Source organism: Puma concolor, chromosome B1 (genome assembly GCF_028749965.1).
Source record: "Puma concolor isolate L17-30 chromosome B1, mPumCon1.1.hap2, whole genome shotgun sequence".
NCBI lineage: Eukaryota > Metazoa > Chordata > Mammalia > Carnivora > Felidae > Puma > Puma concolor.
This window is the reverse complement of record NC_141670.1, coordinates 174,323,861-174,900,576: the sequence shown is the minus strand read 5'-3', so window position 1 is coordinate 174,900,576 and position 576,716 is coordinate 174,323,861. Positions and strand designations below refer to the sequence as shown.

The 576,716-nt window shown below is 38.1% G+C and overlaps 8 protein-coding genes, 4 long non-coding RNA genes and 1 pseudogene across 24 annotated transcripts; 8 read left to right on the top strand and 5 right to left on the bottom strand.

Annotated features, from left to right (window-relative positions):
• The first annotated feature begins 1,515 nt into the window (after positions 1 to 1,515).
• Positions 1,516 to 101,214, top strand: KLHL5 (kelch like family member 5). 9 transcript variants are annotated; one of them, XM_086705217.1, is made up of 13 exons: positions 6,370 to 6,492; positions 11,172 to 11,269; positions 26,635 to 26,733; positions 39,541 to 39,723; positions 42,510 to 42,646; positions 43,167 to 43,363; positions 52,611 to 52,823; positions 69,504 to 69,690; positions 76,272 to 76,496; positions 81,940 to 82,102; positions 91,597 to 91,809; positions 95,813 to 95,984; positions 100,075 to 101,214. In XM_086705217.1, exons 2-13 carry the CDS (start codon positions 11,220 to 11,222, stop codon positions 100,129 to 100,131), a joined length of 1,896 nt encoding a protein of 631 aa, XP_086561343.1. In that variant the 5' UTR covers positions 6,370 to 6,492; positions 11,172 to 11,219; the 3' UTR covers positions 100,132 to 101,214. The 9 variants fall into 9 exon arrangements, with proteins under 9 accessions (XP_086561348.1, XP_086561347.1, XP_086561345.1 ...); XM_025921568.2 differs by lacking the exon at positions 6,370 to 6,492 and adding an exon at positions 25,060 to 25,530 and having other exon boundaries at positions 11,178 to 11,269; XM_086705218.1 differs by lacking the exon at positions 26,635 to 26,733.
• A 32,680-nt stretch (positions 101,215 to 133,894) lies between these two features.
• On the top strand, positions 133,895 to 248,993 carry WDR19 (WD repeat domain 19). 3 transcript variants are annotated; one of them, XM_086705214.1, is made up of 37 exons: positions 133,895 to 133,995; positions 136,309 to 136,400; positions 136,940 to 137,005; positions 138,850 to 138,975; positions 150,652 to 150,767; positions 154,246 to 154,361; positions 159,405 to 159,485; positions 161,336 to 161,448; positions 161,955 to 162,128; positions 171,771 to 171,841; positions 172,300 to 172,472; positions 172,567 to 172,681; positions 173,538 to 173,644; positions 174,345 to 174,467; positions 182,661 to 182,810; positions 187,583 to 187,730; positions 187,855 to 188,059; positions 190,311 to 190,470; positions 190,667 to 190,777; positions 193,531 to 193,640; positions 198,414 to 198,471; positions 201,016 to 201,156; positions 201,237 to 201,319; positions 201,771 to 201,854; positions 203,046 to 203,192; positions 203,508 to 203,632; positions 205,811 to 205,923; positions 208,178 to 208,246; positions 217,965 to 218,042; positions 219,322 to 219,418; positions 221,057 to 221,181; positions 224,817 to 224,898; positions 226,586 to 226,736; positions 227,623 to 227,746; positions 228,330 to 228,406; positions 228,714 to 228,838; positions 248,458 to 248,993. In XM_086705214.1, the coding sequence occupies exons 1-36, from the start codon at positions 133,990 to 133,992 to the stop codon at positions 228,823 to 228,825; spliced, it is 4,029 nt and encodes a 1,342-aa protein (XP_086561340.1). In that variant the 5' UTR covers positions 133,895 to 133,989; the 3' UTR covers positions 228,826 to 228,838; positions 248,458 to 248,993. The 3 variants fall into 3 exon arrangements, with proteins under 3 accessions (XP_086561340.1, XP_086561341.1, XP_025777182.1); XM_086705215.1 differs by lacking the exon at positions 248,458 to 248,993 and adding an exon at positions 245,193 to 245,477 and having other exon boundaries at positions 133,896 to 133,995; XM_025921397.2 differs by lacking the exons at positions 133,895 to 133,995; positions 248,458 to 248,993 and adding exons at positions 134,024 to 134,075; positions 245,193 to 245,477.
• RFC1 (replication factor C subunit 1) lies at positions 246,196 to 335,340 on the bottom strand. The gene is made up of 26 exons (XM_025921430.2): positions 335,268 to 335,340; positions 332,891 to 333,279; positions 318,469 to 318,597; positions 298,877 to 298,952; positions 296,704 to 296,814; positions 281,149 to 281,381; positions 279,956 to 280,033; positions 275,745 to 275,822; positions 274,488 to 274,575; positions 273,420 to 273,703; positions 270,432 to 270,539; positions 268,409 to 268,588; positions 267,135 to 267,239; positions 264,098 to 264,497; positions 262,432 to 262,541; positions 260,715 to 260,829; positions 259,057 to 259,148; positions 258,713 to 258,850; positions 258,477 to 258,572; positions 258,254 to 258,352; positions 256,759 to 256,913; positions 256,532 to 256,649; positions 254,520 to 254,665; positions 250,439 to 250,652; positions 249,120 to 249,311; positions 246,196 to 248,115 (listed from the first exon to the last, which is right to left on the bottom strand). Exons 1-26 carry the CDS (start codon positions 335,338 to 335,340, stop codon positions 248,032 to 248,034), a joined length of 3,891 nt encoding a protein of 1,296 aa, XP_025777215.2. The 3' UTR covers positions 246,196 to 248,031.
• Positions 335,341 to 358,974: 23,634 nt separating this feature from the next.
• On the top strand, positions 358,975 to 396,400 carry KLB (klotho beta). The gene is made up of 5 exons (XM_025922111.2): positions 358,975 to 359,918; positions 380,310 to 380,820; positions 383,044 to 383,312; positions 389,116 to 390,259; positions 392,827 to 396,400. Exons 1-5 carry the CDS (start codon positions 359,109 to 359,111, stop codon positions 393,189 to 393,191), a joined length of 3,099 nt encoding a protein of 1,032 aa, XP_025777896.2. The 5' UTR covers positions 358,975 to 359,108; the 3' UTR covers positions 393,192 to 396,400.
• On the top strand, positions 373,219 to 375,753 carry LOC147582040 (uncharacterized). The gene is made up of 3 exons (XR_015250508.1): positions 373,219 to 374,737; positions 374,975 to 375,381; positions 375,629 to 375,753. It is a non-coding gene; the product is annotated as an uncharacterized LOC147582040 (long non-coding RNA).
• A 3,246-nt stretch (positions 396,401 to 399,646) lies between the features above and the next one.
• RPL9 (ribosomal protein L9) lies at positions 399,647 to 404,599 on the bottom strand. Its single transcript, XM_025921302.2, has 8 exons — positions 404,517 to 404,599; positions 404,019 to 404,065; positions 403,810 to 403,925; positions 403,187 to 403,282; positions 401,453 to 401,585; positions 400,338 to 400,418; positions 399,998 to 400,112; positions 399,647 to 399,743 (listed from the first exon to the last, which is right to left on the bottom strand). The coding sequence occupies exons 2-7, from the start codon at positions 404,062 to 404,064 to the stop codon at positions 400,006 to 400,008; spliced, it is 579 nt and encodes a 192-aa protein (XP_025777087.1). The 5' UTR covers position 404,065; positions 404,517 to 404,599; the 3' UTR covers positions 399,647 to 399,743; positions 399,998 to 400,005.
• Positions 404,600 to 404,659: 60 nt separating this feature from the next.
• On the top strand, positions 404,660 to 420,325 carry LIAS (lipoic acid synthetase). Of its 3 annotated transcripts, XM_025921737.2 has the most exons (11): positions 404,663 to 404,810; positions 405,893 to 406,065; positions 407,009 to 407,102; positions 408,433 to 408,513; positions 410,465 to 410,621; positions 410,708 to 410,765; positions 412,928 to 413,056; positions 414,941 to 415,086; positions 417,045 to 417,115; positions 417,880 to 417,991; positions 420,072 to 420,325. In XM_025921737.2, exons 1-11 carry the CDS (start codon positions 404,766 to 404,768, stop codon positions 420,125 to 420,127), a joined length of 1,122 nt encoding a protein of 373 aa, XP_025777522.1. In that variant the 5' UTR covers positions 404,663 to 404,765; the 3' UTR covers positions 420,128 to 420,325. The 3 variants fall into 3 exon arrangements, with proteins under 3 accessions (XP_025777523.1, XP_025777522.1, XP_086561339.1); XM_086705213.1 differs by lacking the exons at positions 417,880 to 417,991; positions 420,072 to 420,325 and having other exon boundaries at positions 417,045 to 417,145; XM_025921738.2 differs by lacking the exons at positions 407,009 to 407,102; positions 410,465 to 410,621; positions 410,708 to 410,765; ... (3 more) ...; positions 417,880 to 417,991; positions 420,072 to 420,325 and having other exon boundaries at positions 404,660 to 404,810; positions 408,433 to 408,517.
• A 7,101-nt stretch (positions 420,326 to 427,426) lies between these two features.
• Positions 427,427 to 459,187, bottom strand: UGDH (UDP-glucose 6-dehydrogenase). The gene is made up of 12 exons (XM_025921829.2): positions 458,915 to 459,187; positions 450,708 to 450,876; positions 445,529 to 445,630; positions 440,327 to 440,527; positions 440,022 to 440,219; positions 439,406 to 439,553; positions 435,632 to 435,726; positions 433,755 to 433,885; positions 433,374 to 433,507; positions 431,855 to 431,946; positions 431,635 to 431,745; positions 427,427 to 428,898 (listed from the first exon to the last, which is right to left on the bottom strand). The coding sequence occupies exons 2-12, from the start codon at positions 450,867 to 450,869 to the stop codon at positions 428,788 to 428,790; spliced, it is 1,485 nt and encodes a 494-aa protein (XP_025777614.1). The 5' UTR covers positions 450,870 to 450,876; positions 458,915 to 459,187; the 3' UTR covers positions 427,427 to 428,787.
• LOC147582039 (uncharacterized) lies at positions 429,360 to 431,628 on the bottom strand. The gene is made up of 2 exons (XR_015250509.1): positions 429,905 to 431,628; positions 429,360 to 429,647 (listed from the first exon to the last, which is right to left on the bottom strand). It is a non-coding gene; the product is annotated as an uncharacterized LOC147582039 (long non-coding RNA).
• An 11,960-nt stretch (positions 459,188 to 471,147) lies between the features above and the next one.
• On the bottom strand, positions 471,148 to 552,975 carry SMIM14 (small integral membrane protein 14). The gene is made up of 5 exons (XM_025921346.2): positions 552,713 to 552,975; positions 515,493 to 515,602; positions 491,515 to 491,563; positions 476,350 to 476,492; positions 471,148 to 474,246 (listed from the first exon to the last, which is right to left on the bottom strand). The coding sequence occupies exons 2-5, from the start codon at positions 515,565 to 515,567 to the stop codon at positions 474,214 to 474,216; spliced, it is 300 nt and encodes a 99-aa protein (XP_025777131.1). The 5' UTR covers positions 515,568 to 515,602; positions 552,713 to 552,975; the 3' UTR covers positions 471,148 to 474,213.
• LOC147582038 (uncharacterized) lies at positions 474,240 to 474,827 on the top strand. Its single transcript, XR_015250507.1, has 2 exons — positions 474,240 to 474,544; positions 474,624 to 474,827. It is a non-coding gene; the product is annotated as an uncharacterized LOC147582038 (long non-coding RNA).
• A 104-nt stretch (positions 552,976 to 553,079) lies between the features above and the next one.
• LOC147582037 (uncharacterized) lies at positions 553,080 to 576,413 on the top strand. The gene is made up of 3 exons (XR_015250506.1): positions 553,080 to 553,186; positions 555,012 to 555,114; positions 576,346 to 576,413. It is a non-coding gene; the product is annotated as an uncharacterized LOC147582037 (long non-coding RNA).
• On the top strand, positions 564,179 to 564,979 carry LOC112858484 (small nuclear ribonucleoprotein G pseudogene; annotated as a pseudogene).
• Positions 576,414 to 576,716: the final 303 nt, after the last annotated feature.

The window sequence follows — 576,716 nt, the reverse complement described above, 5'->3', positions numbered from 1 at the left end:
GTTGTTATTTCTCAAGGCTTCATAGACAAATGGTAGTTTTTCATTCATTCATTCAACAAATCACTATGGCCTGCAATTATGGACTTTTAGCTAGTCAGGGAGATAGACAAGTTAGGCAATGTTCACAGCCCATCAAGTAACTGCTACACTCGAGGGCACAGTAGAGGTTTGGAAGGGGAGAAAAATATACCACCCCCAAATACACCCCTTTGGCATAAGGATTAATTTTCGCTGATTATTTTTAAGAAGCACAGACACAGGAAAAGTTCTGAAAACCAAGTAGAAGTCACCCTTTTGTAAGAAACATTTACATTCAGGGGCACCTGGGTGGTGCAGTAGGTTAAGCGTCCGACTTCAGCCAGGTCACGATCTCGTGGTCCGTGAGTTCGAGCCCCACGTCAGGCTCTGGGCTGATGGCTCAGAACCTGGAGCCTGCTTCCAATTCTGTGTCTCCCTCTCTCTCTGCCCCTCCCCTGTTCATGCTCTGTCTCTCTCTGTCCCAAAAATAAATAAACGTTGAAAGAAAAAAAAAAAAAAGAAAAAAAAAAGAAACATTTACATTCATAAGGCAAATCTCCATTTTTAAGGGTGTCTCCTCTGTACCAGGAAGAGGAAGATGACTAAATCTCTAGAAACTCTTATATAGAGAGAAGGCAACTGACTTAAATCTGCACAACAACCATACCCTTGTTTAGTGTGCTTTGCCTGGTAACCTCCCATAACTGCCCTCCTCCCCACTCCAACATCTTTTGTCTTTAGCTGGAGATGATATTTAAGGTGGTGGCTTGGGTTATTTGGGGGAGTTATCCAGTTTTCCTGGGTATTTCCCATGTATTCAGAAGGTATATATATTACTAAACTTTTGTTTTTCTCCTATTAATCTGTCTTTTATTACAGAGAGTGTCTCAGCCAAGAACCTTAGAAGGGTAGAGGGAAAATTACTTTTCCTCCCCTGCAGTATTACGTGTTTTCAGAGGAAGAACACACTCAGCCTGGAGGCATCAGGATAAAGAGGTGACCCTTGAGTTGAGTCTTAAGGGAGTTAGGCAAGCAGGAATTGGAAAGGCAGGGAAGCCCAGATGGAGGAAACATATTTAAAGACATAATTGTGGGAGAAATGATACATGCTGGACACTGCAATGGGCATAGGCCTGGGGAGACAAGGGTTAAATTATGAAGGATGTTACAAACATGCAAAGATATTTGACCTTTACCTCAAAGACAATGAAAGGTCGCTAAACTGTTTTAAGTAGGATACCAGGGAATGAACAGAATCAGGTTTGTGTTTTAGGTTGAGGGGACTGGCAGGAAGTGTTTAAAGTTGTTTTACAAAAACCTTTTTTCCAGTCAGAGAATGTGGCCTGATTGATTGTAGGAGGGCTACTTACGTATGGGTGGATGGAAATATGTGCATGAGAGAATGCACATTCCTTCCCCATGTCCCCAGCACTGTGAGAGCAGTTCTGGGGAATGGAGGGAGGTGGCCTGACAGGGGGCTGGAGTGACCTTCCCTCTGTGTGTAAGAAGAGTCCCACCTGAAGAAGGAGCTTATAGGTGGTGTAAGCCCCCAACTTTTGTGATTGAACTGGGACCATGCTGTATCCTTCTGAGCCACAGGTAGGAATTGAACAGTATAAGTGAGCCTTTTAGCCTTGGCTGTAATTGGGACAGGCTTGATGGCTCCCATGCAAAAGACAGAAAAGTGACCTACCATGTGGAGAAAGAAAGGGAGCCAAGAGGGGAGGAAACTACAGAGATTGTCTGCAAATTTACACCTGCCTTTTGGAAACAGATGTTCTTAGAAGAATGCAAACTGTGAAAGAGTCACTTGATAATGAGTGGAGTTATATATGTTGTTTACATTTTCCATAACAATTTCATTTTTATTCTCCTTTAGATTTTAGGAAAGTTCATTGTGAAAATTCTAGATGGGTTTGGTTGTGGTAAAAGAAGCCAAGGAAGCTTTTTTCCCCCCTTTTCTTTCTTTTGTTCCCTGCCCCCGCCTTTCTTGAATTTAAACCAAGTTAAAAGGGGATTAAATTACTCTGGGAAATCAAGAGAAATCAGAGTAAAAATTTGAGGTGAACTTCAAGAGGACAAAGTTTGAGTTGGGTTTACTTGGCCACCTGTCTCTGTCAACATGGAGATTCTCCTTCCAGGGGTATGATCTGCTTCTGCCTTTTGAAGCTCTGTATTTTGGGCACCTGGGTGGCTCAGCCATTAAGCATCTGACTTGGGCTCAGTTCATGATCTCACAGTTTGCAAGTTCAAGTCCCACATCGGAGGAGCATGAGCCCCACTTTGGGTGAGCCCCACTTCTCTCCCTCTCTCCCTCTCTCTCCCTCTGCCCCTTGTTCATTTGCGGCCTCTCTATCTCCCAAAAATAATAATAATGATAATAATAATAATAAAGCTCCGTATTTTGCTCAGGTCATGATCTTGAAGTTCATGAGTTTGAGCCTCACATCAGGCTCAGTGCTGGCAGACCCTACTTGGGATTCTCTGTCTCCCTGTCTCTCTCTGCCCCTCCCTTCTCTCAAAATAAATAACTTAAAAAAATAAATAAGCTCTGTATTTTAATAGGAGGCTGTTTCATGCCAAAACATGGATAGCAGCAGTACTGCTGAAAAAATTCTAAATCCTCTAAAAGACATCCCATTACCAGGATCCAGATTTTGAACACAGATACTGTATATAATGATATTTAAGACTTTAATCCCCCCACCCACTCACCCAAACTGGTAATCAGGGCAGAGAATGAAAAGTCACATCATTTCTTTATTAAAAGTGTCTACACACTAGGATAAGTTCTGTTTGCTATCAGTACTAAACTTTTATTTTTAAGTTTTTATTTATTTTGAGAGAGAGAGAAAGCTCAAGTAGGGAAGGGGCAGAGAAAGAAGAGAGAGGGAGAATCCCAAGCAGGCCCTGTACCATCCGCTCAGAGCTGACGCAAGGCTCCAACTCACGAATGGAACTGTGAGATCATGATCTGAGCTGAAGTCAGACCCTTAACTGACGCAGGCACCCAAACGTCCCTATCAGTACTATGCTTTAACCAAATTAAGACAGTGTTAACTTCACCATCATGATTATCAATTAAAATTATTACAGCACTGACAAAGGAGTATTAATACCATCTATCAAGTTATCATTAATCAAATTTTAGGTCTAATTATTCCACTTCTGATCAGTGCTATATTATTTAATCTCATGGAAAAATATTAAGACTTTGACAGGATTTATTAATCCATCATTATTCTCTGATACCATAGACCTATTTATGGGCCATGGTGTAAAATCTCAGCATAAGTTCTTAGCTGTGAATGCTTTTTCAAATCCTGTTTCTTAGTATATTGCCAGAATAGGAGATTAAAAACAGCTATTTCAAATACTAATTTTAACTAGGGTGATACTTATTTATTTTAGACCTTATTAATACATCTAAGTCCTATGAGTCAGTTGTAAGGCAAATTGCATGAAAGTCCTGTGACCATTACAAAAAGGAATACACACTATCTTTCTCACCTGAAGTCATTCATTCATTCATTCAAAAATATTTACTGAGGAGTAACAGCTATCTGCTAATTGAACAAACCCAGAATAAATGATGAATAGATATTAATGAAAAAAAATTGCTGAGTATCTACTATGTGACAGACTCCATAAGTAAGAGACACTGGAGATGTATATTGAACCAAACAGACAAGATTCTGTTCTCACAGAGTTCACATTCTAGTGGGAATAGAGATATATGTCACGTGTACTAAGTGCTGAGAAATGAGGAGCTAGAGAGAGGGGGGAGGCACAGTTTGCAGGTTTACATAGGGTAGTCAGGAAAAGTGACATGAAGGAAAAGGGAGACAGTCACGTGATTAGCTAAAAGCCATCCAGACAAAGGGACATGTAAAAGCTTCACTGGCAAGTGCTTGATGTGTTGGCAGAAGAGAAGGAGTCCAGTGTGGGGAACAGCCTGAGAACAAGCAAGGTAGGAGCTGAGGCCAGCAGCGGGGTGCGAAACCATGAGGAATGTTTTATTTAATTTGCTTTTACTGGAGTGGTAGAGCAGATAAACTGAAAATACAGGTGAGTAAATCAAAGAGAATAGATTTTGAGATGAAAAAATATATTTGACATGAAAAAAAGGAAAGGATTTATGGGAATTCCTATGTCTTAAATTAGGATTAATTTTTACCGCAATTGCAATGTGATTTGATTGCAATGCTTTTCTAGTCTTTCTCACTATAAACCCAAATGAGAAAGACTGAATTAAAATTCCAAAACTGAACAACAAATGAGAGGGGGAAAAAAAACTATGAGAAGAATGTCATTTGCTGTTACTTGCACAAATGTTAACACTGAAAAAAAATCAAATGGGGGCTGAAAAATAGTACCAAATCCCAAAAATTCAGGCCCAAAGTTTACACAACTTGTGTACTTAAAAACAATGCTACTTGGGTGCCTGGGTGGCTCAGTTGGTTGAGCATCCAACTCTTGATCTTGGCTCAGGTCATGATCCCAGGGTTATGGGATGGAGTTCAGCATCCATCTTGGTTATGGGTGTGGAGCCTGCTTAAGATTCTCTCTTTCCCTCTCGCTCTATCCCTCTCCCCTGCTCGCTCATGCGTGCATGCGTGCGCACCTTCTCTCTCTCTCAAATAAAACAAACACAATACTACTGAAATAATTTTTGTTTGTGCATGTGGGTATGGTTGCAAAGGAATGGGAAGGGGTGGAAGTCACAAACACATGGCTCTGATTTATATATATATATATATATATATATATATATATATATATATATATCCTGAGCTTTGTGATTGGAGCCCTCACTGGTAGCTTTTGTGATGTACCTTTCCTGACTGTAACAGTTTTAAATAGGGCCATCCGCTTCCTTTTGAACTAACAGTCCATGTCAATGCTTCATTGTTTTACACTATGGTGCTTTTCCTTAACCATTTCCCCAAGAGGGAGGGTACAAAATAAATCAGCCAGCCATCCCAGGCCCTATCATATTAGGGCTATGTTGTCCTGCTAATGATTTGATCCATCAGTTTTCTGGGCCACTTGCTTGCACTGGATTTTTATTGTGGAGATATACTGAAGACCTCCTAAGGAAATGTCATTTTGTGGGGGAGAAATAACACATGAACGCATTCAGTCCTCAGGCCGGCATATAGCTAGCTCAAAGTAGCTAACACTGAATCTGCAAATAATGAACATGTGCATTACTTTGAGAACTAAAAGCAGGTGAGCATTTCTTTTACACGTCACTCGGAGACAAAAGAAGAAAACTCCCTCCCTCCTTTATTCCCCCAAGAACTCCACGGAGAACAGACACCTTAGCTGTTTTGTCCGACTGATTATGAGCTGATATATGCAAAGTCCTTTAGATTTGTGTTTGGCATATAGGCGCCGAATAAATTAGTTCTTGGTATTCTCATCACCTAGCGTATAGTTGTTGCTTAACATACGTTGCCTACAGGTATGAATAAAAAACCTACTTTTGTTGAATTCCTATTATCCCACCGTTGGAAAACAAGGATTACGGTGACAGAGTTGAGGATCATAATTGCTGTGCCACAAACCCACTGCCTGGGGCACAATAATTATCAGGTTGTTGCAAAGGGAAGAGTTACAGGACATGGAGACGAGAGGCGACTCTTGGTGAGTTCCCCCAAAACTCTAGGACAATACAGTCCTGTTCTCCAAGGAATCAAAATCCACAGGCCCGCTCTCTTCTTGCTCTGAAGAGGGGCCTCTTCCTAAACTTCCAGCCCCAGGAATTCCCCTCATCCCAGCTTCAAGGGGCGGGAACAACCGGAATTTTTTGTCAGGTCCGTCGCGCCCCGCCCACTCCCCCAGAGCCCCGCCCAGCCCGGCGTCCCTCCTCCGCCCCTTCCCCCATCGCTCCCCTCCCCCAAGAGCTCCCGTCGCCAGAGCCCGCGCCTCGCCCTTCCTTCGCATCCTCCTCGGTCTCCCTCTCCCTCTCCCTCCACCTCCTTCCACCTCCTCCCTCCTCGGCCCAAGCCGTCCGCGCGCGCCGCGCTGGGGGTGGAGGGAAAGAGAAACCGCCAAGCCCGCAGCGGCGGCGGCAGCGGCTGTCCCCCAGGGCTCGCGGCCCCGCGCGGAGGGGGCGGGGCCTGGCGGCAGGGGGCGGGGCTGGCAGCCGCTCGCGCTGCGCCGGGTCTGACGGGCGAGCCGGTCCGACCCCCGCCCGCTCGCCCGCTTGCTCGCCCGCTCGCCCGCCCCCTCCAGGGCTGCCCGACGAGTTCGTGCCTCCTCGGCCTAGCGCAGCCTGACGGAGGGGGAGTGGCCGGCTCCGGGCCGGCCGGCACCGGGGGTGAGGCTGCCGGGGAGAGGTTGGGGACGCCCGTGGGGCCGAGCATCCCTTTCCCCGGCCCGCTGCCCCCCGCCCCCCGCCTGCCCTCTGCCTCACTCCTGGCTGCCTCGCCCCGCCGTGACCCCCGGCCGCCTCCGGAGCCCGACGCGGTAAGTGCTCCTTCCTGCTCGGCGTCGGGGAGGGGGCCGCGGCGGGCTGGTCGCGCATGGAGGCCCGCTCCCCGCCCCCACGCGACCCTCCCTCCGGGCCGTGGTGGCCGGGGTCCCGCGGGGCCCTCCGGGGCACCTCCGAGCGGAGGGGTGGGCCGAGCGGGGCCCTGCCCCAGCCGCGCCCGGGGCTCGAACCCCGGCCCGGCCTCCCCGCCGCGCAGCGGGGGGCCCGGAGCTGCGTGTGGGCCGCGCTCCGACTTGGGCGAAGTTCTGCACGCGGTGGTGCGGCCGGCCCGCCGGCCGAGGCAGGACTGCGCGGCTTCTTCCCGGCACTCTTCCACTAATAAAACCAACTGGAAACCATTTCGGATTTTTTTTTTTTTTTCACTGTTATCCGCAGGCTATCACAATCTCAGTTTTCATTTTAAGTAATTGCCTCATCCCGGAGCGTGGAGAATCAGAAAGGGACTTTATTTCAGTAAAAGCTGGCGTGCCTCCTGGAAACTCCGTTGGGCATTTCAGTGACATACTCGGGGATCCAAAGCTGACGAGGAAAAAAGTTTGCGGTAGCAGAGAGTAAAGCCTTACTGCCGCCTTTCCTAAAGTCCCATTTGATTTAAAAAAAAAAACATTTTGGAATAGTTGATGTATTCACAAAATTCACAAGGTACAAGAGGGATCTGTACAAATTCTCTCCCCGCCCCCTCCCCCCCGCCCTGCAGCCCACCAATTTTACCAGTTTCTAATTTGTCCTTTCAGAGACAGTGTATATGCAAATACACTGAAATGAAATGGTTGTAGATTAAGTGCCTAGCAGTTACTGGTACCCAATAAATGGTAATTCTCCTTCCGTTTAGAAAACAGTTTAATGACTCGATTTGATTATTAGACCGCTAAAAGAGCAATAGTAACTCTTTTTTCAGGTTTTAAGCATTTGCGGATTTGCCTGTATAGTGAATGTGTATGTTCTATTGGTTTGTCGTCACTATGAATACTTTTACACAAAGGTGAATACACTGATATTTTCAGGTAATGGGGCAGGTAGGGAAAAATCAACATGAAACTAGTAAGGCAGGACTTAATATATACAATATAGAGTTCCAAAAATGATTTGAAGCCCCTTAGTCTCCATGTGGTACAAAAGGATAAAACAAAACTAAATGAGAAAATTGAGGCAGAGCAAGAAAAATAATACCAAGTCAAGGAAAAAGATAATACCAAGTGCATACTGTAAGACCCTGTACTAAAAGTGAGTCACAGTTTTGGCTCTGGGCTTCATAGCAGCTAGCAAAAAAAAAAAAAAAAAAAAGGCGGGGGGAGGGGGACAGTAAGTTTCAGTGTGTTTCTAATTACAAGATAAAAACAGATCAGTTCTGCCTAAGCAGGATATTTTCTGGTGATGAGGCCTCAGAAGAAACATTCTCTCATGGGCCCTAATAAAAAGGGAGATGGCATGGTAAGGTTGGCAGTATCTTTAAAATATTCCTACGCAAAATAATGAATCTTAGACAGTGTTCTTCAATGAAGGACAGTAATAAAACTCTAAAGATAAGTTGCCTAAAGGCTTAACTTGAACCATTCATAACACTTAGAATTACCTAGAACAGTATTTCCCAAACTCTGTTCCAGGAAATGAGAAATCAGTAGTTTATTTCTTTGAAGTAAGAGTCTGAAGTCAAATAACTTTGAAATCACTGGGTTAGTCAAATTTCAGCAGTTTTTTACTCAACTTCTTGGCTAATGTTAAAGATAACCCTTTTAAAGGGGAATATATGTTGTGACCTTTTCCAAATTCATTTGTTGAGAACCACTGAACCTATAGAAATGGACAGACAGGCAATTCTTCAGGAGTATTTCTTTAAACAGAGGCTTTATAAAAATTGGGAGAGCAAAGAGTTTGAGGTTAGCCAATTTGGTAAGAACCAAAGTGAAGATCATCTAAAAGCATTTTTTTTTTAAGTCAGCATTTTAAATATACTGTATGTCAAAGGAAAAGTCTAATTCCCCCTAAATTCTTTCATAGTGCCTCATAGTTCTGCAAGTAATGATCTCTAGGATTTCTTCCTGTCCTGTGCTTCAGGATACTGAATTAGACTAGGTTCAGGCAAGTAGAATTGCTTAAAGAATGACTTTAATTATTTTTGGCTGTAAATATGCCATTGACATTTTTTTTAAATCACACTTTTGATACTGTTAATTTAGTATCAAATCTTGGAATTTTACAGCTGTAAGAGACCTTAGGAAGCTTGGTACCTAGTGAAAAGAGCAAGGGATTTGAAGCCAGAAAGTCTGGGATTGTGCCACTAAAGTGTTAGGTTATTCCCAGCAAGTTTATGAACCTCCCTGACTCTTTTCCCTTGTTTGTAAAATTAGAATGATGACAGCACACAGTTCATTCAATAGATGTTGAGGGTCTCATAGGTAATGTAATAGAAAAACAGTTTTAAGGGTACAAATAAAATAATGTATCAAGAATCCTTTACTGGCTAAATTTTTTCCATTCCTGAGTCCAGGTGGCAAGAGTTTGAAAGGCAAGGAGTATCACCTCATCTAAATGTATCTGGTTCCTGAATTTCAGATAGCAGGTAGTGAGGGTTTAGAGAATGGGGGATTGGTCCAAAAATGTATCTGACTTCATTCAGTTCCTGTGTTTGGATTTTGAGAGTTTGGATAATGAGGTACACTTCTATAAGAAAGTATTCTATAAATGATGCAATGCTATACAAAATGTTACTATTCTGAAGACAGATTGAAGGCTGGAGCTATTCATTGCTTTCATTCCACTTTTGAGAGAGGTGTCTGGTGAATATATCAGGTAAATTTTGCTGTTGTAACATAAGACCCTCACATCTTCCTGGTTTAGAAAAAGGTTTGTTTCTTAGTCACAGGGCATATCCAATTAGGGTCAGCAGAACTCTGTTACAGGCGGTCATTTGGAGCCCCAGTTTATCAGAGGCTCCATCCCAACACATGCTTCCACAATTGCTAGGGCAGGGAAAAGGAGGTGATGAATTGCACATTGGCTCTTGAAGGCTTCTACCTGGAAGTGACACATATAACTTCTGCTGCCATTTTATTGGCCCAACAAGTCATGTGGCTACACCCAACTTCAAGGAGGTTGAGAAATGCAATTCTATCATGTGCCCAGCAGGAGGAGAACTGGAATATTCTGCAGACAGTCTTAATGACTACGCTATGCAGGCTTTATAGTCCTATGAGTTAACATAAAATCCAGAGAAATGAAATCCAAAATATGCTTTTCAGCATTTAGAGCTTAGAAAACAGCATTTTTTTTTTTTTTGGTGTGGGTAAAAGCATGTGTGTTTAATCATAGAATTATGCTAATGAGAATTGCAAAGAATATTTTTTATTAATTGGAAATGAAATGCTTTTGAAAAACTCCATAATTAGACATACTATTTTGACCAAGTAGATTCATTGTTTTTTAATTATATGTTCATTCAAAAAATATTTAAATGTGTTAAATGTGGTGTGTATAAGGCACTATGTTAGCTCCTGTGAGAATAAAAAGATGAATGGGAAATTTACAACCCCAAATGAAATAGCACTAATTGAGTTCTCTCTCTCCTTCTCATCAATAGATTCATCAGTAGAATCTTTCCATATGATAAAACCTGATTCTGTATACTTTGCCCCAACCACTGTTTTTGGTTTTAGGGAATTTTTGGCGACAAAATAGCTTGAGCAAAAACAGTGTTTTGTTAAAAGAAGGATATAGCTTTATGTCACAGAGTCCAAGAGCAGGGAGTGCAGCAGTCTCAGAGGCAACTGACATCAACAACAGCAAGTTAGGAGCTGGGGCTGTTTCCCCTCCAGGTCTCCAGGATACCTTGCTAGTGTCTCTGCACGTATACTTCATTCCTCGTTCTGTTGACTGGTTTTCTTTATTTTGCTTTTGAATACTGGGTGTTTTAACTTTAAGAATTCACACACTGAAAGGAGACTAACTAGAGCCCTTAGCAAGTCTAGAAGAACTAAATTTTTTTCTAAGTGCTACATGTTGGTTAGTTCTCAAGTTAACCACTCTCAGAGTTTGGAAATAATGGAGTTGGCCCTAAAGTATAACAAGTTAGGGTATTTGGCAACCTGTAATAGAGGAGACAGATCTGAATAGTTTGGGATTAAAGAAAGCTGTAATACCATTGAAAATTCTGCTATACAATTAACAATCAGCTTACAGATTCCACGGGGACAGGCTGATTAGGATAATCAGGTTAAGAAGATAGAGGTGGAGCTGACTTATAGCAACACTATTCCCTCCCTGAACTACTGGTAAACCATCTCCTTTGTTATCCTTCCCTCCACCCCTTCTCCCTCTCCCAAGTTACAGATTACCAAATTGCCTAACTCTTAAAGTCCCCTGCCTTTGATGCTGATCCAGGGCTCCCTGGCTTCTCCCCGTGGCTAATAATGCAGAAGGAGGGGCCGCATTTGATATACTGCCTTACTCTGCTCTTTCTTCAACTGGTCTAGACACTCTATCTGGACATTTTACACTTTAACATGCTATTGCCATATCTCTCCACCAATTTCGCCTATTTTTTATTCTTAATAAATTTCCATTCTTTTCTGTGTATACAGTTAGCCTTTCAGCAAAGTTTCCTTGCATTCTTTACCTATGCAATATCTCCTTTCTTTCTGGTTGCAAGTATCCATAGCTTCACCTCAGCAGATGGCTGAAGGAATGGACTGTGGGGAGGTAGGATATGTTACCTGGAAGATGGGCTCCCCAGAAAAGGAATAACAACAAAGAAAGGTGAGTACAAGGTGTGTATTTTATTTGTCAGGGATATATGTGAGTCTAAAAGAACAGACAGAGGGGTGGGGCTGGGGTACCGATTGTAAAACATCTGCAGTGTCATTCTGAGACGTCCTTTTACTGCCGTGCAAGTGTATGGGTCTTTTTAGGTTCAGCTGAACAGTCAGAAATCTACCGTAGGTGTGTTTACTTAGAAGGACATCAGACAGGAACCACAGCTTTCAAGCAAGACAGCATCCAGTGTCCCTCACCCGTGGTTGTGATCCTCACAGCAGTCCATGTAAGCAGTTCCCGTAGCCATCTGGGAGTCCCTGCTCCAAGTGAAAGCTGAAGGAGAGAAAGCTCGCAACAGGTGGACGTAGGTGGCTGCCTTGGTTTTAAACATCTCGGGTCTCACAGGAAACGATGTGCCACACCACTCCATAGACTTAGTTTCCAGGGTCCCCATGAGGGATACGCCAATTACAAGAGCTGTCACACTCAGGGAGGTCAAAGCTATGGCTACCTGTGAGGTATTTATAGTTTATTTGTAGTTCCTCTGAGTTCAGGTGCAAATTTACTCATCATTTTTACTATAAGCAGTGTTGCCTAGTGGCACAGTTGGCATACCTGTGTTTATCAGATCACCAGGGAACAGAGCTAAGAGAGTTAACTGAAGGCTAAATGGAGAAGGGAAAAAAATTTAACTCCACTCACACTTGAATTATCTGCAGTATCTTCCATAGTCCTTTTCATTTGGGAAATATTGCAATAATACTCATTTAGCTTCCTTTGATGTAGTGTGTTTTAGCTCTTATGACAGAAAAAGTGTGAAATAGGAAGAGAGGTTGAGAGGAAGGTAAGGCTGGAAAGGTAGCAAGAACTACTAGATTGTTAGAAACACTGGTTTCCATCGTAAAGATCTTGGCTTTTATTGTTCTTGTAGGTGATCGAGAACAAGTTTTAAGTAAAAGTAAGATGTTCAAGAATTAGATTTTGGGAGGTTACTTTGCCTATAGTATGGAAAGTAGATGAGGAAATTTAGACTTGAGTCTGGTTGGTTCACTTTTTCTTAATATATACCTGTCTTTGGGGCGATAGTTCTCTGATAAGTAGAAAGAAGAAATACCCAATTCTCCTGCTCCATAGTCGTTTAGAATTGGTGGACAGATTCAGCATGGTGCTTTGGAAGGGCCTGAACCAATTTGTCCTACCCCCCTGCCCCACAGAGATGGGGAGTTGGGGAGGACTGTTCTGAACTGCCTCCTAGCAATGTTGTTAAGAATAATTCTAGCCTCCACTGGTCTCCACTGCTTGCCATTTGACTCACTTACATAACTCATTTTGCTTTTTGCTGGAACTGAATTACAGAATGATTGAATTCGAGAATAATAGAATGAATTGGTGGCTTCTTTTTAAGGTCTAGTTGTAGGGCAAGCCAGGGAGTTTCTTTATAATGGTGAACTGGTGTAACATTTGTATTGATTAACTATTTCTAATTACAAGCAGCTGAGAAACAGTGCTTCACGTTTTTCTCTGTTGCTTACATTGCCCTTTACTACCCTTTCCTTACCCAGCTTTCACTGTTCCAGCTAATATACCATCTATAAAATCTGATTGGTTCTGCAGCAGAATCAGCTGGATCTGTGATTGGCTCATTATGTATACACAGAACCCAGCCAATTTTGTTTTATTATATTTGTGTCTAGAGAGTACTGATTGATTACTTTATTTCCCTCCATCACCATAAAGCTACATAGAAGATAGAAATGCTGAATTTGGTTCAGGTCAGTAAAAGACAAAATGATGGTTATCCAGATTATTACTTTTTATGGCACATAAGACAGTTGGGTGTCTCAGCACATGCCAACCGTGAAGGATCAAGCCGGAGTTTATTGGTGGTTTGCCATTACCTTTATAGTATTATAGCTTTCATCCTTGTGCTGCAGCAAATATATACCTAAATTTATAAAATCCAAGAGTGAGTGGCAAGGAAATCTTTTCTACCTGTCATCAAGTTAAAGGGCTATTTAAAAAAAAAATTTTTTTTAATGTTTGTTTTTGAGAGAGAGACAGAGACAGAGTGCAAGCAGGGAAGGGGCAGAGAGAGAGGGAGACACAGAATCTGAGGTAGGCTCCAGGCTCTGAGCTGTCAGCAGAGAGCCTGACTCGGGGCTCAAACTCTAAACTCATGAGAACGGTGAGATCATGACCTGAGGCGAAGTCAGGTGCCCAACCAACTGAGCCACCCAGATGCCCCTAAAGGACTGTTTTTTAAAAGAGAAAGAGTGAGCCAGGGAGGGGCAGAAAGCAAGGGAGACAGAGTATCCAAAGCAGGCTCTGTGGCGACAGCAGAGAGTCTGACATGGGGCTCAAACTCACAAACCATGAGATCATGACCTGAGTCAAAGTTGGATGCTTAACCAACTGAGCTCACCCTAAAGGGCTATTTTTAAAAGGAAATATTTTGCTACAATTATACTATGGTCTTCATAGTATCAACTGTGATAACTTTTATAGATGAGTGTGGGGATAAAAACACCATATAATGTTAATTTAACTGATTTTTAGAATGTTGCTTGCTTTACTACCAGTTATTAGTACCAATAAGCAGTTGAAAGATGAAAAGGTACTTTTGATATATATATATATTTTTTTTTTTTATTTTTTTTTTTTTTCAACGTTTATTTTATTTTTGGGACAGAGAGAGACAGAGCATGAACGGGGGAGGGGCAGAGAGAGAGGGAGACACAGAATCAGAAACAGGCTCCAGGCTCTGAGCCATCAGCCCAGAGCCCGACGCGGGGCTCGAACTCACGGACCGCGAGATCGTGACCTGGCTGAAGTCGGACGCTTAACCGACTGCGCCACCCAGGCGCCCCCTTTTGATATATATATTAATGTGGGTCCACATATTGTCCTATAAGAATTTGTGACAGAAACTGGGAAGGAGTCGAGTGGGGAGAAATCTGGGAGGCTCTTGTGCTTCAGGAATTAAAGACCACTTTGGCATTTAACTGCAATTATGGTAAACAGTATTTTGTTATATTAGAAGTGATACGTTCTTTAAGGACTGTTTGGTTTTTTTTCTCTTTTTGTGCCTTATTTGCTTTTAGTTTGGTCAGGTCTTACTGGTAAAGAATTTAAGTCCACTCTACTACTCCTTGATATCTAACCTGCAAATCAACTATACTCTGAATCTGCTTCCTGATTTGGACAATGGGGGGAAATACCTACTCTGCCTTCTCACAAAGTAGTTATGAGTTCCAGATGAGAATATTTCATAAGCAAGCAGCAATGTGGCATATTTGAAAGTATCTGGTCTTTGTATTCACATTGAACCCTGCTACCCACATATCTTATAACCTCACTTGACTTCAGCGTCCTCCTGTGTAAGGGGAGAAAGGAATGACCTATTTGCCAGAGTGTTTGAGACAACTAAAGCCCCATTCAATGTACAGTACTTCACATATTATCACGCACACTTACACACTTAGGAAATAGTAGCTGCTATTAGAAATCTAGATCCTTACTCAATACTTGCATATGTTACTTACCTAATCTGATTTAACTGAAACACACACATGTACACACACACAAAACTGAAAACCAAAGAGGTGATTTGCCTAAATTATACAGCTAGCTGGTGAGTGGCTTAGTTATTGACTCAGGCTTTCTGCTATATCACTTAGGCTTATCATTAAGAAGTAATAATGTGGGAAAATAACAGAAGCACCCTCAACTAGCTACCTCTGAACTGACTCATAGCTTTAACCTAATGCACCCTCTTCCCTCTGTCAATTGTACTTACTGATCCCCAGGGCCAATTAAACACTCTTGGCTAAATAGAATGCCCTACAGTAGGGCACAACTCCGCACAACTCTGTGCTTAACTCTTGAGTTGGATACTCACCAAAAGTTGGTTGTGTTTATTCACAAACCCATTTTTAACAGTTATGCTTGTTTTAATAATTATGAAACATTTGTAAACATGTTAATTAATGAGGGTAAAGAAAAAAGTCATTCTTTGAAAATTAAGTTGAATGCTCTGGGAGATCTTAATATAAATGAGTTCTTAACAGATTGGCTATCAAATTTGACGAAGGCTGGAAAACTGTAAAATGACTGGGTAGGGGTGAGGGAGGGTGTGTGTGTCTGTTGGAGATCATCAAAGTCTAAAGCAGTGCCTGTCAAAGTTCATGGGCCAGCTAACTGGTTTTAGACTATTAGTAATTCTCAAGGAAATGAGCTCATACTGAAATGTAAATTAGACACATCACTAAGCACACTGTTTTGTTCAGCTGACATTTTTTTCATGGTAACACTTTCTGCTAGAAGGAAGTACATTAATTTCATTATGGCAGAAGCTTTTTATCTCAAGGTGGACGGACCACTGGTCTAATAGATTCTGTATTTGTATTATTTTTGAAGTGCTTTTAAGTTTTCCATTTATAGAAATCATAAATGGAAATCATGGATGTTGGGTCATTGTGGACATGGCTTATACAAGAAAGAGGACACAAACTCAGCAGGGGGCCCACGTAAAATGTATGCATTAACCCTATATGAAAAGATTTGTGAATGAATGTACATGTATGTGTTTCAGTTAAAATCTTTAAGGATATGTGAGTATAATTTTTACAGTTACTGACTTTTTCATTTAATGGACCAATTATGAGGTTTCATCTGACAAGGGGCTTTTAGAGAGGTCCAGCTAGATTGAAAATTTTGCTTTGACCTTAGTACCCTATGCCTGCCTCTATGTCTGTATCATGCTGTATGGAACTTTTAAAATTGAATGTCAGTTCTTGTATTTTAAGTGTCTCAAAAGTCATGGCTCTTTCTGTAACCTTAATAGAGTTTCCAGTCTAGGGAAGAAGTTATCTGAGCAAGTAGTTTGGGATAATGTATGATCATTTAGCAAGGAGACATAATTTAGTTTAAAGGTTAAAATTTACCTCACACATTTTTTTTCACCTTGATCTTATATATGTTACAGAGTGCTTTTAGGGTACACAAAGAAGTAAAATTTCTATATTAGATGGCTTTTACCATGAAGCACCTTCAGTTTTCCGTATATATCAGAGTTCTCAACTGCTGACCTTTTGGTTCACCGTGTAGTTTACAAAGCTAAATCTCTTGGTTTGTTACAGCTGAATTTAAATCCAATATTCATCTTTAATTTGTTGATTAAAGCAGAAATATTACCCAATTATTTTTAACAACGTGAAAGATTTAACACTGTACCAGAAACCTTATTTTGGATTTCGGATTATATTCTAACATTCTTCTTTTCATTACAAAAAAAATTTTGATGCCGTGTGTGTAACTAGTAGAAAGAATGAAAAGATAACAAGTGTTAACAGCCCAGGACCCCTCTATCCACACTCTAAATTTCTAATTTCCTAAATAGATTGATACTGAAGTATAAGCTGGATAAGACTCCAGACCCCTATTTCCAATACTTAATTAAAACCAAATTTATCTGAAGCTACACTCAATCCTCCTGAAGCTGTAGCCTTCTTACTTCCTTTTCTATGTCGATGTTACCCTACTTCTTCCAGTCACCCAAGTTTGAAAATGCTATCATCTTTGACTGCTTCCTTTCCATTTGCCACAGAGCTTCTATGAGGCCCGTCTCTGTAATATCTTTAATGTCCATCCCCCTTTCAGATCTCCTTGCCTCCAGCCATGGTTAAGCTGTACCTCTTACCTTGAAGAGCTTTCTAACTGGTCTCTCTCCTGATGGTGCCTTCCCTCACAAATCCATTCTTCACTGTTGCCAAATTTTTTTGAAGCATACATCTAAATGGACTCAAGAACCTCATCCCCTCCCACATAAAGGACATATTTATTTCTTGATAATTCAGTAAGTGTTTCATTCAAAACCCTCTTCTGCTAGATTTTCAGATCTTTCCAATCAAGGTCTGGGTCATTAATTTATTCATTTATTCTTTGATTTAAATTTAGTAAAATTTGAATGCCATGCACTGTACAAGTTGTTAGGGATATGGTGGTCCCTGCCCTGAAAGATTTTATTTTCTGTGTTCTTATCTTTAAGTTTTTTCTGCATATAGCACAGAGATGTGTTGAATTTACATAAGTAGGATTTTGTTTTTACATTTATAATAATGACTTTTTATGGAGTTGGAGAAGAGGTACAGAATACCTGACATATTTCTGAAATTAAAGTTTAAATTTCACATCTTTTCTAATACGTGTAAATAATTAACTATTTTCTGCCATCATTTTTAAGTGTTAGTGGAATTATATTAGTTTTCAGATAATTAAGCCAAATTCTGATAAAAGACCTAATTTGACTAAGTTTAAAGTCTATCCTAGAACATCAAACTTTAAAGTGTTCTTTGAAATCATATGTTGTAACTCTTTATAGTTGAGGGAAAACTTGGGAAGGTGAAATGCTGCTGGGCTAGTACAGTGAAATTAATTCCTGAAGTGTTTTATGCGATCTATATTACACACTTAAAACTATAGGAATAGATTTTATTACAATTGATTGCTCATAGAGCAAAGCTGTTGTCTTAAAAACTATGTGAAGAGAGGTTTGTATAATAATGATTACCCATATAACTCGGTTACTCAATAGCTGTGATTTTTATTGAGTGAAGCCATGCCTTTAAAAGTCACACTGTTGAAGTGAGCTTGTCTGCAGTCTATCTTAATGGCATTTCAGTATTGCTATTATAATACTGAATAGAGTCATCTTTTGAATTCACAAACTAACATTTGAGCAGATTTGAAGCAGAAATTGCATGTGGATTTTTTAATTACATTTTGAAAAATGTCATAATTGAGACTTTTCTACTTTAAGTAGCGTGAGCTGCATCTCCAGTTTAAGGAAAGGCAACTTCTTAAGAGAGAGGTACAGAATAGAATTTGATGATCAGTTTGAAGAAAATGTTGGTCACTCTAAAAAGATATCTATTTAGCCATTAGATTTCAAAGTGATAAAAAATTTCTTCTGCCTAAAGAGTGAAATAGAAAAAGGCAACACTTAGGGTAATGTATTATATATTACGGTTTTTTTTCTTAAGTTGAAAAAATACTGAAAAGATTTTGTCACCAGAGATAAATGTTTTTTAATGTATTTTTAAGTTTATTTATTTATTTTGAGAGAGAGAGAGAGATGTAGGAGGGGCAGAGAGAGAGGGAGAGAGAGAATCCCAAGCAGGCTTCACACTGTCAGCACAGAGCCCAATGCAGGGCTTGAACTCACAAACCGTTAGATCATGACCTGAGCCAAAATCCAGAGTGGGACACTCAACTGACTGAGCCACCAGGTGCCCCTCTAATATTTTTTAAATTAGATTCTTTATAATTTCAAAAATGTATATATTTTTATTATTGCTCTTGTAATTGTTCGATACATTCAGTCATTAGAGAAGTATTTATAGAGCACCTACTGTCTGCCAGCTACCATACTAAGTTATAAGGTTGTAGTGATTAACCAAAGCTTTACTGTAGCTTACTTTGTAGTGAGGATAAAGACAATAAGACAATAAGTAAGACAAAACAGCTAGTATGCAAGGCAATGATAGGTGCTATAAAAAAAAATTTAAGGAGTTGGGGTACAGAGAATAGGAAGGGATCTAATTAATATGGAGTAGTCCAGGCAGACCATTTTAATAATTTAGCAATGTAATGACTTTTAATACGTATTGATCTTGTGAGAATAATTACTTTAAGAAGTACTCCTCAACCGAGCTGGGTAAGTTTTTGAGTAAAACAGTTATATATTGTTTGGCAAAAGCTGATGAAACAGAAGAAACGGTGTTATGTAAATATTAAATTTCATGCCACTAAAGCGTTAACTCTTAAGCTAACTACACATTTTTTTTTTTCTCCAAAATTTTTTCTCAACGTTTCTTATTTATTTTTGGGACAGAGAGAGACAGAGCATGAACGGGGGAGGGGCAGAGAGAGAGGGAGACACAGAATCGGAAACAGGCTCCAGGCTCTGAGCCATCAGCCCAGAGCCCGACGCGGGGCTCGAACTCACGGACCGCGAGATCATGACCTGGCTGAAGTCGGCCGCCCAACCGACTGCGCCACCCAGGCGCCCCTACACATTTTTTATAAAGAAAGTATTTGGCCCAAGAATTGAATTAAAGCTGGGAAATAATTTCCATAAAGCTCCTTCTAACATGGGCGCTATAACAAGCTACTGTATCAATAGATAATTTTTTAATGTTTTTTGTTAGAATGAAGATTTTTCTCCAAAGTGCCCATGCTTAGACAAGCTTCACCTTAGGCAAAATTATTAAATAGAGATCTAGCTGTAAGGGATTTTGAGCAAATTCTATCTTTGAAGACTATTTTCCAACTTTGCTTGCCTAAATTCTCTCCATTTGTCAGCATTTCCCTTATTCAACTTGACATTTAAAATTTTTGTTGCCATATTAGTGTTTTTAACTCTTTATTTAAATATTCTATTTTATTATAACTTACTTTATCCTCTTTCTGAATTCTGATTTGTTTTTTCTTTGGTTAAATTTGCTAGAAGTAAGAGAAAATACTGGCAAATGTTTTTAGGAGCTGGATCTTTATTCTGTCATTTTATTTCTTAATTCTTCAGTGTCTCCTCTAATCGTTATTATTTCATGATTCCTTTTAGAGGGCTGATTTGATTTTCATCTTGAGTAGATTGCTTAATGCATATCTATCCTTTTAAATAATCAATGCATTTAGAAAGTTATAAATCTTACAACAGAGGAAGTATCCCTCCTCCTATGACTAAGCCATCTGCTGCACTCAGGTGCCATTCTTTTCCTTTTATCAGAGTCTTCACTGTTTTTTGCTCCAGTGATTCTCTTTATAGTCATCAGTCTCTTCTTCCTACTGGATCATTTTCATCATTCCAATATGCTTTATATTTTTAAAAAGCAACAAATAAAGAAGTAAGCAAAGCCATTACTTTGATCCTTCACCTCTTCCAGCTACAATCCCATTATACAGCCTCACTGTTCAAATTTTCTTTTTTTTTTTTTTTAAGTTTACTTATTTATTTATTTTGAGAGAGAGAGAACGAGCAGGGGAGGGGCAAAGAGAGAGAATCCCAAGCAAGTTCTGCACTGTCAGCACAGAGCCCTACACAGGGCTCGAACTTAACAAATTGTGAGATCATGACCTGAGCTGAAATCAAGAGTTGGTTGCTTAACCGACTGAGCCAACCAGGTGCCCCACTGTTCAGATTTTCTGAATGAGTTGTCTATACATGTCTTCTCTTATTCCTCTCATACTCCGTTAACCTTCAGCCCGCCACAGGGTGGCTTTGGTCCCCACTCCTTTACTGAGACTCCTCCTATCTTATTTGGCAAATTTTTTATGTTGCCCACTCCAGTGGACATATTTCTTTGCATATAATACTTGACCTCTTATTTGACATTGTGACCATGCCTTTTGCCATGAAATACCTTTATCTTTTGACTTGCCTGACACCAGACCCTGTAGATTTTCTTCTTCTTTGTTGGTTATTCCTTTTCAGTCTCCTTTAGTGGCTTCTCCACTACTAGACTTCTGTTAGAGGTTTTGGAGCTTGGATCAGAGTTCCAGAAACATTTATCCAACTATCTGACGTCTCCACTTAGATGTCTCAAAGTACCTCTAACTTAACATAATGAAAAATGAACACCAATTTTTAAAATATAACTAATGAAGAAGTGTGATGACTAGATACAAGATAAATGTACTCAATACTTTTGTTATAATTGCAATAACCATGTGGAAATGGAACTAGAAATAAAATATTGCATTTACTACAGTGACAAGAAGAAAGAAAAGAACATGATAAAAAGTTTTGTAAGAAAGGCACAGAACCTATAGTCAAAAGATTTCAAAATCTTATTGGTGAGCATGAGCTCTGAACAAACTAAACAGCATATATGCTTAGATGTGAAGCCTTAATATCATAAAATGCCAATCATTTCAAAATTAATACACAAATTTAATGCAGTTTCAATTAGAATCTCAATAGGGTTGGGGCTTTTTGTTGAGAAAAGGATTGGGTAGAATTACTTTAAAGTATATAGAGAAGGGTAAATATCTAAAATTAGCTTTAAAAATTATTCTAAAAGGATATATGTGGAGATAGGAACTTGCTTTAATGGATATTAGACATCTTATAGGTAGACTATAATTAAGACACTCTACTATTGGCATAGAAGTAGACAGTAGGGTCACCTGGGTGTCTCAGTCTTAAGCATCCAGCTCTTGATTTTGGTGGGATCTCGTGATCTCATGGTTGGTAGGATCGAGCCCCACATTGAGCTCTGCTGACAGCATGGAGCCTGTTTGGGATTCTCTCCCTCTCTTTCTGCCCTTTCCCTGTGCTCGCTCTCTCTCTCTCTCTCTCTCTCTCTCTGTCTCAAAATAAATAAGCATTAAAAAAATAAACAAATAGAACAATTAGCATCCCCAAATTGATCTCTGTATATGTGAGATGCTAATTAATAACAAAAGTAATACCTCAATTCAGTGGAAAAGAGTGGTTTACATTAAAATTATATGGATAATAGAAGACTCATATTAGAAACAAAGAGCGCCAATAAATCAAAAAGATCAAGAGACAAAGGCCCTTTCACAAAAGGATGTCCAAATGCCCAGTAAATACAAAAAGTTACCCAATAACATTAATAACGAGAAATGTAAAGTAAAATCAAATGGGATTTCACTACACACCCATCAGTATGACTAACATTAAACACTGACAATCCCAGTGTTTATGGAGTAACTGGAATCCTCATATGGTTGTAGGAGTGTAAATCAATAATAATCAAAGTTGAACATACGCATACCTTATGATGTAGCAGTTTTGTTTCTGTATATATATACTCAATAGGAATGCATATACATGTGCACCAGATAACATGGACAGGAGTGTTCGTAGCAGGATTACTTCTAAAAATCTAAAACTAGAAACAACTAAAATGAGCAATAGAATGCATTTTTTTGGTTGTATGTTTATATAGTGAAATACTGTATAGCTATAAAAACCAACTATCAGCTGCTACAGGCAGCAACACAGATGAATTTCAAAACAATGGAAAGAAAAGAATTCTTTTATGTAAAGCTGAATGGAGATGATGCAAGATGCTCATGCACTACTGCAGTGGCATTTCTCCATTATGAGGGTCTGTACCATGAACTGCAAGATGTTTGCCATTTTCACCCATTTCATGTCTGTAGCACTCTGTGGTCATCAAACAACTGCAAATTTCCCCCTGCCCCCGCGACTTCCAGAATCCCTTTTTGGGGGTGTAGGAGTGGAGGGTTGGTGCTACCTCTGTTGAGAACCACAAAGCTAGAGTAATTGGAGGAGCCTCTTGGGGCAGTAGTGCCTGTGCTAACCTCAAAAGATGAGTAAGATCTTAATGTTTATGTATTTATTTTGAGAGAGAGAACGAGAGCAAGGTAGGGGCAGAGGGAGGGGGAGAGAGAGAGAATCCCAGGCAAGCCCCGTGCTGGCAGCACGGAGCCTGACGTGGGGCTCGAACTCATGAGCTTTGAGATCATGACCTGAGCCAAAATTAAGAGTCAGTTGGGGCGCCTGGGTGGCACAGTCGGTTAAGCGTCCGACTTCAGCCAGGTCACTATCTCGCGGTCCGTGAGTTCGAGCCCCGCGTCGGGCTCTGGGCTGATGGCTCAGAGCCTGGAGCCTGTTTCCGATTCTGTGTCTCCCTCTCTCTCTGCCCCTCCCCCGTTCATGCTCTGTCTGTGTCCCAAAAATAAATAAACGTTGAAAAAAAAAAAAAAAGAGTCAGTTGCTTAACCAACTGACCCACCCAGACACCCCAGGATGAGTAATATCTTAAAACCAGAGACCTTGGGACACAAACAGCATATAGAAGAGGGAGCAACATAATGTAGACTCTATCTCAACCAAAGAAGCAATGTGTCCTTGTTGGAAAATGGTTAGAAATAAAGGTGGATAGAGTGGAGTTATGACAGGTGAGCAGACAGAGAAAGTCATTTTACTCTCGAATGCATCCTTCATGCTACTGCCAAATTAATTTTTTAAAACAGTGCCCTGCTCAGCGGTCCACTTGTTATTGCCTATGAGCCTTTACACCTTTGCTTTGTGCTCAAGGCGTTTTATCTCATCGTATTCATTCCAATTTATGTCTTTTTGCTCCTTAAAATTAATTAGGTACGTCTGGCTGGCTGGTCCATTGCTGTTTTTCCCCCTTTCTTTGTCAATATGCTCACTTCATGTTTTTATTAATATCTTCCTTCTTTAATAAAATCTATCCCCATTCTGTCTATATAGCTTACTATCCCTAGAGGCTTTCTCCCTAATGAAACTGGACCATGCCACTCCACACCATCCCGATACCTCCTTTCTGTTTCTTACAGTATTTATGGTTTGTTCTACCATATTGAGCACAAAATTGTAGATAGCTTTTCATGCCTCTCATTCTTGTTTCTCTGAATAATTTTTATTCTTCTCGAGAGCTGTGTGAGGTTAAGATCTATACCTCCCAGTATTGTTGTAAGCCTCCAAAGCAGACTTTTTTTTTTTTTTCTGGTCAGTTGATAATAGGCATTTTCTTTCGAGTGAATAGCATTAGATGCTGAGCACCTTGAAAACTTAAATTCTCTATTTGTAGATCACAGTATATTAATATTGCAACATTGTAATGTTTCTTATATTTAAATTATCAAATGCTTTTTGTGTCAGTAACTTGATTGAGTTCTTTTTGAAGGTAGGAACCAAGATGTTATGCAACTGTGTCCCTCACAATGCTTAGTAGGGTGTCTGGCTCACGGTAACTATTCAGTATTTTAAATTTTGATTTTTTTATTTGCTTTATCAGCTTGCCTTAACTGTCACCATCTTCAGACTATTTTTCTGTTTTGTTAACAACAGAGGGCACCATTAGGGTACTTGTACAGCCAAGAAGTAATCCTGTCCCAGTCCTGGGTAGCTTTCTTGAACTACACTTTCCTCCTTCTAAGTGGTGTCATAGAAATTTGGAAACTATACTAAATTAAAGCAGCCCAATCCCAACTATAGGGCAATACTGGCTTCAAGTTGTTTTTTTGAAGAAAAGAGTAAGTACTGTCATATTTTGATCCTGTGTAGTTTTCAGACTTTTTCTTTCTCCTTTTTCCTATTCTTTGCTCAAATGAAATCCTATCCCAGATCTTACTGTATTAATTAAATACACTCCTTTCCTGAAGGAAGAAGATAGAAACTGAAAGCCACAAACTGGAGCCCCACCTTTTTATTCCTCCCCCTCCCTTCCCCCAAAAAAGCACAGCTTAAAAGTCATTATTACTCATCTAATTAAACGTGCTTTTTAAAAATGATTATTTTGTGATATCTCATTTAGGAATTTAGTGTAAAAATAGAAACATTTTTGTTTTACAGTGATTTTTATGTACAAAGGAAAATGCTCTGGAATAAATTCCTTGTTGTAGCAATGAAAGAGTTAATACACTAAGCAGCAGAGACTGAGATATTGCAACGGGATAGTGCTTTCAGTTTCTGTCACTTGTGGTTTAAGAAAAGAGGGGGGTGTTCTGCATTTGAAAGGACTTTAATGAATGCTGTCAGTGTTTGTGAGAGCTAATGGTCAGTATGGGAAAGGAGAAAGGGGGAAAGTGCTCTAGCTGCTTCAGGATAGGTGGATGAGAGTTTGCTCTGATTGAATGGAATGTTCCACCGTGTTTCATCGTTATTCATTCTCCTTTGTTCTTTATATTCCGCTATAGTCGTATAAAAGTTAATGTAGATATATATGTGAATGTGATTTATTTCCTTTCAATCTGTTTATTGTGCACAGCAGGGCATAGACTTCTCTTGTCTTGGTTGGATGCACAAATCTGTGTGCAGTGCTTTTTGCCCGTTGCCTAGACGATCACTTGGTTTCTCTGAGGATGTCTGGTTCTCGTAAAGAGTTTGATGTGAAGCAGATTTTGAAAATCAGATGGAGGTGGTTTAGCCATCAAGCATCATCTAATTCTACAGTTGACAGCCAGCAGGGAGAATTTTGGAATCGAGGACAGACTGGAGCAAACGGTGGGAGAAAGTTTTTAGATCCATGTAGCCTACAATTGCCTTTGGCTTCAATTGGTTACCGAAGGTCCAGCCAACTGGATTTTCAGAATTCACCTTCTTGGCCAATGGCATCCACCTCTGAAGTCCCTGCATTTGAGTTTACAGCAGAAGATTGTGGCGGTGCACACTGGCTGGATAGACCAGAAGTGGATGATGGCACTAGTGAAGAAGAAAATGAATCTGATTCCAGTTCATGCAGGTTGATTATTTTCTTACTGTTAGAAATGGGGTATGGGGGTATATTCTCTATAGTGTTAATAATTTAGTGTTATTATTTATGTATGAAATCTATATAGCACTGCATGTATACACATAATACCTTGGTATGCATATATGGTACTTTTGCTAGGGTTTATTAACATGTTCTAATACTAATTTCAATTCTGTAAATTATAAAGACAACAAGTAGCATTCATTTTGAAATATCTTGTGTTCCATATATAGATATCGTTCTGCCTGGAAAGTAATATATAGTAGCAATTTTATGCATCATTGCCTTGTAGTTTGCTTCATTCATTTACCTTCTATAGTCATATGAAAACTGTAGGAGACATGACACTTTAGTTTGCAGCACATTAGTGAGTCATGTTTTAATTTTAATGAAAATGAAAGGATTTACAAGGAGATGCACATTGTAGTTGTCAATAATTTTTTTACAGCATTGTAGTTACAATAATATTTTTCTTATGGTTATTTCTCTTTGTCCTGTCTATGTTGTAGCTCTCCAGACTAATACAGAAAATACAGTAACATGTCTCTTTCTAAGATGACAGCTACTAATTCCTGTTACCTTCACTTCACTGAAAATTGTGCTGTTTAGGGAAGTGAAGGGCATTCCTTCAGGAGAGTATAAGGGAACATAGAGGAGCTAGATGTGGTTAATGGGTGAAGGCAGAGGAAGAAGGGGAAGTGAGTTTGAGGAGAGAACATAAAGAATAAATTGGTGATTTCACAATGACTTCATTCATCTTCACCTTTGGAACCTGGCTTTATCTTTGAAATGAATTTTCTCATTAATCAGTTTAAACTACTACACTATATTATGTAATAAGTTATAGCATGAAAATCATCTTTCTGATTCAGCTTCATTCAGGAATATTTCTAAATATTTAAAGGCTATTGTTTGTCTAATTTGATTACTGGATTCTTCTTTTAAAATTTCTTTCAGGTTTTGATAACACTTGTAATTTGTATGGTGATTATTGTCAATTATAGGCATCATAAGAGATGGAGACAAAATGAGTTCATATATTCAAGTATCTATTACTTGGGGATATTTACTGCCTTCTCTTCTAACCTTCAGAACATGGAATTCTGAACTGTGGTGTTGGAATAATAATAAATATAGACCAGTCATCTATAATCATTTGTATACTGGAGAGAGGGGCATATCTTTACATAGGTAACTAGTGTATTTAATTTTTAAACAATGTAATTAGTTTGTGATTTGGCATTATCTTAAGTGACACAAATAATATAGGAGACACAAATAATTTTAATATGGAGAGCAGTTGAGTTAGTGTGGTTTCATGCTTTGTATTTTCTTTGGAGACTTGTTGCCATAAAGAGAATAATAATGTATATAGTAAAAGGTTCACGGTGTATCATTTTTGTGGAAAACCAAAAAATAATCATCTTTCCATTTGAAAATCAATACACTGTATCAAGAATATTTTAACAAAATCAGAAAAACAAAGCATTTATTTATCACCATAAATTTAAAAAATCTTAACCTGTAACTACTACCTGGAGAGATTATACATATGTGAACATATACAATATATAAAGTTGGAAAGGTTATACACACCTTGGTTGCTATAACTTACTTTCTTACAACAAAGGTTGTATGCATAACTAATGATTATTAAAATTAAGTTAATGTATTCTTTAGTATCCATATCAAAATATCATCTTAGTGGGATATTCATTATGAAAGAAAAAGGTAGCCTTTTTTTTTTAAGTGAAAGATTATGCAAATTCAAGAACATAAAATTGACATTTTTACTTACAGGGGATATAAAAGTAAGAAAATGGTATTTTAAAAAATCTAAATGTAGTTGCTTTAAAAATGCTAATCAAGAAGATTGAGAAAGTAAATAATAAGATGGGAGTAAATAATTTAGATTTGCAGTGACCAAACTAATCCTAACATTATAATTTCAAAAATAAAATGTACTTTTAAAAAGTCTCTGATTTTTAGATGTAAGAAGGGAAATAAATGTGTCAAAGCATCTTAATATTCCCAAAGGTTTTGAAATCTCTGTTCTAACATATTATTGCAAAAAGGGAAAAAATCCCACCATTCTGGATTTAGAATTGACATTTGTGTGTCGCTATTACTCCCCTGTTTTATACTAGATTAAATATATCTGATTCTCACATCTTCCTTCATTCCTTCAGCTCTGAGTCTTTGATCTTTGTCATAAGGATATATGTATTTGCCCCCAGCTTTGTGATTAAGTGAGCAGTCTCTGGGTGGTTGCCCTTCTACTGTAAACAAATCAAAAGCTGTCACTGTTAATGTCAAAAGAAGCTATGCTGACATTCATCACATTTTTGTATATAACTGGGAATAATTCTTTTCTTACATAATATTTACAAAAAAGAAAGCATAGTAAACATTTTATTTGAGTATATTATAGATTGGTATTTTAAAATGTCAAAGACATAACAGGGAGATACTTAACGGTAAAGAGAGAATTTCTTTTTTAAGCATTCATGTTACTTACATAGGTAAATCTGAGAACTTAGATTGAAATTTTGAGTTATTAGAAAGAAAGGGAAAACAGCTGAGTGGTTTTACCTGCACAAAAATGCCAGCACTTACAGTGGGTCTGCGCAATTCAAGGTAGTAGTTAAAAGCATCGTAGGTTCCCTGTGTTTGATTAGTTGTATTCTAACAAGAAGAAATGTCTGTCTCAGCCCTTAGACTTCCGCTCATTTCTCCTGCCACATATCTAAATGATTTAAAAGTTTTTATCTTTTGACTTTGATCTTGGATCTGTAACCTAGCCAGCATTTTCTCCGTGGGAATCATCTAAGTCATTACATTGGCATTAAAATACAACACTTATTTTTTATACCGTGAAGAATTTTAGATCCTAAGTGAGAGTTGCCACCTTTTATGTGAGTACTAGGTTCCTAAGCCCTTAATGCAGGATGAATTCTTACCAGGGCCAGCAAAGTTTACATTTTGACCTACCTTGTGACCATAGATTAATACTAACACAGTTTATACTTCACTTGATTTGCCAGCTTTGAAATTATGTCATTTTTGACATATTGGGGGATATTTCATTATTTCCAGCTTTGTTCATAAAGTTAGACCTTAATATTTTACATGTCAGATCTCGATATCATACTTTAGGCAATATGCGTAAAATATTACTGTACTTTACAAATATTCAAAACTAATAATAGCTAATACTGACTGGCTGCTTAGTATCTGTGAGGCACTGTTTTATGCATTTTAGTATTAAGTCATTTGGTCTTCACAACAAATTTCTGAGATAGCCACTGTTACCATTCTAATTTTATAGATGAAACCAATGAAGAACAGAAAGCCTAGATAACTTCCTCCAAGTTTGTAAGTGAAATAAAACTGCATTTAAAAAAAAATGAACTTTGTGTTTTTACAACTGTTTTAGATTTACAGGAAAGTTGCAAAATAGTGTAGTGAATTCCTACCCTCAGTTTTTCCTATTTTTAATATATTAGTGTGGTACATATGTTACTATTAATGAGCCAGTGTTGATACGTTATTATTAACTGAAGTCCGTACTTTATTCAGATTTTCTGAATTTCTACCTAATGTCCTTTTTTTATTGTGGGATCCTCTCCAGAATCCCAGAATCCCATGGTATATTTAGTTAGCATGTCTCCTTAGGCTCCTCTGGGCTGTGACAGTTTCTCTGACGTTCCTTCTCTTTAATGACTTTGGCAGTTTGGGGAGTACTAGTACTGGTCAGGTGTTTTGTAGAATGTCTTACTCAATTGATATTTGTCTGATGTTTTTCTCATGATTAGACTGGGGTTATGAGTTGTGGGGAGTAAGACCACAAAGTAAAGTGCATTTTAGTCAACATCATATCAAGGATACATACTATCAACCTCACTTACACTGTTGATATTGACCTTGATAACTTGGAAGTGGCTGCATTTTGAGCCCAAGCAATTAAGATGTAGATTTCATGCTCACACACCAGTAGGCAGTTGTCTGTGACTATTTCATCACTAAGTTCAGCTTGGATTAACATAATAGTTAATGATTCATTCTAAACCAATTTCACTTTCTCTCCTCAGCTAATTTTCTTAGCCTGTTCTTGAAAATGCCAAGCCTGGCTGGCTAACAGGTATAGTTTCTTAACATGGCCACAACTCTTTATCCACAGTCTTCCATCTGACCCATCTTAATTGGCTGCTCATTCCTTTGTGTTTCAATTACAGATATCCTTGCTATTCTTTAACTCTTCTTGAAGCATTTAGGTCCTCCTCGAGGCTTTCCCAACAAGGGGTTATCTCCACTTTTTTTAAGCGCTAGCTACCTTCTTTTCTTAACCCTCTTTATGTTGTCTCCACATCTCCTTGTTTGAACCAGTGTATTATTTCTGGTATGGTCTGAAATTTAAATCCTCTACATTTCCACATGAAACGAATTCTGTTTCCGGGGATTGCAAAGAAGTTCAACTGTAATGTACTTGTATCTGGGAAGGTTGTATTGCATGTTCTGTCACACATATATGCCCAAATCATAGCATGGATTCCCTTGACCTAAAACTGAGGAACACGTGTGTGTGTGCACATGTAGGTGTGTATGTGTTAAGTATTTAGTATACAGTGCAAGGAGTTCATGAACCTTCTAAAGCATCTCTGTATGCTGCATCACTGTGCCTTCTTAGTTTTAAGCAACTGAAATTGGCTGGTTTAACAGAATAGGAATTTGTTGGAATCATATGAGTTCGCAGAGCTGCTGAGAAAGCTGAAGAATCAGCCTAGGAAAAAGGATTGGTGCTACAATTGCACAACTGGCCTTTATAACTCCAAATTTTAAAGGCAGAGAAACTGCCTTGATGCCACTTATTGCTTGTACTTTATTTTTATCCATTTGGAACTAGATAGTGAGATTTTACAATTTTAATGTTAGGTATATTAGGCATGAAAACAATCACACCCTACCACACACACACATATACACCCATATGCACATAGCCATATAATTTGGTCATTTAACTTTAGGGAGCATATTAGTAAGGGATAGGCTAAGATGATATAAACAAAGAGATTCAGAAGTACAGTGGCTCAAATAAAATAGAAGTTTATTTTTCTATTTCCTAACAGATAAGCAAGCAGCTCAGGGCTGATAAGTAGCTCTGCTTCACAAGTTTACACAGAGATCCAGATTCCTTCCATATTGTTTCTCCATCCTGTAGGATGTTACCTTTTCTTCACATTCAAAGCTTACTCAACTCCTGCTCAAAGCTACTCAACTCTTCATTCTAGCCTGTGGGAAGGACCAACAAAAGAAAAGGGAAGATATTAAGCGAATAGTACAAGTTGCATGTATCAATTCTGCTCATACTCTTTTGTTGAAAACCTAGTCACATGGCCACAGCCAGTTGCAAGGGAGGCTCAGAAATGTGATCTTTACCTGGGTAGCGATGTGTCCAGCAAAATTCACTGCTGTGGTAGAAGGGAAGAATGATTTGGGAGTTATAAACAACAGAGAGCAAGGGGTGAAGATAGCTGAATAGAGTTCTTTAGAGTTTTTTAATTAGTTTTTTCCATATTATGTAGTATTTTTACCACAGAGATATTGGAAAATAGAGATAAGTATAAACAGAAAAATAAGAATCACTATCCTGCCACCCCAGAAATAACAGCCATTAAGAATTTGGAGAAGGGTTCTTCAAGTATATTTTCTATACATATTTAATAAATATATGTATTTTTCAAGTGAAAATCTGAATCTTACTGTAGATTCTATTTTGTAACCTACTTTTTTGCCCTGATGCAAATATTAAAATTGGGATTTTGTTGTTGTTGTTGTTGTAGAAGACAGAAGCCCAGCTCACACTGACTAAAGCAAAAAACGAGAAATTTTTGGTTCATATAAATAAATTAAAAATCCAAGGTTAAAGCTTAGTTTTATTCATGGCTGAATGCAGATACTCAAATAACACCACAAATCTTATTACTCTTCCTCTCTAGATTCTGTTTTCCTTTGTGACAGCATTTTCTCGGGCAGGTTCACAGTATGGTAGCAAAAAAGCCACTGGCAGCTGCATGTTTACTTTTTATCAGCTTAGCAACCTCAATGGAAAGAGAGTGACTCTTCAAAGAGTGCCAGCTAACATCTTGAAATTGACTCTTACTGGCCTTGTTTGGGTCATGGGTTCATTCAAACCAATCATAATTGCTAGGAGATGTGATACTCTTACCAGCCAGGTCCCAGTCCAACCCTGTTCAGGGGGAAGATCCATCTCTTCCCAAGCCATGTGGACTGAGATAGGGGAATGTGTGGTTTCCCAAAAGGTAGACATGGATCTGTTACTGTAAGAAGGGATCCTGGATAGGCAAAAACAACGTCCGCTAGAACAGTTTTCCATGTCGTTAACTGTTACATCTTTTTAAATGGCTGCATCATCCTCCCCTGCACAGATACACCTTTTGTTTAACCAATGTTCTGTTTCTTTTTTAGAATTTGGGTTGTTTTCAGTATTTTCCTGTTAGAAACAGCCTGTGATAAACCTTCCCTGTAGCAAGATCTCTATTCATCTCTATACATACAAATGATTGTTTTCTTTGGATAAAGTCCCAAAGGTGTGCACGTTTTTAGGGTTTTTTATTTGTATTGTCAGAGTCATTTCAGGAACAATACTACTATTGTTTTTAATTTATTTCTGTTTTTGAGAGAGAGAGCACACGAGCAGGGGAGGGGAAGAGAGGGGGAAAGAATCTCAAGCAGGCGCTGCAGTCAGTGCAGAGCCCAACATGGGACTTGATCCCATGAATCCGGGATCATGACCTGAGCTGAAATCAAGAGTCAGACTCTAAACCGACTGAGCCACCCAGGCGTCCCAGGAACATTACTACTATTTTAATTCTCTGCAGCATTGTATAAGAGTACCCATTGGCCCTTTCCCTTCACACTGGTTATTATTTAAGACAATTTGATTCTTCTAAGACATTTAATTCTCTCCACCATAGATATTCTGGCCCTGGTACCAGGAAAAACTCCCTTAAATTCCAAAATCAAAAATATTTGTCTTGGGCGCCTAGGTAGCTCAGTCAGTTAAGTGTCCTACTCTTCGATTTCAGCTCAGGTCATGATCTCATGGTCGTGAGATCGAGCCCCATGTCTGGCTCTGTGCTGGGCGTGGGACCTGCTTATGATTCTCTCTCTCCCTCTTCCTCTGCCCCTGCCCTGTGCCCTCATGCACGCATGTTCTCTCTCTCTCAAATAAAAAGTATTTGTCTTGAGAAAGGAAGAGGTGAAGGTATTCTTTTGTCTTTCCTCTTGTCATTTCTTTTTATACACCTGCCTTGTCCTCCTCTTAAAGGACACAACCTCAAATCTTCTTACCTTCTTCTTCCTCACCCACTTAATTCCAAGACACATTTCAGATCTCACCTGCTACTTGTTGCCTTTCCAAACACTAGCTCATATTGATCTTTCCCTTCTCTATATTCCAGTAGCACTTACACTCCAACTGGGGATATACAAAATGATCAGCTGGAGAAATGGCAAAAATAGATCTTCTATTTACATTTTATCTTATGCTTTTTTATTGAAGTGTAGTGACAAGCAATATTGTATTAGTTTCAGATCTACAACAGGGAGCATTTGTATACATTATAAAGTGATCACCACAATAAATCTAGCTACCATCTGTCACCATACAGTTATTAGAATATTATTAACCACATTCCTTTATCTTACTCTTCAAAGCTCTATCTTTGCTATGTTTTAGAATATAAAAACTGTACAATGGTATCTGTATATCTTTTGTAAATTAGTAAATATCCATATATTTGGACACATGCTTAAAAGTATACTGAAAAGGACATGCATAAAAAAGATTTAGAGACTGCTAGCCTATACTAAGCAATTTACATTCTTATTTTACATTTGTGGTTTTGAATATTTGTAGAGGATGCCAAAAGATTCATGATCTAGTAATTTGCAATTTGCAAAAGCATGAATTCTGAATGCCAGAAGCTATGAGGCAGATAGCTAGGAGTAAATCACAGAGAGAGCAAGCCAAGCAGACCAGTTTGAGTCTCATGCAGCTTTGTTTTCTATTCAAATCTACATACAGTGTAATTTTTATGAAGTGATTTTTTAAACTTATTTTGAAGATTTACTCCATGAAGAAAGCCTAAAGCAAATTCTGATGATGAAAGTGAAGAAATCTAAGTAGTTTTTCAATAAAAGGCAATGTTGGTCTTGGTACGTATTTTGTACGTGTGAGTGTCCCATGTATGAAATCTGAGGAATTGCAAGGGTTAGGCAGTGTTGCTAGTTAATTTTCTTTCCAGTTCATGAAACTTTTCAAATTCCTTCACTAAAGATTCTATCTTTGTTTGCAGCCCCACAGTTTCTAACTTCTGGTGCAATATTACCTATTAAGAGTTACTCTGGAAATAGTTGATGAGTTTATTCTGTTTAATACTTGCCTCCTTGCTATGTTTAGGCGTTTTCATGACTTATAAGTTCATTGTCTACTGCAGCGGGGCAGTAAGCTAAAAATTAAATGTTTCTTTGTAGCTTGGAAATATTCAGCAATGCATAGTTCTCCACAGTGAATATCCATTATGAAAGATTTTAATGATTTACCATTGTAGTAACATCATATAACTAAAACAAAGCAGAAATGTTAGATGTGTTTCCTCTGTTATGTGAAAGATTGTGTAGAATCTCAGAGAAATATATTTTTAATGCTCTGTACGTGGCCTATTCTTAAATGATTGTATTGTGGGTTTTGATGTCTACTGTGTTTACAAAAGACCATTTTAATTAGGAAGTATGAAATTTAGTTATAAAATTGATAATGCTGGGGATCATTTTTAAAAAAGACACCCAGGGGCGCCTGGGTGGCGCAGTCGGTTAAGCGTCCGACTTCAGCCAGGTCACGATCTCGCGGTCCGTGAGTTCGAGCCCCGCGTCAGGCTCTGGGCTGATGGCTCAGAGCCTGGAGCCTGTTTCCGATTCTGTGTCTCCCTCTCTCTCTGCCCCTCCCCCGTTCATGCTCTGTCTCTCTCTGTCCCAAAAATAAAAAAACGTTGAAAAAAAAAAATTTAAAAAGACAACCAACAAACCATCCAAACAACATTGTACAAAAACAAAAGACAGGCCTTTCCATTTGCCAGTGAAAACATAGGATCTACCAACAGTAGCTTACCTTGACTGTGTACTTTGTGCTAGAGCTATGCATTCATCGTTTCACTTAATCCTCCCATGACAGATTCTCTAAAGAAAGTACTAGGTATTACTTATTCCTATTTCGCTATTGAAGAAGTTAATAAAACTTTCTGCATTGATGGAAATGTCCTATATCTGTACCATTCATATTGGCAACCATTAGCCCCCTGAGGTTATTGAGCACTTAAAATATGACTAGTCTATCTACTAGAACTGAATGTTTAATTAAATTTAATTGTAATTAAATTGTAAATTAAATTGTAGGGGCGCCTGGGTGGCTCAGTCAGTTAAGCATCTGACTTCAGCTTAGGTCATGATCTCACAGTTTGTGAGTTCAAGCCCTGCGTTGGGCTCTGGTGCTGACAGCTCAGAGCCTGGAGCCTGCTTCAGATTCTGTGTCTCCCTCTCTCTCTGCCCCTCCCCCACTCACACTCTGTCTCTCTCTCTCTCTCTCTCAAAAATAAAGATTAAAAAAACATTTTTTTTTTTTACATTATAATAGTACTATGAGGCTAGTGGCTAATTTACTGGAAAGCACAACTCTAGAATTTTCCTAAAATGTTCACTACCCTATACCTCTCCAGTTCAACTCTCCAAACTGAAATACATAACAGGAAAAGAAATGATAAGGAAATACTAACATTATAAATTACATGGAGCCATAGTATTAAAAGCAGTCTGATTAGCCAGGGATAGAGATGTGATCTCTGTCCCATGAAAACCTAAAGACTTTTCTCTTATACCTAGCAAAAGGGTAGTCATATAGAAGTAAACATTTGTCTAAAATTCTTAATTATATCATCTGTGAAATCACCCTCATTCATATTGTACCATCCTCCTCCTTTCATACCCTTAGAGTATATACAGGGAGCTTCATCCTTAAGGATGAAGGTAGGCAAGAATTTCCATTTCTTTGTGAGTGGTTTGGGCAACACTCAATGCTTCCTGATCCTGGCTCTGTAACTGGCTGCCTGTGTGTCTTTGGTTGACTACATTGGCCATTTTGGGCTGTGGATTTTATCTCAAAATAAGGGAATTGGGTTAAATGCAACTAGATTTCTCCTAGATGTAAAAATTCTATATATAGTTTTTCTAATGGCCAAGGTCCTATAGTTGTATGGAGATGTGGTAATTTTTTTAAGTTTAATTCTTGCATTATCAAAAGTGTATATGTAAACCCCCTGATTTCTTAAAACAAGAAATGCTAGAAAGCTGTGCAGCTCTTTAAGTCTTTTGAGTAGCTGTTTCTTCCTCTTTCATGATCCTTTTGTGAATGGATGGCTTCACTTTTCCATGTATACAAATCAGAAGCCTGCACCTCTTTTGATCTTTCATTTGTAGCAGTGGATTGAAGTGATTTCTATGCCCAGAGATCTCAGTTATTAATTGTCGTATTGAAATAATATGTTTATTTAATATGTGATGGCAGTGGAAGCCTTGAAAAGGAAATAACAAAGTTTGAAATGTTATTTTAGAAACAAAAGTTGTTGTTTGTTAATATGTATATGTATAAACGATTTTGATGTGTTACCTTTATGTTCATTTAAAAAATGACAAATATTCCATTAAGTTCAACTAGTTCATTTAAAATATTTTAGTCAAGGGCACCTGGGTGGCTCAGTCAGTTAAGCGTCCAACTTCAACTCAAGTCACGATCTCACGGTTTGTGAGTTCGAACCCCACGTGGGGCTCTGTGCTGACAGCTCAGAGCCTGGAGACTGCTTCAGATTCTGTGTCTTTCTCTGTCTCTACCCCTTCCCCCATTCACACTCTGTCTCTCTCTTTCTCAAAAAAAAAAAAAAAAAAAATTAAAAATAAAAATATTTTAGTCAAAAATTCAGTTTACACATGTTTAAACTATCTATTGTGTAAAGTTGTAAGTTCATCACATGCTGATTTGTATAATATATTTGTCTCTCCCTGAAGTGCACACCACTGCCCTTCAGCCTGTAATGTGTGTTCAGATCGCCTGTCGGGCTTTCAAAAAATGTGATGTTCAGGTCCTACCTCAGACCTAGTGAATCAGTCTTAGGGAATGAGGCTCTGAATACAGATGCTGAAAGCCTCCCCAAGCTATTCTTATTCATTCCAGAGGTTAAAGAACCAAACATCCTGAAAGTTCTTGACAAGGAAAGAGATGGCCTATTTATTAATTGGGCTTATACCAACATCAAAACTAGCCTGTAATGATATTATAAAGCTCTATTGTTCTTTCAGAATTTAAAATTGATAGAATTTATGCTTGGATAATGGCAATTCATCACTCAAAAACATTCAGCTAACTCATTGCCTCTCCATTACTGAGAATTTAATATAAGAAATGTGATCAGAAATGTAGGAACCCTAAGAAAGAAGCACTTGATTTATTTACTTGATCTTGTTCTTGAAATAATTTGTGGTTTATGAAAATTAAATGTTCTAATTTTCTTTCATTCTTAGATCAGTAAAACTCTTAAAATCACTTGTCAATGTTTTGACAATATAAAACTTCATTTTATTGAAAAATATTTTAAATCTTCAAATCGTTATTCACCAGTTACCATCATTTGTTATTGCTCATGTTTTCTCCTAGATTTTAAAATAATTTTTAATTCTCATTTATTTGTATAAATACACATATATTTACATATTACTTTATTTTTATAATAATTATCTCAAATGTAAATTTGAGTATATTATATTGGATTTCCAAAGTCATTACACCAGTATTCATAGTATATGACACATGCATTCTAGATAATATATATTTTGCTTCTGTTATTATTATTGACAGCTTTCCTCCAAGAACATTTTTTAGGGCCCATATTTATATGCATTAAAAACGTGTTGGGCTGGGAGAATTTAGGAGAGATATGTATTAGTCAATATACTGCTACCATCTAAGACAGATAAATGTCAATACAATGTGAGAATTCTTGTGACTATAACCTATATGAATGTTCTTACCTGAGTGATCTTCCATGTGTCTATACTACCTCTTCCTTGATCTAAGCCCTCAGTCCTCTCCATTCAACTCCTATAAGAGAAGGAAAGCACGAGAAAGGAACACCTGCTCTTAGCCACTTTAGCCTGGAGGTGACACAGTTCATTTCTATAATAAGACCACACCTATCTCTGACAGAGGCTGGGAGATGCAGTCTAGCTATATTCTCACAAGTAAAAGTAAAAGGGGTTTAAAGGTGAACACACAGTGGTCTCTGTGACAGGCCTGTTTCTGTCATGTATGAACTGCATGACTCCTGGCAAGGCACTTGCTCTCCTTGGCTTCAGTTCTCTTTACCTTAAACATAAAAGATACAATGACTTTTTCTTTTTTGGTAAGATTATTAGTGGTTTATATTAATATTCTCTTAAGATACGATGAGAATTGAATCAACAAAGCATTTGTCAAAATCATAATTATCCCTAAAAGTAGATCTGACAAGAAATGAGAGCTAAGTTATGGCATAGTCAGTGGTTATGTAATTAATTGCATAGCCAATGGATGTTGATTATGTGATTCAAGTGATCGTGGGGGTGGTGGAGAGGGGTGGACCTAGAACTTAATTCTTGATGTTAACCTTTTTACTTTTTCACCATTTCCATCAGTAAATCATATGAAAACTCACACTTTTCAAATTATAATTTGGAAATCTCAAATAATTTTTAGATATCTGGGTTAGACCATCAAATTTCCTTTACCTATAATATAAGTTGTAGTTTACCTGGGCTTTTGAAGAATGACTAGAGGGTCAAATGAATTATTTATAACATTATTTTTATGACAGTGTACAGTTGACCCTTGAACAATATGGGAATTAGGGATACCAACCACACACATTTGAAAATCCCCATATAACTTTTGATTCCCTGAAAACTTAACTATAGTCTGCTCTTGACTAGAAACCTTAAAAATAACAGTCAATTAACATATATTTTGTATATTATATATATTATATACTGTATTCTTATAGTAAAGTAAGCTACAGAGTAAAGAAAATGTTATTAATATCATAAGGAAGAGGGGCACCTGGGTGGCTCAGTTGGTTGAGTGTGGACTTCAGCTCAGGTCATGATCTCACAGTTTTTGAGTTCAGTCCCCACACAGCAGAGCTGTTACCTCTGTGCCCTCTCTCTGCTCCTTCCCTGCATGTGCTCTCTCTCTCAAAAAAAAAAAAAAAAAAAAAAATATATATATATATATATATATATATATATATATATATATAATAAGGAGAAAATACATTTTTAGTACTGTACTGTGTACTGAAAAAAATCCACGTGTAAGTGGACCCACACAATTCAAACCTGTATTAGTCACAGGTCAACTATGTTTTATATTCTAAACAGTTACCCTATAAAATGAACTGTGGAATATAACCCATTTTTAAGTAAAGAGTGGCTTGGATTTATATCTCTAAAATAGTTTCATTGCCTTCCTGCCTTCAAAGAATAATATCTTACACCCTGAAATATAATGTTAGGAGATACAACTATCATTATGAATATAACTTGGCTCTTTTTCAACAGAGATATTATGTTGACCAGTAAAAAGATCTCAAAAACAGACACCACAAAGAGTATGTATAGTTACTAATAGGTGTCACATTCACTCACAATGTTTACAAGACACATGCATTTTTTGAGCCATCATTGAATTTAAAAGGCAAAAATGAATCATTACACGTTACTGTTGACTGATAGCATCAATTACTTCTATTACATTTAAAGGGTTTTAAGGGACGTGATAGAAAATATATTTTCAATGTGATAGTAATATTTCAAAAGGTGTGTTCTCTTTCTTTTCAGGACTTCCAATAGTAGTCAGACATTATCATCCTGCCATACTATGGAGCCATGTTCATCAGATGAATTTTTCCAAGCCCTTAATCATGCAGAGCAAACATTTAAAAAGATGGAAAACTATTTGAGACATAAACAGTTATGTGATGTAATTCTAGTTGCTGGTGATCGCAGAATTCCAGCTCACAGGTAAATTGTTTTCTAAGTCTCTATATGTGAGAAGTATTTCCTTGCTAACTTAGTGATGTATGTTGAGATAATTTGTTCCAACTAACTATTAGGATAGGATGCTTTTGGGAAAGGGTATCTTTCATGGAATTTCTACAAAGAAAACAGTGCATGTGAAATTATTACACATTAAATGACCCCAGAAGGGTCACTTTCCCTCTGCAGAATGACAAAAACAAAGCACACTAGCCTCAGATTGGTCAGTATTGTTTGGTATAGATTTCAGTTACTATGAGCAGCTTTCCTCCTAAATTCTGCCTATTAAATAACTTTAAACAAACTCAATGGAAATGAGAGCTGTGAGTATTTAGAAGCAAAAAAGCTAGTGGAAGGAAATGGCAAAACCTGTGAAGAGTTTTAAAATAGTGACACCTGTTCCAACTTCTATTTGCTGACTTCTCTAAGAAATATGAAAAGCAGTGATGCTACTATTTTTTGAAATAAGAAAAGGAAAAGAGAGGTGTTTAATAAAGAATATTTCATTGTTTCTTTTCATAATTCCATATTCAGTTGTTCAGTGTTAATCACTGTGAGGACCTCAAAGGGTTGTTTTTTTTAATGCTTTCAAAAACTAATTAACACTCTGTCTCAAGGGTTTTCTTAAACTTTCCAAAGTGGAAGTGAAATCATTAGGAAAAATGGGCTTGTTCTTAGTTTCCAGTGATTCAATGAGTATACATTTATTGAGATGCTACTAGATACTGTGACAAAAAGCATTGGTTTATTAGAAAAGATACTTCAACCTGCATTTCATAGAGGCCCCTCAAATTCTATTATTTCTAAAACAGAGTTCATTACCTTCCCTTCCACGTATGTGTAAACTCTCACCATCTAACTCAGGTTACCAGTGCCAGAAACTGCCAACTGGTCTCCCTGCTTTCACCTTTTCCCCCTACATTCTTTTTTTCTACACAGCTACCTGAGTGATCCTTTAAAAAAGAACTCAGATACAGTCACTCCTGCAATCACACTTTTCAGTGACTCCTCACGTCGCTGATTGTGAAAGCCCAAGTCCTCACAGTGGCCTGTGTGATTACCAGTGCCTTCTTATGCTCTGTCCAGCTCCTGTCCTCGTGCACTCACAGCCCCCATGTTCCTTGTATGTGCCAGGCATGCCACTGCTACCTTTGGGTTTTTGCTTTTGCATTGGCTGCTACTTTGCCTGAATGCTATTCCTAGGCATTAGTATGGCTAATTCCCGCACCTCCTTCAAGTCTTTGCCCAAGTGCCACTTTCCAGTAAGACCACTTATTTAACCCCACTGCCTACTCCCCATTTGCCCTTATCCTCCCTTTCCCCCTTAGCACTTACCACTCTTTAATTCACTATTGCATTTACTTCTGCTGTTTATTATTTATTTCCCTTCCCTCTAGAATGTAAGACTCCATGAGAGAAGGGATCTTTTGTCTGTTATTTATACTGACAATATCTAGAACAGTGCCCAGTTCTTATTAGGTATGAATTGGTTTGGTGAATAAATGAAATAAATGAATAGGCAGTTCTCAGAGGAAACCTGAATGACCAATGACTGTTTGAAAAGACCTTCAATCTCACTAGCAATCAGAGGAATGAAAATTAAAACAACGAGGGGCACCTGGGTGGTTCAGTCGGTTAAGCATCTAACTTCCACTCAGGTCATGAGCTCAAGTTCATGAGTTCATGACTGCGGACAGCTCAGAGCCTGGAGCCTGCTTCAGATTCTGTGTCTCCCTTTCTCTCTGCCCCTTCCCCACTCAACGCTCTGTCTCTCTCTTTCAAAAATAAAATAAGCATTAAAAAAATTTTTTTTTAAACAACAGTGAGATGCCCCTTAACACCTTGCACATGGCCCCCAAATTTAACATCTGACAATGTTGTGGGAAAATGTTCTCTTTCATACAGTGCTGGTGGGGGTCTAAATTGGGATAGCACCTTGGAGAGCAATCTGGTAAACCTGTGACTTAGCACTGCATACCTGGGGAGGGAAGAGAATGGAAGTAGAGGGGAACCCAGAGGGAGCTTCAACTATTATCTGGTAATATTTCTTCAAAAAAAAAAAAATAAATCTATATAAGTGTGCTGACATGGCAGTGTCTCCAAGACATCAAATAAAAAATGCACATTTCAAAATATATATGTATAACCTATTTTTCTTCATACATGACTATCAAAAATCTGATCAAATATAGATAATATATAATAATGTACTATTACAAAAATATTATAGTTTTATAGTATTACAACAAATACTATAATAACAAAATATGAACATTATAATATACAGTAATAAAAAATCACAAAAGTTAAAAATAACCTGCTAAAACTATTCTCAACTGTCTCCCATATATTTACTGTTTCTACAATTAAATTTAAAAACACACACACACAAAACCTTAGGTTATTTCCAAAAGTGATAAACAGAAAATAAACTCTACACTTTTTTTCTTTTTTTATATGGTCAATTTCATGCTGTGGGCTTTAGCTTTTCTTCTGGATGTTTTAAAGTGATATTTGAGTAATGAATGGGTAAATCATTTACCTCAGCAGAAAATTTTCAGTAATGGTAATTTATTATTCCAAGGAAGGAACTAGAGCATAAAGCAATTTGTCAAACTTAAAATGCATTTCCCAGTACCATGCACTTTCTATGGGTAACAAATTAAAAAAAAAAAAGAAGGAAAGAGAGAAAGAGAAGCAGCAGCATTTATTGATGAACATCAACTTTATAATGTGGTCACTGATTTTTTCTTCTTCTGATATGTTCTCAGATTGGTGCTCTCCTCTGTCTCTGATTATTTTGCTGCCATGTTTACTAATGATGTCAGGGAAGCAAGACAAGAGGAAATAAAAATGGAAGGTGTTGAACCTAATTCACTATGGTCCTTGATTCAGTATGCGTATACAGGTAATAAGTCTGAAAATGTAAATTTAAAACCTCTTAAGGTTATGTTATATTCTTAGATTTCAGATTTCTGCTTCTAGCAAAGCCTGCCACAGCTAACAGTTAATTCTGTTGTTGTCATCACCCCTAATGATACTTCATAAGTTAAAATCTTTATATTAGAATCTTTAAAGTGGTTATCATAACTAAGCTTATGATTGGTATTTTTAAATGTTAATATAATAATTAGATGAATTATGTAATGTTTATAAATTATTTGCATTTAAAATTAGATATGCTACCTAAAGCATCATTTAAAAATTCTGAAAATAAACCATTAGTTTTTTATTTTAATAGAAGTCAAAGAGCTAATGATTTTTTTTTTTTGTATTTAGTACTTTTCTTTTTGGACTATCTTAAACCATCTAGGTCTGGAATTCATGTAATGAACTCTTGTTTAGAATTATTACTATTAACATTGATTATTTTATAAATTAAAGTTAATATAGCTCTATAGTTAATGGAATTTCTTTTTATCATTAAGGCCGCCTTGAATTAAAAGAAGATAATATTGAGTGCCTGCTATCTACAGCTTGCCTTCTTCAGCTTTCACAGGTTGTAGAAGCTTGCTGTAAGTTTTTAATGAAACAGCTTCACCCGTCCAACTGTCTTGGAATCCGTTCTTTTGCTGATGCCCAAGGTTGTACAGATTTGCATAAAGTGGCTCACAATTATACTATGGTATGTATTTTCTGAAAAGCAGAAAGGCATATATGCTCTTTACCCCATTCCTTATTGTTGTGGGCTTATCTACATGTTGCTGTTTCCCCATGGCTCTGCCATATGTTGTGAGGTCCAGGTTTACTGTCTAATGCAAAATATTTTCATTGAGTTATGAGGGGAATCACCAAGTAATATTTCTCCTGGATATATGAGTCAAGCCTGAAGTTATTGTAGTTGCTGAGAAGCAGAGCAGTGGCCTGGGACTGTTGTATTCAAGGTTTTCAGATCTGCCACTTTTTAAAGCAGGATTTCCCCTACAGTTTCCTTTGTAGCACCTGGGTGTATTTCAGAATTGCCTACATATTCACTGATGGAAATTGGTGATGGTGACTGTGGGGTATTGGTACAGTACTAGTACAGATGATAGAATGAAAGGGAGGCTTTTTATTAAAGATAAATCTGGTTATATATAAGAAGGGTTTTTAGCTATGTAGAAAGATGTTCTTGTTAACTGTAGCAAATTATGTGCACAAAGTAAATTGCAGAGGAGGTTCTCATTCAGAAACCTGGAGGGTAATGGGTACAGATTGCTCTAGGATACCAAGAAAAGAAGGGCATGTTGAAGGCATAGTGTTAGGACCAGGTCCCACAGTCTTCATAGTAGGAAGGTTTGCGCAAAGGAGGATATTTGATTTTTAAGGAATGACCATCTTGTCACACCAAGGCAGTTAGGTCTCCACAGCTGGGCCAAGATTGCTTGACCTGCTACAATCAGGACAGTACAGCTTCTGAGAGAAGGGAGAGTGTGAACATTCACACACATTTATACCAGTTATCCATACTACTATTTTATCAACATTCAGGAGATGTTTTTGTCTACCTTGTCTTCCATCCCCCATCCTTCCACTGAATTGGTTTTTCTGTGAAGGGATTGACAGGTACTTTAAGAATCTTTCACTACAGAAACAGAGATTTGGAAAGAATTGTGAGAACAGATGTTTGCAACAATTGGGAAGAATAATTCCACCAACTTCATAAGCTTGATGTGAGGATTAAATGAGTTAATAGCAGTTTAGTGCTTAAAATTGACACATAGTATACCCAGTCAATAAATGGTGTCATCATCGTTACCATCATTATAGAGATTTACTCTATTTGACACAGTAGGGATTGATGTGAGGGAATACAAGCACTCATACAGAAGTACAACCTTTATGATTCATTTTTCCCCTGTGGTGTCATCACTTCTCAGGAATGTTGCTTGTTTATAATGGCTATAGTGCTTCGAGTAAAAAGCTAGAGATTGTATGACAGGGCAAAACCATACAGATCTAGTGTCTTCTAAATTAAATCCCAGGGGAGATTTTTTTCCCCCATCTCAGTCTTTATCTTTCCCTGCAGATTTCTCATTTTGATCTTAAACCTCAGTTTCAAATAATTTGGGGAGTAAGATGAATATAAATAAAGTAAAGCTGGTTTTCTTTTCTTCATAATCCATTCATAGTTTAAGTAATACCTCTTTCTTAGGAAGGAATGCACTGGGGTCACGCCTGTTGTTTACAGTAGAGGCACAGTGGCTGCTTAGACAATGGCTTAGACTTAAATTAAATTGGCTTATTTTTTTATTAAAGTAGAGTTGGCTTGCAGTGTTTCGTTTCAGGTATACAATGTAGGGATTCAACAATTCTATACATTATGCTATGCTTACCATAAGTGTAGTTACTTTCTATAGCCATACAGAGTTATTACAATATTATTGATTCAGGTCAATGTTTTTAAAACTATTTTCATATCCAATTAGTTGGGTATTTTTTTTCTCAAGACCTTTATTTGACATTATTCAGTTTGAACAGAGACATGAAATTTAAGTCTAACAACAGTAAGTCATTTAGAGGAAGATTGTTTGACTTGAATTGTTGCTATGGGAACTTGATGAAAATGTATTACAAAATTCAATCTTCAATTTAAACAAATCCCTCAGTAATTTCATTTGCTTAAAACCTAATTCCAAAAGGAGGAAAGGCATAATGCTAGCAAGTGTTTGGTAGCGTGATAGCTATTTATATTACAAAATAGATTTTAAGGTTTTATTTTAATTCCAGTGAGTTAACATACAGTGTTATATTAGCTTCAAGGTACACAATATAGTGATTCAACACTTCCATAAAACACCTGGTGCTCATCACAACAACACAAAAGAGAGTAAGCATACTACCACATAGTGAATTCAGTTGTTACAGTCAGTAAATGATGCATCTATTGGGGATGTTTACTCGTCCTCTGTGAACACAGGTAGGAGAGGATGAAGAGTTCCTTCTTTTTATCTTGAAATCTGGAAACTGGTGCTCATTCTGGCTGCCACTGAATGTGACCTGGCACAAGTTATTTAACCTCCACCAAAAAGTCTAAGACTGGGTATATTATTACAAATATCTAATGACATTATGGATTTATGAAATAAATACAAGCATTTAATTTTAAATTTTGTTTTCTTGATCTAGAAAACCTTGAAAAAAACATTGAATTCTGTTAAAATCCCTGCTTTAAAACCAAATAATACTTTTGAAAAGCACTTTGTGTTTAACCTTGAGTTCAGTAGTCTTTCTGTAAGTTGTTGAGAGACTTGATTTTCACTTAAAATGAATTAGAATGGAATGGACAGCATTCTGAAATAAGTATATCAACAAATAAATAATAAAATGTATATTGTTATATAATAGTCCTTTTCTAATTGATGAATTAATCCCTTTGCATTGGTAATGCCACTAATACCATTTGAAAGGAAACCAATAGTTAACAGCAGTATGGTGTGAATGTTGATTATACTATACACTACCTTTGAGCAATTACAAATGTGTATTACTAGAGAACTCACTAAATCCCTAAAAAGGAATAACATCAGAATCATAGAGATCCCAGAAGATGAAGAGAGAGAAAAGGGGTAGAAGGTTTATGTGAGCAAATGATAGCACAAAACTTTCCTAACCTGGGAAAAGACATAACACAGACATCAAAATCCAGGAAGCACAGAGAACTCCCATTAGATTCAACAAAAACCAACCGTCAACAAAGCATTATCAGTCAAATTCACAAAGTACACAGAAAATGAAAGAATCATGAAAGCAGCAAGGGAAAAAAGTCCTTAACCTGCAAAGGAAGACGGATCAGGTTTGAGCAGACCTATCCACAGAAACTTGGGCCAGAAAAGAGTGGCAGGATATACTCAATGTGCTGAATCAGAAAAATATGCAACCAAGAATTCTTTATCCAGTAAGGCTGTCATTCAAAATAGAAGGAGAGAGAAAAAGTTTCCCACTGGAGAGTGTGATGCTAAGTGAAATAAGCCATACAGAGAAAGACAGATACCATATGTTTTCACTCTTATGTGGGATCCTGAGAAACTTAACAGAAACCCATGGGGGAGGGGAAGGAAAAAAAAAAAAGAGGTTAGAGTGGCAGAGAGCATAAAATACTCTTAAAAACTGAGAACGAACTGAGGGTTAATGGGGGGTGGGAGGGAGAGGAGGGTAGGTGATGGGTATTGAAGAGGGCATCTTTTGGGATGAGCACTGGGTGTTGTATGGAAACCAATTTGATAATAAATTTCATATATTAAAAATAATAAATAATAAAATTTAAAAAAAAGTTTCCCAGACAAACAAAAACTAAAGGAGTTCATGACAACTAAACCAGCCCTGCAAGAAATTTTAAGGGGGACTCTGAGGGGAGAAAAGACAAGGAAAAAAAACCAAAAAAGACTAAAAGCAACAAAAACTAGAAAGGACCAGAGAACAACTCTACAGGCAACATAATGGCAATAAATTCTTATCTTTCAGTACTCACTCTAAATGTCAGTGGACTAAACGCTCCAATCAAAAGACATAGGGTAACAGAATGGATAAGAAAACAAGATCCATCTATATGCTGTTTACAAGAGACCCATTTTAAACCTAAAGACACATTCAGATTGAAAATAAGGGGATGGAGAAACATCTACCACGCTAATGGTCACCAAAAGAAAGCCAGAGCAGCCATACTTATATCAGGCAATCTAGATTTTAAAATAAAGGCTCTAACAAGGGATGAAGAAGGGCATTATATCATAATTAAGAGGTATATTAACCAAGAAGACCTAACAGTTGTAAACATCTGTGCCCCAAATGTGCAAGCATCCAAATAATTAAATCAATCACAAACCTAAAGAAACTCATTGATAATAATACCATAGTAGTAGGGGACTTCAACACCCCACTTACAACAATGTAAAGATCATCTAAGCAGAAAATCAACAAGGAAACAATGGCTTTGAATGACACACTAGACAAGATGGACTTATGAGATATACAGAACATTTCATCCTAAAGCAGCAGAATACACATTCTTCTCCAGTGCACACAGAACAGTCCTCAGAATAGATCATATACTGGGACACAAATCAGCCCTCAGCAAGTACAAAAAGATCGAGATCATACTGTGCATGTTTTCAGACCACAACACTATGAAACTCAAAATCAACCACAAGAAAATTTGGAAAGATAACAAATACTAGGAGACTAAAGAACATCCTACCAAAGAATGAATGGACTAACCAAGAAGTTAAAGAGGAAATTTAAAAGTACATGGAAGCCAATGAAAATGATAATACCACAGCCCAAAACCTCTGGGACGCAGCAAAAGTGGTCATAAGAGGGAAGCATATAGCAATCTAGGCCTTCCTAAAGAAGGAAGAAAGTCTCAGATACACAACCTAATCTTACACCTTAAAGAGCTGGAAAAAGAACAGCAAATAAAACCCAAAAACAGCAGAAGGCAGGAAATAATAAAGATTAGAGCAGAAATCAATGCTATAGAAACAAAAAACACAAAAACAATAGAACAGATCAATGAAACCAGAAGCTTGTTCTTGGAAAGAATTAACAAAATTGATAAACACCTAGCCAGTTTGATGAAAAAGAAAAAGGAAAGAACCCAAATAAATAAAATCAAGAATGAAAGAGGAGAGATCACAGCCAACACAGCAGAAATACAAACAATAATAAGAGAATATTATGAGCAATTATACACCAATAAATTGGGCAATCTGGAAGAAATGGACAAATTCCTAGAAACATATACACTACCAAAACTGAAACAGGAAGAAATAGAAAATTTGAACAGACCCATAACCAGTAAAGAAATTGAGTTAGAAATAAGAATCTCCCAAAAAACAAGACTCCAGGGCCAGGTTGCTTTCCAGGGGAAACCTACCAAACATTTAAAGAAGAGTTAACACCTGTTTGTTTTGAAGCTATTTCAAAAAATAGAAATGGAAGGAAAACTTCCAAACTCATTCTATGAAGCAAGCATTACCTTGATTCCAAAACCAGACAAAGACCCCACTAAAAAGGAGAACTATAGACCAATTTCCCTGATGAACATGGATGCAAAAAATCCTCAACAAGATACTAGCCAACTGGATCCAACAGTACGTTAAAAAAATTATTCACCACGACCAAGTGGGATTTATACCTGCGATATAGGGCTGATTCAATATCTGCAAAACAATCAATGCAATACATCACATTAATAAAAGAAAGGACAAGAACCAAATGATCCTCTCAATAGATGCAGGGAAAACATTTGACAAAATACAGCATCCTTTCTGGATAAAAACCCTCAAGAAAGTAGGAATAGAAGGATCATACCTCAAGATCATAAAAGCCATATATGAAAGACCCACCACTAATATCATCCTCAATGGAGAAAAACTGAGAGCTTTCCCCCTAAGGTCAGGAACAAAACAGGCATGTCCACTCTTGCCACTGTTACTCAGCATAGTATTGGAAGCCTTAGCCTGAGCGATCAGACAACACAAAGAAATAAAAGGCATCCAACTCGGGCAGGAGGAGGTCAACTTTCACTCTTTGCAGATGGCATGATACTCTATATTGAAAACCCAAAAGATTCCACCAAAAAACTGCCAGAACTGATCCATGAATTTAGCAATGTCGCAGGATATAAAGTCAATGTACAGAATAGGTTGTATTCCTGTACACCAATAATGAAGCAACAGAAAGAGAAATCACAGAAGTGATCCCATTTCAATTGCACCAAAAACCGTAAAATACCTAAGAATAAATCTAACCAAAAAGGTGAAAAGTCTATAACTGAAAACTATAGAAAGCTTATGAAAGAAATTGAAGAAGACAGAAAAAAAAATGGGAAAAGATTCATGCTCCTGGATAGGAAGAACAGATACTGTTAAAAATGTCAATACTACCCAAAGCAATCTACATAGTCAATGCAATCCCTATCAAAATAACAACAGCATTCTTCACAGAGCTAGAACAAACAATCCTAGAATTTGTATGGAACAAGAAAAGACCCGGAATAACCAAAGGCAATCTTGAAAAAGAAAACCAAAGCTGGAGGCATCACAATCCTGGACTTCAAGATGTTTTACAAAGCTGTAATCATCAAGACAGTATGGTACTGGCAGAAGAACAGACACTCAGATCAATGGAACAGAATAGAGAACCCAGAAACGGACCCACAAACATATGGCCAACTGATCTTCGACAAAGCAGGAAAGAATATCCAATGGAATAAAGACAGTCTCTTCAGCAAGTGGTGCTGGGAAAACTGGACAGGACCACTTTCTTACACCACACACAAAAATAAACTCAAAGTGGATGAAAGACCTAAACGTAAGACAGCAAGCCATCAAATCCTTGAGGAGAAAGCAGGCAAAAACCTCTTTGACCTTGGCCACAGCAACTTCTTACTCAACGTGTCTCCTGGGGCAAGGGAAACCAAAACAAAAATGAACTATTGGGACCTCATCAAAATAAAAAGCTTCTGCACACTGAAGGAAACAATCAGCAAAACTAAAAGACAGCCAATAGAATGGGAGAAGATATTTGCAAATGACAATCAGGTAAAGGGTTAGTATCCAAAATCTATAAAGAACTGATCAAACTCAACAGCCAAAAAACAAATAATGCAGTGAAGAAATGGGCCAAAGACATGAATAGACACTTCTCCAAAGAAGACCTCCAAATGGCTGACAGACACATTAAAAAATACTCCACATCACTCATCATCAGGGAAATACAAATCAAAACCACAATGAGATACCACCTTACACCTGTCAGAATGGCTCACATTAACAACTCAGGCAACAACAGATGTTGGTGAGGATGTGGAGAAAGAGGATCTCTTTTGCACTGCTGGTGGGAGTGCAAACTGGTGCAGCCACTCTGGAAAACAGCATGGAGGTTCCTCAAAAAATTAAAAATAGAACTGCCCTACGACCCAGCAATTGCCCTACTAGGTACTTATCCAAGGGAATTGGGTGTGCTGTTTCGAATGGGCGCATGCACCCCAATGTTTATAGCAGTGTTATCAACAATAGCCAAAGTATGGAAAGAGCAAATGTCCATCGATGGATGAATAGATAAAGAAGATGTATATGTGTGTGTGTGTGTGTGTGTGTGTGTGTGTTGTGTGTGTGTGTGTGTGTATGCATTATATGCTAACTAACTTGGATGTAAATTTAAAAATTAATCACATATCTGCTATAACTAAATGACTAAACAATTAAAGTTGAAAAAAAGAAATTTTGATTTGTTGAGAATCTTTCCTAATATTATGTAATAAATATGTTTTCATGTATCTGTATGATATTTGTTTTTGAAATTTTTAATACCTGCTTAATAGTTCATTGAGTTACAAACCCCTATAGCTGGACCTTTAGGCTAATTCCTATTTTGTACTATTATAAATAATAATTCAGAGAAGCATCATTAGAGAAGCATCAGCTTTTTTTTCCCTTGTGAATTATTTATAAAGTATTAAACTGCTAGTGGGGTAACTAGGTTGAGAGCTTAAGCATTTTTATAGCTCTGTGTTACCAAATCATTTTATAATGTCAGTATATAATTGGGTCGAACAGTTTGCTTGAAGCCAACATCAAGGTTTTATTAAAATACATTTCTGAAAATGATAATCAGTCATTTAAAATAGATACATTTGGGCATCTTTAACAAATCATGATGAATTGAGGCAATTGAATTTAGTTAATTATTCATGTGTGGTTTCCTATTTAAGAATTTCTAAGAAAGGAATGTCAACCCAAGATATATTTTAGATTAGTACCTAATTTGGGTTACTGCAAGCTATGTGGAACATATAATTCTCATTTTAATATAGAAGATAGTCACCAGTCCTTATCTCTAGCTCTAATTTAAAAAGCCCTAGCTATTTCACTAGAACCGTGTATGCTGAGACAGCCATAGCAAACTAGGAAATGTACGAAAAACATTAAGGGACAATATACGTAGCTTTTGCATTTATTTTATAGTTATGTAAACAGTCCATGCATTAAGACTTGTAAGCTTGCACACCAGAAAGTAAATTTCCCGTCTCTTCAGACTGTTTAGCATAATAACCTAGCAAAAGTCATTATCTCGCAGCTAAAGTCATTTCTATCTCCCATTTCAAATTATAAGGAGCCTGATTCTAATATGTGACTGAAAATGAATGATCTTTGGTGCAAGGGCTTAGGGTCCCAGTGCATTCTATGTCAACACTCTTGCTTTGGCTGTTTTTCTTTGAGACCAAAAGAACTTCATACATAAATCAGATTAGAAGTTTTTAAAACAGATCTAAAATCCTGGGTGGTCTTATAAATTACATTAAAACACTCTAGTATAGGCTAATCAGGTTCTAGGATAGCCCTAAGGACATACGGTCTTCCCTGGGCAGAGTCTGAGAAGACTTCTGTGGTCTTGGGAATGGTCTTGAGCGATCTAGCCAGCCAGGCAGCCCTTTCTGGGTAAGAGAAATAACTTCATCGCTCACCCAAGTTTTTAGCTGTACTGTTAACCAAATTCTTCGGCAACCACAAATGTAAACTAAATTTGATGTTAAGAGTATCCTACATCTCAGAGTCTAATTCATTTTTTCTACCTTCTACCTCTTGAAAGACTTGCCAGAACTATGCCCTAACTTGACCAAAGCAATACGTACCAATCCCAGGTCCATTTTTAAAATGTACCAAATGGTAGAATTTAATTCTACTGATATAGAGACTTAAAATGTAACAACATAATTGCAGTTTAAATGTTATTTTCTACTGTGTTTCTTTCCTAGTGATACTATTGTAAGGAAGGTACAAACTGTACAAACTGTATTTTGGCATCTAATTCAGAATTTTTTATTTTATCTTAAATAAACCGATGGACAGGAGGAGCAGTGTTGTTTATGTGCTATTTATTCCCTCTAGGAACATTTCATGGAAGTAATTCGAAACCAGGAATTTGTACTATTACCAGCCAGCGAAATTGCGAAGCTCTTGGCCAGCGATGACATGAACATTCCTAATGAAGAGACGATACTGAATGCACTTCTAACTTGGGTCCGTCATGATTTGGAACAGAGACGGAAAGATCTCAGTAAACTTTTGGCTTATATTAGGCTACCTCTTCTTGCACCACAGGTAAACTGTTTGATTATTTAATCAGCATCATAATTTCAACAACATTTGAGTATTTACTTCATGCTAATTATGTTAATATGTACATGTCTGTAGGTTTTTTCCTTTGATTATTCTATCTGATAAGGTCGTTTTACATATACTCCTATGAAATGCATAGTTGAAAAGATACTTAGGTAAAAAAATTTCTGCTTATGTTTTCTTTTTTTTAAGCTTATTTATTTTGAGAGAGAATACGTGTGCATGCACACACATGGGAGGTGGGGAGGAAGAGAGAGAATCCTAAGCAGGCTCTGGGCTGTGAGCACAAAGCCCAGCCTGGAGCTCAATCTCATGAACTGTGAGACCATAACCTGAGCTAAAATTAAGAGTTGGATGCTTAACCAACTGAGCCACCCAGGTGCCCCTCTGCATATATATATTCAACCCAGAAGGTCTGGCTACCTAAATTCCATGAATTAAATAACATTTTCACTTAGGGGTTAGTAATTTTATTTGACTCAACTAGAAACCTATCCTAGCAATTGAGAATTAGTAAAGCTGCTAATGCAAGTAGCAATGGACACTAGGAACCAGAAAAATTCGATTAATTCATTTGCTACATGTTTACTAAGTATCCACTAAATGCTGGATTCTGGTGATATATAAACTGAGACATGATAAAGAGTTCCAGCTCTGACATTTTAAAATTCTGTATCTGGGCATCTTCACACACCTCAGTCTCTTAGTCTATCAGATGGAGATAACATTCTCTTTGACTGTCTCACAGGATTAAGATGAGAAAAGGGCTCTGTGAAACCAAATGTGCTATAAATAATCATGGTAGGATTATCAGCATCGTTTTAGAATTGAGAGACATCTAGTTAGTATATTCAAGGTGATCAGTCATAACATATTTACATGCATAGGTTCCCCTTTGTACAGTTCTAACTGGAATGTGCAGCAGTCTCCCCTTATCAGCAGTTTGGTTTTGTGGTGTCAGTTACCCACAGTCAGCCATGGTCAGAAAGCAAATGATCCTCCTTCTGACGTCTTGTCAGATCATTAGTTAGCCTAACACTACATCGCGGTGCCTATGTTACCCACCTTACTTCAGGTCATCACGCAGGCATTTTATCATCTTCTGTCATCACAAGAGAAAGAAGGGCACGTACAGTACAATAAGATATTTAGAGAGAAAGGCTGCATTCACGTAACTTGTATTACAGTATTATAATTGTTCTATTTTATTATTTGGTATTGTTGTTAATCTCTTACTGTGCCTCGTTTTTAAATTAAACTTTTTCATAGGTATGTATGTATAGGAAAAAAACATAGTGTACACAGGGTTCGGTACTATTTGCAGCTTCAGGCATCCACTGAGGGTCTTGGAACATATCCCCCATGGTTAGGAGGGGGGACTTCTGTACAGTAATTTCTACTGCCTATTTTGCTGCTTATCTTGAAGGCTTGAATAGGGAAAGAGGCCTTGAAAGTGAAGAAAGAATGAGCTGTTACTACTCGAGATCAGATTTTTGTTGTTTCAAGTGCATCAGTTTTATCTTACCTGCATTTATCTTGGGCATTATGTATTATTTCCAGCCATTGTTAGCAAAAGTTACTGTTTGCTGTCTACCTTATAGAGACAAAAATTAGCGCTGATACTTTATAAGAAAGATCTTCTCTTTGGAAGGAAGAATTTTCTATGAATTCATAGGAATGAAACTGCATGAATTTATGACAATTCAGGAAAAATAACATTGTAAAACATGTCCTTTGAAATCAGGTTTTAAAAAGAGAGTTATATTTTACTGATACTTTGCAGAATTTTTTTTCTTATCCTTTTCTAGATTACAGAAAATAAGGGGCGCCTGGGTGGCGCAGTCGGTTAAGCGTCCGACTTCAGCCAGGTCACGATCTCGCGGTCCGTGAGTTCGAGCCCCGCGTCAGGCTCTGGGCTGATGGCTCAGAGCCTGGAGCCTGTTTCCGATTCTGTGTCTCCCTCTCTCTCTGCCCCTCCCCCGTTCATGCTCTGTCTCTCTCTGTCCCAAAAATAAATAAACGTCGGAAAAAAAAAATTTAGATTACAGAAAATAAAATGTGAAAAATCCTAGTAGACTTTGAAAAAAATCTGTGCAATTAAGTAACCTGATAATTGACTTCAGTGCTGCAGTTTCAAATATTTATGATACTGTATTTGCATGACTCTTTAAAATTTCTGTTATCCACAGTACTGCTGATAATCATAGGCATAAGATCTTAGAGTTAAAAGGCAGCCATTTAGTCTAACACCTGTTGTACAAATGAAGTAACAGACTAAAAAAGTAAAACCATATGCTCAAAATCATAAAGTGATTGCATAAATTCCTGTCCTTCTCCATTGTAGTTCTGTTTGCCTTTGCTACTTGACTAACATAGAGCTAATAAAAGATGGAGGTAGAACTTGAACCCAAGTTAAGTTCTGTGCCATTCTCACAGAACCATTATGCCTCTTGAATGTACTATATGTAAAATTGCTGGGTGAGAAGAAGAATATCAAGTTGAGGAAGAAATAGATTAAAACATAAATTTGTAATTACAATATAATGAGAGGTAGGCTGTGATAGATACATGAACGTGGCATTATAGAAATAATCTGAGTAGCTACCCAGAAGAGGGGGCAGGATAGCCCAGGAGAGATAGGAGATTATATCTAGTTATGGAGTCATGAGCAATGCATCATGCCCTGGAATTTGAAGAGTGCTTGCATGGCTTGAGAGCAGAAATAAAAGGTGTGGAGAAACAGAGAATCTCTAGTTATGCCAAAGAGTTTGTGTTTTATCCCAGAAGCATTGAGGAAGCACTAAAGTTTAAACAGAGAATGGCATAATTAACATTTTATTTAGGAAGATCCTCTAACAGTGTTGCAGAGATTAGATTGGAATGGTCAAGGTAGAAATCCATTACGAAGACTATTAGATTCAGGCAAGTGAATTAAGCCCTCTCTGGCAGTGGAGGTAGAAAAATTACCAGGCTCAAGAGCTATTTAGGAATTAGAATTGATACAAGTTAATGATCAGTTGAAAGGGGAGGGTACAAATAAAAGAGGGCTCCAAAATGATTCTGATTTGTCCAAGTAGGTTAAGGAAGGTGCTGTCAATTAAGACAAGGAATTGAGGATGAAGAGCTGATTTTGAAGGTGAGAAGAAAGTGGAAGAATCATGTTCCCAGAGCTTCTTGGTACCTTTAATCCTCTTGGAGTCTAGGAAGGAGTTTTGAAAATTTATTATTAGGTTGTTGAAGCCAAAAGGAAGAGAATGACATGACCAAAGAGAACACAAGGGCACTAGGAGTGGAACCCTAGGAAATAGTAGGATTTAGTGGTAGTTCCTAAACCTGCCTAAATAACTGGAGTGCTGTTAAAAACAGATTCAAGTCTGGGGCGCCTGGGTGGCTCAGTCAGTTGAGTGTCTGACTTTGGCTCAGGTCATGAGCTCACGGTTTGTGAGTTCGAGCCCCACGTCAGGCTCTGTGCTGACAGCTCAGAGCCTGGAGCCTGCTTCAGATTCTGTGTCTCCCTCTCTCTCTCTCTCTCAAAAATAAATAAAGATTAAAAAGAGATTCCAGTCTAAGAAGGAGGAAATTTTAACATTATCAGATATTATGATCTTGTTCAAAGAGACAAGATAATGACAGAAAATCCATTGGATTAGCCCATTTGTTTCAAATTGTGGTCTCCAAGTATAGGATCAGCACCACCTGGGAAGTTGTTTAAAATACAAAATATGGGGAGGGACCAAGATGGCAGAGCAGCATGGAAGTTTCTTGTGTCTCTTGTCCCTGAAATGCAGCTAGAACAACACCAAACCATCTTGCACACCTAAAATATTGATCTGAGGGTTAACTCAACAATCTGTGTAACTTGAACCAAGAACTCAGCAGGAATTCACCCCAAAAGAAAGAACAGGAAGAAACGACAGCCAGGGACTTAATCAACACAGACACAAGCAAGATGTCTGAACCAGAATTTAGAATATGATAATAAGATTACTAACTGGGGTTGAAAAAAAGCATAGAATCCCTTTCCGTGGAGATAAAAGAAGTAAAATGTAGTCAGGACGAAATTAAAAATGCTGGGGCGCCTGGGTGGCGCAGTCGGTTAAGCGTCCGACTTCAGCCAGGTCACGATCTCGCGGTCCGTGAGTTCGAGCCCCGCGTCGGGCTCTGGGCTGATGGCTCAGAGCCTGGAGCCTGTTTCCGATTCTGTGTCTCCCTCTCTCTCTGACCCTCCCCCGTTCATGCTCTGTCTCTCTCTGTCCCAAAAATAAATAAACGTTGAAAAAAAAAAATTAAAAAAAAAAAAATGTTATAACTGAGATGCAGTCTTGAATGGATGCCACAGCGGTAAGGATGGATGAAGCAAGGCAGCAACTCAGCGATATAGAGAACAAACTTATGGAGAAGAATGAAGCAGAAAAAAAGAGGGAAACCAAGGCAAAAGAATATAAGAATATATTCTTATATATAAGATATATAATATAAAATATAAGAATTAGAGAACTCAGTGACTCATTAAAAAGAAATAACATCTGGATTATAGGGGTCCCAGAGAGTGAAGAGAGAGAAAAAGGGGTAGAAGGTTTATGTGAGCAAATGATAGCACAAAACTTTCCTAACCTGGGAAAAGACACAGACATCAAAATCGAGGAAGCACAGAGAACTCCCATTAGAGTCAACAAAAACCATCAACAAGGCATATCAGTCAAGTTCACAGAATACACAGACAAGGAAAGAATCATGAAAGCAGCAAGGGAAAAAAAGTCCTAATCTACATGGGAAGACAGATCAGGTTCGCAGCAGACCTATCCACAGAAACTTGGCAGGCCAGAAAAGAGTGGCAGGATATATTCAATATGCTGAATCGGAAAAATATGCAGTGAAGAATTCTTTATCCAGCAAGGCTGTCATTCAAAATAGAAGGAGAGAGAAAAAGTTTCCCACACAAAGAAAAAGTCAGAGTTAGTGACCACTAAACCAGCCCGGCAAGACATTTTAAGGGGGACTCTCTGAGGAGAGAAAGGACAAAACAAAACAAAAAAGACCAAAAGCAACAAAGGCTAGAAAGGACCAGAGAACACCACCAGAAATGCCAACTTTACAGGCAATACACAATGGTAATAAATTCATATCTTTCAGTACTCACTCTAAATGTCAATGGACTAAATGCTCCATTCAAAAGACGTAGGGTAACAGAATGGATAAGAAAACAAGACCCATCTACCTAATGTTTACAAGAGACCCATTTTAGACCTAACAACACCTTCAAATTGAAAATAAGGTGATGGAGAAACATCTATCATGCTAATGGTTGCCAAGAGAAAGCCAGAGTGGCCATACTTATATCAGGCAATCTAGATTTTAAAATGAAAACTCTAATAAGAGATGAAGAAGGGCATTATATCATAACTAAGGGGTCTGTCGACCAAGAAGACCTAACAGTTGTAAACCTCTATGCCCCAAACGTAGAAGAATCCAAATATATAAATTAATTAATCACAAATATACAGAAACTCATTGATAATAATACCAAAATAGTAGGGGACTTCAACACCCCACTTACAACAATGGAAAGATCATCTAAACAAAATCAATAAGGAACCAATGGCTTTGAATGACACACTGGACCAGATGGACTTAACAGATATATACAGAACATTTCATCCTAAAGCAGCAAAGTACACATTCCTCTCAAGTGCACATGGAACATTCTCCAGAATAGATCACATAATGGGACACAAATCAGTCCTCAACAAGTACAAAAAGGTCGAGATCATACCTTGCATATTTTTAGTTCACAATGCTATGAAACTGAAAATCAACCACAAGAAAAAAGTTGGGAAGACAACAAATACTTGGGAGACTAAAGAACATCCTACTAAAGAATGAATGGGCAGACAACACAAAGAAATAAAAGGCATCCAAATGGGCCAGGAGGAGGTCAAACTTTCACTCTTTGCAGATGACATGATACTCTATATGGAAAACCTAAAAGATTCCACCAAAAAACTGCTAGAACTGATTCATGAATTCAGCAAAGTTGCAGGATATAAAATCAATGCACAGAAATCGGTTACATTCCTAAACACCCAACAATGAAGCAACAGAAAGAGAAACCAAGGAATCGATCCCATTTACAGTTGCACCAAAAACCATAAAATACCTAGGAATAAATCTAACCAAGAGATGAAAACTCTATAAGCTGAAAAGTATAGAAAGCTTATGAAAGAAATTGAAGAAGACACAAAAAAATGGAAAAAGATTCCATGCTCCTAGATAGGAAGAACAAATACTGTTAAAATGTTGATACTACCCAAAGCAATCTACATATTCAGTGCAATCCCTATCAAAATAACAACAGCATTCTTCACAGATCTAGAACAAATAATCCTAAAAATTTGTATGGAACCAGAAAAGACCCTGAATAGCCAAAGCAATCTTGAAAACAAAACCAAAGCTGGAGGCATCACAATCCCAGATGTCAAGCTATATTACAAAGCTGTAATCATCAAGACAGTATGGTACTGGCAGAAGAACAGACACTCAGATCAGTGGTACAGAATAGAGAACCCAGAAATGGACCCAAACATGTATGGCCAGCTAATCTTTGACAAAGCAGGAAAGAATATCCAATGGAATAAAGACAGTCTCTTCAGCAAGTGGTGCTGGGAAAACCAGACAGCAACATGCAGAAGAATGAACCTGGATCACTTTCTTACACCATACACACACACACACACACACACACACACACACACACACACACACACACACATACACACACAGGATGAAAGACCTCAATGTAAGACAGGAAGCCATCAAAATCCTCGAGGAGAAAGCAGGCAAAAACCTCTTTGATCTTGGCCACAACAACTTCTTACTCAACACGTCTCTGGAGGCAAGGGAAACAAAAGCAAAAATGAACTCATCAAAATAAAAAACTTCTGCACAGCAAAGGAAACAATCAGCAAAACTAAAAGGCAACCGACAGAATGGGAGAAGATATTTGCAAATGACTTATCAGATAAAGAGTTAGTATCCAAAATCTATAAAGAACTGATCGAACTCAACACCCAAAAAACAAATAATGCAGTGAAGAAATGGGCAAAAGACATGAATAGACACTTCTCCAAAGAAGACATCCATGGCTGACAGACACGAAAAAATGCTCCACATCACTCTTCATCAGGGAAATAGAAATCAAAGCCACAATGAGATACCACCTTACACCTGTCAGAATGGCTCACATTAACAACTCAGGCAACAACAGATGTTGACGAGGATGTGGAGAAAGAGGATCTCTTTTGCATTATTGTGGCAATGCAAGCTGGTATAGCCACTCTGTAAAACAGTATGGAGGTTCCTCAAAAAACTAAAAATAGAACTACCCTACAACCCAGCAATTGCACTACTAGGCATTTATCCACGGGATACAGGTGTGCTGTTTCGAAGGGACACATACACCCCCATGTTTATAGCAGCACTATCAACAATAGCCAAAGTATGGAACGAGACCAAATGTCCATCGATGGATGAATGGATGAATGGATAAAGAAGATGTGGATTACTTGGCAATCAAAAAGAATGAAATCATGCCATTTGCAACTACGTGGATGGAACTGGAGGGTATTATGCTAAGTGAAATTAGTCAGAGAAAGACAAAAATCATGACTTCACTCATATGAGGACTTTACGAGACAAAACAGATGTGCATAAGGGAAGAGAAACAAAAATAATATAAAAACAGGGAGGGGGACAAAATAGAAGACACTCATAAATATGGAGAACAAACTGAGGGTTGCTGGACAGGTTGTGGGGGGGATGGGCTAAATGGGTAAGGGGCATTAAGGAATCTCCTCCTCCTGTTCACTATATGCTTACTAATTTGGATGTAAATTTTAAAAAATAAATAAAATTTAAAAAAAAAGAATGAATGGACTAAGAAGTTAGAGGAAATTAAAAAGTACATGGAAGCCAATGAAAATGATAACACCACAGCCCAAAACCTCTGCGATGCAGCAAAGGTGTTCATAAGAGGGAAGTATATAGCAATCCAGGTCTTTCTAAAGAAGGAAGAAAGTCTCAGATACACAACTTAAAATGCAAATTATTAGGCCCCATTCTATACCTGCAAAATCTGAAACTCTGGGGATGGGGCCTAGTAGGTTGTATTTTAATTTGCCTTCATGTGGATTTGAAGCACACTCTAGTTTGACAATCAATGTCTTAGCAGATGAATAGTGATGACTGATGGAGACTACATTGCCCTGTATGATATAAATAAGTTACTTCACCTTTCTGAGCAATGTTTTTCTTTTCTACATTAATAATACTATGTTGCACTATTGTGACACTTAGAAATACTAGCAGGGTTTTTTTTTTCTTTCCTTGCAAGTTTGCAAAATTATGGTTATCAAGTGATGAAGGTCTTTTTTTTTTAAGTTTATGTATTTATTTTTGAGAGAGAGAGGAGAGTGTGCAGGGGAAGGGCAGAGAAAGAGAGGGAGAGAGAGAATCCCAAGCATGCTTTGTGTTATTAGTGCAGAGCCGGATGTAGGGCTCCATCCCATAAACTGTGACATCATGACCTGAGCTGAAATCAAGAGTCAGAAGCTTAACTGACTGAGCCACCCAGGCGCCCCTAAGCAATGGAAGTTTGGAAGAGGACTCTAAAACCATCAAGAAAGTGTTGGATTTTATTCTGTATGTTTTATTTTAAAAGATAGGAAAATATTACAATTATTTAAATTGTCTAGTGCATATCAAATAATAGTGACTAATATTAAAAAGTTGCCATGAGGGGGGCACCTGGGTGGCTCAGTCAGTTGAGTGTCCAACTTCAGCTCAGGTCATGATCTCACGGTCTGTGGGTTTGAGCCCCATGACAGGCTCTGTGCTGACAACTCAGAGCCTGGAGCCTGCTTCGGATTCTGTGTCTCCTTCTCTCTCTGCCCCTCCCCTGTTCACGCTCTGTCTCTGTCTCAAGAATAAATAAACATTAAAAAAAATTTTTTTTTAATTGCCATTAGGTCCAGTTACCTAAAAAATTTACTTTTGTAAATAGGTGAAGGGGATTAAGAGTACACTTATGATGAGCACTGAATAATTTATAGGATTGTTAAATCACTATATTGTACACCTGAAACTAATATAACACTGTATGTCAACTATGCTGGAATTAAAATAAAATAAATAAAAATTTAAAAAGTTAAAAGAAAGGATTTACTTCTGTAAAATCGTTCCTTTCTCAATGAACTTTTACCCTACTCTATTAATATGAAACACTATTCAGTCTAGCTAGAAACTATATGCTTTTACATATAGTAATTCTAGTGTAGTATTGCTCACAGTAGATCCCTAAAATGACCTAGGAAATAATTGTATGTATGTGTATAATTGTATGTAATTGTAATCCTCTACCAAATGATGATTTTTGTGTGACTTACTGTGTATTTTTTAACTGTGAATAATCTAGAAGATACATATTTGTGTTTTTTTGTTTTATCCTTGAATATATTACAAGCTTTTCTATTTGATCAAATTTTAAACAATGTGGATAGAAATACTAGGACAGATGTACATTATTTAAAATATTTTGACATGTACATTCTCAGAGTTTCCAATGGTTAGCCTGTAGTACAAGTATCTTGGTCTTCACAATTCTGTTCTCAATTCTTATTATTGTTTTCTACTAAAAGTAAAAGAACATAAAATGAGCCGGTACTTACCTTTTCTATTCTTTTGATTTACACATTTTTGATACCAAAATATCTTTTAAAGCCTATAGAATTGAGAAATCATTCACATTCTATTTTTTTACTTTATTTTTTTTTTTTAATTTTTTTTTCAACGTTTATTTATTTTTGGGACAGAGAGAGACAGAGCATGAACGGGGGAGGGGCAGAGAGAGAGGGAGACACAGAATCGGAAACAGGCTCCAGGCTCTGAGCCATCAGCCCAGAGCCTGACGCGGGGCTCGAACTCACAGACCGCGAGATCGTGACCTGGCTGAAGTCGGACGCTTAACCGACTGCGCCACCCAGGCGCCCCTATTTTTTTACTTTAAGTAGTATTGGAGGGGGCCGTTTTAGAAAAATAGTCATATGAGATCAAGTATGAGAGTGAAGATAAAAATTTACACATTAAAAATGTTTCTATTTCCTTAATGCCTTCATTTAAATAATTTGTCATTCTCTAGTGGCAGGGAAGACACATGTGTTCACCTAACATGCAGAGTCTACAAGAGTGGTTTTTAGTTCTCTCTCAGCGCCTCCTGAATGATTTTCTAAATGATTCCTGGTACCTTCCGTTTGATTAATCTGATGTTTGGATTAATGGCTTTCATCTCTCTACTTATTCATAGAGAGACTGTTAGCATGTTTAAAAATATATTTTACTTCAAATTTCAGTAACTATTAAGTTTCCCAAGACTTTACTTCCTACGGTTTTGTTTTTTGTCTTTTTAAGTTCATTTATTTATTTTGAGAGAGTGCAAATGGGAGAGGGGCAGAAAGAAAATCCCAAGCAGCCCCCACCCCCTCACTGCTGTCAGTGCAAAGCCCAATGCAGGGCTCGAACCAAAGAACCATAAGATCATGACCTGAGCTAAAACCAAGAGTTGGATACCTAACTAACTGAACCACTCAGGAGCCCCTATTTTCTACATTTTTTTCACATTAGTTTTTATTTAGAAAGGACTGAAGTAATTCTGTATAACAGAAGTAATATGAACATTAAGGTCAATCTAAATGAGCCAACTCAGTGCATATTCGGTAATGGTTTCTGTAGCAAGTATAACTATATTTTCTGTGCATAGAAAAATATGGAATAATTAATACCATAATTTATACTCTGGCAGAGGTCCTGAGACTTATGTCTTAATTTGGCTTTTTTTCCATTAGCATACTCTACTCAGTTTCCAAATGCCACAAACGTTTTTTACAGTGACTTTTGTTAGAGACTCTTCCTTTATCAAAATAGGAACATATTCTCAACATTATTATTCATTTGTATTTGCAAAGTAAAGCTGTATTTCCCACCCACTCAAATGGCTAAAATAAAAGGAAATAGTAACAGTTGTTGGTGTGAATGTGGACAAACAGGAACCCTCATATATTGCCTGTGGGAACATAAAATGATGCAGCTACTTGAAAAATGGTTTGGCAGTTTCTTAAAAAGTTAACATGTATTTACCATATGGCCCAGCAATTCTACATCTAGGTATCTACCCAAGAGAATTGAAAGCATTTACCTACATAAAGACTTGCATGCAAATGTTCTTAGCAGCTTTATTCATGATAGCCGAAAACTAGAAATAATCTGTGTCCATCAACTGTGAACAGATAGACAAAATGTGGTACATCAATCAATGGAATATTATTCAGCAATAAAAAGAAATGAAGTACCAAGGAACCCTTGTGCACTGTTGGTAGGAATGTAAATTGGCATAGCCACTATGGAAAAATAGTAAAAAATAGAACTACCCTATGGCCCAGCAATTCCACTACTGGGTATTTACCCAAAGAAAACAAAGACACTAATTCAAAAAGATATATACACCCCTGTGTTTATTGCAGCTTTACTTACAATAGCTAAGATACGGAAGCAACCCATCTCTAGATGAATGGATAAAGAAAATGTGGTCTACACACACACACACACACACACACACACACACACACACACAGAGGCACATGCACTGCAATACTACTCAGCCATAAAAAAAGGATGAGATCTTGCCATTTGTGACAACATGGATAGGCCTAGAAGGTATTATGCTAAGTGAAAGAAGTCAGAGAAAGACAAATACCAAATGATTTAACTTATATGTGGAATCTAAAAACAAAACAAACAAAAATCCAGACCCTGGGTGGGTGTGGTTGGCTCAGTCCATCAGGCATCCGACGTCACCTCAAGTCATAATCTCATAGTTCATGGGTTTAAGCCCCAAACTGGGCTCAGTGCTGTCAGCACAGAGCCCACTTCAGATCTTCTGTCCCCCTCTCTTTCTGCCCTGACCCTGTCTCTCTCAAAAATAAATACATATTTTAAAAATTAAAAAAAAATAGAAAGAAAGAAACAGATCCATAAATACAGAGAACAAAGTGATGGTTGTCAGAGCAGCGAGGGTGGGGAAATGGGTAAAATGGGTGAAGGGAAGTGGGAGATACAGGCTTCCTGATATGGAATAGATAAGTCATAGTTGTAAAAGATACAGCATAGGAAATATAGTCAATGATATTGTAATAGTGTTGTACAGTGATAGATGGTGAGCATACATTTGTGGTGAACATAGCATAACGTATAGAGTTATTGAATCACTGTGTTGTACACCTGAAACTAATGTAACATTGTGTGTCGACTGCAATAAAAAAATTTTTGTATAAAAGAAATTAAGTATTAATACATGCTACACATGGCTGAACCTCAAAAACACACTAAATGTAAAAAAGGAAGACACAAGATACCACACAGTATATGACTTTATATGAAACATAAAAAAAAAAACCTTCAAATCTATAGAGACAGATTGGCACATGAAATAGGAGATGAGAACAGAGATTAAACATCAAACAGGTATGCAGGGTCTAAGTAGGGTGATCAAAATGCTCCAAAATGGTTTATGGTAATGGCTGCACAAGTTGGCAGGTTTACTAAAATATATTTAGTAAAATATACCTTATATTATCAAATGCATTCCTGCAGTGTGTCAAAAGGATGATACACTATGACCAGGAAAGTCTTGTTCCAGAAATATAAGAATGATTGAGTTTCAGGAAATCTGTCAAAATAATTATTATGTCAGTAACTTAAAGGTGAAAAAGCCATATGATCATGTCAATGGATGTATAAAGGGCATTCAGAAAGAATGTAGGAACCATTCTTAGTTTTAAAATGATGACGTAAAATAGGAAGAGATGAAAACAGCCTAAATATAATAAAATTACTAGATGCTGTATTGACTTTCATCCTTAATAGTCATACACTACAACTGTATCAGTTCAAACCAGAAACAGGGGTACTCTGTTTCATCCTTATTATTTAACATTGCTTTGAACGTTTTAGCAATTGTAATAAGAAAATAAAAATGAAGTAATTGGCATACATATTAGAAATGTCCACTATCCCTGTTTGGTGATGATTATGATAATGATATTATGCCTAATAACTAGAGTGATATATGGGAATGTTGTAAAATAGTAGATTATAAACAAATATACAATAACCAAAGATTTGTCTCTCCTCTAGCAAAATATATGCAAAATGAAAATTTAAAAATCCCTTCCCAGTAGCAATAAAAATCAATTATGTAATATGTATATTAAATATGTGTATTTAATAAAAGAAAGGCATAAGACCTATATGAAGAAAGGTATACAACAAATGGTAAGGCTTCCTAAATGGAAAGACTTGATGTCATAAAAATGTAAATTCTTCCAAAATTAATAAATAATTTAATGAAGTTCATAATAGAATTCCAACAGGATCGAGATGGTGAAGGGGAATTAGATAAATATATCTTAAGCTTATATGAAAAGTAAACACTCAAAAACAGTCAAGAAAACTATGAAAATGAACAGTAGTGGTATATTTATTTATTTATTTTTTTTAATTTTTTTTTTCAACGTTTTATTTATTTTTTTTGGGACAGAGAGAGACAGAGCATGAACGGGGGAGGGGCAGAGAGAGAGGGAGACACAGAATCGGAAACAGGCTCCAGGCTCTGAGCCATCAGCCCAGAGCCTGACGCGGGGCTCGAACTCACGGACCGCGAGATCGTGACCTGGCTGAAGTCGGACGCTTAACCGACTGTGCCACCCAGGCGCCCCTATTTATTTATTTTTTAATATATTGTTGTTGTTGTTTTAACATTTCTTTATTTTTGAGACAGGGAGAGACAGAGCATGAACAGGGGAGGGTCAGAAAGAGAGGGAGACACAGAATCCGAAACAGGTCCCAGGCTCTGAGCTGTCATTACAGAGCCTGACGCGGGGCTCGAACTCACCAACCGCAAGATCATGACCTGAGCCAAAGTCGGATGCTTAACCGACTGAGCCACCCAGGTGCCCCAGTAGTGGTATATTTAAATAAAAAAATCAGAATATGTCATAAAGACACTAAAAAATTATGGTATCAGAATAGTAATAGATCAATGGAAAAGACTAAAGATTCAGAAAACAGGTCTCATATATCTTGAGATGTATTTTTGAGAATGTAATGTATAACCAAGTTTCCATTTACTTGGAAATGGAGGGGATTGTTTAATAAATGGTGCTAGTACTGAATTGGCCATCCACCTGGAAGGAGATTAAAATATTCCTCAACTCATACTCTATATAAAAATTAATTTCACATGGATCAATAGCCCAAGTGAAAGAAATACAGTAATATAGGGGTAGGGAGGTGGATGTAGAAACAAGCACAAAAAGAAAAGAAATGCATTTTTTAAAAGGCAGGATGAAACCATATCTATACCTTTGCATAAAATTATATAAGTTAAAAAAATGGGATTTAGTGAAGCATAAGGGATTTAAATTCCTTTAGGATAATCACCATTTAGAGTTCTCTTCCACCTAAGAAATTGGTAAGTTGTTTTTGCTGTTGTTCTTTGAGCACTGTATAGGGAGTTCAGGTAAACGCAGTCATTAGTCAACTTCTATTTATAATTATTCTTCTTCAGTTAAAATTATTTCTAATTGAAGAAGTAATGGCACAAAAACAGACACTCAGATCAATGGAACAGAATAGAGAATGAACCCAGAAATGGACCCACAAATGTATGGCCAACTAATCTTTGACAAAGCAGGAAAGAATATCCAATAGAATAAAGACAGTCTCTTCAGCAAGTAGTGCTGGGAAAACCGGACAGCGACATGTAGAAAAATGAACCTGGATCACTTTCTTACACCATACACAAAAATAAACTCAAAATGGATGAAAGACCTCAATGTAAGACAGGAAGCCATCAAAATCCTCGAGGAGAAAGCAGGCAAAAACCTCTTTGACCTTGGCCACAACAACTTCTTACTCAACATGTCTCTGGAGGCAAGGGAAACAAAAGCAAAAATGAACTATTGGGATCTCATCAAAATAAAAAGCTTCTGCACAGCAAAGGAAACAATCAGCAAAACTAAAAGGCAACCGACAGAATGGGAGAAGATAGTTGCAAATAACAATCAGATAAAGGGTTAGTATCCAAAATCTATAAAGAGCTGATCAAACTCAACACCCAAAAAACAAATAATGCAGTGAAGAAATGGGCAAAAGACGTGAGTAGACACTTCTCCAAAGAAGACATCCAAATGGCTGACAGACACATGAAAAAATGCTCCACATCATTCATCATCAGAGAAATACAAATCAAAACCACAATGAGATACCACCTCACACCTATCAGCATGACTAACATTAACAACTCAGGCAACAACGGATGTTGATGAGGATGCCGAGAAAGAGGATCTCTTTTGCATTGCTGGTGGCAATGCAAGCTGATGCAGCCACTCTGTAAAACAGTATGGATGTTCCTCAAAAAATTAAAAATAGAACTACCCACGACCCAGCAATTGCCCTACTTGGCATTTATCCAAGGGATAGAGGTATGCTCTTTTTTTTTTTTTTTTTTAATTTTTTTTTTTCAACATTTATTTATTTTTGGGACAGAGAGAGACAGAGCATGAACGGGGGAGGGGCAGAGAGAGAGGGAGACACAGAATTTGAAACAGGCTCCAGGCTCCGAGCCATCAGCCCAGAGCCCGACGCGGGACTCGAACTCACGGACCGCGAGATCGTGACCTGGCTGAAGTCGGACGCTTAACCGACTGCGCCACCCAGGCGCCCCAGAGGTATGCTCTTTTGAAGGGGCACAAGCACCCCAATGTTTATGGCAGCATTATCAACAATAGCCAAAGTATGGAAAGAGCCCAAATGTCCATCGATGGATGAACGGATAAAGAAGATGTGGTATATATATGCAATGGAGTATTATTCGGCAATCAAAAAGAATGAAATCTTGCCATTTGCAACTACATGGATGGAACTAGAGGGTATTATGCTAAGCAAAATTAGTCCAAGAAAGACAAAAATCATATGACTTCACTCATATGAGGACTTTAAGAGACAAAACAGATGAACATAAGGGAAGCAAAAATAATATAAAAACAGGGAGGTGGACAAAACATAAGAGACTCTTAAATATGGAGAACAAACAGAGGGTTTCTGGAGGGGTTGTGGGAGAGGGGATGGGCTAAATGGGTAAAGGGGCATTAAAGAATGCACTCCTGAAATCATTGCACTATATGCTAACTAACTTGGATGTAAATAAAAAAATAAATTAAATAAAAAGAAAAAGTAAAATGATTTATTTTAGAAAATCTAAACAATATAGAAAAGCAGTAAAAAAGTTTATTTAAGAAGCAGCAGTTTCCCCACTACCCAAAGATAAGCACCACTCAGGTTTTAGAGTATACCAGATATCCGGTCAGTTTATGTTTTTCAATGAAATTTAAAATGTAAATCTTGTAAATATTGCAGATTTTATTTAAAAATAGATGTCCACACATGGATTTTTTTTTCTCAATGAGATAATTCCCATTTGTGAACTATACAGGTTATTCTTCTAATTACTATTTTCTTGGTCACTCGGTGTACATAGTCCCTATTCTTTTCTAGTTCCTGGCAGATATGGAAAATAATGCACTTTTCCGGGATGATATAGAATGTCAGAAACTTATTATGGAAGCGATGAAGTACCACTTATTACCAGAGAGACGACCCATGTTACAAAGCCCTCGGACAAAACCTAGAAAGTCAACGGTTGGAACACTATTTGCAGTTGGAGGAATGGATTCAACAAAAGGTATTAAATCATTTTTTATTTGGGGGAAGAGGGGAAAAAAGAACTTTAATTAGTAATACATATGGCCAATGAGCTTTTTTAGAGAAATGGCTGTTTCCAGGACTGGAAAAAGACAAGATAAACCCAGCACATCTTGTAGTGCCAGAAAGTAAAGAAGTGGTCAAAGAATAATGGAGACAGTCAAGGGACAGAAGAGGCCATTTGTAGAGGCTACTACTGTCCAAATCTAGGATAATTTCAGCATCAAAATAGATAATGATGATAAAAGATTATCATTTAGTAAATCAGTAAGGATGCATGAGCCCACTCTTACACAAATAAAGATTGGAGAAGGGAAAGGTTTTCTTTGAATGCCAACTAATAAATATAGAAGGAAAGATGGGACTAGAAAAAGTACCATTTGGCAACCACCTTAATGATAACTAATTCAGTCAAGAATCATTCATAGATGCTGCAATCAGTAGGTGAAGGTTTGAGAACAGGATAATTAGCCTCCAAGTATCTTCCAACCACTTGCTTAGTAGTTACAAAGGGTGAAATAGTATCTTTACAGTGGAGAAAACATGGCAGACAGCACCTTAACCAAATGATCGATGTCTTATTGCCAGTAACAAGACTAATCAGTAGTATGTTCCTCTTGTGGGAGACAGTAAGAAGAACTCGGCTGTACATCTGTAGTTACGCTTGCCAAAAGTGTATAATCCAAACTTAATCATGAGGAAAGAAACAAACAAATCCAAGTTGAGAGACATTCTACAAAATAACTAGTCTGTCTGTAGTTTTCCAAAATGCTAATATCATGAAATACAGAAAAGATTCAGGAATTATTCCACATTTCAGGAGACTGAAGAGATATGACAACTATTATAATGCATCATCTTGAATTTCTTTTGCTATAAAGGACATAATTGGAACAAATGATAAGATCCAAATTAAGTCTGTAGATTAGATGACAGCATTGTATAAATGTTAATTTCCAGATTTTGATCATTGTATTGTGGTTTTGTGATAGGGTTTCTTGTCTTGAGGAAGACACACTGAAGTATTTAGGGTACAAGGTATCATTTCTACAACTTAAACAGTTCAGGAAAAAAAAATTCTACATACCCGTATATAGTGAGAGCAAATATAAAACCTCAATATTTGGGAAATCTGTACCAAAGGTATCTGGGAATTCTTTGTGTTGTTCTTGTAACAGTTTTTACTAATAGTAACAATAATAGTAACAAATACCACATATAGTGCCTACCCAATGTCAGGTATTGTGCTAGAAGCTTTCTGTGTATTATCTCTCAGTGTACATTGATCTCCCTCTGATTTCCTAGTACTAATAGCCGCCTGAAATTCCCTGACAACACCTCTCTGACTTCAGACTACCTTTCTGAGCTCAGCTCATTCATTCCACTTCTCCACTCTTTGTGTTCTAGCCCCGCTGGCCTCCCTGTTCACGTAACAAGCCAAACATTATCCCACACTGGGGATATTATGTTAGCTGTTCCCTCTCACTGGAATGCTATGTGCTCTGATGTTGGAATGCCTCGCAGAATTTATTCACTTAGATTCCCAGATATCAGTTTACCAAAGAAGACTTCCATGGCCAGTCATCACCTGTTCATCACTCTCTAATCTTTGGCCTACCTCTTTCTGTCTTGTTCCTCTATTTATGTTTCTTCTTAGCACCTGATCCATTGATTTATCGTCTACCTCTTACCCACAAGTAAGCTCTGGAAAGCAAGAAACTTGTTTTTTTTGTTTTTTGCTTTTTGTTTTTTTCAAGAATATATCTTACAGAGCCTAGATCAGTGCCTTGCCCATAGATAGCATCAATAAATATTTGCCAGATGAATGAAGGTTGTCCTTTGCCATCTCTTGAATTATTTGTATGACTTAAGCCCTTGATGCATTATTCACATTCAAAGATTTCTTTTCTACCTGATATCTTTAAAGAATATAAAACTATGAGCTCTAATCGAAAGTCTTTTATTGTGATTTAACTTTTAGCCTCATGGTAACAAAGATATAGCTGTAGATATTATCCCACAGAACATAATAGAGTACTATGTATTTATAGATGCTGAAGTTCTAAATATAGGCTTCATCACTGAATGCTACAGAAATACATAAAGTTAGATAACTGACGAGAGTTATAGTATAAATATTTGGCATTTTTGGAGCACTCTACAGTCCAGGCAATCAATCTGCAAATACTTATTAAGTGTTTACTATATGCTTGGAACTGGTGCTCAGCTTTGTAGTCGTTACTGGCACTTCTTCCTCTCCATCTTTCCCTCTCTTTTTCAAGGCTTTAACGGTTATTTCTGTGTTGCTTATACCATTGTGTTGCTTTTATGCTCATATTTCCAACTTGTATAAAATATCTGTTTGTTGTCCAACTTTCATCTCAAATTTTGTGTGTTCTGACCCATGTCTCCCGGACTCGAGGACTCGGAACTGTAATTCAGTGTCTTTCAACGGATACCAACTCTGGCTCATTTAAGCAGATAAAGAAGGCTGTTGAGAGATGGGCAGGAACTATATCCACTGCACCTTCTTTATAATGCCTGCCTTAGATTTTAAATCCTAGGTTTAAGCATCCATTTTTACCAGCTTCCTGGGCCCTAAGCCTCCAAGGACAATGAGGATCAATATCTGTCTTTTCAGCTTCATGGTAGATGGGTTTCTGCCTCTCATCAAAGCTCTTTCCTACGGTGGAAAATTCCCCTTGCATGAGAAGGAACTCAGATACGAAGTACCCAAAGTGAATAATACATCTCTCTCTTTCTTTCTTTCCCATCCCTCCCTCCCTTCCCTCTAAATCGTACCTTCTGACAGTCACCAAATAGTCTTTGAAAGGGGTCTGTTCTTCCAAATTTCCATTGCTACTTTCTAGTACCAGGTAGCCCCCTATCAGCCTACATCTTTTGATCACATTCATTTAACATAGGAATAACATTCATTGTGCTCATTGTGTTGTTAGTATGTGGTAGGCATTATGTTAAGTGCTTCACCTATTATTTTTAATTTCATGTTCATAACAGCTGTAAGAGTTGAATGTTGCTATTGCTCTAGGATACCTGGACATAGAAAAGTTAACTACCTTTCCCCAGAATACACAGCTAATTAGGGATGGAATCAGGATTCAGATCAGGCATTGACGTGGGAGACTATACCCTCTGTTTCATTATTTCTTCTGTTTATATGCCATTACTCTGCTAAAAATTATAATAGTCTTTACTTCTTACCACATGAGACATAAATTCCTCTTTTTAGGTTTGAAGACTTTCTGTAATCTGGCCCTTACTACTTGACCAACTTTATTTCTGAGTCTTTGCTAGACATCAGTTACTCTTACCTTCTATCCTATTCAAGCTATCTTCCCTGGCCTCAACTTATTTTGTACCCAGTGTCTTTATAATGGAGAGCAATTTGCATTAATTGGAGGGCAATCTGATCACTGGGTTCTTGGTCCCTACATATAACTTAGTGTAGAGCCTAACACATAAACTGGTAATGTTTCTAAATAACCACTAAGAAAATGTTAGCATATATTTCTGCTTACTTTTTTAAAGGCTAATCTTTAAGTATAAGTCAAGGAAGTTTTAAGCTTCTACACAGAATTTTGTAATTATTAGGAATTTGTTATTTGGGGATATTTGTTTTTGTTTTTATTTTAAGAATTATGTTTGGTGTTAGCAAAGGAAATTTTACTTAGCAGTTCATAGGACTATGATACTGCCTAGTGAGCTAGAAGTAAAAGAAAGAATTTAAAATGAAAGAAATATTCCTTAACTTCATAAGTGAGGAAAGATGACTAGCATTGCCTTTTTAATGGAATGAAGACATTTTTTAAGATCAAATTCAGAGTGATGAATAAAGTATACTATTACATAAAATAATGAGTGTATGAATAAAATCTCATTATAGCTAAAAATTATAAAGAAAAATTATTCAAGTCAAAAAATATTTTTGAACAGCTACTGCATACAAGAAACTCTGTTGCTGTGAAGAATACAGAGATGATGGGTCACCTGGCTGGCTTGGTCAGTAGCCTGTGGCTCTTGATCTCAGGGTTGTAAGTTTGAGCCCTATGTTGGGTGTAAAAATAAAATCTTTAAAAAAAAAAAAAAAGAATACAGAGATGGAAAAAGACTTGTAATCTATCCCAAATAACTTAAGAATTTCATAGGTTAAATTAATAAAATAAAAACTATAATGTATGAGAAGAAATACATATATTATATATACAGTATTCTAAATAGATTATATATATAATATTATATGTATAATATATATAACAAAACTCTTTCTAAATTTTAGGAGTTTCCAGTAGTACTAGTGCTCTGATGAAGTAATTATAACAAATACTTCAGAATAAATATTTGTTATGATTTTAATTCTATAAAGAGCTCTGATTGCATATGATATTCAACACTTAGAATTAAAATAGATTCTAATTAAACTCTTCATAACTGGAAGTTGGATTTTTTTAGAGGGGTGGCGCTTTTAAATTTTTTTCTCATTTCATAAAGCAAACAAAAGTTCCTGGAATCTTCCAGTTCTTAAAAAAAAAAAAAAAAAAAAAAATATATATATATATATATATATATATATATATATATATATACACACACACACATATATATACACATATACATACATATATATGTACATATACATATACATGTATACACATACATATATATGTACATATACATATACATAGAGAGAGAGAGAGAGAGAGAGAGACAGGACCAGGCAGTTATCCCCAGACTTCTCACACTGATAGTTTCCAAAATCCATGATGTTCACTTAGGCTCTTGTCCTTCCAGGTCGCAGGAGAATGTATATCCCTTCCCTCCTCTTAGGAAAGCCAGCCCCACATCTGTGCTCTGACATTGCCCTTTCTTGCTTCCTCAGGAACCTCACTGTTAAGTAGGATCCCTTCTCTCCTGTATTTACAGCTTCTTTCCTCACAAGTAGATCCTTCCCATGAGCATTTAAGCAAACTCAAGTTTATCCAGCTTTAAAAACAAAATAAAACCTCTCTCAACTGATCTAGTAATTCCTCTCTCTCTCCTCCCTTTTATAGCCAAACTTTGTGCTCTGTTTTCTCATTTGTCTAAGTCTCTGTGCCTATTTCTCTGGAAAGTCAGCTATGTCTCCTGTTCTTGAGAGTAATGGCTTTATAAAGAAGAGGCGTTATAGTACCCTGCAGTGTAGTATCTCCTGTTCCCCAGGGCCTGGTACTTCCAGGAGTGTGTCCAGTGTGTGCTGCGTGTGCTTTTGTTGCTGTGTCCTGGCCACTTTATCCTTCATACCAATTGTCTGCAGAGACTCTCTTTGCTTGTTATGGGCAGTGTTTGGTCCCTGGCCTGAATGTAGTGCATTTTAACTAGATGTGCTCTGGTTTGCTTGTGAAAAGAGACCTGTCACCACCACCACTGGAATTAAGGCCTCACAAAACTCCTCAGTCAGCAGATGCAGAGTTGGCAGGAGTTTGGGCTGGTCTTCTGGAGAAAGGGGTCCCCTGTGCTGGGACGAAGGCAAGTGTGACTGGGAAGGGCAGTTCCACTGGAGTTTGGGGGGTGCTGGGCTGGATGTAAGCAAGGTAGGTGGTGAGTGTTGGCATTGTGCTGGTTCCTGCAGGTGGCCCTGTGCTTATGATGAGGGATGGGGAGAGAGAAATGGCACCTGCCAGTTTCTTTGTTACTAGAGAGGTGTCTCCATGAATGCTGCCTCCCCGGGACACACTCCGATATAAGCAACTAACCTCTCCACTGTGTCTCCAGGTGCTCTTCAGATCGCTGTTTCTGTGCTGTATGTCAGCTTGCAGATATGCTTTTCTCTAAGAGCAGCCCCAATGTGCTTCAACGTCTCCAAGAGCCAAGCATGCTGACTTTTAAAACCCCAGGTTCTAAGCCCCACTGGTTGCAAGAACTCATGAAATTCATGCCCTCTCATTTTCCAAGCCCAGTTGCTAAGGGGATTTATTTTCCCCATGCAGTTCCCTGTGTGCTGGTTTGTCTCTCACCCTTCTCTAATACCATGACTCCCTCCTCACTGCATTGACCATGATCCATTTCTCTCCCAAGTCATGTCTCCATATTTCCTACCATCTTTGATGTGGCCTTTTTCCTACCCTTAGATGTGGAGTTTGTTCTGCCAGTCTTTGTACCGATTTCTCTTGTATTGAGTATCTGATAGTTATCTAGTTGTATTCATGAGATGAGGCAAGTCTAGGGTTGTCCTATTCTGCCACCATCTTCCTTCAAAACTACCTGCTACAATTTTTTTTATTTTGGGTTCCATGACACTAAACTTCCCTGCTTTTCCTGCCACTTCTAGCTGTTACAAGTAATCCTTTCTCACTTGACCTTTTAATGTAGAGCCTTGTGTATGCTCTGGAGAATAGTAGGAGATGAGGTCAGAGACATAAGCAGGGGCCTGACCATTCAGGAGCTCAATGAAATATAATAAAAGTATTATTGTCAATGCTAATAAATTATACTTTTATGTGTATAAAATGATAAAGTACTCAAGTGTGAAATTCTTTTATGTAACATCTATATATTACTGTGAAGGAGCAACAAGCATTGAAAAGTATGATCTTCGTACAAATATGTGGACTCCTGTAGCAAATATGAATGGGAGGAGGCTGCAGTTTGGTGTTGCAGTGTTAGATGACAAACTGTATGTGGTTGGAGGAAGAGATGGACTGAAGACTTTGAACACTGTAGAATGCTACAACCCCAAAACAAAAACCTGGAGTGTGATGCCTCCTATGTCCACCCACAGGCATGGCCTTGGTGAGTATAACCATGCATGTTCATTCATGATGTCATCATTAAGCTTCCACAGCATTTTTACATTCTGTACCAGGCAGAAGAAAACCAATGTGGCAGCTGCTGAGTCAGCAGCAATCAGTCACCAAGCATTCCTTCACATGCTCTTTAACTGGAAAGTAGAATATACATGAATGTAACAGCAACTAGCACAAGTAAAAACATGGATATTTAAGGATTCTAGTGTAACACGTTTTAAAATGTGTGTTCTGTCACTCAGTGTTAATCTAACCTGATTGAAATGTTTATTTAAAAATATTTAGCATTATTGTTTTTCATCTATATCCCCTGTTTTTTAAGCAGAAATGAGTAAAAACCCAAAGAAATCTTGAGCTGGCACAGAGAATATAATGATAGAGACTTTTCATTCTTTCATTCAATAAAACACTAAACTGACATTGATTAGCATGTACTATGTGCCATCATGCTCTTTGTTCTGTAGGTGTACAAAGATGAAGAAGACACTATCTGTACTCTGAAGGAACTGATGGCTCACTCTGAGCTGATAGAAGATAACTTAGGGCCTTATATCAGATGATCTATCTTTTCTGATAGGAGACAGAATTGATGAAATAAAAAGAATTGTTAGATGAGTGAAGCAAATGGACATAAAATTAGATGGGGCTTGAAATGAATCTGTATCACCCAGCTTTTGCTGCATAACTCGAAAGGTCAAAGGTTTAAAACAACAACCATATATTTAGCTGTTGGAACTGTGGGTCAGCTGAGGTATTTTTCTGGTCTGGCATGCCTGCCTTAGATGATTTCTGCTAGATTTTTTTATGGATCTCTGGTGGGCTCACAGGTCAGCTAGATGATCTAGGATAGCCTCATTTACATGTGTAATGGTAGGTAGATTGTTGAGGTAGAGACAACTGGGCCACATGCCTGTAATCATTCACCAGGCTAGCCAGGCTTCTTCACATGGTGCCAGTCACAGGGTTTCAAAAGCAGCAAGAGAAGGCAAGCCACAGTGCACAAAGAATTTTCAAGCTTCTGCTAGCATTGTACTTGCTAATGTTGCACTGGCCAAAACAAGTCACATGGGCAAGCCCAGATCCAAAGAGTAGAGATCAAGACTACTCTTCTTATTTATATATGTATGTATGTATTTATATTAATATTTATTTGAGTCTAGTTGACACACCATGTCACATTGGCTTCAGGTATACAGCTTAATGATTTGACAAGTTTATACATTCTGCTGTGTTCACCATAAGTATAGCTACTATCTGTCCTGTTATACATCCCTATCTCAGTACCATTGACTATATTCCTTATGCTCTGCCTTTTATTCCCATGACTTACTCATTCAATAACTGGAGGCCTATATTTCCCTCTCCACCCATTTTGCCCAGCCCTCCATTTCCCTCCCCTCTGGCAACTATCAGTTCATTCTCTGTATTTATAGTTCTTTTTTAAAAAAATTTTAATGTTTATTTATTTTTGAGAGAGAGAGAGACAGTGTGAGCAGGGGAGGGACAGAGAGAGGGAAACACAGAATTCAAAGTGGGCTCCAGGCTCTGAGCCATCAGCACAGAACCCAACGCGGGGTTGAACTCATGAACCATAAGATGTCGGACACTTAACTGAGTGAGCCACCCAGGCACCCCTGTATTTATAATTCTGATGCTGCTCTTTTTTTGTTTATTCATTTCTTAGATTTGCCTTTCTGAGTCTCACTTATTTCACTTAGCATAATACCCTCTAGGTCCATGCATGTCTCATATGGGATGACCTCATCATTTTTATGGCTGTGTGTGTGTGTGTGTGTGTGTACCATTCATCTATTCATTTATTGATGGACACTGTTCTTTATGGGAGGCGCTACAGTGTCACATTGAAAATAGGCATGCAGGGGCGCCTGGGTGGCGCAGTCGGTTAAGCATCCGACTTCAGCCAGGTCACGATCTCGCGGTCCGTGAGTTCGAGCCCCGCGTCAGGCTCTGGGCTGATGGCTCAGAGCCTGGAGCCTGTTTCCGATTCTGTGTCTCCCTCTCTCTCTGCCCCTCCCCCGTTCATGCTCTGTCTCTCTCTGTCCCAAAAATAAATAAATGTTGAAAAAAAAATTAAAAAAAAAATAAAAAATTTAAAAAAAATTTAAAAAAAAAAAGAAAATAGGCATGCATTCAGCGGTAAGACAAATTTGTGGCTATATTGTCAATGTATCACAGTTTGGAAAAGGTTTAAATTAATTGCAATAAAGAATTTGATAGGTCATCATAAAAGATGAATTAAAAGATGGATGAGCAGCAATGAAGGCATCATTCAGTTTAGATAGCATAGCTTTGTACTACATTCAATTTATTAATGCTGAGCACCAGAGCAGAGGCTGCCAAAAAAAGCCAGTATCAGTAATATAAATTATCTAGGCATGAAGATTGGTGTGATAGTTGGACAACAAAAAAATCAAAGAAATAAGTGCTTCTACTTTTTTTTGTGATTAGGTTTCAATTAAAGTTGATCTTAAGTTTCAAGTTTGATAAAACAGTAAAACCAGAGGATTAAGGGCACTGTATTGAGAGGGGAGCTAAAAATTAACTATATGAAATTTAATTAAGGAAACCATAAAATATTAATCTTTAGCCCATAAAATCAACTTATTACATAGGCACAGAATGGGAATGTATCTTAAAAGCAGCATGAATGAGACTTATAACCTTGAGTTGACCATAAAATCCAGGGTCAATAGTGTGCGATTCAAATGCATACTTTTCCCCACCGTGGAGAAAAGAAATTTACTTTTAACTTAAGGTAGATTCTTAGAGTACACAGAATGAGAATGCCCATGATCCAGCTGTGTTTTGTGCAGATCAGATTGTGTATAGAATACTATCGTTCATTCTAGGTACCATGTAAGGTTTTATTGAAGCAAGTTCAGAAAAGAATAATCCTATAGTTCAAATGTCTTAAGTTTTTTTTTTTTAGATCTTTCATTCAAAACAGCCTTGTTCTTACTAATTTATCCTATAATAAATCAATTTGACCTTATAAAAGAAATTCTTACATAGGAAACACTCCTTTTATCTCTTTTATATGTGAGAATTACCTAAAGACTTCATTTGGAAGAAGTGGTTCTGCTGCTAGAATTTATTTTCAAAGATAATGTTAAAGGAGTTGAATTAGACCCATTATCGTTTCTTCCAGCCCTTTAGTTAACTTTGCACACATACATATACACATATAATTGGATATATTTTATATATATTTGGAGCTGTGTGTGTGTGTGTGTGTGTGTGTGTGTGTGTGTGTAGTTTGTACATACTGCTCCCTTTACCTCACCATCTCTTCTCTCAGTTGTCTCTCTGTCTGGTTTCCTAACTTCATTTGTGTTTTTGTTCAGATGTAATTTTATCTAAGAGGTCTTCCTTGACCCTCTCTACCCTTTTACTCAGTTCCATTTTTCTTATTAGCACTTACCAATACCTGAGATATATTTTGCCTGTTTCCTCAGTAAAATATTAGGTCCATGATGGCAGGGCCCTTATCTGTTCTTTTATTAAGTGCTTGGCACTTAATAAACACTAAATAGATATTTGTTGAATAAGGGAACAAATTAATCTGGCTTGGTTCCCTGATGATGAATCACACCAATGATTGTGGTATCACCTCTAACTACAGTAAAATGTCATGAATTTGAATTAATAGGGGGAAAGGAATAAAAATGATTTTTCAAACATATCTTAAATCTGAATTATTGAAAAATCTTTTATTTTTTAAAATTTTTTCTAAGGAGGATTTATTGGGTGCCTGGGTAGCTCAGTTGGTTAAGTGTTGCACTTCAGCTCAGGTCATGATCTTATGGTCTGTGAGTTCAAGCCCCACATCAGGCTCTGTGCCAACAGCTCAGAGCCTGGAGCCTGTTTTGGATTCTGTGTCTCCCTCTCTCTCTGCCCACTCACACTCTGTCTCTGTCTCTCAAAAATGAATAAATGTTTTTAAAAATTTTTTTAATGAGGATTTATTTTTTAAGGTTATTTAAGTTTATTTATTTATTTTGAGAGAGAGCACAAGCAGGTGAAGGGCAGAGAGAAGGAGAGACAGAATCCCAAATAGGCTCCATGCCATCAGCACAGAGCCAGATGTAAGGCTTGAACTCACAAACAGTGAGATCATAACCCAAGCTGAGATCAAGAGTTAGATGCTTAACTGATTGAGCCACCCAAGTGTCCCTATTTTTTTAAATTTTTAAAAAATGTTTATTTATTTTTGAGAGAAAGAGAGAACAGAGGAGGGGCAGAGAGAGAGATAGAGGATCTAAAGCTAGCTCTGTGTTGAAGTCTGATGCTGGCCTTGAACCCATGAGTTGCAAAATCATGTCCTGAGCCAAAGTCAGTTGCTTAACCAACTTAGCCACCCAGACACCCCAAAAAATCTTTTAAATATGGCAATGTATGCATCTTACATAGTTTTAAATAAGTTTCCACTGTTGGACCTCAAGATACTGCCTCTAAAACTTATAAGACCAGGAGCACCTGGGTGGCTCAGTTGGTTGAGTGTCCAACTCTCGATTTTGGCTGAGGTCACACAGTTCGTGGGTTTGAGCCCAGAGTTGGGCTCCACACTGACACCACAGAGCCTGCTTGGGATTCTCAGTCTGTCCCTCTGTCTCTACCCCTGCCCCGTTCATGCTTGTTCGCTCTCTCACTCTATTTCTCTCTCTCTCTCTCTCTCAAAAGTAAATAAACATTAAAAAAAAAAAAATCTTACAAGACCAGGGCTATATTGCTATTTTTCCCCCTCACCTACCCCCCTACCACCAAGAAGAGCTGTGTGGCAACCAGATACCTTTATTATAAATGTTTCCTTAGTTAAATTTGTATGTTTAAGGTTCGTTGTACCACCCAAAGGAGTCTACCAATTCAATAAAATCCCTTTCAAAATTCCAATGACATTTTTCAAAGAAATAGAACAAATAATTCTAAAATTTGGATGGAACCACACAAAAATACAGAATAGCCAAAACAAACTTGAGGGAGGACAAAGCAGAGGCATCACGCCCCCTGATTTCAAACTATAGTACAAAGTTATAGCAATGAAGACATAATGGTATTTGGCTTAAAAATAGACACATAGATCAGTGGACCAGAAATAAACCCATGCATGTGTGCTCAACTAATTTGCAACAAAGGAGCCAAGAATATACAATGGGGAAAGGACAGTCTTCAATAAATGGTGCTGGGAAAACTGTATAGTCACATACAAAAGAATGCAAGTGGGCCATTATCCTACAGCAAACATGAAAATAAACTCAAAATGGACTAAAGACTTGAGCATAAGACCTGGAGCCATAAAACTCATAGAAGAAATCATAGGCAGTAAACTGTGTATTTATATTTCAGTTAAAATGTGATCTTTAAGGTAGCGGTAAATCTTAAGTCATTGCTTCTTTCCTGTCCCCGTGTAGGTGTGGCTGTATTGGAAGGTCCCATGTATGCAGTAGGAGGACATGATGGCTGGAGCTATCTGAATACAGTGGAAAGATGGGACCCTCAGGCTCGCCAGTGGAATTTTGTTGCCACTATGTCCACCCCCAGAAGCACAGTAGGTGTGGCTGTACTAAGTGGAAAGTAAGGAAATATTTAAAATTCCATTTAAAACACAATAAACCAAATTTATTGAGCTACATCATTTTTATGTATAAAAATACATTTTATGTATAAAAAAATACATTTTTATGAATAAAAATATTCGTAAATAAATCACAAAAGAGAAATACTTTCTTTGAGTGATGCAAACTGTTAAATCTTTTTTTATTACGTTTCTTTATTTTTGAGAGGCAGAGAGAGACAGAACATGAGTGGGAGAGGATCAGAGAGAAAGGGAGACACAGAATCCAAAGCAGGCTCCAGGCTCTGAGCTGTCAGCCCAGAGCCTGACGGGGAGCTCGAACCCACGAACCATGAGATCATGACCTGAGCTGAAGCCAGACACTCAACCAACTGAGCCACCCAGGCACCCCCCCCTTTTTTTTTTTACTGTTTATTTATTTTGAGAGAGCGAAAGGAGAGAGCAGGAGCAGGGGAGGGCAGAGAGAGAGGGAGACACAGAATCTGAAGCAGACTCCAGGCTCTGAGCTGTCAGCACAGAGCCCGACGCGGGGCTCAAACTCATGAACCTCGAGATCATGACCTTAGCCAAAATTGGATGCTTAACCGACTGAGCCACCCAGACGCCCCTAGTGATGCAAACTTTTAAAATAGTCTCGGGGCTCCTGGGTGGCTCAGTCGGTTAAGCCTCTGACTTCAGGTCATGATTTCACAGTTTGTGGGTTTGAGCCCCATGTCAGGCTCTGTGCTGACAGCTCAGAGCCTGGAGCCTGCTTTGGTTTCTGTGTCTCCCTCTCTTTCTGCTCCTCTCCCATTCGTGCCTTCTCTCTCTCTCTCTCTCTCTCTCTCTCTCTCTCTCTCAAAAATAAATAAAAATAATTTTTTTAAATAGTCTCTTTTTATCATAGTTCTAAATATAAATAACTTAACAGTGTTAGGCTTTCGTTTTATTTTATTTTTTTTTTTTAATTTTTTTTTTCAACGTTTATTTATTTTTGGGACAGAGAGAGACAGAGCATGAATGGGGGAGGGGCAGAGAGAGAGAGGGAGACACAGAATCGGAAACAGGCTCCAGGCCCTGAGCCATCAGCCCAGAGCCCGACGTGGGGCTCGAACTCCCGGACCGTGAGATCGTGACCTGGCTGAAGTCGGACGCTTAACTGACTGCGCCACCCAGGCGCCCCTAGGCTTTCATTTTAATGTACAGATATTGTAAATTTCAAATTATTTTACATGAAGAAACTTTATATAAATATTCAATATAGTAAAAATCTGGTAGTTTGTATAGCTTTAAAAGTATATAGTGTTTTAAATTAGTTTTATTTTTGAGACAGCACAAGTGGGAAGGGACAGAGAAAGAGAGGAGACAGAGGATCTGAAGCGGGCTCTGCAATAAAAGCAGTGAGCCTGATGTGGGCCTTGAACTCATGAACTGTGAGACGCTCAACTGACTGAGCCACCCAAGTGCCCCAAAATTATGTAGTGTTTTAAGCACAGTATAGGCCCTCTCAGTGTTTTTCTAAATAATTCCTTCCATCTCTTCTACTGACTTATCTTTATTTTTACTTCTTTCTTATCATGGTAAAACTGCTGAAAACTGAAATGGATTTAGAAAGGTGTAGTCTTGGCTCTAGTCTGCTCTCACTAGAGTAAACAGATTTGGACAGCCATCACAAATAGCTCTTGGTAACTCAGAGACTAAATACATATCAAAGACCTTTCTTCCATAAAATGAAGCTCTCTATGGTTATTAAATAAAAGTTGTTTGTTGCATACCTTTACTCATTTAAAATGCTTTATCATCACTTCCATAAAGGGGAAGGAATCAAAGTTAAAATATAGAAACCAAGAATTATTTGTAGAATTGTGTTACTGATCGATTGGCAAAACAAAAATGAGAAAATATTAGTAAAATGTTTATAATTTATGACCTAAGTGTCGTAGACTCTTAAGTCTAAAGTTCTTTCTTGTCTAGCAAGAAAGCGGGACACGGAATTGAAATGCAACAGATGGCTAATGTCCAGGAAAAGACCAGAGCCCTGAATAAGGGTCCTTGCCCCATATTTATTAAGATCAGAAGGCTTACAAACGTGATGGGCATCCACAAAGAGACAATGCATCGGTGAACATTAACTCATGAGCATGAGGGAAAGGGGGTTTAGAAGATATACGGTGTTTGTGGTTTGGGTCAATAGAAGAATCCTGGCATAGGGCAGATGGGCAGATGGTTGTTAATGGCAGACAGGAGGTGCCAGTTATCTGTTGATCTTAGCTGCCTAGGGGATAAGGCAGATAAGTCAAACAACCTCAGGGTTAATGAGGCACCTTTTCTTTTGCTAATCAGCTCTGCTCTGGGCAGCTTCACCTGCAGTTCAGAGGTCCATAGCTCTATTTACCTGTTTACCTAACTTGGTCCTTCCCTCCTGTAAAAGCAGCTTTCTGCCATAGTACTAAATTGAGGGGCGGTGGGGTGGGGGGTTCACCTGAATGCCTAATCTTGCTTACCTCATATACCCATGTATTGGGGGCCTTTGCCTCCCTCTCTATTCTGGGACCTTTGCCCCTTCCTCTCTATTCTGGGGGCCTAGGCCCCTCCCTACTTTATTCTGGGAGTCTTACCTTGTTTACCCAAGCTTGGGTGAGAGCACCCTATGCCTTTGTAATTCTTTATGCCTCATTAACCCGTTGGTGCAAGCCCAGGGAATTCCTAAACTTATTCCCCACACCTAAGGTCTTCTTTCCTCAGGACGTGTTAGTTATGTCCTACTTTTTAAAATGTATGTGATCTCCACACTAAAGAAAGAACTTCAGAATATATCCTTCCTAATTCTTTGGTAGCAGAGTTAGCCACCAAAGAATCTAGTGAATGAGAAAAAAGAGAAAACTAACAGTATCTTTTCAGTTTTGACCCCTCAGTTAAAACTTTTGGGAGGGATGCTTGGGTGTCTCAGTCAGTTAAGTGTCTGACTTCGGCTCAGGTCATGATCTCACGGCTGATGGGTTCGATGTGCTGACAGCTCAGAGCCTGGAGCCTGCTTCAGATTCTTTATCTCCCTCTCTCTCTCTGCTCCTTCCCCACTCACACTCTGTCTCTCCGTCTTTTAAAAAATAAAGAAACGTTAAAAAAAAATTTTTTTTAACTTCTGGGATTATTTCATTGAACTAATTCTTGTTCACTGACATTTTTCTTAGCCCTTATTTCTGGCTAGAAATATTTCTTTCTGACAGTACAAAAGAAAAACGACTTTACCTAAAATCTTATTCCTAGACCTACAGCAGCTTTGACTCCTAGACAGAGATATCTTTCTTGCCCCTGTCCACCCCTCTCTACCTCTCTCTCCTCTACCCATGCATATTACACCCCAGCAAAACTAACTTATTTGTGAAAAATGTATTTTGTTTCACACTCACATTGTCTTTTGACCCATCCCATCTGTCTTAGAGTGTTGTTTCCCTGGTTTCATACCTGGCAAATTCAGCATCCTTGAAACGTACTCAACTGTCATCTCTGGAAAACTGTCCCCACTTTCCACTTCCATCTTCTCAGTGCCCCTCACCATATTAATTGTCCATTCTAGCCTCTGCATTTTTACTGTGCATAATATGTGTATGATTGTATCATAGCAGGTACCAATCTATTGTTGTTGTTATTTACTCATCAGTCTCCTATAGTATATCATAGTCTTGAGTGACCTGGTCTAACTTTTTGTTCCTGACACCTAGCATGGTACCTGGAACATAACCTGAAGTGTGTGACCTTATTGAAGAATGTTCTGGTACCACTTAGATGACATGGTACTTTAATCACAGCTAATCTATCAACTAACATTTTTCTAAGCATGCTTTAAAACAAAGTAGCAATATTTTATTTTTTTTAATATATGAAATTTATTGTCAAATTGGTTTCCATACAACACCCAGTGCTCATCCCAAAAGATGCCCTCTTCAATGCCCATCACCTACCCTTCCCTTCCTCCCACCCCTCCATCAACCCTCAGTTCTCAGTTTTTAAGAGTCTCTTATGCTTTTGGCTCTCTCCCACTCTAACCTCATTTTTTTTTTCCTTCCCCTCCCCCATGGGTTTTTGTTAAGTTTCTCAGGATCCACATAAGAGTGAAAACATATGGTATCTGTCTTTCTCTGTATGGCTTATTTCACTTAGCATCACACTCTCCAGTTCCATCCACGTTGCTAAAGTAGCAATATTTTAAAAGATTTTGTTGGTTTCCATTGTTTAAGTTTCTTTGTTTATTTTGAGAGAGAAGGTGGGGGGAGGCAGAGAGAGAGGGAGAGAGATAATCCCAAGCAGGCTCTGCACTGACAGCAGGGGCTCAAACCCACAAACTGTAAGTTCATGACTTGATCTGAAATCAAGGCGGAGGCTTAACTGACTGAGCCTCCCAGGTGCCCCTGTTCTCCATTTTTAGGTACATATCCAGAATCTGGAAAAAATAGAAATCGTGTTGTTTTTTTAAAAAGATTGAAAAAAATTATGCATCTTTTCTCACCAGTCCTTGTGATTTAGAACAAATCATTTCCCTGTGCCTCGGTTTTTTTATCTACATAATGAAAAGCCTAAATTAATTACTATTTTTGTTATTTTGAACTTAATTTTACAATGCTTCCTGATGCAAAATATAATTGTTTCTTAAATGTATATATATGTGCATTATATGCACATGATGTATATATATATATATATATATATATATATATATGTATGTATGTATATATATATATAATTGTTTCTTTCTTTAGAAAAGAACTGTTTGAATGTTTTTTTATGAGTTGTATCCTGTCAGTATATCTTGAAAATGTCAAAAGTTAAAATTTCACTTTCTACCATGTTTGAGAGAAAAAAAAGCTTTATTTAGAATTCTAATTGCTCAGGCTACTTTTAAGCCACTGACTGGCAAATATTTTTTGGTAGTAGAATCTCTCTTTCAAATGAAACCTTATAAAAATCTCAATACTTAAGGCAAATTGAAGTTTAAGCCTATAACATATATTTATTATAACAATCAATGTAGAAGAACAACTCTGTTTTTAAAAACACCCAGATTATTTCTATGTTTGGTTTTTGTTGTTGTTCAGTATAAGAAAATCCTCATTCACAGATCAGTAGCTGAAAATGATAACAGTTATTTTAGCTAATAGAGCAATTTAATTGGAATCTCTGGAAACTTCAGTTAAACTGTATTGTAGATTAAAAGTAGTAGAATTTTTTTTCTGTTAAATCTCAGTATCCACCAGCCCGTTGCATTCTTGATCCTAATTTTAAAAGTCAGAAAAGACTAAGTCTTATTTTGAAGCATATAGTACAATACAATTGGGCACAATTTCATAATTTGACATAATGTTTATACTGTAATAGATACTGTCATTGGAAAGAAAGATGAGTTGTGAATCTTTCATGGCCTTTAATTGAGCCAAGTGACATTTTTGAAAATTATTAAAACTTAAATTTCAAATGCACTGTTTTTGGGACCTCCTCAAGTCCTCCACAGAATTCTGTTCTTAGAAAACAATTTGAGGGGCGCCTGGGTGGCGCAGTCGGTTAAGCGTCCGACTTCAGCCAGGTCACGATCTCGCGGTCCGTGAGTTCGAGCCCCGCGTCAGGCTCTGGGCTGATGGCTCAGAGCCTGGAGCCTGTTTCCGATTCTGTGTCTCCCTGTCTCTCTGCCCCTCCCCCGTTCATGCTCTGTCTCTCTCTGTCCCAAAAATAAATAAACGTTGAAAAAAAAAAATTTAAAAAAAAAAAAAAAAAAAAAGAAAACAATTTGAAAGCCATTGCTTGAGATCATGTTTCTTCAGAAAGTATTATTGGTACATTTTAGCCCTTAACATTAACTGAGTGTAAACATTGTTTGGACACTTAAGATCTAAAAATGCTATTTTCCTCAGTTCGTTAAGTGTCCACCTCTTGATTTCAGCTCAGGTCAATATCTTGGTGGCTTGTGACATGGAGCTCCACATCAGTTTCTGCACAGACAGCCCAGAGCCTGCTTGGGATTCTCTCTTTCCCTGTCTCTCTGCCCCTCCCCTGCTTGCACTCACTCATGCAATCTCTCTCTCTCTCTCAAAATAAATGTTTAAAACTATTTTTTAAATAAAAATGCTATTTTCTAAAAGAATACAAATAGAGATAGAATTTATTTTTCCCCTTAAACACTTAAACCATTGTAAGGCACTATTCAAAGTATATTAAATTTGATCACCAATAATCCTTTGAGACAGGGTTTAGAGATGTTTTGGATGATGAAATTCAGGCAGGTGGAGGTTAAATAACTTGTCCACAGTCAGAGCTAGTAAGTGTTAGAACCAAGCTTCAAATCCAGAGTCTGGCTCCAGAGTCCATCTCTTAATCCCTATACTACACCACTTTTCATAGTCAAGACCCATGAGTTCACTGTGAAGAGGGGGTGGTGCCTTGAATTCTGTTGTTGTGTTTCTGTGTGTGTGTACATGGCTTTTTAAATTTTTTTTAACATTTATTATTGAGAGACAGAGAGAGACAGAGCATGAGCGTGGGAGGGGCAGAGAGAGGGGCAGACACCAAATCAGAAGCAGGCTCCAGGCTCTAAGCTGTCAGCACAGAGCCTGATGTGGGACTCAAAGTCACAAACCGCGAGATCATTACCTGAGCCGAAGTTGGACACTTAAAGGACTGAGCCACCCAGGTGCCCCTGTACATGGTTTTTTTAATTATGAATAGTTTCTAATTGTTGGTGTCCTCTAATATTCTGTGATCCCATATTCAGACAAATATGCTACAAGTATTAGTTAAAAATAAGAATAGTTTAACATTAAGAATGATAACACAAGAAAGTAGTTTTTAAGAGATAAATTTTTTAACAAAGTTTCAAATAAATTTCACTTTCCATACTATTCATATAAAGTTTAGATAGAATAAGATATCGCTACAGCCACATGTTGCTATTTAAGATATGATCATCTTCTCAGTTAAGAACCAGTTTGAATCAATGATCATTGGGGAAATACAAATAAAAACTACAATGAGGTATCATCTCAAGCCTGTCAGAATGGCTAAAATTAATAACACAGGAAACAACAGATGTTGGCAAAGATGCAGAGAAAAGAGAACCCTCTTTCACTGTTGGTGGGAATGCAAACTGGTGCAGCCAATCTGGAAAACAGTATGGAGGTTCCTCAGAAAGTTAAAAACAGAACTACCCTATGATCCAACAATTGTACTACTAGATATTTACCCAAAGGATACAGGAATACTGATTCTAAGGGGTACATGCACCCCAATGTTTCTAGCAGCATTATCAACAGTAGCCAAATTATGGAAAGAGCCCAGATGTCCATCAACTGCTGAATGGGTAAAGAAGATGTGCACGTGCACACACACACACACACACGCACACACACACACACACACACACACACACACACACGAATATTACTCAGCCTTCAAAAAGAACAAAATCTTGTCATTTGCAATGACATGCATGGAGCTGGAGAGTATTATGCTAAGCGAAATAAATCAGAGAAAGACAAATCAGTCAGATTTCACTGGTGTGGAATTTAAGAAACAAAATAGACGAACATAGTGGGGAGAAAAAGAGGCAAACCTTGAAACAGCTTCTTAACTGTAGAGAACAAACTGAGGATTGCTGAGCAGGAGGGTAGAGGGGTTAAATGGCTGATGGGTACTAAGGAGGGCATTTGCTGTGACGAGCACTGGATGTTGTATGTAAGTGATGAAACACTAAATTCTATACCTGAAACTAATATTACACTATATGTTAACTGACTAGAATTTAACGAAAAATTTGAAGATAAAAAAAAAAAGAACCAGTTTAAGTGGCATGGTGTACTTTACATTATGAATTAAAATTTAACAAATGTCTTGGGGTGCCTGTGTGGCTCAGTCGGTTAAGCATTGACTCTTGGTTTTGGCTCGGGTCATGATCTCACGGTTCATGAGTTCAAACCCCACATTGAGGTCTGGGCTGACAGTGTGGAGCCTGCTTGATATTCTCTCTTTCTGCCCCTCCCACACATGCTCTCTCTCTCAAAATAAATAAATAAACAGTAAGAAAAAGTCTTTAAATACACACACACACACACACACACACACACACACACACATATACACCTCAGTATAATAACTTAGAGTTTTAATTGGCAGACATTTGGTATAGTTCAAATATTATTTCTTGAGGTAAGAAAAATAGTTAAATATTAACTGAGGCATCTGTAAATTCAAAATGTGAGGACTTTTATATAAGCAATGAACTGATTTTTTTTACTCTTTTGAAAAAAAGATTAGGAAAATATCTATAAAGAGCTTCCCAAGTGAATAGTAAGTACAAGAAGATTTTGTGCTTAATAAAAATATTCAAATGCTCAAATATTTAAAATATTATATATATATTTTAAGTTCAGAGTAAAAGACTTTTAAATTAATGAAATATATTGACTGATAATTAAAATTTATCTACTAGGCAGCACTTAGGACATTAACATACCATATTCATTTTCAATAACTTACAGTATTCTCTGCAGTAATTTGAATTAATGAAGGATACTGTTCACATGTAATAAATATTAATTTATATACCACTGTTTCAAGCAATCCTTTTATCCTCCTATTTCACTATTACAAGAGCATCCCAGGCGACTGCTCACCATACAACTGCTCGTTATTATAACTGCCCTGGTTCTGCTGCTGACCCTGTATTAGCCTCTTAATCTTCATGAGCCTGTTTCTTCACCCATGAAACAGGAATATAAATGGTTTCTCATAGCATCATTGATATGATTAAATTAATACAGGTAAAATGTCTAGCCTGTGGGTAGGTGCAGAGAAGGTTCGTTTCGTTTCGTTTCGTTCGTTTCGTTTAAGAAATAAGTCATGGTGTATTTATACACCACATTTCATTTATTCTAAGACACATCTTGTACCTCTAAATTGTAATGCATTGTAAAATCCATGGTGACCTGCCAAACAGATGGCAGCTGTGAAATAGTGGTCATTTTCATGTCACTTTCTCTTTTTTTAATGTTTATTCATTTTGAGAGAGAGAAAGAGAGTGCACATGCAAGCAGAGGAGGGGCAGAGAGAGAGAGAATCCCAAGCAGGCTCCATGCTATCAGTTCAGAGCCTGACATGGGGCTCGAACCCATGAATCTTGAGATCACAACCTGAGCCAGAACCAAGAGTCAGATGCTTAACCAACTGAGCCACCCAGGCACCCCTCTTCTATTTTATGCAGGATGATATCTATATATATAGATATGTATCTATCTATCTACGTATCTATATACATGATGTATGTATGTATATATAGTGTATGTGTGTGTGTGTATATATATATATACACACACATGTTATACACATATGTCATATAATGGTAGCATATCTTCTTTCTTGATGGCACATAAATTGACAGTTTGTCTTATAATCTGTAGCATCTTAAATTCAATGAAATGCCATAAGAATAACCTCTGTGTCTTAATCATAATGATGGCACTGTTTTTTACAGACTTTATGCAGTTGGTGGTCGTGATGGAAGTTCTTGCCTCAAATCAGTAGAATGTTTTGATCCTCATACTAATAAATGGACACTCTGTGCGCAAATGTCCAAAAGGAGAGGGGGAGTCGGAGTAACTACCTGGAATGGATTGCTGTATGCTATTGGAGGACACGATGCTCCTGCATCCAACTTGACATCCAGACTCTCAGACTGTGTGGAAAGGTAATTTCCTGTGAAGGAAAAGTTTGTCTGACACTTGCAGACAAATTAATGACTCTTTAGTGAACATCTACCATATGCGAAGCAGTTCCTTCAGAGCTTTGTAAACGTTGAGTTGCCTGTCTGTCAGTCTGTCTCCTAATGCCTACTCAGATTCTTCTCTCATCGTATTACTGCCTACTGAAAATGTACCTTAGATGGGAATGCAAACTGGTGCAGCCTCTCTGGAAAACGGTGTGGAGGTTCCTCAAAAAATTAAAAATAGATCTACCCTATGACCCAGCAATAGCACTGCTAGGAATTTACCCAAGAGATACAGGAGTGCTGATGCATAGGGGCACTTGTACCCCAATGTTTATAGCAGCACTTTCAACAATAGCCAAATTATGGAAAGAGCCTAAATGTCCATCAACTGACGAATGGATAAAGAAATTGTTGTTTATATATACAATGAAATACTACTTGGCAATGAGAAAGAATGAAATATGGCCTTTTGTAGCAATGTGGATGGAACTGGAGAGTGTTATGCTAAATGAAATAAGTCATACAGAGAAAGACAGATACCATATGTTTTCACTCTTATGTGGATCTGGAGAAACTTAACAGAAGACCATGGGGGAGGGGAAGGGGGAAAAAAAAGTTAGAGAGGGAGGGAGGCAAACCATAAGAGACTCTTAAAAACTAAGAATAAACTGAGGGTTGATGGGGGGGTGGGAGGGAAGGGAGGGTGGGTGATGGGCATTGAGGAGGGCACCTGTTGGGATGAGCACTGGGTGTTGTATGGAAAGCAATTTGACAATAAATTTCATATTAAAAAAAAAAAGAAAACGTACCTTAGAATTGATTATACAATTTATTAATTGAGTCAAATGACAAACATTTCTTATGTACATATTTTGTACTGGACACTGTACCTGACAAGAAAAGAAAAGGAGGTTGATGAATTTCAGAGAGAAGGAATAGGGGCTGGAGGCTAAATAAGAAGTAAAAAGGAGGGGAACATTACTAACACATTTTCATATAAAATGAAATAACATGAAATAATAACAGACTAAAAGGCTATAAACAAGTCATCCAAACTGGCCTCATGAAACTCAAGTATGGGCCAGGTAAAGAGCCTAACATCAATGGATGATTTGGACAATAGTTCAGGCTCCCATCTGTTACTATTAGTCTAATTTAAGGAATGGAGAGAATTGAACAGATTTAGGAGGTAGAATCAAAGGGAACATTACAAACACTCCTAAGCAGAAAGGAATATGATTCATTCGGAAAGCTGAAAGGCAGACACTATGACTGGAGAACAAAGAATGAGGGAGACAGTGTCAGGAAAGGAGGCGGACTAGGGTGGAGGTAGGGGCAAATCACGTTGAGTCTTTAAGGCCTTATCAAAGAGTCTAGATTTTAATGAGCAACTGGAAGTTAGTGTGTGTGTGTGTGTGTGTGTATTATTTATACATGATTGGAAGAAGGATAAAAAGTGAAATGCAGGTTTGATGGCAATGAGTGCTTTCTGTGAAATAATACGGAAGGTTGGTTTGTTGTCTTTTGAGAAAGCAGGAGAGTTACACCTGCATTTCCCCTGTATTAGGGAAAGTAATCCAGACTATGCTTGTTGCATGTTACATTTCAGGAAAGGAATATGGAAGCCTTTGTATACTTTATACATTACAAGCTCACTGCAGTACCGCACCTGATGAAAAATTTTTCATTGATGCAAGAGGTATTACAAGCAGTATAGGTCATTGTAGCATGATGTATCTGCTCTTAGACAACTTTGGGCCGTTCTAGGTAATGTATTTCATGAAAGGAACAAGACGTTTCAAAAATGGACAGCTATAATGATTGAGTGTATAAGCCATCTTACACAGAGCTTCATGTATTGATTTCCTCAGATTTTCAGTGGACAATCAAAACACATAAAGCAGTTTCAGTATTTACTTTAGCTCTTTTGGATAGTTTAAGTGTCATGGATTTACTAAATGAAGCTATAATACTGTAAGTTAAAAGTTTTCAGGGAAATACTGATTTTTTCTAAAAATATGTCCAAATGTACTTTAGATAGCAGTAATAAGACAAGGGGTAGGCTTAAAGAACTAAACTATTTTTATTTTTTTAATGAAAAAACTTTTAATGTTACACATGGAAAAAAAAGTAAATTGAATTAAAAACATGTTCTGAAATAGACATCTGGGTCCTCAGAATAAAAAGTGAAATATTTAGATCAAATACTAACTAAATTGTTAAGAGTCGTTACCACTTGACTCTGTAATTAAAGTTGGAATGAAAAAAGGCTAGCTATTGCTTTTTTACATATTTTCGTATTCTTTGAATTTTTGTTACAAGATTGTATTCCTTGCTAATAGGAAACAAGTGTAATAAATGAACCCATCTTTAAGATGACATTTATCAAATGCTTACTATGCATTCTTTCGTTTAATTTTCAATGCTATGTGGTGAGCAATATTTACCAGTAAAGAAACTATGATTTAAAGATTTTAAGTAAGTTTACAATACCACAGAGCTAATAATTGGAAGGATGAAGACTTAAGATTGTTCAGCCCAAGTCCAAAGCGTGTTCTCTAACCACTTTGCTATACTGCCTCTCCCAGGTGTTTCTGGATATGTAGGTATTCTCTTATGGAGGTGTAATTGTCATATTAGTCTCAGGTGTATAACAATGATTTGACATTTGTATATATTGAGAAATGATCACAATAAGCCTAGTTAACATCCATCACCATATATAGTTACAAATTTTTTTCTTGTGATGAGAACTTTTTACCCTTAGCAACTTTCAAATAGAAAGCACAGTATTATTAACTGTATCACCATGCTGTGCATTATATCCCCATGATTCATGTATTTTATAACTATAGAAATTTGTACCTTTTGATCCCCCTCCCTCATTTCACCCATTCCTCCCCCCCCCCACCTCATGCCCTACTTCTGGCACCCTATGAGTGCGAGGTTTTTTGTTTTGTTTTGTTTTAGGGTCCACATGTTAAGTGAGATAATAGGTATTTGTTTTCTCTGACTTATTTCACTTAGTATAATGCCCTCAAGGTTCATCCATGTGTTTGAAATAGTAAGATTTCATTCTTTTTTAGGGCCAAATAATATTACACTGTGTGTGTGTGTGTGTGTGTGTGTGTGTGTGTGTGTGTGTGTGTGTTCTAGATGTATTACATCTTTATCCATTCATCCATTGATGAACACTTAGGTTGTTTCCATGTCTTGGCTACTGTAAATAATGCTGCAGTGAACATGAGGGTGCATATATCTTTTCAAATTAGTGCTTTCCTTTTCTTTGGATAAAAACTTAGAAGTAGAATTACTGGATCATACGGTATTTCTATTTTAAATTTTTTGAGGACTCTCCATATTGTTTTCTATAGCAATTGCACTAACTTACATTCCCACCAACAGTACACAAGTGTTTTTCCCTTTCCTCCACATCCTCACATACACTGTTATTATCTTTTTTGCTAACAGCCATTGTAGTTTTGATTTACATTTTCCTGATGATTAGTGATGTTAAGCACCTTTCCATGTACCTATTGGCGATGTAGATGTCTTCTTTGGAAAAATGCCTATTCAGACCCTCTGCTCATTTTTAATTGGTTTATTTGGGTTTTTTGGTTATTGAGTTGTATGATTCTTTATATCTTCTAGATATTAACTTCTTATCAGATACATAATTTGGAAGCATTTTTTCCCATTCTATAGGTTGCCTTTTCATTTTGTTGATGGTTTCCTTTGCCATGCAGAAGGTTCTTAGTTTGATATGGTCATTTGTGTTTATTTTTACTTTTGTTGCCTTTGCTTTTTGGTGTCAAATCCAGAAAATCATTGCCAAGACCAATGTCAAGGATCTTCCCCCCATGTTTTCTTCTAGGAGTTTTATGGTATCAGGTCTTATATGCAAGGCTTTCATCCATAAACAATTTTTACATAAAAATGTGGTGAGGGCAATGTCAGCTCCAGTTCTAAAATTTTCTTTCAGATATGATCCCAAAACAGATATGTGGACTGCAGTGGCATCTATGAGCATCAGCAGAGATGCAGTAGGGGTCTGTTTACTTGGTGATAAATTATATGCTGTTGGAGGGTATGATGGACAGACTTACCTTAATACAGTGGAGGCTTATGATCCCCAGACAAATGAGTGGACCCAGGTATGGCATTTCATTTTTCATTATTACACTTCTCTGTTTTTATTAAAACAATTTGTTTGGTAAAACTGATTCTTTAAATTTTATCCAATATCAAAATATATAGCATAAGCATGATAAGGTCATCTCTGAATTAAATATATGAAAACAAGAAGGACTGTTTAATTTTATAACATAATTAAAATCCAAAATTATCTTTGAAGTAGAAGTTAATACTCAAGGAAATTATTAATAGTTTTGATCTGCCACCATTTGCTTGCTGGGAATTGATGAGATATTCTAGTATTGGTAAAGCAGATAGGACTACAGGAGAGCTATGGGAAAAAGAGAGGGAGATGGTGGAAAATAAGAAAAAAGATAGAAATCAGAAAAATTTGAACCAGTTATCCATACATGAGCAATAATTTTTAAATACTCAAGCTATTGATATCTGGAAGCAGATAAAATGTCTGGTCATCACCTAATAAAGATAGCAATCTTAAATTATATTAACAAGTCTTGACCTGGCAAGTTTATTAGCAGAATTCCAACCATGTCTATTTCTGGAGGGCTTCATACTTCTAAGAATGATCTTCTGAGATCCTTGTTTCCATCATTACCAAGAACAGAATTAGAAATTTTGTGACCCAATTTAGTACCTGGTACTGAAAGATGCTCAAATGTTTAATTGAGCCAAGGTTTTCCTACATACAAGGAGCAGTAGTAAGTACTGTCAAGAAAACAAAATTTAAAAGCATCACCACTGTCATACAACTTAGCTACTTAAATAGGTATGATCTGCATGTGTAAGGGGAGAACCCACAATGTAGAACAGTTGGTAGGGAAGTGTCCCATGGTATAGGTATTGTGTGGTATATGAAGTCAAAGAAAAAAATAAAATGGTTGTTGAGAGGGCTTTAGTGAGGAGAAGCTGGATTTAAGTTAAGCCTTAAATGAATTGATCCAATTCAAAAAGGTAGAAAGAAATGGGAAGCTGTGTGAAAAAACACAAAAGAAATGTCACTGAAGCAGAAATATGCAAGATAATTGAGGAAGGGTGGCTGGTTATATGGATCCATGCTTAGCAAGAGTAAGAGTTCCTATTAGAGAGCAAGGTTGGGGTCAGGATGGAGGTCTGTGAAGGCCATGGGTAAAGAGTTTGGTAGTGGGAAGCCAGTGGAGACTTTTAACCAGGAGAGTGATACAGAAATAGGAAGTTCATGTGGCAGTTGGGGACAGGAGCAGGGGAAGCGAAGGCTGGATAAAAATGAAACATCTAGAAGATTGCTTCACTTGTAAGGCTTGAGCTGTCAACTCTATAGATGGATTCAAGAGATATTACCAAGTCCTATCTATTCTTTCTTTTTACACTTACTGGGTTGGATTGAAGGTGAAGAAAACAGCAAATGAATGACCAGACAATGTCTTAGATAAGATAATGGAATAGAGCAATTTTTTTAAATTAAATGTTTATTTATTTATTTTGAGACAGATTACACACAATGTAAAAAGTAAAGAGAAAAATAAACTCAGGAGCTAGAGGGGCATACAATTTTCAAATAATGATGATGATAGAAAGTTAACATTTATTAAACACATTTTATGTACCAGGCTCTATTGGATGAGGAATCTGAGACACAGAGAGGTTAAATAGTTGACCCAAGTCACACAGCAAATAAATGGAGTTAGAATTTGAGCTGCAGGTCTTTTTCAAAATAGAGGTGAAAACAAGAGTAGAGATTCCAGATGCTAGAAGGAGAGAGTAACATTGAAGGGCACTTTACTGAAAGAAGGGCAGGAAGCAGAATTGAGAAAAAAGAGTTTTTAAATGAAAAAGACAGAAAAAGGGACTGAGCTTGTGACCTTGATCTTGTTTCTTAAATTTAAGTAGGATTATTTGGTAGAGGGAAGAAGAGATAATTTGAGGGCTTGAGTCAGAGCTACAGAAATTCATTAGAAATGAAATCAGTCTCCCACCATGGCAATATGAATGATAACGAAGGAGCCCAAAATGAGATGTAAAAATCTCTTTTTCTAAGATATATTTGATTTATGCTGTTAGACTAGTTATAAGGAAATCTATTGGCCAGTGTTTAAGACTTGTTATTGGGATGCCTGGGTGGCTCAGTCAGTTGAGCATCCACCTTCAGCTTAGGTCATGATCTCACTTGTGTATTCAAGCCCCGCGTCAGGCTCTGTGCTGACAGTTCAGGGCCTGGAGCCTGCCTCAGATTCTGTGTCTCCCTTTCTTTTTGCCCCTCCCCTGCTTGTGCGCTTTCTCTCTCTCTCTCTCTCTCTCTCAAAAATAAACATTAAAAAATATTTTTAAAAGATTTGTTATTACAGGTAATTAATACTTTATGCTGAATTACTCTCTTATCAAAATTAACAATCTGTGACTACATAGCTATTTTGTTTGCATGCCACCTCTATTACTATTTTAAAGCACCTAAATTTGAACTTATAGCCATAGAATCTGAAAAACAAATGTTTTCCATTTAGTGTTCCAACAAATGGACAAGAGGACATTTGGTCAGGGAATGAAATGAGATTATAAAGTCTGAAGTCATCACCCACCCTACAACCCACCTTGACCCAAAGCAGGAGGTGACTGCACTGTATTGAAGAAATACTCTAAGCTGACCTTTCTCCCTGGTTGTTATGGCAACATCAACTCTTTACAGTGTAAAGACTTCAGTTCATGGGTGTTTTGAGAAAAGCTCCTAATTACAAACAGACACTTGTGATTGAAATGACCTAGAGGTTACTCCTAGAATACTGTGAATAGATTTGGCTTTAAAGCAGGTGATTTGATTGTTCAGGGAGATAGAACAGTGATCAAAACAATAGATTCAAATTGAGAACAACTGAGAATTCTCTTACAGTGTGTTCTTAAAATCCAGTCATTCAACTGGAAAGGTTGGGAAAGAGGCCAAACTGATTAGAAAGCCATTTTGATTTCGTGTATTTGACAAAAACGTTTCATTAACGTATGCCTACATACATAAGTACAAAACACATTTTCTTAGTACTTTGTATTAGTCACTCCTTCCCTAAATACTGTTGTTTTAATTCTTAGGTCTTAATGTGCTCAAAGTAGCCCTTCTTTAAAAACTATCCTTGGGGTGCCTGGGTGGCTCAGTCAGTTAAGCGTCCAACTTCAGCTCGGGTTATGATCTCACAGTTCATGGGTTCGAGCCCCACCAGGCTCTGTGCTGGCAGCTCGGAGCCTGGAGCCTGGAGCCTGCTTGGGATTCTGTGTGTGTCTCTCTCTGCCCCTCCCCCGCTTGTGCTCTGTCTCTGTCTCTCAAAAATAAATAAAATGTTTTAAAAAATTTAAAAACTATCCTTGTCTACACTTTTATTTTCACTATGAATTGCCCAGTGTCTAGGCTACTTAAAAAAATAATAATAAAAGAGTAAGTGAAAGATTTAAGAATTATTCCTTATCTATAAACTGAGATCGTATCTCTTTCCCTGGCACCCTGCACTTCCGTCTCATTGTCATAGAGTTTATTCACCAGATTTGTTTCAATTCCTCAGGAGCTGGAGGAGTACTATTTATTATTTATATACTCTGCTAAAAATTAGTCGAATGGGTTTAGACCTTTCCACCATGCACAGAGAAGGCAGTCAGTAAATGTGAAATTACTGGTTCCCCTGGAATAAGCAGACCCCAGGCATGCAGTGTGTTTGGTGTGCTCTGAGACAGCACATCTGGTAAAGGGCTTTTCGAGATAATACTTGATATTTTGTCCACATTGGCCACAGAGTTAAAGTTCAGCATTTCCTCATTATCCATATCGTGCATCATTTTGGCCAAAACAAAGGGTCAGGTAGAAAAATCTTGAGCAGTTTTTTTTAGAAATACCTTTAAAGAGAAGCGAATACTGCATAATAATGCAATACATCCTAAACGACTTAATCTGTGAAACTCTGGCAGCAGGAGGGATTCCGGGGGAAGGAACCAGGCCCACAGCAAGGCTGGGGCGGCAGGGTTTGGCAGAGCTCCTTGACAAAAATAGACTATTTCAGTACTTTTCAAACTGGGTATGGTTTTCTCAACTTTTGTACCTGCCAATCCAACAAAGACATTTTTTTGTTTCTTTTTTAGGTTGCTCCACTGTGTCTAGGAAGAGCTGGGGCTTGCGTCGTAACTGTCAAATTATAATGTAGTGCTTTGTTTTCTAAGTGAAGAAGATATCCTCTTCCTTATGAATTTAGGAAAATTATCCTACCACCACTGGACACATTTTTTAGCAAATTCACAATGCCACATACCTGGGCACAAAGTGCCCAATCTCAACGTGAAGATGATAAAACAAGGGAGGAAGGAGTGGATGAACCAGGATTAAATCCTGCATTTCTTAGTAAGTCATTTCTTAGCAAATCATAACTACAGCTGGCGGGTGGTGAACATATGTTCCTGGTTTAACATATGCAAACAAATGCACTCCTCCTAAATACAACACAACTGGGAATTTCATTTATTAATAACCACACTTTACTCCATTATCCAGATTTCCTTTATTATAGTGCACATACACCAGATAAAACTTTTAACATTTGCTTTGTAACTTTATTCTACATTAGTTGCACTAATTTGTATTTGTTTAACCACAACCACTATTTTAATGACACACTAAAGACGATGCTAATACTTAGTTTTTTTCAGAAATAGCTGTATTATATAAGCTTTGATTATGTATTTTATTTCTAAATCGGTTTAGTCTAATGAGTGAAGAAAAACGTGAGAGCATTAAAACAATAATGAGCGGATGAAAACAAAATGATCTTTGGGTTCTTTTAAAATATTCAACCTATTATATTTAGATTCACTAAGAACCACGTGTTATGATATTCTCAAATTGGAATAATTGACACATGGTGTTTTGTATTAAATTTAAGATATGCAAATTTATGTAGAGAAAATAAATGTTATATTCACTACAATGTTCTTTCACCTGAGTAGTATTTAATTCTATGGATTTGTTTTCTTTTGTGTTATAAAAGATGTTTTGATTTTGTCTTTTGATATGGACAGGTACTGTTTGGATATTATGTTCTCAAGTCTGTAGTTACCATCCTTGCTTTTGTTTCTCACATTTTGCCACAGGTGGTAACCCTTTGTGCTTCTTTGTAATCAAACCGTTTGAGGGGAATGAGCTTATCGGATGTCGAAAAATAAGTTTGAACTCTTTATTACCCAAAGTTTTGTACATTTGTAAACTCCAATTACACATGTGAATGTTAATACTCTCAGTGAATTGTTTACTGTTTGCAAAAATGCACTGGGCAGTAACATTTTATGATAAACCCTTTAAGATATACAAGTCATTAACTTATGTCTTAATATAAAAATGAGTATCAACTAAATTCCCATCTTTTAAAATACAATGCTGTGATTAATGTGTTTTTACATTTTATATCAAGGTAGATTGATTTTAGTTGCCTTCTTTAAAAATTAAACCAAACTCTTTTTTTTTTCTCTTTTTTTTTTGAGCCAGTTTTAAATGTTCTTGAAATGTTAAGAACCAAGAAACTGAATACTTCCATTCCCAAAGAAAATCTTGTGGTCGTTATTGGTGGGGCCACAAAGGAAATAATAATGATAGTGAAAAACACATTAATGTTTATGTAATCATTATATTATAGACATGAATTCATTATTTTCATGATAAGGAGGGATCAGCCTTAGAGTGTATTTATGTATTTAAGGGAAGAGAGAGAAAAAGGTATAAGAAACAAAACAAAAAGCCAAAAGCAGAAATGTGTTAGTTACATCATCACCTTGTTGGGGAAGCCTAGGCCTATGATTTGAAAGGAAGTACTTCTACACGTGATTATCTCTTTGAACACTCACCATCCACTCTCTGATTTCCTATGGCCCACAGTGGAGGCCAGACTCATGTTAAAGTAAAGGAACAGATTCTTCTCTGTGAGGGCTTTGCTTTCCTTTATGGGATTCATGCACAGTGCCTTTGGTTTTTCCACCCTGATAGAGGGCCTCTCTAATGCAGTTTTGTATAGTTGACTCTTGAACAACACGGGGGTCAGGGGTGCCAACTCCCCACACAGTAAAAGATGTGTGTATAACTTTCGACTCCCCCAGAACTTAACTACTGCTAGCCTACTGTTGACCGGTTTACATTACCAGTAATGTAAACAGTTGATTTACAAATATTTTGTATTTTGTATGTGTTATATACTGTATTCTTACAATAAAGTAAGCTACAGAAAAGAAAATGTTATTTAAAAAATCATAAGGAAGAGAAAATCCATGCACAGGGCTCTATTGTATTTATCGAAAAAAAATCCTCATATAAGTGGACCCATACTGTTCAAACCTGTATTGCTCAAGGGTCAACTGTACTCAGTAGGACCTGCTTTCTTGAATACTAATAAAAAGAACCGATTTCTTTTCTAGGGACAGAACACTTACCAAAATATTCATTCTTCTTCTCCCAGTCTGGGGTCTTACAAACCTAGAGGAAAATATGGCTCTTTTTGTATCCATACAACATTGCTGCCTTGACTTTTACTATTAGTTTGTTCATTAAAGATGTCTAGATGCTCTTTATTTTAACCTCATTTGGTGACACTTTATAAAAATAATATTTGTTAATAATTACTGAATGCTTATTATGAATTAAGAACCAAGTTTTTTGCATGCATTAATGCATTTAATCCTCACAACAACTTTATGAGGTAGGTCTATTATTAATCCCATTTTTACAGATGAGGAAACTGAGGCACAGAGGAGTTAACCCCAAGAGCATAAATAGCAAGATCATAAATAGCATTTATTTTATTTATTTTTAATTTTTTTAATGTTTATATATTTTTGAGAGACAGAGACATGGCATGAGTGGGGGAGGGGCAGAGAGAGAGAGGGAGACACAGAATCCAAAGAAGGCTCCAGGCTCCGAGCTGTCAGCACAGAGCAGGATGCAGGGCTCGAACTCACAAGCCGTGAGATCATGACCTGAGCTGAAGTCGGACGCTCAACCGACTGAGCCACCCAGGCTCCCCAGTTAATAAAAAGAATATGAAGAAAGTTTATGCTTCTTGGAAGTAAAATTTATATCAGTCATACCCCTCTCAGAAAATTTTGGTTCTTTAGTCTCATGGGAAAATTTTGTTTAAATCTCTTACAGAATTTTATATACAATTTGCTTTAGAAAAGTAAATGCAAGAAAACATGATATGCACTTAACATTTATAAATATTAGATAAATTGCATGGTATTTTGGATGACTGAAACATAAACAAATTTATCAAAAAAGGCTCTATTGCCAATAAATTAGATAACCTAGATGAAATGGACAAATTCTTAGAAACACACAAATTAACAAAACTGACTCAAGAAAGAATAAAAAAATCTGAACAGACCTATAACAAGTAAAGAGATTGAATCAATAATCAAAAACTTCCAACAAAGAAAGTACAGCAGCAGGGGAGTTCACTGGTGAATTCTACCAAACATTTTTTTTTCTACCAAATATGTAAAGAGAAGTTAATGCTAATTCTTCTTAACTCTTCCAAAAAAAAATAATAATTAAATTAAATTAAATTAAATTAAAAGGGGAGGAACACTTCCTTAATTATTCAGTAAGACCAGCTTTATCTTGATACCAAAGACAGATCGTACACCATGACAGACTAGTAATTATTGCAGGAATACAGGGATGTTTCAACATATGAAAATCAAGCAATGTAATATATCACATTAATAGCATGAAGGAAGCAACAGCTAGAAGAAACTGGGACAATGACATGAAAGTAATGGTCTTATTAAAAAAAAATAGAATGAAGGGGGAAGCATGATCATCTCAATTGATAAGAAAGGCATTTGACAAAATCCAACACTCTTTCCCAATAAAACACTCAGCAAACTAGGAAGAGAATGGAATTTCCTCAACCTCCTAAAATGCATTCATGAAAAACAAATAGTTAACAACATACTAAATGGTGAAAGATTGAAAACTATCTCAAGATCAAGAAAATGCCCACTCTTATCACTGCTAGTCATCATTGCACCAGAAGTTCTAACATGAGCAATTAGGCAATAAAAAGAAATAAAAGGAATCCCAATTAGGAAGAAGTAAGCCTATCTCTATTTGCAGCTTACATGATCCTATATATTAAAAATTCCAAAGAATCCACACACACACAAAACTATATAGAGTTAATAAACAAATTCAGTAATGTTGCAGGATACGAGATCAACACACAAATGTCATTTGATATCTATACATTGGCCAAAAAAAAATATCCAAAAAGGAAATTTTAAAAAATAATTCCATTTACAGTAGCATCACAAAGAATAAAATACTTGGTAATAAATTTAACCAAGGAAGTGCAAAGCTTGCACACTGAGAAGTACAAAACATTGCTGCAATAAAGATTTATTTAAGTGGAAAGACATCCCCTGTTCATGGTTTGGAATACTTAATAAAGTTAAGATGGCAGTACTCTATAAAGTAGAGTACAGATTCCATGCAATCCTTATCAAAAACCCAATGACCCTTTTTTGCAGAAATGGAAAAGCTAATCCTAAAATTCATATGGAATTGCAACCCAAAGGAGCCAAAACAATCTTTAAAAAGAATAAAGATAAAGGACTCACATATCCTGATTTCAAAATGTATTAAAAGCTACAGTACTCAAAACAGTGTGTACTGCTATAAGGATAAATATATAGACCAGTAGCATGAAATAGAAAGTCCAGAAATAAACTATCATCAATACACTTATGGTCAACTGATTTTCAAGGAGAGTGCCAAGACTATTCAATGAAGAAGGAATAATCTCTTCAAATGGTGCTGGAACAACAATATTCATGTGCAAAAGAATGAAGCTGGACATAAGAGTTAAAACCATAAAACTGAGAAGAAAACATAGGCATAAATCTTCATGACCTTGGATTTGGCAATAGTTTCATATATATGGCACCAAAAGCACAAGGTAACAAAAGATAAATTGGACTTCACTAAAATTAAAAAGTTTCTATGCATCACAGGACACTATTAGGAAAGTGAAGACAACCCACAGAAAGTGAGAAAATATTTGCAAATCATGTCTATCAAGAAAATATAAAGAACCCCTACACTCAACAACAAAAAGACAAACAACCCATTTAAAAATGGGCAAAGGATTTGAATAGACATTTCTCTGATGAAGGTATAAATTCATGGCCCAACAAGCCCAGGAATAGGTGTTCAACATCATTCATCATTAGAGAAGTGCAACCAAAACCATAATTAGAGACCATTTCAAATCCACTAGGATGACTATAATTTTTAAAATAGAAAATAAGTGTTGGAGAGGATGTGGAGAAATGAGAACCTTTGTACATTGCTGGTGGGATGGTAAAATGGTACAGATATTATGGAAAACAGTTAGTGGTTCCTCAATAAATTAAACATAGAATTACCAGATGACCAATTCCACCCCTGGGTATATATCCCCCCTCAAAATAAAACCCCTGAAAACAGGTGTTCAAACAAAAACTTGTACACAAATATTCATAGCAACATTATTCATAGTACCCAAAAGGTGGAAACATGTCCATCAGCTGATGAATAAATAAACAGATTGTGGTACATAATATAATAGAATCTTTTTGAGCCATAAAAAGAAATGCACAGATACATACTACAACATGGATGAATCTTGAAAACATTATGCTAAGTAAAATAAGCAAGACACAAAAGACCCCATATTGTATGATTCCATTTATATGAAATATACAAAATAGGCAAATTCATAGAGATAGCCGGAATCTGAGAGGAAGAGGGAATAGGGGGTGGCTACTTAATGACTAAAGAATTTCCTTTCAGGGTGATGAAAATGTCCTGGCACTAATTAATAGTGATAGCTACAGAACATGGTAAAGAAATGTCACTTGTGGAAAATTTATGTATATTTTACAACAATAAAAAAGCTTAGTATGTATGTTAGAAACTGTTATTTAAATATCATAACACTTAGGCATTCTCTAGATATTATTGGGATTAAAATTTTGCACTGATATTCATCCCAAAGATATTTTTTTCTAAATGTAATCTGCAAGTAAATGAATTTTTAAAATCAGACAGTAACTTTAGATCATAACTCTAGTCTAAGAGTGAGAAACAATGGCAAACAGGAAATTTTGATTGGAAGCTCTTTCCCAATGCCTGGTACACAAACAGGCATTCCACAAATGTTTGCTAAAAGTCAAAGTAGGTACCTTTTCATAAACTCCATATAATGCTTAAAATTGTTGATAATATCTTAACTGTTACTGAGGAATAAACAGTAAAATGACATATCATTTTACTGTGACTGGATTATAAATTCCCATGTAATATTTTCATTCTATTTCATTCTATTTTCATTCTATTTCATTTTTTATTTTTCATTATTCATTTTATTTCATATTTTCATTTGATTTAGTAAAAAATCAAATGAAAATTAAAGCCTACTTTTGGCATTTTCATCCTTCTCAATCTCAGATGTCTTCCATGATTTATAAAAATGCACCAAGGCCCCCACCAGAGATTCTGTACTTACTCCTAAGACCTAAGAAAATACCATGTTTATTTTGTATCTTCTCCTGGGCCTGAGCAATTCTGGCATCTTGTGAATCTCTTGAAGAAATACAGTATTGACTGATGTAGGTATTAGCATTACAACTAGTGTTTACTGCCACCCTATTTTCCCTCAACCCTGAGTAATTACTTCCTTTGGCTGAGACGTATCTAAAGAGTGAGGACAAGGAAGCCTGGGAACCCTGTTCGGTGCCCTATATCTTTGCCCAAGCTGAGGTTGGTCCCATTTGGTGACATTTCTTTGTGGATAATAAACACATATGTAATCGAGATATTTTAAAACAGTTTTATATTGCTGAATGAATACTACTTGTATAATATGTGCCTAAAAAATAACTAACAGAAGTTCGGAAGGCAAACAATGACTCAATGACCATTTGGTTACTCTGTGAGTGGTGGCATGCCCAAGGTATTAAATTGATCGTGACTACATTATGTTTCAAAACTAGTCAGATTATATTTTTCTGAGTGAATTCTACTCAGAAAGTCTATTGTCACTTTTGAAGATAGTTAAAAACACTCAAAACTGAGAAGTGGAATCAACTAAATTTTTAAAATAGTTTTCAAAGGTATGCATCTTTACAAATCTAAAATACATAATAAACTGAGCAACTCAAAAGAGACATAGATGGAGTAAATTTTGTGAAAGGAAAGATATCCTCACTTCGTGGTGACTGGAGCAATGAGGTTAGAGAGAAGCTGTCATTTAAAGAGCTAGCTGTATGTGTCAGTGACAAGAATAGCTGGGCTGTGTGAGAACTTCAAAGAAAGAAAATGCTAGGTAATAAGCTTGGCAAAAGCTGACCTACTTACCTGTCTGATTCTGTATCACAAACTCAGCAAAGCTGCAGAGAAGGACTGGGAGTGGGGGTGGCAGGAGCTAATCCAATTGAGAATTCATTTATCTCAGAAACTTTCTAATCAATAAGGCATTGAGCAGAGCATTAGGGAGACCAAAATCTTATGCAATAATTCATCATGACACAAAGGAGGGGAGAGAATGTTAGTTCCTTAAGGGCCCATTCTGGGGTATATTTTTGTATCCCCTGCAGCCCTTAGCATTTTACTCATTGATATACCTTCACGTAATAGGCTCTTGCTCATTATTGGTTGAATATAAATATGGAATGGACTTGGTCTTTGAGGTCAGTCACTATAGATGTATGTGAGTTTATAGTAACACAGATTCTGAAACACAGAACAAAAACAGTTTATGAGATTTCCGTGTTCACATATCGCAAGAGGGTTTTGAAATTAGAGAGGTGGAGAACACAAGCACAGAAATGACTAACCTAGAATATGTTCGGGAAGGAAGGAGCAGCCCAGGCTGAGTGCTGAATCAGATACATGCATAGGGGTGGAGGGAAATGTCGGCTCATTTATTGTATTATTCAAATTAAGAATAACAGTCATCATTTCTATCTGTACGTGACTCCACAAGAATATGAAGAAGCTCCAGATGGTTATAAATAACTACCAGGGATGCAGTCTACAGGTAGGCCTCCATTATATTCTGTCTACCTGCTCTTCCCTTCTGACCTTGTCTACATAGTCATATGGACCACTTACAGCTAAAATATATGAACTAAATCGTCTGTTTTCTCTTCTCCCAGCAATATTACAACAATTACAATTTTCAAATGTCATGGACATTTTACTCAATATTTGGGTGGTAGGGAAATTTTATATTTTCTCTGTTACATAAATCTTTCATAGTAAGTAATAGTCATTGCAAAGATTGTACTAGATGATTATTCTGGTCCCTTCTAGCTCCAGTATTCAATAATTAGGTTGAATAGCAACTATCTCTTGATGTTCATATCCACCACATATGACATCTTGGGATAATATCCCAGCCAGAACCCAGAACGCTATGGAGTTACCAACCCAGTGCCAGCATTGTCTAGTCTAGTGATTCTCAACCACAGCATCACACCAGGATTACTCGAGGAGCTTTAAAAGACCCTTAGTGCCTGGACTCTACCCCATATATGCCATCTCAGGATATCAGTTCCAGCCAGAACCTAGGTGATTCTAATCTGCAGCCACTGTAAAGAACCATTACCTAGGTCAATCTCTGTGTCACCGCTTACCAAAGTCTTCAAATCAAGGCCCTCTGAACTATAGTCTGAGTGTTTGTGTTAAGAACCTGACTCCCCCCCCACCAAAAGTTATGGTATTAGGAGGTGTAGCCCTTGGGAAGTGCTTAAGTCAAGAGGAGAGAAGCCCTCATGGGTGGGATTAGTGTCTTCTAAAAGAGGCGCCAGAGAGATCCCTAGATCCTTCCGCCACATGAGGATATACCAAGAAGTTTGCAACCAAAAGAGGGCCTTCACTCAACCATGGGGCACCCTAATTTCAGACTTCTAGCCTCCAAAACCGTAAGCAATAAATTTCTGCTGTTTATAAGGCACCCAGTCTGTGGTTGGTTGGTTTGGTTTTTTAGTAGCTATAACAGACTATCACAGTGTTAAACCAAGAGCAAACTTTTCAAGCACCCTCAGCCTTTTAGGAGAGCCACTTATTCACATAATTATGAGATTGCAAATCATTCTTATCTGCTCAAGCTCTCCAAGGACCACTACAAGATAATATTTTGGTAGCTTTATTTAGCATGTGCAAAGTATACAATTTATTTTAAAACAATATACCATTTAGAGGTTTTCACAATTTAGATGAGCTTTTCCCAAATTATACCAAATTAGGCTGTATAGTATTTTTGTAGAAGAAATGGAATATTTTTAACAAAGTTATTTAAGAAGATATTTGTGATGTTCTAAAATGAAAAGCATCTTTCAAAAACATGAACAACTCAGAACAGACTTCCGTTTCTGGGAATATGGTTGAGTAAATTACTTAGAAAAATCATCCTGCTTAAAACAATCAAAAATTCTGAATAAAATATATTTTCCCTTAAACCTTTGAAGAACAAATAAAGATTATGAAGACAAAAAGCTAAGTGAAAGGAGAGAAAGATGAGCTGAGGACTGAACCTCTTTTACTGAGGACATTCCCCAAATGGAGGAAATTTCCTTTTGGTTTTGTTGGTTTCCTAGGGTATAGGCTAAAAAAGTCAAAACCCAAGACATGCCCAAAGTGGAAAGACTAAGTCTATAAAGCTGGGACCTTAAAGTGCTACAGCTCAAGGAAAGTGACAAACCAAAATAACACCTACTTTGTTCCCTATTATCAGGAGAATGAGAAAAGAGAAAGAAAGAAAGAAAAGGGAAAGGAAAGAAAGAAAGAAAGAAAGAAAGAAAGAAAGAAAGAAAGAAAGAAAGAAAGAAAGAAAGAAAGAAAAGAAAGAAAGAAAGAAAAAGAAAGTGACAGAAAGAAAGGGAAAGGAAGAAAGAAAAGAAAGGAACAAAAGAAAGAAAAGAAAATGCCTTGGGATCTCTGAGAACAGGTGACCACAAGTCACACACACACACACACACACACACACACACACACACACACACACTGTAAAGTTGCAGCCCAGATTTACATTACAGGAGACATAAATAGTCCCATAGTCATTTAAAGAAAGTCTTTCCACAAAGAAAACTCTAGGCCCAGATATTTTCACTGGGAATTTCTACCAGACAAGGAAGACTATCTTTCTGAAATGTATGTAAACAGAATAATATGTGCTTAGGAAATTAATGTCAGAAAAATGACATCAAAGAAATGCCCTATCTGCACATTTTCAGCAAAATATTTCTCTCATATGACCTTCAAGAATACTAAACTTTGTTAATTTCATTAAACTAATTCTATAATTATTCAAAATATGGCAAAAGATATTTCTTCTCTAATTTTATTTAGTCTTCTATATTGTTCACAATGATTGTCATTAGAATAATCATGTTACATGTTTGAGCATTCACAAAAAATTGTAAAACCTACAAGTGAATATTAGTTAAGAGAACCAAAATTTCAACATCCATGACTGCATGATGGTGACAAGTTCTTTAACCACAATAGGACAATGACTTAATTAATATTAAACATTTTAATAGTCATTATTTTGAAATTATTCTCCCTTGTTGATAATAAAAATTATTCAGCTCAATTTTTCTTTGTCTTATCCGGTAGAAATTTTAGATTATGGACTTGCTAATATTACATCAAACTATAAAAAATTATGCTGATTCATAGTCCTGGGTTGTCCACTGATACTATATAGTTAATGCTATTTAGCACATTGCCATTTTTTTTCAATTAATTACATTATGCTTTAAGATGAGCTAAAGGTATTTTTGTGCCTAATTATCTGCATACTTATAATAAATAACCTGTGACTATAGAATCTCGGGGAGCCAAGTAGAACCATTTAATGAAGGCCCATGATCAAATATGGTAAGTACTACTGGAGTGAGGAAAATGTTTAAAATTAAAATTTTACCTGTGGTAAAACTTTGCAACGTTCCACAAATGAGTACCTCTTTTGAAGACCAAAGATAGAGAAAAATGGCCAACTCAAGATTACACTTCAGCTTTCTACATCCAAAGACTATAAAGGCAGAGAAACTACAGATTGAAGGTCAACAAACTAGAGCCCACAGGGCAAATCTGTCTGCTGTTTGTTTGTGTAAGTGAAGTTTTATTAGAACACAGATGTGCGTATTTGATTACATATTGCCTATGGCTGCTTTTGTGCTACAACAGCAAAGTTGAGTAGTTGTGACAAAAACTGTATCTTTTTCTTGACATTTGCAGAAAAAAAATTGCCAACCTGTGCGGAGGACCATTCTTCCATCACCTAAGAGATAAGGCCTCAGAGAAGGTTTGATATAAGGAACTCCGTACTATAGCGCAGGATTGGCTGATTATCACGGTCTGGGATTTGACTCTGCCCTACCTGCAAACTAGTAAATTAACCTGTTATTGTTTCACACGTGCTGGCAGAAGACACTAAAGTCCTAGGGCAGAGACAAAGAACTAGATGACTCCAAGTACACAAACTAGTGTGACTCTCAGAGTTTGGGACAATTCTGCTGGCCCCCAAATCCCACAGGAGCTGGTGGGGAATCTGCTGAGTTTCAGAAATCCATTGCTTTTATTTATTTGTTTATTTTTGAGAGAGAGAGCTCAAGCGGGGGAGGGGCAGAAGGAGAGAGAGAGAGACTATTAAGCAGGCTTCAGGCCCAGCATGGAGCCTGACTCAGGGCTGGATTTCACAAATTGTGAGATCATGACCTGAGCTGAAATCGAGAGCCGGTTGCTTAACCAACTGAGCCACCCAGACGCCCCTCCACTGCTTTTATAGCAAATGGTAGGCAACACTGCTCTTTGTCCTCAAGGTTTCATACTACACACAGCCCTGAGAAAAGGCCCAGGTTAACGGTAGTGAATAGGGACGCTCAGGCACTGCAGCAGATTGCTGTCCCCTTCCTCTTGTGACGTCTCCAGCATTTCACGTTGTGCCAGCTGGAAAGGAAGAAAAAGGCCCATGTCTATTTTCACAGAGCAGGTAATGAAGATTGGATATGAGTAGCCAAAAATTAAAAATTGGCACATATGACTATCAGTGAAACGAGGCACATTGAATCGAGATAGAGTCTGAAAATATAGAATAAAAGGAAGAGGGTGATTCAATTCATTTTAACAAATCTGTGTGTGTGTGTGTGTGTGTGTGTGTGTGTGTGTGTGATCCTACTGTGTGCTAAGAACTAAAACACATGGTCCCTCACACTTTAGTGACTGTAAGGAGCTCATAAGCTGGCGGGACACAGACAACTAACCATAACTATGTCCCCGACAATCCATCACATCCACGATTCCCTTTAATACAAAAGGAGAAAAAGGAGGGAAACATTCTAGTAGAAAAGAAGTGTATTGACAGATAATTCCAGTACAAGAAGATAAGTAGCAAATGGGATAAATTATGAACATTAGACGAATTCAGAGGAAGAAGTGTGATACCTAAAATAAGAAAATGAGAGTTCCTTCAATGGTTGGTGCACCTCAAATAAAATACATACATGTCAAACAGATTACGGGCAAGTAAACATTTTCAGAAATTAGTTCAATTTAGTTTAGTAAACATTTGTTAAATATCTACAAGGTACAAGTTACAGAATGAAATAATTTTATGAACTGCCTAACATACCTTTATAATATTTTTTCTTACATTTTTTGGTTGCCTACTTACTGATCACCTCTTCATATGGCAACAATTTTCTCATATTTTCTATAGAAAGTATAGAAAGGTAGAAAGGTAATTCACTTTCCTCTAACACAATTGATCATAATTTGTTCTTTTATTATTTATACTTCACAAAACCTCTTTCAGCTTCACAATTCATCATCAGTCATGCCATGTAAACCTTTAGGATTGGGGAAGATTTACATCATGCTTCTTTCTTTCTTTTTCTTTTGAATGTTTATTTATTTTGAGAGGTGGGGAGGGGCAGAGAGAGAAGGAGAGAGAGAATCCCAAGCAGGCGCTGCACTGTAAGAGCAGAGCAGAGCCCAGTGCAGGGCTTGATCTCATGACCACGAGAACATGACCTGAGCCAAAATCAGGAGTCAGACACTTCACCAACTGAGCCACCCAGGTGCCCTTCAAGTTTCTTTCTTGTATGAGCTATTTCTCCTCTACTTTCCCATACTTCTATGCTTTCCCTACTTTTGGACATATTTCTGTCATGATCCCACCACATGCCCTGCACCTTCATGTCCTGACCTAAGCCAGAACAGCTGCAAAACTTAAATATACATGAAAGCAGGGAGCTTAAAACTGACCACTTGTTTTGGCGATGAGCAGTTTGCATGAAGTAGAAGCAGCTGTGTCTTAGTAAATGTTTAACATCGAATCTCTATAGTGGGGAGAAAAAAAAACAACCTCTGATTTGTAGCATTTGCCAATATCAATGGTGAAAATACTCCCACCAGGTAACGATTTCGAGCTACCAACATGATGTCACTAAATACAAAGTTGGGAAGAGATGGGTACAAGCACGTCTCAGGCGCCAGTGTTGGGGGCACCAGCACACCATTGAGGAGAGGGTCTGAGAGCCAGACTGCACCAGGTTGCGTAGACAATGGAAAAGTGTGTGACTTGTTTCCCAGAGAAAAATGAGGAATCTAAGTGAGATCTGATGGGACCGTAATTTCATTGATACACATCCCAAAAAGAATAACTTATTTTTATTTTTTAAAGCGTCTGGAAAGAAATTTAATTTTTCCCTCTTACATCGAGCCATGGATGCTGTCAACAAAGCAAACAGAAAACGATTGGTCTGCTGAAAATTGTTTCTTCTTTCCTTCAAGACATACAGCGGTGTTCTCATAGTTGCAGACACATGCTGGTTTAGATCATTTCTCTCACAATTCCAAAGAGTGTTTTCCATCCCACTTCTCATACCAGCCAAACTGAGTTCATGCCTGCCTGCATCAGAAAGTGGTTGATCTCATGCTACTGGCCCATGTTCCTGGGCACAAGAAAGCAACTCTGCATGACTTAAAGCTGTGTGGCTAACCTAATTAAACCACAAACAAAAGATTTGAAGGCAATTTGCAAAAATATCAAAATATCCAATAAATATATGCAAAGGTGCTCAACATTGTTAGTCATTAGATAAATGCAAGTTAAAACTATGGCATAGCATTCACGGTACAACACACTACAATAAATACAATTTTAATTTTTTTAATTAAAAAAATTTTTTAATTTATTTATTTTTGAGAGATAGAGTACAAGCAGGAGTGGGGCAGAGAGAGAGGGAGACACAGAATCCAAAGTAGGCTTCAGGGTCTGAGCTGTCAGCACAGAGCCTGATGCGGGGCTTGAACCCACAAACCTCGAGATCATGACCTGAGCCAAAGTCAGACACTTAACCGACTGAGCCACCCGGGCACTCCTAGAATAAATACAATTTTAAAAGATTGGTCATACTGTGGGTTGGTGAGGACAGAGCAGTTAATTCTACATTGTCAGTGGAAGTCTAATACAACCACTTTGTAACAATGTTTGTCAGAACCTACTAATCCTAAATACAAAATCTACCCTGCATGCCTACAATTCCACTCCAAAATATATACTAAACACATATAAGTGCTTATTTCTATCAAAATACATGAACAAGAATATTCATGGCAGTTTAATGTACCCCACACTAGAAATGAATGTCCTAAATGTCCTAAAACAAAATGGATAAAGTGGTTCAGTGATGCAATGAACTATTTACTTACCAGTAAAAAAGAACCAGCTACTAATCCACACAACATGGGTGTAGCATTCAGTGAAAGAAACAGAACACAAAAATATACATGCTGTATGCTTCTGAATGTTTCTACTTGAGTGAAATTCAAAAAGGGGTAACACTAATCCATGGCGATAGAGCTCAGAATGGTTAACTTTGAATACGTAATGACTATAGTGGACAAGAGGGTATCTTTTGAGGTGACGGGATGTTTGATGTCTTGATCTGGTAATGGTTAGGTGTACAAACATGAAAAAAAGGAAAATTAAAAGTGGTGCACCGGGGCGCCTTTGGCTCAGTCAGTTAAGCGTCGGACTTTGGCTCAGGTCGTGATCTCAAGGTTCATGGGTTCAGGCCCTGCATAGGGCTCTGTGCTGACAGCTCAGAGCCTGGAGCTTGCTTCAGCTTCTGTGTTCTCCCTCTCTCTATCCCTCCCCCACTTGTGCTCTCTCTCTCTCTTTCTCTTAAAAGTAGTAAACAGAAAAAATTTTTAAAGCATTTTCCTTCCCTAATAATGCAATTTAAAGCCATTAGGTGGAACATGGCAAGGATAGTATGTGCAGTAGGGTTGAGGGAAGACATGGTGGCCCAGTGTGGGGCGCCGGAGCCTGAGCAGGGTGAGGGGGGTAACCACACAGCGGGGCAGCCTGGCACAAACTGTCAGAGCCTGAGGAGGGTAAGGGAAATACCCACGCCAGAGTTCAGCCTGGCATCGCAAAGTCAGAGGCTGAGCAGAGTGAAAAAGGTGTCTGTGAGGGACAACCTGGAAAAGGGGAGTTAGAGCCCACCAGGGAGGGGCGGGTGTCTGGGGACAGAGAGAGTGGGGGCGGGGATTGGAGAGTGGGTGCCTACAAAGGTGTGATACTGTGATTTATAAGAAACATCCATTCTTTTGTCTTCCTTCCAGTTTCTGGCACAGAGCTAAGTGATAAGAGCAACAAAGGTGTCTTTTGTTATGTTAATGAGGTGACTTTAGGAAAGCACCTGAGGCGGGAGCGGGGGGGGGGGGGGGGCGCAGGAGGGAGAGGGGAGGGACTGGTTGCTGGGGGAACCAACCAGATCATTAGCTGGTTGGAGCTTTCAGTCCCACCCCCTGACCTAGATTGAATTCAGTCACCAGCGGCTAATGATTTAATCAATCGTGACTAAGAAACAAAGCTTTCCCTAAAAACCCCAAAAAGAACGGAGTTTGGAGAGTTTCTGAGTTGGTGAGTCTGTGGGGAATTGAGGAAATTGACAGCCAGGAGAGGGCATAGAAGCTCTGCATCTTTAAGGTAAGCTGCCCTACCCTGGGCATCATTTCCACCCGGCTCTTCCTGAGTTATATGTATATATATTTTTTAAGCTTATTTATTTTGAGAGAGAGAGCATGTGCATGCACACAAGTCAGGGAGGGGCAGAAAGAGAGGAGAGAGAGAATCCTAAGCAGGCTCTGTGCTGTCAGCGTGAAGCCCAACTCTGGGCTCAATCTCAGGAGCTGCGAGATCATGACCCAAGCCAAAATCAAGAGTCGGACACTTAACCGCCTGAGCCACCCAGGCACCCCCTGAGTTATATCCTTTTATAACAAACTGGTAAGTATAATGTTTCTGTGAGCTGTTCTAGCAAATTAATCGAGCCCAAGGAGGGGGTGTTGGAAACTCCAATCTACAGCTAATTGGTCAGAAGCACAGATAACAACCTGGGCTTATGACTGCTGTCTGAATTAGGGAGATGGGGGCGGCAGTCTTGTGGGACTGAGCCTTTAACCTGTGGGATCTGACACTATCTCCTTGGAATTGAGTTGAATTGTAGGATACTCAGCTGGTATTGGACAATTACTTGGTGGTGTGGGAAAAACCCACAGACATTGGGATTGGCCCCAGCATGGTTAAAGGGTATTAATCGAATTAGTAATTATATTAAGGATAATGAAACACAAGTTTCTCACTGTTGGAGAAGGGAGTTATAAATACAGAAAGGGTAAAAACTAGAATGAATCCTGATATTGAATCAGGATTGGATGCGCCAGTGTGAACTCACAGTTCAAGAAAGGAAAGAAGGAAGGAAGGAAGGAAGGAAGAAGACATATAAGACAAATATTCCCTAGCTCGCTCTCTTTACAGAGAGAGTCTGGAAATAGCAGTGATCACACCTTGTGCCCAGATCTTGGCTTCTAAATACCATCTTCTAAAAGGAATGAAAGATTCTTGGAGAATGCCCGGTTCCAGACCTAGGGCAAGAAAAATACAAGGCAAAACTAAAACACCTTATTGTGCCAGTAGACAAGGTTGTGCTCAAAGAATGTTGGGGGCATGGCAAAGGGCATGGAAGGCAGCTTGGAGGGGCTTCCACTGACTAAACTGGGGTCTATGTAAAATAAATGGCAATAATAAACTATAACCCTTTGAATAAAATACAAACACGTACAGACATTTGAAAAAACAAAAACTGGAAGCTTGATGAGGAACAAGACATTTAATAGTTTTAAAGTATCTCCCTCCAAAACATTGTTACAGAGGACAATGAGTAACTTTAAATTGAGAAGCCTGGCAGACACCATTTTAATCAAGAAACCAAAGCGATTATTATCAGTAATGGGACAAATGAAAATCTTATGCCACGTGAGAGGATGGAATGAAAAGAACACAGCATCACTTCTGTGATATTCCTGCCAAAGATGTATAACTTGAACCTAATCAGGGGAAAATATCAGACAAGCTAAACTGAGGGTCATTCTGCAAAATAACTAGCCTGGAATTTTCAAACGTGTTGAGGGTTGAAAGTTAAGGAAAGATTGAGCAGCTGTATCAGATTGAAGACTAAAGAAACAGGACAACTAAATGCAGTGCATGCCTGGACTGAATTCTTTCACTATAAAAGAGACATTATAGAGACAGTTGTCAAATGTGAATAGTTCTGTGCATTAGGTGATAGTAATGTTTCCCTGTGAAGCTTCCTGATTTTTTTATGATTATGTTGTGGTTTTGCACAGAAGTGTGTTTGTAGGAAATACAGAGTATTCTGACATGATGGACCATCGTGCTGGCCAATGTGCTCTCAAACTGTTCCGAAAAAGTTGTTTCTGTGACTCTCCGATTGTTTCAAAAATAACAATAATTATTTTAAAAAAAATAATTAGGGGCGCCTGGGTGGCGCAGTCGGTTAAGCGTCCGACTTCAGCCAGGTCACGATCTCGCGGTTCGTGAGTTCGAGCCCCGCGTCAGGCTCTGGGCTGATGGCTCGGAGCCTGGAGCCTGTTTCCGATTCTGTGTCTCCCTCTCTCTCTGCCCCTCCCCCGTTCATGCTCTGTCTCTCTCTGTCCCAAAAATAAATAAAAAACGTTGAAAAAAAAATAATTAAAAAAAATAATTAAAATAAATGATAAAAATTTTTTAAAACATTTTTTTAATTTTTTAAAAAAAATTTTATTTAAAAAAATAATTAAAATAAATGATAACAATTAAAAAAAATTTTTTTTAATGTTTATTTATTTTTGAGAGAAAGAGTGCGAGTCGGGGAGGAGCAGAGACAGAGGGAGACAAAGAATCTGAAGCAGGCTCCAGGCTCTGAGTTGTCAGCACAGAGCCCTATGCGGGGCTCGAACTCATGAACCTCAACATCATGACCTAAGCCAAAGTTGGACGCTTAACTGACTGAGCCACACAGGTGCCCCTGAAATTTGATAAAAAAATTTTTAAAAGGCTCATTTTTCTGCTTGTTCTCTGTGTTCTAGTCCTCCTCCTTCCAGTTTTCCACAAAGTAAATTTCCTGCCTTCCTCAGATGCATAGGAAACATTAGCAGAATTGCAAATCATCTGAAAATAATTGATTGTTGAAAACTGCACATCTGATCCCAGATTTGCCAATGAAAGCTTCTCTGCATATAATTCCATCAATATGAGATAGAGTTTATGAAAATGGCCTTATTTGCGATATAGCAAATGAAGCATACAAAATTTGGTTTTCTATTCCTTTTAAGAAGTTCTTAGGAGAAAATTGATCCCCTTTCCTGTGGAAGAGATAAGAGAAAGTGAATGAAGGCATGGAAGGAAATGCTGAAATCTCTGTAAATTAACATTTTTGTAAGTATAAGGTGATATTTACATTGAAATATCTTGCTAGTGATGAGCCAAGGGAAAAGCTTATTTAGAGGGAAAAGCTCATTTTTCAGATAGTTGTGATTTTTCAAGGCAAAGAAAGAGTAAAAAGGAGACAGGAATAAAAAGGCACAGAAAAATTTTTAAGTTTAAACTTAAAGAAAAATCAAGAGATCCAGGAACAGGTTAATTCTAGCCTGTCATCTACCTTGTCCCATTCCAAGTATGCCAATATCCCTGATCTAATATACTAAATACTCCATCTCCTTCCTTCTTTCTTCTTTTTTCTTTTTTAATGTTTATTTTTTGAGAGAGAGAGAGCGTGTGCATGCGAGCACGCGAGCGCCTGGGAGCGCACGTGTGGGGGGAGGGGCAGAGAGAGAGGGAGACACAGAAACACAGAATCCCAAGGAGGCTCCAGGCTCTGAGCCATCAGCACAGAGCCCTACTTGGGGCTCAAACTCATGAAACATGAGATCATGACCTGAGCCCAAGCTGGATGCTTAACCGACTGAGCCACCCAAGCGCCCCTTCTCCTTCCTTATTTTTTAAGAGGGTACTGAAGCTAGCAGTGGCCATAGTTTGATTATAAGAAGATTTATAATACCGAACCATGAAGGATCCCTTCTTATTTAGAAGTCAGTGGGCAAATAGAAACTATTGTTGTCTTCTTCAATAAATCTTTCTTTGAAAATATTGTTTTCATGCTTCCTTTAACCAAAGTACCTTACAAAAAATTATTTTTATCCCTGAGCCACTGACAACCATCACTGCTGTTGTGTTATGTTCACGTGCTGTAAGACCACAACTCACACGGGATCAACTGCTTTCAGCAACACCTGATTCATTACAGAGGAAGTAGAAAAAAAATGTCCAAGTCACAAAACTTAAAATACAATTAATCCAGGGGCGCCTGGGTGGCTCAGGCGGTTGGGTGTCTGACTTCAGCTTAGGTCATGATCTCACAGTTTGTGGGTTTGAGCCCCACGTCGGGCTCTGTGCTGACAGCTCAGAGCCTGGAGCCTGCTTCAGATTCCGTGTCTCCCTCTTTCTCTGCCCCTCCCCTGCTGGTGCTGTCTCTCTCTCTCAAAAATAAATAAACAAACAAACAAAAAAATACAGTTAATCCAAGAGCTATTATTTTAAGAAAGAATTTCCTTTTTCTTCTCCCTTAAAAACTTCATTTGGGAAATTCATGATCTCTGAAAGTGAATATTTTCCCCTCCTAAAAGGATATGCATGTTTTGGAAAATATTTGGCAGTTCCTTTCAAAACTAAAAATAGACTTACCATACTATGTAGCAGTGGCATTCTTAGGTATTTATCCCAGAGAAATGAAGAGTGATTTTCACACAGGATCTTGCATATGAATGTTCATCGAACTTTTTTCCTAATAGCCCCAAACTGGAAACCACCCAAATATCCTGCATTTGGTGAATGGTTAAACAAAGTAAGAGACATCCACACCATGGAATACTACTCAGCAACAAAACAAAACAAACAAACAAAAAAGGAACAAGCTATTGATACATGCAACAACATGGATGAACCTTCTAAAGGAAATTGTGCTGAGTGAAAAAAGGTAGAGCCAAAGGGTTACATGCCACATGGCTCCATTCTTTTAAGATTCAAGAAGTAACACAATTATAGAGATGAAGAACAGATTAGTGGTTCTCAGTGGTTAGAGATGGTGGAGGAGGGGGTGAATGTGGCTCTAAGGGAATATTGCAAGAGAGTCTTGGGATAGTACAGTCGAATATCTTGATTGCAGTAGGCTTTCAATCTACACACACACACACACGCACACACATGCACACACACACACGAGTGCCTGTGTAACTGGTGAAATCTGAATAAACTGTGGATCGTACCAATACCAACTTTTTGGCATTGATACTGCATCATAGTTGTGTAAGATGTGGGAGGCTGGGGGAAGAATACGTGGGAATTCCCTGCACATTTCTTTGTGCTCTCCTATAAATCTAGAATTATTTCAAAGTAAAAAGTAAAAGATGCTATGTACAAAAATTAAATCTTTACATTTAATGTGATTTTCTTGAAAATACAAAGACTAGCAGGGAAGCAGGGGAAGGAATTGCCAGTCATTAGGTAGGTATGGCAATTCACTTTCTATGAATCACCATGGCAATGTGGCAACATTTCCTACGAATAGAATATTTTTACACATTAACTGGGAAGGGCAAAAAGTGTTCTATATTCAGGACTGAACTTAGGGTTTGAGAGGCCTAACATAACCCGAGTATGTTAAGGACTTGACTCCGTGTTATACCTACTGTCCTCCTGAGGATAGAAAGAACCTAAGGGCGGGTGTTGGGTCCCTGACCACTTCTGCCCTAAGTGTGTGATCTGTATGTTTATCACCAAATCTTGCACTTTGACGGTTAACATTACTTACCCGCCATTTTCACTCTTTTAGAAGGTTATTTCTCAAACAGTAACTTTTTCCTAGATTTCAAATATATCCCCTTGCTTGGCATTTTTAAATATCATAAGAGCATCTTTATATCTTTTCCAAGAAAAATTCACATTTCTGGTGTGTTTTCAAAAAAAAAAAACACCTTAAAATCTGCAGTTACTTAAGACAATATTTATGTCTCTCAACCCTATTGCTCTGGTTTTTCCTATTCTCTCCGTATTTTCCTTCATTTCCTCCTCTCTCTTTGGCATGCTTCTTCTCTATCCTTTTAGAGAAAACAGTATCTTTAATCATTTACCCTTTGAGGATAGGGCCAGAAGTTTTGAAATCACTAACACTAATTATTAGGACAAGGAATACCCTTTGGTCCCTGCATACTCCTCATTAAAGACCTACACACTCAGGTGTAAGGAAATTCAAATATCCAGATACAGCATATTCCTAGGTATACATAGAATATGGTAAGGAACAACTTCTACCTAAGGATATATTTTTTTTTTATTTATTTTTGGGACAGAGAGAGACAGAGCATGAACGGGGGAGGGGCAGAGAGAGAGGGAGACACAGAATCGGAAACAGGCTCCAGGCTCCGAGCCATCAGCCCAGAGCCTGACGCGGGGCTCGAACTCACGAACCGCGAGATCGTGACCTGGCTGAAGTCGGATGCTTAACCGACTGCGCCACCCAGGCGCCCCAACCTAAGGATATTTTTGAGACAAGCAAAACACCTGGATCACATGATTAATTAGATTCATTAATTGTTTTTATGACAAGCTTTAACCTAATTTTCCAAAAAGCTAGTTTTATCAGGAAAGCCACATTCAATGTGAAGATCTAATGTTTGTGCATAGCTTTTATCTAATTGAGGCAAAATTCATATAACAAAATTAACTATTTTAAAGTGAACAATTTAGTAGCATTTAGTACATTCATAATGTTGTGCAACCACCACTTCTGTCTAGTTCTAAAATATTTTCGTAAGCCCAAAAGGAAACCCCAGCCATCAAGACTTACCCCCTATTCCCTTTTCTCCCAGCTCCTGGCAACCACCAACTGAAATCTATCTGTGTAGATTTATCTATTTGGATATTCCAGATAAAATCATATGACCTGTGACTATGTCAGGCTTTCATCACTTAACGTATTTTCAAGATTTACCCATGTTGTAGCATGAAATCTATCAAAACTTCATTCCTTTTTTATGGCTGAATAATATTCCACTGTATGGTTGTACTGCAATTTGTTTATTCATTTAGAAGCTTGGGTTATTTCCACCTTGTGGCTAACATGAATAGTGATGCTCTGAACATATGTGTACAAGCATTTGTTGGAGTTCCAGTTTTCAATTCTTTGGAGTACATACCTAGGAGTGAAATTGCTGGGTCATGTAGTAATTCTATGTTTAACTTTCTGAGGACCCATCAAACTGGTTTCCAAAGTGACAGAGTCCTTTTACGTTTCTGAGTATAGGTTTGTTAAGAGAAGAAGCTATTTGCCTTCAGAAACAAAACTGGATTTCCATCTGCTTCCTTGCATTTGGCACAGTTTAGAATAAATCAGTGGTTCTCAATTCTGGCTGTATATCACAAAGAGTTTAAAAAAAAAAAAAAAAAAAAAGGAAAGCATGCAAGAAAGCTCCATCCAGGCTCCATCTCTAGAAATTCTGTTTCAATAAATCTGGGTTGAGCCTGAGCCACACCAAGTGACCCCCAGGTAATTCTAATGGCAGCCAAGATTGAGAACTACTTTTCTAAATGAATTCTGGGGAAGTAATGTAGAAATTTTCCCTTGGAGAATAGGAATCATTTGTCATGGACTCAGAACTAACTTTAATTTTTTTTTAACTTTAATTTCTTAATTTCCTTGGCTATTTGATTCATAGCCATGTATCTGTACCTAGAATCATGCTTAGGAAAGAACTGGACAAAAATAACTGCCTTAATATGGAATATCCAATTTTATTTTAAGCTTACAGTTAATCATTTTTAATAGCAGTTAATAATTTTAAGTGACATTAATATTTTTAGCTACTGATATTAGTTAGGAAACCAAAGGGAAATATGTTCAACTTAGGATCCCCAATCAGATACTATTTTTGAATACACTATCTTTCCCTAGCGTGCTTAACTAGACTTCCTTTCTCCATAATAGTGGCAGGAAATTATTTCTTCAAATGGCCATTTTAAAGACCAGAAGTCTAAAAGATAAGTTGGAGACAAAAATATAAGATGATCAAACAATACTGGAATTTACTGGAAATGTAATGTGTAATAAAGAACTCTATATATTTGTTTTTAAAACCTGAATTCTACCTAAATCTCCTATTCCTTTATCTGTATTTAGTATAAATGTCATTATTTCCCATTCCCAATCCCATATTCTCTCTCTCTTCATCTTGGAAACTCTCCCTTCTCTTTGTCTCTCTCTTTCTCTCTGTGGAAAAACATTTTTCTGATATTATAGCAAATTATGTTCATTTTAGTTCCATATCCTTTTGACAAGTTTCCTGCGATCTTTCCCAGTTTTTACAGCAGATTCTGAAAATACTACTTTTTCATAATGCTATGCTTTTCCAAATAAATTAGAGGTTTCTGAAGACTGCTATAATAATAGCTATTTATTTATACTTAAATAAGCAATCAATTTAAAATTGTATAGCTAAAACAAAAATAGCTCTGTGCATTCTAGAATTACCCCTCTCACAGACTGTATAATGGCTTGACTAACTCTTCAATGAATCTCTCCTGAATAAGTGGACATCAGATCCTTTCCCAGAGGGACAGGCTTAATCAAGTTCCCAACTTTTAAATTTAGAATGGGAAGCTGGATTTCCCTTCTTTCCCAAATATTCTTTTATAAGAGATTTTGCATTCAGGAAAGGACTCAAGCATTTGCAAAGGATACAAATATTTCCAGAAGACTACAACAAAAATATTTTTATTCATTTTCAAGTTCCATTGTAGATAAGAAAAATGAAGCTAATAATTATTGCTGCAATAGCCAATCATACTACATGCATAAATGTATCAAATTAACATGTACACCTTAAATCTACACAATGTTATATGTCAAATATATTTCGATAAAAAAAAGTGAAGCTAAGGAAGTTACGTACATTATCCAAGTTACTAAGTGGTTATTACTGGGTTCAAATTGCCTGGTCTGCATCTTCCACTGTCCTTCATTACCTCTCAACATCCCTTCTCCTCCCTACTGAAACCCTACCTATTCTGTCAGCCTAATGAGAAAAACAAGAATAACAAAAAATAGAAAACCAGGCGTTAATTAGGATCCCTGTTTCATAAAAAATAATAACCAAATGCTTCTTGCAACTTAAAAAGAATAAATTGAAATCTTTCAGAAGGCATGTACTAGGAAAAGTATTGTAGCTTTGCAAAGTTAATCAGCATAAAAAAGAATATAGGCTGTTTGAGTCTAACATATGACAAAAAGTGAAGGAGACTTAGTAAACGATCTGGAGATCAGTGGCCTTGAAGAGCAGTCCACAGATGGGCATAATCAGCATCACCTGGGAAGATGTTAGAAATGCAAATTTTCTTTTTTTTTTTAATTTTTTTAAAAAAAGAAATGCAAATTCTCCAGATGCACCCTAGACCTACTAAATCAGAGACTCTGGGGGTGGGGCCAAGCAATCTATTTCACCTCCCTCACCCTCCCGCCAAGTGATTCTGAATTATCACACTGAATTTATCAGATACACACTAAAGTTACAGAACCAGTGATCTAAATGATTCAGACTCAAAAGCAGCAGAAGAGAGTTGAAGAATTGACGTAACCTGGTATGGAGAAGCTAAAACTCCACTTATTAGGATTGTATGCTTTTCTATTTTCAGTACTGAGCAGCCTAATAGGTGTGGTATATTTTTTACTTGACCTAAGTAAATGTGTTAAATACACACACTTACCATAATTATAAATGCATAGTAAATAGGTATACGTAGTAGCAAAACCCAGAAGGAAATACACAAAAAAATAAATGTTGATAGTGGGATTCTATGTGGTTTTTTTCTCTTTTTAACTAATTTAATTTTATCTAAAATCAAATGAGAGTAGGTATTGTTATCCCCATTTTAAACTTCAGAGCACACATTCAGAGGAGGTAATTTGCCCAAGGTTAAAACACTAGGGCTGCCTGGCTGGCTCAGTTGGTGGACCATGCAACTCTTGATCTCCAGGATGTGAGTTCAAGCTCCATTTTACGTATAGAGATTACTGGAGAATAAAATCTTAAAAAAACAAAAAGACACACAAAAAAACTAGTAAATGTCATGAACTGTGTTTAAAGTGGGAATTTATGGCCATGTTCAATTTGCTATTTTACAGAATGCAGTCCTTAAAAGAGTCATATCATTTTATAATTGAAAAACATTTAAATATATAAACACATATTAGGAAGCAATACACAAAAATTAAAATTTTGAAATATCCAAATGTGTTTAATATTCATATTTAAAGCTAAATATGCAGTGACCATTACCAGCTTTGTTACATTACTAAGTTATTGCAATGTTAGAAAAATTATGTTCACAAGCCTGCAAATGTTCTCAGCCAATTTATTGAAAACATACCAAAACTGAACACAGAGTTATGTAATTTTCACCAAACTTGAGATAAAAGTGAATATTAAAAATGAAAAACTTGGGGCGAGGGTGGGGGCAGCTAGGTGGTTCAACTGGTTGAGCGACTGACTTCTGCTCAGGTCATGATCTCACGGCTCCTGGATTCAAGCCCCATATTGGGCTCTGTGCTGAGAGCCTGGAGTCTGCTTCAGATTCTGTGTGTCTCTCTCTTTCTGCCCCTCCCCCACTTGTTCTCTCTCTCTCTCTCTCTCTCTCTCCCCCAAAAATAAATAAACATTAAAAAAAAAAACCTAAAAAAACAAAACAAAACTGAGGCACCTGGGTGGCTCAGTTTGTTGAACATCCAATGCTTCATCTCAGCTCAGGTCATGATCCCAAGGTCGTGGGATTGAGCCCCGTGTTGGGCTAGTTGCTGAGCGTGGAGCCTGCTTAAGATTCTCACTCTCTCTCTCTCTCTCTCTTTCTCTCTCTCTCTCTCTGCCCCTCTCTCCCTGCTCATGTGCTCTCTCTCTAAAAAAGAAAAAAAAAAGAAAAGCTAAGATAACATTACAGTTTTATAATACGGTGGAGAAAAGATAAATGGGTACACTATATCATGAAGTGCTAGCATTCTTAAAAGGTTTGAAGTAAGGTCCTTTGGCTGGACTAAGAATAGTTGAATGGGCAATATTAATCATAATAAAAATAGAATGAGTAAAGTCAGTGAAACTAAGAGAAGTATGCAAGTTACCAAGGTCTTGTATGTGGGGGGAGAAGACCCCTCCCAAAAAAAGAAAGTCAAAATAAGGAGATTAATACAGAATATCTGCATTCTTGCCAACACCGGAATGGTGAGCCAAGAGCATATAGCAGCAGTTTGATCAAAATTGAATGATTTTTTTTTTTCCTGAAACTGTATTGAGTAACTGTAAGTTGCCCTGGCCAGAAGACTCCTTTATAATAAAAGTACATGTGGTATAGTAACCTCAACACTAAGTGGATGTCTGGAGAAGAGTTTGGGCCAGGTCTAGTGTAAAAGAAGATTCCCATTTGATACCATATGCAAAAATAAATACTATATATTAAAGACTTAAATGTAAAAAACTAGAATTAAAAAAATCATTCAAGAAAATCTATAAGCAAGGGCAAGCAACCAAGTAGCTGTTTTTAAAATACTTCTTAACCATACAAGATTATGCAAAAAATCCCTTACAAATTGACAAAAAAAGACAACCCCACAAAATTAGTGAATATTGTTAAATAATGTGCAGAAGAGCACAGATGACCAACGGAAAAGTGAACTCATTAGCCCCCAGAGAAATACAAATTAAAGTGACAGTGAATATCATGTAAAATGGTATCTCATTGTAGTTTTCATTTACATTTTCCTGATGACTAATGATGTTGAGCAACTTTGCATGGGTTTATTAGCCACTCATATGTCTTCTTTGGAGAAACGTCTGTTCAAATTATTTGCCCATTTTTAATGAAGTTATGTTTTTATCATTGAGTTGTAAGATTTCTTTACATATTTTAAATACAAGTCTCTTATCAAATATATGATCTGCAAATATTTTCTCCCAGTCTGTGGGTTGTCTTTTCACTTTCATGGTGGTGTCCTTTGAGGAACAAAAGTTTTGGTTTCTATGAAGTCCACAATTTTTTTTTTCTTTTGTCATTTGTGGTTTTGGTGTCATATCCAAGAAACAATTGCTTAAACCCAAGCAATGAATTCCTGTGTTTTCTTCTAAGAATATTATAGTTTTAACTATTGCATTTATGTCTTTTATTCATTTAATTTTTGTGTATTCTGTGAGGTAGGGATCCAATTTTATTTTTTGCATGGATATCCAGTTGTCCCAACACCATTTGTTGAATTTAATTCTTTCCCCCGTTGAATTATCTTGACAACTTTGTTGAAAACCAGTTGGCCACAGACGCATGATTTTATTTCCAGTCTCTCGATTCTATTCCATTATCTATATAACTATCCTTATGCTAATAATACACTGTTTTGGTTTTGTAACTTTGCAGTAAGTTTTAATTTTTTTTTTTTAATCTTTATTTACTTTTGAGAGAGAGAGAGACAGAGTGAGAGCAGGGGAGGAACAGAGATAGAGGGAGACACAGAATCGGAAACAGACTCCAGGCTCCAAGCTGTCAGCACAGAGCCGGATGCAGGGCTCGAACCCACGAACCGTGAGATCATGACACCAGCCGAAGTCGGACGCTCAACCGACTGAGCCACCCAGGCTCCCCTGCAGTAAGTTTTAAAATAGAAAAATATGAGCCCTCCAAATTTGTTCTTCTTTTTCAAGATTATTTTGCATATTCTGGGGCCCTTGAAATTCCTTATGAGTTTTGGGATCACCTTGTCAATTCACCTCAAAAAAGATAACTGGGATTTTAATAGAGATTTTATTGAATCTATACATTAATTTGGGGAGTACTGCCATCTTAAGAATACTAAGTCTCTGATCCATGAATGTGGTATGTATTCACATTTATTTTCTTCTTTAATTAAGCAGATTTTGTAGTTTCTAGTGTACAAATCTTGTACTTTTGTTAAATTTATGTATTTTATTTTAATGCTATTATACATAGATTTTTTAAAATGTTCACTTTTGGATTGTTCATTTCTCATATAGAAAAATGCAATTGAGGGGCGCCTGGGTGGCTCAGTTGGTTAAGCGTCTGACTTCGGCTTAGGTCATGATCTCGCGGTCTGTGGGTTCAAGCCCCGCGTCGGGCTCTGTGCTGACAGCTCAGAGCCTGGAGCCTGTTTCAGATTCTGTGTCTCCCTCTTTCTCTGACCCTCCCCTGTTCATGCTTTCTCTCTCTCTGTCTCAAAAATAAATAAATGTTAAAAAAAAATTAAAAAAAAAAATTGCGATTGACTTTTTGTGTGTTGATCTTGTATCCTGCAAACTTGTTCAACTCATTTATTAGTTTATTATAATGATTTTTGTGTATTCCTTGGAATTTTCTATGTACAAGGTAATGACATCTGCACAGTTTTACTTCTTCCTCTCCAATCTAGATGGTCTTTATTTCCTTTTCTTCAATAACTCCCCTGGCTAGAACCTTTAATACAATGGTAAGTACAAGTGGCAAGAGTGGATATCCCTTTTTCCCCCCTAAGCTTAGGGAGAAGGCATTCAGTCTTTCACCATTAAATACAATAGTAGTTATATGATTTTTTTTTTATAGATGACCTTTCTCAGTTTGAGGAAATTACTTTACATTCCTACTTTATTGAGTATTTTTATCATGAATGAATGTTGAGTTTTAAGGGTTCGGGATTTTGTCAAGTATTTTTCTATTAATGTGATCATGCATTTTTGTCCTTTATTATGTTAATATTGCATGTTACAGAAATTTATTTTCAAAAAAAAATTTTTTTTAACATTTTTATTTATTTTTGAGACAGGGAGAGACAGAGCATGAACAGGGGAGGGTCAGAGAGAGGGAGACACAGAATCCGAAACAGGCTCCAGGCTCTGAGCCGTCAGCACAGAGCCCGACGCGGGGCTTGAACTCACGGACTGTGAGATCATGACCTGAGCCGAAGTCGGCCGCTTAACCGACTGAGCCACCCAGGCGCCCCCAGAAATTTATTTTCAGATATTGACTTATGCTTGCATTTCTTGGATAAATTTCACTTGGTTGTGATGTACATTCTTTTTTTTAATATATTGCTGGATTTAATTTGCTGGTCACTTTCATTTTTGAAAGATCTATTTTCTGAGTATAGAATTCTGTATGGACAGCTTTTTTCTTTCAGTCCTTTAGTATGTTGCTCCACTATCTTCTGACTTGCAGGATGTCCAACAAGAAGTCTGCTCATTTTCTTATCTTTGCTTCTATGTGCATATATCTTCTTAATCTGGCTTTCTTTTTTTATAAAAAAAAAGTTTTTTAATGTTTATTTTTGAGACAAAGCATGAGTGGGGGAGGGGCAGACAGAGGGAGACACAGAATCTGAAACAGGCTCCAGGCTCTGAGTTGTCAGCACAGAGCCCTACGCAGGGCTCAAACTCAAGAACCGTGAGATCATGACCTGAGCTGAAGTCAGATGCTTAACCAAATGAGCCACCCAGGTGCACCCTTAATCTGGCTTCTTTTAAGAATTTCTTTCATCACAGGTTTTAAATAATTTTTTAGTTTTTTTTTTTTTTTTCATGTTTCTTATGCTTAGTGTTCATTGAGTTTTTGGATTGGTGGTTATCATTTTCATCAAATTTGGGGATTTTTTTTCAACCTTTACTTTTTCAAATATTCTATTCTTACACCCCAGCTCCTTCTGGGACTCCAATTACACATAAATTAGGCTCTTGAAGTTTTTTCACAATTCCATGATACTCTATACATTTCTCAGTGGTTGCCTTTGGGTTTTTTGGGGAGGTGGGGGTGCAGGAGGGCACAAGGGGATGTTTATGTTGCCATATCTTGAAGTTCACTAATCTTTGTTTTTGCTGGCATGGTTGGATCCATAAGTCACATGCCTAAACTCTTTAGCAATTCATTGTCTGTCCATACCTTTGGCCTTGTTTCCAGAAAATGCTTTCTGGATAGGCTGAGAATTTTCCAAATAACCAAGTGCTGATTCTTTTGCCTTTGGCAGTTCACTCTCAACTTATCTCCATCCTCTCATGTTTTACTATAAGCAGCAAGGAAAAACTAGGCTGTGCCTTCAAACACCTTAGTTGTAAATCTCCTTTATCACTTACAAGTTCTGCTTTCCACCCAACACAATAAAATTCAGCCAAATTATCTACCACTCTATAACAAGGATCAACTTTCCTCTAGCATCCAATAACATGTTCCTTACTTCCATCTGAGACCTCACCAGAAGCATCTTGACATTCCTATTTTCAGCAACATTCTGTTATGACAATCTATGTATTCTCTAAAAACCCCAGAAACTTCCTATATGGTTCTCCTGTCTGAGCTTTCATCAGAAGTAACTTTAATGTCCACTTTTCAGCCAACAATGACTTCAAAGCAATTTAGGTTTAATACCAAGTACCTCAAAATTCAACCAGCCTCTATTCATAAGCCATTTCTGCATTTAAAGTATTTGTTACAGTAGCACGCCACTTTCTGGTACCAATATCTGTATTAATTTCCTAGAGCTGCTGTAAAAAAATACCTCAAACTGTGTGGCTTAAAACAACAGAAATTATTGTCTCACAGTTCTGGAAGCCAGAAGTCCAACTTCCTTGGCATTCTTTGGGTGCAGCTGCATCATTCAATCTCAGCCTCTGTTGTCACATGGCATTCTCCCTGTGTGTCCTCCCTCTTCTGGTAAGTACATAAGTCATATTAAATTAGGGCCATGCTAATGGCATCTTAATTATATCTGCAAATACCTTATTTCCAAATGAGTCCATATTCACAAGTACCAGGAGTTGGGACTTCAACATATCTTTCTGAGGGACACAAACTTATCAACAAAACCAAAATTTATTTTTTGAAAAGGTCAACAAAATTGACATATTTAGCTAGGAAAAATGAGAAAACACTCAAATTGCTAAAACCAGGAATAAAAGAGGAGATGTCACTATTGACCTTCCAGAAATAAAATAAAGGAATACTGTGAACAGTATGCCAACAAACTGGATAACCTAGATGAAAAGGAAAAATTCCTAGAAAGACACAAATTATCAAAACTGGCTCAAAAACAAGTAGAAAATCTGATGAGACCTATGACAAGACATGGAACTTGGAACTAAAAAACAAATTCCCATTAAAAAAAAAAAACAGTAAGCCTAATTACCTACGTCTAAATAAGTTGATTTCTTTCAATTCTTCATATCCTTACTCTATCACTTTACATTAACTTCCTCTTCTGAGACAAACCCAATAGTCTAATAAATAATATCTACTTTGAATCTCTTGAAATGCTTTCCTCTGGTTTGCAGGGCTCTACACTCTCCTGAGTTTAGTTTTTCTGGCCTAATTGTATTTCTCCTTATGTAGACTTCTCCTAAAGGGTGGCAAAATATGCTATCGAAAATAAGCTACTTTGACATAAGGATTATTTTGAGCCAGAAGGTACCTAAAAAAACAGCAGATGCAAGAGTATTCTAATCTTCTTCTGAAAACAGGGCATTAAAAACTCCCATGTGAAAGATACCCTCCCTATACAAGAAGCAAAATAGCATCCTTATCAAGAAGCTGAAATTGAGAGTCTATACAAATAGGCCTTATTAAAATTACTTTTCTTTAGCCTCACCACATTGTTTTTTTTTAAATTTTTTTTTTCAACGTTTTATTATTTTTGGGACAGAGAGAGACAGAGCATGAACGGGGGAGGGGCAGAGAGAGAGGGAGACACAGAATTGGAAACAGGCTCCAGGCTCCGAGCCATCAGCCCAGAGCGTGACGCGGGGCTCGAACTCACGGACCGCGAGATCGTGACCTGGCTGAAGTCGGACGCTTAACCGACTGCGCCACCCAGGCGCCCCTCACCACATTGTTTAATTGCTTTCTCACAGTTGCCACACTTTGTTCAACCTAATTTAAAAGTATGTAGGTAGGTGTCATCATTTCTTTGGGTCTTTCCCTTAGGATGGCTCCCATGTCAGCTAACACATAAATTTGTAGTGTTAATTTATCTTAATAAATTAATTTCTGTTAATCTGTCTTAGGTCAGCTTACTTCTCAGGTCTAGCTGAAAAAACCCTAAGAGGGTAGAGGTAAAATTTTGTCTTCCCTATGTTGTATCCACACGACTCCTGAAACAGAATGCTACGGGCACCAGTGACAGTCACAACAAAGTTTATTACAATGAGAGGCAAGGCCGCCGGGGTACAGAGTTTTTATAACCGATCACATCGTTTTATCATCACCTGGGAACAGAACAAAGAGTTTCCAGATGAGTTAGAAACAGTTGCCTAATGAGGTGTTTACTTTAGACTTTCTGCCTCTAAGTTGCAACCAGTGGATCTCCTTGACCCTGCCTCTGATGCTCTTTTCTTTGAACTTTTATTTCCTTAATTGGTGAAGCCTAATTTACAAGAGTATGAGGCGTAGTTTACCAGAGCAAAGCAAGGCTGTTATCTCTTAACCTTCAGTGTCAACACAAAGCTGTTATTTTTCAAGCTAAGCATTAGCCCTACACTACAATTTAACCCTTACACCTACATTTCTCAAACCTAAAAAGTCCCATTCACTCTTTTAGACGTTGCATGGCCAATTTCTGAACTTCTGCTTCTCTAACCTTTTTGTTTTTCAGTCACCTATTGACATCTTCATTTTAACGAATAGGTCTTGCACCTGAAACTAAAGGGAAACGTAAATTAACACCCCCACTCCAGGGAACAGTACCCTACTTGAGAATGTAACACCCATCATTAGTTCTTTAAATCATTTCATTTCCTGCAGGTCAATAAGATTCCTACCTAATGATGAAAAGAAAAGGGTGGGTTGTTCAGCACTTTCAGACATTTTGGCAAAAGAAGTACTTTCATATGCTAAATAATAACGCACAGATCTATGGTAGGGCATACTATTTGGGGAAAAGCTGCCAGGTCCAAAGTCTAAAGAAGCAATTAGTGCTCATTTTCTTGCCCAATTTAGTTGTCCTATTAACGCCTTGAAAAAAACCTACTTCTCACATCCTATTTCTTCTACCCCAGAAGCTTGGAAAGGAAAAAAAGATGACACACGAGCCAATCCAAGTCCTCTTTGCGCTGACTGTGTAAGAGTATTTGCCCCAAGAGCAAATTCCCATTTTCCTTTCATCCAACATCCAGTGTTCGTTTTCTTGATTCTCGGCGCCCCGAACCCACCACCATGGGCATCTTACTAACCAGCAGACGAAATTTACGCAGACGCCTTTCAGGGCTCACAGAACCCACCTCCCTCGAGCAAGTCCCCGGGATTCATCCAATCAGAGCTCAACCAGGAAATCAAGTAGCCGCAAGACCTGACGCGAGTCGGCCTACGTCCGCCAGAGTCACGTGATTCCCGCCTCCCGCCCTCCCCTGAGGAGGACCCCCACGAGGCACCTCCCTTCAGCTAGTGCTCGCTGATTGGTTACTGTTCCTGCGGTCTCCTGGGTGACGGGAACGCGTTAGCCCTCTTGGAGGAGGCCCGCTGCGCCTGCGCATTTGCCAGATCGCTCGGCCGCTCCAGCCTTGAGATGAAGGTAAATAACTTGCAAACCCCTGGGTGTGGGGGCGGGAAAACGCGACCACTGGCTCTTAGCCCGCTGAGCGTCATTTTGAGGTTAGGAGCCGGTGCCCTCTCCCCCGTCCTGAATGCGTTAGAGGAGGGGGCAAGAGAGCCGTGGCCCGGGGGGAGGAAAGCTGCAGCGAAGTTGAAGGAAGGAGGGAAAGGAAAGAAAACTGGAGAGGAGGAGAAGGCGGAGAGGGAGGCCTCATTTCTGGCACCGCGAACTGAGTTGAAGTGGTGAGGGCAGAGGGAAGGCGGGCATGGCCCGAAATGAGCAGATTGGATCAGAAGAGACTAGGAACTTCACACCGCGGAAAGAGCGGTCTGCGTTTGGAGGATTGCGGTGAAATTGACTGGATTGGGTGTCACCAGCTGCTGCTTTTCCTGCAGCTGAGCGTCTAGCAAGCCGTACTCAGCGCCTTTAAAAGAGTGAAAAGCTTCCGAAAGAATAATGTCAAGTTGTATCGCCAGTGACTGATCTAATGTAGAAATCACTCAGTGGCTAATGTACATTATTCACGGAAAAAACTGCACTTGCACACGCAGGTCTCCCTGGAGAGCATCATCCTCTGCACGCACCGTTCCTAGGTTTGGGCTTCTAGTGAACCCCGTTCCACGTCAGTGGCTACTGCCGATTCACCTATCCACTTTACTACAGCGATAGTACAGCCCTGATCTGACAAGAAATGGATAGCTCAGTTTGAAAAGTAATTAAGTCGTAATGATTCCTCGTGGCTATTAGCGTGGAAATTGGAATTGACCGGTAATCATAACATTTCTAAAGCACTTCACAATTTATGAAGTATCAGAAGGGAGAAGATATTATTCCTGGTTTACAGTTGAGAATTTTGTGCTTGCAATTTGAGCTACTTTTTTTAATTAAGCCCTGCAGCTAGTAAGTAAAAAGCAAAACCAAAATCTGGTTTTCTGGTTTTGAAGCTAGCACTTTTCCTGTGTACTGTATATGGAGCATGTATATATAGCTCCACTGAAGAAAAATAATCTGTAAGGTCACAGCTAGAAGAGCGCGACCATGAAGCTAATGAAATTTAAGGATGTATCGCTTGAATAAAGGGGTTCTAGGTCATGTTGTCACAAAATTGCAAAAGATGCCTTTATGCTTTTTTTTTTTCCTTCAAGGTGTTTTCTGCTCCACAAAATGTGAATGCACCTTTGATTATAGAGGTGCACCTGTTTTCAATAGAGGTGGATTTTAGCCACTTAACACACCAAATGCCTATTGATTGGTGTTTAATTTTAAGCATTGGATGAGTTTTGTGTAGCCACTAGCCTTGCCAAGCCAGCTGTAGTATTTAAACTTCATATGCCTAGATATGGTCTATGATTTAACCTAATTATTTATAACTTAACCTAATATTAAAATCTAAATTTTTTCATTCAAGCTTATGTTCTTAATAGTTTTAGATCAATATTGTTTGATATAAATTTAATGTGAGCCAGTGTAATTTAAAAATTTTAGTAGCCACATTAAAATGTTTTAAAAGAAACAGGTAAGATTAATTTAAATAATATACTTTATTTTATCTAGTATATCCAAAATATTGTTTCAATATGTAATCAATATAAAATATCAATGAGATAGTTCACATTTTTCATAGTCCTTGAAATGTGTATGTATTCTATATTTACAACACATCTAAATTCATACTACCTACATTTCAAGCCCTTAATAAAATTTCAAGTCCACCTGTGATTTGTGGCTTCCATATTGGATACCCCAGTTCTTGACTAAAAGAAAGGCTTCTCCGCTGATACACTGTCCACCCAATAGCAAAATTAAGCACTTAATGATGAAGTAAGTATAACTAATGGGTAAAGGAAGAAAATAATTTTGAATGAAGGATAGACATTTGTATTTTTATCACACTTGAGATTTTTTAAATGGTAGTTTTGTTAAGTTTAAAAACTCCATGCCACTGATTATTAGCTAAATTCAAGTTTAAGTTATTTTACTCTTTAACATATAAAACATTAAAATTATAATTTTCATGAAATTAATATTCAAAACGTTTAAAACCAAATTTTATAACTGCTTTCCTGTGTGTACTAAGGTCCATACTTTAACAGCCAAATTGTGGAAATTTTTTGATTGGTTGGTTGATCTGATTAGTCATTTTGTTTGTTATATTATTGACTTTCTGGATAAGTTCTAACAATAAGCCTTTACCATCCTGAATTCTACTGTTTTCATGATCATGTTTTGGTGTCTTTGACCAACCCTTAATTGTATGTTTTGAAAATATAAAAATTGCGTTTGCCTTTTTAGCGTGTTTTCTCACTGATAGAAAGGACTTGGCTTGGCACACCAATACAATTCACCTGGCAAAAAACATCAGGAAACTACCTTGCAGTAACAGGGTAAGAAATCAATGAATGCTTTAAGTAAATCATCCTGACTTCAGATGCTTGTATGCCTGTATTACCACACCATTTGTTTAGTAGAAGTTCTTGTATGGTGGTTGTACAGTGGGAAAAGTACATGAAAGTACATACATTCATCTTCATTAACATCACAGTTCAGGGGCGCCTGGATGGCTCAGTTGGTTAAGCATCAGACTTTTGGGTTTTGGCTCAGGTCATGATCTCACAGTTTGTGAGTTTGAGCCCGACTTTGGGCTCTGCACTGATGGTGGGGAGCCTGCTTGGGATTCTGTGTCTCTCCTCTCTCTCTGTCCTTCCCCTGCTCTCTCTCTCACTCTCTCTCTCAAAAATAAATAAATAAACCTAAAAAAATCACAGTTCATAAAATCTTTTCCCTGATAATAACTTTGTAGGTACAAATTATGAAACTGTCATGAGAGATCACTGAAATCACTTGAATGTCAGCTTAATTTTTTTAATGTATATAAATAAAAAGAAACACTTAGATTATATTTTTGTGTTCTAATTGCTTTTAGAGCTGATCATATTGTGAAAATCTTTGATCGCCATGGTCAGAAAAGAAGTGAAATTAACTTACCTGGGTAAGTACAGAGGTGGGTCAAAAACTTTTTCAAGCTTTGTTTCCTAAAAGATAAAAACAGTATTGCCTTAAAACTATAATCAAATAGAATTTTACCACATATATATAATCTGTATCTCCTCTTTTGCTTTTTTATTGCAAAGAGATTTTTTTATACATAAGTTATTAGTAAAACATGTAAACAGATAGAGTTGATATTTATAACCTCCATGCATTCAGAGGGAAGCCTTAAAGTATAATTATAAATGAGTCTATATGGAAGAATACTTATTTAATTATAAATAAGCCTGTGTGCGTGTGTGTGTGTGTATAGGCAGAGAAGATAAATCCACATCCCTATAGCATTTCACAAATTGTTGGAAAATAGTTACTTTCCACATACTTTTTAAATGACAAAGACATTCTGTTTTCAGGAAATCATTCTAGATTACACAAAATATAACTTAAGCATTTTTGATGATTCTTTGTAAATTACCTGTATTATTTTATTGATAGTCTCAATGGTTATTAAGGTGTGTAGAGTTCCTCATCTAAATGGTCTTATGCTGCCATGCTTTTTAAATTCATGTCTGTTTTCTGTGGTTTACTGCCACCATCTTTGCAAAGGTTGTTTTACTTCCGTTGGTCTCTGACAGCCTTTCCCACCTCCTTCTCTGCCCCACTCACCTGATGCCACCATTTTGGTGTTTCCCATCGCCTCTTAACTGTTGCTTTTGTTTTCTATATTATGGAAAACAGAAGTCAAAAGAGTTGTAATTATGTCTAAAAACAAAAAGGCACTTAGTAAGGACCTTCTTTGAGTAAATTGTATGGGGTTTTTGCATGATCTCTGTGACCTCTATTGGTTATATGTTAGCTATATATATATTTTTTACCTCTGAATTATTTTGCTGTATTTATCATAGTTAAATTTGACTGACAGAGGATCTGCAGATAAATAAAATAGCTTTATGTATTGCCTTTGTTAGATGATTTTATCAAAAATTTGAAAGCTTCCCTCTTCCAAACTCCCCTAATCTCTGAAAATATTAGAGAAAATTAATTTTGAAGAATAAAGTGATTGAAATAATTGTCTTAACTATAAAACTGAGTATGGCTTAGCCGATATCCAAGAGCAGAGTCTCAAAATGAAAATCAGAGAAGAAAAAGTTAATTCTCAAGGAAGTTTTTGAATTATGGTAAACACTTTGGAATAATTTTCAATTGTAACATTTTTAAAAAAGCATTTCCTATTTATAACTTTTGTCATTTTAATCAAATCACTCTTATTCTGTTATAATATAAAATGAAAATAACATTTCTTACCACTTCAAAATCCAGTTTTTCCATTATTTGCAATCCCACATCTACCCAACCTTGATCTGTCTTATACCCAATGTGATATAACTTCATTTTTTATCAGTACCTTCTCTTTCTCTGTAAATCTGAAGTGACCTTTTGACATTTGGTCATACAAATTACCTCTTGATTCCAGATGTGATTTCTTTGTAGAGGTACTTGATGAGTTTGTCTTACCAAAAGGCCAGGTTCTTTATAGGGTCTAAGAAAAATCTGCTAACTTACTATGTGTAATTATATTTAATGTGTAATTATATTTAATGTAGTATATATAAATTATATTTAAAATAGAATTTAAATTCTTCCCATCCTCTCAACAACAACAAAAATTTTAACTTAGTGTAATCTAAGCAGTGAATAGTGAATTGTATTTCTCACTTTAGAAAGTTTATGACCTATTCAAAGTACATTGGTCTTGCTATAAATAAAAATCACAAATAGATTTTTAAATTTCTTTCCCTTGCTGTAAGAAAATGTATAGTGATATTTTGCTTTCTTTTTTAAAAGTAACTGTGTTGCTATGGATTGGGATAAAGATGGAGATATCCTAGCAGTGATTGCAGAGAAATCTAGTTGCATTTATCTATGGGATGCCAACACAAATAAAACGAGCCAGTTAGACAGTGGTATGAGGTAAGAACAACTTTTTTATTTAAAATTTTTTTTTTCAACGTTTATTTATTTTTGGGACAGAGAGAGACAGAGCATGAACAGGGGAGGGGCAGAGAGAGAGGGAGACACAGAATCGGAAACAGGCTCCAGGCTCTGAGCCATCAGCCCAGAGCCCAACGCGGGGCTCGAACTCACGAACCGCGAGATCGTGACCTGGCTGAAGTCGGACGCTTAACCGACTGCGCCACCCAGGCGCCCCCAACTTTTTTATTTTAAATCTTCACTTAGAAATATTATTTGGAGGCACCTGGGTGTCCAACTCTTGGTTTCAGCTCAGATCATGATCTCATGGTTCATGGGTTTGAGCCCTATGTCAGGCTTTGTGCTGATGGCCCAGAGCCTGCTTGAGATTCTATCTCCCTCTCTCTGCTCTTCCCCAGCTCATGCGCATGCATGCGCGCACTCTCTCGCTCTCTCTCTCAAAATAAAAAAAAAAGAAAGAAATATGATTATTTGTAGGTTTGATACTAACAATACTTACTGCTATCATTATAAAAATGCATTTGTGAGTTATTATGAAAGAAAGTTCATTTATTTTTTATTGTTACATATAATTCTATTGATTTTGCCCAATTAGAGTAAAACTGTTATAATTGTAAAATATAAATAGCTTCTTAAGAAGTTGCTTTCTATGGAACAGACTAAAATGTACAAAGATGAGACAAAATATCTGAAAAATCTGGAGATAGTATTGGGTGCAGGCATGGCTGGATCTAGGGGTTCTAGTGATGCAATCAAGACTCTAGCTCTTAGCTCTTCCTTTCTCTGTATTGACTTATTCTAAATCAGACTGTTTCCATGGCTACTGCCAGCTATTGACTTATATCATATCATTCACAGCAAGTTATGTGTGAGCATATCCCATCACATCACCCTATCCACTCAGTTACTCAAAAGGTCCCTGAGTAGGGTACACAGTGCCATGGGATTGAAAATCCCACCAGGTGAAGAGTAGGATGAAAGGTGGGACAGTTCCCAAATGGAAAATACATTTGGAAAACAGAATGAATTACAGGTCTGTGCTAAAATAGAAACTATTTTGACATATGGAAAAGCAAATTTTATTTACAACTGAAACTTGGTAGTTAACCTTGAACAAGTTGCTTAACCTCTCTCTAAATCCCAAGTTCTTCTTTTATATGGAACGGGTATAGTAATAATATCTGCCTCATGGTGTCATGTGGCATGCAGGTAGGCCACACACACACTATAAGACTATAAATTTCCAATTTACTAAGGAATAATAATAACCCAGAGGAAGAAAGGTGGCCATGCAGAACAAGACCAAAGGTAACCTTAGCATAGTTTTCCTTTCCCTCAAAATTGACTCATGAGGTGTGCATTCACAGTTGATATTGTCTGCCCATTATAAAATCTTAACATTTCTTGCTCTGTCCTTTTACACTTGGGGTATGCATCACTTTTCAAAAGACTTGAAGTACTTTCTGTTCTTCCATTCAAGAGAATATTTATAAACATCAAGTACTGGTTCTTGAACCAAATTCAGCATCAGTGAGACCACATTCTCTCCTGAAGAAAAAAGCATAATTTCCGGTGTTTCAGACTGGTGTATGTTCCTCTGCTGTCTGTCTTCCCACAGATCCATTTCCTCATATCATCTCAGAGTTGTGAGGTTTAATTGTGTGTCATGCCTGGGCATGAAACCAAGAACTGAGTGAATGGTAGATGTTATTGTAATTATCATAAAGGTAGAACCAATTAAATATTAGTTAATATTTAATGTCTAAAGGTACTATTTAGCTTGCTCACAATTCTTTATGTTCATGTTTTCTAAAAAGCAGACTCCCAAAGAGGATTGAGTGTATGAGATTTATTATAGGAAATAACTGTGGGGGAACCTTGAAGAGGCAGGTTAGAAGAGCCATCAGACCACAGTGCATATCTGACCCTTGTGAAGTGGAGAGGGAAGGAAGAAAGGTTAGGTAGAAATGTCTTAGACTGCAGCTCAGTTCTAAGAAAGTTCAGCTAGGCCTCTGGGGAGACTTTAAGCCAAAGTAACCCATCAGAGAAATCCTGTGTCTCCTGGGAATGGGCCTCAACAGTATCCGTGTCCACTCAGTTACTCTCTGGAAGTAGCCTGTGGGAGAGCGTGGGCCCCAGCAGATTGAGGTGATGGATTCCAGTGCTAAGCATCTGGGGACACTGGTCAGTTACACTTTCCATAGCTGGAGATGTGAGAGACATTCTCACAGCTGTCATGCCTGCTTAAACATTAAGAGAAACATGCATATTGATCTTTTAAAAATATATGCTTAATACATGAAACCCAGCAGTCTGGTATATTAGTACTTCTTATTAGAAGTAATTAAAACAATTTTAAGTTTGTTTATTTTTTTAGAGAGAGAGAGAGCATGAGCAGGGTAGGAATAGAGAGAGAGGGAGAGAGAGAATCCCAAGCAGGCTCCTCACTGTCAGTGCAGAGTCTGATTCAGGGCTCAAATTCACATACCCTGAGATCATGACCTGAACCAAAATCAAGAGTTGGATGCACAACCGACTGAGCCACCCAGGTGCCCCAGAAGTAATTTTTTTAACTACACATTTACTACATCCTTCTATTGTTACAACTAACTTTTATATACTTTAGGTGAACTTTTGTCTCCTAGGTATCAAATGTTCTTGAAACCAGTGTTATTTTCTTCAGTGAATGGCCTATCAGTGGTTCTCAAACTTTAGGTGCATCAGAGTGCTTATTAAAACACAGATAGTTGGGGCGCCTGGGTGGCTCAGTCGGTTAAGCGTCCGACTTCAGCTCAGGTCACGATCTCGCAGTCTGTGAGTTCGAGCCCCGCGTCAGGCTCTGGGCTGATGGCTCAGAGCCTGGAGCCTGCTTCCGATTCTGTGTCTCCCTTGCTCTCTGTCCCTCCCCCATTCATGCTCTGTCTCTCTCTGTCTCAAAAATAAAAAATAAACGTTAAAAAAAAAATAAAAAAAAAATTAAAAAAACACAGATAGTTGGGCACCAGAGTTTCTCACTCAGTAGGCCTGGGTTAGGATCAGAGAACTGGCATTTCTGAACTTCCCAGATGCTGCTGCTGGTCCTGTGATTGCATTTTCAGAACCACTTTTCTATACCCTTTGTGATTTCTTTCCTCAATATATGGAAAGGAATCTACTACTTTCCAAGGAGTCCTGATTCCATGTAGTAAAGAATTATATAAAAGTTCAACCAGTAGATCCTAGAATGTACATAAGAACTGGTGGTAGGCAAATGTGCTTTCTACCTCTTTCTAAGTGAGCTACCCTTGATAGTGACAGAGTTGGGAGAGACGGAGAATAACAGTGGAATAGGAGAACCCTAGGCTCACCTTGATCCATGAATAGAACTAGATAACTATCAAAAACATCCTAAATACCCCAGAAATCGACCTGAAGACTGACAGAACAGACTCTACAACTAAAGGGAGAGAAGAGGACACATTGAAAAAGATAGGAAGTGTGGAGACATGGTTTAGTGGAGAAATGGATCCTGGCTGCTGTGGAGGGGAAGGAGCGTGGTCATGGAGAAGGGCAACTGAGAGAGGAGCATACAGGGGAATGCACAAGGAGAACATTTCCCCAAAGCCATTGGCTTGGAAAATGAGAAGGGCTGAATTTCATGAGTTCTTGCAACCAATGGGGCTTAAAGCCTGGAGTTTTGAAGGTCAGCAGGCTTCACTAGGATAGAGCCTAGAGGGTACTGCCTTGCTCCTTGAGAGAAGGCAGGTAAACAACCTGGGGCATACAGCATGGCAACAGCAATCTGAAGAGAGACTGGGCCACAAAATTGGGAGATCATTTGCTCTTCTTAGAGCATGTCCGCGAGAGACAGCATTCACGGAGATACATCTCCAGGAACAAAGGAGCTGGTCAGTGCCATTTCTCTCTCCACAGCATAAACACAGTCACCTGTGGAAGCAGTGCAGCATGGATACTGGCTGCCTAACTTCTATTAAGCACCCCCTGTGCTCCAGTGGAACTGCTTTTCTCAGTCACACTTACCTCAGTCCCAGTGTGGCAGGGCACTCCCCCAGAAGACCATCACAAACCTCTGCCCACACCGTGTCTCCTAAGCAGAGAGTGCTGCAGGGCCTCAGTTCTGGTGGAAATAGTGACAGGTCTCATGTCACAAGCAGAGTAAAACTTGCCACATCAGGTCAGGGACCAAACATTGTGCATAGAAGTCAAGCAGAGCCCTGCAGATGACTCACTGAAGGATGGGGCAGCCAAAACACAACAGCACAGTGCATGCACACACACTGGAAGCACTCCCTGAAGCACCAGGCCCTGAGTGCTATGTGATGTCTTCTTTATAAGACCATTAGTTTCAGGAGCAGGAGACTTAACTGGCTTTAATAGCACACAAAAGAAGGCAGAGACTTAGAAAAAAATGAGAAGACAAGGAATTTATCCCAAACAAAAGAACAAGATAAGGTCACGGCCAGAGATCTAAGTGAGATAGATATAAATAACATGCCTGATGGAGAATTTAAAGCAACAATCATAAGGATACTCACTGGGCTTGAGAAAAGACATCAGTGAGACCCATCCCACAGAGACAAAAGAGTTAAAAAAAAAAAAAGATGAAGAGTGCAATAAATGAGATTAGAAACACACTGGATGCAGTGGACAACAGGCTGGAAGACTGAGAGGGACAAATTGTGACCTGGAAGACAAAGTAATGGAAAGTAATGAAGCTGAACAAAAGAAAGAAGAGTTATACAACATGATAATAGACTTGGGGAGCTTAGTGACTCCATCAGATATAATAACATTCCCATTATAGAAGTCCCAGAAGAAGAAAAGAGACAAAAGGGGGCAAAAAATGTATTTGAAGAAATAATGGCTGAAAACTTACCTAATCTGGGGAAGGAAACAGGCATCTAGATCCAGAGGCACAGAGAACTCCCATCAAAACCAACCCAAACAGGCCTAATCCAAGACATACTGTAATTAAATTGCAAAATATAATGCTAAAGAAAAGATACTAAAGGCAGCAAGACAAAAGTCCTTAACTTGCAAGGAAAAACTCATAAGGCTAGCAGAAGATTTTTCAACAGAAATTTGGCAAGCTAGAAGCGAGCGCATGATATCTTCAAAGTGCCGAACAGGAGGAGCACCTGGGTGGCTCTGTTGGGTAAGCATCCAACTTCAGCCCAGGTCATGATCTTGCAGTTCAGGAGTTCAAGCCCTGCATCAGGCTCTGTGCTGACAGCTGAGAGCCTGGAGCCTGCTTCGGATTCTGTGTTTTCCACTCTCTCTGCCCTCCCCCCACTTGCACTCTGTCTCTCTCTTTCAAAAATAAATAAACATTTAAAAATTTTAAAAAAAAAGTGCTAAGTGCTGAACAGGAAAAATCTGCAGCCAAGAACACTCTGTCCAGCAAGTCTATCATTTAAAATAGAAGGAGAGATAGAGAATTTCCCAAACAAAACTAAAGGAGTTCGTGACAACTAAACCAGCCCAGTGAGAAATATTAAAAGGACTCTTTGAATGGAAAGGAGAAACCAAAAGTGACAGTATAAAGACAGGAAACACAAAAACAGTAAAAATGAACATTTCTGTAAAAAAATCAGTCAAGGAACTCACAAAAAAAGGATATGAAATATAATAACATATACCTAAAACTTGGGGAGGAGAGGAGAAAAGAATGGGTTAAAATTTAATCAACCATCAACTTAATATAGACTGCTATTTGCAAAAGAGGTTTTATACAAACCTAATGGTAACAATATACCAAATACCACTAATAAACATGCAAAGAATAAAGAAATCCAAATATATCACTAAAGATAATCAGCAAAACATGAAAGAGGGAAAGACAAGAAAGAATCAGAGAAAATCTCCAGAAACAATTACAAAACAAGTAATAAAATGGCAATAAATAACACAACTATCATAAATTACTGTGAATGTAAATGGACTAAATGCTCCAATCAAAAGACATAGCATATTATGGGGCCCCTGGGTGGCTAAGTCAGGTAAGCATCCAACTCTTGATTTCAGCTCAAGTCATAATCTCACAGTTTGTGGGATCCAGCCCCACGTCAGCCTCTATGTTAACAGCATGGAGTGTACTTGGGATTCTTCTCTCCCTCTCTGCCCCTCCCCTGCTTGCATGTGTGCACTCTCTCAAAATAAACATTAAGAAAAAAAGACATAGGATGTCAGAATGGATAAAAAAGCAAGACCCATCTATATGCTGCATATAAGAGACTCATTTTAGACCTCAACACATCTGCAGATTACAAGTGAGGGGATGGAGAAACACTTATCATGCAAATGGGTGTCAAAAGAAAGAGTAGCAATACTTTTATCAGACAAACTAGACTTTATTTATAACTTTTTTAAATGTTTATTTTTGAGAAATAGAGCTACAGCGTGAGTGGGGCTGGGGGTGGACAGAGAGAGGGAGAAACAGAATCCGAAGCAGACTCCAGGGTCTGAGCTGTCAGCACAGAGCCCAATGCAGGGCTTGAATTCCTGAACCACGAGATCATGACCTGAGCTGAAGTCAGGCACTTAACTGACTAAGACACCCAGGCACCCCTAGGCAAACTAGACTTTAAAACAAAGACTGTAACGAGACAAAGAAGGACCCTATGTAATAATAAAGGGGACAATCCAATAAGAAGATTTAACAATTATAAATATTTGTGCACCCAGATTAGGAGCACACAAATATATATAACAATTAATAGCAAATATAGAGGAACTAATCGATAATAATACAATAATAGTAGGGGACTTTAACACCCCACTTACACCAATGGATCATCAAAAAAAATTTTAATGTGAGGGAGGGGCAGAGGGAGGAAGACAGGGAATCTGAGTGGGCTCTGTGCTGCCAGTGCAAAGCCCTATGTAGGGCCCAAACCCATTAGCCCTAAGATCATGACCTGAGCCAAAGTCAGACACTCAGCCAACCTAGCCATCCAGGCACCCCAATGGACAGATCATCTAAACAAAAAGTCAAAAAGGAAACAATGGCTTTGAATGACCAGATGGACTTAACAGATATATTCAGAATATTCCATCCTGAAATAGCAGAATACATATTCTTTCAAGTGCACATGGCACATTCTCCAGAATACATAATATATTAGGTCACAAAATGGGCCTCAACATATACAAGAAGACTGAAGTCTTACCATGTACCTTTTCTGATTACAATGCTGTGAAACTAGAAGTTAGCACAAGAAAACATTTGGAAAGACAACAAATACATGGAGATTAAATAACATGCTACTAAACAACGAATTGGTCAACCAGGAAATAAAAGAAATAAAAAAGCACATGGAAACAAATTGGAAACATAATGGTCCAAAACCTTTGGGATGCAGCAAAAGTGGTCCTAAGAGGAAAGTATATAATAATCCAGGTGTACCTCAAGAAGCAAGAAAAACCTTAAATAACCTAACCTTACACCTAGTGGAAGCTAGAAAAAAGAACAATAAATGAAGCCTAAAGCCAGCATAAGGAAAGAAATAATAAAGATTAGAGCAGAAATAAATGATGTAGAAACTAAACAAACAAACAAACAAACAAACAAACAAAAAAACAGTGGAACAGAGCAATGAAAGCAAGAGCTGATTCTGTGAGAAAACTAAATAAAATTTATAAACCTTCAGCCAAAGTTACCAAAAAGGAAAGAGAAAGGGCCCAAATGAGTAAAATCACAAATGAGAGGGGAAATAAAACTAACACCACAGAAATACAAACAATTATAAGAGAATATTATGAAAAACCATATGCCATCAAATTGGACAAGCTAGAAGAAATGGTTAAATTGTTAGAAACATATAAATTACCAAAACTGAAACAGGAAGAAATAGAAAACTTGAACAAACTGATAACCAGCGAAGAAATTGAACCAGCAGTTTAAAGATTCCCAACCAACAAAAGTCCAGGACCAGATGGCTTCACAGGCAAATTCTAGAAAGCATTTAAAGAGGACTTATGGCCTAGTCTTCTCAAACTATTTCAGAAAAATAGAAAAGGAAGGAAAACTTCTAAGTTCATTCTATGAGGCCAGCATTCTTTTGATACCAAAACCAGATAAAGACTCCACTAAAAAAGAGAACTATAGGCCAATATCCCTGATGAACATGGATGCAAAAATTCTCAATAAAATACTAGCTAACTGAATTCAACAAAACATTAAAAAAAATTATTCACCATGATCAAGTGGGAACTATTCCTGGGTTGCAAGTGTAGTATTTGCAAATCAATCAATATGATACATCACATCAATAAGAGAAGGGGTACGAACCATATGGTTGTTTCAATAGATGCAGAAAAAGCATTTGAGAAAGAACAACATCCATTCATGATAAAAATGCTCAACAAAGTAGGCTTAGAGGAAACATACCTCATAATAAAGGCCGTATATGAAAAACCCACAGCTAACATCCTCTTCCATGGGGAAAAACTGAGAGCCTTTCCCCTAAAGTCAGGAGCAAGACAAGGATGTCCAGCTCAAACTTTTTTTTTTAAATTTTTTCAATGTTTATGTTTGAGAGACAGAGACAGAGCTTGAGTAGGAAAGGGGCAGAGAGGGAGGGAGACAGAATCCAAAGCAGGCTCCAGGCTCTAAGCTGTCAGCACAGAGCCTGATGTGGGGCTCAAACCCACAAACTATGAGATCATGACCTGAGCTGAAGTGGACACTTAACCAACTGAGCCACCCAGGTGCCCCTACTCTCACCACTTTTATTCAACATAGTACTGGAAATCCTAGTCACAAAAATCAGACAATAGAAAGAAATAAAAGACATTTAAATCAGTAAGGAAAGAGTAAACGTTCCATTATTTGTAGATGACAAGGTACTATGTGTAGAAAATCTGAAAGACTCCACCAAAAAATTGCTAGAAATGATACACAAATTCAGTAAAGTTGCCAGAATCAATGTACAGAAATCTGTCACATTTCTGTACACCAATAATGAAGCAGTAGAAGAGAAATTAAGGAATCAATACCATTTACAATTGCACCAAAATCCTAGATACCAAGGAATAAACCTAAGGAAAAAGATGAAAGACCTGTACTCTGGAAACTATAGAACACTTCTGAAAGACATTGAAAATGACACAAAGAAATGGAATATTCCATGCACATGGATTGGAAGAACAAATATTGTTAAAATGTCCATACTCCCCAAAGGAATCTACACATTTAATGCAATCTGTATCAAAATACCACCAACAATTTCACAGAGCTAGAACAAACAATCCTAAAATTCGTGTGGAACCACCAGAGACCCTGAATAGCCAACCTTAAAATAGAACAGCAAAGCTGGTGGCATCACAATTCTGGACTTCAAGCTATATTACAAAGCTGTAATCATCAAGACAGTATGGTGCTGGCACAAAAAAATACACATAGATCAATGGAACAGAATTGAAAGCCCAGAAATGAACCCACGATTATATGATTAATTAATCTTCAACAAAGCAGGAAAAAATGCCCAGTGGGAACAAGACAGTGTCTTCAACCAGTGGTGTTGGGAAAACTTGGATAGCAACATGCAAAAGAATGAAACTTGACAACTTTCTTACACCATATGCAAAAATAAATTCAAAATGGATTAAAGACCTAAATGTGAGACCTGAAACCATAAGCATCCTAGAAGACAGCACAGGCAGTAACTTCTTTGACATCTGCTGCTGCACCTTTTTTTTTTAATTTGAGAGAGAGAGTGTCTGTGAGAGTGCATGGGAGAGGGGCAGAGGGAAAAGGAGAGAGAGAATCTTAAGTAGGCTCCATGCCCAGTACAGAGCCCAACAGTGGGGCTCAATCTCACAACTGTGAGATCACAACCTGAGTCTAAATCAAGAGTCAGATACTAGGGGCGCCTGGGTGGCTTGGTCAGTTAAGTGTCTGACTTCCACTCAGGTCATGATTTCATGGTCTGTGGGTTCGAGACCTGCATTGGGCTTTGTGCTGACAGCTCAGAGCCTGGAGCCTGCTTCAGATTCTGACTCCCTCTCTCTCTGCCCCTCCCCAGCTGTGCTCTCACCCTCTCAATAATAAATAAATAAACTTAAAAAATATATTTATAAAAAAAAAAAAGAGTCGACACTTAACCAACTGACCCATCCAAGCACCCTGCAACTTCTTTCTTGATGTCTCCTGAGGGTAGGGAAACAAAACAAAATATAAACTCTTGGGACTACATTAAAATAAAAAGCTTCTGCACAATGAAGGAAACAATCAACAAAACTAAAGGCAACTTATAGAATGGAAGAAGATATTTGCAAATGACATCCAATAAAGGGTTAATATCCAAAATATATAAAGCATTTATAAAATCCAACACCTCATAAATAATCCAATTAAAAAATGGGCAGAAAACATACAGATGGCTGATAGACACATGAAAAGATGTTCAACATCACTTATCAGTCAAATCAAAACTACAATGACATCTCACCTCATACCTGTCAGAATAGCTAAAATGAAAAACAACAGATGTTGGTGAGGATGTGGAGAAATGGGAACTTTGGCAGGAAGGCAAACTGGTATAGCCACTGTGGAAAATAGTATGCAGGTTTCTCAAAAAGTTAAAAATAGAACTACCCTGTGATCCTTCAATCATACTACTCTAGGTATTTACCCAAAGAGTACAAAATCACTAAATCGAAAGGATATGTTCACCTTGATGTTTATAGCAACATTATCTACATTAGCCAAATTATGGAAACAGTGTTAGTTCCATTGATTGATGAATGGATGAAGAAGATGTGGTATATATGTATTTATGTGCATACATAAACACAACGGAATATTACTTAGCCATAAAAAAGAATGAAACCTTGCCATTTGCAGTGACATTGATCAGGAGCTAGAGAATATAATGCTAAGTGAAATAAGTCAGAGAAAGACAAATACCATATTATTTCATTCATATGTGGAATTTAAGAAACAAAACAAGCAAAACAAGAAAAGAGAGAGAAAGAGAGGCAAACCAAGAAACAAACTCTTAACTATAGAGAACAAACTGATGGTTACCAGAGGGGAGGTTTCTGGAGGGATGGGCAAAAGAGGTGATGGAGATTAAGGGGTGCAGTTGTCATGATGAGCGCTGAGTCATGTATTCAAGTGTTGAATCACTATATTGCACACCTGAAACTAATATTCTACTGCGGTTAACTAATTGGGATTTAAATAAAAACTTTAAAAAGTGACAGAGTTGGAAAATATATGTTTTATTTAAGGCGATGAATTGTCGATGATGTTTCCAGTTTAATATACCGTGTTATTGGACCTACTTTTTTGAAAGCATGAGGTGTTCTCATTCATTAAGATTTTTACCACATTTACAACTGTCATTAGACTAATTAAACCATCTCATCATGAGTCATCTTAACGAAATTTGAGATTCCATCATGGCTTACGTTTTTATTTATTACATATTCGTAGGTCTGCACTGAATTTGTACATCTGACAGTAAGATCACCTTCTAGCATCTCCAAAATATCTTTAGCACTTAGTTTTTGTTCTAAAGCATTAAGTTGTAATTTTGTACTTCAGCTCCTAAGTAGATATTAAAATTATTCATGAAATACTTTTTAAAGGATCTGTTTGGAGGTTATGATTGTGAATTTTTTTTAGTAATTGATATTTTAATGTTATAGGGATCAAATGTCTTTCCTTCTTTGGTCAAAAATTGGAAGTTTCCTGGCTGTTGGAACTGTTAAAGGAAATTTGCTTATTTATAATCGTCAGACATCTCGAAAGATTCCTGTGCTGGGTAGGTTATAGCTGGAAACACTGCTAAATACTTGAGATGCTTTACATAAATGTAATATATTTTACTGCCTTAGATTTTGCTGATATTGCAAGGGAAATTGTGTAGTAGTGAGGCTCCCCTGGTCAAGCCTTGTATCTGGCTAAACTTCAAGATCCATCTATACTGTCTCCTAAAAATTACCCAGGCTAAATAGAATGAATGTCTCTCTAAGGTCCACCTGTGCCTGTGGACACCAGGACATTAATAGGATGGCTTCCATTTGTCCCTTTCTCACCCAGATTGAGAACTGTGGACATGGAATAGCTCATGTTCATATCAACACGTCAGTAGATGGACTGAAACATTTGGTGACTGTTTGGTGAGAATATAACTAGATATTAATTCTAACCTCTTACTCTCTCCAAACACCAAGTTAGCCTATGTAGGCACTGGGAATTACATTTGCCTCAGGGTATATGACTACAGTGTGTCGTTCCTTGTTTGACATTCTTGGTTCAAGCTCTTTGATTCCCACAATCTCTGGTCACTTAGCATCTGCCTTCTGAATACCCAAGAAGAAACAGATCTATTCTTAATTATTGTAAATCATGCTAGTAAATGGTGAAACTAGTAGGCTTAATTATACCCATGTGGCCAGAAGAATTATAATTTACTGCTAAGGAAGAAATTAAACCCTGGAGATAAGAGTACCCACAGAATACTTGAGAAAGTACCTTTCAACTGAGGATATTTAATTATTTCATTTTTTTCACATATATGTCTGTTTAATATTAATATTTTTAGTACTCCAGACAAAAGGTAATGTTATTGATCCATTTGAAAAACTAAAAAAACTATTTTGAGTTATAAAAAACAACTTTCACCATACAAATTGTCTATTTGACTTCAGTTAGGCATTTTTTGTATCCCAGTTCATCTGTAGGAATATCCTGCCAATTAATTTACAGGCCCCAGAAATTTTGACACCTGATGTATAAGAAAATAATTCATCAAAGCATGATTATTTTGTGTCAGGCATTTGTCATATGTTCATGATTTTATATGTGATCTTCGTATTTAATATGAATATGAGTCTGTTCTCATTTATTAACTGTGAAAAATGGGCCTAAGGAGATTCAAGTTAATTTTGTATCTTTAGCTAAATATATAATAGCTGCCTCTTTCAGAGTTGGCTGTGATTTGTGACTGCCTTTTTTCCTTTTAAATGACTCACTTTCCTAAATCCAAGCTTTTCCACTCCAGGTAGCTGCCGCATGGTAGCATGATCTGTCAACATTTCACAGTAACTAAAATCTGTTACCACGTTTCATCTCACACTGATTTATTTCCTCAACTAGACTAGACACGGGCAGTTTTCTCATTGCATGGTTCTTATATACATGAAATTCATTTACTACAGTTTAATTAAATGTTGCAAGCCTCTCAATAACATGGTTCAGACCCCAGTTACCATATTAGAGCATCTGTGAGTCAGTATTAATTACATAAGTCAGTACATGTAAAGTGCCCAGAACACTTTAAGTAGGCACACAAAACATGTTAACTGTTCTTGATGTTAAGGCCAACCTGAGTTCTGAGCACTGCAAGCAAAGAGGCCTTGAGGTATACAGGAAGGAGGAGGGAGAGATGTTCTTCTCCCTTTCTCGGGTATAGAAAGGAATTTGCCTTTGAGATTTTCCCACCTCTCTTTGTGCACTCTTTTTTCCCTCCTCATGCCCATCTCTCTGGGCCCAGTTCCAATGTAGCACCCAAGTCCCTTAATTTCTAATCAGAAAACTCTACTACATCTCAGTGTCTTCTCTGAATGCTCCCTTCACTTTTGTGCTCTGGCCTCCTGATTGGCAATGTCATCTGTATCCTGACGACTCCCATGTTTATCTCTTCCAATTTGTAGACTCCTATATCCAACTGCTTACTCAGCATCTCTGATGAGATATCTAATAAATACTTCAAATTTAATATCTTTAAAACCCTTTGGACACACGGCTGTCCCTCTCACCATTGGTGACATCTCATCGTTTTAGATCTTCAGGCTAACCCTTAGTCTTGACTCTTCCTCTTTCTCATACCCTCCATATCTAATTTGCCAGAAAATCTTACAGGATTATCTTCAGATATCTCCATAATCCAGCCTCTTCTCACCACCTGTCCTGTTCCGCTATCTGTGAGCCTCAAACATCTTCCACTGAATTTCTGCAATCTCTTAACTTGTTTCCCTGCTTCAACTCTTGCCCCACTATCGAATATTCTCAACTAGGGGCCAGAGTGAGCCTTCTTCTCAGACCTTTCCAATGGTCCTCCATCTGACCCAGAGTCAAAGCTAGAGTCCTCACAACGGCCAGCCAAGGCCTGCATGACCTAGTGCTTGCAAACTCTGATTTCATCTCATCTTCTCACTTCCTCTGCTCCAGCCACACTGTCCTCCTTGCTGAGCCTCTAACATACCTGGCACACTCCTGCCTCAGATTGTACTCACTTAATAACTACTTGCTTAGAACTTACTTCCTGCATGGGTACTGTATTAAGTTCTGTAAGGCGTGGAAAGAATGGTGTGGTCTCTGCTCTCAAAAGCAGCCATAATAGCTAAACTTATATGGCACTTTCTTTATGCCTGGCACTCTTCTAAGTGCTTGAACTCATTTGATCCTCAGCTCTGTGAGATTGACCCTACTCTTATCCCCAATTTATGGGTATGTGACTAAGGAATAGAAATGTTAAGTAGCTCACAGTAAGCGGTGGAGCCAAGTTTCAAATCTAGGCAGTTTGGCTCCAGAGTATGTATACTTAACCATTCTATTTCTCATTGTAGAATTAATCTTGCGACTCCAGGATTTATGCTAGGACCTTCAATAAATCTCACAGTGTCAAGTATGTAATTCTCTGCCTCCCCAAATACAGTTTTTGCACTGGCTAGACTCCTCAGCAAAAAAGTTTCCTGATACATAGTGGTTCTATCTAATATCCCTTACTAGTTAAGTGACTCAGTTCTTAACACAAGTCTCACTAGGACACATTCAGATTTGCACCTCAGTATTATCACAAATCTAATGCCCTCTAATTTTTCATGAATAGTCAAAACTGTGAATGTTGAATCTGTTTATACCAAGGGTCTACCACCCTGTAAAGCTGAGTATAGTGAAGGTAACTCGAGTGCGGTGGGATTTGCCTCTCTTAGAGACATTGTTACAGGGTTAGCTACATGGTAAGCAAACAAACTTATCAAGTAGCAGAATATCCACCTAAACAGTTAAAAAAAAAAAAAAAAGCATTATTGCTCTTCTATGCTGTTATATTGATTTGTAACTTGGTAATAAACTTTTAAATAAGGTTGCTTAGACACTAACTGCTTTGATGAGGTTTAACATTCTTTGTTTAATATCCATGTCATATTACCTAAATGTTCAGATTAGACATCACAGATCTTTTAATTTTTTTTTGAGAAACCCATGTGTCTGTACAAAAATCATCTCTTTTTCAGGAAAACACACTAAGAAAATCACATGTGGATGTTGGAATGCAGAAAATCTGCTTGCTTTAGGTGGTGAAGATAAAATGATTACAGTTAGCAATCAGGAAGGTGACACGATAAGACAGGTAATACAGTAACATCCTTGGTCCAATATATTCAGAATTTCCCTGAAATGAAGTTTGTCTACCAAGCTAATCTGTCCAATTTTTAAATCTCTACGTGAGGTATGTATACAATAACTTCATATTCTAAACAACAAAAGCTTTTCTTTTTATGTATTAGTACACTTTTCTTCATAGGACTACTTTATCCAAATATTTTCCTTTGTATATTTTCCATTATCGAGTATTAGCATGGATTGTCGGCTCTGTGGTTATACTCCATCTGTCCATTTGTGAGATAACCCTTACTTTATATATGAATGTTTATAATATAAATGTGAATAACTAAACTTGGATTCTGTTCTGCCTGATATGTTAATTTAACTTTAACTGATATGTTAAATTGCTTCCAAACTAACCCTAATTAAATTTTAAATTTAATTTTAGGATTCAAGTTTACCGCTGTTCAAATTTCACAATTGATTAGATCCTCAGTGGCTCCTCCTTAAGGGAATTTGTATTACCAAGAGCTACTACATAATCTCACCAGTGGGTAAATTATACTTTGGACCACTTGGCTTATGATTTAGTATTGCTGGGGCAATATTAACTAGCAAATTCTTTAAATGCCCACTAGGTATGTGGCACTGTGCTATGTACTTTAGAAGAAATATGAAATATGACCCTATGTTCTCTATTGCTACATAACAAATTGCTCTCAAAACCTAGCAGTTTAAAACAATATACATTTATTGTTTTATAGTTTTTGTGGATGAGCAATGCAGGTGCACCTAGCTGCATTAAGGTCTTAAAAGGCTGCATTTTATTGATCAAGGTTGGAGTCTCATCTGAAGGCTTGACTGGGAAAAAAATCTGTTTCCACTCTCAGTCACATGGTTGTTGACAAGAGTTCAGTTCCTTACAGGTAGTTAGGCTCAGAGCCTCAGTTCCTCTCTGGCCATTGATTAGAAACCTACCTAATTACCATGCCACATGGATCTCTCCATAGAGTGCCTCATAACATAGCGGGTGGTAATAGATTGTGAGCAGCCATTTGAAACTTAAGCCACAATCTCTTAATAAATAACCTGATCTCAAAATCATTTTTGCCATATTCTGTTATGTAGAAGTAAGTCCCTGGGTCCAGCCCACACTTCAAGGGGTAGGGATGGGGATTACACAAAGAAACCAGGAGGTGGGGATCATTGTGGATCATCTTAAAAGCTGCGAACCATAGGACCCTACTCTCAAGAAGACAGAACTAATTACGATAAAACATAGCCTTATGCGATTGCCAGTTTTGTGGTATAGCTTACAAGTCTTATATATGTGAGATGGAGGAGATCAAGGAAAGCTGAATTAGGAATATTTAGAAGACAGATGATCTGAATAAATCAAGGTATAGGAGGAACTTGTAACAGAGAGATCCAAAATTACAAGGGCTTCATTAAAAATAGACCTACCCTATGACCCAGCAATAGCACTGCTAGGAATTTACCCAAGGGATACAGGAGTGCTGATGCATAGGGGCACTTGTACCCCAATGTTTATAGCAGCACTCTCAACAATAGCCAAATTATGGAAAGAGCCTAAATATGCATCAACTGATGAATGGATAAAGAAATTGTGGTTTATATACACAATGGAGTACTACGTGGCAATGAGAAAGAATGAAATATGGCCCTTCGTAGCAACGTGGATGGAACTGGAGAGTGTGATGCTAAGTGAAATAAGCCATACAGAGAAAGACAGATACCATATGTTTTCACTCTTATGTGGATCCTGAGAAACTTAACAGAAACCCATGCGGGAGGGGAAGGAAAAAAAAAAAAAGAGGTTAGAGTGGGAGAGAGCCAAAGCATAAGAGACTCTTAAAAACTGAGAACAAACTGAGGGTTGATGGGGGTGGGAGGGAGGGGAGGGTGGGTGATGGGTATTGAGGAGGGCACCTTTTGGGATGAGCACTGGGTGTTGTATGGAAAACAATTTGACAATAAATTTCATATATTGAAAAAAAACACAAAATTACAAGGGCTCTAAGAATATGGTAGTTTGGATGGTTTTTCTTCTTTCTCTTTCTCTTTCTCATATAACAGAGAGAGGTAGGCAGATCATCTCTGCATGTCTGCTTCACAAGGCTGTACATAGTCCCAGGTTCCTTGCTTCCATCTTACTGCTCTGCTATTTGCTATGCATAGTTAACATATGCATAGTTAACAGCACCAGATCTGTATTTCCACCCCAGGGAAGGGAGAAAGAGAAGTGGAGTGCAAGAAACATTTAAAGGACCTAGTCTGGAAGATGCATTTATTATTTCCATTCATATCACTAGAACCTAATCATATAGTCACGCCACACTGCTGCCAGGGAAGCTACAAATTTAGTCTCTGTAGATCATTGATCGTGTGCCCCACTGAAACTTGTTTTAGTGGATACCATAAGACATTTAGCAGTCTGTCATTCAACCCACGCAAAGCAGCATGAACAAAGATAAGAAGAAAAACTTGAAGCTTGTTTATGGCTCGTTCAAGATTGGCTTGACTGCAGATGTGGGCTTTGATTGAAAATTTATAGAAAATAAGGCTGAAGAAGAAAGTTGGTTCCTGTATCTGGAAAGCTCTGAAAGTTAAGCAGAAGTAACTCAACCATGTTGAGCAGAACCATAGCATGATTAAAGTGGTTCTTAAGAAAGATTAACTAGTGTAAAAGATATTTCCTAGAAACCTAAAATTTTGAGCATTCTATTTTGGTACCCTTTTGAATTAGAATGATAATACAGTTCAAATGCTTTAGCTCCACACTTTTGTATCCATATCAGACATCAACACTGAATGAAGACATGGTCTTACATGTTTTGCTACAGAGCATCCCAGGAAGTCACTATATTCAGCCATTATCTGCATACATTTCCCATTTCTGATCTTTAAGATATATTCTTCCAGAATTAGACATACTACTTAAGTTGTCCTGTGGTAAGCAAAGCATACATTAAAAGCGTTGCTTTATTTGGTACTGTCTCTGAATTATTTTGACTTTACTATTCTGAAGATCACTCTAGTGTTACTTATGTACATTTATTTTTATTTGTCCTATTAAGGGCTTGTCTTATTTCTTGAATCTGAAAATTGCTGTCTTTCATCAATTCTGGAAAATTCTTAGTCATTATCTCTTGGGTATTACCTCTTGCTCTTTCTATTCTGTCCTTCTGCAGTGTCAGTTAGACATATGTAGGACCTCCTATCTCTTTAACTCTCTCTCATAATATCTTTTTGTCACTACAACTTCTGGATAATTTCATCAAATCAGTTCACTTACTCTTGAAATTTGGTCAAATTTGAGTTTTTTTATTTTAGTGATTCTTCTTTTCATTTTTAATAAGTACTTTAGAGCAAAATAGGCATTAATAGGATTAAGAGGTACAAATTTCCAGTTGCAAAATAAATAAGTCATGGAGGTATGATATATAGCATAGGGAATATAGTCAGTAATATCGTAATAATTTTGTATGGTGAGATAGTACTAGACTTATGGGGATAATTTTGTAAAGTATATAAATATTGAACTACTATGATGTTTACCTAGAAGTAATAGGATATTGTATGTCAAGTATACAGTTGATCCCTCAACAACATGGGTTTGAACGGTGCAGATTTACTTATATGTGGATTTTTTTTCAATAAATATAGTGCAGCACCATAAATGTATTTTCTCTTATGACTTTCTTTTTTTCTTTTTTTAGAGAGAGATAAAGTGAATGGGGAAGAGGGACAGAGGGAGAGAGAGAGAATCTCAAGCAGGCTCCATGCTCAGCGTGGAGCCTGACGTGAGTCTCCATCCCACGACCCTGGGATCATGACCTGAGCTGAAATCAAGAGTCAGATGCTCAACTGACTGAGCCACCCAGGCACCCCATGATTTTCTTAATAACGTTTTCTTTTCTCCAGTTTATTTTATTGTAAGAATACAGTATTTAATATACATAACATGCAAACCATGCATTAATTGAGTGTTTATGTTATTAGTAAGGCTTCCAGTCAGCAGTAGGCTATTAGTAGTTAAGTTTTGGGGAATCAACACTTTATGCCAATTTTGAACTGTGCAGGGGCTCGGCTATCCTGACCTCCATGTTATTCAAGGGTCAGCTGTATTTTTAATTAAAAAAGAAAAATACTTTGTAGTTCTCTTAAAAATCTGTCAGGATTTTTTTTTTTTTTAAGTCTCTTGTCAGGGTGCCTAGGTGGCCCAGTTGGTTGAGCATCTGACTCTTAATATCAGCTCAGGTCGTGATCCCAGAGTTGTGGGATCAAGCCTTGCATCAAGCTCTATGCTGAGCATTGGAGCCTGCTTACGATGCTATCCCCCTCCCTCTGCCCCTCTCCACCACTCTCTCTCTCTCTCTAAAATTATAAAGGAAAAGTCTCTTGTCATACTTATGAGTCTTTTTATGTGTTTAGTCATTTTAAAGCATTACTTTATGATCTCTCTCTGAGAATTCTGTTATTTTTAGATCTGCTGACTTTTGCTCTTGATGCATTATTTCTTTGTGACTTTTCTCATTTTGAATTGTGAGCTCATCTTCAGCAGGGCTTGTCTGTGGACATTTTTTTGCAGCTTTGGAAGAGGCTTTGGATTTGCTTTTGATAAACACTCCAAGGAGTTTCTAGACCACTCAAAGTATAAATTTGAACTTCAGATCATAATGAGGATAGGAAGGAACGTTTGATTTGAAAAGAATGTTTTCGGCATTTCTTCTGACTCAAAGCTCAGCCCAAATCAAATGGGCTTCTTTATTATCTCCTTACCAACTGCTCTGGATAGTTGCGCACATACTTTGGTTTATGGTTTGATCTTTGCTTATTGTCCCTGGGAATTTTCCTTACCTTCTTTCAAGCTTAATGTATCTATTTGATAAGATATGTGTTCCGTTTCATCCAGAATTTCTAGAGGTTTATCACGGTGGGATTTTCAGGTATAACAGAAGTAAAAGCAAGTTACCTGTTTTATTAATATTCAGAATGAATTTAAGTGTTGCATTTGTTCATAGTGATAACATTTCTATCCCTGCAGACGTCAGTGAGATCAGAGCCTAGCGACATGCAGTTTTCCACGATGAAGACTGATGATCGAATGTCTGCTGCTGAAAGCACAGTAAGAATGCTAAACCAGGGCACTGGGGGGGCTCAGTCGGTTTAGTGTCCAACTTCAGCTCAGGTCATGATCTCGCAGTTCGTGGTTTCAAGCCCCACACCAGGCTCTATACTGACAGATCAGAGCCTGGAGCCTGCTTTGGATTCTGTGTCTCCTCTCTCTGCCCCTCCCCCACTTGTGTGCACGCAGTTTCTCTTTCTTTCTCTCTCTCTCTTTTTCAAAAATAATGTTAAAAAATTTTTTTTAAAGAATTCTAAGTCAAATCCATGCCCAAGTTATTTTGATACTTTTGTAGACTATTTTTTCTCCTTTTCTAGGATGGTTCAGAATGTATAGTGATAAATAAATTATGGTCTGTCATTTATTAAATCAGTGTAAGCTCCAGTCTCTTAGGCATGTAAGTTGCTTTTGCTGATGCTGGCAACATCTAGCTGCCTGGTGTCACAGCAGATGAAGGCACCTTCCTGAGGCAGTGGGTGTTGCTCTTCCGATTCTTGTGGTAGTAGAACAGGGAGGGCGCCTTCACAAATAGAAGTCTTGATTTCTATATCATTTTTTTTTTCACGCTACTGGAGATGGTGACCAGAGCTCTGGAAATTGTACTTTTTATTTTGTTAATAGCTTAGATGCATTTTCCCTGCCACAATTTAATATTCTGAAATCCAGATGATTTTCACAATTAATACAAATATATTTAAATTAAATGATCCAATTTCTTAAAAAGCTATTTAATTGATAGTGACTTATAATTGGTAGAATCAAGGAAATACATCAGTGTTTCTCTTTTTATATAAATCCATCACTCTTAATGAGCCCAAATAAGTAATACACTCCTTCCCCTCCCTCACACAGGTAAACCCTGCACTGAAAATTACAATCAAATATTGACTGTGTGAGTAATGGAGGGACACTAGTCTAGCAACATTGACCAGTGACCTGCAGGTGATGGAAAGAATGATGATATAAAAAATTGAGCTCAGTTACCCACACAATGTGGCTTAAAATCAGAATGTCCTCTTAGGATGGAAAACTCTCTATACTCTGGATATGAATTCAGTTTCAGTGGAACTTTGTCAGACTTACAGTCCTGTATTGCACAGAACTCTAATGAGAGGTGTAGAGAATTTTAAAAAGTTAACCCACCCAAGGGCACCTGGGTGGCTCAGTTGGTTAAGCATCCAACTTTGGCTCAGGTCATGATCTCACAGCTCGTGAGTTCAAGCCCCATGTCAGGCTCTGTGCTGACATCTTGGAGCCTGGAGCCTGCTTCAGATTCTGTGTCTCCCTCTCTCTCAGCCCCTCCTCTGCTCTCTCTCTCTCTCTCCCTCAAAAATAAATAATAAAACATTAAAAAAAATTTTTTTAGGGGCGCCTGGGTGGCTCCGTCAGTTAGGCATCCAACTTCGGCTCAGGTCATGATCTCACAGTTTGTGAATTTGAGCCCCGTGTCAGGCTCTGTGCTGACAGCTCAGAGCCTGGAACCTGCTTCAGATTCTGTGTCTCCCTCTGCCCCTCCCCTGCTCACGCTCTGTCTCTCTCTCTCTCTCTCTCTCTCTCTCTCTCTCTCTCTCAATAATAAATAAAGGCTAAAAATTTTTTTCTTTTTTAATTTTTTTAAATAAAATAAAGTAACACCCAGCTATTTTAATGTACTTTTCAAAGGGTATGTTGGATGTGTGTAAAGCCAAGGACCCTTACCAGACTATATATTACAATGTATTTTTTTAAATCACGTTATCTTATTAGTTACAACATTTAATGTAAACCTGGCTCATTGTTTGCATAAATTAGATTTAGCTATTTGAATTTCCTTATTGGTCTTCACGAAGTACCTTAATCTTTTCTGGCAGATCAGTGTGGTGGTTGGCAAGAAAACTTTGTTTCTTTATAATCTGAATGAACCAGATAGTCCAATTGATCTGGAATTTCAGCAGCGCTATGGTAACATTGTCTGCTATAGGTGGTATGTAAAAAAAGCTTCTTACCAAAAGATATCCGTGTGTTTTTCCTTACTAATATATTTCATTTTTGACCTTAGCATTTTCACTTCTATATGTAACATTTTCTGGATTGTAACCTATGATTTAATATGTGAAACTTGGGGTACCTGGGTGGTTCAGTCAATTAAGTGGCCAACTTCAGCTCAGATCACGATCTCATGGTTCATGAGTTTGAGCCCCACAACAGTCTCTGTGCTGACAGCTCAGAGCCTGGAGCCTGCTTTGGATTCTATGTCTCCTCCTCTCTCTGTCTCTCTCCCACTCATACTCACTCTCTCTCTCTCTCTCTCTCTCTGTCAGAAATAAACATTAAAAAAAATAAATAAATATGTGAAACTACCTAGCATATTATGTGGCCCTTGATAAATTGGATTCTGTAGTTCTTTAGTTTTAAGGCACTTGCTTATTTACTTTATTGCAAATGATAGTTAATCATCCTTTTAATGTATTGTTGCCTTTGTTGCTATAGGTATGGTGATGGCTACATCATGATTGGCTTTTCACGTGGAATTTTTGTGGTCATCTCCACTCATATTAGAGAGATTGGTCAAGAGATATTTCAGGCTCGTGACCACAAAGATAGTCTAACCAGTATTGCAGTATCACAGACGCTTAATAAAGCTGCTACATGTGGTGATACCTGGTAAGTTATATTCACATATTCCCAGGAAAGCTTATGTAAGGAATATTGAAGATATTCAACAAGACTGTGATGGCTAATATGAATCTATCCACCATACTTTCTTGCACTCCTAAAACCTGTTTGCAATTGAAAATTTCTAAGATTGCTTCTGCTGTTAACACTCAGGGCAAAACCTAAAATGAATACTAGATGTAAACTAAATACAACACCTAAAATTGAGTATGCTTGAAAATCCATCTTAAAATAGGTAATTCCAGGGGCGCCTGGGTGGCGCAGTCGGTTAAGCGTCCGGCTTCAGCCAGGTCACGATCTTGCGGTCCGTGAGTTCGAGCCTCACGTCGGGCTCTGGGCTGATGGCTCAGAGCCTGGAGCCTGTTTCCGATTCTGTGTCTCCCTCTCTCTCTGCCCCTCCCCCGTTCATGCTCTGTCTCTCTCTGTCCCAAAAATAAATAAAAATGTTGAAAAAAAAATTTTTTTAATAGGTAATTCCAGGTAATATGAAGTAAGCACATTCATCTGTCTCTCTCACTGAATACAGCTATAAAACCTGGGCAGACCTTTGTAGCAGCGTGGATGGAACTGGAGAGTGTTATGCTAAGTGAAATAAGCCATACAGAGAAAGACAGATACCATATGCTTTCACTCTTGTGTGGATCCTGAGAAACTTAACAGAAACCCATGGGGGAGGGAAAGAAAAAAAAAAAGAGGTTAGAGTGGGAGAGAGCCAAAGCATAAGAAACTCTTAAAAACTGAGAACAAACTGAGGGTTGATGGGGGGTGGGAGGGAGGGGGAGCCAAAGCATAAGAGACTCTTAAAAACTGAGAACAAACTGAGGGTGTGTGGTGGGTATTGAGGAGGGCACCTTTTGGGATGAGCACTGGGTGTTGTATGGAAACCAATTTGACAATAAATTTCATATATTGAAGAAAAAAAAAAAAAAACCTGGGCAGAATGCATGGAACAGCTATTTAAGGACTTTAAAAAGTAAATAGTAGGCATATTGAAGAAGACCAGAATTTGAAGTACCACTGAACCAGTAATGAGTCTCCCATTCGTCTTCCAATCTCTCAGGACTGAAGGCAGCCAAAATCCAGAAGTAGAAACCAGAACTTAAATGAGAGAGCTCTGAGAGAAGTCCTCTGGTTCTGGCTCAAGTTGCAGGAAAGAGAACTCCTCTTACGCTCGGAGACAGTTGGGGAAATTTCCCAGTTTCCTTTCTTTTTCTTCCTTTCTTCTTTCATGCCCTGGCCACCAAGCAACCTGCAGTGGCAGCAACAGCTCCGGCAAGAAGGACCCTCAGATGCCTACAGCTCTGACAGAGGGTAACCTTCCTCCAGTTACAGGGGCTGTGGTCCCAGGAAAGTGGGGTAAACCCTGCTGCTTACTTTTCTCCCTGCCCTCCCACTGCTTGGTGGCAGGTATGGGTACAGTTGTGGGAAGGACAAGACCCTGCAGGGTAACTAGAGCCTGAACTTTACTGCTGGAAGACCAAAAAAGGGAGCCCCAGGGAATCAGAACATACCAGGGAGATCCTAGAGAGGGAGGAGCTCTGGAAAGCAAGCATCTAAAGATATTTATGAGCTCCTAGGTTCACTCCTGAGCTATACATGTGTATCTCATCCTAAACATACCAAAGACTTTGAGAACTGAACTAAAAGATCATAATGCAAGTCCTATGGGCCACAGAGTGGGCCATACAGGAACATATCCGAATATGACTGCAAAGCCTTTGAAAATGGAACTGATGTTGAAACCACAACCCACAAAAGGCTGGTTGATACTCGTGGCCCGAATCCAACTGGGTTGGTTGCCTGCTTTGGAAAAAAAAAAAAAAAAATTAGTGTTCTCTAATTTTTAGACAAGGTGCAAGAGTCTCAAACATAATATTCAGAATGTCCAAAATAGAACCCAAAGTTGCCTGACATACAAAGAATCAAGAAAGTTTCAACTTGCTTGGAAAAGGCAATCAAAAGATGCCAGTGCCAAGAGGATGGAGGTAAAGGTAGCAGCTTTATAAAAATTGTCCAAATAAGTCCAAAAAAACCTAGCTCAGATACATTATAAACTGCTAAAAACTAAAGACAAAAAAACAGCTAAAGAACAGCATTTTAAATGACAGTGGATTTCTCACCATAAGTCATGGAGGCCAGAAGGAAGCATCACAGCTTCCTAAAGGGCTGAGAGAAAAGAACAGTCAGCTGAAATTCATTACCCAGTGAAACTATCTGTCAGTAATGAAGTGAAATGGAAACATTCTCAGGTGAGGAAAAATGAAGAGAATTTATTGCTAACAGACCTGCTCTAGAAGAATTGCTGAAGGAAGTTCTTCAGATGGGACAGAACAGATGACAGCAGAGGATTCGGAACATCAAGAATGAAGGAAGAATGACAGAAATGGTAAATACAATAGATCTTTTTTTTTTTTGAGACCTTTAACATACGTGCTGTTGAAAGCAAAATTATCATATTGTCTGATAGTATGTTCAGCATATTAAGATGCAGTACATAAGACAACCCCAACATAAAGGGAAGAGGTTAAAGTTATATGTGATTTCTACATTATTTGAAGTGGTGAAATACTGATTCTAAAGAGACTGTGAAATTAAATATGTATGTTATAATCTAGAGCAACCACTAAAAAATAGGCAGAGATATATACAAAAACACAATAGGTAAATTAAAATGGAATACTGAAAAATGTTCAAATCTAAAAGTGGCAAGAAAGGACAAACAGGAACAAAGGGACAAACAAAATAACAAAACAGTAGATTTAAGTTCACACAGATCAATTAACTATGTTAAACGTGTAAATGACAATATTATTAGACATAGACTATTAGAATTCTTAAATGACCCTATTATATGTTGTAAGTAACTCACTTCAATATAATCATATAATGAAATAACCAGGTAAAAGTGAAAGGATGGAAAAAGATCATCCAAGTGCTAACCAAAAGAAAGCTAGGTGTCTGGGTATCAAACAAAGAGCAAAGAAAATTACAGGGATGGGGAGAGAGACTGCATATTGATTAGATATAACAATGCTCAATGAGCACGCACCTAGCAACAGAGCCTCAAAATAGATGAAGTAAAACTGGCAGAATTAAAAGGAGAAATAGACAACAATAATAGTTGAAGTCCTCAGCGTCCCACTTTCAGTAATGTATGGAACAATTAGAAGTTCAACAAGGAATTAAAAGTATCAAATTGACACTTATTAAGTAGAGCACAGAGTGTCAGATCATGAGCTGCCGTTCAACAATACACAACAAGAAGAACTGAAATGGAGAAATTCACTATTCACAGGTCCAGGAGGAAATACCTGCCTGTCTTGAGGGGTCTCACAGAGAGTTCAAGGCACAGTTCAGACAAAAAGAGACAACCAGGGGCATGTGCTGTTAATAGGGTTCATGGAAAAAATAGGGTTCATGAATAAACTGCTTTAGGTTTCCCAGGCTAAGTCCAAATTGGTCAACTCTAACCAGAAGAGTGGGGTAAGCCCCAGAGATCTTATCCTAGGGGAACATAAGGCACACAGGTGGTAGGAGGCAGGGGAGACTGTTGATCACAAGGGCTTTTGGGGAAGTCACATCCGGAACTTACATTTGCTTGTGACTCTGGGCTGCTACCTAGGGCATGCACTTATAAGAAGGAGGGAGGGGTGTCAATTTAAGGCCATTTGGCCAAACAATGGATGCTGAGGCAGCAGTACCATGGAGTAGCTTAGCTAAACTCTTCATAGATTTGGACAGCACAGTAAACCAACTAGACTTAACATACATCTGTTAGACATTACACCAACAATGGAATATATGTTTTTTCTATGCACCCATGGAACATGCACCAAGATAGTCCATATCCTGGACCATGAAACCTCAACAAATTTATTTTTATTTTGTTTTAGAGAGTGAGAGCAAGAGAGTGGGTGGGGGAGCAGGTGGAGGCAGAGAGAATCTCTAGCACGCTCCATGCTTAGCAGAGTCTGACATAGGGCTCAATCCCATTACCATGGGATCCTGACCTGAGCTGAAATCAAGAGTTGACCACTCAACCAACTGAGCCACCCTGGTGCCCACAAAACCTCAAGAAATTTAAATTGAAGTCCTACAAAATGTGTTCCTTGGCTATAATATAACCACACTTGAAATGAATAATAGAAAAACAACAGGAACTTCTATGAACACTTGGAAATTAACCTACTCCAAGTAAATCATGAGTATATCCTAGAGAAAATTTAAAAATACAGAGAACTGAAATCTCTAATCAATAGTCTAAATTCCTACTTGAAGAAACTAGAAAAAGAAGATCAAACAAAAGGCAAAGCAGAAGGAATAAAATAGTAAAGAGCAGAAACTGATGACATTGAAAATAGAATTGGAAAAAACAAGTGTTTTTTTAAAAAAATGATAAAAAATTGATCAGCTTCTAGCAAGAATAACAGAAATAAAGACACAAATCACCAATATCAAGAATGAAATGGGAATATCGCTACAGCTCTGGAAGCCATTAAAAGGCTAATAAAGGAATACTACAACTTCAGAATTATAGAGGAATACTACAGACAACTCGGAAATTTGACAAATTAGAAGACTGGAAAAATCCTTCAAAAACGACTACCAAAACTCAACCCAGATGAAACAGATACTCTGAATTAGTCCTGTAACTTTTAAAGAAATTGAATAATTTAAGCCTCCTGAAAAATCTCCAGGTTCAGATGGTTTCGCTGGCGGATTCTACCAAATTCTTTTTAAAAAAGAATTAACACCAATTTTACAAAATCTCCTCAGAAAATAAAAGAGGAGGGAACACTTCTCACCTTATTTTATAAGGCCTTATACCAAAATCAAACTATACAAAGAGAAAGAAAGAAAGAAAGAAAGAAAGAAAGAAAGAAAGAAAGAAAGAAAGAAAGAAAGAAAGAGAAAGAAAGAAAAAGAAAGAAAGAAAGAAAGAAAGAAAGAAAGAAAGAAAGAAAGAAAGAAAGAAAAAAAACTAGAGACCAATCTCTCATGAACTTGGACAAAAAATCTTCAACAAAATTTAACAAACTGAAGTCAGCAATATATAAAAAGAATTATACCTCATGACCAAGTGGGATGTATTCCCAGTATGCAAGCCTTATCGACATTCATAATTCAATGAAGTTACTATATCTGCACCTGAAGAAAAACCATACTATCACATCAGTTGACACACAAAAAATATTTCATAAGATCTAACACCCATTCCTGATAAGAATTCTCAGTAAGTTAGGGATGGGGGAGAATTACCTCAACTTGGTAAAGAATGTCTACTAAAAAGCCTAACATCATCTTTCATGGTGAAAGACTGAGTGCTTGCCTCCTGAGATTGGGAACAAGGAAAGGCTCTCCACTCCCACTACTCTAATGCAACCTAATATTAGAAGTTCTAGCCACTGCAGTTTAAGACAATAAAAAGAAATAAGCTACATCCGGATTGAAAAGAGAAAAGTAAAACCATCTCTGTTTGCAGATGAAATGATTGTGTATGTAGAAAATCTCAAGGAGTACAAACAAGGAATGCCTAGAACTAATGAGTGAGCCCTGCATGGCCGTAGGATGCAAGATCAATGCACAAAAATCAGTCACATTTCTATATACTGATAACAAACCTATGGAAACCAAATTAAAAATATGTCCTTTTTGGGGCGCCTGGGTGGCGCAGTCGGTTAAGCGTCCGACTTCAACCAGGTCACGATCTCGCGGTCCGTGAGTTTGAGCCCCGCATCAGGCTCTGGGCTGATGGCTCAGAGCCTGGAGCCTGTTTCCGATTCTGTGTCTCCCTCTCTCTCTGCCCCTCCCCCGTTCATGCTCTGTCTCTCTCTGTCCCAAAAATAAATAAACGTTGAAAAAAAAAAATTTAAAAAAAAAAATATGTCCTTTTTACTCCAAAGAAAATGAAGTACTTAGATCTACACTTAACAAAGCATGTACAGGGTCTATGTGCTGAAAATTCCAATATGATGCTGGAAGAAATCAAGAGACCCAAAGAAATGGAGAAACGCACTGTTCATAGGTCAGAAGACTGAACGTAGTGAAGATATCAGTTCTCTCCAAATTAATCTATAGATTTAATGAAATTCATATGAGAATCCCAAGGTGGTTTTTTTGTAGATATAGACAAGTTTATGCTAAAACACAGTTAATCCTTGAGCAACAGATGTTTGAACTGCTTGGATCTACTTATGTGCAGATTTATTTTTCAGTTTATTTTTTTTTTTTTTGAGAGAGAAAGAGGAAGGGCAGGGAGAGAGAGACAGAGACACGAGAGAGAGAGAGAGAGAATCCCAAGCAGGTTCCTCACTGACAGTGCAGGTAGGTCTTGAACCCCCACAAACCATGAGATCGTGAGCTGAGCTGAAGTCAAGAGTTGGACACTCAACCAACTGAACCACCCAGGCACCCCTACATGCAGATTTTTAAAAATACAGTACTGTAAATGTAAATTATCTTTAAGCTTTTCTTAATAACATTTTTTTTCTCTAGCTTACATTATTGTAAGAATACAGTATGTATGTATATGACATACAAAATATGTGCTAATAGACTGTTTATATTATCGATAGGGCTTCCAGTCAACAGTAGGCTATTAGTTAACTTTTGGGGTAGTCAAACGTTATATGCCAATTTTCAACTGTGCAGGGTTTGGCACCCCCAACCCCCATGTTGTTTAAGAACCAATTGTATATATGCAAAATCACGGGTCCTAAAATAGCTAAAAGCAATCTTTAAAAAAAAAACAATAAAGGGGCACCTGGATGGCTCAGTTGGTTAAGCGTCCAACTTCAGCTCAGGTCATGATCTCATGGTTCATGAGTTCAAGCCCCACATAGGGCTCTGCACTGACAGTTTGGAGCCTGCTTTGGATTCTCTCCCTCTCTCTGACCTTCCCCCACTCATGCTCTGTGTGTGTGTCTCTCTCTCTGTCTCTCAAAGATAAATCAACATTTAAAAAATTTTTTTGAAGAGAACAATCAAATGAGAGGAATCATCTTACCTAGTATTAAAGCTCACTTTATAGCTGCAGTAATCAAGACCATATGGTATGGGCAGAGGGAAAGACACATAGATCAATGGAACAGTATAGAAAGCCAGAAATAAACCCACACAAATATGCACAACTGATTCTTGACAAAAGTAGAAAATTAAATAGAATTAAAATTGCCTTTCCAAGAAATGGTGCCCAAGCAACCGGATATCCATATGGAAAAAACCTGGAAAACAAACTTCACACCTTAATCAAAAGTTAATTCAGTGGGTCGTGGATTTAAATTTAAAATGCAAAACTATAGCATTTTTAGATAAAAACAGGAAATCTTCTAGGTCTAGGCAAAGAGTTCTTGGTTTTAAAACCAAAAACATGATCTGTATAAGGAAATATTGGAAAATTAGACTTGCTCAAAACTAAAAAATTTTACCCCATGAAAGATTCTGTTAAGAGAATGAAAGATAAACAGCACAATGAGAAAGAATATTCACAAACCACGTATCCAACAAAGGACTAGTATCTAGAATGCATAAAGGGCCCTCTCAAAACTCAAAAAAACCAAACAATCCAATTAGAAAATCAGCAAAAGACATACATTTCAGCAAAGAAGATATATAGATGGGAAACACATGAAAAGATGTTTGACATCATTAGCCATTCCAGAAATGCAAATTCAGACCACAATGAGATATTACTATGCATCTATTAGAATGGCTAGAATTAAAAATAGTTATAACATCAAGTGCTGGAAAGGATGAGGAGAAGCTAAATCACTCAAACCTTGCCGGTAGGAGTGTAAAATGGTACAGCTACATTGGAAAACAGTTTGGTAGTTTCTTTCTTTTTTTTTTTTTAATTTTATTCATTTTTGAGAGAGAGAGATCATGGGTAGGGGTGGCAGAGAGAGAGGGGGACAGAGGATCTGAAGCAGGCTCTACACGGACAACAGAGCCCAATTCAGGGCTTGAACCCATGAACCATGAGATCACGACCTGAGCTGATGTCAAACGCTCAACCCAGTGAGCCACCCAGGTGCCCTAGTTTGGCAGTTTCTTAAAACAACAACAACAACAAAACTGAACATGTACTTACCGTATGACCCAGGAATTTCACTCCTGGCCATTTTTCTCAGGCACATGAAAATTTATATTCACAGAAAAACCTGAATATGAATGTTTATAGCAGCTTTATTTGTAATAGTCAAAAACTAGAAACCATCCAGATGTCCTTCAGTGGGTGAGTGGTTAAACTAGTACATCCACATCATGGAATACTACTCAGCCATAAAAAGGAACACACTGTTGATACAACAACTGATGTGAACCTCCAGAGAAGTACGCTGAATGAAAAGTGCTATTCACAAAATGTCACATACTGTGTGATTCCATTTATGTAATCCTGTTGAAATGATAAAGTTATAGAAATGGAGAACAGATTAGTGGTGACCAGGGCTTAGGAATGCATCTGGGGTGGAGAGGAAGGAGGTTAAGTGCATATATAAAAGGGCAACACAAGGATCCTTGTTGTGATTGAACTGTTCTATATCCCGACTGTGGTCCTGGATCTCAGCAATCTCGCATGTGATAAAATCGCATGGAACGAAATACAAACACATGCATACATACACATGCACACACAAAATGAATACAGGTAAAACCTGGGACATCTGAAAGAGGTTATATCAATGTCATTATTTGACTATACTATTATCCTGTAGATTTTCAAGATATTAACATGTAAGGAAAGGTGGAGGGTATAGACAATCTCTGTATATACAATCTCCATATTCTCTCTTACAACTGCATGTGGATCTACAATTATATCAAAATAAAAAGTTAAATGAAAACAAGGAAGTAATATATATAAAGGGAAAACCCTAGAAGGGCGGAAGGGAGGAGAGAGGAAAGGAGACAAAGAGGAAAGAAATCTTACAACCATTGTGTCCCAACACTGTGCTATGCAACTTTCATTGGCATGAACTGACCTATCTTCTCTGTAACCTTATGAAGTAATATGCCTGCAGTTTTTCATTAGTATTTTTTTAATGTTTATTTATCTTTGAGAGAGAGACACACACACACACAGAATCCGAAAAAGGCTCCAAGCTCCAAGCTGTCAGCACAGAGTCCAATGCGGGGCTTGAACTCACAAACTGCAAGATCATGAGAACCACCCAGGTGCCCAATATGCCTGCAGTTTTTCAGAGCTTTCAACCTATGCCTTGTGATTCCAGATAAATGGTCTTTCTGTTATACCTCATTTCTCTTTGTATGAAAGAACTCAGGGTGGTCGGAGGAGCACACAGATAAGAGAAACCTTTTACTTCTTAAATAATTAATGCTGCTCAGAAGAAAGTTTTCCTACACAAAGTTTTCTTCAGGGCAACTTAAACCTCCTTGTTCCTAAAACTATAGATCAGAGAATGCAGCCGGGCACAACCACCACCCACAAAGAAAAATTTTTTAAGATAAAATGTAATTATGGAAATTCTATTTTCTTACCTTGACCCAAATGATTATCCTATACAGGCCCCTTTGGAAAACACTGACCTGTTCTGTAGCCTACACTTTGTCATGAACTGAAACAATTTTGCTTAACGCTTATATTTATATACATATTTTTTCATTTTTCAGCATTAAAATTCATGACTTGGCAGAATTAAAAGATATGTATGCTATAATCAACCTGGATGATGAAAATAAAGGTACTGGTTTTTCTGAAGCAGAGTGACATTTTATTGCAATGACAGAGTAGTGTGTTTACTATTATATGATTTGCATTCATCGTGGGAGGAATAAAATTAACACCCTTCATTAGAGTTTGCTAAAATAACCCTAACTCTAACCTTCATTAGGTTTCCCTAAAAGAACCTACTCCTCTACAAAGCTGTAAATCCACTTTCATCTAAAGATTTATAGTGAGTTTAATCCCAATTTCAGTTATAAAATCTAAATTCTGACATACTTTCTCTTTGAGCCACTACTGAATGAATCAATGCTCATGCTCACATGCCTGTCCATAGTGAAGTTTTAGTCTGTATAGACCATTAAAGAAAACACTTGAAGATTTTTTTTTGTCTCTGTAGTTTAAATGAAAATATTCGTTTGCCCGCAACAGTATTATTTGTTCTTGACTACTCCTTTATTCTGTCACTTACTTCAGGGTTGGGCACCTTATCCTGGACAGATGATGGCCAGTTGCTGGCACTGTCTACCCAGAGGGGCTCACTGCACGTCTTCCTGACCAAGCTTCCCATCCTCGGGGGTGCCTGCAGCACAAGGATTGCGTATCTCACCTCTCTCCTTGAAGTCACTGTGGCCAACCCTGTAGAAGGAGTATGAAAATAGTGTTCCTTTGATTCTATTTATCAGTAAAACCAAAACGGTTGTAGCACTAGCAGTTGACTTGCTACTCTTATCTGTGTTCTAGGAGCTGCCAATCACAGTGTCTGTTGATGTGGAACCCAACTTTGTAGCCGTAGGGCTCTATCACCTGGCCGTGGGAATGAATAATCGAGCTTGGTTTTATGTCCTTGGAGAAAATGGCAAGTATCAATCCAGTTGTCGTTTTCTTAACCAGCATGTGATTTCTGTTATTAGTTGGGAAATGCTGAAAGTTTCTTTTAAGACCAGGTCTTTCACTCTTTGTCTTCAGATGCCTCTTTCTTAGCTTAAATGGTTATGTGAGTCCTCTAAAAACTTGGCATAATTTTTGGAAGGATTTTATCCTTTACCTTTGCAGTGAACACAGCATTGGTATAGTGGGCAGAGTATGACCTTTAGAATTAGGCCCCGAGTTCAAATTCCCCTTCTGCTCCTTGTAGCTGGGTGACTGTAGACAAATTATCTACCCCTCTGAGCCTTGTTTTGGAAGACTTCGTCTGGAAAATGAGGATTCTTCTACTTGTAAGGGGTCATGAGCAAAACTAAATGAAGTAACGTGTGATCCACCTTTGCACAATGACTTTCTTGGGCACTTTCTTGGGTAGGCTAGTGGTTGGGTCCCTTCCCCCTCCTTTTATCCATGAAGTAATGACCACTAGCACCTGAAGGGAGCCTTGCTTTTTCTTCTCCCCTTTGGGGGTCAGATCTCCCTCAGGAGTAGAGTGAGCCTGAGAATTATCCCCCAATAGAGTACACCATTAAGCTTATTGTCACGAAAGTGTAATTTTTCATTGTTTTATGTGTGATTTTATTTTCTCTTACTTGGTTTCACATGCACCACTATGGAATTCCTGAAGGCAAATCTATATGACAACTAAGATTGTCTTTAGAATGGCCAAAATACAAATTTTTGGTTCAGAATGCCCTTAAAAACACACATGTAAAAATTATTTGCAAATCTTTATGTAATTTTATTTATATATTAATGTGTGTGTGTGTGTGTGTTTATTGCCACAGCTGTTAAAAAATTGAAAGATGTGGAATATCTGGGGACGGTATCCAGTGTTTGCCTTCATTCTGACTATGCTGCTGCACTTTTTGAAGGCAAAGTCCAGTTGCACTTGGTAAGTATAATTTTGATGTCACAGAGCCCTCAGGACTAGTGATGACTCAGTTTAAATGATGATGATGATCAGCCTAATGTCATATTATCAAGAACTTTGGTCAGAAAGCTAGAAAGCCAGGTGTGCATAAGGGACTAACAGAACTCTTTACCCCTTCTGCATGAGATGTTCAGTTAACTTTCTTGCTCTGTTTCCAAGAAACCCAACAAAATATCCACTGTGCTACTCACAACACTGCCACAGCCAAATAGATCCTGTTGGTAGACTGCATCTAGTGGGAAATTAAAAACTGATGGGCATGTTATATGCCTGGTCTTCCTGGAATGAATTGACTTCTGTATTTGGGCATGTCGCTAGGGGGGATCCTTGAAACGAAGCCTATTGTTCAAAAGACATTGGGTCCCAAAATGTGGTCCCTAAACAAGGGCCTCTCTTACATCTATTTCATGCCTCTTTGCTTCTGGGAAACCAAAGAGAGTAGCTATTACCACTGCAGGGCCTGCTGCAAAAACCATTCCCCCTAAAAGGGGTTGTTTAATGCTGCCCTGCCAGGTTGTTCCTGTCTGATGTCTTTCTCAGTAGACATTCAGTAGTCTGAACGTTTAATCGAACTTAGGAAGACCCTCTCCTATCTCCCTAGATTGTTACAGGCCAGGTTTAGTCAAATACACCTATAAGCTATTATTCTTTTGTATTTTAGATAGAAAGTGAAATCCTGGATGCTCAAGAAGAACGTGAGACTCGACTCTTCCCGGCAGTGGATGATAAGTGCCGTATTTTATGCCATGCCTTAACTGGTGATTTCCTCATCTATGGTACAGATGTACGTAGTGGCTTCTTTGATACAGAACATAGGGGGATTTTTAATTGTTATTTTGTAATATGCATGTATATTGTATGCATTACATTATATTGTTATATACAGTAGATAGACACGTACAGCAAATAGGTGGCATGATTTGCTATCAAGTTGCTTTTGTGATTATAAGCAATTCTGATGGCAGAGTAAAAAGAGCAGACTTTGGAGCCTGGAAAGTCTGGGCTCACATGCCAGTTCTATTACTTGCTAGGTGGTACTTAACCCCTCCAAGCCTCAGTGTCCTTATCTGGATGCTTTAAGGATTTAATGTGGTGATGAACATAAGACACCTCATTCCACTTTAGATCTTCACTGCCTACATTTAGTAGGCATTTAATAAATAGTAAAATTAATCGTGTATTGAGAATCCCACTTTAACCATCTCGTCTTTTGAACCACCAGTACCCTACTCCTCTAAATATTACATTAGTCACATGGGCATAAAACATAGTAATAGCACTTTATATTTGTACAAATATAGGTTTCAAAGATTTTTCAAAACCTATCATATCTGTTATCTTGTTCAATCTCTAAAATAATTTAGTAAAGGTGGTAGGAAGGGCAGTTTTCCACATTAATTAGAAAAGCAATTCACTCTTTTAAATGTTTCCTTTTCTCACGGTGAACTGTTCTTTAAACAAGAGCATGTCTTAAAACACACTATTGCCATAAGGGAGACTTTAAGTTTGACCTAAAATGATCAGTCTTTTTAGTAATATACACCAGTAGGGTAGGCCTCATGTGTCAGGTAAAGTGGCAAGGGAAATGGTAAATAATAGTAAATATAATACATTTGTATGATACATGACAGTTTATAAAGCCCCGATCTCACTTATTTTATCTCATTCGTTTTCTAAAATAAGCAGAGAAGTTTTAGAGATGAGGACACTGAACTTTAAGAGGTTAGTAAGTTTGTGATAGACGTGGAACGTGAACAGTATCTCCTGATGTAAAATCTACTCTTTCTACTATGCCACATGGCATTCTGAAGTAAGAACTCAGGGTGTGGTGGTCTGACATTAAGTCAGCATTTATCTCAATCTTTCTTGAGTGATTCTGACTACGTCATGTTTTTTAAAGTTTTATCGAGGTATGATTAATAGACCACAAACTGCACTATTTATTTATTTATTTATTTTTTTTTTTTATATCAAAGTGGACTTTATTTTTTTTTTTTTATTTATTTATTTTTTTTATTTATATATGAAATTTATTGTCAAATTGGTTTCCATACCACACCCAGTGCTCATCCCAAAAGTTGCCCTCCTCAGTACCCATCACCCACCCTCTCCTCCCTCCCACCCCCCATCAACCCTTAGTTTGTTCTCAGTTCTCAACAGTCTCTTATGCTTTGGCTCTCTCCCACTCTAACCTCTTTTTTTTTTTTTTTTGTTCCCCTCCCCCATGGGTTTTTCTTAAGTTTCTCAGGATCCACATAAGAGTGAAACCATATGGTATCTGTCTTTCTCTGTATGGCTTATTTCACTTAGCATCACACTCTCCAGTTCCATCCACGTTGCTACAAAAGGCCATATTTCATTTTTTCTCATTGCCACGTAGTATTCCATTGTGTATATAAACCACAATTTCTTTATCCATTCATCAGTTGATGGACATTTAGGCTCTTTCCATAATTTGGCTATTGTTGAGAGTGCTGCTATGAACATTGGGGTACAAGTGCCCCTATGCATCAGTACTCCTGTGTCCCTTGGATAAATTCCTAGCAGTGCTATTGCTGGGTCATAGGGTAGGTCTATTTTTAATTTTCTGAGGAACCTCCACACTGCTTTCCAGAGCGGCTGCACCAATTTGCATTCCCACCAACAGTGCAAGAGGGTTCCCGTTTCTCCACATCCTCTCCAGCATCTATAGTCTCCTGATTTGTTCATTTTGGCCACTCTGACTGGCGCAAACTGCACTATTTAAAGGCTACAATTTGAGGGGCGCCTGGCTGGTTTAGTCGGTTAAGCGTCCAACTTCCGCTCTGGTCATGACCTCGCGGTTCGGAAGTTTGAGCCCCGCATTGGTCTCCGTGCTGACAGCTCAGAGCCTGGAGCCTGTTTCAGATTCTGTGTCTCCCTCTCTCACTGCCCCTTCCCCACTCATACTCTCTCTCTGGCTCAAAAATGAATTAAAACATTAAAAATTTTTAAACCACAATTTGGTAAGTTTTGACATGTGTATACCTGTGAAACACCATCAACTCAGTCAAACTAGTGAACACATCCATCACCCCCAAAAGTTTTCTCACACCCCTTTATGATTCTTCCTTCTTGTCCCACCACATTGATTGCTCTCTGTCACTATAGATGAGTTTCTGTTTTCTAGAGTTTTATGTAAATGGAATCCTACAGTATGTACTCCTTTCTATCTGCCTTCTTTTATTCAGTACCATTATTTTGAGATTCATTTCCTACTGTGTGTGTCAATTGTTGATTCCTTTTTCTTGCTGGAGTGGTGTTTCATAGTATGCATTTATTATAATTGGCTTACTCAAGAACCTAAGGATGGATATTGGGGCTGTTTCTAGTTTGGGGTTTTTTCCAGCCTGGATTGTTTCCAGTATGGGGTCTTCACAAATAAAGCTGCTGTAAACATTCATGTTCAAGTCTTTGCATGGACACATGCTTTCTTTTCTCTTCCATAAATACCTAAGAAGTAGAATGGCTACATTATATGGCATGTGTGTGTTTAAGTTTTTAAGAAACTGACAGTCTGTTCTCTAAATTAATTGTACCATTTTACATTCCCATCAACAGTATGTGAGTATTCCAATTCCTCTACATCCTCACTGACATTTGACATGGTCAGTCTTTTTAATTTTAGCCACTCTTAAGTGTATCTTAAGTGAAATCTCATTGTGATTTTAATTTGCATTTCTCTAATGGATTAATGTGGAGCATCTTTTCATGTGCTTGTTTGCTTTCTGTGTATCTTTGGTGAAATGTCTGTTCAAATTTCTTTGGCTATTTCCTAATTGGGTTGTGTTCTTATTATTGATTTTTGAGAGTTTTTTTTTTTTATATATATTCTGGATTTAAGTCCTTTATCAGATATATACTTTGCAAGTATTTTCTCTCATTGCATGAGTTTTCTTTTCTTTCTCTTACCAGTGTCTTTCAAAGAGAAAAAATGTTTTGATTTTGATGAAGTCCAACATGAAAATTTTTTTTTATAGATTGTGCTTTTGGTGTCCTATCTGAGTAATCTTTGCCTAACCCAAGGTCATAAGGTTTTTCTACTATGTTTTCTTCTGTAAGTTTTATAGCTTTATGTTTTATATTTCGTTCTGCAATCCATTTTGAATTAATTTGTTTATACTGTAAGGTATAGATCAAAGTTCATTTTTTGTTTATAGATATTCCAATTGTTCCAACACCAATTGTTGAAAAGACTGTCCTTCCTCCACTGAATCATCTTTGTGCTTTTGTCACAAATCAGTTGTCCATAGGGGCGCCTGGGTGGCTCAGTCGGTTAAGTGGCCAACTTCAGCTCAGGTCATGATCTCATAGTTGGTGAGTTCAAGCCCTGCGTCAGGGTCTGTGCTGACAGCTCAGAGCCTGGAGCCTGTTTCTGATTCTGTGTCTCACTCGCTTTCTGCCCCTCCCACACCTCTCTCTCAAAAATAATAAATAAACATTTTTAAAAAATCAATTATCCATAAATAAGTGGGTCTTTTTCTGGAATTGCTCATTCCATTGATCTGTGTGTCTATCTTTATAAGAGTATCATGCTGTTTTAATTGCTGTAAATTTATAATAAGTCCTAAAATCAGGTAGTGTTAGCCCTCCAACTTTGTGTTTCTTTTTCAAAGTTGTTTTGGCTATTTTCAGTACTTTGCATCGCCATTTGAATTTTATGATAAGCTTGTTAATTTTTACAAAAAGGCTGCTGGGAATTTTAATGGTATCATGTTGAACTTACAGATCAGTTGCCATCTTAAACTCTACTCACCAATGAGCAAGGTATATATTTCCATTTATTTAGGTTTTCTTTTCTTTATCTTAGTGTTTTCAAGTTTTCTGTGTACCAATACCCCTTTTATCAGATTAATACCTAAGTATTTCATATTTTTGTATTTTAGCATTTTTCATTTTTTTAATACATAGTATTACGTTTTAGTTTTTAATTTCTGAATGTTCATTGGTAGCATATAGTAGTGCAACTGATTTTTGTGTATTATTCCTGTATACTGCAGCCTGGCTAGATTCACTTAGTAGTTCTAGTAGTTTTTTGTAAATTCCACTGGATTTTCTATATAGATGATCATGTCATCTCTGAGTAAAGGTAGTTTTACTTCTTTTCCAATCTGGATGCCTTTTATTCCAATTCATTGTTGAATAGGAATGGTGAGAGTGGTATCTTCATCTTGTTCTTGACCATTACATATGATTTTAGCTACAGATCTTTTGTAGATGCCTGTTAACAGGTTGTATGTATACTACAAAACCTAAAAACCACTAAAATAACAAAGTTGTAGCTAAGAAGTCAACAAATTAGATAAAATCAAATAATAAAAAATACACAGTTATATTGAACCCATTAAGCTATCCTAGCATTGGTGCTCTTCAAATAATTTTGTTATTTTTTCTTTGTTTCATATTGGATGGTTTCTACTGCTGTATTTCAAGGTCATTAGCCTTTTCTTCTGTAGTGTCTAATCTGTCATTAGTCTCATCCAATGTATTTTTCAATTCACATGTGGTATTTTCATCTGTAGAAGATATGTTTCTTTTTTTTAGTCTTCCATGTCTCCACTTAACTTTTTAAACATGAAATATAGTTTTAAAAAAATTTCATGTTTTAATGACCTTATCTGCTAATTCTAATATCTGTGTCAGGTTTTATTGATTAATTACTCTCTTTATTATGGTTCATGTGTTTCTGTGTTTTTGCATACCTGGTAATTTTACCTTTTGGGGTGCTAGATATTTTTGTATTTCTAAAAATATTCTTGAACTTTGCTCTGGGATGCAGTTAATTGACTTAGAAACAGTTTGGCCCTTTTGAGTCTTGGTTTTATAATTTCTTAGGCAGATGTGAAACAATGCTCAGTCTATAGCTAATTATTTCTCACTTTTGATCTTTCCGTATTCTGTACCCAGTGCCCTGTGAGCTATGATCTTTTTTTTCCAATCTGACTATTGGAAACAGTCACTATTCCCAGTTCTGTTCCCTCTAATCCCTTTGGATGGTTCTTTCCATGGCCTCGTAGTTTTTTCACATGCATGCAGTTATTGCTACCAGCTGAGGACTCACGGTGGACCCCCTGCAGCTCTCCAAGCTTCTTTGTCTCTTGTCCTCTGCCCTGCAAAGTCCAGCCACCTGTGCTCCCTGGCCTTTAGCTCCATATCCTTAACTCAGGGAGCCCTGCCCTGCCTGTATCCTCCTCCCTTTGCCATGCCTTGAAAACTTGCAAAGCAAAAGCTGGAGCAATCATAGGGCTCACCTGGTTTGCTTCCAAAATCTCAGGCATCACTGTTCTTTGTTGCCTCATTCCAATATGTTGACAATTGTTTTTTCATGATTTTGTCTGTTCTTTTTGGTTGTTTGGGTGGGAAAGTTAAATCCAGTTTGTTACTCTGTCTTGGCCTGAATAGAAGTCCAAGATGTTATGTGTTTTTATTTTAATTAAACTTTTTATTTTGAGATCATTGTAGATTCACAGGCAGTTGTAGGAAACAATACAAAGAGATCCCATGCAAGAAGCAAACCAGGGAGATCCAATATACTCTTTTCCTAGTTTCCCCCAAAGGTAACATGTTATATATTATAACCAGGATATTAACATTGATAGTCAAGATACAGAATAATTCTATCGCCAGGAGGATCCGTGTCTATTTTATAGACACATCCACTTCCCTTCTGCTTTCACCCCCATCTTAATCCCTGGTAACAAAGTTACAGTTGACCTTGAACAACAGGAGTTTGAACTGTACAGGTCTACTTATATGTGGATTTTTTTTCCGATAAATTCAGTATAGTACTGTAAATGTATTCTTAAGGTTTTTGTAGTATGTTCTCTAGCTTTATTGGAAGAATTCAGTATATAAGACATTTAACATACAAAATATGTGTTAATCAACTGTTGTGTTATTGGTAAAGCTTCCAGTCAACAGTAGGCTATTAGTAATTTGGGGGGGGGGGGAGTCAAAAGTTATACATGGATTTTTGACTATGGGGGTGGTCAGTACCCATAACCCCTGTGTTGTTCAAGGGTCAACTGTAATCTGTTCTACATTTCTATAATTTGTCATTTGATTCATTTGAGTCATTGTGTGCATGAATAATTTTTTTCCTTTTTATTGCTGAGTAGCATTCTATGATATGGATGTACCAGTTTGTTTAAGGATTCACCAACTGAAGGACATCTGAATTAGTTCCAGTTTTTGAATATTGCAAATAAAGCTTCTATAAGCATTCACATACAGGTTTCTATGTGAACAAGTTTTCACTTCTGAGTAAATGTGAAGTTAACACTCACATCCACTGTAATGGCTATAATCAAAAAGTCAGATAATAACAAGTGTTGGGAGAGATGGAGAGGAATTAGAACTCTTATACACTGCTGGTGGGGATGTAAAATGGTGCAGCTGCTTGGGAAAATACTCTGGCAGTTCTGTAAGAGATTAAACAGAGTTATCTTATGACCCAGGAATTGCACTCCTATGTATATACCCAAGAGAAATGAAGATATATGTCCACATAAAACTTGTATACCAATGTTCATAGCAACATTATTTATAATAATCAAAAGATGGAAACAACCCAAATGTCCATCAACTGATAAATGAACATATAGCTTATCCATACGATGGAATATTATTTGGCAATAAAAAGGAATAAAATACTGATACCTACTACAAAGTAGATGAACCTAGAAAACATCATGTTAAGTAAAAGAAAGCAGTCACAAAAGACCACATATTGTATGATACTGTGTATGTGACATGTCCAGAATAGACAAATCTAGTGATAAAAAGTAGATTAGTGGTTACCTAAGACTGTGGGGAGAGTGGGATGGGGTTGGGGAAAATGAGAAAGATTACTAAATGGGGTTTCTTTTTGAAATGATGAATTGTTTTAAAATGAATTGTGATCAAGCATTATACAAATCTGTAAATTATGCTAAAAACCATGGAGTTCTATATTTTAAGTGGGTGAATTACATGGTATATGAGTTATACCTCAATATGCTATTATTTAAAATGAAGTACAGACATCTTTTAAAAAAAGGAAAAGGATCAATTAGGAGTATCTGGGTGGGTCTATCTTTATTCCGTTCCAGTGACCTATGTGTCTGTCCACTCACCAATACTACACAGTCTTGGTTACTGTAGCTAAAGAAACAACAACAACAAAAAACAAAACCCAAAAACTTGCAACTGATTAAACTGATTTTCCTACTTTATTCTTTTTTTATTCAAAATTGCTTTAGCTATTATAGTTCTTCTGCCATTTTCATATAAATTTTAGAATAATCTTGTTTGTATCTACAAAAAATCTTGAGATTTTTATTGGAATTAGGTAAAGCTGTATATAAGTTGGAGAGAATTAACATATTTATAATGGTGAGTCTTCCAATCCATGAACATAGTATACCTCTCCACTTATTTAGATCTTTTTTGATTCTTTCATCAGTGTTTTATAGTTTTTAGCATACAAATCCTGTGCACATTTTGTTAAATTCATATCTAAATATTTCGGGTTTTTTTTTGAGAGATTGTAAATGGTAATATATTTCTAAATTTTGGTATCTACAGTTCATTGCTAATATATAAAAATACAATTGATTGCATCAGGTGGTTTGTTTTTATTTTAAATTTAATTTTCTAATTTGTCTACCAACAGCAAAATATTTTAAAATAACATGGTTTGAAAGTTATTCTTAAACTGTAAGGATATTTCTTATAAGTGAAAACATCTGAAAATCAGTTATGCTTTAATATCACTAAGAATGTTAGAACTAATTGTTGAATTAAATGCACATTCTCATTTACTGTCTCGGGTCTGTACCTTTACATATAGTAAACAATTGTTGTAGACTCTTCCTACATGAAAATATGGTATATTTTCTCTTAAAATTAGGAAGTATGTTTAAGTGCTAAAAGTATTTTTTTGACAACCTTTATATTTCTATGACTGGATTTTTTTTAGACTGGTATCATTCAGTATTTCTACATTGAAGACTGGCAATTTGTTAATGATTATCGACACCCTGTCAGTGTGAAAAAGATTTTTCCTGACCCAAATGGGACCAGATTAGTTTTCATTGATGAAAAAAGTGATGGATTTGTCTACTGTCCGGTAAGTCTGGAAGATTTTTAAGTACTTATTTTTTTTAATGCAATATACAAAGAAAAGTGTGGGTTTTTTTTTTTCATTTTTATGCACTTTATTTTCAATATTTTAAGAATATCACTTTTATAAGTTACATAAGCATATAATTTTCATATGGTCATTGTTCAGTTTGAGTCAATATTATACTAATGTTTAAAATGAGTTCATTAAGACAGTTAATTAAAAGACAGAGATTAACTACTTTTTTGAGGATTTGATGAAATCTAAAATTATCTGCAACTGATACCTTTCTAGGGAGAAAATTTAGACTATTGACTTAATTCCTTCACGATTATTAATATATTCAGATTTTCTACTTCTTTTGGAGTTAATTTTGTGATTATTTCTTTATGTTTCATACTCCTTTTCTTTAGTGGTGGAAATAGTTGTTCATGGTATTGTCTTTTATAGATAGATAGATAGATAGATAGATAGATAGATAGATAGATAATTTAAACCCAAGTTAACATATAGTGTAATAATGATTTCAGGAATAGAATTTAGGGATTTATCACTTACATATAACACCCAGTGTTTTTAATATATATTATATATAAAATCATTTTCTCTTATGCAGTTCAAAGATGATAGTACTTTGTTACCGTGTTTGTGATCTATTTCTACAACTATACATCAAGAAAACTTTTTCTGGGGCTCGTGGCTGGCTCAGTCACAACACAACTCTCCAGCTCAGGGTTGTAAATTCAAGCCCCACACTGGGCATAGAGATTACTTCAAAATAAAATCTTAAAAAACAAATGAAACACTTTGTCCAATATTCTGCAGTTTTTCATAGTGTCAGTACCAGAAAGATTTTTTTAATGGAAAAATAATTATATCCTATACCACTTTAACCTGATTTACTGCACAATATTACAATATATCTTCGTGTACATGACCTTTCTCTCCAGTTGTGCAATAAGGTTCAAAGGGCAGGGACTCCTTTCCACCCACCTTACTTGATTTTCCTCTTGCCTTAAAGATTCTGAACACAAAGGAAAGGCATTTTTTTCATAATTAAAAACAGATGGACCCTTTTTAGATCAGTTACTCTGCTTTTTACACATCCTTAACTTTTTTGGGACTAGATTAGCAAAAGAAAATGTGATTTTACATCTTTTACTTGGATTTTTCATTTCCCTTTGATATCCAGTTAATGATTTAGTATGTCCTTGGTCACAGTCCACACAGCCTACAGCTGTTCTCAGACATGTCTTAATAGCCATTCCCCCGGTGCCTTCCTCCACCTCAGTAGCCACTCGGTGAAGACCACTTTGCCCTCCCTGTACACTTCACTAGATGCTGAGACTTCCCACCTTCTCCTTCTTTTCCTTTCCTTTCTGCCTGTCTTTCTCTTTCTTTAATTTTTTCTTTTTTTCTCTTCTTTCTTTGATAAATAGAACAGGTTTCCACAGGAGTGCTTGCATTATTTAAGCAAAATTCCTAATGTGCCAGTTCTTACTCAACCCGTTCCTCTCCCAGTCACAAAACCAATGAGGGAAAATGACATAAATAGAAAGATAACCTTGAGTTCGTTCTACTTGGTAAGGAAATTCATCCTGTACAGATCTCCCTTCTGTAACAGGGCACTCTTTCGAGCTGCCTTGCTTCCCCATGTGGGTTCCCCGTGGGTGGAAACTGCTGCTGAGAGCACCTAGAGGGTAGGCGGGTAAATCAGGGATCTGACAGGAGCTGGAGGCAGAATGGGGTTTGGCTGCTAGGGAAAGGCTGAAGAGTAAGAGTCAGAAAGAGCTGATGCATTTTTCTTTCTCCTTTTACAGTTTTCCTTTCCTTGATAATTTTTGTTAAAGAGGTTACATGGCCTTTCTCGTGGAGTTGGTTTGAGGTTTCAGTGAGTTGATTTTTCCAAACCCGTGATTGGGCACTTGGTAGCCATTTAGCAGGTGTTCGTTAAAGCCCTGCCTCTTTATTGCTTTACCACCCTTCAACCCCTCAAGTTCCAGAATTATCTTACTTGTTGCTGCCCATTCCAGTCCTGTTTCCAGCTCTAACTGGCAGCCCAGCTAAGTGTTAAGAAAAAAGTCCTGGTAAAACAAAATCCACACAAAAGACTGACTGTATGAGAGCACAGGCTCTCCCACTCTGACCTGTGGGTGGGTATTTGCTTTTATCCAAATTAAGATCTCACTGCTAAGGTAACAGTTATGTGGTTGGGCACAATATCTGAGGGGAGTGTAGTGCCCACAGGAGCGAATTCCTCTTTTAAATAACACCACACGATCTTCCACAAGTAAGGCCAGTGTGGCAGGGAAGGGAAAGGAAGGCTTGTGGTGTGGGCCTTCCCCTGCCACCACCTAGGGCACAGGAGGAGGCTGCGCAGAGGCCCCTGGACTCCAGACCAGGTTGCTGTGCGTTTGATTTGATTTGAGCACTCGGCCTGTCATAGTGTGCTGCTGCTATGCAGCTCACTTTTCTATTCAACTTCAGTGAATTTGAGAGAAATACTGCTCCTGCGGTGTGCATACATGAGAATAAGGAACAATTCAGACCATCGCTCTTCCTCTTTAAAGTTCTTACATTTACCTGTAGGTTCCCTTCGTATGTATATTCATTCAACCGATTTTTCCTCACTGGGTGCATGGTGAGGAAGTGACTTATGTTATACAATAGAAGTGGGAGAGATGACATTTTTCTTACTAATGAATGCCCTAATAAAACAGCCTTGTCCCCCCATCACTCTCTGGAAGCCCATGAAGGGTGACTTGTGATATATTACGGAAAATTCGTAAATACGTTGCCCTTGAGAGAGGTGGTAGAATGCAGTATTTAAGTGTACGGACCTTAAAGACAGACAGACAGACGTGGAGTTAAGATTAGTAATAATAACAACGAATATTTTTGTGCAGAATACTCCTTACATATATCAGTTATCTCTTAATCTTTATAGCAACCCCAGATATATTCCCATTTTTTAAGTAAACTTTATGCCCAACATGGGGCTCTAACTCATAACCCCAAGATCAAGAGTTGCATGCCCTACTGACTGAGCCAGCCAGGCTCCTTGGTAAATACTCATATTATTGGCCATTTTATAGGTGAAGAAGCTAAGGCATAGAAAAGATAAGTAATGGGGCACCTGGGTGGCTCAGTCAGTTAGGCGTCCAGCTTCAATTCAGGTCACGATTTCATGGTTTGTGAGTTCAAGCCCTGCATCGGCCTCTGTGCTGTCAGTTCAGAGCCTGAAGCCTGCTTCACATTCTGTGTCTCCCTCTCTCTGCCCCTCCCCCACTCACACTCTGTCTCTCTGTCTCTCAAAAAATGAATAAATGTTAAGAAAAATGTTTTTTAAATTAAAAAAAGAAAAAAGAAAAGACAAGGAACTTGTCCAAGGTCACACAGTCATGAAATGGTATATGTGGTATGAGCCCAGAGTGGCTTCCTCCAGAGCTCTCACTTTAATTGGATTCCCAGTTTCACCGTGTATAAAATGGGTACAGTTCTAGTACCTACTTTGTAGGTTGCTATGTAAAAACTAAATGGGATGATGTGCATAAAGCTTGTAGTACAGTGTCTGCCGTGTAATAAGCACTCAACAAATGTTTACCCTTTAAAAATTCTACCGCCAGTCCAGTGGCCCTGGTGTGCACATCCGCACAAACCAAGCATCAATGTAACATAGTGGTTAGAAGCATAGACTGGAGCCAGACTGCCTGCTGGGTCCAAATCCTGACTCTTCAACTTACTAGCCATGTGACTTCGGACAAATTCCTTGGTGCCTGAGTTTCTTTATCGGCAAAATGGGCATAATAATGCCCATCTTGTACAGTGTGAGGTTAGAATTAAATGAGGTTACGTACATATAAGTAATTAGCACAGTACCTGGTAAGTAGCGCTATTTGATAGGAATAGAATTAGAACTACGTACAATTTTACATTTTTGATTAGGTAATTTTTTTAAGAAGATAAAAAGAAACAGGTGAAATTCATGTTAATATGTTTAACCCAGTATTATTATATCAGTATGTAATCAATATAAAGTACTGAGACGTTTTACCCTCTTGTCCATCCTAGCTCCTTGAGACCTATTGGATAGTTTACACTTACACACATCTCAGTTCAGACTACACACGTTTCAATGTTCAAATAGCTGCATGTGGATGTTACACAGTGGCTACTATGTTAGACAGCCAGCTCTATAGAATTGGTTATTATCTGCAAGAATCTTCTATTTCATTCTGACTCCGAGAGGCAAATAGGGTAGAGAGGAGGTGGGTATTTCTCAGTTTCACATTCAGGATATTATATAAGCCTGTCTGCCAAGGCCAATAGCTTATATCACTAACAGTACATTTTCAATTTATTGGAATGCATTATGGAGAAGTTTTTTGAAACAAAACAGACCCAGTGGAATTTCTTTAATTTTCAAATATGTATGAGTTAATTTGTTCTATATACCAGGGATTGAAAATTTTCCAAACACCAGTGTGTTCATAGTTTAAATTTCTTTTGTCTTGAGAAGTTTCAATTTTTTTTTTTTTTTCCTTAAGCTGAAGCTTTGTGTCCAGACTTATAGTTTTTCCCGAGTTCAACAAGTTTTAGGCCAAGCCAGATCTGGTACAAGAATCGGGAAAGGAACTTTCCTTCCTGTTACGGTTGGAGTGTTGTTGGGTTGAATGCGTTGGGAAAACTATGCCAACCACGTCTGCAGACAGGCTCCTACCAAGGCAAGTGATAACAAAGTACATGCTTGGGGCAAATCTGTAAATCCTGTTTTGTAGGTCAATGACGCTACCTATGAGATTCCAGATTTTTCACCAACCATTAAAGGTGTCCTTTGGGAAAACTGGCCAATGGATAAAGGTGTATTTATTGCTTACGATGATGATAAGGTGTACACCTACGTCTTTCACAAGGACACGATACAAGGTACTTAATCACCTTTTTGTACAATTGTCGTTAAATTTCCGTGACAGTGAAATTAAAACCTTCCTTTCTGGTTTTTGTGCTGAGTATTCGCTTTTAGCATTAAGATGTCTATTTTAAAATACAGGATCCAAGGTGATTTTGGCTGGAGGCACCAAAGTTCCCTTCTCGCATAAACCTTTGCTGTTATATAATGGAGAGTTGACCTGCCAGACACAGAGTGGAAAAATAAACAACATCTACCTTAGCACCCACAAGTTCCTCGACAGTTTAAAAGATGTGGGGCCTGATGAACTGAGGCAGATGCTGACACGGACTTTAATGCTAAAAAGGTAGGGCTCCAAACACTTCTCTGGAGCTCTTATTTGCTTTTGTGATTTTAAAGGCCAAATCCTATTGAAAGAGATGGGCCTAATAGTATTTACTTTGTTTACTTTACAGGATTGTTGTGAGGCTCAGATAAGATAACGGGTGTGAGAATATGTGTAAATTCTAAAGGAAGTCCTGTTGTACTAAGCCCTTTAGAACGAAGAGGTTTCTCATCACCCAAATAGCACAGTTATTGTGAAATTCTAATAAACCTCATTATTTCAGCAGTATGTTAATGTCATCATAAGAAGTTTGGTTTTGCCTAGCTCGTAATTTTTTTTTTTTTAATCTGATTTTTCCTGTTACCTCTTAGGGCTTTTTTGAGTCTTCTTTTGTGGTTCTGACCATCTCTTAAATGTTGCTGTTCCTCAGCGTCCCATGATCTCCCTCTTCTCTTCTCTAATCATTTTTCCTGAATGAATCTCCTCTACTTACATGGCTTCAACAACATTCATAAGAGGCTGACTCCAAAATGTGCATCTTTTGCTTAAACCTGTATTTCCCACTGCCTACCAGTTGTGTTTTTGGGAGTCCACAAGCTCCTCAAACTTTCTCTGTTTAAAACAACTCATCTTGCCCGGCCTCTTCTTTTCCCCCAGTCCTTATCACGTGTGCACCTGTCCCAACACACACACCTACACCTGCATACACACATACACCAGACCCTTTTCTCCCCCACCCCTGTACTCTCCCACTAACTCGCACCCTCACTTGGAATAATATATGATGTCACCACTTCTTGACCTCTCTCTCTTTGATAGCCTCATGACAGTCTCCTCTATTCTCCACACACTTTTGAAAATCTGAATCTGATGCTCTCACTCTCCTGCTGGAGATCCTTCCCATTGCCTTGAGGAAGAAATCCCTACTCCTCAGGGACCTCAGCATGACGTACCGGACACTTAATGATTTAATGCCAGCCTCAGCTGTCCCCATTCTTCCACTCTCTGTTCTGCCAGCTGCTTGAATCTGATGTTTTTCATGATTCTTTGCCTTGGCACATACAGCTTTCTCTTCCTGGAACACCCTTCTCCTATGTCTGTATGCAGGAACTCCTTATTCTCCACATTCAACAGAGCCCTCTCCTGCTCCAGGATGCGTTCCCTGCAGCCCCGTAACCTCTGGCAGGCTGGTTGGGGGCCTTTCTGGTGGATTGCCGCAGGGCAGTATACACAGTGGTTTAGAGTACTTCCCCCCTACCCCCACTGCTGTGTGACAGGCTAGTCTTGTGAGGTTTCTGAGCTTCACTTTTCCTCATCTGTAAAGAAGAAATAATAATATTCCTTAGTGGAGAGGGCTGTTAGAGTAATCTAGTGAGAGAGTTTAGGCAAAGCATTTAGCACAGATTCACATATCACAAGCCCTCAATGACCTGTGTCATACTGTGTCAGAGTCGTCTGTTGACTTACCTGTCTCTTCCACCTTCCCCAATTATGACGGCCTAAAAGATAGTGACTGTGGGCTTGATCTTTGTATCTTGGTTCCAAGCTCAGTTTCTGGCATAGAACAGGTGCTCAGTAAACGTGTGTTGGCTGGGAAAATGCATGGGTGAACAGATGGATGGATAGATATATTCATTAATGCAGGGTCCCACAAAAAGTTCAACTGGCATTTATGGTCATGTTTTGACCAGAAGTCCGCAACCTTTCTTGTTATGGGCCAAATGGTAAACATTTCAGGCTTTAAAAGCCATGGGATCTCTGTCACATCTACTCAAGTCAGCCATTGTAGCACAAGAGCAGCCAAGACAATCCATAAAAAATGGACTGAGCGGCCTTGTTCCACTCAGACTTGGGTCACAGCAGCAGACAGCTGACTGTAGGCCATAGTTTGCTGGCCTCTGTTGTAAACTTCCAAATATGTAGGAGTAGAGAGAGTACTGTTATTAGTCTCATGTGAGAAGAGAAATAATTTTCATCTCTGTGTGAAATAAACCCAAAAATAAACAAAAAAAAAAAGAGTTAGTTGCTAATGAGGGAGGGTGGTTACACAGCATAGAGTCAGATTAGTAAAAAAGTTCAAGAAAAAGCATTTATCTGTATAATAAAGGAAGACAAGTTTATGTAGTTTTTGATAACTTGGAAATGATGATTACAGATGAAGAAATGGTTTGCAAATTTATCTGAGATGTGACATTATATTATATATACCCTGAGCATTGCCAGTTAGGGGACGAGTAGAGCTCCCTGATTAAATCCTGTGCTCAAATGCTAGGTTTTCTGATGCTTGGGAAATATGCAAGATTCTGAATGATCACGCTGCCTGGAATGAGCTGGCCGGAGCTTGTCTCCATCACATGGAAGTGGAGTTCGCAATCCGCGTCTATCGGACAATCAGAAATGTTGGCATAGTGATGTCCTTGGAACAGATAAAGGTAAACGGCATCTCATGAGAATTATTAGTTAGTATTTAAGTGGTATTTATTCAGTCATTTTAAGTTTCTGAAGTTAATCATACCTAACTCATCAGCAAGTTAGTCGATAGACCATTACCACTTCCTACTAAGCAAAGGCTTTAAAAAAAAAAAGAAATTCTGTATTTGTTCTCATTAAAACTGCTTTTATTTGTAGGGAATAGAAGACTACAATCTTCTGGCAGGACATCTGGCCATGTTTACTAATGATTTCAACCTGGCCCAGGACCTGTACCTGGCATCCAGCTGTCCCATTGCTGCCCTGGAGGTATGGTGGCAAATAAGGATGGGAAGAACACGCAAAGGGGATCCCCTTTTGTGTAGTTAAAATTTCTCAGCACCAGACACCACACACCTTCTCCTCCCTAGAATTTAGACATTTCGGCTTTAAGAACCCCTAAGTATTCATTAATTTCAAAACTACTTTCATTCTGTGTTCTGTGGAGCCATAAAAGGCATGTTATTTTAACATTACCAAATAATTTAAAGTCTGTGTCCAAAGAGAACAGATTATTAAAGTTATAAAAACGTACACAAATGAAAACAGTCACCATGTATCTAGAGCTCACATGGTGCCAGGCACTTTTCTAAGCACTTGACATATTTTTACTCCTTTAACCCTCCCAACAATCCCAGCGGTTAGTTACCTTCTCTATTTCCCAAGTGGGGAAACTGAGGTACATGTATCTTTTACTTGCTGTATGAGATTCTCTCGTGTGTCAAGAGGTACACTGAGGACTAGTATACCACCATTAGTTTCCCAGAGGTGAACATTGCAGGGGAAGGACTAGGACAGAGGGAAGGACATGGCTCAACACAAGGAAGAAGTGGTTAAATGGAATAGCAATTATTGGGCTCTTGAGTTCAGCTCAGGTCATGATCCCAGGGTCACGGGATGGAGCCCCATGTTGGGTTCCACACTGAGCTTGGAGACTGCTGGATATATTCTCTCCCTTCCTTTCTGCCCCTCTCCATGCTGGTGCTCTCGATGAGATGAGATGAGATGAGATGAGATGAGATGAGATAAGATAAGATAAGATAAGATAAGATAAGATAAGATAAGATAAAAAATAGAGTTGCTGTTAGAACATGAACTCTAGGGTCAGATGTGTCTGGGTTCAAATCCCAGCTCTGTGTAATGTTCTACAAGTTATTTAATCTTTCTGTGCCCTAGGTCCCATTTTTTAAAATTAGGGGTCACAATATCTAGCCTGTAGGGTTACTGTAAAGATTTCAAAACGAGACTAAATCTCTGGAACAGTGCCTGACCAATAGTAAGGACACAAAGTGGTAGCTGTTGTCATTGTTAACGTTATCCTACCTCACACCAGCATTTCCATAACTACTTAGAGGAGGGGTTTTGAAAATGCACTTGCTGTTAGTTTTACAACTTCACTTTTTCAAATTGTTCTACAGAAAATTTTCATAATTTTAAGTGAACTAAATTTTAAAATGTTAATTTTACAATATCATTTGTGATAATAGGGGACACCCTGAGAAAATTTCAAAATTTGGACTGATAGGCACTGAAGTAGGAATATAGTTCACTCTTATGTGGATCCTAAGAAACTTAACAGAAGACCATGGGGGAGGGGAAGAAAAAAAAAGTGAGAGAGGGAGGGAGCCAAACCATAAGAGACTCTTAAAAACTGAGAGCAGTCTGAGGGTTGATGGGGATGGGAGGGAGGGAAGGGTGGGTGAGGGGTATTGAGGAGGGCACCTGTTGGGATGAGTACTGTGTGTTGTATGGAAACCAAATTGACAATAAATTTCATATTAAAGAAAAAAAGGAATATAGTTGTGATATGAGGGCAAAAATGTCACCTTAGCCCTTCTGCATTTAGTTGTGGTCTCTTGTTGTGTGCTACGGGATTTGTAAAGGATTTGAAGTGATGACTGACTTCCCAGTGGAGAGGGGTGATTAACCTGTCGTCCCTTTAACCTCACTTCGAAGGCTGAGGAGTTAGCTGGGTAAGAGGTCAGAGGCACCGCCCTACTGCCCAGCTCTGCCAGGTACTAGCAGTATAACTTGCTATACTAGCCTCTCTTTGCCTCAGTTTCTGGATTTCTAAAATAAGTACAATAAAAGTTCCTTGCAAAAGGCTTGCTAAGGAAAAGTAAATAAGTTAATGCCCTCAACTAGCACCTGGCAAAGAATAGCACTTGAAAAATGTTAGCTATTATGCATTCCTTACAAAATGTGAATAAAGTGAGGAGTAAACTCTAAAAGATTCTTTAATAATTAGTTTATGTTTGGAATTATGTGCCAGATGCAGATAAAAGATCACAGGAGCCAGGAGGAAAGACAGGTTCACATTTTATATTTATGTTTGCTATTATTCATGTTGTGAAATAGCTTCAGATTTTCTCAGAAAATAACATCAGTTCCTATAGTAAAGTATTTCTCATTTTTTAAATTATCTCCCCTCTAACTAGAAAATTAATCTTGATTGGGTTAATTTTTATTTAATTTTTCCCAATTGATAAAAATTAAATACTAAAGAGTAGTATTTTGTTAGGGAAGACTGAATTTTGGAGGACCACACACCATCGTAATAGTAAGATGTTTTTGCTCCCTAAGACCAATTATTACCCCCTTGGGAGCTCTATCACTCCCACTGAGGCTGTATGCTATAATAATACATTATCCTTACCAAGATCAAGTTCCACTTTTTTTTTTTTTTAATTTTTTTTCAACGTTTTATTTATTTTTTTTTGGGACAGAGAGAGACAGAGCTTGAACAGGGGAGGGGCAGAGAGAGAGGGAGACACAGAATCGGAAACAGGCTCCAGGCTCTGAGCCATCAGCCCAGAGCCTGACACGGGGCTCGAACTCACGGACCACGAAATCGTGACCTGGCTGAAGTCGGACGCTTAACCGACTGTGCCACCCAGGCGCCCCTCAAGTTCCACTTTTGAAACAAAAAGTTTTTCCAATCACTTCTAGTAAAACTAGCATTGTATGGTGACTGTGCATAATAATGTGTTCATTTGAAATTAAGGTCTTTCTCTTCCCAATAGATGAGAAGAGATTTACAGCATTGGGACAGTGCCCTGCAACTGGCCAAGCGGTTAGCCCCAGACCAGATACCATTTATATCAAAAGAATATGCTATTCAGCTTGAATTCACGTAAGTCCTTATCTTTACGTTTTTGAGTCAGTAGCTAGCTACTGAATATCTTCAATTCCAAACTGCCATTAATTAGAAGGCCCTCCACTGATTTAATAATTGCTAATGGGGACAGGAGGGAAGCTGTATTAATTGTACTTCCAAAAAATGTTTTTTCTAACGAAGTCTTGTCCAGGCCTTTATCCACTTTCATTTTCAGGATCAAAATTTAAGTTTGGGTCTAAGCCTTTCCTACACTTAGAGTCTAAATATTGTTTTGAATCACATTTGGCCAAAACAGTTATACATAGCATCAAGGTGATGTACTGCTTTTCATAGCCTATGTTCATGATCTTGACCTCTTTGAACACTTCAAGGATTTGCAGTGTAATTTCAGGTCGTGTGGAAAAATATCAGAATTGGGGCACCTGGGTGGCTCAGTCAGTTGAGCATCCAACTTCGGCTCAGGTCATGATCTCACTGCTTGTGAGTTCAAGCTCCACATCACGCTCTCTGCTGACAGCTCAGAGCCTGGGCCTGCTTCAGATTCTGTGTCTCCCTCTCTCTCTGCCCCTCCCCCGCCTCACACTCTGTCTCTCTTTCCTTCAAAAATAAACATAAAAAAAATTTTTTTTAATAAATAAATAAAGTGTTCAAAATTTCAACTTAGCATCGCCTAACTGGGCTTGCCCAAAGAAAACCTGAGGCTTCTGATGAAGAAATTGTTATCCCTGTTGTCAAGAAACATCCTAGCTGTGTTGACATAATGGGGTCCAAATATTAGAAATTTCCACTTAGAATGAGCACTGGGTGTTGTATGGGAACCAATTTGACAATAAATTATATTTTAAAAAAAAGGAAAGAAAGGAAAAAAGTAAAAAATAAAATAAATAAAATTAAATTAAAATAAAATAAAATAAAATAAAATAAAATAAAATAAAATAAAATAAAATAAAATACAAAAAGAAATTTCCACTTAGAAACATTGCTGACCACACAGCCTGGGCTGTCCAGAACAATGTTCTCAATCAGCAGAACAGTTTGTCTTCCAAAAAATCCCTGGTGCACTAACATGTGAGGAAACTGGGTGAACTGGGTGAAGCCTAGAGAGTTGGATGACCTGCCTAAACTGATATGGTAAAGCTCAGGCAGAACTCAAATAATGCCATTTTTAGAGCTGATTGATTTATTCTGGAGGCGATGTTTTCTCAGAGGAAGATGGATCTCCAAGTGAGTTTTAGCCAAACATCACTGATTCATTCTCTCCCAAATAATAAAAACAAGATAATAAATAGGTCTTCTGGATATGCAGACCCATGTTAGCATCAGTTATGGGAGTATTATTATTTATATTATATGTAATACTTTTTATCTCAGTAAGAACCAGGGCCCTCAGTACTGTAATCTGAAGCATGTTCCTTAATTTCTACCCTGATCCTTTCAATACATATTCTACTTATAAATATTGGGCCTTTGGAAAATATTCATTTTTACGGTCACATGATTGTCATTAATGCCCTAAAGGCGATAATCAAAAGTGGTCTATTCAGAAGACATGAACAGACATTTCTCCAAAGAAGACATACAGATGGCCAACATACACATACATGAAAAGGTGCTCAGCGTCAGACATCATCAGGGAAATGCAAATCAAAGCCACAGTCATCTCACACTTGTCAGAATGGCTAAAACCAAACAAGTGTTGGCAAGGATGTAGAGAAAAAAGAACTTTCGTGCATTGTTGATGGGAATGCAAACTGGTACAGCCACTGTGCAAAACGGTATCGAGTTTCCTCAAAAAGTTAAAAATAGGAATACCCTATGATCCAGCAATTCCACTTCTGGGTATTTACCCAAAGAATATGAAAACACTAATTTGAGAAGATATGTACCCCTATGTTTATTGCAGCATTATTTACAGTAGCTAAGATACGGAAGCAACCCAAGGTCCACCGATAGATGAATGGATAAGGAAGATGTGGCATATATATACAAAAGAATATTATTCAGCCATACAAAAGAATGAAATCTTGCCATTTACAACAACATGATTGGAGTTAGTATAGTGCTAAGTGAAATAAGTCAGAGAAAAATACCATATGATTTCATTCATATGTGGAATTTAAGAAACAAATGGGAAAAAAAAGAGACAAACAAAAAACAGACTCTTAATTATAGAGAACAAATAGATGATTACCAGAGGGGAGGTGGATGGGGGCATGGGTGAAATAGTTGAAAGGGATTAAGAATACACTTATCTGATGAGCACCGAGTTGTATATAGAATTGGTGAATCACTATCTGAAACAAATGTAACACTGTATGTTATACACTGGAATTAAATTTTTTAAAAAGTATCCCATAAAGAGTAATCTCTTTGACATGAGCCATAGGAACATTTTTCTAGGTATGTCTCCTTTGACAAGGAAAACAAAAGCAAAATTAAACTATTGGGTCTACACCCAAAATAAAAAGCCTTTGCAGAGTGAAGGAAACCATCAACAAAACTAAAAGACAACCTATGGAATGGGATAGGATATTTGCAAATGACATATCTGATACAGGGTTGATATCCAAAATATATAAAGAACTTCTATAACTCAACACCGAAAAAACACAAATAATCCAGTTAAAAAATGGGCAGGAGACATGAATAGATATTTTTTCAGAGAAGACATACAGATGGCCAACAAACACATGAAAAGATACTCAACATTACTCATCATCAGAGAAATGCAAATCAAAACCACAATCAGATATCATCTCACACCTGTCAGAATGGCTAAAATCAAAAGCACAAGAAACAAGTGTTGGTGAGGATGTGGAGAAAAAGGAATCCTCTTATACCATTGGTAGAAATGCAAACTGGTGCAGCCACTCTGGAAAATAGCATGGAGGGTCCTCAAAAAATTAAAAATAGAACTACCCTATGACCCAGCAATTTCACTACTAGGTATTTATCCAAAAGATACAAAAATACTGATTTGAAGGGGCACATGCACCCCAGTGTTTATAGCAGCACTATTAACAGTAGCCAAATTATGGAAAGAGCCCAGATGTCCATCGACTGATGAACAGATAAGATGTGGTATACATATACATATGTATATGTTTACATATACAATCAGCCATCAAAAAGAATGAAATCTTGCCATTTGCAATGTAGATAGATGGAGCTAAAATGTATTATGCTAAGTGAAATAAGTCAGAGAAAGACAAACACCATGAGATTTCACTCGTGGAATTTAAGAAACAAAACAGATGAACATAGGGGAAGGGAAGGAAAAATAAGATAAAAACAAAAAGGGAGGCAAACCATAAGAGACTCGTAACTAGGGAGAACAAACTGAGGGTTGCTGGAGGAGAGATGGGCAGGAGATGGGCTAGATGGGTGTTAAAGAGGGCACTTGTGATGAGCACTGGGTGTTGTATGTTATGAATCACTAAATTCTACTCTTGAAATCAATTCTATACTATATATTAACTAACTCAAATAAAATCTTGGAAGAAAAAAAAATAGATTACCATATGATCCAGTAATCCCACTACTGGGTATTTATCCCCCCAAAACTGAAAACACAAATTCACAAAGATATCTACAACCCTACATTTACTGTAGCATTATGTACTGTAGCCAAAATATGGACGCAACCCAAGTGTCCATTGATAGATGAATGGATAAGGAAGATGTGGTATATATACACAGTGGGATATTACTTGGCCATAAAAAAGAATGCAGTCTTGTCATTTGCAGTATCATGGATAAATCTAGAAGGTATAATGCTAAGTGAAGTAAGTCAGAGAAAGACAAACACTATGTGATTTTACTCATTTGTGGAATTTCAGAAACAAAACAAATGAAAAAAAAGACCAAAAAACATAATCTTAAAAATAGAGAACAAACCGGTGGTTGCCAGAGAGAAGGTAGGTGGGAGATAGGTAAAGAGGATTAAGAGTACACTTATTGTGGATGCCTGGGTGGCTCAGTCAGTTGAATGTCCGACACTTGATTTTGGCTCAGGTTATGATCCCAGAATCATGAGATTGAGCCCCAGGTCGGGCTCCACAGGCTGAGCATGGAACCCGCTTAAGATTCTCTCCCTCTGCGCCTCTCTCCCGCTTGCATGCATGCTCTGTCTCTCTCTCTCAAATAAAAATTAAAAAAAAATAAAAAGAGTACACTTATCAGGATGAACACTGAGGACTGTATAGAATTGTTGAATCATTGTACACCTGAAACTAATATAACGCTGTATGTAATTTTTTTTAAAAACAAAAGATGCCTGTAAAAGTGGCCCATAAAATTTAATGTCCCTCCCCAAAATGCTTAAAATACTACAAAGTAATAAGTATCTTACAATCTAACATAATCCAGCTTTATAATTATTTTTATTTCTTTAAAATTTTTTTGTAATGTTTATTTTAGAGAGAGAGAGACAGAGACAGAGACAGAGCACGAGTGGGGGAGGGGCAGAGAGCAAGGGAGACATAGGATCCGAAGCAGGCTCCAGGCTCTAAGCTGTCAGCACGGATGTGGGGCTCAAACTCACAAGCCATGAGGTCATGACCTGAGCCGAAGTTGGACACTTAACTGACTGTGCCATCCAGGCACCCCTATAATTATTTCTAAAACAGCAAAATAATAATGAACTGCACTTGAAAAAAAATGCTTATATGTTGTATATCCCATCTTATGTGAGCCCAAGCAACTCAGTGACAAAGATTTCTTTTAAATCTTGTATATGTAAATGAGATACTTAAATATGTATTAACATCCACTCTAATTTTTTTTCAGGGGTGATTATGTAAATGCTTTGGCTCATTATGAGAAAGGAATAACGGGTGATCATAAGGTAAACTTGAATAAAGATATGTATAATTATCTTTAGGTTTGTTAGTTTCATTTAAAAAGCCATGGTCTAAATTGCATTTTATTTATTAGTAGGTGAGCTCTTTTTCAGTTTATTAACAACGTTGCAAGGATATAGTTAAATCATTTTAAAACACTTCAGATCTAAAGATGACAATATTTTTTATCACTCCGAAAAAGATCTGTTTTCCTTTGTATCTTAAATATGAGCTTCTCGTTAATGTTCAGAGTAAAATTTTTATCCTTTCCCACTTACAGGCTATGATTTTCATGAGGCTTTTCCTTTTACTCTTAAAAAATTTCAGTAACTACTCTACAGTGTACCCCCAGTCCATAAAAGTCTGTTCTGCCATTTCATCTCTCACGCTGTATCTTTTATGATGATCCTGGAAATCATGTACTTTATGCACTATTCCAGCCCATTCTCCCATCCCAGGGTTTTAGCTCAAGAAGCTAAATTTTGCAATAAAAATTGATGTTTTTAGGTGAGGTCTTGTAAAGATTGAAAATCTTTTTATTTCCTATTTTATAGCTAGAATTTTTATTACAGAAGTTAATACAGTTTCACTGTAGTCCATTTAAAAAATTACCACAGTATAACATGACAGGTGAGAGTCTACCAATCTCTCCTCTATCCACACACCTCAGTGGTAACCACTGTTAACAGTTTTATATATTTCCACCCAGAATCTCTTGTAAGCATACAAATACGAATGTAATGTGGACTTTCACTAAATATGAAATCATTCAGTTTTACAGGGGTGCCTGGGGTGGCTCAGTCGGTTAAGAGCTGACTTTGGCACAGGTCATGATCTCATGGTTCGTGAGTTCAAGCCCTGCGTCAGGCTCCATGCTGACATCTCAGAGCCTGGAGCCTCCTTCGGATTCTGTCTCCCTCTCTCTCTACCCCTCCCCGACTTGTGCTATCTCTATCATTCATAAATAAATAAACTAAAAAAAATTGTTTTAATGCTTTAAAAAAATCATTTCCTTTCAGCAAAGATTAACTGAAATCCGTTCTGGGATAAACAGCATTCTGTTTTCTTCATGTCAATGAAGTCTTTCAAGTCAATACATTCGAAACTATGTCGAATAGTCTGTTGTTTAGATACAGCATGGTCTTTATATCCACTCCCTTATTGAATCATAATTGTTTTTTGTTTTTTACTATCAAAATACTGCAATGAATATTCTACCTAGTGTACATGTATCTTTACCTAAGATAGTATTTCTGAAGGATATTATTCTTATAAGGGGATTTCTACGTCATAAAATATATGCTTTTAATTTTTTATATTGCTAAGTTCTCCAGAAATTATAGCAATTCATATAGCTGTAGGTCATCTGAGAAAGTGTCCATTTTCCCCCACAGTTTCAACAACATTGAATGTTAATCATTTTATCTCATCTATCAATTTTATGAGCCAAAAACAAAGGTCTTTTGTGTGTGTTTATTAGTGAAGCTGAGCATGTTTTATTTATTGGCCAATTATATGTTTTTTAATGAATTGCCTGATCATATCCTTTGCCTTGCATAACTCTTGAGTTTTTTATACTTTCTTTGGGTACATACATTTTAAGGTTTTTAAAAAATTGTTTTTATGTTCCATTTATTTTTGAGACAGAAAGAAAGCATGAGCAGGGGAGGGGCAGAGAGAGAGGGAGACACAGAATTTGAAACAGGCTCCAGGCTCTGAGCTATCAGCACAGAGCCCAACATAGGGCTCGGATTCATGAACCACGAGATTATGACCTGAGCTGAAGTTGGACGCTTAACCTACTGAGCCACCCAGGCGCCCCTTAAGTTTTTTTTTTTTAATCTGTGTATTTGAATATAGTAACCACTAGCCACACATTGCTATTTAAATGATTGAAAATTAAATAAAATTTAAAATTCAGTGTCTTTGTCACGCTGGCCATATTTCAAGTGCCCAGTAGCCATTTATGACTATTAGCCACCGTGTTGGACCAGGCAGATATAGAAGATTTCCATGATCACAGAATGTTCCACCAGCCATGCTGCTTTACATAAAATACAATAGGACATTATATTTTATTACATAGATTAGTTCCCTGAAAAGTTCTTTAGTTATCTTTAATGAATTAAACAATTTTACAGAAAGTTTTTAATGTTTAATCGTGTCTAGTAGAGAAATCTTCCATTTGATAAATGGCTTTTTCCTTAATTTTGTTCATAGCATTTATGCTGTGTATCCAGCATATTACTTCTTATATAAAATTTTATATCAAGAAGACATACAGAGATACACAAAGCATTATGACAAGGGTAGTAAGAATTTGTTGTTAAGCATAAAAGGTGTAAACTTCTAAAGAAAAATATATAACTTTGTAACAGAAGATTTAAAAAAAAAAAAAAAGGACTCAGTGTTACTTCATAATCTTGAGATTTTCCTGAAAAGACTAGTGAAAGTAACCTTTGGGCTCATTTTAGATTTAAATCAATTGTTTGGCTGAAATACATCAATTTAACTTAGGGTCTGATGTGTTATTTGCCTTATAATTCTAGGAACATGATGAAGTGTGTTTGGCTGGAGTGGCCCAGATGTCTCTAAGAATGGGAGACATACGCCGAGGGGTTAACCAAGCCCTAAAGCATCCCAGCAGGGTCCTTAAAAGAGACTGTGGAGCCATATTGGAGAACATGAAGGTACCCTTTTCTATGCCTAAATATTCATGCGGACTTATACGTAATAAGTTCAGTGTTTTAATAATCTCATATTGTTTTAGCAATTTTCAGAAGCAGCCCAACTGTATGAAAAAGGTCTCTATTATGATAAAGCAGCATCTGTTTACATCCGCTGTAAGAATTGGTAAGCATTTGCCAAGTTTGTTCTGAGCAAGTGTGGAAATGAATGGGTCCCGGAAGTCTCCCCACTTGTTTCCTTATCTGTACACCCTGTTCTCCCTATCTAGGTCTTCCCTCTATCTCCTTTTTTCTTCTTGGATGAGTTCATATTAATAGTTTGTTTCCCAAAGAACAATACATCCTGTTGGTTCGGAAATCCCTGATCAGACAAATTACTAGGGAAAAGAGCCCTGTTGCCCCCAAACTGTTAATGAACGAACCTTCATTTTCCCTTGGAGGGGGAGGGCAGGGGTGTGGCATCAGAAGGAAAAGCAGTTACATCTGCTTTTACCTATAGGAGCCAAGATTTCAAGGATCATAATAACTTTTTTGAATCCTAAAAACTAACACTGGATTGTAGAGAGTGACTTTGGAAGTGAATATAGTGCTGATACTCTCTGAAATCTACATTCTAGGGCAAAAGTTGGGGAGCTTCTGCCTCGTGTTTCTTCTCCAAAGATTCACTTGCAGTATGCCAAAGCTAAGGAAGCAGATGGAAGGTTTGTACAGTTTCTCAAATTCATGCAAGTTTAAAGCAATATATAAGTTTGATAAATTAACCATCAATCTTTGCAACTTCTAAGAAAGGCAGAGTGCAGAAAGAAAACATCTTTACCCTTTGCCTGGCCTCAAGTGCCAAACTATTACATTTTTCCCATATTTTAAATACCTCAAGTAAACCTTTGTGTATTCAATATAAGCTACTATCTCTTTTTATTTGAGAGTTAAATACTAAAAGGTGATATTTTGATATAATATGGCATGAAAATAAAGTGATGGTCATTTTATTAAGAAGGATAACTTACAGATGCCAAGGAAAAGAACAGTGAAGAAATACGAATTCCACACCGATGATTGCACAGTTTAAGCTGCAAAACAGCGTCAAGATATCACAATGGATAGTTAATATCCTAAATAATATCTTCTGTCCTTCTGCAACTGGATAGAAGAAACTCAAAGACAAGGAGTCTCAGAGGAGGAAACACAATTATGAAATTGTATCTCATACAAACATGAAAAAGCTCTACCTCACGAATAATAATTAAAGCAACAGTGTGTTATTTCAACCTCTATCGTGAGATTTTAAACTAATAACCATACTATCAAAATGCACTTGTTATGTATGACTGACTCATTCTGTATAATTTCCGTAGCCTTTGGAAAGTTATTTGGCAAAATACATTAAAAGACTTTTAAAGGTCAGTACCCTCTACTTTTAGAAAAGCAACCTTAGGAAATAGAGATATACACTAAATGTCTTGTTGAAATGGAAAGAGCTGGAAAGCTAATGCGGACTGAAGACAAGTCTTGAGCTCCATCTAGAGGTTGACATGCAAAGATTTTATAGATCACTCTTACTGAAATATTCTGTTATTTTCTGTTTTCTAAAATAAGCTTATATTACTATTATAATCTTCCCAATCAAAAAAAAAGGAAAGTGTAAAAAATTCTATATATATTGTTCAGATGAAAAAATGCAATTCAATATTAATATTTTACTGTTAATCAAACCTCTAAAAAAGAACACATTTTAGGGAGATGATTCCTTGTATTCATCCTAATGAAGAATAAAGAAGTACAAGAAAAATAAGCAATCGCCATCAATAAAAAAATTGCCTCCTTTATTGACATGTCCCTCCCCAAATGTGACAGTGTTAAGGAAGCTTATCTGAACTCAGTATTTCTTATAGATACAAAGAAGCCGTTGTGGCTTATGAGAATGCAAAACAATGGAACAGTGTAATACGCATCTATCTGGATCACCTCAACAATCCTGAAAAGGCTGTCAGTATTGTCAGAGAGACCCAGTCTCTGGATGGAGCCAAAATGGTAGCCAGGTAACTGAATGCATTATTTTTGGACTTCCAAAAACTAGCCTGGAAAGAAAGCCCCACTTACCTTGATCAAATAAATTCAAAGGGAATATTTATTCTTTATAATTTTTTTTGTTAGATCTAAGTGTTTAAATTCAAAGTCTATTTGTTGTGGTTAGTGTAGGAGAGAATGTTTTTCAAATACAAGCATATAGTATAAAACTGCAGTTTGCCTAATGCATTTTTTAAAACGGTTTCTCATAGTTGCAAAAAGATTTCATTTTGTAAATGAAAAACTTATTTTAAATGAGCCAAGCTGATTAAAATACTTTGTTTTAGGTTTTTCCTACAGTTAGGTGACTACGGGTCTGCCATCCAGTTTCTTGTTATGTCCAAATGTAATAATGAAGCTTTCACCCTGGCTCAGCAGCACAACAAAATGGAAATCTATGCAGACATTATTGGTAAATACCATTGTTTTCCCTAATTTCTCTTACAGATTTGTATCCTAGAAATACTTGACTCTTAGGACCTAATTATCAACTTGGTATGCCCACAAGCACATGCACACACACCATTTATACAGAGACGCATACATATTGATGTGTTAGATTTCAAGATTCCTACTATCTTACAGGTGAGATGGAATTATAAGACCGTTTTCAAAAATTAAGATTTTGGGGTGACTATTAAAAGAAGCCAGATTTCCCAAATTCTGCTGTTTGCCAACCAGTGGTAAAACAAGGTTCCAAAATGAAGGTAATAAAAAATGCAGAAGAATTTTTGAAAAAATAGTTACATAAGTTTTTTTAAATTTTTTTTTTCAACATTTATTTATTTTTTGGGACAGAGAGAGACAGAGCATGAACGGGGGAGGGGCAGAGAGAGAGGGAGACACAGAATCGGAAACAGGCTCCAGGCTCTGAGCCATCAGCCCAGAGCCCAACGCGGGGCTCGAACTCACGGACCGCGAGATCGTGACCTGGCTGAAGTCGGACGCTTAACCGACTGCGCCACCCAGGCGCCCCTACATAAGTTTTTAAATTGAGTTAAAAATTAAGATTATATGATTCTACTTTGATGAAGAGTGATATACACAAGACGTGGTTTTTCAGAAGAAAGTCCAAAAGAGGATTTTATATTCTGAGAACACCTGCTTTTAGGTTTTCTTCCCTTATTTGCAATTTTCTTAGAAACTACTGAAATCATTTTCAGATTTTGATTTTATGGGCCATACATAACATTATTTTTGGTGGTATTTTGTTTTATTTTATTTTCCCAATATACCTAGCACAAGTTTACCATTTTAACCATTTTCAAATGTACAGTTCAGTCATATTAACAGTGTCATACAGTCATCAGTCACCACCATCCATCTCCAGAACTTTGAATCGTCCTGAAGTAAAGCTCTGTACTCATTACACAGTATGTCCCCATTCCCCGCCCCCCACCACCCCTAGCAACCACTGTTGTACATTCTACAAATCTACATAAATTTGACTACTCATAGTATGTCATATAAATGGAATCCTGAAGTATTTGCCTTTTTGTGTTTTGTTTTTTAAAATTTACAAAATGACCGTAAGAATTGATGATAGGATTTATGAGAAAATTTTTATTTCAGTTTCAAGGAAACAAAAATAGGTAAAAGCATCTTCTCATATCTTAGAAAGTCATTCAGATAATTGGAGAAAATAAGGAGCTAAAGGAAAAAAGGAAATACAAATACAAGTGATATTAGAGTTATTAATTTTTAATTCGACAGATAACATTTCTTAACATTACAAACCACTATACCACTAACCCATTTAAGTTTTTCTCATTTCATAAGGATGTGGCTTATCCTGCATCACTCATACACACACACACACACACACGCAGGCACGTACGCACGCACACACTTTTGTCCACCTTTCTTTACCCTCTTCTATTACAAACTCCCTATCTGCCTTGGGCTGGAGGCCCAGGGCTGTTGTGACACTTTGGTATTGTAACAGGACTCCAATACCCATGGGTAAATGTAAACAATGAGTTGGAACTCCTGCAGAGTTGAGGTCCTTCTTCCACTGTGCTTAACATATTTAAGCTTCAAACCAAAAGAAAAACAGTAATAAAAGAAAAAGAATAATTATCTTTAAATGGCATCTATCAGCCACTTGAATATCATTTTCCTTCCTTGTCTGGCAAATGCGGACAATTGTCGAAACCAGGCCTTGCTGAGAAAGGCGGATAGATTACGTTTGTATTATGGTTGACTTCTGATTGTTCTTAGACTCTCGGCAGAATGCGATTGCGATTTGTAGTCATAGTTGTTCCTGTTGTTTTAGGAAATGAGATTGAGACTCTTAAAGAATGACAAAAGTCACTAAGGGTGATGTCTGACCATAGCCTACATTCTCACAAGGCTCGTAATTTTCTCTCCTGATTCCTGTTGAGGGTGAAAAGAAAATAGAACAGAGCTGGTATTTGGGGGAATGATGGTGGATCTGTTTTGTGATGAAAACAAACACTGATAATAACACTGATATTTACAGTTACAAATTTTTAATCACCTAGTTTTAGATCACCTGTATTTGGATCTTATTTTTAAGTTAGCAATAAAATTTTGCTCAGATATTTTACTCCGTAAACTTCTGTTGCAGGTTCTGAAGGTACTACTAATGAAGACTATCAAAGCATCGCCTTATATTTTGAAGGAGAAAAAAGACATTTTCAGGCTGGAAAATTCTTCTTGCTGTGTGGCCAATATTCACGAGTTAGTATTTCCTGAGAAAATATACATTGGACTCCACAGGAATGCTAATAAGATTCTTTCTTTATTTTTTTAAGTAATCTCTATACCCAATGTGGGGCTCAAACTCAAGAGTCCGAGATCAAGAGTCGTATGCTCTACTGACAGACCGCCAGATGCCCCAGCAATATTTTAAAATTATTATTAATGCTTTCAGACACCCAGACCTGAAATATCAAAGTTAACTTTAAATCATTCTCTCTCTCCCACAGCCAATCACATTCTTCCCCTGTAATATCTCTGACATTGTCCCTTTTCATTCTAACTATCATCAACTTAATCCAAACCTGGGTCACTTCACTTATTATATTATTACAATATTATTCCTATTTTCTAGTTTCTGTTCCTATAACTCATCCTTCATTTTATTCCCCAAACAGTACTTACTTTCACTGCTACAGGGCCCCTAAAGCAGGAGTTATGGCGTTCAAGCAAGGGGTGTAACTCAGTGAAGCTGTGTGTTCATTGTGTTCATTGGGTGTTCACTGGGGACTTACGGGTGCCACCTGTTTGGTCTGAGGGAAACATCTTCTACTTACCTCCAGAAAATTGTTGCCCTTCAGGAGTTGAGCCCCTGTGGGCTAGATCATAGGACTTTTCATGAGAAATAGAATTCTAGGTCTCCCAATTTTAAAACATGGGCCCACATATTTGTAGAATACCTCACCTGCCAAAGAAACGTGTCTGTGTGTGAACTCAGCCTTCTGGCTACCTATTTACTGTTTCTGGCCACTTAAAGTCCAGATTCCTTAGCTGGCACTCAAGAAAATTCCCACAGATTGACCAGCCAGCTCCTGCACTTCCCAACCTGGCATCCAGCTGTTTCCATTAAGAAACATTCCATGGGGCGCCTGGGTGTTTCAGTCCGTTAAGCGTCCGACTTCAGCTCAGGTCATGATCTCACACTCCGTGAGTTCGAGCCCCGCGTCAGGCTCTGTGCCGACAGCTCAGGGCCTGGAGCCTGCTTCAGATTCTGTGTCTCCCTCTCGATCTCTCCCCCTCCCCCACTCATCCTCTGTCTCTCTCTGTCTCAAAAATAAATTAAAAAAACATTTTAAAAAAAAGAAACATTCCTGCTAGCCTTTTCCCATTCCTGTTCTCTAGATCTCTCTCTGCCCTCTTTCCTACCTACCACAGACCTGTTCATCTTCAGGTCCTTTTTCCTTCATGGTACCTTTGGATCACCCCCCTGTTTAATCAACTTTTCTTCCTTAGAGCACCAATGAAAACAAATGGTCATACTGCCCATTGTCTCTTAAACTTTTATTATAACCTTAAATTTCTTCATAGGTGTAGTGTTTAGGAAGCAGACAATTATGATTTAAAATCATTGGTTCCTTATAAATATCACATTACACAGATCTCCCCAATTAGATTGTGTATAATACAACAAGAGGGGCTGTGTCATACCCTTCCTGGTATGCTCCATAGTCTCCTATACATAGTAGCAGGTTGGCAATAAATATCTGTTGAACGAATAAATGAGTGAAAATAATTATATCTTCATAATGAAAGAGGACTTATTTTTCACTCTCATCAGAAGTCAGAACTAAATTCTTCAGAGGGTTAACTGGATCCTTCCATTTTTAAAATTCTACTCAGCCTTTTTGGGGTTTTTTTAAGTTTATTTTTGAGAGAGAGAGGGAGAAAAAGAGGGAGAGCAAGTGTGGGAGGGGCAGAGAGAGAGAATACGCTGTCAGCACAGAGCTCGAGGTAGGGCTTGATCTCACGAACCATGAGATTGTGACCTGAGCCGAAATCAAGCATCCAGCACTTAACTGACTGAGCCATCCAGGTGTCCCTCAGCCTTTTAGGTGTATATATTAAGACCCAGACTGTACAAGCCCCTGGTTGAGAGGTGGACACTTTCATGAACTGTAATTACTTTGTGTGAAAACTTTGTTTTTCCCAATGTGAAAGCAGTCTGAAAGTTTTTTTTTTTTTTTTTTTTTTTTTTTTTTTTTTAATTTTTTTTTTTCAACGTTTATTTATTTTTTGGGACAGAGAGAGACAGAGCTTGAATGGGGGAAGGGGAGAGAGAGAGGGAGACACAGAATCGGAAACAGGCTCCAGGCTCTGAGCCATCAGCCCAGAGCCCGACGCGGGGCTCGAACTCACGGACCGCGAGATCGTGACCTGGCTGAAGTCGGACGCTTAACCGACTGCGCCACCCAGGCGCCCCTGAAAGTTTTTAATTGCTATACATTTCTCATTTCAGGCACTGAAACATTTCCTGAAATGTCCGAGCCCAGAAGAGAATGCAGCAATAGAAATGGCAATTGAAACTGTAAGTGAGCTCTGTAATAAGACTTTTGAGAATGCTGATATTTTGAAAAACATTTTGAAGAAATTTGCAAACATACAGAAGTAGACCAAATATTGTAACCAACTCATCTGACTTGTACCCATCATCTGACTTCAACAGCTGTCAGCATATGAGCAATCTTATTTTATCTGTACCCCCACCTCTTTCCCTGTGTTATTTTAAAGCAAATCACAGACATCATGTCGTTTCATTTATGGGTACAAAGTCTATCTGTAAAAGAAAAGAACCTTTGGGTTTTCTTTTAGATATAACTTGCATGTAGTAAAGTGCACAAATTCTAAGTATGTAACTCTTTTTCTCATATATTGCACTGACGTAACCCCTACTGAGATCAAGATATAGAACATTTCCAGCTCCCAGAGGCTCTTATGATGTCTCATAGTCACTGGCCAAGGGTAACCACAGCCAAGGGTAACCACAATTCTGACTTCTGTCCTTATAGATTGGTTTTATCTGTCTATGTATTTCATATAAATGGAATTGTACATATGTACTATTTTGTGTCCAGTTCCTTCGAATCAACATATAGTCTATTAATGCATGTGTATTACTACATGCAGTGATGGTTCATTCTTACTCATTGCTGTGTAGTATTCCACCCGATGACTATACCACAATTTATTTACCTATTACTCCATTAATGGGCATTTGGGTTGTCTCCACTTCAGGCATATTATGAGTAAAGTTGCCACAAAGTTGTTCATATCTTTTGGTGGACATAACACTCTGCCTTATTGGGTGTATATCCAGAAGTAGAATTGTTAGGTCATAAGATACACATATTTTGGCAATAGTTGTATCAATTTACACTCTACCAGCAGTATGAAAGAATTTAGTCGCTGTCTTTACTAACACCAATCTATGTCATTATGACTACTGATAGAGGTGTAGTGGTATCTCATTATGGTCTCAATTCATTTTTCTAAAGACTAATGATATTCAGCACCTTTTCATACGTATATTGGCCTTTTGGATATCCTCTTTTCTGCTATTTAAATCTTTTTTCTAATTTTTAATTGTATCATCTCATCTTATTCTTACTGATTTGTAGGACTTTTTATAATTTCTAGATACAAGTCTTTCCATCATATATATATATATATATATATATATATATATATATATACACACACACACACACACACACACACACACACACATATGATCTCTCCAACTGTGGCTTGCCTTTTTATTCTTCAGTAGTGTCTTTTTTTTTTTAAGTTTATTTACTTTGAGAGATAAGGAGCACAAGCTGGGGAGAGGCAGAGAGAAGGAGAGAGAGAATCTCAAGCAGGCTGTATGTGGTCCATGCTCAGGGGCTCAGACCCACAAAACTGAGATCATGACCTGAGTTGAAATCAAGAGTTGGACGCTTAACCGACCGAGCCACCCAGGTGCTCCATCTTCAGTAGTGTCTTGATGGAAAGAAATTCTTAGGTTTTAATGAAGTCCAACTTATGGATCTTTTTTTTTTTAATGGTTAGTGTTTTTTAATCCTATTTAAGAAATCTTTTCCTATCGCATGGTCATTAAGCTATTTCTCTTATGTTTTCTTCTAGGTATTTGATTGTTTTAGCATTCTTATTTAGTCCTATGCCCATCCTGAATTAACTTTTGTGTATAGTGTGAGGTAGGAATTAGGAATCTTTTTTCCCCCAAACGGATATCCAGTTGATCCAGCATCATTTATCAAAATACCATTTTGCCCCCACTGAATTACCATAGAGCATTTGCCATAGATGAAATGACCAAATATATGTGAGTCTAGTTTTGGATTCTGTATTCTCTTCCATTGATTTGTCTTGCCTGTAACAATACCACACTGTATTACATGTATTCTTTATTATGATCTACTTCCTGTCGCTGTGGATTTGCCTATTCTAGACATTTCATATAAATGGATCCATACAATATGTGACTTTTGTGTCTGGCATCTTTCTTTCAGAAGGTTTTCAGCATTCAGCTGTGCTGTAGCATGTACTAATACTTCATTCCTTTTTATGGCTAAAGATTCTGTTGTATGACTCTACCACACTGTATTTATTCAACAGTTAATACACATTTGGTTTGTTTCTACTTTCAAGCTTTTATGAATAATGCTGTTAACATTTGTGTGCAATGTTATATACATTGTATAAACTCTCTTGAGTGTATATCTAGGAATTTCTAGGCCATATGTTAGCTCTATGTTTAACATTTTGAGGAATTGTCCAACTGTTTCCCAAAGCAGCTAAACCATTTTACATTACAAACAGCAATGTGTGAGCATTGCAGTTTCACCAACAATCATTTCTTGTCATTGTTGAACATCTAGTTCAAATTTCCCCATCTCCTGTATTTCCCACTAGCTGGCAATTAAATCTAGATACTTAGTCAGACATAGATTTGGTGTTTTTAGATGGTGCTAAGTTCGTCCTCTTTCATGACATCAGTAGGCTCATGTCTTAATAAGCTCAGGCTGCCGTAACAACATACCACAGACTAAGTGCCTTAAACAACAGAAATTGATTTCTCACAGTTCTGGAGGCTGAGAAGGCTAAGATCAAGGGGCCAGCCAATTTGTTTCCAGTGAGAGCTCTCCTCTGGGCATATAGATGGCTACCTTCTTGGTGTATCCTCATGTGGCCTTTATGGGGTGCGTTCAGGTGAGGAGAGATCTCTCTCCCTTCCTTTTGTTGTTAACACCACTGATCCCATCATAAGGTCCCTACCCTCATGACCTCATCTAACCCTAATTACTCCCAAAGGCCCCATATTCAAATATCACCACATTTGTATTCAAATACAAATATGTAGGGCTTCAACATATGAATTTTGGGGGAACATAAATATTCAGTCCATAACAGCCCATCATTTTGGTCATCTGTTTTTATGGTGTTAAGATTGATTATTAGATATTAGAATGGTCAGCCTTATCCCTCCATTATGACATTTCCCATCAACCTTTCACCTAATGATTTCAGCACCTATTAATGTTTATTACCTGGATCCATTATTTTATTAGGGGTTGCAAAATGGCGATATTTGTCATTCCTTCTATTCCATACCAACTATTTTGTTACTGTGAGATAAAGGAAAAATAGGGTAAATACTTGATTTTTTTCCCCTCTGCTTACTAGTTTTAAGACTAATGAGTTGCAGGGAACCTGGGTGGCTCAGTTGATTGAGCATCTGACTCTTGATTTTGGCTTACATCACGATCTCAGGGTCATCAGATTGGGCCCCCGCATCAGGCTCCACACTGGGCATGGAGCCTGCTTAATATTCTCTCTGTACCCTTACCCCCAATTTGTGCTCTCTCTCTCTTGAAAAAAAAAAAAAGAATAATGAGTTGGTTTCCTGCCATCCTCCAAAGGTGACCTCTAGAGATGCTTTTGTTTTTACTATCATTATGAACTCATAGATTTTTAGTATATTTGATTTCAATCCATTACATCCAGTCGATGTTTTTTATGCCCAAATGTGTCTTTACATTAACTATTATTGCATTTTGACACAATCCTATTAATCTTTGATAGATTCCTTGCCCTCAGGTACATATTATTGACTCCATTTCTTTTTTTTTTTTATAAGTTTCTTTTTTTTTTCTTTTTTTTATATAAGTTTCAGTTGTACAGCTTTATAATTCAAAATCCGTATATACTACAAGGTGATCACCATCATAAACCTAGTTACCATCCATCACCATATAGTTGACTCCCTTCACCACTTCACTTATCCCCCAGCCTCCTTCCCCTCTGGTAAACACTAGTCTGTTCTCTGTGTGAGTTGGTTTTGCTTTTATTTTGTTTTAGATTCTACATATGAATGAAATTAGACAGCATCTGTCTTTGACTTATTTCACTTAGCATAATACCCTCAAGGTCCTTCCATGTCGTCACATTTGGCAAGATTTCATTATTTTTTTAAGGCTGAGTAGTATTCCATTGTGTGTGTGTGTGTGTGCGTGTGCGTGTGTGTGTTCCACATCTTTATTCATTCATACTATGAATGGACACTTGTTTGCATATCTTGGCTCTTGTAAATGCTGCAATGAACATAAAGGCACACATATATCTTGGGGTGTTAGTGCTTTTATATTCTTTGGATAAATACCAAGAAGTGGAATGGCTAGGGCATATGGTAGTTCTATTCTTAACTTTTTGAGGAATCTGCATACTGTTTTCCATAGGGACTGGATCAATTTTAAATCCTACCAACAGTGTACAAGGGATCCCTTTTCTCCACATCTTCTCCAAATTTGTTATCTTGTCTTTTTGATAATAGCCATTCTTACAGGTGTTATGTGATATCTTATTGTGGTTTTAGTTTGCATTTTCCTAATAATGAGTGATGTTCAGCATCTTTTGAAATGCCTGTTGGCTATTTGTATGCCTTCTTTGGAGAAATGCCTTTTCAGATCCTCTGCCCATTTTTTAATCAGGTTAGTTTTGTTGTTGACTTGTATGAGGATTTTTAAACTTTTAAAAAAATGTTTATTTATATTTGAGACAGAGAGAGAGCATGCGTGAGCAGGGGAAGGGCAGAGAGAGGGAGACACCCATTCCGAAGCAGACTCCAGGCTCTGAGCTGTCAGCACCGTGCAGTACCTGATACGAGGCTCAAACCCATGAACTGTGAGATCACGACCTGAGCCGAAATCAAACAGCTGAGTCACCCAGGCGCCCCCATATGAAGATTTTTTTTAAATATATTTTGGATATTAACCCCTTATTGGGTATATAGTTTCCACATATCTTCTCTCATTTCAGTAGGTTGCCTTTTTGTTTTGATGTCAGTTTCCTTTGCTGTGCAACTTTTTAGTTTGATGTAATTCCATTTGTTTACTTTTGTTTTTGTTCGCCTTGCCTTTAGAGTCAGATCCATAAAGACATCACTAAGACCAAAGTCAAGGAGCTTACCTCCTATGTTTTCTTCTAGAGATTTATGGCTTCAGGTCTGACATTCAAGTCTTTAATACATTTTAATTTTTTGTGTATGGAGTTAAAAAGTGGTCTAGTTTCATTCTTTTCAATGTGGCTTTCCAGTTTTTCCAATACCACTTACTAAAGACTCTCCTGTCTTCATTGTTTTCGCTTTTGTCATAGATAAATTGTCCCTATATATGTGGATTTGCTTCTGGGCTGTCTACTGTGTTCCATTAACCTGTGTGTCTGTCTTTGTACCAATACCATACTGTTTTGATTACTGTAGTTTTGTAGTATAATTTGAAATCAGAGAGCATGAGACCTGCAGGCAGCTTTGTTCTTCTATCTCAACACTGCTTTGGCTATTCAGGATCTTTTCTAGCTTCATACAAATTTTACAGTTATTTGTTCTAGTTTTATGAAGTATGCCATTGAAATTTTGACAGGTATTACTTTGAGTCTGTATAGTGCTTTGGGTAATAGAGACATTTTAAGAGTATTCTTCTAATTCATGAGCACAGAGTACCTTTCCGTTTATCTGTGTCATCTTCAGTGTCTTTCATCAGTGTCTTATGGTTTTCGGTACACAAGTCTTTCACCTCCTTGGTTAAATTTACTGCTAGGTATTTTATTCTTTTTGATGCAATTGTAAATGGGATTGTTTTCTTAATTTCTCTTTCTGATGTTTCACTATTAGTGTACAGAAATGCAACAAATTTTTGCATATTGATTTTGTATCTTACAATATTTAGTTATCAGTTCTAATAGTTTTTTGGTGGATTCCTTGGGGTTTTCTATATATAGTAACATATCATCTCCAAATAGTGACAATTTAACTTCTTCCTTTCCAATTTAGATGCCTTTTATTTCTTTTTCTTGCCTAATTGCTGTGGCCAAATTCCATTTCTTGCCTCAGACGTGGAATCAGTCATTTCTCTAAGAAGGTCTAGTTCCTTTCAGTGAGAAATTGTTTTAGAGACCATAATTTGGGTGCTAGCAATATTCTATTTCTAAGCCTTTTCAGTAAAAGTATTGGCATTTTTTATTATGGCATAAAAATTAGTATTTTCTAAAAGTACCTGAATTTGAAGCTGCAGTGAAATTAGTAAAGTATGAAAATTATTCTCTGGCCATCCAAAAAAGGCCGTTTTATTTCATTATGAAAATAGTTTCATTCCCTGATTTTCTCTGCATATCCACATTTTCTAAGGCGTATTTCCTCCAGAAAGCCAGACTCAATGCTGCCAGCAACTCTCAAGAATACATCTCCCACCCTTCCTGCTAAAGATGGACTGGAATTCTGGCCCCAAATGCATAAGTCCAGAAGGGCTCTGAATTGGTTAGTTCAGGTGTCCATTACAAGATTAAACAACTGGTGGCCACAAGGATGGAATAATCTGCTTGGGCAAATTAGGTTAAATTCCAACCCCTAGACATTACACCTCTATTGTCATGGGGAATAGGGTCCTCTGAGGCATGGAAGTGTCAATGGAATACCATGGTTGAAATGAAAGTAGGAGCATTTCTCAGAAAAGTTAAAGGAATTGGTATTAGACAAAAGTATAGATGTCCCTTGCAGCTATCAAATTTTTCTCCTTTTATGAGTATTCTTTAATCCTCCCATAGCTACTTCTAGGTGTTGTGCTATATATTTCATTATAATCAATTTTACTAAGTTCAGGGACATGTGGCCTATAAAACCAACATATTTGTGTTTATTATCCATTACTAGGATAACTTCATTCATTCAGACAAGTGCATTCTGCACTTCACTACCAGAGAATTTTCCTGAAGTCCAGTTTTAAATCCTTTTATTCTCTAGCTGCATTGCCTCCCAGTTGCCTCATAAGTTGTTCCCAATCTATTCTTCATGAACCACAGAAGCTTAGGTACCCCTGCAGGTGATCTTGTCTAACCTCTTCATTTTATTGGCGAGGAAACAAGAGGTCCCATAGGATGATATGACTAACCTAAAGCCACCCAAATAGAAAGTAACAGAACTATGACTAAGTCTTCTTTCCAACCAAATTGCCTGTTACACTCCTCTATGTCAGTAGCCTATGCTACACTAACCTGGCCACTTCTACCCGAGTAATTCAAGGCTCCCCTTCCTGTGTTCCTTCATTCTTGTGGTCCCCTACACCAAGGCCACCCACCCTCCTACACGTCTGCCTTTCATACTCCCACACAACATGCAAGACCCACTTCACACACAAGCCTTTTGTGAACTGTCCTCTGGATGAAATTTCACCGTCCTTAGACTCTTCTCTAAGTACTTTGAACATCACCTACCACTACAGTTATCTCCCTTCAGATTAATAGCTCCTCAAGGTCAAGGACCCATTTCTTCATAGAGTGTTCAGCACATTATGGCCACTCAATAAATATTTGCTTAATTGAACACATGTTGGTTCCCAACTTAGTGAACACACTATATGGATGATATAAGTTTCCTTTCAACCCTCCATTCCTTTCTTTCCTTTCCACCTTGAGACACCCCCCCCCCACATTTGAATTTCTTATAATCTGTGCACTCTTACTTGCTGACTCCATAATTGAGAATATCTTGAAAATGTTCACAATTTACCAACCCCCACCCTACCCCATCCTCTACCCCTTAAGGTCCTGAAATGCATTCTTGGTGCGTGTGTGTGTGTGTGTTGGTGTGTGTATAGTACAGCCCTACTTGAGAATCATTACCTGAATGAACCCATGATATGGATGAGAAAGATGGGTCTTCACAGGATCTTTTAACTGTGCTGGGGGCCTTCCTTCCTCTTTGCAGTCAGCTTCTGCCTTCACCACTCTGTAAACCTTCTCTAAAAGGTCCCCACTGCTAAATATAAAAGTCTCTTCTCTGTCTTCACTCCATGTTATGAGAGCATTTTACACTATCATTACTACATCTTTCTTATGACTCCCTTAGAACACTGCTTCTCCCATTACTTCTCAAATGGTCCCTTCTCAGCCTCCTTCACCAACTCCTCTACTCCAGTATGTAAGTGTTCCTCAGCATTCTGTCTTCATCCTTCTTTTAATTTTTTAAAAAAATTTTTCAATGTTTTCTTTATTTTTGAGAGAGAGAGTACAAGCAAGGGAGGGGCAGAGAGAAAGAGAGGGAGACACAGAATCTGAACTGGGCTCCATCCAGGCTCTGAGCTGTCAGCACAGAGCTCAGTGCAGGGCTCAAACTCACAAACCATGAGATCATGACCTTAGCCAAAGTCGGACACTTAACCCACTGAGCCACCCAGGCACCCCCCTTCTTTTAATTCTTGACGGCCATATCTATTCCTTACTGGCTCCCTTTTCCATCCTAACATTTTGGGTGTGTTCAACCCTCTGAAACTCATATTTAACTGGGCATCCTGTATTTTTTTTTTTAATTTTTTTTCAACATTTATTTATTTTTGGGACAAAGAGAGACAGAGCATGAACGGGTGAGGGGCAGAGAGAGAGGGAGACACAGAATCGGAAACAGGCTCCAGGCTCTGAGCCATCAGCCCAGAGCCTGACGCGGGGCTCGAACTCACGGACCGCGAGATCGTGACCTGGCTGAAGTCGGACGCTTAACCGACTGCGCCACCCAGGCGCCCCGGGCATTCTGTATTTTTATTTGCTATGTCCAGCAACATCAGATAGCACTGCTTAACATCAGTCCAAGCCCTTTATGGGTATTAACTTATTTAATCCTTAAGACAATACGGCGAGTTAGGTATTTTTTTTATCCTCATTGGGGTCCCAAGAGTAACCAGGTGATCTTTTGACCTCAGGCAGGCTGACCCCAGAGCCCTTGCTTTACCATGTCTCCGTACTGGCTCATTCACCCAAAACCATCCACAAGAGCCATTGAGATGATGAGCTGTACAGGATTTCTCTTCCTTACAGCATCGCTTCCTGACAGCAGTGGCAAAAGCAGAGGCAACAGATTTGTAAAGGCTTAGCTTTCTTGCACTGATGACTACCACAGTGAGTGAAGTGTGTAGAAATTCTGCAGCCCCAAGGCCCTCTCCACCCCACACGTTCACCACAGTCTCTTCTGCACAAGGAATTTCCAAACTTTTATCTTTTTCCCTCAAGCATAGTAAGCTAGGCCACATGTTGCTCTGTCCCTCGTAACGGTTTCCTTCTTTTTCTGGTGGCTCTTTGCACTGTATCATTAATACAAGCACAGCACTGCCCTCTTCAGTGTTCGTTCCCTTTGGTGGAGCTCCAGTTGCATTCTTGGCTCACCCCTTTTTTACAGACACAAGACTCTTAAGCCTCCTCATCAGTAATTATCCCTACTAAAACACATTTCCATCCTCCAATATCGTATGTAATTTTTCCTGATCAATACCACACATCAGTGGGACTCGATGTGTTTCCTTGGGGAGCAGTGGAGACGCAGTGCTTGGTACTGTGTGCTTGCAGAAGGCCTAGTTCCTGCACTCAAGACCTTATTCTCTACGTGCCATGTTCACCTTGAGAAAGTTTTTACTGAAACATCCAAATCCAAAAAGTATATTCTGTGTGTGTTGGGGGGGGGCGGGGAACGGTCTTTTGATACAGCAACTGAGAAAAGCTGTAGCTTTTAAGGATAGAATTTTATTAATGGAGACTCTACAAATAAATGAAGAAAGACCCTGAATTTATATCATGTCAGGACTTGACTATAGCCATTTTTACGATTTTTTAATTCTATTTCCTTAGCACAAGGTTTTCTGCCCCTCCTCCCCTTCCTTTCTAGTTTTAAGATGCTGGATTTACTGTTTCTTTCTCTTCCTAAACAGGTTGGTCAGGCCAAAGATGAACTGCTGACCAGTCAGCTGATAGACCACCTTATGGGAGAGAGTGATGGCATGCCTAAGGTACTAGAAATGTTGTCTTCTCTTGGGTTCTAAGTATTTTAGTTACCATTTGACTTTCTTCTGCCCTGTTTTTACCTATTATGGGTTCTGCATCATGGACTTGTAAAGTTTTCTCTCTGAATATAATCTTCTAGACAGTCCCTGCATTTTAGAGGATATTGGGTATATTCACCCTTTGAAATTGGCATTGTCCCCTGTGAAATAGCCACAATCCTCTAGATAACAATTCACACCACCCACAACTTTCCTCAAATGTTAAAGAGTTTTATTTATTCTGGGAACTTTGAAAACTATTATTAGAACTATGAGCATTAATCCCTAAAAATCAGCATACTTTGTTCATATTTCAAAAATTGTGTTAATAACAATCATATTTAGTGTAAAAGTAACTCACTATAAACATAAAGTAGAAATAAATCATTAAGAACACATTTTCTAAGTATGTGACTCTTGGGAGTTCATTCAGACATTGGTCTTCTCACAGTCCTGATGGGGACAGTCCCCTTTGAGAACACCCCCAAGCTTGTTCTTCCCTTTTGTTTTGATGTCTGAGGTGATCTTCTTGTGAAGGAAGTTAAGTTACTGGTTTGGAGAGGTGCCAGAATGTCATAGCTGGAGAGGATGGTAGCAGTCCTGATCCCTGAGTCCATAGACAGAAACGGGAGACCCAGGGAAGCTAAGTTAACCTACCAAAGGGCACGGGCCCTTAAACTGTTCCAAACCACCTCACCTCGTGTCCACTTATTCTAGTAATCAGGAAAACAGTGTCAGGTATATAAAATTGTCTATAGGTGAAGAGAATGGGAACAGAAAATAATCAAAGGCCAGCGTTCTTATGGGCCAGAGAAATTTATGTAGGTGTAAAAACTTTTAAGTTTTTGCAAAGTTGATATAAGAATACACTTTGCTATCGCACACAGGAGATAACTCTGTGGAGTAGCATTAGGAACACAGACTCTGAAGCCTGATCACTGTGGCTCAAATCCAGACTCTGGAGAGGTCCTGTTGTGTGTGTTTCTCATCAGTGCAATTAGTGTATAACCATGCCTTCTTCCCAGGAAAAGCATGAGGATTTAAACACATTAATATTTCTCAAGTACTTAGACTATTACCTGGCACATATTAAACTATGAATAAATTCTTGATAAAAAATAAATTCTTTATTCAGTGGACTTTTTTAAACAATATCAAAAGTGGATTCCGACTGAAATGAAAAATTTTAAGTGTTTGTCCCCCTGGCTAATGAAGAGTGATGTTTCTCTGATGGTCTGTATGTCAGGATGCCAAGTACCTGTTCCGCTTGTACATGGCCCTGAAACAGTACCGAGAAGCTGCCCGGACTGCCATCATCATTGCGAGAGAAGAGCAGTCTGCAGGTATGTCCCTGACATTCACGTTTGTCTCATAGTCAAGTAGTAGAATCAAGCTCCAAACTCTTTTCGAAATGCCCTGGAAAAAGTAGCCCTTTTCTAATCTAGGTTTGCTTTGAACCCAGAAGATGAGGAGAATGACCATTTCTGGGTTTCAGAGCAGTACAATAATTGACCAGCACAGGGGGATCTAGGTAACTCCACCAATGCCTTCTCTCGGTAGTGCTATTTCCTCTTCTCACGGCCTCGCAGCTCTTGTCTCCGGGACAGTGCCCTCTCCCCTCTCCAGCCCAGTGCCCCTCTCGTACACTTCACCACACCTTCTTTCCATGCCACGTATTTGACTTTAACAATATGAAAGAGATTGGAAAGTGGAAGATGGTGTGATGTTATTATTGACCTAGTTCTTAATAGTACGCAGGGACCATTTATAGAGCCTCCGTAAGGCTTCTCTTCCCTTACATGCTCTCTAAATGTTTATTGACTAAGTCAAAGAATTAGTCTCGTATATTCACTAGTTTCTGCAAGCTGATTCTTCTAGATGTTCAGAAATATGGAACACAATTTTGGCAAATACAAAATGAAATGAGTCACTGCTTTACTCAGTTTACGTTGATCTAGCACCCACTGCGAGATACACGATTCAGAGGACTGTGGCACAGTCCCGCCCTCAGGGAGTCTTGATTTGGTGGGAGAGAGTTGTTATAAAGGGTGATAAGTGCCAGAATAGAACAGAAATCCACTAAAAGGGCACCAGGAGAGGGATCCACCTCACCTGAGGGTTGGGGGTGTTGTAGGGAGTTGGAAGATGGAGAGGAGGGAAGGCAACAGAAGTTTCAGCTGAGTTTTGAAAGGCTGAGATGGCAGAAGATGAAGGAGAAAGGCATATGCAGGGAGAGCAGCAGCAGCAAAGGAGGACACAGACTCAGAGGAGCAAGGGACTCCTGGGCACCTATTGTGGTGGTGGGGGGAGGCAGGAGGGGAGGGCAGAGGTAAGGTTAGGAAGGTAGGAGGAGGCAGATCCTGAAGGGCTCAGGACCTTGGCTCAGGAGTTTGCACGTGATCCCTAAGGCCTTTGGAGGGTTTTATGTTGGGGTGTGACCTTGAGCTTTGACAAGATCACTCAGACTTCTCAGAATGGAGGCAGAAGCAGCACAGAGGAACACCCAATAGGACACGGCTGCAGAGAGATGGCGAGAGGCATTACAGCAGGCCTGGGACCAGGCTGGATTTGGGAGACCTAGAAGGTGACTCGGAACTTGATCGCCATCTGCTTTGGGGGCAGGTGGAGCCCTGAGGAAGAGGGAGGGGTCTAGGATGACACCATTTGCTCCCTGAGGGACTGGTTGGGTATTAGCACCATCAATTACCACAGGAAAAACTAAGCTACTTTATGTAAGAAATTATAAAGATATTGCTAATAACAAAATCTACTTGTAAAATGAGGGCCCACATTGTGATGAGCACCGGGTGATGTATGGAAGTGCTGAATCACTGTATTTTCACCTGATACTAATGTTACCCTGTGTATGAACTCACTGGAATTTGAATAAAAACTTTAAAAAATAAAATAAAATGAGGGCCCACAGAAAGTCCTCAGATTTCATCCTTTGCAATAATGCCATCTTGCCGCCTTTTTCCAAGGAAACTATCGGAATGCACACGACGTTCTCTTCAGTATGTATGCAGAACTTAAATCCCAGAAGATCAAAATTCCCTCTGAGATGGCCACCAACCTCATGATTCTGCACAGTTATATCCTCGTGAAGGTGAGGCCTTACAGTGACTTGGGACATAATCTGCCAAGTGAGTTTATCACCTGAAGGATTTTTTTTATGGGCACCCCTCCATTGGATGAGCGTGATTTTCTAGATCTCTATGTTGTTAAGTGAAAAAAAGCAACATAGAATAATTGTACAATATGCTGCCTTTTGTGTACAAAAGGGAAAAAAATAAGAATGAATAAATATTCATTGCAAGTAAAATGAGAAATATACTCAGAAGTCTAGCTAGCAAAAGTAATTTCCTAAAGGGAACAAGACATGGGACAGAGGGGGCCTGGTACCATCCCAATCAGGCGATAGAAGGGAGCATATCTTTCTCCGTGTACCTTGTTTTACCTTGTTTTGATTTTTTTTTTTTTTAAACATTTATTTATTTTTGAGACAGAGAGAGACAGAGCATGAACGGGGGGAGGGCCAGAGAGAGAGGGAGACACAGAATCTGAAGCAGGCTCCAGGCTCTGAGCTGTCAGCACAGAGCCCGACACGGGGCTCGAACTCACGGACCGTGAGATCGTGACCTGAGCGAAGTCGGACGCTCAACCGACTGAGCCACCCAGGTGCCCCACCTTGTTTTGATTTTGAAGCACATAAATGTATTACCTGGCCAAAAAAAAAAAAAAAAAAAAGACATTTTTCTTCAACCAGAGCTTATATTAATTCTAAGATCGTGGATTTTATACAATTCCATGATTTTTTTTTTTTAATTTTTTAACGTTTATTTTTGAGACAGATAGAGACAGAGCATGAACGGGGGAGGGTCAGAGAGAAGGAGACACAGAATCTGAAACAGGCTCCAGGCTCTGAGCTGTCAGCACAGAGCCCGACGCGGGGCTCGAACTCACGGACCGTGAAATCATGACCTGAGCCGAAGTCGGACGCTTAACCAACTGAGCCACCCAGGCTCCCCTCCATGATTTTTAATACTATTTAGTTTTCATCTGAATATAAAAATAATACATATTCACTGAGAAAATTTAGAGAGTATAATGAAAAATTTACCCTTTGAGCCCATCACCATACATAACACCTGTTAACACAGTGCTGTATTCGCCCTCCATACTTCTATGAAGACATGTGTGCATGTTTTTTTTACATTAGTATTTATGTCCAGTTGTCTGTTCTGTTTTTTCAATTAGTAATTTTTAATAAAAAACAAAATACATCACGCAAATCTCAAATACTTGTGTACAGTTTTCTTAAATATTATATGTGTGTGTATCCACACACACATAAACCCATCTTTGTAAAGATACAGAATCCAACCTACATATTTTTCCAGATTTTCATTTATATCAGAATATGCCTTCCCATATTAATGTTAAATTGGCATTCAGGCCAGTCCACAAGAGCTTATTTAATTTTGACAGTACCTAGGATCACAGTAGTCATATTATGAATGACTTAGATCCCAATTATCTATAACAGCAGTGTCCAATAGAACTTTCTACAGTGTTAGAAGTGTACCGTATCTGTGCTGCCCCACGTGGCAGCCACTAGCCTGGCTGTGGGGCACCTTAAATACAGCTGGTGCAACTGATAAACTCATTTTTTTTTCCTTTACATAATTTTAATTTTAGGGGCACCTGGCTGGCTCATTTGGAAAAGCATGTGACTCTGGATCTCAGGGTCATGAGTTTGAGCCCCACGGGTGTAGAGATGACTTACAATTTTCATTTTTAAATTTAAACAGCCACATGTGGCTAGTGGCTACCGTGTTAGGCCACACAGTTCTGTAACACTGATTTTTTTTTTTTAATATTTATTTATTTTTGAGACAGAAAGAGACACAGCATGAGCAGGGAAGGGGCAGAGAGAGAAGGAGACACAGAATGTGAAGCAGGCTCCAGGCTCTGAGCTGTCAGCACAGAGCCCAACGTGGGGCTCGAACTCACGAACCGTGAGATCGTGACCTGAGCTGAAGTCAGACGCTTAATCGACTGAGCCACCCAGGCGCCCCTGTAACACTGATTTTAAGGGAAAAATTAGAATTCCAGCTTGCAACCCCTGAGAGTACATTTCCCTCCAGAGCAGCAGGAAGATCCGTTCTCTCATGTGGAAAAGAGTAGAAAGGGAGAAGGGAGGTCTCTCTCAGCTTCAGACCTGAGTGGCAGTGCCAATGTGCTGGGGGCACAGAATCCAGCAAGATGGAACTTTTGGGGTCAGCGGGAGGATAGAAAGAGCTGGTGGGGGGCACCTGGGTGGCTCAGCCAGTTAAGCGTCCAAGTTCAGCTCAGGTCATGATCTCACAGTTTGTGAGTTGAAGCCCTGTGTCAGGCTCTGTGCTGACAGCTTGGAGCCTGGAACCTGCTTTGGATTCTGGGTCTCCTTCTCTTTCTTCTCCTCCCCTGCTTGTGCTGTCTCTGTCTCTCTCAACAATAAGCATTAAAAAAAAAAAAAAAAAAAAAAAAGCTGGTAGAAGATGGGAAGCAAAAGTTAAGGAATCCTTATATATGAAGCACCCTAAGTGATAGGGATGGTTCTCAATCTTTTTCTTTTCCTCTGGCATTAAGGGCTGGCCTGTCACTTGCATAGGACCAGAGACCCTCTTCCCTCCCACTGCAGGGCCCCTGTGACTCTTCCCCTTTGCTGTAATGTTTGCCTCTTTCACAAGCACCAAACATTCCCAAGATTTTTAACTGTGATATCAGAAGTGAAACTGTTAACCTTTCCAAGTAAGAACAAGTTCATGTGAAAATGTCAGCACCATCTTTGACACCAAGGACTGAAAAAAGCCATCCACATTTCAGGGGATATCAAGACAGCTTTGGTGGATGTTTCCTCTCAGAGGTGGGACAGGGACTCTGGCTGAGGGACAGCCTGGGAACTCTGGGTCTGGATGACTGGGCTGGGAAGTCTGAGGCACAGAGAGTCAACAGAGGACAAACAGCAGGGGACTCCCTACCCTTTAGATTCAGTTAACAGAAGGTTGCAGTGCTCAGTAAATTCTACTATCATTCATTTGCTTAGACTGGATGCCTGGGAGTTACTCTAAACTTGCCCTGCACATTCTCACCAGTTCTGCCTCCTATTCAGTCTGCTCCCCTCACCCCGCACCCTCCACCCCTGTTGGCTGCCCCACCTTGCCTGGATGATGCAGCAACGCTGTGGCCTGGTCCTGTGGCCTCTCCAGCTTCCTCTCATCTTAAGCATCACAGACCTGCTCGTACTTAGTACTTACCCAATCTCAGGCCCCTCCAGCCACCGCTGCCCCTTTTTCCACACGACAGGCAGCACCCTTTTCCTTTAACAACTCATCCCCTTTCAGCCTGACAGACCCAGCCTTCAGGTCTCATGACCGCTTGGCAAAGTTGGTATCATTAGCCCTCCAAAAATGGCCAGGAAGAGATGGATCAGGGATTTGAACTCATGTCACATGGTCTAAGACAAAGTAGAAAACAGAGCACAGAGTAGAGGTAAGGCCAGTGAGGCCATGGTGCCAGGCAGCAGCCGCTGGAAGAATAAAGGAGAAATCCCAAGTGCCATAAGCCAAGTAAGGCTGCAAGGATCCTGGAACGACCCTGTTCAGGGTCATAATCAAGGGGGGATTATTTTATTTGGGGCAATAAAGAGTGAATTAGGTTGAATCAAAATCTCTAAGAAAAGTAAAACATGTATTTCAGATTCATGTTAAAAATGGAGATCATATGAAAGGGGCACGTATGCTTATTCGGGTGGCCAACAACATCAGCAAGTTTCCGTCACGTGAGTACTATCTGAGAAGAGCTTGTTACCTGCACTTCTGCATTCGTGTGGCACCGTGAGATCTATAGTCACTAACTCTGCAGCCACCATAGTATAACGGTATGCCAAGACCACCTCCAGGTTTGGCAATTCACTAGGACTCACACAACTCGGCACATCGTAGTGCCGAAGGCTACGATTTATTTCAGCAAAAGAATACAAAACCAAATTGGCAAAAGGAAAAGGCACATGGGGCAAAGTCTGGAGGAGCACAGGTGCAAGCTTCCAAGGGTCCCTTCCAAATGGAGTCACACAGGACACACTCGACTCCTCCAGGAATGAGTTGTGTGACAGCACACGTAAAATGGGGTCTCCCAGAGGAGACTCAGTGCCCAGGGGTTGTACGGGGGCCTGGTCACATCAGCACCTCCCGCTTGGTATGTACCAAATTTCCAGACTCCCAGAGAGCAGGTGTTCAGCATAAACCACATTGTTTGTACCAAGAGTTTAGGCAGTGAGCCACTCTTATCAGTTCTGAAAATGACAGAAACTCCTCCAAAATCCAAGTCCCACATGCCAGCCAAGATCAAGCAGATCTTTCTAAGGATAATAACCTCAACACTACACACATGGGTACTATTATTATTTTCCCTATTTTACAGAGAAGCTAATGGAGGCAAAAGAAGTGAATAACACTTGCCCGAGATCACACTATTAGCTAATAAGTCTGACTCTCTTCTCAACCATGATAGGCCACGCCCTCTACAAAAGGTCCCATTATCCCATATGATGTATCGTTATAACATTCTTCAGTTAATAGACTTTCCCACATTCTACGACAGGGCAACACAATTTTTCTGTAAAGGGCTAAACGTCTAGGCCTCGTGGGCCAAACGGTCTCTGTCACAACTACTGTTTCTACGTAAACCGTACATGAGCATGGTTGTGCTCCAAAAGGACTTTACATTTTTGGACATGGACATTTAACCACATATAACTTTCATATGTCACAAAATATTCTTTTGATTTTTTTCAACCATCGACAAATGTAAAAGCCATTCTTAGCTCATGAGTCGTACAAAAACAGAGGGCCAGATTTGGCTCACAGGTCATACCTCACCAACCCCTGTTCTCTAAATATATTCTTTTCTGTTACATGAAAAAAAACTTTAAAATAACCGTATACCATGCTGGCAAATGGTGTAACAGGACACACACTCTCGCGACTGCTGTTGGGAATGGACATTGGTATATGCCTTTCTAGAGAGCAGTTTGGCAATTTGTGCTAAGAGTGTTTTTTAAAAGGTCATGCTCTTTGATCCATTAATTCACCTTCTGGGTATCTGTCCTGGAGAAACAGATGCATGGAGAGAGGTTAGTGCATAAAATTATTAATCTCCCTTACCATGCATCAGCAGTCCTGTCAAATGCAAAACTTTCTCTCACCGGTAACGGGAGGATACATGCAGATGACCTCAAGCAAGTGCCGGTCCAAGTGTCCCCTGGCAAAACACAGTGTAATCACAGGAAGGACATTTTGATAAGCAGCGACTTCACTGCTGTGTCCTGTCCTCGTTTAACAGGTCACACATCTGGTTCTTTGCCAGAAAACGCACATTTAGAGAGGTGTGATCCTGTTTTCCTCCTGAACAGGGACAGAGTCATGACGGTAGGAGCACTGTGCTTTCTGCTCTCGCTTGTTTTGCAGACATTGTGCCCATCCTGACGTCTACTGTGATCGAGTGCCACAGAGCAGGCCTGAAGAACTCTGCTTTCAGCTTCGCAGCTATGTTGATGAGGCCCGAGTACCGCCACAAAATAGATGCCAAGTACAAAAAGAAGATTGAGGCTATGGTCCGGTAGGCAGTGACAGCTCTTGCTATCTAATCACACTTCACAAATGCGTTTGTTAGAATACGGCTGCTAGTGTGCAGGCTCGGTAAGAGAATGGATGGGGGGCAGCAATCAGGACTGTATTCAGCTACCAGCAGCAGAAAACCCGACAATGGCTTGAACAAGTCAGGATTTCTTTGACTCCTACACAAAGCATCACAGTCCAGGGCTGGTGCTGCTGGGTCCCGATGCCAGCAAGGACAGATCCCTCTGCCTTCCAGCTTTGCCATCCAGAGCATATAGAATTTCCCTCCTCATGAAGAGGCAGGTGGGGAGAAAACGTAGAGGCACGTTTGCCCTGACATTTTGGTGCCACGCCGGCCTGGGCACTAGCTTTGAAGAGATGCTAGTTAAGATTTCTCTACAGCTATGAGGTCTGATGCGGTAACTGCTAGCCACGTGTGGCTATTTAAATTAAAATTAAATTTAAAACTTAGTTCCTCACATCACCCATATTTCAAGCGCTCAGAAGCTTCATGTGACTCATGACTACCATATTGGAGAGCACAGGATTAGAACACTGCCGTTGTCACAAGGAAGTTCTGTTGCACAGCCTTAGGCAGTCTTTACCACTTGAGTATACAAAAGGGAGAGACAGAGGAGAAAAGGCAAGCTTACCTCTCAGTGACCCTAGAAGAGAGGACACAGCAAGACCCACCCATGTTTTCTGCCATTTACTGTGCCGTGAACTCTAACTCCTGCATGTGGCCCATATACTGTTACGGTCTGACCAATCTTGATTCCTCTTCCCCCTTCCTGAGCTAGAGTGCAGGCTGATGCTGAGCTTCTCTCTAGTTTCAGATTCTGACTGTGAAGAAGTAGGCATGTTAAACACATGATTCCTTCTCACAGGAGACCTGATACATCCGAGACAGAAGAGGCCACAACCCCATGTCCCTTCTGCGAATTTCTTCTCCCAGAGTGTGAACTCCTGTGTCCTGGATGCAAAAATAACATCCCATATTGCATTGTAACAGTAAGTTTCTTTTTAACAAATATTCACAATCCATCTGAATACTTGCTGTGTAAGAAAAAACACACTTGGGAATCAGATGGTCCTGGCTTAAGGCCTTTTTCTGCCACTTTCTTGGCTATATAACCTTGTGCAGTTTGCTTTACCTTCCGGGCCCAACCCTAACAATGTGTGCCTAGTGAGATAAACTGCAGGTTGAAGACAGAACATGAAGTCCTAGTTCACTACCTTGGCATACTGTAGCACTGCATAAGTGGTGGTTTTTAGTATTAATTTTAATATTAAGACCTATTAGAAAAATTTAAATACAGATTATTTGTTAATCACTAGGCTAACATAAGCTTTATTTTAGAGGAAAATAAATTTAGGTAATGATGTCACAAAACTGAACACCCTTCTATGAATGTGAGAAATGAAATCTGGCTTCAGTCTGTTTGACGCCATCTCTTCATAGTCAATCACCTACGTGAAATACCAATTTCATAATTTAGAGGTCTGGCTTTTAACTTGAATACGTGTATCGTAACTGAATGATGGCAGGAATTTTTTAAATGATGAATTTTACTTTGAAATGTACTCTTTCCAGGGTCGCCATATGTTGAAGGATGACTGGACTGTGTGCCCACATTGCGACTTCCCTGCCCTGTACTCAGAATTTAAGATGTAAGTGTACATTGTTTCATTCTGCCACACGGATGAGGCCTTTGATTCAACCACTCTTTTATTCTGAGGTCTCCTTATTCATGTTCCTAAAGACCCAAGTTGTCTTCTTGGAAGAACTTTCTAAATGACCTTTGTGAACATTATCCTTAAAGGGGACCTTGCATGAGGACTGAATATTCCTAATTCTTAAACTGCATGATGAACATGACTAAGGAGGTGTAGACAGGAATAGCTGTTTTTCACGTTAGAATATCCCAAAGATAAAGGAATGTATTTAATTTTACTCTGCCTTTCCCTCCCCAAACAGCATGTTAAATACTGAAAGCACATGTCCTATGTGTTCAGAAAAACTAAACTTTGCTCAACTAAAAAAAATCTTGGACTGTACCCAGTACCTGCGAACAGAGGTAGAGCAGTGAGTCGCGCGTGCAGGTAAGTGCCAGACAATTCACTCATTTCCCAGGGCATGAGGGTCCACAGAGTAGACATGGCTTTACAGTTTGTATTGGCAACACCTCCTTTTTGTGCATCATGTAACTTGTCAGATTTGAAGAATCTACAACAAACCTTTGGTGTGCTTAAAAAATGCTAAAAGGCAGGTTGTACAGTCTCCATGGTGACAAAGGCTATTTGGCCAACCAGCATCATGGATTTCAACTATGCTGTATTTTATCAAACCACATGTTCTTTTTAATCAGTCTATTAAAACCAGAGCCAGCTTATGAACAATGGAGTTTTTTAAAGTTCTGAACATATTATAAAGGTTTTGGCTTCCACAGATTTGAAAAATCGCTTCTTTCCAAGTCTCATTTTTGCCACATGGAAGCTATACATACCCTTTCCATTTGAATTCCACTGGCAAGAATTTACTCATGGCCACAAATACTTCAAAGGGAGGCAGGGAAATGTGGTGTCTGCCTGGGAAGCCAAAAGCCCCACCCGCCCAAACCCGGGTGTCTCGTTGAAAGGAAAAAGTGAGATCGGTTCCTGACACGGCATCTACCCTCACTTGGTTAAAATGGAACTCTGCGTTTTCTCACTACCTGCCTCCACAGTCTCCTTTCCTCAGTTAATAGCAGCTCTATTCAACTAGCCAGTCAGGACGGAAACGCGGACGTTATCGGACTCATCCTCGCCCCTTCCCCCAGTCCATGGGCAAGTCCTCTCGTCCACCTGCAGTGTATCAAGTTCCCTTCACAAACCCTCTGGGAACTTTCTACTACACCTGCAAAAACAGCCTCCGCCTCCCCATCCCGCTCACTGTGCTGCAGCCCTGCTAGTCTCTGCACAGCACCAGAGAAATCTTGCATTCCCACCAGTAGCACACAAAGGCTTGTCTGCCTTTTTGTTTATAATGTCCCAGTGGGTGTAAAGTGGTATCTCACTGTGGTTCTGATTTCCATTTCCCTAATGACTAAAGATATGGAGCATCTTTTCATGGGCTTTTTGGCCATTTTTGTACCTTTGGAGAACTGTCTATTCAAGTCCTCTGCCCATTTTTTAACCTGGTAATTTATCTTTTTATTGTTGGGTTATAAGAATTCGTTTTTTATTATTTATTTATTTTGAGAGAGAGACAGACACAGAGACAGAGAGCGAGCAGGGGAGGGTCAGAGAGAGAGGAGGGGAGAGAATCCCAAGCAGGTTCCACACTGTGAGTGCAGAGCCTGATGCGGGCCTCCAACTCACGAACCGTGAGATCATGACCTGAGCTGAAATTCAAGAGTCGGCCCCTTAACCGATTGAGCTACCCAGGTGCCCCAAGTTATAAGAATTCTTAATAGACCCTAGATACAAGTGTTTTACTAGATAAATCATTTGCAAATATCCTCTTCCATTCTGTGGAAGTATTTTTTACTTTCTTGATAGTATCCTTTGACATAAAAATTTTTATTTTGATGAAGTCCAGTTTATCTTTTTTTCTATCTTTAGTTATATATGCTATATGCACTTTTGGCGTCATATCTAAGAAAATATTTACAGCTGTTTCGCTCTAAGAGTTTTATAGTTGTTGCTCTTACATTTATATTTTTGATCCATTTAATTTTTGTGTGCTGTGTTAAGTTAGGGATCCAACCTCCTTCTTTTGCCATGTACATGTCCCAGAACCTTTTGCTGAAAACTATTCTTCCCCATTGTTACTGGGTTGTCTTTTAGTTATTGAGTTGTAAAACTTCTTTATTTGCATTTCCTAGATACAAATCTGTCAGATATATTTTGCAAATATTTTCTTTCTGTGGCTTCCCAATTCATTTCCTGAATGGTGTCTTTTAATGAGATTTTAATTATAATTTATACATTTTAAAATTTTATGGTTATTGTGTCCTGTCTAAAAAAATATTTGTCTACTAACAAGTCATGAGCATATTCTAATAGGTTTTCTTCTAGAAGTTCTAGGTCTGCGACCCATGTTGAAATTATTTTTGTTTATATGTGAGAGGAGGATTGAGATTCCCCCCATCCTGCAGCTCCCTCAAGCAGATACACAGTCTTCCAATACCATTTGTTGAAAAATCTTTCCTTTCCCCGTTGAATTGCTTCAGTGCCTTTGTTGAAAACCAATGAGGTTTTAAGTATAGATATTTCTGGACTGGACCCTCTCTTCTTTTCCATTGATGTATTTGTCCCCTATTTTAATACTCTATTGTTTTGGTTACTGTGACTTTATGACACATCTTAAAGTCCGGTACTGTGGATCCTCCAGCACTGTTACTTTTTCCGAGATTGTTTTGACTATTTTGTTTTTAAATGAAATTTATTGTCAAATTGGTTTCCATACAACACTCAATGCTCATCCCAACAGGTGCCTTCCTCAATGCCCATCACCCACTTTCCCCTCACCCTCACCCCCATCAACCCTCAGTTCTCAGTATTAAGAGTCTCTTATGGTTTGCCTCCTTCCCTCTCTGTAACGTTTTTTTCCCCCCTTCCCCTCCTCCGTGGTCTTCTGTTGAGTTTCTCAGAATCCACATATAAGTGAAAACATATGGTATCTGTCTTCCTCTGCCTGACTTATTTCACTTGCATAACACTCTCCAGTTCCATCCATGTTGCTACAAATGGCCAGATTTCATTCTTTTTCATTGCCAAGTAGTATTCCATTGCATATATAAACCACATCTTCTTTATCCATACTTCAGTTGATGGACATTTAGACTCTTTCCATAATTTGGCTATTGTTGAAAGTGCTGCTATAAACATTGGAGTACAAGTGCCCCTATGCATCAGCACTCCTGTAGCTCTTGGGTAAATTCCTAGCAGTGCTATTCCTGGGTCATAGGGTAGATCTATTTTTAATTTTTTGAGGAACCTCCACACTGTTTTCCAGAGTGGCTGCACCAGTTTGCATTCCCACCAACAGTGCAAGAGGGTTCCCGTTTCTCCACATCCTCTCCAGCATCTATAGTCTCCTGATTTGTTCATTTTAGCCATTCTGACTGGCGTGAGGTGGTATCTCAGTGTGGTTTTGATTTGTATTTCCCTGATGAGGAGCGACATTGAACATTTTTCATGTGCCTGTTGGCCATCCGGATGTCTTCTTTAGAGAAGTGTCTATTCATGTCTTCTGCCCATTTCGTCACTGGATTATTTGTTTTTCGGGTGTGGAGTTTGATGAATTCTTTATAGATTTTGGATACTAGCCCTTTGTCTGACATGTCATTTGCAAATATCTTTTCCCATTCCATCAGTTGCCTTTTAGTTTTGTTGATTGTTTCCTTTGCAGCGCAGAAGGTTTTTATCTTGTTGAGGTCCCAATAGTTCATTTTTGCTTTTAATTCCCTTGCCTTTGGAGATGTGTCAAGTAAGAAACTGCTGCAGCTGAGGTCAGAGAGGTTTTTTTTCCTGCTTTCTCCTCTAGGGTTTTGATGGTTTCCTGTCTCACATTCAGGTCCTTCATCCATTTTGAGTTTATTTTTGTGAATGGTGTAAGAAAGTGTAAGAATTCTTCTGCATGTTGTTGTCCAGTTCTCCCAGCACCATTTGTTAAAGAGACTGTCTTTTTTCCATCAGATATTCTTTCCTGCTTTGTCAAAGATTAGTTGGCCATACATTTGTGGGTCCAATTCTGGAGTCTATTCTATTCCATTGGTCTATGTGTCTGTTTTTGTGCCAATACCATGCTGTCTTCATGATTACAGCTTTGTTGTAGAGGCTAAAATCAGGGATTGTGATGCCTCCACTTTGGTTTTCTTCTTCAATATTACTTTGGCTACTCGGGGTCTTTTGTGGTTCCATACAAATTTTAGGATTGCTTATTTTAGCTTCAAGAAGAATGCTGGTGCAATTTTGACTGGGATTGCATTGAATGTGTAGATTGCTTTGAGTAGTATTGACATTTTAACAATATTTATTCTTCCAATCCATGAGCACAGAATGTTTTTCCATTTCTGTGTATCTTCTTCAATTTCCTTCATAACTTTCTATAGTTTTCAGCATACAGATCTTTTACATCTTTGGTTAGGTTGATTCCTAGGTATTTTATGCTTCTTGGTGCAATTGTGAATGGGATCAGTTTCTTTATTTGTCTTTCTGTTGCTTCATTGTTAGTGTATGAGAATGCAACTGATTTCTGTACATTGATTTTGTATCCTGCAACTTTGCTGAATTCATGCATCAATTCTAGCAGACTTTTGGTGGAGTCTGTCGGGTTTTCCATGTATAATATCATGTCATCTGCAAAAAGTGAAAGCTTGACTTCATCTTTGCCAATTTGGATGCCTTTGATTTCCTTTTGTTGTCTGATTGCTGATGCTAGCGCTTCCAACACTATGTTAAACAACAGTGGTGAGAGTGGACATCCCTGTGGTATTCCTGATCTCAGGGGAAAAGCTCTCAGTTTTTCTCCATTGAGGACGGTATTAGCTGTGGGCTTTTCATGAATGGCTTTCATGATGTTTAAATATGTTCCTTCTATCTCAACTTTCTCGAGGGTCTTAATATTAAGAAAAGATGCTGAATTTTGTCGAATGCTTTTTCTGCATCGATTGACAGGATCATATGGTTCTTATATTTTCTTTCATTAATGTGATGTATCACATTGATGGATTTGCGAATGTCGAACCAGCCCTGCAGCCCAGGAATGAATCCCACTTGATCATGGCGAATAATTTTTTTTATATGCTGTTGAATTTGATTTGCTAGTATCTTGTGGAAAAATTTTGCATCCATATTCATCAGGGATATTGGCCTGTAGTTGTCTTTTTTGCTGGGTCTCTGTCTGGTTTGGGAATGAAAGTGATGCTGGCTTCATAGAATGAGTCTGGAAGTTTTCCTTCCCTTTCTGTTTTTTGGAACAGCTTGAGAAGGATAGGTATTATCTCTGCTTTAATTGTCTGGTACAATTCCCCAGGGAAGCCATCTGGTCCTGGACTCTTATTTGTTGGGAGATTTTTGATAACTGATTCAATTTCTTCACTGGTGATGGGTCTGTTCAAACTTCTGTTTCTTCCTGAGAGTTTTGGAAGTGTGTGGGTACTTAGGAATTTGTCCATTTCTTTCAGGTTGTCCAGTTTGTTGGCATATAATTTTTTATAGTATTCCCTGATAATTGTTTGTATTTCTGAGGGATTGGTCGTAATAATTCCATTTTCATTCATGATTTTATCTATTTGGGTCCTCTCCCCCTTTTTTTTTTTTAATGTTTATTTATTTTTGAGAGAGACAGAGCGGGGGAGGGGCACAAAGAGAGAGGGAGGCACAGAATCCGAAGCAGGCTCCAAGCTCTCAGCACAGAGCCTGACGAAGGGCTCGAACCCACTAACGTGAGATCATGACCTGAGCCAAAGTCAGACACCCAACAAAGTGAGCCACCCAGACGCCCCGGGTCCTCTCCCTTTTCTTTTTGAGAAGCTTGGCTACAGGTTTATCAATTTTATTTTTTCAAAAAAAAACAACTCTTGGTTTCATTGATCTGCCCTACTGTTTTTTTTAGATTCTATATTGTTTATTTCTGCTCTGAGCTTTATTATTTCTCTTCTGCTGGGTTTGGGGTGCCTTTGCTGTTCTGTTTCCTTTAGGTGTGCTGTTAGATTTTGTATTTGGGATTTCCTTGTTTCTTGAGATAGGCCTGGATTGCAGTGTATTTTCCTCTCAGGACTGCCTTCCCTGCATCCCAAAGCGTTTGGATTGTTGTATTTTCATTTTCATTTGTTTCCATATATTTTTTAACTTCTTCTCTAACTTCCTGGTTGACCCGCTCATTCTTTACTAGGATGTTCTTTAACCTCCATGCTTTTGGAGGTTTTCCAGACTTTTTCCTGTGGTTGATTTCAAGTTTCATAGCATTGTGGTCTGAAAGTCTGCATGGTATGATCTCAATTCTTTCATACTTATGAAGGGCTGTTTTGTGACCCACTATGTGATCTGTCTTGGAGAATGTTCCGTGTGCACTCGAGAAGAAAGTATATTCTGTTGCTTTGGGATGCAGAGTTCTAAATATATCTGTCAAGTCCATCTGATCCAATGTATCATTCAGGGCCCTTGTTTCTTTATTGACCCTGTGTCTAGATGATGTTTCCATTGCTGTCAGTGGAGTATTAAAGTCTCCTGCAATTACCACATTCTTATCAATAGGTTGCTTATGTTTGTGATTGTTTTACATATTTGGGGGCTCCGGTATTCGGCGCAGACATTTATAATTGTTAGCTCTTCCTGATGGATAGACCCTGTAATTATTATATAATGCCCTTCTTCATCTCTTGTTACAGCCTTTATTTTAAAGTCTAGTTTGTCTGATGGAAGTATGGCTATTCCAGCTTTCTTTTGACTTCCAGTAGCATGACAGTTCTCCATCCCCTCAGTTTCAATCTGAAGGTGTCCTCAGATCTCAAATGAGTCTCTTGTAGACAGCAAATAGATGGGTCTTGGTTTTTTATCCATTCTGATACCCTATGTCGTTTGGTTGGAGCATTTAGTCCATTGACATTCAGTGTTATTATTGAAAGATACAGGTTTAGAGTCATTATGATGTCTATAGGTTTCATCCTTGTAGTGGTGCCTCTGGTACTTTGTGGTCCTTGCAACATTTCACTCACAGAGTCCCCCTTAGGATCTCTTGTAGGGCTGGTTTAATGGTGATGAATTCCTTCAGTTTTTGTTTGTTTGGGAAAACCTTTATCTCTCCTTCTATTCTGAATGACAGATTTGCTGGATAAAGCATTCTCAGCTGCATATTTTTCCTGTTTATCACATTGAAGATTTCCTGCCATTCCTTTCTGGCCTGCCAAGTTTCAGTAGATAGGTCTGCTACTACCCTTATGTGTCTACCTTTGTATGTTAAGGCCTGTTTATCCCTAGCTGCTTTCAGAATTCTCTCTTTATCCTTGTATATTGCCAGTTTCACTATGATATGTCATGCAGAAGATCGATTCAAATTACATCTGAAGGGAGTTCTCTGTGCCTCTTGGATTTCAATGCCTGTTTCCTTCCCCAGATCAGGGAAGTTTTCAGCTATGATTTGTTAAAGTCCACCTTCAGTCCCTTTCTCTCTCTTCTTCTTCTTCTGGAATTCCTATAATACGAATATTGTTCCGTTTGATTGCATCACTCAGTTCTCTACTTCTCCCCTCATACTCCTGGATTTTTTAATCTTTTTCTCAGCTTTCTTCCATAATTTTATCTTCTATTTCACCTATTCTCTCTTCTGCCTCTTCAATCCATGCTGTAGCCACCTCCATTTTATTTTGCACCTCATTTATACCATTTTTTAATTCATCATGACTATTTTTTAGTCTCTTGATCTCTGTAGCAATATTCTCTGCTGTTCTCTATGCTTTTTTCAAGTCCAGCGATCATTTTTATGACTACTATTCTAAATTCTTGTTCCATTATATTGCTTAAATCGGTTTTGGTCAATTTGTTAGCTGTTGCTACTTCTTGGAATTTCTTTTGAGGAATTTCTTTCCGTTTCACCATTTTGGCTAGTTTTCTGTCCCTTATGCATTTTAAAAGCTTGCTGTATGCTCTGCACCTACCAGCACTGCTATATTAAAGGAGGGTCATACACTGTCCAGGGCCTGGCCCTTCAAGAAGTGTTTTTTCAGGGATTGTTACTTGCTCTCTGTTGTTGTGACTTTGGTTATTTTATTACCCTACTCATAGGAATATTTTGGACCCTCCACCAGATGTGCTTTGATTTGTTCCTTGGAGTAGCCTGGGTTGTCTCTGTGTCTCAGGACCCTGTGCTTTCCAGAGGAGTTCCCCTTCCTGCTTTATCTTCCCTCCACTCATGTGATCCAAAGGGGTCGACACTGAATGATACTCATGCCACCATCCAGTCTTGAAGTTCCTCTGAAACGCCGATTCCTTCTCAAAGTGCATCTAAACTAGAATCACCTGAAATACTAGTTAATGTGCAGATGCCCAAGCTAATCAGACTAAATCAGATACCCTGGGAGCTGGAATGTGGCATCTGTATTTTCACAAGACTCCCAAAAGGCTGCAATCATGGAAAAAGTTGAGAATCATGTTTTAGCACATTCCTGTGATCTCTCATCAACCATGTGCTTTTTGTTATACTATCGTGTCAAATTCAAACTCAAAATTATATACTTGCATGGGACAGAAACTTTGAAAATTACACTACTTCTTTGCCAGTGAATCCTGGTTAGACTGTCTTTAGAAGGCAGTAGAGGAGAAGGGAAGACAGAGGAGGGAGAAGTCACATGCTCCTTTCTGTCTGCTGGTTCCTGCCAGTTTTATCCCCAGTGATCTTTTTTTTTTTTCTTTTAAGTAGGTTTCACACCCAGCTTGGAGCCCAACTCAGGGCTTGAACTCACAAGCCTTGCTTAACCGAGCTACCCAGGCGCCCCTTGACTACTCTTAATCCTTTCCATCTCTCTATAAAATTTTAGAGTCAGCTTGTCAAATTCTGTTTTTAAAGCATGCTCAAATTATGATTAAGATTTGTTTCATTTTCTGTTGCTGCATATTATCACAAATTTAGCATCTTAAAACAACATAATTATGTCACAAGTTTTTTGAGAAATAACTGACATTACTTGTTTTAGGTGTACAACATAATGGTTATATATATAGAAATGACTGCCATAGTAAGTTAACATCCATCACCACACAGTAACTTCCAAATATCCAACATAGTTAACTCTAGTTACCATGCTATACATTACATCCCCAGCACTTATTTATAACTGGAGGCTTGTACCTTTTGACCACTTTCATCTATTCCACCCACTCCCCACCCCAGGCGTCTGGCAACCAACAAACTGTTCTCTGTTATGTAGGAGTTCAGTGTTTTTATACATATAAGTGAGACCATACAGGATTTGTCTTTCTCTAATTTCACTTGGCATAGTGAAGGCCCACCCATGTTGTGAATGGCAATATTTTCTTTTATGGCTGAATAACATTTATGTGTGTGTGCATACACACATGACTTTCTTTCTCCAGTGTCATTTTCTTTATCCAATATAGATGGACACTTAGGTTGTTTCCATATCTTGGCCATTGTAAATAATGCTGAAATGAACACAGGGGTGTAGATATCTTTTCAAGATAGTGATCTGTTCAGATAAATACCCAGAAGTGGAATAGCTGGACCATATGGTAGTTCTGTTTTTAATTTTTTGAGGAACCTCTATATTGTTTTCCACAGTTGCTGCACTGGTTTACCTTCCCACCAACAGTGCACAGTGGCTCCTTTCTCTCCACGTCCTTGCCAACACCTGTGATTTCTTGTCATTTTATAATAGCCATTCTGACAGGTGTGAGGTGATGTATCATTGTGGTTTTGGTTTGTATTTCCCTGATGATCAGTGATGTGTAGCAGCATCCTTTAAACATACCTATTGACCATTTGTTGTATCTTGTTTGGAAAATTTTCTATTCAGATCCTTTGACCATTTTTAATTGGATTTTTTCCCAATTGAATAGTAGGAGTTCTTTATATTAACCCCTTATCAGATGTATGATTTGCAAATTTCCATGTTGCCTTTTCATTTTGTTGGTTTCCTTTGCTGTATACAGGTTTTTTAGTTCAGTGTAGTCTCACCTGTTTATATCTGCTTTCCTGCCTTCCTACCTTTATTTTTAGGGTCAAATCCAAAAAATCATTACCAAGACTCATGTCAAGGAGCTTACCCCCTATATTTCCTTCTAGAAGTTTTATGCTTTCAGGTCTTATGTTCAAATTTTTAATCCAGTTTGAGTTGATTTTTGTATATGGTGTGAGCAAGTAATCCAGTTTTCTCACCACCATATATTAAAGAGCCACTCCTTTCCCCATTATATATTCTTTACTCCTTTGTCCTAAATTAACTGACCAATGTAACTGTTTTTATGCCAATACCATACTGTTTTGCTTATTATAACTGTGTAATATAGTTTAAGGAATTATGGTGCCTCCAGCTGTGTTCTTCTTTCTCAAGATTGCTTTGGCTACTCAGGGTCTTTTATGGTTCCATACAAATGTTAGGATTGTTTGTTCTATTTCTGTGAAAAATATTGGAGACTGATAGACATTGCATTGAATCTGTAGATTGTTTTGGGTAGTATGGAAACTTTAACAATTTTAATTCTTACAATCTGTGAGCACAGTATCTACTTATGTGTCCTTGATTTCTTTCATCAGTGTCTTACAGTATTCAATGTACAGGTATCTCACTTCCTTGGTTATATTTATTCATAAGTATTTCATTCTTTTTTATGCAATTGTAAATGGATTGTTTTCTTAATCTCTGATAGTTCATCATTAGTGTATAGAAATGCAACTGATTTTTGTATATTGGTTTTGTATCCTGCAACTTCACTGAACTCATTTATTAGCTCTAACACCTTAGTGGTCATTAGGGTTTTCTATATATAGTATCACATCTTCTGCAAATAGTGACACTTTGGTTTGCTTTCCAGTTTGGCTGCCTTGTATTTCTTTTTCTTGCCTAATTGCTCTGTCTAGGACTTCTAGTACTATGTTTAATAAAAGTGACAAGAATATGCATCCTTATTTTCTTCCTGATCTTAGAGGAAAAATCTTTGTAAGTTTGTAACCACCAAGGATGATGAAAGCTGTGGGCTTGTCCTATATTATGTTGAGGTATATTTCCTCTATAACCACTTGGTATAAACTTTTATCATCAATGGAGGTTGAATATTGTCAAAATGCTTTCTCTGTATCTACTGAGATGATCATATGATTTTTATTCTTGATTTTCTTAATGTGGTGTTATCACACTGATTAGTTTGTAGATGAACTATCTCCATGTATCCCTGGAATAAAATCCCTCCTGATCATGGTGTATGAACCTTTTAACATATTATTGAGGCCAGTTTGCTAATAGATTGCTTATGGTTTTTGTATTCTACGTTCATCAGGCATATTGGCCTGTAATTGCCTTTATTGTGGTATCCTTGTCTGGTGTTGATATCTGAGTAACGCTGGCCACATAAAATGAGTTTGGAAATGTTCCTTCTTTGATTTTTTGGAAGAGTTTGAGAATGACTGGTATGAATGCTTTAAACGTTAGATAGAATTCACCAGTGAAGCCATCTGGCCTTGGACTTTTGTTTGCTAGGAGGTTTTTTGATTACAGATTCAATCTCCTTACTAGTAATTGGTCTGTTCAGATTTTGTTTCTTCATGATTCAGTCTTGTAAGAAAGATTCTATGTTTCTAGGATTATATCTATTTCTTTTCTAGTTTGTTTCATTTGTTGGTGTATAATAGTTCACAGTATTCTTTTATGATCTTTTATATTTATCAGTTGTAATATCTCCTCTATTTGAGTCCTCTCTTTTTCTCTTGGTGAGTCTAGCTAAAGGTTTGTCTATTTCCTTTAACCAGCTTAGTTTTATTGCTCTTTTTTACTCTTTTTAGTCCCTATCTCAGCTTTGGGCTTAGCTTGTTCTTTTCTAGTTCCCCAAGGTATAAAGTTAGGTTGTTTAACTTGGGATCTTTCTTGTTCTTGACATAGGCATTTATTGCTATCAGCTTCCCTCTTAGAACTGCTTTTGCTGCATCCTGTAAGTTTTGGTATATTATCTTTCCATTTTCATTTGTCTCCGGGTATTTTTTTTTCTTTTGATTTCTTCCATGACCCACTTGGTTGTTCCATAGCATGTTGTTGAATCTCCACATATTTTTTAATTTTCCATTTTTTTTTCTTATAAATGACTTCCAGTTCCATACTGTTGTGGTTAGAAAAAACGCTTGATATGATGTCAGTCTTTTTAAATTTATTGACTTGTTTTTGTGGCCTAACCTATGATCGATCATTCCTGGAGAATGTTTCATATGTGCTTAAAAATGTCTATTCTGGGGTGCCTGGGTAGCTCAGTCAGTTGAGCATCTGACTTCAGCTTAGGTCATGATCTCACGGTTCATGAGTTTGAGCCCCACATCGGGCTCTCTGCTGTCAGTGCAGAGCCTGCTTTGGATCCCCTGTCTCCCTGCTCTCACCCTCTCTGCTCCTCACCCATGTTGTGTCTCTCTCAAAAATAAACATTAAAAAAAAGAAGAATGTCTATTCTTCTTGGAGGGAATATTCTGTAAAGTCTGGTAAGTGCAATGTTTACTTACTGATTTTCTGTCTGGATGATCTAGTTAGGGGATGAAGTCCCCTACTCTTACTATATTGCTAACTCTCTCTTAGATCTGTGAATTTTGCTTTAGATCTTTATTTTTTTTTACTTCTTTAATGTTTATTTTGAGAGAGAGAGAGAGAGCACGCACGCACATAAGGCAGGAATAGAGAGAATCCCAAGCAGGCTCTGTGTTGATAGCATGTACTGTGAGATCATGACCTGAGCCAATAAAAGGTATCAGTTGCTTAACCGACTGAGCCAACCAGGCACCCATATTCTTTTTTTTTTTTTTAATGAATAAATGAATATCATTTATTTTTGAGACAGACTGAGCAAGGGAGGGGCAGAGAGAAAGGGAGACAGAATCCCAAGCAGACTCCGTGTTGTCAGCACAGAGCCCAACACAGGACTCAAACTCACAAACTGAGATCACGACCCAAGCCAAAATCAAGAGTCAGATGCTTAAGTGAGCCACCCAGCTGCCCCTTGCTTTATATCTTTAGATGTTCCTATGTTAAGTCCATACCTACAAATGTTATATCCACTTTTGGGTTGACATTTTTATCATTATATAATGACCTTCTTTGTTTCTTATTATAGTCTTTTATTATCTGATACAAGTAAAGTTATTCCAGTTTTCTTTTGGTTTCCATTAGCCTGGAATATCTTCTTCCATTCCTTCACTTTCGGTCTGCTTCTGTCCTTAAAACTGAGTAAGTCTCTTGTTAGCAGCAAGACAAATGGATAATACTTATTTAATCCAGTCAGCCACTCTTTTGATCAGAGAATTTAGTCGACTTACATTTAATGTATTGATAGATATGGATGTACTGACATTTTTATTGTTTTCTGGCTGTTTTGTAACTTTTTTGTTCCTTCTTCTCTTTGTGATTTAATTGTTTTCTATAGTGGTATGCTTAGATTCTTTTTTTGTGTATGTACTATAGACATTTCTCTGTGGATACCATGAGGCTTACATAAAACCGGTCTATTTTATGTTTATAACAAGTTCAAACACATTCTAAGGCTCTACATTTTTACTCTCCCCACCCCCCATTCTATTTTTAATGTCATAGTTTACATCTTTGCAAGTTGGGTGTCCATTATTGTCATTATAGTTATTTTTACTACTTTAGTAAGCGATTAACCCACCACCATATTACAACATAAGATTATTCTGAATTTATATGTTAACCTTTAAGCATTCATATTTACACTTTTATATGCTTTCCTCTTATTAATCAGCACTTTCAGGGGTGCCTGGGTGGTTCAGGAGGTTAAGTGTCCAACTTGATTTCAGCTCAGGTCCTGATCTCATAGTTCATGGGTTCAAGACTCACACCAAGCTCTGCACTGATAGTGCGAAGCCTGTTTAGGATTCTTTCTCTCTCTCTCTCTCTCTCTCTCTCTCACACACACACACACACACACACACACACACACAGAATAAATGAATAAACTTTTTAAAAAATCAGCACTTTCAGCTTAAAGAAGCCCCTTTATTAACATTTCTTATAAGGCTGGTCTAGTGGTGATGAACTCCTTTAGTTTCTCCTTGTCTGGAAAATGGTCTCTCACTCTTAAATAGAACAAACTGAGGGTTGATGGGGGTGGGGAAAAGAGGAAAGTGGGTGATGGGCACTGAAGGGCACTTGTTGGGATGAGCACTGGGTGTTGTATGTATGCCAATTTGACAATAGAGTATATTAAAAAGAAAAAGAAAAAAACGGTCTTTCAGTTCTGAAGGACAGTATTGCCAGGTAGAGTATTCTTTGTTGCATTGTTTTTCTTTCATCAGTTTGAATATATCATGCCACTGTCTCCTAGTCTGCAAAGGTTCTACTAAAAAAATTGCTGATGGTATTATGGGTTCCCTTTTGTGTAACAAGTTGTTTCTCTCCTTTAGCTTTTGGCAATTTAATTATGTGTCTTGGTGTCTCTTTGGGTTCATCTTGTTTGAAACTCTGAGTTTCCTAGAACTGAATGTCTATTTCTTTCTCCAAGTTAGGGAAATTTTCACCCTCTTTCTCTTCTCTTTTAGGACCCTTAGATTATCAATATTGGTTGGCTTCATGTTATCACATAAATCCCTTAAGCTAAGCTATAATCACTTTCATTCTTTTATCTTTTTGCTGTGATTGGATGAGTTTCATTGACCTATCCTCAAGTTCACTGATCCTTTCTGTTCATTTAGTCTGTTATTGAACCTTTCTATTGTATTTTCCAGTTCAGAAACTATAGTCTTCAAGTCTGTGATTTGTTTGGTACTTTTTTCACTTTGTTCATGAATTATTTTTATGACCATTATTGTAAACTATCACATAAATCACTTAATGGAGATCAAGCAAAATCTCCATTTTGTTAAGATCTTTTTGTGAGGTTTTATCTCTTTTTTTGTTTGGAACATATTACTGTGTCTTCATTTTCATTGACTCTGTTTTGGTTGCTATGCATTAGCTAAAAGAGCCACCTCTCCCAGTCTTGAAGGAGTGGCCTCATGTAGGAAAAGAGCCTAATTATTCAACACTGCCCTGGCTCTACCATCTTTGTTTTTAGTGGCTCCCAGTAGTTGAGGGTATGCCAAGACCTGTCAGTATCCCACAGTGGGGAATGTCACTCGGAACCTAGATGCTAGCCTCTGGAGAGTGTTGCAGTTGGCCCATAAGTATGTGTTAAATTAGAAGCCTGTCCCTCAGGCCAAAGCTTTTAAGATAGCAGGCCTTTTGCACAGAGAGACTGGGTGCATTTCAGTCTGCTGCCTCTGTGCTGGGACATGGGGGATTAGCCACAGTGGGTCCATGTGATCTTATTTTGGACTGTTTTCTTGTTTGCTATGTCCTTATAGGTCTCGTGGATACAAGTCTCATTGCCTATTAAAGCTAGAGGTTTTGGAGGCCCATCTCTAGTGTGGAAGTCTTAAAAGTGAGGGCACCAAACGTGGGTCCAAACCCTTCACTCCTCAGGGAAAAGCTGGGAGTTGTTAGTTGCCTCCTGGTTGTGTGTCATCATGCTGGGAATGGAATTTAATGTCAAGATTTTCTCACCCTCTCCTACCCAGTTTGACGTGGGTTTTTTCTTATTCACCTGATGTGCAGGAATCAGTTTCTTTCAGACGACTTGTTCCATATGTAGCTGTACATTCACTGTGTCTGTGGGAAGAGACATGCCTATCAGTAGGATAGACATGGCTTAGCAGAGTCTTCTGTTCAGGGTCTCACAAGGCTGCTCATGTAAGGCTCAGTGTCTTTGTCCAGACTGTTTGTTGGTGGGATTCCATCCTTTACCTTCAGAGTACCGAGGCCTTCAGATCCTACAAGCAGCCCTCAGTTTTTATGCTTTCAGTCCAGCATTAAAGAGTCTCTTCCGAGCCTGTGAAGTTCAAGGGTTTACATGGGAGTTTATAAGCAGATTTAGGGAGCAATACTCTTTTCAGGATATTCTCCCTCACATTTCAGTAGTTCTGGCAAGCCCAAACTCTGTTCTCTTAACTCTACAAGCTAGTAAGACAATGACTTTACGGTTGTCTCATGGACTTAACCTCAGGTGCAAAGGCATATAAAGATGAATTTTACCCAGTTGCCTTCTTCTTTCAAGAGTTGGCATCTTTCCAATTTCTACCAGCTTTTGGTTGGTTGCTCTCCAGTGCCTTTGAATAGTCTGTCCCAGGTTTGTAACTATTATCTGCAAAAAGATAATCTGCAATTCTGCCAAAGTAGGATGTTGCTTATGTTTTTAATAATCCTACATAGACTCTCTCCAGACACTATCCATGGATTAAAGCAGAGCCTTAGACCATGGTTCATAAATACTTGCAGATATGCTTTAGTAAGTTATGATTATGCACCATCTTTTGAAAAAGTCACTATAAATGTCTTATACAATAAATATTGGTTGAAACAGCAACTTCATGGACTCCTTTTAGACAAGGAACCATTAACAACTATTTCGTTTCAGGAAAATCTTCACAGATTGCTGAGCACTTTCCTTGCATTTCCCCACTCTTCTAAGTGGCTGTTATTAGCACCCTCACTTTGTAATAACAGTTCGACAGCTTGCATGTACAATTTTTAGTCAAGGCCAAGATTTAAACTCAATACGGATTATAGACCAGAGGCTTCTAACTTGAATATGGTCATCTTGCTCCACATTCCAGAAATGAGCAAAAACTTCTTTGGTATAGCTTTATTACTACATACCACAGTTACCTGAAATGCTTCTAAAGACATGTGGGGTTTTTTATCTTTTCTAGATATAATGTTCCTGAAAAGATAGCATTTTTCTACAGGAGGCTGTGTGGTTGCTGGATACAGAAAAAAGAAAGACTCTCCAGGTCACAGACATTGTACAATTGCCATTGTACAGTGGCAAAACAGTGACATATAACCTTGATGTTTATCATAGTTCCTCTTCAAAGTCTTACATATTCTATGCTCTGCACTGTTAATAGTAACCTATGACATAACTGTAAATATTCAACTTTTTGATAACTTTTATATTTTGAAATATTTCCTTTAAAATAAAATTGTTGACTAGATATTTGTAAGGTTTTCCTGGATTAAAGGGAGAAAGGAAGACAGCTTTGCAGAACATCATGAAGTGTGGGCAGCACAGATATTAACAGTTAAAAGTTGGAACTAAGTTAAGCCTATTTAGCAGAATCAGTCTTACAATAAAAACACCAATTTAAAAGAATCAAACTATAAACCATAAGCTTTTATCTCCTGAGTCGTCATACCACATACTGTAGAATTCCTTTCACAAAATTAAATCACTGGACTTCTCCTGAAGATATATTCAAAATCTTCCCCGTTATCACACACACCCCGTATTTTTCCTACAACAGTATATCCTTCTTTGCCACCCAAGGCTAATGTCACCAAAGTCTAAGCAGCTGGCAGAAATGAGTCATGTAGCCTCACTTTGTCTCAGATGATAGGATTTTATAGTATAGGCGCCAGCATCCTGAGCATTACAAAGGTACCCAGTGGCACCTATGAGCCTATGGTAGACCCCATAGGGGGGTCAGTGATGTTTTATTGCATCCAAGTATCCACATGCATGATGCCTCCAACGTTTTGATCTGTTCTTGCTCCCACAAAGGCTGGCCAGAGAATGGGCCAAGTAAAGCCGATGTTTTACTAAGTGATACAAGTTATTATCATTAAACCCACTATCATCCCCTTGTTTTCCCATTATCACTGGAAGGATGTTGTAAAGTTAGTTAGAAGAATAAGAGCCATAGGCACCTGGGATCTGTGAGAGTAAAGCACATTATATTTGGGGAGTTATGAGCCTTAAACATTCACTAATAAGCATAATTACACCAGAACTTATTCAGGAAGACACTACTCCTCGTACATAAATCACTGTTCCTTGTTAATAACTTCAAGAGGCCGAATAATGGACTGCCAAAACTTAACAGGATGAAGGATAAAGCACAGTAGTTTGTTATAGCTTCCAAAATGGCCAAGCCTCAATGGATCTCAAAAGCAGCATGCAGTTTGCTGCAAAGATGTGTGGCATCAAGTAGCTCCAGCAGATCCATGTTGCCATCTCATATTTTAAAGAGCGTATTTACCATCTCTAATTCTAAAAAAAAAAGTAATCTTATACACTGATTATGCCAGTCATAGAGCACTTAGAATTAATAACAAAATCATAATAAACAAGGGAAGGACACTATTCATTTTTCTGGCTGCAAGTAGAATATACTCCCTTTCCTGGGGAGGAAAGAACAAGTAGGCAGACAAAAAGCACTAGAAATGGAAGAATATGCGTAAGAAAGCCATGCTCACCCCACAGGTAAGGTGAGGCAGTCGTCAATCAAGGATATCTTCACTGAAGCGCAAATTTCAAGCTGGGCTTTAACAAAGAGAGGAGCAAGGCTTAAGGCAATGTTTTATTCCCATAATGAATTTAGTCTGCATGAAAAACATTTTTAAATACACTTTAAATGTCTCAAGAACTTTGTTTCACCTCCCAAACAGACTGTCAATTACTTAAAGGGAGGAAATAGTATCCTAATTTTATAATTCTCTTAGCACATACCTCTGAGCACTTACTGACAAAATTTTTTAAATGACAAAATTTAGACAACTAAATTCCAGGCTAGTTCCACAGCCTCAGAGCTCCTCAACAAATACAGTTACAGGTACAATCTAAAACTCTAGTCCAGTCTGTGGAGTCTGTCATAGGGCAGAACCAGATCTCCCAGAGACAAAGTAAACAAAAATCAGGGTTCATTTTGTCCCAAGCCAGAGTGAGATTAACTTAGACCCTACTGGTTTGAACCTGATGAGTTGAGACTCTAGAAGGATAAAAATGTGGCAATCCTTTTGCAGCCCCCCATATCTTCCAGTAATACCAAAGAGGCCTCCCCATGACATGCTATTCACAAACAGAGAGATGGCTGGCACTTAAAGAGGTAATCAAGTTGGGAAGTAATTGCCAAAGTTCTATTTCACATAGCTGGTTAGTGAGAAATATAGTTAGCTTCTTACCCAATGATTTGCAAACTAATAAAGTAATATACCAACATACTATTTTACTGTACACAATGACATTCTTAAGAATTTGTACATGTATCAGGTGGAACATTTTTATTTCTCAATTATATTCTGTAAGATATTTGACAATGTACAAAGAATACCCAGTTCTAGGTGGTGACTGTTTTGTATTACGATTTATTTACAAAATTTCACCACATAATAGTAACTACCTTTTTAAAAAAAAATCAGCATTGGTCCTATAAAGGCCATTAGGATAAATTCTTAAGCCTACAAAAGTTGCCTTAGTACCAATGTTTCCAGGCATATTATTGTTAACTAAAATCTGACTCCAAAGCCCACATATAGTTGACAGGGGACAGTGGAGGACCCAAGCAGTCCTATCAACCTCTATAAGAGGTGTATGTTAGCCTACTGGTTACATCCTTCTAGCAGTACCACCATTTATTTGTAATGGGACCACCAAGTTGCCCCATTATGCTAAAATATGGTTCCTTTGGGGAAAAAACAAGGCATTCTCTAGACAAGCTAGACTGGTCAACAGGGTGAGTAAAAAGTGGCTGTCAGTAGTGAAAAACAGTTTCATTTCTTTGAACTTTTTCCTTTTCCTTTTCTGGACTCCTTATCTTTTTCTGATTTTGAAGGCTTTGAAGATTTTGTCTTTTTCTGTTGGGAGGGAAGAATGCACAAAATAGTTAATAGCTGTATTCATGAGGAAATGAAATACGTTAATTTCTACAATAAAGCAAATCTTTACCTGCAACTTAGTAAGAAGAAAGAGTGTAAACATCTTCCATTACTGCTACCCCTGACGAGCTTACTTCCAAGAAATGGCTAGCTGAAGCCCTCAACTACTGAAAAGCTATTTAGAATCTAGAACTAAGATATGTTACCCAGGCATGCAATTTCTTGGATTTGGCACAAGGTATATTTAGGAAAGACAAAATGAGCAGGCAATACAAATAGGATAACGTTTTAATGAAGAATTTCCTTTTCTTTTGGTTTCAGATTAGAGATCTAAACATGTTCAGTTTGAGAAGGGGAGAGAGGGAGACAACCTCTTATGTCTACACAAGACTAGAGAACTACACCGGAGAAGGCCACCTTCCTACCCCTGCATATACAAACCAGAAATGAGGGACAAGAATGACACACACTAAGGACAAAAAAGAACACAGACTACATTCCTTTGTCTTAGCCAATGGTAAACAGTGGGCTGATGCCATAAATGATTTTAATCTTTTCTAGCACAAGGATGTTTTATTCTGAGGAAAATTCTATAGGCAGTTCAATGGCTACTGCAAAACACAAAAAAACAGAAGGGAGAGATGGTTTCATTGAAAATGTTTTTCTTGATTAAGCTGTAAAAATCTGTCTCTAGGGTAAAGCACACACCAATGGCCAAATAAAAAATGGTATTTTTTCTAACAGGGCATATGATGATCAGATCAATATGATGGCCTATTTTCTTGCTATCTGGCTCTTACACTATTATAAATAGCTGACTGTTTACAAGAATAAACTCTACACCTTCTCCACCCTCACTCAGTGTAATGAATACAAAAACTTAAATAGGCCCTGAATAATTTCAGAAGGCAAGTTATACACAAGAAAAGATAAACTACTAAGGGACTATCATGGCATTTGCTGTCTGAAGCTTAAAATGTTACCTTGATCATTGCATCAGTTTCCACAGAATCTTGGTCTTTCTCATCAGCTTGAGAGTCATCTTCATTTAACTCTTCACTGTATTCAGAATCCAGTGATGCGCCTGTGCTGTGTCTGGGTGTCTTCACTGCCTGGAGTGAATATGGAGTAAGGTGGACTTCCTTATTGTAGGTTCTTGTGAACGCTGCTTTCACCTATAAGAAAGGAACAGAGGGAGTTGGTTAATGATCTAAGTGCCAAACAACCTTTCAAATAGTTTTGCAAGACTCTGCAAGACCCCTGAAGTATTCTGCAAAATATTTATGCAAGTTCATGTAAGTATATGTATATACATTTTTCTATAAAGAAGTCCCATATTTTTCATGACATTCTTAATAGAGCCTATGACTCAAAAAAATAAGAACCAGTATTTGGGAACATTAGGCAGAGAAAAGAAAAAACTGTAACTCATCATTTTTGCCTATTCAGTGCATTCCACAATTCTACAAAGTGAGAAGCAGTGAATCAAATCAAAAAAGACAATAAAGTACAAGTTAAAGTTGGTCTTTAATTACCACAAAATACATAAATTACCATGACAGTGGTTACTTCAAAATACTAGGTAACTTGAAGTCTTAACTTGAAGCTTCTAAACATGACTGTAGAATTACTCCTTGAATTCACACAATGGAGATCTCTTGTGAGAATTAACTCATAACCATAAAGTCAGATCAAAATTTTGGAGAAGGCAAGCCACACGGAATAAATAGGTCTTTTACAACAACAGCACCAAGAAACTGGCACAAGTGTGTAAGGTACTGGATATTACAAATTCATGTTATGTCACTTTGGTTTTTTCATGCTCATTATACAAAAAAAAAAAAAAAAAAAAAAAAATAGGGGATACATTATTACATAACAGATTGTTCAACTATGATAAATACTAAATTCATTAGACTGAGAAAAAGTATAAAAATCCTCAGACCATAAACACTTCCTTCTTTTCATAATGTATTACCACCGTCTTATTTACTTTCCCAGGTTTATCTACACCCCCCCCCATAAGGAATATATTTAGATTTGCCTCTGAGATTTCATGTTTTACTTTTCCACTCAGCATAAAGCAATGACAAAACTACAAACTACAAGGTCAAATCCAGAAGTCCATTCTTAATAGTGCATGCAAATAGTATCTTTGGAAAGCATAGGCCATAAGAAGCAAAAGACATTTAAGAAGAAAACAATTAAACCTTTTTAAAGTACCTACAACATCTCTGAAATAGTCCTAGTACAAGCCTGGTAATCACAAAGTGATGGAAAACGAGTGGGTTACACAATTTACCTTGGGATCCAACTTGGAGAAGAGACTAGGTTTGCCTCCCCAGCTGCTAATTTCCATGATATTCTCAAAGTCTTCTTTCATCAAGTAGTATGTGTCCATAAGAGCAATAACATCCTGTACTCCTTCTACCCCTTGGGAGATCAAGGGCTGTACAAGTGCATCCCTTATATGTGACAGATAATCCATGTTTACAGTCCTTTTGCTGGAATAAGTTCTTAAACCAAAACAAAAGAGATACCTATAGTCAATGGCAAACCACCACCAACTCAAGTCATAATGTGCTGGATAGAGTTCAATCCACTTTTAAAAATGCCCAATGTAATGTCTACTATTTACCAGCCGGTATAGGGAAAGCCTAGCACTACACCATCAGGGTAATGGATACACACCAGTGTGCTCAAAGGGAATTTACTACTTATCTCGAATTAGTGAATGAAAAACAAACATAGGTTCTACTTCCAATCTACTCTTAAGGCCTAGGCAACAAAAACATTTCTATGTACTCCTTATAGCCAAAGATTACTCATTCCCAGTTCCAAATCTTAAATGCATCAGTAAAAGGCAGTGAGATTTCCTACCTCAAGTGCCACTGTTACTTCCTATATGAGGGTCTGTAGCACCTTTTTATCTCTGATTATAACATGCAAAATTACATATGAATGTTTCTCTCATATTTCCTCGTACTGTACTTTACTCTGAAATCCTTAGTTCTAGAGCAGGGTTTTCCCCAAACTAAGAAAACTGCAGAAAACGTCCCTGTAGAATCACAAGGTGGTCCACACTGGTGAGGGGAAGGCTTTGGGAGAAAGTCTCTGATTTGCTGAGAACTACAATGTTATCATGAAATGACAGTTTCTCTCTCTCAAATACTGTCACTCAAAGACAGAAAATAGCTGAACAAAACAAAATCTAAATCTTTCCAAGCCAGCTACCACCATCATCAAACCAGACAATTATATGTATGCATACTTCAAACAACAAACCTCAAAAGCTGTTGGGCTTCAGAACCCATAAAAATTTTTAAATTACTAATGGGTCCTGCTCTTGCTTTCAGGTAAACTGGGTCTGAATCACAAGAATCCACAGTTTTCTTGATCAGAAATCTAGAACCCTATCCCACGACAGCTTTACTACCTAGGCAAAGAATCCCAAAAATTCCTATTTTTTTTTTTTAAGTTTATTTATTTTGAGAGAAAGGGAAGGGGCAGAGAAAGGGAATCCCAACGTGGCTCTGTGCTGTCAGAATGGAGCCTGATGTGGGGCTCAGTCTCACGAACCGTGAAATCATGACCTGAGCTGAAATCAAGAGTTGGACACTCAACCAACTGAGCCACCCAGGCGCCCCCAAAAACTCTTATTTTAAATTCACCCATTTCCTCTAGATTCAGTCTTCCATAACCAGGCACACTAGTTAGCTGAAGACAAGTATGAGCCCATAAGCTCCAGTGCCTAAGAAAATCATGAAACCTTTTCCAAAAGTATTTTCTTATATTTGTTACAGTACTGTTACCTTCTACTAGAAATCACAGAAATAACTCTAGAAAAGTCTAAAAAAGTCTAGAAAATTCTAGTATCATCTAATGTTCCTAAATCAAGGGTTCATAAACTCAGAAGTCTGTAATTCCCCTAACATTATTTGTACGTTAGTGCAGTTTGGGGGTAATAAAGATCAAAGAGCTTTCAGATTCTCAAAGGCATGTATAACCCCAATAAGAACTAATAATAAAACTGCACTTCCATTTTTTTTTTTTTTTAATTTTTTTTTTCAACGTTTATTTATTTTTGGGACAGAGAGAGACAGAGCATGAACGGGGGAGGGGCAGAGAAAGAGGGAGACACAGAATCGGAAACAGGCTCCAGGCTCCGAGCCATCAGCCCAGAGCCTGACGCGGGGCTCGAACTCACGGACCGCGAGATCGTGACCTGGCTGAAGTCGGACGCCTAACCGACTGCGCCACCCAGGCGCCCCTGCACTTCCATTTTTAAATTTTTTTTTTCAATGTTTTTTATTTATTTTTGGGACAGAGAGAGACAGAGCATGAACGGGCGAGGGGCAGAGAGAGAGGGAGACACAGAATCGGAAACAGGCTCCAGGCTCTGAGCCATCAGCCCAGAGCCGGACGCGGGGCTTGAACTCACGGACCGCGAGATCATGACCTGGCTGAAGTCGGACGCTTAACCGACTGCGCCACCCAGGCGCCCCTGCACTTCCATTTTTAAAGAGAAACTGAGATCTATCAAAGTTCAATGACTTAACCAAGGTAAATAGAAAGGTCCTAATTTACTTTAAAAATTGTGAAATGCACTGTAGATGTCCTTTGATGATAACAATGTCCTGTATATGATGCATGAAGAAACATTTATTGAGCAATTTTATCTGCTGGATGGGTAGGCCTCAGTTCCTACCACCAGAAATATTTGGTCTAATGGGAGAAGGGGACAAAAAACACAGCCATAAAACAAAATGGAAGTCCAGTGCTCACCACCTACATGAATATGGTGAGGGCACCAAAGACGGACACCCCCAGGGTACAGGGATGCATCACCTTTAAAAAGCAGAGTGCAGGGAGTAGGAAAAGAGCTGACAGCTGGGCCCCTCACTGGATCAATGAGAAGAGCAGTAGGGAAAACAGCACTCTCCAGTTTCTAGAGGCCGCTCACGTCCCTTGGCTCATGGTCCGGTCCCTCTTCCCATCTTCAAAGCCAGCAATGTATCATCTTAAAAATGTCTTTTCTCTCTGACTTGACACTGCTCCATTTCTTTTTTCTTTTGTAAAGACCTTTGTAATTACATTGGACCTGCCCAGATAATTGAGGACAAACTTCCACCTTTTTTTTTGTTTGTTTATTTTTGAGAGAAAGAGTGAGCAGGGGAGGGATGGGAGGGGGAATCCCAAGCAGGCCCCGCATTGCCAGTGCAGAGCCCAACGCTCTGACCTGAGCCAAAATCAAGAGTTGGATGCTCAACCTACTGAGCCACCCAGGTGCCCTGACAAATTTCCCATCTTAAGGGAAGAATAAATTTATATTATTCTAAAGCATTAAGTTTTGGAAATCTGTTATAGCAGAAATAGAAACTAATACAAGAGTGGCAAAAAAAAGACCCATGCCAAGGCTATGAAGAGGGAACACAGAATTTTACAAAACCAGAAGAAAGGAACTATTTCAGCTCAACTTCAAACAAAAGTTAAGAGTGGACCAATACTGGGGCACCTGGGTGGCTTAGTCAATTGGGCATTCCAATCTTGATTTTAGCTCGGGTCCTGATCTTACAATTCCTGAGTTCAAGCTCCATATCGGGCTCTGCGCTGACAGTGCAGACTGCTTGGGATTCTCTCTCTCCTCCCCTCCCCTGCTCCTGTTCTCTCTCTCTCTCTCTCAAAATAAATAAACTTACAAAAAAAGTGGACCCATGTTAATATTCCCTCCAGATATCAGAGAGAGAAATAAGATTGCTCAAGTGGTTCTTCATGGTTACAAATGAATTCCTAAGGTTCACTTAATATTTGTGCGCCTGTACATTTTCCAAGTTTCTAAACTTTAACAAAACAAATAACAAGAATTTTTGAACTTCATTAAACTTCTCCAAACACATTTGTTTTCAGTCATCTGCATGTCTGCCTCCTGTTGTTATATGCTAAACTGTGTCCCCTCTCCTAAAGGACCAGGTCAGTTTCCTACTAGGGAGGTAAAAACTAGTTCATTTATCTAAATAGTCCCCTTTTTCCTATGAAGTTATTTGGGAGCTGAGACGTTACGTATGCCTACTAGTAATAGGCATAGTCAGTAATAAATAGTAGCACTACCTCAGATTTACAGAGCTTTAAAATTTATCTTAAAGTTATGGCACATTTACCATCTGGGTTTAAATTCCAAAGTATCCTTTTAAGTGATAAAACAATTGTTATACTGATTATAGATAATAAAACTCAGGTCCACAAACTGTAAGGAACTTATCCAGGATCATTTATCTAGTTGCAGCAAAATAAACTAAAGCCCAAATCTTGTGCTTATGTTGTCCTAAATACGCACCCTGATAACACATGGCGTAATCATGGAGACATGGAGTAACAGCACTTACCTGAGACCCATGTGCTGTGCTAGGTCCTGTACAATACGATCGTGTTTGCCGGCAGATGAGTGCTTCCCCAACCAGCTTGGGAAGGTAGGAAACTGGGTCATGTACCCCCTCATTAACTCTCCAGGAAGAACACTGGCATAAATGGCCTGAAAAAAAAAAAGTGCAGTCCAAAATCTGATTCAGTACAGAGCTTCCTACACAGCTGCCAGCTTCCAAGGAGTCTCTGGCAAATGAAGCAACGCTGTCCCAGGTACCTAATTCCAGGGCATCACACCCTTCCCCTCTGCCTCTCATCTGTTGGTATGGCAAACTTCTCCCAGAGAAAACAACAGATCGGTCCAAAACACGTTATGGTCCTCAGAGAGACCATCTTGCCAGTTCATTCAGGCTTCTCAACCACTGATCCCAACATACCAGTTACTTCATTGTGTCAATGTCACAGGAAAGACTTTAAGAGGAATAGGATTACCTTTAACATAAACTACTGATAGCACAGGTGGATCAAGACATGGAAAACTGAATAGAGTATCAAGTAAATTGAGAAAAGATTTTTAAAACGGTATCCTTGAATATCTTCTAGATCCAGGGCTCATACTTTTTAAAGTTGGAATTATACATAAATTTTGTATCCTGCTTTATTCCAGTAATAGTCTCTCATAAGCATTTTTTCATATTAAACAATCTTTATAAATAATTTTAAGGACTACATAATGTTCCATCAAGAGTATTTACCATAATTAATCATTCTCCTATTGCCAGACATGGAGATTTTCTCCAATTTCTTACGCTATCAAAACTAATATAATATTTTTGTACATTAAGCTTTTCCTATGTTTCAAATTATTTCTTTAGGATAAAATCTTGAAGGTACAATTATTAGTTTAAAAAATGAACACTTTGGGGCACCCGGGTGGCTCAGTCAGTTAAGGGTCTGACTCTTGATTTTGGCTCAGGTCATGAACTCACAGTTCATGAGATGGAGTCTGGAGTCAGGCTTCACACTACTAGGGTGGATTTTCCCTCCCTCTGCCCGCCCCACCTCTCTTTCTACTTCTCCCTCTGCTCATGCTCTCTCAAAATAAATGAACCTTTAAAAAAATGAACACTTTTAAAACATAAGAGAAGGGATTCTTTATATCCAGAATGAATATTGTTTTATTACTGTTTTCAGATAATGTGTAGGTTGAATTAGGACAAGAGTAAGCCTTCCGGAAGTCCCTTGATTATTATCACTCAGGCCAGTAATACAGTACAAATATGCAAAGCTCAAGAACAAATAACACTCTTAATTATGACAGTCTGCAAAATTCTGTTTTGAGTAGAAGCTACCAACCCAGATAACGTACTGAATATAAAACTGCCTCTTGAGCAAGGATGAAGAAAATCAGAATTCACATATCAGAGGTCCCTGGGTGGCTCAGTCAGTTGAGCGTCCAACTTCAGCTCAGGTCATGATCTCATGGTTCATGAGTTTGAGCCCCGCATCTGGCTCACTGCTGTCAGTGCAGAGCCCACTTCAGCTTCTCTGTCCCCCTCTGTCTCTGCCCCTCCCCCACCTGCACTCTCTCAAAAATAAACAAACGTTAAAAAAAAAAAAAAAGAATTCACATATCAGAAAAGTGGCTGCTGACCTGCTCTGGCTATCCTACTTTAAGTAGGAGCTACTTAGCAACCATCTGGGAGAGCCAAGAATGACAAAAAAGAAATGGGATTCTTAGGGTAAAACAGAGCAAGTAACACTTTTGACTAACATCTTATTTATGACCAGAATCTAATGTTCCTATTTCTACAGGTCCATTTACATAAAAACATTTTGAAACACTGAAAAATAGGGCAATTTTTAAGAAATAGACAATAGTGACCACAGAGTGTTTTAATCTCTAACAGACTGTATTTTTGCCATAAGAGCCATAATGTTTATCTGGTATTTCAAATAGCTACAAGAGCTAAAAGCTATTTCATTCTCTTTAACTAAAGCAGAGTCTGCATTTTAAGGACAGCCCTATGCTTACCTGCGTGGGCAGAAGACTCCAGTTTTGCTTACTCCGGATCTGACGGTCCACGAGGTCACCATCACATATGCTATCTGCTGCTCTGCTTAAAAGCATCAAGTGCTTTTTCATGTCACCCCTGCAGAAATAAACCAGTCTGGATTACAGCACTGTCCATACCTCAGACCCCTCTCTCCCAGGTATCTGGAGGATACAAATTCTACCCCTCACTAGCTCTGAACACTCACCCTGCAGCTACAGGCTTCACATGTACGTAGTTCTCCTGGACAAAGAGGGGTGCTATTGAATAATCATGAAAAAAGAGATCTGACTTGTCCATAAGCGACATATGAGCAGTCTCCTCTCCAGCTGCAAACACTTTCCGGGCAACATCAAATGGGCCCTAAAAAAAGGGAGGGACACACCTAGCAAAATGGCCAATGTCTAAAATACTGACAACATTAAATGCCGGCAAAGATGTGGAGCAACAGGAACTCTCATTTACTGCTGGTAGGGGTGCAAAATGGTGCAGTCACGTGTAAGACAGACTGGCAATCTTTCTGCAACAGTGAATATACTCTTAGTATACCATCCAGCACTTGTGCTCCTTGGTATTCACCCAAATGAATTAAAAACATACTACACAAAAAAACCTGCATGGATCTTTACATCAGCTTTATTCATAACTAAAAATTTGGAGGCAATCCAGATGTCTTTCTGTAAGTGAATAAACTGTGACACATACAGACACTGGAATACTGGAATATTATTCAGCACAAAAATAAGGCCATGAAAAGATATGGAGAAACCTTAAATGCATGTTACTAATTCAAAGAAGCCAATCTGATAAGATTATATACTGTATGATTCCAACTATATGACATTCTGAAAATGATGAAACTACAGAGACAATAACAAGATTAGTGGCTGTCAGGGGTTCGGGGAAGGGATGATGAACAGGCAGAGTATAGAGTATTTTTACGACAGTGACAGTATTCTGTGTGATACTACAATGGTGGATACAAGCTATGATACATTTGTCAAAAGCCATGGAATGTACATCAAAAGTGAAAGAACCCTAATGTAAACTATGGACTTTGGGTAATAATGATGTACCACCACATGTTCAGCTGTAACAAAGGTACCACTCTGGTGGGGCATATTGCCAGTGGGAGAGGTGGTATGAGCCTGAGGGCAGGGGATATAAGGGAAGTCTCTGTACCGTGCGCTAAATTTTGCTATGAACCGTTTAAAACTGCTCCTAAAAAAGTTTATTGATGAAAAAAAAAGAGGGAGAGAGGGGGTTAAAAACACTGCTTAATCATTGCTCTAGCTGTAATAATAAATTCTGACTACTGACTACATGAAATAGAATAATTGATACAGATTTCTAGTTTCAGAGAGGGTATTAAATTATAAACCATTTGAAACAATTATTCTAAACAGTTCCAAAACTTCAAAACATGAAATCTATACATAAGGGACCCTGAAAAGGCCATTTTATAACTACTGAAGCATGAGTATAATTTAAAACTTCCATTTCTCATAATTTACAATATATACTAGCAGCCCTTGAGGAAAAATTCATCTGAATTGGAAACATTTTAGCTGTCTTTCTTATTGTAAATATCAATAGATTCTATAGGTGTGTCAAGGAACTATAATAACTATTAAGTTAATATAAGCAGCAGAAGAAATGCTTTAGCATGAGAAAAGTACTTAAGAAATGGAAACTTATCTTACCAGTTTGATATCCTTTTTCGCTCTATGAGAATCAGCCTTGGCCTGGTCATAGGTTAGTGCCTTACTTCGTGCACACCACATACTCAGATTGTGTAAAACCTAAAAGAAATCAGAAATAAGACATGGTCAAAGTGAGAAAATAATGCTACTCCTCCTCCCTGAAAAGTCGAAGGCATTAATTCAAAAGAATCAGCAACTGTTACATAATATATATTTAATTTACCTGTCTGATATCTTGATTGGCTCCCAAAATTATTTCATTCATAGCTGGAGGGGGGATCTTTAAACCCTCTTTAAATGCAATAGACATCATAGCACCCTGAAATTTACAAAGGGGAATCTTAAATGATTTTAACTCATATAATCAAACATTTTTTAAGTATTTATCAGGTATTTTTAAAAACTGACCAAAAAATAAGAAGGATAGTGTGATGGGGGAAAAAATTCCCATCATCGTACCTTAATCTGTTCAACTCGAGGTCTTTGAAAACGAAGATCAAAACAATAATGAACCAAAGAACGAATCTTGGGATGATTTCTATCATTGCACATACAAATAATGGGAATTTTTGTATGTTTTATCAAACCAATTAATTCCTGAAAGGCAAATTTACAACATAAAATAATTATTTAAAAAAACAAAATACTATACACAATGTATATATTTTAGGTTTTGAAAACCTCCTTGGCACCACACTTTAATTATCACAGCACAATTAGTTCTTTAAATATTAAAAAAAAAAAAAAAAACAACTAAAAATCAACAGTAAAATCAAACTGCAAAAATACATGGTTTTCATTACCTGAATTCCTCCCCTGTCCTCATTGCCTGCCATGCCATCTACTTCATCCATGATGACAGCATGTTTCATGCTTACTGAATGGGCACCTCCACCTGACCCATGTTGAGAAGCAATGAAATGGGACAAAAAAATAGTAATTGTTCAAATGCTGCTGCTTTATAAAAACCACGTAAAACATTTCAAACTGGTAATATAGGTCCATGGTACAAAATGCAAGAGGCACAAGCATATGCAAATGAAAAGAAATTCTCCCTCTACCTTTGCCCGCTAGGGTGTCCCTATATATATTAAAAACATGTATGCATAAAAATATACATCTTGGTTTTATCATTCAATATGTTGTAGTGATCTGTTTCTTATCTGTAGATACAGAACACCTCTTTTTTTTTTAAGTTTACTTATTTCAAGAGAGAAAGCATGTACACGTACCAGCGGGGCAGGGGCAGAGAGAGAGAGAAAGAGAGAGAGAGAGAGAGAGAGAGAGAGAGAGAGAGAGAGAGAGAGAGAAGAAGAGAGAATCCCTAGCAGACCCACACTTAGCACAAAGCCTGAAGGGGGCTCGATCTCATGACTGCAAGATCACAAACTGAGAAAATTATCAAGTCAGATGCTCAACTGACTGAGCGACCCAGGGGCCCCTAGAACACCTTATTTTTTAAGGCTGTTTAATAATATCCTACTTTACACATGTATAATTAATTGCTATCTATTGATAAAATATGAAGATGCTTCCAACCTTTTGCTATTATAAATCATACTAAATGATATTCTCACATATCATTTTGTACATACACATATATATACATATATATACATATATATATGTATGTATGTATGTGTATATATATATATATATATAACACAACTGCTAAATTCCAAGAATTAGAAATTCTAGGCTAAAGGGTCTGTGTAATACAACTTTCAGAAATACTGCCAGACTACTCTCCAGAGTAGTACATATTAACACTCCCACCAGCCATGTAGAAGAGTGATGTTTCCTAAGCAAATCCTTTTTAATAATGATTTTCTACCAATGAAAGTACCAAGAATTCAGGTGACCATGCAATATCCACCACTGGTTCTAAATATGCACTATTTAGACTGTAATTTGAGCATCTTATTTTTCTCATAAACTCTGGCCATACCAGACCACCAACTACAGCCTGAAACACAGTGGCACCTTCACAGTTTCTTCTCCTCTGCTATTATCTTTGCCTATATGACCTCTTCCACCACAAAGGATCCTCTCTCATCCTTCAAGGCCTGTCAAACAAGTGTCACCCTTATCCTGGTAGCTCTCCTCAATGCCCCAAACAGAATCACTTCTGCGTCTACAGGACTCTATCTATTACCTCACTCGTCACACTGTATTACAGTTATTTATTTACTCTTTCTTCACAAGATTCACCTGTGAATCCTCTAAAAATTATGTGCAAAATGCGCAAGCAAGTCCATACATGTATTTTAATACATTCTCAGAAACCTCTAAAACCTGGGGGAATATAAGAGAAACTGTTGTCCTATAGAAGTTCCACCATTAGCCCCAGGAGTTAAGCAGGGTGCCTGGCACACAGTTATGTTCAATACTGGTTACTAAACATTGAAATGAACTTGTTTTCCTTACATAACCGAAGAAAACAGTTCAAATACCCACATACTTGAATAAAAGCCCGTGATGCTGGTATTATTCAGTGATTCAGCAATAATCTCCTTCAAACTGTTCTTACTCCGAGTGTCACTTGCATTCAGTTCCACGTAGCTATATCCTAATTCCTAATCAAAATATGGAAACTGTTACTATCACAATGCAAATTATTAACGCTTCCCCCCCAAAAAACAAGGCAATGAATGAAGAGGATAGAAAAATGACATAAGGAACCATGGCTAAAAAAGATGAAGACAATGAGATTATAACATGCCTCACAATACTGAGATTATATATATAATACATATATATACATATACACACACATACATACACATACGCACCACACATATACAAAATACAAGTTTGGTTTTAAAACTTCAGCTGATAAATCACTAATCTAGAAGAAGCATTATTACTAGGTTTGCTTCTTCAAATCCTATAAAGAATTAAATATACCCATTCCAAGATTTTATAGTATCAGATACAGAATCAATCTATTATAAGATACCAAAAATCATTCTTGACTCTTCAAGATAAAGTTAAAGCATTCGTTATCAAACCATTCCAATATAAAATCTTTCCAAGCTGTGAAAAATCAAGTTATTCTGACTCATTTCCCAAAACTGATTCTACTGATAAGCATTATGATATGCTTTAATTCAATTCCCCTCCAAAATAATATAATAATAAGGGAGAAAAGAGTCATGCTCACAATTGTAAGACTAGGAAAAAATTTTTGGTTTTTTTTCTTAATGTTTATAATAGAATAGAAAATATGTACTTGTTATACCAGCTAAATATTTATGATCTGGTCCATAAAACAAGGACACAACAAAACCACCAGCTTATAGGATAAGGGTTGGGAAATGCAGTAATAAATTTAAAACAAGTTTACTATCCCTCATTTTATCATTCTGATACCACTTCACGTATGACCTCACACCATTCTGATACAGGAACTCTGGTTTGCTCTAGTGTCTCCTCATCTCACTGTCTAGATCTGGCGGCCACACAGGGAGAAGCAAAGGCAGGCTCCCACAGCAGTGAAGGATCAGACTAGCTGGGTTCATACTGTGGCACCAGCCTCCACTGTAAGCCCATTTCATTTGTCACATGAGCATGGTAAGAATACACATATTCATACAGAGAATTCTTACAAGAGTAAGTAAAATATCTTTATCCATCAGAGTCTATGAGACCTATTTATATTACCTAAAAGATAATGTACCTAAGGGCTTAGCACATTGCCTGGCACACAGGTAAATATTCCTATTATAATTACCAATACTAAGAAAAAGGATGAAAATGAAAAATATCCCCAGAATCAAAATAAATTCTTTTCTTTTTTTTTTTTTTAATTTTTAACATTTATTTTTGAGAGAGAAAGAGCACAAGACGGGGAGAGGCAGAGAAAGAGGGAGACACAGAATCCGAAGCAGGCTACAGGTTCTGAGCTGTCAGCACAGAGCCCGACGCAGGGCTCGAACTCACAAACTGTGAGATAATGACCTGAGCTGAAGTCGGACACTTAACCGACTGAGCTACCTAGGTGCCTCCCCAAAGTAAATTCTAAAGGTTTAATTTTGGCAAAATATATACATAGGTTAAAATATATACAGGTTGAAATACATATACCATGGACATGCTAACACCCATGTGTATGTATCTCCTACACATGCTCATTTCTGGGTTAGCTTTCCAACTGCACTCCGGGACAGGACACTCACCTGACAAACCAGAGACGCTGTGGTTGTCTTGCCCACACCTGGAGGGCCAGAGAGCAGTGCCGCTTTGAAACTAGAGCCATCATCTTTGCCAGCAAACTTACCAAACTTTGCTGCCAGGAAAAAAGAAGTTCCAGAGAGTTAACTTCTATTAATTACCCAGGAGAAATTCAGGAATGGCAGGAATCATTCCTTGTGCATAAACTTAGCATCAAGAGCAGTCCTCCAGTTTACTTCTAAATTTACAAAATACTTTCTACAAACCATAAACAAGTTTCCAGGCATTTAGTGAAGCTCTACTCCCTACCTCACTTACACCCAAAATAAAACACTAAAACTAATGAACTCTGAAATTCTGATTTGAAACCATAATTTTATGAGTTTCCTTTCCTACAAAAAGCACAGGTCAAGGAGCAGAGTACCTGGGTCCCAATGCAAACTCTAGCTATCCTAAGTCCACTGCTTACCAACTGGGAAAAGTGATTTAATCCCTCTGGGCCTATTCCCTCCTTTGTAAAATGAGGGTAACATTCTTTTTGATCACAAAAAGAATGAACTGAAGATGGTGTGTCTGCAACTATTCTGCACAATTTGACTCTTGAGCATTCTTCTCCCCTTATCGCACAGGTGCCTGACTCATCAAGAGCGCTCAGCACATACACAATGACTGAGAGAGAGATGGTTACAGGCATGGGAAAAGAGACTATAGTTCACCTGAAGCCTTTTAAGTCTTTTCCAGGCACACAAAGCACTATATCCCCTTTTAAGGTAGATTTTATGTGGTTTCAGAAAGGGAAAAAGAGTCAAATATAACCATGTATCGTTACAATTACATCATCCGACCGTCATAAATAAGCTGACAACAACAGCCAATGCCTAGTGACCACCTGCACACTGATAAGCCAGTCACCACCCTGCGAATTCACCGTGCTGCTCACTAAATTTTGCCTTCTTATTTCTCACACAGTATCCTCCAGGGCTGCGGGTGACGCTCAGAACATTTGTGATCTCAAATCTCAGTTTCAAGAATACCCTAGACATTAAATACAGACCGTGACTGTTCATTTTCCATGACAAATACATGGTGAACAAGTACAGAAACCAGAGCTCAGGCCTACTAAAAGCAAATGTGCTGCTGGGATTTTTAGGCTGCTGACTCCATCAGTGTGCCTCAGCTGTTTAGTTGCACCTTTCTCCCCCAACTCTCCTTAGCACTTTCAATGGCCTCGCTCTCACGAGTCTTCAGAATTGGTCCCTGTGTTCTCTCCCACCCAACACTCCTCCCTCCCTTCACTAGCTAACTCCTCTTTAGTTTCCAACTCTTTGCTTAGCTATCCCTTCTTCCAGGGATGGGAGCACACATCCGCATCCCTGACCACATACCTCCATGCCCCTAGCACCCTATACTTACCCCTGTAACAGTACTTAGCACAAAATATCTTAACTGCTGGTTCACATATGTCTGTGACTGACTGAGCTCCTTGAAGGGGACTGATTTGTTCACAACAGCACCTCTGGGGTCTACTATAGCACCTGGACTCAGAGCAGGCTTTCAACAAACGTTTGCTGAGAGATGAATGAACCAACTAGTATACTTTCTCAAATATGTGCAACTGAGCAATTACATGGTGACAGACACACACAAAAATGAATGAAGCTGTAAAATCACCACGTTTCTTATCTTCAGATGGACTCTTGTGCCAGTTTTGGAGCCAGCGTAGGAGTTTGTTGGCACAGCTCTGGTCACCTTGCTGTCCGATTATGGTCTTGAGTGAGGTTGGCTTATATTTATCCACCCAGAGCAAATTTTCCACTTTGTTTTCACTGCAGTCATCAGCCAAATTCCTAGCCCGGCTGTCCACATTTGTCTCCTCAGCCACCTGCTCCTCGAAGTCCAGGGATCTCCAAATCGCACTTGTTTCCTTTTTTATTGACTTCATAGAGCTGCCCCTTTTGGGAGTCAGTCTGCTTTTTTTAGATTCTGATTCCTTCTTAGTTGGGCTAATTTTTCTTTTTCCTTGGTCATTTTTTTGGGGTGTTCTTTCCAATTTGCACTTTTCTTTCTTCATCTTAAAAATTGGGAAAGTGAGGAAAAAAGAAACCTGATAAGATATGCAGAATATCTATCCTGCTAAATGTACTTTACAGGGCAATCTGGGATATCCAAGTGAGCTACCCAACCTGGGCCTGGTTTTTCACCATGAACCCTGCTGTTGTGGAAATCACCACCTTCCAAACTTTAGCAAAATTAACAACACATACACCAAAAAGCACCCAAGTGCAAATTTTTAAGTGAGAACATATTAGTTTGCAAATAGTAAGTATTCCAAAATCAGTCTGAAATCCAAGGTGAAGGATTAAGAAATTTTTGTACCAGTTTTCTGACCAGTTAAAAGTTAACGCCTCCACAAAAACCTGTACACTAATATTCACAGCAGCCATTTATGTAATTATATATTATATATTAATTAATTATATAATTATGTTATTATTACAGCCAAAAAATAGAAACCCAAAATGGCCAACAACTGATGAATGAATAAACAAAATGTGGTATATCCACACAATGTAATATTAATCACCACAAAAAAGGGAGTAAAGTCTTGACACATGCACTTCAATGCAGCTGAACCTTAAAAACATACTGAGTGAAGACGTCAGAAACAAAAGGCCACAAATTGCATGCTTCCCTTTATATAAAATGTCCAGAATACGAAAATCCATGGAAACAAAAAATTGAATAGTGGACACGGGGCTTCTTTTTGGAACAATGAAAATGTTCTAAAATTAGATACTGGTGATGGTTGTACAATCTTGTGAGTATACTAAAAATCTGACATACATTTTATTTATTTATTTATTTTTTTAAAGTTTTTTTTTTCAACGTTTATTTATTTTTGGGACAGAGAGAGACAGAGCATGAACGGGAGAGGGGCAGAGAGAGAGGGAGACTCAGAATCGGAAACAGGCTCCAGGCTCTGAGCCATCAGCCCAGAGCCTGACGCGGGGCTCGAACTCACGGACCGCGAGATCGTGACCTGGCTGAAGTCAGACGCTTAACCGATTGCGCCACCCAGGCGCCCCTCTGACATACATTTTAAAAGGGTGAATTTTATGATGTGAAGGTCTCAAAAACAAGAAAAATAGTGCCTCTTTGCCAGTAACTGGATGCTGAAATTAGGAGGTAAACGTTTGAAGAGAAACAGGATATTATCCAAGTATTAAAGTTCTCTCCAAGATATTTTCCAAAGGGAAAAAGTCACTTTACTAGCGGAGATACCTGTCAGAAACCACCTTAACCAAGGTTAACAGCATCAATAATAAGACATATTGACATCTGCATCTAATACGATGCACTGAGAAGGACAAAATATCACTTCTGCAGTATTCCTGCCAAAAAATGCATAACCTCAATCTAATCAAAAGACATCAGAAAACCCAAACTGAGAGACATTCTACAAAACAACTAACTAGTACTCATTAAAAGTCTCAAGGCCACAAAAAGGCAAGGAAAAGGCTGAGGAACTGTCACAGATTGGAGGTGATGAAGACACCCCAACAAAATGCAGTATGGGATCCTAGAATAGAAAAAGGACAATTGAGGGAAAACGTGAAGTCTGAATAACACACGTACTCTTAGTTAACACTATGGTATCACTGTTAATTTCCTGGCTTTGATAACTTCTATGGTTATGTAAGTTGATAACATCAGGGGACACTGGGTGAAGGGCCAATCCAAATCATTTCCCATGACTGTTCTAACTGGAGTAAGTGGGAAGACAACCTCACTACCTGGGTGACAGAGCTGAGGACATTAAACCTGGACTTCTGGTACCTTTGCATCCTATACATGGAAAAGACCTGAACAGAGTGGAAATGAATGAAGATAATACTGGGAGAAGCAGAGAAGAAAACTGAAAGAGTTCTAAAAGCACTGTGGTCTCCAGATCCATAGTTCCGACATCAGACCCAGCCAGCCCATAATTTAGTTATGTGAGCCAACATGTTTTTCCTTTTTGCTAAAACTAATATGGGCTTCTGTCACAAATGAAAAAGTGCTAATAAGTTCTAAATGAAAATGAACTTAAAGTGCTGATACATATAACATATCCCTTAATGAACTCTTAAAAGCATTAAACATTTGCACAAAGTCACTGAAAGAATATGGAAAATATGGAAAGTTTAGTTAAGCAGATATGGTTAAGTGCAATACACTGCTCTCACTCTCCTTATATTTCTTTAAGGAAAGGTAAGAGGTGCCTGGGTGGCTCGGACAGTTAAGCATCCTACTCTTGATTTCAGCTCAGGTCATGATCTCATGGTTCATGGGATCAAGCCCCAATCGGGCTCCATGCTGACAGTGTGGGGCCTGCTTGGGATTCTCTCTCTCCCCTTCTCTCCGCCCCTCCACAGCTCGTGCTGGTGTGCACGGACACTCTCTCTCTCTCTCTCTCAAAATAAATAAACATTCAAAGGGATGGAGGGAGGGAGGGAGGGAGGGAAAGAAGGAGGAAAGGAAATACACCAAAGAAGAGAGCCTAAAGCAGAATCCCTGCTCAGAAGGAAATAAGGTAGGTTCATCTGTGGTAGAGGGCAAAGTTAATCTTTTCGGCAACAGGCCTGTAGCCACTCACAAAATGTCTCTATGAAATAGGAAAATTGTTAAACGAACCAACTTAAATAAATCAAGTTCATTTTATACAAACCTCAGCTTCAACTGCAATTTCATACTTGGACTTCTTGCCTGGCATAGTTCGAATCAGATTCAATAGGCCATCTTCATCAATAATATTTGTCCCCAAAGCTGCTGCCTATTGATTAAAAATACAAATCATTAAAACTGTATCCTAACCATTACTTTCTGTTAAAGAAAAAATGATTCTAGGATCTGCTCATAGGTGAAAAACTACATTTATAAATAAGAAAAACTGGAATATTTTTTAAAAACATATTCATGAAAAAGTACCATGAAAAAGAGAAAATAACAGACACATCCCCTAAGAGTGATAGGTTGGCAATGGAGGTGACGCAGTACCCCTTTTTGGACTGCTTTACCTTTCCTTCTACCTAGGAAGGGCAAAGCCACTAGGGCCTCCCAGGATGGGCTTGTCCAAAGTCTGTTTTTCCCCCAATCTTCCCTATTTAAAAAACTCTGATGTGTCCATCTCCAAGTGATGAATTATGATTGAAGAATCAGAAAAGTCCTCATCCTCTGCAAACTCCCTTATAAGCTAATAATAGCCATGTGACAGCTCTGGCCAATGAGACCTAGAGGGAATTCTACAAGAGGTGCTTAGGGGAAACTCTTATAAGGCCAATCGCAGTTAGGGCAACATCTTGCCACTGCTCCCTTTTTCCTGACTTAAACGTGGACTTGAATGCCTAGAGGTACAGCTTCTTTGCAACACATGGCAACATCGCAAAGACTAAAGCTAACACAGTAAGTAAGGATGACAGAGGTGGAGAAAGGAACTAGTGTAGCTATATCACTGAGCTGCTGGACCATCCCCAGCAAGCACCTACCTCTAGGATTCTTGTTAGGTAAAGAAATGAACAGCCATTTGTCAAAACCACACTTATCAGGTATAATTCCTTTGAGCTAAATATAGTTTTCCCCAACACAGAAAGAGTTTTCAATAAACAAAACTTAAGATGGAGTGTACAGTGGCATATATAGGAATATTTAGGACTAAAAGAAAAAGAAAACTGTATTTGCTTCTATCTTTGAAAAAAGATCTAAACTAGAATACTACACTAAGAAAATCAACTACACAGGAACTGTGCCTTTGGAAAACCAAAATCCTGAAGTTGAAGCCAAGAACACTTCTTGGAGAAGAAATAATGTAGGGATGAAATTACTTTTACATTTTTTTTCTTTATTTAACTCTGTGTAGAAAGGGCACTACTACAAATGGTCACAGTGAGAGCCTGCCAATGGAAGCAGGCTATTTGCCTGTGTTGAGAAGACGGCAGTACCCACCTTATCACTCTTGGACTGTCCACTATCACGACCCATGACAAGGTAGTTTGTTTTCTTACTGACATTTCCTGTTACTTTTCCCCCGTAACGCTCAATTAAAGACTTGGCCTCATCTCGTTCAATGGACTCCAGCACTCCTGTGATTACAAATGTAAGGCCTTCCAAGCAATTTTCAGCTCCCTAAAAACCAAAATATTCAAGCAGAGAGGAAATTACATGGTAGCCTTCCAAAGAAATATTTGGCATCAAAACTGCAGGAAGTTGATTTTTCTCATTTGACATCATAAATAATCTCAGCATGAAAAATTTGCAGGAAATTCGCAGCAAATAAGCAGAACCTGAAATTAAATCCTGAGAAACTCTTAGGTAGGCTAGCATTTAATAAACTTACAAAACAAGCCATGAAAAATATACATCCAATACAGTTAGCAAAGCTTATTAAAATTATCCATTCATACTACTCTCATGGTTTTCTAAATATTTAAACCACTAGTTTACTTGCAAAACCTCAAGTAAACAACTAGATGCAATCCACCTATAGAATTTATTATTGTTAAGAAAGGAAAGATTGGATTCTTAAAAGTTAAACAAGTTTGAGCTCCTTCTCTCCTGTTTACTGTACAATAGTAAATCTAACAGCCTGCAATTAACTTAAAGGCAAGATCATATGATCTCTTGATTAGAAAGATAACTTGATATACAAAAGACACTGGCCAAAGAGAACTGGGAGGAGGAGACATTTAGTCTTAACTGGAACTATCTATAGTTAATAGACTTTTTAAATTTTTTGTAATGGTTCAATAAAATGATACAACCAAGCAAAATGAAAATTATGTAAACGATTCTAAGTTACTCATTACCCTTTGAATAGAGAATTGAGATCAACATAGACTTAAAACATGCCTAAAAGAAAGATGCTAAACAAAATTCAACGACTACCAAATACAAGTTCAATCCTTCACTATCCTGATGAAGAATCTTTGGAGGGTGGCAGGGGAAGAGCTATGAATCTTCTTGGAGAGAAAAGGTCTGATTAACAACATCTCCAGGTCTCTTCAAGCCCTATCTATGATTCTAGGATTAAAATCATCTTGCGAACACTAAAGTATTTAAATTCTTTTCAATAAATTCAAAATGACCCTAGTGAAGTCCACATGTAAGCCCCTAACCCACACCACAATCACCTATCCTGTGGCTCTGAATATACTATCACTTAGCCAAACTTAGCACTTCTAGCCTCCCAACCAACCTCTTACACTCTAGAACACTTACTGCGGGACCAGCAAGCTGCCCAATATCCTCAACCACTACTCCAATATCCCTCCACCACCTTGCCTTGACAGAGTCCCCTAAGGACTCCACTTTGACTAAAGTCCTCTCAAGCAGAGTTTTGCTTAAAGTCTTTCTCATACCACATGCAGGAGGCAAGGTTGACGTCTTCCTCTATCCTCTTACACAACCCACCAGCCCCTGAAAGTTTACCCTCTCCTCTTCTTTATTAGTGGAACTATTAATCCCCATTTGTGATCTGAATCCCCTCCCGTTCTACCTTCTCAGAAATCTCACACTACATTTGATTATCCTTCTCTTTCTGGTATAGGTTCCCTCACTCCCTTTCTGGTGGCTCCATATTATCAGTGAAAAACATTAGTCTTGTGAGTACCATATTCCTCAAAACTCAGCCCCTGTAGGTTTATGGGTTACTTAAAGGAAAACTTTTCTAAGTAGTATCAAGCAGTAGTTCATAATGTGAATAAATATACCTAATTCACAATGATGGTGACTAAGGCTTTTCTGTTAATTTTTTTTTTAAGATATTTTTTAAGTAATCTCTACATGTAATGTGGGGCTCAAGCTCCACAACCCTGAGACCAAGAGTCACACGGTCTACCAGCTGAGCCAGCCAGGCGCTCCTCTGTTAATTTTTAATTATCAGTTTTCTGCTGCTGTAAAAATACTGAATACGTGCATGGACCCATGGGCCAGAGGCCCTGACGGAAAGGCATGCCCTCTCAGAACTCACCTTTGGTATTTCTTTGGAGCCCAAAGCTTTGGGACCTTCTCGATTTAAGTAGCTTCGATAAGCTTGATAATTAGTGCGTCTCTTTTCAGAATCTTCAGGACTTATAGACTTCAGGAAGGAGGGGAAAAAAACTGAATAAAGTCATGCAACATTCAGATGAAATAAGTATGTATCCACAAACATATGTATCAATAAGTACACATTAAGTCACTTCTGTGTTTGGTCCCGAGATGAACATTTTTGGCTACACAGGTACTCCCCACTTAGACACGCCTGGCTTATAAGCATCCCTGCATCAGCTCTTCTTAAACCTTTTGATGCTCTAGAGGAACATACCACGAGTGCAGATTAGGTACACAAGCCAAGTTGCTAGCCCCAAGCAAAGAAACAAAAAAAGATGGACTTTATTTCAAAAATTCACGAGTTTCGAGTTCTTTTCCATCATATAGCCATGCATATTTTAATATAAAAACTAATTTTTCCCCAAGTACACTTCATCACACAAGAAGATATCCCATGTTTATCCTGTAGCTTTGCACACCCCTAAAACAGCCTAAATGGTCCTATACCTCTGAGTTTATGAGCACTACAGGCTGAGCATTGACGGCCTCATAATACCCAGCTGGTTCAAACAACAGGCAAGCTTTACTCCAAAAATTTGACACATTCTATACACCTCCACTCTCCCTTCCAGGTTTAATCTCTCCCATTCTGTTCTCTCAGGAGATCTTACTGTAGGTCTATCTCATAAAATCCTAGGGAAACTTTTCAAACTATATATCCCTAGATATACTCCAAGTTTGGCTTGGGGTATGACTGGGGCATGTGTATTTGGGGGGAAAACATCCTAGATAATTCTGACTTGAGAACCACTTCAAAAATGGTTTCATGCTTTTTCCACTTCCTATTTTACATTTTTTTAACTAAAAGACATCTCAAATCCCTTTGAGAATAGACCAAATATTTCTATGCAAATAAATGATTTTAATCAATAAAATAAGTTGCTTTGGTTGTAAGTTAAGTAAGCCATTAGAGGCTGGTCCTAGACTCTAACCCTACTTTTTAACAGCGGTTCTTAAAAACTGGTGTGCATTTATATCCATCTTAGGAGCTTATTAAAATACACTTGCCCAGACCACCAAACCATATTTTTAACAAGCTTCACAGGAGAGTCCAATGCATACCAAAATGGGAAAATTATTCATTTATAACATTAATTCTACGAAAAACGCAATTCTGAATTATACACAACTTTATAAAGTAACTGTGAAGCAGTCATTTATGAAGTTGAAATTATCTGACCAAGGTAGACTGAATTTATTAAACTCTCTGATATTCCCAAAGCTGCTAACATAAAATTTCTGAGTCATGCTATTCCAACTTTGAAAAGTAAGGTGAAGAGTAGCAATACCAAAGATTTCTTCTCCTTTAATAAAAATAGACCAATCTCTATAAAATGAACATGTTTAGTATGCCTGAAGAAAAACATTCATCCACCAGATAAGTATTTAAGTTTAGTAAAGAAAAATCAGAGACCAAAATGTTAATTGCTCCCTTAAGCATATTTACAAGCACTGACCACAAACAAAAGCATCTAGAAATCACCATTTCACTGTTCTACACTAAAAAATAATGGTGATGAGCAGTTAAAATATACAATATTCTGCTTTTAATTCTAAGTACCTAAGAGGCTTGAAGGAATAGTGGTTTCTCATTATGAATCTAAGGTGGTTCCAAATTACAGATTCTAAGAAACCATTCAATTCTCAAATATATATGAAAACAAAAGACAGGGGCGCCTGGGTGGCGCAGTCGGTTAAGCGTCCGACTTCAGCCAGGTCACGATCTCGCGGTCCGTGAGTTCGAGCCCCGCGTCGGGCTCTGGGCTGGTGGCTCGGAGCCTGGAGCCTGTTTCCGATTCTGTGTCTCCCTCTCTCTCTGCCCCTCCCCCGTTCATGCTCTGTCTCTCTCTGTCCCAAAAAAAATAAATAAAAACGTTGAAAAAAAAAAATTTAAAAAAAAAAAAAAAAAAAAAGACAATTTTTGAAAACCATTTTGCATTATTTCATTGTTTTTTTGCCTTTGCAAATGAATTCACTATCTCAACACTGTTATACAAGAGCAAAAAGGAGTACACTCAGGGCAAATCCCAATTATTTTAATAATAATAGCAAAAACAGCACTTATGTACTAAGCACGGTTCCAAGTGGTTTTATATATTAAGTCAGGTACTATTATTATCCCTATTTTACAAATGAGGAAAGAAAGAAGAGAGAGAGGAAATAACCAGACCAAGGTGACACATCTGCTCAATGGCAGAGCTGTATGATCTGAAAATGGCTCCAGAGTCCATTCTGAGAGCCACTATGTTGTTATACTGTTTTTGTTTTTGTTTTTGTTTTGCCTCAGAGGACCTGAGTTTAAAGCTGGCTCTGCTGCTTACTAGTTGAATGATCTTGGAAAAGTTACTTAATTCTTTCATCAGCCTGTTTCCTCATCATTAAAAACTGAATAATAAGGGGCGCCTGGGTGGCGCAGTCGGTTGAGCGTCCGACTTCAGCCAGGTCACGATCTCGCGGTCCGTGAGTTCGAGCCCCACGTCAGGCTCTGGGCTGATGGCTCAGAGCCTGGAGCCTGTTTCCGATTCTGTGTCTCCCTCTCTCTCTGCCCCTCCCCCGTTCATGCTCTGTCTCTCTCTGTCCGAAAAATAAATAAATGTTGAAAAAAAAAAAAACTGAATAATAAAAGTAATTAGGGTTGTTGTGAAGATTACCTGAGATACCATATGTATTAGTGTAATATCTAATACACTTTAACACTCAATATTGGCTAATTTAGCTGTATTAATAAGCTATATTCTGCAATAGCATCTAAGTAAGATATCTTAAACATATTAAACGACTTAAAAAGCTAAAAATAAGACTTGAAAACAGTCGAACCCAGACCAACACATAGCCCCCAAATGATATACTTTTAGAAAATTTCTACCTCTTTTTTAGCTGGAGAACTTTTGGATTTCTTAGGAGTTTTTGTCTGTCCTTTCAATTCAATGGCATTTTCTTTTCTTTTTGAAGCCATAGGCTCTGTTTCTTTACAAGAACTCTCTCCTTTTTTTTTCAAAAGGGCCAACTTGGAACTGGCTTTTGGAGAAGTTTCCCCTATTTTGTGAGGTGAGGACTTCAAATGTTGCTGAGATCCTTTCAAACTTTCACATTTACTTTGCTTCTTAGGACTACAGTTCTTTCTGTCATCTGAAAATTGTTCTGTTTTTGCTAGAAAGAAAGCAAAGATTATGACTTTTGTTTTTGGGAAAATGACACCCAAATCAGGATTTTTTTTCATTTTTCAACTCAATAATATTAGCACACAATGTCATATGGTGATTTCATAACATTTACATTAAGAATTTAGTTCTTTATACAAAGTATTTATTTTTAAAAGTTTAACATTTGTACATTTTTATATAAACAATTCAAATTAAAGGATCTGTCTGTCCTTTTAAATATAAATGACTCTACTTCAAATGATATGGTTAAACTACATCGAAGGACATGCCCTTTATTCCACAGATAAACTTCAATGATCTGAAATTTACACAGAATTTCAGAGTAGAAATGTCACATGAAAATTCTGTGTTTGTAACATAGTCTGAAAGCCCCAAATCCTGTGATTTCAAGACTAAAAGGCACTATATGAATGAATTTACTTATAGGATTAAGACCATCTATACTAGCAGACAGATTATCAACTTGAAACATCTAGTTCTTTGCCATCAGATACTGAAGTCCACATGTTGCACGTCACTTGGAAATTAACATTAATGTGAAACTAAGAACTGAAATACATCTTTTACAACAATCATAGAATAGACATTTAATACCAGCTAATATCCAAATAGCTTTAAAGTATCTAAGAAGAACATGTTTCAATAGTCCTATGAAATAATGTCTACCTAACAATACAAGGCAATTATTGAATAGAACGTTTAAACAGATTATCATGAATTTTCTTCTGTAAAGATAAATGTTCCAGCCCACTTTTTCCTGCTAATATTACCTTTATGAGGAGATTTATGTTTTTCTGCTTTACTTAAATTGGCTTGGACAGATGACAATGTTTCTCTTTCTTCTGGGTCCTTTCGAGCCTAAGAAAATTTAAAGTGTCAAATGTGACAAGTAACAGGAAAACTACTACCACAAAATATGTTATTAAAATTGACCAAAGTTAATTTTAAGTTTTGATTGTAGGATTAAGGGCCAACTTCCAAGAAGATAATACAATAAATTTCCATTCCTTCATCCCCAAAATCTCTAGGAAAAATGATGCATTTTTTTATGTTTAATTTTACACATGAGGAAACTGATGAAAGGTTATAAAAAATGTATCTATAAAAAAATTATCACAGTTGATCCCAACTTGTAAGAATCGAAGACTTGCTTCTGCTTCTTTTACCTCAATTCTCAATTTGTTTGTGTTAGGTAACTAAAAACTAAAATCTAAACCCAAAAGACTAAATTAAAGAAACAATCCAGAGCTCAAAAGAAGACAGCGCTTTCCCAAAAGAAAAAATAAAATCCACTCTCTCCACTGCTCCCCCAAAATTCCATTCTACAAAGAGGTCACAAACTAGGATACATAACGCAATATTTTTTTTAATAATTATAATTTGAATGCCTTTAAGGTGGAGTAAGGTTTTTTAAATGACAAACTCCCCTCCATTCCTTATTATCTTATACCTGCCTGCTGTTAAAATCTTTTAAAATAGTCAAACATTGATACTGACAATATTAACAGAATGATTCAATGGAAACAAGGCTAATTTTTTGGAGAGAAAGTGCTTAAAAAAAAAAACACTGATGCTTTTAAATATTCCCAAAAATATACTCATTATTATCTGAGACTAGGACTAATACAGATCTTAAAATTAGCTAATTAGAAATAGTAAAATTGTGCTCCCAAAAGTTAACATTTGAGTTATTAAACTTAAGTTCCTTAGCAACATCTGTAAGTGCTATTCTCTGTACAAGTACATAAGAATCCATCTGTGAGAGAGACTGTAAGTAAAAGTTGTAATTCATTATTTTGTGAAGAACGGTTCTGGTTGGCTTTGACTCAATCAACCTTCCTTGAGCAAGAATATGTTTCTCAATGAGCTTCCTCAAAATATTCTTATAAATTAAAATAATTTAGCTTCTTTCTAGAAGTTACTCATGGTTGGTTGTATGTCCAGAGCCTCGAATACACAGGTATGAAAGGGACCACTGATCTACAGTGTATATTCAGAGTGCAAACAAAAGCTGGCTCACACACCACCTTTTTGGTCTTTGGTTCTTCATCCAGCATGGCTAACGTTCTGGCAAACTCTTCATCTTCGTGCAGCTGTCGCTCCAGCTGTAAAAAGTGTCAACACAATGAGTTGCTTTTTCTTTCTGTAAATGAAAGTTTTTAAATGTTTCATACATGATACTTCAAAGTGGAAAAAACACTTTCCAGAAATTACAATATTTTTTCCACTTAATATTCAGTATCACAGATTTGTTTCGTTAAGCCAAATTAGATTTCAGAATACTTATTTCTAGTTTTGCAGGTAAAATAGACAAATTGAGCATATTTTTAAAGTCTCACTTACAAAGTTGAAAGTCTATGGTTTTTTTAAATATAACACAGATCTCTTATTCCATTTTTTTTTTATTTATTTTGAGAGAGAGAGAGAGAGAGAGTAAAAGCGGAACAGGGCCAGAGAGAGAGGGAGAGAGACAGAATCCCAAGCAGGCTCCGCAATGACAGCATGGAGCCCAACACGGGGCTGGAACTCATGAACTATTCGATCATGACCTGAACCGAAAGAGTCGGACGCTTAATCAAATGAGACACTCAGACACCCGCAGGTCTCTTATTTTTATTTATTCTGAATTCTACTAACAGCTCTGAAAACAATCTCATCCATACAGAGAAACAATAGACTGGAGGGCACAAACAAAAAAGTGAATCTAAAAAATAAAGAAAATTATATATTTTCTTTGTATACAATACTATTACATACAAGTGTAACTATCACTTATAATCATCAAACTTCAATTTTCAATTACTAATTCAGATGTATCTCTTCTGACTTTTGAAAATTTATTTCATCATCCTAACATGCTAAAGTAATAGATAGCATGTAGAATAAAGATACTCTACTTGCCTTGTTGTTATTTCCAGTATTTTCATTTGCAGAAAAATGGAACTCTTCCAGAAAAGAATGTGTCGCAGTGGAATACATTTCTCATTTATAATTTTTTATTTTTATTTATTTTTGTTTTTTGAGAGACAGTGTGAGTAGAGGAGGGGCAGAGGAGAGGGGGAGAGAGAATTCCAAGCAGGCTCCACACCCAGCATGGAGCCCGATCCCATGACCACGAGACCATGACCTAAGCCAAAATCAAGAGTTGGACACTTAACTGACTTGAGCCATCCAGGTGCCCCTATATTTCTCATTTATAAACTAACTGGTTTTACGCCCCAGTTTAACAATAAAATAGTTTAATGTAATATCAAACAAAAGCCTCCTTGTATCATTCAAAGGATGGAACCTCCAAATCTACTCAATCCAAAAGAAAAGGCTTTGAAATTGGCAGAAGCCTGATGAGAACACAGTAACCAAGCCTTTTGTTTATAAAATGAACTAATTCAAGCTACACAGAACTGTAAGCAAGCCAGACAGATGCACATCAATATGTTCTGTTACCAAATATTTACTTACTATAACTGAACTAAGCATTTAATTACTAAAAACAATATGAAAAATCTTCATCATAGAAAAGTGCTTCAAATTCTAAACCTCCAGTTGCAGGGATTTCTGGTTGAACTCTACCATTTTCCCCAAATTTCACACTCTATAGTATGCTTCTAGTAAAGAGGATTTGAGAAGCCAGAACAGAAGAAATGAAAATACTCCCATTAGAAATTCATCAGCGGGGGGGGCACTGGGTGACTCAGTCATTTAAGCATCTGACTCTCGATTTCAGCTAAGGGCATGATCCCACAGTGGTGAGACAGAACCCCACGTGGAGCCCCGTGTCAGGCTCCATGCTAGGAGTGGAGCCTGCTTAAGATTCTCTCTCCTTCTCCCTCTGCCCCTCCCCAGCTCACACACAGACGAGTAAATTACCCAAGTAAGGTTCTAAAAGAATGTGACAGCAATGGGAAAACAGGGGCACTGTGATACAAAGTACCAAAGCCAGTTTGGAAAGGATGGGGTAGGTCTCCAGTATTTGAGACAAGAAGCCATATACCTAAAAATTACTTCACCGTTTTAATGAAACCATTTGTGCTACCTTCAGTCATCAGGATTATCTGCTTACAGTCTATGTAATTCAATGTAATCAAATAAGATGGAAAAGATTTTGAAAACACACACTCTGTGTAACTGCCAAATTAATGAAATGTGATCAGACATATTTCAGAAAACTGAAATACTGTTCTCTCACAACAATATTTAACAAGAGCTTTTTCTATGCCAAGCACTAAAATGAACACTGATGTCACAAAAGCAAAATGAAACTAAACAGCCCTGGTGTATGGACTTAAAGCCTATGATAAGAAAACACATAAATAACAATTATAATAAATGTTATTAGTAGCTACAATGGGGTGCAACACAGTATATAGGAGGGGTTTCTAATATAGTTAAGAGAGTATAATAAAATGACACGTAAGCTAATAAACAGGAAGGGGGTTCAGGCATCAGGTATCAAGGTCTGGAGCCTTTGATAGAGATGAACACTCTTCTTTGAAATATTTTCTTTGTTTGGCTTCCAGAAAATAACAAACTTTCTTGATTTTCCTACTTCACTAGCCACTTTCTTAAATCCCCTTTGTTAGATCATCCTCCTTCTCTTCCTGACCTCTAAATTTTAACAGTACCCTAGTGTTCAAACCTGAGACTTCTTTTCTGTTTACATTCTCTACCCATGATCTTATCTGGTTACACTGGTTTCAAACACCATTCAAATGCTAATGATCCAAATATACATCTTCAGTTTAGACCTTTCCCCTGAGCTCCAGATTCTTCTATCCAAACGCCTACTCTGCATTTCCATGTGGAAGCCTATTAGGCATCTCAAATTTAACATGTCCAAAACAAAATTCTTTATTTCTTTGTACCAGTGTTCATCTTAATAAATAATATCACCATTCATCCAGTTACTCAAGCCAAAAAACTGGGAATCCTCTTTGCATCTTCTCTTTCCCCCACACCTTACACACAATCTGTCGGCAACAACTGAAAGGTTGCACCTTCAAAGCACATAAAGATTTCATGACCACTTCTCACTACCCCTGGTACAAGCCAACTTCTCTCACCTACTCAACCATAAGAGTCTCCAAACTAATCTTTTGTTTTTGCTCCACCATGGTTTATTAGCCTCCCAGCAGCCAAAATAATTTTCTTTTAAGATCCATCAAATCATGTCACTTCTGTATTCAACACTCCAATGGCTTCTAATCTCACAGAGACTAAAATCCAAAATCCTTACCATTTCTTTTGGTAGGTTCCAAAGACTTGTCATGACTTACAGGATTTCCAAATGCATCAAACTCAAATGTTTCCACCTCAAGAAAACTACTTGCTTTTCTCTGTTTAGAAATCTTCCTCCAGGTAGTCAGTCCCATGCCTCACCATTATCACTTCATTTTGTTCCCCAATGTCACTTCCTCACAGGGGCCTTCCTAACCCCTCTATTTAAATAGAACACTCATAATCCCACTGATCACCCCAAAACTATCTATCCTTTTACTTTTCTTCACAGCAGTTATAATGATAGGACATTTTTTTTTAACTGCAGTATCCTTAACACTTAGAACTGTGCCATGCACTCAGTACGAGCTCAATAAATACTTGTTGAATGAATATAAAAAGTTTACAGCTCACGAGAGCCCTCTGAACTGGAACAGATTTAGGGGTCATCAGCATATACATAGTACTTTTAGCCACAAGAGTGGATGAAATTGCCCATAGTGAAAAGGAAAAAGATATGACCAAATTAAATTATTTTAACTATACTAAAGGAGGCTTCCACTCAAAGAAATCTAATAATAAATCTTTAATTATCTCCTACTCTCATCATTTATCTTTTACATAAATTTAGAATTTTAGGGGTGCCTGGATGGCTCAGTTGGTTAAGCATCTGACTCTTGGTTTCAGCTCAGGTCATGATCTCGCAGTTTGTGAGTTGGAGCCCCCCCATCAGGCTCTGGGCTGACAGTGTAGAACCTGCTTGGGATTCTCTCTCTCCCTCTCTCTGCTCTTCCCCTATTCACTCTCTCTGTCTCTCTCTCAAAAATAAAAATACACTTTTTAAAAACTTTTTAAAATAAATTTATATTTTTATATATTAGATTTTAACTTATTTTACACATAACTCTTACAATGAGAGTCAATTCAAAATTAAACTAGAACAATCCTGATCATTTGGCCTGAGTACACTAAACAGCAAGGCACAACATCAAGCTGTTAATGATACCGAAATAAATGTCAATACCTCTGCATCTTCATCAAATTGCAATTGCTTGGCGATGGCTTCATCATTTAATCTGGAATCATCCACATTTTGTGAAGGCTATATTTCAAAGATAATCAAGCAAGATCAGATAAACCTTAAGTTAGAAATAAAGTACTTTTTCTCGACTGTAGCTAATTAAATACACCAATGAGCAATAAATTTATCAGTTATAAAATAGTCTCAATGCACACCAGCCAGAAGATTATGTTCATAGCTACTCCCTGACCACATGCAATTTCCTAATGAGCAAATATCCTACAAACAGATGGTTCTCACTTAATTCTACTGTAATGTTCAAAAGAAGTAACCCCAAAAACCTGCAGACTAACATCTTGGCTTCAGAAATAGTCCAGAACATTGGCAAACCAGTATGTGTGACTGGTTACATTTGTCCTACAGAGGCACTAATGCAATCAACAAACACACATCATTTGGCAGGCTTTAACTCAGGAGACTATCTTCACTGTAATTTATGTGTATTTGTTTCCTAAATGTTCAGAAGAAAATGATTCCAACATCAGCCAAAGTAGAAAGATCAAAAGTATAACACAGGTAAGCTCTGTTTATAAGTTATATACTTACGACCTCACTTGGGAACAAACTTATTGTCCAATTTTGTCTGGCTGAAAGTCAAAGGCAAAGTGAGTTTGCATTCTCTCTCTCTCTCTTTTTTTAATATTTACTTACTCTTGAAAGAGAGAGAGAGAGAGAGAGAGAGAGAGAGACACTAAGCAGGGAAGGGGCACAGAGAGAGAGACAGAGAGAGAGAATCCCAAGCAGGCTCTGTGCTGAGAGCACAGAGCCCAGTGCAGGGCTCAATTTCACAAAGCATGAGATTATGACCTGAGCCAAGATCCAGAGTTGGAAGCTTAACCAATTGAGCCACCCAAATGCCCCAAGTTTGCATTCTGAGTATTTAAATTCTAAGCATTTCAATTTATTCCTATGATTTAAATGATCTTTTCCCACTTTCATATACAAAAAAATAAATGTGTAATATGCTAAATTCCTTATCCTCTAAAATGATGGCAGTATGTTTTATCCATAATCACAGGAAAATTATTTTCATTAAGAAAATATGCTGATCAATTTACAACATCCAAATTTCTTTTATTAATAACAATAAAGGGGTACAAATCCTGAATATTCTTGCTTGAATGCCGAACACTCACCTCTTTTCTTTTGCTTGCTACCATCTTCTTATCTGATCGTTGGACACTTCCGGTTCCAAAATAATCAAGCACTGATGTGGGGGTAAGTTTTATTGGTGATAAAGGCTTATTCTTGGTCTTAGTGTTTTCTTCATTCTTTTTCTTATTCGATGCTCCAAGGTAACTATTTGTAGATCTTCCATTCTCTTTTGATTTAGAGGCTGCCTTCTTACACATAAAGTCATCTTCTTCATCTTAAATGGAATATAACCAAACATTACTTAATAAAACATTGATTCTAATTATATAAAGCAACCACTTCCACCAGCTTTATAAAAACTACTCTAGAGCTATGGAAGGCTAATGATTTGTTTCTTCCTATCTCCTAAATTCAACAGTCATCCTTACATTTACCACTGCCATATATGTATTAAACCATTTCCACCAGTTACCACCCCAGAGGACACAAATAGATTTATTTACTCATGTTTTCAACAAATATTTACAGAGTATCCATTATGTGCTGGCACTGAGGACACCTACAGTGATACAGTGAATTAAAAAGACAAAATCCCTGCCTTCATGGAGCTTGGAGTCTAGAAGAGGAAACAGATATACAAGTAAACATATGCTGTCAAATTATAATTGCTATAAAGAAAAAGTAAAACAAGATGAAACAATTCAAGAGCAATGAGGGGGGTGCTCTTTCAGATATGGTCATCAGGGAAAGCCTCTTTGATAGGCAACATTCAAATAGAGTCTGGAAATGAAGATACCTCAGGCAATGAAAACTCAAGAGCAAAAGGCTTAAAGTGAGTGAGCTTGAAGGTCACTATGACTGCAGCATAATGAAAGGGATACATCACTAGAGTTTCAGTGAGAGAGGGAGGGGTCAAATCATGTGGGATCATGGAAAGAATGTTAGGTTCTATTTCAGAATGAGAATCCACTGGAGAATTTTCAGCAGAGTAGTGAGTGATCCAACTTAAGTCTTATCCTTTGGAGAACACACCATCAAGCGGAAAAAAACAAATGCAGGAAGACCATTTTGGAAGCTCCGGTTGTTCCAGAAGAAATGGTGATGCCTTGAACTAGAGTTATTTGCAGAGGTAATAAGAAGTCGTCAGAGTCTAGCTCTATACTGAAGGTGGACTGTCCAGCAATATCTAGCCATTCATATAAGACTTTAAATACTTTTTTTGGTTACGTTTTATCTTTCTTTTAAAAAGTTCTCATTAAACATCTAGTTTAAAAGTCTTTCTAAGCTTTCTAATCTTTCTAAAATGCTTAGATACAACAATGTACCTCAGAAAGGCCTAAAAGACATGGGGTTTTTTTTTGGTTCAGTGATTCACAAGATAAAAAGCTCTTTTCATTGGCCATTACCAATAACAAAAGAAATCCAATAGAAAAATCTAAAAGGCAATTGTGAAGACCAGGTCACTGTATGGGTGGGAGAGTTCACTTTATAAGTCTGATGTGCAAGGCCACATATAGGTGAGTCACTTCCTCTCAAGTACTCCCTCATTCAACCAAGAGCATTTGCCATGCACTGTGCTATTCCTACGTGGTTGCCACCTCAAAGAGGAACGTACCCACAATATGTAAAAAAAATCAAAAAGGATTAAAGGCTTACTTTCTAATTATTGTTTAAAGTTTATTATTTGAGGGGCGCCTGGGTGGCGCAGTCGGTTAAGCGTCCGACTTCATCCAGGTCACGATCTCGCGGTCCGTGAATTCGAGCCCCGCGTCGGGCTCTGGGCTGATGGCTCAGAGCCTGGAGCCTGTTTCCGATTCTGTGTCTCCCTCTCTCTCTGCCCCTCCCCCATTCATGCTCTGTCTCTCTCTGTCCCAAAAATGAATAAACGTTGGGAAAAAAAAAAAAAAATTAAAGTTTATTATTTGAGAGAGAAACAGAGCACACGCATGCCCACAAACAGAGGAAGGGCAGAGACAGAGAGGGACAGAGAGAATCCCAAAGAGGCTCTGCACTGTTGGCACAGAGCCCAACATGGGGCTCAATCTTAGGAACCATGAGACCATGACCTGGACCATGATCATGAGCTGAGCTGAGATCAAGAGTCAGATGGTTAACCAACTGAGCCATCCAGGTGCCCTACTTTCTAATTATTATATTTATACTAAAATGAAACTACAGAGGTGCCTGGGTGGCTCAGTCAGTTAAGCGTCCAACTTTGGATCAGATCACAGTTCCAGCCTGGCATCGGGCTTTGTGCTGACAGCTCACAGCCACCTACCGCAGATTCTGTTGTCTGTCTGTCCCTCTCCTGCTCACACTCTGTCTCTCTCTCAAAATATAGACATTAAAAAAAAAAAAAAAAAAAGTAACCCACCACTTAAAGCAAATTCTCTACAAATGAATTGTTCACTACAAATTTCCAAAGAATTTACATTTCACACTACCCTCCGAGGGCCTGGATAATCATGAATAAATTTATAAAATGGCTCCATACTCCTCGCCACCAACAACTGGACCAGGAGTGGACACTTGATCAAGATGGGGGCCAATCTTACCCTTGATCAGTTTGCTAAACTGACATATTTACACTAAAGTGTTAAGGTTCATTCCTGCATTCAGAGAGAGACAATAGCTTAACAAATTGCATTTTGCTTACAATAACCTACGTTTTTCACGATAAGCAGGTTTTAACCTGCAAGCAAAAGATTTTACTTAAAGCATACTTGTTTTATTTATCCTCAACTATAGTCAATCTACCTTCAAGCTTAAAATTTTCATTTGTAAACTTTTCTAAGCACATCCAAGGCTTTATATACTTAGATTTCAGTTTAACCATTGTTAACAAGAGTCAGCCAGCTGACCAGGTTCAGTCACTCACATATCTGTTCTCCCCACCTGACAATAGGACCTTGTCTGTCACTGCCAGATGTGGGAAAAGGTGTCTGATTCAGATGGTTTTGCAAAGGAGAGGTGTCATTATCACCATTCCACTAAAGTACAACAGCCACGATAATCACCCATAATAGTCCTGATAACCACTAAGAATGTAATTTGAAACTCTTTTCTTTTTCTCTAAGATAACAACGTAATGAATTGTTATATTACAGAAACCCAAATAATATTTTATAATTTAGGGGCACCTGGATGGCTCAGTTGGTTAAGTGTCCAACTTCGGCTCAGGTGATGATCTCACGGTTCGTGAGTTCAAGCCCCGCATTGGGCTCTGTGCTGACAGCTCAGAGCCTGGAGCCTACTTCAGATCCTGTGTCTCCCTCTCTCTCTCTGCCTCTCCCCGGCTCAAGTTCTGTCTCTCTCTCTGTCTCAAAAATAAACATTAAAAATAATAATAATAATATTTTACAATTTATAGCTGGTTTATTTTAAACCCCTAGACTCAGTTAAGCTGTAGCATAACCAAACCAGTGGCATTCAACAAACTATTCTACTTAGCAGTCAAAAAAATATTATGCAAATTATGCAAAGTGCCCTTAAAAGAAGATTCAAAACAAGACCAACACTGCTGATACCCTGGCTTTAATTTAATAAAAATAACCACAACACTGGAATCTACAAAGTGTAGACAACCAATACATCTCCCTTAGAGAGTAAGTGCAAAATTAAAAACATATTGTTTTTATAATATGTATATATAAGTGTATATAAGACTTCTAACCTCATCTGAGAGCTTATTAAATTTTATAATTTTCACTTGGTGAAATTTTCACTTTAAGTTCAACAGCTGTATTTCTGGGCACGAGGGATTACCTTAATGAAGAAAGAACAAAATTACATTGTCTCTGCAAAATGATAGTCCTCTACTAGATCCCCCTTTCCCCACTTTAAAAATGCCAAAAGCAGTAACATTCCATTTCCACTACACCCAGCCATGCTAATAAGCAGCATAACAAAAAATCCCAGAATTAAATGGACCATGTCAATCACTGTTCTTCTGTTACAGTTCTTCCCTAATTACTCAAGAACTTCCTCACTATCTAAAATGTTGTATTTGTCTTTAAGAACTCACTTCAGACAAGATCAATCACTGCTATTTGGTATAGCCCCAGAAAGGGAAACAATGGTATTGTAGACACTTGCAATCCCTAGTTTAACCCTTTCTCCAGCAATCTCATAAATATTTACAGCTAACAGGTTAACATGAAATTTAGTGAGATCAAAAATTTCTAAGATTATCACATTAAAAAGACTGTTAGCAAGGGTGTAAGGAAATGGGACTTTCACATACATAACAAGCAATGGTAGTAAGTTGTTTAAAATCTATAGAAGACAGTTTTGCAATATGTACCAAATCCTTACAAATGTATACCCATTAATTGGACCCAGTAATTCCACTTCTATGAATTTAGCCTTCAATAAAACAAATGTCTTCAAGCTATAGATCCAGAATGTACTATACCCAAACAGACACATTTTTTAAAATATTTTCATAATTTCTGAATAAAAATGTAATTACACATGGATTTTTTAAAAAATATATGGAGGGCTCCTGAGTAGTTTAGTCGGTTGAGCATCTGACTCTTGATTTCGGCTCAGGTCACAATCCCAAGATTGTGGGATAGAGCACAATCCCAAGATTGTGGGATAGAGCTCTGTGCTGGGCTCTGAGAGTGCTTAAGATTCTCTCTCTCTCTCCCTCTCTGTGTCTCTGTCTGTCTGTCTGTCTCCCTCTCTCTCTCTCTCCCCCCGCCGCCCCCCTCCTTCACTCTCTCTCTAAACTAAAAAAAAAAACAAAAAACAAAAAACGATTTTAAAGCTAGAAGTGTTCTGAATAAAATTTCAAGTATTTTATATCGTACTAGCTAAAACTGCATACAAGGCCCCTTTTTCTGTACTAACCACAAAATAAATAGCTCTACAATCCCCTTGGAAAGTAGGAGAAATTCTAGTGAAATACAGTCACGAAAAGAGAAAAAAGACTGGCTTGCCTGATTTGACACTTACTTAGTACTCCATGATTTATGCACTTCCCAATAATATTCCTTACAGTTATGGGAAAAGCTAACACCAAAAAAAAATAAACTCATGATCCTAAGCATAGGGGTATTTCCTATAAACACAGAGGATCATCAAGGAGAATACAGAAAAAAAAAAAAAATATGGTGTTCTATAAACTAATAGGCATATCTGAAAGCATTCTGTCATCTTACCTTGATAAAGGCAGAAAACCTGCAGAAAGCAGCAGTGCTATGTCTTTGTACTAGGACTTCTGAACTAGTTGTCTTAAAACTCCTATAGCCTTTAGTATTTCAAAGGCTACACCAATACGTTATTGAAAATGAAGGCAAAAGAGGCCAAAGATGAAAACAATGCCATCAGCTGCTTGCAGAAGACAGTCATTTTAACAGGTGTTGCTGTGACCATCCTCATATAAAATAAATATTTTACAATCCTACACAGTGTGCACAAATGAAACATTCCAAATAAAGTTATCGTTGTTTCTCTTTTTTAACATTTGTTCTTATTTTTTAATAAGCCTAAATTTGTTCTTGCATTGTCAGAAGCCAAAGGCAAACTGTGTTCTCTTCTCCCCAGGAACATATAATACGATAATGATAAACAGATCTAAGTCCAATTTCTTAGACCTAGTTGAAAATCACGGGCAATTGAACACTCAGAATCTCCCTCCAGGATATCTGTCTCCTTATAAAAACACCATCTATTTTTATTTATATACAACACAACCTCAAAAGTAGTAACAATCACCAAGTAAACTAGCATTATCCAACATACAGCAGAGGAATTGCCTGGGAGAGAAGATTGCTTTGCCATTCTGAGTTAGATACATTCATTTGTTTAGAAAGGGTAACAAATCAGAGAAAGAAAATAATGTGCAGGTCTACACAGAAACCTATTTATAAGCCAAGAAGGAAAAATATCTAATTATGGAGTTTATCCTGCTGAGACCTGGGGATTCTGATTTTCCTTCCTTCAGTCTGGAATACACAGAAACCAAATTAATGGAGATCATGCTAGACAGATCTGGTTATAGAGATTAAAAATTATTTGGTAACAACTAGCCAAAAACTGAAAAAGGAATCCGAGTTTTTAGAGCCTTTTTCTACCAAGTTCTTTTTCAACACTTTCCTTGAGTCAAAAACCCAAACTGTCATTTTGGTTTTGGAAGTAGAGAAAAGTTCAGAAGCATGCCAAGTCTTCAATATTTGTTAATTAAATGGATGGAAGAGAAACTAAACATACCATCTTTGCACCATTTATGTGGTGAATCAGACATTCTGTACTTCAGTATAATTAAATAAAACCTCTGTAACTGCTCACCTTTAATCAAGAAATTAAGAGAACACATGATTTGATTCATTACCAACAAATCCTCTTAGACTCAGATTTTGTTATATTTTTTAAATAAACCCATTTTATCATTTGTGAGGTGTAGTGAGGTGAGTAATGATAAACAAGAAAAAATGTACTGGCTTGTACTGTGATGTCATCCACCACACGGTGCCGAGTCCCTACCAGAGCAGCAAAAACCGTCCATGGAAAGTCACAGCTGGTTTCAGTTACTAAGAAAACAGAACACAGGAGAAGAAAGTGGAACATTTTACCACTTACTCTCCTTCTATCGCCACTGGATCTCACAAAAAAAGAAAAGTGGGTGGAAGGAGGCTTGGACAGTAGGACACAGGTACAACACCCACAACTTCTTACAATTTTCAGGTATGAAACATGCAATACAAGGAAACCTGATTGGCCATAAAGAGTAAAGGGAGCAGCTCGGCAACACAATTCCCCACTTCCATTCATATTCCACTTCCCCACATGTGGGAGGAGGTAACAATGCTGTCTCAGTATTAATGCCAAATATAAACCACTTGTATATTACTTCATTAGTATTTAGTTATTATTTTCCTAATATAGTACTACTTCCTTGGCATTCTGGAATACAATCCTGTGTCTCTCATGGTTTCACAAGTGCCTGATAGCAAAATATGGGTTATAAGAACAAACAGTCTGTTCATTTTTTTTAATGTTTATTTGAAAGAGAGAGAGAGAACACGAGCAGGGGAGGCGCAGAGAGACATGGAGAGAGAATCCCAAGCAGGCTCTGTGCTATCAGCGCAGAGCCTGACATGGGGCTTGAACCCATGAACCATGAGATCATGGCCTGAGCTGAAACCAAGAGTCGGCCGGCCGCCAAATGGGCTAAGCCACCCAGGCGCCCCAGTCTGTTCATTTTCAAAGATATTTCAGAATCTCAATAATCATTCCAGATACTCCAGTGCTCCATATGCCACTTAATTCTTTTCAAGTCTCATAATACACACTATTAAAATAGGACTGAAGAACTAGGAGGCAAAAAAGATTGCAAGAAAGCATCCAGCTCTTATAAAGATGTTTCAGTTAATGTGAATCTGTAAATAAAATTGCCAAAGCAGTATCAATGGCCTTTGAATCATCTATAAAATGGAAGAAATCGCTAAAGATTAAAGATGAGAAATGGAACCCAAATTGCCAAAAAGAGAAAGGCACATTTCCAACCACAGAACTGTAGAAGAGGAAAGGTCTGGTGACAGTTCTGTGCAACAGTATCAAGAGGAAGACAAAAGGAATATTCAACAGAAGAAGATGGAGTTCCCAGAAACAAACAATGCTGACCTAAGCGCTTATTTATTCTATTAAGTTACAGGACTAGCAGATGAAATAAATCTAGAAACAAGGGATATCTCGAGTTCAACAAAACATTCACCAATTTCTCTTCTGATTGGGTAAACCAGGGTTTCCAACATCTACAGTATTAACATTTTGAGCCAAATAACCCTTTTGAAGAGAGCTCTCCTGCACCCTATACAAGATGAAGAAATACAACATAGGTAACAGTGGTTATTAAGATCTACAAGTAATTCATGAGAAACAGAAGAGCTATATCCAAGGTGCTGATAACAGATCATGTCATTTTGGAAAAGGTTTCTTTACCTGTCTCTTAATACAAAACAAATTTAGGGGCGCATGGGTGACTCAGTTAGGCATCTGACTCTTCATTTCGGCTCAGGTCCTGATCTCACAGTTTCATGGGTTTGAGCCCCGCACAGGGTTCTGTACTGGCAGCGCAAAGCCTGCTTGGGATTCTCTCTCTCCCTCTCTCTCTCTCTCTGCCTCTCCCCAACTCACATTGTCTCTGTCTCTCTCAAACTAAACTTTAAAAAATGAATAATTTTACCAATGATTCAGAAAGAAATACAAAGATATGTTTATCAAATTTGTAGAAGGTATGAAATCACAGGATATGAAAAAACAAGTAGATGAGGGACATGCAAAGAACTACCGCATTCTTCCACAGTGAAACTTTGTGTAACCTTAGATTGAAAACTGCTTCTGAAAAGTCATCTCTCCTATTAAATTTGAAGATCAAATGAGGTGACTATGAAATATAAGCCATATAATGAATAATGCTATTCCATGAGGTCAGCAAAAGTGTTTTGAAAAAAAATCTATAGTAGTATACAAGATAAAATTTATTTTATCATTCTGGTAGAATTCTTCCCGCCTTGCACTCTGGACACAAGTCTTGTTTCAAATAAAGTAAGAAACTCCTATGTAAAAGATGCTGTAAGCAAGAAAATATGAGCTACAACAGTAGGCAGTATTAAGCTGGTATAAATCTGTAAAAGTTTTTAAGTTGAATTTTTTAAATTTTCTCTTTCTATAATAAGTATGAAAGTAATGAATAATGCGTATGAAATAGCACTATTGATTTCTAAGCTTCCACATTATTCTCTCTTTCTGGTATACATAATACCTAAATCTACAAGTTAAACTCTTCTAAAACCTTTCACATTTATCTCGAATTTCTCTCTCTCTAGGAAATGTTTCCCAAACCTCCCAAATAGAAGTTACCTCTCCCATGCCTGAATATCCTCAGGAGACATTTTTATTGCTGTTAATTTTTTCCTTATGTAATTTTTATATAAAAGACTTATCTCCCCAATGAACTCTACACCCTTGAAGACTACATTTTATTCTTTTATCTATTTCATAGATTATCCAGCACACTATTATGTACATACAGGATATTTGTTGAATAAATTAGTGAGGATTTAATATTGTTAAATATTGTTAAATATTGTTAAATAAATGACTGAATCAGGTTACAAAAGCCTGGAATCTAATAAGGTAAAAATGTAAGAGTTTATTTCAGAAAGAAATCTAATATAGGTAAGTGTTAAGTCCCCCTTTTGGAACCTGAAAACTGGAAAAGACCTGACAGAACAGCAGTATTTGTTCAAAAAAATATATTATTAGTGGTGCTTTTATCCAGAAGATTAATAAAAGTCAAAAGGAAACTAAAAATGCTGCTGGTAGGGGTGCAGTGGGAACCTTCATAAGAGCACTGGGCCCAGAAACAGAAAGTGGAAGCCCTATGTACTCTTCATAATATAGGCAGCTAAACTACATTCTTAAAATGAACCTCAAGAAATACTCCCCTCTTTTAAGTGATCATATTCCTCATTGTGAATGGCTCATTTATTAAATATATTACATTACAATGAAGCACAAACAAGTACACACATCAATAATCTAATATCCAAAATAAGAGCATGAGAAAAATTAAATGCATACTATTAAATTCCATGTAGAAGTTTAAAAGATGAGACAGGAATCTTTCTGTATTGAGACAAAGAGGCAGAAAATGAGGAAGGGACAAGGAGGAAGACAAGGAGAGTGAGGAAGGGAGGGAGGGAGGGAAAGAGGGAGCCAAAGACATTAAGTTATGAAAAAGCAAGCTACAGAATTTTATAATAAAATGCCACTCAAATAAATACAAGTGTGTATATATGTACACGTGGGTGTGTGTATATATATTTTATTTATATAGCTATATAAGGCAAAAGGGATAGATGAGAGAATGAAACATTGTCATCTGAATTGTTTACTTCTCTTTCAGTGAGAATGTGTTAATGTTTTACTCAGATAATTTAAAATAATATTAATCTAAATACTTTACTCATCCACCAAAATGATAAATTTAGTTTCTTTATAGAGTCTTAGTGCACAAATCAAAATTAATTTTTGAACAAGTATAATCCAAGAAATGTAACACACAGTTCTTAGTTCTTAGTTTCCTCTCACTTCAAGGAAATTTTCCGTCTCAATCGCTTTGGTTTCCCTGAAAATGTCTAAGAAAGGTACTCTATCCTTACATAATCTATTCCCACTTGTCTGGTAAACAAAACTATTATGTCTCTAAAAATCAGCAAAAGAGAATATTACACACAGAGCAGTATTTTCTGCTACTATTTTCCCAAGTCACAGGTCGCCAATATTACATGGTAAACTGGAGAACATTACATTCCCAATTTTTTCCCACTTAACATCTCCCAAATGATTATAACCTCAAGAGCACAGTCTCTGGAATTATGTGCTCAATTAAAACTACCAGTCATAAACAACTTTCAAGACAGGAAAAAACCCCCATCATTTTCAGCCAAACAGCAGCTCCTGATGAAACTGCATAATAAAAGGTCATCTTTGCCAAACAAAACTCAAGGTCTCTCACTTCATTAAACAGCTAAAAGTAAATATATTTACCCAGTACAACAAGTATTTGGGTTTTTACCAACTTACAAGAACATTTTACTAGAGTCAGTGGTTAGCTATGAAGGTATTTATAAGCCATTTTTTTCCTTTTCCTGTAATTTGGGAGGTTGATGTAATCAAACTAATTTAAAAATCAACAGAAGACATATTTAATCAAAATGATGATGAAAAAAATGTCACGGAGCTAGACGATAAGCCTAAAGATCTGTAAAACAATATAGCCTAAACAAATGTATAATAATATAAACTAAAAGCACTTGAATGAAGCAGGTTATTTTCTAAATTAAGGTTATTTCCTAAATGTTTTCTCATTGTTTATATAGCCCTGTGCAACCAGAATAAAATGTGAGCTACATATGTAGTTTTAAACGTCTCATAACCATATTTTAAAAAAGTGAAAAGAAACAAGTGAAATTAACTGTAATATATTTTATTTAACCCAAATAACCACACTTAAAGAAAGTGGAAAAGAAATAAGTGAAATTAAATTTAATGATATACTGTATTCAACTCAATATATCCAAATTATCATTTCAACATGTGATCAATACTAAAAAATTATTAATGAGACAATTTACTTCTTTTTGTACCAAGTCTTCAAATCTGTACATATACTTACAACACTCTCACTTGGGCCAGTCACATTTCAAGTGCTCAACAGCTACAAGTAAATAGTAGTTACCATACTGACAGTGTATATCCACAACATTAAGTGAGTCAGATACAATTTCTAAATTTCTGAGGCACAGTTACATAATCAACAGAAAGTCCTAAGCACTTAAGCAAAAGCAAAATGTTTTTATTTTTTAGCATAGTCTTTAAAGGCAGACGTAGGGATAAAATAAAGTTAAAATGTAAGAATAACAGTTAGTACTTATTGACCATTTACTATATGCCCAACCCTGTTTTAAATGCTTTTCAAGTGCTCTGCTAGCCCCAACCCCCAAGTGAGGAAACTAAGACACAAGGAAGGTAAATGAACGTCATCTCAGGCAATCTGATTTAAGAGTTTCTGCTCCTAAACACCACAAATGCAAGAAAAACACCAAACAAAAATTGGTATATGAAAGATAAAATAAGGAATAATGAAGCAAAAATTGTTTCTTTTGTTATTAACAGGTTTTTAAAATTAAATCATTGTCATATAATCCTTTTCCATAAGAGGTTCCAATCCCCAAATAAACAATACAATTTTAGGTTAATCTTATACTTGCAATATAAACATTTACATTTATAATGTGAATATTTATTCATAACCTGGTACTGAACAACTGTAGTTTTAGCTTTAAAAAAAGTAAAGAATAATTTTTAAAAATATTTTAAGGTGATAAATTTCCCAGTTTATTAATTTCAAGAAGCTGCACTTTTCTTAAAACCCATTATATTCCTCATTTTATTATGGACTTCGTTTTAACAGTTCATTATCTTATAAAAGGAAGAAAAAGGGATTATTTTCTTCCCATGAACCTGTAATTTCAAAGAATAAAAAAACATGAGAAGACAAAACAGGCATGTTTTAATTCTAAAAAAACAAACAAACAAAAAAAACCAGAATACTATGTAATAAATACTGAACATCCTATTAGATGGGTACATCACACCCCAAATTTCCAACTAAAATAAGGGGACAATGTTTACTTTCACACATACATGCCACCAGCAGAATGACAGAAACATGGATAATGCTCATTAAAATTTCAGATAAAGTGCTGGATATCTCTTCAGAAAATAACATTTGAAAATACCTGGCCTGAAATAAATGATCCCGTGTTAAAGAAAATCTGTGATCAGAGCTTAAATTGTCTGACCCTTCTGTGTACCTAAAATCACAAGATAAGGATAGCCAACTGATCCACAGTTGAAGGCCACGGCTGTCTGCACACTAACTTTGACGTTTCCAGGGTGTCACTGGAAAGCTCGATCACACCACCTTTGGTTACATAATAAACCTATCACCATACGTTTCTAGTATCCCTCCCACATATTCAAAACTTCACAAAGGTGGCCAGATCTCGGAGGGGGATCTCTTAATAGAAGAGTGCATTTGCACAATGTGCCTAAGCAGATATTTAGCAATAGAACAAAAAGGTTAGAGTCAGTCGGCCTCTGATGTAATGAAGAACTATCTCAGCTTACCAAAAAGTTTACAGAAAATACATTCATGTTATCTACATTTTGTTTTTGATCATTTGAATAACAATCAAATGTCTCTGAGAACCTATACGAAGCTATTTTTATATGCTTCAGGCACTGGGTCTGGCCCTTTCCTATGCACCATCCCAGTAAATCTCTCCAACAAGCCTATTCAAGTAGTGTCTCTACTTTATAGTCCGTGAGACTCAAACAACTGTTAGATGGCAACCGAGGATGGACCCTCAGGCAGGGCTTCTGACCTTCCAGGCTAAGATTTGTTCTACAACACAAGGACTTTCTTTCCTGTTTCATTCCCAACTTACTGAACAATTTATCTACCATGAGTACCCACATACTTTCAAGTAACAGCCCATACACGTAAGAAAAATTTTATTGTTACTCGTATCTTCAAAAACCTTGACCTTTATCTGCAAATTCCAGTAACATTAAAATCTTAGAGGTGAATTGTAGATCTCAATAAAGCTGTTATTGAAAAAAAAAAAAAAAAAATGGGGGGTGGGGGGGAGTGTGCCTGGCCGGTTCAGTAGGTAGAGCGTGTGACACTTGATCTCAGGGTTGTGAGTTCAAGCCCCATGTTGGGATGCCAAAAAATTTTTTAAAAACAAACAAGTCTTTAGCATGGTAATGACATCAACTCTCCAATTATCCTAATAATACTACCAAAGATAATCCAAAAACCTAATCTGTAACTCATTTCTCAAAAATGTTTATAAATCAGTCCCTTATATTGCTAACTTAACTCTCTCATTACTTCACCCCTAGGAAATGCCTTGACTTACCTAATTATGGTTTCTATACTCTCTATCCCACCCTGAACATTAGCAATCTAGCAATCACTCTTTTCTTTTTTTTTTATTAGGTTTCATGCACAGTGCACAGCCCAACGCAGGACTTGAACTCACGACCCTGAGATCAAGACCTGAGCTGAGATAGAGGGTCGGACACTCAACCAACTGAGCCACCCAGGCGCCCTTTTAATATTTTAAGTAATCTCTATATCCAACATAGGACTCAAACTCACAACCCCAAGACCAAGAGTTGCACACTCTACCCACTGAGCCAGCCAGGCACCCCTCTAGCAATCACTCTTATATTCTCATCATTCCACAACTCTCTTCAAGAATTTTAATGGTTCCCTTTCCCTGCTATGTTAAGTCTAAATCCATCTGCCTAGCTTTCAAGGTCTTCTCTAATCCTACCTCCCACTACTCCTCCTCATATGGGCAGTCTCTTCTGTGCCCTACGAACATACCAAGCCTTGTGCTGGATGCTGTGCTTTAAATAATCCCACCCCCTAAGCTGACATTCTTCCCTCCACCGCCTGCTCATCCTTCAAGTGCCAGATCAAATCTTGCCCTTCGAGCCCTCTGCCTGACTACTGCTTATTGCTACCTCAAGCGACTACTACAGTACTTCGGAGTCTGGTCATCTTTTGTACCTCCAGCACCTAGTTTCTGGGATGTAAAAAACACTCAATAAATGTCTGTTGAATATAAACTGTAATATGCTGTGCCAAAGTAATTATGTGGCTTTTACCGTCTCTTCAAACCAGGTGTGTTCACTTCACTAGCAATTCAAGTAGCAGAGTGCTAAAAATAATGGTTTCAGAGGTTTTCTTCAATATGAACAAATCAACAACCTATGAGATGCTTTCATGGTTCCTTCAAGTATTTCTACATAGGAACCAATTCAACAGGCTCTGTGAATTTGAAGATTAATACATCTAACCTTTTATTCCTGTTACAGTCTCCTCTAGGAATTAACAATGCCACAACCAAAATTACTTTACAGGGTGCATGAGCGGCTCAGTAGGTTAAGCATCTGACTTCAGCTCAGGTCATAATCTCACGGTTCATGGGTTTGAGCCCTGCTTCAGGTGAGCCCCACTTCTCTCTGTCTCTCTCTCTGCCCCTCTCAAAAAAAGGGGGGGTGGGGAGAGAAAAAAAAGAAAATCCTCACAGCGATTTAAAAAAAAATGACTTTACAACACATCTGAGTTTTTTCCCTAAGATGATAATTCAGAGTTCCTCACCATAAAGGAATACTATCTATGAAACAATCATTTATACTATTTTACCATTTTAAGATTAGTGTACAATTATTTATAAATGGCTTTTGCTTTCTAACCACTCAAAACAGAACAAATAAATTTAAGTATAAAAACAATCATCTATTAAAAAGCTAATGCTAATAAAATCTTTACTGTCACAAGAAAATACAAGGAATTCAGGTCACATCTGTGCTAGGTCACAGATCACAAATATGAATAATTGTTATATACTTAGATTATTATGACTTTAGCATGCAAAGTAAAAAAACTTAAATAAAAAAGTTTTAAAATAATATTTTTAATTTTTTTTCCTTAACGTTTATTTATTACTGAGAGACAGAGAGAGACAGAGCATGAGCATGGGAGGGGCAGAGAGAGGAGGAGACACAGAATCTGAAGCAGGCTCCAGGCTCTGAGCCGTCAGCATAGAGCCCGACGCGGGGCTTGAACTCACAAAGCGTGAGATCATGACCTGAGCCGAAGTCGGACACTCAACCAACTGAGCCACTCAGGCGCCCCTAAAATACACCAATAATATTTTAACATAGGATTCAAGATAGAGCTTCAACTTACTCAATATAGAACACCTAAAAAATTCCAAGGCCAATTCCCCTGTAACTAACCCTTACAATGGCCCTTAACCCACAGAAAATGCCAAAGATGATTACAGCCTTTCCCTGATAAATATAAATCAACAAAGCAAAAAAAGGCAGCAGAAATTCAATTCAAAGTGAAGGAGGTTCATCCAGACACCAATGAGTAGCTCAAAAACATAACACACACTACTCTTCTCTCAAACATTAAACATATTCAGTACACTTACCTGTTTCTGAAATGTATGTAACAGGATCCTGGCGTAGAATTTTACCAGGTTTAGGTTTTTCTGGTTGCTTTTTGGCATTTTTTACCTGCACTGTCTCCTCGGATTCTGAGTCTGTACATGAGAAGCAAATGAAACAAAACTCTCAAGAGAAAAAATAAAATACAGTGTGTTCTTAAAGTGATCATTGTTAACGAATTCCTCAAGGCCCATTTTGAGGCAAATCCCTTTTATGAATTCTCACAGGTTACTTCTACACAGTGTTAAGCCTTGGTCTTACTTTTCTATTGTCACTATAACAAATCACCACAAATTTAGTGGCTTAAAACAACATAAACATATTATCTTATAGTTCTGAAGGTTAGAAACCCCATATGGGTCTCACTGGGCTAACATCAAAGTGCCAGCAGGGCTATGACCCTTTTCTGGATACTCTAGGGAAAAATCCATTTCCCTGTCTTTTCCAGTTTCTAGTGACTGCTAACATTCCTTAGCTTCTGGCTCCCTTCCTCCATCTCCAAAGCAAGGAACATCAGGCAAAATCCTTCTCATGCTGCATCTTTCTGGTTCTCTATTTTCCATGGTCAGTCTCTGTCTCTGTCTCTGTCTCTCTCTCTCTCTCCCCCTTTCCTCCCTCTTCCTTGTGAATACAGTGGGCCCATCCCCAGATAATTCAGGATCATCTCCCTATTTTAAGGTCACCTGATTATCAACCTTAATGCCACCTATGACTTTAGTTTCCCTTTTGCCATGTAACCTAACATATTCACAAGTCCTAGGAATTAGCGCATGGACATCTTTCGGAGCCATTAGTCTACCACAACCTAATCACCCAGGACGCTTAAATACAAATCAAGACAAAGTGGTACAAAAATAGAAGTTTCATAAACTTTAGGATCCTTCCTTTCCCTCTGCACCATGCATTTATAAATCCTGTTTCATACTAAAACTGTATCAAACAACAAAATTTTCAATTTCCCAAAAGATAGAAACTCCTGGGGAGTGGGAATGTGTAGTTATTTCAAATTCCTTACTGTATACAGCAGTAAAAGACATAGAATAAACATTGAAGCACTTTTAGAATTGAGTCAGAATTTTTGCTGTTATTGTCAAATCCTAACAATCTATGCATACTTCCTTAGAGGTTGCATTATTAAGAATTCACACCAGATGGATCTTCTCCGCAAAAGCAACCCTAAAACTTTTTGAATTCTATCATTATTTTAACAGATCATAAAAGGCATACATAAAAATACAACATTCCAGGGCGCCTGGGTGGCGCAGTCGGTTAAGCGTCCGACTTCAGCCAGGTCACGATCTCGCGGTCCGTGAGTTCGAGCCCCGCGTCGGGCTCTGGGCTGATGGCTCAGAGCCTGGAGCCTGTTTCCGATTCTGTGTCTCCCTCTCTCTCTGCCCCTCCCCCGTTCATGCTCTGTCTCTCTCTGTCCCAAAAATAAATAAACGTTGAAAAAAAAAAATTTTTTTTTAAAAATACAACATTCCCCATCTTAAAAGTACAGTATATTCAAATATTTTATATTGTGATTGTTCCATTTTAAATCCAACAAAAAAGGACCAGATCAAAAGCACAAAAATTAAATTTTAGATCTTTGTTTCCAGAGCAATATTCTAAGGCACAATTTTTCAAATTCAGTCTCCAAGAAGCTCAGCTGAAAGAGAAGTTAGTATGAATATTTTTAAAAATAAATATGTCAGGGGCACCTGGGTGATTCAGTCAGTTGAGTGTCCGACTCTTGATTTCAGCACAGGTCATGATCTCAGTTTGTGAAGCAGAGCCCCACATCGAGCCCTACAGTGTCAGACTCTTGCAGCATGTGATTCTCTCTCTGCCTCTCTCTCTCAAAATAAATAAATACGCTTTATAAGTAAACTTACTTGATAAATAAATGTCATGTTCAAAGTGAGTCTGAAACATGCTATGTATACTGTATACCCCTCTGAACAAACATATTTAACACATTAATATATTGTGGCTCTGTCAAGTTCTACAGTACAATAAAACTGTTTTCAACTTTATTGGAGCATAGAGTCTTCTCACAGGACCTATTACAACAACAGAGAGAGCTGTGTGTCTCAGAACATCAGTTGGGAAAACACTGTTCTAAGGGATATAAAATAATTTTAAAACTTTAAGGCTCCACAGAAGAAATATTACCTGAATCATAGATGATCCTCTTTTTCTTGTTTGGTTGCTTCTGTTTAGAGTCATCTTCTTTACAAGAACTATTTACCTGTAAACATCACAGTATAATTAGAATGCAAAACTTATATAAATTCGTTGTGTTTTCTCGTTAGACTTGAACTCAGTAATTTTGCCCCCAAGGAGACATTTTTCCTTATTATAACTGGGGGGCAGGAGAAAGGGGTTACTGGCACCTACCGAGTAGACCAGGGATGCTACTAAACACCCTAACAACGCACAAGATAGTCCTCCACAACAAAGAATTACACAGCCCAAAATGTCATTAATGCCATAATTAGACTAAACAATTAGCCAAACCCACCATCAAAAAGACAAGAGAGAATAAATGCTGGCGAAGATGTGGAGAAAAAGGAACCGTTGTGCACTGTTGGTGGGACTGTAAAATAGTACAGCCACTATCGAAAACAGTATGGAGGTTCCTCAAAAATTTTTGTCTAAAAACTACCATATGACCCAGCAATTTTACTTCTGAAAATATATCCAAAGAAACAAAAACACTAACTCCAAAAGATATCTGCACCCCCATGTTCATAGAAGCGTTATTTATAATAGCCAAGACATGGAAACAACCTAAGTGACCATCAAAGTAGGAAAGGATAAAATTGTGATACACATAAAAAAAGAGGAAACCCTACCATTTGCAACAACATGAATGAACCTTGAAGGCATGCTAATTGAAATAATTCAAACAGAGAAAGACAAATACTGTATGATCTCACCTATATGTGGACTCTAAAACAAGCAAAAAACATACCAAACTAGAAAAAGATACCAGACTTGTGGTTACCAGAAGCAGGCAGCGAGGGGGAGGTACAAGTGGAGGAAGGTGGTCAAAAGGTACAAACTTCTGAGGAGCCCTGGTGGCTCAGTCGGGGTGAGCATCTGGCTCTTGATTTCAGCTCAGATCATGACCTCACAGTACATGGGTTTGAGCCCCGCAGTGGGCTCCACACTGACAGTGTTGGAGGGAGTTCTCTCTCTCCACCCCTCCCTGCTCTCGCTCTCAAAATAAACTTAAAAAAAAAAAGTACAAACTTCTACTTATAAGTACTAGACATGCAATATACAACATGAAGAATATAATGAACACTGTTATTTGATACATAGGAAACTTGTTAAGAGGGCAGATCTAAAAGTTGTCATCACAGAAAAAAAATTTTTTTCTTTTTTTACTTTATCTATATGAGATCCCGGATATTAACTAAACCTGTGGTAATCATTTCACAGCATATGTAAGTCAAACCATCATGCTGTATACCTCAAACTTCTACAGCTCAGATGTTAATTATTTCTTAATAAAACTGAAAAAAAAAAAAAAGAAAAAAAACAATTGTATCAGATGGGAAAAAAAGAATTATAGAAAAGGCTGTATTATTATTTAGCTCCACTTTCAACACTAAATTACATATAACAAAGAGTAAAAGAATGTCAGATATTAAAAGGCAAATGCTTACTGAAAAGGAAAGAGACAAAGGTTAAGGAGTTATGGGCTGTCCACTACCCACTGCCTGTTAGAAAACTATATATAACCAGGGCAGCTGGGTAGCTCAGTCAGTTAAGTGTCCAACTTCAGCTCAGGTCATAATCTCACAGTTTGAGTTCAAGCCCCATATCGGGCTCTGTGCTGACAGCTTGGAGCCTGGAGCCTGCTTTGGATTCTGTGTCTCCCTCTCTCTCTGCCCCTCCACCCCCCTCTCAAAAAATAAACATTAAAAAAAAATTTTTTTAAAGAATACTATATATAACCAAGGCAAAAGATATTATTTATATTTTGTAGTTATACATTATATTTCTAACATATTCAAATTTTCCCAAAAAAATCAAGAAACCAGACAGCAAAAGAAACTATAACCAATCATAAGGGAGAAATATGTTTCTAGAGGCACCTGACTGCTTCAGTCCATACAGTATGTGACTCTTGATCTCAGGGTTGTGGGTTCAAGCCCCACGCTGGTTGTAGAGATTACTTAAAAATAAAATCTTTAAAAAAAGAAAAAAGAAATATGCTTCTACTCATTACAATAAAACTTGAAAAATATAAGAACAATTGACTAGCTTGCAAGAAAATGAGATAAATGAACTGGAGCACAGAGTTAAAAAGAACTACAGTAACTCAAAAGTTAGAGAAGAGGGTATCCCACAAGGGAGAGAGCCACAGAAGGAGAGTCTCAAATTCTGCCAATAAACTTAGCCCAGATCTCTCCTGCACTACACATGAATGGAACAACTCGTAGTGCCAGCTAAGGATAAAAGAACTGAACAAAGATTTCATTTGCTGCCCATCACTGGAGACACAAGAGTTTAGGCTCTGAGTTCAGGCAAGTTAACTGCCTGCTAAACCAAATGAATTAACACTCTTTGGAGGAATGTAACAGAATCCAAATTTCCTGCACTACATAACTAGACTATCCAACATAAATCCAAAATAACCAGACACACACACACACAAAATACAAAATGTAAACTGTGATGCTTTATTTTTTATCTGTAAACTTGACTGGGCCACAAAGTGCCCAAGTATTACATCAAATATTATTCTGAGTGTTTCTATGAAGGTGTTTTTGGATGAATTTAACATTAACTATCCAAGGATAGCAGGCTTGAGACTGTAATCACACTATTGGCTCTCCTGGTTCACAGGACTTCAGACTCACACTTAAACTATACTACAGCTATCATGAGTCTCCAGCTTCCCAACTGTAGGTCTAGGGACTTGTCAGACGCTGTAATCACATGCATGAATTCTTTAAAATAAATATCTTTGTAGATTCTATTTCTCTGGAGAATTCTGACTATACAGATTTTGTTACCATGAAATAAAGTGGTGCAGTAAAAAATACCTAAAACATGGAAGTGGATTTGGAACCGGGTTATGGTGAAGGCTGGAAAAGTACATGCTTTAAAAAAGCCTAGGACTTCTGGTCCAAGATGGCAATGCAGAAAGACTCTGAACTCACCCCCACAGAATATACCAAATCTATACCTATTTATAGAGCAATTCCTCCTGAAGAACTGAGGGCTGACTGAACAGCTTTTGCACAACAAAAGATGGAGAGACCACAAGAGAATGTTAAGAGAAACAGAAACAAAAACTGCTGAATGAAAGGAACCCTTACCCTGTCACTGCAAACTACATTGAGGAGGGATATACTGAGGGACCATAAGCAGATTTGTGCCCTGGGGCACAGAAAAAAGGCCAAAATTTATTTATTTATTTATTTATTTATTTATTTATTTATTTATTTATAAATTTATAACATTTATTTATTTTTGAGACAGAGAGAGACAGAGCATGAACGGGGGAGGGTCAGAGAGAGGGAGACACAGAATCTGAAACAGGCTCCAGGCTCTGAGCTGTCAGCACAGAGCCCGACGCGGGGCTCGAACTCACGGACCGTGAAATCATGACCCGAGCCGAAGTCGGCTGCTTAACCGACTGAGCCACCCAGGCGCCCCAGAAAAAAGGCCAAAATTTAAAAGGGCAACTAGATTATAAAAGATCCAGCCCTAGAACTCCACCAAATGGTGGGGGAGCTGCTGGAACTCTCTCCAGGTCAGAAGGGCCAAGGTTTACATTCTCCCGTCACCTTGATGGCATGGACTGAAGCAGGGTCCAGGTGCCCTAGGCAGCCTATCACCTCAGTAAGCCCCAGGCTCTTAGTCCACACCAGCCCGAGACATCCCACCTATGTGACCCCAGTGCAATACACACCACAATATCCTTGGTCAATTCCCACTATAGCTCTGTCTTGCCAAGGTGACACAGGCACAAAACACCCCAAAACACTCCAGGCCCATACCACTTTGGCTCCAGACAACTTGCCAGGACACCCCCAATACAGAGCTCCCCAAGAACTCCTGGCACATGCCTGTTTTGGATCCAGATGATTCACCAAGGGACCCACTACATGCAGTGCCTTGGGACCACCCAGCCCATTCCTGCTTTGGATCTAGACAACTCACCAGGATTCCCCTATACAGAGTGTCCAGGACCATCCAGCCCCCTCTCAAGTCAGCTCCAGCCACCTCACCAGGGCACTCCCACACAAAGCACCCCAGGACACCTTCATGTGCACACACTTCAGCTTCAGCTGTCCTCAGCACAGAGATCCCTTAGACCACCCTAGCCCATGCCCACTTCAGCTTCAACTGTGCCCCCTGTGCACAAAGAGCCCTGGGACCACCCAGTTTACACCTACTTTAGCTTCAGCAGTCCTGCCAGGATGTCATCTGCGCAGAGCAGGGAAGCCCAGGACCTCCAGCTTGCACCCACTTCAACTTTAGCTGCTCCATCAGGGCACCATCTGTGCAGACAGCCCTAGAACCACCCCAGTCCACACCCACTTCAGCTCAGGCCATCCCACCCGGGTACCCCAGCACAGAGTTCCCCAAGACCACCAGCCACAACTTCAGCCAGCCAGCCAAAGTCACCAGACACATGGAGTCTACACAGGAGATGGCCATACACAAGACCATTCCTTCAAGGTTAGGAGAAGTATCTGTTCTACCTAATTCATGGAAATAAACACAGAAAGTCTGGCAAAATGAGAAGACAGAGAAATATGTTTTTAATGAAACAACAAGACAAAACCTCAGAAAAAGAGCTAAATGCAATAGAGATAACCAAGCTATCTGCTAACCATTTCAAAGTAAGAAATAAATAAATTTAAAGTAATGATCACAGAGATGCTCACCAACTGGAGAGAAGCATAGATGAATTCAATGAGAACTTCAACAAAGAGAAAATATTAAAAAGGACCACAGTTGAAGAATACAATAAAGGAAATTAAAAAAACACTAGAAGTAATCAACAGTAGATTAAAGAATGCAAAAAACAGATCAGTGACCTGGAAGACAAGCTAATGGTAAGCACCCAAACAGAACAGCAAAAAGGAAAAAGAATTAGAAAAAAAAAAAAAAAAAAAAAAGACACAGAATAGGTTACGGATCTCTTGGAAAACATCAAGTGAACAAAAATTTGCATTTAGGGGTCCCAGAAGAAAAGAGAGACAAAGGGTGAGAAAACTTACTTGAAGAAATAAGAACTGAAAACCTCCCCCAACTGGTGAAGAAAACAAATATCCAACTTTAGGAAGCACAGAGAGGTCCAAACAAGATAAACCCAAGGAGTTCCACACCACAGCACATTAATATGTAAAATGTCAAAGATTAAAGATAAAGAATTTTAAAAGCAACAAGACAGAAGCAAATAATTACCTACAAGGGAAACCTCATAAGGCTATCAGCTGATTTTTTAGCAGAAGGGATGGCATGATATATTCAAACTGCTGAATAAAAAAAAAAAAAAAAAAAAAAAAAAAACCTACAACCGAGAATACTCTACCCGGCAAAGTTATTCAGAATTGAAGGTGAGCTAAAGAGTTTCCCAAACTAAAGTTAAAGGATTTCATCACCACTTAACCAGCCTTATAAGAAATATTAAAGGGCTGGGGCGCCTGGGTGGCGCAGTCGGTTAAGCGTCCGACTTCAGCCAGGTCACGATCTCGCGGTCTGTGAGTTCGAGCCCCGCGTCGGGCTCTGGGCTGATGGCTCGGAGCCTGGAGCCTGTTTCCGATTCTGTGTCTCCCTCTCTCTCTGCCCCTCCCCCGTTCATGCTCTGTCTCTCTCTGTCCCAAAAATAAAATAAACGTTGAAAAAAAAAAAATTAAAAAAAAAAAATAAAAAAAATAAAAAAAAAAAAAAGAAATATTAAAGGGCTTCTTGAAGTGGAAAAGAAAGGCTGTATTTAGAAGAAAATTATGAAAGGAAAAAAATTTCATGAGTAAAAACAAACACAGTAAAGGTAGTAGGGTAACCATTTATAAAGCTAGTATAAAGGTTAAAAGACATAGTAGTAAAATCAACTATATTTTTTAAATTAGAGGTGTCTGGATGGCCTAGTCAGTTGAGTGTCTAACTCTTGATTTCAGCTCTGGTCATGATCCCAGGGTCATGGGATCAAGCCCTGCACTGGGCTCCGCACTGAGTATGGAACCTGCTTAAAGATTCTCATTCTCTCTCTCTCTGCCACTCTACCCTGCTTGCTCTCTATCTCTCTCAAATAAAATAAATTAGTTAAGGGGACTCACATAATAAAAAGATGTAAAATATGAAAGCATATACACAAAATGTGGGGTGGGAGAGTAAAAATGAAGTTCTTTTATAATGTGTTCAATCTCAAGTGACCATCAATTTAATACAGAATATCATATACCTGGATATTACATAGGAACCTCATGATAACCACAAGGCAAAAACCTGAAATAGATATACAAAAATTAAGAGAAAGAAAGCCAAGCACAACACTAAAGAAAGTTATCAATCACAAGAAAGCAAGAAAGGAACACAGAAGAACTACGAAACCAACCAAAAATCAGTGAACAGAAAGGTAGTAAGTACATACCTATCAATAATTAAATGTAAAAGGTCAAAATGCTCCAATCAAAAGACAGAGGGCGATAGAATGGATAAAAAAACAAGACCCACCTATATTCTACCTATAAGAGACTCACGTCAGACCTAAAGACACATACAAACTGAAAGTAAAGATATGGAAAAAGATATTCTGTTCAAATGGAAACTAAAAAAAAATCCAGGGTAGCAATACCTGTATCAGACAAAATAGACTTAACAACAAAGATTATAACAAAAAACAAAACATGGCATTACATACTGATAATGGCATCAATTCAACAAGAGGATATAATAATTGTAAATATCTATACACCCAACATTAAAGTACCTAAATACATAATACAAAGATTAACATACGTAAAGGAAGAAATTGACAGTGATACAACAACAGTAGGGAACTTTAACACCCCATTTCATCCAGAAAGAAAATCAATAAGGAAACAGCTTTTGAATGACACATCAGAACAGACCAACTTAACAGATATATACAGAACATTCCATCCAAAAACGACGAATACACATTCTTTCCAACTGCACGTGGAACATTCTCCATGGCAGATGACATGTTAGTCCACATAATAAGTCTCAATAAATTTAAGAAAACTGAAATCATATCAAGCATCTTTTCCAACCATAACAGTACAAAACTAGAAATTACAAGAAAAAAAAATGGAAAAAACACAAACACGTGGAGGTTAAACAACATGCTATTAAACAACTGATTGGTCAATGATGAAATCAAAGAAGAAATTTAAAAATATATGTATTAGTACAAGAAGTTCTAGCCATAGCAATCAGACAAGAAAAAGAAAAGGGCTCCAAATTGGTAAAGAAGTAAACTATCACTATTTGCAAATGACAGGATACTATTCATAGAAAACCTTAACTCCACCAGAAAAAAACATTAGAATAAATTAATTCAGTAGCCTCAGGATACAAAATTAATATACAGAAACCTGTCTTGTTTCTATATAACTAATATAACAAATAACTAATAACAAAGTATCAGAAATAGAAATTAAGGAGTGCCTGGGTGGTTCAGTTGGTTGAGCATCTGACTTAGGCTCAGGCATTTAGGCTCAGGCTGTGATCTCACGGTTTGTGAGCTAGAGCCCCACATAAGGCTCTCTGCTGTCAGTGTGGAGCCCGCTTCAGATCCTCTGTCCCCCTCTCTCTCTCTGAACCTCCCCAGATCACACTCTTTCTCTCAAAAATACATAGAAACATTTCAAAAAATAGAAATTAAAGAAACAATTCCATTTACAATAGCACCAAAAAGAATAAAATACTTAGAAACAAATTTAGTCAAGAAGGTGAAAGATCTGTACTCTAAAAACTATGAAATATTGATGAACAAAACTGAAGATGTCACAAATAAAAAGATATTCCATGCTCATAGATTGTACAAATATTGTTACAACATCCATACTACCCAAAGCAATCTACAGATTCAATGCAATCCCTATCAAAATACCAACAGTAATTTTCACAGAACTAGAACAAAAAATACTAAAATTTGTATGGAACCATTAAAGACCCCAAATAGCCAAAGCAATCTTGAAAAAGATTGCAACATTTTTCTAGATGTCATTTCGGCAAAGGAAACAAAACCAAAAATTAACTATTGAGACTACACCAAAATAGAAAGCTTTTGCACAGCAATGGAAACCATTAATAAAATGAAGAGGCAACCTACTGAATAAGATAAGATACTTGCAAATTATATGTCCAATAAGGGGTTAACATCCAAAGTATATAAAGAACTTATACAACTCAACACCAAAAAACCCCAAATAATCTAATGGGCAGAGAAAGTGGGCAGAAAACCCAAAAAGAAATTTTTGCAAAGACATTCAGATGACCAATAGACACATGAAAAGATGCTCAACATCACTAATCAGCAGGGCAAATCAAACCACAATAAAATATCAGATTACACCTGTCAGAATGGCTAGAATCAAAAGACAAGAAACAAGGGTTGGTGAATATGTAGAGGGAAAAAAACACTCAATGCACTGTTGGTGGGAATGCAAGCTGGTGCAGCCACTGTGGAAAACAGTACGGAGGTTCCTTAAAACATTAAAAAATAGAAATAGAATACAAAATACAAAAATACATATATATAAATATGATCCAGTAATTCCACTACTGAGTATTTACCAAAGAAAACAAAAACACTAATTCAAAAAGATATATACACCCCTACATAGCCAAGATATGATAGCAACCTAAATGTCCATCAACAGATAGATAAAGATGTGAGATACATACACACGCACACTAAAATATTACTCAGCCATGGGGCACCTGGGTGGTTTAGCTGGTTGGGTGTCTGACTTGATTTCGGCTCAGATCATGATCTCTCGCTGTAAGCACAGAACATGCTTGGGATTCTCTCTCTCCCTCTCTGTGCACTCATGCTCTCTCTTTCTCTCTCAAAAATAAATAAACTTAAAAAAAAAAGTTCCAGGGGCGCCTGGGTGGCTCAGTCAGTTAAGCGACCGACTTCAGCTCAGGTCATGATCTCACAGTTCGTGAGTTCAAGCCCCGCGTTGCGCTCTGTGCTGACAGCCTAGAGCCTGCTTCAGATTCTGTGTCTCCCTCTCTCTCTGCCCCTCCCCTGTTCGCACTCTGTTTCTGTCTCTCAAAAGTAAATAAATGTTTAAAAAAAAAAACTAAAAAAAAAAAAAAACCCCTCTAGGGGCACTTGGGTGACTCAGTCGGTTAAGTGCCTGACTCTTGGTTTCAGCTCAGGTCATGATCTCACTCGTGAGTGAGATCTCACTCCGTGCTGACAGTGCAGAGCCTGCTTGGGATTCTCTCTCTCTCCCTGCCCCTCCCCTGCTTGTGCCCACGCTCTCTCTCTCACTTAAAATAAATAAATAAACTTAAAAAAAAGTTCTGGGGCACCTGGATGGTTCAGTCAGATAAGTGTCTGCCTCCTGATTTCAGCTCAGGTCATGATCTCACGGTTGCGTGACCAAGCATCACATTGCACTCTGTGCTGACAGTGCCGAGCCCACTCAGGATTCTCTCTCTCGTTCTCTCTCTGCTCCTTCCCTGCTCATGCTCGCTTGCTCACTCGCTCTCAAAATAAATAAAGATTTTAAAAAATAACAAAATAAAAGGTTCTATTATAATAATAAATAAATAATAACATAACAAAATATTACTCAGCCATAAAAAAAAAGGAGATCTTGCCATATGTCACACCTGGAGAGCATTACACTAAGTGAAATAAGTCAGACAGCAGAAAACAAATACCATATGATTTCACTTATAAGTGGAATCTGAAAAACAAAACGAATAAACAAAGCACAAACAGATCCATAAATACTGAGAACTGGTGGTTGCCAGAGGGAACGGGGTTGAAGGCATGGGTAAGTAGGGGTGAAAGGGTGAATCAATCATGGGGGTGAAAGGTATAGATTAGGGAATACAGTCAATAGTATTTTAATAGTGTTGTATAGGACCTACACTTGTGAGCATAGCATAACACAGAGTTGCTGAATCACTATGTTGCACACCTGAAACCTAATGTAATACTATTTGTCAACCATACTTCAATAAACAAAATAAACAAATAAAAAGAAAAATTTTGTAAAATGTAGACTCCTGTGAAGGGACTGTTAGCAATAATATGGATGTTAAATGCGACTCCAACAAGGTCTCAAGGAGAAAAAATAAGAGCTATGGGGAAAGCTTCTATCATCTTAGAGGATACATATATCGTAAATCGAATGCTGGTAAATATAAACATTAAAGACCATTCTGGTGAGGTTTCAGACAGAAACAAGGAACAGATTGTTGGAAACTGGAGAAATGGCAATCCTTGTTATAAAATGGCAAAGAACTTGGCTACATTGTGTTTTAGTGAAAGATAGAACTTGTGAACAATGAAATTATTTAGCTGAAGAGATTCTGAAGCAAACTGTTGGAAGGTGAAGATTGGGATCCTCTACAGTAAAATACAAGAGAGAAATGAACTGAATTGTTAAGCAAAAAGGAACCAGAACTTAAAGCTTTGGAAAATACTCAACCTATGTTGCAAAAAATGAGAACACATGTGCTGAAAAGAACACCAAAAGTGTGGCTGGACTATCACTCAATAAAGAGATAATGAGATTTCACAAGGAAAAACCGTGCTAGTTTGAAATGAGACAAAATGAAGAAAGGCTGTCAGACTTCTTGATTCTACAGGAAGGACAGGAGAGCTATTCAGCTGCAAACCTGCACCATTCTCTAAGAAAAGGAGAAGAGATCATGAAGGTGATTCAGAGATCAGGCTGCCTTACTTCTTGTTTCAACAGATCAAACAGCCTCCATCCAGAAGCCTTGGGACTGGGACGACTGCCCCAGTGGGTCCAGAAGGCAGGGCATCAAGCTAAAGATTTTCTCAAGCTTTAAGATCTAATAGAATCTGCCTTGCTAGGTTTTGGCCTTGCTAGGTTTTGGACTTGCTTGGGACCCATCCCCCCTTTCTTCCATCTGATTTCTCCCTTTTGAAATGGGAATGTCTATTCCATGCCTATCCCACCACTGTATTTTAGAAACACATGCTTGTCTGGTTTCCCAGGTCCACAGCTAAAGAGGAATTTTCTCAGGAGAAATCATACCTTGAATCTCACCCTATCTGGTTTAAATGGTATTTAGATAAGACTCTGGACTTGACAGTTGGTGCTGTAATGAGTTAAGACTTTTAGGGGCTGTCAGGATGGAATGAATGTATTTTGCATTGTGAGAAGAACATGAATTTGGGGGACCACTGGCAAAATGTTTGGACTGAATGCTTGTATCCCTCCTAATTCATATGTTGAGCCCCTATGTCCCCATTGTTGCTGTATTTGGAGAAGAAGTCTCTAAGGAATTATGGTTAAATGAGGTCATAAAGGATGGAGCCCTGATCTGACAAGCTTTATGTCCTTGAAGAGATACCAGAGGCCTCACTCACACATGTATGTACACACACTCACTAGCGCACGTGCTCTCTCTCTCTACCTCTCTCTCCCTCGATGTGCTCGCACCAAGAAAACGTTATGTGAGGACACAGCAAGAAGGTAGCTATCTACAATCCAGAGAGTTCTTGCCAAGAACTGAATTGGCTGGAACCTTAACCATAGACTTCTAGCCTCCAGAACTGTAAGAAAATAAATTTCAGTTTAAGCCATCCAGTCTATGTATTTTGCTATAGTAGCCCAAACTAATACTTGAGCCAAAGACTTAAGAGAAAAGGCATTTAATAGACACCAATCCTAATATGTTAGAATTAGCCAACAAGAAGTTTAAAGTAACTATTATAACCACATTCAAGAACATAAATAAAAACTATGAAAAAGAAACAATCAGAAATTCTAGAATTGAAAAATGCAATATTTAAAATAACATATTCACTACATAGGCTTAACAGCAAACTGGAGAGGGAAGAAGAGTCAATGAACCTGAAGACAGTAACAAAGAAATTATATAATCTGAAATATAGGGAAAAAAAAGAATGAAAATGAACAAATCTCCATGAGCTGTGAGGCAATATCAAAATTCTGATATGTGTATAATTGGAATCCCAGAAGAGGACAAAGAGAATGAGGCAGAAATATATTTGAACAAATAATGGCAGAAAGTTCCCAAATTTGATGAGATGTATAGATTCAAGAAACTCAGAAACCATAAACAGGATACACGCAAGAAAACCACACACAGGCACACCACAGTCAAAGCTGAAAACCAAAGATAAAAATCTGTAAAGCAGCATGAGAAAAACAATACATAACATACAAAAGAAAACAATATGAATGACTGCTAACATCTTTCCAGAAAAAAACAGAGACCAAAGGACAATGGAACATTTTAAAGTGCTGAAACAAAAAACTGTCAATCCAAAATTCTATATCCAGCAAAAATATCCTTCAAGAATGAAGACAAAATAAAGACATTATTAAATAAACAAAAATTTACAGGCACCTGGGTGGCTCAGTCAGTTAAGCAACCAACCCTTGATTTTGGCTCAAGTCATGATCTCAAGGTTCATGAGACTGAGCGCCACTTCAGGCTCTGCACTGTAAGTGCAGATTCTGTCTCCCTCTTTCTGCCCTTCCCCCTGCTTGTGTGCATGCATGCTCTCTCTCTCTCAAAATAAATAAACTGTTAAATAAATAAACAAAAACTTAGGCAATGTGTTACCAAAGACCTACACTACAAGAAATGGCAAAGAAAATTCTTCAGGTATAAAGACAATGATATGAGATAGAAATTAAGAAATTCTTATCTTCGATAAGAAATGAAAAGTACCAGAAATGGCAAATATGGGTAAATATAAAAGATCAATTTTTTCCTCTTAATTTCTTTAAAATACATGTCTGGGGTGAAGAGAAGATGGCGGCTTAGGAGGACGCTGGGCTCCGCGCGCATCCTGCTGATCACTTAGATTCCACCTACACCTGCCTAACTAACCCAGAAAACCACCAGAAGACTAGCAGAATGGAGTCTCTGGAGCCAAGCACAGACGAGAGGCCCACGGAAGAGGGTAGGAAGGGCACAGAGGCGGTGCGCGCTGCATGGACTGGCGGGAGGGAGCCGGGGCGGAGGGGCGGCCCGCCGGCCAAGCAGAGCCCCCGAGTCTGGCTGGCAAAAGCGGAGGGGCCAGACGGAGTGTGTTCCGACAGCAAGCGGGACTTAGCATCTGGGAGGTCATAAGTGAACAGCTCTCCTCGGAAAGCGGGAAGGCTGGAGGACAAAGGGAGGGAGAGTTGCTGAGCCCCGGGACGACAGAGCTCAGTTTGGCGGGGAACAAAGGCGCTCGCCAGCGCCATCTCCCTCGCCCATCCCCCAGCCAAAATCCCAAAGGGAACCAGTTCCTGCCAGGGAACTTGCTCGCTCCGCGCAAACACCCAACGCTGTGCTTCTGCAGAGCCACCCCTCCGGCAGCGGGTCTGACTCCCTCTGGCTGCCACAGGGCCCCTCCTGAAGTGGATCACCTAAGGAGAAGCGAGCTAAGCCTGCCCCTCCAGCCCCCGTGCACCTTGCCTACCCACCCCAGCTAATATGCCAGATCCCCAGCACCACAAGCCTGGCAGTGTGCAAGTAGCCCAGACAGGCCACGCCACCCCACAGTGAATCCCACCCCTAGGAGAGGGGAAGAGAAGGCACACACCAGTCTGACTGTGGCCCCAGCGGTGGGCTGGGGGCAGACATCAGGACTGACTGTGGCCCCGCCTACCAACTCCAGTTATACACCACAGCACAGGGGAAGTGCCCTGCAGGCCCGCACCACTCCAGGGACTATCCAAAATGACCAAATGGAAGAATTCCCCTCAGAAGAATCTCCAGGAAATAACAACAGCCAATGAACTGATCAAAAAGGATTTAAATAATATAACAGAAAGTGAATTTAGAATAATAGTCATAAAATTAATCACTGGGCTTGAAAACAGTATAGAGGACAGCAGAGAATCTCTTGCTATAGAGATCAAGGGACTAAGGAACAGTCAGGAGGAGCTGAAAAACGCTTTAAACGAAATGCAAAACAAAATGGAAACAACGACGGCTCGGATTGAAGAGGCAGAGGAGAGAATAGGTGAACTAAAAGATAAAGTTATGGAAAAAGAGGAAGCTGAGAAAAAGAGAGATAAAAAAAAATCCAGGAGTATGAGGGGAAAATTAGAGAACTAAGTGACACACTAAAGAGAAATAATATACGCATAATTGGTATCCCAGAGGAGGAAGAGAGAGGGAAAGGTGCTGAAGGGGTACTTGAAGAAATAATAGCTGAGAACTTCCCTGAACTGGGGAAGGAAAAAGGCACTGAAATCCAAGAGGCACAGAGAACCCCCTTCAGACGTAACTTGAATCAATCTTCTGCACAACATATCATAGTCAAACTGGCAAAATACAAGGATAAAGAGAAAATTCTGAAAGCAGCAAGGGATAAACGTGCCCTCACTTATAAAGGGAGACCTATAAGACTCGTGACTGATCTCTCTTTTGAAACTTGGCAGGCCAGAAAGGATTGGCACGAGATCTTCAATGTATTGAACAGAAAAAATATGCAGCCGAGAATCCTTTATCCAGCAAGTCTGTCATTTAGAATAGAAGGAGAGATAAAGGTCTTCCCAAACAAACAAAAACTGAAGAAATTTGTCACCACTAAACCAGCCCTACAAGAGATCCTAAGGGGGATCCTGTGAGACAAAGTACCAGAGACATCACTACAAGCATAAAACATACAGACATCACAATGACTCTAAACCCGTATCTTTCTATAATAACACTGAATGTAAATGGATTAAATGCACCAACCAAAAGACATAGGGTATCAGAATGGATAAAAAAACAAGACCCATCTATTTGCTGTCTACAAGAGACTCATTTTAGATCTGAGGACACCTTTAGATTGAGAGTGAGGGGGTAGAGAACTATTTATCATGCTACTGGAAGCCAAAAGAAAGCTGGAGTAGCCATACTTGTATCAGACAAACTAGACTTTAAATTAAAGGCTGTAACAAAAGATGAAGAAGGGCATTATATAATAATTACAGGGTCTATCCATCAGGAAGAGCTAACAATTATAAATGTCTATGCGCCGAATACCGGAGCCCCCAAATATATAAAACAATTACTCACAAACATAAGCAACCTTATTGATAAGAATGTGGTAATTGCAGGGGACTTTAACTCCCCACTTACAGAAATGGATAGATCATCTAGACACATGGTCGATAAAGAAACAAGGGCCCTGAATGACACATTGGATCAGATGGACTTGACAGATATATTTAGAACTCTGCATCCCAAAGCAACAGAATATACTTTCTTCTCGAGTGCACATGGAACATTCTCCAAGATAGATCATATACTGGGTCACAAAACAGCCCTTCATAAGTATACAAGAATAGAAATTATACCATGCATACTTTCAGACCACAATGCCATGAAGCTTGAAATCAACCACAGGAAAAAGTCTGGAAAACCTCAAAAAACACGGAGGTTAAAGAACACCCTACTAAAGAATGAGTGGGTCAACCAGGCAATTAGAGAAGAAATTAAAAAATATATGGAAACAAACGAAAATGAAAATACAACAATCTAAACGCTTTGGGATGCAGCGAAGGCAGTCCTGAGAGGAAAATACATTGCAATCCAGGCCTATCTCAAGAAACAGGAAAAATCCCAAATACAAAATCTAACAGCACACCTAAAGGAACTAGAAGCAGAACAGCAAAGGCAGCCTAAACCCAGCAGAAGAAGAGAAATAATAAAGCTCAGAGCAGAAATAAACAATATAGAATCTAAAAAAAACTGTAGAGCAGATCAACGAAACCAAGAGTTGGTTTTTTGAAAAAATAAACAAAATTGATAAACCTCTAGCCAGGCTTCTCAAAAAGGGAGATGACCCAAATAGATAAAATCATGAATGAAAATGGAATTATTACAACCAATCCCTCAGAGATACAAGCAATCATCAGGGAATACTATGAAAAATTATATGCCAACAAATTGGACAACCTGGAAGAAATGGACAAATTCCTAAACACCCACACTCTTCCAAAACTCAATCAGGAGGAAATAGAAAGCTTGAACAGACCCATAACCAGCGAAGAAATTGAATTGGTTATCAAAAATCTCCCAACAAATACGAGTCCAGGACCAGATGGCTTCCCAGGAGAGTTCTACCAGATGTTTAAAGCAGAGATAATACCTATCCTTCTCAAGCTATTCCAAGAATAGAAAGGGAAGGAAAACTTCCGGACTCATTCTATGAAGCCAGTATTACTTTGATTCCTAAACCAGACAGAGACCCAGTAAAAAAAGAGAATTACAGGCCAATATCCCTGATGAATATGGATGTAAAAATTCTCAATAAGATACTAGCAAATCGAATTCAACAGCATATAAAAAGAATTATTCACCATGATCAAGTGGGATTCATTCCTGGGATGCAGGGCTGGTTCAACATTCGCAAATCAATCAACATGATACATCACATTAATAAAAGAAAAGAGAATATGATCCTGTCAATCGATGCAGAAAAGGCCTTTGACAAAATCCAGCACCCTTTCTTAATAAAAACCCTTGAGAAAGTCGGGATAGAAGGAACATACTTAAAGATCATAAAAGCCATTTGTGAAAAGCCCACAGCTAACATCATACTCAATGGGGAAAAACTGAAAGCTTTTTCCCTGAGATCAGGAATACGACAGGGATGCCCACTCTCACCGCTGTTGTTTAACATAGTGCTGGAAGTTCTAGCATCAGCAATCAGACAACAAAAGGAAATCAAAGGCATCCAAATTGGCAAAGATGAAGTCAAGCTTTCGCTGTTTGCAGATGACATGATATTATACATGGAAAATCCGATAGACTCCACCAAAAGTCTGCTAGAACTGATACATGAATTCAGCAAAGTTGTAGGATACAAAATCAATGTACAGAAATCAGTTGCATTCTTATACACTAACAATGAAGCAACAGAAAGACAAATAAAGAAACTGATCCCATTCACAATGGCACCAAGAAGCATAAAATACCTAGGAATAAATCTAACCAAAGATGTAAAAGATCTGTATGCTGAAAACTATAGAAAGCTTATGAAGGAAATTGAAGAAGATATGAAGAAATGGAAAGACATTCCCTGCTTATGGATTGGAAGAATAAATATTGTCAAAATGTCAATACTACCCAAAGCTATCTACACATTCAATGCAATCCCAATCATAATTGCACCAGCATTCTTCTCGAAACTAGAGCAAGCAATCCTAAAATTCATATGGAACCACAAAAGGCCCCGAATAGCCAAAGTAATTTTGAAGAAGAAGACCAAAGCAGGAGGCATCACAATCCCAGACTTTAGCCTCTACTACAAGGCTGTCATCATCAAGACAGCATGGTATTGGCACAAAAACAGACACATAGACCAATGGAATAGAATAGAAACCCCGGAACTAGACCCACAAACGTATGGCCAACTCATCTTTGACAAAGCAGGAAAGAACATCCAATGGAAAAAAGACAGTCTCTTTAACAAATGGTGCTGGGAGAACTGGACAGCAACATGCAGAAGGTTGAAACTAGACCACTTTCTCACACCATTCACAAAAATAAACTCAAAATGGATAAAGGACCTGAATGTGAGACAGGAAACCATCCAAACCTTAGAGGAGAAAGCAGGAAAAGACCTCTCTGACCTCAGCCGTAGCGCTTACTCGACACATCCCCAAAGGCAAGGGAATTAAAAGCAAAAGTGAATTACTGGGACCTTATGAAGATAAAAAGCTTCTGCACAGCAAAGGAAACAACCAACAAAACTAAAAGGCAACCAACGGAATGGGAAAAGATATTTGCAAATGACATATCGGACAAAGGGCTAGTATCCAAAATCTATCAAGAGCTCACCAAACTCCACACCCGAAAAGCAAATAACCCAGTGAAGAAATGGGCAGAAAACATGAATAGACACTTCTCTAAAGAAGACATCCGGATGGCCAACAGGCACATGAAAAGATGTTCAGCGTCGCTCCTTATCAGGGAAATACAAATCAAAACCACACTCAGATATCACCTCATGCCAGTTAGAGTGGCCAAAATGAACAAATCAGGAGACTATAGATGCTGGAGAGGATGTGGAGAAACGGGAACCCTCTTGCACTGTTGGTGGGAATGCAAACTGGTGCAGCCACTCTGGAAAACAGTGTGGAGGTTCCTCAGAAAATTAAAAATAGACTTACCCTATGACCCAGCAATAGCACTGCTAGGAATTTACCCAAGGGATACAGGAGTACTGATGCATAGGGGCACTTGTACCCCAATGTTTATAGCAGCACTCTCAACAATAGCTAAATTGTGGAAAGAGCTTAAATGTCCATCAACTGATGAATGGATAAAGAAATGGTGGTTTATATACACAACGGAGTACTACATAGCAATGAGAAAGAACGAAATATGGCCCTTTGTAGCAACGTGGATGGAACTGGAGAGTGTGATGCTAAGTGAAATAAGCCATACAGAGAAAGACAGATACCATGTTTTCGCTCTTATGTGGATCCTGAGAAACTTAACAGAAACCCATGGGGGAGGGGAAGGAAAAAAAAAAAGAGGTTAGAGTGGGAGAGAGCCAAAGCATAAGAGACTCTTAAAAACTGAGAACAAACTGAGGGTTGATGGGGGGTGGGAGGGAGGGGAGGGTGGGTGATGGGTATTGAGGAGGGCACCTTTTGGGATGAGCACTGGGTGTTGTATGGAAACCAATTTGACAATAAATTTCATATATTGAAAAAAATAAATAAAATAAAATAAAATAAAATAAAATAAAATAAAATAAAATAAAATAAAATAAAATAAAATAAAATAAAATACATGTCTGTTTGGAGCAAAAATTATCACACTGAATGTGGAGTACTGGTGCCTGGGTGGCTCAGTTGGTTAAGCATCCGACTTCAGCTCAGGTCACGATCTCGCGGTCTGTGAGTTTGAGCCCCGCGTCGGGCTCTGGGCTGATGGCTCAGAGCCTGGAGCCTGCTTCCGATTCTGTGTCTCCCTCTCTCTCTGACCCTCCCCCATTCATGCTCTGTCTCTCTCTGTCTCAAAAATAAATAAAAACGTTAAAAAAAAAATTAAAAAAAAAAATGAATGTGGAGTATTAACACATGTAGCTATAATACATATAGTTAAAACATAAACGATGGTGGTAAATAGACCTGTAGAGTTGCAAAACTCATATCTCACACAAAGTGGAACAATATTAACTCAGACACACTATTGTAGCCATCACCTGCTTTCTACAGTGACACTGTACCTTAACTTCTCTGAGGCCCAAGGAAGACAAGGAAAGAATAAAGCTTTCCTCCAAAGTTCTCCTTCACCAGAAGTCCAACACCTTTCACTTGGGGCTCATGTCTTTAAGAATAAACTTTGATCTTAAAATACAAAGTTTTAACAACTGAAAAGGGAAACAAGCAATCTCTCCTATAGGAAAACAAGCAATGAATGCAGGAAGCTGTATTAATTAGAAATATACTTGTCTTCCTTCTCTGCAAAATGAGTTGAAATCTATATTCATTTCAGGCTCGCATAATATCAAGTCTAGGAACTGAATTTATTTAACTTTTTATACAGTTCAATACGGTATCTGGAAAACTGACCTTGATTTCCTTTATTCCTTTCTTTGCTTTTAAAGTTTCTTCAGCAGACTTTGTCTTCTCATTCTTCTTCACTGTGTCAGTCACAAGTTTCTTTCCACTTGGTATAACCCCAAAGAATTTCCGAATATCCTAAAAGCAAAAATGGACGTGCATAAACAAACATTAACGGCACAAAATGTGAATTTCACTTGCAAACGGGGACACCTTACACACACTGGTTTGCCCTCAGCAATTTCTTCACAGTGCAATAACTCCACCATGTGCAGCAGCGTTCTTTTCATGTGCAAAAGTTTACTGATAAAATTACCTGGGTTAAGAACCATTCGCCTAATGAAAAATAGTTATTAAGTCTCAGAATTTGGCAAAAGCAGGACAAAAATGAGCAATGAAATTGTTCTTAACAACAGCATAATTACTAAAGAGGCAAGTCATATGCGCATATTCATCCCACCTCCCCAGGCACAGTGAGAGAGAAGACAAATGTTGAAGAGTATAATCCTTGCCCATGGGATTTATACTCCAGTTTGAAAGAAGGATACCTTTCACAACCCTGATCATTTAAGGCTTAATAACTTAAAACTTAATCACTTAATAACTAAAAACCTTGAAGTTACTCTTCTTTATATGATTTTTCCAAATTCTGAATTAAATATTTTATGCGTATTACAATATTCTCTTTAATTGCTCTAACCCTTTGTGTTAAGCTGAAATCAAATTAATCATAATGAAACATTTACAATGTAATTTACAATTAAAATCACTCACTTTTATCTTTTGCATACATATTCTTCCCTACCCTTTTAGATTTTAGCTTTGAACATGGGACGGTGTAGAGAACAGGAATAGATCTTGGAATCAGAAAGCCTCAGTATGAATCTCTACTCCACTGCTTTTTATGTGTGACCTTGGGCAGGTTACTTTAATCTGGTTTTTCATCAGTAAAGTGGGACTAATACTACCTACACTTTATGAGGATAATTAATGTTGGCTCAGTAAAAAGCTTCCCTTTCCCTCATTTATGAACTATTATTCCTTCATATCACTGAAACGTCTCTACTTACAATTATCTCTGCTCCCAGGCAAGGATATAAGGAACACAAAATAATGAGATCTGAATAAGGATCTGAATTCCTAAGAACTGGGTTCAAGAGCCAAGTATTCTCCTCTTCCTATCTTACGTTCCTGAGTTTTCAATCCTTTTAACCTGTTCCCTGTTCCTCTCTTTATTGTGGTGAGCAAAATGCCTGTTGAAAGTACTTTGCCGGGGCACCTGGGAGGCTCAGTCAGTTGAGCACTGACTCTTGATTTCAGCTCAGGTCATGATCTCAGGGTCACGGGATCAAGCCCCACTTTGGGCTCAGCACTGAGCATGGAGACTGCTTAAGATTCTCTCTGTCTCTGTCTCTTGTCTCTCTCCCTCTCTGACCCTCTCCCCCACTCGTGTGCTCGCTCGCTCTCTCTCTCTCAAATACAAAAAAAATTCTTAAAGGTACTTTGTGAGGTGTAAGAAAGTTAACAATTCTTTCCTAGAACCTGGCAGTAAATATCATACTCTTAAAATGTCACAAATCCCAAATAAGCATGTTATGCACACACAAAAATAGCTTTGTGTCTAAGCAAATAAACAAAGCAGATAAATGAGGTACACAGACACTAAATTTCTTTTAAAAGATTATAGACCTCTCTGATTTTATGTTCTCTTTTGTAAACTGCTTAACACAGAAAAGTCACAAATCCATCCTAATAAAATCTAAGTCTAAAAAATATTGTTTACAGAATGATACTTCACCTATGAGGCTAAGACATTTGTGTCAAGTGCTAAATAAAGAAAAATAGGCAATAAAGAAAGGCACAGTCTTCCATATAACTTACAAAAAACTGGGTTTGCGGTTGACAACTATTTATTTACTTTATTGCTTCTGGAGGAAATGACAGTTTCACACCAGAGTTTCACTTTTAAAATTACCAACTGATTTTTCATTCAAATGGTGGTGACGGTTTGCACGCATGCATGCACCCTTACACACAGCACAACACGTGTACCATGGAAATACCAAAACTGAATATTAATAATCAGGTTAAAGTCACTGCTGGTTTTCAAACTGTATTAGGCACACAAACGCTTACAACCACAAAAGAAAACAAAATATAATTCAGGAAATGGAATGGTTGGTTTATTAAGGCTCTCTGACTTTTGTGTTTCATACTCCTCAGCATTGTTACTTTTCCTTCCTAACTAATCCTTTCTATTCATATCCCCTTTCTCTTCCTTTTCTTTATTCTACCCTACTCTCACTCCCCACCCCCTTATACTCTGATGGCAGCAGAACAGTAAAATAACAACATTCTGATCTATCCCAATACACACTGAAAATCTAAACTTTTGGAAAAGAATTTTCATCACAAGGAAAGCCAATTAACTCACACCTTTTAGGATTATCTCCAATGTGAGCAGCCATCTTGTATATAAACATCTAAAAGACAAGGGTCACTAATTTGGCCTTAGAGAGTGACTTCACTTTACCCTTCAATTAACATTCCCTTGTCTAGTACTCCCAGTTTTCAAACATTTCATGAAATGGCGAACAAGTCTAGTGGCTAATCATACTCCCAAATAATAGATCTAAACATCACTCTTGGGGCGCCTGGGTGGCTTAGTCAGTTAAGCACCCAACTTTGGCTCAGGTCACGATCTCCCGGTTTGAGAGTTCAAGCCCCACATCAGGCTCTGTGCTGGCAGCTCAGAGCCTGGGGCCTGCTCCAGATTCTGTCCCTCCCTCTCTCTCTTTGCCCCTCCCCCACTTGCACTGTCTCTCTCTTTCTCAAAAATAAACATTAAAAAAAATTTTTTTAATTTAAACACCATTCTTGAATGCACAAAATAATTATTCCTGAGTATATGAGAAGAGGGAACAGATTTTAATTTACTTTTATGATCTTGGCAAAGGGAAAGTCTTCTAAGTATAACATCAAAGCTAGAAACCATCCATAAAGGAAGACAGATCTGACTACATAACAAGAAAAGATGCCATAAACAAAAGTTAAAATACAAGTAACTAACTTGAAAATATCTACAATATATGGTGTATATAGAGGGTCCCTACAAACCAATAAGATAGCTGAGTAGAAAAATGAATTTGCTAGTAAGCAAATTATAAAAAATGCAAATAATCAACAAATAATAAGAGATGTTCAACTTCACAAATAATAATCAAATAAATTGAAGCTGGATTATTTTTCTCTAAATGTTAAAAGACTGATAATGCCCAGATTTGTCAAGGATATGGGGGAACAGATGCTCACAAACTATTCTGCTGTAAAAGTAAAAACTGGTATACTGGAGGACAAAAACTCATCTGGAAGACAATCAGCAATACTTGTCACAATTTTAAATGTGCATATCCATTGTCCCAGGAAGTCCATTTCTAAAAGAAATGATAAAAGAAATAACATTATTTTTATTTGGGGAGACCAAAAAAAAGTAATAACTCTTCTTATTTTCTTCTTCAACAGTTACTAGTTGAACAATTCAGGTCAAATAAGGCAAAAACTTAGGCAAAAATCACATCAAAGTTAAAACAAATTTTAGCACAGATAGCTAATAATAACAAGTTTATGTGCTTTTACTTACAGCTACTGGACACAGATTTCTCTCTCTTGATGATTCTGTGAGGTATATAAGGCAAATAGAATATCTCTGTTTTATAGATAAGTAAGTGGAATTAAGACAGACAAAGGCTTTCTATCAGTTTTGCCATTTAGTACCGGACACTTGGGATGAATTACATAACTTCTCTGCCTCTCAGTTTCCTCATGTTACCACCTGCCTCATAAAATTCCTGTGGGGATTAAGGTGGCAGACCAAAAACCTCCATCACAGAACCTGGTCCTCCAAATCCCTTTCAGTTTTCCACTTGACCATGATTGCCCCTTCATAGTTTTCCTGCAACTCTAAGGATCTATGCAAAGTAGCCATACCCCACAATTAGCAGTATGGCATTTCCCTTCTCATTCCTGACAAGTCTGTATGCTTAGAGGCGGGCACTGTGCCAGGGACTTAGAACACAAACAGGAAAATGCCCTCATGAAGCTACCTAGGAGTCAAATTAGTATATAAAGAATTAAATACAAAAGAGTGCTAAGACAGAGCTTCTCACAAAACTAGAAGACAGGAACAACTAACACAGAGACCTTTCCAAAAGAAGCAACACCTGAACTGAGTCCTAAGATGATTAAATGAGATGTTTTTTTAAGTAACCTCTACCCCCAACGTGGGGCTTGAACTCACAACCCCAAGACCGAGAGTCACATGCTGTACCGACTGAGCCAGCCAGACTATACTTTTGATAGTCATATAAATCTGAGTTTGAAGGCACCACTGTTAAGTTCCATAGAGCAGGCCTAGCTCCCCACTCTATCTCAAGCACAGGGCCAGCACTTGAGATAATGTTGGATGAATGCAATGGGGCACCTGGCTGGCTCAGTCAGTAGAGCGTGTGTGCGGCTTTTGAGTTCAAGCCCCACACTGGGAGTGATTACTTAATAATAAAAGCTTTAAAACTATACGTATCGGTTGAACACATGAGCAGTTATTTCTTTACATCTGGGCTCCCTCCAAAAGAGAGGTTCTTGATTATGTAAAATGAAACTCATGGTAGATGTGTTTTTAAAAAATTGAGTATTAACATAATCTTTAATTGAGATTAATTTTTTGCTATGACTTTACCTATTGCTTTTGACTTTAAGAAATTTTAAGTGGGTATTAAATTAACACTTATTGTGTATTAATTCTGAAATAAATTATTAAAGTTGACCTATAATTAACCCTTGAAATATGGTACTCTCTTGTCATATTATAATATTGTGGCTACAAAAAACAAAATAGTTTCACTCTTTCTACAATATTTCCTCTTCTTCAAATTTGTTTTCGCCAAACTAATTATCTTTTAGAAATCATATATACCTCTACATATAATCAATGTTAATGATACAGCAAAGCCTAGCACAGGCCTCAAGAAATTCTAAGATACCAGTGAGTAAAAAAGAAGTGTGATCTGAAAAATTTTTAAGTAATCACAGGTTCTATCCAGGAAGAATTTTAAGAACCTGCATCAAATTCCTCTTTATTCCTTCATTCATTTATTCATTCAACAAATATTCACTGAGAGCCTGCTATGAACCACGAACTCTTCTCAGTGCTTGGAATAAACAAAACAGACAAAAGTCTCTGTTTCTGTGGAGGTTTCATTCTACTTTTCTATTCTTGGTCTTTCTGTCTTTAGAAAATAAAGCAAAACACAGGAAATAAAGAACAGACAATATAAAGCACAGAAAGGGAAAAGAAATAGAGAACATATGATTATGGAAGTATCTGCCTCTCCTACTTGCCCTAGAATCTGCTCAGTCTACCTAAGAGGCTGCTCCCAAGAAGTGAAAAAACCCAATTCTATTCTTGGTTGTGTTGAGGAAGATGTGTGAAATTCTAAAAGCCATAATAAGTGTAATCACATGAGTCCGAGACTACTCTTTCAATGAAATACTGGGCTACAGAAAGTTTTCAGGTGTACCTGATCCAAAAGTACTAACCAACACCAGCAAAATTAAACAGAAAATGGAAATTAATTAATTTAGATTTTTAAAAAATAAGTTCTCCTTCAAACATGCATAATTGGAATAACTGAAACATTTAAAACTCTTTATGCCTGATCTAATGATTTATTTCAACATTTTGACATTTCACCACGGTTAATGTAGTCTGATTATGGTTTTTATTCATCCAGAAGTCAACTTTTTACAGCTGACTTCAGATCTAAAAAATCAAATTTACACTATTTCAATGAAGACTGAAATTAAGTTCAAATCGAAAACAGACCTACCAACCTAAGTGTCCACTGACAGATGAACAAAGACCACATGGGGTTTACACACACACACACACACACACACACACACATATACGTGTATATTATATATATATAATATTATAATAAATATTGTATTATATATGTAATATAATACACATATATATATTATTCAGCCATAAAAATAATGAGATCTTGCCATTTATGACAACATGGATGGGCCTAGGGGGTATTATGCTAAGTGAAATTAATTCAGACAGAAAGACAAATACCACATGATTTCACTTATATGTGAAATCTAAAAAACAAACAAAAAGCACAAAAAGACCATAAATACTGAGAACTGGTGGTTGCCAAAGGGAAGGGGGTTGAAGAGATAGGCAAAATGTACAAAGGGAAGTGGGAGATATAGGCTTCTAGTTATGGAATGAATAAGTCACAGGGACAAAAAAGTACAGCATATAGAATACAGTCAATGGTATTGCAATAGCATTTTATGGTGACACATGACAGCTAAGCGTGTGGTGAGCACAGCATATAGAGTTGTCAATTCACTATTTTCTACACCTGAAATGAACGTGTGTCAACTATACTTCAATTTAAAAAACAAATAATTGGGGGGCATCTGGGTGACTCTTGATTTCAGCTCAGGTCATGATCTTACGGTTTGTGGGATCAAGCCCCACACAGAGGCTGCTCAGGATTCTCTCTCTGCCTCTCCCTTGCTCTCTCTCTCTCTCTCTGTCTCTCTCTGTCTCTAAATAAATAAGTAAGTAAGTAAGTAAGTAAGTAAATAAATAAATAAATAAATAAATATGTTTTTTTAATAAATAATTGTGGGGCACCTGGATGGCTCAGTAGGTTGAGCAACCAACTCTTGATTTCAGCTCAGGTCATAATCCTGGGATCATGGGATAAAGCTCTATGTTGGGCTTTGTGCTGATCATAGAGCCTGCTCGACATTCTTTCTCTCCCCCCCACTCCTGCTCTGTCTCTCTCTCAAAGCTAAAAATAAAAGCATTTAAAAAATAAATAGGGGCACCTGGGTAGCTCAGTCAGTTAAGCATCCAACTCTTGATTTAGCTCAGGTCATGATCTCACAGGCTTGTGGGATCAAGCCCCATGTTGGGCTCTGCACTGACAGCATAGAGCCTGCTTGGAATTCTCTCTCTCCCTCTCTGTCTCTGCCCCTCTCGCACTCCTGCTCTCTCTCTGTCAAAAATAACTAACTACACATTAAATAAATAAATAAATAAATAAATAAATAAATAAATAAATAAATAAATATTTAAGAAAATAAAAAATAATTTAAAAAAATAGACCTACCACATAATAAATACTGTATTTCTCTAGGCTATATTACTTATTGTCATTAAATGTTCAATAGATTAGAGGGGCACCTGGCTGGCTCAGTCGGAAGAGCATGCAACTTTTTTTTTTTTATGTTTATTTTTCGGAGAGAAAGAGAGAGAGAAAGAACAAGCAGGGGAGAGGCAGAGAGAGAGGGAAACGCAGAATCTGAAAACGGCTCCAGGCTCAGTGCTGTCAGCACAGAGCCCAACACAGGGCTAGAACTCACGAGATCGTGACCTGAGCCGAAGTCAGACACTTAACCAATCAAGCCACCCAGGCGCCCCAGCATGTGACTCTTGATCTCAGGGTTGCAGACTCAAGCCCCATGTTGCGTGTAAAGATTACTTAAATAAACTTTAACAAAAATGTTTGATAGATTAAAGTAGAAAGGGCTAGAAAAGATGTTTTCATACCAGTAAATTTTCTATTCTAGTTAATTTCTCTTTTATTGGAAATAAAGTTTATTTGTACTTCATCAAATACTTATTAAAAATGTACCATGTGCCAGGCACTGTACAGCAGTTCCCTATCCTTGTGGCTCCTGTCCCTGCAAAACTTATACGCTAGTATAAGATGCTGTCAGTAACAGGTTGCCTATCTATTAATATCCAAAACGTGTGCCAAGTAAACAGAGGCGTGGTCTTTTCACTAAACACACCAGGGTTTTGTTTTGTTTTTTACACTTTCGTGGATCTGACAAAAGCTATGAATATTTTCCACAGAAATATGCAAAAACACACTATAATAAAAATTTATCCCCGGTTCCTGGCACAGAGCTCCTAAAAACCTTGGAATTTCCTAAGTGACAGAAGTGTCTTCTGTTATTTACAATCAGTTCTTTGGATCACACCTAAGTTTATACTAATGAGGCAACGTAGGATGGAAACTGGTCACTAGAAAGGCCAAGAATGGGAACTCTCAGCCCCACTCCTAGTTCTACAGGGAGAAGAGGTGGACTGAAGATTAGATTATAAAGACTCTTGAATAAGCAAGGTTCGATGTTTGAAGAACTTCTGGGTTAGTCAACATATCAAGTTGCTAGGAGGGTGGCATACCCAAAGACAGCACGGAAGCTCTGACCCCCCAACCCCCCATATCTTACCCTACAAACCTTCTCCTTCCCTTTAGCTGTTCCTGAGTTGTAGCCACATAATAAACCAGTAAATATAAGTAAAATGTTTCCCTGAGTTCTGTGAGCCACCATAGCAAATTATCAAACCTGAGGAGGAGGTCCTGAAAAAGCCAGTCAGTCAGAAGTATAGGTGGACTAGGGCTTGTAACTGGCTTCTGAAGTGGGAGCCACTTTGTGGGACTGAACCCCTTAACTTATGCAGTCTGCACTAAATCTGAATAGTGTCGGAAGTAAACTGAACTGTAGGACACCCAGTTAGTATCAAGAGAACTAGAGAACTGACTGATGGCAAAAAACACCCCACACACATACAAAACTTTGCATGTAATCTAAAATTCAGGGGTTTTCCCTGAAACCTACTAATGGTTCTCCATGAATCCGAAATCAAAAACTTCTGATCCACATACACTCAAGCTAACTCACATCCATCTCAACCTCAGTACCAAGTATATACACACTGATACCTCCTAAAGCTCTCCTCAATCTCTCCACCCCACACCTCCCCTAAGTTCCATATCACGTAGCCAATAGTCTGCCGATACATCTCTGTCCAAATGCCCCAAAGATACCTCCAATCCATAATGTCCAAAACTAAGCTCGTATTTCTGTGGGACTTGCTTCTCTCCCTTTATTCCCCACCTCAATGCATAGCACCACCATTCACCCAAAACAGAAACCTGGGTACTGTTTTTCCTCCTCACTCTGACTCTCCACCTATTCATCCTATCTCTCAAATATTATTGTCCCCTTCCCTCTTTTTCTTTTGCCAGTGCCCAGAGTCAAGGCATCATTTATTTACTTCTTTAATAAACCCTTAAATAGGACTTGCTCTGTGCCAAGCAATAATTTAAGCACTTTAAAAATATTTACTCATTTAATCCTCATAACAACCCTATGACTTTTTTAACTTCAACGCCAGAATTAAAAAAATTAAGAATGCCAACAAGATATTCTCTAGTAAAAGTTTTGAAATTTAAGATGCTCTTAAACGTAAGCAAAAAAAGACTTCTTGCATTTTCTACCTTAAGGTGTAACTAACAATTCTACAACACTATTAGAGAGAAGCATCACCTAGTAGGCAGCCCAAACGCAATTTTAACATACATAAGCCAAGACAAAATACCCAACTTTGCCAAGTACTCAAAAAAAAAAAAAAAAATCTTGCATTTTTAGAGTCCTTTACCTGTACCAAGAAGTTTCCAACTTGGTTCATTATATAAATCCACTAGTAGAGTTAGAGATGAAAAAAATTTTTGCAATAAATACTCCTAAACCCATACAGAAGTAAGCTTTCACTGACCTCTAGCTTTAGAAGGTCAAAGTACAAAAGCCACTATATATTTACTTGGAAGTATAATCAAAACCTTCAAGTTACTTTTTTCCACTGCTGATGAGCTCAACCAACAAACAAGTTATATTTGCCTATCAAAAATGCAAAAAGAAAACAAATTATGTCACTCTGTTCACTTATCTTTGAAAGGTACAGGATTTTATGCAAAGTAAGTATGGCAGTGCTCTGTAGAGTAGTTGCCACAATGTATCTTGGCTTCACTTCTCTACTTTGAAAGTAACAAAGAAATATAAATATTTCTGATTAATATTTTTAAGTCAACCACCAAATCCACAAGAAGAAACTGATTATCAACAAACTTCACAAAACCTGTCCAAATATAAGAATCTTTTATCCTGAAAAACACTAATATACAAATTATATATCTGAGTAATATACACAATGATTTAACTGGTAGCACAGCAGAGACAAGCTGTGGAATAAAGTATTTAAAACTATATTGAGGTCTTACACTTTGAAAGCAAAAAGTTGTTAGAATGCTTTCCCTGAGATCAGGAAAAAGATGCAACCACTCCCATCACTTCTATTCAACACTTGTGAAGGTTCCAGCAAAAGCATTTAGGCAATAAAAAGAGAGAGACAGAGAGATAAAAGGTACCTAGATTGGACAGGATGAAGTAAAACTATCTCTATTTACAGATGAAATGATCTTATATAGAAAAAAATCCTAAGGAATCCACGAAAAAAACTATTAAAACTACTACATGAGTTCAGCAAGGTTGCAGAATACAGATCAATATACAAAAGTTTCTACACTTTTGCAATGAACAATCCAAAATTGAAATTAAGAAAACAATTCCATTTACAATATCATCAAAAAGAACAAAATACTTAGAAGTAAACCTAATAAAAGTGTAAAACCTATACTCTGAAAACTATAAAACACTGTTTAAAGAAATTAAAGACGTAAACAAATGAAAAGATAGTCCATGTTCATGGATCAGAAGACATTCTATTGTCAAGAGGGCAATACTCCCCCAAATGATCCACAGATTCAACATCATCACTATCAAATCCCAGCTGGCTTCTTTGCTGATTCTAAAATTCATGTGGAGAGTCAAGGGACCTAGAACACACAAAATAATCTTGAAAAATAACAAAGTTGAAGAACTCATACTTCCTGATTTCAAAACTTACCACAAGGCGGGGGGCGGGGGGGGGGAAGGGCAGGCAGGGACTTACCACAAAACTACAGTAAAAAAGACAGTGTGTTACTGGCACTAAGATAGGTAGATAGGTAGATAGGTAGGTAGATAGGTAGATAGGTAGGTAGATAGATAGATAGAGGAAAAGTACAGAGAATTAAAAAAAAAAAAATCCTCACACTTACGGTCACTTGATTCTTAACTAGAGAGCCAAGATAATTCAATGGGAAAAGAAATGTCTGCAAATGGTGCAGGAACAACTATCCACATGCAAAAGAATAAACATGAACCCCTACTTCACACCCTATACAAAATATTAACTCAGGACGCCTGGGTGGCTCAGTTAGTTGAGCATCTGACTCTTGATTTCAGCTCAGGTCATAATCTCGGGGTCACAGGATGGAGCCCCACATCCAGCTCCGTGCTGAGCATGGAACCTGCTTAAGATTCTCTCTTTCTCTCCCTCTATACCCCTCTCTCCCTCCTGCTCACTCTCTCTCCAAAATAAAAAATAAAATTTAAAAATTAACTCAAAATGGATCAAGGTTAAAGGTGAGAGGTAAAACTTTTAGAAGACAGGCATAAATCTTCATGACCTTGGATTAGGCAATGGTTTCTTAGATACAACACCAAAAGCTCTGAGGAAGTGATGACTGAGGCTTGAGTAATAAGAAAAAGGCAGACGTGTGAGGAAGGATGTGAACAAGGAGATGAAATAGCAAGAACAAGAGCAGAGACAGAACCAGCCTAATACACTCAAAAGACAGAGAGCTAAGAGAGGTAGGTAGGGGCCTTATAGGTCACCTACTACTACATATGGCAAAAACTACACTATAATAGGGTGACAGCACTAGTCCAGGGGGAGCATTCCTATAGTAAAACTCAATGCAAAAGGTATCCCCTAAAATGGGGCATGAAGCAACTCAGATGTATTTAGACATGACAGCTCTTCAAACAGGCTATACTCTAGGTCTCATGTGTGTTTGATTCAACCTTATGCATGTGTTCAATAAATTATACCAGCCAACAAATTACATATGCTGATTTCTTAAAAATGGCATCTCAGGTTTCATTCACATTTTGAGCATGTTATTAAATTCTAATAGCAACCAAATTGTTGACATGACTTCTTTTCTATTCTTTTTATCTTTAATTTTGTTTCAATTCCTTTAATAGACATTATGTTCACATGGTTAAAAATTCAAGAGTAAAAAAGTCTGCTTCTGATCCTGCCTCTCAGACACATATTTCCCATCTTCAGAGGTAGCAAATGTTATCAGTTCCTTGTGTATCCTTTCACACTTCAAATAAAAGTGTGTATATTCTTTTCTCTCTTTCTCTGCATAAAGTGAAACTTTACATACTGTCCTACACCCTTGTTTTTTAACTAAATTATCTTGACAACTGTTTTATATCAGGGCATAAAGTTTTCTCTTTTTTAATGCTCACGGAGTATTGGATTTTGTAGATATAGTATTTTACCCCTTTATTGATAACTTCAGTTAGAAAATATTTAAGAAAAAAAAAATGTAGCCCCCAGGGTAAGAGTTGTAAACGTCTATGGAAGGGCTTCAGAAGATATGCAAATTCTCTTAAATGTTGTATACATGCCCATATGTATTTCTGTGGGCAGAAAATTTGCATACCACTCACCACATTATCAAAGGGAACTGTGACCCAAAGTTAAAAACTACTGTATTACAATATAACTTGTGCCTAGGTGTTCAATAAATCTACACTGAACAGAATTTTAGTCTGGGGTTTTGCTAACTGTTGTACTAGAGACAGAAAGACTAAATTAAATACCAATGCAATCCAAAATTCTTATCTATGTTATAGAACCTTTCCCTTCAGCAAAGAGCAAAACTGACCCATCTGACCCCTACTTCTTCTCTTAGAAGAGCTTTGTTTTTCATCTGCATGCGAACAAAAGTACTAAGATAGAAAAGAACCAAAACTTAAAGTCCTTGAATGATCAAAAGTTGACTATATAAACCATTGTTCACTGTAACTGACAACATCAGAGGCATCTTTGATACCCTTAAACTATGCAATGTTCCAGAGTCCTTCCTAATAAAATTAGATCATTGGTAGTCACATAGTAGTATACCTCCACATGCTAGGTGCCACAAAAAAAGCTTTACACATATTACCCTGTTTAATCCTCAAGCTAATCACTTAAGACAGCTATATTTTACCCCTTTTTACAGTTAAGAAAAACACAAGCTTAAAAAAGTTAAAGTTAAGCTATTTACTTAAACCAAATAAAATCCACCACCACAAAACTACCAAATGGCAGAGCAAGACTAAATTATCGCCTTACTCTTAACCTTCAAGACTCCAAATGTCATCAACTTTCCACAATACTATAGTGCCTTAAGTCCAATATTAATTATAATCATTTTAGGGAGGCAGTATAATGTAGTGGTCAGAAAAACCGAGGTTCCTACTCTAGTTCAACCACTTATTAGTTGTATGACAAACTGTTTAAACTCTAAAAGCCTCCTTCACCATCCGTAAAACTAGATTGCTGAGAGGTTTAAGTGAGAAAGGTATATAAAACAAAGAGCTCACACACTGATATTTGGTGCAAGGTGGCTATTATTTTATCCCTTTTTTATGAGAAAAAAACACTAAGGGCTGCAAGGTTTCCCAATGTGGCATAAAAATTTTCCCTCCAGGATGCTGGTGTTGTGATAAGGTAAAAAATAGTTGAAAAAATTACGTCTGATTATGAAGTAGATTCTGGCTTAATAGATCATCATAAATTGTCCTTTAAATATTTCAAACACATATCTGTATCTATTTCCATACCAGCATGAACGTCTGTTTTAATACCTGCATAATCATTTCACGCTCAATTGATATGCTTTATGCACAATTATACAGAAGTGTGTTTTTATAAGATTATTTTTAACATCAGGTGATAAGCGATGACAGCTGTCAGATATATTGTATCTGTCTTTACCTCCAGTGTTGTTAGGGTTTGGGTTCCCCCCCCCCCCCCCCCCCCGGTAAACCGTGTTATCCCTTTGGCTTCTACCAATTCATTTAAACAAAATAAAGCATCCTCCCTAAGCCTTCGGTCTCAAACGGCTCTGTGATGAGCGTTTCGTGGCGCTATTAATGACGAAAGTTCAAGGCCTAACACAACTTACAAAAAAGGAAAGTTTGTTACATTTTTCTCCGCCTTGAACTAGGGCTTGAAATCAATGCTTTAAGCAGGACGCAAAGAGAGGTTTCGGGCAACGCCAAACAGGAAAACAACTTTATCGCCAAGCCCCCCAAATCACCTTCTTTACTCTCTTCCTTCCTCCCTTCCCCCAAGAGTAAAAAAAAGTGAAACTGCGGCGCAGCACCAAAGACATGAGCGCAGCCTGCTGCCGAGAGCAGAAACCCCGCGGTCCCAGGAAAGCTGTGCGACCAGTGCCAGATTTTTGGCCCCTTCCGTGCCTTCGCTCCCCTTCGGAGCCCCGCACCGCCGTCCTCCCCCACCCTGCATTCCAAAAGTGCCCGGTCCACACCCAGCCTGCAAACTCTCCCAAGCCCCCGAGCCGCACAGCCTCCCCCAGGGACTCACCATCGCAGCCCACGGACTACGGCGCGGGCGGGCAGGCCGGTGGGCTGGAGAATCCGTTACCGGGACTCGGGATCCATTCGCGCCAACAACTTCTCCCGCGAAGTGGAAGGTGGTGGGGGCCGCGGCGCCCGGTGATGACGTCAGAAGGCGCGCAGCTTCACTTTGGCCCAGGCGGGAGGCGGGAGGTGCGACGTCGGCCCAGGTGACGCCCCGCAGGCCGGCGGGCCGCTGCCATCGCGAGGAGGTACGGGACCGGGGTCCGCGCGCAGGTTTGCGCCTTGGGCTTTTGGTGGGAGCCCTCAAATGGAGCTTCCGAGGTTGATGTACTAAGGCGGGCAAACCGGGATTCTCCCAATTACACGTCTCTGGGGTGCACTGCCTTACACCAACTTTCAGGTGTTTCAATTACCACCAGCGATGAAGATAAACATTTCAGATGTCGTTTTGCACATTACATTTTAATATCTATTCTGAAACAAGAATTTCACCGCAGAGTAGTTATCCCGATTTTTTTTTTTTTTAATGTTTGACCCACCGAATTGGAGTTTCTGCCTGCTAAGTGGAAACCCACAGTTTGAAAACCGGGATAAAAGACCATTTTAAATGTTTATTTTTGATAGAGAAAGCACGATCAGGGGAGAGGCAGAATGAGACAGAATCCCAAGCAGGCTCCACCCTGTCAGTGCAGAGCCCAACACTGACTCAAACTCACTAACCGTGAGATAATGACCTGAGCAGAAATCAAGAGTCTGACGCTTAACCCACTGATCCACCCAGGCCCCCTAAAGGACAGTTTCATATTGTGTAATTCCAGAACAGAAAAGACTTTGGTAAAATCATCTAGTCATCAACACCCACTCCACTTTATAAGTGAAAAATATAAGGCCCGAACAAGCTAAAGGGTCCACAGAAGGCTCTAGGGCGTCTAAATTCCCAAACCTGCACTAAGTTCATCAGAGCAGTTGTGTGTGTGAGACCAAGGCATAAACAAGGTGCATCACAGAAAAACAATGATCCCAAAAGCTTTGGGGTAATCAAGTTTCATATTAATAGATAAGCAACTGAATTGGGGAGTAGAATGCGACATTTGCATACAATTTTAAGAGAAAACACCAGACTCTAAGGAGTTTAGTGGAGAGAGCAGTATCTCCAGGTTTGGCCCTAGACTTTCAGATCTTTACCCACCCATCCTCCCCTTCAGGTCTGCATTTTATCACACCAATATCTCTACAACGAAAGATAGCAAAGCCTTCTGGAATACAACAGAGGTTAAAGGTGGAGAGCCTGTATTTATCAAATGCCAATGTAATATGTGCCAGGCATGCAGCTATGGACTATCCTAGTTCAGCTCATCTAATAGCCGCCGTGACACTAACTACTATTATTCTCCCCAATTTACAAAGGAGTAAACTATTACTCCTGAACAGAGAGAGCCCTGTTGCGTCAGACCATCTGCAGCCAGTATGGTAGGGTTCCCAGCCCCACCACATGCTATGGGCAAGATACTATGCCTCAGTTTCTTCAGGCATAAAATAAGGATGATAGTAGTACTTCATAGGGTTATTATAGAACATTACTCTTGGCTTAAGATAATAATATTTTTGTCAGCTATTACCATTATTGTTACACAAGGCTAGGTATTATCAAGGGAGATAGATATAAAAATGAACTTATGCACTCCATAATTTTTTTAATGTTTATTTTTGAAAGAGAGAGAGAGAAAGAACAAGTGGGGGAGGGGCAGAGAGAGAGGACAGAGCATCCAAAGCAGGCTCCTCACTGACAGCAGAGGGCACAATGCTGGGCTCAAACTCACGAACCATGAGATCGTGATGTGAGCCTAAGTTGGACACTTAGCCGACTGAGCCATGCAGGCGCCCCTTGCACTCCATAATTTTGCTTAGGGAAATACTTGATAGGGGAGGAGGGGGGTCATTAGAAACTGAAAAATCAATGAAAACTATGAACCTACTCTCCATAAAAATGTACACAGCAGGGAGATCACAAATTTTGCTTATAGTCTCAGGATGTAAGCCAATTCACAATGTCCATTGTGTTGCAAATAAGTAAATAAGATATATATTCAAAGTTTTACATATCTTTTATATAACTTCTAATTTTTGTATTTCTTTTTTAGCATTTGAAGCCTTCCCTGAATTTAGCTGAGACTTAAGTCAGAAGCCTGTAACTTCCAGAAAGATACTGAATTTGTTGAATTGTTTTCTTTAGGAACATTTACTTGGAAATATTCTATCTCAGAAATGTACCAGATTAAAAATGACTGTATATGCTTTGATACTGCTCCCCTCACCTGAGCTAACCTGTGTCTGATTTGACAGTTCCAGACATAAGCTTTAAGAGGACTAGCAGCTCCTACCTTGCTCTACTGGACCCTTGAGCTCCCATGTAAAGCAAGAGAAGGGGCCAGCTGAACCCAGGATTACAGCCATCTCCACTTGGTACCAGGCTTGTAAGTGAAGCCATCTCGGACCCACCATACCAGCTGCCGGTGAAATTCTAAATGACCCCAACCAACACTATTAGAGCAGAAAAATCACCTAGTCAAAACTTGCCTAAATTCCCTGACAGTAGTGTGAGTGTAATAAAATAATTGTTCTTTTAAGGTGGTAACTTTGGGGGTAGTTTGTTGTGAAATGATAAGTAATCGGAACAGAAATATTGTAAAGAACCCAAAACGGAACCATGAATAAACATGAACAAAATATTCATGTTTATTTTCTCTGCTGGGGTGTTTTTTACCCATGCATCATTCAACAGATAATTATTGACCATCTACTGTGTGTCAGCACTTTTTTATGTGCTTGCTGGGAACCCACAGTAAATAAGAGAGACAGCCCCAGCTTTCTTGAAGTTTATATCTTTGAGGAAAAGAGAAAAATAAATAAGTAGACAAAAATAAAGTCTGTATTTTCAGAGAAGGGTAAGTGCTATACAGAAAATGAAGCAGGCTTATGAGATAGAGGGTACCTGGGGAGGAGGGTGTGGAAGTATTGTAAATAAGTGATCTAAGAAGGAGATATTGAGCTAGGATGTGGATGTTGAGAAGGGGCGAGCATAAAGGCCCTAATATGATTGTAAGTTAAACACATCCAGAGAATAACCAGAAAGCCAGTTTTATGACTGGTGCAGAATTCAGTGGAAGTGATAAGACATTAATTTGGGCAGAGGTGAAAGGAGAGATCCTCTAGAACCTTAGGCTCCAGCAAAAACTTTTAATTTTATTCTAAGTGTAATGGGAAGGCTTTATAAGATTTTAAGCCATGAGATTACTATGATCCCATCATTCTTACACTTGGTATTTTATGACAAAAAAGAAAAAGGTTACTATGTGTTTTATGGCAAAATATGATACCCATTTGTTTTCCATGGAAGAGAAATCTAAAGAGTGCTAAAAAGATTACCAAATATAGGGGTGCCTGGGTGGCTCAGTCGGTTGAGCATCTGACTTCGGCTCAAGTCATGATCTCACGGCTTGTGAGTTTGAGCCCCGTGTCGGGCTCTGTACTGACAGCCCAGAGTCTGGAGACTCTTCAGATTCTGTGTCTTTCTCGCTCTCTCTGCCCCTCCCCCACTCACATTCTGTCTCTCTCTGTCTCTCAAAAATAAATGAACATTAAAAAAAAAAGTACTTCCATCAAAGGTTTTTCCTCATGCTATCTTTAGTTATTAGTTCAGATCTTCTTTGTGTAACTATTTCTCAAACCAGCTGATGAATAAATAAGACTAATAATTCATTCCAGAATGGCATTGGTAACAGATAATACAGCAATTGGATAAGCAGTGCAGTTTCCAGAATTAAGGGCATCTATTAAAAGCCTAAAATATTTTTAAAGACTTTTAAATAATCATTTGAGACCTAACACAGAGAAGACATATCTTTAAGGGATATATTATATATTGGATCTGATTACCCAATGCTCACTGGCCTTGTTCATCCTTAAAAGAAAGGGTTTCAGGGAAAGTTTGTCAACAAAGCCAATTTTGTGTGAAAGTCAAGGATCTCCTTCCCTCCCCAACTTAGGGATATATCTCTAATGGAAGAATTATTTCCATTCATTGAAGAACCCTTTACCACAGAAGTTAGAATATTGACATTAACATCTTTATTGGTACGTTTCTAAACTTGTGAATAGTTGAATTATGCATATAATAATTGGCTGTCTTTCCATAACATATACAGAGAGTTAAATCATTGTCCTCCTAAAATGACTAAAAGCTTGGCATTAGCTAAAAAGTACATAATTTGAATTTTGGTCATCCTTTATAATCTAACTACTACCATGTGTAAGTAGAAAACAACTGTTCAATGTAAATTTTCAGTGTTAATACAACTGCCTTAGTTAACTTATCTGTATTATGGAAATAACTCTTTACTTGAAGTCTCTTTAAAATCCTTTTCAGTCTGGGGCGCCTGGGTGGCTCAGTCAGTTAAGCATCCGACTTAGCTCAGGTCACGATCTCGTGGTCTGGGAGTTCAAGCCCCACGTCGGGCTCTGTGCTGACTGCTCAGAGCCTGGAGCCTGTTTCAGATTCTGTGTCTCCCTCTCTCTCTGACCCTCCCCCGTTCATGCTCTGTCTCTCCCTATCTCAAAAATAAATAAAAGTTAAAAGAAATTTAAAAAAAATAAAAATAAAATAAAATCCTTTTCAGTCCTCTCTAAAATCCTGTTCCAGTAACAATAATTACATTGTCTTTCACATAGACTTTTATAAGTCAACAGAAACCAATCGAATTTTCGCTGTGCAACAACAAATGTGACTTTCTGCCCTCTGGATAAATATTAGCATGTCCTGCTTTGTCAGGGTTTATTGGAACATATTCCTTATAGAAAACAGTCCATTAGAATGTAGCTTATCCTTTTCTGCATTTATGGTGACTGCAGATCCAGACCAGTGATGCTGACCTTGTAATCTATTTATGAGCATAATCATTAAGTCATAATCTGTCACCATGATAGCACATATATTCTAATTTATGAAATTAAGCTCTATGTCATTTATCTTAATTCTTGGATGATATTCAATTAACCTTCTTATATGATTATACTTTTGTAATCTAAATTTATATAAACTTGCCTGATAATTTTTATAAACTGTAAATAATAAAAAGTTTCTCCCAAGTATATCAGTGTCTTCACTTAAGTTAGGAGAAGAAACATTTATATTTAAAATAGTAAACTTAACAAAAAGCATATAACTTTACTGTTGACATACACATTTGATTATATATCAGTATAATCAAATATATTATTTGATTAAATAATACTGCTATAATATACCCATACAATCAAATACACATACTCTATCTCAAGTTGTAGATTAATTTTCTAAAATATTCATTGGTAATTTTAAGAGTGTTTATAGACAGAGCAACAAGAATGCCAACAGCATTTTGTAGTGATAATAGATTTTTTTAAGTGTTTATTTATTTTTGAAAGAGAATGAGCAGAGAAGAGTCAGAGAGAGAGGAAGATAGAGGATCCAAAGCAGGCTCTGCACTCACAGAAGAGAGTGTGATGTGGGGCTTGAACTCACAAGTCATGAGATCATGACCTAAGCTGATGTCAGACACTTAACCAACTGAGCCACTCAGGTGCCCCTTTAGTGATAATAGATTTTTTATTTTTTTTCAATGCTTATTATTTTTGAGAGAGACAGAGCATGAACAGGGGAGGGGCAGAGAGAGAGACACACACACACACACAGAAACAAGCATGCTCCAGGCTCTGAGCTGCCAGCACAGAGCCTGACAGAGGGCTCAAATCCACAAACTGAGCTCATCACCTGAACTGAAGTCAGACGCTTAACCAACTGAGCCACCCAGGTGCCCCAGTGATAACAGATTTTATGATTAGGATAATCTTTCATTCTCCAAACCCTACAAATCAAAGTAATTCCAGGATTTTTGTTTTTGTTGTTTCATAGAAATAATGTGAAGTATAGCAAATAAAGGAAACTACCATCAGTTATTTGAAAATTAAGGATGACCATATATCTGGATATTATACACTTTTAAGACTCTTGAGAATCTGAGTTTTCATAATATATACCCAGAAGCCTCATTCATATTCCAACAATGTTTGTAATAAAGAATATTTTGAATTTCCTTGGAAACCTCATAGATCATCTTTCTTGACATACAATTTAATTTTGTTAATGTTTATTTTTTGAGAAAGAGACAGAGCATGAACAGGGGAGGGGCAGAGAGAGAGGGAGACACAGAATCTGAAGCAGGCTTCAGGCTCTGAGCTGTCAGCACAGAGCCCGACATGGGGCTCGAACTCATGAACTGTGAGATCATGACCGGAGCCAAAGTTGAAGGCTTAACCAACTGAACCACACAGGTGCCCCTCTTGACATGCAATTTAAGTAGTATTGAATATAATCACTGTTTATACAGAGTAGTGTATATGAGAAGGAAAAAAAAGTCTCGTAAATGAACACAAGTCCGAATAGAAAAGACACATGAGAAAGGAATTCCAATAAATTCATATCTTCCATAAAATATACAGCAAAAATCTTACTCAAATAAAGTCTAATCCATTGCCACAAAACAGACATAAGCAATACTTTTTAACATACCCATTTAAACTGCTAGTTGCTATAGAAAGAGCTACTCTTTGCTTTGAGACAAATAAGGTCAAGTGCTTCGGGCTCTCCATTTAAAACGATTACACCTGGGGCGCCTGGGTGGCGCAGTCGGTTAAGCGTCCAACTTCAGCCAGGTCACGATCTCGCGGTCCGTGAGTTCGAGCCCCGCGTCGGGCTCTGGGCTGATGGCTCAGAGCCTGGAGCCTGTTTCCGATTCTGTGTCTCCCTCTCTCTCTGCCCCTCCCCCGTTCATGCTCTGTCTCTCTCTGTCCCAAAAATAAATAAACGTTGAAAAAAAAATAAAACGATTACACCTGGAGGGGCACCGGGTGGCTCAGTCAGCTAAGCGTCCAGCTTCAACTTTGGCTCAGGTAACGATCTCACGGTTTGATTCGTGGGTTTGAGCCCCACCTCAGGCTCTGTGCTGACAGCTCAGAGCCTGGAGCCTGCTTTGGATTCTGTGTCTCCCTCTCTCTCTGCACCTCCCCTGCTAATGCTCTGTCTCAATCTCTCTCTCTCTCTCTCTCTCTCTCAAAAATAAACATTAAAATTTTCTTTTAATATTATACCTGGTTTGATGTCTTTATATAAATATTATCATTAGCTCTGGAATGTGGTAAGCATTGCAACTGGTAAAGTAAATACAGTAGGTCACTAATAACTCAGATTCCCTAGACATTTTTTAGAAAATGTTTAGTTTTAGTGGGATTTGCAAAACTTAACATTACTGTATGTTGAAACTCACTACTCTCAGTACTATAAAGAAGAAAAAAGAGATTCACTACTGTAGTTGACTTTCACTGCTTTCCCTTCTTCTACCATGTGTGCATAATCTAAATCTGATCATGAGAGCACATCAGACAAACCAAAATTGAGAAACTGACCAGGATTCATCAACAGTGTCAAGGTCATGAAAGACAAGGGAAGATTGAGGAACTGTCACAGATTGGAGAGAACTAAAACTGCATAGTAACTAAATGCAATGTGTGATCCTGGACAGAAAAAGGAAACATTAGACATTAGAAGGAAAATGGGTAAAATTTGAATAAGGTCCATACTTTAGTAAATAGTAGCATAGCATAGTATCCTGGTTTTGATCATTGTAAATGATTATGTAAGTTAACATGAAGCAAAACTGAGTGAAGGATATGTGTGAGCTCTACTGTTTTTGCGATGATGGATGCTTGTGGTTGAACAAATGGGATTGGAGGTAGGGAACAAGAATTTGTTTGGGGGCATGTTATGTCTGAGATGTTTACTAGACTTGGGATGAAAGAAATAGTTATGAGCAATGAAATCAGAAAAATTTTTATGTCTAAATAATATATAACATGGCTGTGAAGCTTAATGAAAAACTTTTTAAGCTTAATGAAATTTTAAGAAGGATTCTTTGCTTGAAAAAAATTGAAGATAGGGGCACCTGGGTGGCTCAGTCAGTTGAGCATCCGACTCTTGATTTCCCAGGGTCATGGAACCAAGCCCTTCCTTGGGCTCCATGCTGAGCGTGGAGCCTACTTAAGACTCTCTCTCTCTCTCTCTCTCTCTCTCTCTCTCCCCTCCCTCTTTCTTTCTCTCTTTCTCTCTTTCTATCTCTCCTCTCCCCATCACATCACCCACACACACACATTCAAGCCATCTGTAAATTCTATTGGCTCTACCTTCAAAATATAACCAGAACCCAACAAATCTCATTACATCTACCACTACCATGCAGGTCTAAGCTACCATCTTATCTCCCCTGGTTATCATCTCTTGACTGATCGCCCTGATTCTACTTTTGTTCCACCTACAGTACAGTCTGAACACAGGATCCAGAGAGATTCTTTTCAGGTGTATGTTAGATCATGTCACTCTGAGCTGAAAGCTTTCCAGTGCTCCTCTTCTCAGTAAGAATATAAAACAAATTCCTCTCTATTCCCCTGCACCATGTGGTGCCGTTACCTCTGTACTTACCGCCTCCTATTTGCAATCATTCCACTTCAGCCACAGCTCTTCATTATTTCTTGAAGTTCCAGACAATTCTGTTTCAAGGACTTTTCACTCACTACTCATGATGTGCCTGGAATGCTCTTCCCCCAATAGCTGTATGGGTCACCCTCTCACCACCACAGTCTCTACTCACAGTCAAAGGTGACTAAGCACCAGCACCATGAGTAAGAGATCAGCAGAAAAAAAAAAAAAAATTTAAATTTCAGGTAATTAGCAATTCAAAATATAGAACAGCTGTGTATGGAGTATCTGCCAACATAATCGCAAAGAGTAACATTGTGTGTGTTGCACTTCAGTGTAGGAAACAGAAATCATTCCAGATATTTCTTCCAGAAAAGGGTTTTGTTGTTGTTGTTGTTGTTGTCGTTGTTGTTGTTGTTGTTTTACCAGGGAATTAATTTGGTACTTTATATGTTGGAGGGGCAGGGCCGAAGAAATGAAGCGAGACACCATCACTAGACTTTTGGCTTTAAGGTTACATTTGGAAACTACAACTGTTGTCACTGCTGTTACTACCACTGCCACTGCCACCGCCTTCCACCCTTACGAACTTGGAGCCAGTCCAGGGAGCATGGGGCTGGCGGCTACAAACACTCTGATGCTGGGAGGTGGTGCATCGGCTTCTACCACCTCTGTCTCCCTTCAACATTTTCTTAATTTTTTAACGTTTATTCATTTTTGAGAGACAAAGCATGAGCGGGGGAGGGGCAGAGAGAGAGGGAGACACAGAATCCGAAGCAGGCTCCAGGCTCTGAGCTGTCAGCACAGAGCCCGATGTGGGGCTTGAACCCACGAACCATGAAATCATGACCTGAGCCAAAGTCACATGCTCAACCAACTGAGCCCCCAGGTGCCCCTCCCTTCAACATTTTGTATGAAAATGATCCCCAACCTAGAATTCTAAACCCAGCCAAGCAACGAAGCAAATGTGTGGTGGGAAATGTGCTTCACTAAAAGAGAACAGAATTATGGTATACTACAATACCCAGCACTGGATAATACTTATGTAAAAAATAATGTAAACCCTAACTATCAATTTAACCAAAAAGGTAAATTTTTTTTACCAACAGGAAATGATAATATAAGAAAGCTAAATCTTCATCTACCATAATAGCAAACCAATAGATAGTCTAAAATTAATGAATTGAAAGATAGCAATACCTGAATATTATGCAAAGTATAAATGTGGAGATGTACAAATTCTAGAAGAACAACTAAAAAGTGGAAAGAGAGGAAGGGGGATTGAGGGAAGTAATACCTTAATAAATAGGAAAATTAATTTTTAAAAGACCACACATGGAAAACAAAACTATAAAAGTCCTAAAGAGAAAATAAAGAGGGGCACCTGGGTGGCTCAGTTGGTTAAGCATCTGACTTCGGGTCATGATCTCACAGACCACACATGGAAAACAAAACTATAAAAGTCCTAAAAAGAAAATATAAGAGGGGCACCTGGGTGGCTCAGTTGGTTAAGCATCTGACTCAGGTCATGACCTCACAGTTCATGAGTTCAAGACCCACATCGGGCTTTGTGCTGACAGCTCCAAGCCTGGAGTCTGGTTCAAATTCTGTGTCTGCCCCTCCCCTGCTCATGCTCTCTCTCAAAAGTAAATAAACATTTTTAAAAGTTTTTTTAAAAAGGAAAATATAAGAGAATATTTTTATATGATGGCTCTCATGCGCTAATGGTAGGGGCTTAAAAGTAATCAATTGCCTTTCTGAAGGGCAGTAAGGAAATATCCATAAACATAGAAAATGGACATACCCCTTAACCCGGCAATTCCAGTTTTAGCAATTTCTTTTTTTTTTTTTTTTTTTTTTTTTTAAATTTTTTTTTCAACATTTATTTATTTTTTGGGACAGAGAGAGACAGAGCATGAATGGGGGAGGGGCAGAGAGAGAGGGAGACACAGAATCAGCAACAGGCTCCAGGCTCTGAGCCATCAGCCCAGAGCCTGACGCGGGGCTCGAACTCACGGACCGCAAGATCGTGACCTGGCTGAAGTCGGACGCTTAACCGACTGCGCCACCCAGGCGCCCCAGCAATTTCTTATATCTCTCACATAAGCAAAATTATTATTTCATGGTTGGTAATTGCTGAATTGTTTGTAATAGAAAAAATGGAAAAAAAATAGGTTTCTGCAAGTAGATAAGTAGTCAAATAAATAAAAATATGGTGCACTAATACCATGGAATATTATGCATCTATTTAGGAAGATTGAATTTAACATTCGTACACTGACATTGAAAGATCTTCACAATATTATTAAGAGAATAAAGCATGTTGTAGAACACTGTATGGTGTGTGATTACATTTATGTTTTTTAAAAGTATGCAAAATTTGTGTGGAGTGTGTGTGTGTGTGTATAAGGATATACTCTAAATGTTAACTAGGGGAACCTCAACATTTTGCTCAATATTCTCTTATTTTTACTCTTTTAAAACCATCTCTTAATAATATCCAAAATATATAAAGAACTTATATAACCCATCACCAAAAAAACCCAAATAATTCAACCAAAATGGGCAGAAGACATGAACAGACATTTTCCAAAGAAGAAATAGACATGGCCAACAGACACATGGAAAGATGCTCAACATCACTCATCATCAGGGAAATGCAAATCAAAGCCACAATGAAATATCACTTCATAACTGTCAGAATGTCTGAAATCAAAAACACAAGAAACAACAAGTGTTGGTGAGGATGTGGAGAAAAAGGAAAGCTCATGCATTGTTGGTGGGAACGTACACTGGTACAGCCACTGCAGAAAACAGCATGAAGTTTCTCAAAAAGTTAAAAACAGAATTACCATGTGATCCAGAAATTCCACTACTGGTGGAAAAGTATACAAAAACACAAATACAAAATACAAAACACTAATTCGAACGGCGCCTAGGTGGCTCAGTCAGCTGAGCGTCTGACTCTTGATTTCATCTCAGGTCATGATCCCAGGGTCTAGGGGATCAAGTCTTGCATCGGGCTCCAAGATGAGCGTGGAGCCTGCTTAAGATTCTCTCTCTCTCTCCTTCCGCCCACTCCTCCGCTCACACTATCTGTCTCTAAAATTAAAAAATAAACACTAATTTTAAAAGATATATGCACCCCTATGTTTATTGCAGCATTATTTATAGTAGCCAAAATATGGGAGCATCCCAAGTGTCTATCTATAGATGAATGGATAAAGAAGATGTGGTACACACACACACACACACACACACACACACACACTGGAATATTGCTCAGCCATGAAAAAGAATGACTTAAAAAATTAAAAATTAAAAAGAAAAAGAATGAGATACTGCACTTGCAATGACTTGAATGGATCCAGAGGGTAAACTGCTAATGAAATAACTCAGAGAAAAACAAATACCATATGATTCCTATCATATGTGGAATCAAAGAAGCAAAACAAATGAGCAAAGGAAAAAAGAGACAAATGAAAAACCAGGCTCTTAACAGTAGAGAACAAACTGGTGGTTGCCAGAAGGAAGGTTGCGGGGGGGTCGGTGAAATACGTGAAGGGGATTCAGACTGCACTTATCATGATGAGCACTGAGTAAGGTATAGAATCGTTGAATCGTTCTATTGTACACCTGAAACTAATATAACCCCATAGGTTAATTATGCTTGAATTTTTAAAGTAAATATTTTTTTAAAAAACCACTTCTTGGGGCGCCTGGGTGGCGCAGTCGGTTAAGCGTCCGACTTCAGCCAGGTCACGATCTCGCGGTCTGTGAGTTCGAGCCCCGCGTCGGGCTCTGGGCTGATGGCTCGGAGCCTGGAGCCTGTTTCCGATTCTGTGTCTCCCTCTCTCTCTGCCCCTCGCCCGTTCATGCTCTGTCTCTCTCTGTCCCAAAAATAAATAAACGTTGAAAAAAAAATTAAAAAAAAAAAAAAACCACTTCTTAATAATTTGTTTCTAGTATTTTTAAACCATGAATTCTAAACAGAAACAGAAGTCAGGTGTCTCCTCAGATCTACTAGTCAGTCTCCAGAGGTGGAGACTGAGCATGTGTATTTTTTAAAGCTCAAGAAGTGATTCTGATGCACAACAAAAATGGAGATTGTGGAAAATGGTGTGGCAATTCCTCAAAAAATTAAACATAGAATTACCATATGATCCAGCAGTTTCACTTTTGGGTATATACTCCAAAGAAGTGAAAGCAGGGGACTCCAACTGATACTTACACACTTATGTTCATAGCAGCATTATTTATGATAGCCAAAAGGTAGAAATTTAAATATTCATCAGCAGATAAATTGATAAACAAAATATGGTATATACATGTTATGAAATATTATTCAGCCTTCAAAAGGAATTAAATTCTGACAGATGCCACAACATGGATGTACCTTGAAGACATTTCTGGAATTATGTACCTTACTTCCAGGCCAAAGCTTTCAGCGGATTTCCTCTCCAAATGCTGAGTGCAGGGGGTGAGACTCCTGTGAGGCCTTAGGGGTTTGCAGAACTACAGACATAAGCACCCTAAATTTCTCAATCACTGTGGAGATGAGCCACCTAAAAACTGGGAACTCCTTCATCAGACAAATGTGTGACAAATGACCTTCTATTTAGGCCTTGACTTTTTGTCTATTTGGAGTCTATTTGTACAGTATTACCCTAACTTATATACTTGCATAACAGATTTTCAATGGCTGCTTATCTCTTTCAAAATGAAATCTAAATTCCAATGACATGGGGGGCCTGGGTGGCTCAGTCAGTTAAGGTTCCGAGTCTTGATCTTAGTTCAGGTCTTGATCTCCGGGTTGTGAGTTCAAGCCTCAGGTTGGGCTCCATGCTGGGTGTGAAACCTACTTAAAAATAAACACAAAAATGCATAAATAAATCAATTCCAGTAACATGGCTAATAAAGTCCTTTATGAATGGTTTCTGCTGATCTCTGCTAATTATTTCTTGCTGTTCCCCACTATCTCTTAAAACCTGGATGTCCTGAACCACTTGCCACACTTTTTCATCTCTTGGCCTCCAATATGCTACTCCACCTACATGGGATAGCCTCCCTCCATCTTTCTCTCTTCCAGCTAACATCTCATCATTCTTCATTTTTTAGGACTTAACTCAGAGTTTTCAGGCACCTCTACTCCACCCTTTCACCTACACACATGCGTGCATGCACACACACACATCACTCTGGATTATACCTCTCTCCTGTCTTCTATAAGATCTGTGAATATTGTAACATCTTCAATTTATTTGTTTTAAGTTTATTTATTTATTTTGAGAGAAAGAGAGCAGGGGAGGGGCAGGGGGGGCGGGGGAGAGTCCCAAGCAGACTCTGCACTGTCAGCACAGAGCTCGATGCAGGGCTCGATCTCACAAACGGTGAGACCGAAACCTGAGCTGAAATCAAGATTTGGCTGCCTAACTGACTGGGCCACCCAGGTGCCCCTATTTTTATTTTTTTAATTGAAGTAGAGCTGACATACAATGTTACTTTAGTTTCAGGTGTACAACATAGAGAATTGACAAGTTTATACATTATGCTATGCTCACCAGAAATGTAGCTACATGGGGCTGTTACACTGATTCTATTCCCTATGCTGTACTTTTATCCCTGTGACTTTTTCATACCGTAACTGAAAGCCCATATCTCCCATTCCTCTTCACTCATTTTCCTCTGACCCCAGCCCCTTTCCTCTGGCAGCCTCCAGTTTGTTCTCAGTATTTAAGGGACTATTTCTGCTTTTGGTTTGTTTATTCATTTATTTTGTGTTTTAGATTCCACTTAGAAGTGAAATAATATGGTATTCACCCTTCTCTGACTTCTTTCACTTAGCATAATACCCTCTACGTCCATCCATGTTTTCACAAATGGCAAGATCTCATCCTTTTTTATAGCTGAGTAATATGTTATTACATATATATATGCACATATTTGTGCATGTGTATGTATGTATATATATCACATCTTTGGCCATTCCCCTACTAATGGACACCTGGGATACATTCATATCTTGGCTCTTGTAAACAATGCTGCAGTAAACACAGGGGCACATGTATCTTTTTGAATTAGTGTTTTTGTTTTCTTTGGGTAAATATCCAGTAGCAGAATTACTGGATCATATGGTAGTTCTACTTGTAATTTTTTGAGGAATCTTCACACTGTTTTTCACAGTGGCTTTCACCAGGGTACATTCCCACCAACACTGCATGAGGGTTCCTTTTTCTCCACTGTCTTGCCAACATCTTCGATTTTAAATACCAACCTCCAACAAAGTGATCCATAGGAGATACTCAATAAAGATTTGTGAAATGAGTAAGTGAGTGATGAATTCTGGCCTCTACTATCTTAGTCTCAAAACACTTATCTGTAAAATAAAGGGCTAAACGAGATGATTTCTAAGGACACTCCCTGCTGTAGAATTCTGTCATTTGTATGAAGCATTATGAAGTAATGTTTTGAATACAGAATTCCTAGAGCACGTATGTCTGTCCCATTCACTTGGTACCTGGGAGATACTATTTTGTATTCTTACACATTTTATGGTTTTTATTGTTTCTTCTTGGCTAAACTGTAAACTCTTTTTGGAGGCAGGAACACATATATTCTCTCCCAGGACTTAATATGGGCCCTTTTATGAGTAAAATATTTTATAAATATTTGATAATTGTTCAGGAAAAATGAACCCCCTATTCTGATTCATTAAATCATGATAAATGTTTCATAAATTCACGACTTATTTTCATAAATATTTGAGAATTCTTTAAGCTTCAGTATTAAGTCATTGTCATTATAAAGGTTTCTTCATATTTTTCCTCATTCATTCTTTCAAAAAGAATGTTTTATTGTGGTAAAATATCCATACATAAAATTTGCCATTTAGCCATTTTTAGATTTATGCTTCAGTGGCATTAAGTGCATTCACATTGTTGTGCAACCAACACCATCCGTTTCCAGAACGCTCATCTTCCCAAACTGAAACTCTGTATTCATTAACTGATAGTTCCTCATTCATCCCCCTCCCCAGCCCTGGAAACCACCATTCTATTTTCTGTGTCTATATAGATTTGAATATTCCAGGTACTTGGTGGAAGTATAATTGTTATAATACTTGTCTTTTGTGTCTGGTTTATTTAATTCTGTCTTCAAAGTTCATCCATGTTGTAGCATATGTTAGAATTTAATTCCTTTTTAAGGCTGAGTAATATGTATATATTTATTTATTTATATTTATATGTGTATATATATATTTATATGTATATGTACATATATACATATATGGCACATTTTGCTTATCCATTTATATGTTGATGGTTTGGATTGTTTCTACCTTGTGGATCCTATGAATAATGGTACCATGAATATGTGTGTACAAATACCTGTTAGAGTCCCTGCTTTCAATTCTTTTGAGCAAATACCCAGAAGTGGAATTGCTGGATCACCTGGGAATTGTATGTTTAATTTTTTGAGGAATTGCTATTCTGGCTTCCTCCACAGTATCTGCACCATTTTACACTCTGACCAACAATACTCAAAGGCTCCAATTTCTCTACATATTTTCCGATGCTTGTTATTTTCTGGTGTCTTTTTTTTTTTTTTCCATAATACCCATCCTAATGGGTGCGAAATTATATTCTTTTTATCTACATGTGTTCTGATTTAAGCAGCTTACTGCACTCACCCTGACAATTATCCAATTCCTTTGTTTTCTCATATGAAATCTGAAATAGTCTGGTGATAAATTGTTGGTCACTAGCAAACAAATACTCAGTATACATTTCAAAACTTAGGCTTTGTCAATAAATTCTTTTAATTAATAGACTCTTTCTTGAGAAATTATAGCTACAGAGTTCCTGTACACCCCTCCACTCCCTCTCCCAGCTCCAACTTCCCCTATTTTTAACATCTTGCATCAATGTGGTACACTTGCTACAATTGATAAGCCAATATCTATACATTATTAACTAAAGTTCATAGTGTATATTAGCATTTATTCTTTGTATTGTACATTCCATGGCTTTTGATAAATGGATCCACCATTACAGTATTCTACAGAATAATAGTTTCATTGCCCTAAAAACACCTTGTGGTTCACTTATTCATCTTCCCTCAACCCAGTCCCACTAATCTTCTTATAGCTTCCCTCTTACTGTCTCCAGATTGTCATATAGTTGGAATCATACAGCATGTAGCCATTTCAGATTGTCTTCTTTCGTTTAGTAATATGCATGTAAGCCTTCTCCATGTCTTTTCCTGGCTTGGTAGGTCACTTCTTTTTTATTGCTAAATAATATTTCATTGTATGGCTGTATCACATTTTTGTTTAGCTATTCACCTATTAAAGGACATGTTGGTTGCTTCCTAGTTCTGTCAATCATGAATAAAGGAGCTATAAGCATTTATGTTCAGATTTTTGTAAGGACACAAGTTTTTAACTCATTTGGGGAAATACCACAGGTTGTAATTGCTAGACAGTGTGGTAAGAGTATGTTTTCTAAGAAACTTATAAGCAATTTTATAAGACACTTCCAACCTCTCTTCCAAAGTGTGTGTAACATTTTGCATTCCCACCAACAATAAATAAGAGTGCCTGTTGCTCACATCCTTACCAGCATTTGGTGTTGTCAGTGTTTTGGATTTTGACCATTCTAATAGGTATGTAATAGTATATCATTGTTGTTTTAATTTGCAATTCCCTAATGATATATGATGTGGAGTATCTTTTCAAATGCTTCTATCCTCTTTGCTGAGGTGTTTGTTCAGATATGTTGCCTATTTTCTAATTGCTTTGTTGTTGTTGTTGTTTTAATATTTTTTAATGTTTATTTATTTTTGAGAGAAAGGGAAACAGAGCGTCAGTGGGGGAGAGGCTAAGAGAGAGGGAGACACAGAATACAAAACAGGCTCCAGGCCCTGAGTCCAACACTGGGCTCTAACTCACCAACTGCGAGATCATGACCTGAGCCAAAATTGGACGCTTAACCGACTGAGCCACCCAAACACCTCTGTTGTTGTTCTTGAGTTTTAAGAGTTCTTTGTACATTGTAGATACCAATCCTTTAGCTGATATGTATCTGTTTTGCAGATATTTTCTCCTAGTCTGTGGCTTATTTTTTCATTCTCTTAATAGTCCTTTGCAAGGCAGAATTTTTTTAATTAAGTCCAACTTACCATTTTTTTTTCTTCTTTTTTTGGGTCGAGCTTTTGGTATTGTATCTAAGACGTCATCCCCAAACCCAAGATCTCCTAGATTTTCTTCTATGCTGTCTTCTGGAGTTTCATAATTTTGCATTTTATGATCCACTATGAGCTTAGGTCTATGATTCACCTTAAGTTAATTTTTGTGTAGTGTATATAGTCTGTTCCATGTGAGTGTGAATTTTGAATGTGAATGTCCAATTGTTCCAGCACCATTTGTTGGAATGGCTATCTTTTCTCCATTGAATTGCCTTTGCTCCTTTGTCAAAGATCAATTGAGTATATTTATGCAGGTGCACTTCTGGGCTTTCTAGTCTGTTCTGTTGTTCTATGTGTCTGCTCTTTTGCCAATACCACACTGTCTTGACTATAGTAGCTTTAAAGTCTTAAGGTCAGGTAACTTCAGTCCTTAGATTATCAGTCCTTCAATACCATGTTGGCTTTTCTGGGTCTTTTGCCTTTCCATATAAAACTTAGAATCAATTTCTCAATATCTAGAAAATAACTAGCTGAGATTTTTATTAGGATTACATTGAATCTATAGTCACATTATAGAGAACTCACATCCTGATAGTATTTAATTTTCCTGTCCATGTGTATGGAATATTTCTCCATTTATTCAGATTTTCTTTGATGTCTTTCATCAGTTTTATAGTTTTCCTCATATAGATCTTGTACATATTTTGTTAGATTTATCTAAGTATGTAATTTTTTTGGTACTAATGTAAATAGTATTCTTTTTATTTTTGCATTTTATTTTTTAAATTTTTTATGTGTATTTTTGAGAGGGAGAGAGACAGAGCGCAAGCAGGGGAGGGACAGAGAGAGAAGGAGATACAGAATCCGAAGCAGGCTCCAGGCTCTGAAATGTCAGCACAGAGCCCAATGCAGGGCTCAAACCCATGAACTATGAGATTATGACCTGAGCCAAAGTCAGACATGTAACCAACTGAGCCTCCCGGGTGCCCCAGTAGTATTGTCTTTTTAATTTCAAATTCCAATTGTTCACTTCTGGTAAATAATAAAGCAATTGACTTTTAGATATTAACCTCTACTCAATTATAGAGAACAATCTGATGGTTACCAGAAGGGAGGTGAGTGAAGGTATGGGTTAAATAGGTGATAGGGATTAAGGAGTACACTTGTTGTGATGAACACAGAGTGATGTATGGAACTGTTGAATTACTACATTCTACACCTGAAACTAATATAACACTGTATGTTAACTAACTAGAATGAAAATAAAACTTTAAAAAACAAATAACATAAAGTTTAAATATATATATATATTGAGTTTAAATATATATATATTAAGTTTAAATATATATTAAGTTTAAATATATATTTATATATATTTATATATTTTATATTTATATATTATATATATAAATATATATATTTATATATATAATATATATATATATATTTATATATTATATATATATATATATATATATATATATATATATATATATAAACTTATATTCTGTGACCTTGCTATAGTTACTTCCTATTTCCAGGATTGATTCTTTGGGATTTTCTATATAGACAATAATCATCACTTATGAACAGAGACTTTTATTTTTTACTTCCCGATTTTTATACTTTTTCTCTCCACTTCTTGTCTTATTGCATTAGCTAGGACTCCTAGTATGATGTTGGATAGAAGTGTTGAGAGTAGACATCCTTGCCTTGTTCCTCATCTTTGCAGGAAAGTACAGTTTCTCATCAATAAACTTTTCTATCTAATATTGACTAATTTTTCGTTTTATCCTTTTATGTTTTTTTAATTAAAAATAAAAAATTAAGGGGCACCTGGTTGGCTCAGTTGGTAAAGCATGCGACTTTTTTTTTTTTTATGTTTTTATTTATTTTTGAGACAGAGAGAGACAGAGCATGAGCGGGGAAGGGGCAGAGAGAGATGGAGACACAGAATCTGAAGCAGGCTCCAGGCTCTGAGCTGTCAGCACAGAGCCTGACGTGGGGCTCGAACTCACAGACTGTGAGATCGTGACCTGAGCTGAAGTTGGATGCTGAACTGACTGAGCCACCCAGGCGCCCCAAGCATGAGACTTTTAATCTTAGAGTCATGAGTTCAAGCCCCACATTGGGCATAGAGCTTACTTTTTTTTTTAATTTTTTAAATGTTTATTTATTTTTGAGAGAGAGAGAGCCAGAGCCAGAGCGTGAGCGGGGGTGGAGCAGAGAGAGAGGGACTCACAGGATTGGAAGCAGGTTCCAGGCTCTGAGCTGTCAGCACAGAGCCCAACATGGGGCTCAAACTCACAGACCACAAGATCATGACCTGAGCCAAAGTCCGACGCCCAACTGACTGAGTTACCCAGGCACCCCATCATAGAGCTTACTTTTAAAAAAATCATTGAATATACCTCAACATTTTAAAAGCCATATATGAAAAACCCACAACTAATATCATCCTCAGTAGGGAAAAGCTGAGAGCTTTTCCTCTATAGTCTGGAGCAAGACAGGGATGTCTACTCTCACCATTACTATTTAACATACTACTGGAAGTCTTAGCCTCAGAAATCAGACAACAAAAAGAAATAAAAGGTATCCAAATCAGCAAGAAAGAAGTCAAACGATTTGTAGCCAACATGATACTCTATGTAGAAAACCCAAAAGACTACACCAAAAAATTGGTAGAACTAATACATGAACTCATCAAAGTCACAGGATATAAAATCAACATACAGAAATTCTGTTGCATTTCTATACACCAATAATGAAGCAGCAGAAAAAGAAATCAAGGAATCGATCCCATTTGCAATTGCGCCAAAAACAATTAGATATCTAGGAACAAAACTAATCAAAGAGGTAAACAATCTGTACTCTGAAAACTATAGAACGCTTATGGAAGAAATTGAAGAAGACACAAAGAAATGGAAAAGCATTCCATGCTCATGGATTGGAAGAACAAACATTGTTAAAATGTCTGTACTACCCAAAGCAATGTACATATTTAATGCAATCCCTATCAAAATACCAACAGCATTTTTCACAGAGTTAGAACAAACAATATTTAAATGTGTACGGAACCACAAAAGACCCCAAATAGCCAAAGCAATCCTGAAAAATAAAAGCAAAACTGGAGACATCACAATTCCTGATGTCAAGCTATATTACAAAGCTGTAGTCGTCAAGACAGTATGGTATAGGCACAAAAACAGACACATAGGTTAGTGGAACAGAATAGAAAACCCAGAAATGGGCCTGCAACTATATGGCCAACTAATCTTTGACAAAGTAGGAAAGAATATCCAGTGGAAAAAAGACAGTCTCTTTCACAAATGGTGCTGGGGAAACTAGACAGCAACATGCAGAATTCACTGCACAGAGAAGGAAACAATCAACAAAACTAAAAGGCAGCCTATGGATGGGAGAAGATATTTGCAAAGGACATATCTGTTAAAGGGTTAGTATCTAAAATCTATAAAGAATTCATCAAACTCAACACCCAAAATACAAATAATCTAGTTAAAAAATGGGAAGAATACATGAATAGACATTTTCCCAAAAAAGACATACAGATGGCTAACAGGCACACAAAAAAATGCTCAGGGAAATACAAATCAAAACCACAATGAAATACCACCTCACACCTGTCAGAATGGCTAAAATGAACAACACAGGAAGCAACAGATGTTGGCAAGGATGCAAAGGGGAACCCTCTTACACTGTTGGTGAGAATGCAAACTGGTGCAGCCACTCTGGAAAACACCATGGAGGGTCCTCAAAAAGTTAAAAATAGAATTACCCTATGACACAGCAATTTGCGTGACTAGGTATTTACCCAAAGAATACAAAAATACAGATTCAAAGTGGTACATGTACCCAGAAGTTTAAAGCAGCATTGTCAACAATAGCCAAACTATGGGAAAAGCCCAAATGTTCGTCAACTGATGAATGGATAAAGATGTGGCATATATATACCATGAAATATTACTCAGCCATCAAAAAGAATGAAACCCTGCCATTTGTGATGACATGGATGGAGCTAGAGTGTATTATGCTATGTGAAATAAGTCAGTCAGAGAAAGACAAATATCATATGACTTAAATACATATATGGAATTTAAGAAACAAAACAGATAAACACACAGGAAGGGTGGAAAAAGGAGAGAGAGAAGAAAGCAAACCATAAGAGACTCTTTTTTTTAAAGATTATTTATTTTGAGAGAGAATGCATGTGTGCACAAGCATAAATAATACTGCTAAAAATATTTGCATATACAGTATTTTATGTATTTAGAATTAATTTATTATGATAAATTTCTGATGTTATTGAATTTAAAAGTATGAAAATATCTAAGGTTAATTATATATTAAAAAATTGTTTTGGGGTTGCCTGGGTGGCTCAGCGGGTTAAGCGTCCAACTTTTAGTTTTGGCTTAAGTCATTATCTCATGGTGTCTGGTAAGTTCGAACCCCATGTCAGGCTCCATGCTGACAGTGCAGAGCCTGTTTGGGATTCTCTCTCTCCCTCTCTCTGCCCCTCCGCCACTTGCGCTCTGTCTCTCTCAAAATAAATAAATAAACTTAAAAAAATTGTTTTCCATTAGTATTGTACAAATTCACATTCTAATCAGAAATCTTACAATCTGTAAGACAATGAGTCTTACAATCTCATTAACAGGGGGTTTCATCACTTAGTTTTATTTTTGCTAATTTAATAAGAGAAAATATTACGGAGTTCTGTTTTGTTTAAAGATTTTTTAGGGGCGCCTGGGTGGCTCAGTCGGTTAAGCGGCCGACTTCAGCTCGGGTCGTGATCTCGCGGTCCGTGAGTTCGAGCCCCACATCAGGCTCTGTGCTCACAGCTCAGAGCTTGGAGCCTGTTTCAGATTCTGTGTCTCCCTCTCTCTGACCCTCCCCCGTTCATGCTCTGTCTCTCTGTCTCAAAAATAAATAAACATTAAAAAAAAATTTTTTTTTAAGATTTTTAAAAAAATTTTTTTAACTTAAAAAAACCCAACTTAACTGATTGAGCCATCCAGGCACCCTAAAGATTTTATTTTACTTTATTTTTTTTTTCACGTTTATTCATTTTTGGGATAGAGAGAGACAGAGCATGAACGGGGGAGGGGCAGAGAGAGAGGGAGACACAGAATTGGAAACAGGCTCCAGGCTCTGAGCCATTAGCCCAGAGCCTGACGCGGGGCTCGAACTCACGGACCGCGAGATCGTGACCTGGCTGAAGTCGGAGGCTTAACCGACTGCGCCACCCAGGCGCCCCAATTTTTTAATGTTTATTTATTTTTTAAGGAGGGGGAGAGAGGGACCTTGGGGGAGGGACAGGGAGGGAGAGACAGGGGTTCCAAGCACTAACCTTGAGGTCATGACCTGAGCTGAAGTCAGATGCTTAACTGACTGAGCCACCCAGGTTCCCCTAAAGATTTTATTTTTAAGTAATCTCTACACCCAACAAGGGGGTTGAACCTATAATCCCGAGATCAAGAGTCTTATGCTCTTCCAACTGAGCCAGCCAGGCTCTCCTGGAGTTACTTTTATATGTGTTTTTAATTACTGGTTATTTAATTTGTTTTCATTAGCTACACAGTTGCATTTCCTCTTTTGCATATTTTTTATTCATGTTGTTTGGCCATTTATCTAATTTAGAGTGTTTTCCTTAATGATTTGCCTGAATTATTTATATAATAAAAAGTTGGCCATTTGCCTTCTAAATTTACTCTAATATTTCCAAGTTTGTTACTTGCCTTTCAATTTTTTTCATTTATTTTAATTATAGTTAAATTATTTCTATAAGTTCATATGTAAGTATATAAATATCATTATATAAACTATATATTTATGTAATTTAACATTTACTTCCATTTTCTTCTAGATTTCTGTAGCTATATATTTTTTAATCAAATATATTTGTGAGGGTATAAATAACCACACTTAAAAATTTTATTTTTAGTAATTAGTTCACAATACAGACATAAATCATTATGCTGTACATATTAAACTAATACAATGTTATATGTCAGTTGTATCTCAATAAATCTGGAAAAAATATTTTAGAAATAGTGAATTGATTCCATCAACTCCATTCATTCCATATACAATGATTAAGCATTTACTTAGATAAGTGATGATAAAAATTTAGATAAGAGATACTCTTACTGTCTGGGAGAGGAGACAAACCATCCCAGGATCATGTGATAAATGCAGTGATAGACGTATGCATACTATACTACAGGCACGTTCATTCAAGTCTAGTGACTAATAGGCCCCAAATATTCTATTGGGACCAAACAGTTATGGTCCTTGTTTTTAAAAAAGAGAGACTGAGAGAGAAATTAAAGTCAAAAAGAGGTTATAGATAAATGTATTGTGTGATAAATGTCATAACAGAGAAAGTATGGATTGCGATGGGAACACGGAACAAGGAGATACATCCATATCAAATCAAACTGTCTTATTTCCTCTCTGGCTGCCTGAGGATCAACCACCATCATGAGCAACATGGTAAATATCCAGACCAGGAAGTTCATGACCAACCGACTACTTTACCCTGAGAATGCAACAGGACCTAAGACAGAAATTCACGAAAAACCACCCAAAATGCACAAGACCAGATGACACCAGATACTATATTTGGATGTGGATCCAGAGCCTATTTTGGTGATGGCAAGACAACTGGCTTCAGCTTGATTTATGATTTCTTGGATTACACTTCCAAAAATGAACCCAGGCAGACTTGCAAGACATGGCCTCTATGAGAAGAAACAGATGTCAAGGAAACAGTGAAAGGAACACAAGAATAGAATGAAGAAAGTCAGGCGGACTGCAAAGGCCAGTGTTGGTGCTGACAAAAGTGAGCTGGAGATCAGGCCCAGGAGTAAAGATTCTGCAGTGACTTTATCTGCAGTGATTGTGCAAGAGGACTTTTTTCACAAGAGGACTAATAAACTGTAAATTTTAAAAATTTAAATAAATAAATAAGTCAAAACAAACTGGGAAGCCAGAAAGACTTGCCGGAAAAGGTGCTGCAGTTTTGAAGAACATGTCGACATGAGCTAGATGAAGGGGGAAACACATCCTATGCAGACAGCATGCGTACCAAGGCACAGGATATGAGGGCTTAACGTGTGTCCAACTTAGTAATATTATTTGTTATGGCTGAAGAGCAGGGTACTACATATAGTTAACTGAAGAGAAATGAAGTTTAAAATGTGGGCAGGAGCCAGAACATAGTGTCTATTATGCTAAATCTTAGCATCACTTTCTGAATAATCCTTCCTTTTCACAAAGAAATAAGAATAATGTTTATTGAGCGCTTACTAAGTGTCAGTGTCTCTTCTAAGTGCTTTACATGTATTAACTCATTTAATTCTCACAATTATCCATACTAGTATTGTGCCTTTTTTTACATAACAAGAAACTGGGGTGCAGAAAGGTTACATAATTTGTTTCTAGTCACACAGCTATATTTAAACTCAGGCAGTCTGATTCCAGAGGCCAAACTGTTAACCACTCTTTCATTATTATAGGATATCTCAAATATTTAAAAGAATACATTTTTTAAAAAGTTTTATCTGGAGACTATAGATTCTGTACAGTATTTTCTTTCTATTTATTCCTATACCAGATTCATGTTATTTAAGTTATGCTTTTTTTTATGTTTTCATATGTAAAGGTAGTCTATGCCTTCACTATTTTCTTTTTCTTTTCTTTATTTGTAATTATTGCCTATTTATTCTTCAAGAAAACTTTCATATAATTTTGTTGAAGTAAAATTTGGGGTTTAGAGGATATTGGTCAAAAGTACATTTAAATTTATAAATTAAGTTGGAAAGTATTCAGTGTTTCCATCTAGAAAGAGCTATATATTTCTTCATTCGTTTTCTTTCAAATGTATTGATACATTTTTATAATTTTCTTAAAATAGGTAGCACTTGATAATGTTATTCTTCAATGTGTTATAATTTTGGTAGAAGTGTGATATTTTATTTTCTAGTTCTGCATTATAAGCTTATAGGAATGCTCCTTGTTTGTATTGCTTCCCCTGAAACGCGAAAAAATAAAATTACCACTCAAAAAATATAAAACTAGAAAAGGTATATATTTTTTTTAGTAATGTTCAAAACATTCAGAAAAGATTTGGGTCAATATGAAAGGCTACAAAGAGAATATGGCATTTTTATTCAGTGCTTATACATGTTTTCGTTACGCAAACTACGGTCAGTGATGTGTTTTCATATAATCTTTCCCATAGTAAGAGAGAATGAAATGTGTTGGGGAGCGTAGGAGAGCCACCTCCCTCAAATTACGTTGCTCTCCGTGGCCCATCCTAAGTCTCACAGTTCAAGCTAATCATTGACAGAGGTTTACAATCACAAGCTTTTACTGAAGCGTTGATAAGACAGGCGAGCAGTTAGTGGCAAATGAAGTCCGGCTGTGCGGCTGGATCTCCAGGGAATGAATGGATTTTTTTTTTTTTTTTTTTTTTTTTTTCTTCAGCACCGATGAAAGAAACATACACTATCGGAAAACAATGTGCAACCGGGGACTGCAAAGATCTGCCATCCTGTCAGCATTTATTCTCCTGCGAGCTGTTACTGGATTCTCTGGAGACGGCAGAGCTGTGTGGTCTAAAAATCCTCATTTTAGCCCGGTAAATGAAAGTCAGCTGTTTCTCTATGACACTTTTCCTAAAAACTTTCTTTGGGGTGTTGGGACTGGAGCATTTCAAGTGGAAGGGAATTGGAAGACAGATGGAAAAGGACCCTCTATATGGGATCATTTCATCCAAACACACCTTAAAAATGTCAACGGCACGGACAGTTCCAGTGACAGTTACATTTTTCTGGAAAAAGACTTATCAGCCCTGGATTTTATTGGAGTTTCTTTTTATCAATTTTCAATTTCCTGGCCAAGGCTTTTCCCCGATGGAATAGCAGCAGTTGCCAATGCGAAAGGTCTCCAGTATTACAATGCTCTTCTTGATGCTCTAGTACTTAGAAACATTCAACCGATAGTTACTTTGTATCATTGGGATTTGCCTTTGGCCCTACAAGAAAAATATGGGGGGTGGAAAAATGAAACCATAATAGATATTTTCAATGACTATGCCACCTACTGTTTCCAGACGTTTGGGGACCGTGTCAAATATTGGATTACAATTCATAATCCATATCTACTTGCTTGGCATGGGTATGGGACAGGTCTGCATGCGCCTGGAGAGAAGGGAAACTTAGCAGCTGTCTACTCTGTGGGACACAACCTCATCAAGGTACTGTACGGCTGGCTTCATGTTATAGCTTCAGAATGTTAAGGAGCAGGAGTTAAAGAGAATCACTAAGAAATGTATCTCCTGTTTAAATAATTATTTTCATTAATATCAATTCAACTAATTTTAGCCTAACTCAAAAGTTCTATCCTCAACTTTCATATTTAAGGTCGTGTTTTATTTATTTAGGCTCTTAGTAATGGATTAGGCTGATTGTTTTCCCTAAATGTTGCCCTTTAAAAACATTTTAACTCAAAATCTGCAAGTATACAGTGTGAGAATATGAGTTCACTTTCATTGTATGAAAAACCAGTACTTTAGAAATCTAAATGCTGAAACCTTTTCTGAAAATATGCAACCATTTCAGGATTCTTTTAAGGCATGACCATTTCCAATAAATATTTGTTGTTAGTATTGCTATTCTTAGTGATACCTAGCAATAATAAGCTAGATACAGGTTAGCTAACTGATACATATTAAATACAGGAATTGAGACAAATGTACTTCACAGTGGTTTTATCTGTGTTACAGAAAAGATGAGGTTAACTGTTCTAAGAGTTAAAATTAAACTAGTAATATAAAAACTGGGAAGACTATGCTCTACTCAGTATGTTTTAAAAGCTACAGTTAACGTTGGGAAATCTGAAAATTACTAAAACAATGCTGAAAATGTAAGCAAAAAAATAGCAAATATTGGTTGGATGCTTACTCTGTACCACAGACCATATTAAGCATTCTGCATGCATTATCACATTTAATCCTTGTGATAACTTCATGAACAAGGTCCTATTAGTATTCCCATTTTAAAGATGAGGAAACTGAAGCTTAGTGGGATTAAATGAATTAACTTATAAATGACAACATAATTAAACATGAAATGTTTTCATTAAGAATGTTTTTAAAAGAGCAATCTTTCAGAGATTTTGAAGAGACTTCACCTCACATTGAGGCTAACATCTAGAATCAGGTTTAACTTTTTGAGTCAAATGGGTTCCTTGGGAAAAATAAATTACTCTGGACACCTGCTACATTTAAAAATGAAAACAACTTTGTTAATAGTGTTTAATAATGTGCTAGGAGAAGTATTTTGATTTTTAACAATCAAATGTGAAATGTATAGAAGTAGAAAAATGTTTAGGAACATAAAATTACTCTGTATCTAAATTTGCGCTTACAAAAATATCTGCCCACCCTTCTTATCTTTTTGAACTTTCTGGGCTATTATATATGTGTGTCATACTATAGTTCTGTTGCATCTGCCTTGGCAGTAAACTGATTGCATTATGATTTCAAGATCATTTACAAATCTTTGGTTAGGGTTGTATATAGAACATTACTGTGAGGCTATACTGTGATTTGGCAAATAAGACCTTAAAGGGGAGAAAACTTACAGCTATTAACTATGAAGATTATGCATATATAAGTTAGAAAAATATTCCTTTTATCTAGTTCTTTAAATTATTAAAATTTAAGCATTCATGTATACTATATGCTTGTGAAGATTAAGAAACATCAGATTGTACCAAAGTTTATAAAGTGGAAAAAGTTAAATTCGTCTCTCCCTCTCCACCTGGCAATCTAAACCTTGAGGAAGCTACTGTTGGTGGTTTCTTACATAGTCTTTTTAAAGTTTTCTACACAAATACATGCACACATATGATTATTTAACTTGTTTATAAAGAAAAATGTTCTCAGTTGTTGAAGTTTACGGTGTGCCTGGAAAATGTTAACAATTGGAATTTTCATGAAAAATCTGTTTTGGTGGTTAATTTAAGGCCTTAAAAACTGGCTATCTGATAAAAAATACACAGGAAAAGTTGTAACTAACAAACAGGCATTGCTTACCAACTTAGCATATAAAATGCTGTATTTTCAGATGTTTTTCATTTTCCCCTAATTTGAGACAAACTCTGCCTTAAACACAAAATCAGCACTCTCTGGTAGTGAAATAAATTTCATTGTTTTAAATTGAGGGATTACATTTTTTAATTATTGTATTTTCCAAATAATTTCTTCTATCTCTTTAAAATTTCTAAATCACTGACTTAAATAAGGAGGGTAAGAGGTCCTTTGAAATCAGTCAGAAAGTGAAATATGCTTCATAACCCAGTGACATATAGCTCCAGAGAGAAATCTTGCAATGGTTTGGTAGCCTGAGGTGAACTCATTTTTTTCCACTGTTCCTTCTCTGTTCTTCCTTTAACGTGAAAAAGATTAATTTGATATTTTATGTTGCAATGAAGTATTTCTTCCTTACTCTGCCATCTGTGACCCAGAAGTATTCCTGAGGATTAGTTTTTAGTCCAAGTTAACACATCTTACTGAGTTTTAAAAAAGCCTAATATGAAAGTAAATTCATGGGTGGTTATAGATCGTTTTATTTCCTACTCCTCAGACATTGAAAAGATTTCACTGTGGCTGTCGGGGTTTTCTAGTGCCAGAATAACCTTGGGAACTCCGTTTCAGTCTGCATTGTCCTGGTTTGGAGGGAACCTGAATGGCCTAGTCAGTCCTGAGACTGACCTGGAATTTAAATTCCAACTTCATTGCAGATTTGGTGATTACCTTAGAGTGAGCCTAAGCCTTGGGTAAAAATTTGTCGTTATCACACCTACTAATGGACGCTCCATTCTGAGTTTTGAACAATATTTGGAAAAGAAAGAGAGTACGTCTTTTGACTGACCATCTCTAAGCATGGTAGTCATGGCTTTAAATATTATGTATAACTTCGGCAGCAACCTTGCCAGATACCTGTTATTATCCCTGTTTTACCACAGAGTGATTATTTCCAACATGCATCATGCTGCACCCCTGCATAAAATCTAGGAAGTGGCTCCCCAAAGCTTTTAGGATTAACGTCCTGATTTTCCACCAAGACATCCAACCCCTGGCCTGCATTCCCGCGTCCTTCCTGGCCACTCTCCCATCTCCATCACTAACGCCAACCCCTCCCACCCCATGCTCCACGTTAATACACTAGGAGTGTTTTGATTGTACCTTACTAGTCCTCCCCATTCGGCCTTTACTAGCATTCTATCCAGTGAGAATGCCCTTTGTACTCTCTACTTTACCCATCTAATGTCCTTCAAGATTCAGTTTACGCAGTCACCACCTCTAAGTTATTCTTGACCTGCTAAGGTTGTTGTCCCTTCTAAGGGCTCCCATAATAAGATGTGCTTGCTGCTACCGTAGCACTCACAGCATGTGGTGCTCTTCTGTCTCCCCGAGGAGCCTGAGAGCTCCTTGAAAGGAGAGGCTATTCTTTATTTGTCTTTGTGTTTCTAGCACCCAACACAGAATATTAGGATTAGGTACATGCGAGGTAGAAATGTTTTTTGAGTGAGTAGTTTAGGATTTCTTTCTTAAACCTTGTAATCAAAGAGCCAATGTCAAGTTCAAAACTCATATTTTGTTGCATTATTACTAATTCTTGAAATATTGCCTATGTTAATCCACTGGTATATCAGTCAAGACTTTTTGGTTGTGAGTGACAGAAACCTAATTCAAGTTGACTTAAGCAAAAATGAGCAATTTCCTGGCCCAGTAACCAAATCACAGGGATGAATGGATCCAGTAATGAGGACACTGTCAGAAGCCCTTTGTCTCGGATCTCTCACAACCTTCTCTTCTTGGGGTTCAGCATCATTCTCTCCTTTGTAGAGGAAAGATTTCTCTCTTTCAAGTTCAATTTTTAAAGTCCCAGAGACGGATCCCAGCCTGTGTGGCCTATTGCTCTCATCCCTCAGATCAGCAAAGCTTCAAGGTTTCACATTAGTAAAGATGGTTAAGGTGTCTGTTTTCTTTCTACTTTTAAGTCAATAAATATGCATAATAATTTAAATTTGTAGGTCCCTCTCCCCCTTAAAAGGGAACATCTAGAACTTCTGAGTAAACATGCCCAGAGGTTGGGGAAGATGACTTTGCTCATAAGATGGCAAGTCATTCAGTTTACCACTCCACAAAATAGCTTCCATGATAGTTTTGACCTCATTGCCTTAAATTTTTATCTTTCATAGACATGTACTGTTTACGTAGTATCAGGATTTCTCAACCTCAGTGCTATTGACATTTGGGGCCAAATAATTCTTTTTGTGGTGGGCTTTCGTGTGCTTTGTAGAATGTTTAGCAGTATCCCTGGCCTCTACCCACTAGAGAGATGACAGTAGTACCCTTGTCCTCAGGGTTGTGACACCAAATTTGTCTCCAGACATTGTCAAATGTCCCCAACAAGTGGAAGGCAAAATTCTTCTCCTTTCCTTCTCCTGTAAACCTGTAATAGACAATTGGTTAAAAACATGAAGCAGAAAGAGCAAGGACGTTGAAATATAATTAGTATGAGGGACATAAAATCGCTTCATGATTTTCACCAGAACTGTAAGTTGCACACATATACTCTATATTAATTTATGTCTAGTTTGGCTTTTCACACATTGAGAATACAGACTATCTCTACTAGCTTTGCATTACTTGCGAAATACTTGTAAAAACTGCCCCAGACCATTTCTCTTACATAGTTATTTACAAACAAAACATTAAATGTACTTTTTGAAAAGCAAAATTCAAGAATTCAAACAAACGTTACGTAAGCAACTTTTATCCACTTTTGATGCCACAACATCTTGTTTCACAAAGTTTGTTTTTTTGTGTATCACTTCATGTTGGCTTTTTTTTTTTTTGCTTTTTTTTTTGTTTGTTTGTTTGCATATCCAAGTGCCACATGTACTATTATTTACTAAAATGTTTTTCCTTAAAATGTTTATTTTGGAAGAAAAATTTATTCTTACTATACATGAGATAAGTATTTTCAAATGCCCTTCAAATAAATATGTAACATTGAAAACAAAAAACTTTCTTCTTTGTTACACCTAATGTCACCTCCCATACAAAAAGAGGTAGGTGTACCAGACTTGGAAAATACCACTGTAATACATTTGGTCCTAAAACCAAACAGAGTGTGCCATTTAAAAATGTGACATAAAATGCTTTTTCTTGTGTAATTAAAATAATTTGAATAATGTATGATTATTAAATGGGAGAATGCCAAAATTTATGTTTATGTACATGAGCATCTTAAATATTCGTAATTTATTTTTGAATATTTTCAATTTATTTAAAATAAACTTTCTTTTTTTATGTTATTGCTTTAAGAAAAAGTTCCAATCAATACAGCTTTTATTGCATCTTTAAAATACTACAAATAAGTCTGAAAAATCATCTGACATCTTGCTATTTCTGTAGCTGGACAACTTAGATCTTATTCATCAGTCTGCTGAACTGTTCCTTTTTCAGAAACATAGATACTATCCCCAAATTTTCTGACATCCTTTTTTTTTTTAACTGTTGTGGCTTGCTGAATCAAAGCAGCTGAGTTTGATACAAGTTCAAAGTAATTTCCTTCAAGAGTTAACTTTGGCCTTGAGATACAGAATTGAGATACTTTCCAACACAATTTTTAATAAAATAGGCTTATATAAAATAAAATGTATGTCAACACTTTTTTGTATATTACACAGAAATGATGAAATTATTTTTTAAATTCCTCAGGGGTTCAAGAGATTGCTTAATACTATGAAAGAGGCTTTCAGGACAAGAAATGTTGGGAAACTCTGCTCGAGGTCAAGGCCTCACCTACTTGTTTCTGAGCCTGGGATAAGATTTGATTTAGTCCCTATTTTTCTACCTCTTTGAGGAACATTGTCTTAGCATTTCTTGGCCATTGTTCCCTCAGAAAAGTTCATACAAGGCTGGGTATGCATTAGGTATCAATAAATAATTCAACTCATTATTTTCTGTTTAAGGAAGATCTACCTTGTTCCAGAAAGGATTTTTTTTCCCCAGAAAGGATTTAAAATTGAAGTTGAATAAAAGTTGATTTCAGACACACAAACACACCACACACCACACACACACACACACACGCACGCACATGCATACACACACACCAATACGGATTCTGGCATAAACACATAGTCTTTTCAAAATATGCAAATCAATTATCTATGCTTGTTTCTATTAAAAATTTTACATCAAGGGAGCCTGGGTGGCTCAGTTGGTTAAGTCTCCGACTCTTGGTTTGGGCTCAGGTCATGATCTCACAACTCGTGAGTTCGAGCCCCACATCAGGCTCTGTGCTGATAGTGTGGATACTACTTGGGATTCTCTGTCTCCATCTCTCTCCGCCCCTGCCCTGCTCTCTCTGTATCTCTCAAAAATAAATAAATGAACATCAAAAAAATTTTACATTAAAAACCCACCTTGAAACAAGCTGCAGAATATTGACAACACTTAAAGCTGAGTGATGTGCTCATGAGGGTTCACTATATTCTTCTATTTTTATATGTTATGAAAATTTCCACTATTAGTAAAGAGATTATTTTATATTTTAAAAGACAACAATTATCTTTATATAATACACTTCTTAACCAAAATTTAGTGTTAAAACTCAAAAAACAGCTATGAAAGGCCACCACTCACACGATTAATAACTAAGCCTTCTTTCCAACAGAACACGGCAACTACTTTCTTGAACAAGAAAGCTGCAGTGTTTCACAGGCACATTTAAACAGATAAAAATGTCACTTTTAAGCCTCTTCTGCCCAAATCCCCACCAATATCTTGAAGGCTAAGTGTGATATTTTGAAATGGAAATACTAGCAGGAGCCTTCTTTAGCTTATCTTGGTCAGATAGAAACAAAATCTCTAATGATCATCTGAAATGATTTTTTTCCATGAGAAAAATAAAGGAATGTTTAAAAACTCCCTTGTTAAAGTTGGGTTACAAGACAACAAAATACCAAAAGTAATTTTGGGGGCGCCTGGGTGGCTCAGTCCATTAAGCATCCAACTTCAGCTCAGGTCATGATCTCATAGCTCATGACTTCGAGCCCCAACTCAGGCTCTGTGCTGACAGCTCGGAGCCTGGAGCCTGCTTCAGATTCTGTGTGTGTGTCTCTCTCTCTGCCCCTCCCCCACTCGCCCTCTATCTCTCTCTCTCTCTCTCTCAAAAGTAAACATTAAAAAAAATTTTTTTAATTAATTTTTGCTAAATCTATGGTTAAAAAACCAGCCCAAAGTTTTCTGTCAATGAAGGACAGAAAAAAAGGTTGAAAAGAAAAAAGCCTTGTTACTTGCTACCTTCCACCACTTTCCTGTCCCACACAAAATGAACAAAAAAAGGACACAGGAATGGGGGAAGAGGTTGGTCTTAATTCTTACAGTAAAGTGGAGAATTAAGACAATTATTGCAGATAAGTTTTTGACATTCTATCTTACTATTTTTTTTTAAGTTTATTTATTTATTATAAGAGACAGGGAGAGAGAGAATCCCAAGCAGGCTTCGCACTGTCAGCGCAGAGCCCAACGTGGGGCTCAAATTCGTGAACCATGAGATCATGACCTGAGCTGAATTTGGATGTTTCACTGACTGAACCACCCAGGTGCCCCTCTATCATACTATTCTTTTTTTTTTTTTTAAGTTTGTTAATTTATTTTGAGAGAGAGTGAGGAGCAGAGAGACGGGGGGGAGAGAGAGAGGGAGAGAGACAGAGAGAGACAGAGAGAGAGAGAGAGAGAGAGAGAGAGAGAATCCCAAGCAGGCTCCACACTGTCAGCACAGAGTCCCATGTAGGGCTCAAACCCATGAACCATGAGATCATGACCTGAGCCAAAACCAAGAGTCAGATGTTTGACTGAGCCACCCAGGCACTGCTCTATCATACTATTCTTAATCATTATTATAAGAAGAATACCGCATACCTACCGTAGTGTCTGAAACTATACTAGGTACTTTTCATACATTGTCTCATTTGATTTGTACATCAACTCTGCCAGGTAGGTACTCTCATAGTCATTTTACAGTTGGTGACGCGGAAGCCCAGAGAAGTTTCTCTGAGGCTGTATGTGATTTTTACTCCGTAATAATTGACAGAACCAAAATTCAAATCTTATCCATCTGAATCCAAGCTAACAAGGTTTAATGACATGAATCAGCTACCTGGCTTCAATGGAAAAGAACAATTTATAGTCTTAAAACCCATGGCAGTCACTTGCGTTGATGCTGACTCACAGATATTTAACTTCACTTTGCCTTTTTAAAGACCAGAACCATCCATCCACATATTTTATTTGTCCACAAAATCTATGAACAATTTATCCCTGACTCATACATTAACCATAAGGTTTTCCATGTGTTTCCATGATTTTAATGTTTTATTTGCTCAAAACTTTAGTGTCCCATTGAAGTAATGTTAAATCACATGTGTGTGCCCTTGGCAAAACCATTTGAAGTTTAATAAAAAATTTTTTTAATGTTTATTCATTTTTGAGAGAGACAGAGAGACAGAGAGACAGAGTACGAGCAGGGGAGGGGCAGAGAGGCAGACATACACAGAATCCCAAGCAGGCTCCAGGTTCTGAGCTGTCAGCACAGTCACGGGGCTCGAACTCATGAGCCGTGAGATCATGACCTGGGCCAAAGTTGGACACTTAACCGTCTGAGCCTCCCAGGCACCTCGTACAGTTTAATACATTTTAACACAATTATTCATTTAATTAGCTAATGCATAGTACCTATACGATAATCCCATTAGCGTCTAAGACACTTCTAACAAAATATAGGAAATAATGATCAAACAAGTTAAGATTGGCATTCTTACAGGCATTTCTAATCAAATTTGAATACAAAGATGAAAACTGCTTATACATAAGAATTGCCAAAGACAGCTTCTATACTCAAAATACCATTGTCAGATAGGAGTCATGTAAAAAAACCTATTTGTAGAAGACAATTGGTATTCTAAAATCTTCAAGAGACTAATATTTACTTTTTCTTTTAAATGTTTATTTTTATTTTTGAGAGAAAAAGAGAGAGACAGAGTGTGAGCAGAGAGAGAGGGAGACACAGAATCCTAAGCAGGCTCCAGGCTGTCAACACAGAACCTGATGCGGGGCTCGAACTCACAGACCACAAGATCATGACCTGAGCCGAAGTTGGTCGCTTAACTGACTGAGCCACCCAGGCACCCCAATATTTACTTTCTCTAATCGTTCAGTAGAAAAAGTTATACTTCAGTGAATGATTAACAAGAGTTTAAGTAAATGTAATTATAAGTGTTCAGAGAATAACATTGTGATCATATTTAAACAGCTTGGTTTGATGTGAACACTCTCATACATGGAAAAGGAAGCCAGAGATCAGAAAATACTGTAAGCGATCAAAACGGTGCTGGATATGACGGAAAAAATGAACCGAGGAAAGCTTTGCATTAGTGTAAAAAATCTTACTGAGAAAACTGACAAGTCATTTAGTCTATGTTAAAAGAAAAGAGGGTCATTAAACAGACATTAGTGATTCTGTCGCTGAAAAGCAGTAGGAATGCTAAGAATAGATCAGAACTCCCAAACTTAACTAACCAGTAAAGAGTGAATCACAGAAGTAATTAAAGTGGTTTCTGGGTGATCTGCCTGAAAATGCTTGGAGGAAGTCTTGAGGCTGGGGAAAACCAAATCTTTTAGTATTTTGGAGAGTATATTGATGGGTTCTTCATAGTGTCATATCTTGATTATGTGACTGAGTCTTAAATAAAGGGGGGGCTGAGGTTTACTGCTCTCAGTTCTTCTTTCATATTAATCACGTATATATTGTATGTCTTCTGCTCTTACCTTTGAATATCAACATTTATTATTATGGAGTAAAAAGGCATTATTTAATAGATAATAAAATCCAGAATAACTGAACTTTTTATAAGTTTCGGTTTTTCCCATGAGAGTTTTGGAACTTTGGAGAAACTAGAGTAATAGCTTAGAGCAATTAAATACACTGACAGAAACCATTTGTTTCAACCAATTCTCTTGACTTTTTTTTTTTTTAATTTTTTTTCAACGTTTTTATTTATTTTTGGGACAGAGAGAGACAGAGCATGAACGGGGGAGGGGCAGAGAGAGAGGGAGACACAGAATCGGAAACAGGCTCCAGGCTCTGAGCCATCAGCCCAGAGCCTGACGCGGGGCTCGAACTCACGGACCGCGAGATCGTGACCTGGCTGAAGTCGGACGCTTAACCGACTGCGCCACCCAGGTGCCCCTTCTCTTGACTTTTTAAAATTAGAAATATTATGCATTTTTACTGCAAAACATTCAAACAATACAGAAAGACATAAGTCAAAGTCAAAAATGGAAAGTCTCCTCTTATACCCTAACCCCACACCCCAGAAGTAACAACTGCTAGCAGCTTGCTCATTATCCACATACTTTTCTAGGTGTATATAAACACATCTGTAAAGTCACATTTTTTTCACAAAATTTGAATCATATTATTATGCTAAGTTTCAGTTATCATTTCTGATTAATTGAAATGCAAAAGTATACTGCTTTTTTTTAAATGTTTATTTACTTTTGAGAGAGAGAGAGAGAGAGCAACAGAGTACGAGTAGGGGAGGGATAGTGAGAGAGGGAGACACAGAACCTGAAGCAGGCTCTAGGCTCTGAGTCGTCAGCACAGAGCTGGATTCAGGGCTCAAACCCACTAACCGTGAGATCATGACCTGAGCCTAAGTTGGATGCCCAACCAACTATGCCACCCAGGCGCCCCAAAAGTATACTGCTTTTATCTACTTATTTCAGTACTTCTCTTTCCTATTAGAAGTTATACTTCAGGGCACCTGGGTGGCTCAGTCCGTTGAGCGTCTGACTTCTGCTCAGGTCATGATCTCACGGTTAGTGAGTTCAAGACCCACATCAGGCTCACTGCTGTCAGCACAGAGCCCGCTTCAGATCCTCTGTCTTTCCCTCTCTGCCCCTCCCCTGCTTGCACTCTCTCAAAAATAAATGAAACATAAAAAAAAAAAAAGAAGTTATACTTCATCTGAAGGGAGGAGTTATCTTGTTAATGTTTTTTCTAAATGCCCACCAAGGTGCCTTGTATTTGTTAAATAAGTATTTGTAGACTTGAATTTAAGCAATTAATCAATGTGAATGAATGGAGAGTGAAGAAAAAGATAAAATAGCCGTAGGTTAAAGGAAAAAGATAAAATGATTTATTGAAATTTGTTTTTGCTAACGTGTATGATTTCTCTAAGGGAAAAAAAATAAATAAACAGAAGGTAATGCTAATGAATTCACTGTTTGATTAGGTACTGAAATGGTGCCCCGGCTGGTGAGGCTGGATGAAGGTGTAATCAAAACCACGACTCCCAGTTTGCCTCTTTCCTTACAGTGTTACTGGCACCCAAAAACTGTCCCATGGGTTTCACAGTGTACTGGTCCTTGTTTTTGTGCCTTGTCTGTTACATACCCCTAGCACTGTCTCAGCCTGTTCAATCACCTTTGGGTCTAAGGCATAAAAGTATGCTTCAAAGGCATATAATTTAATGCATGTAATGTCCTGGAAATGACAGTGACAGAGAAAGCTGAAAGACTCAGTTCCAATCCTAGCTTTGCCACTGAGACATTGGGCAAGTCACTTACATCTTGGGCTTCAGCATCTCATCTATATAGAAGATATTTGCAGATTGGATCAAGTGACCTATAAGGTCCATCCCCTACCTCTAGTTAGCAGGCAAGAGCCCAGAACTTGGAGAACCACAGTGTGGGCTTGACTTGGTTTCTGAAACTAGATAAGTCATTTAACCTCCCCATCCATTGGTCTCCTCGCCTCTAAAGTGGGAATGCTAATTGTACCTACCTTAATTCTCCTAAATAAAGATTAAATGAGATAGTACATGGGAAGCACTTAGAACAGTGCTCAGCATATCTGGCCCTGGATACATGTTGGTTCTTATTACTATTTACACTATTAATTTTCTATGGTTCTGTAATTTAATCACTGTTTATTTTATCATGAAAATCACTAATCTTTAATGACCATTTAATTATGATTTGTTTGAAAATGGTGCTGCACTGAATGCTATACAACCACAGCATCCCTGCCCTCTTGGTCTAACATTCACAATGGTGTAAAGATCTCAATCCTCAATCAAGACGGTCAAGTGTAGAAGTGGTCCCTCAGGATTCATTTAGCTTCTGACACCAATGAGGACAATATCTAATGCCAACTTTGCTGGTTCTAGGAAAGGAGCCCAGGGAATTATACAGACGTGTTCCATGCTGGGCCAGGCACTTGGACAGCTACATGGTTTTCTGAAAACTCCAAATTTTTTCCATGACCTTTCTAGGTGATACTGAATTTCACATACATAGATATTTTCCTCTCAGCATGGAAGAGTGGGATACAATACCTTCATTCTATGACCGTTCAGTTCTTTTAATCAATTATAATCAAGTACAGCAGGAAGAAAATATAATTTTAAAACAGTATGTTGTGGTTCATGTCAGATAGTCCCCAAGTGCTTCTAAATTTAGAACTAGTCGGACATATAGAAAGCAGGATGGTTTAGTAAAGTGACCAGAAAGGCCTGGGTTCAAATCCTAGCTTCACCAATGTCCAGCCTCTGTGAACCTCAGTTTCTTCTCTAAAATGGCAAAAATTAAATCTGCCTTGTAGGGGCTGTACTATCAACAATGTGTGTCAGGTGACCAGCTGACTAGCTGACCCATACTGGGCATTCATTCAGCAAGTATTCTGTGTCAGGCTTTTCTCTGGGCATCTATAGGTACCACTGGAAACAAAATAGGTACAGTCTCTGCATTCAAGAGGCTTGGAGGCCAGGCATGGTTCTATATTATATGGGCCTGAAATGTACAATCTGGGGGACCCTCTGTAAGAAAAAAAAATTAGACATGAAAGTTGGTACAAGAGTGAACATTTATTTGGAATGAGAAATATATTACAACAGGTTACTGTGGGCTTGATTCAGATTCCTTTTTTTCCAAGGTCTCTTCAGGGAATTCATAAGGAATACTTACCTAGAAATGCTTCTAAATACAACCTGGCTTCCAACCCACCTAGCACATTCTATAGGGACCCATATAAGTGAGTGGCCCTAAAACTTCAGCTTCCTTTAGTTCATGGGAAATCTGCCTTTGTTGCAGGGCCCAAAAGGTCTTGTCTTATTTTTGTTATTGTAATAATTGTATTATTTGTAATTTCCAGAGTGTTTTCTATGTTGACTGTCTTTATTTTTTTTTTTTAATTTTTTTCAACGTTTATTTATTTTTGGGACAGAGAGAGACAGAGCATGAACGGGGAAGGGGCAGAGAGGGAGGGAGACACAGAATCGGAAACAGGGTCCAGGCTCCGAGCCATCAGCTCAGAGCCTGACGCGGGGCTCGAACTCACAGACCGCGAGATCGTGACCTGGCTGAAGTCGGACGCTCAACCGACTGCGCCACCCAGGCGCCCCTATGTTGACTGTCTTTAAATCTTCATTCCTAAATCCTGAGGAAAGGCCTCAGGTCATCCACTCAGACCATTTTAGCTTCAATTATACTCTGAGATATGGTCCTTTTGCATGAAAAAATTACTAACAAGATCACGATTGTTAATGTAATAATAACAGGAAGCTTAAAATATCATTCCAACCTCTGCAGACTTGGCATGCAAATGTTCTCCTTGGGCAAGGAAATTGAACTTCAGTTAAGCATCAATTTACTAATATTGATTTCTTCTAAGGCCCCTTCTAATATCTGGGGAAACCCACAGATGCTTCGCTTAATTAATTATAAGGTTTATTCTAGACCTTTTTCCTTTTATGTTGCCAGGTTTAGATCCTGACTCAAACATTAGTTGAATTTAGTAATATTATCATTGAAATTAGAATTCTATAACAATATTAAAACCATTTTTTTGAAGGAACAAATATAGTAGAGTTTAGCTTTTACATGATTTCTACGGGGAAATCCTGAAACTATACAAACTGATAACGAACAAAGATTTGTCAGAATCATTTGAAAACATAACAATTGGAAAGAAAATAGGAAAATTCATTAAAACAAATTTTAATATTATCATTACTGAGCTATTCCAACTATAGAAAACATGAATTTGAACCATTAAAAATAGGATAGGTAAAAATTTTCTTTATGAAAGGTGGGAACTTTTGTTAATATTGAAATTCTCACCTAAGATTAATGAGGGATATCATTTCCCAGAGTTTCAAGATTCAAAAAAAAATTAAAGAAGTAGCAGTCACATAATAAACTTTAATGAAATAATAGTTACATATTTTTTTAGCAAGGAACAATAAAGTTTGCATATCTTAAACACCCAATAAATATTTGTGGAAAATGAATAAATGTTAAATAAGCTGGAAGGGCAGTAATTATAATTAGCAGAAAACCGGATGCTAACATAAAGAAGTGTTGAGTAGATGAAACAAATGAATCAATGAGTCAAACCGAAATTATTATTATCATTATTATTATTATTATTATTATTATTTTGGTTTCAGGAATAGAATTTAGTGATTCATCACTTAACATACAACACCCAGTGCTCATCCCAACAAGTGCCCTCCTTAGTGCCCATCACCCATTTAGCCCAGTCCCCCCTCCCCTCCAGCAACCCTCAGTTTGTTCTCTACAGTTGAGAGTCTCTTCTGGTTTGCCTCCCCCTCTCTTTTTTTTTTCTCCTTCCCCTATGTTCATCTGTTTTGTTTCTTAAATTCCACATATGAGTGAAATCGTATGGTATTTGTATTTCTCTGACTGACTTATTTTGCTGAGCATAATACCCTCTAGCTCCATCCAATCAAGCTGAAATTAATCCCAATCCAAATGGACAATGACTAAAACTCAATCAGCTGTAAAAAAATAAATGAGAACACACATGTCTAGCCATGAAACTCGAGAGGTAAGGGAGAGCTGGCTGCAGAACACTCTTCCTGCCCACGTAGACTTCCTACCATTGTTTTCCACAGCAAGTTAAAGTTATCTTCAGCTTCCTTTTTTTTTTTTTAATTTTTTTTTTCAACGTTTATTTATTTTTGGGACAGAGAGAGACAGAGCATGAACGGGGGAGGAGCAGAGAGAGAGGGAGACACAGAATCGGAAACAGGCTCCAGGCTCTGAGCCATCAGCCCAGAGCCCGATGCGGGGCTCGAACTCACGGACCGCGAGATCGTGACCTGGCTGAAGTCGGACGCTTAACCGACTGCGCCACCCAGGCGCCCCTCAGCTTCCTTTTTTAAAGCACAGTACTTCAAATTTACATTTGTGTAGTCTTCACAGAGTCTTCACATGTTTTACCTCATTCAATCTTCACTACGATTGTCTAGCGTGTTTCTTTTTAGCTTAGGATAACAGAGGGAGAGGGAAAACTGAGGCTATCGGAGGGAATGATTTACCCAATTGGCAGTAGGGCCAGTACTAGAGCCTAGGTCTCTTGCTTTCGGGACCTGGGTCCTTTCCCCTATGATACCATGTAGGTAAGTAGCAGTTTCCTGTCGCTCTTGATAACCATGTATCCCCAAATACAGCAATGTTTTGAAGGAGATGGTCAAAGAATACTCACACCAATGGACAAAATGTGTGAAGAGTAATTTGGAAATATGTAAAACAATTTTAAAAATAGGTAGCCCAGGGGCGCCTGGGTGGCGCAGTCGGTTAAGCGTCCGACTTCAGCCAGGTCACGATCTCGCGGTCCGTGAGTTCGAGCCCCGCGTCGGGCTCTGGGCTGATGGCTCAGAGCCTGGAGCCTGTTTCCGATTCTGTGTCTCCCTCTCTCTCTGCCCCTCCCCCGTTCATGCTCTGTCTCTCTCTGTCCCAAAAATAAATAAACGTTGAAAAAAAAAATTAAAAAAAAATAAAAATAAAAATAGGTAGCCCATTTGTGGGATTAGTAGAAGGAAATAAATCAAGCACATTAAAAGCTATATGCCCAAAGTTAGTTATTGCAACGTTATTTATGACAGGAAAATAAAATGAGAGGAAGGAAGGAAGGAAGGAAGGGAGGAAGGGAGGAAGGGAGGAAGAAAGGAAGGGGGTGGGAACCAAGCTAATTCCTATCAAAAGAGAGAGATGACTAAGTAAGCCATATTTCATCAAATTGGTGAATGGTTATGAAGATTAAAAAGATGGAAACTGTTCAAAGGGATATTAGCTGGGAAATATATTTGGGAAAGCTGGATGGGATCACAGAAATATGAAAACAGTTTGCTATGATTGTAGGGTTTTAAATAAATTTTAACAGTGTTTACTTAATACTTTATGAAATAGCTTTAACAATAAACAAGTTTATAGTTCACATGAAGATATTTCAACCAAAGTGTGACTAAAATCATGCGCAGATTTGGAAATTTAGCTTTCGACAAATGATTGCGGGTTCCTGAAACACAGACACGGGTGATATGCTACGTTTGCTCATCTGTCTTCAGCCCGTACCCTCCACAGCCTTCCCTTCCACCAGCGTCCCGCCATGTCTTCCTGATCTCTGACCCCGTCTTCCTCTTGTTTCTGAAATTGTGCCGATATCTTATTTGCTTCCTATCGTTCATAGAACTTATCTGAATCTGCTCTCCTAGGGGCATCAAAGAAAGCTGCTATGTTAGACTAGAGGAGGGAACAGAAGAAGATATTTGGCCCCTGGCTGTCTCTCAGTGACATCAGGCCCTGATAGCTGGCTCAAAAGGAAAAAGCTGCTGACTTCCCCTTTAAGCCACTGAATCTGAAGAACAAAGGTTGAAGCTCCCTTAAATCAATCATTCCAAAGGTAGACGGCCTTGTACAAGATAGAGGGTAACCTTGGAAAATCGCACAAGGAGTGTTGTGCAAGGCTGCAGGGCCAGGCCACACTCCTAAACCCCATTTCGGTTTTCCCAACAGACCTCCTTTATGAGTGCCAGACCAAAGGACATGCATGGATATCCCCATTTCATTAAGATTTATGTCAAACTCACTATGTTGGAGCAATGCTTTTTACCTTGTTACTTGGCAAACAGGATCAAGTTATAACCATAAGTACCACACAAAGAACCTCCCCCACATTATCCACATGAGAATGGAGAGGCTGTCTTCAGTCCTGAGCAAAGATAACCATGGATACCTTGATAGCCTATGCAAATAGCAGCAAAGGTGAAAGAGACACTGGGGAATACGAAGGTCACCTTGGGGCATGACAGCGCGCGCGCGTGTGTGTGTGTGTGTGTGTGTGTGTGTCCTGAAAACTTGCTTGGAAGGGAGTTGCCAATGTACATGTCTGTTGTCTTCTAAGCTGTTCTATTTCTCATTAAAATGCTGATACAACCAAGATTTTATCACAGCTTAGGTCATCTTTCATATAATCACTGAAATCTGCAATAGAATATCTCTATCTTAAAGAAATTCCCCTCTCCTTTTTTTGCTCCTATTAGGACTGTTTTAATGAATGTATACTGATTCCATCTCACTCTTCCTCTAGTGTCTGATAACATCATATTTGGGCAGTTAGTTTCTGACTTGGAATCTTACATGTTTAGGGCTTTACACTTTACACATCACAGGTGCACAACAGCCCTGAAGAGATGTACTGATGATCACTGCGGCTTTTGTGAATGAAACTACTGAGGATACCGAGGGATTAAGTGACAGATCAGAATAAAGCAAAGAATGCTTCCTTTCCACTCATGCATGATTGCTTTCATATCGAATCAGAAAAAAACAAAAAACAGTTTTCAAGTCTTTCTGTTGTGATTCCAGCCCCAGAAAATCCCAGAAAGGGTGAATAAGACCACTTCAGGTGAAGTCTGTCCCAGGCTCTCCTGTGATTCCTTCCAGGAAACTTCCAGGTTCCAGGTAGGGGAGAAGGCCACAGCCTGAATATTTCTTTAGGAGGAGAGCATTCTTAAGTATCCTTGGGAATGTCTGGGTGCTAAATGATTCCAGGATCTTCCAGTGAAAACTGATCAAGGACAGGTAGAATGGAGGTAATACTTCGAGGCAAATACTCCTTCAGAAAATCTTTCAAGGAATTATTTAAATTAGCTATTATTGCATAAAGCAAGGAGGCATCAGTTCTAGAATCCTTACCTCTTACGGTAACACCTATCTTTCCTCATCCTAACATGATTTATGGACCATTTTCAGTGTCCATAGGATCTATTAAGTTCGAACCATTGCTCATATTTGATTGTTTTTGGCTTATAAAAGGGCATTTCACATAATTCAACCCAATATAAAATACCTCCAATGAGCGAAAGAGAAGCTAAGGAATAAAATGGAAAGCAGATATTGTGGGTTAAAAATAGTAAGGTTTTGTGCACTTGTTTTAGAAACACCCAAACAGAGGAGAAATTGAGACATCTGGGAAGAGACATCAGAAAGCAAGCAAATCAATTGCCCCGGGAAGAGGTGGCTGTCACACAGATAACAGACAATTCTAAGTCTAGCCAGGACATGAAGTGGCCTTGAGCATTAACTGGCCCGGAGTCCTTAATTGTAGTCCTTGACATTTGCTCCTGCTGATATAGCTCATGACTCTTTACCCAGCTTCTAATTACTTTTCCACTTAATGACCTATTTTGTGCCATTTTACATGTTTTCTTTCATAAATTCAGTATTTTTTAAAACATATTTATTTATTTATTTATTTATTTATTTATTTATTTATTTATTTAATTTACATCCAAGTTAGCATATAGTGCAACAATGATTTCAGGGGTAGATTCCTTAATGCCCTTTACCCATTTAGCCCATTCCCCCTCCCACTACCCCCCCCCCAGTAATCCTCTGTCTGTTCTCCATATTTAAGAGTCTCTTATGTTTTGTCCCCCTTCCTGTCTTTATATTATTTTTGCTTCCCTTCCCTTATATTCATCTGTTCTGTGTCTTAAAGTCCTCATATGAATGAAGTCATGTATTTGTCTTTCTCTGACTAATTTCACTTAGCATAACACACTCTAGTTCCATCCACGTTGTTGCAAATGGCAAGATTTCATTCTTTTTGATTGCCGAATAATAATCCATTGTGTATATACCACATCTTCCTTATCAATTCATCCATCGATGGACATTTGGGCTCTTTCCATACTTTGGTTATTGTCGATAGTGCTGCTATAAACATTGGGGTGCATGTGTCCCTTCGAAACAGCACACCTGTATCCCTTGGATAAATACCTAGTAGTGCAATTGCTGGGTCATAGGGTAGTTCTATTTTTAATTTTCATAAATTCAATCTTATTTTCCCAATAATATTATTGGCTCCTGAGGGCACATTCCTGTGCCATACATTTCAGCCTTTCGAGGGGGGACAATCCAGGCATTAAGTAATTGCTAAGTACCTATTAAACAAGTGGAGGAGCACCTGGGTGGCTCAGTCAGTTGAGCATCTGACTCTTAATTTCTGGTCAGGTCAAGATCTCACGGTTTGTGAGTTCGAGCCCTGCGTTGGGCTCTCGGCTGACTGCGTGGAGCCTGCTTGGGATTCTCTCCCTCTCTCTCTCTCTGCCCCTCCACCAGCCCCCAACTCTCAAAATGAATAAATAAACTTAAAAAACAAAACAAAACCCAGCCTGGAAACCTATCATGAGGCTCTGTTATAAGAAAGCTCAACTGGAAATGTAAATTGTGGGAGAACCAATAGTAACAACATGCATCTCTGGGCTGTACCTCCCAGATGCTCTATTCAATGCTACATATTTAATATATACATCAGCACAACATCTAACAGCTTTACAAAGGGTATTATTAGTATTAGTATTGTTATTAACTTCATTTTACAGGTGAGGATACTAAGAGATTTCAGAAAGCTTAAGTGAATTACCTAAAGCCACACAGTAAATACCTAAACTTCAAGCCTAAGATGGCTGAGCCCAAAGCCCACATTCTTTCCACTGGTTTCCTGTTTTGTATAGTACCTATCACTCTTTAACAGTAACAGTAATAATAATAACTGTTATGTTATATTAATAATATTTTATAAAAGAATAGTTATGAAATAAAACTGTTATATTAATAATGTTATAAAAATAATAGTAATAATAATAATGGCTTATGTAGATGTTACTCTGTGCCACGCACTCTTCTAAAGTCCTTTACATATATTATTTCATTCAATCCCAACAACAAACCTAGGAGATGGGCTCTATTATTATCCATTTACAGAATTTTGAGAGTGCATTATCTTGGACTTATAAGTTAGGGCTAAAAGCAGATTCTGTAGAACGATGAAAGATCACTTGTCTTTGTCTTTTTATGTAGAGGAAGAAACCCTACAATCCACATAATATCTCACCTGCACCCAGCCCCAAGAGGGCCCACGAAAGGAGTCAGGGAGAGGAGAAGAACGATGGAGCTTGGACCAGAGCTCTCTGCCTGCCCTTGGTAATCCTATAGGAGAGGCTGTAGGTTGGAAGCGCAGGAGAAGCAGACAGAGAATAGACTTTGAGATCATCAGGGTTCCCTGACAGCTTTCCCCTGCATCACCCTGTGCTGCACTAATTTGTCAATGAAAAGACCTTCTACCAGCCAAGTTACAATCCTTGTGAGTAAGGACAGTAAAAATTAATAATATTTTCTTCTTATTAGGCTCATTCTAAAGTTTGGCATAACTACAACGTAAATTTCCGCCCACATCAGAAAGGTTGGTTGTCAATCACATTGGGATCCCATTGGATTGAACCAAACAGATCAGAAGACATGATGGATATACTCAAGTGTCAACAATCCATGGTTTCAGTGCTCGGATGGTTTGCCAATCCTATCCATGGGGATGGAGACTACCCAGAGGTGATGAAAAAGAAGCTGCTCTCCATTCTACCCCTTTTCTCTGAAGCAGAGAAGAGTGAAGTGAGGGGCACAGCTGACTTCTTTGCCTTTTCCTTTGGACCCAACAATTTCAAGCCCCAGAACACCATGGCTAAAATGGGACAAAATGTGTCACTCAATTTAAGAGAAGTGCTGAACTGGATTAAACTGGAATATGGCAACCCCCGAATCTTGATTGCTGAGAATGGCTGGTTCACAGACAGTCATGTGAAAACAGAAGATACCACAGCCATCTACATGATGAAGAATTTCCTCAACCAGGTTCTTCAAGGTTGGTTGTACATTAGCTCAATTTTTAAAACTTTTGAATACTAATCCTTACAGGATACTTAAAGTCATCTTCCAACATATGATTATTGTTGTTGGGCTTCCCCATTGTCTAATGTTGATAGAATTTTTAAATGTCACTCTCATGTCCTTTTTTAATAAAAATTTGAGAACAAAATAGTTTTAGACTGTAGATACATCCTAAATCGGTAACAAGGTGCTGTATCATTCTTTGTAAAAGAAGGCATGCTATAAGAGATACATCCCAAAGTTTTTTGACAGTAGTAACTTGGTTTAAGATGTTGAAAGCTTTTCTTGAAACTGTGCTGTTTTTATTCTATTACATGACTAAATAGTAAAAAGGCCTGGAGACAAAGAATGAGCCATGAATGGCAAAGCTGAGTAATTTCTATGGCTCCTAGATAGTTCTCTGACCCCTAGTGACCCCTCATACCTTTTCCACTACTCAAGTAGTGACATCTACAGGTGACTATTGAAATAATGGAGCAGAAGATAAGCTCAAATTATGGTGGGTTTGTCCCCTTCAAAATTGGTCTCCATTTCACCCAAACACAAAGAAATTCTTGGGGCGCCTGGGTGGCTCAGTCAGTCAAGCATCCGACTTCAGCTCAGGTCATGATGTCACAGCTCGTGGCTTCAAGCCCCACGTGGGGCTCTGTATTGACAGTTCAGAGCCTGGAGCCTGCTTCAGATTCTGTGTCTCTGTCTCTCTGCCTCTCTCCCAGTCGCTCTCTGTTTTCTCTCTCAAAAATAAATAAACATTAAAAAAAAAAAAAAGAAATTCTTAGTGGATCTTTCTAAAAGTCTGTAGCTCTCTTTAGAAGTCATAAGCCTAAGGGTGCCTGGTTGGCTCAGTCAGTAGAGTGTGTGACTCTGGATCTCAGGGTCATAAGTTCCAGCACCACGTTGGGGATAGAGTTAATAAACAAACAAACAAACAAACAAACAAGAAGTCATAAGCCCAGAGGAAAATCCCAGGTTCGGCAAGAGAGTCTTCAGGGAGGGTCCTCTGGGAGAGCAAGACCTTGTTTCTCCAACCTGTGGGAAGGAGCAGCCTGGAACAGAACCATGCCCAGTCACAGGAATGTGCATATGGGGACCGCCAGAACAGAGGACTCTGCCTACAGGGCCTGAGCCAAATACCTACGGCCGGGCAGAAGGGCTGTACATTCCCTACATGTTACCATTCCATTTCCCCTGAGGACTGTACAACACCAAAGGGACTAGCACCAGGGCCTACCGAAATATATTTATCTCACTAGAATCTCTTGGCATGGATTTTCCACCTTTTAGGTAAAGAACGTCAGTGACAAAAACCCAACAATGCAGAAATGAGGCTCTTAAGAAAAAAAAAAAGTTCATGATTGATTTGGATATTTGTTGCTTTTATTGCTGCTGTTGATTTCCATATTTCATTTTTGCCCAATTCCTAGAAGTTATTGAATCAGTTTCTTTTAATTTTTTTTTTTTAATTTTTAAGGGTTTTATTTTTGAGTAATCTCTACACCCACCGTGGGGCTTGAACTCAACAACCCCAAGATCCAGAGTCGCACACTCCACTGACTGAGCCAGCCAGATGCTCCTGAATCAGAGTTTTTAAAGCTAGAAAGGTCCTGAGAGATCATCTTTTCCCATCTTTTTTAACAAATGAGGAAACTGAGGTCAACAAACTTGCCCCAGAGCACCCTCGCACCTCCTGCCCCTTGGCTGGTCAGTCCTTCTCTTACACCACTGTACTTGTTTTCTTCCTTAGATGCTCATTCACTTATGTTTATTCTCAAAGCTGATTTTTCAGTCCTTAAAGGGTAGCTACTTAGGAGATAGTTTCTCCACAAATGGGAACCAACCCAAGCTTGAAATGCGAAACTCTTGGTCACAAGCAGACATCTGCATTGGTCCCAAAGGGTTCTGGAAATTTCTATGCCTTCTGACACAGATTTGCATACTAAGTCTCAGGAATATTTTAAATTTGATTATTTCACTGTATCTTTCACTTGTTGTGGGAAGGGGGAGGACCATTCTGGATGAAAATAACTGCCACTTTTCCACTATAAACATAAATTTTCTATTTTCTATAATGAGCCTTTAAATTAGGGGGAAAAGTTGGTTTCACAATATGCTCCTGGCAACATGTCCCCCAGCATACTGTTAGTGAATCATAACCGTGAACCAGAGTGAACATCTCTGCTTTTCTTTCCCTGTGCAGCAATAAGGTTTGATGAAATACGAGTGTTTGGCTACACTGCCTGGTCTCTCCTGGATGGCTTTGAATGGCAGGATGCTTACACCACTCGCCGAGGATTATTTTATGTGGATTTTAATAGTAAACAAAAAGAAAGAAGGCCCAAGTCTTCGGCACATTACTATAAACAGATCGTACAAGAAAATGGTTTTACCTTAAAAGAGTCCACGCCAGATGTGCAGGGTCAGTTTCCCTGCGACTTTTCCTGGGGTGTCACTGAATCTGTCCTTAAGGTAAGCAGCTACTTACAAATTAACGATGAACTGGTGCAAACAGTACACAGTATTTTATTTCATTTACTCAGTGACAACTATCAGACAATATCAAATATGATTACTTGGAGGTGATGGAGGGGAGTTGCGGAAAGAGGAAGGAAAATGAGGAGAATTGATGCTTACCGAGAGCCTCTCATGTGCCAGAACTTCTCCTTGGTGATGGAGATGAAAAGGCTGCCCTCAAGGAGTATACAGTCTAGAGGGAATTTACAGTTGCTTTTGAAGGAGGCATTGGTCAGTAGTGTCAAAGTTATAAGAAAAAGCTTTTTATAGATTTTGTTTGCCAAAAGCAAATTATTAGTGGCTCTTTATTCAAGTGGTTCCTGTTATCTGATAGATTTGAATAATTTGCCTTATGAGGTCTCTGTATCCCAGTGGAGCCTCTCATGTCTCATTCTTCACCTTCATCAGATTATTTGCTTAAATGCCACCTTCTCGGGGCGCCTGGGTGGCTCAGTCGGTTGAGCGGCCGACTTCGGCTCAGGTCATGATCTCGCGGTCCGTGAGTTCGAGCCCCGCGTCGGGCAATGTGCTGACAGCTCAGAGCCTGGAGCCTGTTTCAGATTCTGTGTCTCCCTCTCGCTGACCCTCCCTTGTTCATGCTCTGTCTCTCTCTGTCTCAAAAATAAAATAAAACGTTAAAAAAAAAAAAAGATTAAAAAATAAATAAATAAATGCCACCTTCTCAATAAGGCTTTGCTCCACTCCAAAAAGTCACTATCTCCTCAATTCCCCTTCTTTTTCTTCTGTGAATCCTATTCATCACTAACATACCACTATGTACTTTACACATTTTTCTTTTTACCCCTAGCTTTATTGAGATACAATTGACATACAACATTGTGTAAGTGTAAGGTGTACAACATGTTGATTTGATACATTTATATATTGCAAAATGCTACCATAACAAAATTCCCATTTCTTTTTGTGGGGAGAACACTTAAGATCTATTCTCTTAGCAACTTTAAAGTATATATAATACAGTATCATTAGCTACAATCACTATGCTGTACATCAGATCCTCAGAACTTGTTAATATTATCACTGGAAGTTTGTATCCTTTGACCAGTATCTCTCCATTTATCCCACCCCCTAGCCCCTGGTAACTACTTTATGCATTTTTCTCATTTTTAAAATTTTTTTAGTTTATTTATTTATGTTTATTTTTGAGAGAGAAAGAGAGAGTGAACAAGGGAGGGAGGGCAGGAAGAGGGAAACAGAGAACCCGAAGCAAGTTCTAGGCTCTGAGCTGTCAGCACAGAGCCAGATGCGGGGCTTGAACTCACAAACCGTGAGATCATGACCCAAGCTGAAGTCAGACACTTAACCGACTGAGCCACCAGGAGCCCCTAGTTTATTTATTTATTTTTTTTGAGAGAGAGTGTGCACAAGAGGCGGGAGGGCAGAGAGAGAGGATGAGAGAGAAAATCCCAAGCAAGCTCCAGGCTGTCAGCACAGAGCCTAATGAGGGGCTCGATCCCACGAACCATGAGATCATGATGTGATCGGAAATTGAGTCAGATGCTTAACTGACTGAGTCCCTATACATTTTTCTTATTTATCACGTCTTCCCCCTACTAGAATGCAAGCTTTCTCCACACAAGGGTGGAGATGTTTGAGGCTTTGCTGCCTGCTGTGTGCCTTACTAGGGCAGTGTCAGGTACACGGCCAGTGCTCAATGCAAGGTCAACTTTTAGAGCGAGATGAGACCTTAGAGACCTCCTATTCCAAATCCTTCATTTTACGGATTAAGAAAGTGAGACCCATCAGTTCATAACTGAGACCTAAGTGACTTGCCCAAGGTAACACAAATAGGCAGAACTATAACAGGCAACTCTCAAGCACCCATATTTGCAGTGCTCTTTTCAAAATAATAGCAACTATTTTTTAAACACTTATTATGTGCCAAGCATGTAGCTGTTGTATGTATGCACGTTCTCTCTATTAAATCTTAAAAACTCTAATTTTACAAGCAAGGAAACTGAGGCTTAGGGAGGTTATGTAACTCATTCAGGTTACAAAGATCTGTTTCATGACACCACGCTTTAAGATCTCACAATACCACACTATGGCCTGTATTCTAGAAGCATATGGAAAGACAACAAGATGTACAAGGGATGGGACCAGACAAAATGGCTCAAACCATGAGTGAACAAAGTTCACAGGTCATGAATATCAACCCCTGTTGATACTTAAACATGACTTAGTAAATGCTCAGAGATACTAAAGGGGGGAAAGATATAGAGTAACTTAAATACAGGACTGACTCATCTTCCACTTGTGCCCCTATGGAGCCAAGTACTTACCCAATTCCTATTTCCTACACACGGCAAAGGCATGCCATCTTTTCCCTACCATTTCAAATGGGTTTATATTTTCTATAATTCCATACCCGCAAAGAAAGATCCCAAGAGACCAGAGTTCCGGCCTGCACATGACCCAACCTGTAAGTTTCTGTTTCATCTGAAGACCCACCTATACCCCTGTGAGTGACACTGTGAATGTCTACCCCATCTGGGGACCCTACTCCTACTCCTAGGAGCGAAAGTGAGTCACTTAGGTCAGGGGAAAGCAATTCTGGGATCAACTACGTCTGGGTTTCATGCTTACCCCTGGAGCCTGGTAGACATCGATCTTCCTTGAACTTGGACTAAGAATGAGGATAAATTGTTTGCCAAGGAAAATTAGGGTGCTTTTTGAAAAATCAGCCAGAGGATTATGAATAGATGCCAAAAAAAACCTAAATGTCCTCTATACGAAGACTGACAAAATGAAAGTAACATTTTAAAAATATTAGTATGCCTACCTACAAATATCCCTATCTTACTTTCCCCCTGCCTCTCAGCATTCTTTTCTCCTCCAACATATATTTTTTTTAAGTTTCTTTATTTTGAGAGAGAGAGAAAGAGAGAGCACGCATAGGGGCGTGGGGAGGGGCAGAGAGAGAATCCCAAGCAGGATCTGCACTGTCAGCCCAGAGCCCATGAACCATGAGACCATGACATGAGCTGAAACCGAGTTGGATGCTCAACTGACTGAGCTACCCAGGCACCTCCAACATTTTGTTCTGAAATATTTCAAACTAGTACAATAAACACCCATATACCCTTCATCGAAATTGACCAATTGTTAACATTTTGCCACATTTGCTTTATGCTTTATAAAGTGTTTGTTTGATAAACAAAGTGAAAAGTTGCAGATGTCATTACAATTCACCCCAAAATATATCTATCCAAATGTGTCTCCTAAAAATAAGAACATTCTCCTATATTATTATATTATCATACCCATAAGATTTAATATTGATTCAATATCATCACATTCCATATTCAAATTATCTTAAATCTTCCAAAAATGTCCTTTTTGGTTTAAAAAATGTTTTTGGATCAAGAATACAAACAAGGATGTCATTCATCTTTAGCCTCCTTTAAATTCAGAATAATTCCCCCAAGTTCATGGTATTGACAGTTTTGAAGAGTCCAAACCAATTGATTGTAGAATGTCTCATGTTCTGGTTTTCTTTGTTTCTTTGTTGGATTCAATAAACTTCTGGAATGATACTATGTAGATGAGGTTCAATATATATCACATCAGGAAGCACATGATGTCATTGTCTCATTATGAAAGATGTTAATGTGTGGAAGTAGTAGTTACCAGATTTCTTGATTAAGGTAGCATTTGCCAGATCTCTTAATTGAAAGGTAACTTTTCCATTTGTAATTAGAAAGTAATCTGCTGATGACACTTTGAGACTGTATACATATCCTGCTTCCTAACAATATGTCACTAATGGTCTTAATATTGATTCATAAACTTCACCTGAATTATTACCTTGTAGATTGCAAAATGGCAAATTTTTAATTATATTATTCCTTCAACATATATTGGTTAGTTCTCTTAACTTCAGTGCATTATAATTCATTACTGCCAATGTTTCATTAGTCATTTTGATGCTCAAATTATCTCACTCAAAGTAGCCAATAGGACTCCTTCAAACCGCTCCTGTGTCTTTTTGACATTTCCCTTTCAGTTTTTAAGCACATCCTTATTTTTCTGGCATTAGATGTACCAGCATCACCTCATTCTTTTCCTACCGCAGACTGGAAGAAGCCATTCTCCAAGGAGCCCAGGATCCTTTTAGTGGAGAACAGAATTTTAGAAACAAGCTCTTGGGAGCTAGGGTTGAAATCAGGGTTCACCATCTCTAATGAGATCTCTTAGCAGATTAATCACACCCACTTGCTAAAACTAATGCTTTTTGGAGATTTTTAAAAGACACATTTTCATTGGCTCTTGCCTTATTTCAGAGCAAGATTGCTCTTTGTAAACACCTTTTCAATATTGATGCTCTGAGGTTTCCAAACACTGAGACTGTCAATCTAAGCTAGAAGGATTGTACTCAAATAATTATATACACATTTAACTTCATGCTCACATGATCAATGTTCTCTCAGTTTAATGTTCTAGATAACTGGTTGACAGATGGTAAGTGGGCAGCGTTATGGTTTTGTAATTAGACTATGAAGGATGACACACAAGAAAACAATTAGAGGGAAAATATTTACCAAAGGTTAATTATCATTTTTTTTCTGGGTGCATTTAAACTCAGCTAAAGGAAGAAAAGGTATTTTAACACAAATACAGAACTTTTATTTTTTCCTATTAATTCTGAATTTGGAGATGTTTTTCTTAAGCCTTTTTATTTTTAATTTATACTCAAGGGCCTAGCAGGCAATTATTGCAACCATGGAAAACTAAACCCAAGTCATGACTACCTTAGGTTTATAGATTGCTTTAGAGTTGACAGAGTGCTCTGCCAGAGTCATTGGCTCATTACAGCACATCTGTGGGGTGGGTGACATTGCTCTGTCACTATCCAGAGTTGCCAAGCCCAAGTTTCAAAGAGGGAGAATGAGGACCGGGGTCCAGGACTATCTCCTTGGTGGAGGGGCAGGGTATGACACACCATCAGATCCAAGAGTCAATTTGGGAGTTTCTGGGGGATATTTTCCTGTTTTCCCCAGTCATAATCCAAGTATCTTGCATAAAGAGGGTATTCAGTATTCTCCTGTTGGATGAATAAATGCCGTGTTCTCACAGACACATGGGTAGGGACAACATAATGATGCATATGTGATATCACCTGGACTTTTCAAATATAAGGTGCTAGAAAATTGCATTCAGCAAATGCAAGGGCCATTCCCTATGCCATCCCACTAGCCTCTTGTAGGAACTATGGCTGGGTTAACCAGCCACCTTTGACTCCAAGTGCCAAACTCAGTGAAATCCTCTACAACTGGAATTTTAACTTTGCCGTCAACTTATGGCAGAGTTTGGAAGGTCCATCTTTCATGATTCCTTTTAACCGAAGGTACCAACCCAAATTTCCCAATGCATTTGAACAGAATCATGAGAGACCCCTCTGTATAACTTGAGTTTTTAGGACAAGAAAGGAGTTTCTCAGTATTTTCTGAAAAACAACTTGTTATCCAAGCCAAGCCCTGGGTGTGTTTCTTTCCCTGTTTTCTGGTCTCCCTGGGAGATTTCAAGAGCTAGAAGAGAGGATGATCCATCCAGGCCTCTTCTATTACCAGGAGAACTAGAAGAACATTCAGATCGTTATGAAGAGGCTACATGCTTTGTTTATGTTCTATGTTGTCAGTGAGAGGCAGAATAAGACCCCCCTTCTTCCTCTTAAACCATGTATGCTAAGAGCCTATCTGCCAGGGTGTGCCTTACTTCGATGTGCTTGTTTTCACAGCCCAAGGCAGTGGCTTCCTCCCCACAGTTCAGCGACCCTCACCTGTATGTGTGGAATGTGACAGGCAACAGACTGTTGCACCGTGTGGAAGGGGTGAGGCTGAAAACACGGCCAGCCCAATGCACAGATTTTGTCAGCATCAAAAGACAACTCGAGATGTTGGCAAGAATGAAGGTCACTCACTACAGGTTTGCTCTGGACTGGCCCTCAATCCTTCCCACCGGCAACTTGTCCGTGGTTAACCGACAAGCTCTGAGGTACTACAGGTGCGTGGTCAGTGAGGGGCTGAAGCTCAACATCTCCCCAATGGTCACGTTGTACTATCCGACTCACGCCCACCTGGGTCTCCCCACACCCCTGCTGCACAGCGGGGGATGGCTGAACCCATCCACAGTCCAGGCCTTCCAGGACTACGCCGGGCTGTGCTTCCAGGAGCTGGGGGACCTGGTGAGGCTCTGGATCACCATCAACGAGCCCAACAGGCTGAGTGACATCTACAGCCACACTAGTAACGACACCTACCGGGCAGCCCACAACCTGCTGATTGCCCACGCCCTGGTCTGGCACCTCTACGACCGGCGGTACAGGTCTGCGCAGCACGGGGCCGTGTCGCTGTCTCTGCACTCGGATTGGGCGGAACCCGCCAACCCCTACGCCGACTCGCACTGGCAGGCCGCCGAGCGTTTCCTGCAGTTCGAAATCGCCTGGTTCGCAGAACCCCTCTTCAAGACCGGGGACTACCCGCTGGCCATGAGGGAGTACATCGCCTTCAAGAACAGGCAGGGCCTCTCGCGCTCCGCGTTGCCTCGGTTCACGGAAGAGGAGAGGAGGCTGGTCAAGGGCGCCGCGGACTTCTACGCGCTGAACCACTTCACCACCTGGTTCGTGATGCACGCGCGCCAGAACGGCAGCCGCTACGACGCGGACAGGGACGTCCAGTTTCTGCAGGACATCACCTGCCTGAGCTCGCCCAGCCGCCTGGCTGTCCTGCCCTGGGGGGAGCGCAAGGTGCTGAGGTGGATCCAGAAGAACTATGGAGACGTGGATGTTTACATCACGGCCAATGGCATCGATGACCAGTCTCTGGAGAATGATGAACTCCGAAAATACTACTTAGAGAAGTACATTCAGGAGGCTTTGAAAGGTGAGGTGAGGGGCCATATCAGATACACTGAAATAGGACATTACCAGCTAATGTGAACGAAACAATGAGGGGAGAAGGCGCATTAATGACAATGCCAGCTCATTAGGGAAAGTTTGGCAAGGATAGAAAAGCATTTTTTTAAAAATCAAAAACAATGACAACCCATAGGGGCGCCTGGGTGCCTCGATTGGTTAAACGTCTGACTTTGGCTCAGGTCATGATCTCACTTTGGTGAGTTCGAGCCCCACATGCAGGACTCCAGAGGAACAGAGAGAGAATCTTAAGCAGACTCCATGCTCAAGCTTGCCACCACCCTGAGATCATGACCTCAGCAGAAATCCAGAGTCTGATGCTCTGGATCAGACAGCCACCCAGGCAGCCCTGTGGGTTTTTTTCTTTCTTTCTTTTTTTTTTTAATACTAAAAAGTAGGTATCTTTGAATACAAATCTGTGTCTTCATTCCTAATTATCTCCCTAAGGACTGCCCACTATGGAATTATTGGGTCAAATGTTATAAAGGCATTTTCTAACCCCCCTCCCCTAGTAAGCTATTTTTTTAATACTGTAAAAAATTTTCCTCAATTTTATCTATTTTGATAGGACCAAACAACAGTGTTTGAGAGTCTTTATCTCCTACTCTTTCCAGCATTTGCTACTATCATTTTTAAATATTAATTTTAAATATTCATAATAGATTTGTTGAAGCAGCAAAAAGATCCCAGAAATATGTTTACTGAGCACCAAATATGGGCAGAAACTGTTCTAGGCACCATATCAGCATTCACCAAAATAAAGACTACTGTCCTCATGAAGGCTGTATTTTTGTGGGATGAGAATCAGCAGATAAGATACAGAGTGTCAGAAGCAAATAGTTCTATGAGAAAACACAGCAGGGAAGAGGGAAGAGGGTGCCCAGGAGTGGGGTTTAGGAGTGGTTACAATTCTAAAGCATAGTTAGGGAAGTCTTCAAAGACCTGGAGGAACAAGGCAGCAAACCTGTGCAGTTATCTGTGAAGTGTTCCAGGTGAGAGAACAGCAAATGCAAAAATCCCAATGTGGGAGCATGCCTGGCCTGTTTGAGGTTCAGGAAGGTTGAAGAATGAGTTAGGGAGTAAAGCAATCAAAGATGAGGTCAAGGAAGTAGAAGAGGCATTAGTAAACCATCATTAAGAACTGCAGCTCTTACTGTGAGAGACAGGCTATTTAAGGTTTTAAACAGCAGGGGAACATGATCTAACTCACAGTCTTTAAAAAACACTCTGGCTACTCTTTTTTACAGTGAATACACTATAAAGGAGCAACAACAGAATCAGGGAGGCTTGGAGTCTAAGTAAGAAATAATGGGGGGTTGGATTAGGTTATAGAGTAGAGACAGTGAGAAGTGGCTAGCTTCTGGACTGATTTTGAAGGTAAAGTCATCAGGCTTGGATGGAGAGTGTTAGAAGAGTGAAGAATGAAATCTGTTTTGGTTTGAGCAACTAAAGGGTGAGCGGCCATTTACCAGGTCAGGGAGACTGACAACAGGTTTTTGGAGAGTTGTTTGGTGTTGCACAGGTTAAAGTTTGAGACGTCTATTAATCAGTCAATTAGAGATGTCACATAGGCTAACTGGAGTCTCAGGTTCAGGTCTGGGGCTGAGATACAAACTTGGGAGTTAAGACCAAGAATGGGATTTAGAAACAGTAAGGCTGGATGGTATCACTAAGGGAGCAAGCGTAGAGGACTGAGCCCTGGGACACTTCAATATTCAGACGTCAGAGAGATGAGAAACCAATGAGTAGGGTGAGTAGGAGCCAGTGCTTTTCACTAGAGGGTGTGCAATCAAGGATATTTTTGCGTAAGATACTAAAAGTTACAGCATGTTTACATGGAAATGAACCAATAGTGAGGGGAAATGTGAGAGAAGAGGAGAACAGATGGAGAGATGTCCTTGAGTAAATCAGAGAATAAACTTAGTAGTGTATAAGAGTCAGCCTCTTCCAGGAGCATGGACAGGACATCCACAGCAACAGAAGTATGGTAGTCGGTGGATAGATAGGATTGTGGGAGTTTGAAGAATTCTCCTGTGAGTATGTTTTTCAGTAAAATAGGAAGGAAGGTTATCCCTTCAAAGGAAGGACAGAGGTGCTATATGTTTGAGGAGGGAGAGGTGTTAAACAGCCAAGCAAGTGACTAGGGGAAACCAAGTATGGTTATTGGGCCGCACCAAGGACGTATTGGAGACCTGAAACCAGCCAAATAGGTAAGACTTTTGTGCTTATGATCAACTGAACAGTGTAAGTCCTTTTCCATCTTCATGGCTCCAATTCATAAATACACTTCTGTGCTCTGCTCCCAGTTCTTATATTATGGATCAAAGTTTTATTTCAAATGTTTAAAAACTTAATTACACATATTTTTAAAATTACACATATTTTCACTTTTACCAATCATGAAAGAATGTCAAAAAACCCTTTAAGGACAATCACTACTTTTTTATGGGTATGACTTTATTTCAATGGAAACTAAATTCTTACTTAGATACTTTATAGTCCATGTGATTAATGTTCATTTCTGATATTTTTCAGCACAACTGATTGATAAAGTCAAAATCAAAGGCTATTATGCATTCAAACTGACTGAAGAAAAATCTAAACCCAGATTTGGATTCTTCACATCTGAATTCAAAGCTAAATCCTCAGTTCAGCTTTACAACAAACTGATCAGCAACAGTGGCTTCCCTTCTGACATCACTAGTCCTAGATGCAGTCAGACTCCAAGAAACACAGAGTGCATTGTCTGCTTATTTCTTGTGCAAAAGAAACCACTGATATTCTTCGGTTGTTGCTTCTTCTCCACCCTGGTTCTACTTTTATCAATTACTATTTTTCATAAGCGGAAGAGAAAAAAAATTTGGAAAGCAAAGAACTTACAGCACATACCACTAAAGTAAGGACACAGAGAGGTCTTAGTGAAACTGATCCTATTTCTGTCTGTATGAAAGAAAGTTTAAAAAATTCACTCCGGTTCCGTATACTGGTAACTTACAGAATTACCTATATTGTAGAAAGACAATTTGAAATACTAGTGGTAACCAAGTGATGACAATCGAGGTCTCTGTTGTGTGGTTCAAATGAATTTTCCCTTAAGGTGTGGACATCAGTGAATTCAGTTCTTGGATCTGAAGGTAAAGGCTTTACCCAGACAGTAAGCTAGGATTATCTGATACACTGCTTCATGAAGTTTGATAAGCTGTTTTCTATCATTCTTCTCTAAATACCAATAGCTACATTTAACAAATTATATTGCAAAAAGTACAACTTTGGTTAGACTCCACAACAGAAAATTTAAAACTCTTAACACTGGATAATCAGTGATTATTCTGTCACTTCTAAGGAGGTGCTTTTCCCCTTTAGAAAACACACAATAGGATTAGTGTTCATTTATCATCAGCTACAGCATAGACTGTTAAGCCCACTGATCCTAGTTTTCAATAGTAATAAAAGTTATCATTTATAAAATATAGGATTTTGTGGTCTCTCCTTGCACCAGATCCAAGTTTTAAAAAATAACTTCCATAACTCATCTCATGGAAAGGTCACAGGACTAAGATAAAGGACAGCTAGACTCACTTGCCTGCTCAACCTCACAACACTGCAAACTCCTTTAGACAAATTGACAGCATTTTCCTCGCTTGATTTTTGTGAAGCAACAAACGAGATCTTACATACTTGGGAAAGCTAAACATTCTAAAAAGATGTCAAGTTTTATTATCAAGTCATCAAAGGACCCTATTAGTCTGTAAGACTGGGTTCTCTCCTGAGCTCCACTGTTCTGATACCATGTGAATACAGGGACCTCTCAGAGATGTAGAATGCAGGTGTATTTTGACCTTGCACCTTGCAACTGTGCTTTTTGTGTACAGGTTGATGGTCTGAAGGAGTTAAAACTTTTTTCATTGTACCTTTTGAAGCTGGGATTAAGTAACTTAAATCTGAACCAGTAGTTTGACTTTCTTAAACTCCATGCTTAAGATTTGTTGTGTATGCTAAACTCGAAATGTAAACCCATTCATACCCATTCATTTCAGTCACCACCCCATTACACATAGTAGCTCATCACTGTCCCCCGCTCTCCAGGAACCTGAGTCAAAGTGAAGTTTTTTTGTTCAAAAACCCTTAGTAGGAAAGCACCCTAAATTAAGGCAATTGTGATTGTTTTCCAGGTCCACCTATGTCAGAAGCCAAATTTTATATGTAACAGAGGTTCTAATTGAAAATAGCAGTGTTTCAAAGACAACTGTGATGAGAGAACACAATTGGTCAAATGAATGCACAAGTGATTGATGGGAAATAAATTTGCTTTTCGGCTGGCCAAATTCAAGCAGTAAATTTTTTTATTTTTCTTGATCCCTCTGCACCCACTCTTCCACCTTTGGCAATTTTTAGATTATGCTTTTTGTTTTCAAATAATTTTTTTTTTAATTTCTTCTTTGAAAAGTGGACCTAAGGCTATCTACAATTACAACTGGTTGTTCTAATGTTCACTATGTGTAAAGAATGTCATTTAAAAGAATCATTTGGCTGGTTCCCCCTCCCCTTTGTGCCACATGGCTTCACTGACTCCACAGTTCCAGTGAATATTCTAATTATCAGTTGAACAACTTACCAACTTTTAAACCTCTCTAAACATCCAACATCTTGAAAAAAGAACGCACATTCAGTATTAGGAACAACAAAGATTTAAGAATTAAATTTAGGTTTTCCTTTCCTGGGGTCTACTTTGTGCTCTTTGATCCAAAAGTACCTTGAAGACTATTTGGCTCCATTGATCTTAGGGTTCATGAGAGTCAGGCTCTGTGCTCAGTGGGGAGCCTGCTTGGGATTCTCTCCTCTCCCATCTTGCTTGGGCCCTCTCTCTCTCAAAATAAACATTAAAAAGATACCTTGTATTTATAATCTTCACTACTTCAGGTCTTTACATTTACACCTTAAGTTAAAACTTGTGTCCTTTTGCATATTTGTTGCCTTGCCATACATAACCACCAACCCCTGCCCCCCCAGCCCCAGTCAAGTCCTTAAACCAATGCTTACAGCAGTCCTAACACCTAGGAATCATCTTACAAGTTTTTAAGCCACGATCATATAAGAATCCTTAGATAGGTATTTAATCTAAATCATGACCAATTATACTTTTCAGATTTATCCCAGACTCAAATATTTAAGAATTATCAAGTTATCATTTGAAACTGCTGGTAGCTTTTGACAAGATCTTCAGAATTTAAGCCTGAGACTTGCTGGGGGGCAGGGGGAATCATCTTAAAATCTAATTAACTTGTGCTAAATTTTGTGCGTGCTAGTAGTTTGTGTATTCAATGTGACAAACTGTCTCTCAAGTCTGGTTTATCTAGAAAATATTACAACATAACCATATTTAAAGAAACTCTGTAGATCTCTTTTGCTTTGTTGGTGGCAATGCAAGCTGGTGCAGCCACTCTGGAAAAGTATGGAGGTTCCTCAAAAAACTAAAAATAGAACTACCCTATGACCCAGCAATTGCACTACTAGGCATTTATCCACGGGATACAGATGTGCTGTTTCAAAGGGACACATGCACCCCCATGTTTATAGCAGCACTATCGACAATAGCCAAAGTATGGAAAGAGCCCAAATGTCCATCAATGGACGAATGGATAAAGAAGATGTGGTGTATATATATACAATGGAGGATTACTCGGCAATCAAAAAGAATGAAATCTTGCCATTTGCAACTACATGGATGGAACTGGAGGGTATCATGCTAAGTGAAATTAGAGAAACACAAAAATCATGACTTCACTCATATGAGGACTTTATGAGACAAAACAGATGAACGTAAGGGAAGGGAAGCAAAAATAATATAAAAACAGGGAGGGGGAAAAAACAGAAGAGACTCAAATATGGAAAACTGAGGGTTACTGGAAGGGTTGTGGGAAGGGGGATGGGCTAAATGGGTAAGGGGCATTACGGAATCTACTCCTGAAATCATTGTTGCACTATATGCTAATTTGGATGTAAATTTTTAAAAATAAAAAAGATCCTCTGTAAAAAGGTGGTCAGTACATTTTGACTAATTGTTTAATTCTCAATGTAATTTATTTCAAATAAACAGTTTATGCTAACAGTCTGATCAATTTTAAGAACTATAGAATATGAATGGGTCTGGTGTATAATTGGGTTCTGCCTAACACTGCCCCTGCCCATCCTCCCAAACTGTGTGCATACTGGTGAACCTTCCTCAGAGTTTTGTTTTCTCATTATAAAATGTGGGCACCTAATCCTCAAAGTTGGGAAAGTAACACACAAGTCCTTTTATCTATTGTAGGCACAGAAGACATGGAAGCCCGACATGGAAGCCCTCCTGGGGAAAGAACTAGACTTTCCTTTACCAACAAAACAACTTACTAAGTGAAAATCACTTCTTAGCTACAACCAGCCTCCAATTGTTCCCCTGGTCTCACCCCGATCAATCCACTTCACTTTGTGAGAAATCACACTTACTCCCATTGTGGCTACCACTGCCTATACACAGACACTCTCAATATAAACACCTCCATCCCTCTAAAATACAGCCATTTGGAAACTTCTTCCTCAAACTTCAAAGTTTTAAGATGCTCAGTACCTTCCAAAACATTGCTTTCCAATCCCATTGGTATTACTGTGTCTGTAACTTTAATCTCCCTGGCAACCTAGATACCATGTACTTAGCAAATAGCAATCTGCCAGGCATTATTATTCCAGGTGCTTGGAATATCCCAGTGAGAAAAGATCCATCTTCACAAAGGTTACATTCTAACAGGAAAAAAAGTGTACAATCCATAATAAATGCTATGAACAAAAACAAGTGAAGCAGAGGTATGTATGTTTAAAATGGAGATGAGGAGTGAGCACAACAGGGTCATCAAGGCAGGCTTCACTGAAAACACTGGACTATAAAAAAAATTTTTAATGTTTATTTTTTTAATGTTTATTTTTGAGACAGAGAGAGACAAAGCATGAACGGGGGAGGGTCAGAGAGGGGGAGACACAGAATCTGGAACAGGTTCCAGGCTCTGAGCTGTCAGCACAGAGCCCAACGCGGGGCTTGAACTCACGGACCGCGAGATCATGACCTGAGCCGGTCGGCTGCTTAACCGACTAAGCCACCCAGGTGCCCCTAATGTTTATTTTTGAGAGAGAGACTGTGAGCTGGGGAAGGCAGAGAGAGAGAGAGACAGAGAGGCAAAGAATCCGAAGAAGGCTCTAGGTTCTGAGCTGTCAGCACAGAACCCAATGTGGGGCTCTAAATCACAAACCATGAGATCATGACCCGAGCGAAGGTCGGACTCTTAACCAACTGAGCCACCCAGGTGCCCTGAAAACATTTTGACTATAGTCTTGAAGGCTAAGTTGTCACTCCAAAGGGAAAGAACTTCCAGGGGGGAAGATAACTTGAAAGTTTTAAGGCAGTGGTACTGAGAAACAGGAAGGTCAGTTCAGCCAGTGTATCAGGTTAAGAGGAAGTTGAATTTGAAAAAAGGATTCTGATTACTGCTGAAAAGATGAGAGGAGCAAAGCTCACCAGTTAAGACTATTATACTAACCTCCCCAAAAATGTACAGGGCTTTTTATTCTCTACATTATAAAAAATTTCAAACTTTATATAAGTAAACACAATGAATCCCCATTGTTCAGTTTTGACAAGTATCAATTTATAGGCATTCTGTTTCACTTCGAATCTCATCCAAATGCCCTCCCCAACCCCACTTTAAGTATTTCAAAGCAAACTACAGTTTAACATTTCACTTACATTTCTTAACAACTTAGCACCGAACTAAAGATTAACTTAAAATAAAAAATCCAGTTGGCTCATTTAAAATCAAGATCTCGGGGCTCCTGGGTGGCTTAGTTGTTGGGCGGTCAACTTCAGCTCAGGTCATGATTTCACAGCTCGAGTTGGAGCTCCGAATCGGGCTCTGTGCTGACAGCTCAGAGCCTGGAGCCTGCTTCGGATTCTGTGCCTCCCTCTCTCTGTCCCTCCCCAACTCCCATTCGGTCTCTCAAAAATAAAATAAAATCAAGATCTCAGTAGAGCGCCAAGATGGCTCAGTCGGTTGAGTGTCTGACTTCGGCTCAGGTCATGTCGTCACACTTTTGAATTCAAGCCGTGTCGGGCTGTATGGACAGCTCAGAGGCCATGGCCTGCTTAGAATTCTATGTCTCCCCTCTGCACCTCCCCTGCTCACGCTCTCAAAAATAAGCAAAACATTGAATAAAATAAAGATCTCAGTAAGACCCATACATTCCAAATGGTTGCTTTTTCTTAACGTCTCTTTAAACATTTTAAGTAATCTGTATACCCAGCATGAGGCTCAAAATCACAACCCCAAGATCAAGAGTTGCATGTTCTACCAATTCAAGTCAGCCAGGTGCCCCTCTTAATGTCCTTGAACATACCTTACTTTGAAGGCAGAGTCTACACTTTTCTGATGGATTTAACGTGTAGTTGGGAAGAGGAATCAAGGTTGAATGCTGTTATTTTGCCTGAGAAATCAGAAGGTTGGAGTTTCTATCAAATGAGATAGGGAAGACAACAGGAAGAGGCTGGGGGCAACCCTGCTAAATTAGTGTAATATGGTAACATATTTAAAGCATGACATAACATTGATTATGGAAGGGTTATCAGTTTCTAAAAACATCAAGGACTAGCATATGGGAGTAAATGGGTGAGGTAGGACAGAGAGTTAAGAGTGAGGATCTTGGACACAACCACCATATTTATCATGAACACAAAGTAACCTCACTAAGGTGTATCACTGTTCCATTCTTCAGCTGCTTTTTCACATGAAGTTACTGGTATAGATAAATGACTCAAGCACATTTACCTCACAATATTCAAATTTATGCCTCTGCAAAATTAGATACCTTCAGGACCCCCCCCCCAAAGTTCTACATCCAATGATGAACAAATGGTGTTGCCTGTTACTGGTACCGTTTTTCTTGCCTGAAATATCCTCACTAATCCTTCAAAAAACCAAATTCAAGCCAATTCTCCCATTAAATATTACTAGAAAAAAACCCCATCCTATTCCTTGTTACTGTTCTTAGCACACTACAATTACTTCTGAATGGTTTAATTGCCAAATAGTAGGAAAGGATTATCGGTTTAAGAAAAAGCCCAAATAGGGGTGGACAGGGTGGCTCAGTTGGTTAAGTGCCCGACTTTGGCTCAGGTCATGATCTCACAGCTCTGGAGTTTGAGCCCTATGTCAAGTTCTGTGCTGACAGCTCAGAGCCTGGAGCCTGCTTCAGATTCTGTGCCTGTCTGCCCCTCCCCCTGCTCACGCACTCTCTCAAAAATAAACATTAAAAAAAATTAAGGAAAAAAAGAAAAAGCCCCAAATCAGTATAGTTTTATTGCATCCTTAAAGTATCACAAGTAAGTCTGAAAAATCATCCGGCCTCTTGCTGTCTCTGTAGCTGGACAACTGTAAAAAGAAATGAAAAAAATCTGTCGATTACCATCAATACCTTTGCCCAATCAAGTTCTACTCTAAATAATCTGAAACATTTAAAATTATGATTTCCTAGTTCATAGTAAAAATGTATGTCAAAATTCTTATTCTGCCAAATTCACGGTGTTCCGGTCAACTTGTGTTGTCATTACAACTCCAGTTTCAGATTCTAGTAAATTAAGACCTCTAAACTAAAGCAGTAAGGAAACATAAACATAGGAACCTACCGTAGATTTTATTCATCAGCCTGCTGAACAGTTCCTTTTTCAGAAACATAGATACCATCCAAAAATTTCCTGATATCCTTGTTTTTAACTGTTGTGGCTTGCTGAATCAAAGCAGCTATTAACAGTAAGAAAGATAAAGACAATTACACCACCAGCCAGACCCATCGTAAACAAGTATTTTATCATATACTATACTTAAACCTATGTATCTTTGAGACAGCTTTTTATTCAACTTCTACAAATGAAAAAGCTCACCAACTGAACAGAATTATCATGTATTCAACTACAAGACTTAAACCAAATTCTGTAGGCATAATTAGGCATAGTAAAACATACAAACCTGAGTTTGATACAAGTTCAATGTCATTTCCTTCAAGAATTAACTCATCTTTCTGGGCTTGAGATACGGAACAAGCAACACCTGAAAGAGGAGGTGTTCACATAGTGTCAACATGATATGAAATCTTTACAATATTTACTTTCAAAATATTTACAGTAGCAGCTTATTCCATTTAAAATTCCAAACATCAAATCACACTTGAGATTCTGATTTATAGGACCTGACTTTTACCGAGGCAAAATCTGGTTTGTGTTCCTGCTTGAATGAACCTGTTCCAGAGTAGTTAGATTTTCAGTGATTTGGTCAAGGAGTAGAAGACGGTATGCACCTAGTGCAATTTAGCTGTGCAAAGCTGTGTTATCAAGTCTTAATTCTACTGTATATATTTGATATCGCCAAGTTTATTTTTTACTTAACAGTTCCCATTAAGTGTGTTGACCATGTAATGTTTTTGTAGACCCGTTAAACTGGTATTTAGAATCCCTTCTTCCCACCCCAATGAAATCAAGAAGCATCAAGAAAGCACTAATTTTAAAATTTTCTAACATTGGGATGGCACCTGGCTGGCTCAGTCAGTAAAGTATGTTACTCTTGATCTCGGGGCTGCGGGTTCCAGCCCCATGTTTGGTGTAATTACTTCAAACTAAAATCTTTAATGTAAAAAAGAATTTTTTTAAATGCTTTTATGTTTACCATGTATCAAGCCAAAACTGTTCCACATGTATTTCAATTTTAACTCATTTAACCATGAGATGGTTCCAATTTTACAGATGAGTAAAATGAGCTGCATAGAGGCGTAATTTGCCCAAGGTTGACAAATTTAAACCTAGGCAGTGTATGCTATTAACCACTATTCAAACATTTTTTATTTTTAAATATTTCAGTTTGTAAAGACTGAACACAGCTACACATCCTGAAACTACTCTAATGCGTAAGCCTTTAGGAAGCCCAATCAGTAGGAGTATGGTATCAAGCCTTAACTAACACCAAGAGTTATCACAAGCATAATCAAAATGGACAATTGAAATAAATCTGTATTTATAGCCAACCCCAAACACCAGTCTTCACAAGTAAAACAAAACATTTCTGAACCATATCTAAAAGTATGCACATACCTGGCCTCATCCGAACCCTGCGTATGTATTTCTCACCCAAGAAATTTCGGATTTCAACGAGAGAGCCATTCTCCTGAATAACAACGTTGATGGGGAAGTGGGCATACACAGACCTCATCTTGTAACGGAAGCCCTGTTAGAACAAACTATTAGCAAAGCTGAGCAATTTGAAAGACAAGAAATCCAGTTTTTAAATTTTGTAGGATGCTTACATTACGCTAGAATTTAAAAATGCAACAATCCTCCCATAACACTCATTGTCATGATTTTGTAACAACAGTCACCTGTACCAAAGCCTTACAAACTGTATACATCAACATGTTTTCTCTCTTCAATGGACTGTAAAGCTCTTTAAGAAAGCATGTATTTACTGCTTCCTATACCCACAGTAAACAATGCCAGTTTTTTATTTTTTATTTATTTTTTTAATGTTTTTATTTATTTTTGAAGGAGAGAAACAGAGCATGAGCGGGGGGAGGAGCAGAGAGAGGGAAACCCAGAATCCAAAGCAATCTGAGCTGTCAGCACAGAGCCCAATGCGGGGCTCGAACTCATGGAACCGCAACATCATGACCTGAGCCAAAGTTGGACGCTTAATCAACTGAGCCACCCAGACCCCCCAACAATGCCAGCTTTTTAAAATGAGAACCCCAAAGTCCTTCATCTTTGGCACTAGATTAATATTTACTGAGTTACTAAAGTATGCCAGATGACAACAAGGATTAAGGCTCTCAAAGAACTTAGCCTGGTACCAAGAAGAAATACGTGAAACATGACCCAATAAGGGGTGCGATGGAGTTGAAGGACAGGATGCCATTTAAAAGGGCTGAGTTTTGGGGCGCCTGGGTGGCGCAGTCGGTTAAGCGTCCAACTTCAGCCAGGTCACGATCTTGCGGTCCGTGAGTTTGAGCCCCGCATCAGGCTCTGGGCTGATGGCTCAGAGCCTGGAGCCTGTTTCCGATTCTCTGTCTCCCTCTCTCTCTGACCCTCCCCCGTTCATGCTCTGTCTCTCCCTGTCCCAAAAATAAACGTTGAAAAAAAAAATTAAAAAAAAAATAAAATAAAAGGGCTGAGTTTTAATGCAGAGAAAAGCATTTCAGCAAAGACATGAAATTTATCTTAAAGGCTGAGAGAGGGAGTTAGAAAGACAATAGTGACATCAAATACACTTGTAGGAAGCTCAGAAATTAGATCCATCCACCTTTTTTCTATCCCTTCAAGGAATCCTGGTGGTTAAGAGGCATACCAAGAAAATCAAAGCCTACCTTACAGGATACATTTCCTACAAAACAACCACAATCTGAAGGTGTGACTTTTATTTGTGTGGGGAAAAAAAACACCATCAACTACTTTAAGACCATCTGGTCTTCACCCACATTTATCACTTAATCCTAAAGACCTGCAGAAGCCTATTAAAAACTGCCAACATGGGGCACCTGGGTGGCTCAGGCATTGAGCCTCTGACTCTTGATTCTGGCTCATGCCATGACCTCACACTTCGTGGGATCGAGCCTCTGTGCTGACTGCATGAAGCCTGCTTTGGATTCTTTCCCCTCCGTACTCACAGCACACTTGCTCTCTCAAAAGAAGTAATTTTTTTTTTCCCAAAATCACCTTTCCCAAGTACCGCAATAAATTACATAGTAGATGCTCTGCAGCATTTATGCTGCATGCATAAAGTACAGCTGAGAAACTTCCCCTTCCAAAACAAAGCGGTCTGATCAATCTACTTACCAATGTAACACCCTTGATCATGTTCTGTACATGACTACAGATAGTACGGACAGTAGCCAGTTCTTTTCTATTTCCCCACCATTTGTCAACACGGAGCTGTAACAGAACAGAAACTTTAGAAGATTCTTTCCAGTAGTAAGTCGGCTTGAAGAAAAATCCATTTATTCACGAGATTCTAGTATTAGCCCTAATTAAAGCACCCACACAGAAAGCCCTCAATAATTTAACTTTTTTACCACTACGTATCACAAAAATACTGATTTTCAATTTGCATCACACTTCATTCCTAGAAAGCTAAAATACCAGGCTCACAAGAGCTGCCTGGTTCCTAAAATTTCTACAAAATAATCACAAGGAAAATAAACCTAACTTGTAACAGTATTAAGACCTCGACGTTCATGATAACTATGATAGTAGGTACTAGTATTGAGTTTTATAATCAGAATTTCCTTTCCCAACTTCACTAACGCAGTAACACTGCAACTAGCTACACTTGTGGACACCAAATTTTAAGCTAAAACATTGAACCTGCATTCCATAACTTACAGCAACCAAATTCGGTACTATTACATCACTACCTTCCAAACAAGCAATTGATGTGCAAAAAAAAAAAAAAGCCTCACCCTCTTCTTTTTCTTTCCAAGAAGACTGAGTTCTACATTGATGTGATTGAAGTCCCTTCGCAGGGTTCCTCTGGGTCCCTTCACAATAACGGTACGTCCCTTGAGAGTGATGTCGACTAAGAAGAAAACAGGTTTGTGAGTCCCCCGAACAAGACACAAGGCAGGCAATAAAAGACGTTAAAAAAAAATACAAACATCAGGTCTCATACCATTTTCCGGAATGTCGACAGTTTGATTGCTGAGAATGGTCTTCATTCTGAAACACAAACACCTGGGGTTATGAGGCCGGTTCAGGCCTGTTTGTGATCAAACTACCCAGCGCGGAGCTCCACTCCTACCTGAGACTGGCAAGCTGAACCCCCGGAGAGGACACAGGAGGACCAACCAGGAGAGCAGCCCAATGCTGCGGCCTGGCCAGGAAAGAGCAGCTCCCAAACGGATATTACAAGCACAGGGGGCGAATTCCCGCTCAGAGCAACCCAAGGAGCCCTACTAAGGAGGCGCCATCCCGGCAAGGCTGAGGGGCGGGGGTAGGCCTCTGAGTCCAGTACAGGGCTCGAATCCCAGCGCCACCAGATCCATATGGCGCTCGTCGCGCGGGGAAACAACCAGCATAGAGGCTCCGAGCTCCAGATTCGCGCCCCTGGCTTTCCCAGAGCCGATGGCTTCAGATTCCCCAAACCCACAAAACTCGCATACATCCTCACCTCGCAGTAGATGCGGCAAAGAGAGAGCGTCTTTCGTCATCACGTTCTTGTAGCCCGTAAGGGCTCTGCGTAAGGCGTCATGAGAGCGCGACGCTACCAGGCTAAAGCAGCCAATCGCGGAGCAGGTCAAGTTCCCCCGAGTCAGTGGTAGCTCAGATTTTGTGTCATAAACCGAGCGACGGTTTGTCGATCTGTCTTTCCCGGGAATTAGTGATCCTTCGACTCTGCTAGAAAAAAAAAAAGAGAGGGATGTCTCTTCGCTGCTGGGGCGCCGCCTGCACCCTGGGGTCCCGGGTGAGCGGCAGGGCGAGCAGGATGCGACCCTGGGGTGGAGGGGCCCCCATCTCTTCAGAGCGCCCAATTATAAGGCCCGCACTTACTGAGCGTTTACTTTTAGCCGGGCGCTGTGCTAACATTTTTCCTGTAGTATTCCATTTAATTCTCCCGACACACCGTCAGGTTGAGTCTCTGGTACTGGTTTGTTTGTAGGTCTCTCTCGCAGGCGCTGAGGGCTTTCTTTCTGCTTAGCACAGTGATCTGTACCCTGTATTGGTTGGAGCATTATAGGAGCACTGCGATGAGCACCCCAAATTCCTACTTTGTGTTGGGCTCTTGTTAGTAAACACCAGGTCTGGGTGATGAGAACACAAGCCTATGCTCTAACTTTAGCGGGGGAGTGGTCGTGGAGTAAAGTAGCAATCTCACAGCACTCCAACAGCACTCATTTTAAATTGTTGAAGGTTGCATGTACTCGTGAATTTAGTGTTTGGGCTATCTTGCACACGTTTGTGTTCAGATCTAGAAGTAAGTGTTTTGTTGTTGTTGTTTTTTATGGTCAGCAAATGTATATTGAGTGACTACCGTGAATTAAAACGTTAGGTTCGGTTTCTCGCCTTTCAGTTCTCTGAAACCAACTAAACATTATCTCTACATTTTAACACCAATGCTTATCCAAAGCCCAAATAAGAGAGACTTCTTGCAAATTTCCTTTTAAACGTCTTTAACTCAACTCAGGAGTAGAAAATTCAAAGCTGTGGCATCTCCAGTTATTGCAGTTTAAACTTTTGAAAGAGAATTTTAGCACTTAGGTGGGCTACTTGAAATAGTGACATATGTTAGCCAGTTCCAAAAGTTTCCAAATCTATTGTACATCTAGTAGTAAGCGGTTAGCTCTCATTGTCTTTCAGGTTTCATCTGTTCTCCTTGAGGCTTCTTTAATCCTAGATTTTAAGCTCCTATATAGCGCCTGTAAATTGTTTGACATAATTTCTGTATCAGTTGTCTGGCTTTACCCCTTCTTTTAGGTATTGAAATAGGTTAAAACTAAATTATTTCAAACCCCACTAAGTACATGTGATAATGAACTCTTTCTTTAGGTATTTGGAAGGTATTTATACAGTCCAATCAGAGCAGTAAGTTCCTTGCCAGAGGAAAAAAAGGAATTCTTACAGAATGGACCAAACCTTCAAGATTTTGTAACTGGTGATCTTGCAGACAAGAGCAAGTGGGATGAGTATAAAGGAAACTTAAAACGCCAGAAAGGAGAAAGGTAATTGAAATTCTGAGATAATTCCTTCATTGTGCATTACTTTCAGATATGACCAATCCTTAGATATAATTTTAATGACACTTGGTATATTTAACTAAAAATCATTAGAAAGAAGTGATAACAGACCTGGAACAGGTAAATAAGTGAAATTGTTGGAATCCTTTTCTTTGTGTCCTTTGACAGTTTTTCTTCTGTCCTTCTAGGACTTAGCCATCTTAAACCACCATCTCCCATTTTGTATTCAGCATCAGATTTCTTCAGACAACAAACATTATCACCTTGCTACTAGTCGGTTTGACCTTGATAAATTTTTCATTGTTACTGGGTGTTGACCTAACTTGTTGCTTCTCCTATTCAACGTACATATGACCTGTGAATACCTTGCTTTAATTTAAAATAATGGTAAGGGAATTTTGTACAGAGTGCAGATTGTTTTGGGACATACCTTACGCAACATCTTCTAGTTCACAAGTGGATATAAGTCTAAGGGAACCTCAGGATATGTAGTCTTCACTCCAAATTTTAGACTTTTTTCCATTTAATAACGATCATAAATTTGGAATGTAGAGCAGAAAGTACGCTTGTGGGATCTCTCCTTACTCTGAACAAATACTGAATTTTTGTCAGTGTTATTCAGTGAGGAATGAGATGTTCAACAACTTCCTCATTTTTTATTAGGACGATTTGCCTTTGCAAAAGGTAGACATGAGCATAGTGCTCTGTTAGACAGTTATGAGTGTTTTCTGAAGCAGTTTGAGCAAGTCTAAATTTGATTCTATGTTCTTACTCTTCTGGCAGAAATTATAAGAATTAACCCAGGATTGTGGGGGGGGGGGGGGGAACCTCTTCACCAAGAATTGTAATAAAGCAAAGTTAACTTCAAAGCTGTGTGATTATTTGGGAACATATTTGTTAACGGATAGTTATGTTTGGCTTTCCTCAGGTTAAGACTACCTCCATGGCTAAAGACTGAGATTCCCATGGGGAAAAATTACAATAAATTGAAAAATACATTGCGGAATTTGAATCTTCATACAGTAAGTTTCAGTGTTAAATGTCCCTCTTAAGTAAAAGTCATAATGTTTCTACATATGTGTAACTTAAAAATACGGAGCACCTGGGTGGTTCAGTCATTTAAGCATCCAACTTGGCTCAGGTCATGATCTCATGGTTTATGAGTTCGAGTCCTACATCAGGCTCTGTGCTGACAGGTTGGAGCCTGGAGGTTGCCTTGAATTCTGTGTGTGTGTCTCTCTCTCTGCCCATCCCTCACGCTCTGTCTCTCTCTCTCAAAAATAAATAGGGGCGCCTGGGTGGCTCAGTTGGCTAAGCGACCAACTTCGGCTCAGGTCATGATCTCACAATTTGTGAGTTGAAGCCCTGCATCAGGCTCTGTGCTGACTTCTTGGAGCCTGGAGCCTGCTTCAGATTCTTGTGTCTCCCTCTCTGACCATTCCCTGCTCTCTTTCTCTCTCTCTCTCTTTCTCGTTCTCTCTCTCTCAAAAATAAATAAAAACATTAAACACATACATGCATACATACATAACAAAAACAGCAAAGAAAGTGAATAAAGATGTTTAGGGATGCATCATGATCGGTAATGGAAATACATATAAAAATCATTTTCCCTGCTTGGGGCGCCTGGGTGGCTCAGTTGGTTGAGCGTCTGACTTCAGCTCAGGTCATGATCTCACACTTCGTGGGTTTGAGCCCTACGTCGGGCTCTGTGCTGACAGATCACAGTCTGGAGCCTGCTTCGGATCCTGTGTCTCTCTTTCTGCCTCTCCCCTGGTCACACTCCTCCTTCTCTCAAGAATAAATAAACATTAAAAATTTTTCAAAAAACATAGCTCATAAAAATCATTTTCCCTGCAAAAGAGACAAAAAGTAATTGTATTTCTTAATTTCTCATTAATAGTACAAAAAAGATTTTTTTTCCTTCAACCTAGGAAATTAGGTGTTTTTTTTTGTTTTATATTACAAATTAAGTACATGCTTACTAGACAGAGTATAATATTAAATATGAGATGTCATATATGCAATTCCAAATGTTAACTATACCACTTTAATTTTTTAGCATATATCCAACCAGACCTTTTCTTTGCACATATAAAATGTATACATTTATATCATTTTTAATTTAAAAACGGGATCTTTATATATATATGTATACACACACACATATATACACGTATATATGTGTGTATACACGTACACATACAGTTTGTGAGTTTAACAGCATTTTTGAATAGTGAATTTCTTCATAAATACGTTGAAAAGAATAGACCGTTTAAAATGCTTGATCACTAATTTGTTCAATTGGTTAATATTTTCAGTTGATTGTATTCCATTCCCTTTTACTCACAGGTGTGTGAGGAAGCTCGCTGTCCCAACATTGGAGAGTGTTGGGGAGGTGGAGAATATGCCACAGCCACAGCCACAATCATGGTAAGAACACCTCAGACTATAAAGTTTTTGTCTGGAAACCGAAAGGAATATTTTATCTTTCTCCTAAAAATGTGCATGATGAATCTCTGACCAGATTTTGTGTTACATGTGAATTTATGAAAAATATGAGGAAAAAAAACCTGACAGAATAATCTAGGCTGATATGCTCTCACCCTTCTCTGAATAAATCTATTGTTGATTTTTCCATGTATGTAATAGCTAATCATATGGTGCTTTGAAATATCTCTTCTGTTAACTTTTGGAAATGTTATTCATGATTGCTTAACTTTTCCTCCCCTAAACAATAATAAGCATGTGTTTTTGTCTCCCATGTCCCTTCAGTTGCCTGGGGGTACAACTGCTCTTGACTGGGCTAAATTGGATTGCAGGCAATACATTGAAGTCTCAGGGTTCAGGTCCGCTCCACAGAGCTTTATTCTCTTTAGACCAGCAGCTCTCCAAGACATATTCTTATCATGAAGCATGGAAGAGCACCAGAGGGCAAGCCAACCATCCATGCCCATTTGAGGCTTCTGCTTGGTCATGCCTGCTATTATTCTCTTGGCCAAAGTAAGTCACACATAGCCAAGCAGACAGCAATGGAGGCAGAGACATAAGCCCCCTGCCCAGTTGGAGGCCCTGCAGGTTACATCACAAAGGGTAAAATATATAATCTTAATATGGTAGAGTAAGAATTGGTATTAACTGTGTAATCTACCATATTTATCCAGAGGGGTTTGGAGGTTGAGATGCTAGGGTTAAATCTAAATTGTGTGCAACTGGAAGTTCATACTTACTGGGAATGTCTAAGTTGGACCGGCAGGAGGCTATTTATGTGAGGAACCAAGGCTTATGAAATAAAGTTGACCATGGAGCTTATTCAGGTTACAGTTCTTGAAGGAAGGAGTGATTTTGAACACTCCATTATGGAAATCTCTTGTTTCATCCCTTGCTTGGCTCCTTTCTCCGCTGACTCGTGACTGGTTTCCGGAAAGAGGTCAGTGTTTCAACAAATCCGTTTGAGACGTTGGGACCACAGCTATGAGTCCCCTGTAAGAAAATTAAACCTAAAGAGAAGAGGATCTTTCTCTTCCAAATCTCAACCCATTACTGTGCAGCTTTGAAACTCCAGTGGCCCCAAAACATCCACAATGGCTGTACTTGGCATGTCAGAACATGGTAGTGACCTGTAGCAGCAGGAGCAGTGTCCTGAACAATAGCAGTACCCACAGGAAGCAGATTGTTAACTTTATGTGTTTTCTCTTTCATCTATTTAACAAGAAGGATCTATGCCTTCCATTTAATTCCCACAGAGACCTGCATGTTGATATGTTAATTGAATGTTTTATTCCCTTTAAATAATTTTTATTAATATTAAATAAGTACAGGGGCATCTGGGTGGCTCAGTCATTTAACTGTCCTGACTTCAGCTCAGGTCATGATCTCACGGTTCGTGAGTTTGAGCCCCATGTCGAGCTCTCTACTGTTGCTGAGAGCTCAGAGCCTGCTTTGGATCCTCTGTCTCCCTCTCTCTCTGCCCCTCCCCCACTCGTGCTCTCTTGTGCCCTGTCTCTCAAAAAGTTTAAATAAGTACAAAAGAATCTTTATAGACTATATGTAAGTTACAAAGAATAACAATAGGCAGCCTGATACCTCTAGTTTAAGAGTAGAGCATTAGCATTATGTTTGAACCCTACTGTACATCCTTTCCTGCTCCTGTCACCTTTTTAACTTTAATGCTATTTTTAATTCTGAGCTTATTCCCTTTTCTTTCCAGTTTTACTACATGTATTTGTATTCCTTAACTGTATTTTGTTTACTTTGAATGTTTCAAATTTCCTATAAGCAGTATTAAACTGTATTCATTTTTTGTAACTTGCTTTATTCTCTCAACATATGTTCTTCAGGGTCATCCTTCTATTTGATTTAAATTGTAACATCTCTGTTCTAGTTGATGGGTGATACGTGTACAAGAGGTTGCAGATTCTGTTCTGTTAAGACTGCAAGAAATCCAGGTCCACTTGATGCCAATGAGCCCTACAATACTGCAAAGGCAATTGCAGAGTGGGGTCTGGATTATGTTGTCCTGACGTCTGTGGATCGAGATGGTTAGTGTGTCATCATTGGCTCTTCCAGAAATTGGCTCTTACTAAGTTGTGACATCATCTTGAGCAGTGGACTCTTTTGTTTCTAGATATGCCTGATGGAGGAGCTGAGCATTTTGCAAAGACTGTATCATACTTAAAGGAAAGGTACTTGTTTTTGCATTTGCTTGTGTAAACTTAATTTTTTTTAAGTTTATTAATTTGAGACAAAGAGAACGTGCATGTGTACATGCACAGGTGAGGGGCAGAGAGCAAGGGAGAGAGAGAATCCCAAGCAGGCTCCTCGCTGTCAGTGCAGAGTCTGATGCAGGGCTTGAACCCATGAATCGTGAGGTCATGACCTGAGCCAAAGTCAAGAGTCGGACGCTTAACTGACTGAGCTACCCAGCCACCCCAAACTTTGAGTAATTCTTTTTAACTTTCTTTCTTTTTTTTTTTTTTAAGTTTATTTATTTATTTATTTGGAGGGGGGCGGAGAGACAGAGAGAGAATGAGAATCGGTGGGGGAGGGGCAGAGAAAGAGGGGGACAGAGAATCCGAAATGGGCTTTGCACTGACAGCAGAGAGCCCAATGTGGGCTCAGGCTCACGAACCATGAGATCACGACCTGAGCTGAAGTCAGACACTTAACTGACCATGCCACCCAGATGCTCCTTGAGTAATTTTTTTTTAAATTTATTTTTATTTAAAAAATTTTTTTTGAAGTTTTTATTTATCTTTGAGAGACAGAGACAGAGCACAAGTGGGGGAGGGACAGAGAGAGAGAGGGAGACACAGAATCTGAAACAGGCTCCAGGCTCTGAGCTGACAGCACAGATCCCGACACGGGGCTTAAACCGATGAACCACGAGATCATGACCTGAGCTGAAGTCAGACATTTAACTGACTGAGCCACCCAGGCGCCCCGAGTAATTTTTTTAAAAAGCATAAAACTGCAGTCTTCCCAACACTAATTTTGAATAAATCATCATCTAGAAGTATATGGATGAGATAAACTCCAACATTGTTAAAATGTGCAAGCATACAGATTTTATCCATGTTTAAATGCCCTGGGAAATTTACCCATAATCTACATTTTTATTAATATTTTAATCCCATCTATTTAAAAAGATTTAAAAAAGGAGTTATGTTGGGGCACCTGGGTGTTTGTTTCATTTGGTCTGATGCTTGATTTTGGCTCAGGTCATGATCTTGTGGTTTGTAGGATCAAGCCCCACATCCATGCTGACAGCACCAAGCCTGCTTGGAATTCTCTCTCCCTCTCTCTCTGCCCCTCCCCGCTCATACTTCCTGTCTCTCTCCCAAAATAAATAAATAAATAAACATTAAAAAAAAAAAAAAAAACCTTAAAAAAAAAAGGAGTTATGCTTACTTCCTACAGCTTAGTGCGAGTTAAGTACCTAGCATTTAGTAAATGTTTCTTCAGTGATTTCCCCTGTGTTTTCTGGGTTTTTTTAATAGTTTACTTTAAAAAATTCTGTTTGCAACCCACTAAATTGATTTCACAAACTACTAATGGGTCTCAACTTTACAATTAAAAATAAAAACAGTAAGTTATAGGCTGTGTTCTTTCAACATCACTTATATGCATGAGAGGGCCTTTCCACATCTGTTCTCTCAGGAAATAGCTCCAGAAACTGCCACTGGGTTTGTGAAAAAATTTATCAGCTGTCCTAGTCATTTCTACTGCTGTCAAAGGGAACAGCACTATGACCTAGTTCATATTTTAATGCTTGAATGCATAGATAGAGTCAGAATGTAAATAGAAGATTAATGTTTAACTTGTATTTCAGCAAAGCTCATGCATGACTCAGCAATTCAGAAAATAGTTTTTAAAACTCCCAGCACTTGTGAAATATTTGCCTAGAGGAAGAGAGGATGGCACTATCTGATGAATTTTTAAAGAAATCAAAATTAAAGCAATCAAATGATATTTGCATTCATGTAAGAAATGTCCCAATTTACTTTCCAAAAAATAAAAAGATATTATATATTTAATGTTTTAATATTTATATTTTAATTCCTTTAAGCAACTTTATTTTCTTAATACCTGTTCAATAAAGTATGTCTTTACTTTTTCCTGCAGTTGTGTTTTAACCACTATGTACATAATATTTGATGTTCAGGGTGTTTTTTCCTATAACAGTTTATTTATGAACATTTGTATGTTCATGCTTTCCTTGGCAAGATTCTAAAGATTACACTGTTGAACAAAACTGATCCTGAATGAGTACCGGTAATTTCTGTTTTAAGCAATAGATGTCAGTTTTTTCCCTCAGCTTGATACTTATTTTTTTTTTTCCCTATAGGAATCCAAAAATTCTTGTGGAATGTCTCACCCCTGATTTCCGAGGAGATCTTAAAGCAATAGAAAAAGTTGCTTTGTCGGGATTAGATGTGTATGCTCATAACGTAGAGACAGTTCCAGAATTGCAGAGGTGATTACATGTACGGAGTAACGTTGGCAAACTTAGGGACCAGAATCTGCTATATTTTCTCTTTTTTCAGGAGAGAACTTTGTATTGGACTTTTACGAAGTGAGCTGTCTTTCTTTTCTTAACAAAAGCAACATATATCTATCCCAGGAAAATCAGAAAATATAGCCAACAAAAACAGCATAAACATCACCCATATTATTTCTACCCAGTAATATTGATTACTATAACCTATACGTATGGGCATATATTTATATGCATGTATGTATGTTTTGGTGCACGCACACATAATGGGCATCTTTTTGATTTAAAATAGTATCATATCGGGGTGCCTGGGTGGCTCAGTCGGTTAAGCTTCCGACTTCAGCTCAGGTCATGATCTCGCAGTTCGTGGGGTCGAGCCCCGCATCAGGCTCTGTGCTGACAGCTCAGAGCCTGGAGCCTGCTTCGGATTCTGTGTCTCCCTCTCTCTGCCCCTTCCCTGCTCATGCTCTGTCTCCCTCTGTCTCTCAAAAATGAATAAATGTTAAAAAAAAAAATTTTTTTTAATAGTATCATATTGCCAGTGCCGATTTTTTTTCAAAAAATAGTTTTCAAAAAGAAAAAAATTATATAAAAGCAAATTATTTTGTAATTCTAAAAAAAAAAAGACTTTAAAATACTTTTGGCACTAATATATGCAATAAACGATACAAAAGAAATACTCAGATGTATTATCATTCAGAAGTAGTTTAAATCTCTTTTAAAAAGTGGGTACTATTCTTTCTACTAATGTTAGCAGATAGAAGTATTTACAGATTGTTATCCCACATTAATGACCATATTCATATTTCAGAATGATGAAAATTATTTTAACCTTCAGGCAAGATTAATATGTTTATTTAATTTTAGTAAAGTATTTGGCAGTGATCTTATTAGCTTCTACACATCATATGTATCAAAGAACTTGAAAAAAGTATGGTGGACAACCAGCATTTCCACTAGAGCATAAATAAATATTAGGGAGCATAACTTAAATTCACTGGAGAAATGCTTTCAAAAGTAATTATGTTTGGTATTGTCAGTTTTGTGGTTATTTTTAAATCCACAAATTGGTTTCCTTTCTTCCCTGTGTATTGGTCCCTGATGAAAAATAATGACTACAGCAAGTCAGTTACACACAAAAAAAGTGCATTAGAATTCAAGTGAATGCTGGATTAACATCAGCAACTCTCTGTCCTTTTGGCCTTGTCGCCATTTAAAGCATGGTTTGGCTGCTGTTGAAGTCTAGCACACAGCCTGTTCCAACCCTGTCATTTCTCATGATACCACCACAAGTGGGTGCCAGTTTCCCTGGTTTCACTTAAGAAACATTATCCTTGCCAGTGAAAATTCCAGAATCATGCCTTTTTTACCTAAGAGATGTCAATGTCGTGTACTCACCAGCAGAGGGCAGCTTGGGCTTTAGAAAAGAAACGAACTTAAAAGTTTTCAGACCTGAAATGTGGGTTCAGGTTAAATAGCTTTTCCTTTGTTCAGTTCAGAAATTTTCTTACTTCCACTCATTTCCCCTCTCTCTCGACTTACCCTCCCTTACAGTCACTCATTTTCAGCTTCAAATTCTGGTTTCTCAATGAGTAATTCCTAAACTGAATTACTTCCATTCTAGTTTTCTCTGCCACAGGTTTGAAAGGCCTTAAAAGTAGATAGAGCTAGGGGGCCTAATGAAACCTGATACTCATTACAAAAGTAACAGCTAGATATTTGTGCACAAATGGTAGTATGGAACCATATGATTTAACATAATGTTCAGAATGTACTTTTCTGGTCTTTTAGATAGCTTGCATAACTATGTACTTAGTTGAGCTTGTGGTTATTCTTGCTAACAACAGCCCTGCTGTTTTCAAGGAAAGTTCGTGATCCCCGGGCCAATTTCCACCAGTCTCTGCGCGTACTGCAACATGCCAAGGAGGTTCGGCCTGATGTGATTTCTAAAACCTCCATAATGTTGGGTTTAGGCGAAAATGATGAGCAAGTATACGCAACAATGAAAGGTAAAGAAGTTGGAAAATGAAAACTCTTTTTCATTTAATTTGAGTAATAGCAGGAACCCTATTTTGAAGGCCCTCTTATGCCTCCTCCATAGTCTCAGTGAAAGTGCCAGTAAGAACAAAGTACAGGATATGATTATAAACAGCAGCATGAAAAGGAAAGGAAGTATGTTTCTTAGAACCTTATGGAATGATATGCAGAAAGCTCAGGATATGAAATTTATATCCCATTTTATTCCCTACTCTTTCATCAAGTGAAAATATGATTTTATCCACTTTCTTGTTTAATCATTGAATAGTTTTTAAGAGCCAGACAGCTACTAGGAGCTCTGACAGGCAGTGACAATTCAAAGATGAATAAAATGAAGCCAGGTCTTTGAGGAAGAGCTTGTTGGTAACATTGTCACATAACATCATGTGCTTTGGACTCTGCTGATTCTTAGTTTTATTAGCCCATTTGCTTTGTGATTCTTGGGCTTCCAACTAGAATGGAAGTAATTCAGTTTAGGAATTACTCATTGAGAAACCAGAATTTGAAGCTGAAAATGAGTGACTGTAAGGGAGGGTAAGGGAGGGTAAATTGTAAGAAAAAAAAAACCCTCTTATTTACATGAGGATCCTTTGCCTACTTGCAGTTATATATCGATTCTAAAGGTAACAAATCCAAATAGTAATTAAAAGCTTCTCTTTGGGGCACCTGGGTGGTTCAGTTGGTTAAGCATCACTTCGGCTCAGGTCATGATCTCACGGTTCGTGGGTTCAAGCCCCGCCTCGGGCTCTGTGCTGACAGCAAGCTCAAAGCCTGGAGCCTGCTCCGGATTCTGTGTCTCCCTCTCTCTCTTCCCCTCCCTCCCTCTCTTTCTCAAAAATAAACATTAAAAAAAATTTTTTTAGAAAAAAATTTTTTAAAAACTTCTCTTTACTAGAGTAAAACTATAGTTTTACTAGAAAGATTTCAATATGTAAGTGGTTAAATCACATCCCCTAGAGCACATCTTGCACATTTGGTAAAACTTAATACAGTGCATCTGGTCTGTAATATGTGCCTTCAGGACTTTCATATACTGTTCCCTTCATCTCTTCTGTCTAACAGACTCCTGCTCAAAACACCCTTCACCCATATTTTAGCATTTATTCAGTGGTATTCGAGTTATTTGTCCTTTCTGTTAGCCCCTCATGATTGTCTTAATCATTTCTGTGTTTTCAGTCCTTTCATATTCCGTGGCACTTTTGAATGGATAGATCTAGTCTTACTCCCCAACATCAGGATTATAGGCCAGCATAAAGTTCACACTGTTCCAAAGTCAAATTATGCTCAGGGAAATTATGCTTACATCTACAGTTTTAGCACCATAAAAACATCTGCTAATGGGGCACCTGGCTGGCTCAGTCGATGGAGCATGGTTATGAGTTTGAGCCCTACGTGGGGCCCAAAAAAATTTTGGGGCACCTGGCTGGCTCAGTAGAGCATGTGACTCGATGTTGGGGTTGTAAGTTCGACTCCCATTTTGAGCATAGAAACTATTTAAAAATAAGATATATATATATTTTAATTTTTATTTATTTATTTTTTTTAAATTTTTTTTTTCAACGTTTTTTTATTTATTTTTGGGACAGAGAGAGACAGAGCATGAACGGGGGAGGGGCAGAGAGAGAGGGAGACACAGAATCGGAAACAGGCTCCAGGCTCCGAGCCATCAGCCCAGAACCTGACGCGGGGCTCGAACTCACGGACCGTGAGATCGTGACCTGGCTGAAGCCGGACGCTTAACCGACTGCGCCACCCAGGCGCCCCTATATTTTAATTTTTAAAAGGGCCTGGCTGGTTCAGGGTTGTGAGTTTGAGCTCGCATTGGGTGTAAAGGTTACTAGAAAAATAAACTAAATAAATAATAAAATTTTTTAGAAAAATAAGTCTTTTTAAAAAATCTGCTAATGTAACGTGTGCCCTTTTTCTGTAGCACTTCGTGAAGCAGATGTGGACTGTTTGACTTTAGGACAATATATGCAGCCAACAAAGCGCCACCTGAAGGTATCATTATCTTGAATTGCCAGATGTTCGCTGGTAATTTGAATTAAATCTTTGCTGTCCATAGGTACAGTTAAGAAGCTGCTAGCTTTTTAGTGTAATGTTCCATGTATATTTCCAAGTCCCAGTTTCCATGTTATTGTCTGCATAAAGCCAGCAGATACACTGGCACTTTTTTGCTGCCCTCAAATTGTACAACTTAAATGAATGTACAGAAAAAGAATTCAGTTGTTGGGAAATTGCATTCATCCACACTTGGGATTTGTTTTTAGAGTTACATGAGAGCCAGAGGAGAAATAAGAAAGAAAAGTCAGTCTTCCTCTTTCTGCATTGGACATTCATTCATTCAAGAAAGTTTTATCAGGTAGTGACTGTGTGCCAGACGCAGTGCTAAGCAGAAGATACAAGACAAGTAAGGCAGTCTGGTCCTCAAGAATCTTCTAGGGGTGATTAATTCTTGCTTATACCTGTTAGGGAAGGAGTAATACAGATACAGAATCTCTATAGATAATCTCATTTTTTTTAGCCTCCGGAATAGTTAATGTAATACAGAGTTGATGTTTCCCCTCCTCTCTAATGAAGTCCTGGTAGAATGGCCAAGGAACCAGTAGACAGGTAGTCTGTGAGGAAGGTGAGGAGGAAGGCCTCTGGGCAACTGGATACATTATGAAGTGAAAGCCATCCTGAATGCGTGGGCATAGATTTTCTATAGAATCAAAATGATTTAGGGAAATTCTAATCTATTAGAATTAATGCTTTCAATGTAGGTTGAAGAATACATTACTCCTGAAAAGTTCAAATACTGGGAAAAAGTAGGAAATGAACTTGGATTTCATTATACTGCAAGTGGCCCTCTGGTGCGTTCTTCATATAAAGCAGGTAAGTTACACCACAGGGGATGTTTTTATTTAGACCATAACTTTCATGTTAAAATTATAATAGCTGTGGTTATCTTTTGTAGGAAAAATCATTTTTTTCTGGAACATCCTTGGGAACTTTGCTCCATAGGGGTCCTATTAAGGAAAATTTTCTCTTAAGCTTGGTTTTTTCCTTAAGTAAAGAATCCCCTGCCCCTTTATGACTTGGCCACTGTGAATGAAAGCAGAAGTAATTGGCTTACTCTGTGTGGATTTCAATAGTAGATTATTCAGAAATGACAGATACCAGTCAAGTACATAACATGGTTTTCTGAAAAATGTATATTCATGTGACAGTGATGCCAGCTGCATCTCCAAACTCCTAATTTCAGATCAATTTAAATCCTAAAACGTGTCTGTTTGACTGCATTGCTGCTCATCACGTTATACCTTTGTGTTTTTCCTCCCAGAGGCAGCAGGAAAAAAATTTGTGAGATTATTTTCCATGTAGAAATCTTCAGTGTGTTTGCTAGCTACAGTACAGTTCTTCATCTTTGTAATGCAGCTCTTACTTTGATCAGCAGCTTGAGCTGACTTACGAAAATAAATGCCGTTTCTAAGAGATGAAAAGTCTATGAGAACGTATCTGAAGCCCGAATTTAATCCAAAAAATGTTTATAAAGTTTTCCCATCAGTTGGACTTAACAATTACACTTTCTTGAAGAATAAACCGTTATTTTTTGGATAGGTCTAAACTACATTATTACTGTAAATGATCTTTTAGATGGTTGTGTTACATATTGGGTTTAAATCATAGATATATTTAAGTTAGGCATAAATTCTATTGGTAAAAACTAATGTTCAAGCATTAGTGATATTCAGTGTGTTCCTATAAAGAGATTCAAGACATTTAATGAACAACAGCTTATCCTACATATAAAACCCAAGAATTTGATTCAACACTGACTGACAAGATGTGGGGACTTTGGGAGCAAATAAACTAATTCTTCAAGAAGAATTCTGCTGACAGGCTGAAATATGTAAAGGATAGAACTAACATCAGCTTCTAGAGTAGTTAAAGTAAAATTATTTGAGAGAAGTTTTTATTTTATTTTGTAAGGAAAATTTCTGGCATTAGTGAATTGTGAACTTTTTAATGCTTTTAAAGTGATCAGTAAAAGTTTGAATTCTGCTGTGTAGAGCATCAGACTCAGATGATGGGCTTGGGTCTGATAATGTTGGTTCTCCTTCTGCCACATTTAGGTAAGGTATGGAGGAGCGTGGATAACTCTCCATTACATGGCTGGGTTATGAACCTTGGGATTCCTGGTAATTGTGTACAGATATGGTCACTGCAGTTGTATATTAAGATGACAAAGCGAAGTTCATCAGACTCCTCATAAAATCAGGCCTGCAGTGCTGGGCTCTGACAATAAGCACTGAGCTGCGCTATAACAGTCATAGACTAAATGGAACCCTAATGACCTGAAAAGGGAATGTGCCCCCTCTAAGCAGCTAACTTAATGCACAGGCACAACTGAGGGGGTGGAGAGAAAGCCTATTATAAATGAAGAGCTCTTGCTTCCCTGGAGGGAAATAAGCTAAAGGGATTCCATCAGATGAGTCTGCTCAACTGCATGGAGATCCATTTTAGAAACATCAGATCCAGGCTAATAATGTAGCAGAATTGCTCTCTGAAATGAATTGTGCCAACAGCAATACTTTGTCAGTGATGAGGAATAGATTGTGCACATAAAGTGGAATAGATCTAAAGCAGACCCATAGGTACAGTAGGGTCACCCTTTATAATAGTAGGGTACTAGAATAATAGAGACTGTAGTGCTAAAAAAATTTTTGTAAGCATTGGGGGTAGAGTTTACTTAAAAACTCTACAGAAAAAAAAATGGTAAAGGTGATGGGACACCTGCCTGGCTCAGTTGATAGAACATGTGACTCTTGATCTTGGGGTCGTGAGTTCAAGCCCCCACGTTGGGTATAGAGCTTACATTAATTAATTAATTAATTAATTAAAGAATAAAAGGAAAACACTGAAGTGTAATTTTGAAATTTAATATTAATGTATTTTCATTTTTCCCAAATAGGTGAATTTTTCCTGAAAAATCTAGTGGCTAAAAGAAAAAAGCCCTCTAAAACATAACAAGACCTTCAAGACCATAGGAATTTTTAATACCTGATTCCATTTGGTAATAGAAGTGGTACCAGAATGCCTGGACTTCAGTGGACATACCTCAGTCTCTTTGTCTTAAGAAACATGTCAATAGCTGTGCATATTTAATTAATTCACTTGTCTTTTTGCATGTCTTGTCCTATTAAACAATCGCTTGCTGTGATGTAATCATGAAACATCTTTTAAGGGTTACTATTACCAGTATAATTAAAAAATACATTAAAAACTTCTGGAAAAGGGGTGCCTGGGTAGTTCAGTCGGTTGAGCATCCAACTTCAGCTCAGGTGATGATCTTGCAGTTCATGAGTTTGAGCCCCACGTCAGGCTCTGTGCTGTCAGCCCAGAGCCTGCTTCAGATCCTGTCCCTCTCTCTCTCTCTCTGCCCCTCCACTATTCGTGCTTGCTCACTCTCTCACTCTCTTTCTAAAAAATAAATAAAACGTTAAAAAAAACTTTCAGAGAAGCTTTTAAGCCTGTTCCCTGTACATCGTGACTGCATTTCATTTCTGAAAAATGACATAGTGTGATGAAATGGTGAGTACAGGTTGAGACTACGATCTGTTTACAGTTGGCATGTGTCCTTTACAGAATTCTGCAGCATCACTGCAATAATTTAGAAAGGCTTAAGAGTTTGAATGTTGATTCTTTACATTGGTATGACTGCTTCAGACCTGCAAAATAGTTTTACATTTAATTGCTTGTTTAGGACTTCTTTGTTTTTGTTTTTTTTTTTTAATTTTTTTTAACATACATTTATTTTTGAGATAGAGAGAGAGCATGAACAGGGGAGGGTCAGAGAAAGAGGGAGACACAAAATCTGAAACAGGCTCCAGGCTCTGAGCTGTCAGCACAGAGCCTGATGCGGGGCTCGAACCCACGGACCGCGAGATCATGACCTGAGCTGAAGTCGGATGCTTAACCGACTGAGCCACCCAGGTGCCCCTGTTTAGGACTTCTTTGAAACCAAGATCATGATGTTATCGAAGACAGGGAAATAGAACCTTAGAAAAAGAATATTAACCCTCATTTTGCAGTAGTTTGCTACATCTACATGTACTATCCCATTTGTTCCTTTTATTTTTCACACCACTCTGGTTGTATATGATGGTAATGACATGAAGGATTTTCTTTCCTGGGTACCAAAACTCAACCTCATCTTTTTTTGTTTTTAAAGTTTGTTTATTTAAGTAATCTCTACACCCAATGTGGGGCTCGAACTCATGACCCAGAGATCAAGAGTCACATGCTCCACCGACTGAGCCAGCCAGGCACCCTCAACCTCATCTTTTGACCTTAAATCTTGTTTTCCTACTACATTCTTTTTTTTTTTTAAGTTTTTATTTATTTATTTATTTATTTTCGAGAGAGAGAGAGAGAGAGAGAGAGAAAGAACAAGCGGGAGGGGCAGAGAGAGAGAGGGAGACACAGAATCCCAAGCAGTCTCCAGGCTCTGAGCTGTCAGCACACAGCCTGATGCAGGGCTCGAACTCACAAATGGTGAGATCATGACCCGAGCTGAGGTTGGATGCTTAACTGAGCCAACCAGGTGCCCCTACTACATTCTTGCAAAGGAGTTCTTAGATGGCTATATTGTGAAATATGTAATGTAGAAGACTAATTCTGAGTTTTTTTTTTGTTTTTTTTTTTTTTTTTAATTTTTTTTTTTCAACGTTTATTTATTTTTGGGACAGAGAGAGACAGAGCATGAACGGGGGAGGGGCAGAGAGAGAGGGAGACACAGAATCGGAAACAGGCTCCAGGCTCCGAGCCATCAGCCCAGAGCCCGACGCGGGGCTCGAACTCACGGACCGCGAGATCGTGACCTGGCTGAAGTCGGACGCTTAACCGACTGCGCCACCCAGGCGCCCCTAATTCTGAGTTTTTAAATAGGTGAATTGTTTATAAAAGGAATGCATAACTTTGAAAATTAGTTACATTTTAATTTAACTCATGGAAGCCATATATACTTTGGCTTAGTTTCTTTATAGATCCTAATAAATTTTGCTGTGTAAAATTAACCCAACTTTAAGCATCTCAGGCAACCAGCATCCTTAAAATCTGTTATTTCACAGGAAACCTGGATTACTTTTAAGACCCTGATTCTATGATGTAATCCGGATGTTTCCTAATTTTGCACAATATAGGTGAATGATAGTAAAACATTCTAGCAGAAGAATAATTTTGTCAAATGAAATTATCATAGGATTCAATATAAAATAACTAAAATAGTGTTTTATTAGTACGTATGTATGTTACAGTTCCAGATTTGGAACTATGTATAAAAACAGCAAATGATATAATGAAACTATTTTGATACAAATGTGGGATTGGGGCTTATGGATGACATTTGCAGGTTTTTGGCAGCCTCAGCAGCACAGTAGTCAAGAAAAACCCGACAAACAGCAAAATAATAGTGAATTATAAAAAATTGTAAGGGGCACCTGGGTGGTTCAGTCAGTTAAGCATCCAACTCTTGGTTTCAGCTCAGATCATGATCTCAAGGTTCATGGGTTTGAGCCCCACATTGAGCTCTGCACTGACAGTGTGGAGCCTGCTTGGAATTCTGTCTCTCTCCCTGTCTCACTCCCCTGTCTCTGCTCTTGTTCTCATTCTCTCTCTCTCTCTCTCTCTCTCTCAGAATAAAAAAAAAAAAAATTTTTTTTTTAAGTTAAAACACCTACCCTTGGCAATCTCAGGATACCCTCCAGTTAAACTTAAACCCAAAACTTGAAAGAGTAGCAGGAAATGTTTGTTTCAAAGTGGAATCACAAATAGTAGCTTCTGGGGTTGTTGTTTCTTCACTCCTTATTGCATAACCGACCATTCTACCATGACTAGAACATGTGACCTAATACCTGGATCTTGCTGGACATTTGAGTGTGGTTAACGTGTGTAGAGATATACTGCCTTGCACAACTGCACAAGAATGGACAGGCTTGAATCTTAAAAGGCCAGGGCAGAGCTTTGACCTTCCTAAACAATGATGCATTAATCGCATTTATATGCACAGACATGACAGGAGGTCTGTATAAAAATTTTCGATTGAGCAGCACAAAATGCATCAGTGGTCTCCAAATGTTAAAATTTAGTACATGCCCATTTCAGCATATCTGATCTTTTTCTTTGTGTAGCACAAATGGCATTTTTCAGAAAATGAAAGTGATAAATGCGCATGGTTTTTAAGATACCAACCAGTACAAGTGTCCTAGCCCCTTTTCCAGCCACTGAATCAGCCAACCCCCACACCCACTTCCTGTTTGGTGAGGTAATAAATGCATTAAACCAGTTTGAATAGGAGTTTCTCTTACTTGAAAGCATCTAACCTCAGAGGTTTTATCAATATTATTACATTCAGAAACGTGAGCACCAGTGGCCTTAGGCAGAAAAATGGGAATAACATCACAAAGAAGGGTTCAGAATATAAGTTGAGCAAAATAGCAGGAGCAGCCGTGAGAGCGGTGTGAGCACATGCCCTTCATGTCCCTGAGGATCCAGCCCACACACTTTAACATACATTTGTGTTAATAAAAATACCATTTTTCTATTTTACATTGGGCTTCCATGAAAATTTCCTTTGACAATGATTCTCTTGCTAAGATTTTGGCCACTGCGTTGTAACTTCCAAGAGTTCTCTGATGATTCCTTTCTTTTTCCTTTTTCAAAATAGCATCCTGTTCTTGTTTCCTAGCTGCGATTTCTTCTATTTTCCTCTCTGTGGATAGTCTTTTGACATTGTGGTTCACCACATTGAGCACTGTCTCTATTTCCTTTGTTTTAGTCTCTACTTTTTTTTTTTTTTTTAATGTTTATTATTTATGAGAGAAAGAGAGAGGGAGGGGCAGAGAGAGAGAGGAAAGAGAATCCTAAGCAGCCTCCACACTGTCAGCACAGAGCCCAAAGTAAGGCTCAAATCCACAAACCATGAGATCATGACCTGAGCCTAAATCAAGAGCTGGATGCTTAACCGACTGAGCCACCCAGGCATTCCTTTGCCCTTTGTCTTGAAGGCTGTCCTCAAATGTCTGCTGATCGTTGGCTGTACATGCATACTGAGTGATGAGCCAGTCTAAAGCTGATGGTGGGGCCACCTGGGTGGTTCAGTCGGTTAAGTGCCCAGACTCCTGGTCTTGGCTCAGGTCATGATCTCATGGATCCTGAGTTCGAGACCCACATCAAGATCTGCACTGATGGTGTGGGGCCTGCTTGGGATTCACTCTCTGCCCCTCCTTCACTCTCTCTCTCGCTCTCTCTCAAAATAAATAAACTTAAAAAAAAAAGTAAAGCTGATGGGAAGCAGGAGTCGGGGGAGTCATCTAACTGATGGAGCTTCACTGTAGTGTTTGGGGGGTGAGCTGGATTTCTTAGTGACAGACTCCCAAATGTTAGGATTATTTCTCTAAAGCCATCTAAGCTTTAAAAAGATAGTAATAATCCTCAAATCTCCTCCTTGAGGGTTATAAACCTGACTGCTGACCTTCTCAGAACCAGGTGAGAAAAAGCAAGCAGGACAGGGGAGTGCAGGTTTTTATTTAGTTCCCTTGTTTCCAGTCTGGCATCTCACTGACACCCTCCCTAAGTCTGAAATTTTCTGATTCTATTCTTCCTAAAAATAAACCTCTACTATCCTGAGAGTGAGGGGTGGGGAAGGTAGTTTCTTCTCATGAGGTAAGACAGAGACTGGGTGCACCTAACTTCCTTATATGTACCATCTTCCATAGAAGTCCTCTGTTTTCAGCCCCACACTGCAACCCCAATTTTTGTGATATCCGGTGCTTCCAATTCTTGAGATCTAAGGAGACGATTACACCAAGAAACAGTCTTTTATATGGGCACTGAAGTTTCTGCTTGCTCTTTTTAAGTTACTTAGCGTCCCCTTGCTTTCTACCTTCTAAGAGTTGGTTCACGTCTCTTATCCATCCATGCCTCCTTTCCCACTCTCTTTGTCTTTGTCTATATCTTTCTCATTCCTTTACTGCCATTTTAGTAAGCTCAAGTAAGGGCTCATTCTGTCATTTCAGGAGAGAATGAAAATAGTACATATGTTTAATTCAACCCAGGTACCTGGAAGTCCAGTCTTTTTTTTTTTTTTTTTAGGCTTATTTTATTTTATTTTATTATTTTATTTTTTGAGAGAGGGTGCAAGTCAGCAAGAGGCAGAGAGAGAGAATCCCACGAGGGGCAGAGAGAGAGAGGGAGAAAAAGAGAGAAAGAAAATCCCACGGAGCTCGAAGCAGGGCTGGAGCTCACAAACCTGGGCCGAAGTCAGATGCTTAACGACTGAGCCACCCAGATGCCCTGAGATAGTCTTTTGACTTGATGGCTTTACCTTACGGCAAAGGTGGTGTTGGACTTAAAACATAGAAGGAAGGCTTAGTTCTGGTGCAGGACGATACTCATTGCTCTAGTTCTCCCCAACACTTTAATCATTTTCTTTACAGAAGAACCCTGTCCCTAACCCCTCCTGGTTGTTTTAGGGGGCTTGTTTTTGACCCTGGGACTGAGAGATGTCGTCACATGGGGGTAAATGCCAGGCTGCCTGTCATTCTGCTTATAGAGGGAAGACTGGACGAGAAGGTTGACTGTTGAAGTTAAAGACCTTCAGTTAAGCCCCAGGTGTGTGTTCCTCTTTTTCCCATATCCTTTTGGGCAGAGCTTCTGCTGTTCTGCTGCATAGACCCACTCCTCTGCCAGTACTCCAGGAAGCAGCCCTTCTCTGTCAGTACACATCCATCTACTCAGTGCTTTCCAGAAATCTCTTTAAATCTCTTGACCACGGATGGCCCCTTCCTATTCCCTTTGTTGTATTGGATTATGCCTCTTCCCCCTCTTGCTATAATAGGGTCCTAAGAAGGGAGAGGATGTGTGTGCTCAGTGTACCATGCTGACGGAGAGCTCTGCTTTTTGTCTTTTTAATAATGGTTTTGTAGGGGCACCTGGGTGGCTTAGTTGGTTAAACATCCGAGGATATTATCCTAAGTGAAATAGTCCAGTCATAAAAAGACAAATGTGGGGTGCCTGGATGGCTCAGTTGGTTAAGAGACAGACTCTTTTTTTAAGTGTTATTTCTTTTTAAGAGAGAGAGTGCGAGCAGGGGCAGGGCAGAGACAGAGGGAGACACAGATTCTGAAGTAGGCTCCAGGTTCTGAGCTGTCAGCACAGAGCTCGACGTGGGGCTCAAACCCATCAACTGTGGGATCATAACCTGAGCTGAAGTCTGATGAATAAGCTCATTTTCACTTCAGGATCTTAGGAGTAAGGAATCATTTTATGTTCAATCACTCTGGTGTTTCTTTTTCTGGAGTTTTGGTTTTTTCACTCTTATCTGCAAACATTTTCTTAAAGAGCTGGATAGCAAATATTTTAGGCTATTCAGGCCAAGGGGCAAAATTGGGGACTTACATAACCATTTCAAATATAATCATATTGGGGCGCCCGGGTGATTCAGTTGGTTAAGTGTCTGACTTTGGCTCAGGTCACGATCTCTTAGTTTGTGAGTTTGAGCCTCACATCAGGCTGTCTGCTGTCAGCACGGACCCCACTTCAGATCTTCTGCCTCTCTCTCTTTCTGCCCCTTCCCTGCTTGTGTTCTCTCTCTCTCTCTCTCTCTCTCTCTCTCTCTCTCTCTCTCAAAACATTAAAAAAATCTTTTTAAATATAATCATGGAGGGGCACCTCGCTGGCTCAGTCAGAAGAGCAAGCAAGTCTTGAGCTCAGGGTTGTGAGTTTGAGCCCCGCATTAGGTGTAGAGATTACTTAAAAATAAAATCTTAAATAAAAAAAAATATATATAATCATATAAAATTATAAAAACCATTCTTAGCTTATTTATAGGTGGCTGGCCAGATTTGGCCCATGAGCTTTGATTTGCAGGCACCAGATCTATTTGCTAAATTCCCTTCCGTTCTTACATCATTTGAAAGAATGATGTAATGTCCTTTTCTCAAAAAAGTAAGGAGCAATATTTTTCTTTTTTTTTTTTAACTTTTTAAATATTTATTTATTTTGGAGAGAGAGAGACAGAGGCAGAGCATGAGCAGGGGAGGGGCAGAGAGAGAGACACAGAATCCGATACAGGCTCCAGGCTCCAAGCTGTCAGCACAGAGCCTGACGTGGGGCTCAAACTCACGAACCACGAGATCATAACCTGAGCGGAAGTCAGACAGCCAACTGACTGAGCCACCCAGGCGCCCCAGGAGTAATATTTTTATAATGTCAGACTGTCGTGACTCATTTGTTACTTGTACTATGACAGAAAATACACTTACGCAATTGTTGATACAGAATATTTTATTTATGTGTTTGCTATCTGTACAGATGTCTCTCATCTTTGTATTTGTTTCTGTATTCTAACTGAACCTCAAAATTCCTAAAGGATGAGGCTTGTATCTGTTTAACTTGATTTGTATACTCTCAGCAGAGCAGAGCATCAGATGGACATCTGGCATATTTCAATAATGATAAAGCATAAGACAAAATCAAAGTCAATAAGACACGTAATAAAAAAGCACATGGAAACATACAAAAATTCTTACGTTAGAATAATGCTATACGTAATTTGTAAAATCTACTTTTTTAAGTTCATACATGAGATTATATTGATTTTCTTATTTAAAGAAAAAGGGGAACTTCAATGAGTTATAGAACTAAAAATGCAAAATGAAGGTAACAAATATTTTTGGCTCTTGAACTAAAAAAATAATGATCAGTGAGAAAAAAAGAGACATGAAGAAGAATAAACTAGACCAATACTGATATTTTCTTCATGTTAAAAAAAAAATTGCCTTTTAGTCTTATTTGGATTGATTGGAAATGAGCAGTGATGACATTCTTGGGCTAAAAAACCAACAACGCAGCTCGTTCAAACAAAAGGAGCAAAGGAACATTACCCAAACCAAACTTATAGGGTCACTTGTAACATGGAAGCATAGGAAAAATGTTCTAAGCACATCCAAAAAAGAAAGAAAAGGGAAGAAAGAAAGAAAGAAAGAAAGAAAGAAAGAAAGAAAGAAAGAAAGAAAAAGAAAGGAGAGGAAAGGAGAAAGGAAGAAAGGAAGGAAGAAAAGAAAAGAAAAAAGCACAAGGCCCCATTCTATCCACTGAATTTTCCCTGTCTGTTCAGAGAGACAAGAAATGGCTTGGGAAACACCTTACCCAATTAAGCTAGAAACCTCTAAGTCTCCAGGACACTTTCTGAAAGGTTAACAGGTTTAGCCCAGTGTTTAGGACAGCAATTTCACGGTTTAAAATATATATATTTAATAACAAGTAAATAAACCAACGATCAGAAAAACTGAAGAGTGTACATGTGATATTAAAGTGCTGCCTATGGACATTTTATAAAGTAAAAAGTGTTTTAGGTTTAATCTGTATTTTACAAAGATCGACACCATTAAAACCAACATGATTATTTACCACTCATCCAATCACTGAGGTAACAAAATTACAAAAATATGTAAAAAATATTCTAGATTCATAACACCAGATATGCTAATTCCCATATAGCTAGTATAAATTTGATTAAAAAAATAGTTTTGTTTCCTTAAAAACACTTGGTTCATTTACCATTTAATATCAGATAGATATCTGCTATCCTAAAGTACCAAAAAATTTACAAATAAAAATGGCAATGACTATACTCTGGGTTTCTTATTCGGTGGATCCTGAAGGCTAAACTTTGGAATTTCCCCCGAAGGCGCATATGGAATTCTCTTTGAAGACACCTTTTTTCCAATTGTTTCAATCTAGGGGGGAAAAGAAAGATTTTAGAAAGAAAACCTATTTTTTCCTTTTAAAATCAAAAGAGGGTCTCAAGTTTTCTGGGTAGCTATGAAAGATTTTTGGTTCCTTCTGTATTTTTCATGTTTCTAGAGTCAATCTACACTCCACTCTCCAAATTTACAGCTAGACACTCTTATTCTTGCCATTCCCAACACCAGACCCCCTCAGACTGAGGACAGACTCACATGCCACCACTGTGTCAGCAACATGGATGAAAGCAACTAACAGACAAGATTCCAGTGCAATCAAATTCTCTCTCAAACTCTATTCTCACATCTGTTCCCTTATTCTAAAAAATTTACATCAGCTTGAGGGACCTGGGTGGTTCAGTCAGTTGAGCAGCTGACTTTGGCTCAGGTCATGATCTCACGGTTTGTGAGTTTGGGCCCCGCATTGGGCCCTGTTCGTGCCCTGTCTCTCTCTGTCTCTCAAAACTAAATAAACGTTAAAAAAGAATTGTTGTTTTTTTTTTTAATTTACATCAGCTGTAATAGCATAGATTTCAGGAGTTCAGGCTTCAGAGTCTAAAAGGCCCCAGCTGGATTCCTGATTGCTAATTGTTGTGTCAACTAAGCTCTCTAGATCTTTCTTCCTCATTTGTAAACAGTGTTACTACCACTTACTTCAACAGGTTGTGTTATGGATTAAATTAGATAAAGTGCCCAGTGCAGTGGCCGGCATACAAGTCAGCCTTCAATAAATAAGTGGTAGTCTATTTTTATTTTGCATATTACATTTTATTTATTTATTTATTTATTTTTTAATTTTTTTTCAACGTTTTATTATTTATTTTTTGAGACAGAGAGAGACAGAGCATGGACGGGGGAGGGGCAGAGAGAGAGGGAGACACAGAATCCGAAACAGGCTCCAGGCTCTGAGCGATCAGCCCAGAGCCCGACGCGGGGCTCGAACTCACGGACCGCGAGATCGTGACCTGGCTGAAGTCGGACGCTTAACCGACTGCGCCACCCAGGCGCCCCTGCATATTACATTTTAAACTTTTCCTCATATATCTAAAATCACTAATCTTATCTTTAAAGACACTGCTTCTTTAACAATCATAAATTTAGCTCTTCTCTATAGCAAAAATATACTATACAATTTTCACAAATGTCTTTTGAATTAAAAATTAAGAGCACCTGAGTGGCTCAGTCAGTTAAGCGTCCGACTCTTGATTTTGGCTCAGGTCAAGATCTCATGGTTTGTGAGTTCGAGCCCTCCGTCGGGCTCTGTGCTGACAGTGTAGAGCCTGCCTGGGATTCTCCTCTCCCTCTCTATCTGCCTCTCCTCTGCTCATGCTCTCTCTTTCTCAAAATAAAGTAAAAAAAACTTTTTAAAATTAACTATATAATTCTGACTCAAAGGGTTTTTGCTTTGTATTAATCATTTTAGTGACTTACAAATTCCCTTTATTTAGTGATTCCATTCCTCATTTTTTCCATACATTTTTTAAAAATCCGTACTCAGAAAAGTTAACTTTTATAAGAATCCAAGCTTATATTACCTATCTTCTCCCTTAAATGAGTAACACAAGAATGCAAGAAAATGTGTTTACGCCTTGGAAGTAATCTTTAAAAAATAACATTGCTTCAGTTTAAGTCATGACTGGGAAAAGCAGTCATGCTGTTACTCACTAAGGAGGGGTGCAGTAGAAGAATCCCCAAGGTCCCTGATGGAATGTTAACAGACAAGGACGTCATCTGATTCTTGCTGCAAGTGAATCTCTCACGAATGAGAAATGAGCACTGAATTCTCTAAGAAGGATCTTTAACAAGTCGGTGACAGGTTAAGAGAACCAGATCCAATATTCTGAACAGCAGATAAAGCCTTCTGGGTACCTTTCCAAGAATGCTGGTGCCGAGCAAATGCACAAGAGCCAGCTCTCAACACTCCCCCCTCCCTGCTCTGCCCAGGGACTATGGGACTATGCTGACTACAATCTCCTGGCGTAATTCTTCACCCTCCCAACCTCCCCTCAAGCCTCCCACCCCCACGTACACACTGCTCCGAGGAAATGGAAAGTACCTCCTCCTTATTAATACTCTTGGGACCCTTGGTAAAATTGAAATAGATGCAACATAAAGGTACTGTTCAGGTTTCTGTCAGCTCTCTAAACACTCCATTTAGGTAGCAAACTTTGAATTAAAAAAGGGCCAGTCCCACTAAAGCTCCCATACTTCTCGCTCAGACCTCTCAGGCGCTAGAACAGTGCTGAGCACTCAAAAGGTATAGGATCCTATGCAATATGTGACAACTACACTGCATTTTGCAGTTTTCAAAACATTCAGATAGGAATAAGTGGCCTGGCCCCTGAGGGTGTCAGTGTGGTGCAGATAGTTCATCAGAGCAGCGTGGGTGGCTCTGGGAAGAAAAAAAAAATTCTTTTAAATTGTATATTTTCTTACTTGATCTTTATATGAAGTAAGACAAGGTACATTCTATCCCTATGTAATAGATAACTACTGACTCCTAGATACCATGTAAGGAAGACCAATACTGAATGATCTTGAGATTACAAATTAAGGAGGGAGTGGAGTAATTACACAAATCGCATAGAGATTTTCCAGAGAACTGACATGTTGCCCCCATGTTATGTTATTGCTAAAGAAGGGAATATTAAAATTCTAAAACTCAAACCCACTAAAAAGCAAATGACCAAACAAACAAAACAAAACTGGTCCAGGATCATAATTAATTACCTGGAAGCCAATGGTTTGTAGTTCGTTGTGGAGCCCATCTAAGACACGTCGTCCATCAAAGATAAAGGCTGGCTTCAGCATTTTTTTATGAATGCGTTCATAATCCAATTCCTATAAAGACAGAAATGAAACAATTAGAACATATACATGAACACATACTCAACCCCTACTGATACCAGAATACTTCTAAAATTTTCTTTCATAGTACTTGTCACCTCACCTTAAACATGTCCCACTCAGTGCAAATAACCACAGCATGGGCACCATCACATGCTTCATATGGATCCTTGGAAATGGTCACGAGCCGGGACACTGTAACAACAGCAACAAAAAATTGGCAATAAGAAGGGAATTATTTGAAATTACGCATTTTGGGGCGCCTGGGTGGCGCAGTCGGTTAAGCGTCCGACTTCAGCCAGGTCACGATCTCGCGGTCCGTGAGTTCGAGCCCCGCGTCGGGCTCTGGGCTGATGGCTCAGAGCCTGGAGCCTGTTTCGGATTCTGTGTCTCCCTCTCTCTCTGCCCCTCCTCCGTTCATGCTCTGTCTCTCTCTGTCCCAAAAATAAATAAACGTTGAAAAATAAAAAATAAAAAAATAAAAAAAATGAAATTACGCATTTTAATACTAGGGTTACTAGGAAGGTCTGACAGAAGTGAAATAGTCTGGTTGAAGTGAGAATGAGAGTAATGGGGGGGGGGGGGGTGTGCCTGGAGCACCTGAACCTTACCCTAGAAGCATCTCCTTGGAACATCTGGGGCTTCTTAGGGTATGTTGGAAAAATCATCAGACCAACCCACAGCCAATAAAATCAAAGTTGATAGAACAATGTCTAAGAGTTTAATTTTAGAGAAATGAAGCAGAAAAGAAGGCCTACCAATGATAAAAATAGAACAACCATGGAAGCAGCACAAATGTCCATCAACAGATGAATAGATAAGGAAGCTGTACCATACACACACACGCACACACACACATATATATACACATACACACATACATATGCATACAACAGAATATTATTCAGCCATCAAAAAGAATGAAATCTTGCCATTTGCAATGACATGGATGGAGCTAGGGAGTACAATCCTAAGTCAGTCAGTCAGAGAAAGACAAATACCATATGACTTCACTCATATGTGTAATTTAAGAAACCAACCAAACAAATAAACAAAGGAAAAAAAGGGAGAGAGAGAGAGAAAGACAAACTAAGAAACAGTCTTAACTATAGAGAACAAACCAGAGGGGCAGGTGGGGGGAATGGGTGAAATAGATAAAGGGGATTTAGACTGCACTTTATCACAAAGAGCACTGAGTAATGTATGGAATTGTTGAATCACTATATTGTACATATGAAACTAATATAACATTGTATGTTAACCATACTGGAATTTTTTTTAAGTTTATTTATTTATTTTGAGAGAGAGAGAGAGAGAGAGAGAGAGAGAGAGAGCGCCGGGGGGAGGGACAAAGAAACAGGGAGAGAGAGAATCCCAAGCAGGCTCTGTACTGTCAGCACGGAGCCTGATGCAAGGCTTGATCCCATGAACTGTTGAGGCCATGACCTGAATCAAAATCAAGAGTTGGATGCCTAACTGAGCCACCCAGGCACCCCTAAAAAAATTTTTTTAATGCAGCATTTCATTAAGAAACAAAAACAAAAACAGAACCACCAAAGGTTTCTAGAGAACAAACAAGTTTTAGGCCCATATTCAGTGATTCATAAGACTCAAAGCCTTACCTTGGTCATCCTCTGAAACTCCTGGGTGAGAAAGATCCACAACTATTTGTTCCCTTGGTACTTTTGGATCATATATATGGAGATGTGCACCTTCATCCATCAAATATTTGCTGATATATATGCTAGAAGATTCTCTAAAGGAAAAAACATCAGTATTGCTAGGGAGTATAATGACACAAAATAGCATATATTCTAATACCTAAGGAGTTTGTAGAGGGAAAATTCTATTTCTTGTGAGGATACAGATGTTCACTTTACTTTTATTCTTTATACTATATATATGCACATATATTTCACACACACACATCCACTATCAAAAATCAAAATAAGATGAGCAGTTAGTACTCTCAAAGGGGTTGAAATATTTTTAAGAACTGGTACCTCGTATCACCGGTGTCCTTTTTGAATGCAAATCCCAAAATAGCTATCTTCTTATCAGTTACTGTATTAAACAGACTGTCTATAATCCGGGAAGCAAATCTCCTTCTCTGGTAGTCATTCATATCTATGACCTGAAATTACATGTACAATTATACAACGTATACATGTACAGTTAGTGCAGTTAAAAGAGGTGAAGCCTATGCCACACACTGCTCACAGTTTTATAGTACTATTGTATGAATACCAGCCTCATAAAGTAACAGGAGGCAAAGATTAAACAACCTCTTCAGTATCTATTAAAAATTAAAAAAAAAAAAAAAAAAAAAAGAATTACCATCCCACACTTAAAGTCATCCTGAAAATTTTCACTTGGCTTCCATGCACCAACCTCAGATGGGATGGATGTAAAGATGAGGAGCACAGTTAAGTTTCAACCCCACTTGAGATCCAGCTATAATAGCTGAAAAAAGGCACAGAGAAAACAGAGTTCTCCTTTGCCAACTTCTCCAAACCCTATGGAAGCAAGGCTGTAAGCAATCAAATCCCAAAGCCCCACCACCACCCTTGCCATATACGCTTACCCCTCACCGAAACTGAGTGGAAGTAGAAAGTGAGCAGAAAACAGTTGAACAATGCAGAGTTATAGCTGCCTCTTGATAAAGCATAGCACTCCTAACCCTTGGCTAAGTTTTTAACTAAATATTGTAAGAATAAAAGTCTCTGCTCGCCTAACCCTTTACTCTCCTAAGAGTCTATAAACAGACTTCAGGAGCACCTGGGTGGCTCAGTGGGTTGAGTGTCTGACTTCGGTTCATGTCATGATCTCACGGTTCATGGGTTCGAGCCCCATACGGGCTCTCTGCATCAGCACAGAGCCCACTTTGGATTTTTGTCTCCCTCTCTCTCTGCCCCTCCCCCGCTCACACTCGCTCTCTCCATCTCTCAAAAAAAAAAATAATAAACATTTTAAAAAAAGTAAAAATAAATAAATAAACAAGACTTCCTATTGGTGGCCAGTATATAAGGAAAGAGACTAGTTTTTATGTGTTTTTTTTTTTTTTTTAAGGCACTGAATTTCTAGGGGCTGTCTCAAAACCTGAGAGCTCGTGAAATGAGCCCAGAGTGTTGGAAAATCAAGACTTTATCTGCATTTTGCCATGATGGACAGGAAGCTAAAGTCATCATGCTGGACTGAATGAAACAAACTTTTACATTGTACATTTTCCTTAAAAATGTACATTTCCTTATACTGTCACCCACTGCTGAAATCTAAAAAACTACAAAGTTGCAAAAAAAATATTTGGGAAAGATATGTATACCGGCTGGTATCTTGGACATATTACTTAACGTCTCTAGCCTCAGTTTCCTCACCTAGAAATGGGGAATATTAGTGATGAGGACTAAATGAAATATGCAAAGTACCTAAGAAAGTGCCTGGCACAGGGAAAGCACTCAATTAATGTGAACTCTATTTTCAGTTTGGGAAGGGTCTTTAATTTTAGCTCTGTGAATCTCAAAGGGACAAAACAAATATCAACACACACAAACCACCTTGAAAGCATTACAATTCAGGTTCTTCCTTTGTTATGATTGTCTGCCTTTTAGGATAGAGAAGAGTTGTAATTAATAGTTCTTGCTTTACCCCGAGAGCAAATGTGTTATAAAACTAGAAGACAGATAGTTTATCAGAAATTTCCATCAGAGTTGATTAGCAAAAAAGACAAAAACAAAGAAGCCCAATAAGTAAACCTAAAATAAAGAAACTGAATATAATGTTTGAGTTCCTGGAATAAATAAATTCTGTCCAAAACATCTCACAAAGGGTGACATGTTTTAATCATAAGTTAAGCAAAAGTTGTGACTAGAAAGATTAATACCTGCTGCCAATACCGAGCTACTTCAGGCAAATTCAGAGCCTCACAGAGATAAACCAAATTCAGAACATCTTTCTGAAAGCAGCTTCCACCAAAACCTGAAGAAAAAAGTGACAGTATTTTTAAGAACCACAACTGAATCATGTGACAAATCTGTCACACTAAATCAGAGGGCCTAAGCTAGAATTTTTTTTTTCTTTAAGTAAACTCCACCCCACACATGGGGCTCAAACTCACAACCCCGAGATCAAGAGTTGCATGCTCTACTGTATTAGAGTTGCATGCTCTACTATGCCAGTCAGGTGACCCTATGCTAGGATTTCTAATAATAAAATTTAGATGTTGGAAAGTTATTGGGTTTAAATAATGTGTGAAATTTGCAAGCAACTAATCAACTCTAAAATAATTTCTAGATAATCTTCTAGTAAATGTTTTATTATGGCTACATTTTCTATTTTATTCCTTATTCATCTGGTATCACTGCCCCACCTCTCTTAGTTTAGCACTTAGTTTAGCACAGGGCTGGTAAAGTTTTATGGGACAAATTGTAAATATTTTAGCCTTTGTGGGCCACATAATCTCTGGCACAAATATTCAACTCTGCCTTTGTAGCTCAAAAGCAGTCATAGACAATATGTAATAAAATTGGCATGGCTGTGTTCCAATGAAACTTTATTTATAAAACAAGCTAGGGACCAATTTTAGCCTGAAGACAATAGTTTGCCCACCCTGTTCTAATACAATTCAATATACAGTAAGGATTGGCATGTGCTTTGGAGTCCAAAACACCTAGCCACTCACTAGTTGTGTGACTTACAGCAAGTTGTGAAAATTTCCCTGATCCCTAACCATCTCTATAAAGGACATACCAGCACCTTCTTAACAGGTTATAAGGATTAATAAATGAGATATATAAAGTACTAGTTCAGAACTTGTTGCATAATAGACCTTCAATAAATAGTAGCTATTTTTTTTTTAAATGGTAGCTTAAAGAAAATACTAAAAAGATAGAAAAGGGCAGGGAGGGGCGCCTGGGTGGCGCAGTTGGTTAAGCGTCCGGCTTCAGCCAGGTCACGATCTCGCGGTCCGTGAGTTCGAGCCCCGCATCAGGCTCTGGGCTGATGGCTCAGAGCCTGGAGCCTGTTTCCAATTCTATGTCTCCCTCTCTCTGCCCCTCCCCTGTTCATGCTCTGTCTCTCTCTGTCCCAAAAATAAATAAACGTTGAAAAAAAATTTTTTTTTTAAAAAAAAAAAGAAAAGGGCAGGGAAACCAGAATTGAGAAATGGCATTAGGCCCCAGAAACACACGAAGGGCTGCCTATGGCCCAATCTATAAAACTCTATTTACCCTTAGATCAACCATGTTAACTTATATCCAAAAACACAACCAATTCTCATTATCTACTAGTTACATTCTACAAAATTGCCACAAATGTGGAATTAATGAATACTGAAGCATTGTTTCTAGGCGAAATAAAGAGTTAGGTTCCTGTGAGCTTATGGTCACATTTCACCAACAAATTGATACATAATCATTTTACTTTTATTAAAAATTTATTTTATTTTATTATACTTAGACTTTTTAATGTTTTTATTTTTTTGATTTTCAATTTTAATTCCAGCATAGTATATATTATACAGTGTTATGTTAGTTTCAGGTCTACAATATAGTGATTCAACAATTCTACACATTACTCAGTGTTCATCATGATAAGTGTAGTCTTAATCCCCTTCATCTATTTCACCCCATCCACTTCCCCTCTGGCAGCCATAAGTATGTTCTCTATAGTTAAGAGTCTGTTTCTTGGTTTGTCTCTTTTCTCTTTTGTTTGTTTTATTCCTTAAATTCCACATATGAGTGAAGTCTTATGGTATTTATCTTTCCTTAACTGACTTATTTCATTTAGCATAATACTCTCTAGATTCATTCATGTTGTTGCAAATAGCAAGAGTTCATTCTTTTCTATGGCTGAGTAATATTCCACTGTGTATATGTATATATGTGTGTGTGTGTGTGTGTATATATATATATATATATATATATATATATATATATATACGTGTGTGTGTGTGTATATATTATATACATACACACACACACATATATATATATGTATATGTCCATTGATAGATGAATGGATAAGGAAGATGTGGTGTGTATATGTATATATACACATATATATATGGGTTGCCGCCATATCTTGCCTAGTGTAAATAATGCTGCAATAAACATAGGGGTCGATATATCTTTTTGAATTAGTGTTTTTGTATTCTTTGGGTAAATACCCAGTAGTGGAATTACTGGATTGCATGATAATTCTATTTTTAATTTTTGAGGAATCTCCATATATTGTTTTCCACACTGGCTGCAATAGTTTTTATTCCCCCCAACAGTGCACGAGTGTTCCTTTTCCTCTGTATCATTGCCAACATTTGTTGTTTCTTGTATTTTTTAGTTTAGCTAATCTGACAGGTGTGAGGTGATATGTCATTATGGTTTTGATTTGCATTTCTCTGATGATGAGTGATACGGGGCATCTTTTCATGTGTCTGTTTGCCATCTGTATGTCTTCTTTGGAGAAATGTCTGCTCGTGTCTTCTGCCTCCCCCTTTTAAGTTCTATACCCAAAATGGGGCTCAAACTCATTACCCTGAGATCAAGAGTTGCATGCTCTACCAACTGAGCCAGCCCAGTGTCCCTGTTCTTGCCCTTATGAGTTTAAAGACACTTTATTTAATATATATTATTGATTCATTAACATTAAATTCATAGCCAACAGCACTATAACTCATGCCTGAATAAAGCTTATCTAACCACACGTATTTTCTCTGTGAGGTACATCAGAGTCTCCTGGCACTTCAAAACACTAGGCAGCACTTTGCAATATGCCTGAGGGCCATTTAGAAAAGTGAAACCACCAATAAAAAGCACAAAAATGTAAAAAATGTGACACTAAATAGACCACAAAAAAAGCACTTGTTTACAGAATGGGAGCTGAAACAAGAGCATTGCCTTATGCAACTTCAGCTGGAAATGTCTGTGTTGGGGTGACTCAAATTTTTTTGCTGCTGTGTTGTGTCTGCAAATGACCGTGAAAGCACTAGGGGCACTGATTTTGGGATTAAAAATAAATTTTAGCAAATAAGATAATTCAGAAGTACAGAACTGGCAACTAATAAGGACCGACTTACTTCACCCAGGCCACATTTCCAAAAGTATATTAGTAGGCAAAGTAAATGATAGGAAATTTGTTTCCTGTTTGCTTCAGTAAGATATTGAGTTATTTCCTATGTGGTCTCTGGAACTTACTCTTCCTAAATGTTCGAACTGAACACCAATTAATGCTCCTAAAACAGTGAACTCTGTTTATCCTCCTAATCAATCAGTAATTATTAAACAAGTTAAATTATTGCTGCACTTGGGAAGTTCCAGATAGGTTGAAGATGTCACATGTATTACAGAATCATTATTTTGAGGGCATCAAGTTAAACAAAGATTTCTTTGGGGCGCCTGGGTGGCTCAGTTGGTTAAACGTCCAACTTCGGCTCAGATCACGATCTCACAGTTTGTGAGTCTGAGTCCCTCCTTGGGCTCTGTGCTGTCAGCGCACAGCCTGCTCTGATCCTCTGTCTCCCTGTCTCTCTACCCCTCCCCACATTCTCTCTCTCTCTCTCTCTCAAAAATAAATAAATATTTAAAAAAAAAAAAAAGACTTCCTTAAAGTTAGAGACCCAGCTAAATGAATCTATTTTATGTACAGAAAATTTTCAATTTACCAACACTGGCTTTCAGAAACTTATTTCCAATTCTCTGGTCCATTCCAATGGCTGTTGCCACCTCTTCTACATCAGCCCCTGTTGCTTCACAGAGGGCACTTATAGAGTTAATACTGCTGATCCTCTGGGCAAGAAAAGCATTTGCTGCCTTCGGGGGGGAAAAAAAGGAAAAGTACAACGAGTTAAAATGGCAATTTTAAATGTCTGGATTATATTTCACTGAGTTGATACAAATTACTGAGGGAGATATAAAAGTTACTGATGGCCTCAATTTGAGGAGGCTATGAATGGGTTGGTAAAAGAAAATGTTTTAAATTCGAGAAGAAAGATGATTAAGAACGGGAGTAAAAAAGGGAAAGAGTGATTTTTAGGACTACAGTTTTAATGAACCCTTCATTTTATGTTACATTTTATTAAAATGTAGCACTTTCCAAAATATTTTGTACCCCAATATTTGATTTCCCTTGTGAAAATTATTTCATAATGGACAAGAATATTGTCTTCAAAAGCATACCTTTTATTTAATATTAAGAAAGTACCTGTGTGGCTTATCAGGCTTAAGAGAAATAAGTCCTTGGCTTTAAATTAAATGGAGAGTTGAATGCTCTATACCAACCAGTTTGGAAAGTTCTGAAGACCAAGTATTAGTGGTGAGGATCTTTTCTCTGGGAACCCAGTGCTCATACACAGCACACAGTGCCTGCACAGCTCTCTGGCCCTCTGGCGTTTCATCCCCTCCAATCAGTACTCTGTCTGGGTTCTTCAGGTCCTTGATGGCTGTTCCTTCCGCCAAGAACTCAGGGTTGGACAGTACCTAGAATCCCAATGCAAAACAAAGTTGTAAGCCTAGAATTAACCATGGGCAACTATAAGCAGCAATATTTGCATAGTATCAGGTTCTAACGCTTCCTTTTTTTATACCTGTAAATTCAAGTTGGGTTTTGTGTTTGCATCAAATATTCGACGAATACTTTCTGCTGCCCTCACTGGAACTGTGCTTTTCTCAGTCACAATTTTGTACCCATGTGAGTTTTGCACAATGCGTCTGGCACAAGCCTCAATATACTTCAGATCTGCCGCACGGCCTTTCCCCATTCCATAGGTTTTGGTTGGAGTGTTCACCTGATGAAAGCATATGGGATTAAGAACAAAGTATCTGTGAGATATTCACTGATTTCAAGATAAACCCTGAATCATCAATTAACTAGTTAAATGCGAAGTTAACTATCATCATTAGCTTTAATTTAACCCTCTATTAATTCCATAGAAATAATACATTTTATAAACATAATCACCAGACAGAACAGCCTGAAGCATCAACTCATTCAATAAATTTTTGTTGAGAAGCTACTATATAGTGACAGATATCAGGGAAGGCAGGTTGCAAGCTAAGCTCTGGAGATATAAAGATGAATGAGACTGTTCTTGTCATAAAGGAGTTCCCAGTCTGAAATGAAATATAAGTTTTCTTTCCTCTCTTTATTGTATGTAATAAATTATTACCCTGGTCTTTATTTTATTTTATTTTATTTTATTTTATTTTATTTTATTTTATTTTATTTTATTTTATTTTGTTTTTTAATGCTTTGTTTTAAATTTATTTTTGAGAGAGACAGAGAGAGAAAGAGCACGCAAGTTGGGGAGGGGCAGAGACAGAGGGAGACAGAGGATCTCAAGCAGGCTCTGTGCTGCCCAGCAGAGAGCCTGACTGTGGGGCTTGAACTCACAAACTATGAGATCATGACCAGAGCTGAAGTCAGACGCCCAACCGACTGAGCCACTAGAAACCACTATTATCCTGGTCTTTGTTTTTTAATTTAAAAAATTTTATTATTTATTTTTATAATTTACATCCAAGTTAGTTAACATATAGTGTAATAATGATTTCAGGAATAGAATTTAGTGATTCATCATGTACATACAATACCCAGTTCTTATCCCAACAAATATCCTCCTCAATGTCCCTTGCCCGTTTAGCCCATCTCCCCCCCAACAACCTTCCAGCAACCCTCAGTTTGTTCTCTGTATTTAAGTCTCTTATGTTTTGTTCCCCTCCCTGTTTTTATATTATTTTTGCTTCCCTTCCCTTACGTTCATCTGTTTTGTATCTTAAATTCCACATATGAGTGAAGTCATATGATATTTGTCTTTCTCTGACTCCTTTCGCTTAGCATAATACACTCTAGTTCCATCCACATAGTTGCAAATGACAAGATTTCATTCTTTTTTATTGCTGAGTAATATTCCATTGTATATATATACCACATCTTCTTTATCCATTCATCCATCGATAGACATTTGGGCTCCTTCCATACTTTGGCTATTGTTGATAGTGCTGCTATAAACATTGGGGTGCATATGCCCCTTTGAAACAGCACTCCTGTATCCTTTGTATAAATACCCAATAGTGCAATTGCTGGGTCACAGGGTAGTTCTATTTTTAGTTTTTTGAGGAACCTCCATACTGTTTTCCAGAGTGGCTGTACCAGTTTGCATTCACACCAGCAGTGCAAAAGGGTTCCTCTCTCTCTGCATCCTTGCCAACATCTGTTGTTGCCTGTTAATTTTAGCCATTCTGACAGGTGTGAGGTGGTGGTATCTCACCGTGGTTTTAATATGTATTTCCCTGATGATGAGTAATTTTGAAAATTTTTTCATGTGCCTGTTAGCCATCTGAATGTCTTCTTTAGAAAAGTGCTTATTCATGTCTTTTGCCCATTTCTTCACTGGATTATTTGTTTTTTGGGTGTTGAGTTTGATAAGCTCTTTATAGATTTTGGATACCATTTTCCTAGTCTTTTAAACCAAATTTTATTTTTAATTAAAAAAAATTTTTAAGTTTATTCATTCATTTTCACAGAGAGAGAGCACAAGCAGGGGAGTGGCAGAAGGAGAGAGAGATTCCCAAGCAGGCCCCACATTGCCAGCATAGAGCCTGACTTGCGGCAGAAGCCACGAACTGCAAGATCATGATCTGAACTGAAATCAAGAATTGGTTGCTCAACCAACTAAGCCACCCAGGTGCCCCAAAACCAAATTTTAAGTTCCTTTTCTATCCTCCTTGTTTATAAACCTATATCCATAGCTTTTTACAAATATTTGCAATATCATTCACAAATGTTTTCTTGGCTCATTAAAGCTAGACATTATCTAGCATCTTTAGGATTTCCAATACTATGTAAATAAAGTCTATCAAATAGAAAGAAAAATAAACCATGTGACTGGAGTCTAGGCATTTACTTTTGACTTAGCTATACCATGTAACCTTAGAGACAAGTAGCTGCCTTTGCTTCAATTACCTCATTGGAAAATGAAGATACTATGCTCTCTCTAAAATCCAGCAAGTGGGTTTTTATAATACTTTGGTAAAAATCAAAGCACTCTGAAAAGGCTAAAATTCTATATAGGCATAGTTTTTGAACCAGTAGTAAGTATACCAATTCTTTTCTCTTGACAAGCTTATAACCTAATGGGAGACTAAATAAAGGAAGCAAACCAAAACAAATAAAAACTTGAAAGTTGCGTGGAGGTGTGAAAAGCAGGAGAACGAAAGTTGTTTATATGCATGGAATGACTTAGGAAAAGCCTGAGACGTGGAAGTCAGGGTGCACCAGAGTACGGAAGAGCCAAGACAGCTAACAGGATAAGATGGAACATGCTAAAGATGAGAGAAGATCAAACAGCTTTCCCTGGCAAGGTGCTCTGGAGATGACAACTGAAAACTGATTCATATGAAACTATTCCTACCTGGAATCTGTCTAAAAATAACGTGGGGTAGGAGGCAAAGGAGAGAAGTAGCAAACAAAACAAGATCAGCCATGGTAACTGCTGACAATGGGCAAAGGGTAAATAGGGGTTCATAATATTATTGTCTTCATCTTTTGTATAAATTTGATATTTTCTACAATGAAAAGTATACAACAAATAAATTTTTAAAAGCTGATCCAGAGAATGATGGGAACTCAATGTGAGTTATACAGTAATAAATTACCATAACAGGTATATACAGTAACAGCTTGCAAAGATTCAGGACAGCTCAGGCTAGATCTGCAGAGGCAAGTATAAATTAGCTATCTGGCCAGACTACCCCCTGGATTCTATTGCTTGAGAATATTCTTTATGAATATTTTTTACAGAAAATTCCCCTACTCTCACTCGAGGCTCTAGTTATCCTAAAGTTGGACTAACATAACTTCTTTTTTAAAAAGATTTTTTTAATGTTTATTTATTTGAGAGAGAGGGAAGGAGGGAGCAGGGGAGGGGAAGAGAGAGAGGGAGACACAGAATCTGAAGCAGGACCCAGGCTCTGAGCTGTCAGCACAGAGCCCAACACAGGGCTCAAACTCACTAACCATGAGATCATGACTTGAGCTGAAGTCGGATACTTAACTGACTAGCCACCCAGGTGCCCCAAGGATAACTTCTTAATTTTATCCAAGTACCTAGCTACTCCAAAATCTTTTCTCATTTTCTATGCCTCTACCCTAACCTTCTGTAAGCTTAAGTAGTAGATAGGTAGGCAAGTCACAAAAGGTGACACCAATTTCTCTGAAGTAATTAATGCCAAAAGAGAGATTTAATTCGTAACAGTTTTACCACCGGCTTCATTACTACTTTCTTCTGGAGTTAACATATCTTAATAGTATTTCTTTTGTCTCATCAGTCAGAAAACTCTTAATTCAACAACTTATAATCATTAACAATATGCATAATCAATTCAACAACATCTACCCTCTATGGACCCCATGATATTTCTTTCCCTTAGTTCATGGAGCTCAGTCAAAGCTTACAACACTGTAAGCTTTCCCTTTTTTCTCTAAGGCCCTAAAGGTCTTGAGTCATATAACACCCTAGCTCAGCCACAAATTGGTGATTACTATACCATCAGCCACAGAATATTTGAGTAAATGGCTACCAGGACAGCAAGAAGTAAAATACTTGGTTCAAATATTACATTACCGGAGTTTACTCCTAAGCATTGATTCTATTTTTTTCATTACAAAGGTACAACAGGCTAGTCGTATCATGAGCTAAGATACCTGTGGACTAGCCTGTAACCTAACCAACCCAAGCCAAATTCCAAAAAGTTAATTAAAAATGACTTCTGGTAGGGTGCATGGCTGGCTCAATTGGTAGAGCATGCAACTCCTGATCTCAGGGTTGTTAAGTTCAAGCCCCACACTGGGTATAGAGATTACTTAAAAATAAAATCTTAGGGGGACCTGGGTGGCTCAGTCGGTTAAGCATCCAACTCTTGATTTTGGCTCATGTCAAGATCTTACTGTTCGTGAATCAAGCCCTGCACTAATTGGACTCTGCACTGATTAGCATGGAGCCTGACTGGGATTCTTTCTCCTCTCTCTGCCCCTCCCCAGCGCACGCTTGTGTGCTCTTTTTCGTTCTCAAAATAAATAAATATAAACTTAAATGCACACATTCTCTCTCTCTTTAAAATAAAAAAAGAATAATAAAATGACTTCTGGAACAATTATAAGTCATCTAGAAAGGAGAGTCCCATAAGTTTGCACACACACTTTACCTGGTTCTCTTTACCTCACCTCTACCAAGCAGTGGTTCAAACAAGAAATGATGACACACATACACTATTACCACATGGGCTCATACGTTACCAACACTTCCTAACTCTAGATCCCAGACTAGAACTTTCTCCAATTATTTGTTCAGTGATTGGAAGTGATGCATTTGACCAGATGATTATGGGGTATGGTGAAGTGTTGGACAAAATGACAACCTAAATTCAACTGGACTCTATACTAAGCAATGATGTGGATTAATACCAATGGATTACTATTAAAACACAATAAAACTTCTATGTAGACAATAATGCATTAAAACTCACATAGCAAGGGGCGTCTGGGTGGCTCAGTCGGTTCAGTGTCCCACTTTGGCTCAGGTTATGATCTCATGGCTTGTGGGGTTTGAGCCCACGTTGGGCTCTGTGCAGACAGCTCAGAGCCTGGAGCCTGCTTCAGATTCTGTGTGTGTCTCTCTCTCTGCCCCTTCCCCACTCACACTCTGTCTCTCTCTCTCTCTCTCTCAAAAATAAATAAACATTAAAAAGAAATTTTTAAAAAACCTCACACAGCAAACGAAAATACTTACAGAAATAAATACAAGATCAGCTTCTTTAATGGCATCATCAATATCGGTAGAAAAAAATAGATTTTTTCCTCGGCAGGATTCTACCACTTCTTTTAGTCCTGGCTAAAAAGAAAAAAGAAGGAGTTGTACACACAGTTTACCAGTCATATGAGATAACCTAAGTGTATAGAATTACATTACAACACAGATTTGAACTGCACCGGTCTGCTTATATGTGAATTTTTTTTCAATGAATATAGTACCATATTGTCAATGTATTTCCTCTTATGATTTTTTTAAATATTTATTTATTTATTTTGAGAGAGAGAGTGAGCAGGGGAGGCACAGAGAGAAAGACAGAGAATCCCAAGCAGGCTCCACATTTGTCAGCGCAGAGCCCAACACAGGGACTGAACACAGGAACCATGAGATCATGACATGAGATCATGTCATGCTGAGCCCAAGAGTCAGACATTTAACCGAATGAGCCACCCACGTGCCCCTTTTATGGTTTTCTTAATAACACTTTCTTTTCTGTAGTTTACTTTAAGAATGCAGTATACAAAATAGGGTCAACGCCCCACACCCCCACAGGGTCAACTGTACATCTTTATAGGGGCTTGCACTACTAAAACTCTTCTGATTTTGGTTCACCTTCGAACTACTCTTCATTGCTTCCCTATGGCATTTCCTTCTCCACCTACCATCAAACATTAGCGTTTTCCTGGGTTCTGTCCTTGACTAATGCTCTGTTCTCTCTACAGACTCTTCTTGGGAGAGTTCAATTACTCTGATTTCAACTACTACCTGTACATTCCTAACTTTACACTTCCAGCCCTGAATCATTTGCCTAAACTTCGGATACATATTCAACTGCCTCCTGAACATCTCTACTTGGATTTCCCAAAGCCTCTATAACTAAGTAGGACAAAACAAAACTTGCCATTTTATCTCCCACTATCCTCCACAACATCCTGCATTCTTGAACTCAATTAGTAGCACAATCATGCACCTGTCATCCAAATTGGAAACCTGGATATTATTCTTGATTCCTTCCTCTCCTTCACCTTTCTTTAAGAAAGTATTTTTAAGGCTTATTTATTTGGGGGGGGGGGGTAGCAGAGAGAGAGAGAGAGAGAGAGAGAGGAGAGAGAGAGGGAGAGAATCCCAAGCAGGCTCCATGCCAACCCCATAAACCGTGAGATCATGATCTGAGCTGAAATCAAGAGTCAGACCTTAACCAACTGAGCCACCCACGTGTCCCCTTCATCCTTCTTTTATGATCAACAATCAAGTCCTATCATTTTTCCTTCTAAATATTTCTCTAATTAGTTAGTCTCAGAGTAGATGGAGTGATGGCAGAACAACTCTCAAGGAGACTGGGTACTCAAAGGGGCATATTAAATGCTATAATTACATATTGTAGTATTTCTCTATCAGTGACCATGAGTTAAACATTAGTCACAATTAGAGACTTCTGACCTGAAAACATAGTATTTACAATGAAAAATCAATGCCACAGATTTTTATAATTATCCTTGAAAACAAGTATTTATTTGGTCATTGGTTTTTAAATGCATTATAGGATACAGATTTACAACAGCAAGGTGATTACAAAGGTGTTCAAGGCTGCTCTGGACATAAAAGTATTCTTTTGCCTTGTCCAAGGTAGGTAAGTATAACTAGTTACAACTAGTAACAACAAATATAAGCTACTCAATAAAGCAATTCAGAGAGCATTGTGAATTCCAGTTAAACCCGCCATTTGTTTTTTCTTCTTTTATAATTCTTCCTGTTTGACATTTCACGTAACATTTTACATCTCCAATATGGCCAAGAAAATGTATAGGAATACATAATTTTACAACATAAAATAAAGAAATAAAAACAGAACAAAGGCCTAATATATCTTTGAAAATGGAAAATTGGGTCACACAATTCATTCCCCAAGTTGTTGTTGCTTTTTTTTAAACACAACTTATAGAAATCACCTTTATTTTCTGATTTATAAATTCCTTAAGTGAGCATCTTTTAACTGATGTCTAAGAAAGCCTGAAGTCATTCACTTGCTAAGAGGAAAATCATTCTACTTGCTGAGACAATTCCTTCTAGAATTTTAAAGTAGCAGTGTCATGTTTTTAACCTCCAAAACTAGTGGATTTCGGAAAAAGATTTCATTTCTTTTGTAGGCTACACTAAATAGCACAGAACTAAAATAGCTGCTTATGGTATCATCTAATTTTCTGGAATAGACATATTAAAATGACATAAAAAAGGCACCTGGGTAGCTCAGTTGGTTAAGCGTCTGATTCTTGGTTTCAGCTCAGGTCATGATCTCACAGTTTGTGAGATCGAGCCCGGTGTGGGGCTCTGCACTGACAGCACGGAGCCTGCTTAGGAATCTCTCTCTCCCTCTCTGTCTATCCCTCCCCCACGCACATGCATGCTCTCTTTCTCTCAAAATAAATAAATGGATTTTTTAGAAAATGACATAAAAATAAAACTTAAGCCAATACAATTATGAGATTTCAAGGTTTTGAGAACTCAGACATTGCTTCTAATGAGTTTCTAATGAGCACCTCTAGCTAGACTTTCAAATCCTTTATATTCTTTTTAAAGAGATTTAAAGAAGAAACACTATCTACAAAATAAAAGCACAAAAATAATAAATGCTTGTTTCTTTGTTTATAAAAGGTTATTGAGAAAAAACAAGTATGATATGGAAAAGAAATAATTTTAGATCTTAACTCTCTCAATCTAACTATATAGCCCAACTAGATTCAGTGTCAATGTACAACATACTTTTTTTTTTTTTAAGAAGGCTTATGCTCAACATGGGGCTCGAACTCCTGACCTCAAGATGAGAAGTCAGATGCTCTACCAACTGAGCCAGTCAAGTGCCCCTATTTTAAATTTCAAGCACTGAAGTCTTAGGAAGAAGAGTTTCAGATTTCAATTAATATAAATAGTAACATCTACAATAAGAATCTGGCCATGAAATATGCCTGGCCAGCTGATTTTTTTGTTTTCTCCAAGAAAAATGTCAAATTCCAATACATTATAGATAGCTTATATTTTTTCTAATTCAGGATACCTTTTTTTTTGTTTTTAAATAAAATTTGTATTGAAGTAAAACAAAATACATAAAAATGCATATATATTAGTATAGAAAAGTATATAGCTCAATTTTCACAACTGAACACACTTGTGTAACCATTATTTATAATGAGAATTATAACATTAACTGTAAATCAGAACCTGCAGTATACCTGTGCCCTCTTCTAGTCACTACCACTGCTCAAATTATAATCATGCTGAATTCTATAATCAGAGATTAATTTGCTTATATTTAAATTTTATGCAAATGAAATTATACAGTATGTACTACTCTGTGTCTGGCAACACAACACTTTGGGAGAAGTTAACCATATCCTTTCTTAAATTTTTTAAAGTTTATTTATTTTGAGAGAGAGGGAGAGAGCACGTGTGAGTGAGACAGGGTCAGAGAGAGATGGGAGAGAGAATCCCAAGCAGGCTCTGCACTGGCAGCACAGAGCCCAGTGCAGGGCTCGATCTCACAAACCGGGAGACAACGACCCAAGCCAAAACCAAGAGTCGGATGCTTAACTGACTGGGCCAGCCAGGTACCTCAAACCATATTCCTGCATGTAGGAGTAGTTTCATTGATTTTCAGTGCAGTATAGTATTTTATTGCAGGATTATGCTATAATTTGTGTATCCATTCCAACACTGATTAACATTTAGGCTGCTTCCCATTTGGGGCTATTATGAATAGCACTGTTAATATCTGTCTTTTGGCCACACATATGTACACATTTCTATTGGATATACACCAACAAGTGGATTTGCTGGGTCAGACTCTGCATATTTTCAGCTTTAGTAAATACTGCCAAGCAGTTTTGAAAGTGGCTATACCAGTCTACATTCTGACCAGCAATGCATAAACGTCCAATTGCTCTAAATCCTTGTTGACTCTTAGTATTGTCAGTAGTAGTAATTTTAGCCATTCTGATGGGCGCCCTTTGTTTCTGAAAACTAGAGTACGCTGCTGGCAGAACTGATTACTGAATGATTGGGTACAAATATGGGTTTCAAATGATTTGTGGCCCTTTTATGGTTATCAGAATTCTAAAACTCTTATGTTTCCAAAATGTTTTTTAAAATTCTCCAAAGCCAAATATAGTAGTAATGTCATAACAGGGAAAGAAATGCTACAGCACTAAAGTATTTATAGAACTATTATGGGTAGTTCATTCGATAGAAAAAGAAAGGGTAAAGTACAAACAGAAGGCACAATTCAGAGGTTTGCTTTTTTGTTCTAAGTGTGATTCCGATAGGATTAAATCCATGATGTTGGGTAGCTACTATTCTGTGGGTGCTTTTTCATGGATTTCTATATTTCATATGCCTATAAACCTGGTTGAGACTTCCCTTCCAAAGGACTAATACATTTAAAGACTACGGTTGATTACAATCTTACAAATAACAAAGTTTTCCTGAAGGAAAAAAGGAGAATATATTAATGTTGGGAAGAAAATGCTACCATCAAATTCTCAAATGCTTCTCTGCTGGGTTTCAAAAGCATAATATTCATGAACTCATTTTACAGTGAAATTTTAAAAAATGGGATCCACATAGCTTAATAAAATAGAAGCATATTTTCCTAACTATACACTATCTAAATTCACAGAAGTTTTGAAATTTCAATTAAACAAATTTGTGATACTAGGTACTAGATATAAAAGACATCATTTATCCACCCACGGTTTACCTAAGTACAATAACGCCCAAATATAATAGACTTACATGAATTAGTATTATAAACATCCACAGTTCTACCATTTTAATTTTATAGAATACCCTTTTAAAATTTTACTATTTACAATATGGTAACCATATTAACAGACAAAATGAGAAAAAAGACGAGAGAAAAAAATTACCCACATTCTCATTGCACTAATACAACCATTATTAATATTCTAATATATTTCCTCCCATTTTCCCTGGGCATACTTGACATAACTATAATTGTAATGTCCACAACACTGTGGACCTAGATTTCTCACTTAGTTTCTTATCAGCTGTAGTCATAGATTTCTACATTAATAGTAATTTATTTAACAAAAACAGTAAGAAAACAAAGAACATAAGAACAAAGAGTTGTTTAGTATGGTTTTACCTCATAAATAGGGAGAGTAGGAGAGTTCCATGCATTGATTCTTGATTCATTGACATCAACAACCGTTACTCTGATTTCAGGGCACATATGAGCAATGACACTACATGTAGGTCCTCCAACATAGCCCGCACCAATGCAACAAATCTTCTTAATTTCAAACATGATTGAACTAGAAGGAAAGTGGTAAGACTATTCTATTGAAAACAGAAAATTTAAAGAAATCACACTGCACATTTATCACACTTTATAAAAACTGTCAAGTTTACAAATATCTGGAAATATTTCCTGCATTCACACTCATTAAGCATTATTAAAACAGTGATAATACGTAACCTTCCAGTTGGATGACCTAGTTCGTTCTCGGCTGCATTAGCACCAAACATGGAAAAAAATATAACTGATATTACTGAAGTGCCACAAAAGTTATAATGATCTAATAATTAGAAATTCAAGACGCAAAACAAAGCCTTACTTAGACCTCTACTACACCAGGGGAACTTTGATTGCTGAGGGAAAATTCAAGGGTAAACACACCAATGCAATTCTCGCTTAAATAAATGCTGGTTTACAAAGGTCAGCCTTATGGCAGGTTTAGACTAACATGACAGATATTAAGAAACATGACAGATAATAAGATTAGTCTGAAAGTCCAGAATTGGTTTCTGTGGTCATATTCCCTATATATTTTGGCTTCAGCAGTTTATTTTTAGGTATTTGACAATGATCTTAAACTCCATTTCAACTTTAATCAGAAACTATGAGATGGTTAAAGGAAAGTAATTCTGTAGTTACCAAAGCTGTTACACAGACTTTGATGGGTTTTCAAAAGCCATTTAGGTGAATTGATTCACACTAATCAAAATGACAAAGGTACTGATTTACATATAAGAATGTCAGTTAATTCATTATAAAGAGAACAAGAACTGTCAAACTGATCAGATTCTTAGAATTTTAGTCCTTGCCAAGACCTCTGGCATCATCTAATCTAACCCATTCACCGATTCCAAGGAGAATCAGAGAACTTAAGAATTTGTTAGTATACTCCTGCATGGATCAGAGAAGGTACTATGGAAGGCTGATCTCATTATAATGATGGGCAAGTACAACCCTATCATGAAAAAAGACACAAACTACATAATTAAGATGATCCAATTCTCTTCAATCTAAATCTATAATCAAACAATGTTTTAATTGCTGGTTTTCTGGGTAGATTTCCTTACTGGAAGAGAATAAGCTGAACAACCAATACAAGTATCCTGAATGTTTATAGCAGCACTTTCAACAATAGCCAAATTATGGAAAAAGCCTAAATGTCCCTCAACTGATGAATGGATAAAGAAATTGTGGTTTATATATACAACGGAATACTACTTGGCAATGAGAATGAATGAAATATGGCCTTTTGTAGCAACATGAATGGAACTGGAGAGTGTTATGCTAAGTGAAATAAGGCATACAGAGAAAGACAAATACCATATGTTTTCACTCTTATGTGGATCCTGAGAAACTTAACAGAAGACCCTGGGGGAGGCTAAGGGAAGGAAAAAAAAAAGGTGAGAGAGGGAGGGAGCCAAACCAGAAGAGACTCTTAAAAACTGAGAATAAACTGAGGGTTGATGGGAGGTGGGAGGGAGGGGAAAGTGGGTGATGGTCATTGAGGAGGGCACCTGTTGGGATGAGCACTGGGTGTTGTACGGAAACCAATTTGACCATAAATTTCATATATATATAAAAAAAAAAAAACACAAACAAAGCTGAGCTTTGCAAATTGCCAAAATATTAACATAAAAAAAAGAAACAATCTCGTTTATAAATCAATCTTCAGGGGCCATGTTTAGAAGATATCAACTCAGAGTCTATCTCTAATGACCTTTAAAAAACTTTATTTTTTAAAAAATGTTTATTTTGAGAGAGAGAGTGCACGAAGGCATGAGCAGAAGAGGGTCAGAGAGAGAGAATCCTAAGCAGGCTGCACACCTAGCCTGGAGCTGGACGTGGGGCTCAGTCTATGAGATCACGAACTGAGCCAAAATCAAGAGTCGGACTCTTAACCAACTGAGCCACTTAAGTGGCCCTAAAAAACTTTAAAAAGAACAGAAATTTGGTAAAACAGTAAATATGAGCAAAACTTGGAATCTATTGATTCTACAAAAGAAAGCAATATTCTTAGTGATACACATACAAAAAACATTTTTAAATTTTTTTGCTTTGAATAGGTAATAAATACATATGGTTCAAATTAAATCTGTATAACAAGGTATATAGTAAGAAGCCTCATATCTACCTCATTCCTATCTACTTTGCTACCCACTACTTTGCTTCTACCAGCAACCCTTTTATTAGTTATTTGTGTCTCCTTCCAGTATTTCTTATACAGTACAAGTGAATACAAATATATATTCTAATAATCCCTTCTTAGGACACCTGGATGGCTCAGTCAGTTGAGAGTCTGACTTCGGCTCAGGTCATGATCTCATGGTTCGGGACACAGAATCTGAAGTAGGCTCCAGGCTCTGAGCTATCAGCACAGAGCCTGATGCAGGGCTCAAACCTACGAACGGTGAGATAATGACACAAGCCAAAGGGATGCCCAACCGACTGAGCCACCCAGGTGCCCCACATTTATTCATTATTTTTTAAGTAGGATCCATGCCCAACGTGGGTCTTGAACTCATGACCCTGAGATCAAGAGTCACATACTCTCCCAACTGAGCTAGCCAGGTGCCCCTGGTAGATTCTCTCTTTTATAACCTAAATAAATGAGAGGGGGGTGGTACCTCGGTGGCTCAGTCGTTAAGTGTCTGACTCTTTATTTCAGCTCAGGTCATGACCTCATAGTTTGTGAGTTTGAGCCCTGATTTGGGCTCTGCGCTGACAGTGCAGAGGCTGCTTGGGATTCTCTCTCCCTCTCTCCCTCTCTCTCTGCCCCTCCCTCCCTCACTCACTCTGTCCCTCTTTCCCAAATAAATAAACTGATACCATACTATGTATACTGGTTTTTTAAAAAATAATTCCCTACTATCACCTGTGAAGTCACACAAACATGATATTCCTATTAAACTTCCATGGTTCCAAAACTCACCCCAAGAAAAATACTAAGCCTGACAAAATTTACTTCTGGCAACCATCCATCTTTCATTTCTTCACCCTTCTTCTACTCTTCAGTTCTGCCTTTTACTACTCTCCAGGCCTCAAGTGCCCTGTACACAAGGAGACAGAGAAATTGCTAGGAGGAAAAGACTACACTGGGACTGCCAAGTGGCTAAAGGTCAGGGGAATGTTCTGAAAATCTCTCACCTGTGGGACAGCCGAGCCTGGAACAGGCTTACCAAAGATGTGTCTCTGGCATTCACTGCCACTGTCTGTACCCCTATAGTAGAAACAGCTTGGCATCCAGTTTCGGAAATATTGCTTCAACTTGCTTCAGGCCTAGTCCCTTGTTCTCCTTCATGAAAAATTCATATTCCCAATATAAGGGTCTACCGTGTGGGCACAGCAGAGAATCTGGCCACAGACACAGGTCCTGACATTCAAGAATTTAACAATTTATTTAGGGAAAAATTCAATTGAAAAACATTTATTAAACACCTTTCTATGTTACAGCCACTATTGTTCCATGTACTGTGGATACACTAGTGAACAGGACAGGTACAGTTCCTACTCTTACATAGTTATATTCTATAAAACAAAATAATGGCAGTTGTGATAATTCCATATAAAGGCAATAAACAGGTAGGCGAGAGACAGAGACACTATCTATGGGGAAAGAACTACTTTAATAGGGTAAGTTAAAGAAGGACTTGAGACGATGACTTTTTTTTTAAGGTTTATTTGTTTTTGAGAGACAGCATGTGCAACTGGAGGAGGGGTGGGGTGGGGACAGAGGATCTGAAGTGGGCTTTGTGCCGACCCCTATATAGGCCTCAAACCCAGGAACGGTGAGATCATGACCTTAGCTGAAGTCAGATGCTCAACCAACTGAGCCACCCAACTGCCCTTTTTAAATTTTTTTTATTAATTTTTTAATGTGAGAAGGTGACTCTTAAGCTGACTTAAAAGATGAAAAGGAGTTAATAGCACCCAAGTAACATATGAGGCAGTATAATCAATTAAATGACAAAATGAATGCTAAAGTCCAAAGCAGGGGGGTTGCGCGGGGGAGAATCAAAATAAGAAGGTATCTACATCAGGGAAATGTAGAATCTAAGCTTGGCCTAAAGAGTAAGTAGGATATAGTGGGCACCAGGATGGCTCAGTCATTAAGTATCTGACTCTTTATTTTGGCTCAGGTCATGATCTCACAGTTTGTGAGTTCAAGCCCTGATCTGGCCTCTGTGCTGACAGTGGAGTTAGTTGGCTTGGGTTTCTGTCTCCCTCTCTCTCTACGCCTACTCACACTCATGTGTGGGGTGGGGGTGGGGGAGGGTGTGTGTGTGTGTGTGTGTGCACGTGTCCTCTCTCTCTCTCTCTCAAAAATGGATAAACATTTAAAAAACATTAAAAAAAAAAAAAAAGAGAGGGGTACCTGGGTGGCTCAGTCAGTTGGGCATCTGGCTCTTGATTTCATGATCTCATGATCTTGATTTCATGATCTCATGGTTCATGAGTTCCAGCCCCACATCAGGCTCTGTGCTGATAGTGTGGAGCCTGCTTGGGATTCTCTCTCCCTCTCTCTGTCCCTCCCCTGCTTCCTCTCTCTCTCTCTCAACATAAATAAATAAAAACTTTAAAAAAAAAAAAAAGAGTAAGTAGGATATAGAAAGAAATGGGAAGTGGGGGAGGGCATTCCAGATGAAAAAAAAAGGAATAAATAAGGACTCATATACAGAAAGGAGTCCAGAGAAGTGAGATCTGCCTAGCTGGATAAAAATATGGGTATTAAGAAGTGGTAAGAGGTAATAACTGTCTCTTTAATTTTATTTATTTTTTATTATTTATTTTAGAGAGAGAAGCACGCACTGAGCAGGGTAGGGGCAGATAGGGAGGGAGACAGAGGATCCCAAGTGGGCTCTGTGCTGACAGCAAAGAGCCAGATGCATGGCTCGAACTCATGAACCGTGAGATCACAACCTGAGCCAAAGTCAGATGCTTAACTGACTGAGCCATCCAGGCTCCCTAGTTTTTTTTATCTTTAAGTAATCTCTACATCCAACGTGGGGCTTGAATTTACAACCCTGAGATCAAGAGTTGCGTGCTCTACCAACTAAGACAGCCAGGTCCCCAGAGGTAATAACTGTCTCGTAGGGTAGAAATGAATTGAAAGTGTGTCTCGAGTGCCCCTTTCAGGGAAGCATGTCCATGACATTAAGGAGACTATAATTTAACAAGTTAAAGTAACATAGTTGAAAGTAGCCATGACAATCAATGGCATTAGTGCAGCTAAAATCTAATAAATTCCACTGAAGGAAAATAAAAAGGAGGATCAGCCTGTAGCCTGGAAAGAGGGAGTTAAGAACAAGAATGACGTGGTGTTTATTTCAACACTGTCTAGAGAAGAATGACACAGAATCTGGAAGTCAGAAGTGTTCTGGTTGCACAGAGGTGGGGCAAGAATAGGCTTTCCCAATGTCTGGATGGAATGTTCTCCTTAGATTCTTTGCTCTGATTCCACTCTCTCTTATGAATTCAGATTCTCAGGATAACACTAGCAAGGGATGACCCAGATTTGGGACATAAGAATTCCAGGCACTATAATAAAATTTCCCTACTCTAATACCAAAGTTTCATTCTGGTGTATCCATTAGTCTTTTATGAGTTTAATCATTGTAAGTTAACATCTAAAGCCTCATTAACTCTGGGTCCATGGAGGAAAAAATAAATCTACCTTCCAGATATGCAAGGCAGAAGATCAAGTTCTGAACTGTGATGAACCTAAAGAACTATCACACTGTAACTCCCTTACTGAACAGCTAGCCAGCCTCTCTTATCACAACCGGTATATCTAGAATACACAAAAAGAATTTCAAAGTATTTTTGGACCAGAGGATGTTTCGGGGTTACCATTAATCCCATAGCCAACAGGTTATTAGGGCATCCTATGCCCTCAATCTCAACCAGAACAGGCTCTGTTAACATTATTATATAAACATAGATTGAGTGTCTACATGATGCAACTCTTGGGTTCAAGGAGCTCACAGTTTAATAACACGCTCCTAGGCTAACAGTTCCTATCTGCTGCTGTTACCTCAGCACTCAGAACAGTAGGCTCTCAATAAATACTAACTGAATGAATGAGTAGCTCTCCATGAGAGCCTGTTTGAGATGAAGACTGTTAGCTGAATAGCTTTAGCTCAGATGGCTAATCATTGTATCTTTGCTGAAATTGTCCAGAATTCTATCATCCTCTTTTTTATGTAGAATTTCATGCCTTTCCAGAGTTACTTCTTATCCACCTTGATTGCCAGGCTGTATTCACCATGCCTTACATACAGCAGCTGGGGTAAACTATTGATGGACCTATATTATAGAACTACATGTGTTTTGGGTTACCCTGCATTGCTATTTCATATGAAGCGTGGCTTGTAGATGACAATGGGGAAATTACTAAAGAAGCTAGATGTAGAATCTGTGCAAGTCTCCATTAATGGTCACTTGAAAGTTTTAATAAAATCTTCAATAAACTTTATTATGGAGCTTGATACAGTGTTAGTGATATACTGTGGCTGACACAGATGTCTTCTGATTCCATATTCCATTTCTACTTTTGTGTACTTTCTGACCTTCTATTGTGCTATCAGGGAAATGGGAATGTTTGCTTACTGAATGTATCAATTTGAAATGAGCTTTCACCTCTGTATTTTGGGAAAATCTCAACAAACTAGGCTGTTCCAAAACTACTCTTCATCTAAAATTTTATAAATTCAGATCAATACTTCAACCTAGAAGATGTGGCTAACAAATATCGAAGGTCCTATTACAATCTACGCTGAATATAATCGCTTCAGTATACCCTGCATAATTATCCAGTAGCTAAGGCAATGGACGTTATAGTTGGATACATCAACTTCACACACACACACACACACACACACACACACACACACACACACACACACAATCAACCTTAGTCATTTCCAAAAATTAAGTACTAACAGATGCCTGACCCAAGAAAAATATTTCTTCAGTGAGAAAGGCAATGTTAACATTGTATCTAAAGGGCATCATATAAAGCGCTGAAAGTAATAAGAGGGAAGATAAAGTATGCTCATTAGTTACAGATTTTATGTCCCAGAAAGGAGTACAGCAATGGGAGAAGAAAGGCGATCCTTTCAACCAGGATTGTCTACCACTTACCTTAAACTAGATGCTGGGTACTAACAAGCACATCTCAGAACAGACAGTAAGCTCTTTCATTTCCAGAACCTCCCTGAAGAAACAGACCAGACTACTGTTCTCCATTTCTTAGGGGGTTTGAAGAAACTCAAAGACTCACTGTGTCTTTGAGGGCAGTCAATGGACAGCTACTCCTCTGTATATCCGTGAAAAGCTCCCTAGCAGTGAATCCCTCCTTTCTATATACCAGAATATTCAAGCCTAGTCAGCTATCTTCCTATATATAAGAAGTATGATTTTTCAAGGTCTCACACAAACATGATCTCCTGAAGCACCCAAGGAGGCCTTCCCCGACATGAAATAAAGCAACTATACGGTGTGGCTGCCAACAATGGATTCCAGGACAGCCCATGCAGATGTCACGATAGAATGTCTATCGTGGGATAGATAGGATTTCGCCCTCAAAAGGGCTTTCTAGCTTCGTTTTCATTGTAGTTTCTTAAGGCTAGTGACAGAAGGAAAGCAAGCAGCTCCCCAGGTGAACAGACTAAACACAAACAAAAGACTATGACTCTGAGATCAAAATGGGGTCCCTAACCAGAGGACGACTTCCTTAGGTGGACGTTTGGCTTTCTGGGGAAATCTCATTTGTTTCAAGCCAGAAAGTGAGAAAAAGCAGAAAGAGAAGCGGCTGGAAGACTCGCGAGTCTAGAATAAAAAGCTCAAGCTATTCCATCCTCAGGGCAGAGGACCAAAAGGCGATTCCCACCCTGAGCCCAAAGGAGACCAGGGTCGTTGAGACTGGGGAGCCCTGGACCGAGCGCACAGCGCGACCGAGAGCAGCGCGCACTCCCCCGCCCCGCTCCCTGCACATCCCGCCGGGACCCGGGACTTTCCCGACGGGGCAGCGGGGCGAGCCCGGGCAAGGCGCTTACCCACTTCCAGACAACAAGCGCAGCGGCCCCTCCTATCCCGACGGCTCGGACAGCTCCTCGCTACCCGCCGCGCTGCCGCAGCTTCTTCACTCTCGCTCTGCTCCGCCTGACCTCCCCTCACCGCACGCCCCTCCCTCAGGCTGCCAAGCACTGCACCCAGAGTCCCGGGCCGAACCCGTATTTAAAAGCTTCTGCCCGAGAAGGCGGAGGCTTCATTCCCCCGCAGTCAGGCCCTCCCGGACTCTGCACTCCACCGCATCCCTGCTCCTCCTCCCGCCACACTAGGCCCCGGGGCCCGCCCCTATTTCCTGCGGGCCCCAGGGGCGGGGAGACGGGGAGGGGCTAGTCATAGCTAGGCGGTGGGGCTCCGCCCCCAGCCGAATCTGGGCGAATCCGCTCGGGCCAGCTCAGCTGTCCCGCCCCTACCGCGAGCGGCACTGGGCGGAGCTGCGTGCGCGTCAAGGCCGCTGAGGCCCGTGGGCTGCGGCTCCAGGTACAGCCACGCCGGGCGCTAGTGTGCCAGTGCCCCTTCGCTTTCTGTGTCCTAGTCCCCGCCGACGGCCGGCGCTGAGGTGGCGCCGCGTGGGCGCCACGTCGGACATAATCTAGGGTTGCGGGGGTACTGAGCCAGCCGGCTGCGGCGCGGGGGGACCGGAAGGTCCCGGCCCCTTTCCGGTCTCAGCAGCAGCCCGAACGGGTGGCCTAGTGTTTCGGCCCCCGAGATTTTGCGGGTCCCACTGAGCCGGGGCTTACTCCCCTCCCACGTACTCCGGGACAGAGGCCCAAGGTTTAGTCAGATCTCTTGGGCTAGGATGCTGAGTCCTGTCATGACTGGACTAGTTAGTGCCTCCGCCTGATCCCTGGGAGGAAAAGCATAACACCCACGCCCTCCCAGCCATATTTTCCAGAGATACTCCTGCCAAATTCGGGATTTGGGATGTCTGTGCATGATACGTAGCAGATAATTTGCAACATGCAAGTTCCGTGCTATCAGGAAGACTAAAATTAATGTATGGAGACTTCCCGTTTTTAATGAGGTTAGTTTTGTTCTCTTTCTCCCTTACAGAATCATCTTAAACCTCAAATCTAAGAAGAAAAGAAGTCATGACTTTTCTTGTGTGTTCCTCACATAATTTTTGTACTCGAAGTCAAAGACGATTATTAAATACAGCGTCATAAGGAATGTGTTTAGAAGTTTATAAAGGCACATTAAAATACCTGATAGATGATGAGGGGTTTTTGTAAGTTTTTTAAAAGTTTTATTTATTTATTTTTTTTTATGTTTATTTATTTTTGAGAGAGAGAGAAACACAGAGTGTGAGCCGGGGGGGAGGGGCTGAGAGAGAGGAAGACAGAATCCAAGCAGGTTCCAGGCTCTGAGCTGTCAGCACAGAGCTCCATGCTGGGCTCAGACTCCTGAACCCAGAGATCATGACCTGAGCTGAAGTCCCACAGTTAACTGACTGAGCCACCCAGGTGCCCCTTTTAAGTTTTATTTCTAATCTCCATACTCAACATGGCGCTCCAACTCCTGACAGGACAGCAAGAGTAACATGCTCCTCCAACTGAGCCAGCTAGGAACCCTGGGATGATGGTTTTCTTGACAGGATCATGACAATCTTAAGCAAGCTTATGAAGGGGCTGAGTCTAGGTGGTTCAGTCGGTTAAGTATCTGACTTCATCTCACGGTTCGTGGGTTGAGCCCCAGGTTGGGCTCTGTATTGACAACTCAGAGCCTGGACCCTGCTTCAGATTCTGTGTCTCCCTCTCTCTCTGCCTCTGCCCTGCTTGCACTATCTCTCTGTCTCTCAAAAATGAATAAATGTTAGGGGCGCCTGGGTGGCTCAGTGGGTTGAGTGTCCGACCTCGGCTCAGGTCATGCATGACCTTGCAGTTTGTAGGTTCCAGCCCTGCATTAGGCTCTGTGCTGACAGCTCGGAGCTTGGGGCCTGCTTCCATTCTGGGTCTCCCTCTCTCTGTGCCCCTCCCCTGTTTGTGCTCTGTCTCTGCCTCTCAAAAATAAAGACACATAATAAAAAAATCAGCGTTAAAAAATTGAAAAAAAAAAAAAGAAAGCTCATGGATACTGCTTAAACAGTTTGCTATAGATTGTAGAAAGTATGATATGTAGGTGTTGTATATTCTATGCAATATTCTGTATTGTATGGATTCATTTATCCAACAAATATCTAGTGCCTATTGTGTGTTAGACATTATCCTGGAGACCAAAGATGCAAAATGGATTAAGACCCAATTCCTTTTTCCAAAGCTCACAAGCTAGTAGAAGAGATAAGTGAATAAGTAATTGCAATATATGTGACAAATACTGTACTATAATAGAGTTATCTTTTTGAACTTGGCATATAAATAGATTTAAATTTCCTTTTAGAGGGGCATCTGGGTGGCTCAGTCAGTATCTGACTTGATTTCTGCTCAGGTCATGACCTCAACAGTTGATGAAATCCAGCCCACCTAGGGCTCTGAGCTGAGTGTCGACCCTGCTTGGGATTCTCTCTCTCCCTCTCTCTCTGCCCCTCCCCCACTTGCATGCTCCTTCTCTCTCTCTCAAAATAAATAAATATTTAAAAAATAAATAAAAATAAAGTTCCCACTGCAGTTAGTTTTGTGATAAAAACTACTTTTATATTATTTCTTCCCTTTGTTTTGAATTAATCATTTTTCTACCTAGTATTCACTTTACATTCTTTGTTAGTATTTTGATAATAATCATAATCTTTGAAACAGTACAATCTCAGAAATTAAATCAGAATATCAATACTAGCTGGGGCGGCCTGGGTGGCTCAGTCAGCTAAACATCCAACTTCAGCTCAGGTCATGATCTCACAGTTCGTGAGTTCCAACCCCATGTCAGGATCTGTGCTGACAGTTCACAGCCTGGAGCCTGCTTTGGATTCTGTGTTTCCCTCTCTGTGCCCCTCCCCAACTCGTGCTCGCTCTCTCTCTCTCTCTCTCTCAAAAATAAATAAGCATTTTTTTTAATTAAAAAAAAAAAAGATTTAGAAATAGCATGTCCAGGGTAGTAGCCATGGACATTCAGAGAAATAAAGATACTCAAGAGATGATCAGGGAATAAAAGCAACAAGACTTTGGTAATATTCTCCACCCCACCCCCTTCCCCCACACCAAAAGTGACACTATCCTGGTGTCTGACAATATATTTTAGTTCTGCCTTACACAGATACATTTAAGGGAATCAATTTCCAGCTCTTCAGTTTCCACAGGTACCCTTTCCCAAAATGAATATGCCTAAGAATAATAGTCCATTTTACAAAAGAAAGGCTTACCTTTTACCCAAGTGAAACCTTGTTAGGATCCGTTACCCTGGGGTGAAATTCTCCTGAGTGCCAAAGGAATAAACTGGATTCTTGTTTTTGGGCAGCCCCCTAGAGTGATTAATCAAGACACCTCAAATCTGTCTTTCTTCATTTTATACTTATTTTTGCTGAGGCTGAAGTCCAGTTAGAAACAGGACATGTTGGCCTATGTTAGGGTCTTCTGAATTCCAAACAGAAGATACCATAAAATTAGTGACCTTGATTCTTTTGAAAGCAACTTGACTATTTTGCAGGACTACTAAAATTAAAAAAAATTTTTTTTAACATTTATTTATTATTGAGAGACAGACAGACACAGAGCATGAGCAGGGGAGGGGCCGAGACATAGACACAGAATCTGAAGCAGACTCCAGGCTCTGAGCTGTCAACACAGAGCCTGACGTGGGGCTTGAACTCAAAAACCACAAGATCATGACCTGAGCCAAAGTCAGACGCTTAACCAACTGAGCCACCCAGGCACCCCAGGACTACTAAAATTTTTAAGAGGTATTGAATAAAATAGAAATGGAGAAACTTTACAGTATTTATTCAGTTAAATAAATATTTATTTAACTTAGTTATATCAAATCTTTTTTTTAATCTAATTTTTTAAAAAATTTAAATCCAGGGGCGCCTGGGTGGCTCAGTCGGTTAAGCGTCCGACTTCGGCTCAGATCACGATCTCACAGTTCGTGAGTTCGAGCCCCGCGTCAGGCTCTGTGCTGACAGCTCAGAGCCTGGAGCCTGCTTCACACTCTGTGTCTGCCTCTCTCTCTGCCCCTTCCCTGCTCATGCTGTGTCTCTCTCTGTCTCAAAAAATAAAATAAACATTTAAAAAAATAAAAAAATAAAAAATTTATTTCCAAATTACTTAGCATATAGTGCAACAATGATTTCAGGAGTAGATTCCTTAGTGCCCCTTACCCATTTGGCCCATCCCCCCTCCCCCACCCCCTCCAGTAACCCTCTGTTTGTTCTCCATATTTATGAGTCTCTTCTGTTTTGTCTCCCTCCCTGTTTTTATATTATTTTTGTTTCCCTTCCCTTATGTTCATCTGTTTTGTCTCTTAAAGTCCTCATATGAGTGAAGTCATATGATTTTTGTCTTTCTCTAATTTCACTTAGCATAATTCCCTCTAGTTCCATCCACATAGTTGTAAATGGCAAGATTTCATTTTTATTGCCGAGTAATACTCCATTGTATATATGTATACCACATGTTCTTTATCCATTCATCCATCGATGGACATTTGGGCTCTTTCCATACTTTGGCTATTGTTGATAGTGCTGCTATAAACATGGGGGTGCATGTGTCCTTTCAAAACAGCACACTTGTATCCCTTGGATAAATACCTAGTAGTGCAATTGCTGGGTCGTCGGGTAGTTCTGTTTTTAGTTGTTGTTGTTGTTTTTTTTTTTTTTTTGAGGAACCTCCATACTGTTTTCCAGAGTGGCTGCACCAGCTTGCATTCCCATAGTTATATCAAATCTTAAGATAGTTTTCCACTTATAGTCTTCATTTTGTATGATGTTTAATACTTTTTATTAACAAAATGGAACTCACACCTAGGAACATATTAAGTGTCAACTTAAAATGTGTGAGGCATTGACTGAAGTCAGAGCCATTCTCCAAAATTTCCAAGCTGTTTAATCACACAGATGCTGGCACTCTGGACAGCACCTAGGACTGTAGTTCTTTTAATGTTTTGGAGCTATCCAGTTTTATGTACAAGTCTTGCAAAACCTCTTGTAGTTTATGCATTGTGATCTTGCTGTCACTAGAGTCTTTACCCAAAAATTGAGTAAGGCAAATGGAGGCAATTTTGAATGTGGAGTAGAGATTCCACTTGGTTTGGTCACTGACGGAGCCAAGTAAGTTCAGGTGAAAAGGTACAAGTCAAGGCTTAGATTCCCTATTTTAGCCAAATAGAGAAAAGAATTAAATGACACTAACAATATGGTTAGTTGAGCAAGTGGATTGAAATGAGAGAGACATATATGAACCTTTGTTAAGGGAGAACATTAAGATTGCTTTGCATCACACTTTTTTCTGTTTGCATTGCACTTCTAAAAGAAAAAAGTGTGCAAGACAATACATAGTTTTTCAAAATTCTTTTAGGAATATACAAGCAATAAAGTTTGAAATTACTAGGTCTAGGGGAGCCTGGGTAGCTCAGTCAGTTGAGTGTCCACCTCTTGATTTTGGCTCAGGTCATGATCCCAGGGTCATGGGCTCAAGCCCTGCGTCAGGGCTCTGTGCTATGAGCATGGAGCCTGCTTAAGATTCTCTTTATCCCTCTGCCCCACTCCCCTGCTCATACTCTAAAAAAAAATTTTTTTTTAATTAAAAAAAATTTAACAAATACCAAAAAATTACTGCTCTAAGATAAACCAATGGGAGTGGTTGGCTGCAGTTGTGTGGAAAACAAGATGGCTGGAGGAGGAGAGGTCAAAGGACTGAGTATTGGAAAGATTGTCTACTTGGATATTGACACAACTGAGAATGATGATAGGAGAAGTGCTGAAAAGTCAGGCAGAAAGTCCAGTGCTAAAATCATAGATCTAGGGATCTACGACTTTGGAAAATAGGGTATCATATGGAATGCTCTGCCAGTATGAGCTTTTAAAGAGTTGAAGAGTTTTGGTGAGGAGAGAGGGATAGGCGGGCAGCCAAAATGGGAAACTGGGAAGAACCTCACTCTACCTCGACATACTTTGGTTAGAGGGTCTGGAAAAGACAACAGCTCCCATTAGAGAGGGCAATGGGAGAGTCAGTGCCCTTAAGTAGATGCCAAGTTTGGTGAAGGGAGTGTTCAGAAAAAAGGGTGAAGGTATGGGGCTTTTGCCTATGATGGCCTCTCAGTTTAGGATGTTTGAGGCATATGGAAGGGTATAAGATTGAATCAGGTAAGGGGGATGGTGGAGTGATGACCTGGGAGTCTTGGACTTATAGTGGATGCTGATAGAAACAGGGGTATAGGATGTGTTTAGATTACTCATGATAGTCTGTAAGGCCAATTATCATAGTGAAGCCATGAGTGTAGGGAGAGTATAGGAAGGCAGGATTAAGGAAGCCTTGGCAAAAACATGTAGATCTCAATGGGTTTTCCTTTCAGACATGATGATAGCACTGCTGAGGCCAAGAAAGAGGTGACATCACTGGGGAAGTGGAGAGGGCTCTGTGGGTATCTCTTCACAACTCTGCAGGTAATCATATTTTCCATCTGAATAAAACAATAAAAATATCTCCTTCTCATCCGACTCCTATCCCACTCAAATTACTGCCCATTTCTCTGCTCCCATTCATTGTAAAACTCCTCCAAAGAGGAGTTGTACTTCTTCTCTCTTTCTGCACCCCAGTTCTTTCCTTAACTACTCCAGCTGGGCTTTCATCCCCATCATTCCACCGAAACATCTTTATCAAGTTCACCAGTGAGTCCTTTCTGCTGAAATGTTGAATTATCCATCCCCATGATTTGACTAATCAGTAGAATTTGCTGTCACTGAGCCTCTCAAATGGTTTCCTTTCACTGGATGCTCCTTCTCAGTTTGTTGGTTCCTCTTTCTCAACCAGAGTTCTAAATATTGCAGTCCTGGGATTTCTTCTCTTCTGTCTTTACTGTTTTAAGTAATTTTATCCAGTGCCAAAGATTCAAATATTATCTGTATTCTGTTGCCTTTTAATTTATATCTCTGTGATGGAACTTTACTTAGCTCTATAAATCTATCCAACTACGTACTCAAAAGCTCCATTTGACACCTTAAAATCATCATAGCCAACACATAAGTATTGTTTTTCCTCTGTGGCAATGACTGCCAGCTGACTCCAATAGCCACACTTATTTAGTAATAGAATCTCCAAATTTGCTGGGCAGATATGTTCCAGGATAAAGACTACACCTAGCCTCCTTTGGGTATGGTCATGTGACTAAGTTTTGGCCAAGGGAATGTGAATGGAAGGGATAATGTACAACTTCCAGGACAAACCTTAGAGTCAACAGGTAGGCCCCTCCTTGTTTCCTTCCCTTCTGGCTGAAGCACTGACCCAGTGGGGATTGTGGTGAACTATCTTCAACAATGCAGAGGACGACGTTGGGTGGACAACACAATTTGAGAAACACTGCTCTAGGGATCAGTGGAGCAACAAGATGAGAGTCTGAATTATGAATACCTAAAGCAAGCATTTCAGCCCTACACTGCTTATGTATTTTTTTGATGTTTATTTATTTATTTTTGACAGAGAGCACACATGGAGGAGGGGCAGAGAGAGAGAGAGAGAGAGAGAGAGAGACAGAATCCAAAGCAGGCTCCAGGCTCTGAGCTGTCAGCACAGAGCCTGACGCAGGGCTCAAACTCATGAACCGTGAGATCATGACCTGAGCCGAAGTCAGACACTTAACCGACTGAGCCACCCACGTGCCCCCCTTTATTTATTTATTTATTTATTTAATTTTATTTTTAACATTTATTTATTTTTGTGAGAGAGAAGACAAAGCGCAAGTGGGGGAGGGAATATTTACCCTATTAACAGTTGTAATCTAAGTCCTTGCAAAGTAATAATCCCACTTTTTTTTCCTTCCTTCCTTCCTCCCTCCCCGCCCCTCTCTTTCTTTTTAAGAGCCTTCACATGAACTGAACAGGCTTCTGTTAGGGCCATCCATGAAGTATAACATCTCCCTTCCTCATCCCCACAAGAAATAATTGAGAAGATAAAGGCATTGTTTTTACGCATTGGGAAAAACTGTGAAATATCACTAGTAAAAATAAACTACTGCAGGAGAATTTAAGGTTTCAGTTAATTCCATGCCAATATGTAGAAATCAATTAGAAAGAAATGATTGTTTGCTTTTGTTTCTGTTTTGTTTTTCATCTCTAGAACTAAACATAAGGTAGCCTTTTTTTTTTTTTTTTTTTTTTTTTTGAGAAGGAGACAGCATGAGCAGCAGGGGAAGGGTAGAGAGAATCTTAAGCAGTCTCCACAGCATGGAGCCAAATGGGGTGCTTGATCCCATGACTATGAGATCATAACCTAAGCCAAAATCAAGAGTGGGACACTTAACCAACTTAACCACCCACGAGCTTTAAAGTTTAGTATTCTTTATACCAGCAGTTCTTACCCTTAGCTGCTACTGGATTCACCTGTAGATGTTTAGGTCAAAGCCCTAACAGAATCTCTGAGGTATAGGGCCAAAGCATCAGGTTTTGTTTGTTTTTTTTAATGTTTATTTTTGAGAGAGAGAGAGAGAGAGAAAAAAACAGAATCCGAAGCAGGCTCCAAGGCTCTGAGCTGTCACCACAGAGCCCAACGCAGGGCTTGAACCCACAAACCGTGAGACCATGACCTGGGCCGAAGCCGGATGCTCAACAGACCAAGCCACTCAGGCACCCCCAAAGCATCAGGTTTTTAAAGATCTCAATGTGCAGGCAAAGTTGAGAACCACAGTCTAATAGTGTGCTCTTTAGCTTTCATTGCAATGGATTTATTAATCTATTAGTCAAAATGTATTTGCTTTCCAGTTTCCATCCAAGGATTTTAAAATCTTGATTGGAAACTGTGATATTCTATTTAATGTTTTAATCTTCAATGTTTTTATTTTGCCATGTCTGACCTAAAGGTTCCATTGTCCATTCTTAGTAGAGTGAATTCTTTCCAATGGAAATTCAGTGTTAATGCCCCAAATTTCCAGTTTCCTTACAACTTAGGTTTTGAAAAGGGAGAGTGTGAATGCGTATGTGTGTGTGTGTACATGTGTGTATGTATGTATATTGGGACGATGAGAGCCTTTATGTAACAATATTTATTTAGGACTTTACAAAGCATTTTTACAAACATTTCATTTGCTCTTCACTTCAGTTGTCTGTAAAGTGGTAGGTATCATATTTGAGAAGTAAATGAGGAAAGTGGTGCTCTGAATTAAGTGGGCTCCCCAAGGTTCACATAACTTGTTTTCCTTAGTCAAGGTATATAGGCTGCTCAAAATACCAGTAGTCATTTAGTTATCAAAAACTAACATTCACACAGTTTCATGAGAAGGGAACATGTAACATATTGAATGTAGAAGTAGAAATAAAAAGCCAGCTCTCTTTTAAGCTAGCTATCAAAGAGTTTGGCAAAAATGTAAAACAGTGCCACTCTTCTCACTAAATTTTCATTTTGGAAAATGGTTTTTTCATAAAAACCTTTTTATTAATATGTATTGGGTTTATTATTTTAAAATACTTAATACTTTTAAATGTTCTGTTATAATTTTGGACACAGTATATATATTGATAGATATAATGCATAATATAAACAAAAGTTCTTTGGGGCTTCCAAGCCAGAAAGTTTGGGAATCACTACTATAAGCTATATGCTATCTTTGAATTGTGAGAAGAACTAAATGAATTGTTTACCTTAGCATTAAGCCAAGCTCACACAAAGCTACTTGAGTACTTTTTCCCCAAGGCTAAAACACTATTGGCAATACTAAATATTTTTATTGCATGAGACAATCACTACAATTAAAATAGAAGTTTGAGAATTGGACAAAAATTACAGAATGATAAAAAACAGCTTTCTTCAACAAAAACACCCTTTTAATATCTTTGATACTTTCATAGATTAGCATCAGAATTTATTACAAGATTATGATTATTTTTATTACAAGGATATTACTACAATTATTCAACCTTAACTATTGCTAGTTTATACCTATTTGACTCTGATTTCTTAAATATTGCAACACAATGAAAAGAATACTTTTGATGTTGTAGAGAGAATTACTACGCCTTCAATGGAGAAAGTATAATTTTCAATTATACTTTATTTAGCCCAATACTTCCTTAAGCCTTGTATTTTCTGATTGAACTTTGGCTAACAGAATCATGCTTGAAGCCTGAGAACATCAGCTTTCAGTAGGTTGTTGCTGGTGAAACTCTCTGGGAAATAGGATGTTGACAGAGGTATAATGTAAAACAAAATAGAGTAAAATGTAATTTTAAAGAAAAGGTTGTTAGATTAAAATTGAAGGCTAAGCAAATTTGCAAAGATATAAATCCTTTTTTAATATTTACTTCAGAGAGAGAAGGAGAGGGAGAGGAAGGGACAGAGAGAATCTCAAGCTGACTCCGCACTGTCAGTGCAGAGTCAGACATGGGGCTTGAACCCATGAACCATGAGATCATGACCTGAGCCCAAATCAAGAATTGGACACTTAACTGACACCCACAAGGACGTAAATCTTAATCCATGTGTTGGTAGTGTAGGCTCTGGTGTCAGATTTGTATTTGTTCTATATGTTGTAACCACAAAATTTTACTTGCTGTATTAATTGTTAAGGAATCACCTTTAAAACATCCAGACTTCCAAAGTTTAATGTTTCTATACTAATTAGTTGTCAGGGAGAGCTGCATTCAGGCCAGGGTCTGTAATGCCTTTTGAATGTACAGTGCCTCTTCCTTTGGCACTGAATGAGTAACTATATAACAGATTCATTTAAAAACAACATAGGAGACTTATTCTATAATGCTGAACTTGCTATGTAGTATTTGTGCTCTTTAATTTTGCTCAGTTCTTCACAAACAATGCAATTCAAATTCATTAATCATCAAGACATAATATGTGTGTCTATGAGAATATAGGAACCAGATTTTTAAGAGGTAAGACCTCTGGTATTGCAGGGATTGTAAATATTTTTTTCTCATTCCCAAATTTCCTAGAAACAAGAAGAGTTTTGTATAAGGGAATATTCCTTTTTGATATGAAAGTTGCCTTATTCTTAAAATTACACATATTATTCTTTACCCGTACATATTCCCTGCTTCCCAGACATCTTCCACCTCCCTTTCAATAGACGTCTTAATTTGGCATCTGATGATTTAAAATGGTTTCCGTAATCTAATTTTGAATAACACCCATTTTAAAGCAGAAACAGTTTAACAATTAACAAATATAAACGCTTGTTGAAATGTTTACTGAACCAACATAGTCCATTTGTTTGAGAAAAGACATGCAAAGTTAAGTTTCCCATGGGAAAAGATCACCTTGATAACTCCAGTTTTTAAAAATCTGAGCGTGATAGATAATCACAGTTGTTGTTTATGGAACTTTTTGGTGGGGAGAAAAATCAACTCTATAAACTGAGATTTGGAGCTGAGAAAACTATCAGATGAAATGGCAGGAAGAAAAAACTTATTAGAATTCCACTTTCTAAGAGGAAAACTAATACTGCAGAACCATTTAATGAAAACTTATCATTACAGGGGTTCAGATATCTACTGACATATGTATGACAAACTTGAGATTGAAATCATTAACTGCCTTCAGGAAATTATGTATTTCACAAATTTTGCTGTTTTAAAGAACACTTAAATATCACAAAGACACTGATACCATAACCATGCCCAGAGCAATTGTAAAATTGCTTAAAAAATTGTAAAATTGTCTAAAAATTTTTTTAACAATCTTTATTAACGTGGGGGATTAACAATCTTTAGTTATCTGGATGCATTCCAGGTCACAGGACAAAAGCAAATTCTTACTTTGGCATGTGTTCAGTACAGTTACATGTCTAGCTCCTTTTAGGTAACATCTGTCTGCTCAAATAATTAATACTATTGGATATTATTCCCTCAAAGCAAATGTCTATTAACCCTGTATCCTAGAAGAAATTTAAAAAACAGTAACTAAAGAAATGTAATTGTAATCTAATTTCCTAAAGATTTCTCAGAATCCCTACTTCTGAATACTGGCCCTACTGCTATTATAGAAATGTTTTCCTTGAAAATTCCATTTCTCTATGGAATGTCTTTAGTTAGGAGTAAAAAGTCTTACAAAGAAATTGTTTAATAAAGAATGTTAACATTTTACTAAGCAAAAGATGTTTGCTTCAATTCCCACAAAAGCCAAACAGAAAACAATGCATTAGTAACGTTTTCTATTTATTCATTAATAAAAAGTGCATAGTACAAGCCCTTTATCCCAGTCCAAGTACTCAGTAAAAGATTACAATAAACCCTGGATGGCACAGACATGATTTGTTTGGCATGATTTAAACATTTAAAAACAGCAATTAATATTTAGTACATCACATGACCACTTTTGCTTTTAACAAAGCAATCATCAGACATGGTAACAAATACATATGATTTTTCATTTAGAAATATTATGTTAAGACTAAACCTACTATTGCAACAACAAAAATTTAACCCATTATGTGTAAACGCTTCATTTCTCCTTCAAGTTGCTATTTTGTGTTGTAAGCTGATGTGCTGGTCCAATTTTAGCACATGTTTATTTAGAGTGACAGACTTTAATTCAGAGTGACAAATTTCCAAGGTTTCTTTGAAAATATAAAAATTCAGCAATTCTATAAATACTACCACATCACATACCACACAATGACACTAAAAGTAACCATGGAATAGCTGAACCTAACAGTTACTTTGGAAAATCTCTGCAAGTTTAAAATATGACTTGCTGGCTATGGGATAGTGCTTGGATAGATACATGATAAAATCTTTTACTATACACAGTTCCAATGTTAACTTTTTCCATATGGAAAGAAAACATTACTTTGCATAAGGTACATCAAATCACTCTTAAATAAAATTAACTTAATGTTAGTTGTGGAATATTTAAGAGCCAAAAATTAAAGTGTGAAGCTTTAGCTTTCTTTTTTCCAGATTATTTAAAAATGATTGTAGCCACAGTTCAGGTGAATGTTTATAAGCCAAGTAATGACTAAGAGTGTGCTCAATAAGAAGGCCACATGTAGAAGTTTAAGAATTAAATAGAATAATATAAATTACTAGTTAACAGGAATACTTTATATGCAGTAGTACATGGTCTTTCTCAGGAATACGGAGAAATTTTATAAGCAAAAAAACCAAAACTACTTCTCTAGGAGCTTTGTTGCTAATTAAATAGATGGTCCATATAGAAAAGGTTAATATTCTAGATGTACTATCAATTAAGTGTACATAACAGAAATGAAGAACCAGGAATAAGAATCTAGATTTGCAGGTCTCTAGCTAACACTAGACATTCTGTTTCCAGGTCTAGGCCAGTTGGCTTCAACCAAAGCCAATTCTCAATTATTTGTGAGCCACAGATTCAGTAAATACATCAGTATCTCTGCCAAAGATTGGCTTTGTAGCAGCTTAGAGAAAAGACTGTTAGGATATATGTGTAAGCCTTCAAAGTCTAGGGGGCAAGGGCAGAAAAAGGAATGCTTACAGAGATTCAGCTCCATCCTATGCCATTCCTGCCCTTTCTGCATTAAATACTCTAACAGCTATAAAGCTGGGAAGGTTTCCAGGCCCAGCAAGAGGAAGAACTTGAAACCTCTGGTGCTCAATTATCCAAGATTTGACTTACCTGTGTTATGATACCCTTCAATTAGCATAAAGTAATTGAGTAGGTTATATTATGTCAAGAAATTAAGCACAAAGCCAAGATGCACAAAAGGAATGCAAGCAGTCAATATTGGATTATATAATGAATGAAGCCCTTAAAATGTTTATGGCCTAAAATGTAATCATAATAAAGGGGGGAAAATACCCTATGAGCATCACACAATTGTATCAGAGACTCTATTAAACAGTACAATGATATAGAGAAGTTTATTAATTCATACAAGTAATTTCTCAGATCAATACAGTGAAAAGCTAGACTCATCTGGGGGAAAAATCCTTACATTGATAGCAAAAGATCTTCTAGCCCCCATAAACCATCTGTAATCACTTGCTAAGAAAAAATTCCATAACCACATGGGTCATGCAGACTTCGTTTTTATGCCATTTGTATTTTCTTTCAAACTGAGCAAAACAATGCAACCTTTTACTTTTCATACACTTCAAAATTTTACTTATATTAATACTCCTCCTCACCCCAATCCATCCTATTACTAAACAAGAATGAGATAAGGGGTGAGAAAAAGATCCTTGATTGCTTTTTCATTTTCCTCCTTCTCCCTTGGAGTAAACTAAGAATTCATCAAATATATTTTAAAGTAAGAAGGATAATAAAAGATTCAATTTTTTCCTCACAGAAAAAAGACTAAATAAGTAAAAAGCATTCAAATATCAGTAACCAAATAGGTCCCCAATACAGCTTTAAGATAGTTCCATTTAACAGGGAAGTGTTAGAACAGAAAAGAAGGTTCCTGAGAGGCACCCATTTAACGAATAAATTATAGCTTAAATTATTACTGTATAGAATATACTTGGCAAAGGCAGAAAGAATTAACTTTTTTCCTCCTTTCACAAACCTTGTAAGGCTATAATGGACTGTAAATCATCCACCATATTTAAATCATGTTTAAAGTTCTCCTAATATTAGACATTTTTATGGGAATAAAAAACTTAGTAAACAACTATTTCATTTCTTCTCCCTTCCTTTTCTAGCCACATAAGCCAATTGTAGTGGATGACACAGAACTGTAAAATATTCCAAAGGCTGCCACAGTCCCAAGAACTAGAGATAACTGCCACCTGCAAATCAAGGTAAATGTAAATACAGTGTGGTTCTAATTTTTTTTCATACAATCTCAGACAACCCCAAGTAACTTTATAAATAACTAATGAAAAAAAAAAGCAATTTAAAAACCTATCAAAACTATTTAAAATATTTAAATGCAGAGATCTCAAATTTCCTTCAATCAGGCCAGAAATCATCACAAAAATTATGATCACAGTTACAAACAGAATGAGTGGAATGTTTAAGTGTAGGATAACCAAAAAAGCCCATGTAACTTTTTTTTAATATAATCATTTACTCAAATATGCTGTAAAAAGGAATGGTGATAACACAGGAAGCAAAAATAAGCTTGCAAGTGAAATTTCTAGAGGCTCATGAAAACAATACCATCCCATATTGCAGATGCAAAAGGAAAAACAGTTCTAATGGGGTTAAGAGTACTCTGGTCATCTTCGTTCATTTGGTCGTGCAAGGTGTTAACTATTTTCACTTCCCATATCACAAAGTTAGTCCACAGGAGGGGCTGGTGGATCTTGTCCCTGGCATTAGAAAGACAGAAATTATGGAATTTACTTCTTAAATCCCAGTGCAACTAATCTAACACATATAGTAAGTGTTGAGCAGCATGCCCACCACCCTCCAATCCCTAATCATATACTTATTTGAACTTTTTATATGTTTCTGCACAAGGGAACACTAGATTAACACTGTAATTCACCAATGTTTGTTTCATTCCTCCCTGTAGCACAGAAGAAAGGAAAATTGTGTAACAGTAGTATGATATGGAGGAAATTGCTCTTGCTGACAGCTCCAGAAGTGATATTTAAACCAATAAAGGTAGCATCATCCCTCTTGCTAAGATGACTGAGCTCAGTACAACCAAAGAGAAGCTAGAGATTTTTGTTTCTCACTACAGAATGTCAATGAGGAAGCATGTGACTCCAGATGCTGTTGGCAGGCATCCTATGACCACAAAGGGAGCTCACTTTGGAATGAAGCTGATGGTCTGAGGAAAGAAAGTAGGGCTTCGATGATACTGTTAAACAACCTAAAACACTGATCCTACAACCTTTCTGGATTTTCTAATGTGTAAACCAATAAAGCCACTTGTTTAAACCAGGCCAAGCTGATTTTTGTTACTTGCAAGAGAAAGTATTTGAACTGTAAAGGAAAGATCAAAGCTTTAGAAACCTTCAAGAAGATTCCATTTATTTACTGTGACCTGCTATAGGAGGCCCCAGTTGAGGGTGGTCAATTTTTCAAATAAGGTCAAAATGTGAACTATAGCCTAAAATTAGTCAATATGTTTTCTTGCTTATTCTTAGGGCAGTGGGCCTACTCTTCTAGAACTGCTGGCCTACAATGAAATAAGATTTAGTGACTATTATCTTAGATTTCTGTCAGTTTTGATGGCTTCTAAACCAGCTTATTAAGTTGAACTTCTTTAGCTCCAAAAGTTGAGGAAGTTGGTCTTTGATATGAAAGTAGTAAAACTATGCATAGAAAGTAAGAAAAAAGGCTGAGGAGAAAGCACCTTATCAAGACAACATACAAGCTGTTTTATGGATACCTTTCTCTCCATGAAAACCAAAAAATAAATTTAAGGCCCTTTATATCGTGCTAATGATGCTTTCTTTCTTAAAATCAGCATGGCTACATAACTAAATGTTCTATTAAAAAAAAAAAAAAGCACTGATTATCATTTGCTTTCTCCTATGTAAGAAATTAGTTTAACTAAACTTCTAATAATAACAACACAGATTGTGGAAAAGAAGAAATTATTTTAGCAATTCCATATGGTGAAGGTTGGAGAAGGGAATTAGTGGGATAATTTGGTGTTCAACAATGAATTCATCATGGAAATATTTTTCAAGAGATAACATCCAAGTCAAATAGAAAAGAAAAAATATAAATGCTGGTTCTCCAAACAATTAAAAGGAATCCTTCAGTGGAGTTTCTTCTATTCAAGATAGCACAAAACACTCACTGTTGGGTCACTTTATTTATGCTATTTTTTACCTAGGTTCTATAAATGGTAGTAATCATGACTATCAAGATTTATCAACATGAATGATCCTATCTCTCCTTTGCCAGCATTTGATCTATTATGATGCAGAACTGGATGAGTTTTTAAGAGAAACTGGATGGGAAAACAAAAGGAAAACAGGATTTAGCCAGATAGGCTCAGGGTCTCTACTGAATTTAATAGCTAGGACAGAAGGGGAAAAAGTGAAGTAGAGGGAAAAATATGAACTATAGCTAGTAAGAGAATTTACAGAGCGGGAACCATGAGAAGCAAGGGATCAACTGTGAGGGTGAAAGACTGAGATTTGAGAAGTACTGCTGTGGATTATTATGAACTGGATCATTTTCTATGTTGAGAAAGACTGGAATGTGAGTAAAGATTGGAATTCATTCTACAACTCTTTTTGGGCTACTGGTCTGTGTTTCTCTCTATATGTAACTCCATGAAGATTAAGCCTTTTGGGGTTGCAAGATTTACAAGAACTACACAGGAAGAACTTATTCCATGAGTTAAATCTTCCTTTTGCCAATTCAGATATTTCAGTCAAAACAAACTCCTCCCATTCCCAGGCCACACCCACCCCTACCCAAATGAATTTCTAATCCGCAACACTTACATTATGAGGACTGGTTGGCTTTCCAGTAAGATTGGATCCTCTTAGATTAGGAGGTCTCAGTAGAAACAAAATCACTGCAATAACCATCCAGGCCATCAAGATCATGGTAATACTGATGCCATTATCACCAGAAGGTCCTGGCACTAAAGACAAACAACAAATATATTTGCAACAAAAAATGTAGCATGGTTATAATATTGTTAGATAATTTAAGAATAAATTCTAATGTTCAAGTGCCATTTTCAAAAATTGTATTACACATTTGAAAATATACAATGAAAAATTGTATACACATTTTAAGAAATACAATTATGAAATATTACATCTTGAATTTTCCTTTCTTCTTGTGAGAAAATCTAAATGGTAAATGGTACAAAATAGTCATAAGACGAAACCTATTAAATGAAGATTTTAATATACAGTGGTTCTTAATATTTTGGTGTGACAGAATCCTTTGAGAATTTTAGAAAAATTAAGGACTCTTTCCACTCTAAGAATCCATGTATACACACTCAATTTTGCATATGATTTGGGAAGGTTCATGAACCCACAAAGCCACCCATCCCCAGATATACTGAGATCTACAAAACCCAGGTTAAAACCACCTGATGTACAGTAAAGACACTCTACTACCTCAGGACAGGAAAATTCTGAATTTTAATTACAAAAGCAGCATGAAAAAATAACAGAGCTTAAGGAAAAGGAACCAAGTGAATTGTATAATATATAAATTAAAGATCCCTTGAATGATATTCTCAAAGAGATAGTAATTTGGCCTTCTTTTTTAACAAAAAGAAGTTGGATTCAGATACAGATATTCTAAAATCTATCCATTTATCAGGAGAAAGAAGGGCTGTGTGTGTCAGTAATAGTTTCTCCCAGCTCCTCAGGCAGCCATGTCTTATTTAATTCATTATTACAAGTACCTAACACAGTGCTGGCCCATGGTATGAGCCTAACAAATTTCTGCTAAATAAAACATACTTATAATTGACGTATATTAGAGAACTCAGTTGTCATAAATGAAAATTACAGAAGACAGATTTCTTTTTTTTAAGTTATTTATTTATTTATTTATTGAGAGAGAGAGAGAGAGAGAGAGCGCGTGCGAAGAAGGGGCAGAGAGAGGGGGAGAGGATCCACACTGTCAGCACAGAGTCTGATGTAGGGCTTGAATTCACGAACTGTGAGATCATGGCCTGACCTGAAATTGAATTAGACACGTAATCAACTGAGCCACCCAGGAGCCCCTATTTTAAGAGATAGAGAACGAGAGTGTAAGCAAGGAAGGGACAGAGAGAGAGGGAGAAAGAATACCAAGCAGGCTTCGCACTGTCAGCACAGAGCCCTACACGGGGCTCTATCTCATGAACCATGATATCATAACGAGCCGAAATCAAAACTCAGAGTGTGTTAAGGGACTGAAGCCACCCAGGCACCACATGAGAAGGTTTTTGTTGTTGTTGTTGTTGTTGTTGTTGTTGTTGTTGTTTTTAAAGCAAATACCATTGGGACACTTGGGTACTCAGTTAAGTGTCTGAGTCTTGGTTTCAGTTCAGGTCATGATCTCACAGTTCATGAGTTCAAGCCCTGCATCAGGATCTGTGCTGACAGTATGGAGTCTGCTTGGGATTCTCCCTTTCTCTCTGCCTCTCTCTCTTAAAATAAACATTAAAAAAAAGCAAATACTATTATTTTTATTGCTAAATAATAGCTAAAATTTGAATCGTTACTTTGAACCAGGCATCTCTGTTAATCCTTTTAACAATCTTATTTTATGGTAAGTACTACCATATTTTCATTTTATTGATGAAGAAACTGGGGAAAAGGGGGCTTAAATCCTAATGTCATAGAGTTGGCATGTGGCAAAGCTGGGATTTTAATACAGCTGGTGTCATTCCAGAGGCTGTACTCTTAACCAACCTCTTTGCCATGTCAGAATCTCTGACAATACCACAGAGTGAGACAGAACCTGAAAATTATTAGTCCTGTGAGTAGTAAAATTAGAAAACACAGATTTAAAAAGGATTTTTGATGAATAAGCTTGTAAGTAGAGGTTAGGTAAAATTAGATTATTTAAAGAAAGATAACTGTGACTTCTACACATTATCACTTCTTATGGTGCCCCTCAGAAATAAAATGCCAGATTAATGGTATAGACCAGAAGTGAAACCCCAATGTCAATTCTTATGTATTATTCAATTTGGAAAGTGGGTCTCTTCCTTTCATTTTATTTTATTTTATTTAAATTTTTTTTAACATTTATTTATTTTTGAGACAGAGAGAGACAGAGCATGAACGGGGGAGGGTCAGAGAGAGGGAGACATAGAGTCTGAAACAGGCTCCAGGCTCTGAGCTGTCAGCACAGAGCCCGACGCGGGGCTCGAACTCACGGACCGCGAGATCATGACCCTAGCCGAAGTCGGCCGCTTAACCAACTGAGCCACCCAGGCGCCCCTCTTCCTTTCATTTTATAAGTAATCTCTACATCCAGCGTGAGGCTTGAACTCACAACCCTGAGATCAAGAATTGAATGCTCCAACAACTAAGCCAGCCAGGCACCCCAGGTCTCTTATTTTTTGATACTCTTTGCACATAAAATATTCTTCACGGGGTTGAACCTTGGATCACTAATTTACTAATTCATGTCTTTGTAGACATGAAAATGCCTACTCTCACAGTCATGTTATGGTTCTCAGTTTCCTGTAACTGTCTCCTAGCTTGGTTCTTATTCCTGTCTTTCTTTTCTGCATATTGCTGCCAGAAAAGTCTGCTTAGAACACTGCTCGTAACAGATCTGCTGACAAACCCAGTGACTTACTCTCTGACTACTGCTTCAACTCTGAACTCTTTAGCCTGGCCTTTCCTCATAGGATTTGGCCCTACTCATATTAACTCTAAATATTTCTCACATAAAGCATCCTCTTGTTCTAGTCAACCACAGTATCTTCTTCCTTCTTTAGCCAGTGGTAGTCTGGTCTGTCTATGCTTAAGAATAGCCTGTGATGACAGCAATACCACAGATTCTACGGCTCTACCTCACACCATCTAATTCAGGAGCAGCTCAGGGATGGGGTCAGGAACCAACAATATTTTAAAAACTTCCCAAATGGATATGATGCAACAGTTCAATGCTAGTTTGGCTGAAAGAATTTGACAATTTTACAAACTCAGTCCTGGGGTACTCATGATTTTTTCCCTGTCTAGCATGTGCTTACAAATAACCACCATTTATTCACCTACATCACTCTCGTCTATAAAAATCTCCATTTTTGGGGTACCTGGGTGGCTCACTCAGTTGAGCGTCCAACTTCAGCTCAGGTCATGATCTCACGGTTTGTGGGTTCAAGACCTACATCTGGCTCGCTACTGTCAGTGCAAAGCCCGCTTTGGATCCTCTGTCCCCCTCTCTCTTTGCCCCACCTCTGCTTGCACTCTCTCAAAAGTGAATAAACATTTTGTTCTCACTTTTGAGAGAGAGAGCATGAGCAGGGGAGCGGTAGAGAGAGAGCTAGACACAGAATCCAAAGCAGGCTCCAAGCTCTGAGCTGTCAGCACAGAGCCTGATGTGGTGCTTGAACCCATGAACTGTGAGATCATGACCTGAGCCGAAGTGGAACATTTAACCAACTAAGCCACCAAGGCGTCCCAAAAGTGAATAAACATTTTTTTAAAAATCTCCATTTTCTCAGTCCTCTCCTTCCTTTCTTCTCTGGACTAGTGTAGCATTCCTAGTTTGAAGGAATGGCTTCCTATTTGTTCTAATTAGGACATTAACTTTTCAAGAACTGAGACCATTTTATAGCTGTTTGACTCCATTACTTCTTAGCTATATAATCTCTGTGCCTCAATTTCTTCACCTGTGAAATGGAAATATTACTATCATCCCAGAGAGTAGTTGTGAGGATTGAAATGATCAGTACATAAGGAGCAGTTAGTACAGTGACTGGTACACAGAAGGTATTTAATACCAGTATTGAATACCCCAGGAGGTATTCATTACCAGTATTATGCACACAGAAAAGTCTGAGTGCAGATATATCCTGGCGTGAATAACTAGGCTGGATAAGATGCTGAAGTGGGAATGGAAAAGGGTCAAATACAAATAGTACTAGGATGGGAGAAGCAAAACACGTGGTGACTGACTGGACTGACAGTAGAAGGGGGAAGAAAAGAAGTTAAAGATGCCTCTAAAGTCTGTGAAGGGTAGTAATGTGCAGTAAAATTTCTCTACTTAAAAGGCTAAAAAAAAAAAAAAAAAAAGGTTAAATGGATATCATTTTCCTAACCTTCAAAGTTTGATAAGTTCATTTCTCTTATTCTCCAATAACTCAAGGCCCCTCTCAGAATAAAGAATAATAGCTAAATCAATTAAAGTTGAACCTCTTGGGGTGCCTGGGTAGCTCAGTTGGTTAAGCATCCAACTCCTGATTTTGGCTCAGGTTATGATTTCATGGTTCTTGAGACTGAGCCAGAGCTTGCTTAGGATTCTCTCTCTCTGTCTCTCTGTCTCTCTGTCTCTCTCTTTCTCTTTCTCTGCCTCTCTCTCTCTCTCAAAATAGACTTTAAAAAAAAAGTTGAACCTCTTGACCATAGTCAGTGTTTTTCTATTTATACTAGCCCCATAAAATTAAGATGGCTCTAGAATGTATTTTCACATAGGTATACTGTGCAAGATTATTTTTTTTTAAAAAACCTAGAAAAAAATAGAAACAAACCTAAATGCCTGCCAAGAGTGTCTGATTAGTAAATTAGGGGAACATGTGCACAATGTAATACCATGAAGCTGTAAAAAAATGTTTAGGGAAGTTTCCATGAGATATGCTATTTTTTTTTTTTTTTGACTGAAAAAAAAAAAAAAAAAGGTGAGAAACTGTGTACCAAGAAAGGAAGTAAATAATATACAGCTTGCTTGTACATGAATAAATTCTGGAAAGATACATAAAAAGCTAATAATACCTGAGACAGCACCTGAGTAGATGAGAAAATGTAAGGAGGAAGATAACTTTTCAGTGTTTATTAAGTCCTTGATTTGTGAACTATATATAAAAAAATAAATTGAATTAAACAAAAAAAGTTCAGGATTGGAGGGCCTGGGTAGTATCTGAACTGAGTTGGACTTCTTGAAATATTCAGAAACAGACATGAATAGAATCACTGATGGCATTCTGTGATTATTTGTAGTCCCTTATGACAAGATTCGCTTTTTCATAAAGTCTCCAAACAGGTATGCTACTCAAACTCCCTCATACTACATGTAGCTGATACAAACAAATATAACAGGCAGCTATTTTTTTTAATTTATTTTTATTTTATTTTTTTAAGTTCGCTCCATGCCCAATGTGAGGCTTGAACTCACAGCCTTGAGATTAACAGTTGCAAGCTCTACTGACTGAGCCAGCCAGGTGCGCCTAATTTTAAGTTTTATTTTCATTTAAGTAACCTCTATACCCAACATGGGGCTTGAAATCACTACCTCAGGATCAAGAGTTGTATGCTCTTCCAACCGAGCCAGCCAGGCACCCCAAGGAGCAGAGATTTTAAAGTCAGTATAGAGAAGTGAACAGGCACTGGTCCCCGGGGTTTTTATTGTGATAACTTTTTGACACATACAAATATTAAGGGGCACAATCACATGGGAGATATAAAATCTGTTTCCTCACTGCCTGGAAATGATTTGCCTTAAGAGAGTAAATACATTTTGCTGTATCGTCTGGAAAGATGTCAAATCAAAAAATGTAAAAGGACTCTGTGCATCAAAATACAGCATTCTGCTTTGCTTAACGTTTAAGTCTTTAGTTATAAGCAAATGTATTACAAATAGCTTGTCAAATGGAATATTCACAGTGAAGCTATTAACTTACCTGGACACCAGGAAGATGAAGGAGTAGAGAGGGATGCTCTAAGAGCTGGTAGATCCCAAGGGATTATTTCTACAAACTTACATAGGCTTCCAGTGGAAAAGCAGAAATAGAACAACAGTGAAAGTGGTGCATTAGCACCAGGAGGCTTTAACTCTGCAGTTTTGGGGCTGTATGGAGTAATTACATTATCCTCACAGTATAGCTACCTGTTTTCAAGTTGATTTACTCCAGAATTAAGTTAGTGATAGAGCTGGTTTCCACACAACACTTTATCTGAAAGGCAGTCTTTCAGAAGAGTGAGCAGACTTGCTCCCTACTGCTCTAGAGAGCAAAACTATGGGTGGACACCACAATGAAGTGGGAGTTTAGCTCAATATAAAGAATCATGCACTATTCGGTGATCCATACTTACTATTGTAATGTCCTCTTAATAAATTGATCCTTTTGTCATTTTGAAAAAAAAAAAAAGAATCCTGTACCAACTGAATCTGCTAATACACTGCAGCTAAATTCTGCTCCCACACAAAGTAATGAGCTCAGATTCAATTAAATCACCTCAAATGCATGCAACAAACCATGGCAAGCACAATGAGTGTTGTGATATAATAAGAAATATAGGGGCATCTGGGTGGCATCATCGCCTAAGCGTCCTGACTCTTGATTTCGGCTCAGGCTGTGATCTAACGGTTGTGATACTGAGCCCTGCATCGGGCTCCATGCTGGGTGTGGAGCCTGCTTAAATTCTCTCTCCCCCTCTCCCTCTGCCATTCCCCCTCACCTGCATGTGTGCACACATACATATGCACGCGCTCTCTCTCAAAAAAGAAAAAAGCAAAACAAAACAAAAAAGGAAAAAAAAGGAAAAGAAAAAAATATATATTTGGTCTTCATTCCAGTTCCTAGCACAGAAATCCTAAAACTCTTGGAATTTCCTGAGAGATAGGAAAGAAATGTCATTTTGTAATTAATAATAAACGTTTCAACCAAACCTGAGTTTATGCTAATGAAGTGACTTTGGGGGGCCTCTGTAGGCTTCAGGATGGGGTCTGGGTGCCAGAGTTTGACCATATAATTAGAGAGCTGGAACTTTCAGCTCCACTACCTAACCTCCAGGCAGGAAAGTGGCTGGAGATCAACTTACTCACCAATGGCCAATGATTTTATCATTCCTGCCTACAGAATAGAATCTCCATAAAAACTCTAAACAAAGGGGTTCAGAGAGCTTCCTGATTGGTGAATACATCGAGGTGCTGGGAAAGTGGCACACTCAGAGAAAACAGGGAAACTCTGCACCCTTCCACCGTATATCTTGCCCTGTGCACCCTTTCTATTTGGCTGTTCTTGAGTTGTACCCTTTATAATACACCGGTAATGTAAATAAACTGTTTTCCTGAGTTCTGTGAGCCATTCTAGCAAATTACTGAACCTGAGTAGGGGACAGTAGGAACTCCAGATTAAAATCTATTTTATGAAAACAGCATAAATTCACTGGAGAAAATTTAGAATACAAAGAAAAGTAATTCTAACACCTACAGGAAAGAACTGCACAAACCATTTAAAAACATGACTTTCAGAAAGGATTTCCACCAAACACTAAAAGAACCAGGGAAGAAAAACTGGCCAATATAACTAAATTAATATTTAAGCTCTAGAGTTTTGTCTTTATGTTTAGATTAAAGAAATGACATTTCATTCAAAGAAGTAAGAGTAGGGGCGCCTGGGTGGCGCAGTCGGTTAAGCGTCCGACTTCAGCCAGGTCACGATCTCGCGGTCCGTGAGTTCGAGCCCCGCGTCAGGCTCTGGGCTGATGGCTCAGAGCCTGGAGCCTGTTTCTGATTCTGTGTCTCCCTCTCTCTCTGCCCCTCCCCCATTCATGCTCTGTCTCTCTCTGTCCCAAAAAATAAATAAACGTTGAAAAAAAAAAAAAAAAAAAAGAAGTAAGAGTATATTTGGTTTACAGGTGGGGTGGGGCTCTAGGATCACAGATACCACAAATGTAATAAATACTTGTTTTTCCATAAGAAGGTCAATAAGATTATTTTCAACCAGAAGAACAGGTTTTAGCTTTACCTGCTGGAGGAAAATTTTGAGCTGCTTATCAGAAAGCACACTGCAGATTAATGAATGCTACTGAAAAAGCAACATAAAGAAATCTGGAGTGGGGGAAACACCACACATCACCCCAACAACCTAACACAACATCTACACATTACCATTACCTTCTTGTCCAGAAGCATATAATTACTACCCTGATGCACCAATGGAAAATGTTCTGACAAAATTTCTACTTTGGGCTAAGCACTGTAATAGCTCCTATTTCTCTAAGCTGTTATATTTACAGAATTTAATGGGACACCCAGTTCACATAATAGTAACAATAATTAATAATGTAATAACAAGTGCCTTTAAAATAGTACCTTACTATGTTTTAGCTTCATTACAAAATAAAGTGGAGCTCAGCTTCGGGATGGTACGTATAAGCACAGAGCCTATTAATAAATGCAATTTAGTAACATGTCAAAAATCTTAAAATGTACATAAAATGTAGCAAGGGAAGTTAGAATGTTGAGATTTAGAATGGGATCAAAAACTTGGGGCACCTGGGTGGCTCAGTCAGTTAAGTATCCGACTCTCGATTTTGGCTCAGGACATGATCTCACAGTTTGTGGGATTGAGTCCGGCTCCTTGCAGACTTAGGATTCTCTCTCCCTCTCTCTCTGCCCTTCCTCTGCTTGCACACTCCCTCTCTCTCCCAAAATAACTAAATAAACTTAAAAAAAAAAAGAAGTTTAAAAAAAGAGAATGGGGGCGCCTGGGTGGCGCAGTCGGTTGAGCTTCCGACTTCAGCCAGGTCACGATCTCGCGGTCCGCGAGTTCGAGCCCCGCGTCGGGCTCTGGGCTGATGGCTCAGAGCCTGGAGCCTGTTTCCGATTCTGTGTCTCCCTCTCTCTCTGCCCCTCCCCCGTTCATGCTCTGTCTCTCTCTGTCCCAAAAATAAATAAACGTTGAAAAAAAAAAAAAAAAAGAGAATGGAATCAAACTTAAGTTATTGACTTAAAACAGATGGCTATTAGTTGTTATATGTAAACCCCCAAACAAAAACTTACAGTAAACACACAAAAGATAAAAAAAAAATAAGCATAACACTAGAGAAAGTCATCAAACCAGAAAGGAAGATAGCAAGAAAAGAACAGAAAGGAACTACAAAAACAGCCAGAAAACAATGAACGCTATGGCAACAAGCATATGCCTATCATTAATTACTTAAACTGTATTTTTTTTTTCTTTTTTAAGAGGGAGGGCACACGTGAGAGGGCAGAGAGAGATGGAGAGAGAGAAGAGGGGCTTACCGAAAGCGGGGCTTGAGCTCACCCGAAGAGGGACTCAAACTCACGAACTGTGAGATCATGACCTGAGCTAAAGTCAGATGCTTAATGACTGAACCAGCCAGGAGTCCAGTACTTTAACTGTAAATGAACTAAATTCTAATCAAAAGACAGAGTGGTGGGGCACCTGGCTGGCTCAGTCGGTAGAGCATATGACTCTTGATCTCAGGGTTGTGAGTTCAAACACCACGTTGGGCATAGAGCTTATTTAAAAAAAAAAAAAAAAAAAAAAAAAAAGACATAGAGTGGCTGAATGGATTAAAAAAACAAGACCCAGGGTGCCTGGATGGCTCAGTTAAGTGTCCTACTTTGGCTCAGGTCATGATCCCGTGGCTGAGCCCTGTGTCTGGCTCTGTGCTGACAGCTCAGAGCTGGAGACTGCTTCAGATTCTGTCTCCCTCTGTCTCTACCCCTCTCCCCACCCCCTCTCAAAATAAAAATAAAACACCAAGAACAAAACCAAACCAAAACACAAGACCCATGTATATGCTGCCTGTAAGAGACTCACTTTAGATGTAATGACATACAGAGACTGAAAGTAAAGGCATGGTAAAAGATATTCCATGCAATAGAAACCAAAAGAGGGTGCCTAGGTGGTTCAGTCAGTTAAGTGTCTGACTTAGGCTCAGGTCATGATCTTGTGGTGCATGGGTTCAAGCCCCGCATTAGAGGGGTCTGGAGCCTACTTCAGATTCTGTGTCCCCCTGCCACCCTGCCCCCGCTCTCTCTGCCCCTCCCCCACTTGTGCTCACTCTCTTTCTCAAAAATAAAGAAATAAATGTTTAAAAAAAAAAAAAAGAGGGGTGCCTGGATGGCTCAGTCAGTTAAGCATCCAACTTTGGCTCAGGTCATGATCTCACGGTTCGTGGGTTTGAGCCCCATGTCAGGCTCTGTGCTGACACCTCACAGCCTGGAGCCTGCTTCAAGTTCTGTGTCTCCCTCTCTCTCTCTCTGCCCCTTACCTGCTCATGCTCTCTGTCTCTCTCTGAAAAATGAATAAACATTAAAAAAAAAAAAAGAAACCAAAAGAAAGCTGGGGTAGCTAATACATATATCCAACAAAATCAATTTTATTTATTTATTTTTGAATGTTTTTTATTTATTTAGAGAGAGAGAGAGAGCATGAGCAGGGAAGAGACAGAGAGATAGATGAGAGAGAGAATCCCAAGCAGGTTCCACACTGTCAGCACAGAGACTGATGAGGGGCTTGCTCCCATGAACTATGAGATCATGACCTGAGCCGAAATCAAGAGTTGGACACTGAACTGACTGAGCCACCCAGGTGCCCAGACAAAATCAATTTTAAAACAAAGACTACATAATAAGAGACAAATAAGGGCATTACATAATGATGAAGGGGTCAATCCAGTAAAAGGATACAATAGTTGTAAATATTTATAGGAGCACCAAAATATATAAAGCAAATATTAACAGACCTCAATGGAGAAATAGACAGCAATACAATAATAGCAGGGAACTTTAATACCTCACTTACGCCAATGGATAGATCATCCAGACAGAAAATCAATAGGGAAACATCAGCCTTAAATGACATGTCAGATCAGATGGACTTAACTGTATATATAGAACATTCCCTCCAAAAGCAACAGAATATACATTCTTCTCAAGTGCACAGAAAACATTCTCTAGAATAGATCATATGTTGACCACAAGTAAGTCTTAATAAATTTAAGAGGACTGAAATCATATCAAGCATCTTTTCCAACCACAGCAATATAAAACTAGGCTCCACACTGAACATGGGGCTTGAACTCAGAACCCTGTGATTAAGAGTTGCATGCTCTACCAACTGAACCAGCCAGGCACCCCAGAAAAATTGTATACAATCAAAAATATCCTGAAACAAACAAAAATTCAATTATAACACTAAAATTTTGGGGATGCAGCAAAAGTAGTTCATTTACTATTATTATTTTTATGTTTTATTTATTTTTTAGAGTGAGACAGTGTGAGTGGGGGAGGGGCAGAGAAAGAGAGGGACACAGAATCCAAAACAGGCTCCAGACTCTGAGCTGTTAGTACAGAGCCTAACATGGGGCTCAAACTCACAGACCATGAGATCATGACCTGAGCCAAAGTTGGATGCTTAACTGACTGAGCAACCCAGGCACACCACGAGCAAAAGCAGTTCTAAGAGAGAAGTTCACAGTGATAAATGCCTACTTCAAGCAATAAGAAAAGTCTCAAACGATCTAACTTTATACCTCAAAAAGTAGAAAAAAAACAGAATAGAGCCCATAGTTAGTAGATGTAAGGGAATAACAAAGATTAGAATAGAAATCAATGATAAAGAAATTAAAAAGATACTAGAGAAGACTGATAAAACTAAGAGCTAATTCTCTGAAAAGATAAACAAAATTGATAAACCTTAGTCAGACTAACCAAAAAAAGAGAGAAAGGACTCAACTAAAATCAGATATGAAAGAGATGTTACAACTGATACTATAAAAATATAAAGGATCATAACATTAGTATGAATAATCATACACCAACAAACTGGACAACCTAGAAGAAATGAATAACCTCCTAGAAACATACAGCCTACCAAGACTGCATCATGATAAAACAGAAAATCTGAGCAGACTGATTACTAGTAAGGAGACTGAATCAGTAATCAAAACCCTCCCAACAAACAAAAGTCCAGGACCAAACAGCTTCACTGGTGAATTCTACCAAACATTTAAAAAAGAATTAACACTAATCCTTTTCAAACTCATCCAAAAACAGAAGAGGAGATAATTCTACTAAACTCATTTTATGAAGCCAACATTACCCTAGTACCAAAACCAACAAGGATACCACAAGAAAAAAAGGTACAGGCTAATGTCCCTTATTCACACAGATGTAAAAATCCTCAAAACATTAGCAAATAGAATTCAACAATACTTTAAAAAGATCATACATCATGATCAAGTGGGATTTACTCTAAGGATCACAAATCAGTCAATGTGATATATATTACATTAACAAAATTAAGGATAAAAGTCATATGATCATCTCAATAGATGCAGGAAATGCATTAGACAAAATTAAACATCCATTTATTACAAAAACTCTCAACAAGGTGAAAATGTACCTCAACATAATAAAGCCCAAAGCTAACACCATATTTAACTGTGAAACCGAAAAACTTTTCCTCTAAAACCAGGAACACAACAAGGATGTTCACTCTGGCCACTTTTATCCAACACAGTATTAGAAATCCTAGCCAGAGCAATTAGGCAAGAAAAAGAAATAAAAGGCAACCAAATTTAAAATGAAGTAAAAGTGTCACTATTAGCTGATGACATTATGTATAGAAAACCCTAAAGACTCCATCAAAAAGATGTTAGAATAAACAAATTCACTAATATTGCAACATATAAAATCAACACAAAAACCTGTTGTGTTTCTATACACTAATAACAAGCTAGCAAAAAGAGAAATTAAGAACACAGTCCCATTTATAATTGCATCAAAAAACACCTAGGAATAAATTTAACCAAGGAGGTGAAAGAGCTGTGTGTTGAAATGAAAGAAATTGAAGACACAAATAAAAAGATACTCCATGCCCACACACTGGAATAACTGTTCAAATGTCCATACTACTCAAAGCAATTACATATTCAATTCAATTCCTATCAAAATTCCAAAGGCGTATTTCACAGAACTATAACAAACAATCCTAAACTTTGTATAGAACCACAAAAGATCCCAAAGCAATCTTGAGAAAAGAAAAAAGTTGAAGGCATCACAATCCCTGATTTCAAATTCTATTACAAAGCTAAAGTATTTGGGGTGACTTCAGCTCAGGTCATAATCTCATGGTTTGTGATTTGAGCCCCACGTCGGGGCTCTGACAGCTCAGAGCCTGGAGCCTGCTTCAGATTCTGTGTCTCCCTCCCTCTCTCTGCTTGTACTCTGTTTCCCTCTCTCTCAAAAATAAACATTAAAAAAAATTTTTTTTAAGTTATCAGAAGATCTGAATAGACATTTTCCCAAAGAATACACAGATGGCCTACACCTAACATCAGGACCCTGCAAACAAAACCACAATGAGATATCATCTCATACCTGTTAGAAAGCCTATTACCAAAAAGGTAAGAAATAACTAATGTTGGTGAGGATGTAGAGAAAAAAGAACCCTGTGCACTGTTGATCAGAATGTAAATTGGTATAGCCACTATGGAAGACAGTATGTAGGTTCTTCAAAAAATTAAACAAGAACTACCATTATATGACCCAGCAACTCCACCTCTGGGTTTTCCCCAAAGAAAACAAAAACATTAATTCAAAAAGATATATGCACTCCCATGTTCAATGCAGCACTATTTACAATAGCCAAGGTATGGAAACAATCTAATTGTCCATCCACAATGAATGGATAAAGAATTTATGGTGTATATATATATATATATATACACACACAATAGGATATTATTTAGCCATAAGAAACAATGAAATCTTGCCATTTGTGACAACATGGATGGAAGTGAAATAAGGGAAACAGAGAAAGATGAATACTGTATTATCTCACTTATATGTAAAATCTAACAAAACAAAATAAGCTCATAGACACAAAGATCCAATTGGTGGTTGTCAGAGGTGGGGGCTGAGGAGTAGGAGAAATGGGTGAAGTAGAGGGAAAAGGTAAAAAACAGAGGCACATGGGTGGCTGATCCAGTTGAGGGTCTGACTCTTGATTTCAGCTCAGGTCAGGATCCCAGGGTCATGGGATCAAGCCCTCTGTTGGGCTCTGTGCTGACAGTGTGGAGCCTGCTTGAGATTCATTCCCTCCCTCCCTCCCTCCGTGTCTCTCTGTCTCTGTCTCTGTCTCTCTCTCTCTCTCCCTTCAACCCCCTCCCAAACTTGCAAGCGCTCTCTGTAAAATGAAAAATAAAATTTTAAGGTAAAAAATAATTTAATTAAAAATATGCATATAAAGGATATCCGTTCAACTATTATTTATAATAGCAAAAAATACATCAGCAGGCTAAGATTCCAATAAAAGGAAATCACTTAAACACTGATGTATTCCCAAAATGTATCATTATTTAGTCAGTAACTATTTTTAAGATAAATATACACTAATATGTTTATAATACAGTGGTGAAAAACAATACACACAAAGTGATCCCATTTTCACAAATGTATCTGAAATTAATTGTGTCAGGTTTCACCTTCCTATTAATGTCATACTTCCATTCTTACAGTCAAATCATTATGGCTAAGACAGAACTGGCTTGAATGTTAGGTATTAGAACCCCTCAAGTTATTTGTGTGTTGTAAAAAAGGTGCTTCACCTAATAGCCACCAAGTCTATCAGCTATATTCACAATGCAGGATCCATCTTTCTCTTCTGATTCTCCTTTACCATCACCACTGCCCATAAAGCCATATTGAGAAACTTCCCAACTGCCTTTGCTCCCTAGAGAATGCTAATGTCAGAGCCAAAGCCCCAAAGCCTCCACACCCTGGGAAAGAATGGGCTCCTCTCCCCATTCAAAAGTTCCCAAAGCTGTCAATGGATGCAAAAAAGACATGGTAGAGAAAGGGTGAGGGGTTTGCACTAGCAGCCTTGCTGTTCCAGTGTGACCAGCCAGAAGTGCACGTTACACATATATTTGCCAAGAAAAAGGTCTGAAAGGTTTTATAGCAAGTTGTCAATAATGGTTATCTTTTAGTATTCTGCAAGTTTTTCCTTATCTATGATTTAAAAATTTTCTTCAATGAAAATTTGTTTTTGAGGAAGAAAAAAATGTTTAAGTCAAAAAATGAAATATTTAAGTAGGAAATACATTACTGAGAACCATTTCCTTGAACAACAAACCATAAATACAATTTCCAACATTCACAGTCATCTGTCCTCTAATTCTGCCCCAATGCAAGGCTCTTCCTGTGCCATCGTTACTTACATTCTTGAAGACATTCTGTGTCTGTGCAGTAGGACTGGGACTGCCTCAACTACAATGAATAAGAAGAAAGGAGAGTTAGCCATTGGATTTAACCAAAAGTGGTTAATCTTTATTAGAAAGATCTTTTTTTTTTTTTTTTTTTTTTTAAACAAATGCTACCGCAGTAGATATATTGTACCTTCAGAATCAGATACAAACATAGACTACACTAAGGAGCAGTCGAGCTTTGGGGGATTTTTTCTAGTCAAAATAATTTTCAAATACACTGTGATCTAGCACAATTCACCCATTTATATTAAGGAATTAAAAAAAAATCACCTGTGACCTACCTAAACTGCTTCACATTATTAAACTTCCCAAAGAAGAACGCTAAACTGTAGAGGAAGACTACTAGAAAGAGAGTAAACTTTGTTAATGAGATTTTTTTCTCATGGAAAATTCAAAGCAGAGAAAAAAAAAGATTCTATTTGTAGAAAATGCATCTCTGAAAGGGAAGAACAAATACTTTCCCTTTTTTGCTTAGATCTGCATAAACCATGGCTATAAGGAACTAATAAAAATGGATACCACAGGGGTTGGGGGTGGAATGGAGGAGTAGACTCTGACAGAGATGAAAACTAAAGTTTTCAATATTTATCTTTTTACACAATTTTGGGACCATGTGATTATTATTTTTAAAAAGAAAATTTAAAAGAAAAAACTATCAATAAATATACATCATCCTTTTATGAATGTCCACCCTATGCTGAGAAATTTTATGATGTTTAGAAATGACATGATGAATCTTAAAATAGAGATGGCCATATAGTAAAAGAGAATGAGGAGCATGGAACTTTTTAATTCAGCCTTGTTACTTTATAATGACACCCTCTCTCCATTAAAGCAGTAACTCATGACTTGCAATTGCTTGGGAAAACAACAGAGCAGGTGTGCTTAGCTGGTTAAGTATGAGAGCTCTGCAGAAAAGACCTGGATTTAAAGTCTGGATCTGCAAACTTCTAGAGTTTCAAAGACCTTGGTCAAGGTCTTTGAACACTTCTAAACTTTAGTTTCCTCACCTGGTAAAATGGGGATAATAGTACCTATATTTGAGTACTAGTGAGGATTAAAATAGATAATGCAAGTGAACTGTAGTAAGAAACCAAGGAACGTTAGCTATTATTACTACTGTGCCATACCAATTAGGACCTCATCTAAACAATTATTGGAATTAACAACTAAACAAATCGTTTTATAAACCGTTCTCTAAGACGATCAGGCGTGCTTTGGTATATACCTCTAAAAGTAGTCCTACTTGAATTAAAATGGGAAGACAGATCTTAACCCTAAATAAGAAAGGGATCTATCAAAAACCTCTTTAAAAATTATACATTCTATGGCTATTATCAAAAAGACAAAAACAACAAGTGTTGGTGAGGATGTTGAGAAAAGGGAACTCTTGGGCATTATTGGTAGGAATGTAAATTGGTGCAGCCACTATGGAAAACAGTATGAAAGTTCCGCAAAAAATTAAAAATAGAATCATCATATGATTCAGCAATTACACTTCTGGGTATTTATCCATAGAAAATGAAAACACTTATTTGAAAATATATGCACCGCCCCCCCATTTCACTGCAGCCTTATTTACAATAGCCAAGACATGGAAGCAATCTAGATGCCCAGGAATGGATGAATGGATAAGGACAATGTTGCAAATATATATACAATGAAATATTATTCAGCCACTAAAAAAATGAAATCTTGCCATTTGCAACAACAGGGATGGACCCAGAGGGAATTGTGCTAAGTGAAAGAAGTCACAAAGAAAAAGATAAAGGGGCACCTGGGTGGCTCAGTTAGTTAAGCAGTTAAGTGTCTGACTCTTGATTTCGGCTCAGATAGTGATCTTATGGTTCACGAGATCGAGCCCCTGCTGACAGGGCTCTGTGCTGACAGTGTGGAGCCTGCTTGGGATTCTCGCTCTCCCTCTTTCTCTCTGCCCTCCTCACCCCCCACCACCTGCATGCACGCACGCGCACTCTCTCTCTCTCAAAATAAATAAACTTTAAAAAAAAAGAAAAAGAAAAATAGCGTATGATCTCACTTATATGCGGAATCTAAAAACAAAAAACAAGCAGAGCTCATGGATATAGAGAACACATTCAATTCATTTTGCCCAGATCCATCAGAAGAATCACTACCTGAGGCAGCTCTAGCCTGATGAAATGTATTTTTTAAGTAATAAGACTGGAACGTTAAAATGATTCCTTGATCCACGGGGCTGCAGAACAGATGTTGTAGCAGGCATGAAAACAACATTCATCACCATCACAGCTCTTGAGTGACCAGGTCCACCGTCAATGAGCAGTAATATTTTGAAAGGAATCTTCTTTCCTGAGCAATAGGTCTTAGTGGTGGGTTTAAAATATTCAGTAAACCATGTTGCAGACGTGATGTCATGGAAGCTTTGTTGTTCCAACAGAGCACCAGCAGAATAGATTTAGCATAATTCTTAAGAGTCCTAGGATTTGGGGAACAGTAAATGAGCATGAGCACTGGCTGCAACTTAAAGTCAGTCCCTGCATTAGCCTCGAATAAGACAGTCAACGTGTCCCTTGAAGCCAGGCATTGACTTCTCTGGCTAAGAAAGTCCTAAATGGTATCTTCTTCCAATAGAAGGCTGTTTCATCTACACTGAAAATCTACTGTTCAGTGTGGTTACCTTAATGAACTATCTCAGCTAGATCTTCTGGGTAACTTGCTGCAGCATCCAAATCAGCACTTGCCACTTCACCTTGCACTTTGTTATAGAAATAACCTCTTTCCTTAAAACTCATGAATCAACCTCTTGTTAGCTTCAAACCTTTCTTCTGTAGCTTCCTCACCTCTCTCAGCCTTCATGGAATTGAAGAGAGTTAGGATCTTCTTGCTCTGGATTAGGCTTTTGCTTAAGGGAAGGTGGTAGCTGGTTTGGTCTTCTATCCAGACCACTCAAACTTTTTCCATTATCAGCAGTAAGGCTGTTTTGCTCTCTTATCATTCATGTGTTCACTGGAGTAGAACTTTTAATTTTCTTTCAAGAATTTTTCCTTTGCATTCACAGCTTGCCTAACTGGCCCAAGAGACCTAGCTTTCAGTCTATCTTGGTTTTTGACATGCCTTTCTCACTGAGCTTAATCATTAATAGTTTTTGATTTAAAGTAAGAGATGTGGGACTCTTCCTTTCACTTGAACACTTAAGAGACCATCACAGGGCTATTACTGACCCAATTTTAATGCTTTTATGTCTCAGGGAATAAGGAGTACTGAGGACAGGGAGAGAGATGGGGGGCGGGGCGGGATAGATAGCCAGCCAGTGGAACAGTCAGAACACATACAACATTTATGGATTAAGTTTGCCATACTATATGGATGAAGTTCATGGTACCCCCAAACCAATTACAACAGTAATATCAAAGACCACTCATCACAGATCACCATAATAAATAATAATGATAAAGCTTGAAATATTGCAAGAATTGCCAAAATGTGACACAGAGACATGAAGCAAGCAAATGCTGATAGAAAAATGGTACTGGTAAGACTTCGATCAATGCAGGGTTGCTACAAACCCTCAATTTGTAGAAAATGCAGTATGTATGAAGTGCAAGAAAGTGCAATAAAATGAGGTATGCTTGCAGTTTAACTGAAACATAGCCACACGCATTCATTTATATATTGTCTATGGCTGCTTTCACTACAACAGCTGAGGTTATAATTATAGAGTCATCGAGCCTAAAATATTTACTATTGTGCTCTTAAATCATTGAACTTACTAGGAAACACACATGGAATAAGAGAAAAAACAAATATTTCTCTGTAGCCATATAAGAATGTTCATTTAGAGGGCACCTGGGTGGCTCAGTAGGTTAAGCATCCAACTTTTGATTTCAGTTCAGGTCAAGATCTCACGGTTTGTGAGACTGAGTCCCATGTCAGGCTCTGTGCTGACAGGAAAGAGCCTGCTTAGGATTCTCTCTCTTCCTCTCTCTCTCTCTGCCCCTCCCCCACACTCTTTCTCAAAAATAAACAAACATGTTTTTAAAATGTTCATGTAGAAATGTGAGATGCTCATGAATTACATCTATATAATAATAATAATGCAACAATCATTTGTTCACTTATTCATTCAATATACTTATTAAATGCCTACTATGTGCCAAGTACAGATCTAGGTACTGAGGATATAGTATGAAAAAGACAAAGTTTCTACTTTTATGGATCATACAGTCTTGTGGGGGGAAATCAGACGATTAACAAATATATTATGGGGCGCCTGGGTGGCTCAGTCGGTTAAGCATCCGACTTCATCTCAGGTCATGATCTCACAGTTGGTGGCTTCGAGCCCCATGTCAGGCTCTGCACTGACAGCTCAGAGCCTGGAGCCTGCTTCAAATTCTGTGTCTCCCTCTCTCTCTGTCCCTCCCCCACTTGCACTCTGTCTCTCTCTCAAAAATAAATAAACGTTAAAAAAATTAAAAATATATATATTATAAAAAATTTCAGAGAGCCATGCAGAGAACAAAAACAGGATGGCATTATATCTAAATCAGGCAGAGAGAGGCAATAACACTTAAGGGGCTATCTACGGGACAGTAAAGATCAAGGGATTGAGCATTCCAGGCAGAATAAACAACTAGGAAAGGGCCTTAGGTGAACAGGCTCCTGTGAGATAGTGATGAAGAACCACAAAGTCACTTGCGGCTGGGGCATAAGAGCCATGTTACTTAGCTGTTGTATTTAACCCCAGGACCAAATGCTCTCTCTGTATGCTCAAATCATCACAGTATGCTACTGATGTCATTTGTCTGACTGCCTCCAATTCTGAGACATAGCAATATATAACAGATACCCATATGGTTTATCATTGTGGAATTGGGAGTACTTTCTCATTTTATAATATTTGGGACATATTTAAATAAAAATTATATTACTTTTAAAATTGTATTACTTTAAAAAGTGACTTATTATAACTTAAATAATTTATTATAATCACAAACACTGGAAACTTGTATGTGGTAGGTACTGTAGTAAGAACTTTAACTTGTTATTTAATTCTCAACCAAGAGCTGGAGACAGGTTCTATTATTGCTACTTTACTAATGGATGAAACTTGAGTTTGGGAGAGGTTAGCTAACTTGATTATCCAGTACTAACTCCAAAATCTAAATCCTTAACACAATTCCATTCTACTTTACAATGTACAAAATTTTGTATCATAATTTTATAGTTAACAACATATCATTACATTCTCTCAAGCACAATTCTGAATTGTTACAAAATACTCCCATGAGTTGATGTACTGTATAATTGAACTGAAGCAAAATCTGACTAAAGTGAAAATAACCATATGTGTAGTTATTAAGTAGCTCTAAGACCAACATAGCCAATGTTTTCCTTCTACACTGAAAGAGATCTCTCTTGGGATACCTGGCTGGCTTAATTGATGAGCATGTGTCTCTTGATCCTGAGTTAGAACCCCACCTTGGGCACAGAGATCACTTTAGAGAGAGAGAAAGAGAGAGAGAGAGAGAGAGAGAGAGAGAGAGAGAGAGAAAGAGAAAGAGAGAGAGAGAGAGAGAGAGAGAGAGAGAGAGAGATTGAGAGAGAGAGAGAGAGGGAGGGAGGGAGGGAGGGGCACCAGGGTGGGTCAGTCAGTTAAGCATCCGACTTCAGCTCAGGTCATGATCTTATGGTTCATGGGTTCGAGCCCCACGTAGGGCTTTGTGCTGACATCTGGAGCCTGCTTCAGATTCTGTGCCTCCCTCTCTTCCTGCTCCTTTCCCACTCATGCTCTCTTTCTCTTTCTCTCTCTCAAAAATAAACAAACATTAAGAAGAGAGAGAGAGAGAGCTCTTCCTTTAAGTGCCAGGGGAAGAAAGAGTAGGCTTCCCTTTGGGACTATGACAAAAAATGGTAATGTACAATTTGTCCTGCTATATAAGTTTCTAGAAAATTAACTAATTCACATATAACTGGTAAAAAGAGAAATTATGTCAGTTTAATGTGGAAGCTGTGTTGGTTCATAATAAGTGGTTTTTTCTAGGTAAGGGCAGCCAGAAGAGTGGGAGTCAAATGATTTTCAACAGGAAATGATAAATCCTTTGGCTCATGCTAAGCAGACAGGAGCTCTTTCAGCTTTAAGAAAATTAAAACTGAGTGCCTACGGGCATGTGCATGCACTGCCCCCCCCCCCCCCCGCCCGCCCCTCCCCTCCCCGCAACCAAGAATGAGAAGAATTTATTCATTGGAAGCCTGGCTGAGTGCAGCACTTCAACTCTAGTCCAAGCTGCAGTGAATATTTGGGACATTCCACCAAGAGCTGTGGTTGGACTCTGCTCTTCTGGCAGGTCTTCTTTGAGTTCCTGGCTACATTCTTCACGTTCACAAACAGGCAATGCTGCAGGCTCTGAATAATGAGGTGCCAAAGTATCATGATCAGGACTACGTGTTTTTTCCAAACCAGTGTTTTGGAATATATTTTCAGTATTCAGATTCAAACACTTATGATGAGTAAATTACAGTCTTTAAAGAATTAAAAAACCACTATTTAAGGGCACCTGGGTGGCCCCAGTTGGTTAAGCATCTGGCTCTTGGTTTCGGATCAAGTCATGATCTCACAGTGGTGAGATCAAGACCCAAGTCGGGCTCCATGCTGACAGCATGCAGCTTATTTGGGATTCTCTCTCTCCTCTCTTCTCTGCGCCTTCCGTGTTCATGTACAGGCACACACTTTCTTTCTCTTTCTTCCTCAAAATAAATAAATACACACTTTAAAAAAGCCATGCATTTAAATACAAGAGAATCTCACTGTTTTGATGGAACTGTTTAAACAAAGGCCTAATTTACACCTTAGTTTTCTCTTGACTTATTTGGAGAATACAGTGGTACTATTGATGCTAATTTTGGCTATTCCAATAGGAAACTATTTGCAAAAACAAATATAATTAGAAGAAAACCAAGGATAATATGTGAAGGAAACAAATGACAGGATCTACAGGATGGAGTCATAAGCTTCAAATATTTTCTGTATTACGGTGGAGGCAAGGGGAAGAACCACATGTGGACTATCTATAGCCAACAATTGTTGTCCAGGTAAATTTCATGTTAACACTGATCCTGGGATCCCAGAAAATAACTAAAAGTAGATTTAAATCTCTCCATCTAACCAGGATGGTCATGGAAAGTTTTTGAAGTTAGCCTGCTTCAAAATCACAGAGACAGCATAACATGAGTATAATAAATGTGTTTACTCATTAGGGAAAAAGGCAGAAAACACAGATTTAAAAAGACTGAAAGAATAAAAGAGACCTGGCCAAGAGATTTCACATTAGGGAAATTGATGAATATAAAATAGTCTGTTATGATACCCAGGAAGCCTAACAGAAACCTTGGCTGTCAGAGGTCTCTGGGAAAAATGTAGATCAGAGAGACAATTCTTTTTTTTTTTTTTTTTAATCCCCCTTTTTAAAAAATTAAAAAAAAATTTACATCCAAATTAGCAGACAGTGCAACAATGATTTCAGGAGTAGATTCCTTAGTGCCCCTTACCCATTTAGCCCGTCTGCCCTCCAGTAACCCTCAGTTTCTTCTCCATATTTATGAGTCTCTTCTGTTTTGTCCCCCTCCCTGTTTTTATATTATTTTTGTTTCCCTTCCCTTATGTTCATCTATTTTGTCTCTTAAAGTCCTCATATGAGTGAAGTCATGTGATTTTTGTCTTTCTGACTAATTTCGCTTAGCATAATACCCTCCAGTTCCATCCACATAGTTGCAAATGGCAAGATTTCATTCTTTTTGATTGCCAAGTAATACTATACCACATCTTCTCAAAGAGACAATTCTAATGACAAAAGCAGATAAATGGATCTTTTTGAGAAAACTTACTTTGGAGAAATTCACTGAAAAGAATTATAAAGAAAAGAAAGTCTCTCTCTGGAGTTACCAAAATGTACCTACTATAGACTGAATGTGTCCCAACTTCACTTGTTGAAGCCCTAAATCCCCAATGTGATGGTTTTTGGAAGCGGGGCCTTTGGGAGGTAAACAGATTTAAACGAGGTCATAAGGGGAAAGCCCCCACGATGGATTAGTGCCTTTATATTAAGAAGAGACTAGAGTCCTTATTCCCTCTGTACCATGTTGAAGATACAGCAAGAAGGCAGCTGTCCGCAAACCAAGTAGAAAACCATCACCAGACACCAAGTCTACCTGTACTTGATCTTGGACTTTCCAGACTCCAGAACTGGGAGAAATAAATGTTTGATGTTTAAGCCACCTATCCGTGGTATTTTGCTTTAGCCACCCGAGTTAAGACAATACCTGAACTAGAACGTACTGCTATTTTTTTTATGTCTGCTCAAGAACCTCACATATATTGGAAGTCATGTTCTTTCCCATGGACAGTAGCTGCCTGTGTACTGGTAAACAGAACAGTGGTTAAAAAGAGAAGCTTTAAAATCAGAGGTATATGGGTTCAAATTCTTTATCTGTTACTTTCCATAAAGTTTCAAACTATAAAAGACATATATATGACCTATTAATGTTATTGGGTCACTCGGTTGACCAGATACCAAGGTGCATCTTGTCCCAGATGCACCCAGAGTTGGAGACCCAAGACCAGAATGGAGAGATAGAGTTTACTGAGTAGATAAGTATACTATATTTTCAAGAGAGAAAGTGGGCCACTGCCAGAGCAAGAGTGGCAATGGCCCCAAGACTTTCTAACTGCATCCTTTTAAGTTTGCTTTTTCTATATGTAATTTTGGCTTTGATTGACAGCTGATGGTTACATAACATTTTGGCTTCTGTGCATGCACGCAGCCATGATGCATTCTGTTATTTATTTATGTATTGTCTATTTATGAATTTCTAATGAGTTTTTGCTGTGATCTTAAGGCAGCTTGCACCTTTTGTATTCATCCTCAGCTCTTGGAAGTTCCCTTGTGGCTTTTGAGCCAGCTCTGTGGCTAGGCCTTTCTTGTTCTGTTAGCCCTGGAGTGGCTCTGAAGGTGTGGCTGTTAACCCTGGGTGGGGTGGCTCAGAGTGTATGGCCAGCATCTGCTTTATCCCACCTTGTTCATGCCTAACTAACTGCTTAACATTATGAACTTTAAGGCATTATGAGGATTAAATGATATAATTAAACATATAAAAAATTAAACATGTATATAAAAATCCCAGTTCATGGTCTACAGGATAACGTTTTTAGATCACAGCAATTTGCAGGAAAGTGGGAAAAAGTCATTTTAATATTAAACAGGGCTGACTGTGTAAATAAGCATGCTCAAATTTATCACTATTATTTTTTTTTAAATGAAATTCTAAAACCAACAACAAAAAGTACTTTCAAAGTAATGACTAAACGGTTGGGTCAATGTCCTCTAACACAGCTCATGGTCGTAAGGTTCACTTGAAAGTCTCTGAGCAGTGAGATTCCTGTGGCTTTCCTCAAAACAAAAATAGAGAAAAATATTCATTTCTTTGACAACTATTTAAGGAGTGATTTTTTGTTAAAGTTTATTTATTTTGAGAGAGATAGAGCATAAGGAAGGGGCAGAAAGAGAGGGAGAGAGAGAATCTCAAGCAGGCTCCCCACTGTCAGCAAAGAGCTGGATGTGGGGCTCGAACTCAAGAATCATGAGATCATGACCTGAGCCAAAACCAAGAGTCAGACACTTAACCGACTGAGCGACCAGGCATCCCAGGAGTAATTTTCATGTGCATTTTGTCAAACTAAGGTTTTCAGATTTTAAGAGACTATTTTTTTCCCTAAACTGCTCAGAGGAATTATATGTATATTATTTGCAACAACTAAACTCCTTGCCAGTTTGAGAGCAAGATATTGAAAAAAGAGGATGAAAAAAAAAACAGGTGTTCCCATTTTAAAGTATTCTCACAAATCATCAGTGTTAGGTCAGGTGTTCCAATATGCGGCTTGGGAAATAAAGTCATAAAACAGCAAGTATATATTATGGATCCAAAGATGTAGTAGGGAGCCTAACACATAAAATAACAATATAAGGGTGCCTGGGTGGCTCAGCTGGTTGAGCATCAACTTCAGCTAAGGCCAGGATCTCATGGTTGGTATGTTTGAGCCCTCTGCCTTGGGCTCACCGATGTCAACACAGAGCCTGTGTCAGATCCTCTGTCCCCCTCTCTCTGCCCCTCCCCTGCTCACATTCTCTCTCTCAAAAATGAATAAACATTTATTAAGAAAGAAAAGAGAGGCACCTGGGTGGCCCAATCAGTTAAATGTCTGATTTCAGCTCAGGGCATGATCTCATGGGTTCGTGGGTTTGAGCCCTACATCTGACTTGGTGCTGACAGCTCAGAGCCTGGAGACTGCTTCTGATTCTAGGTCTCCCTTTCTCTAACCCTGTCCCACTTGTGCACTCTCTCTTTCTCAAAAATAAATAAACATTAAAAAAATTTTTAATTAAAAAATAAAATAAGAAAGAAACATAAACAAAGCCCCATTAAAAGAACAAACAAAAAACCCAAAACACAACATTTCCTACGTTCTAATGGAGCTCAGTAGCTCAGGAATGTTCTAGTAGTTCTTAGAGCAGTGATCAAAATCGACAACATCCCACCATATGATGATAACTATTTGTTAGCATTCTGGTTACTATATTCCAGACATTGATATTTGTAAAATAGTTGATCCCTGAACAACACAGTGGTAGGGACATTGACCCCCTTGCATAGTCAAAAATCCATATATAAGTTTTGACTACAGGAGACTACTGTAGACCGAAAGCCTTACTGATAACATAAAGAGTTGATTAACACACTTTGTATATCTTTTCATGTTAGCAAATGTCTCAGTTTACTTTTCTAAAACAATACTACAGACAGGGTAGCTTATAAACAGCAGCACAAGACAAGAAATAACAAGCATTAGTGAAGATGTGGAGAAAAGGAAACCCTTGTGCACTATTGGTGGGAATGTAAATTGGTGCAGCCACTATGGAAAAAAGTATAAGGTTTCTCAAAAAAAAAAAAAAAAAATTAAGACCAGAATTACCAGTACATGATCCAGCAATTCCACTTTTGGGTATTTATCTGAAGAAAATGAAAACACTAATTTGAAAAGATATATGCACACCCATGTGCACTGCAGCATTATTTTCAGTAGCCAAGATATGAAAACAACCTAAGTGTCCACTGATGGATGAATGGATAAAGATGATGGTGTGTGTGTGTGTGTGTGTGTGTGTGTGTATACAGAGACATAAAAAGAATGAAATCTTGCCATTTGTGGCAATCCAGATGGACCTTGAGGACATAAGCTAAGTGAAGTAAGTCAGAGAAAGACAATAATCTGCCTTATACATTTAATTTAAAACAACAAACCAAGCTAATAAATACAGAGAATAGATAGGTGGTTACCAAAGATGGGTGGTAGAGGGTGGGCAAAATGGGTGAAGGAGGTCAAAAGGTACAAAATTCTAGTTATAAAATAAGCCATGGGGATGTAATGTAAAACATGGTGACTATAGTTAACAACACTATATTGCAGATTTGAAAGTTGCTAAGAGGGTAGATCCTAAAATTCCTCATCACAAGATGAAAAATTTCTTTGTAACTATGTATGATGTTGGATGTTAACCAGACTTACTGTGGTGATCATTTAGTAATATGTAAGTATCAAATCATTTTGTTGTATACCTGAAATTAATATAATGTCAAATATACCTCAATTGAAAAAAAAAAAGGATGGAATATATTTCCTCTCCTCTTGAACCTAAGCAGGCTTGTGATTGCTATAATCAAAGGGCTGTATGCAATTTCTTAGGCCAGGTCATAAAAAGTATCCAGCTGCTGGGGTGCCTGGCTGGCTCAGGCAGTAGAGCATGTGACTCTTGATCTTGGGGTTGTTGAGTTAGAGACCCATGTTGGGTGTAGAGATTACTTAAGGAAATTAAAAAAAAAAAAAAGTATCCAGCTGCTGGCTGGTTCTCCCCCTTCCCTATCCTCCCTTGAGATGGATACTTAACCTTGGAAGCAAGCCACCACACTGTGAGGAAGCCAAGCATCCATATGAAAAGGTCATATGTAGGCTGGGAGTACTAGGTAGGGTTTCAGTCTACCAGTATCAGCTGCCAGACAATGAGTGAGTGAGCCTCCAGATGCTTCCTGCTTCCAGCCTCTGAGTCTTACAGCTAAGAACCCAGACATTGTGCAACACACATGTCATCTCCACTATGCTCTGTATGAACTCCAGACACAGAGTTTGTCATCTTAATAAAAGGTTTTATACCACTAAATTTTTGAGTAATTTGTTATGCGGTCATACAACTGGAATAATATAAAACAAATGTTAACAGCTTATATTCAGTAAAGAAGCAATGAAGCATTGGAAAATATAGGGAGATTTTTATTTTCTCTTTTGACAGTATACTGCTTGAATTGTGTGCCATAAGGACATGCAACCATTATTTTATCTTTTTTTTATTATTATTTTCAATATTTATTCATTTTGAGAGACAGAATGCAAGCAGGGGAGGGGGGCAGAGAGAAAGGGAGAGGCAGGATCCAAAGCAGGCTCCAGGCTCCGAGCTGTCAGCACAGAACCCGACCTGGGATTTGAACCCACAGACCATGAGATCATGACCTGAGCTGAAGTCGGATGCTTAGCCAACTGAGTCACCCAGGCACTCCCATATAACCTCATTTCCTAATTGGTAAACTGAATTATACCTCTAACCACAGAAGGACTAACTAGTCTTCCAGTGCCTGGATGATATTGATAAAAAATATTAAGATTTGAAAGTAAGAAATTGACTAAAATTTCCTTTATTAACTAAAATAAAACCCAGAAGTTAATCAGATGATTAAAAAAGGCTTTGTACCACATGGAAGATGCTAAATACTATTATTAAATTGGGGATATATACTTCCCTACTTTTACTTTTTTTTAAATGTCTGATTATTTTTTGAAAGAATATATTCATGTATTATTTCAATAAGTGTTTTACAAAAATTAAAATTAAAATTAAAATAAATAGAGGCGCCTGGGTGGCTCAGTTGGTTAAGCGTCATACTCTTGATTTTGGCTTGGGTCATTATCTCATGACTCATGAGATCAAGTCCCATGTTGAGCTGACAGTGCGGAGCCTACTTGGATTCTCTCTCCCGTTCTCTCTCTGCCCCTCTTTCACACTTATGCATGCTCTCTCAAAAATAAATAAATAAACATTAAAATTTTTAAATAAATAGAAAAAGATACTAGCAGTAGATATATTTGCTAGGTAGACAGGTTTCTCAAGAAATTTTTCAGGCACACACATTTTTCTTCCAGGAAAAAAACCAATCAATCTTAATGTAACTTATTTAAGTGCAGTGAACATTAGCCACAATTTACAGGGCCTTCAGGCCTATAATGAGGACTCTGACCAAAGATCTCCCAGATCACATGCTTACAATACTGTAATACAAATACAACTTTAAGTAAATTAAAATTTTAGAGGTTTCAGTTACACTGTTTAGATGTGAAATACAAAGCTCAACAAACCAAAAAAGGGATTATCTTATTTCAAATCTTAGGTTACAACAGAGAGCAGGAAAAACACAAAACATGATCCAAGTTCACATTACTAAATCTATCTGTTCTCTCTTTCTGGAACTCCTATCATTAATAGAAGAAATTTTATGCCAAGAGACAGCCAGTCAAGGAGAACAGAGAAAGAAGGAGGTATCAAGGAAGCAGAATAGGGTGAAACCAGAATAATTCTACAAATGGCTTCAATGGGAATGGAAAAAGCCCCCTGCAGGCTGTTTTTATTGTTGTAAGGAAATAGTAGTCATTAAAAAAAAAACAAAAAACAAAAAACACAACTAAATACAGTTGTTGTAAGGAAATGCCTTTTTTTTTTTTTTTTAAAGAATACTAACTCCACAAGGGCACACACAAAAAAATACCACACAACTTTAAAAAATGACTGATTTATAATGAGATTACAATTTTGTGCTGGCATCTTTCTACACATGTAGTAGTATTCTACCATATCAAGAAAAATCCATACTTATCACTAAGCATGTTTCCATATTAAATCAAGTAATGCAACATAGCATAACTTGATGAAAAGAACTGATTTTAAATGAAAGAAACTCACTGTATATATATTTTTATCCACTTCTTTAAAAGAAGTCTTACCAACCAGTATTTAATGAGTAAAGCATTAATTATGAAAGAAATAGATTGTAATGTCAGAAAATGCCTCCTTTTATTAATGTTTCTGAACACTGTGGAGACAAATAGAGACATAAACACACTTAGCAAAGTACAACTGTGTTATGAACCTGTGTGTAACTCAATGATGTAATTAAGTCACTAGAAGTACACCTGCCAAGTGAATAAGCAAAGCTTTGTCATGAGCACCCCAAAATGGGCACTCTTTGTACTGCAGTCTTATCAACCTTAAACGTAAATGCAGCTTATAATGTATTATTTAAAACACTCCTATAATACAACCGGAGATATAATCATTTGCTTTTAAAGTCCACACTATAGATAGACAATAAAATGAATGAAAATCAGATTTATATTCTTTATACTGGTACAGCCTAAGAGTTAAACAATCAAAATTTACATAAGCACTGATGAGGCAATAGTAAAAAAAAGCACTGAATTGTTGTTGTAGCCATTTTGCCTTAGGAGACATACAAGTTTTTTCTATTTTTATTTATTTTTTATATGCTGATGAGAAAAAAATCTACCAATTTAGAAATCAAAGAATTAAGAACAAAAGAAAGTCTTATTAGGATTACTGAAGAGCTAGGGGCACCTGGGTGGCTCATTTGGTTCAGCGTCCCACTCTTGATTTTGGCTCAGGTCATGATCTCACAATTCATGAGATCAAGCCCCAAGTGGGGCTCTGTGCTGACAGTACGAGCCTGCTTGGGATTCTCTCCCTCTCCGCCCCTTCTCCACCTGCTCGCGCGTGCTCTCTCTCTCTCTCTCAAAATAAATAAACATTTTTTGAAAAGAATTATGGGAAAGCTAAACATAATATCTTTTCTTTTCAAATTATTTAATAGTATACTCAAAAATTTTCTTCTTCAGTGAAAAAAGTCTGTACTACATATTGTGTATAATTTTACTGCTTCTAATGCCTTTGAAGTAGCTTACAAAGTTTTATCTTTTTAAAGTTTTACTTAAGTAATCTCTGTACCCAACGAGGGGCTTGAACTCACAACCCCAAGATCAAGAGTTGTATGCAGAGGTTTTTTTCTTTAAAATTTTTTTAATGTTTATTTAATTTTGAGACAGAGAGAGGCAGAGCATGAACGGGGGAGGGGCAGAGAGAGAGGGAGACACAGAATCCAAAGCAGGCTTCAGGTTCTGAGCTGTCAGCACAAAGCCCAATGAGGGGCTCGAACTCATGAACTGCAATATCATGAACTGAGCCAGCCAGGTGCCTTCCGAGTTTTATTTTTAAGGTTATTTGATTAGGTAGTACATTTACAGTTTTAAACTGTACAAACACAGTGAAGAGTCTCTCCTTCATTGCTTTCTTCTATCCTCCTAATGTTCCCTTGATCACAAATATAGTGTTTTTAATTTTTTTTTCAACGTTTATTTATTTTTGGGACAGAGAGAGACAGAGCATGAACGGGGGAGGAGCAGAGAGAGAGGGAGACACAGAATCTGAGGCATCAGCCCAGAGCCTGACGCGGGGCTCGAACTCCCAGACGGCGAGATCGTGACCTGGCTGAAGTCGGACGCTTAACTGACTGCGCCACCCAGGTGCCCCACAAATATAGTGTTTTTAAAGGTGCTTGAAGGAGACCAACTGGCAGCAGCAGAACAGAACAGGGCACTAAAGAAATAGTACAAGGCAAGGGCACCTGGGTGGCTCAGTTGGTCAAGTGACTGACTCTTGGTTTCCGCTCAGGTCATAATCTCACAGTTAGTGGGTTCAAGCCCCACATTGGGCTCCGCACTGGCAGTGCAAGACCTGCTTGGGAGTCTCTCTCTCTCTCTCTCTCTCTCTCTCTCTCCCTCTCTGCTCCTCCCCTGCTTGCGCCCTTTCTCAAAATAAATAAACTTAAAAATTTTATTAAAAAAAAAGAAAACAAAAGAAACAGCACAGGGCCTAGAGCTAAACTGCCAGAGTTGAATGTGCCTCTGCCACTCTCTGTTCAGCTCTGACACCTGGAAAGAGTGACTTAACTTCTCTGTACCTCAGTTTCCTCATTTGTAAAAGGAAAACTTACATCATGGGCTTAAGCTAGTACCTAGACTAACTTGAAACTCCTCAATATAACCATTATTATGAGCTCCAGTATACCCCTTGGAAACCATTCCTATGTATTTACAAACATATACTGACCTACACACACACACATCCCCCACGTTCTCACACTCCAACCCCACAAAGGCATCTCTATGGCTTTCACTATCTTTTCTCAGATACTTCTAAAGAATGTTTCTTCTTGTATTTATAATAGTTTTTGTGTTCTCCGTTGTTCAAGACATAAAGGTCCATATTTTTTTGATGAATTCTATCTTTTGTCAATATTATTTCCATGTTCCACTTAATTGTTTTGGCTTTGAATTATATTGTGTCTAAGATTAAGAGTACTGCATTCTTTTGAGATAGCTTTTTCCTCACTCCTTTATCACATACCTACTATATATATATATATATATATTTTTTTTTTTTTTGAGAGAGAGAGAGAGAGAGAGAGAGAGAGAGAGAGAGAGAGAGACTGGGTGGGGGGAGAGAGGGGCAAATGGAGGGAGGGAGGGAAAGAGAGAGAGCGAGAAAGAATCTCAAGGAGCCTCCATGCTGAGTGTGGAGCCCAACTTGGGGCTCAATCCAATGATCCTAGGATCATGACCTGAGCCAAAATCAAGAGTCAGACACTCAACTGACTGAGCCACACAGACACCCTAGTAACTGTCTTCCTTGTAAATAGCATTTCAAGACTCCAATCTAACTCTTTTAACAGGGGATGAGAACCCACTCACACATAACATTTTACTTGTGCTTTCTATGAACTACGCTTTCTTCTTTCTTCTTGCCTACCTTCATAAGCTTATTTGGGTTTCCTCTTTTTTTTAATGTTTATTTATTTTGAGAGAGTGCATGCACATGAGTGGGGGAAGGGCAGAGAGAGAGGGAATGAGAAGGAATATCAAGGAGGCTCCACGCTGTCAGAGTAGAGCCCGACACAGAACTCGAACCCACGAACCTGTGAGATCATGACCTGAGCTGAAGTCCAGAGTAGGCCTCTTAACCATCTGAGCCACCCAGGCTCCCCTCCTTTTTTTTTTTTTAAACTCTACTTCTCCTCCCATCATATGTTCTCCAATGTGTCAGTACCAGGGCATCGTGGATATCTGAGAGGCAGATCTTCGATTGTTGTGACTGGCTTACATCCCACATGACTTTCAAATGTCCTGCCACCTATTCACATAAGTGAAAAATCTGAGCCTTTAATCTAAGTCCATTAAAAAAATAACAGCAAGATATTTTTTGGTTAGCTGACACTAAATTACCAAGGAATTTAACTGGAATTCAGCATTTAAATCAAAGGAATATTATACTTAGTTTTGTTTATAACTTTACAAAGAATTGTTCACCATTTCAGAAAATCATGTTGCTGGTGATATTTAAGACCAGGACAACATACTTATATGAAGCTGCACTTATAGCCATAACTTGCACAATGATTTTTCATATTAGACACATCTAATTATTTCATCTTGTCTTTGAATGTAGCTAGCTATGCCCAACCACACTGTGGTCCTCTTATTTTCTTCAACTGCTTTCTTGTTTTCCTCTTTATAGTTATTAAAGGATCAGGATGGTGACAGCGTATACAAACAGCTTTCCTTATCAAGGAAGGATGCAGGCAGGCTAGAGAATGCTAGCCTCTTAATGCTCAAAGTAGGGAAAGCTTCATTCTAAGGCTTTATATATAGCACATTTCATTTCTGAACCATCTCCTCTTTTATATCCACTAAAGGTCTGGGGTTGGGGCGCCTGGGTAGCGCAGTCAGTTAAGCGTCCGACTTCAGCCAGGTCACGATCTCGCGGTCCGTGAGTTCGAGCCCCGCGTCAGGCTCTGGGCTGATGGCTCAGAGCCTGGAGCCTGTTTCCGATTCTGTGTCTCCCTCTCTCTCTGCCCCTCCCCCGTTCATGCTCTGTCTCTCTCTGTCCCAAAAATAAATAAACGTTAAAAAAAAAAAAAATTAATTAAAAAAAATAAAATAAAATAAAGGTCTGGGGTTACTCTGGCTTCTCTCTTGATCCTTAACATCCAACTAGAAGCCCTCCCATGAATATTTTCTACTTTTCTTAGAAAGCAGTAACCTGGTTTTAGCCGGTAGCAAAGGCCTCAACCAGTCACCTTACATTCCATGGAGGAAAAAGATACACAACATATTCAGCTACCTAATAGACTCACACCTTGTCTTTTTACTCCTAACTGGAAGGTTTTTGCTTTTTGTTGTTTTAATTTTTATTAGTTATTCATGTATACAATTCAGAGTTAAATAAACACTTTTGCCAGTCTGTTCCGAAAAAAAGCAGTTCCTCATTTCTGCATACCTATTTCTCCTCCCATAGAGGAACGACTTTCACCTTTTAGCTGATTATTTTAGTATTTACCTCCATGTCTTTATAAATATGCATTATTGCTACTTCTTGATTTTTCAGTTTTAAGCAATACCCATTGATTCACCAGTATAGACTAAGAAGACCTAGTTCTCTCTTTTCTGAACCCAACACACATGTACACTCTTCCCATCTGCTAGTAATTAAATCATAAATTGGTTTAGCTCAATAGTTTTAACATTATTATGACTATGTAAATGCTCTTCACATTTGAACCATGTAGTAAATTATAATTACTTTTTCTTTTCTGTACTATTTTCTGTATTTCCTTAAAGTTAAATGTTCTTTTTTCCCCCCATTTACTTGGTTTTCTAGGACTTTTGGCAACTTGTTTTCAGCTTTTTAGATCACAAAATGTCTCGACTCACTAGGTGTTCTATCAATTCATCCTCCTGAAAAAGTCTCTGCTAGAGCTGTGTGACACCCTCTCAATGAAACCAGCTGTCTTGTATCCACAAACCTGACGCACAGCTATCACCTTGGGATTTCCATTCACCATTATCCTGGAAGTTACTTTTGCTTCTTGCATGTGCTAGACCTCTCACTTTCTACACTCAAATCTTAGTCTCCCTCCTTGGTTTATGTCTTCATTTTGGTGAAAAATAGTTCATTCTTTAGCACCTTTCTAAGTAATGGTACATGAGATAGGATTTTTGAAGATTCTCTCCTATTTGATTGACACTTTGGTTGAATACAGAATGCTGGATTTGTAATAATTTCCTTTCAGAACTTAAAGTCTTTGTGCCAATGCCTTCCAGTTTCGCTATAGAAAAGTCTAAAGTCTTTACCCTATTGATCATTTGTGTGTGACCTGTAAGAGGCCAGAACTGTTAGACAAAATGAGCAAAAGGGAAGAGTGGGGTGGAGAAGGGACAGATCATGTAGGGCTATGTAAATTTTTTTTCACTTTAAGTGTCATGCAGGAGTTCGAGGGAAGGAGAACATTATCTGTTTTATCGAAAATAGATCACTTCAGCTGCTGTAGTGAAAACTAAACTTGCAGAAAGTGGGGCATGGCAAGGGGGTGGAAGCAAGGAGACTCATAAAGAGGCTAATTTAATAATCCAGGCAAAAGCTGATGTAGACTAGAACAGGATGCTACATGGAAAGTGTGAGAAATGTCTGGATTCTAGATATATTTTTAAGGTTGAGTCAAAAGGATTTGTTTCTGCATTAGCTATGAGGCTGAAAGAGTAAAAATTGACACAAAAGGTATTGCCTGAGCAACCAGAATAATGGAGTGAATAGAAGAGACAAGGAAGTTTAAGCCTGGGGGCAAGAAAAGAAGTCTGGTAATGCACACATCATGTGTAAGATGTCTACTAGTTATCTAAATGGAGATGCTGCATCAACACTTGGACATACGAAAGTCTAGAATTCAGGAGCAAGCAGCTTCTTGGCTGCCCTAGCTCTGCAGCACGACTTTGGCTCCCTCTTGTTTTGGCACTTACCCTCCCTTTGATCGTATTCATTTTCCATGCTAGGTTCTCCTAGTCCGTGCTAGTGTGAGCCACGTACTATCCTTTTAATAGGTCTTTTTCTGCTTAACTCAGTCAGAACTTCTATAACCTATAATAAAGAACCTTAACTGATATCATTACTAAATTAGGAAAAGAATTTAGTTTTAAATTGTGAATGAACAGAACTTTATTAAAATGGAAAGGAAACAATGGTAAAATCTTAACTGCTCCTAAGCTGAAAATATCCCTTGGCAAAGCCCACCTATTTCCACAGAATAGGCAAAACTAAACTGCAGTCCAGTACACAATTAATAATCTAACCATAAATAATCTTAACAGGAACCCATGGGGGAGGGGAAGGAAAAAAAAAAAAAGAGGTTAGAGTGGGAGAGAGCCAAAGTATAAGAGACTGTTGAGAACTGAGAACAAACTAAGGGTTGATGGGGGGTGGGAGGGAGGAGAGGGTGGGTGATGGGTATTGAGGAGGGCACCTTTTGGGATGAGCACTGGGTGTTGTATGGAAACCAATTTGACAATAAATTTCATATATAAATAAAAAAAAATAAAAAATTAAAAAAAAATTAAAAAAAATAAAATAAAATAAATAAAATCTCTAAGTGTTCCCAGGTTTTTACTTGCTATTAGCACCTTAAATTCTCAGAATTTGATAATACTCTAACCTACAAGAAAATCCAATTTGGTTATACGAAGTAAAAAGTAACAAAAATTCCAAATTAGAACCTAAAATTAATGAGATGCTACTCTATTGCAAAGATGAGTTCAATGTCTACTTTTAATTTTTTTTTTTTTTTCAACGTTTATTTATTTTTGGGACAGAGAGAGACAGAGCATGAACGGGGGAGGAGCAGAGAGAGAGGGAGACACAGAATCGGAAACAGGCTCCAGGCTCTGAGCCATCAGCCCAGAGTCTGATGCGGGGCTCGAACTCACGGACCGCGAGATCGTGACCTGGCTGAAGTCGGACGCTTAACCGACTGCGCCACCCAGGCACCCCTCAATGTCTACTTTTAGAAAGATGAGGGTAATAAACCTCTGCTCTGTCATCACCAATATATACCCATGAGTTTTCTGAACAGGCAGACATCTAAATTCTGGTAGTTACAACTAATACAAAAAAATTATACCATCAGATAAACTGCTTTTAAATATAGACTGGGGGGTTAGACTTCCACAGAGTAGTTAAGATAAAGGTACTAAAAACAGGTCCTCTGAAGTGTAAGAGTAGAAGATAACGAAAGCATGAGAGGTATAAAAGCCTAGTACAGTATGAAAGAGTGCTGACAATGTTTAAATGAAAAAAAAAAGATTCTTTTTGTTAAATAGCCCTTTTCCTGAGTATATCATAGAAGATACAGAAAACTATAAAAAAAAAAAAAAACCCTCTCACCTTATATTCTACAATCCAGAGATAAACACTGTTAACACTGACATATTTTCTTCAAGGCTTTTTTTCCTATGCACATGTATATATACGGTGTGTGTGGGTACAGAAAAGCAAGATGATGCTAAGTGTCATTTCTAGATGTTGCCTTTATACTCTTTCAGTTTAGAAAGTACTTAATATCGATAAGGTAGGTATGGCCCCAAAATGCTGCTTGAATTGGAGTTTAAATAAAAGAAGAAATAAAAACTATAAAGCACAATTCAAATCAAACAAATGTCTATCAAGCCTAATTAGCAAGTTTCCTCATTGAAATCAAGTGAGTTTCTCCTCCCTTCTGGAATCTTCAATACTGCTATCAGCAATTTATACACTAGCAGATCACCCATCCAGGATCACCCATCAGTAATTTACATCATGTGAAAATATCCAGCATAGACTAAAAAATGTACACTGTACACTTTTAAAGGTTTGTAAAATCTAAAACCTATTTTCACATAAAGTACTTCACACTAGGATTGCTATCAATAATGTCCCATCAGGTATGAATGTGCTCATTAAAAACAAAACAAAACAAAGCTAAACATGAGTTTTCCTGACAACCTACTGAAGAGAAAAAAAATGTACAGGGGATCATAAAGAGTAGGGCTTAGTTTTAGTCATCTCTAAAAAAAAAAAGCAGCAGAGCTAAGAGAAAAAAGCATAATAGATACTATGTTAAAAATAAAAAGATGACACTAAGAAAAAAAGAGGTAGTAACTCTTATTAAAAACTGATCTCCTGGGGCGCCTGGGTGGCTCAGTCGGTTAAGCGGCCGACTTCAGCTCAGGTCATGATCTTGCGGTCCGCGAGTTCGAGCCCCGCGTCGGGCTCTGTGCTGACAGATCAGAGCCTGGAGCCTGTTTCAGATTCTGTGTCTCCCTCTCTCTGACCCTCCCCTGTTCATGCTCTCTCTCTCTGTCTCAAAAATAAACGTTAAAAAAAAAAATTTAAAAAAAAAAAAAAAAGAAAAAATGATCTCCTGGGAAAATTTACCAGTTAAATTACAAGTCTATTTTTTGTGCCTAGCATCACATTTGAAAAAAAAAATTTTTGCCTTACCCTGAAATTTAGACATAAAAGCTATCAGCTATTTAACATCATAAATCAGAGAAAATATTTTAAATATTCTCTCCTTAGACTCATCTATTTTTACATCAAGTTGTCAGAGATATAACATTCCTATTTTATTTCTATAACCACAAGTCTTATTAATTTTATAAGTTCTTATTTTATTGATTTCCCTGTAAGAAATTTTTTAGGATCATAAGTCCTAGCATATGTTGACTCTAAAAGGAGTATCATTCACAAGAAACACACTTCTGATCACTACATACAGACACTGAGTCAGCGGAAAACCTGCTTATTAACCACCAACAACTCAAATATTTGAGCAAATGTTTGTTCCTGCCTTTATTACCTGGTCTATGATAATATACCTCTTTACAAGAGCTTTCTAGAACAACAAAATGTTATGTCTAACATAATAATAATACAATATACTTATTGTTAATAGTCAAATTTCTTCTTTTGTACATAAAAAAGGTATAACGTCCTGTATTTAATAAAGACTCCTGTATTTAAGATTATAAGACTAGGAGAGTCTTAAAAACTTTACAAATTCAAATCTCACAACAATCAATTCAATGAGACTATCTAAAGCATGTTGTTCAGAAACCTGCCTCTGTCAAATAATTGATTTGGACTTGGAAATGCTTTATATAGAAATTTTTGGGGCGCCTGGGTGGCGCAGTTGGTTAAGCGTCCGACTTCAGCCAGGTCACGATCTCGCGGTCCGTGAGTTCGAGCCCCGCATCGGGCTCTGGGCTGATAGCTCAGAGCCTGGAGCCTGTTTCCGATTCTGTGTCTCCCTCTCTCTCTGCCCCTCCCCGTTCATGCTATGTCTCTCTCTGTCCCAAAAATAAATAAACGTTGAAAAAAAAAAAAAATTTTAAATAAAAAAAAAAAAAGAGAAATTTTTATTGTCATGCCATTTATTGGAGTAGGATTTGAACCATGTCACAATAGGAACTATAACTTCATAGCAGTTTATCAGGTAAACAGCTCCATATAGCTGAAGACTATATATTTGTTAATATAGAACAGAAAAGGCTACACACAAATGTGTCATCTTCCCGTGATGGTGATTTCACCAAAAGAAATCTACCATAAATAAAAGGTAGCAATCTGTTTTTTGGTTTTTTTTTGTTTTGTTTTGTTTTTATCTCTAATAGAAGAATTGCTGGCAAGCACTTTAACCACTATGACTTAAACCATTGTGGAATTTCAATTATGAAATAATTTTAGTGACATCAGATGAAAATTCTCCAATAACCAACATCCCCCCCCCGCCCCCCACCCCCCAAAAAACAGGACAGAAGGGATACAGTTCAATTCTGAATAGGACCATCCCATTCATCTCACCAGATTGATCAGCCTTCTCATCGCATGTTCATGAGAGCAAACGCATTCACAGGGATCGAATCCACCTTCTGCCATGATTTCCCAGTTTGATTTAACTTGACTGTTTAAATCTAGGAGGAAGGAAAAAATGTTGTAAGACTACTGTTCAGTTATTCTTTCCCTTAAGCTATGAAAAATTCTTAATATAACAGGTCTCTTAACTAATAGTTCTCTTAAACTAAGGATAGTTCATATTTATTATAAACTATGTAATTTATGAATCCACACAAATGGTTGCCTACCTGTTCTGCCATCAGACTAATTTCCTACAAATGTGAATGTCTTCTGATGTTCTATACTGGGCCCTCCTGTGAAACAGATGATGCTAGAGTTCTACTCTGCTTAATAATTTAATTCTTTGTTAGCTATAGTACTGCTATAGAATAAATGTTTGTGCCCCTGCTAAAATTGATATTGTTAAAAAGGAGACAGCAGAAGTGAAATAAATCAGTCAGAGAAGATATCATATGTTTTCACTCATAATTGGGATTTCAGAAACTTAACAGAAGACCATGGTGGGGAAGGGAAGGAAAAAAGAGTTACAAACAGAGAGGAAGGCAAACCATAAGAGACTCAAATACAGAGAACAAACTGAGTGAGGGTTGATGGGGTAAATGAGCGATGGGCATTGAGGGCACTTGCTGGGATGAGCACTTGGTGTTGTATGTGAGTGATGAATCACAGGAATCTACTCCTGAAGCCAAGAGCACACTGTATATTAGCTAACCTGACAATAAATTATATAAAAATAAATAAAAATTAAAAAAAAATAAAAAGGAGATACCAGGCAACAAAATGGAGTCACTTGTGCTAAACTCCATGTCAGCAAGCCAAGTCCTAATAACCTATCTAATTGCAGTTTCAACCTCCCCCTACCCCGTCAAGAATGGTAACCTTTAGCCAGTCAACATGGAATTATCTCACTAGTCAGCACTAGTGAGATAATCCATCCACAAACCCCTTCCATTCCTTGTTGGAAGGTGACCTTGCCTAAAACAATGCATTCTTTGCTAATAATTTCCCTTCTCCACCCCCTTTCTGCCTTTAAAAACCTTTCCTTTTAGGGGCGCCTGGGTGGCTCAGTCGGTTGAGCGTCCGACTTCGCTCAGGTCACGATCTCACGGTCCGTGAGTTCGAGCCCCGCATCAGGCTCTGTGCTGACAGCTCAGAGCCTGGAGCCTGCTTCAGATTCTGTGTCTCCCTCTCTCTCTGACCCTCCCCCTGTTCATGCTCTGTCTCTCTCTGTCTCAAAAATAAATAAATGTTAAAAAAAAATAATAAAGTTAATTATTAAAAAAAACAAAAAACAAAAAAAACCTTTCCTTTTATACAGCTTGGTGGAGCTCCTTGCTATTTGTTACATGGGACACTGCTCAACTCATGAATTGTTGAATAAAGCCAAATCTTTACATTTACTCAGTTTAATTTTTGTTACTTAAAGAATGTGGTGAAGGCAGCAGGACTAAAGGAGACTTCTGACATCTTTGGGGACAACAAGAAACATAGGTGTGGTACCCCATGAAATATTCGAGTTTACTTTCTTTCTAGCCATTTCTGAGGGCCATCACGGAGTTCTTGTCAGTTCTGAGCTCCGTACTCTTTGCTGAGCTCTTAAGCTAACTGGCTTTCCAGTCCGGTCAGCTTGAGCTGGCACACAGTTCCATCTGAAACCTGAGTCCCTACCTCTTGGCTCAGTCCACAATGTTTGGAATACCCTTCCAGTTCTAGTCTATAGTCTCCACTTACTGGGATTTGGTGGTTTAGTCTTTTCCCCAGTTCCAATCCACAGTCCCCATTTTACTGGAGTCTGCTGGTTTAATCCATGCTAGGAATCAGTGATGGTACATAAAGCCTTCTCTTGGCCAGTCTACAGTAACATGTTATGGTTGCTGCTGCTATGTTAGGGTGCACATGTTTGTCTTATTTTGTATAGATAAGGGCTATAACTAACAGGAATCACATAAAAAAAAAAAGCCACAAAAATTGGTGGTGGGCACTGGCACAATACTTCAGAGCTGTTAGTGTATTCATTACCTAACTCAAAGACTCTGACATCAAGTTGGTCACAGAACAGGTTAGGCTGACTCTAGGTCACCTGCCAAACTCAAGAAAACTTCTGTGCAATGATGTATACCGTACAATTCCCAACCCAGAGGCACATCCCTTTTAGGTATTAGCTCAGCTCTGAGAAACCTAAACTTGGCTTATGGGATCCTTAAACTCTAAACAGTCAAGCATATTTCCTTCCGGCACCTGTTCTTATTTTATGCCTAAGAACTATGGTCCAGAAGACACAAATATTAATAGAAGTGGCAAAATTTTGCGAAGATTTTTTGTGTCCTGAGAACTTGGCTTGGTAACCATCAGATTGGCAGCCCCAAAATATGGCCAGACATAAATGTGGGTTACACCCCATTTGTGACTAGATATGGCTGCACAGAAAAGGCGAGTTAAATTCTAATTGTGGCTAGGGTCCTACCAAACTGCTACCAGTCGTCAGAGGAATTACAACCTAGAATTACAATGGCCATTATGAGAAATGTTCCAATTAGATAAGAGCATTTAACAAGTGCCCTTAAAAGCAAGGGCTTCCAAATCAAACAGAATGGGATACTATTTTAAGTGGTATGCAGGAGACTCCAAAAGGCTTCAAAATTCCAAACTAGCTTCATTAAAAGATTTGTTATAAAAGGCTAGTGAAAAATTAAAGATGTAAAAAGTACTTAAAAGCAAAAAAACTGATATAACTCTTACTGTTTTCCTCTATCCTCCTTTATTTGAATATTCATTCTAGTACTCCTCTGAGTTGCCTTTATGGACCATAAACAAAAGTCTGCCAAGTTAATGACCTTTCAGTCATTCCCATACCTGACCTCAAAGGAGGGCTCCTCTCAAATGGGACTCTAAGAGATTTTCTGGCAAAATGCTACATTATTCTCTTAAATAGCCAAAGAAAAACTAACATTAAAAATAAAAAATCTTGCCAAATTCTGGTAAAAAACGGAACTACAGATGGGATCCTGGAAAAACTGGAAGAAGCTGGCTAAGGATGAACATTCTTATTAGAGTCAGCACTCTGAGATCTGTCTGTAGTACCCAATAAAGAAAGGAAAATAAGTTACCTTTTGCACTTTCATTGGGAATCCCTCCCATATATCCAAGGGGGAGTTACTCAATATGGCAAGAAATGTTTGCTGTTTGTCCCAGATGAAAACTGACAAGACACCTAAAAGAATTTTTAAGTAGCTCTGTGACTGGAAATAGGCTAGATTGAAAGCTGACATACAGAGCCTGTTAAGAATGTTTTTTTAGGCCTCCTCCCCTAAGCTAAAATAAAATTAGGTACCCAGAAGGAAAGGAAAAATCTTTTAAAGTCTTTGTAAAAGTCTTTACTAAAAAAAAAAAAAAAAAAAAAAAGTGTAATTAGATGGGTGGATCAACCTATGATGTCACTCGAATTGCAACCTCATTCTTTGAGGAATTGAAAGCAATTGTCTACATCTTACATATCTTAGCAAAATTAGAAATGCAGCTCTAGAGGCAATTCAATGTTCACCTATTCCTTTTACTAATTCTAAAACCTCCTTGTTTAGCTCCTATATATTTATTTATCTCTTATTTACCAAAGTCCTCAGGGGAACCTGAATTCTTCTGCCATGCCTTTAAGGTGTAAATATAGGGGCGCCTGGGTGGCTCAGTAGGTTAAGCATCCGACTTCCGGTCAGGTCATAATCTCAAGGTTTGTGGGCTCAAGTCCTGCATCAGGCTCTGTGCTGACAGCTTGGAACCTGGAGCCTGTCTTGGATTTTATGTCTCCCTCTCTCTCTGCCCTTCCCCCACTCATACTCTATCTCTCTCAAAAACAAACATTAGGGGCGCCTGGGTGGCGCAGTCGGTTGAGCGTCCGACTTCAGCCAGGTCACGATCTCGCGGTCCGTGAGTTCGAGCCCCGCGTCAGGCTCTGGGCTGATGGCTCAGAGCCCGGAGCCTGTTTCCGATTCTGTGTCTCCCTCTCTCTCTGCCCCTCCCCCGTTCATGCTCTGTCTCTCTCTGTTCCAAAAATAAATAAATGTTGAAAAAAAAAATTAAAAAAAAAAAAAAACAAACATTAAAAATTCTTTTTCAAAGATGTAAATGTACATACATTTTTATTTTTTTTTTTTTTTTTTTTTTTTTTTTTTTTTTTTTTTTTTAAATTTTTTTTGTTAACGTTTATTCATTTTTTTGGGACAGAGAGAGACAGAGCATGAACGGGGGAGGGGCAGAGAGAGAGGGAGACACAGAATCAGAAACAGGCTCCAGGCTCTGAGCCGTCAGCCCAGAGCCCGACGCGGGGCTCGAACTCACGGACCGCGAGATCGTGACCTGGCTGAAGTCGGACGCTTAACCGACTGCGCCACCCAGGCGCCCCTGTACATACATTTTTAAATAAGAACTGTTTAAAGACAGTTTTTATTTTTATTTTACTTTGAGAGAGAGACCATGTGGGCAAGTAGGGAAGAGGGAGAGGGAAAGAGAGAATCCCAAGCAGGTTCTGCACTGTTAGCACAAAGCCCCCAATGTAGAGCTTACTTTAAAAAACAAAAACAAAAACAAAAACAAAAACAAAAACAAAAACAAAAACAAAACACAGGGGTGCCTGGGTGACTCGGTTAAGCGTTGGACTCAATTTCAGCTTAGGGCATGATCCCATGGTTGGTGGGTTTGAGCCCAGCATCAGGCTCTGTGCTGACAATGCAGAACATGCTTGGGATTCTCTCTCTCTCTGCCCCTCGCCTGTTAGAGCTCTCTCTCTCAAAAATAAAAACATTAAAAAATTAAAAAAACAAAAACAAAAAACAGCTCTGTTTAACTGGCTTAAAAATAAGTGCTTATGGGGGCGCCTGGGTGGCTCAGTCAGTTAAGTGTATGACTCGGTTTCAGCTCAGGTCACAATCTCACAGCTTTGTGGGTTCAAGCCCCACATTGGGCTCAGTGCTGGCAATACAGAGCCTGCTTGGGATTCTCTCTCTCCCTCTCTAGCTGCCCTTCCCCCACTCGTGCTGTCTCTGTCTCTCTCAAAATAAATAAATAAAATAAACAAAAAAAATTTTAAAAAGTAAGTGCTTATGAAGTACTTGTAAATCTCAGAAATATAATAGAAGTGAACCCAAGTGTTTTTCAAGTTCACATGATCTAGGTCAATTTTCAATATAAAAGCTAGTTAAAGTGTGTTGGTTTAATTTAAAGCAGACATGTCCTTAGAGTTATCAGGCTAAATACAAACTTTTACTCTGCCTGAGTTTACTAGTCAAATAAGTTCATTTTATCTCTCACAAAATTTGTCAGCTAAAAAAACACCTTGGGGCAATGGCTGGTCTTGTCTAAGGTCTAATGGCTTTTGTGGGTAATCTAAACATAATGGTTAAAAACAATCAAATAGATGTTAAATAGAATAAAAAGTTTTAGGTAAATTTTAGTTTCTCCCAAATCTTTTGGTAACCCGAAACCTTAAAATTTTATTAAGTTAGATGATAATTTAAGTTAAATTCATTAAATATCCAGATCATTTCCAAATAAGATAAAATACTGAAACACTAATTACTGAACATAGGTTTATCAATTTTTTGGTTTCATTTTACAGAGGAACTAAAGATATTTGGGGAAAGCATGTTTCTAGAAATTATAAAAGTACTTATTTAAAAAAAATTTTTTTATAGAGAGGGAACGTGCACACACACACACACACACACACATGTGTGCCCAAGTGAGGGAAGGGCAAGGGGCAAAGGAGCAACAGAATTTCAAGCAGGCTCTGCACCCAGTGCAGAGCCCAATGCTGGGTTTGATCTCACAACCATGAGATCATCACCTGAGCCAAAATGAAGAGTCAGACACTTAACCGACTGAACCACTCAGACACCCCTAAAAAGTATTTAAAGTCTGCCAAGCCACAGGATGTTAATGCAAATGACAGTTCACAACTGTTTACTTTTTTATTTTCACTAGAAACTAAGATTTCTAAAGGTTAAAAACTTTAATATGTGTAATTAAGCTGTAAGAAATAATAAGGGAAACCTCTCCATATTCAAGGAAAGTCAGATGTGTGTTTTCAGTTAAAAGTGGACTGGATCCTGAATTCCAGGTTCCCTCAAATATTTGGCTATGACACATCAAGCTAATGTTCCCAGTTTTCTCCCACTCTTCTGATTTGGAATCATTAAAGAATAAAGACTGTCCTTAAATCTCCTTGAAAGGTCCTCCTCACTACCCAGATGATAGGGACATGAACCTTAGATACACATTTCAAAGCTGACAAACTGCACCTGACATCTGGTCCTGCACAAACACTGGGGGCCTCTACATCAAATTGACTAGGAAGATTAGCTAACAGCAAGATGCTTCCTCCCAAGACACTGGATCAAGACTTTAACTAAACATGAATACTAAATACTTTAAACATGAAACCCTTTCTTCTTCACTTTCTTTTCTTTACTCTGGCACTGGCCTGGAAAGATAATACTACCACCTCCCAGGCCACTGCTAAGGCCAGTGAAATTTAGAACTTTTTATTTCAGGCTAGGAGAAAACCTAACTGACCCCTGACTATGACGAGCAAACACAATTCTTGTGAATGAATCTATTAACAATACTGCCTGAACAGGAATGGTTTGTGCCCTCACAGGGTTTGTCTTTGTCTGCAGTGGTTATCATTCTCCTTGGGCCTATAAATGCTTAGACAGTTGGTGCAGATTCAGGCAAGACCTCTTTGGTTACCAAAGTGTGCTCCTTTTGGTCAACTCTTCTGAGTTTACATTGTCAAGTTAGAAAAGACCTATCAGGAGGCTTTCAGGATTCAAGATTCACTATCTTTGGCAGGGCCCTACTTCCATGGTTAGGAGTAAATGTAAATGAGGCTATGATTAGAAACTTTTCCTTAACTCTTGAAAGTATTGTAAAATCTACAATAGCTATCCAACAAAAACCCTTAGACTGTCTGGCCACAGTTGTTTTTGATAACAGAATAGCCCTTGTTCATCTTTTAGCTGAGCAAGGAGGTATCCGTGCTATGGCCACTACTACCTGCTACACCTGGATTAACATTTCTGAGAAAGTGAAAACTTCAGTTACATAAGATCACTGAGCAAACCACTTGGCTTAAAAAGATGAGCTCCTGGGGGCACCTGGGTGGCGCAGTCGGTTAAGCGTCCGACTTCAGCCAGGTCACGATCTCGCGGTCCGTGAGTTCGAGCCCCGCGTCAGGCTCTGGGCTGATGGCTCGGAGCCTGGAGCCTGTTTCCGATTCTGTGTCTCCCTCTCTCTCTGCCCCTCCCCCGTTCATGCTCTGTCTCTGTCCCTAAAAAAAAAAAAAAAGAAAAAAACGTTGGAAAAAAAAAAAAAGATGAGCTCCTTGGAATGCCTGGGTAGCTCAATCGGTTGAGTGTCCAACTCTTGATTTCAGCTCAGGTCATAGTGAGTTCGAGCCCCACATTGGCTCTCTGCTGTCAGTGCAGAGCCTGCTTCAGATCCTCTGCCCCCGCTCTCTGCCCCTCCCCCGCTTTCTCTCTCTCTCTCTCTCTCTCTCTTTAAAAAGGTAACCTCCTTCAACAGGGTCTTTCTTTGACTTGACTTACTTGATTTTCATTGGTTTTGGTCTTGGGGATCATAGCTCTGAAGTGCACTCCAAACTTTGGGAAATTATCTTCTTTCTAATAATCATAATAATCTCTCTGCCACATTGTATTCTCTCAAAATACATGCATGTTCCTAGCTACTAGCTACCATGCAAATAATCTCCCTAAGATGAGAATATCAGAAAAGGAACAAAGAGAATGACTGACTTAAAAACTGTTAACCTGGAGGGTGCCTGTCTGGCTCAGTTGATAGGATGACTCTTGCTCTCGAGATTATGAGTTCAAGTGTCACATTGGGTGTAGAGATTACTTAAAAATAAATTCTTTAAAAACCAAAACTGTGAGCCTGAAGTTGTGGCCTATTACAGAGACTAAGCAGAAAAGAAAAAAAGGTAACAACCTATGAATATCCCAAATAAAAAACGTACAAAATCGGTGAGAACTTCAGAGCTGAGAGTGGAACTAATGTCTTAAATTGTGATCACATCTCTCAGTTAAGCTGAGAGTCTCATCAAAAGGGGTGAATTGTTAAAAAGGAGACAGCAAGTCAAAATGGAGTCCCTTGTGCTAAATTCCGTATCAGGAAACCAAGACTTAATATACAACCTGACTGAAGTTTTGACCCCCCAGGAATGCAACTTTTAACCAGTCAACATAGAATTTCCTAGTCAGCACTAGTAAGATAATCTTCCTGATAGACCCTTCCATTCCCCTTAGGAGGCTGACCTTGCCTAAAACAATGCATTCTTTGCTAATAATTTCCTTTTCTACCCCCTTTCTATCTTTAAGAACCTTTCTTTTTCTAAAGCTCAGCAGAGCTCCTTTCTATTTGCTAAACAGGATGCTGCCCAATTCATGAATTGTTGGATAAAGCTAATTTTATCTTTAAATTTACTCAATTGAGTTTTTGTTATTTAACAATATGTTGAGGCCTTAATAGCCAATTTGATGGTATTTGGAGACAGGACCTTTGGGAGTAATTAGGTCATGAGAGTGGATCTTTATGAATGGATTTAGTGTCTCTAAGAAGAGATGTGAGAATGATCTCTCTCTGTATATCATGTGAAGAACACATAAACCAGGAAGAGGGGGTGCCTGGGTGGTTAAGCAGGTTGAGCATCAGACTCTTGATTTTGGCTCAGGTCATGATCCCAGGGTCATGGAATCAAGCCCCACATCAGGCTCCTCACTGAGTATGGAGCCTGCTTGGGACTCTCTCTCTCTCTCCCCCCCTCTACCCATCTCCCCTGCTCGCTCGCTCTCTCTCTCTCACAAATAAAAAAAAATAAAGTAAAAAATAAAATAAAAATAAATTTTTTAAGATGAGTCCAAAAAAAAAAAAAAAAAAAAAAGGAAGAGGGCCCTCACCAAACTCTGAATCTGCCTGCACCTTAATCATGCACCTACCAGACTCCAGAACTATGACAAATAAATGTTTGTTGTCTAAGCCACTCATTCTCTGGTATTTTGCTGTAACAGCCCAAACTAACAAAGAGAATTTTGCAGCCTCTATCCTACCAAGAAAGCTCTCTGAAGGAAAAAAAAATATGTTATCTAAAATGATACCAATGTGGCAGGCGGGGGGGAGAAGGGTGCATGAAGTAACTGGACAAAAGCAAGGAAATAACTAGGAAGATTTGAAAAATAACAGTAACAAGTGAGAGGCCAAGATGGCTAACTAATATTTAAAAGAATTTTTTTTAATGTATATTTTTGAGAGAGAGAGAGGGAGGGAGAGAGAGAGAGGGAGACACAGGATCTGAAGCAGGCTCCAGGCTCTGAGCTGTCAACATAGAGCCTAACATGGGGTTCAAACTCACGAACCATGAGATCATGACCTGAGATGAAGTCAGACACTTAGTTGAATGAGCCACCCAGGTGCTCCATGGCCAACTAATATTTAAGATTTAAGATCAACGGAACAATTCATAAATTAACTAAAGGGAACTTCATTCAATCAAAAAACATTTAATACCTATATTAGGCATTAGAAATATAAAAATGAGGGGGGTGGCTGGGTGGTTCAGTTGGTTGAGCGTCAGACTCTTGATTTTGGCTCAGGTCGTAATTTCATGGTTCATGAGTTCAAGCCCCATGTCAAGCTCTGTGCGTTGACAGTGTGGAGCCTGCTTGGGATTCTCTCTCTGCCACTCCCCCTCTCTCTCAAAATAAATAAACTTAAAAAATATATATATAAAAATGAGCAAAATCTGATACAGTTCTTCCCTAACAGTGTTCACATTCTAATATCAAGACAGATAATTACCTAAATATTTTTAAAATTATAAATACAAACTTGTAAATGCTATAAAAGATAAATGGACCAAGGGGTACTGAGATGGCTCAGTTGGTTAAGTGTCCAACTCTTGATTTCAGCTCAGGTCATGATCTCATGGTTTCATGAGTTCAAGCCCCACGTTGGACTCTGTACTGATGGTGCAGAGCCTGCTTGGGATCTTCCCTCTCTCTCTGCCCCTCTCCCACTCTCACTCATGCTCTCTCAAAATAAATAAACTTAAAAAAAAAAAAAGATAAATGGACCAAAAGACTGAAAACACAAACCACAAAATGAGAGAAACTATTTGCCTATCACATATCTGATAAGAGTTTAATATCCAGAATATATGAAGAATCCCTCTAACACAAGAAAAAACCCCACAATTTTTACATGGGCAAAAGACTTGAATAGACATTTCTCTAAAGATATATAAATGACCCATAAGCATATGAAAAAATGTTCAATGCCATTAATCATTAGGGAAATATAAATCAAAATCATGAGATACCGCTTCACACCTATTAGGATGACTATCATAAAAAGATAAGGGGCGCCTCAGTGGCTCAGTCGGTTGTGTCAGACTCTTGATTTTGGCTCACAGTTCCTGAGTTTGAGCCCCACATGAGGCCCCGGGCTCACAACACGGAGCCTGCTTGAAATCCTCTCTTTCCCTCTATCTCTGCCCCTCCCCTACTAATGCCCACGTGCTCTTTCTCAAAAAATAATAAACAAAAAAAAAAGTCATGTGAAGAAATTAGAAAGAACCCTTTTGTATTGCCCATGGGAACATAAAATGGTATAGCCTCTCTAGAAAACAGTTTGGTGGTTCCTCAAAAAGTTAAACATAGAATTATCAATGTCCCACCAATTCCACTTCTAGGTATATACCCTAAAGATTTGAAAATGGACTCAAACAGATAGTTGTATGCTAAATATGCATCACAGCATTATTCATGATAGCCAAAAAGTGAAACAACCCACAAGTCCATCAACTGATAAATGGACAAACAAAATGTGGTATATGCACACAATGAAATAATATTCAGCCATAAAAAAGAATGGAGTTCTGATATACCATGAAACATTATGCTAAGTGAAATAAGTCAGACACAAAAGGACAAATATTGTAGGATTCTACTTACATGAAATATCTAGAATAAGAAAATTCATACAGAAAGTAGAATGGTAATTTCAAGGGGCTGGGGAAGAAGGGATTGGAGAGTCATTGCTTAACAAGTACAGAGTTTCTGTTTGGGATGATAGAAAAGTTTTGGCAATACATAGTGGTGATAATTGTACAACACTGTGAGGGTAATTAATGCAACTGAACTATAAACTTGAAAGAATGGTTAAAATGGCAAAAGTTGTTATATTTGTTTTACTAAAATTTAAAAAAGAAAAAAACATTCTAGTTGTCCAGGACTAGAGTGAGGGCTTGAGGAGAAATGAGGACTGACTGCTAAATGGTACTGGCCTTCTTCTGGGGTAAAGATAATGTTCTAAAATTGATTATGGTGATGGTCACATAACTTCATGAATATACTAAAAGCCACTGCATTTTACTTACACTTTAACTGTTTCATTGTACGGTGTGTGAATTACGTCTCAATAAAGTTGTTATTCAAAAAAAAAAAAAAAAGGGCACCTAAATGGTGCCTAGACAGCACATACAGGTTCTAAACTTATCTAATCAGGGAAGAATTTATCAAGAAGCTAACTTTAGGGGGCGCTTGGGTGGCTCAGTTGGTTAAGCGTCTGACCCCTGGTTTAGGCTCAGATCATGATCTCAGGGTTTAAGAGTTCGAGCCCCACATACAGAGCCTGTTTGGGATTCTCCCTCCCTCGCTCCTCTCTCTGACCCTCCCATGCACGCTCTCTCTCTCAAAATAAATAAATAAATTTTTTAAAAAAGTTAACTTTGAGTTTAAAATGGAAGAATGCACTGGAATACAATAGGGCAAGAAAGAAGGTGTGAGGACAGAGGTCCAGAAGGCATTCCAGACACAGAGGGAAAAGCTGGGTAAAGACCCTGGAGTAAGAGTATGACATAGTGGAAGAACTCAAAGAAAGCCACAATGTGCTGGCATCCAGAGAGCAAGAGTAGCCTGAAATGAGACCAGAGAGGTCAAGAGATGGGCCACACACAGTGCTTTAGGCCATGGTCAAGATTAAGTCTTCATCCAAATAGCAATGTGAAGCCCATAAAAGGTTTTATGCTGGTATGTTTCGAAAAGATCATCTCAGCTGCATTACGGAAAACAGGAGGGAAGCTAATCAATATAGGAAGCCTAGTCAAAATGCTCTTTGAATAGGTCAGAGATAATGGTGTCCTTTCTAGAATTATCTAGGTTTGATGACAGCACATTAAGTTATTGGAGGAAAGACAAATTATTCCGTAAGTGATGTAAGGCACAGCTGGCTCCCTACCCTCATTCCTTACACTAAAACAAATTCTAGACGCGTTAGTGATTTGACTTTTTAAAATAAGGCCACACATAGAAACAATCAACTAGAGCAATGGATTAGAATAGAATGCCCACATTGGGGCACCTGGGTGGCTCAGTTGGTTAAGCATCCAACTTCGGCTCAAGTCATGATCTCACGGTTCTTGGGTTCAAGCCCTGCATCAGGCTCTGTGCTGCCGGCTCAGAGCCTAGAGCTTGCTTCGAATTCTGTCTCCCTCTCTCTTTGCCCCTCTCCTGCTTGCACGCACGTGCACACTCTCTCTCAAAAATAAACATTAAAAAAAAAAAAAAAGAATGCCCACAAACTGACCCATGATTTTTGAGGGGGATTTATAAAGGTACCACTTTCAACAATCAACTATTAATTACTGCTAAGATAACTTTTTTTTAAATTTTAGTATGATGCATACATAAAAGAGTGGAAAAATATACATCCAACTTAAAAAGTGATTAGCTGTAGGGAAAAGAATATAATTTTAAGGACAGACTTTCATTTTGTCAATTTTTAAACATTTCTTATAATGAATGTATACCCATATATTAAGACTTTCAAAATATAGAAAAAGTTTAACTTTTAAAAGTCACAAATTTTTAACTACAAGAAGACAAGTGGGATATATGCAGAACATAAATCTGAGAAACTATAAAGGAATAATACTTTTGTGACAGCCAAAAATTATAAAAATTTCTATCAACCAAAAATATACTTAAAATAAAAAAATAAGAACTTGGAAAAACACTTGCAACACATATTAGGTTAATTTCCTTAATTTACAGGAAACTCTGAAAAGTCAATGCAGAAATGGCAACCTAACAAAAAAATGAGCAAAGGTCACATTCACAGGAAAATACAGAGGCAATGAACAAAAAACAAAAGAGGTACAAATCAAAGTATCACTTTCATCTATCAGAAGATTGGTAAAAATTAATTTATCTAGTTAACTTGGATATCCATATCCAAATAAACACACAATGTTGTTGTATAAGGATGTTCATTGTTTATAAGAGCAAAAAATGATAAAGCAAAGTGTATATCCTTCATCCCTGTGGTTCTGATTAAATAAATGATAGTATGAGTACACAAAACCCTACACACCTGTTGAAAAGAATATGGCGGATTTCTTTATAATGATTTGGGGAAATATCCAAGATAGATTGAGGTGAAATCAAGTTGCGCAACAGTCAGGGCAAACCTACTTCCCATCTAGTATCTTCTTAGATCTGTTTGCCTGGGCTAAGCAGGAGCTGGGGGTTGGAAGGGGAAGAAGAGTTGCCAACCACCTAAGCTGGAGAGCCTAACTCTCCAGAAGGTAGGAAATACCAAATACAAACTCTGACTACCTCACAGGTTTGTCTGACCCCAACTTTAAAAAAAAAGGGGCACCTGGGTGGCTCAGCTGGTTAAGTGGCCAACTTTGGCCTCAGGTCATGATCTCACGGTTCGTGGATTCAAGCCCCGCGTCAGGCTCTGGGCTGACAGCTCAGAACCTGGAGCCTGCTTTGGATTCTGTGTCTCCCTCTCTCTCTCTGCCCCTCCCCTACTCATACTGTCTCTCAAAAATAAATAAACATTAAAAAATATTTAAAAAAAAAAGATTAGCCTTCATGTCAGAGAACGGACTATACATATCTAACACAGAAAACCTGAAAGTAAATATATCCTACCCTTACAGATAAAATTCACCCTTAAAAGCCTGTTTCTCACCTCTTTGCAAATTGTCCATAGGGATAAAAGGGCACAGACTGTACTGGTGTAGACATAAGCAAATACTGGTCCACTTATAATACTGGTCCTTACTTCCTATCTGTGCCTCCCCAGGCCAATAAAATGCCATTTGAAATTAAAAGATACTATAAGTTTTTAAATATGAAATTCAAATACTAAAATGCCTAATACCTACCGAGTTCTGCAGCCTCTGAACACTGAAATGCTAACAAATTGTCTTTTATAAAGGGAGACCTGTTCCTATCATCATCCATAAAAATTGTAAAACACAGCTAGTTTCAAGTCTCCTTTTAATTCATTTGATTGGCAAAATTAGATTCCACCAATATCACCATCACCTCCGCCTGCAAAAAGTCCACAGCTTCTTGAGGGCAGGAACCTATTTTAGTCATCACTCTGTCTCCAAATAACTCCTCTGCTGCTTAAGCCACAGCCATTAATAAATATTTGTTGAATTTCTGAAGTTTATTTTCTCTGTATCTATATGCCAGGAGCACGTAAATCACCTAGAATTTTAAAGTATATGTCAGTATTAACTAGTTCCAGTAAAATGAGAAAACGCACTTATAAACAGGACATTCTTCAATAGCGCTATGCTTCTGTGGAACTTTCCTCACATAAACTTCAGCTGTTTTAAGTACTATTCAGTTTTCAGTTAGTAGTTTCCACTTAAAATTATTTGTTTTTTGAAAACAGAATGGAAACAGTTCTCTTTTGGCTAGGACCTCAGAACAAGCATCAGTGCACACAAGCAGCTAAGCACTAGAGCAAAAAAACTTAACCAATCCTACCTCACATTTAAATCTCATGTGTCCAGGGACGCTGGGTGGCTCAGTCAGTCAAGCATCTGACCTCAACTCAGGTCCGTGGGTTTAAGCCCTGCATTAGGCTCTGTGCTAACAGCTCGAAGCCTGGAGCTGGCTTCAGGTTCTGTGTCTCCCTCTCTCTCTGCCCCTCCTCCACTCACACTCTGTCTCTTTCTCTCTCTCTCTCAGAAAAATAAACATTAAAATATAATAGTAATAAAATAAATCTCATGTGTCCAGAGACATTAAGAAGTTGCTCTATCAGGGGCACCTGCGTGGCCCAGTCGGTTAAGCGGCTCTCAAAATAAACATACATTAAAAAAAAAAAAAGCAACCTATAAACTGTCGGTTAATTTATGCCCACAGTCAGATTGCTATCGCAAGTATTAACTGTAAAAGGAAGACTCTAATATATAAAATGCTTATTATTAAAAATTTCAAAATATGAAAAAGTAGAATTGTGTAGGAACTCTCCAGAAGCTGTCACCCAACTTCAGTAGTTATCAACCAATGGCCTGTTTCATTTCATCTATTTTATCTATGCCCATGTGTAATTCCTCCTCTCCTCCCCTGGATTATTTTGAATTTTTTCAGTGTATTGTTCATATTTTCATGACTTTGACATTTTATGACCAACTGCAATAAAGCTGGTTGTTTGTAAGAGTCAAGCTCATGATTTTGGTATTCTTTAGCACTGTTCTCACATTAGGATATATATTGAGGAGGTGAACAACTCTGAAACAAGGACACCAAAAGAATTGTTTTAATACCCTTAGGTATTTGTAAAATACCTTTCTGTACCTTGACATAAATTCTAGGTATTTGTAAAACACCCTGAAATAAATTCTAACATACCAAGATTCTGATTCAGTAACCCAGTTCTGTCTTGCCCACAATAGGGCAACTTTTTTAAAGTTTATTTTTATTTATTTTGAGAGTGAGACAGAGAGCAAGTAGGGGAGGAGCAGAGAGATAGGGAGAGAGAATCCCAAGCAGGCTCTGCAATGTCAGTGCAGGGCCCACATGAGGCTTAATACTACAAACCGTGAGTTCATAACCTGAGCTGTAATCAAGAGTCAGATGCCTAACTGACTGAGTCACCAGGAGCCCCTAAAGGTTGCTTTTTACGCCTTAAAAGGGCAAAACAAATGCACACATCTAAAGCTCTCAAACTATCCTCTCTTAAACAACTCCTACCATAGAAAAGAAGTGAAATAATACACTCTGAATGTTGGGAGGGCAAATGCTCTGATCCGGGTCATTTCCTCCTTCCACTGCAAATAACAAACCTTTCCCAGTAGAGTTCAGCTGCAATATGTCACTTGAGTCATCCTGTTTCTATATGCTGAGGGAATTTTCCAGTGCTGTTAACCGGTTTATAATCTGCTATTAGAACCTTAAACACTCCAGCTCATGCTGGGTGGGTTTAATTTACCTTATTTCACCTCTGGGGAGTCAAATTTAATTGCCAGCTTATAACTCTGGAAAAGGTAAAAAAGTAGATATTGTAGTTTCACTACACTAAGTCTCTAGAATTATGCCATGGAATTACATGCTTATACACAGGATTGATTCCTTGGGAAATAAACTTCTTAAAAGTGGTTCCTAATGAGGCTAAACACTCTTAGTAGCAAATCATAGAACAGCAAAGTTATTAGTGTTAGATTTTTAGCAGATCACCTGGTATCAGTAATATCCCCAGAAGTACACAGAGTAAAATGAAAAATGTCAACTTTCCCATTCCTCCCCAACTCTCCTCCTTTCCCCAGAGGTACCACAGTTAACAGTCCAGTGTGAATACTTGCAGGTCTTTTCACATGTATTTACACCCTTATAAATATGTATATACATATATCATTTTGGTAGATCTTATAGATCACCTCACACATGTTCTGCAATTTACTTTTTTGTAGCATAAAAAGCCTTCACACCTTTCATTACATAAAACTCTACTTCATACTTTTTAATGGCTACATAAGACTCCAAAAACATGAACATACAATTTTAGCATTCCTTTAGTAGAGATTAGTTAGGGACTTTCCAATTTTTTTTTTAATGTTTATTTATTTTTGAGAGTGCGTGCAAATGGGGGCCAGAGAGAGGGGGACAGAGCATCCAAAGTGGGCTCTGCACTGATAGCAGCAAGCCCAATGTGGGGACTGAACTCACGAATGGTGAAATCATGACCTGAGCCGAAGTTGGGAAGCTCAACCAACTGAGCCACCCAGATGCCCCCCAATGTTTAAGTAATCTCTACCCCCAATGTGGGACTCAAACGCATGACCCTGAGATCAGGAGTCACATGCTCAATGGACTGGGCCAGCCAGGCACTCCATGGACTAATTTTTTTGTTAATATTGCAACAAACATCTTTATGCCCATATTTTTGTGGGGCTGAATACAAAACAAATTAAATCTCTGGGTCTAAGGACATTTACAAAAAGCCTTTGCAAATTTTAATTCTATCAACAGCACACAGCACATGTTACTAATTGTATAACACAGTAATTATATACAGTATTATTATCACTGATAGTACAATAACATGGATACGCTCAACTATATATGGATATACTAAAAAAAATGTCAGGCCCCCAAAATATATATCATTGTTTTTAATTTCCTAATTCCAATAAGGCTGCATATCTTTTCATATTGGCATTTATATTTCTTCTTCAAACATTTTGTCTTATTGATTTTAGCAGTTTATATTATTGAATATTTATCAACTGCCATATCAGAGTAAGATTGAGAACTTTTTATAGGTTATTCGCTTCTCTTCCTTCTAGGTGGCTCCAGAGCCAGATTCATAAGTTTCTATTTTTACATATTTTTCTTTTTAATTTTTTTAATGTTTATTTTTCAGAGAGAGAGAGACAGAGTGCTAGTGGGGGAGGGGCAGAGAGAGAGAGGGAGACACAAAATCTGAAGCAGGCTTCAGGCTCCAAGCTGTCAACACAGAGCTCCATGAGGGGGTTCAAACTCCTGAACCTGGAGATCACGACCTGAGATGAAGGCACCCTATATATTTTTCTATTTAAACATTTATCGGGGCGCCTGGGTGGCTTGGTCGGTTAAGCGTCGGACTTCGGCTCAGGTCATGATCTCACGGTCCGTGAGTTCGAGCCCCGCGTTGGGCTCTGTGCTGACGGCTCAGAGCCTGGAGCCTGTTTCAGACAGGCTCTCCCCTCCCTTGTTCATGCTCTCTCTCTGTCTCAAAAATAAATAAACATTAAAAAAATTTTTTTAAACATTTATCTATTTCTCAGATAATAGATAAATTATTATCTGCCCCTCCCTTGTTCATGCTCTCTCTCTGTCTCAAAAATAAATAAACATTAAAAAAAATTTTTTTTAAACATTTATCTATTTCTCAGACTATTAGCTAAAGAGTTAATACACTTACAAACCATAAAAAACAGATCTAAAATCCTAAGACAGCAATGGAAAATAACATCCAGGAACACCTGGGTGGTTCATTTGCCTAAGCTTCCTACTGATTTTGGCTAGGTTATGATCTCATGAATCATGGGGTCAAGCCCTGCATCAGGCTCCATGCTGACACTGCAAAGCCTGCTTGGGATTCTCTCTCCCTCTCTGATCCTCCCCTACCCTCTCTCTTAAAATAAACTTTAAAAAAAAAAGAAGAAAAGAACATCCAATGACCATATGAAATAATATTTGTAAGTATTTACATTTTCTTTAAATGTTTTAACTAACACCTTGACATGCTGACATGTTACATGACATTGTTACGAGTAACAACGAACCCTAGATTTTCTTTTGATAATTTTACTTAAATTTACTTAAATTTTGATAATTTTATTTAAATTACTTAAATTTTCTTTTATTTTGGAGCTATTTTTTGTTGCCATAGAGGTCAAGGATTCACGTGAAAAAAAAATGTCTTCCAAGCCATTAAAGATTTCGGGAAGAAAGCATTTCTATGTTAGTATGCATATGTGAGTTTTCATTTTCTGTAAGTGGTTCCTCTTACAGAAGAAAATATTTGGTTTGGTGAGATCCTTTTAAGACACTATTATATTCTAAATTCTTTTAAGAGAGAGTATTTTACAAATACCTGGGAGTAACAAAAATTCCCAAATGTAGCAAAATGTTAACATAGGTTTCAAGGTGATAAAAGTCGCTTTCAAATGGGTTAGCAATTTTTATAATACATTGCAAAATAGTAAATATTTTAAAAGTACTTTTAACACAAAATGCTTGGAAGATTCACTCATGAATTTTTAAAGGATATAATCCAATCATATCCTAGATTAACCTATAATAGTTCTCACATTAATTTGGAATGGAATTACCATTACATGAACTTTACCTATAAATGGCCTTAAATTGTTTACTTCTTAACCAATGGATAGCAAATTTCCTACCAATAGGTAAAATGTAAGAGAAACAAGAGAAAAAATTTTTAAATACAACAAGACTAAGAAAGAGGATATGGTCATGAAAACTGAATAAAAGACAAAACCCTGAAGATCATTAAAATTAAGGGCTAGGGGCGCCTGGGTGGCTCAGTGGATTAAGTGTCTGACTTCAGCTCAGGTCATGATCTCATGGCTCATGAGTCTGAGCCCCACATAGGGCTCTGAGCTCACAGCTCAGAGCCTGAAGCCTGCTTCAGATTCTGTCTCCCTCCCTGCCCCTCCTCTGCTCACACTCTGTCTCTCTCTCTCTCTCTCAAAAATAAACATAAATAAATATATATAAATATTAACGGCTAGTAAGCAAAATGGTAAATAAATCTCTTACATCTCTAAAAGACAAAGAGTTAAAATAGCCAAGAGAGGCTCTAAAAATTTTTTGAAATAGGTAAAGCCAAAGGGAAAAGATAATTCCCATAAGAGTCATAGTTAATTAACAAACATAAAAAAAAAAGTCACCCTGGGGCACCTGGCTGGCTCGGTGGTAGAGCCTGAGACTCTTGATCTTGAATTTGAACCCCAAATTGGGAGGTAATTTACTTTAAAAAAAACCTCGGGGCGCCTGGGTGGCTCAGTCGGTTAGGCGGCCGACTTTGGCTCAGGTCATGATCTCGTGGTCTGTGAGTTCGAGCCCCGCGTCGGGCTCTGTGCTGACAGCTCAGAGCCTGGAGCCTGTTTCAGATTCTGTGTCTCCCTCTCTCTGACCCTCCCCCATTCATGCTCTGTCTCTCTCTGTCTCAAAAATAAATAAACATTAAAAAAAATTAAAAAAAAAAACCTCACCTTAACTATGTCATCAAATACCTGCAAATCAATGTAAACTTTTACCTGAAAACAAAACACAGAAAGTTCAATGAAAGTTTACTCATATACTGCTAAGTCCTACAGCTAATAGCTACAACACTTTGGAAAAGTAATTTGGCAATATGTATCAAAACTGCAGGGGTACCTGGCTGGCTCAGTCCATAGAGCATGCTTCTTGATCTTGGGGCCGTGAATTCAGGCCCCATGTTGGGTGTAGAGTTACTCAAACAAAAAAAAAAAAGAAAGAAAGAAAAAAAAAAAACCTCTAAAAATGTTCTTGTCACTGACATGTGTTTTATCTGTGATTTATTTTTAAATACTCCAACAGAGCGGGGAAAGCAGAACGATGGAAAGGAATAAATCTTCCGTACAGAATTCCAAATACTGTAAGTAGATTTAACCCCTCGAAGAGGTAAAGCTTAACTCTCCTCTGACCTTGAGTGTGGACTTGACTTAGTGACTTACTTATAAAGAGTAGAATATAGAAAGCAAAGGTGACTTTATAGTGGAGAAACCTAGCAAATACTACCTTAACCAAAAGATCGAGGTATATATCATGAGTGATAAATCATGCTGATATTATGTACTCTTTATTAATATGTGATGAGAAGGGCAATTCATGTCTGTGGTATTCTTCCCCCCAAACACTAAGTCTAATCATGAGAAAAAATCATCAAACCCAAACTGAGGAATTCTACAAACACCTAATCAATACTCCTTCAAAACTGTCAAGGACATCAAAAACAAGGAAAGAACACAAAACTTATCACGGATCAGAGAAGACAAAGCAGACTAATACTACTTCCAGGTGATCCTAGGAAAGTCCTTACAAATGATAAAAAGAAATAGATTACTGACATTTTACTTATCTTAAATTAGTAATATTGGGTAATATACTATTAATTCCACAATTATCCCTTGCTCTCCAGAAACTTTTTGGGATCACCCTCCCTATAATTCTATCAAGAGGCTAATAAATTAATTTTTACTTGAAGTAGAGTACTGTATACTAGGCCTTTCGATGTTTCAATCCCGTTACATTTTATAACTTAGCGTCTCTGGCCTCTGCTGTCCCTGCTTCACTGAGGTCTCAACATAAACTTAACATGACTTAGCATACCACAAACTTTCCTTTTAAAATAAATTCCCTCTGGTATCCACATAAAAACATGACAGAATGTCAGCTTATCCTTTATACATCTCGGATCCATTCCTTAAAATAGGGCTCCAGGCTGGCTCAGTCAGTGGAACATGTAACCCTTAATCTTAGGGTCATGAGTTCAAGCCCCACATTGGGTTTATCGCTTAACTTACAAAAAAGGCAGAAGAGGAGGAAGAGTAGGAGGAGGAGGGGAAAACAATCAGTTCTAACAATCCAGAATTACTACAACTTGATTTTTCCTTTATTTTTCTCAAGGCTGAATTATAAAAATACGTACCCTTATTTAAACTCCCTACTTTTTTGCCAATCTCTAGTTGTTTCTCTTCTTCAATAAAGGTTAGTTCCCTACCCTGCTTCCAAGAGCAATATTACTAAAAATTCATTTCCGTCATAAGAAATGAGTCAGAAATCCAGTATGCGCAATGTGAAATTCTTGTGGTTAAGGAAAAAAAAAAGTATGTAGAATTACTATATGCCCAGAATTTAAACCCAGGGAAGAATTATGCTACGTTAAAATGACTGTACTGGTTCTGTTAAGGAGATCAGATGATGTTTTTTTTCTTCTTCTTTTCCTAAGTTTCCATACTACATTTTACTGCTTGAATCAAATTATATATTTACATAAGGGTATGTTAATTTGTATATACATATAAACATTCATATACACATTAAACAAATGATTCTACCCAAAATACTAAAGGTTGTTGCCAAAACTCCCACACATTAATAACTTAAACATGAATTTTTATCTATAGAGAGAGGTTTGCAAATAGCCTAAAACCTTACGAATTTAGTATTTAAAAGTAATTATATAATTGGTTGCCTCTGGAAAGGGTGGCTAGGGGACAGAAGTAGTAACAACACTTCTGAACTATTCAAAAAAATATTAACTTTTTAAAAGAATAACCTTACTGGAAGTTTCTTGTTCTTCCCACTGCCAGAACCATTAGCTCTAGGAACAAATAAATGAATCTCAATTTTCTCTTGAACTGAATATACTAAATTTTCTTAACCCTCTGTCTGACCCTCTGTCATCGCTGAATTTGTTGGCTAGACTTAATATATAATAAAAGGGCTTCTAAACTTTATAAGTAAATGTATTACAAAATGAAACAAATCATATCAACAAGAAATGACTAAGTATATACATGGATACTTGTAAAATCAGTCTTTGCCCTAAATCTGAGATAATCATTCTTTGCAAACTCAGTTTTCCAAAGTTTATCTTTCCCTAAAAAATATGTACACTTATCATGATGAGTGAGCACTGAGTAGTGTACACAATTACTGAATCACTGTATTGTACACCTGAAACTAATATAACACCGTATGTTTACTATACTGGAATTAAAATTAAAAACTTAATAAAAAAAGTTGACCTTTCCCTGCTCCTACTCATTCTCTGGTAGAAACTTTAAAAAGAGAAATCAAAATGTTGAAATAACAGTATAAATACCACAAACTATCAATGTTTATATAATGCTTTGTCAAACTGAGTTTAAAATGAAGGCAGGGGCACCTGGGTGGCTCAGTCAGTTAAGCATCCAACTCTTGATTTCAGCTCAGGTCATGATGTCACGGTTCCTGAGTTTGAGCCCCAACTCAGGTTCTGCGCTGACAGCATGGAGCCTGCTTGGGATTCTCTCTCTCCCTCCCTCTCTGCCCCTACCCTGCTCATGTTCTCTCCCTCTCTCAAAATAAATAAACTTTAACAAAAAATGTTTTAAAAAAATACACAGGGGCACCTGGATGGCTCAGTAGGTTGAGCATCCAACTTCAGCTCAGGTCATGATCTCACCGTTCCTGAGTTCAAGCCCTGCATTGGGCTCTTTGCTGACAGCTCAGAGCCTGAAGCGTGTTTCAGATTCTGTGTCTCCCTCTCTGTCTCTGCCCCCTCCCTGGCTCATGCTCTTTCTCTCTCAAAACTAAATAAACATTAAAAAAAATTTGGTGGGGGGGGGGGGGCCTGTGTGGCTCAGTCGGTTGAGCATCTGACTTTGGCTCAAGGTCATGATCTCACAGCTCTGTGAGTTCGAGCCCCGCATCGGGCTCTGGGCTGATAGCTCAGAGCCTGGAATCTGTTTCAGGTTCTGTGTCTCCCTCTCTCTCTGCCCCTAACCCACTCACATTCTGTCTCTGTCTCTCTCAAAAATAAATAAACATTCAAAAAAATTTTTTTTTATATACAGACAAAAAAGAAAAAAAGGAAAAAGACAAGGACTGGACTAGTTTTGTTTTCACAGGGCAAATCCAGAATCAAAGACATCTTGGATGCACATCATAGGTGGGATGACAAGCAGAAAAACAAAGGTGGAGGAAGGAGAGGGATAAAGATAATACAACAACCTAGTAAATAAGTAAACCTAGGAAATAAGAAATAAATTCTTTTTATAGAATTTTCTGAACATACCAACCACAAAATGTATTTATCTATACATCAAAGCTTAAATCACAAATGAATGAAGGAATCAGTATTTTAATAAATGGTCTTAGGAAAACCTGCTAACAGTTAAGAAGGAAAAAACCCATCAGTAATTCTAGAACGCAATTTAGGTGAATATTTATTTGACCATTGTGGAAGAACTACCACACACAATGGAAAATACCAACAAATTTACAACATAATACCGTGTACATTAAAAAAAAAAAAAAACCCAAATAAAATAAAAAGAGCAAAAGAATTGGGGATAAACCACATTCAACTAATATGGCTCACAAAGGCATCTTAATAACAGAGCATATGCAAACAGATTCTTAAATAAATTGTAGAATGCATTTGAGATTACAAATTATAATAATTTTTATGGCAATATGAATCCAGAAGTTAAAAAAGGCTCGTGGCCTCTGAATAACTCAGTTTCTATTTTTAAAAATCTGAAACACAAAGAATTATGTACAAAGATGGTTCTCATAACAGTGAAAAACTAGAACAATCTAAATGGGTAAAAGGGAATGGTTAAATTATGATACATTCTATGAAGTATTAGGCAGCCAAATGTTTCATTTTCTTTCATAATGACATGGGGAAATGATCACAACACAATATTAAAGTATATCAAATAGTATATAAAAATAAGCATAGCACATGCACATGGTTAAAAAAGCACAAGAAAACACAAACTCAAAAAAGTTGAAAGCATGCATACCAAAAACTTCAACCTTGGGTATCTCTAGGTGACAGGATTTTACCTTTCCCTTTATACGTTTTGTTTTTTTTAACTTTTGAAAAAAGTTTATTCACTTATTTTTGAGAGAGAGAACGAGTGAGCACAAGTGGGGGGAGGGGCATAAAGAGAGGGACACAGAATCCAAAGCAGGCTCCAGGTTCTGAGCTGTCTGAGCCACCCAGGTATCCCTACACATTTTATTTTTGAAGTATCATATAATGATCATACATGAACTCTTATAATAAGGAAAAAATTTCTGGATACTGCAGCTAAACCCAGGAAAACTAACTCAGATTTACCAGTAAATAAATGGCAAAAAGTAAATAAACAAAACATTAAGATATGGCAGGGATATGGTTAAGAGATTTAGGAGGCATCAATTAATTAAATGCAATGTACAGACCTTATTTGAATCCTGATTCAAACATTATAAAAGGACATTTATGCAAGAACAAGGAACTCTGAATACTGACTGGATCAAATAACATTTAGGAATTACTAATTTTTTTTTTAACATAACTACAATGTCAATTACACATCTAAAAAGAGTCCTTATCTCTGAGAGATCCTACTAGGTATTTTCAGTTACCGAGATATAATGCCTGGAAACTAGTTGAAAATAATCCTGCAAGGGGGAAGAATACACAAAATAAAACAGCCATGAGTTAAATAATTGTTGAAGCCAGTTGATGGGTACACAGGAACTCATTATACTATTTTACCTTTTAGTACCAAAAATTTCAAACATACTTAAGGTTTTTTTTTTTTACTAGTTTTTTTTTTTTAATTTTTTTTCAACGTTTTTTTATTTATTTTTGGGACAGAGAGAGACAGAGCATGAACGGGGGAGGGGCAGAGAGAGAGGGAGACACAGAATCGGAAACAGGCTCCAGGCTCTGAGCCATCAGCCCAGAGCCTGACGCGGGGCTCGAACTCACGGACCGTGAGATCGTGACCTGGCTGAAGTCGGACGCTTAACCGACTGCGCCACCCAGGCACCCCATTTACTACAGTTTTAAAGAAAAAACACACTTCAGTTTCCCTCCATGCAAACATAGGGCTCTTCTTGAGAAAGCAGGGATAACCAAGGCTGTTTCAAGAAGGATGAAAATAATCTTTCTACTGTGATTTTAAGAAAGTGATTTATGATGAAATCAACTTTTCAAACAGCCAATCGAATCTTTACAGTGATCAAGAATGGTATCAAAATTCTTTCCCTTCAAAAAAATAAAAATAAACACCCACAGCAAGAGCACAATGCAAAGTAACAATTTAGAATGCATGCAATTTGTTTTTTAAGACAGAAAATAGAAATGATGGTCAATGAAATGGGGAACTCAGAATAAGTATTCTATGCATTTTTTTCTAAAAAGCATCAATTCTACTGATGAAGACTTGAAAGTTATAAAACCAAGAAAGTGAACCAAATGCCAGAAACTGCTAGAACTGCTTCCAGGATATTCAGGGAGACTATACTTGAGTTTGCTTTCCACTCTTATTCTTTTTTTTTTTTTTTAATTTTTTTTTTCAACGTTTATTTATTTTTTTGGGGGGACAGAGAGAGACAGAGCATGAACGGGGAAGGGGCAGAGAGAGAGGGAGACACAGAATCGGAAACAGGCTCCAGGCTCTGAGCCATCAGCCCAGAGCCCGACGCGGGGCTCGAACTCACGGACCGTGAGATCGTGACCTGGCTGAAGTCGGACGCTTAACCGACTGCGCCACCCAGGCGCCCCTCCACTCTTATTGCTAACCTTATTCCCAATTATATCATATAGGGAATTACTCACCTCTAAAAATAATTTCCTTCTAGAAACACCTTTCTGACCCCAAGTTTTTATGCAGAGGTTTTTATTCCATAGTAAATTAGACAACTGACAAACAAAAGAGAAGAGATATCCCAAAACTTTGGCCATCTTTCATATTAAACATGGAGAACAAAATATTTGTCTATCAATTCGAGTAAAATATCATTATCATGCTATATACTAATATACTACAATTAAGCGGTTGGGATTAATTTTATCAGATGATCCAACATCTCAATGTAATAAGGTGTTCAAATTCACTCATACACAACACATATTCACTTGCTCTATTCTTTTATCAGAAATGGATCTTAAGCAAACATAGCCATACCTGTAGTTTATATTTGCCTGTAGCTTAACTAACTACTTTCACATGCTATCAACACCCCTTCTGACAAAGTCAAAGCAGGAAAATTATCCCTGTTTTTAAATGAAGAAAATAGGAGGCACCAAGGTGGCTTAATTGGTTAAGCATCTGACTCTTGATTCGGCTCAGGTCGTGATCTCACAGTTGTGAGATCAAGCCCCACATTCAGCTCTGTGCTGAGCATGGAGCCTGCTTAAGATTCTCTCCCCCTCTGCCTCTGACCCTTTCCCACTCATGCATGCCCGCACTCACTCTCTCATAACATAACATAACATAACATAACATAACATAACATAACATAACATAACATAACATAACATAACATAACATAACATAACATAACACAACATATAAATGAGAAAAATAGGTTCAGGGAAGCTAGCAATTTGACCATGATCACACATCTAGTATGAGATGAACTCTGGACAGGAAGTGACAATGTAAATTCCTGACCAGGGCTCATTCCACATCTTTCTGATATGACCAATCATGCTAGTGACATTTCTTTCAATCTTACAAAGACAACTTCAGAGCAGTACAGAAATTAGATGACTATCAACTGACTTCCTATTACTTCTTATCAATGACTTACTTTTCTCTTAAACTACATTTGCATCTCTGATGGGAAGTAGACAAGAAAAGGATACAGACACAAGTTCAAATTAGTCAATCATTTGCTAAAAACTGTGCTAAAGCTATGTCTGGGAGAAGTTAAAGACATTTTATGTTTTTAATTTAAATGTTGAGGAGCACCTGGGTGGCTCAGCTGGTTAAGCGTCTGACTCTTGATTTTGGCTCAGGTCATGATCTCACAGTTCCTGAGATCAAGCCCCACATCAGGCTTTGTGCTGGCAGTGCAGAGCCTACTTAGAATTCTCTCTCTGCCCCTCCCCTGCTCATGTGAGCTCTCTCTCTCTAAATAAACTTCAAAAAAATAAAATAAAATAAAATAATTTAAATGTTGAAATTAAATCCCATTATATATCCTAAATATTACAATGTCTGTGCTTTGGAGTTGAGACTCCCTGAATTCTATCACAACAAATTTTAAAACTCAAATTACTAGCCAAGCAATTATAATTACAAATTCCCTATAATATTCCCTATACTGATCCAATAGGATGACCCTATATTGTTCCACCTAGAATGAGCTATTTGTAAGAGAAAGTACAATAAGAACCATCTCTGAAATTCTTACAAAATATTTTTACAGGATTACAAAAAGCTTCAAGGCACTCTTTCAAAAAGAGCATACTATTCAAAAGGAAGAGATCAAAGCAGGCTAGAAAGAATAACAACAAAATACTTATTTTCCACAGAGTGTAATGGGAATGTATACAAGAAACAAGATGAGTGTTACCAATAGGTCTGTGCAAGATATCACTGTATAGGTAGGGTATACATTACCTACATGTATGAGGATGACAAGCCTTCATTTACTCATAATTCAACAAATCACAACTTCACAAGTGTTACTATTAAAACTTTGGGGATGCAGCAGTTCTCACCTATTCATTTAAATAGAGAACTGAGGTCCGGAGAGCCTCAGTGACTTACCCAGTGTCACAAAGCAGAGGTGTGATTCAAACCCATGTCTTCTCTCACTTCTCCTTTCCTCTGAAGTATATATCTAACAAGGCTTCGGGGGACTAAGTAACTGGCAGAAGAGTTCAGAGGAGGATATAAAAGAAATAAAAGGCATCCCTTACCTCTAAGAGCTGCAATCAATCATTAATTATAATTAACTCATATAATAATAATTACATACCAGTGTATAATTAACAGCCAAAATAAATGTCACAGACAAGTGACCTCTCAGGAGAAGGCTCAAAATCAAAGAATTATTTCTCTCCTCAACTAACCTTCCACCCATCGCTTCTAAAAGCTTAACTCTTCAAGGACATCAAGAATTTCTTCAGCTCCTTAATTCCTCCATATCTCTGCAGGATTCTATAAAAGGTCCACCCCAGGGCTGCCACCACTATTCTAGAAACTCTCAGTTAATGTACTCGATTTCCCTATGTCTTAGACACTACCTTCTCTTTCCCCAGTGACCTTTTTCTTCCTTTACCTGTATTTGATTGTATTCTAGGAATCACCTTAGGCTAAAACATCATGGGATAGCAGAATACATCTTAGATAAACAATTCAAGTTACAGCAGTGCTGAGAAAAAGATAAATTAGCTTCTCTTTGACTTCACTTTCTCTATCTATAAAACAAGAGCAATAACTGAAACTATACTTTTTAAAGGGTTGTTTCGAAGATCAAGCAAGAATGTGTCAGAGTGCTTTATAAGCTGTAAAATGCTCTGGGCCAATTCAAGTCTTAAGCCCTTATGTTTTAAATTTATCTTGAACTCTCAGCCTGAGATCTCTGTATACTGCTTTGGCAGGTTTGTATTCCCCTGGGGCTCAGCTATCGCTCTTCTGCATAAAAGATACAAAGCAGAAAGAAGTCTTCTGTTCTGAATCTTGGTCCCTCACCTATGAATTTCCTGACCTTCCCTGGATGTTCCTTACTTTTGTACAGTCCCAAAGATTCTCTCTCAGTCTTTTATTTATTTATTTATTGTGAATGGTCTGTAAAATTTATTGTGAATGGTCAAATAAAGGAAAACTTTTCAAATGAACCATCTTTGTATCCAATATCATAACCACATTTTTCATATTCTAAACATGTTTTCTAAAATTTACACAAGAATACTTATTAGACATGTTCTGAATTTAAAAAAATTTTTAAGTTTTTAATTTACTTTTTAAAGTAATCTCTATACCCAACATGAGGCTTGAAATCAAGACCCCAAGATCTAGAGTCGCATGCTCTTCCAACTGAGCCAGCCAGGCGTCCCCTGAATAAAAAACTTTTAAACTAAGGAAAAAAGTCTGTTTTTCCTAAGTTACAAACAGAAAAATTCAACAGAAGATGATATAAAAATTCCATACTATGTAATACCAAATCATAGTGGATACAGGTTACTTATGTTAAGAAAGCAATTTTCAACAGCTCTTGTTACAAAATATAGTACTAGTGTGTTCTGAAATTGTGAAGTACATCACAAGTAATATTACAAGTTTGTGAATAATTTACATCATTCAAAGGGAGTGGAATCAAGACTTTTTCTCTCATTCATTTGCTTGCTTATATGATTTCTTGAACAGAAAGAAATATGGTTACTGCTCTCCCAATTCATGTAATCCCTCTCATCCATGCTACAACCTAGATAACATATTTATAGACAGATGCACATAAATGCCACTCGTGATGATAGGAAAAATGCTTAGACCCAATGTGATAAAGAAACCAATATTGTTAAAAAATGAAATTTGAATAAACACCACAGATTTTTTTGTCTTCAAAATTTTAAGCAAGTCAGTTTCTTTTATATTACCTTTGCTAAGAGTAACAAAGCAACAAAATACATACTATGTAAAAAAATTAACTTGTGTTTTAAAAAGTATATAGTAATATAAAACAAGCTAGCAGCCAGAACACCTCTAAGTCTGTTGCATATACCAGGAAGATGCTTACTGCTTTCCTATCTTGATTTGAAACATCTTTATTTTAAGCTGTTAAATTCTGAAAACACTGCACATGTAGTACTTATCAATGAGTGCAGTCAAGCAAAAACCAGCTTCATTTTGTATTTTTAAAAAGCTGAGACTCACATCTGTGCCACGACCTAAATTTAAAATAGGAAATGAAAATTCAGTAGGAAAATAAGCTATGAGAAGGTAACTTTCTCCAAAACAAGAGCACTGAGGTTTAAAATGTTGTTAACAAAATAGAAACCCTATTACACATCTAAAAATTGGGTTTTAGTTTAGAAGAAAGATTTTAATTTTTCAAAGGAGTTGATTTTTTTACATTTATTTTTTAATTTTTTAAAATGAGAGCATGAGCAGGAGCGGGGGAGAGACAGAAGAGAGGAGAACAGAATATCTGAAACGGGCTCTGTGCTAACAGCAGCAAGCCTGATGCAGGGCTCAAACTCACAAACTGTTAAGATCACGACCTGAGCGGATGTTGGATGCTCAACCAACTGAGCCAGCCAGGTGCCCCAGGACTTGATTTTTTTTTAAACAATACACATTTATAGTTTCAAAATTCAAATAACAAGAAGTTTTTTCTTTTTTAAAGTAACGTTAAAAGTACTTTTCTCCCCTCTGAGGTAATCTCTATTAAAAACTTTCATGTAGGGGCGCCTGGGTGGCTCAGTCGGTTAAGCAGCCGACTTCGGCTCAGGTCATGATCTCGCGGTCCGTGAGTTCGAGCCCCGCATCGGGCTCTGTGCTGATAGCTCAGAGCCTGGAGCCTCTTTCAGATTCTGTGTCTCCCTCTCTCTGACCCTCCCCTGTTCATGCTCTGTCTCTCCCTGTCTCAAAAATAAATAAAACGTTAAAAAAAAAAAAAAAAACTCTCATGTAAATTTTCTAGGCATCACAAATACATGTATACTGTATATACTTGTCAAATTACAATTAAAATCACTACATTTCAAATCATTAAAAAGTCTTAAATATAACTTAAAAAAAAGAATTAGACTGTGCTCTAATCTTTGAAAGCTTAGGTTAACTTTTAAAGCCATGGTTCATCACAGTATCATTTATAATGGTGAAACTGGCAACTACACTCATGTCCAACATTAAATGAAAACTCCAAGTAATCAAGCTTATTCAAAATATCTTCTAAAATATAGCCAGTTAAGGGGTGCCTGGCTGGCTCAATCAGAAGAGTGAGCGACTCTTGATCTTCGGATCTTGAGTTTGAGCCTCAGGTTGGGTGCAGAGATTACTAAAAAGAGAAAGAAAGATTTTAAAAAAATAAAAAGTAAAAAAAAAAAAAATGTAGCCAGTTAAAAATAAAAAAGTTTCTAGAAATCAAGAAAGTAGAAAGTTTCTAAGGCCATGGTAAAAAGCTCATTAAGTTAAAACAAAAACAAAAACAAAACCCCACAAAACTAAACTAAGTACAAGCTTATGTGGGTATTACATCTTATTTACACCAAAGATGAAGTTTATTTTTTATTTAAAAAAAATTTTTTAAGTTTATTTATTTATTTTGGGGGGAGGGTGGGGCAGAGAAAGAGTAGAGAGAGAATCCCAAGTAGGCTGTGCGCTGTCAGTACAGAGTGCAACACGGGGCTCGATCCTATGGATCTCAAGATGGTGACCTGAGCTGAAATCAAGAGTCAGATGCTCAACCGACTGAGCCACCCAGACGTCCCCCAAAGATTCATTTTAAATAAATAAATAAAAGACTGGAAGAAAATGCCATGTACAGAGATAACTTCTGAATGAGAAGATTACAGATTTTGTTGTGTTGGGCTTCATATACTACCGTCTTGCAGCTTTTCATAACAAGCATCTCTTATGTTAAAAAAAAAAAAAACACAGGGGCTATTAGAAATCCATCTTCAATTCATGAAAGGAGTTCTACTAGCATATTCTGACAGCTGTAAAAAGTAGGTTTACTTACTATAACTTCTATGATCATGGAAGATCAGTCAATACTGCTGCCATATAAAGTCCATGAGCTTTGGGTCAGGGGAAAATTGGGTTTGAATCCCAACAGTACCAGTGGCTTTACCCTGGGCAACTTACCTAACTAGTCAGAGCCTGTTTCCTGCAGTGTAAATTAGGAATAACAGTATCTGACTTGGAGGACTGATGTGACAAGTAAATGGGAAGTGTGTAAAGGAATTCAAGGGGCTGGCAAATATAGCCATAAAAGGTAAATGCCACTATTATTGATATTCAGGCAGGTAACCACTGTTTAATTTCAGACTCAAATAATTTTCAGCCCTTTTTCAAAATGGCTTTTAAAGTGCCCAAACTGCTCTTTATCCAAATGGAGGATCTGCTGATATGTGCCCAACTACAGAAACAACCATTCATATGGTTAGTACTTATTATGTGGGCCAAAACACGAATATGCACATAAACACGTACCAAAAGAATACCTTTACTTATAAGCCTGTAGCATGTATCAGTTAATCATCTAAGAAGTTTTATGGTCATAAAAAGTCCTTATAGAAGCCAAAATATAACAAAGAACAGTTGGGAGTGCTTCACTTTCTGCAAAATCTTTATATTTCATATACCAATATATCACTATTTATTAATTTGGACAATTTAGGGTCTTGTATTGAGGTTTTGTTCTAAGTCCTATTAAATTATATGGGAAAAGATCACAAATAATTCCTTTTAGCAATGTACCATTTTTTACAAACACAGATTAAAGTTGTTATTTTTCTTCTTTTATTTGTTACATCAACATGCCTACTGATTGTCTAACTGGTCCTCCCTGACCTCATCGGTCTTCCGATCAAATAGGCCAGATAGCCACAGACAATTAAATACAGAAAGTGAAGTGATGGGATCAGAAACATTGCTATTTACAGAAGTCTGAGGTGGGTGAGGACAGAGCTCTGGTAAAGGTCTTGTGTGACCTGAGCCTCCAAAGATAAACACAGTTAGCTAGGCTTAAAGACTAGGAAGAAACTAAAGACAACCAGTATTTTTCTAGATTAAGTTCCCCCACCTCAAAAAAAATCAACACACCAATCAAATTTAACATTTTTTTAGCTCATTTGGAAAGGGGTCTTGCAGTGAAAAATCTATTCAGTTTACAATGATCCAATGATAGTCCAAATAGTTAATCACTCACATCAATGGAGAAAATACAGAAAGAATTCAAATGACTACATAAGCAGGCAGAAAGTGGTAGGTTTTTGGTGTGTGGAAGACAAGGTAATGCACAGGAAGGAGAAAACTTTAAATACTTAAAATGTACTTTAAGCCTGGTAGGCTCTCAATACAACAAAGCAAGAAGACCTAGGAGTTTTTACAGAGGTCCTCTCCCTCTGCAACTTTGCCTGTGCAACTTCAGCAAAAAGACCGACAAACCAATGGACTTCATTAAGGATTGGATTGGAAATGATAGAATACACTATCTTGCCCTTAACAAAAACATGGTCTATCAAAACCAAAGTACTGTGTACAATTCTAAACACTAGTTCAGAGGCAGTAGGGTATAGTGATTAACAGATATGTTCAAGTCCAACTTTCTGCCACTTACCATGTCACAGTTCCTTCATGTGTAAAATGGAAGTAGGAATACCTACGTCAGAGTTGTTCTACATCTACAGTTAACTGAAAAACCTGTAATTTTTTAGCATAGTACCTAACACGTAAGAGAGTTCCCCAAAATGGTAGCTATCATTATTACTACAAAGCAAGAAGTAATCTCCCAGAGAAAAGCCATTAAAATATTAAGAAACATTCTCAAACTTTGATATGCATTAAAATCACCTCAAGGGCTTGTCGAAAATGCAGATTCCTGGAACCCATTCCTCCCAGGGATTAATTCTACAGTTCTAAAGTAGAATGTAACCATGCTCTGGCCCAAACATCAAGAATTACTGAAGTAAGAGAATCAAGGCACTGTCCTATTAAAAAAAAAAAAAAAAAAAAAAAAAAAAAAAAGACTCAAAACTAGGATTCTTCTATATAAAGGGCTTATCTAAACTGACAGTATCTTCAAGAGGAATACAGACATGTTCAGCAAGTTCATTCATTCAACTAACATTCATTAAGTACCTACTAGGCAGAGAATAGGAAAACATCCCCAGGATCCCAATTTTCACAGTTTAACTTCTAGCACAGGAAACAGAATATTAAAAAAATAGGGAAATTCCAGATAGTGCAAAATGTTATGAATAAAATAAAAGAAAATGGAGAGAGAACTGGGGAGAAATTTCCTCAAAGAAACATCTGAAACCTGAATGACATGATGGAGTCAGCCATAGCAAGATCTGGGAGAATACTGAAGCCACAGGGTACAGCAAGCTCAAATGCCCTAAGGCAGGAACAAGCCTAGCAAGTTCCCAGCTTGTCCTAGTGGGTCTAGAACACAGGAACAGACATGGTCAGGCCCTAGGGTACTAATCTAGGCAGAGCGATACAAGGTGAGTTAAGGGAAGGAGGCTGTTCCAGAACACGTCGTTTGTATTTTATTCTGAATGTGATGAAAGGCTCTCCAAAAACAAGGCAACATAATTTACACTTTAAAGGATCTCTGGGCTGTGGTAAGGGGAATTACCATAAAAAGCCAAAGTGGAGGCAGGGAGGTCAGGAGGTTACTACAGTAGGCCAGATATGGTGAAAGGTGACAAAGGTAGAGGCGGTAGCGATGGGTAGTAATGGCCAAATTTAGAATATAAACACTCCAATTAAGGTAAGTCAAAGAAAAAAGAACTAAGTCACAAAATAAGTAGTAAGCATCTGGGACTAATTACCCAAGAGATACAGAATAAAAATAGACTTAAAGGTTCTAGGTAAGTTCACAACTAACAGATGTAAATAGGTTATTAGTATACTTAGGATACTTCCTAGACAGTACTTATCTTTTGAAGCTGAGGTGAAGGGAACATTTCCTTCTCTTTTGGCACCACCAAGAAGGCACTGGGCTAAACGGGCATACATCCAAGACTCTTCAGTGTGATTCATAAAGTCAAATCTTTCAGGACCTCACTAACGGAGGCCTGGACAGCTGGTCAGCATTTGGAGCACAGTGTAGCTATGGAACAGAACTAAAGCTTTACCTGAATCAAATCACTAAATTAGTAAAACTCTTTTAAACTACCTGTTATCAACTTAGGGTATTTTGTGCCTGCTCTCCCAAGGGTTAAACAAGAAAACCTTCCACGGCTACACAATGCATATTAACTTCTTCGTATTATCATAAAAGTTTGGGAGGAAAGGTTTGGCAAATATACAGTGAATATACCCTAAAAGATAGGTTCCAAAAGTCCGTATCTATTAAAATATAAATTTTGTTACTCCAAAGTAGTACTATGAGAAAAAGCAAGGTTACAGAAAAGCATACGCAGTTATGATACCATTTTTGAATAAAATGTCTAACTGCAAAAAAGAAGTCTGGAAGGATATAAACCACTAACATTTTGGTCATCTCTGGATGGCAGGATTATCAATGACTTATTTTCTTGTTTATTAATTGTAATAATTCTCCAATTATTACAAATTATTGCATATAAGCAAAAATATTCAGTTACAGGTTACATAAAAGGTAAAAAAAAAAAAGAACTTCAAGAAAACAATTTCATTTTTCTAAATCAGCAGGATTCCAACTGTGGTATTAAGAAAAAAGATCTCAATTGCACATATAGGAGAAAGAAATTCGTTAAGAAGTGATCCATGTTATACCACTCAAGGATACACCCTTCAAGGGAGTAGCCTAAATTCCTAAGTACTCTTTCTGGATTTCATAAGGGGCAATCAATTAGCACATACGTGTTTTCTCCTTTCTTGCCATTTACCAAAGAAACACCTCAATTAATCAGTTTTCTGGGGACCAAACAACAACAACAAAATCTTCTTTTTTTAAACACCAACTGAGGGCAAAAAGGAGGTTTGGTCCTCTTGTCTCTGTGCTGTCGAGGGGCGCAGAGGGTGGCAGGGTTTGAAGCAGCCTACACTAGAAGAATCTGCGTGGCCGGCCACCTGAAGTCAAAGAGAACACAAGCTTTCTGCAACCTCCACTGAATAGGGTCTAAAGACTAAAACACCTGAAAGGTCTTCCACCGTCCTTACACCTCAAGTTATCGTGCATGTAGAGCTGGCAACGGTTTACAACAATAACACACAAAAACTGGAAGGTCTCTTCAACAAACGCAGATATTACGTGCGTGAGACTCATCTGGCTCTCCATGCAAAACCAAGACATTCTAATAAGGCCGAATCTTCGATTCGGCAAACTAGGACAAGTGAAAACATCCTATCGACTTTCTACAGCTAACAAACATCATCTTGGCTAAAATCCTAACACACACAGAAACAGCCACTTTGGAAAACTTTGGCTTTAAACGGCCACACTGGACTTCAGGTACTCCGGTAACCAGTTTATCGCACATTATCTATCTTTATAAAGGGTACTACCTCTTTACCGTCAGCTCCAGTTCTACTAACTGAACAAACAGAAAAAAGGAATACTTTAAACTCCCACCACAATAAGAGCTAAAAAAGCTCCCGCTTTCTGGATGGCAGCTTTCCTGGCTCATCAATCACAACAAAGGACGCATTCTAATGACTTCATCAAACCTAGAGAAATAGAGGTAAATGACAGAGTGTAGGTTTCAGGGTTTGTGGGTTTTTCTTTTCAGCTACGATTCTCTTCTTTTTACTCCATTATACGCCTCCACCCGAGCTGACGGTCTTGCCCTAAAAATAAAACCACCCGTGGCTACCGTCCACTTTCCTGCCAAGCCCCGACTCTGGTTTCCTGCAGAGAGAGCCAAATTGCAGGTTCTCTGCCTCGCTCTTCGCCGGGGGGCGCGGACTCGGCAGCAGCGGGCTTCTCCCGGTGCAGAGTCACCAGCCCGGCCGAAGAACCACCAAGCCTGAGAAGCCAGCCCCGCTCTGCCGCAGCCGCCGCAGTTCCCCAGAGCCTGAGGAACCCCCAAGAAAAGCAGGGTGACGGGAGGGTGGGCCGGCAAACGGCGGTGGTAGAGGGGGAGACACTCACCCGCCCAGACAACAACCGACGGGGCGGGGAGGATGGGGGCCGGGACCCAGGCTCGGCAGAAAAACCGCCTGAAGCTTCCGGAACGCTGCGGCTGCTCGGGACGCCGCGGCCGCTGCTGCTCCTGGCCGCTGACTTCCTCCCCTCCTCTGTTTTGATTCGACTGACCACGTCACTCTAAGCCACGAGACCCGGATCTGCCGGCTCCAGCGGGCGGCGGCGCAACAGATTGCAGCGACTCGAGACGCCAGCAGCCCACCTGCGGAGCATGCGCGCACCCCGCGCCTGCCCAGTGCGTTGGAGGAGGCGGGGCGGGCGCGAGCGACACGCTATTCGTGGGGGCGCACGGCGCGGGGGTTGCAGTTCCGGTTGGGAGGGGTGGGGCCGAGCGCTGTGAAGTGAGGAGGGCGAGGCCCCGGTTTGTTTGACTGACCAGCGTAGCCTCTGTTTTGTGTTTGGTGGACAACGTCCTTTGCTGTGCGCTTCCCTTTGTCTGAGCTGGTGGCTTTCTCTGACCCGAGTCCTTAGAATTGCGAGGGTAGAAGTACAGGTGGGCTCAAGTTCACGGGTGCTGAGAAAGGGTACCTCTGTAGAGATTTTTATTTTTTTTATCACTCAGGCCCGAGTGAAAATTAGGAGATGAGTATTTAGTCTGATGCACAAAAGTATGTCAGATGTAGCAGTTATTGATCTTCTTTACCCTCCCTTAATGTTTTTGCACCCGGAAAGCTGTCTAAAATTAAGCTTAGAAAAAGAGAATATGTCAGCATCGATGACTTGCGGGTCGGGAGACAGTGAACAGGGAGGGAGGGGGTAAGCATTGTTGGGTGGCACCCCTAAACTTTAATTGCAGGAATGCTATTAGGGGAGTAAGAACCCTAGTTATTTTTGGACCAAGTTGGTGCTTCCTGCTCTCCCATTCTGGCCTTAGTCTACCAGCTAAACCTTTGGGGCCCCGGAAATTTCCCAATTTGGCAAAACTTACAGCTACTCTATTGTTTCTTAGGCCCAGGAATTAACAAACTTTAATTAGAACAGGACCAGTGAGAAGTAAAAGTGTAAGTTCCAAACAAAGATTTCACAAAGGCAGATCCTCTCTGCCTATCCTCCAGAAGCGGTGAAAACTCCCAAGAAACTGTCTTCCTTACCCTGATTTAGTGACCTTAATGAATTTCTACCCAGCTACTTAGTAAATCATTTCAACTGATTGAGTCACCTTTAGCAAATTAGTAATATAATCTGAAAGATATTTTTCATGTGTAAATCTTTACACAGCTAAAGATTTCTAAATAATTTAAGGTTTCTGGTAAAAAAAAAAAATGTTTACTAGTTAATTAACAGATTACAAGTAAATAGAAGTCAAACTTCTTGGCCCTTAATCTGACATCTTGAACTCTACTCAAATTTAGAGAGCTTGAGGTGGAATCTAAGGCCCTAATGAAGTTCATGTTGCTATAGCAAAGGATCTTGAATTTGTGGAACTTTAATTTGTGGAACAAAGTCTTTGGGCGCCTGGGTGGCTCAGTTGGTTAAGGTTGAACATCCGATTTTGTCTCAGGTCATGATCTCACTGCTTATGGGTTGGAGCCCTGCATGGGGCTCTGTGCTGACAGCTTGGAGCCTGGAACCTGCTTCAGGTTCTGTGTCTCCCTCACTCTCTGCCCCTCCCCTGCTCTCTCTCTCTCTCAAATATAAATAAACATTTAAAAAAAAAGAAAGTCTTATATGCTTGAGTGCACTCCTGTGCACAGATGTGTTTGCAAACACAGCTGTGTTTAAAACAACAGTATGTCACAACTAAAGGGGCGCCTGGGTGGCGCAGTCGGTTAAGCGTCCGACTTCAGCCAGGTCACGATCTCACGGTCCGTGAGTTCGAGCCCCGCGTCAGGCTCTGGGCTGATGGCTCGGAGCCTGGAGCCTGTTTCCGATTCTGTGTCTCCCTCTCTCTCTGCCCCTCCCCCGTTCATGCTCTGTCTCTGTCTGTCCCATAAATAAATAAAAACGTTGAGATAAAACAACAGTATGTCACAACTAGAATCATATGGGTTGTTGCAAAATTATCAATATTTGCTTTAATAAAGTAAACTACAGGAAAAGTCAAGATGTTAGGATCCTTGGTAGGTAGCTTCCAAGGTAAACTCCAATGATTCTCACCTCTGTAAATGTAGCCCGCCTCCAGCACTTTTGATTCAGGACTAAGCTGATCCATAGAATACAGCTGAAGGCATGTGACTTCTGAGGCTAGGTCATAAAGGCACTGATTGCAGCTTTCCACCTCATTCTTTTGGTTTGTGTGCCATAGGGGAAGCTAGTCTACACACCACTCCACTCAAGCACCTCTATGAAGGGAACATGTGAAGAGGAACAAAAGCCTCCATCGACAACCACACCAACTTACCAGCCATGTGAGTGAGCTACTTTGGGCTGATCTTGTAACCCTAGTCAAGCATTGGATGACTGCATCCTTGTCCAGCATCTGTTTGTAATCTCATGAGATAGAAAGGGCCAGCTTTACCCACAGACAGTGATTCGGGATCTTATATGGTTGTTTGCCCAGTCATAAAGTTCAACCTTTCTAAACTTTAAACAATAGGAAAAAAAAGTGCATGTGTAATTCTATATGTAATTTGAAGAATAACATAGAATCCTAACACAGTACATGGAACATAGTAGATACTGAATAAATATTTGTTGAATGGCCCATAAAAGACATACCCCTTGGAAAATACTGGAAATAAATATTGATAAGGGAGTAACACCATAATATATGAAGGACTCATACAAATTAATAAGGAAGATATTACTTGTCTCCAGTACTTGTGTAGGTGTAGAGTATGAACTGATGGCTTACACACAAATGGAGATACAAACAACTAATATTTGAAAATCTTCAATCTCATCAAAAATGCAAATTAAAGTAAGCTTTCCTTTTTTAACTACTACCTTATGAGACTTTTTTTTTTAAGGTTTTTTATGTCTCAGTAATCTCTACACCCAACGTGGGACTTGAACTCACAACAACCCTAAGATCAAGAGTCACATGCTCCACCGACCAAGCCAGTTAGGCATCCCTGGAGATATTTTTAAATAGGAGTATCTAATATTTGTACTATTAATACTACTAGTAGAAACTTAAGTTGGCAGTTAGCTTTTCGGAAATCAATTTGGCGATATATATGAAGTTCTAAAAAAAATTGGCTCAATTTCACTATTAAGAACTTAAATAATTTAAAAGTAAGATTATGAAGATATTAATTACATTTATATGATGGAAATAAAAATATGGAAATAACCTATGTGAACAATGGTAATGGAAAGTATAACCTTGTTACATTGTGTGTTACGATCTAAGAAACTTGAGGATAGAAATAATTTAAAAAGAAAGATTTTAAGAAAGTTAATCACATTTTGTATGATGGAGGAAAAAAAATCTAAAAATAATCTAAACATGGAATGGAATGGATGAATATGTTAAATTATATGTTCGGGATTGACAAACTTGAAAATTTCTTCCCTTTCTGAACCAGACCCTAGTTTGATTCTTGATCTAGAAGAAGAAAGTGTTTGTAAATAATACATGCTTTATATATTCATAAAAGCATTCTGGAAGATATTCCTAAAACTACTGACACTGATTACTGGGGACAGGGAAGGAGGGTGGAGAGGAGGAAGTGATGAGAGACTTCCTTATGACTTTTTACCCTTTTGTATGGTTTGAATTTTTACATAGCCATATATTATTTTTGCAATGAAAAACATTACTAATTTTTTTCACTTTTTTTTTTGTGGTTGTATTAGTCTGCACAGGCTGCCATAGCAGAATACCACAAACTAAATGGCTCAAACGACAGAAATTTATTTTCTCAAAGTTCTGGTGGTAGGAAATCCAAGATCAAGGTGCCCACAGGTTTGGTTTTTGGCGAGACCTCTCTTCCTGACTTACAAACGGCCACCACCTGACTGTCCTCACATGGCCTTTCTCCTGTGCATAGGCCCTCCTGATATCTCTTCTTCTTATAAGGACGCTAATGCTATTGAATTAGGGCTCACCCTTATGACCTCATTTACCTTTAATTACTTCCTTATAGGGCCTATCTCCAAATATAGTCACACTGGGTGTTAGCGCTTCAACACATGAATCTGAGGAGACCTAATTTAATCCATAAAGAGTGGTTACACATATATAGCATGAAATTTACTATTTTAACCACTTTTGATTATACAGTTCTATGGCATTAAATACATTCATGTTGTGTGTGCAACAGTCACCAACATCAATCTCCAGAACTTTTTCATCTTTCCCAATTAAAACTCTGCCTGTTAACACTAATTCCCCATTCCCCCTTCTCCCAGTCCCTGGCAACCACCATTCCACTTTCTATCTCTGTAAATTTGACTACTCTTGGCACTTCATATAAATGAATCATACAGGGTTGTTCCTGGCTGGCTCAGTCAGAAGAACATGTGACTCTTGATCTCAGGGTTGTGAGTTCGAGCCCCATGTAAGGCGTAGAGATTACTTAAATAAAACTTAAAATAAATGAATCATAAATGAATAAATGAATCATCACTTAAAATAAATGAAAATGTCCTTTTGTGACTGACTTCTTTCAGTTAGCATAATTAAGGTCATCCATGTTGTAGCATATAGCAGAATTTCCTCCCTTTTTAAGGCTGAATAATAATATTTCATCATATGTATATACCACATTTTGTTTATTCATTCATCCATTGATAAAAACTTGGGTTGCTTCTGGGCATCTGGGTGGCTCACTGAGTTGAGTGTCTGATTCTTAATTTTGGTCTCAATTTTGGTCTCAGGCTCATGGGATCAGGCCCCACATCGGAGTCTGTGCTGAGTGTGGAACATGCTTGGGATTCTCTCTCTCTCTCTCTCTCTCTCTCTCTCTTTCCCCCCCTCCCCAAATGTCTCTCTCCCTTGCTTGTGCTTTCTCTCTCTCTCTCCCTAAAGAGACAAAGCAACAGCAACGACAACAACAAAACTTGGGTTGCTTCCACCTTTTGGCTTATTGTGAAACTGCTATGAACATGGAAGTACAAATATCTATTCAAGTCACCGCTTTCAATTCTTTTAGACATATACCCAGAGGCGAAATTGCTGGAGCATATGGTTATTCTATATTTAATATTTTGAGGAGCCATCATACTGTTTTCCACAGTAACTATACACTTTTATATTCCTACCAGCAGTGCATAAGGATTCGTTTCTCCACATCCTCACCAACACTTGTCAGTTTCTTTTTTTTTTTTCCATATCAGCCATCCTAATGGGTGTGAGGTGGTGTATCATTATGGTTTTGATTTGCATTATCCTGACAGTGATGTTGAAAATCTTTTCATGTGCTTATTGGCAATTTGTATATATCTTCTTTAGAGAAATGTCTATTCAAGTAGTTTGCCCAATTTTTAACTGGGTGGTTCTTTTTTTGTTGTTTTTGAGTTGTAGGAATTGTTTATATATTCAGGATATTAATCCCTTATTAGATATATAATTTGCAAATATTTTCTTTCATACCATGGGTTGCCTTTTCACTCTATTGACAGTGTCCTTTACACAAAAGTTTTAAATTTTGATAAAGTCCAATTTATCAATTTTTTTTCTTTGAAATGCCTGTGTTTTTGGTGTCATATCCAAGAAATCATTGCCAAATCCAATGTCATGAAGTTTTTCCCCAGTTTTCTTCTCTTTTTTTAAAATATTTGTTTTTGGGGCACCTGGGTGGCTCAGTTGGTTAAGCGACCGACTTTGGCTCAGGTCATAATCTTGCGATCCATGAGTTCGAGCCCCGTGTCGGGCTCTGTGCTGACAGCTCAGAGCCTGGAGCCTGTTTCAGATTCTGTGTCTCCCTCTCTTTCTGCCCCTCCCCCGTTCATGCTCTGTCTCTCTCTGTCCCAAAAATAAATAAACGTTGAAAAAAAAAATTAAAAAAAAAAAAAGTAAAGACGGTTGTGTTAGGAAATGAGATCATTCCTGATCATATCACGTTTGAGATTTTAAAAATATATCAGCAGTTGAACTACAGTCTGAACTAAGCATATTAAGAATTATCGTGTTTTGGGGTGCCTGGGTGGCTAAGTCAGTTAAGCATCTGACCCTTGACTACGGCTCAGGCCATGATCTCATGATTTATGGGTTTGAGCCCTGCGTCTGCTTGGGATTCTCTCTCTCCCTCTCTCCCTGCCCCTCCCTTCCTTGTGCTCTCTCTCTCTCTCTCTCAAAATAAATAAACACTAAAAAAAGATTTACTATGTTTTTTAATATTAATATTCTGAGAGTATTGGGCTTTGTTCTTAAGATTAATCCATTCATTCCAGTGTTTGAGACTGAGGTTTTATCTCAGATGTAAAGGTTTTGAATCTATTAAAACAGTTTACAAACTGTTAAAATGCCTGAGATAACTTGAAGTTCAGAGAGGTTTATATTTTTATGTTTTAGCAATTTGTATGAAATATTTAAGAAAGATCTCTACTCTTTACCATATTTGCTTCCAATGTTTTACAGTTGCTTTTTAGTAACTATAATTTTTAATGTGCTGAAATTAAATTTTTAAAATTTAGTAAAATATTTCCTAGTTTCCTTTAAGGTTTTTTTTCTTCTAAGCCTAGGTTATATTCAGTTCAGCAGATGTTTGTTGAATAAATACCTACTGTGTGTTGGTCAGTAGGGGCACATTTATGAATATGAAAATCATGTGGCCTACAAAGAAAATACAGATCCAAACATTTAATGAATATTTATTTATAATTTCTTCTAAATTCTCAATTATTTTTTATATGTAAACTCTTAATTTACTTGGGATTAATTTTGGTCAACAATGCTTCTACAGTTTTTTGGAAGTTAATGAGGCACTGCAAATTCACATTAGAGCTGTTTTATTACTCAAGTGTAAAACCTTAATGTTAGCCAGTTGAAGATGGTTTTATACAACTTAAATTCAAGAGAATTAGATCTTGAGAAAGTCTATTCACTTTTATAGTCATCAGAATAAATCAAATTATTCATATTTTGAAGAGTTTGCTGTTTCATTACTATCATGCTATTTCCTCAGATAGAGAACATGAGTTGTATCTTCGTAATTTAAAACTGCAAAGGGAGGAGTGCCTGGGTGGCTCAGTCAGTTAAGCGTCTGACTCTTGATTTCGGCTCAGATTGTGGGATCAAGCCCCCCACCTTGGACCCTGTGTGGGGCATGGAGCCTGCTTAAGATTCTCTCTCTCCCTCTGCCCCTCCCCTGCTTGTGTGCACACATGCTCTCTTGCTCTCTCTCTCTCTCAAAAAAGAAAAAAACTGCAAAGAGAACCAAACAAGATTTTGTATGTTCATTTTTTTCTATATAATAATTAATAGTAATCTATTTGCTAATTTTTTAGAAAGTAATAAAATTAACATAAAATTTCTAGAATGGTTTTTCAAATTTTTGTGTAATAGATATGGAAGAAGGGGATCTGATGAAGGAAAAGATCAAAGTTTCTTGAGTAGAAATTTGAAAAAGAAAGGCATTTAGGGTGAATAAAATTAAAGGTAAACTATTTGTCCTCTAACGTTGCAGATAATGTTTAAGTAAGTGTGGATAATGTTTGATAAGTGTGGAGAAGCAGTGTGATAGCTTCAGTATGGTTGCCCTTTGCCCTTTTACATTTCTTCCTTTAAAAAAAAAATGGGTTTTTATTTTGAGAGACATACAGAGAGAGAGAGAGAGAGAGAAAGAGAGCAAGTGGGAGAGAGACAGAGAAGGGGTGGGGGATAGAATCCCCTCACATTTCTTCCTTTTAGAAGATATTACTTAGGGGCATCTGGCTGGCTTAGTTGGTAGAGCATGCAATTCTCAATCTTGGGGTTGCGGATTCAAGTCACACACTGGGTGTAGAGATTCCTTAAAAATAAAATCTTAAAAAAATAAAAGATATTACTTATTTCATTCTCTGGAACACATTAAACATATACACATAAATAAAACTAGAGGAGAATCTGTGTGGTTCAGTCGGCTGAGCATCTGACTCCTGATTTTGGCTCAGATCATGATTTCATGATTTGTGAGATCAAGCTTCATGTCAGGCTCCAAACTATCAGCCTGGAGCCTGCTTGGGATTTTTCTCTCTCCCTCTCCTCTCTCTCTCAAAATAAAAAATTAAAAAAAAGCAAACTAAAAATTATTGAGTTCTGACAGTTATTTAGCTATGTCTGTTTTTATTCCCCAATCTCCACCTAACTGGAGTTAAATATTTCAGTCACAAAAGTATTTCAGCCTCTTTAAATTGTAAAAGATAGCATCTTCTGCTAATGGGATATTCTTTCTCCTAATGTTTTATGTAGAATTATAAATCTTGAAGGGACCCCAAGCATTACAGGAGGATTGTAAGTGCCTCTTTCTATTCCTGGCTATTATCTCTTTGTCTAACTAAATCCACAGACTTTTAGCTTCAACCATATTCCAAAATGCCACACTAGCAAAGATTATAAAAATTATAAAGAGGAAGAAACAGAATCAGGGAAGAGTCAAGAAGTGCAGGAATTCCACTGGGCCCCTTCCATGGCCACCTATTTAACTTTCCCTTGCTAGTGAAAATCAACATTATACTATGCACTTTAAATTTTAAAATGCACTCTTCTTATATGTAACAAAGATAAAGGTAGACATGCAGATGGTACAAAAATCCTGAAGTGCATTCCAAATGAAATTGTGCTTTTTAAGAACCTAAATGTCAAATTAATAGGAGATTAAAATAGGTGAAAAGATGTTCCTTTCCTGAACTAGGCTTTAGTCTAGGATCAGCTATGACTAGAAATCCTGTGGCTCTGGGAAGGAGGCTGTGTGCCTTGAGAAGGAAAGATCATAGGAAAGTAAACTGGGATATCAGGGATGGTCTGGAATGTTCATGGTCTCAATCCCATAGGATTATGGGTCAGCAACATCCTGGGCATTTAATTAAATGACATAATATATATTAAAATGCCCTGTAAATAGTAATGAACCAGAGAATTTAAAAAAACAACCAATTCTGAATGATTTGTAATATTAGTCTTATACACGTATTTGCAAGTCTCTACCACAAATGTTGCACTTCTGCTTTAATTGTATGAAACAGAATTTAGAAGGAATCCAACTCAATTCATTGTCTGTGTCAGGGATTATTTCATTTTAGGTGAAATAGGGTCCTGTTTTTGAGTCCACAGCTAAGAATACATGGTACTAAAGACTACCCTCCCCTGGGACACCTGGCTGGTCAGTGGAGCATGGGACTCTTGATCATAAGGTCATGAATTCAAGCCCCACATTGGGTGTAGAGATCACTTAAAAAAAAAAAAAAAAAAAAGATTACCCTCCCACATCCCATTCTGTGTTTGAGGAAGCATCAGCTTTTGGAGTCTATCCCTCCCCCATTGGGTCTAGTGAGAGGTACTAGTTGAGAAAATTCGCACTACCACCACCATTTCCCCCTCTCTCACATAAGAGAAGACAGAAACAATAAAAGTTGTATTTTGGAGGGAATACAGTATTCTAAAGAGAGGGTATTATCTCTCCTTACATTGTGAGGGAGGGTAGAGAATTTCCTCCTTTCTCAAGACCAGGAAGGGAGTTACCAAAAGAATCATTCAAAAAGTAAGGGTGTTTGAACCCTCTGAACATGCTTCAATACATGCTTCAATAAGTTGAGAATCAGTGATTGCCTCTGGTCTAAAACTTGCTAAGCCAGTCACCTGATACTGCTAGGAAATAGAAGAAGAGACATGAGGGGCACCTGAGTGGTTCAGTTGGTTGAGCATCTGACTCTTGGTATCGGCTCAGGTCGTGATCTCACGGTTGTGAGATGGGCCCCACATTGGAATAGAGCCTGCTTGGGATTCTCTCACTCCCTCTCTCTCTGCCCCGCACCTACTTGCACTCTCTCTCAAAATAAATAAGCAAATAAACATTAAAAAAAAAAAAGGAAAAAGATACATGAGAGGGGTGCCTGGCTGGCTCAGTCAGTAGAACATGCATGTCTTGATCTCAAGGTCATGAGTTCAAGTCCCACATAGGGCATAGAGTTTACTTAAAAATAAATACTAAATAAAATTTTTAAAATTTAAAAAAAGACATGAGAAAGTGGGTAAAGCTGAGAGAAGGGAGTGTCAGCTGAGTAATGGGGCAGTGTGTATTTCTACTGTTCAGAATGGCAAGTTTCTCAAGAGTCAAGTTTTACCACATGGTATAGCAGGGCCGTAGACAACTGCCCCATCACCACACCTGTACAAATGCACATGCAATGCATATCCACACAGGCTATGTATTATCTCCAGCTCAAGCAATCTAAAGAAATTCAATTCCAAATTCTGAGGAGAGAAAAACCAATTAGCCCAGCATAATCTACTCCTGGTCCAATTGACTAGGGACTGAAGAGCAATATTATGTGTGAGCAAACTCTTGGAGCAGGAGGCATGGGCAAGCTCACTTAAAGAAAAGGAGGGGTGCCTGGATGGCTCAGTTCATTAAGTGTCCAATTCTTGATTTTGACTCAGGTCATGATCTCACAGTTTGTGGGATTGAGCCTCAAGTCGGTCTCTGCACTGACAGTATGGAGGCTGCCTAGAATTCTTTCTCTCTCTGTCTCTTTCTGCCCCTCCCCCAGGCTCCCTTTGTCCCTCTCAAAAATAAACTTAGGGCACCTGGGTGGCTCAGTCGGTTGGGCATCTGACTCCAGCTCAGGTCATGAAGTTGCTTCCGTGAGTTCGAGCCCCACGTCAGGCTCTGTGCTGACAGCTCAGAGCCTGGAGCTTTCTTTGGATTCTGTGTCCCCTCTGTCTCTCTACCCCTCCCCTGCTTGCTCGCTCTCTCAAAACTAAATAAAGATTTAAAAAAAAAAACCTTTTTAAAAAAAATAAACTTAAAAACAAAAAAGAAGTGGATAGGTGGAAGTGAGAGACATTACGGCATAGTTATCTGCAACCAATATTTTGATGATAACACCAAAGTAGGGAAACTGACCCATTGTAAGAGAAGACATGTTCCATTTCCTGACCAAATCTTCCATTTTGAGGTAAAAATCTCAGGAAAAATGTCATTGTCCTATGATATTGAATGATGTTTAATATAAAATTTAATTGCCATTATGACATGACTATAGTTGGCAAAAGTGGTTACATATTTTATCTCCCATTAAATTATTTACGGAATATCCTTAAAAACAAACAAACAAAAAAACTCAAGAACAAAATGAGAAAGTACTCATTTGGAGTAACTGTAATTTTAGTTAATTATTATGTACCTAACTTCTAGGCAAAATGTTTTTTTGGCCCAGAAGATGGTTCCGAATATACGAGTAGACCTCACTATCAACAATATCAAATCCCTATCAAGCACTTATAGAAGGTCAAGTCCTTATGCTGAGACTTGAATTGCATCATGGTTCAGTTCAAATAAACTGAGTGCCTCCTGAAAGCAAATCACTGTGTGCAGTGCTGGTGCTGGGATAACTGGGAATCCATATTAAAAACCTAGGTAGGGAGCGTGAAGGACTCCACGAATTCTGTTTGGAGGCATCTTTGAGCTCGCCGAGTAAGCATCATGAGCAAAGCTCACCCTCCCGAGTTGAAAAAATTTATGGACAAGAAATTATCATTGAAATTAAATGGTGGCAGACATGTCCAAGGAATATTGCGGGGGTTCGATCCCTTTATGCATCTTGTGATAGATGAACGTGTGGAGATGGCTACTAGTGGGCAACAGAACAATATTGGAATGGTGGTAATTCGAGGAAATAGTATCATCATGTTAGAAGCCTTGGAACGAGTATAAACAATGCGTGTGTTCACCAGAAGAAACCAACTGCTTCCACGTGTCCCCTTCATAGCACCAGTTTTACTACAATATAAAAATCAGGTCATGCATTTTCATAGTGAACTTTTTTGTTAAATAAACTTTTTTAATAGTCAAAAAATGCTTTCTCAGACATTCCAAACATGGAAAATTGAATGTTAGCTTTCACTCTAGTTTTTTCTAACACAAACTGTTCCTGGTTGAGACTGATTTATTCCAAAGCTTTATATGCATTAATATTGAAGAATCTGATTAAATGTGAAGCATGGCTAGGATGGCCTTTTTTCATCTTTTAATGGAAAGATAAAGAACCTGCAAACCTGAGCAGATTTCTTCTGAAACATTAACTGTAATTTTCAAAACTCTTGTAGTAGTTTTGATGTACTCTTGACTTTTCCAAGTACATCTATATTCCAAGTATACTGCAATTGAAGTAAAACACAGGAAGTAACGATATAGTTGTTTATTTTGAACATAAACGGGAGATTTTTTGAATACAAGAATAGAAATAGAACTCTAAAGAAAAACAAAAAAAATAAAAATTAAAAAAAATATAAAAAAAATTAAAACCTAGGTAGGGGCGCTTGGGTGGCTCAGTCAGTTGAGCATCCGATTTTGGCTCATGATCTCCCGGTTTGTGGATTTGAGCCTCACATCGGGCTCTGTGCTGACAGCTCAGAGCTTGGAACCTGCTTCGGATTCTGTGTCTCCTTCTCTCTCTGCCCTTCCCCCACTTGCTTTCTATCTCTCTCTTTCAAAAATAAATAAATGTTAAAAAAAATCTAACTATACAATTTGAATTTTTACATATGTGAACACTCACATAACTGCCACCCAGAGCAAGATATAAAATATTTCCAAAAGACTCTCTCATTCCTCTTTCCACTCAGTACTTGGAGGAAGGCCTTTAAAAAGAAAATTACAGCCAAATAAATCCCTGGGGAATGTAAAAAAAAAAAAAATAGGGAAAGGAGAGCACAGTTAGCTAGTCTGAGGCTAAGAAGTGGCCTGAGGCTTAACAGCAGAAGAGCTTGTTTCTATAATAACTTAAAAATGTTTTAATAGAAAAATTGCTATCCACGAAGTTTATTGTAAGTGGTTTAAAATGTTAAGGGTCAGGGTTGCCTGGGTGGCTCTGTCAGTTAAGTATCCAACTTCAGCTCAGGTCATGATCTCGAGGCTTGTGAGTTGGAGCCCCACACCAGGTTCCCTGCTGTTAGCACAGAGCCTGCTTCAGATCTTGTCTCCCTCTCTCTCTGCCCCTCCCCCACTTGCTTGCTCTCTCTCAAAAATAAATAAACATTGTATGGAAACCAATTTGACAATAAATTTCATATATTAAAAAAATAAATAAACATTATTAAAAAATATTAAGGTCGGCTAAGTAATTTCATAATTTCTAATTCATTTTTCAAGTCCAAATAAATCTGAAACATTAAAGCTAATTAAGATTTTTTTTAAAGATTTCATGCATCTTGGGGTGCCTGGGTGGCTCAGTCGGTTGGGCGACCGACTTCGGCTCAGGTCATGATCTCACGGTTCGTGAGTTCGAGCCCCACGTCGGGCTCTGTGCTGACAGCTCAGAGCCTGGAACCTGCGTCGGATTCTGTGTCTCCTCCTCTCTCTGCCCCTCCCATGCTCATGTTCTGTCTCGCTCTGTCTCTCAGTAATAAATAAACGTTAAAAAAATTTTTAATAAAAAAATAGATTTCATGCATCTTTAAAAAGACAAAATGATGGTACATGGTAGAAAGATGACATATCTCTAATTTCCACCTATTCTATTCAGACTAAATCTTATTGCTCAGATTCCCCCCTCCCCCATTGCACATTAAAAAAATCTGTAGACCACTGAAAAGGCTTAGAAGCAATAACCAACTCAGTGGCAATGAGCACCCCAAACACCTAGATTATGGTCTCTGAAAACCATTTCCCACTAACAGGAACCAGGGTTCCTTGCAAGTTTGGAACAGGAAAAGTGCAAGATAAGCATGGACATCTTATTACACCAAAGTTATCAAAAATCATACTAAAAGAACTTAGGAGTGGGGCACCAAGGTGGCTCAATCAGTTGAGTGTAAAACTCTTGACTTTGGCTCAAGTCATGATCCTAGTGGTGTAGGATTGGTCCCACAGTCAAGCTCTGTGCTGAGCGTGGAGCCTGCCTAAGATTCTCTCTATCTCTCCCTCTGCTCCTCTCCCTGGCTCACTTGCTCTCGAAAGAAAGAAAGAAAGAAAGAAAGAAAGAAAGAAAGAAAGAAAGAAAGAAAGAGAAAGAAAGAAGAAAGAAACAAAGAAAGAAAATGTAGGAAGGAAGAAAAAGGTAGGAAGGAAGGAAGAGAAGGAAGGAAGGAAGGAAGGAAGAAAGGAAGGAAGAAAAACTTAGGATCCAACTTGACCACTGACCCACAGATTTGTCATTTTTTGATCAATTTGAGATCAAAAAGCTAAATAATTTGGATTACAACATATCAAATGTATTAAAGTTCATATGCTCCTAATAATAATAATAATAAGTTTTTAACTTGTTTGGTTGCCTTTGAAAAATGCCAGGGAACTAGCCCATCATGAAAATATTAAATACTTAGAAAGAATCAAGCATTTATCCTATCTTTACCAAATTAACTATACCTTGGAATAAATCACTGGTAAAAGAAAGATTTTCTCTATAGAGATAATTTCAGCTAAAAAATTTCAGCTAAAAAAATAAAAAAGAAATGATAGTGTTAGAATATTACCCTTTTGCAACCTCCAGTGAAATAATGGATATAGGCAGTGATTATCAATGGTTGTTAACACCCTTACCTAAAAAGCTGATAGAATGCTTAAGCTGACCAGAGCACGTGGGTGGCTCAGTCAGTTAATTTTCTGACCCTTGATTTCAGCTCAGGTCATGATCTCACAGGTCGTGAGTTCGAGCCCTGCATCAGGCTCTGTGCTGACAGTGCAGAGCCTGCTTGGGTTTCTCTGTGTTTCTCCCTCTGTCCTTCCCCTGTTCATGCACATGCTCTTTCTCTCTCTGAAAAATAAATAAACATTAAAAAAAAAAAGAATACTTAAACTGACCATCTAATTAATTAACCTGAACCACTGATTAATCTTAATATCACAAAAAGAGAAATAGCCAGACATTTGTGCCTCTTGTTGAGATGTAATAGGAACACACATCACTACCTCAGGTATTTTGGGGGGAAAAGAAACCTAACCTGAATCAGATCAAATATAATAACACCACAAGGATATAAACAGCAAAATCTAAAATATACATCTATAGGACAAAGTATCATGTTTCTTAAAAAAAAGATGAAAAAGACCTATAGATAAAAAGAGACTTAAGAGACAACAAGCTAATTTAATATGTAAACCTTATTTGGATGTTGACTTGAATAAACCAACTGCTAAAAAATTTGGGGAAAGTTGGAAAAATATGAACACTAACTGGGTATTTAATAATATCAAAGAAATATTGATATTTTTTAAGACATGACAATAGTTTTGTGGTTTTTGTTAAACTTTAAGATATTTTTGTATTTTAAAGATGCACAGTGTTGATTTATAGATGAAATGATAAGAGGTTTAGGATTTGACTGAAAAACTTCTGGTAGTAGGTGTAGTGAATGTGGCCATGTGCTATATTGTTGAAGCCAATATACTCTTGTATATTAATTTGAAATTTTTAGTACAAAAAAAAGTTTTTCAAAATTCTTTGAGCACAAAAAGCCTTTGTAAAAAAATTCCATGGAACCAATCACAGTTTATACACTTTATTTGAATCCTTATTTGAAAAAACTGTCAAAAATTATAAGACAACGGGAAATTCTGAACACTAACTGGATTTTTTATGATATTAAGAAATTTATATTAATATTTTCTGTATGGTAAGGCTACTGTGGCTATGTTAAAAATAGAGTTCTTTGAGGTGCCTGGCTGGCTCAGTCAGTGGAGCATGTGACTCTTGATCTCGGGGTTGTAAGTTTGAGGCCCATGTTGGGTGTAGAGATCACTTAAAAATAAAATCTTAAAAAAATAGAGCTCTTTTAGAGACACATAATAAAATATTATAGACGAAGTATGATGTCTGGAATTTGCAAAATAATCAGGAGGAGGAAAATGGATGGTAGTATAGGTGAGAAAAAGAGCATTATCAGTACAGATTAACCATATATTGATAGTTTTTGAAACTAAGTCATTGTTTATTGTTTATTATATTTTCCCCTTTACTTTTGTAAAAATTGATCCATAACTTGTATTTCCTCAAAAATGTATTTATTTTTGGGTGTTTTTCATAGCAATGCGTGATATTTTTAAATTTATTTAACTTTGCTTTTCGCTCTTCTGTGAAGAGTTCATTATTGATCATCCTAACAAGCAAGAGTTCAATATACTGCATTATGTCTAAAGATCAGTGTCTAAATCAGAAGTTTGAGAAGTTCCCAACAGTCTTTCAGGAGGTACATGTTGCAACAGTGTATTTCTGATTCTTTTTTTATATAAAGTTTATTTATTTATTTTGAGAGAGAGAGAGAGAGAGAGAGAGAGAGAGAGAGAAAATATGCAAGTGGGGGAGGGGCAGAGAGATAGAGGGAGAGAGAGAGAATCCCAAGCAGGTTCTGCACTGTCAACACAGAGCCCATGAACCGTGAGATCGTGACCTGAGCCAAAGTCGGACACTTAACTGACTGAGCCACCCAGGCGCCCTGTATTTCTGATTCTCTATCTATTATTCTTTCCATGTACCTATTAAACTTACATTATCAATAGCTAGTGGTTGCCAGAGCCACTTCACACTTTCTCCTTCCCAATGAGAATCAATTGTGCCTATCTCTTCTCAGCTGCAAGTTCAGTGATGTCTCACTAGTAGCTTGAAGTTGGCATAGTAGGAATATTTACACCATGGACATTGGCAAATGCTACAAATCAAGGGCTACTCCCACCTCCTCCAGCCAGTTGTTTACCATCACAACACTGCCCAAATGCCTTTTTTGCCGTATGAAATACATGTTTATTAGGCATTCATGGTGCTAGTCACACAAAGGTGCCCACCTGAAGGAGGTTTGATATACTAACCAAATTTTACGGAAGTATACAATACATTAATGTATAAAGTGCACAATTTATACTTTTTAGTATATTCATAGATTTGTGCAATCAGTACTACTATCTACTTTCAGAACATTTTAATCACTCCAACAAGAAACCACATAAGCATTAAGAATCACTTTCCATGCACCTCCTTCTTCCTGCCCCAGGAAACCACTACTATACTTTCTGTTTCTGTGGATTTGCCTATTCTGGCCTAGCAGTGGAATTGCTGGGGCAATTTTAGGCTAACCTTAGGCTCAGCATTTTGAATAACTATCAAACTGTCTTCCAACATGACTATACCATTTTACACTCCTACCAGCAATGTATGAGAGTTCCATGCATTCCACATACATCCTACATTCCTGTACCATAATTCTACCAACTTGTTATTGTCTTTTGTTTTTTAGCCACCTATTAGATATGAAGCCGTATCTCAATGTGATTTTGACTTGCATTTCCCTAATGACTAATTATGTGGGACATCTTTGCATGTACTTATGGGCCATTTGCATGTCTTCCTTGCAGAAATGTCTATTCATATCTTTCACCCATTTTTTTAAAGTTCATTTTATTTATTTATTTTGAGAGAGAGAGAGAGCAGAAGAGGGGCAGAGAGAGAGAAAGTCCCAAACAGGCTCCATGCTGTTATTGCAGAACCTGATATGGGGCTCGAACTCATGAACCTCTAGATCATGATCTGAGCTGAAATCAAGAGTCAGAAGCTTAACCGACTGAGCCACTCAGTGGGCAGGCACTCCTCTTTTACACATTTTTTTAAATCAGTGGGGACTGAGCCACTCCCAGGCAGGCACTCCGCTTTTACACATTTTTTAAAATCAAATTGTCTTTTTATTGTTAATTTGTAAGCATTTTTTGTATATTTCATATACAACTCCCTTATCAGATATATGATTTGTAAATATTTTCTTCTATTCAGAGGGTTATCCATTCACTTTCTTGATAGTGTCCTTGGAAGCAACACTTCTTTGTCCTTTGAAGTGAAACGCTTCAAAGTTTTAATTTGATAAAGTCCAGTTTATGTATTTTTACTTTTGTCACTTGTGTTTTGGTCATACCTAAGAAACTATGTCATGAAGATTTACCCCTATGTTTTCTTCTGTGTGTTTTATTGCTTTAGCTTTTAGGATATGATCCATTTTGAATTAATTTTTATATATTATGAGTTAGGGGTCCAATTTCATTCATTTGCATGCAGAGACACAGTTGTCCCAGTACCTTTTTTTTGAAAAGACTATTTTCTCCCATCTTTTTGATAGATTCAACCTCTGATTGGGAAATGTGTCTATGCAAAACTCATGCATCACTTAATTTCTAAACTCAGTATCATCATACTTATTTAATGTCCACCAGAGCTACCTGTCATCTCATGACCTGAATATGAATAGTCATAGGTTAATCTGCTCTGGCATCTGAGAGATGTCCAGGAAGTAAGCTATATTTATTTTTTTAAAAATCATGTATCCTAGGGGCACCTGGGTAACTCAGTCAGTTAAGCGTCTGACTCTTGGTTTTGGCTCAGATCATCATCTCACAGTCTCGTGAGTTTGAGCCTCATGTCAGGCTCTGTGCTGACAGTGCGGAGCTTGCTTGGGATTTGCTCTCTCTCCCTCTCTCTCTCTGCCCCTCCTCCACTCACACTATCTCTGTCTCTCTCAAAATAAATAAGCTTTTTCAAAAATCATTTTTCTGAATACAGTAATATTTCATATTATTCTTTACAGATAAAAAATGCAACACTTTTCAATATTATTTAGTCCTATATTTTCTTGTATAAACATACCGTTTTTTAAACTGCAAAGATATTGGTAGAACCTTTTACTTATATCCAGTGATGATTCATTAGAGCTAAAGCATGGATTCTCCACCTAGCTTCAAAGTTTACTTTTTAAACAAAATTTACATAAGCTAACAGAAAACATTTGTGGTGGATTTTTTATTGTGTTAACTTAGTTAAGCAAGAACTTATTTCCAGAAATTTTCTTCCTTACATATTTACACGTTAGCCTGGACCACAAGAGACATTTTGGGTGAGATTTGGAAGACAAAGGTGAAAAAGCAGCCATCTTAAAAAAAATATTGAGACATAATTCACTCTCCATATAACCATATAACTCACCCATTATCATCTTCTTTTTACACTCAAAGGATTAGTACAGGTACTACCTACTGTTGTAGTTCACACCCATGGTCTCTGATTTGTTGGCTTACGGTGGAGGTGTGATGCAGCAGCTGGGTCCAAAGCAACTTTGTCTCCTGCTGTATCTCCTCCTTTATTTATTTTTTTTATTAAAAAAAAATTCTTAATGTTTATTTGCTATTGAGAGACAGAGAGAGAGGCAGAGCATAAGCATGGGAGGGGCAGAGAGACAGGAGAAGACATAGAATCCGAAGCAGGCTCCAGGCTCTGAGCTGTCAGCACAGGGCCCGACGCGGGGCTTGAACTCACAAACTGTGAGATCATGACCTGAAGTCAGACGCTTAACTGACTGAGCCACCCGGGTGCCCCAAGTATCTCTTCCTTTAGCTTCTCTAACTCTGACTCCTGGGTCAGCTGCGCATTTAGCTTCATAACTTACTAGCTTCTGTTGCTAGTTAATGCATCACTGAAGTTAGAGGCTTAGAGGTGGTAAGGGACCTAAGCAGATTCCAGCTTGTCCTCAGGGGTTCCAGTTTATCTTTGCCCCTCCCCACTTCATTTTTTCCATCTGGATTTCCTGCCATGCTGGCTTCAGGCCCAGCACCAGACACAGAAGTAAAAGCCATATAGAAACTACTTAACCAGTTTTCACAGTTGTGTAAAGTCAAATTCTATAACAAATCCTGTATCGTTTCCAGTAGTACTGTTTCTCTGATCAAATCTTGTTACACCATTACACACTGACAATCTTTGAGAATCCTTCCTGTCAGTAAGACATCTAAGTGTGTAATAAATGAAGAGTCAATTAGCCTATGCAACCTTCACCGCTAATTAAAAAATGTTTGTCTGGAGGGTATTTTATCCAATCATTTTTTTGTATGAGCTCATGTTTCTTATAATACTCAGCTCAAGCTAATCACTTGGATCTTCCCTCATGTTCTGTTTTAGTATATCAGATGAACACCAAGGCTGGATAAAATGGCCTGGAGGTAAAAAATAAACTTTTAGGTCTACTGAATACGGGAGTACAATGTACAATACTAGTTAGGCTTGCTAATCAGCCTCTGAGAGTGATAGAATTAATTTAAGGGATATGGAATGCTACTATAAAAGGTATAAAAATTAAAATACGGTTAAAATTTAGAATGTGTGATTTTTAAAATGTATGTTGTAGAACTATTTTTTTACATTAATGTATAATTGGCATAGATAAAAATTTTAATAGAAATTTCTATCCCTACCCGGTAAAATTTAAAAAGGAATATGAGTAAACATTAAAAAAATATTTTTTTAAAAAAGTGGGGGGCTCAATCAATTAAATGCCTGACTTCGGCTCAGGTCACGATCTTGCGGTTCATGAGTCCAAGACCCGCATCAGGCTCTCTACTGACAGCTCAGAGCGTGGCGCCTGCTTCAGATTCTGTGTCTCCCTCTCTCTCTGCCTCTCCCCAACTCATGCTCTGTCTCTGTCTCTCTCAAAAATGAATAAACACTAAAAAATATTTTAAACACTAAATTTAAAAAAAGGAATAATATATTAATTGTCTCTTTGACCAGCACTAATTGGAGATGGAAAATGAGAATCTTTAGAGCTACTTAAGCCAGGCCTTGCCTACTGCTATTGCAAAACTGGGTCCCTCATTTCAACCGATTGATTATTCAAGGATATCAGGCAGTCAAGCTGGTTCACTGGTAGCAGTTCCAGAATATAAGATCATGGAAAGCAGTGGCCCACCAGTGTCCAGTAAACGGCAAAATTCTTGTGAAAGAAGAGAAGAACAAGTGGGTCCAGGGGGCTAATTTATATGTGGTATTCCTGTCAGTGGTAGAATTGGATACAAAAAGAAGTCCTGCTCTTTGAGTGTATACTGACTCTTGGGCTATTACCAGCAGATTCACAATTTGGTCTAGTAAGTGGGACAGAAATGGTTGGATGATAAAAGGAGTACCACTCTTTGAAAATTTTTATGTAAGTTCCAAAGACAAACAAAAGTGAAACATGTTGCTGCTCACCAAAGAAACTTTATGCAAATCAACGTGGGTCAATGAAATGAGTTGACATTAGGGAACTCAAGCCATGTAGCAATGGACCAAATGATAAAATGTACCAGTGGCCTTCACTGAAACTCAGATTGTTAATAACAGTTCTGTTTACAATTAGCCTTTGGAAGTATTCCGGGGAGAAGGTCCAGTGCATAGCTGGCAAGTAAATAATATTGACCCTTCATCTATTGCTCCAGGGAACTTAGCTGGATATTGACAGAACTTGATACATATTCTGGATTTGGTTTTGCATGCCTAGTGACTGAGGCTGCTGTTTTTTTTTTTTTTTTAACGTTTTTTTATTTTTTATTTTTTATTTTTGGGACAGAGAGAGACAGAGCATGAACGGGGGAGGGGCAGAGAGAGAGGGAGACACAGAATCGGAAACAGGCTCCAGGCTCCGAGCCATCAGCCCAGAGCCCGACGCGGGGCTCGAACTCACGGACCCCGAGATCGTGACCTGGCCGAAGCCGGACGCTTAACCGACTGCGCCACCCAGGCGCCCCGAGGCTGCTGTTTTTAAAACTACCAAAAAGTTGGGGTGCCTGGGTGGCTCAGTCGGTTAAACATCTGACTTTGGCTCAGGTCATGATCTCATAGTTCATGGGTTCCAGCGCATCTGTGCTGACAGCTCAGAGTCTGGAGCCTGCTTTGGATTCTATGTCTCCTTTTCTCTCTGCCCCTCCCCTGCTTATTCTCTGTCACTCTTTCAGAAATAAATGAATGGGGTGGGAGGGAGAGGAGGGTGGGAGATGGACACTGAGGAGGGCACCTGTTGGGATGAGCACTGGGTGTAGTATGGAAACCAACTGACAATAAATTTCATATTATAAATAAATAAATGAATGAATAAATAAATAAATAAAATATTAAAAATAAAATAAAATAATGAATAAATAAATTTATTAATTAATTAAAATAAAATAAAAATTAAAAAAACTACCAAAAAGCTAGAACAAGAATATTGTATCAGTTTGGCCCTCTTAGTTACATTTCTTCAGATCAAAGTACTCACTTCTTTGCCCACATGGTACAACAATGGGCAAAGAAACATCACATTCAATGGACTGGGCTTATCATATTCCTTTTTCCCCTTAAGGAGTAGATTAATAGGCAATTATAACTGGACTAAACACAACAACTACTTTAAAAGATGCAGGGAAGACAATGGATTGAAGGATTTGTTTACAAACCTCTAACTTGTGTTTTGCATCTTAACATGAGGGAGACTGAAGTTGGGTCTCTATTAGACAAATTGTTATGCTTTTACAGTGGAAGTAGGGAAAAGAGAGTGGGGGATAATAGAGAAACAAAGACAAACTTTCCATAGTTTATGACGATTTTCTTTTTTAATGCTGTCTTAGTCTGCTTGGGCTGTTATAACAAAAAACATACACTGAGTGGCTTATGTACAACAGAAATTATTTTTCATAGTTCTAGAGGCTCGAAGTCAGAGATCACAGTGTCAGCATGCTTGAATTCTAATGAGGGCCCTCTTCCAGTTTGCAAACTACTGATTTCTCATTGCATCCTCACAAGGCACAGAGCAGATAGCAATAATCTCCCTCATGATTTTTATACAGGCACTAATCCCATTTATGAGGAAGGAGCCCTCATCTAATCCTAATCACTTCCCAAAGGCCCCACCTCCCAGTACCATCACATTGAAGGGAGGGCTTTTTGTTTTCATTTTCGTTTTTAAGTAGGTTCCATGCCCAGTGTGGAACCCAATGCGGGACTCAAACTCACAACTCTGATATCAAGACCTGACCTGAGATCGAGAGTCAGAGGCTTAACCGACTGAGCCACCCAGGTGCCCCAGGGGAGGGTTTTGAAATAAATTTGGGGGGTGGGGATGGACACAAACAATCAGTCCATAACAAACGAACTGGGCTGCTCATCCCTGGACTGGATATAAAATTAAGGGCTCCCAAGGCCGATAATCTAAAACAAGATGATGTCTACCAATTTAAACCTAATGCAAGAATTTCAATGAGATTGATGGGATAGACTATCCCTTCCCCCACTTTGGAAGATAAGACTAACTCTGCAAATGTTTTGTTGCCTAGGAGACAGGATAGCCCCATTTTCTCTACTTAGTCTGATCCCCTACACTTGGAACGGCCTGAAAGGCAAATCCAAACATGTCTCATCTTGTTATCAGATAACCTACTGGCTGGGACAGAGAGAATTTTAGGAAGAAAGGTTTGGATTAAAATTAATGATTAATGAAGGAAAAGTAAAATTATCGCTGAGGGGAAAGGAGCCAATAAATGCCTTTTACAAAACAGGGCGAAATCTAACAATTCTAGTGAGGCTTAGAGAGAATGATATGCTGTCTTAGCTGAAGGACCCTGCCAAAACCTTCTCTCTTTTGAAGAGCCAGGAAATGAGCTGAAGAGAAAAAAACAAACAGACAACCTTCCAAGAGTGGTCTACTTTCTCAAAATGAATGAATAAAGTTGAGAGTTCTAACTATGACTATATTAAAAAATACTAATGTGGCTATATCTTTGGTTTTTGTTTCATAGGACATTATTCCTGCAGAGGAAAATTGGACTAAGAAGAGGTAGACATGATTAATGATAGATTGATCATGGTTATTAATGTTTCAGCAGATGTATACTTTAAAGTTCAGATAGGGGCGCCTGGGTGGCGCAGTCGGTTGAGCGTCCGACTTCAGCCAGGTCACGATCTCGCGGTCCGTGAGTTCGAGCCCTGCGTCGGGCTCTGGGCTGATGGCTCAGAGCCTGGAGCCTGTTTCCGATTCTGTGTCTCCCTCTCTCTCTGCCCCTCCCCCGTTCATGCTCTGTCTCTCTCTGTCCCAAAAAAATAAATAAACGTTGAAAAAAAAAAAATTTAAAGTTCAGATAGTTCTTGGGAATGCAAGCTGGTGCAGCCA

Bases quoted from the DNA above. Each gene is read 5' to 3' on its own strand.
- KLHL5 (XM_025921568.2), top strand. From the start codon at position 25,151: ATGTCTGGTTCTCGTAAAGAGTTTGATGTGAAGCAGATTTTGAAAATC. The intron at 25,531-26,634 runs GTTGATTATTTT...TCTAACCTTCAG, and splicing joins TCTGATTCCAGTTCATGCAG to AACATGGAATTCTGAACTGT. The intron at 52,824-69,503 runs GTAAACTGTTTG...ATTCTTTTCTAG, and splicing joins TACCTCTTCTTGCACCACAG to TTCCTGGCAGATATGGAAAA.
- WDR19 (XM_086705214.1), top strand. The intron at 159,486-161,335 runs GTAAGAATGCTA...CTTTTCTGGCAG, and splicing joins TGTCTGCTGCTGAAAGCACA to ATCAGTGTGGTGGTTGGCAA. The intron at 162,129-171,770 runs GTAAGTTATATT...TTCATTTTTCAG, and splicing joins GCTACATGTGGTGATACCTG to CATTAAAATTCATGACTTGG.
- RFC1 (XM_025921430.2), bottom strand. From the start codon at position 335,340: ATGGCTGTAATCCTGGGTTCAGCTGGCCCCTTCTCTTGCTTTACATGG. The intron at 264,498-267,134 runs GTTTGTATAAAA...CCAATTTTTAAG, and splicing joins AAATTGCAGTTGAAGCTGAG to ATGAAGAAAGAAAAGTGCAA. The intron at 258,353-258,476 runs GTAAATTAAATA...GATTTCTTTTAG, and splicing joins CCAATCAAGATATCAGACAG to GTTTTACACAATCTGAGTAT.
- KLB (XM_025922111.2), top strand. From the start codon at position 359,109: ATGGATTTTTTTTTTTTTTTTTTTTTTTTTTTCTTCAGCACCGATGAA. The intron at 383,313-389,115 runs GTAAGCAGCTAC...TTGTTTTCACAG, and splicing joins TCACTGAATCTGTCCTTAAG to CCCAAGGCAGTGGCTTCCTC. The intron at 390,260-392,826 runs GTGAGGTGAGGG...GATATTTTTCAG, and splicing joins CATTCAGGAGGCTTTGAAAG to CACAACTGATTGATAAAGTC.
- RPL9 (XM_025921302.2), bottom strand. From the start codon at position 404,064: ATGAAGACCATTCTCAGCAATCAAACTGTCGACATTCCGGAAAATG. The intron at 403,926-404,018 runs GTATGAGACCTG...TTTTCTTCTTAG, and splicing joins TGTCGACATTCCGGAAAATG to TCGACATCACTCTCAAGGGA. The intron at 401,586-403,186 runs GTAAGTAGATTG...TTGTTCTAACAG, and splicing joins TGATCAAGGGTGTTACATTG to GGCTTCCGTTACAAGATGAG.
- LIAS (XM_025921737.2), top strand. From the start codon at position 404,766: ATGTCTCTTCGCTGCTGGGGCGCCGCCTGCACCCTGGGGTCCCGG. The intron at 410,766-412,927 runs GTACTTGTTTTT...TTTTCCCTATAG, and splicing joins GTATCATACTTAAAGGAAAG to GAATCCAAAAATTCTTGTGG. The intron at 417,992-420,071 runs GTAAGTTACACC...TTTCCCAAATAG, and splicing joins GCGTTCTTCATATAAAGCAG to GTGAATTTTTCCTGAAAAAT.
- UGDH (XM_025921829.2), bottom strand. From the start codon at position 450,869: ATGTTTGAAATTAAGAAGATTTGTTGCATTGGTGCGGGCTATGTTGGA. The intron at 439,554-440,021 runs GTTGGTATAGAG...TCCCCCCCGAAG, and splicing joins CTTCAGAACTTTCCAAACTG to GCAGCAAATGCTTTTCTTGC. The intron at 433,886-435,631 runs GTATTAATCTTT...ATGTAATTTCAG, and splicing joins TAGCTCGGTATTGGCAGCAG to GTCATAGATATGAATGACTA.
- SMIM14 (XM_025921346.2), bottom strand. From the start codon at position 515,567: ATGGCAGAAGGTGGATTCGATCCCTGTGAATGCGTTTGCTCTCATGAA. The intron at 491,564-515,492 runs GTGAGATGAATG...TATTCATTGTAG, and splicing joins TGAGAAGGCTGATCAATCTG to TTGAGGCAGTCCCAGTCCTA. The intron at 476,493-491,514 runs GTAAGTAACGAT...GTTTGTCTTTAG, and splicing joins CACAGAATGTCTTCAAGAAT to TGCCAGGACCTTCTGGTGAT.